We start from the raw sequence: 576,716 nt of genomic DNA, 5'->3' as shown, positions 1-576,716 counted from the left end.
GTGCCAGTACCATACTGTCTTGATGACTGTGGCTTTGTAGTAGAGTCTGAAGTCAGGCAGGCCTTGATTCCTCCAGTTCCATTCTTCTTTCTGAAGATTGCTTTGGCTATTCGAGGTTTTTTGTATTTCCATACATATTGTAAAATTATTTGTTCTAGTTTTGTGAAGAATAATGTTGGTAGCTTGATAGGGAGTGCATTGAATCTATAGATTGCTTTGGGTAATATACTCATTTTCACAATATTGATTCTTCCAATCAATGAACACGGTATATTTCTCCACGTATTTGTGTACTCTGATTTCTTTCATCAGTGTTTTATAGTTTTCTATATATAGGTCTTTTTTTTCTTTAGGTAGATATATTCCTAAGTATTTTATTCTTTTCGTTGCAATGGTGAATGGTATTGTTTCCTTAATTTCTCTTTCTATTTTCTCACTGTTAGTGTACAGGAATGCAAGGGATTTCTGTGTGTTAATTTTATAGCCTGCAACTTTACTTATTCGTTGATTAGCTCTAGTAATTTTCTGGTGGAGTCTTTAGGGTTTTCTATGTAGAGGATCATGTCATCTGCAAACAGGGAGAGTTCTACTTCTTCTTTTCCCTATCTGGATTCCTTTTATTTCTTTTTCTGCTCTAATTGCTGTGGCCAAAACTTCCAAAACTGTGTTGAATAGTAGTGGTGAGAGTGGGCACCCTTGCCTTGTTCCTGACTTTAGGGGAAATGCTTTCAATTTTTCACCATTGAGGATAATGTTTGCTGTAGGTTTGTCATATATAGCTTTTATTATGTTGAGGTATGTTCCTTCTATTCCTGCTTTCTGGAGAGTTTTTATGATAAATGGATGTTGAATTTTGTCAAAGGCTTTTTCTGCATCTATTGAGATAATCATATGGCTTTTATCGTTCAATTTGTTGATGTGGTGTATTACATTGATTGATACTTCTTTAGATTTATTCCTTTGTGATCTTTAAATACTTTTGTAAAATTTATTTAAAAATTTTATTTTTCTTTTATGACTAGTTTTTTAAAATATAATTTTTGTTGTGTATTGATGGTCTTTGGATACAGATCCAAAGACCATGCTGAATCTACATATTGATTCTAAAAGCTTATAGATCATTTTGGATTTTTCTATCCTGTTATCTGTCAAAGTTGACAGTATTATTTTTCTTTTCTAGTTATTTCTTTTCCTTGTTTTATTATATTGGCTAAAAGAGCCAATAAAATGTATATTTGAAGTAGTGATAATGAGTATCATTGTTTCATTCCTTAAGTCAGCTTTCAGTATCTCATCATTTGATATCACATTAGCTGTAGAGTTTTCACAAATGCTTTACATCAGATTGAGGAAGATTCCTTCTGTTCTAGTTCCTATGGTTGCATCCCAAAACTTATTGGCAGTGACCAATTTATTTATAAATGACTATTTATTATGCTTATAGATTCTGCCAGTCAAAAATTTAGACATAGAGCAGTAAGGAAGGCTTATCTCTGCTTCACAGTGTGCTGGGGCATCAGTTGGAAGACTTGAAGTTGAGGGGATGGAATCATTTGGAAACTTGTTCCCTCACATCTGATTTTTGCTGCTAGCTCTTGGCTGGGGGCCTCTTTACTTGGGTTTCTCCCTGCAGGCTCTCCATATGGGCTAATTTTAACTTTCTTATAGCATGGTGAAGAGTTTTCAGTAGCAAGTGTCCTGCAAGAGGTCAGAGTGGAAACTGTGCTGCCTTTTATAGTCTAGCCTCAAAAGTCACCCAGCAACATTTCTACTGTATTGTATTTAACAAGATAGTCATAGAGTCCTGCAAGTTCTGGAACAGCATGGAGGGATGCAATATGGCTGTGGCCATTTTTTTAAAAGTACAGTCTGCCAGACTTCTATACCTAATGTGCTAAGGGTTTTAATCATGATTGGGTGATGAACTGTATCAAATTCTTTTTCTGCTTCTATCAAGTCATTTATAGAATGTTTATTATTTTTTCTATAAAAAAAACCAGTGAATTACACTGATTGAATTTTGAGAATTAAACCAACCTTATATCTTAGAATAAACTCAATTTGTTGTGATGGATTATCTACTTTATATATAACTCATATTGTTTTGCTACTATTTTATTTAGAACTTTTACATCTATGTTCATGAGAAAGAATGGCCTAAACTTTTTACTTCATATAAGCCTTCAAAGCATCTGTTTTCAAACTTATGCTAACCTTATAAAACAAAATGGGAAGTCTCCCTTAATACTTTTATTTGCTGCTGACTTCATATGAAATTTGTTCTACCACATATTTAAATATCTGCAAGAATTCACTGGTAAAGCCATCTTGGCCTAGAATGACCTTTGTGGGAAGGTACTTAATTATGTATCATATTGTTGTTGTTGTTCAGTGGCTAAGTCACGTTAGACTCTTTGCAGCCTCTTGGACTATAGCCTGCCAGGCTCTCTGTCCATGGGGTTTTTCTAGGCAACAATACTGGAGTGAGTTGCCATTTCCTTCTCCAGGGGATCTTCCTGGACCAGGGAAAGAACCCATTTCTCCTGCATTGGCAGGCAGATTCTTTACCATTGAGTCACCTGGGAAGCCCAATTATCATTTTACTGTGCTGTTAATTGTTACCCTGGAGATCACTAGGGTGTATCTTAAATTAGTATGCTTACCATTCCCAAAAAAAGGCAAGGTCCTTAGATCATTTAAATTCCATTACTCCAGCCCTATCTTTTGTCCTTTTTTTTATATATATTTTATTGCTACACATATTTAAAATCTCTCAAGACAGTACTACTGTGTCAAAATAACAATATTTTTTCTTTCCAATGCTCTTGAGCTCCTTACATTATTCAGCTTCTATCTGGGACCATTTTTGTATTGCCTCAAGAGCTCTTCTTAATAGTTCTCTTAGTGAAGATCTGCTGGGAAAAAAACTGTTAAGCTATTTTGACTGAAAATGTCTTTATTTTACCTTTATCTTTGAAGACAACAATCACTGGGTAAATAATTCTCAGCTGACAGTTATGTTCTTTCTGTGCTTTATGTGTATCACTCAGTTCTCTTCTGGCCTTCATTGTTTCTGTTGAAAAGTCAATTTTCAGCTTTATTGATGCTTCCTTAGAGGTAATAATTTTACCCCTCAAACTATTTTGAAGATTGTCTTTTTGTCTTTGGTTTTAAATAGCTTTATTATGATATGAATAAATTTGTTTTACATTTATTCTGTTTGGGCTTATAAAGAAACATTTGTTCATTAATTTTTAAAAGAAAATCTCTTTTTCTTCAGATACTGCCTCTGTCCTTTCCTCTTTCTCCTCTCTTTCTGGGACATCAAATTCATCTGTTTTGCACCTTTCATTGTGTCTCATATGTCTCTCTGACTCTTGCATTTTCCATCCTTTTTTTCTCCCTGTGATTCAATATGGTTATTTTCTACTGACCTCTCTTCTAGTTTACTAATTCTCTCTTCTGCTGTGTCCAATGTACTGTTAAGTCCATCTATTGAATTACTGATTTCAGATATTATATTTTTCACTTCTAGAATTTCCGTTTGATTCTTATTCCATAGGTTCGTGTTCTCTGATGAAATTCTTTATATTTCATTGATTTTCTTAAGTATATTCTTCAGAAAATCATTTTTAAGTATGTATTTGATTACTCTAGTACCAGGCTTCAAGGTCTGTTTTTCTCTTTGTTTTTTATCTTGACTTTGGGTCTTTTGGCTCTGTTTCCTGTCATTCCTGGTAATATTTTATGAAATGCCAGAAGTTCTGGATGATAGTGTTCTTCTTCAGAGAAGTTTTATTTTCCTTGACAGGCAGATTCATATTGATCCAATCAGGAGTAGATGATTCAGGACTGAATCACCCAGACTCCATGAAAGTCTGGGTAGAATTGGAAGAAACCAGCAACTTACTGAAAAATAGAAATGGGGTGGCTGAAACAAAGTGGGTGGTTAGGATTGGCAAGAGAGGAGGAGAAGTCAAACACCCTAAGTTGAGAACCTCAGTGACAAAGAGGATGATGCTATTAAGAGAGCTGCAAGGAGGATCAAAATTGGGAAAGAACAGGGATGGATTTGATTGTTATGGGACTGGAGCATGCCTATGAAACAATGTTGGGGCTGAATAGACAGTGATTTTAACTTTGTGGAGAGAACCCCCTTGAAATACAAGTCAAAACTTAAAGTGAGAGAGATCTTATTAAAATACTTAGGCTAATAAAAGCTGTAATATCCAAAGGGCTTCCATTTTGGCTCAGCTGGTAAAGACCACCTGCTACTTCCTTACTTGATATTCTTGTTGTGTTCACTGGCTCTTCTCAGTCCCTGTCAAATCAAAGGCTCTGGATATTGAGAAGTCACTTTAGCACAAGATAATGGCCAATGATTACCAATTTGGATAACTCCACAGATGTGGATAGATTGAACATTTTAACCTTTCATTAACTTGTTGACAGGATACTTCCTCCTTCATTCAGAGTGTCAATGAGAATAGCTTCTTTAGGAAAGCTTCTCAGCACCGTCTTTATCTCCTCAGTCTTTGCTAGGGCTGGTTACTTCCAAGACACCTCTGTCTGTGCCATTAATAGTGAGGCAGTTATTGCAGTTTGTCTTGTGGCAAACCAGTGTGAACCAGTACTTTTCATCTGTAAGGATAAGAGGGAGAAATGTATGCTCATGAACTAAAATTACATTCGTACCTCCAGTGAGTTGGCATTCTTCTAGTCTGTATCACCATGGCTCCTCAGTTTCACCACGAAATATATTAACCCACCAACTGTTCAGCACTGGTCTAGATTAGCAGGTCTCAAACATTTTTTGTCCCAGGATGACTTGAGAGTCTTAAAAATTAATGTTTGTGTGGGTTAAATAGGTTGACTTTATCGTATTATTGTTAAACTTAGAAGTTGAAAAAATTTTATCTATTAATTCATTTGCAAATAATAATAAATCCATTACAAGTAAACATAACATAGTTTAAGGAAAAGTAACCATTTTTACCAAAACCAAAACAAATATATTGAGAAGAGTGGCATTGTTTTACATTATTTTGCAAATCTCTTTAAAGTCTGGTTTAGTAGAAGTCATGTAGTTTCTGGAAAGCTTGACTACATAGTCATGAGAGAATGAGAGTGAAAAAGGCAAATAACATCTAAATGTGATTATGAAAATAGTTTTACCCTATGGATCCCCTGAAAAACACACATGCGCCCCCAGGGATCTCTCAACCAGTATTGAAGAAGCGCTTGTCTAGCTGATTAGTTTTACTCCAGACCAAGTGAGAGGATTCCAAGTTCTTGTCTTCAGTCAGGCTCTTCTTTTTAAATGATCCTCTCAGTTTTTAAAATCAGAATTAAGAATGTGTTTGAACTCTGTCAAGCGGCAGAAATTAAAGGTAAACTAATTTAAGTGAAAAAGGAAGATTAATTGGCTCGTGTAACTGGAAAGTCTAAAATAATAAGACTAGGCTTCAGTTGAAGCTGAAACTCCAATACTTTGGCCACCTGCTGCAAAGAACTGACTGATTAAAAAAGACCCTGATGCCGGGAAGGAATGAAGGCGGGAGGTGAAGGGGGTGACAGAGGATGAGATGGTTGGATGGCATCACTGATTCAATGGCCATGAGTTTGAGTAAACTCCGGGAGTTGGTGATGGCCTGGCATGCTGCAGTCCATGGGGTCGCAAAGAGTTGGACACGACTGAGCGACTGAACTGAACTGAACTGAGGCTTCAGATTCTACCCTGTCAAGTAGCTCAAGAATTTCCTAGAATGTGTTTAGAGGTCTTGTTCACAGTCACCCCCTCAAGGCCAGGAACAGTGCTAAACACATAATAAGTACATAATAAACACATAATAATATATGCTTACTGATTAATTAAACAATAGATTAAATATTGTTAGAGAACTCTGTTTCCATTCCTCAACTCTACTTGCCTCTTCTTTCTTTCCCTTATCTCTAAGACTGCCTAGAAGCTCTGGTCACACATGGTTCTCAGTGCTCAGAATCTTAGAGAAGAAGTCATCCTTTCCTTCACACGGCATCTGTATTATTCCCAAGAAAGGAGGATTATTGATCCTTCTTGGGCCAAGAGCCCAAACTGAATCAATTATTGTATGTGAGGGGAATGGGTATTATCAGCTTAGAAAGGGAGGGGCTGGATTATTAACAGCTCCACCAGAATCAAATCAAGTGAAGATGTGGCAATTCCCAAAAAGAAAGAGCACTGAGCATACATCACACAAAGTTACAGATGTCTACTAAAGATACCATAATAACCTATCAACAAATGGCTTACCTAATCACATAACTCAAATTATCAGATGTACAATATGTGGTCTGGTCACTCAGTGATCCAGAAAACTGTATGCCAGCCAAGTTAACAACTAGGTGACTGATTTATGATTATTCAATTTAGTTTTAGTCCCTGAGCTTCAGAACAAACTATTTGACTTTTTTCTATCTCACGTCATTTAATCTAAAATGTGATGTGAGAGCATTGCTGTCAGGTGTCACCCCCTTTATAAACCATCAGTGATTGCTTGTTACCTTTCAGAAACAATCTCAAACTCTTTAGGCTATGTTCTTTCATCCAACACAGTGGTTCCATGGTTCTTGACCATTTCAAAATTGAGGAACCCTTTTAATGACTCCCATATTCTACAATATGTTTTAGTCATAAACATTAACTGATTAAAATATAATGACAAGTCTTATCAATTTAGTAATACTTTAAAATAAAATTTTACCATTAGAACATCAGCATATATTTGAATATTATTATACATATTTAATGTGAGTATTTGTTATATTCCCTTAAAGAGTGCTGGATTTCATTCTGGCTTGCAGTTAAGTAACTTGCAGATCAGTTTGATCTTTTCAGGGATTTCCTTTAAGTTTTGCTCTGTCAGATTCAGAGTAGTCTTTATTCTGAGGCTTGTTGTTCAGTTGCTAAGTCGTGTCCGACTCTTTGCAACCCCATAAACTGCAGCACGGTAGGCTTCCTTGTCCTTCACTGTCTTCCTGAGTTTGCTCAAACTCATGTCCATTGAGTCAGTGGTGCCATCCAACCATCTCATCCTTTATCACCCCATTCCCCTCCTGCCATCAGTCTTTCCCATTCTGAGGTTAATTTAACTCTGTTACTACTAAAGTGTGATTTTTCTGTGTACTTTACTGAATGGTATTACTAGATCTGTCCACTCTGACTAGTTGGAACACAGACTGTGTTCACAGTCCCGCCTCCAGGAATTGTTTAGCCTCTTGCTTCCTGGTTCTTTTCTTGTCCTGCAATGGTTTTCTTACATGCATGCATGAATTCAAACTCAACCAAAGGGATTTCTTCTGTTCGTGTGCTCTCACTTCCTCTCTCTCTCTTTCTCTGGAGCTTCCTCTCTGGTGTGTTCCTGAAAACCATAGCTTCTTTGGCGCCCCCAAACTCCCATCTCAGTCTCAAGTCAGCTCACTCTGTTTGGGTTTGCTTGCTCTAAAATGCAACCTAGAAGCGACTTCCAGACAATAACCTGGGGAAATTATAAGGCTCATCTCATTTCCTTTCCTTCTCTCCTGTACCACAGCTTGTGATATCTGCTGTTCAATACCTGAAACCCACCTCTTTGTATGGATTTCTGGTTTTCTATTTGTTTATGACAGGAGGCCAATGCCTGTAGCAGTTAATCCACATAGGCAGAAGTGGACGTCTTGTGAGGAGCTTTGAATAAACCAAAGCAATAGCAGATTTTTACATTTAAAACATTTTCTCAGCATTAAAAATCCCACAACCTGCCATTGTGGACCTCTGAACAACAGTCATTATTTTCCATGGTATTTCGAGTGAATCTTTGGAATACATCTGCTTGCTGCAGGAGTCAATCCAAAATAAGGGAGCGCATAAGTACTAATTTCCTTGGATATTTCACCCTTAGAAGAGAAGTGAGCACTCAAAGTATTCTGTAAGACTCCATCTAAAGTCTCAAAGAAGCATATACAATTATCACTCATTGCATGTTTTTGGTTTATTGTTGACAGCATGTTAGTTTTAGGTCATATTTATGGTGTAGATTTTTATGTTTATATTATATGAGTACTTTGATTATACAGTAAGCCCAAGTGTGCTATAATGTGTTCAATATATTTATTCCCATTTTATAGGAGTTGGAACATCATTTTATTATTTCAAATGATGTTACATTTTGCTCTTGAGCCTTGTTATTGGCTATATTTATAATTAATTGGATTCTACGTCTTTGGTTAGGAGCACAACCCTCTTTATGACATAATTCCTATGGGAAAAATAAGAATCATTTTATAATTATTTGCTTTATAACACTGTTTTCAGAGACATATTGTAGCAAAAGTAGCCTTTGCTTTAAACAGCTTTAGTTTAACTCTTGCATTACTCCTCAACATGGTATGTGTGTATGTCTTATCTCCTCAACTAGGTTAACAATGTGCTAAAAACAAAGATCAAGTATTGTACTCTTTATATCTATAATGCCTTATGTATCAGAGGAAAACTGCATGGCATAATGCTATTTTATTTTAAACTATATTTTTAATCAACAGAATACTTTCTTTAAATTATGTTTTATGTGAAAGTCTAACTTATAAAATGGGTTAGTAAGAATTATTCTAGTTGACGTGGGATAGGGAGCTCAGACCCCCACTTACTGGCTTCCTTCCATTTCTCTTGTGTGGTAGTCACTGGAACCCCTTCATTGTACAGTGAGGTTCCAGGGTAGACAGTTTAGGATTTGGAGTTAGTCCATCTGAGTTTCAAGTCCAGGACCCATTATTTATTTATTGAGAGATTTTAAACAAGTAACTTAACCTTCTCTTTGGCTATTTTATATAAAATAGGATTTTAATAATTATAACATCTCTGGATCAGTTAGGGATGATTTTGGCTAAAGGTGACATAGAAAATCTAATTTAGATTGCCCCCCCCAACCCAGAGATTTCTTTTTTGTAATTAAAAACATGTTCAGATGTATATAGTTTCTGTGTCTGGTTTTTTTTTCTCACAATTTAAGTGATGTTGTTGGAGGTCTTTTTATCTTTCTGCTCCATCATATTTAGCATTTTGGCTTTCATCCTTGTGCTTGTTGCATTATAGTCATGAGATAGCTATTCGTTTATGAGTTTCAGAAAAGAAGAGGCAGGCATTCACCTCAGGAAGTTGTTTTTTAGTTCAAAAAGGGAGATTTTCCCCAATACAGTTCTTTTTATAGCTCAGTAGCCAGAACATGCCCATTCTTTGCCAATCAGTTTCCTAAAGTAATTTGTTTGGACCTGTCAAAAAGTTTTCCCCAGGTAGGATAGAGGACCCATGTTTCCAGGTTTCATGGGATCTCCAGCCCAACCGACGAATGCAGAGGATAAATTACTACAGAATCCTTGACAGAAATATTGAAAAGGTCCATATAACATAGCAACATACCATGTCTGAAGCTAAGTATCTGGATGATTGAGCAAATCCTTTCCCACTTGATTTTAAAATAAGTTAATCAGGTCCAAATTAATCAAACTGGCAGAGGAGAAGAAGAGAGCTCACTGGTGTCTGCCACATGTGCCCCCATACCTACATGATGGAGTTTAGATGGCTACTATGAGCTTCAAATGAGGGTGTATGTGGAAATTATTTTCCAACTGTAAAAGCACCATCCAAATGAGATTCTCCATTATGTTAACTTCTTGGTGAATGTTTGAGAAGTGAACGAAGGGGGAAATTTCAGTAAAGAATAAGAATGTCTTAGCAAGTCCTGAATCAGTGATTATCAAAGTATATTCCCCTGATGCCTATATTAGAAGGCATCAGAAAGATTAAGTAAATATATAACTTCAGACCTACTCAAACTTTAGTCGGGTCCCAGAAACCTGTATTTTTAATCCATTTCCCAAGTAATCCTTGTGCCCCTTAAAATGGAGGCTCATGGGCCCACATGACTAGGTACAACAGTGAGACAGAACCAGGTTTTCTTGAGTAGATGTGCTCATGCCATGGGTTTTTTGAAGCCCAAGAGAGGGGAACACCAAACAAAGGAGCCGACTGCTGAATAACAACCATACCATCTCTTAAACCCCAAACACAGTGTAAGCACTCAATAATGTTGGCAACTTTTATTATTATTGACAATTTTCTTCAGCACCAGGAGACCTAGATCTTAATGAAAACCTCAGCCATGGTTCAGTTGCTTGGTCACTGTCTGTGAAATGAAGTCACTATTGCCCAAGCCTGCTAGTGGTAGACACCATTGAAGTCTCCTAATACAATCCACAGGGAACAATAGGAAGTTTCCAATGCCTTCCATAAGTCAATAAGAAATCTTGAGCCTCAGGATTGTTTTGAAGGTATTGCAAGACTTATGTAGTATCTTTTGAGTCCCTCAAAAGAAAGACAGCCTGAAACAAAGTCAAGCCATAATGATTAGCACTGTCTCCTTATCCCAGAGTGTTGAGAAGGACAGGTGATAAATTATTACAAAATCTTTGACAGAAATGCTTAAAAGGTTCACATAACATAACAACATAGCGTGTCTGAAGCTAAATATCTGGGTATGATTGAGCAGATCCTTTCCATTGATTTTAAAACAAATTAATCAAGTTATAGGTGATCGTTTTAGGCTGTATGTCCCAAGTTGCATAACTGGACCTGAAAAATATTTGTTTATATGTGTGTGTATATACACATGCACACACATATATATGCAGACATGTATACACATATATACATATATATTTAAATATGTATCTATATATAGATATATACATATATATACACACATATATAATATATATACACATAATACATATATTATAATATATATACATATATATAATATATGCACATTTATACACACATTGTAAAAATACTGTGGGGGTCACATGGTGACCATGGTTATTGGTTTAAAAAAGCAAGTTCCAAATGTTCATTTGTTATTCTTTGAGCCTTTTTCCTACAAGCTTAGCATACCTCTAGAGCTTGCACAAAGGATATTTGTAAGCATGGCATCTGAGAACTTCCTAAACTTTCTATTAATAACATGATAATGGTACCTTCAAGGTGCCAAAAAGTTAGGAAGGAACAGGAGGAGAAGTGGAAGTAAATAAGGAGGATCTTTTCTTTACCTTGAACGAGTCACCTAACTTCTCTCAACTTCCATTTCTGCACTCATAGGATGAGAATAATAATACTGACAACACAGGGCTCTTATGGGGATTGAATTGTATAATGAATATAAAGCACCTCGGATAGCCACCAGTACATAGTGAGCCCTTGATACACCACCATTAATTTTTTACTTTTAGTATCCTCTATAGGGTGATAGGTCTGAGGAAGTGATTTGAGCCTAAGCACCCTGATTCATAGTGTTCAAAGGCACCACCTGAGAAAAAGAGGGATAGTCCCAGCCTGGCCTGGCCTGTTGGAAGAGTTCTCCATGAAACCCACAGGCTGCAACCTGTTCTCCAACATGGAGGCCACAGATGCAACAAAAGTTGGTTCTGGAAGGAGCCTTGGAAAAGTACTCTTTGGCATCGTCCTTTAGAGGTCCAGGTTAGGCCAGGTGCAGAACCCCTCACCACTTCTGCCTCCAGCAGGAACTGGCCTCCAATATACTTCTTCATCCTGTTTCTGAAGGTCACCTGAGCATAAATGGGCAGGTATGGTGACTCCCCACCCAGAAACACCATTTAGCAGGGTGGGTGAGATTCTGGTTCCCACATCCGAATCAAGCTGGTGCTGTTTGTTGGCCTGAGCTGTTTCCTGGCTGAACTAGGTAGGTAAAGATGCTTTCCTTCACTTTTGAGACCCAGAAAGGCATTTCTCCCTTCCTGGTTTAAACTCAAAAGAGATTTGCAATGGTCCCTCTGGTGCATCTTTCTGCATTCGGTTTGCTGTAAGGAATAAATTATTCTTAAGGCATAAAATGGAAGGAAGCAAGGTCTCCAGACTGACCTATAATTAATGTCTTCCTTCTTTGAGTGTGATCATCTTTGTGCAGAAATGTTATTCTATGCCATCTCCATTGTGTGGCCACTTTTCAGTTATAATATTCTAAGAACGCAAAGAGAGGCTCCTTGTAAATTAAATATGCTTGTAGAGAAGGAAATCCCTGTGTGTGGAACAACTACAATGTGACGGGCATTGTTCTAGATATTTTGCATATGATATCTATTTTAATATTTAAAATAACTCAGAAAGTTAGTGGTAATATTCCCATTTTTTCTATGGTAAACTATACATAAAATTAAACATTTTAAGTGTGAAGTTCAGTGGCATTCACATTGCTGTACAACCATCACTACCATTCATCTCCAGAACTTTTTTCATCTTCCCAAACTGAAACACTGTACCCATTAAACACAAACTCCCCATCTCCTTCTCTTCCCAGCCCCTGGTAACTACCATTCTATTTTCTGTCCCTATACATTTGACTATTCTAGGTACCCCATGTGAATGGGGGACAGCCTTTGTTCTTTTGTGTCTGACTTATTTTACTTAGTATAATATCTTCAGTGTTCATGTATGTTGTAGTGTATGTCAGAATTTCCTTCCTTTTTAAGGTTGAAAATATTTCACTGTATGTACATACCACGTTTTGTTTACCCATTCATCTGTTGAAAGGCACTTGGGTTGTTTCCACTTCTAAATTATTGTCAAAATGTTTCTATGAACATTGGTGTACAAGTATCTGTTTGAGTCCCTGCTTTCAATTCTCTTAGGTTTTTATTTAGGAGTGGAATTGCTGGGTAATATGGTAATTCCATATTTAACTTTTTGAGGAACTGCCAAACTGTTTCCACAGTGGCTACATTATTTTATATTCCTACCAACAGGACATGAGGATTCCAATTTCTCTGTATTCTCACCAACACATGTTATTTTCTGTTATTGTTGTATGATCATAGCCATCATAGCCATAATGGACATGAAGTGGCATTACCATTGTATAGGTGAGGAAGCTGAAGGTCAAAAATCTGGGGTGTCTTATTCAACATCAGGCTGTTAGTAAGCAAAAGGGGCTCAGTTCAGTCTAGAGATCTTAGGCATCAAACTTTTTGCTGTATTCCTTACACAGATAGCGTGCTAAGAACTGAGGGCCCTAGGAAAATCATAGAGGATAGAGTCCCACTTAAAAGAAGAGCTTAGTTGAGTCTGTTATTTCCAATAGCCATCCAAGGATGGACAGACTGTTTCCTGATGTAATTGCCAGGTCCAGAGCACAACTCAGAATTTCAGTTTCCATAGTTATAAATAGAGGCTTTTTGAATTTTCATTTCTCTTACCTCTCTTGGTCAGTCAAGTGGTTTTTGACCTTGTTCCAAACAAGGTTCCTGCTGAGGACATCATGCATGTTTCGTTTCTTTCTGCAGCCAATTCAATCGTTCTGATCGTGGAGCTAACGCACAGTTCTTATTTGAAAATTCGGAGTGAGAGAGACAAAGACTATGAAATAGAAGCAGTGGGGAAAGAAAAAGATAGCATATTCTGAGGTAGGTGTAATTAGCGTGGCACAGCATTTCAGCCACTTGAGCAATTTCTGTGTCTGTGCCTGGCATACAAGATGACGGGAGTCTCCAATCGCAGACCAGACACAAGGTCCCCGCCTTGCAGCTTTCCTGGGGTAGGAGAGGCTTCCATATCTTTGTCATCTGACAGAAGGCATAGCCAAAGCTTGGACAGGGCAAATGCCTTTGTCTGAGATCCCACTGCTAACAATATGAGAGGCTAGAAAGGCCTCCAGTTTGCTGGCAGTTTCTCTGGGCTTCTGGACTGTGTTCCACTGGCCTCCTGCTTCAACATCTTGTGAAAGACGGTGACCAGGGGGACCCCTTTCTCTTAAAGTCTAGTCTGTCTCATCTGCTAATGCCTATCATTAGCAGCATGGAATATGGGGCAGAGCAGTGTAGAGTCAGAGTAGATGATGTCTAGGACCCGTTTCAAGAGCTTTGGATGAGAGGGAGCTGGGCTTAAGTTTATGACTTCAAGACTTTAGTACTGTGTAAATTAGGACTGATCAAGCTTCACTGATAGCTCAGCTGGTAAAGAATCTGCCTTCAATGAAGGAGACCCTGGTTCGATCCCTGGGTTGGGAAGATCCCCTGAAGAAGGGAAAGGCTACCCACTCCAATATTCTGGCCTAAAGAATTCCATGGATTGTATAGTCTGTGGGGTCACAAATAGTCAGACACGACTGAATGCCTTTAACTTTCACATCTCACTCTCTCAGCTTGATTTTCCTTATCTGTGAAGCAGAGATATTAACTTAATTTCAAAGGGTTTTTATTGTGAACTAAGGAAGTATATAACTAGATGCTAGGCACATCAGTAGTCATTTATACAGAGAATTAAGATAACGGTCTTCAGTGAAATTTCATCCCTTCTACTGGAAAGACACCTCAGATTTTGAGCCCTTCTTATGTCCTTAAATTTGGAAAATGGTGCAGCACATGATTTTATACATCCTGCATTTGAAAATAAATTCAGTTCTGTAGGCCACCCCGGGATAGGCTCTTTCACTGAGTTGATTTTGCTCCAATTTTCAATAATCTATAGAAATTCACTTACCCAAGCCCTCAGGACCCAAGCCTCAGACCATGCCAGTTCCATTCAGTAGCCAAAGTTATTAATCTGCCCACCAAAAGCTGGAGAATTCTCTTGGGAAAACATCACATATGTTAATCCAACCATTGCATCTAATCCAAGTCATTAACTACTTTAATTAAATCAAATTTAGTAAATTTGTATGAACACCTAGAATGTAGTATAAGCGCTAGGTCCCAGGAACACAAAGATAAATAGCCACAGCCCCTGCTTGGGGGATATCCCCAAGCCTCTTGTACCTAGGGCATATATACGACAGATGCTGTGGGTGAGCCTCTTCCTTGAGGGCCTTAACAGAGCTGTTAGTTCACATCTTCTTCAAGAGACACCTTAAGTCTTCCCAAAGCCATGCACTCCCTTCTCTCCACACTTCCTCCAACTCTTCTCCCTCCCTTGCCTCCCTCTTTCCCTTCACCATTTCTTCCTTTCCTCAATTCCACCCTTCTTTCTTCTTTCTCACCTTCCTTCTATTCACAAATGATTAGCTAATACCTGCTATGTAAAAGGTACTGTTCTAAAACAAGACAGATAAGTCCCTCCTCTCAAAAGCTTATATTTTTTTTAAAAAAGTTTTATTTTGAGATAATTCTAGACAACATAAAAGTTGTAAAAATAGTACAGTGTTCCTATATACTCTTCACCTAACTTCCCATTCCACAAACATCTTATATAAAGATAGTGTAAATATTGAAACCAGGAAATTAACATTAATACATTTCTATTAGCAATCCTACCAATATTATTGGGGTTTTTTCCCCCAATTGTTTCTACTCCTTTTTCTGATCCAGAAAACAATATAGATTCTTGTATAATGTTTAAACATCATTTCTTATTTTCTCCAGTCTCACAATCCTTCAGTCATGACCTTGATGCTTTTGAATAGAACTGGTCAGATATTCTGTGAAGTGCACTCAATTTGAGATTGTCTAATGTCTCATACTTAAACTGAGATTCTTCATTATTGGGACAATACCACAGAAGTGATATATCCTCAGTGCATCACACCAAGGAGGTTTATGATGTCAAATGTTTTGTCGCTGCTGCTGTTAACCCTGGATTACACTTGTCAGGTTAATGCTTGGTAAAGGTGGTGTTTGATATGTTTCTTCTCTGTAATAAAAATAGCCTTTTCTCCTTTATAGTTAATTAGTATCTTGTTGGGAGACAGTTTGAAACTGTGCAAATATCTTCCTTCTCATCATGCTTTCACTCACTGATTTTATTACACACTGGTATTTGAGTGCTTCCTTACTCAAGAAGCTCATCTTTTATTCGGAAGAGTTAGACAGTAAAGAAGTAATAAAATAAATTCTAGATACTGAAAGGGTTGTAAAGAAAATATAAGGAGGTGGGGTAACAGAAAGAGAGGTCTATTTTAGATGGCACATCAGGGACATTCTCTCTAAGGAAGTGACATTTGAGCTGAGACCTGAATGACTACCCAGCTGAATGAGATCGGAAAGGAAGGCACTCCAAGCAGACCACAGGGCAAGAGCAAGAGCCTGGAAACCAGAGTGAGCAAGGCCTACTTAATAAAAGGAAACTAGCCAGGCATGGCTAGATGGAGTAAGGGGGAAAGTGGTGGGAGCTGAGCTAAGGATGCTAAGGGAGAACCAGATCAGGTGAACCTTGAGGGTAGGGTAGCAAGTTTTAAAGTTTTCTAAGTACAGTGCATCCTCCTTCGTTAAATATGTTCTCTGTCTGTGCTGTCCCATGGTCTATTCATTAGCCACATCTGCTACTTAAATGTAAGTTTTGATCAGTTGAAATAAAATAAAATTGAAAATTTAGTCCTTGGTCACCATAGCCACATTTTAAGTGGTCAAGAGCCACTATTGTGGCCAGTGACTACCCTATTGGATGATGCAGGTATGTAAAATTTCCCTCATGGCAGAAAGTTCTATTGAGCAGCACTCTTACATATGCCTTCAGGAAGTTGTTTTACCATATTTGCTTCTATGGGCGATGCAGAGTGGAGTGTGTTGTGGGACTGAACGAGTGAGTGAGTGAGTGAAGTCGCTTAGTTGTGTCTGACTCTGCGACCCCATGGACTGCAGCCTACCAGGCTCCTCCATCCATGGGATTTTCTAAGCAATAGTACTAGAGTGGGTTGCCATTTTCTTCTCTGGTTATGGGACTGCTCTCCAGTAACTTTAAGTCTCATAGACAAATAAGCAATAAGTACAGTACCAGGTATCATGTATTAAGACCAGGGGCATAGCACAGAAAAAAGTGCTGTAGAGTTTGGATGAAGCACTTACAACTGGATGACCGGCACTTAGATGTCTAGAGATCTAGAAGGATGATAAGATTCTGATGAGTTGAGGTGAGGAAGTTTGGTGTGAGCTAAAGTTTTGGAGACATAAAGTGACAGGTGAGGATGGTGAGTAGTCCAGATTCGCTGGCATTTGGGTGTGTGTGTAGAAAACTGTGAGAGAAAGATTAGCTGGTAGGTGGGCCATATAGTGTGAAAGGCCTGGAAGCCAGGCTAAGGAGTTTTATCCCATAGGCAGTGGGGAGCCATTCATGGGTTTTTGTTGTTTTTTTTTTTTTCACCAAAGGAGTAACCTTACCAAAACTGTGCTTCAGAAAGATTGGTCAGTCTGTGGTATCTGAGGTGGACTGTGGTGGGGGAGAGAGAGACTGCAGGGAGAATGTTGGAAATCCATTTGCAGGAGAACAAGCATGAGATTGTTCCTATTCCAGCATATATTTTTTCTAAAACCAAAAATCATTCTCAAGCAGATAAAGTCAGACTACTTGAAGTACAACATTCTGAAATAAACTTTGAGAGTTGAAAATACACTATTTTATTTTGCCATAAGGAGTATTTAAAATACTCCTTGTAACAAGCAGATATATTACATAACCATAGTAGAAATATTGAAACCATGAAATTAATATTAACTTATAAAGCCCACAGGATCTGACTTGGGTATTTGATAAACAGGTGCTCTTTGTGTATGTTTATTCACCCCAATCAGAGGTTAAATATGCTTAAATATTACACTTCATAAAAATCACCTGAGCAGCTTGTTACAGCACAGTGCCAGGCCACATCTCAGGTTCTGATGTTTTAGGTATGGAATGGGGTCTGGAGACCTGGATCTTCACAAAAGTAGCAGTAATCTGAGGGAAGTCACACAAGAAATACTGCTCAGTCCTATTTCCTTAGACGTTTTCTGTCTTCCAGTTAACAGATTCCCCTTCTCATTATTTATAGGGTATAGCCCTATAGATATTAAAAAAGAAATGTTCCCCTTTCATTATACCTTTTTCTCCCACCTCAATGAAGTAGTAGATTTAAGAGAACTGTAACATATTTTTCCCCTTACAATTTCTTTTTATTTTACCCACTTTAAATAGGCTTAAAGAAGTATCCCTTCAATTTTCTCTTTTTCTCCCAAGTGTTGATTTCCCAGAACTTGATCATCCACCCTTCTCCCATGCTTCCCTTATAGTGACATTACTTTTGCATTGCCCTTTCTGCCCTTCACCACTAAAAACTCTGTGAGGACTAGGACCTTGTTCGAGTCACTTCCACGAACCTTGCAGGGCTCAGCTGGGATCACCACAGTTAACACTTGTAGGACCCTCAGATCTCTGGCCCAGCTGGTACCACAACGCTTCTAATAACCCTGCCAAACTAGAGTCTCTACCAAAGCTATTTCACAGATGAGATTACCCAACCTCAGTGAGTTTAAGTGACATCCTTATGGGCACACAGCAATTAACTGAGTGATTTTGAACATAGGTCTCTGAACTGTACTGGTTTTGCCCTTCACCACATGGCCCCAGAGAAAATAGTTGTTTGGTGATGATGTTTTTTCCCTGGGGTCCTAAGAGCCCTGTTGTCAAGTGGAGAGCAGGAGGGTGACAGCATCTTTCCCTTTGCCCTCAGGGTTTTGCTTGCTGTCATTCACTTCCAGTTCTAGTACTTTCTTTTCCTATTTCTCCAGTGCCGTGCACCCAGGCGCGATCTGCCCTAACAGTCAGTTCTTCCATTAGCCCACCTTCAAGAGGAGCGTTCCCAATTCACAGGTCCCTGGGGAGTCCAGAGGGTGATAATTACAGACCTTTCCTCCAAATCCACACTAGTAAGGCACTTTCACAGTTAACACAGTCCCTTTCTTCCAAGTGTGTCACAAGCAGACAAACTGCTTGTAAAAGATGCTTTAAGATTTCCCTCGGCGATCCATTCCTCTGTGAAACAGATGGGGGTTTTGACACAGGAGCCTCATCTGCACAGTTTCTGTAGGGAAGTGACTGGGGAGACCAGTAACATTCAAGAGCCCTTAGGTCCTACAGCCAGATCCTCAGAAGCATCATCCTCTCCCAAGGGCTTCCTTGCTCCAGGTGCAGTGCCTCCAGGTTGAAAGACAAGTGAAGCAACTTGGGTCTGGACTGTGAGCAGAAAAGTACCTCACAGTTGAGACTGTCAGAGTCTACAGTAATGGAGACTGCAACACAATGGCTGGGCAGACCCTGATGTGCAAATCCTCTCATGAGAAATTAGCAAGCAGCTTGAAGAGAAAGTAGGAAACATAGCCCTGGGAGTCCAAGACCAAAACCACCATCTTGGGAGGCCTTCTTTGCTTCCACCCACCAACCTCCCACTAGGCAAATAGCTGTGCTTTCCCCTAGGCCCCCAGGAAATTGTTTAGACCTTCACTTAACCACAGCAAACTCAATTCAGTTGGTAAGGTACCCAGTGGTACCTTACAGTAGTGCCCTACTGTATTGTGAGGGCAGGTTCTATGTTCTCCACTTCATAGCCTTGGACCTTACTTTCTGGCCCATGATAGATGGTTCAACTAATGAATGAACAAATAAATAACATGGCTGTCACTGTTGGAAGATTGTCATGCCAAGAGGGGTTATTTTTGCACATTGTACAACTAGGATCGAGAGCTAGGATCAAGCAGGAGATGCCATGATTTTAAGAACATTAAGTAGAGGGGTTTGCTTCATTTTGTTTTTTAACCATCTGGACACTGGGAAGTTGAGATGAGTTAATCTCTGTGGAGGAGACAGTGAGATCCCCGTCATGGAAGGGATTCGAAGCAGAAACTGGAGGAGAATACACAGAGATGCTCAGAGGACGCAGGCATGGGTGTCTGGACAGGTGGCTGATCTAGACATCTTTCAAGTTTCTTCCAACCTTGAGACTCTGATTTCTGAATTTGTTTTTATTTACCTGGATGGCTGCTTTATTGGCTGAATATATATGGGAATATTTTTCATCTTCCAAAGTAATCTGAAGGCAGCCTCTCCGCTTACCTAAGGAGCTGTTGGTGGGCAACATGGATTGACTTATGGTGGGGCTGAATCACATGTTGCATGATTCACTGTGCTCTATAGATGCCCCCCAAAACATATATCATTGTGTCTGCTGTTCCAAGATGACACTGTTATTTCCCACCTGTGCAAATACAGCTGTAAAAAAATGATGCATGGCCAGCCATCCCTTCCCCAGGGTGTAGACAGAAAGCACACACCCTCTGGCTTAACACGCCCAAGAGGCACACACACACACCCTCTTCTGAATTTCAATACTCATTTTCAAGCCGGCTGAGAAGGGGAGAGAATTGCAAATGAACTCATATTACCAGCAAAACCAAGCCAGCCTTTCTCCTAAATTACTTTGTATATTAAGTCTGTGGACTGCAGAAACCCCTGCATCCTCCGTGGCTTCTTGAAAAATCAAAAAGGTTTCCAGCAGTTTCAGCAAACAAGCAGGCTCTGAGCCTTCTGTCTTTGTTAGAGATTTGATTCAAACTGTGTCCGCTAGCAGTGAAACACAAAGGGAAAGAAAGTCAGTATGGTATAACTTTGAAATTTTTAGCAAGCGCCACGGGAAAGAATAATAAACCATAAATTGCTGCATCTGGCTTTAAATTTATAAAGAAAACAATAATACCAGAAACTGAAAATGTTACTCTCCGTTGTCATTTTAAAAAAAAATGGTTTCTGGCTCTTCTTCATCCCTTTCCGTTCATCCTTTCACTTCACCGATTGTTGAAATTGCATCAAAGGCAACATCACTTTCTCCGCACCCCTCCTTGAGGCAATACACTTGTGTGGGAAAATCCACCCAAATTCAAGCAGCTGAGACATGGGGAGAAGTTGAGAGTGATAAGGCCCTGCACCCCAAAGACCAGAGGTGTGTGGGGGTTTCTGATTAGGAAGCAAAGGAAGGAACTTACCTGGAGGACCGGTGAGATGTACCGTTGACCCTGTCTGACCCTGAGATGTAAAGTACCATCTGTGTTCAAGGGGAAATCCTGCCCTTCTCCCCCAGCCACCCTCTTTTTCACCAGAGGTGCCACTGAATCGTGTCATTTCCTAATAGAAACAGACTATGGAGAGAAGGACAGGGCCTGTCTCCATTTTCTCTTCTTTTATGTGTGCTCAGCAAACCAGGACCAATTCCATTCTATTTCATTCATTCAGGGCAATCATCTTGGACTGCATTATAATAAACACATAGGATTTTTACCCCCTCCTGAAGCCATCGCTCGCCGTGCTGCTCAAAATAATTTCCTGAGCTGACAAAAGCACTGCGTGTCAGCAGACCAGTTCTGTGTGCACTCTCCGTCCTCGTCCTGCCGAGATGTAGTGGTGGCTTAATCTGGATGCCGCCTGCCCAGGTACTAGTGTACCTGCTAGAGTGGTTTCTGAAAGAAATCATAACGGGCTGCTCTAAAAAACCAACAGCAAATGACCAGTAAATATGGTTTGGTCCCAGACGGTCAGGGTTAAGGGAGGTCTGTGCCCTGCTTGCTCTGTTAGCCCAGGATGGGTGGGAGCAGGAGGCTGGATGATGCGTCAGTGCAGCTGGGCCATCACCATGGGGAATGAACCAAGTGGGTGGCAGAATCAGTGGGCCTAGAGCCAGTCTCTGGACACAGGGAGGCAGCTGCCTCATTGTGCCTCTCTGCAACCTGGCTCATCCAGTTATATGAAAAGTACTGATGCCTTGGCCTTACTGCTGAGATTCCATTTAATTGGTCAGAGTGGAGGGTGAGCACTGATAGGTTTCAGATCTCCTCAGGTAATGTTAGTGTACAGCCAGGGTTGAAAGCCTCTAATCTAGACGTTGGAGGAGCAGAAGTAGGTTGCTTAATGCCCTACTCTCATTACCATTATTGTTAATACAAAGGCTGGTTGCACATCCAGGGAGCATCTGGATTGTAATGACCTGGAGGGGATGACCTTGTCCCAGAACTTGTGTCTCTTCACTAGTTTCCACCCTGGGAAGTGTTTGGTTAAATAGCCTGATTTGTTAAGGTGGCCCCTAGAAAGCAGGTCAACTTGATTCTTTTTTTGTGCTTATGGTTGTGAGCCATGACCATGATGCAGTTGTTATGGAGTCCTGAAGTTGGATGAGCACACTTGGGTACTTGTTCTAGCTCTATTGCTTTGATTAAGTCCCTTCTGTTTTCTTGGCCTTGGTTTACCCATTTGTAGAACAAAGGTGTTGGATTATTTAGTTGATCACTAAAGACTCACCTGCTCTGTCTTTGGCTTTGGAAGCATAAGTTACCAAAACACTCCTGTTTGTCTGTTAACAGGAGACCCAGACCAGAAGCAATGATACATAATAATAATGCACTTTGATATTTAGAAGATAAGCATTATCAGAGACACAGAGTAGGGGAGGGGTAAATATATTTGGGAGAATGCTATATATTACATACTAAACACATGGGAAAGCAGAGGTCATGTGTAGAGGGGTCAGGGGAGAGATTCTGGTAGAAAGGTCAATTTGGTCTAGGTTGCAGAGTCTTGAGTGCCTTGCGATCAGCTACTTGGACTTTATTCAGAATGCAGTCAGGTACTAACCATGAATATGTGTCAGGAAACCGATGCCCCAGCTGTGTTTTAACAGCCAACTTTGGCATCCACATGGCCAGAGAGTCCTTGAGGAAGGATGCATACCTTACTTTGCTAATCATCAAATCCCTGACACCATCATTGTTAAATGATTAATGAATGAGAGACTGCTTGTCTACGGCCATACCACCCTGAACGCGCCCAATCTCGTCTGATCTCGGAAGCTAAGCAGGGTCGGGCCTGGTTAGTACTTGGATGGGAGAGACTGCTTAACTGACGTCATATCCTGATGAATACTGAGAAAGGGTCATAACCAGCTGGTAAGCCACATACTGAAAACTAGGTTCCTTAACATCCATATTTTTTAAACACCTGGAAGAGTGACTGTTGTTTAAAATATTCTTCCTGATTCTTTCAAGGATATAAACGAACAGCCTTTGGCCATCAGATTTTTCTAAGCAAACACACAGACCCTGTTTGCTCATTATTTGCATGAAATACAGTCATTTACATATATTTGCATAGTGCTTTCAGAAACCCTTAATTCCAAGTATGTCAAGTAAATAAAACAAATTAGTGTAATCTACTGCCATTGTATGGCAGCCCAGCTTGGGGATCCTGGTGGTGACGAGGCCAGCTTTTAGGAAGCTATGACCACCCCAGGGGCCAACAGACACAAAGAAGTCTGAGAACAGGACTCTAGGGCAGGGTCAAGTTTCAAGCATCTGGACAGTGCTCTGTAGCTCACAAACCCAATTTATACTCCTTATTTCCTTTAAGTCTCACAAAAACCTGTGTGCTTGGTAGGGCTGGGGTTGTTATGAACTTTTCATTAGCAAGGGGATTACAGAAGTGAAGTGACTTGCTCATATCACAGTTGTAAATGGTCATGCCTAGATTTATTCCACATCTAGGCCTCTTGGTCCTCAGAGGCTTGATGCTTTGAGGATTGATCCAGAGTTCCCTTGACAAGAGGCAAAATGCCCCCATTCACTGATAATCCAGTGTGTCCTCTCTAGCCTCCACACTGCCATTGGGAAACTGTACAAGAGAACCCCGGATGTCTCGGAGACAGTGTCGCCTAGCCTGTGATGTGTCTGGCCCTAAGTTATTGCCTTTTTATTGTTTGAGACAGTTATTTGAAAGTTATGGTAATGGGGTGAAAATATAAGCAGCTTACAGTTTACTGGAACATTAATCCTCTGGGGATGATGTCTTTTTCCCTCTGAGTATCTCTGTGGGACCTTTTCCATTGCATTATGTAGACTTTATTTTCAGACTTTTCTGCTATCACGTATCCACTCTTGTTTAATTACTAATTTCCGTATTTGCTAAGGTGTAGATAGTTATTTAGAAACATCTATCTCTGTAGATAGATAGATGTTTCTGGTATAGGACCCAGAGAGGAAGATATCTGGTCTGGGGAGTGGTGTTCAGTAGCAGCTCAGATACACACTGTGGGAAGTAGGAGTCAAATCAAGGACTTTGGGGAGAGACAGAGCTAAGTTCAAAACCTGGCCCCTCCATCTTTGATAACTCGACTGTGACATCTTTGAGCTTCAGTATCATCACCTGTAAAGGCAATGGGGCATCTGCACCTCCCAGAAGCTCAAACTGATGCTTTGAGGCTGATTCTATGAATTTGAGTGAGCCTGGCCTGGATGGGCTTGGGAAGACTGTAGGGGTCAACTTCCGGAGCTGGTCATTCTAGGAGGCAAGGAATGCTCTCATGCCAGCTGATTAATCCCTGAAGCACAGCAGATGCAGTGCCTATGGCCCACAATACTCTTAGGGCCTCATGAAAACATTCTAATTTCTTTTTTCTTTTGGCTGTGCTGGGTTTTTGTTGCTTTGTGAGGGCTTTCTAAGATCATGGCATCTGGTCCCATCACTTCATGGCAAATAGATGGGGAAACAGTGGGTGACTTTATTTTGGGGGGCTCCAAAATCACTGCAGATGGTGATTGCAGCCATGAAATTAAAAGACGCTTACTCCTTGGAAGGAAAGTTATGACCAACCTGGAAAGCATATTAAAAAGCAGAGACATTACTTTGTCAACAAAGGTCCATCTAGTCAAGGCTATGGTTTTTCCAGTGGTCATGTATGGATATGAGATTTGGACTGTAAAGAAAGCTGAGCACAGACGAATTGATGGTTTTGAACTGTGGTGTTGGAGAGACTCTTGAGAGGCCCTTGGACTGCAAGGAGATCCAAGCAGTCCATCCTAAAGGAAATCAGTCCTGGGTGTTCATTGGAAGGACTGATGTTGAAGCTGAAACTCCAATAATTTGGCCACCTCGTGCAAAGAGCTGACTCATTTGAAAAGACCCTGATGTTGGGAAAGATTGAAGGCAGGAGGAGAAGGGGATGACAGAGGATGAAATGGTTAGAAGGCATCACTGATTCAATGGACATGAGTTTGGGTAAACTCCGGGAGTTGGTGATGGACAGGGAGGCCTGGTGTGCTGTGGTTCATGGGGTCGCAAAGGGTTGGACACAACTAAGTGACTGAACTGAATTGAACTGAGGGCTTTCTCTAGTTTCAGTTAGCAGGAACTACTCTTTGTTGCAGTACATGGGCTTTTCATTGCAATGGCTTCTCTTGTTGGAGAGCACAGGCTCCAGGTTCATGCGTTTCACCAGTTGCAGCACACAGGCTCAGTAGTTGTGGCTCCTGGGCTCTAGAGTACAAGCTCAGCAGTTGTGGCACACAAGCTTAATTGCTCCCAGGCATGTGGAATCTTCCTGGACCAGGGATTGAACCTGTTCTCTGCACTGGTAGGTGGATTCCTATCCATTGTGCCACTAGAGAAGTCCTTACTTTCTTTTAAAATCAGAAGGAGGGAAAATGAGGCTTTAGTTTGAATAAAGTGTTTTAATATATAATATCAATATATTTGTACATCAATGCAGTAGTAAAATAGAATTTTTAATTCATTTTGTGGAGGAATGGTCCCATGACAGCAAAAGTACCCAGGTTTGGAAGTCATAATGCAGCCCTGGATGCTACAGCCTGACTCTCTTTGCCCCCTGGGCATCCAGTCTTCATCTATTCAGTCTTCATCTTTTCATTTACAAAAGAGCATCCAAACTTGGGGTCAAGATGCCCAGTAAGAACTGACCTTACTGAGAAGGTCATCTATATCAAAATGACCGCTGGTTTGTCCAGACTTGGCTACTTGCTTGCCCTGTGTCTTGCTGTGTCACTGTTTGTCCATGTTCCTCAGTTTCCCTCATGTTCCTGCCCACAGCCCCCCAGCTCCCCCAAGCCAAGCAAGAGAAGGACAGAGAGAGAAGAGAGTGCAGAACCAGGAATCCGTGACTCCTCATTCCAATGCACACCTCTGTCTTCTCCCCTCTTCATTCAGGGACTATTCGAACAGCCTAAATAAATATTTCATTAGCAGTTACATTGCTCCTTATTGTATTTTGATATAAACTTCTTAGAACATAGAAGAACCAATGCGACTTTCTCCTTTCTGTGACTCAGTTTCCCCATATGCAAATCGGTGCTAGTAAGAACAGCTTTGTAAGGAGCAGTGGAAAAGTGAATGAAATTACGATACATAGATGCAGAACCTTCAGAAGAAACATTCTACCTGAGCTAGGAGTTATTATTAGTCTGATTATCAGTGATCTCAAGCCTCTCAGAGTGCCCAGGCATAAGGACTTCCTGTGTTCATAGGACTTAACAACCTCCTCCATGTCCTTCCTGAATTGCCTTCCATTAATCTCATCACTAGTGAAAGGGTTCTGTTTTGTTTTGTTTTGTTTTGTTTTAATTACTCTCAGTCCACCCCCATGGCTTGTGAAAGGCTTGTGAACCAATGGTTGATTCAGCTTGGAGAGTTAGCAGTGCCCTTTCCCAACTGCTTCTGAAATCCTTGGCCAGCCTCCTGGCAGGGCTAAGGTCTAAGGGTGAGGAAACAGTTCAAGAAGGGGAGAGAGTGAAGAGAAAAGGAAAAGAAGGAAGTCACAGGAAAGGGCAAGGACACCCTGACAGCCAGCGTGTCCACTCTAGACCTGGGCCCTCGTTCTGCATCCCACCGTCATCTTTGGAGCAGGCCGCCACCCAGGAAGTTCTCCTTGCCCCCTGCATCCTTGTCACATTGCAACTATCAGGTGACAACCTAGGCCAGTGGTAGAGCTGTGACTTTGCCCCTTTCATGTCTGAGTTAGAATTAGAGGCCTTTGACCCAAGAAGGACATTGGAAATCATTTGTCCAAAGTTGTCTTTTTTACAGATGAGGAAACTGAAGCCCAGAAGCCTAAGAAATTTGTCCTAGTTCTCACAGCAAAGAAGCCAGGACTAACACCCAGGTGTTCTGATGCACCCCCAGTGTCCATTTCACTGTAGTATGTAGGGTTTTTAGGTATGTGTGCGTATGTGTCTGAATACACACATGCACATACACACACATTTCCACATGCATGGGAGTCTAGGTGTGCTTTCACTATTTTATTCATAATTACAGCAACTAGGCCTGGAAAATGAGTAATACAGCCCCATTTTTACCAAAGAAGAATCTGAATCTCAAACAGGCTGAAGTATTCAAGATCACCTAGGTTATAGAAATGCTGGTATAAAACCCAGTCTCCTGACCCCCAACCCCACACTTCCCAACACCCCTCACTGCCCCTGAGCCAACTGTCCAGAGCTCTTGGCTATGGCTATTATGAAGGAGCCAAAATTTCCATCCATATTTATAGGAAAACTTCTGGCTCAACTGCATTCATGCTTAGAAGTCTCAACATTTTTTTAATTTATCAAAGGAAAGAGAGTAACAATGGAGTTGATGGGCAATTTGTGTAATTAACACCCCAAAGCTCCCTGTACTGTAAGGTTTTTTGTTTCAGTGCATTTTTCTCGACAGATGCTCTTTTTACTGGTCAAGAGGCATTATCAGAAGGATTATAAAGGAAGGGTAAGATGCCTGCCAGAGGAGAATGGAGGGGAAGGCATGATTTGGGTTCATCATTAGTAATCTTAGGTATATTTTGATGTACCTATGAGCCTGCTTCCTGCAAAGATTTGAATGATGAAACCAGTGAGATGAAGACAAGGAGTTGGACATCTGCTTCTAAATTAGTGCTAATTTAGCTTGTTTGGAAATGATTTGTGCCTCTACAAGACAGCATAACTGAAAGTTGTTTTCTTTCCTATGACCATAACTTTTTACTCTTCTCACAATGGGCCAGATGGACACATCAGAGGGGACTTGCTAGCCTTCAGAGGAATGATGGATATTCCTGTTCATCCCAGTGTTTGAAGGACACTGCTCTTCCTTAATCTCAGTATAATCATAATACCCAAATCAAGGTCTTAAGAAATCATCCAGCTCCTTCCAAAGGACTTCATGGAAGCATGTAACTGGCTTGCCTTGATTCTGAAGCCAGGGTTGATGTTTAGGTGGTAGGTATACACCAAGATGGGGCTTCCCTGGTGGCTCAGATGGTAAGGAATCTGCCTGCAATGCAGGAGACCCAGCTTCGACCCCTGGGATGGGAGGATCCTCTGTAGGATGAATGACACCTCACTCCAGTATTCTTGCCTGAAGAAATGCCATGGACAGAGGAGCCTGGCAAACCATAGTCCATGGGGTCGCAAAGAGTTGGGCACCAGACACAACTGAGTGACTGAGTATACACGTCTCACATGTTGCAAATAACTATTGAATTATTTTGTTTGGCTTTAGTTGTCATGTAAAAGCTATAAGCATAAGGAGTTTATACCCACTTTTATGTTATACATTTAAAAATAATATTATGATACAATTTGTCAGCTCAGGTAGTCCTTAATGATTTTCATTTATTCTATTTTAAGTAACTGCATGTTGTTTCAGTACTAGAGCCCCTGGGGTCTATGTGAATTCCAGATGTAAGAGGATATGATAGCCTTCCAAACTTTGTATGTGTGAATAAATGTGTTAAAAGCAGCTTGCCTGGGAACATGGTCAGATTTCAGATTCCCTGCAGATTTGTGTACCTCTTATGACTATGTCTAAGAATAAATGTTGGGCTTTGACATGGCCTGGAGTCAAGGCCAGTTCCCTCAGGGTCCTCTCCCACCCCCACCCATGCCTCTCAGCAATAATAGCTGTTCTAGAGAGGGGCCGGATTCTAGCTTGAGTCCCCCAGGGAGGTCAGGTTTGGAGATCACCAAGCTACAGAAAGCTGGATGACCCCTAGAGCCCTAGAGAAGAACTGGCTCTCAGGGCAAGTCCACAGCTCACCTCCCCCAGAGTCAATAGGAGCCCCAGGAGACACTTAACCCTACTCCATTGAGCCTAATGGCCCTGAGGACAAGTTTGCCCTCAGCACTACAAGAGCGCTTCAATGTCAGTCCAAGGTGTTTGCTCCATGATTTTTCATCCAAAGATGGATTGTAGGACCTTAGACGGAATTCTCAGCTCTACTTTAGCATCCCTAAGTGCAGGCCCCTGGGGGGTGTGGACAAGGCCTGGGATAGTAGCCTTAAGTCACTTGCAGCAAATAACAAAATTTTTTGCTCTCATTTTATTTTTAACTTTTTCTTGAGTTTTGTTTTATTTCTAAAATGTTTAAAACTCATTCTTTAAAAAAAAAGTTTAACTTGTTTCCTCAAAAATCTTATATTAAAATCAATGATTCTGAAAGATATTTCAGGTTTATCCCAGAATGTTCTGCCCACCACCAACCTCATTCCCTTTTTGCCTACAGTCTTCAGTTGATGAAGCACTAAATTACAAATAGTTGAGGGATTTATTTCTTCTGGGACCAGGCACAGGGGAAAAGCATGGAGTATGGAACAAACAGATTTGTCTCAATCCCTGGTTCCAATACTTAATAGATATTTGAACTTACTTAACCCGTTTAACTTTGGCCACCTCATGTGAAGAGCTGACTCATTGGAAAAGACCCTGGTGCTGGGAGGGCTTGGGGGCAGGAGGAGAAGGGGACAACAGAGGATGAGATGGTTGGATGGCATCACCGACTCAATGGGCATGAGTTTGAGTAAACTCCGGGAGTTGGTGATGGACAGGGAGGCCTGGTGTGCTGTGATTCATGGGGTCGCAAAGAGTCAGACACGACTGAGCGACTGAACTGAACTGAACTGAACCCGTTTAACTACATGGGGCCTCAATTTCTTAATCTGGAAAATGGGTATAATAATACATTCCCATCTTCCTCATAGTCGTGAAGATTGAATAAAATAATGCTTGTGAAAACTTTTAAAATGTAAATTGTTACTTAAGTGTGAGTTATTTTTTATCATTTGTCAATGTCCTTCAAGCAAAGGCCATCAGTAACACACCTGTAACTAAACAAACTGGGTTTATTACTATCTGCAGTACAGAACAGACACCATGGGAAACATTGTGGGTCTCAATAAGAGAGTGTTGAAGGAACATACTATAGGATTTGGGCTTTGGTTGGATGATTTGCGAGAGGTTTAGGGAAGAAGGGAGTTGCTCTAAATTGGATGTTGTCCAAAAGTGGGGGCAATTATGTGCTCGTGTGTCTCAATAAATCTTCTCAGGGAGAAAAGACTAGAATGAGGATCAAGCTGTAATTGTAATTGGTAAAGAAGCACTAGCAACTCATCTTGGTTGAGAGAGACACGTTTGGTATTTTGTATGCAGCATAGTTATCTATTTTTTTTCTGTGCTTAGAAGTGGCCACGCTTTCTTATTTTTATCATGATCTCAGAGTAACCTTGCCTGAGCTCAGTATTCTGTGTTCATGTCTGATGGAATAACATGACCAAGCTGTGGAGTGCCAGGCCAGCTTCTGCATGTCAGGGGCTGCTCTTCTTTCTCACATCACACATGTTCAAACCAACAGTTTTTCTGTAGGACCATGGGCCTACATGGGGTTTCAAAAATAGATGCACTGAGAGTAGGTAAGAAAGAGAAGGAAGAAGGGAGGGAGAAGAATAAGGAGGAGGGAATGAGGCACTAAGAGGGGAAAGAAGTTGTGGGGCTGTAGTGTGTCTGCTCATCCACCCCAGGACTCTCCAGGAACAGAAGAACTCAAACTGAGTTAATTCCATTTCATAATTGGCCACCATTGGAGGCAGCATCCAAAGGTCAGCCTAGGATACACCAGTGCTACTTGATTCCCTTATGGAGCTCCAGTGTCATCAAGTCCTGTGGCTCTGGTTCTGACAACCTCTCCCACTCCCCATGAAATCTGTGTCACCTAGCTCTTGGAGTCTGTGCTTCCTAATGCTTTGAGGAAGACTCCAGAGTCATTTTCTCCTCTGGTCTACGATCAAAGTGCACAGATGTTTCATAAAACTTAAAATGACTAAGCCATTTACCTCAGGTGGCTAATCAAGCAGGTTTAAAGAATTTCAAGGTATCAAGGAACCACAAGTGCAGAGTGGAAATTGAATTGCGGTCACAGATACAGTTTGGCCATTAAAAGCTGAACTTGATGGGCTAATAGAGTTACCAGCTGATGAGTGAAAATCAGTATGATAGCAACAAATTGGCCTCTGTTGAAAGGGGTTTTTCTCAAAGACTTCATGATACCCGGTAGAAGATGAACTCTTGATACTTGCTATGTCTCAGTTAATAGCATCAGTTGAATCAGATTAATTTAAAGGGGCTAATGAAAATGATGTAGGAGAAAAGTTTGGAGGTGATAATTTGATGCAGAGATATCAGCTGAAAGATGATGACATTGAAACCTGTCCCCTTGGGAACAGGCCACGTGTGATGGAAGTTAGAAGGGAGCAAAGGGTTCCTGCCTCATTTCTGTCAGCCATGTCTCAGGAAAAGGTGGCAAAATTGGTTGACATTTATCAGTAAAATTTTTTACATTGCTATCTGATTTCTAAGGAGTTCAAGTCTTACTGATGGTTTTGTAACAAATGGGTTTTACATTTCTCTTGCATTACTAAAGAAGTTCTCTGGCTGTACTTGCTAGGCCCTCTTGGCCTCTAGCTATCTTTTCTTGTAAGCAGAGTTATACTCAAAGCCAAATCTTAGCATTATTAAGGCCATGTCTTATACAGAAAAATAGAAATATCCTAACCAGAGGTGGAAAATTAAATGGTGAACAAGGAAGAGGAAAGAGTCTTAATGACTAAATGGATCCTGCCTTCTAGGTAGGATCTACTTGTGCTACTTGTGCTACTGGGGCTAGTACATGCTGGCTACTATGATAAGAGTACCACAGACTAGGGAACCTAAACAACAGACATTTTTCTCAAAGTTCTGGAGATTGAGAACTCTGAGATCAAGGCACCAGGAGACTCGGCATCTGGTGAGAACCTACTTCCTGGTTTGAAGACAGCCACTTTCTTGCTGTATCTTCACATGGTGAAAAGAGTGAGCTCTAGTCTCTTCATCCCCTTGTGTTAGTTGCTCAGCTGTCTGACTCTTTGCAACCCCATGGAGAGTAGCCCATCAGGCTCCTCTGTCCATGGGATTTTCCAAGCAAGAATACTGGAGTGGGTTGCCATTCCCTTCTCCAGGGGATCTTCTTGACCCAGGGATTGAACCTGGGTCTCCTGCATTGCAGGAAGATCCTTTACTGTCTGAGTCACCAGGGAATCACTCTTATAACACCACCAATTCCATCATAAAGGCTCCACCCTCATGACGTAATCACCTCCCAAAGGCCCTGCCTCCAAATACTATCACATTGAGAATTCAGTCTTTAAAATATTAAGTTAAGATGGAGGGTAGATACAAACATTCAGTCTGCAGCACTACTTTGAGGATTAATGTTGGCAAAATCTGTCCAGGCAACTGCTCTTGACATGGTTTCTCAATAAAATTGTAAAAAGGGTGAAACCTGTATTGCCTTTGGAGTCAACTCTGTGGTTGTTGTTCAGTAGCTAAGTCATGTTCGACTCTTTGCAGCCCCATGGACGATAGCATGCCAGGCTCTTCTGTCTTCCACTATATCCTAGAGTTTGCTCAAATTCATGTCCATTGAATCAGTGATGCTATCTAATCATCTCAGTCTCTGCCACCCCCTTCTCGTTTTGCCTTCAATCTTTCTGAGCATCAGGGTCTTTTCCAATGAGTTATCTCTTTGCATCAGGCGGCCAAAGTATTGAAGCTTCAGCTTCAGCAATAGTCCTTCCAATGAATATTCATAGTTGATTTCCTTTAGGATTGACTGATTTGATCTCCTTGCAGTCCAAGGGACTCTTAAGACTCTTCTATAGCATCACAATTCAAAAGCATCAATTCTTCAGTGCTCAACCTTCTTTTTGGACCAATTCGCACATCCACACATGACTCCTGAAAAAACCATAACTTTAGCTTTATGGACCTTTTTTGGCAAAGTGATGTCTCTGGCTTTTTAATTCACTATCTAGGTTTGTCATGGCTTTCCTTTCAAGGAGCAAGCGTCTTTTTTTTTTTTTTTTTTTTAGCAAGCGTCTTTTTATTTCATAGCTGCAACTTTACCTGTATTCAAATCTTAGTTCCAGATTTTATTACCTCTGTGACCCTGGATTGAGTTCATAAAACTTGTACAAACTTCTGCATTCTTACCTTTATATATATATATAAATATATAAATATAAATATAATAATACATATATAATATATAATATAAATATATATATATGGGAGAGGGCAATACTTCACTGTGTAATGCCAGAACCAGATAAGATCATGGATATGAAAGCAGATATATAATAAATAATATATAATATAAATATATATATATGGGAGAGGGCAATACTTCACTGTGTAATGCCAGAACCAGATGAGGTCATGGATATGAAAGCACCTGACATTGCACTGGGAGGTTCAGAAACTTGGAGATGTTATATTGTTCTCAGTTGTGTTCTTGTTTCTAGCACCTGGCAGGGCCACCTCTGACAGATGCATAAAGGGATTACTCTTGAAGTAGACTAAGCAGGGTGGTTTTGGTGGTGCTGAACTCTCTTACAAGTCTTTATGTTGAGAAATGAACTTTGGCATTCCAGATGAGAGAGTTCAATGACTATTCAGGATTTCATCATTTGAGTGCCAGGCACATAGTAGGTTCAGTATATTTTTTTTTATGTAATGAATGAATGGCAAGTGGTAGAGACACTTATTGTTTCCTTTAACTATTTAGTTCATTTCCATTGTGTTTTGGGTCAAAGCCACAGCAATCTATTGGTAGAAATAAAAATGGCCCACTAAATTGGGAGTGTCCAAGGGCAGGGCATTGCTTAAAACAAGGCAGGTGCTTTCTTGAACTATATTGGATGCTTGAAATAGTTGTGCAACCTTGGGCAAATCAGATCAGTTTTCTAGCCTTAGTTTTCTTATCTACTAAATGACAGGTTCGGGCCAGAAGATTTCTATTATTCCTTTGAGTTCTAATGATCTGTGATCCAAAATTGACTGTTCCGTTGCAAATGGATTTCCTATTGACCTAATGGGAAAAATACAATTGCCTCATCTCTCAACCATGAGCCCAGCAATGTCCGTTAGAATTGAAAGGCAAGTCTTCACTGTAAATGGATATTATATGTGTTGGGGACTGATCAATGCCTTTTCTTTGTGGGTGAAGTGTTATTTCGATAAATGTCTATCTTATGAATTTTAATAGTGTGGATTGTCAGCACTCTTTAAACTCTAAAGACCAAACTATTGTTATTACTCTTTGACTGATTTAGAACCAGGTCAAAGAAACAAGTCCCAAACGTTGACAGCTGAAATATTTATGATGCAACTAGTGTTGCTTCCAAGTAATACACACTGTATTCAGGAAAAAACACGTTATGGCAATCCAGGCCTTAAATTGATGAACATGTTTCCCTTTTAGCCATGCAAATCATTCATCAGAGAGCAACCAGTATGAATTTGATATTCCTTGGAGACAAAGTTGGGATGAGAGTAAGCCTTACTGATCCTTCTTTGTCAATCAGAAAAGGAATAAGCATCCACCACATCCCATTGTAGCCCCAGTCCTATTTTCATTAGTCTATTATGCCTACCATCCTCTTTTTTAAAGGACAATATACCTACTTGGAGTGTATCATATAGAGAGCTATTTTATATGATTGATATAGGAGTTTTTGAAAATATTCAATTAAAAATTGTATGCACTCTCTTTGGAAATATAACCAAGGATAACACATTAAGGATTCTTGTACAGGCACAAGTGGTAATATGATATGGAAAACATTCTTTATAAAATTGCCTGCAAAACTGTGTATCTGTGTGCCTTCTACTTCTTCACACTTTTCCTTTACAAATGCCCATTGAATGGTTCCAAATGGTTGGAGTCAAAGAAGCTCTGAATTTTAAAATATCCTGTAAATGTTCCTTTAAACTTCGCCTAAGAGATCCAGAAAGTCTTAATAGAAATTGCTAGCAGGATGGGGTGTCAATATACCAGGCTGTTGTTTGTGTTGTTGAGTAGATGAGTCGTGTTGGAATCTTTTGTTGCCCCATGGACTGTAGCCCACCAGGCTCCTCTGTCCATGGGATTTCCCAAGCAAGAATACTAGAGTGGGTTGCCATTTCCTTCTCCAGGGGATCTTCTCGACCCAGGGATTGAACCTGCATCTCCTGCATTGGCAGGCAGATTCATTACCATTGAGCCACCAGAAAAGCCTTAATACCAAGTAGGAGAAGCCATTTGGATTTAATTGCCCTAGATAATGAAGAGCAAAGAGATACATTTTCTTTTAAACTTTAACAAAAGAGTAAAATCCAGCAGTCAGTGAGCAAGCACTTGCTAAGCACCTGCTTTGAGCAAGGCCTGGGGGAAAGCACCTGGAGAGAAAACAAGTTAGCTGAAATTTGGTATTATTAAGTATCAAGCCTTCTAACACTGGTCTCATGTCCTCTCATCAAAACCCTCTAAAATCTTGCCACTCAAAGTGGCATATCACTCAAAGTGTGGTCCATATCAGCATGGGACCTTGTTAGAAAAACAGAATCTTCAGCCCCACCCTACATCTACTGAATCAGAATCTACATTTAAACAAAATTCATCTGTGACTTACATGCACATTAAACTTTAAGAAGAACTGCTGTAGACCAGTGAGTCTGAGAAATCATCACTTTGTCAATCAAAGAGTATTTATAAGGGGCATCCTGAAGTATCTACAGTGCATCTGGTATTGCCGGAACAGACTTTATAGTTGTTTAACATTGCCTAGTCACTTGGGAGACAGATTTTCTCTACAAGTCTGACAACGAGGACATTTTTGTTGATCATATGAAATCATATATGATACAGCTGGATGGGCTCTTACTGAACACAGACTCCCTCCTGATAGAGACAAGGGAAACATCAATGACTCATGGCTAGTAGGTGGGAGAGCTGGGGTTGGAGCTGAGGTTTCTGAACCCACTGTCTAGTGCTTACTCACCTCCACTTCATTGAGAAATGACACAGAGGCCCAAGGGCATGTCTGGATGACTCACTTACAAATCAGTCGCTGTTCAATGGATCATATCAGTAAAAAAAAATGACTAAATATAATTTACCATTGGATGATCCATTGCTCAGAGCCAAATTCTCAAGGGGAAAAAGTGGAATCATAATAACACAGTCATTGGTGCCATAATTAATGCCATGGCATGAGTAGAAAGAAAATGGAGACTGGCCATGTTTAATCATCAAATAAATGACCTAGTTATCATTACAATCTAAAGTTATTTATCTCTTGACAAGCCCAGGAAATAAGTGTGTCAGAGAGAGGCCTACCTACCTGTAACCTAGGCTATAGGGATTGAGGGGGTCTACCTAGAGTTCTTTTTATGCTAGAAGGTCCACCCTCAAGTTCTGTCCTTCAAGGGCCACCTAAAATACCACCTCCTCCACTCAGTGAATGGGAACGAGAACACAATGAGGCAAAGTGGAGCAGTACACTCACTCTCATATCGACCTGGGAGCTCCTAAAGACAGAACACACATCTAACTTATATCTGCTTCCCCCAAACAGCCAGTCCCTAGTAGGCCCTCAATCCCTATTTGCTTGGTGGAAACTCCAGGGGTGCTCATTTATAAATTGCAGGTCACTTCAGCAGTCAGTCTTCAGCAAGAATGACTGCAGCAGCCTCAGAGAGCCCCAAATCTATCAGCAGTCATCACCAGAGGCATAGACCTACCCCTGGATACCCCCAAAGTCCCTATCTGTTCTCACTTGCAGTTGGTGTGGTACACACACCTGTCAGTCAGCTGAGTCAAGGGACAAGTAGAGAGCTGGCATGGGATCCTGAGCAAGAAGAAAGGTTGGGCCAGATTGGTTTGTCACTTCTCATGGGCCTAGAATAGATCATTGTGAATGAACAAATCACTTTGGTAGTTTTATCCATTATTTAGTTTCTGCTAAAATTCAGAGTCAGCTGCTTAAAGGAATCAAGAGATTTGATTTCCACCTCCTGGTTAATCCATTAGCCCAAATGTTCTGCTTTTCACATTGTTTTCTGTCTTGTATACATAGCCTTAAATACACAGTAATGATTCATGTTATCATCTCATATTTATCATTTGGTTTGATTTTCCAAACTCCTAGGTCCCTTTGTGCCTTACATGAGATATCATTTGACCACATCACCTCAATCCATTTTCCTTCACTTTCAGCTAACTTAGTGTCGTCCTTTCTGCCTTATTCTTTACAATAATTCCCTAGTCTCTGGCATCTCCACATTTGCCTTTTGTGGAAGTGGTTATGCTTCCAAGAACTCTTACTCTTACCCGCCCCCTAGTTATAGAAGAAAGCCATCCCTTTGCAGCAGAGCTCCTTCTCCTCACCTTGCATTGCAGCCCAACTGCACTTCATCTGGAATGCTGACCAGTGTACCAGCACTGCCCCTCCTGAGAGGTTCCAGAACCCAGGATCGGGAGCTGGGGCGGAGGAAGACCTGTGTTCTTGGCTGAACATGCCTGGGGTAGAATATCCGTCATGCTGAGCAGCGACAGGGATGGAGGGGTCAAATGTCACAGATTCTCACTGTCCTTACCAAGTTTTAGTCGATTTTCTTGAATAAAGGGTGTTTTTTTTGTTTTTTTTTAATGTGCTGAATGCCCTTAAGATAATTTTCAGAGGCTTTACATGATTAGGTTTTTAAAAACAATTTTCACAAGTTATGCTTCTTTCACTGAGGAACAGGTCTTCAGAACTTCTCATATCACCATTCCAAAAGTGGAAACCCCTGTGTAATTTTTATCTTTCTCTCATACCAGATGGTGAGCTCCTTTGGAATAGGGGCTGTATCCAAATAATAATGCTGCCTGCATCTACTCTGTGTCAGGAACTATGCTTGGTGCTCTGTGAATATTATTTCTAATCCCCTCAACAGTGAGTTGGTTATTATCATCCCTCCACAGGTGAGGAAACTGAAGCTAAAGACTGTAAATGACTTGCCTGAAATCTCGCCATTAGTAAGTGTCAGAGCCAAGAACCCAAACCCTGTCTCTCTCTCTCTAAAGTCTGTCTTCCTACTTTCCCATGCTGCCATTGTGCTCTAGTGTCTGCACAGTGCTTGGAATACAAGTGCTGGCTGAATGAATTAAAAAAACTACAAATGAATGGATAAATAAGTAAATGCTTAGGCCTGAAAAGCCCAAGAGTGTCTATCAGCACATAGCTGTCCTCACTCCCTTCACATTTTGCTTTCAGGCTGATGAGAGCATCTTCACAGCAACCTTTCTGACTTTGCTAATTAGTTCCTTTGCTTAATGGCAATCATAATATATAAAAACAGCTTTAATCCTAAATTTATTAAATCAATGGATATTATATAGTCATGTTCAGGAAGCATAGTACTAAGCTGCCTGGAATTTGCAAAAAGTCTTCCTTTGAGTTTATTTCTGTGACAGACCATAGTAGTATTATTTTTTGTGTTATTTGATTTTTGTATTATTAGTCAGCTTGAAACCTTTTAGATAGGTGATCTTTAATGCTGTATTATTCAGAAACTCAGATCAGGCATGTCATTCACAGTATGATTGTACCTGAGTCTATTTCTGACAAATGCAATGATCTATTGAATACCTTAAAAGTTGAATCAGTATCTTCATTCCTAAAGTAAGCTTTATTTTTCCTAAGTTCCATTTTTTATTTCTCTCCTCCTCTTTCTTTTTTTGAATTAAAGTTTCATTACCCAAGTAACATGAATTTATTCTTCTTGTGGAGTTTCTATAGATACATATTTGTGTGTATGTTTGTAAGACACATGAAAAAAAGACCTAAAGAGATATATCTGAGCTTAATATAGCAATGACCTCTAGGGATGAGAGTGGGAGGGTGAAGAAGGGAGTCTGCTGGTCAAAGAGGACACTAGGCTCATCTGCAATGTTTTAATATTTTACAGAGAGAATGTTTCCACTTTCTTTTTGTTCCCTTCATTCTCTGTCATTCTTAGTACAACATGTGAGAATGTGTAAATTCCAACGTGAGATAAATTCAGCCAAAAGCTCCTACTGAGCCTCCCCAATGTCCAGAGGAACCACTCACCCCTTCTTAATTGTTCTCTACTGAATTGGAGAAATGGGGTATCATTATTTTTGTCTGTGACTTTTTCATCTTCATTGTACATTTTCTATTAGCTTGGTCTGCTGCAGTTTATGGCAGTTTTATTGCTTAGAGTATTTGCCTGTAAACACCAGCTTGATCACGAAGAAGAAGCAGAGAGAATTGAAGAAGTACTTCTAAAAGCATATTCTGTTACCAATAGCAGGATGCTGACTTGCTTACAGATTCAACCTGAGAGAACTTGAGGAAGACAGATTGAGATACAGCATAATCCAGGCATTCACTTTGACCATCTTCCCAACTGATGCTAATTGATTCCACGTAGTTAGTCACAGAAGGATGCAGGTTGTTGCTTAGGTCAATGCAAGGTGGCAGAGCAAGGACTTCAGGGTGTCACTCCTGATACAAATCCTAGTTTCATCTCTAGCTGAAGGGTTCATAGGTCAAGTCACAGTTCTTAATCAGTTTTAGTTTCTTTCTCCCTTCCCCCTCCTCCTCCTACTCCTCCCTCACTTGCTCTGCTTTCTCCTCCATTTCCTCCTTCTCCTCCTCCTTCTAGAATTAAGTGAAATAACATGTGAAAGAACATAGTTTCATGAATGCTGGAGAACAGAAAGATAGTCTTTGATTGACTGCCAGATTTCTTTCCCTATGCTAAGACGAAAACAAAACAGAAACAAAACTACAAAAAAAAAAAACCAACAACAACAAAACATAGCACCAACAAACAACTCTTCTTTTCACACTAACGTGCTTTCCATTTCTCTTTCTAAAAATGTGCAGAGCAGTCCCTCACCCATGCCCATCTCCCCTGGCATTGTTGGTGACATTTATAGATAAGATCCCTTAGACTAAATAGAAATTTGATGAAGGAAGAAAAATAATAAAGCACCAAATACTGTTCTGATTGAGGCTTGGGGTCACAGACCCAGGCACCACTTCTGAAGCAGTTTCTGAAAAAGCTTTTAAGGTGAAAGACTTCCAATATCTATAGGAGGAATGAGACTCTGGACCCTTGAGGAGCCATAACCACAGGCCATGCTGAATGCTTCCATCCTTAGATGGGGACTCTCACGGAGAAACAGCAACTGGCAGGAGATGTCACTGGCATTTCTTATTTCCATTTGATAAGCTTGGTGTAAAGGATATCCAACAAATCTCAGAAAGAAGAAAAAACTAACTAAAAATGTCTTGATCAATCTGTTACATTCATCAAACATTTCTTTGGTTAGGGCAGCTGGAAGACAGAGAGGTGAGCATCACATTTGACGGGCACCTTGAGAGACACTCAGCTCTGCTCAGATTGAGATATTGCTCCAGGCTATAAGAGGCCTGGGACCAGAGAAGCCTCCTATAGGAAAAAGGGTGAGGTTTTTCTAAGTGAGTAGATCCCACCAATTTGGGGCCTGCAGTCATTCCTAAGTCTGTCCCTGAGTAAAGGGAAACTGTGTCCTTTTAGTGATCTGATCTCACCCAGTTTTGCTGGGTACCATTAGCTTCGTCTGAAGAAGACTTGACTATCATTAAAGTAAGCCTGTTGCCTCTGATCCTGCTCTAGAGGGACTGAGTCACGCCTTCCTTACCTCCAGGTTCTTAAGAGACCACCCAGTTTCAGTCGCAGACTCTCATTCCTTGGCCTCTCCTTGTAGACAAAGCCTAAGGAGCCTCAATGTAATTGTCTAGGAAAGTTCCAGAATGGAGAGTTCACGTAACAGTTGATCCTAATTATTCTTAGATGTTAAGAAAAAAAAAAAGTTGACTATAAAATGAGTTGCTTTTCTAGACTTTCTAAACAGAGGCTCTTCCTGAAGACTTGACAGTGGGGTATTCCATAGAGTTTATGATTTACAGAATGGGGCTTTGCAGGGAAGTTCAAATATAAGGGCTCTTTTTTACCCTGTGACTGTGATCTGGGCAGAGGTTGCTCAAGATACCTGACCAAGGTCCAGCACTTAGGATTCTCCTGCTTGACTCAGATATTCTGGCTTTCTGAGACATAGGCAGCAGCCAAGCTGAGCAGAAACTGTAAACTTGGAATCAGGACCCACATCTCTAACCTGTTGCTCGTCTCTGGTAGGGTCAGAGAGCCCAGTCTCCCACAAATAGACTCTAAGAGGAGAAAGGGGCCTTAGAAATAATGTCCAACACCTTTGCTTTTAAAGAAAACAAGCCCAGAGACATCAGTTGGCCTTCCCAATGCCTCCTTTCCCAGATTGCACCTTAGGGTATCTTAATATTCTCAGCTACCAGCCGCCTCCACACATATGACAGGTGCTCAACAAACGTTGCATGAACGAATATACATTGTGGTGGGAACTCAGTGGCAGAGCTAAAATGAGCACGCAAGACTGACTTTTCTACCCCATCACTCATCAAGTCAACACTTAGCACAAGTTAATCAGCACATTCGAGCACAGTCATTTGGAGCCAAAGGCAGACTCACAAAACATGGCCCCCTGCTTGCACTCAATCTGGACAGCTTTTCCTCTCATTGCTCGGTTGACCTCTGGATTGAGGGCTGCAGCCTGCAGGACCAGCAGAGGATACCCATTGACTTGGGGAGTGGCGTGAAGCCAGTGTCCCCTCTGGATACCAGGAGGAAAGGAACCAACAGCACTGTCCTGCCAGAGCCATCCTGGGCTGAACATGGACTAACAGTGTGGAGGCAAGAGGGGTCCTGAGCCATCAGCAACCCCCTTGGCTATGGTTTGCCCTGGCAAGTTCCATGATGGAGGAGGGCACGCAGCCTCCAGATTGCTTCTGCTGCCATTCTGGGCTTGTAATTGCAAAGCTAAAGGGGCAAATGTGTCAGTATAAAGTTAAGGTCTGGCCAGCATTCCATTTCTGCAGACTTTTTTAAAATAACAGGCTGCAGGGCTAGCATTTCTCCTCTCTGTGGTTATTATCTGTTTCTTTTTGCAAAGCAAGACATTCCTGTGAAGGGCGCTGAGACCGTAAGGCGGGTCATAAAGGGTGACAAAGCAGAAAGAGAGCCGCCTGCAGTCTCCTCTGATGGCGACTCACTCTGCCTGGTTATTCATCCGCACAGGGAAGTCGCGGGCCTCACTCTTAAATGGCTTCATTCATGATGATTGACTTCAGAGATTTGCCTGTGCCTTTTGCAGAATGTTAAGCAGGAAAGGATTTTTCCCTCCTTTGAGCCAGCTATGTTAGGAAGCTCTGGTTTCACAGGCTTGGAGTGGGTGGCTTGAAGGAAAAAAAATCAGTCCTTGGTAGGAATGTGTTCCTAAAATGAGAATAACCACTGAATAAATACGGTAATGAACCTGGGAGCAGCTCCATCAGGGGGAAATTCTTGCCTCTGGGCACTCAACTATTTTTCTGATCAATTCTAAGCAACATCTAAACCCTTAAAATACCAGTAAAAATGTGTTTTATTAATATATCTTCACTTATGTCTACTGACTATCTTTGGTCCCTGTATTACAGAAGTTGGGGAAGGTCTGAACTTAAACATTGTTCTTAAATAATGTGATGCCTTGGATACTTTTCCAGTGCAGCCCCATCCTTCTAGGCAAACTATCACCACCTTAGTTCAAGCCTTCTCTCCCCAGTGCTACCCTTGCATTAGTTTTCCAAAATGGATCTGTCTCCACTCTTCCCCATTCCTTTATCCCAAAATATCTTCACTGATGCTAATCCCAAGACTTTTTTCCTATGGACCACTTTTCTTGATGATGCTGAACCTTCAGAAGCTCCCCCACTGCCTCTCAAACAAAACCCAAACTCCTTTGCAGTCTAGGTAAAGTGTTTTGCTTTTTATCTTACTAATACTTTATACTTTCCACTCCAGCCAAGCAAGTTCACTCCTCATTTTTAACCAACTTTCACACTTTTTAACTCTTCAACCTTTACTTATTATGATTGTGGCTTGTGAATATAAGGTAAGAGAAGAAAACCAGGAAGCATGTACCCCCAATTGTGAAGCTTTTAAGTCTCTTCTGTTGATTTTCACAAATAGAATTACAGCTGTATTTGTGGCAAATAAATACATAAAATAAGCATGTCCTTAAGCGTACAGATTAAATGCCCAGTTACTAGGGTAAGGCACTCTCAATATTAAACGTGGTATTGGGCTAGATTCCAATAAATGGGACCCTTGTACTTAGCAGCTGCAAGAATAGAACACAGCAGTTCCATTGCTTATGCATGTAAAGCACAAGTGATAGGCCAGCACTGGAGAAGAATTTCTTACTGGTATCCTATCTGGGCTTTATTTTGAGTTGGAAATTGTCTAGTTGGTGATCACAGGATGTAGGCTAGTGGCTGTTTAATCATAAAATAAAAAGCCTTTCCTTGGAATGAAAATACTCTGTCACCAGCTGTGTGGTCTTGGGCAAATCAGGTCTTTCCCTATAAGTCTCTTTATCTGGTGAACTAAGGGATTAGAACAGAGTGTCTCTCTTTTCAACTCTTGTTCTTGTGGATGAAATTCTATGAGTCTGTGAATATTTGTTCTTCATAGCATCTATAGGACTTGTAAGTATAAGTTTGCCTCTTGAACAGATTCAGGAATTTTGAGGAAAAGAAGGAGAAATATTTCAAAAGTTGATTCACAAAGCAAAGGAAGAATGCTAACATTGATTGACCTGATTGAATATTTTAAATGCACCAAACATCTATAAGACAAGAGTAATTCTTGCCTTATGAACAAATAGTTGTTGATGCATACTACTATGCAAGGCCTTCCCTGATGACTCCAATGTAAAGAATCTGCCTGCACTGTGGGAGACCCGGGTTTGATCCCTGAGTCAGGAAGATCCCCTGGAGAAGGGAGTGGCAACCCACTCCAGGATTCTTGCCTAGAGAATCCCATGGATGACGGAGCCTGCAAGTTATAGTCCATGGGGTCGCAAAGAGTCAGATATGACTGAGCAACTAACACTTTCACTATGCAAATTTATTATGCAAACTACAAGACAGGTGTTCAGTCAGATATTGGAGGTGCAACATGAAGTTTATAGTCTAATGCCATTTTACATATGGATAAACTGATTTTTAGATAAGTAAAGTAATTGGCACAGGTCAGGTAGGTGTTGGTGAGTGAAATCGGAATTTGAACCCTCATTCCTCTGACTGCAGCAGTCAGAGGAATTCCTGGGAATTGAGACAGAAGGACCAAAAGGAGCAGTGTCTGGAGCCTGAGCCTGGATCTGAAATCTCGACATTCTTCCTCTTGGCTCCACTAAAGTGAGTTCTTTGTGCTTCCTGACACTATCCCCAGCATTTGATAGCCTCTGAAAATCTCTTTTTTCCCTTAATAATTTTTATTGAACCATCTTCTGTTAACACACACAAATCTCTTAGAAAACTGCTTCTGGAAAACTCAAAACCAAACCTCTGAAACCTGGACCTTGGGTGCCATAATTCAAGAAGCTAAAAGAGGACTTAGTCTTATGTCACATCACAGATCAAATACTTGAAGAAATAGCTAAAAAGATGGCTCTCCTGTGAATTGGAGTTCCATTCCCTAATCCCATTCCCCAACGCACCCAGCTTCTTATTGGATTGGCCTATGGGCATTCAGGCACCTGGCAGAGATTGTGAAGAACGGGTTCTGTACTCCTCCCACCCTGCCTCTCCTGACCTGCAGCCTTTGGGTCTCAACACAGTGATTCTGACTGGGGATTCTGCTCATTCCAAACCCAACGGACTGAAGCAGTAACACACCGTCCTGCAGTCACTCCTTGCCTACTGTCTCTTGTAGAGATGGAGAGAGTGGTGATCTGAAGGATCCAAGGGATCAGGATGAAGCCTGGGGGAGGTCAATTACATGAGTTTAGACTCCATCTTAGGCTAAAAGGATAAAAAGAGCTTTTGAGAAAAGCTCAAAAACCAGGTTAGGTGACCAAATAGAGCTTCAGCACAAGGAACTAGACTAGGGATAAAGGATGTGCTTTGGGGGCAGAGTGGAAAGATAACGGCTGGAAAGTCAGCTCAGCGTACTAACCATGTGCTTTGGGTCACTGGGCATCAGTGTCTATGTCAATTGAATGGAGATAATAACACTTCCTTTGGAAGATAGTCGCTAACAAAAGTCAAGTTTGCAGTACAAGGTTCCTGCTATTATTTTGCTATATTTGTATTATATTATCCCTCATGAATCAGGCAAGATTTCAGACCCAGCATGTCAGCACCACAGCATTCTGGATAGTCACTTGTTAGTGAGGGAAGAGGAAGTTTAACTGTGAATAGAAACATGTGATTTTGTTTTATGTGTTATGTACATGTGTGTGAGGTATGTATGTGTGCATGTGTGAGTGTGCACATATTCTGTGTGGACATGCAGGTGTGGGCATGTCCCTGGGCCTGGAGACACACCTCTATGTGGCATTCTTTGACGTGACTAAGGGATTTGATAACCTCCCTTCTCATGCAGCCTGCCTTGGATGTGGCAGTTTGAGAATCCCAATTATAGACTCTTGTCTCAAAACAGCCTGGAAAACAGAAAGACAAGCAGCACAAACACTGTCTCATTAGTTCAGTAAAACCTTACTAATTTACCCTAATTGTGGGGAAGGATCATTTGCATGCGGGAAATGTCCAAAAGGGGGTTGCTTTAATAAATAGACAGGACTTATTTGTAATTAGTGGTGCCACTCGCACACAGACAATCAATGTGCTTGGTCCTTAAAAACACTTTGTTCTTGTAAGTGGATTGCACATTCCCACTGCCATCTTGAAGCTGCTAATGCAAGGGGTGACCTGGGAGCAAGGGTCTTTTATTTTCCTTCTTATTTCCAAGTAAACAACAATCTAGCAGATGGCTGAGGGGATTGTACTAGGGCCACTTGCAGGAAGAAGCTAAAGACAAAGGAGAAAAGGAAAGATATACCCATCTGAATGCAGAGTTCCAAAGAATAGCAAGGGGAGATAAGAAAGCCTTCTTCAGTGATCAATGCAAAGAAATAGAGCAAAACAATAGAATGGAAAAGACTAGAGATCTCTTCAAGAAAATTAGAGATACCAAGGGAACATTTGATCTCTGGTTCCACTGCAATCCATGGGGTCACAAAGAGTCGGACACGACTGAGCAACTGAACTGGAGGGAACGTTTCATGCAAAGATGGGCACAATAAAGGACAGAAATGGTATGGACCTAACAGAAGCAGAAGATATTAAGAAGTGGCAAGAATACACAGAAGACCTATACAAAAAAAGATCTTAATGACCCAAATAACGACAATGGTGTGATCACTCACCTTGAGCCAGACATCCTGGAATGTGAAGTCAAATGGGCCTTAGGAAGCATCACTATGAACAAAGCTAATGGGGGTGATGGAATTCCAGTTAAGCTGTTTCAAATCCTAAAAGACTATGCTGTGAAAGTGCTGCACTCAATATGCCAGGAAATTTGGAAAACTTAGCAGTGGCCACAGGACTGGAAAAGGTCAATTTTCATTCCAATCCCAAAAAAAGGCAATGCCAAAGAATGTTCAAACTACCGCACAATTGTACTCATTTCACATGCTAGCAAACTAATGCTCAAAATTCTCCAAACCAGGCTTCAATAGTACCTGAACCGTGAACTTCCAGGTGTTCAAGCTGGATTTAGAAAAGGCAGAGGAACTAGAGATCAAACTGCAAACATCCATTGGATCATAGAAAAAGCAAGAGAGTTCCAGAAAAACATCTGCTTTTTTTGACTCACCAAAGCCTTTGACTGTGTGGATAACAACAAACTGTGGAAAATTCTGAAAGAGATGGGAATACCAGACCACCTTAGCTGCATCCTGAGAAATCTGTATGCAGGTCAAGAAGCAATAGTTAGAACCAGACATGGAGCAACAAACTGGTTCCAAATTGGGAAAGGAGTATGTCAAGGCTGTAATTGTCAACCAGCTTAGTTAGCTTATATGCAGAGTACATCATGTGAAATGCCAGGCTGGATAAAGCAATAGCGAGAATCAAGATTGCCAGGAGAAATATCAATAACCTCAGATATGCAGATGACACCACCCTTACGGTAGCAAGTGAAGAGGAACTAAAGAATCTCTCATGAAAGTGAAAGGTGAAAGTGAAAAAGCTGGCTTAAAACTCAGCATTCAAAAAATGAAGATCATGGCATCTGGTCTCATCTCTTCATGGCAAATAGTTGGGGAAACAATGAAAATAGTGACAAACTTTATTTTCTTGGGCTTTAAAATCACTGCAGATGGTGACTGTAGCCATGAAAAGGAACAAGGAAAAGACATTTGTTCCTTGGAAGCAAAACTATGACAAATCTAAACAACATTTTAAAAAGCAGAGACATTACTTTGCCAACAAAGGTTTGTCTAGTCTTTATGCTAAAAAAAAAAAAAAAAAAAAAGCTTTGGTTTTTCCAGTAGTCATGTATGGATATGAGACTTGGACCATAAAGAAAGCTGAGTACAAAAGAATTGATGCTTTTAGACTGTGGTGTTGGAGAAAACTCTTGAGAGTCCCTTGGACTGCAAGGAGATCAAACCAGTTAATCCTAAAGGAAATCAGTTCTGAAAATTCATTGGAAGGACTGATGCTGAAGCTGAAGCTCTAATATTTTAGCCACCTGATGTGAAGAACTGACTCATTGGAAAAGACCCTGATGCTGGGCAAAACTGAAGGCAGGAAGAGAAGGGGACGACAGAGGTTGGATGGTATCATCGACTCAATGGACATGAGTTTGAGCAAGCTCTGGGAGTTGGTGATAGTCAGGGAAGCCTGGTGTGCTGCAGTCCACGGTGTTGCAAAGAGTCGGACACAACTGAACAACTCAACTGAACTGAACTGACTTGCAGAGAGAGAGACAACAAAGGCAGAGCTTGAGAGTTTTGGCAAGAGTTAGGACTCAAAAGACCTGAATTCTAATCTCAGCTTGGTCCCCAGATGGTCAAGTGACTTTATCTCTCTGGGTCTCAGTTTCCATCTCTCAAATGAATGAGTTTACCTCTCAGTGCTATTAAATCATGGCATTTCAGGGCTGGAAGATATCATAGAGATCATCTGATTCAACCCCTAGGTTTCCTTGTGACAACAGTAAGGAGTTCTTCCCACACTGATTTTCTGAAGGTTTCTGAACTACAATTATGAAGACTAAATATACATTTAATGATATATGTGCCTGAAATAAAGGCTCAGGAAAAAGAATGGGACTGAAAGAACTTGACTGGAGTCAGTGTTCAAGCTGAGAATAGATGAGCAGCCAACAGGGCACACAGAGAATGAGCAACCAGAGAATCCAGAAGTAGGCAATGGGGTTGAGAAGTGGGCATGAGACTCTAGAGCTCAGCAAGCAAAGAGGTCACCAGCAGAGCAGGCAGGTGGGGATTCCCCTAGGGTTGAAGGACCCAGAGAAAAACCTTAGCAAAGAAAAGCGAAACTCAGCAAAAATATTGGGCCGCAGGCCCAGAGTACCAAAGAGGAGAATGAGGCTTGATGGAGAGTCATTGGCCCTGCCAATAGTGGTAATTACAAGGCTGGAGGTCCAAAGGTATCTTCTCTGATTAAAGGAGATCAAGGACGCCCTGGGCTTGTTTCCTACCCTCTGGAAACCTGTAGAATAATGAATGGAAGGACTGGCTGATTGAAAGGAATGCCATGTGGTGGAGGACAGCCAGGAAGAAATGGTTCAAAGCAGCAGGAAATGCAGTGCCGGTGGCCCACACAAGCCATCAGATCAGAGCTGGAGCTGAAGATCTGAAAGTCATCCCCGCTGAAAGCAGCACTGACCCCGTGAGAATGGGCAAGCTCTCTGCAGAAAGCAGAGAGAGAAAGGAAAAGTCAAAGACAATCTGAGAGAACACCCTTATTCTGGCCAGATAAGCAAATTGAAAGGTGACCTATATCCTCTTACCTTACTTGAGGCTAATAGTGAAGTATGTATTGAGAACAGGCGGGAGAAAGGACAAGTGGCATTTTAGAAGACACAAGAATAAATGGACTTTCCTCCTTGAGTTGCATATTATCAGGTCCACCTGTCTGTGCCTCTTCTTCACTTACATCACTGTTCACTCATGAGATGGCATCTCCATTGTCTCTAGAATGCAAACGATGACTGAATGAGTCCCTGGCTTTCTTTTCCTTTAGAGAATATGGCTTGAGATGTAGAAGCAGGAATAAATCAGCCTCTTGATATGGATGTTTGTATATTTCCTTCTCCCAGGGCAATTCCATTCCAGAGAAGATATCAGCAAGTCCTGCTTTTTTCTTGATTCAGTTTTCTAAACGAGTATTCTCATGCTCAAAATTGGTGACCTTGAAGCAGTCAGCTGGGCCAGCAATCTCAGAAAGGTCTGCCTGTCTCCCAAATGCTTGTCTTCTCAGACTGAAATTCCTGGAACTAAAAATTATCTCATCTACTCATCCCAGAACTAGTCTGGGAGCAATGAAATGACCTTACTCAGGGTCATTAGTATATATAAAGATTAGATTTGTTGTTGTTTAGTTGCTAAGTCATGTTCAACTCTTTTGCAACCCCATGGACTGTAGCCCCCCAGGCTTCTCTGTCCATGGGCTTTCCCAGGCAAGAATACTGGAGTGGGCTGCCATTTCCTTCTCCAGGGGATCTTCCTGACCCAGGGATCGAATCTGGGTCTTCTGCAATGAAGGCAGATTCTTTACCATCTGAGTCATCAGGGAAAGACATTAATGGTTGAGTCTGGGTAAAACATATGATCTGCTAAGAGGATAAAGAACTGCCTCAGACCAGGAAGTTATGAATTCCAGGCAATTAAAAGTGTTGGCTGGAGACTTAAGGGGCAGTTCTTCCTGCCCAGGATTGAACACAGAGCATAGGTGGAAATGGAGTCCACACACAGGATCAGATGTGCTGCTGATGGGGACAGCGGACACACAGACAAGATCAAAGTGTGTCTTGAATGGGGGGGCAGGAAGTTCTGCCTCCCCATCAATATTCAGGCCGATTCTTTCCTGAAAATTCTATTTTAATTTCATAATATAGAAGGTCTGTAAATTGGGCAGTCCTCTCAGCTCCATGCAGACTCTGCAAATGAATAGAGAAACCATCAGTGATGGGTGGACTTGGCTTCAGCCATCAGTGATGGGTGGACTTGGCTTCAGAGTTGTTAGTCATCTGTCAGACTGAGGTCCCTGAGCCTAGCAGAGATCTCATGCTTACTGAAGGCAGTCTTAAGAACTGGCTGGGAACAGTTCAGCTCAAAGCCTTAGATTCTTCATTCCACCTCAAATCCTAAGGAATCTCAGTGCAAAGGGGTTCTGAACAAAGGAATGGAGAGTGAAGAGGTGTGGGAGAGGGGCTGCAGGACGTCGGGGTTCCCAGAGAAACCGAGGAAGACAGGCCAATTTGGTGGAATGATGTGTTTATTCCCTTGACCTTTTCTGTAGAAGGTGCCCTGGCTTTCTCTGAATTGCATCCCTGGGGAGAGTAGGGGATAACTTGTCCCAAGGTCATGCTCATCAGTGATAGGGATGGAGAAATGTCACCCTGTGCCTTGTTGGCTCTGCAATTATTCAAATGCTTTGCTTATAATACAATCACAGCTCTCAGCTCTGATTATTGGCATCATCAACATCATCTATTAATGGATTCTGAGCTCCTCTGGGTACAGGGCATTGAACAAGATGCTAAACGGTGCCAAATTCAGAAATGAAAGCCACAAAAGAGCAGAAAGTGGACCAAACCAGGCATCATTCTGAGTAGCAAGATTTTAAAAAGCCTGAATCTATTCATGTGTGCTAATCTTAAAGGGCCAGAGCCTTATAAATTTCAGAAAGGTATTAATTATTCCACACTCCTTTTTATCATTCTTGTCTCCATTATTTTCAGCTGTCTACTTTTAACTAGAAGTATCTAAACTTCTATTAGTATTCTTTTATCCCTTTTGTTAAATAAACTTCCCTTTGTCATCTCTCAGTCTCTCCCCATGTGGCTGTCTGGAGGAGGAGAAATAGCTAAAATCTAACAGTTAGAACAAAATAAATAGGTAAAGGAGGACTTGCCTCCAAATTGGCCAGAGCTTGCTGTGTTTGCACAGTGGCGCCTTGCTGCCTGGCATTTCTACCTGACCATACCTTAGGAACCGGGCACAGAGTGAGGAGGCACACCATGCTGAAAGCACCCGTCACCCCGGCATGAAAAATGCTCAACCCACTGCAGAGCTCCAAACATCTGTTCTGCCTTCTTTCATGCATGTGCTTTTAAGCTGATGGCGGGAGACAGCCTGCCAGAAACGTCTGAGTTTCTACCAAAGTCATATTGTAGGTTAGAAGGCAGACGGCATTGTTGTATTGAAAACCTGTTCATCAGAACCTCCAAAATGAACAGATATGAAAGGTTCAAATGAACCCTTCAGGGTTTCTCCATCTAACCAGGGCTGAAGCTCTGCCTCTCATTAATCTTTAATGAATAACAAAGAAAATGCATCGCTGGCTAATTATTGTGTAGGGTGGCAGATGCCGAGCGAGGAAAGATCCCCAGAGACCCATCATTAAAGGGACGCTGTCAAAAAGAAAGTCTTATTTTGAAACGGATTCCCCTGACCTGTAACATTATCTATTTCTTGTTCAACTTGAATTACGCTTTTCTCTCAATGCTTGGACTTCCCTGGTGGCTCAGATGGTAAAGCGTCTGCCTGCAATGCGGGAGACCCAGGTTCAATCCCTGGGTCGGGAAGATCCCCTGGAGAAGGAAATGGCAACCCACTCCAGTACTCTTGCCTGGAAAATTCCATGGACAGAGGAGCCTGGTAGGCTACAGTCCATGGGGTCACAAAGAGTCGGACACGACTGAGTGACTTCACTTTCACTTTCTCAACGCTTTACCATTGTCTCAGTCTCAGGGATTTGCACTTTGAGCGGGAGCAGTCAGGTGGTGGAAACTGAAGGACCTCTGTGCTGCCTTTCCTTGTGTCATGATGCCCACTTGGAGTGCCTTTCCCCTGCCTCTATTTCCTTCAAACCTCTTAATCTTGTCCCATGCTGAGCTAGGCTCTCCCTGACTTTGAATTTTCTTAAGCAGTCTCGATGTGTGAATTCTGGAATATAATCCCCTTTAGGGCAGAAGCTATGTCTCAACTCTCTCCAGTACCTACACATGCCCGGTGTATAATATGCTCAATAACTGAATTCAGTGAAATTGATTGTACGTGCCTTGGGCTTATCTATCTCTTGTTCCACGCTACTTCTTTAGCCTTCAACTGAAAACTTCCTTGAGGGTAGGATTCCTCTGTTATTCCCCCTTTGCCCTTCTGCTAAAACACTTGCTACAGGTTTATGTATGTAACAGGATCTCCACATGTTGGGTGACCATGTTAGTTGTTTTTCAAAGTCAGATTTTTTTTTATCTACTCAGTAAAAACTGGGCTTCCCTGGTGGTTCAGATGGTAAAGAATCTGCCTGCAATGAGGGAGACCTGGGTTCCATCCTTGGTTTGGGAAGATCCCCTGCAGAAGGGCATGGCAACCCACTCCAGTATTCTTGTCTGGAGAATCCCCAAGGACAGAGGAGCCTGGTGGGCTACAGTCCATGAGGGTCACAAAGAGTCAGACAAGACTGAGTGACTAAGTACAGTATAGTATAAACTATAAAGTGTCCCATTGGAGTAAATAGTTACATGCTCTCTATCTAAGATGAAACTAGGCTAATCTGACTAGATTTCCTTTCATCAATAATTTTATTTTTAGGTTTAAATGCAAGGGTCTCAATACTATATTTTTAGGATTCTATTTACATGGAGTCAATCAGAAAATTTTTTGAATTTGAAAATATTAATGTCAGTTAAATTCTAAATAAATTGCTGAAGTGGTTTGGAACATTTAAAAAAGAAGGTGGTGATTCTAAGAGTCAATACAGCCTCATGTAAAGCAAGTCCTAGAAAACACCTTCTTCAGAAGGGGTATGAGATTAGGAGGATAAGGGGATGTGACAGAGTATCTTGATTTAAGCACCCCACTTGACAGGGTTTTCCTTAATATTCTGGTTGATGAGTCTATAACAAACTGAACACTTATATCCAAAGAGGCATAGTGAGTGAGCCCTGTCCATCTGAAAGGTGTCTCTAAGAGAACTGAGAAAGGGCTTTGCCTTGACCTCCAACTCTTCCATGGTTTTAATGCGTGACTGAAATGGTGACAGAGAAGGAATCAGCATTTGTTCAGACCTGTGACATTCTAGAAGCTACATGATCTTTACCTCATTTCATGGATGGGGTGGGGGTGGGGGTAGGGGTGGGGGCTGGCCTACTGATGACACCAAGCTTGGTTGGAGGACTAGTACTACAGATTCTAAATTTTGGAAACCAAATCAGTTGCTGCAGGAAATATGATGGTCCTGCACTCAGATTCAAAACAGTCTGCTGCTTTGAGTCATCTGGCTTGGAAACAGTTTTCAGGAAGGGGATTAGAGAGGGGTGGGAGTGGAGAGAGATTCCGATTGATTAAAGTTGACATACAGCTACGGTCTCCTGCAGCTGCCTGAGAAGACAACACCCTAAGGGGCCGCAGTGAGTGTAGAACCAAAGCCTAGGGAGGGTTGACCAGCATTGTCTGCGTCAGCCAAACCAGTGCATCCTAGTATCCAGGGATCGACCACATTGAGGCGAGTAGCAAATATCAAAACAATAGAAATCAATTATAACATATATTTTCAAAGCTCTCTCCTATTCATTCCACCATGTAGTCCTTCCGGCTATTCTGTGAGGAAGTCAGTGAAATAAAGGAACCTTGAGCAGAAAGGTGGGGTGAATTGGCCGACCACCCAGCCAGTGCAAAAGCTAGATCTCAAGCCAGGATCCCTGGACTCAAGCTAGTTAGTGCTCTTCCTCGGAGCCATGCTGCTTGTCCAGGTCAGCTCCCGGCCCCAGCCCTCATTCAGCAGCTGCTCCCGGCTGGCGCAGAGCAGCTGCATAACAGACAAGGGCCCTGGCTCTCGGCAGAGCTGGAGCTGCAGTGCACTGCCGAATGGCTCTGCCGGGCTGTCACTCAACGCCCCTCCGCCAAGCCTGCCCTCCTTCCCACACTGCTCCCTTGTGAAGTGAGGGGTATAAAACACAACCGAATGCAAACCCATGGTTCTCTGCCAGCCTAGCCCTCAGAGCTGCCCCTATTCCCAGAAACAACACCTGATTATCATTCATTACTTCTACTTCTTAGTATTAAAGCCCTTTTAATATGGCATTGGAGACCATCGGGGAGTTTTAAATTTCATGTCAAATCAGGATTTATGGGCCAGTTCTGAAATGTTACCTCTGGGCTCGATAATTGCAACTCCCTTTTAATCGCTCTCTTAGACACCTCTGTTAAAAGACTTCAGTTATATCCACACAGTGGTCCCCAGGATTGGGCCAGTCTGAATACCCAGCCTGTGTCACCTCCTTTTGGAATCCTGCATGTGGGGTACAGTTTGAAGATACCGTGTCTAAAAAGCAGTCCCACCAGCAACCTGGGAGGGTTCTTAGGAATCTCCCGTCACAGGTAGCCATGAATTTAGTGACTGTGCCCCCAGATATCCCTCCCCCACCATTCTCCAATGTGTGTGTGTGTGTGTGTGTGTGTGTTAGTCACTCTGTCGTGTCCAACTCTTTGCGACCCTATGGACTGTAGCCCACCAGTCTCCTCTGTCCATGAAATTCTCCAGGCAAGAATACTTGAGTTGCCATTCCCTTCTCCGGGGGATCTTCCCAATCCAGGGATAGAACCTGGGTCTTCCGTATTGCAGGTGGATTCTTTACCATCTGAGCCACCAAGGAAGTGAGAATAGGAGGCAAGAAATGAATGCATTAGGATGTACATGTTCTATGATGCTTGTTGTAAAGGCTGTACAATTCTAGAAACAGGCAAATGATATTGGGAATTTTTCCACGGGAAATCGCTTAAGGGAATATGATTGGAAGGAAGGTCAGAGAGGAGAGCAATCCTTCATCTGAGCCCTAGAGAGCCCGATGATGTTTGGGGAAAAGTACAAGTAGATGCTATCTGAGAGGGTGTGCAGGGTTGGAAAGGAACCCCCACCACCAAGGACAGAATGAGGGTACAGGAGGAGTAACCGCCTGTGAAGGGCAGCCGTGTCACAAAGAGGAGAGAAGAGCTGCAGGGACAGCAGGCTCTTACCCTCTTCCCAAACACCCAGCTGGCCCAGGGCGTGGTGAAGGGGCTAGGACAGCATGCCTGGGGTGGGGCCCGCTAAGGGAGCCACCTCTGAGCTGTCACGAGTGCTCTGTATCTGGTAACAGCAGTATTTGTACGGGAGAAATGCCCAGCTTGGTGTCCAGAGCTCGATGCCACCAGCTGCTGAAAGGAGGTTTAATTGTGGGCCAGAAACATCTGCTCCTGTTTGACAGTGGGCTGGGTGGGAAACAGAGTTCAGACTAGGGAAAGGGGAGTTCATCAGAGGCTTGGGAAGCAAAAAGAAAGCCCAGGACTCAGGGCCTCAAACACTGATGCTCCAGGTCCTGACCTGCATAGAGGCAGCCAAGAGGGAATGAGACTCCCAGACCTTGGTGAAGAGGTACCCCAGGCCCTCCGTCAGCAGCTCTTCACAGGCTGCACAGGGATTGCCTACACTGGCAGGCACAACCTGTGAGAAGGCAGTTAGTGGTCTGGACCAAAGTACCAAGAGCCTTCATCACTTGAGTGTGACCCAACAAGGCAATGGGGTAAGGTGCATCTCCAAACAGAGTGCAGTCACCTCATGGGCAAAATGATTCATTGAGGGTACTACTAACATAGCAACTTACATATGTTACTCATTTAAAAATAAGATATTAAATTTTACTAATATTTGGTATTAGATTGAGAGGAGTATCTGTAAATGCTCAAAAGACTTTTATAAAAGAGAAAAGAGGTAATAAGATCTTTTTAAACTAGATGATGTACTTGACACTAAAGGATACAGTGACATGTGATTGAATTCAATATGGGACTTTAGCCCCTGGTCCACCCCAGGCAGCTTCCCACAAACCACAAGCATACATAGAGCCAAGTCATAGGTGAAGACCAAAGGGTCCCAGTTACCTTCACTCAGTTCAGTAAGAGGCTACAAGGATTAGGTGTCAGATACTGGCCCTAGGATTCTAGCGTTTGTGATCTTTTTCTGTATAAAAGGCTGGGTTCCATTTCCTTCTGCTTTTCATGCCTCAATTTTCTCACCTGCAAAATGGGAAGAGTTGTGTATTATTCCCGTCCTAAAGGAACTGATGTTCATTTTCTCCTGAATGAAAATGCCAGGGACAGAGGAGGCTCCCAACTCAGATTTTTCCCACCTCCCCCCACCTCCCCACACCGATGCCTCTCATGCCCCTGCCAAGGGACAGCTCTAGAAACAGGAGACCTTAATCAGTGAGGCTCCACACGTACTAATGCCAAGCAGACATCATGACAGCCAGTCCCCACATGCTGAGGCCCTTTCTGTTTCTGGAGCCTACAGGGGATGGAGAAGAGAGCACCAGCCTGCGAATCATGAGACCAAGCTCTGGTATTTCCTCCAAGCAAGCCCTGTAACCCTTTATTCCAGTCTACCTGGCTGTGGGACAGAGGATAAGAGCACCTATGTGCAGGTTAGGCAAGGCAGAGTAGGGGTGGGGTGCTGTAAGAATCAGATGAGAGGCTGTGTGGAAACATGGAGCCCCTCAGGTGGGAGCCAGTGTGCTGAGGCAGCAGTCCCATCGCTGTCCCAAGAGGCACTCACCCTGTGAACCTGAGGATTCTGGACTGTGGGGTCCATCTTCACCCTGAGACCATCTCACCCTTAAATCTCCTGATACACACAGTGATTTCTGTGCTCTGCGCACAAGGGACCCTCAAGAAACTATCTCAACCATCTCAGCTCTGAAGTTGTGGGATCTCTCAGTGTCTGAGGCCAGCCTCCCCTATTTCCTACAGTAGCCCTGACTGCACCCTGCTTCTGTGGGAAGCCAAGGCATAGAGAGACAGCCATGCACTTGAAGTTTGACAGACCTGAGTTTGAATCTCAACTGGTTAAACATTGCTTACTAAATCAAGAAGATAATTCACCTGCTGGAATCTCATTTTCCTCATCTGTACAATGAGCTACCAACTCTTACCTCTCACAACCCCTAAGGGATTAAATTAGATGTCTGTGAAGGGTTCCTTCAGGTCCAGGGAGTGATATGCATTATAACAATTATAATAATCTAATAGCAATGTAACAATTATTACCATCATTGCCAGATGACACCACTGGCAGGTGTCCAAAGCCAGAGAGGCTAGCAGACCACAGGTCCCTTCCACATCCTTCAGGATCCCACAAGAGCAGTACCTGCCATCCAGCCCCTGTTCTGTGAGCATGAAGATCCAGAGATGAGTGGCCACCACCTGCTCAGTGCAGAGGCCAGCAGCCCTTTGAACCAAAGGCTCAAGGCTGTTTCAAATGATGTCTCTGAACCTCCTGCAAGGTGTTGGCAGAGCTTTGGAATCATCCACGGCATTCACACGAGCCAGGAGATCCTGTACTGAACTTTGTCTTCCCAGCCTTTGTCACTGTCTGCTCCTCCATCCTTTGAGGATGCCTTAAACTGGGAGGAGAAAAGGGCTCAGCTCTCCTTCTGAGCTCCACGAGAAGCATGCTAAACACTTGAATAGGCTCCAGCTTCAATGATCTGTCAGTACAAGGCTTAGCAAATAGATTGGTCTTACAGCCTCATCCCTAGAAGCCAGTTTTTATTGACTCTTTGGAGGTCTCTGCTTGCTTTGGTTTTAACAAAACTGCACTGCAGGCTTACTGGCGACTGTGGTGACGTTTATAATACACTGGGTATCCAGGCAGCCTTTTCTAAGATACTTTATGTACATCTCTTGAGAGGCAGGTAAGGAAGATGGGCTATTCCTGTCTTAGAGGTGACTGTTCCCCAAGCCCTTACTGATTAAACAGATCATTGAAGGGGAAAAGGGGAACCCGCCCTTTCCAGAAAATTGCAGCTTCTAGTATATAGGGCCAGGGCCAGTGGCAAAAGATTCTGAGTGTTCAGGGCTTTCTTATTATAAATATTCAAAGTCTAAGATGAACTGAGAGAGGGGAGGAAAGCCTGGCCCCACGCCTGGGGATTCCTGCCCACCCCATCCTGAGCCCAGATTTTTCTGGCTCTGCTTCCCATGTACTCTACTTCTAGTGCAGGCTCAGCACCCCTTCAGAGTTCCAGGTCATTCTTTTGAGCTGACCCTTTAATGTCATGTGAAAATTGGTGGTGGAAATTTCAGCCCAGAAATTGGCTCCCAGGTGAACATACCATTGGCACAGTCTCAGCGTCTCAAGCAGTTCTGTCTGCTACGTTCTGGAAAGCTCCCACATGGCTGACACAGTAGAATCCTGAAGTTCAAATTCCATTAGTTTCCTCAAGCATGGCTTAAAAGTATGAGCATTACCCAGGCGGATCTAATAGGCCCATGATTCCTGGGTTATTAGCAAGCACTTCGTAGTATCATTGTGAAGTGGAGCCTCCCCGAAGGTGAAGGTGATATTGTTCATCTGGGAGGCAGAGGTAAAAGTGTAGGAAAATGTCTGGTGTTCTTTCTGGCCCCAAGGAAAACTGGACTCCTTTGAGAGAAAGTAGTTGTTTTTCTCAGTCTGTGGGCTCCTGTCCATGGTGGGGGTTGTCACATGGAAAGATGATGCCATCTATCATCCACAGGTGGTAAAAATATTTTAAAGTTTGTTTCACCACTTAGTGGGGATGATATTTTTTTCTTTTCCATTATGACTTTTCATAGGATACCACATATAGTTCCCCGTTCTATACAGTAGGACTTTGTTGTTTATGCGTTCCATATGTAATAGGTTGCATCTTCTAACCCCAGCCTCTCACTCCACCCCTCCGCCTTCCCCTTGGCAATCACAAGTCTGTTCTCTATGTCTGTGAGTCTGTTTCAGTTTCATAGATAGGTTCATTTGTGCCATATTTTAGATTTCATATTTAAGTGATGTTGTATGGTATTTGCCTTTCTCTTTCTGGCTTGCTTCACTTAGTATGATAATCTCTAGTTGCATCCATCTTGCTACAGATGGCATTGTTTCATTCTTTTTTTATGGCTGAGTAGTATTCATATAAATATATGTGTGTGTGTGTGTGTATACATATATATGTGTGTGTGTGTGTGTGTGTAGGTGTATATATATATATGTATATATATACACACACAACCTTTTCTTTATCCATTCCTCTGTTGATGGACATTTAGATTTGCTTTCATGTCTTAGCTATGGTCAATAGTGCTGCTGTGAATGTAGAGATCCGTGTATCTTTTTGGATTAGAGTTTTGTCTGGATAAATACACAGGAGTGGGATTCCTGGATCATATGGTAATTCTATTTTTAGTTATCTGAGGAACCACCATATCGTTTTCCATAGTGGTTACACCAACTTACATTCTAGTGGAGATCATTTTGAACTATCCACCTATATTAGTTTGCTAGGACTGCCACAAGAAAGTACAAACTATAATAAACTAGAAGGCTTAAGCAACAAACCTTTATTGTCTCACAGTTCTGGGAGTCTACTCAGGGAGTTATTACCAGGGTTGGCACCTTCTGAGGGCTGTGAAGGAGAATCTGCCCCTTTCCTAATTCCTGGTGATTTGCTGGCCATCTTTAGAATTCCTTGACTTCTAGATGCATCATCTCAAACCTCTATCTTCTTCTTCATGTGGCAGTCTGCCATGTCTGTCTTAGTGTCCAAATTTCCCTTAATTATAACAACATTGTCATGTCGGGTTAGGGCCCACCTTCATGATCTCATTTTAAGTTGATTGCCTTTTTAACGACTCTACAACCAAGTGAGGTCACATTCTGAGGCGCTGAAGGCTAGGACTTCAACACAGTTTTTTGGAGGTATGCAATTCAACACAAAACACCCCCTTTCTGACCATTCCTTCTAGGACCAGAATAGATCATCCAAAAATAACAGATGTCACTTCCTCCAAGAAACTTTTCTTAAAATGCCCCAGGCAGAGTCAGGCACTTCCTTACCCTTGCTCCCCTATACTAGTCACCTGGTGCAACCTGGGAGTTGGATTCCTTAGTCAATGAAAAACAGCCCAGTAGAGAAAACATATAGAAGGAATTCTGGGTACAGGGAACGCCCTGAGTATATGCACAGGGACAGGAAAGAGCCCTGCCATTTGCAGGGAACCAGAGGTGGGTCTTGAGGCTGATGGAGAGCATGGTCATGTTTGAGTTTAAAGAAACTGTTTCAGACACAAGGTATAGAATAGACCCCTCCTCTGTCTGCAGAGTAGAGGTGAATAGTTCAGGCCGCAGTCCTTCTCTGCCCTGTGAGAGGATTAGACATGGGGATTTCCAAGATTCATGCCATATTTATATCTTCCAACCCCACAATAGCATCATCATCTACTATACTTGCCACGATACAGTACGGGGACTGCAGCAGGGCCACTTAGCCTCTCTGCCACGCGGCCCAGGGCACAATCGATCAATGCCTCTGGCAATTGCCTCCACGCCCCTGGATGGCCACTCTGAAGAGGGCAGCACAGGAGCAGAGTGTGAAATGGGGCATTATCTTTAATAGGGACAAATCTGTGGGCTGTCCTGACCTCACCTGGCCAGGCCCCTCCATGCTTTTCCAGCTGACCACTGTCCCAGCTTCAGAATTTGCTTACAGGGCCACAGTTTTATGGCCAGGTCTACCCTACCGTATAAGGTTTCAGCACAGAGGCCTGGCTTGGCCAGAGATTTATGACTGAAATGGAGCCTCTGGGCTTGGGCGTCAGCATTTTGCTTGGCACAGAGGCTTGAGTTCGTATTGAACCAATCAATACGGTAACACATTAAATGGCATTTACGCTGGCTCTCTAGGGAGCAGGATGGGAGACTGGCTCTCATTTGAGCCCAGGCGAGGAGGATAGCTTCCAGGTCTGGGAAACCCTGGGCCTCGAAGTGGGACACTGGATGAAAGCCCGCCCCCAATCCCACTCAGTACTCAGGACTCAAGCTGGAGCAGACTGGGCTGGAGGAGGAATCCTCCAGAAAATGGCCACATTTCAGGTTTACGTGTTGTCTTTATATTTCTTCGTCTGGCTCTGGGGAGGATGTATTAAAAAAAAAAAAACAAAAGAACTGCATTGAGTTGGCTTGAGACAAAGGACTGTGTTTTACAAAGAACAGATGGTGCTAAAAAGTTATTGGACAGAGAGGAAGTTAGGAAAACAGATTCGAGATTCCCACTGGCTGCTGGTGGGCGATGTACCCAAATGTCCTTACAGAAAAAGTTCCTAAGACAGAATGATCACCTAGGCCTCTACTCAGAGAAAATCCACCACCCAGCCTGCCAGAGAGACTGTCTGGTAAATCTGTAGAATGGGGAACCCTGTTGGGATCCCCTCTTGTACTTCCTTCTGTGATTTTAAGTTATTTCTGAAAATCTGACACCAACCAAACTCTCTTTTCACTTGCCCTGCTCAGCATCCAGCCAGGTCCCTCCACACAGTCCCCTGATAAGGGAAGTTCATCAGATGCTGAAGGAGGTAGTGACTTACATAAGACCCAATCCAATATTCATAGAAACGGAAAGGGGAGTATCAGGATCCTTAAGCTCACTCCTTCTGATTTGAAGTTTTCTCTCATTTGATTTTTTGCTTAAATAATCAGTGTTCCCTCCTTCAAAATAAGAAAAGCTCTAGTGAATCCTCTATGTATTTTTAAACACGTGCTTGCGTGCTAAGTCGCTTCAGTTGTGTCCGACTCTGTGCGACCTCCATGGACTGTCAGGCTCCTCTGTCCGTGGCTCCTCTGTCGTGGGATTCTCCTGGCAAGAATACTGGAGTAGGTTGTTATACCCTTCTCCAAGGGATCTTCCCAACCCAGGAATCGAACTTGCATCCCTTAAGTCTCCTACCTTGGCAGGTGAGTTCTTTACCACTAGCGCCACCTGGGAAGCCCATTTTTCAGTACATACTAGAGCTAAAGGAAATGTTCTTAGACAATAAGCTTGAGACCAATAGTTGCTTGAGAATCAATTTACATCCTTATACATTTTAGCCAGCAGTTTATAAGCACGTGCTAATCCACCAGGTTCTTGCTGTAGGGCCCAGGCTTTTGCTTCCAGTGTTGGCCTGTTGCTTGGGCGTTCTACAGTGTCTTTCTGTATAAATCGCATTCCTGACACCACATCCACGATTTTCAGTTTCAGTTTTTCTAAAATGGAGATAATTTTCAAGTCCTTGTAAACCACTCTACAGGTTTTCAGGATTTTTTAAGGTCTTTTTCTTAATCTTTTCTGTTGCCCTATTCACATCTAGTTAAACAAGAATTATTTTTAATGACTTACCTCTAATAGTCTTCAAAAAATAATTCCAATTTTTCTTGCTCATGTTGCATCAACTTAGTGAGTACAACTGGCATAAACAGAGTTGGAAATAAGCTAAACTAACTCAAGTGATAGCAGTGGAAGGTCTAGGAGCACGAGAGGGTAACCTTGAACATTCAGTGACCTTGAACACTCAGAGCACAGGATGTGCCTTTGAAAAGAAAATGTAGAGATTATGCTAATCCAGCAAGCAGATTGGTCACAGGGAGGTCATTTAAGAACATTTCTTCTACTAACATTTTTTCTTACAAATGTGGCTATCCTCAGTCTAATAGTCTCCACCTCACATCCAGTGATCTAGGGGCGATGTCTGCAGAGGTCCGTTCTCAGTCTCCTCTTTGTGCGTGGCCTGGTGTAGAATGAAGAAAAGCTCTCCTCCAGGGAACTGGCTGGATGTTTGCCTGCCACAGTCCCATGTATTCCCACATGGTTGTGACAATGTGGAGCTTGAGGGAAAAAGGAATAAGATAGCCTGGGACAGCACTGGAAGAAGCCAAATACTTCTTGGATACAGCCTTTTCTGAGCACTGCTGTTCTTCAAATACTAGCCACTTCTGACCCACTAAAAAATTCTTTTAATAAACAAGTTATTTACGTTTAACATAAATTTACACCCATGTGCGATATAGTAGGAAGTGCAACAATTTTGAAGATAAATCATCTTGGGTTCATATCACCTTTTACCATTTACTACATGGGCAAGTTTATAAGCTCTCTGAGCCTCAATTTTCTCTCTTATAAAATGGAGATGATCATATCTGTCTCATGCATTTATTGTGAAAATTAAATGAAATAAAGTAAAATAGCTGCCTTAAATCCTTTCTGGAATGAAACAGAATATAAATGAACACACACACACATACAAATAAATGAGATGTATATCAAGGGCCTGGCACAATGTTCCTTGGAGTGTTTGCATTTGTGCATCAGCTCTGCATGGGAGACTGGAAAGAATCCCCAAAGTTTTGGTGTTCTGGAGTGGGAGGCTCCCCCCTAATCCCTGAAATCCCATCATACTCAGTCAATTTCCTGTTTCACCCTCTTGTAAAGTCCTTCCTTGTAAGGTCATCTGCCATAGCGGGTGTAAGAGAGAGAAGAAACACTGACCTAATAGTAACAGTATTAGCTAATGCTTCCTGAGTGTCAGCTAAGTACTATGCATGTCTGAATCCACATGGTCTTCACCACACCTCTTATAGGGTCTTTTACTCTCCCTATTTCTTAATGATGGAACTTGGGCACAGAGAGATTAGGTAGGTAGCCGGCCAGAAGTCACAGTCAGTAAGAGGTAGAGTTGAGATTATTAAGTGGGAAGTCTGCCTCCAAGGTTTGTGCTCTTAATCAATGTGCTTCTCCTGAAGGAAGGAAAGAAAAAAGGAAGGGAGGGAGTAAAAGAGAAAGGAATGAAGGAAGGAAAGGAGGGAGGGAGAGAGGGAAGGAGATAAAATTAGAAGCTGAAGAGAGGCCAGGAAGAAAAGCCAAAAACCATTCAACTTTTTTCTTTGCTCAAGAGCATGACAGAAGAATTAGGGGAAAGGCAGCTTGGGAACATTTTCCTAGCCCCCACCTAGGGAAAGCTGGGCTGCCTTCCAGATCCCTGTCACCCACACAGCATCTCTGATAGAAACCAAAACTGCTTTCCGACCAGCAGTGCTAAGGTCTCTACCAAGTCCGCTGTGGCCCCAGTGAGCCCATTCCTGTCTCAGCACCTCACTGCTCCCACAGTTCCCTCCAGAAGAGCCAGAAGCCACCCTCAGCCTCAGGGCATCTCTTTCCACCACAGGCTAGTGGGAACCACATCCTGAATCAACTGGAAACCTAGTTTCCATCCAGATCCAATCCTCTCCAGGGCACACACATCTAACTTCTGGGACATCTTGAAGGGCAAGGAATAACAAAGCCAGGGCTACTTGGGTAATAGACCCCCAACACATACAAACTGTAATTATTATTACAGAAAATTAACTAGCAACAAAGGACTTTACAGTAAAATTTACATTGATCTGGCATTTTCTCCCCTGCTATCTCCCATAAAAATGCTTTAAATGCAGGCTGATTTAATGGAAACAATAAAAAATAGTGCTGAATGGTTTATATTTGCTGTAGAATTACTACAAAGTCTATTTTTAAAAAACCTTGGAAGTTATGTGTGCTTCTTTCCTTTAGGATAAGATTAGGGAGAGAAGTGCAATTGACTTTTTTTTTTTTTTTTAATCGATCTCGATGAGCTGCCACAGGCTCAATCCCTTATTTCTAATGAACCTTCACACCTTCACACCCACATCCTGACACTTGTCAAAAGAGAGTCTTAGCAAGGGGATATGTGAAGGAATGTCAGCTGTGTGGCCTGAGCTTTGACAGTCTTGTGCTCAGTAATAATAGTAATCATGTGACTAAGCTCCATGTGAAAAGGACGTTGCTGGTTGTCTAATTTGTGTGGTTTCCATCATCCTCAATTAATCCATGAATTTAGCTATTCTGGCAAGGGGGTAGTCACCACCTGAACGGGTTGGCACTTGTAGCCACTACAGAATGTGGGATGACCGTATCTTTTAGCTTCGAATCCCCAGCTGTATTCATCAGGGCCAGAAATTGAAACAAAGGCCCAGGAAGACATGATTTCTAACCTCAAGAAGCTTAAAAGGACAATTTAGGAAGGTGTTCATAAAGAACTATGGAGTCACATGACACTAGGTTTAAAACTCAACTAGAAGCAGAGCACAGAGTAGGCCCTCAATAAATGTTAACTGTTGTTGCTGATCACATTATTAGTGCAGTTATTAATATCACTAGAATTGTTGCCCTTGTTAATATTCATTAACAAGGTTCAAGGCTGACCTGGGTTCTAGAGGGTGTTCATGCATGAGGTGGGACCTCTCCTAGTTAAGCACTCAGGTCCCCTCCATGTCTCAGTTACTGTAACTCTGATGCCTTCTTTGGGTTCTAGGTCCTTGAACAAAAGCTAGTTTGATGGTTTTCCATGGTCCTGCCTCTTTAAAGATGGGGCCTATGTGTGGGCAAAGGGGGAGCCAAGAACTAAACAGTGAAAAAATCCCAAACTTCCTTCAAGCCCCCAAATCTCCCAATCTTTAGGTTCCTCCAAAGGGAAGGTATCGTTACCACTTGAATGGATGAGAGCTAACAGTAATGAATTGACTTGAACTTTCAGATTAACTCAACTTCACTACTATAGGGAAAGAGCAAATTAGCCAAGATGGCATGGTCAGGCTTTCTTGCCCCACGGCCTCTCACTCTTGCCCCACGTTTTGTAAATAATGATTGTGTAACAGGTGAGATCACTTATAGCACTGTGCATGTGTGTCACAAGATACTCGCTTGGTCACAGGCTACTTTGTGCAGTACACCTGTATAAGCTTCACCATGAAAGCCCTGGCTGCTGCTGCATCAGGGCTACACTGGAGCAATATCATGGGTATGTTATATGAGGTTATGCTATGGCTCTGTTATGGTTATGTTATGGCTGCTGTGTCAACCAGGAGAGAAGCTGTGTTATGGCTTCCATGCCAGTCAGGAGAAAATAAATGTTTCTGCAGTTCCTGTGGCTCCTTGAGTTTCCTTCCAGCCTCTTAGCTCATGTCTTGCCTACCCTGGGTTCAGCAAACAGTGCAAACTGCAATATAAATTTTGGCCAAGAATGTCAGAATCTTCTCATTTAACAGAAATCTGTTGGTATATTTGTTCTCTTATTCAACAAATACTTGTTAAGTGTCTAAAATGTATCAGGCCCAGAAGACACAATGATGAATGATCCATCACCCTGTATAAGGAGGCTGAGGTTGGGGAGAGTTGGGGAGTGTGGCAAGACACAGAGGACCTCCTTCCTATAGAAATTAGTGAAAGACATTGACTCCCACCAGATAGAGCCACCTGTTTTCTGTATACAGTCTGTATGGGCTCTGCTCATGTGCTCATGCCAGCCTCTCTTTCTACATCACCCTCTTCCCAATTCCTGCCCCTTCTTCACAACCCATCCTCAAGTTATACCTCTCCTGATCACTGGATTTAAGACATCACTTTGCTCTCTATGATTCAACAGCACATAGTGCCCATGCTGCTCATGCAGCTCCTCTATACTGCTGTTCACTGTAAAGTTCAGCTCATACTTTTACTCTTCCTTACCAGTCTGTAAGCTCCTCAAGTACAAAGCTACATTTTCAACTCTAAGGATCCTCAGAGCATTTAATATGTTATCTAGTGTTCAATAATGCACCAAAAAATACCCGAGAAGTGGAATTCAATTCAACAAATCCTAACCAACATCTAGACATAAGGCATCTTTTCACATGCTACAGAAAGATGCGAAGCTAAATAGAGGACTTTACTCCAAAGAGAGATGGGGCCTTTAGAGAGCTCTGGGCAGAATATTGATCTGCTATCATAGTCCAATCCTAACGTATTTTGTTGTAGGGTTGTTTCAGCATAGTTTCTTTTTTTTCCAACATAATTTCTTTTAACTAAAAATTTTTCCTCATTTCAACAGAAGGTGGCTGCTATTCATAAATTGCTAATGCCTTTCTTACCTTCTTTTACCTACTTTACTCTCCCACTTGAATCTTATAAATGAATTGAGATGCAGATAGTTTCATGGACCAGTGCCATTCTATGAAAAAGAGCTCTGGTCTTCTGTAAGAATAGTTCTCATTTATGGAGCCCCTGATAAGGACGTTTCTTGTGTACATCTTTCTCAGAAATCCTCACAGCAATCTAGAAAGCTAAGCATTATGACTTCCACCTTAAAAATAAGGAAATAGGAGGTGAGAGAAATTATAACATTTGCCTGTGGTTGCTTAGTAGATCATGGAGCTGAGAAGTGAATGTAGGCCTCCTGATGTTGAAGCAGCTAAAACCATCTCAGAAAGGTATTCCATTGACCAGCATGTAGGTTTGATGGCTCACTTTTGTGAGCCAGCCCTACATCAACATCATGCCTATTGGAATATCACGCAGCAGGAAGTAATACACATTTCTCCATCTTGTCAGGTGCCACTCATGGCCCTCAAGTGCTGTCCAAAAGTGCCCCTTCATTCTGGACTTAAAATAACTTTCTGCCTTCATCCTTTTGAGACATGCTGCCAACCTTTCAATCTCATCAGCAGCTTGTCTCACATCAGAAGTCCCAGTCTCCTTTAAACTTGGAGAGACTGACCTGGTATGGGGCAGTAGGAACCCTAGAGTTTCTGTTTCCATGTCATATCTTCTTATGACTTTTTTGTTTTTTCGTGTGCATTTTCTGACAAGGTATTTCACTGTCTGACTGGCCTGTCTATCCTCAAAACCCAGACTGGTGATTCCCTGTAGCAATGCTAAGTCAACACATCCTTCTTTATCTTTATGATTCTAGAAATATGAAATGTGACTGAATATACAGACTGATTCATGAATCACATTGTCTCCTGTTCTTGCAGTTATGGAGCAATAATATATTTGATTTTAATCTTTGGTCTTCAGGTAACCAAATGGGTGACCTTGAACCGGTCTCTTCATTTCTCTGAGGGGGTGGAACTGAGTCTCTCTGGAGAAATAAGTCTGGGTAATTTGACAAATCATTCTTCCACCTTCTGTAGAATATTATTGGCCCACTGAAGCTTTCAGGGTTTTGGTAAAGTGTTTTGTCATTAGGACTTGGGTGATCTGCTAGAGAAGTATTGGTATCAGACCAGTATGAGAACTTGGAGAATTCTTTAACATTTTGCTAATGAAGAAACTAAAACCCAAGTGGGTTCTGGGACTTACCATACCCCATGCAAGTCTAGGACCATAATCTGAGACTCAGTTCCCAACCTGATGGCCTTTGAATATACAACTTCCAGCCTCCAGGTCAGAAATGGACCTTGATATTCACAAACCAACCCTCCTGCCTTCTTCAGTGGACTCTGATTTATTATGATGCAGCCACTCAGCAAAAAAATGTGTAGTCAGTTGTTTTCTCAGCAAATTTACACAAAGTTGGAGATACTTTCTGTGATTGAGAATACAAACATTTAAAATTTCAGGCATTTGGAGTAAAGTGCCTTGTTCAAAGTCATCAGGCAAATGGTGGACAGAGCCAGAACTGGAAGTGAAGAGCTCCAGAGAGACAACTGGAAGATAATGGATGGTGACAGGCCATTCAGACCATTCTTCTGGCTTCCTGAAGTCCAGATGGACTCCCCACAGTGTCATGTTGATTGATCGAAGCACCAGTGCTGAGATGACTGCAAATCCCCAGCACGTGGATATAGCTGCACGTTTGTCTCTAGGAGGCTCTAGGTTAGAACATCACCTTCCCCTTGAAAGCACAAGTAGAGTGGCCACCAGCTAAAGAGGAAAATAGGACCCTAAGGAGCAAGTTTCATGACCATTGGGATGTCAGCCAAGAAAATGGAGGCAGAGAAAAAAGAGAGTGTGTGGTATTTTTCCCCCAATAGGGTTTTTGCTGTCTCTTAAACAAATCTGACCCTAGGTATAAGCTTGCCCTTTTTCAGTCCCAACTTCCCTGGTTATAAAATCATGTTTGGCAACTGCTCTGAAAGTTATTAAAGTTGCAGCAGTAAACTATGGGAAGCTGGAGAATTTCAGACAAAAGTTATTGCATCAGTAACTCAGAAACTAATTCCTAAAACTCTTGACACATTTATCCAGAGGGCTAGTGCCAATACAGAAATGGAAATCATCATCAAGGGCCACTGTGTACCTGGAATTAAAATCCATCATTCCTCAGAGCAGAGAGCTATGATTGTGGAAGAATATGAATAGTCATGCCTTTTCACCACCATCTTCCCTCAAAAAGAGTCCTTTATTTTTCAGAAGAACAAGAAAAATTCTGCTCTCTTTGTCTGTTTTTTCCTTAAGAACCCCTCATTTACATTTTCTTTTCAATTTTTTTTTTCTTTGACAGTTCCACATTTAAACGGAAAGCCCTCCTTTTCCTTATTCAGTTGCACTGGTTTTATTTTGGATAGAAATCCTGTTGGGTACAGTAACAGAGAACAAACTTCACAACAGCAATAGTCCCTTTTACAGCATCTATTGTGGGGAAACTTAATACAATTTTATTAAATGGTGGAGGCACTGGCTCCAGTGCTCAGAATTAACTACAGAAGAGCATAGAAAGGGAACAGCACTGCCTTCTTCATCCAGCAAACCTCATTGCATGCCCAGCAACATGGCAAGAACCAGAGACACAAAATCCCCATCCAGGAACACCCCCCTGAAAGACCATAGATTGCTTTAGGTGATGCCTTCCTCACCAAAAGTTAATGAATGGAAAAGATTTGATGGGATCCCATGTTAACAAACAAATGGAGAAATGAGCCCTCTAATTCAGTGTTATAGGACTGACAATATTCTCAGAGTTTTAAATGCATATATGCTTTGACCCAGGGTCTAAGAATTTGTCCTAAGATAAATTCACAGGGCTAGCCTTAGCATGATCATAAAGAGGAAAAACTAGGAGCAATGCACAAATTGTTAAAATGCAGTCTTTGACCTCATCATGTAATTTATATTGATTGTCTTGTGACAAACCATTGAGGGAGCACGTGTGTGTATGACCTTATTTGTGTAAAGCTGTAGCTACAGCGCTGCTTAGAGGTGTTTACCATGGTAGTCTCTAGATGAGTTTCCAGGTGACTTTTACTTTCCTTTACCAACTTTTCTGAATTTTTAATATTTTTATACTTGAAATTTGGGAGGGTGCTTTAAAATTTTTTTAAACAAAAAGCTAGTCTTTCCCTAAGTTCCTTAGCACTCGTATTACCATACCTAAGCCCAACCTAGTGCTCAGACAGTATGAAACATTGTGATGAGTTAAGGTGAATCCACATGTCAAAATTCATCAAATTGTATACTTTGGGATGTGCAATTTATTGTACATTATACCTCAATAAAATTTTTTTTCTTTAAAAGGAAAGAAAATATAAAATAGTCCAGGTAATTTCCATTCTCCACACAAAGTTATCAAAATAATTATATATTTTAAAAAACCTGAATCAATGTTGGAAAGTAAATTTGATGTTCCAATCAGTGACAGGAGGCTATTCCAAGAGGTTAATAGCCTGAGTGAGGTGTAAAAATGTTCATTTAGCTTATTCTCTATTCTCTGGCTCTGTCGGTGTCCTTGATTATAGACAGATGCAGAGCTCACATTTGACCTGCTTCTGTCTTCTCCTGTTTGCACCTTTTTGCAGAGTCCACGTCAATCTTAGGTAGCTTTTACCCCAAAATACATGCTTCAATGCACTTTAATTTTCCTGCAGTCAATAAATAGCACTTGCTAGCTTTCCTTAAGCAACTATATAGCAAACCCAAGGATTCTGAGATTTGAGGATCAGATAAAATTCCAAAAACCAAACATTCTTTCCAGAGATAATTATGAATACACTGATAAATGCTTTGAAGACTATTCCTTCACTCTGCTGGCAGATTTTCTCAGGTGTACATATTTTTTCCTGTATGAAATAGTCCAAAGGTCTGGAGTTGCCTAAAAAGTAAGACAAAAGAAACACCAGTGGCCACAGTAGGTTTAAGAATTGGGTCTCTGAGTTAGTTGGACAAGAAGGAAATAAATGTGTGTGTGTGTGTGTGTGTGTGTGTGTGTGTTACTATCAGACTGACCATCCTCAGAACCACTTAGGGTTCCACCTCTTCATACGGAATGGAGAACATGGGCCCTGAGGTCAGGGTAGGCGTGGGGCCTCTCTGCAGGTTAGATCTGCTTCTCATCACTGTTTTTCTGTGTTTTTCCCCTCTGCTTTCCAATGCAACCAGTTGGACTGTGCTGCAGGGAAGAATTGGGCGCCCAGAGAACCCGTTCCGAGTGGCCCTGGAATATATCTCAAATGGAAACCGAAGCTTATCTGCAGTGGACTTCTTTGCCCTAAAGAACTGCAGTGAAGGTATCTGAATCTGGCTTTCCCCCTCCACTCCTTGGTAGCTTGTTATCTTAAGTAGGTCAGTAATCTGCCACCATAATTAGCTGGAAATGTGCACACTGATACAGAAGTGTCTCCAGTGCTTTGGGTCTGATTCTGAATATTGCCAAGTGGTTCACAGCCCTGCTGATCAGTTTTCAAAGATTGAGTTATAATATTATATCTACTTAACTTGAAGCTATATCAAATAGAATATAGTCTTTGTTGGATAACACATTAGCTTAACTTCCCTGGAGTCCAAATGCTTTCAGCTATGGTTTTGTTTTGTTTTGTGGAAATTTTCAAAGTTTACAAATGAATAGAATAGTGAAATGGGCTCCCATGTACCCTCAACCCAGTTTCAAAAATTATCAACATTCTGCCATTTTTTTTTTCCACATGTATCTCCATCCCACTAACTTGATAATGATTAGTACTTTACTTTTTCCCCCCCGAGGTAAAATTTACAATTAAGTATTTTTAATTATTTGATTTAAGCTGTTATTAAGGGACAATGTGGGAAATGGTTATATGTGAAAATTCTTGCTTATTTTGTAAAAATCATTAAGGCATGTGTCATTGAATTCCTTTTGCATAACTCCACATTGTGAATTTATTTCAAGGTTTATTACCAAGAGAAGACATCTCTCTCCTGAAGGGTAATTTGTCAGTTTTTTTTTTTCTTTTTGTCTTTGTTGCCAGGAAACTCTGAGCTAAATGCAATACTCAATCATGGTAAATTATATCTGTGTAGTTATTTGATAAACTTATTTTCCCTTCCCTCTACAGAGTTTTTGATCTTCTATTCCTATTTTCAAGATCATATTTTATATATATTTTTCATTAGACATTGCTCCAAGTGTGATTGGTATGCAGGAGAAGACTGATCATTGATACAGATATGAGGTTGATCTTTCCTTGATTCTTCAGAAGACCTAGGGTCGTCATTATAAATATCCTTTATTATTTTTCCACATGTAAAGGGTATATAAGATGGACTTGAACTATGCAGACTTTAGGAAACAAATTGCTTTCATAGCCACTATTCTCCTGCCCTGCCTGCTGCTTCCTAGAGGTTCACTCACCTGTGCTATGGAACCTGTGGTCTGGAGGCCCAGGAATGAAGTATGGACAGAAAGGGAGTCTGTGGCACTCCCAGGCCTCACCTCTCCATTTAGAATGTCCATCAGCAACCATGAAGCCTCATAACACATAGCCACCAGTCACATGTTGAGGCCCAGTTTTGAATATGAAGCTGTATACAAAAAGGACTCCTTTAGGTAGGGACTCTGCTGACCACCCAGTTCGTTACCTTGCTGTTGCTCTTCATTCATTGCTGGCCTTGCAAGAACTTTCACAAAGTGGTTTTCTTTCTTTTTTTTTTTAATCAAAACTGGTTTATGTGTCAGAAAAAGAAAAATCTATCACAACATGATAGATTTAACTTCAGTTCAAATTGAAAAGGTGTCTAGCCTGTGATGTGAGACGCTGTACAAGAAACATGTGGTTTGGGAGAAAGCCAGGAGCTCGTACAAATGTTTCCACACTCAACGAACTTAGGGATTTGTGAACGTCTCTGGACATCATCAGTCCTCACAGATGTCAAGGGTCCACGTACTGTCCAAAAGAGATCATGTATTGAAATGGAGCCAGTTATCAGGAATGTGTCAGGATGAAGGTATGAGTTCCCAGAATTGGCCTAATCTCATTTCAGCAGCATCAGAAGAGAGTAAGAGGCTATAAAACTCCAAGTATTAGGTCCAGCACAAATACTCCTGCAAAAATTCTTTGCACCTTTGAAAGTTCTCAACCAGTTGTGCACATTTTTCCTTCCTTACTCCTGCAACTTCCTTTCACCTACAGTATTCTCCCTCTGTAGTTTATCTTGCATTTGTAGCAATCCATTGCACAGTTTACAGGATGTGTTTCTTTTCTGCTTCTCTACCCTTACAAAACCAAGAGAGTTGACCTCTCTAACTTTTTCTAATGGTCCAGAAAGTGTTTCTTCTGGCAGGACACTCTCTTAAGGAGGGAGAAAAGAAATCTGTCTCTGATTCCTTAGGGAAAGTAGAACTTTCAAGATACCCAGGAAGGTTCTCATGGCCCAGCTACCTTTCTTCAGAGGCTCCAAGTCCAAGAACAGATGGTTTTCATGGGGAAGCAGGTGTCCTCTGTGCTCCTTCTCAGGTTTGGAATCCTGTGACCACCAAGAGTTATGAAAGGACCACTGTGGACATGTGAGGCAGAGAACAGAGTGATCCCAGTGTTTCCTGAGAACTTCTAACTCTTCCTGCTATAATGGAACAAATTCAAGTGCACATCAGGTGGTATGGACAAGTTGAAAACATAAGAAGTATCCTAAAGCTACCCTCATATATTTAAAAATAAGGAGTTGTTTTGGAGGCATACCCAAGGCCTATTTGATGTAGACAAACATCTGTGTTTTCTGAGATCATTACGTTAGTTAGGTCATGAAGGGGAGGAGCTAAGAGAAGTAGTACATTTGAGGCTGATCAGGCTGATGACATGCTAGCCAGGGATGTTAATAGGTTTGTGGGATATCTAGTCTACTTTCTGCCTGGGTTCAATCCCTGGGTTGGGAAGATCTCCTGGAGAAGGGAATGGCTACCCACTCCAGTATTCTTGTCTGAAGAATCCCATGGACAGAGGAGCCTGGTGGCCTATAGTCCATGGAATCATAAAGAGTCGGACATGACTTTCACTTTCAGCTTTTCAGCTTGTAGGGTATCTGGTCTGCTTTCAATAGACTTCTACAACCCTTCCTTGTCCCACAAGAAAGGAAGTGCCATTTTAACTAAACTGGAGATGGGGTATGGGGTCGTTGGGACAATTCTGCTCACAAAAGAGAAGATATCTATCCGTGGGTGCCATCAAGGCAGAGGTCGTGACTCCCTCTGAATCCTGACACCTGTTGTCATAGAATGTAACAGTTATTAGCTTATCAGTTAGTGAACAATGAAAGCTCTCATCTATGGAGCATTAGGCATGTGCACAGGTAGAGGGCTCATCCCTTTACACGTGTCAGTTATCTCCTGCGAGCTTTACAATAACACTAAAAAATAGGCACTATTATCCTCATTTTACATATGGGGAAACTGAACCTCACAGATGTTTCTAAAGTTGCCATCATTGTACAGTTAGGGAAAGGTAGAGCCACACTCAATCCTAAATCAGTCTGACCACCAAGCCAGTATTTCTATCCATGACATTCTACTGCCTTAATGGAATGTGTAGAGGCTGGAGTTTTATTTACCTTAGAATTATCTTTGACTCTTCTTCTTATCCCTACATCCAGATGATCAAGCCTTGAGCTCTAGGCTTGTGGCTGCCTCACATTCTATCTTGCTGTCTAGTTGACACTGTTACTGCTTCTCGAATTTACCCTTCTGACTTTGTTTCCTCAGGCACATGCTTTATTCAGGCCTTCATATATGTATTCTGGGACTTTAGCAATAGCCAGCTAGTCTCCCTGATACCATTATCCATCCTTCACACATTACCAGAAAAGTCTCCTCCAAAGTCCCTTTGCTTGTGGCATTTTCATGAGGTTCCAATAACTTCTTATTGTCTACCACGTCAGAAATATGAAGGTTGGGCTGGGCCACTTCACTCATTTCTTGGGGCCAGAAAAGTGATGGCTGCAGATCACCCAGCTGGTTGATGGTAGAGCTGGGATTAACATCAGGACCACCCTGACTCTGACCTTGGTACTTTCACCACTTCTCAGTCCTGCCTGGGAAGCCACAGTGCCTCTGCCTGATATCCACAGTCATTTACAATCTGGCCCTTCTGTACCTGCCCAACATTATGCCCTCTGTTTCCCCACACCTCCCCTCTAGCAGACTGGTGTTCTGTACAATATGCCGATAATGCCTACTTGATCCCAGGCCTTATGTTTTGAACACTGATTCATCATTTGAGATCCAGCTTGGGGCCCAAACCCTCCAGAACATCACTCACAGTTAAAGAAATTATTCTTGGAAGACTTTGCTCTCTGCATCTAAATTTAGTAGCTATTTTATAATTATTTCTCAGTTAGTCATTTTGGGGCCCTAACGAGGTTCAGAACCTTGTCTTATATTGCTTTTATTTCTCCAGGGTACAGTTAACACCATGCTAAACATATAGGAAACACGATGTAAATATTTGTTGACTGATCAGCTAATCAATCAATTGATAAATGCTGCTCCTGCTTTTATAGCTTTGAGCTATTACCCTATTACTCCCAAAAGAAACTAGCAGTGAGTGGAAATTACTTGGAAGAGGTTTTTTCCCCTCATCTTGAAAGAGCGGTGTATGTATTCAGTACTGAGGGCAGGGATATCAACCCCTACATGCCCAGGCTCCCAGGGAACCCTTAACCCTTTCATAATGACCTTTCTTCAGCAGACAACTAAAGCATAGGATTATGCAGTACACTCACTGGGACCCCTCAGGTTCAGAGGAACCTACTGAAAAATATGTCAGAATAGCAGCACTAGCATCTTGAAAAGGACTTGAAAATGGTCAGTGTGCTCATAAAATTACATATTGTGAACACCTACCTAGCACCTCCTATGTGCCTGGTCCTGTTCTGTGCACATTCATAACACTGTGAGGTGTGCATTATTATTATCATCACTAGGCACAGAGACCAAAGTCATGTACCCAGAGTCTCACAGCTGGTATTGGAATGGAGGCCATCTGGCTCCAGCATCCATGCTGTTAGCTGCCACACACCAGTGCTACCTGTGGAAGGACCCCAGAAAGCATCTAATCTGCCTCCCTCACCGTGTGGAAACTGAATGCACAAACACTCAAAAATTTACCTTGAACTTTAACATACTAAATTACTGATTAGCCCAGTGTGCTTTCTACCTCCATCTCATGGTCATCAAGTTCTCAGTTTTTCTAAGAAACCAGTTCAGAATTTCCCTTTGCCTGCCCAGACGGGTCAAAGGCAGTTTAAGAGGACCACCACACCCTTATCAATAGTGGGTCCCCCATCTGTGAAAATCAAAGATGTAAGCCAAAACATTTTATTGCAGGTGACCATAGTTCTTTCATGAACCTACAAGAATCAGAACTGAAATTTCCCAGATCAGAGCCACATTCAGCTCACTAACAGACCTCTTACCAAGAAGTACTTGTGGTCCCTTACTCTATCAAGACATTGTCATACACATTACCTCTTCTAATCCATTCAGAGAGGGTGTCAGAATCCTCACTCACACTAACCATGGTGCTAAGGGTGATTTCACTGACTTCTGTACTTCAGGAAGGGGGAGGAATCCAACGCAGTCAGACCATTGCAGACACCTTAAAACACGTGTCCCGAAAGAGTGGGAGATGACAGCTATCTTAACATCTTCGTCCCTAAAATGAGGACATGTAAACTAGATCCACAGTCTTCAAACATTTTTTAGAGGCTTAACTCTTAATTCAAGCAAAGTGAATGTGAAGTCGCTCAGTCGTGTCCAACTCTTTGCGACCCCATGGACAGTAGCCTACCACGATCCTCCGTCCATGGGATTTTCCAGGCAAGAGTGGGTTGCTGTTTCCTTCTCCAGGGGATCTTCCCAACCCAGGGATCAAACCCAGGTCCCCCACATTGTAGGCAGACACTTTACTGTCTGAGCCACCAGGGAAGTCCAATTCAAACAAAGTCTTATATAAAAATCCAGTATATAAAATCACACAAGTACAGCTGCCCTAGAGGAAGTGAAGGTGAGTCTTTGACAAACCTTCCAGTTGGGTTTTCATGAAGTACAGCTTGAGAGTTGCTGGACAGTCTGGTTTTTAACTCTCCTATTAACCCCAGCTTTTTGATCCTATTATACTGTACTTATTTAAAATGTAATAGCAAAATGGAATTACATTAACCAAATCTTCTTTAAATGATTAAGACTAAGCCCAAGGCTATTGTACTTTGAATATGGGCCATTTCTCCAGACAGATTTTTGTCACTGTGGGTCCTGGCTTTGAGATGCTAAGTATGGAGCTGGTATGATTGTTTCCAATGAAACACGCATGGCATCACCTGGCCCTCTCTCCCTTCTCTTTCTTCTTACTTTATCAAAGACAGTGATGGGCACTGGAGGATATCCTCCTTAGACAAAGAGGGGACAAGACGAAATGCAAGAAGCTACACAAACAGATTCCAACATTTGGCCAGCCGTGTGGAACCAATTAGCCTTTAGAGTAAGATCTAAAATCCAGCTGGGTAAAATGAAGGATAACCTCATGGGCTCCTGGCAGCCTGGCCCAAACTGGGCATTTTCTGTTACAAAAGCAAGCAGCACCCCAGCACCCTCCCTAGTCTGTGCTTGTATTAGTAAAAGGAAATACTGTGGAATGCTATCTTTGGACTGCCAGCAGAAAGCTCTCTGTGTAGCAGACTCATTCATCCAACCGTCTGTGCATTCACCCATTTGTACGACAGGTATTTACTGAGCAGTACTAAACTAAATGCATAGTGACCCTGATATAAACTTGTTTCTGTCTTAAGATTGAGTTTTGATGTGATGGCTTTAAGATCTCTATTCTACTTGGGACAAACACTGCTCCCCAAAAGGCATCCCTGACTTACATTTAGTTTACCCAAGGTATTGAATAGGTGCTCCATATGTAAAGATGTCTTCCTCCAAACTAGTTACAATGCACCTTTCTCAGAAAGAACACAGAATGAATGCTGAACCAGCAGTCAGGGAATTTAAGTCATGTTTCCACCTCTTCCTTGATGGCTCAGACAGTAAAGAATCTGCCTGCAATGCAGGAGAATTGGGTTCCATCCCGTGGTTGGGAAGGTCCCTTGGAGAAGGGAATGGCAACCCACTCCACTATTCTTGCCTGGAGAATTCCATGAACCAAGGAGCCTGGCAGGCTGCAGTCAATGGGGTTGCAAAGAGTCAGACACTTTCATTTTTTTCTCTTCCACCTCTTTAGGCTTCCCAGGTGCCTCTAGTGGTAAAGCATCCACCTCTCACTTGCCGTAGACTACTTCCAGAGCTTCCAGGTGGCACTAGTGGTAAAGAATCCACCTGCCAAGCTTAAGAAACATTTTTGACTCCTGGGCTTCTCTGGTGGCTCAGACAGTAAAGAATCTGCCTACAATGCAGGGGACCCAGGTTCGATCCCTGGGTTGAGAAGATCCCTTGGAGAAGGGAATGGCAACCCACTCCAGTATTGTTGCCTGGAGAATTCCATGGACAGAGGAGCCTGGCAGGCTACAGTCCATGGGGTCGCAAAGAGTAGGACACAGCTGAGCAACTAACACTTTTACTTTCAATTCCTGAGTCAGGAAGATCCCCTGAAGGAAGAAATGGCAACCCACTCCAGTATTCTTGTTTGGAGCATTCCACAGACAGAGGAGCCTGGCTACAGTCCATACGGTCGCAAAGAGTTAGGCATGACGGAGCTACTAAACAACAACAAGCAATGCAACACCATGGGTTAAAAGAGTCATCAGGTCTCCCCCAGAATTGGCACACTGTTTTTTAATTTAAAATAGGAATAACAACATGTCAACGCTGTCCCCAAATTGACCTTAATCATGATGGTCAAAGGAGAGGATGGCTGTGGAGGTGTGTTTGTGGATGTTGCCCTGAGCTCCCTGACTTCTCTGGCCTCAAGTCTGAAAATGAAGCTACTCCCTCTCTGCCGCTCAGTTTCTCATGGTGAAACTACCATTCACAGAAATAAATTGACTCTTCTGGTGCCTCTTGCAAACATTTCATGTTAATGACAACAACGTGCCAAGTGGGTGATGGGAGCTGCAGCATCGCCAACCTGATGCTAGCATCCAGGTGGCCACCACCTGGGTTGGTCTCTTCAAGGGACTGAATCAATCATGCGGTGGTGGATCTATTGCTTAGAAGTGAAAACCAGAGCGGAAGCCAAGCCACAGCCTGATGTCCTCACTTAGTTCTCACTGCGACTTCCAGGTGGAAGGTGAACCTCGTTTACCAAACATTCCCCTTCTTAACTCCCGATCTCTAAAACTTGCCTGCAATTTACCTGTGGACTGTGCTCTTTAAAAGATAGGCATTAGAATGACTAAAATTTCATTTAGCCGCTGAGATCTACTTACATTTCCCTGAGCGCCTTACCACATTTAAGCTATTTTTTTTAGTTATGCCCCCTCCATTCCTAGTATCTGCTTCTCCCAGTCCTCCACGTCTTTCAGATTTCTGCTCAAATACTGTCTTCTCCCAGAAATCTCAGCCCAGAATTGTGTTTCTATATATTTCTGTTTTAAAACAGCCTACTTCTTTCTAGGGTTATTTATGTGTCTTGCTCAATAGATGCTAGGTTCTATTTTTAAAAAGACTGTGTTTTTTTAAAAAAATCTCTATATCCCAATTAGCAACTAACAGTGTTTCTCCCATGGTAAGTAGTGAATAAAGGTTTTTTTGTTACAATGTAGGAGAGAGATTACAGGCTTTGGAATCAGAATGAGTGTGGAATTCCAGTTCCATCATTTACCAACCTTTTGATCTCAGAAGAGGTTTTTTTTTTTTTCCCATCTGTGAGTTTTGTTTTCCTCATAAGTAAGTGGGACTAATAATGCATAATTATGGGTTTTGGGAAATTAAAACTGATTTTGTGTGTAGACCCCCTAGCACAGTGCTTGGCACAATAAATACCATCTCCCTCTCTCTCCCATGTCCCCTGTCTGAGCTGAATGTCCCCATTCAGGAACCAAGGCTAAATAATTCTGTAGGACTAGCCCATGGTGAGTTATATGCTGGCAGGGTCCTACCCGCCTTTCATTTATGTTGTTGCTATTTGTTTTCATTTAATATATTATCTTTATAATCATATATTTTATTTAATTGTCAGTTTATAGCATTTAATTTTCAGTAGTAAGTGTTTATCAGCTAGCTCACAAGATTTCTGAAAATGTAACAATCAGCTCTTGCCAGTGAGTATGAGCTGGCTGTAACCCATCATGCACTCTTCCTTTCCCAGATTGTTTTTCCTAAATCCCAGGCATTATATTATCTTATCCACAGACATTTCAGCATATACCTCTAAAAGATAAAGACTCTTTAAAAAACTATAATACCCTTATCACATATAATATTAATAATAATCCCTTAATATTCCCTAATAACTTTCTAATTGGCATGTAAATTGAATCTACATTTCACTTTCACTTTGGGCCTTGTCTGAACAGTTGGGCCAAGGGAGAGTTTACCCCATTTCCAACAGAGATCCTGACAACCCAGATCTACATTTTGATTTCCAAGGCAGCTACTTCTATATGCTTTTATCTCTAATAAAGTCAGTTTTTTTCTTTTGTGACTCAGTGCACAGAATCCATGGTATCCCCAAAGGAAAAGGACTGTTTAATCCCATGGGGATGGCTAAAGTCCAGGGAAGACCCTAAAAGTACGTTGACCTGTCTATCACACTGCCTCATCAAGCCAACTAAGCGTGGAGTCTAAAACAGCCAGGCCCCAGATGGTGGAACCAGGAAAGAACTTTGTCCACCCCTCCTTTCCCTTCTGATGCATAGCTGCTGTTGGCAGAGACTTTTATACTCTGGAATGGCTTACTCATAATCACTAATAAAGCCAATTAGAAATGCCCCCACAAAGTGCTTAGGAACAAGAATGATTGCTTGGGTGACTGTTTTAAATATTCAACCATTGAAAAATCACCTGGAAATGGGGGCAGACACAAAAGGTTTTAAAATATAAATAAATAAGGAACCAGTGTGCTGAGGTCATTGTACTCCCAAAAGAAAATTACTTTCAAATTACAACTACATAAAAGAAATAATTGAAAAGATTAATCACACTAAAATAATTGGTCTATTTTACAAGTAATTTGGAGCAATATTCAGTCATTGACATCAATGTCTAGTAGTAAAATAGCAATGAATTCCATTCTCTGACTAATGTATTTATTTTATTAATGGTACTAAATGGTGTTGTTACTGCTTATAAATATTTCATCATTTTTAATTCATTAAAATGTTCAAGGAACTTCCAAAAGTATTTATTAGTTTAAATCATTCTTAGTATTCAATATGCGATTGCCACTCTGCTTGGGTAATTAAAAAAATTATTGTTTTGGGTAATGGGAGTCTCTTTGAATGTGGAGGATTAAACCCCAGTTATTAATGAGACTACTGCTCCAGATGGTGATGAATGAGGGGCTTGGTGAAACTGTGTTCCCTCTTTGGATCTCTAAGGTCCCTCTGTAGCCATTCTGTAAAACCTGGCCCTGGAGCTGTGAGGCAAACAGGGTGGACCCAGATAACTTAATTCCAGAGATAATAAGAGAAGTGTCAGTTTGGACATTGGTTTCAATCTACCACCTCTCCCACCCCCGTTTCATCTTCCTGAAAGAGCTGACAGCAAAATTCGTATATTCCAACCTTGCCTCCTGTTTCTTTCATTCTTTGATAGAGGCCATAACAGGTGAAATGAACAAAAAGATGCAACAGAAAGAACGGATACCACATAATGAATAGTGGAAGGAGGATAGGACTTGGATAAGGAAAACATGGATTTGGGTCCTGAGTTGTTTGGGTGCCACGTGTCCATTATACCCTGCAGTCCTAGATCATTCATGTGTGAAACGAAGATGATGGGTGGTACCTGCCCCAGGGTCCCTGTGGGGTTTGAATATGTTCGTCTGTATGCCTACGTAAAACAGTGCCTGGAACCTAGTGGGAAACCAAACATGGTTAGTTATACTCTTCTCTAAGTCCAAAGAGTGTGTCATGGTAGTGTTGTGCCAACAGCCTCGGCAACTCTTAATTAACTATGCTATTACACAAACAGTTGGTATGAGTCATCAAGGAAAATCAGCCATAGTGAATTGCACAACTCAGAGGCTCACTGGAGTCTAAGGACATCCGCTAGAGGAGGGACAGGATAACTGCCCAATAGGTCTGAGATCAGCCTCACTGCACTGCCTCCAGAACGTCATACACACAGGAAATGGCTAAAGTCATTTGGCTATAGGCAAATTGGGAGGGGCCAGGATCCAATAAGTGGCTTGGGGTGAAGTGGGGCCAATGCTTCTCGCACTTGGATGCTTGTGTAGTGATGTTCTGGGAGTGTCCAAACCCACAGATCAACATGGTATGTCTTTCCAGATTGGAGTCGGGGGACATTTTCTATTGAAATTAGCAGGCTATATGTTGGGCTCCAGTGCAAACTGTGCACAATCAATAAAATACCTTCTGTTTATAGCGATCCCCCAGATTCTGGAAGGTGACTTCATCCTTCTCTGTCATTGGGAGAACATCAGAGGACATGTTGGTGAAGCACCATTTCAGGGGGACAGAGGGACATGGGTCAGAGGAAGTACAGCCAGGCCTGGGGTCAAGCAGGCTCCAAAGGGAAGGTATCCTCTCAGTGCAAGCCATGGAGGACGGGCAGGATGGCAGGCAGAACTCCGGTGACACCAGAAACCAGCAGCGGGGCCCTAAGCTACCAAATGAGGCAGAGAAAGGCTGAGTTCCTAAAATTTAGGTACCTGGTCAGGGACAGACTAACCAAATATTAAACTGCAAAGTCCCCTGTGCATTGACCTAAAGCTTCTTAAATTTCCTCAAGGACAGAATTAATCTCAGAGTTGGTTTGGTTTGGTTTGGTTTGAAAGAGGATACAGGAAGGGGATTCTAAACCTTTATCTGAAGACCTGGGAAACATTTTACTTCCTCTCTCCTGGGACCCCTGCACAGGGCTCCTCACTGCAGGGACTCAGCAACTTCCAGGGTGGTGTGCGCTGAAGAAGCCGTTTGCTTTGCTTGCTGAGGGGCATAGACTCAGAGCACTGGAACCTAAGTGGCTGGGACATGAGGCTTTTTCTCTCTTCCCTCATGGTTATTTTGCCATTTTTGCCATTCTATGTCTTGAAGTCATGCTGTGAGCATGGTTTTTGTGGAACTTTAGTTTGCCTTTCTTGTTGTGATTTGTTTGGGGAAGAAACACTGAGAGACTAGTTGCTCTGCAGCTGCCTGGAAAGCCCTGCAGTGTAGAGTTTGCAAACCATAGGACAGACGGTCTCTGGGATCCCTCGTTCTCTCAGCTCCATCATTCTGGGATTCTCTCAGCAGCGTGTGGGTGAATGCAAAGTCTTTTGGCTTTTGCTTCTTCATTTAGCTCTTAGCCAGAATTTTGTATCTAGAAAATGCTTAACGAACACTGACTAATTACCCCTCATTAATCATTCATGCAGCTGGTACAGCAGGGTCTTACCATTTCCTTTAAGAACACGGGTGTAATACCCTATCTGGATCCCAGCTCCCACTCAGGGGGGTGATGGGGTCATCATGGCGGCACTGGGATCCTCCTGAGCTCACTGGGGGAGTGGACCGGAAGGTGGGCATGGGCTCTATGATGCTACAACCACGCTGGGATGTCCTTCTGTTCTAATGAACAGGAAGGACGAGCCATATCACCAGCCAATGGCAGCTGAGAGGCAATAAGCTTTAATTAGAGGCTTCTTCCAGGAAATTCACATGACCATAATAAGTCTGTTGTCTTAAAAGGCCCAGAGAGGTTAAATGCCTCGCCTTTCTTTTGCTTTTATAAGCTGATCCTTTCGATCGTTTGTGAAATGTAAATATAGTGAGAACATTGACTCTGATGAGCTCCCCATTGCTCCAGGGACAGGTAGCCTGAGTCTGGGGTCAGGAGGGAGCCTGTCTGTAGGTTTATGGCTCAGAAGCACAGAACAGGGCAGGAGAATGAGCTGTCACAGCTGGGTGCAGCAGTAGAAGGGAGAAGGTCACTTGGGTCTCTGGGAGGGCTGGGAATGAAGCAAGCTCCCTGCGCCATAGTCCCCAGAGGTCAAGGTGAGCCTGTGAGAAAGCCCAAAGTCTCTGTCCTATGAACTTGGGCCCATGAGTTTATAAAGCTAGGGTGAGAAATGCCCAGAATTACATTATATGGATAAGAATGGAAAGTATTCCTTGTAATGGAAATTACAAGGAGAGAATGTTTTTCTGCTTATCTTACCATCTCAGGAATGATATTTTTCTTTCCTGTTAGTATGCAAACGCAGATTTTTGCTCACTGGCTGTCATGTGCTCTCATGTCATACATAGGGCACGTATGTACACTAATGTTAGAGGCCTGCTGTCGAGCCAATCTCTGCTGTCCTCCTGAAGTGGTGCTTTTCCCATTCCTTTCTCTCATCCCTTACGTGTGGCTTGTGCAATGCCAAAGCTTCCTTCCACTCCATTCAGAGTCCTACCTTTTGTTTACTCTGTGATAAGAAATAGGTAAAGGCAGACAGATCATTTCCCTTCTCAGTTGTTTGTTTGGGCATCCTGTGGACGGCCTGTCCCTACATGTCCCCACCCTCGGCCTCTCTTCCTTCTGTCTCCCCCAGGCTCTGAGTGTCTTCCTCTTTTTGTTTGTCTGTTAACCCAGTCTCTTCTCAACTTTCTTCCTTTCCTTGTGAGAAGAAGAAAATTGGGCCATGGAATCGCTGTGGCCACTTCAGTTTTCAGTGAGCCTGCTCCGCTTTCACTCCAGGCACAGACCTCTGGCTCTGCACCCACGGATAGAAGCTGAGACAGGCAGGTTGGATACGCTGGGATGGACCTGGGGTGTGCGTATGTAGAGTCTTCCTGTCTTTTCCTCCTTATTCTAAGCAGAGATTTTCTTCTCTCCTCCTTTTTCCCTTCCCCCATGTTTCCTCCTTTCCCTTCATGAACCTGTCACCTCTCATTCAGGGCCTCACCCACCTGCAATGCATATGCTCTCTCTCTCTCTCTCTCTCACACACACACAAAGAGAGAGAGAGAAAGGCACAGACATGCTCAGAAATAGGGAGAGGTTTTGAGGGACATTTGGATGTGGGATTTCTAAAGAGTGCCTTAGGGACAAGATCACTATCTTTAGTTGAGTGAGGTCTTATCTAAGATGGACGTCTTTCCTGGTGTTGATCACATGGCAAAGGCAAGGATCTAGGTAGATAAAAGGATCTGGTATTTTTCTCCAAGGGTCAAGAAATGAAATGGGAGTGAGCTCTTGGGTTCTGGAGCTGAGGTTGCACTCACTGCATGGGAAGACAGTAGAAGCCAGGAAGGAAAAGTCGCTGGGCTTAGGAGAACTCTCTTCTGGGGTCAGCAAAACACATAGTCTAAGCTCACGGGGCATACCTGAAGTTTTTGTCCCTTGTCTTTCCCAGTCTTCAGTAGAGTCACATTGAACATTCCAGCTTACCTTGGTTGTAGTCCAAGAGTTTTGTATGGGCACCATCTACGGTCTTAAAGGGTTTAAATGTCACTCCTGAGACGGGATTGAAGATGGTAGTAGTGATCTATAGGAATCTCCAGGGAAATGGCTAATCTTCAAAAAAGAGGGAGGAAAGGAGGGAAGAAAAGAGGAAGGGTGGGAGCCAAGTCTTGAGATCTAGCCAATCCCCCCACTGTGAAGTTCTCTTTCTGGACCAAAGTTGAAGATTCTGATCTTCATTGATTAAGGAAGGTGGGATCTCCCTACCTGGGATATGTGCAGATGCATCAGTTGGGCTTCCCATCTTCCCACCATCTCGTAACTGAACTCCACAATAGAAACCCAGCCTTCCAGAACCAAGGTTGGAGACCTTATTAAAGAACCCAAACTCTTTAGGCTTTTCTAGATTTATTATCTGGTACATCTTCATCAGAGGCTCTGATGACATATGAGGTTCCCCAAGCTCTAATTGTTGGTTGTTGCTTTTCAGAGACAAAAAATAGAAAAGGAGTCACACAGTCACAGTCTCTATTATGGGCTCTTTTGTCAGCTGTAGAACTTCTCCTCCCACACCCCACCCCAGCCTTTGGTTCCAATGCAGACAACTCCATTCATGTGGTGTGAGCTCTGTCCACAGAGCTCAGCAAGGCTTTGTAGGACTCATGTGGATCATCCACAATCTTTCTGACTTTCGCTTCTGTTATTTTCCCCTCCTGCTAAGTTGCAAGCCTGCCACCTCATCTCTGTATCCCTGGCACTTGGTTCAAAGCCTGCAGTGCAATAGGGGCTCTGAGTTTTTGCAGAGTGTTAAATGAGTGAATGAACAAATGAGTCAAGAGGGAGCAGTGTGGAAAGTGTCTGTGAATGCAAAGCAGAGTGGAAAACTGAGATCAGCAGCTGGAAAGTGTAAACAAGGCAAATGTATCAATGTTACAGATGATTTCAGATGTCCCCTTAGTCATTTAGGTGGACCTTCTACTTTGTAAGTGTAGGCAGACAAACACACCCATAGCATAAGCTTAAATTCCAGATTGTCCCCTGCCAGTATAATAATAATAATCATTAATATTATTATTTTTATTGTTATCATTATTGCAAGAGTGGGCCCTCCAGTATACACCATCTAGAAACCCCTTCTGGAGTCCTGAACGCCACCAGTACTAGACAGGCTGTTGATCCATGATGTACTCACCTCCACGTTATCTACTCGAAGTAGGACTTTGAGGTGGCTCTGAGGATGTTACAGAGGAATCAGAGCAGAGGTGCTTGTAGTGGCTGTATTCTATCAACTCGCTTGCCTTCTACGGCTTCAGTGAACTCTACAGTTCTTCACTTTTGCAAATCACAAGTTTGATATCATTTAGCTCTGGAAAGGACCTAAATTAATCCCCCCTCCCAACTACCCCCAGTTTTACAGGGTAGCATACTGGAACCCAAAGAAGTTAGGGCTCTAAAATTACCAAGTCACCAAGTCATGGCTTTTTACATCCTATCACATTTTTTTTTTTCTTCGGTCTCTTCCTACTACTTCTCAGCATTGGAAAGATTAGAAATTGGCTTTAACATCTATATATTTCTGTTCCCCACTGCCCACAGAGCCTCATGCCAGATCCTCACCATCCAGCACAAGAGCCTGGCACAGACCAGATGTTCAGTAAGAGGTTTTAATTGAAATAAATGGAATGCACCGTATCCTGATAAAGTATTAATGGGTGATAAGCATACTGGAAACTTCTGTTTCATTGTATCTTCAGAGAGAAGACCAGCTCACGCTCAGCCCAGGAAAAGGGCACACCTAAGAGGAAAGCTATGGCAGGGAAGAAAATCCAAACCAGATGTGAGAAGCAGCCCATTGGAAAGGATTTTAAATATCACATAGAGGATGTAAATTTTACAGTCTATATGCAAAACTTACAAATTAAACTTCACTTGGCTCCCATTTCTGTGGATGGCAAATAGCTTAATCTAGAGTCAACTCTAAGAGTCAGCTCTGAACTAGAATTTTCTTTGTCCCTTTTGGCTAGTTCAGACTCCTCCCCTCTGCCCTTCCCATTCCTCTGGGGAGCAAGTAACAATGGGAAGGCCCTGTGCCAGCTGGTGATGAAAGAACCATATACTCTGGCCTTCGCTAAGAGACTCATTCACTCTCTGTTGGTCTTTGGTCATTGAGCCAGGCTCCTGAGTGTGACTGAGGGAGGGAGTCCTGGCTTGCAGGTCCGTGTGGATCACTCCAGCCCTATCCACAAGCCTCTCCAGCTCTGTCCACACCCACTTAGCCACCTCTGGGCTCCTCGAAGGAGACACTGAGGCTCCTGACACCCTTCTGTGCTGCTCTGGGTTCAGGGGCCCTTTCTGCCCTCAGCCTCCCAGCTGCCCCATCCCTCTCTCCTGACCCTACTGAAGCAGCCCAGGGCTAACCCAGGGCACACAGGTCTTCCCGTTTGCAAATCCTCTCAAGCTTCCTGGTCTCTGTCTCTTTCCCAGCCCTCACCGGGCCAAGTCTTTCCCCGGGTAGGAAATGCATAGCCCCTGCTGCGCTAGCAGAGCCACATCGTTTGTTCTCCTTTTCTAATTGTCTATGGGGTCTATTCCACACCATTGTATGTTCCATCTCACTCTGTGATTTTTATGTATGGGGTTTAAGGCCTGTGTTTTGGGAGTCTTATCCATTCTTGGTTCCAGATACTCAAGACTCAATTTTTTGACTCCAAGGTCTAGTTTGCTCTTGAAAAAGTCCACATACACTTATTTTCAAGTGTATGTGGCCTCCCCCATCCAAGGCAATGCCTGGAGAAAGCAATAACAACTCTCTAAATGGAAGTGAGGGAATGTGTCTGCAAAGCTCAGGAGAAAGAAACCTCAGAGGATGTCCCAAAATATCATCATAATTTGAATCATAATTATCCTAATCATGATAATGCATGCATGCTAAGTTGCTGTCATGTCCAACTCCTTGCAATGCTATGGACTATCCTGCCAGGTTCCTCTGCCCATGAGATTCTCCAGGCAAGAATACTGGAGTGGGTTGCCATGCTCTTTTCAGGGGATCTTCTCGACCCAGCAAAGGAACCCATGTCTCTTATGTCTCCTCCACTGGCTGGCAGGTTCTTTACCACTAGTGCCACCTGGAAAGCCCAATAATGATAATATCGTATTATCACAGATCCTGATTCCAGTTGTCCAGCTGTGCCTCCAGCTAAATAATCCCCAGAGAGAGCTTTCAATTTCCCCTTTTCAATGATCTTCCTGGAAAGAGTTCCCACAACTATTCTGATGGGAGACAAAGACCTCTAAATATTTCAAAGTTCTAAGATGGTGCAGCCAACGTCCATTCCTTCTGGATGTGGACTGTCACCCTGAGTCAGGGTCAGAGCCCCACAGTACTGTGTGTGCATCTCTGTGTTCCACCCCAGAATCTCCCCTCACAAAAGATCTCAACCTAAAACAAACCCAGTCTGGGTTCTGTGATGGTCAGATTCATTCTTTGAAAGCACCTCTTCATCTGTTTCCTCCTCAAGATTCCTATAACCTGTAGAGTCAAGTTCAGAGACCTTGAATTCTCTCTTCTCTGCCCCAAGCTTCTCCATCTGACTGACCTCTGACTTAATCCCACTCCAACCCACCAGATCAACAACCTGTCCTCTGAACAAGCCAGGGATGGTCATTCTGTGGGTCCCAGCCCAATGTATTCATCAAGAACCATCAGAACTCTCATATCATCTCATCTCATCATCCCCCAGCAGCTGAGAACTTCCTGCAGGATCGTCATTTAAACTGCTCTAACTGCACTTACTAGCCTTAGGCATCCACTGCTCACGGCTTCTCATAGAAAGTGATTTCACTTTTATAACTAGTCTGTTTGAGGTAATAGAGTGTATACAAACTCTTGATTCTTCCCTGAGAATGTGTCCCTGCCCATCTAGATGGCACACTCTCTGAGGACCATGCCCCATTGTGAAGAAGATTTTGGAACCACACAGAGCACTCACTGAACTCAGCCCCTCTAAGCATTGCTTACTTCTCATCATAAAATGAGAATCATTTTAATGCCAACTCTGCAGGGATGGGCTCAGACTCAATGAGACAACCTGTATAAGAAAATGGCACAGGAAATTTTCAAAAAATTCTCTTCCTTCTTTGTTTTTAAAGTTCTATATATTTCTCCCTCCTTCTTGCCCCTACTCACCAAAATGGATCCTACCAGCTCACACAATGGCCTGATACATGAAGCATAATAAATCCTCAATAAAAATGTGTTTGATAGATGAACAATAACTAGATAAATGAATTAATGAGAACAAGCGACATGTTAGTTAGTTAGTTAGTTAAGTCACTCAGTCGTGTCCAACTCTTTGCGACGCTGAGGACTGTAACCCACCAGGCTCTTCCATCTGTGGGGTTCTCCAGGCAAGAATACTAGAGTGGGTTGCCATTTCCTTCTCCAGGGAATCTTCCCAACCCAGGGATCGAACCCAGGTCTCCCGCATTGCAGGCAGACGCTGTAACCTCTGAGCCATCAGGGAAGCCCAGCGACATGATAGGGTCACTCTATTACCCACACTTGCTCCCTGTTCTACCTTTGATCTCTACCAGGGCAGCTTCACCCAGCCTCTGGGAGGCCTTCTAACCACCACTTTGAGCTCCAGCTTTCCTTCATTTTGCTAAGGAAGAGCTTGGCAAGGATCCCTCAGCAGGCTTCAGTTTCCTTGACAGTGAAAACCTGGGCACTTCTGAGGAATGATCATTGGCTATTTTTTAAAGGACAGTGTGTCCTTCAGAAAGAACTGGCAGAATTTCTTAGTGTAGGTGTGCTAGGGGCTTCCAGCTTTCCAAAGCAGTGACATGAGGCCCACAGCAAGCCAACCTCGTTGTCTGGAACCTTCCCCAGGTCAACACCTGTCCTTTGTCTCAGAGAAATCACCATAGCTCTTCACACCACTTCGTTCCCCTTTCCCGGAGCCATGAGACAATGTGATCATTACCCAAGCTGAGCACTTCTGTTCTAGGTCTGAGGATGCCAAATGTTGGCTGTGGAGGTGGGCTAGCTCTTAGATACAGGAGTCTGGATAGAAGCCTCCCTTTAATTAATCTCTCATCATGAAAGTCTTCAATTCAATGTAGAACATTAACTCAGTCATATTTAGATTTTTCCCATTTTGAATATATGTTTATGGCCCATAATAATGAAGGACTGTGAGACTGGATGACATTTTTAAGGTCTTAGATTTATTTTAGCGAGATCATTAGAGAGTTTTGTAATCTCACTCCCAAGATGGGAGGAAGAAAGAAGTCTTGTAGGGGTGAGGGTGTCAGTTCAAAGCAGCAGTACCCCAGTTTCCAGCTAAGGTATTATATTCTCCCAAGGCTTTTTACAGGTTGCAATCTGGTCTCTTCTATACATTTCTTAATAAGCTTTCTGAAGAGATGACTGAGTCTGAATTGTTGACTCAAACGGTACAGCTTTCCAAATATCCTGCTTTCACAGTAGGGATGATGAATTGAAGTTATTTATTTCTCTTTTTAAAATGTGTCCATCATTGAGTGTAAAGATTAAAAGACACAATTCCTTCCGCAAAATACCCTGAGTAACCTGTGCATAGGCCACATGAACTACAGTCTAGACAAGCAACAAACCTGTATCTCAGATTCAGGGTAACAGTGGTTCAGGGAGCTCATAGACCTAGCAGACATGTCCCAGTAGAAGTGAAGCTTTTCTGAGGAGGACAGGTGACTTCCACCTACACTTGACTTCTGAGTCAAGAGACCAGCCTCTTTGGGGCTGAGTGGTATGAGCTCAGAAATGCACCACTCCATGGAAAAGGTCATGCCTCCCAGTTCCATGGATATGTTGTTTTCCAAAAAGTAGCCCAGCAGCAATGGATAAAGTCCCCAGGAATGAGGAAGCCAAAGTGGGGTCTGTGTTCCCAGGAAACAGACATTCCCAGAGCCATTGATTCATTATGTTAGTACACAGCCCAAGTTATGCCTGAGAAGAGATCCCTGAAACCTCACACTCATAGGGAAAGGCTCTAGACAGCCAGGATGAAAGGGAAACAGGCTCACCCACTTCTACGCAGGATCCCTAGAGAGGAGAAGAGACAGGTGCAAAAGAAAGGGAAGTGAGAGGTGGGGGAAAGATGGGGAAAAGGCATGGATGTTAATGAAAGCATTCAGAGAAACACCTTAACCTTTTTCCACATAAAATGTCAGCAATGCGACAGAAATACTGGCTAGAAAGTTAGTTGTTGTGGTAACCCATGTGAATGGGAACCATTGGAAGAGAAATTATATATGCCTAATACTTCCAGTCAATGTGGTTTTGTTACTGTTTTAGGGGGTTTGGGGTGTAGGGGGTGGTTTCTGTTGACATCTGCTGTTTGCTGGCTCCATGCTAGGTCCTGGGCAATATAAATATAAAAGCAATTAAGCCAAGTTTCTAAGCTTTAAAGAGCTCAGTCCAGTGAGTAAGACAGACATGAAAGGAAGTGATTACAATACAGTGCAGTGAATGCAGATAAAATTGTTTCACAGCGTCATGGAAATATGGAAACTAGAGTGACTAACTCAGGACTTATGTGAAGATAATTCAACAAAGCTATAGAGGGGAAGCTGCATATAGAAGAGCCCAGAAATTCTTCCCATCTTGAGACCCATCCATCTCCATGAAGCCTCCCTGGCCCTCCCTCTGCCAGTAGAATCGATCCATTCCTTTTGCCATGTACAAACCCCTCCTATGATAGTCTTTCCACACCTAGTCACATAGTAAACACTCTGCTTCCTCCTAATATACTGTGAGCTCCATGCATGCAAGGACCATGTTGTATTCATGTTTGTACCTTGAGCACCTAGACTATTGATGTAGAATATTGTGTGTCAGGTTGTGGGTTCCTAATAAGTGTTTGTCAGAAGCAAAGAAGGAAGGAAAGGAAACAAGAAGGGAAGGAGGGAGTGAATTTCTTAAACTTTCAGCACTTACCTCCGTGTGTTTGTGTTAGTCACTTAGTCATGTCCGACTCTTTGCAACCCCATGGACTATGCCTGACTGTCCGTGAGATTCTCCAGACAAGCATACTGGAGTGGGTTGCCATTTCCTTCTCCAGGGGATCTTCCTGACCCAGGGATTGAACCCGGGTCTGCCAAACGCAGTCAGATTCTTCACTGTCTGCGCCACCAAGGAAGCCCATAGCCTCTGCCTTTTTCCTGTATTTGGCCTCCTTCCAGTACCTCCTTCTCCATGCCTGTCCCTCTTTCTCCCACACTAGTCTAATTCTCACCCTCCATCCATTCCTGCACCCCCTTCCATCCATACTCTCCCTTTCTCTGTTTCTCCTCCATATCCCACCACTTCCCACCTCCTGTCTTACCCCTCAAGACTTTGTGTCCTTTCTCCATCTTTCTATCCCTAATTTCCCATTACTTTAGTGGGGTCAGGGGTCTGATATGGACCATGAATTGAGGGAAAGGGAAGAGCCTAGTGTAACTTGTTTCCAGTCTTCTTAGGCCTTAGGTCAGTGAGGAACAAAGAAGAACTGAGACCAAGTGCCTCCACAGCCTTCACTCTCTGGGTTGCTGACAGTGGATAGACTACAGTATCCAAGGATCATGTGGCCAATCCATTTTGAGTGTTCCCAGGCCAAAGCAAGAGTTAGAGCCCCTGCTCTGCTAAAGAAGAGCCCACCCGGTGAGCCCAAACTGTAGATCTCACAGGCATCACCTCCTCACTTCACAGCAAGCCAGCCACCAGAGAGACTAAGTGACTGACCCAAGGCCACACAGCAAGTCACGACTTGCTGAAAACCAGAAACTGGTCTCTGGACAATGAGTGCAGTGTTCTTCCCACGACGATGCGTTGCCCACGCTGCCGGCAGTACATCCCCGCATGCCAGGATTGAGGCTGCTCACACACACACACACACACACACACACACACACACAGGGAGTCGTTCTTCCTGCAGAGAAACGCGCCCAGTTATGGGAAGGAAGGTGACAGCTGTTTAATAGCAGCTCTGTGGGATGGTTCTGGACTTAGAATGTGGAATATTATCTCCCGCTAATGTGTTAGAGGAGACTCGGGAAAACAGAATGTAATTACCCAAACGGCTGTTTTTCCCGGATACCAAAACCAATTCTCCCACCCTCGTGAATAATGCTGAGGGGTCTTTAACAATTAGTTTATGCCCCGTCTGAAAGCTGTCACCACTGCTAACAGCATGGGGACCTGTTTTGCCAATCAAGGGTATGGAGTGGAGGAGGCTCATCAGTTTCCTGAGGGCCCCTGAGAGAGTCCCTCCAACAAGGAGGATGTGGGCGACTTTGCACTCCACTTCTGACAGCGTGACCTCTGGGAGCCCCCCTCAGATGTGGCTGTTCTTCTCCATTTCTCCTTGCTTCTCACTGAGCCCCTGGCAGCTTCTCTGGTTCCAGCCACCAGTGATAGGCTGTGTGGAGAGCGGGGATTCAGAGAAAACACTTTATTCTGGGAAGAACCAAGAACGAGTAGGCTTCCTACCACCCCTCTTTAAACAAACCTCATGCACAAGGATCTCAACCATAAAGCTCATAAATTAAGCATAATTAATTCATCTCATCAACCTAGAAATAACATCTCCTCTTCTAAATGCCTGTGGGCTTTTATTTTTACCACCATTATGGTACTTACGGCTTACCACAGTTCCTTATTATTTGTGCTCCTGTCATATCTGCCCTAAGATTGCTACTCTTTGAGGATAAGAATCCATGAATCACCTCTGTGTTTCTGCAGCACCTGACACCTATCACAGAGCTATACGCAGGGCGGATGCCCAATGAATAGAACCCAACAGAGTCACTAACAAAACAGGTTTAATACATGGCTTTAGAGAAGGGTACCCACTGTGTGCAGGGTGAGCCTGGTGTAAAAGCTCTGGGTACTGTGTGCCCAGAGGCTAGACCTGTGAAAGGGGAGGGTTGACTGGCTGGCTCAGGACAGTTTGCAGACTCCCAGCAGCTCATTATCCAGAAAGAAGGGAAATGGAGCCCACTCAGGCTAAAATGGAGACTCGGACCCAAAAGTCCCTCATGGCTGTGTGGCCTCTGCCTGGGAAGGTTTGTGGATGGCAGGAGGCCAGGGACCCTTGAGCTAAGCTGGAAAAGTCACAACTCATGGCTTATAAATCAGCCTTTCAGACTGTGGACACCCACTTCCCTAGACGTGAAACGGGAGTTGAAATGCACATCTTCTTCCCCACAGCAAGGAAGAAACATTTGGACAAATTCTGCAAATATATAGGCACCACCAAAAGGCCAAGCTGCAGAAACTCTGTATTAGGTAGAATTGTCTCTGAGACGGAGAGAGGAGGGCAGAAGGTGGTGAGACCACTCAACCAGACTGCCTGTTCATGAGATTTGCAGTCTGGGGATGAGCTGGGTGGCACTGGCCACCTTCTGGGAGGTGAGCTGGCTGGTACAACCCACTAATGATACAGAGAGCCTATATGAATTGAGTGTCTGGAAGTCCAACTAGAGAGTGTATTGATCCCAGAGTCACCCTCAGGTGGAACAGCAATAAATTACCAGTCAGCTTTTATTATGTGAGAGACTTTCACATTCTGAGAGTTTGACTTTCTCCCTTTTTGTTAACCTAATGAAACACCATGACTTGGCCCAACTGCAAGAAAGCACCAATGAAGAAGGAATAGGATTTCTTGGCTAACTGACTAAGCTCCTCGATGAGAAGGCTGGGATACCAGTCCTGCCAGGAACCTTGATGCCTGGGTGGGGAAGGGGTACAATCTGAAAGCTACATCACACAGCCTCGGTGGGGCTTGAAGGGGATGGAGGGTAAGATGCAGGTGCAGAGGAGCACTGGGCAAGCCTAAATGATGTCCTCGTCAAGGCATGGGATCTGTCTGTAGTATAAACCCTGATTTGATGATCCAGGGAAGACACCAGTCCCAGTTGGTATGAGTGTCGATACTATAGGGCAAATTGGAAGGCTTCCTTTAAATCCAGATCATCCTTCTAGATAAACTTAAAATATTTCTAATTGTTCATCCCTTAGGTGAAAAAGTTCTGTACTGGGACTATTTATTTATTAATCCCCCACATATGTATTAATCATCCAGGAATGTGTGTAGTAGGGAATTGTGGATCCTCACAGAGCTTGTATCATTGTCAAGAAGAAGGATAGATGACAACTAGTTATAACCAAATGAAGTGCCACCGTGGGGGAAGCTGTGGACACAGAGCAAGGAGCAGGGGACTCCAAACAGGAGAGGGGGCGTCGGCACCTGCCTCTCTCTGAGACCACACACCCACACCATTTATTTTATGGAGATGCAGATAAGATGTACAGAGAGGCCGGCACCCGCAGGCAGAGTAAATCCACATTCAAGTGGAACTGCTGAACAATCGACTTTCTCGACGCTTGAGCAAACTTGAGATTGAAATGGTTCCTCCGGAGCCCTTAGAAGAATTTACTGTCAGCCAGACTGCTTCCTGAGGGCTCAGTGCTGGGAGACTTTGGTTCTTATTTGGAGACAAACAAGACGAAGAGCCCTGCATGGTCGGCTAAACCCCTAACAGTCCTCATGAGGCTCACATATTTATCTGAGTAAGAGATCTTCATCTTTCCTTTTCACCTTAGACTAGAACATTTATTAAAAATCAGGAATTGAATTAGTCTATCAGTCATCATTCAGAGAATTAAACTTCCAAATAAATAAAGTGCGTTCTGAATACATCATTGCTTATTTCAAAGAACAGAGGCTATCACTGGATTTTTTCCTACACTTGCAGAAGTTGTTCATGACACATACACACACAACTTCAGTGATACCCTGACAACCTCAGTATCATACTGGTTAAGAACTTTGGTTCTGGAGTCTGATATTCTGGGCTCAAGTCTCCATCCTGCTATTTACTGGCATTGTGAACTTGATCAGTTCCTTTTATTCTCTTAGTCTCAACTTATCCATCTGCAAAATACTGATAATAATGGTACTTACCTCATAGAGATCCTCAGTGGAGTAAATAAGATATCTCATATTCTGAGTTTAGCACAGTGATTAGTACATAGGGAGGTTTGATAACTAGTAATTATTGTATTTTAAAGACCCAGGGTATGACCAAGCCAATGACATATCATTAAACATCTGAGAAATCAAGGGGATGCACCCTTGACCACCACATGCAAATAGAGAGCTCTTTCTGCCCACCCATCAAGGAAACCCTGCTAAGTCAGCTTGCAGATTCTGCAAAGGGTAGCTGTCAACATAAAGGAACATGTCAGGTTGAATCCCAGCCAGAGCCTGGCACGTCACACGAGGTACCTTGAATGTTCCAAGGGACAGAGAAAGCAGGGAGGTTGCCACCGTACTCACTCATGACCAGGAGGACAGAATGAGATCTGAATCTGGCCGTGGTATGACCCTAAACTGCGAAGGCATCTGTCAGGAGAGTGTGTCAAGACTGCTGAGACTTCAGAAATAACTGATCTTCCTGGAAGCTAGAAGCAGTGCTGTGACATACTGTGTGGAGGGAAAGAGAGACCTCTACTCCCTGGAAGTGCCACCGGAGAAGAACTGCATGAACTGGGCTTTGCCAGGGGTAAAACTCAGACTGAGAGATATGGAGGGCGACCCAGGGGAGGGGACAGTGAGAATGACGGTGAGGAGGGGACAAAGCACGAATATCCACACTGTCACCATTAATCAGTGACTACCCACATTCAGTCCTGGCCAGGTTCCAAACCCTGCGCTGAGCACTTTAGATGGGTTATCTCATACTCCTCACCATAAACCCACATGGTAGCTCACTGTCCCGATCTTAATACAGAGAGCAGGAGATGCTGAGGCTTTAATTAGAACTAATACAAACAATAAGAACAAAGGGACAGCCCCCGGCATGACTAAATCTTTTCATTCAGTTCCGTGGGAAAATAGCCTGGGACTTGCTTAGGAAAATGACTAGAGGAGGGGTGTCTGAAAGTCCTGACAGTGGGACGGGGAGTTTTTGAGGACAGGTAGACTTGGAGCAGTTGGGGGGCTGGGAGTTACAAATGGTGGGAAAGGCTTCAGGCATTAGTAAGTTTCAGTTCCTATCCAGGAACTTGGAAGTTTCTTTACCCTCAGCTGAACTCAGGTCCCTCCTTCCCTGTCCAAGACAGCCCAGAATAAACAGCACCCAGCAGCTGCACGGGAGCCCATGCTGTGTGCAGAGCCCAGATGGTGTGCTTGATTTTCTTTATTTATTTAGATGTCATTCTCAGTGTGATTGAGTGACTCCACCACCCCAGTGGGTCTGTTCAGTCTCCCATCCCAAAATCAGACAGGAGGAGTGGAGCAAGTGTGGGGTTTCTGAAGTATACTTATCATTTATTGATTGAGCCAACTCTGAGCAAGCAGCTTTTTCTAAATATAGAACCAGGGGCAGTGAAGTACAGGAGGGTAGAAGGGAGTACTCAGGCCCCTCAATGAATACATTAGTGAAAATGTTAATTTTCTAGCATTTTTTTTAACCTGGGAGTTTTTTCCCCAAATTAAATCTAATGTGGAGAAACAATAAGCATAGAGGTTAAGAGTGAGGATTAAGAGTCTATCTGCCTGAATTCAAATCTTGATGCCACCTTTGCTAGCTGTCTGCAATGAGTTACCTGGCCTCTCTGGGCCTCATTTGTTTCATCTACAAAAAGGCAGTTAATAATGCTACCTACTCTTAGGATCATAGGAGATAAAGTGGGTCAATGCTTGTAGAGCCTCAGCACAGAGCCTGGCAACTGTGAGTGCTCAGTAAAGGTCAGAGGCTATCAGTCCAGTCCGTGGAACAGACAAAAGGAGGCTGCCCGGGTTGCATGGGGACTGAGAGGTCTCTGGTTCTGCCCCTTGAGCCTCTACCCACACTCACCACTCAGACTCCCGTGGTCCCCCTGGGGGCCCTGGGCAGTGGTGAGCCAGCATGTGTTTAACAACTGCCTCTCTGGAGGGATGGGAGAAAGGGCCCTCATGTTAGTATTTGCCAGTTTCTGCAGTATAAACCATCTCGATCATGGCTGATTTTAAAAATACCATCCTGAAGTCACTGTATGTGGACTTGAGAAGAGATGCGGGCACCTAATTGGCTCCAGCGTACCACTGGCCCTAGGACTCTGAGGAGCCTAGTGAGGAACCCAGAGAATCTTGTTCCCTCCTAGCCCTGGCTTTGTATATTCTGCCTCAGGGTAACCCAGACTTTGGAGCTAAGCTTCCCCTAATGTTGGGTAAACATCACGGAATGGGTAGAGTATGAAGCAAGAAGGAAAAAAGTTTGGAGAATTCGAGGTCTTAATTTTATGCCTAATCCAAGAGGCAATATGTCTGATAGTTCAGTGACTCTTAATTAGATGAGATGAATCAGCAGAACTGCTTCCTGTGGCTTAAAGGCTTTCCCTTCGAGTGCAGCCATTCAATTACTGCCAGGGCCCATTGGGCAATGAGCCTCAGTGGAGGGGTGAGAGCATGGCATAATGGTGAGCATTGCAGAGACCGCCAAGGATGCAGTGTGTGTGTGTGTAGGGGGAGTGTGTGTGTGTGTGTGTAGAGGGGACCACAGGCCAGGATAGATGCAGTGCATGTGTGTGTGTGTATGTGTGTAGAGGGGAGCAAGGCCAGGATAGATGCAGTGTGTGTGTGTGTGTGTGTGTGTGTGTGTGTGTGTAGTGGAGCACAGGCCAGGATGGGCTGGGAATCCTGGACTTACAAACTGAGGACTTAGCTTAGTAGAAGGTAACCTTCTGAGAATGTGAGACTCAGGATACCCACCTTGCCTTCTTCACAGGAGTGTTGTAGGATCCAGTGAAATGATATCTGTGAAAACTCTATATAGATGGAAAGGATTAAGTCTTACTCATGACAATAGGGACAAAACACTCACAGATTGGATAAAGGCCTCCAAAACCAGACAGCTGCTAGAGCGGGTATTGGACCCACACTCATGTCACCACCAAGAAAAGTGGGAGCTTTATAAGGGTATTCACAGTCTGGAACCAGAACCCGACAGGCACCAAGATAGTGACTCTTCATCTCACTCCTCACAGGAGATGTGCAAGCCCCTTTGCCCCTGTGAGGCAGGGATAATTAAAGCCTCTGAGTTTAAGTTCTTCTATGTCTAAAGTTGGGATGAGGAGGAGAAAGGGTAAAGAGAAGGTGAAGAGCTGGCCCAATGTCCCCTGCACCTCTGATGGGATGCTGCTGTCTCCTTGCTCTGCTAAAAAGCTGCTTCTTAACCTCTGCTGGAACATGGCTCAGAAGGCTGCCTTAGCCGCCAACCCACCCCGAGACCTTCAGCTGAGCCCTCATAGGCAACCACCACTGCCTCAGTCTCAAGTTCTGAAGAAAGGCATCTGAGTGGCCCATATGCCACTCAGGTGGCATCAAAGGTGAGCTTTTCAAACAAGGCCACTGAAATCACAGGTGGACGGCTAGCCTGTGGAGGGGCTACCCTTCAATTCTAGTCAGGAAGGGGTCCTACAGCACAGAGAGAACCCAGCCAGATCAAGCAGACAGACTCCTTTAGAGCTGGCACAGTAAGCAGCCTCTCTGCAACACCCTGCCTCCCTTGGACACGTTTCCAGTCTTTGTGTGGCCCCTGTACACTCAGAAATAAAATTCTGAAAGATCTTGTGGCTAGCACATGAGACCACCTGAAGGTCACACAAAAGGTGCAAGCGTCAGTGGGAGGATGGTGGGACGTGTGAGCTGAAAGTGAAAGAAGCGCTTCCATCTCAGAGTCAAGTGCTAGTCGCTCAGTCGTGTCCAACTCTGTGCCACCCGTGGACTGTGGCCCGCCAGGCTCCTCTGTCCATGGAACTTCTGGGCAAGAGTACTGGAGTGGGTTGCCATTCCCTTCTCCAGGGAATCTTCCTGACCCAGGAATGAAACCCAGGTCTCCTGCGTTGCAGACGGATTCTTTACTATCTGAGCCACTAGGGAAGCCCCCCAGAATCAAGGCTCTGCTGTAAACAGGCACCAAACGGCTGTCATTTGTTCAAAGTTTCAGCTTTCGTCCGTTCCTCTCCCTCCCTTTGAGTCTCCCTCTCCTAATCAGGCAAAAAGCAGTGGAGATGTTTTCCTTGTGGAGTATTTATGAAGAATTCCACAGCATCTGTCTACATTAGGTTGACCCATATGAAATTGTGATGTCTGTGGGTCGAAAATGGTTCATTGTCGGCAATTGCAACCTAATAGGAAGCTTTCAATAAATACTTTCCCATGAGCCCCTCACTTCACCATGACCTCCTCCACCAGAAAATATTGAAAGCACAGCAGTCTGCCTTCGGGTCATTTACAGCTCAACAAAAATGTGTGATGGACAAAACCCTTCTCCCCAGCGTGCAGACAGGCAGCTTTAGTGCAAACAGCGCCTTGCAACTGCCCTGCCCTCTGCCCTCTCGAGATGGGGACTCGCCAAGCATGGTGCCAGACCCAGACTTGGCAGCGCAATGGAAGCTCTGTTGGAAAATTCCAGAGATGAGTTCAATCATGGTTTTCTCTCTCTCTCTCTCTCTCTTTCCTGGAAATTAGACCAATCGCATATGTAAATACCCAAAAAAAGGTTAAAAAATTGACGATTGATAAGGAAGAACAAGGCACCCAGCTCATAACCTTCTCTTGGAGCAGCCCTTGGCCAGCCCAGCAGCTCTTCGCAGCCACCATGGCCCAGCTGGGCCTGGTGGAGGGGGTGGGGAGCACTGAGGAGAAGGAGTTTGCTGAGGCAGAATCTGGAAGATGCTGGCCCAGGGGACAAGTCAGCTCCTAGTACCAGGGGACTCAGAACTAGCCTCTTCCCTCTCTGGACCTCAGACTCCTCACGTGCAAGATGAGCGATCAGTCACGTGTACTCTCACTCCAGTTCAGCATCGTGATCTCTGAGACAGGGGCGCCCATAGCCAGATGCCCTACAACAAGAGGTGGAGCTGGTGAGCCCTGTGCCAACAATGATAGTGAATGAGTGGTCCCTGCCCATTCACCCCCACTCTCTTGACCCCTTCACACCCTTCTCCCTTCCTAGAGACCCCTTCCTCCAGGCACTGTTGTGTTCTGCCCGCTTCCTACCCCCTTTTCCTCACTGCCCCCGAGATACCATCTCTGACATCTCTTCCCCTTCCTCTTGCCCACCAGTCTCAGTGCCTTGGAGTCACTATTCTACAGATGGAGCTGAAGGACCTGACTTGCTAATTGCTGATTAAATAGTCAGCATCAAGATCTCACATAACCCTTCCACTTCTCAGTTTTCCTACCTGATATGCTGTTTTCTGTACCTTCCCTTGAGCATATTCAAGACCACCACTGGACAGGCATGTGACTTTAGGGGGTGACGTAGGAGAGCAAGACTGGGGTGGCCTCCTGTAGCACTTCCTTCAGGACCTTGTGGTCCACCTCAGCTGGAGCCTGGCTCCCGGGATCCCCCAAGTACCACTGCCCCCTGCATGGCCTTTGAAAACATCTCTGCCTTTCCTCCTTACCTACATCCCATGACTGATAACAGTAATAAATCTGTGCAGGTTTAGATACAGGTCTTTTTTCATAGGTCTTCACCCCACAAGAATATATAATATCCCAAAAGAATATGATTCATCTATTTGTAATAATTCTATATATTAACTCCAAGAAAAACCAAGATATAACTCAGTACCTCTAGTATAGGACTGCTCAGAGCCTTTCATTTGCTTAATGTGTTTTAGTTGCTCAGTTGTGTCTGACTCTTTGCAACCCCATGGACTGCAGCCTGCCAGTCTCCTCTGTCCATGGGACTCTCCAGGCAAGAATACTGGAAGGGTTGCCATTCCTTCTCCAGGGGATCTTCCCAACCCAGGGACTGAACCCAGGTCTCCTGCATTGCAGGCAGATTCTTAACCATCTGAGCCACAGTGCAATGTAAATCTCCAATTCAAACATAGAATATGTAACCTCCCTGTATTTATTGCCACAAAATTACCTCTTCATGAAACGCAAGAAGTAGCTCCCAGAACCAATATTTTCTGCAGAAAACGTTAGGGAGATACTGATATAGCAGAAGTTGTTTAGACTCAGGTGTGGACAAATCTGGCTCTGTGACTTTGGACAAGTCACTTAACTTCTCTGGGCTTGGGTTTCTTCATCTACTCAACAAAGATAATAATACCTACTCATACATGTCAGTTAGGATGACACGATATACAGTGTAGGCAGAGTGACTGGCACTGTGGCTGGCACTGAGCAGATGCCTGATGCGTGGTTTCTGCTGGTTTCTTGGTACCTCTCTGGGCTGAGTTTGCTCTGGAGCAGGTACTCAGGAGGTGCTCACTCAGAAGCACAAGACAACAGTGAAGTCTGGAAGGCTCTGCAAAGCCACCAGAAACCAGGCAACCACCCCTCTGGGATGAGCTGACTCAGATGCACACCTCTCAGTGCAGGGATCTTCCCACAGTCCACCTCCCTGCCCAGCCCCTCACCAGAACCAGAGGTCACCAATGGACTACTGACTTCTTTCAGGCCACAACAAATGCCCACTGGCCCTTGTCCACTCTCACCCAGCACTCTGAATAAAACAATGAAGTCACTTGTATTTGCACAGATACTTCAAGTTCACAAAGAACTTTCCTTTATGACTTCTGTCTCATCACTTCAACCAGGTGCTCACACAGACTTCACCTACAATGCCCTGGAGTTGTGTTACAGGACAATTCTGATCCCAGCAACCCTGTAGGATACTTAGGACAGGAATTTATTTCTTTTACAGATATGAAAAGCAAGCTTGGAAAGAGTAAGCCAGTTGCCCAAGCCTTTGCCCTGAGATCAACAGTCTGTCAGCCTTGCCCAGTGTACATGTTCTTACTGATGCTCAGTCATCCTCCAGGGCCCAGGGGCCTGCCTACCTCCACCCCTGATGTGGGGTCCTCCTGTCTCAGTGGGCCTGACTGCCTAGCCAACTTCTTCTGACCAGCTGTCTCCAGTAGCCATGGTGACATGGATCCTGCAGGCACTGGTTCTCCTCATCTGGCTAAAGCCTCACCCCCACCCCCACAGGCTTCACCACATCTTCAGGCCTTGAATGTGTAATACATGCCTCCATCCTTCCCCCTGTGATCACCTGATCCCTCTCCATGAGCTGACACCTGGCCAGCCTCTGCGCATCCTTGATGCTACCTGCAAGGTGTTCCTCAGGAGCCATAAGTAATGAAAGGGGAGATCACCAGCCAGGGAACAGATTGCCACCAATTATTGCATTGGAGGGTTATAAACAGCCCCAGTGTGCTAGAACCCTGCTTTGTGGATATGGAACTGTTTTGTGTATAAATGAAACTCTCTCTTCAGTCACTGCCCCTTACCCTGGTAAACGCCATGTCAATTGCCTCCACATAATGCACTCTGATTTCCCCACTGTGATTCATAATGGACTGTTAAGCCATTGGCCCCATGAATCTTATCCTACGAGGCAGCGATCATAAGCAAGCAGTTTGAAATTACTTTCCCCGGATGAGGCCACAAACAGAGGCCAGAACTCAGGCTGAGGTCTGTTGTCAAAACATGAGTCAGAGCAGGGTCAAGAGTGAAGGGGAAGACTGTGTTGTGGGCCATGGAAACCACTGATTTCCAGTAATTAGGGCCCATCAGGCCCCACAGAAGAAGGCAAGACTCCACTGTCTTTTCTAAGCCTATGGAGATGACGGCCCTGCAATGCATTTCATCAGGGAGGGAGTGATGGTAATACAACCTCTGTTCATCAGGTTTACCCTAGGTCAGACAGTGCTGAGAACTTTATGGACACTGGTTCACTTGCCCTTCTCCACGACCCGATGCAAAAATTTCTCTTACTATCCCCATTATACACATGAGAGACTGAATCTGGGTGAGATTAGACAGCCAATACATGGTGGAGTCAAGAATCAAACTCAGGCTGCCCAAATTCAGAGGCCAGTTCAGGACACACTGCCTCATTCCTTCCATGGGATCTGAACAAGAACCAAACCTCATAGTGAGTTTATAATGACTTTACAGAATTATTACAAAGATTAAATTTCATAATATGGGTCAAAGTGCTTCAGAAACCATGATATTGACATATGAACCAATAGTGCTTGCTGTTAGATGAAGAACCAGGGTGTGAAGATCTCTGGTCCTGTTACCAACTGGCTTTGTGAATTGGTACCTCTGAGCTTCAGCTTTTCAACCATAGAATGATACCACCGATACATAGCCACCTTCTCACCTTGTTTCCTACCAACCTGATTGTCCAAGTTGTTGTAAAGCCCCAGGGAGCCAAGGCCCATGAGAATCCACAGTGCACCATATGAGTGAAAAGCATTAGTTATGACAGTGATTGGGCTGAGATGCCCTCTCTGGAAGGCTGCCAGCTCTTTACAAACACATTTCATTCATTCTCCTAAGCAGACCCATATGGGCCACCCTGGGGGACCATCTGGCTGGGTGGATATGCCAAGTCAGCCTGGGAGAAATGAGGAGACTGGCTTAGTGGGATGGGGCGGGATCCTGTAACTCATGCTTTCCACCCAAGCCCAACCTGGCACAGATGATGTTCTCTCTGAGAGAAGAGAGTAGACTTCCTCACTCCCAAATTTCCCCAGTCCTTAGGGACCAGTTTGTCAGCCAATATCAAGTTAATGGGAAGGCCCCCAAGGTGACACAGCGAAGAAGCCCTGTAGCTGTTCCTTGTACCCAAACCCTTACCGCAGAGGTTCTCACGATGTGGTTAGAGGACCTGAACCATCATAATTTGTATAATTAGAAATACAAGTTATTGGGCTCTCCCCTAGACCTACTGAATGAAAGATTTGGGGGATTTTAAGAATGATTTTGATGCTAAAATTTGAAAACCACTTTATTGGAGTAATTCGCAGTTTCAGGTGCAAAGCTCATCTGTGATCATTGAAGGCACTCTGTAGACATGGAGGGTTAGCTCCGTGGCAGCCCAATTCCTAAGCAGTCATTATTCCCAGGGCTGGAGCCTGAAAGGTGATTGGAGTTAAAGTCTCCCCTCACAGCCCCATTACTGCCCCTTCCTTCCCCCTTGGTGCCCAAGTAGCCCTTGCATCTTAGGAGTGGATGGTACCATAATCCAGTTTTTTTATAATTAATTATTTTATAATATTTTAGATGTAAGAGAAGACAGGTTTCTCAAATTATTTTGCTTAGGGGCCCAGAATCTGGACCTAAATCACCTGTCTTCCCTCTAAGAAATGCACCAAGACCTTGGCTGCAGGCAGACCCCAGCAGCTCAGAGCGTCAGGCCTGTCACTCCCTCCCCACCCCACCCTTTGCCATCCAAACCAAATGATTATCTTTACTGGTCCTGTTTGGTATTTCTTCCAAGTGCTAATGGAACTGCTCCCACCTCTCATTGCTAAGCATGGAAATCTGCTCTGACAGGTAGCTCCAGGTTAATTAATAACCAGGATGAGATCAGAAGCAAGTAGGTACACTTTCTGTTGAGCCTGGCATCCCCCAGCAAAAGTGTCTTATCTGACTTGGGAACCTCAGGGCCGAAGACGATGCTGTGTCTCATTTATATCTGCAGTCCCACATGGCATGTGGAGGGGGCTCTGTAACTGTTTTGATTGGAGGAAATCTGCCCTGGGTTCACCAGAGTGTTATCAGCAGAGCCTGGGCTAAAAGAACACAGCGTTCAGTGCTAAACTGGCAGGCAGTGACCCTGGGTGGGCTGGGGTTTGCTGAAGTCAGTGCCTGTAAGGATGTGGATCTGACTCATGATGCAGGTCAGGGAATGCTTGAGACTGGCCTGCGGCAGAAATTACTACCAAAGATCTTGGCATTGGCTGTGGCAGAGAATCCATTGCCATCCCCTCTCTGTATCATCAGAAACTTGTCCACCCATGAGGAGGCAGGAGGCAAGGGGAGGAGCCCAGGTTTTAGAGCCCAAAAAGTGACTCTAAAGCTAAACTATTGAGTGGTCCTTGGCAAGTTATTAGATCCTTGAAAATTGTTTCTCATCTGGACTAGGGAGAGAGCAAAACATACATTGCAGGGTTTCTGTGAGAATCAAGTAAGCTATCGTATAAAACACCTTATGATATAGGGTCACTTTCTCTTCTCCCCAGACCCTCTGGGGACTCAATACTTTGAGGTAAGGATATAGGATTGTGGAGTCCTAAAGTATGAGTAAAATAGATTCCAAATTACTTGCATAATGACTTTTGCAAAGTTAAAAAAAATGGAATGATCTGGCTACGCCAATCATTGAAATTGGTGTTGGCCACTTCTCGTAAGCTTGTCATGAGTCTTTCCACATGTGGAAACACTAAGCCAAACAAAAGCTCCCCCATTGCAGGCCACCCCCATCCAGCGTCTGGGCTCTGAGCTCAGTGAGTGGCATCATCAAGAATGAAGAAGGAGAAAGACTCTGTACTACCTGATTCCATTTATCTAAAATGCAACAGAATCTAGAGTGACAAAATGCCGAACAGTACCAGGGCCCAGGGTTAGAGGGAAAGGATGAACTGAGAAGAAGCATGAGGAATTTCTCAGGGGTGATGGAGAGAGTCTGTATTTTAATTATGGCAATGGCATCACAGGTGTATATCACTGTCATCATACTTTACCAATTTGTACACTTCAAAATGAATGTCGCTTATTATCCATAAAATATTCCTCAATAAAGTTGACAGAAGAAAAAGAAGGGGAGATGTCTTAGATCCTGCAAATTATTATGAGGATGATTCAGCAAATGTAGGCTACGTGCTTATTCTATTTTTAAAAAAGAAGAGTCAATATTTGAATAGATATTTATATACCACTGTTCATAGTAGCATCATTCATAGTAGCCAAAAGTGTAGAAGCAACCCATGTCCATCAGTAGATAAACAAATTGTGGTATGTGCATAAAGTGAATTATTTGAATAATGAGGATGAATACCTTAAAGAAGAATGAAATTCTGACACATGGATGGTCCCTGAGGACATTATGCTATGTGAAATAAGTAGGGTCCATCCGTAGTACACTTATATGTTTCCACGTAAATGAGATTCCACTTAAATGAAGTACTTAAACTAGTCAAATTCATAGAGACAGAAAGTAGAGGAGTAGTTTTCAGAGGCTTAAGGAGGGGGCAATGGGGAGTTAGTTTTTAATGGATACAGAATTTCAGTTTTGCAAGACAAAAAGAGTTCTGGAGATGGATAGATGGTGGTGATGGTAAGACAACAATGTGAATGTATATAATGCCACTGAACTGTACACTTAAAATGGTGATTTTATGTGTATTTTACAGCTATTTAAAAGTTTTTTAAATATAAAGAGGGTGGGCCCACCAGCTGGCTGGCTTACTATGTCATACTGCCTGGTCAGTGTGTCCTGTACCAACATAGAAGCCCGCCTGAAAAACCAGGCTCCAGCAGAGGGAGGGTATCAGAGCTTCAGAGGGATGGCCAGGGCCCCTCTGTTACAATAGAGTAAGCGATTGCACTCTTAGAAGATTCTAGAAGGTTCTAGGATGTTCTAGAAGGTATATTGGATTGGCAATCAAGAGATCATGATTCGAGTCCTTCTCTACTCCTTATAACCTATCTGACCTTGAACAATCTTCCTCATCTCTAAAATATAGGTGGACAGTAACATCTCATAGGGTTATAGACAAGATCAAATGAAATAATTTATGTTATTGAGTTTCAAAAAATGAAGAATGCTGTGCAAATGAAGGTCTTTATTATTCTGAGTCACTGCTCTTCAAGAGAGCCAAGGGAAGTCAGGGGAGCAGGTGTAGACAAGTCTGACCATCAGGGCAGAAATTTGAAGTGAAATTATCCCACTGATTGCAAGGAAAGCATGTTGCAGAGTGAATGACCAGCTCTTAGGGACTACCTCGCCAGGTCAGCTGCCTCTGATTCATTCATCTCCTCCCAGTTCAGAGACTGACAGATGGACACAGGAATTGCTTCCTAGTTCAGTGAGTGAAATGGATGTGGTGAATAGTTTACAGTTTACCCCTGAGCCAGTAAATCCAAACTCCTCTGCACTGTGTTGTGCCTGGAACACATTCAGTCTGGCAGAAGACAGGACATAAAATGTATCGGAGTTTAGTTGATTTGTTAATTTAGCTGTCAAAGGAAATCAGATGTCGAGATTCACTGCAGTGCAAAGTAGCAATTTGTGCCTCTGACAGAAGTGTGGGTCTAAATTGTGATTTAGTAGCCTTGCCAGAGCACCATGGACGTCTCAGGCATGCAGTAGCCCTGAGACATGCCAACAGCTTGGTGATCCAGCTGTGGATTAAGTCCATCTCCCCATCCCTACCTACTGCAGGGCTCACTGTACCAGCAGGTTTTTAGGTGAGGGTCAGAGGTGTGGATGAGGTGTGGATTCCTGAAAATAAAGCATACACTCCATTCAAATGGTACCTTGCTAAGTATCATGTTTTCCTTTCTAAAAATGCATGGAATCCCTGCCCTGCCTGCCTCCTGGAGTGATTGTGAGAAACTAATAAGATAATGGCGATGAAAGTGTTTGAAGGGTTTCATGAATAAAAATGCAGGATGAACAGTCTCCTTAGAATGTAAGCCTTGGTCCAGGAAGAGGGGAGGATTGATTCTCTCATGCTTCTTTTAAGGTAAATGTACTTCCTTTTTTCTGATTACAGAAGATATATGCATATTATAGATCACATAAATTCAGAAAGGTAGGAAAAAGAAAACTCAAAGCATTCAAAATCCTCCAGCTCAGAGGCATCTTTGGCTAGCATTTGATGTATTCCTTCTAGTTTTTCTCTTTGTGTGTATAAGTGGGTTTTGCCACGCTGTTCCAACATTCTTAGATACAGATGGAGTTTGTCTTTTTGTTTAGTTAATTTATCATGAAAATGTTCTCATGTTAGTAAAAGTGTTTAGAAACATCTCTTTGTGTGATACAGGTGTTCCAACTTTTATTACCACTCCCTATCATTGAATTTCTTGCTTCTCTGTTTTTCCTTTTATGATATTATAATCCACTGTGAATGTCTTTGGGTATAAATATCTGTATAACTCTCAATTTCCTCAAGGATGTTTCCTAGAAGGGGAACTATGGGGTTCTAGAGTCTGAACAATATTGTTGAGATTCATATAACCAATTTCCAAGCATTTCTAGAAAAGCTCTATCAGTTCATATTCTCACCACTGGTACATGAAAGTTCCTAACCCACTACATCCTGGCTAGTTACAAATATTATTTTAAAATCTCTGCTAATTCGATGCAGCCCAACTTTCTAGTCTAACCCTCAGTTGACTTAGGTGCTTCAAAGATAGCACTATAAAAATAGCTAAATGAACATTTTGTTGTATTGGCTTTACAGATGCAGGTGAAGATGTTAACTGTAGCACTTAAGAGGACTGGGAAACAACTTCTCTTAGACCTCAATGTCAGAAAAAGCATTCTCCTAAGAACTTCCCTGGTAGCTCAGACAGTAAAGCGTCTGCCTACAATGCGGGAGACCTGGGTTTGATCCCTGGGTCGGGAAGATCCCCTGGAGAAGGAAATGGCAGCCCACTCCAGTATTCTTGCCTGGAAAATCCTATGGACTGAGGAACCTGGTAGGCTACAGTCCATGGGGTCGCAAAGAGTCAGACACAACTGAGCGACTTCACTCACTCACTCAAGAACTTTTATAATTGATCCTGTTTCCCTTTTTGCTTTGGCCACTGGGAAACACAGAAACATACTTCAGCCAAATTTAGTTATCATGTAGAAATCTTATGGCACATTTGTACTAAAATATTACCCTTAGATCACCCTGATTTATTCATTTATGTGCTTTTATTGCAAGTAATTGCAAGTCACTTTAAATCCTTTTTTGAACAACATAGAAGCAGTAGAGCTTTTCTTCTGTTATCTTCAAGGACTTGAGCTTCTTTATTCTCACTGAAGAGAGTAACTTTGCTTTCAGTAAAGTGCACTTTATAAGAAGTTCTGGTTAGTGGTCTTTACCTTCATTTCCTTTCTGAAACTCAAACTCAAAGTGATTCACACATAGGTCTCCAGCACCACAATCTTGGTAGAATTTAAACGTGCTGAACAAGTCCCACCCCACCACACCTACTATTCCCATCCCCTCCCCGCTTCTACCTTCAGTTGGCGGGAGGCCTCAGAAGTTTGACATGACTGTTGCAGGAAGAAGTCTGCTTAGCCTAAATATGTCGGTATAGGCATGATCTTGAAGAGTCTTCTCTTTGCTTGAATCTACTTTCAACATAAGACATCTCATGCCAGCAGAAGCGGTCCTTTCGACAACCTGGATGAGTCCCAGTCCTCAGCACTGATGGTGCTGGTCCTCAGCCCGGAGCCTGCAGTAGGCAAAGAGGCTGCTCTGTTGCACACTGGCAGTGCTGCAGGGAGGTCCAGAAATGGCTCTGATGCTGCTCCACACTCCAGGATCAGACCACAGAGTTGTGCAGATCTGTCACTGAGCCAGCATCCTCCTCCCATCTGGCACCTGCCCTCTCCCCTTGGTGGTGCCAAGCATTTCAACCAAGAGCCATGAGGGGAAGCCAGCACAGAGCAGTCCCCTCTGAAGCCAGGGCCTCAAATCGTCCATCAAGAGGCAGGTGTGTGCCAAGCAAGGAAGAGGGGCTTTTGTCTACCCAAAAGTGCTCGGCTGACAAGGCAGACCAGTGACCGCCAGTCCAAGCTCAGAACAGAGCTCCTTGCCCATTCTCCTCATTGGGAAGATGGAGTCCCAGGTGGGAGGACTGGAGAGGGAGATGTTTCGGGCCAGCCTCTCTCTGACTGCTCTGCTAAATGCTGCTTAATCAATTACCCTGCAAAGAAAAAGAAAAGAAAAAAATAGACATTCTTTTCTCATTGTAAAGAACCGGAAGAAGCTGAGGCTCAGAAAGGTTGGCCCACTCAAGGTCACTCAGAGAGTAAGTGGCTGAGCTGGGCTTGAATGTGGTCTGCTACCTCCAGAGCCTTTGCTCCCTCCACTCCCTGTGCTTGGAGGCAGGAGAGGGTGGCAGCAGCTGAGAAGGTTGGGACCCACAAGGAGAAATCCTTATGTCTTCTCCACCGCATCTCTTACCAGTGGGAGCAGGGCCAAAGCCATTGTGTGACTGCCCACCTCTCCCCAGATACCATGACTCAGTCACGCTAGGGCTGGTGGGCTGCACAAACTGCCGGCACACAGTGCAGGTGGTGAGGAAGAGGAAATAGACCCTTGGAGCATAGGAGGAGAGGGGAAAAGGCACCCCTACATCTTCCAGCCAGTCTTAGCTTCACTAAGAATCCACAACACATTAAACCACTGTGGTGACTGTGAGGTAGGGAGGGCCTGTGCAGCCATCTGGCCCACCTGTCGTGACAGGGAGCTGGGGGAGGGCAGCTGGGAAAAGCTTGTGACGGGGAAGTTAGCAGGGACCAGCGTCAGCTGGGTCACCAAGGCTCTCTCCCCAGAGGAGAGAGAGCCAAGGTGTGTGTCCACCCACAGGACCCCTGTGCTGGCCCCTTTAGAGCCCTGCCTTGCCAGAATGCTCGCTCACCTCCTGCACATCCTCCGCTAAGCATCTAACGTACTCCTGCACTCCCCAAGCTCCCTGAGGAAACCCTGCCCTGGGCGCGATCCATCCCACAGCAACCACCCTGGGAGGCTTTGGAGGCCCTACAAGAAGAAGGCATGCGGGCAATCTAGCTCACTGACCCTAGACGCTGTCCCAGCCAACACAGCCTGCTCTTCTCATCTGCCTTTGCAGATAAAGGTCCACTTTGCCAACAAAGGTTTGTCTAGTCAAAGCTTTGGTTTTTCCAGTATCATGTATGAATGTGAAAGTTGGACTACAAAGAAAGCTGAGTGCCGAAGAATTGATGCTTTTGAACTATGGTGTTGGAGAAGACTCTTGAGAGTCCCTTGGACAATGAGGAGATCCAACCAGTCCATCCTAAAGGAAATCAGTCCTGAATATTCGTTGGAAAGACTGATGTTGAAGCTGAAGCTCCAATACTTTGGCCACCTGATGCGAAGAATTGACTCAGTGGAAAAGACCCTGATACTAGGAATGATTGAGAGCAAGAGGAGAAGTAGGCAACAGAGAATTAGTTGGATGGCACCATTGACTCAATGGACCTGAGTTTGAGCAAACTCTGGGAGATAGTGATGGACAGGGAGGCCTGGCGTGCTGCAGTCCATGGGGTCGCAAAGAGTTGGAGATGACTGAGTGACTAGACTAAACTCAACTGAAGTGCCCAGATGCTTAAGCCTCAGTGGCGTCATGTACCTCTTCCTCCATCTTTCCACAATCCTATCCTGACAACTCTACCTCTGAAAGAGTTCTCACCAGCCCCTTCCTCTCCACCCCACAGCCCTGTCTTTCCCTAGGTCTCCCAGACTCCTGTGATGGCTCTGTGGTTAGCACCATCTCTGCACCCCCCTGACCCCACCCCATGCCCTTCTCCATACCCTCTAGGACATAGTCTTAGTCCTGTCTCCTGCTCTAATCTGATCCTGTCCCTTCTGAAAGTGTTTTAGATATTCCTTGTCACCTCTGGTCTTGCACTCCCTCTTGTTTATTCCTGAGACTTCTAAGATGGCCTTTTCCACCCTAGTGGGTCTACCATATTGATTAAGGGCCTGGGCTTCAGAGTCAAGCAGACTTGTTAAAATTCTGGCTCTGCGAATCCTCTGTGACCTTGAGATGTACCATACAAATGTTTGGATTGCAGTTTGCTTTCAGTAAAATGTAGATAACAAACACTTCATATAGTTGCTATATGGTCTGAACAAGATAATGCATATAAAGTCTGAACTCTGATTTTTCATAAATTGCTTATGGCTTGTTTTTCCAGCTTGTCCCAATCCCACAGCTCATACTTGGGGTCACCCAGAACAACCTGCTGTTCCCTGAGCATGCTGTCCTCTTCCTGGGGTTCCCTTGTCCTTTCTCCTTATTTGATGAATCCCCACCCATTCTCTGAGAATAATCCAAGTGTCACCTCTTTCTAAAGCCTCCCATTACCCCATAATCAGACTCCTCTCCTCTCTGTGTCTGTCATTCATACGTTCAATTATTCCTGGTAGCAAATACTCCAGAGTGTGGCTGCTTAACACAACAACTATTATACCTCACAGTTTTGTGGGACAAGAATTCATGCAGGGCTCAGCTAGGAAATATTTTTGGTACTGCATAGCATTGATAGGGGCTTCCCCGGTGGCACAGAGGTTAAGAATCTGCTTACAATACAGGAGCCACAGGAAATGTGGGCTCGATCCTTGGATAAGAAAGATCCCCTGGAGGAGGGCACGGCAACCCACTCCAGTATTCCTGCCCGGAGAATCCCATTGACAGAGGAGACTGGCAGGCTACAGTCCGTAATATCACAAAGAGTCAGATGCGACTTAGCATGGCACAGGACGGCATTGATAGAGGTCCACAATGATATTCAGCTGGCAGATGGACGGATGTGCAGGATCCAGGACAGCTTTGCTGCATGTCTGCTGTGTTGGCCAAGAGGTCAGGGAGGCTGGGCTCTGCTGGGACTGTCCCCAGAGTGCCTACATGTGACTTCTCCAGCCTGGTAGTCTAGGAGGAGTCCATCTTATGTGGAAGCTCCAAGGCCAGATGTATCCATGAGCAAGTAATCTAGCCTCAAAAATCACATGGTGGCTTCTACCATATGCAGTTAGTCCAAGCAGTCACAAACCTGCCCGGGTTCAAGAAGAGAAAACCGACATCCCCACCTCCCAAGAACCCTCTCAAGAGGATTCTTAAAGAATTTACAGACTAGTTTTAAAACTGTCACAGTACACATATTTTATCTATTTGATCTCTTATCAGATGATGACAATCATGATGGTAACTATTTGTCCACATATTTGCCCCAACATGGGGCTCCCCTGGTGCTTACTGGCTTCAGACAGTAAAGAATCTGCCTGCAATGTGGGAGACCTGGGTTCAATCCCTGGGTCAGGAAGATCCCCTGGAAAAGGAAATGGCAACCCATTCCAGTATTCTTGCCTGGAAAATTCCATGGAAAGAGGAACCTGGCAGCTACAGTCCATGGGGTCACAAAGAATCAGACATGACTGAGCAACTAACACTTTCACTTTCACTTGTCCCAACATACAGGATGGCCTTAAGAGGGTAGACTGTGTTTTCTGCATCATCTACTATTTATTGAATACCTACTATGTACCAGGCACTGCTGTTTACCTATAGTATTTCTAAACCTTGAAATAGCCCTGCAAGACGAATGCCAAAGCTCAAGGCAATAAAGCACTTTGTAGAAGACCACGTGGTGAAGTCAGAATTCAAACTTGGTCCATTTGTGTCCAAAACCACAAATTTGGTCCATCTGTCTCCAAAATTACAAATTTGGTCCATCTGTCTCCAGACCACATGCTTGGCAAATTACAGAGACCGGTGGAGATTGAGGACAGTCACTCAATTTAAATGGACTTTCCATCAGGTCCATCTGAAATGGGTTGTCCTTGTACTCCAAGGCGTTCCCTAGCAGAACTGTTCTCTCTGGACCCTCCCTGAGCTGAGAGAGGACACTTGTGTCTGTGCCCCTGAGACTTGGCAGGTCTGCCTGAGACCTGTGGGCATGAATAGTCCTATAGGTGTCCTCACAGATCTCTTCCTTCAAATCTCATTTCTTTTCTCACCTATTTTCTTAAAACAAAATTGTAAACTCTGTTAGGTAGCAGCTTCACTCTCAAACTTATAGTACCTGGCAGAAAACCCCTGGGTGTTCAGGAAATACTCATAAAAGTGGAAATGGAGCCCTGTGTGCCTGGGAACCATCTGGGCCTGCAGCAGCCCTCCACAGGACATGCCCCACATTTAATAGCAAGAGTGCAGGTTGAGAGGACTCCAGCTGACCTGGGAGTCTCCCCACAGGCTTTCCAAGTTGTCATTCACATATGTCACTATTAGCAGGGCCCCCACTCCCCTCAACTCGCACCCTCCTCCTACATATCGAACTCTTCTCTGCTATTCCCTGTGGTTGGCTAAGACCCTGATCCACAGTAGTGGGGAGGGAGCCCCCTGCAGCTCATCTGGTCCAGCCCCATCACTTCACAGATTAGTAGACTCTGAGACCACGAGGGCACAGACCTTGTCCAGCATCACTCGGCCAGTACATGGCAGCAACAGGCAGACCTGAGACCTCCTCCCTGCCAGACCAGTGTGTTCTTGCTGTATCCACTGCCTCACACACCAGCATATTCCACTGGAAGCCAAACGGAAGGGGATTTAAAAGGAGAGGAAAGAAGAAAAACCTAACTCCTCAGAGAGCCACTGCAACAGGTTTTTCTCATGAGGCCATACTGATATCTTCTTGCCCTGCCATCCTGCCATCTCCATTAGGGCTTATTTTCAAGGCTGGCATTATCAATAGGCTGATAATCATACCTGGGAAGGCCAGCATAATCATCTTCTGTTTTTTTTTTAAATTGTGGTAAAATAACATATAACATGAAACCCTTTTTAAGTGTACAGTTCAAGTAGTATTAAAAATATTCAAGTTGTGCAACCACTTATCAGAGCTTTTTCATCCTTTTTCATATTGCAAAATTGAAACTCTGTACCCATGAAGCAATAATTCCCCATTCTCTCCCTCTCACCATCCCCTGGAAACCAGTATGCTGCTATTTGTGGAATTTGAATTTCTATGAATCTGGCTACTCTAGGTACCTCATGTAAGTGAAATCATACAGTGTTTGTCTTTTTGTGACTGACTTGTTTCACTTATGTAATGTCCTTAGGGTTCATCCATGTTGTAGCATGTGTCAGAATTGCCTTCCTTTTTCAGGTTGAATAATATTCTATTGCTTGTATATACCACGTTTGATTTATCCATTCATCTGTTGATAAACATTTGGGCTGCTTTCATCTTTTGGCTATTGTGGATAACACTGCCATAAACATGTATATGTAAGTACATCTTCCAAACCTTGCTTTCAGTTATTTTGGATGTATACCCAGATGTGAATATCTGAATCACATGGTAATTATATGTTTAATCTTTTGAGGAACCACATACTGTTTTCCATATCAACTACACATTTTACATTCCTACTAACAGTGCACAGCTTTCCAATTTCTTCTCTACATCCTATCAACACTTGCTATCTTCCATTTTTTATAGTAACCATTCTAAATCACTTATCTTCTTATATATTTCAGTTACGTCCATTCAAAGAATCAAGTGAATGATAATACACACACACACAAAATGGCTGGTGCATAGTAGGTACCCATTGAATATATTATTTTTTTTAACCTTCTTCCCTGTCATCCACCTTTCCTATTTCACTAGATTTCTCTCAAATTTGTGGTTCTGAGAAGGTCAGGCCCCAATGTAAGAATCTTAGAAAAGAATTAAAAACCAAAATATGTAGAGACTCTTGACTCCTAGCCAAAGCAAGTGACATTGATCTTTTCACAGAAGACTCTCCCCTCCTTTTCAGATTTCTTTGCCTATCAAACCGAGTAACCCAGAAGCTCTTCACATTTCCTCCCGGAAAGCTTTACTTCATCTTGACTCCGACTAGAAGGAGCACATCCACCGAACATTCATAGCTTGGGGCCTGGTCCCAACCTCCCTCTTAGTTTTGAGCCTGGAATAGAAAATACTTTCTGACAAGCTCTCAGCCTCTCACTATTTACTGTGAGTCGGCCAACACTTCTTTCCTCCCTCTGTGTTTGGCGAGGTCCCAGCAGCCCATGCCTGTTGCAGCTTCATCAACACCCCCGCTTCCCCAGTTAGTGCTTCATTGTACATGTGAGTATGCAGCTATCATCCTGAATTGGTTTGGCAGCACTGAGCAAGGTCTTTAGACAGAGAAGGCCTCAATCACTGCAGCCTCTTACATGATTTGGTTTTTATATGGACAAATCCCAGCTATGTACACATGTAGCCATGGGAGTTGGGACTACATGAAGTTCTCCTCAGTGAAATGCTTTTCTCAGAACTACCAGTTTTAAATCGTGAATAAAACATAAATCCTGCTTCTGAAACCATTGTCCAAAATTACTTATTAAAGAGCATATGTGTACATGTGTCCCCCCATCCTGAACACCTCTTCCACCTTCCTCCCCACCCCAATTGATTCATGTCGATGTATGGCAAAAACCAGCACAATATTGTAAAGTAATTAGCCACCAATTAAAATAAATAATTTTTTTTTTTAAAAAGAGCATATGTACCTATTCTTTTAACAGACATATTGAGAGTCCACTCTATGCCGAGCACTGTTCAGGGAACTGGGAATTCAGCAGTGAAAACACAGACTAAGCTCTCCATCCCTGTAATGCTAGTGGAGGAGAAAGACTATCAACAAAACTAATAGGGAAAGTGTATATTGCCCAGTCGTAGGAGAAACAATACAGCAAGGAAGAGAGACAGGAAATGTCTAGGGTGGCATCAGGGAAGAAAGTTTAGATAAGATCACCAGGTTAGCTTCTCACTGAGAAGGTAACATTTCATAAAGACAAAAGAGGAGAGGAGTGAGCCTCTTGAGACTTTGGTGAGAGCCTATATGAATGTCAGGTAATAATAAATATAAAACTTGAATCATTTGCTAGCACAGTGGTTTACCAAGTACTTTTCCATAACTATCTCCTTTGATCCCAACAGTCTCTGAGAGAAATGGGATTTTTGCCCAGTCCAGGGGATAAACTATGAATTCTGATGTTCAAGTCCAATCTTGTTCCCCTTTGTCTGGACCCTGCCTCAGCCCCTACCTTTTGCATCACACCCCTAAAAACATTTTACCAACATTTGAGAGGCTAGAATCCAGTCCAGAGCCCCAACCAGTCTCACTCTCCATTCTTCCACATTCCCAAGACCAGGGTCTCTCTCTCTGTCTCTACAGACTGCTGCTCATTTTCTCTGTCTGGCACTCCACTGATTTGCAGTTCACCAGCCTCCCCCATGTTTATTCCTGGGCTTCTAACAAGGCCTTTTCCACCTGGTGGGTCTAGCATATTGATTAAGAGTGTGGGCTTCATTCAGAGTCAGGTAGACTTAACATCTGTCTCTGTGACTGTGGGTCCCAGTTTCCTTCTCAGTGAAATGGAGCTAATAACTTTCATTGAGTTGCTGTGAGGTCTAAATAAATCACTGCATATAAAGCCTGTAATATAGTCCCTAGAAAATGCTAAGTGCCCAGTAAACAGTAAGGGTGGTTGTTATTCTCGCTGTGATTGATTTTCTGCATCAGCACTCAAGACTACCTTGTCTTTTCAAGCAGTCATCCTTTACACCATGGCCTCCATAGATGGAATGCAGGCAAGATGACCTCCCATCTGTCTTCAGGAAGCCAAATCTATGCGACTTCCTTCCGTGGAGGTGCCTCACAGGGCCACTCCCCATAATCGGCGCTCCTGGCTCTGCTCCTCCAGTCTCAATGATCCCGGCTCGCCTTCGCTCTCCATTCCATGCAGCCTTCTCCACATAATCTGCATAGTCCCTCCAGGGGGCTCAGTTGTAGCTGTGATTTGTTAATGATTAGTATTAATTCTCCAAGGTGCAACCAGGATTGTTCATTGTTTACTGAACAAGCAAGAGGAGAAAATGACATAGTTTATAGGGAGCTATGGTGCAGATTGGTTAAATGTCATCACTCTTCAGGGAGATTAATGGTAAATGTGCACAGAGGTCATTTATAACATTAAAAATAAAATTACTGCTGTGTCTTTTCAGTAAAGCAATGAAGATAAATGTTGCATAGAGAAACCTTGGGAAGAGGACTAGGCAACAAAATCAAGGGATATTGAGGCCACAAAGAGATAAGAACATTTTTAATTTCTTTGGAGAGTTCAACTGCAAAAATGAGACATACTGCATCCCACTGATGGCCCACAGGCATCCTTGTGGTTCTTCATAAGTTTATATGAAGACTGGCTTTGAGGAAATGGGATTTTTGAAACAAACTCTCAGTGGTTCTGTCATGTCAACTGGCAGCCATGGTTTCACCCGAGCACCATTCTCTCCCTCAGCCTCACCTCCAGGCCACCAGCTTGTTCTGTCAGTGTCACCTCAGACACAACATCCATCACTCACTTCTCTCCAGCTCCACCATCACCAGGCTCAGGCAAGGTGCCTTCATCACTTGCTTAGGCAGCTACAATGATCTATGAACTCGTTTTCCCACTTTTATTGCCCTCTATAATCCATTCTCCCTAAATTGATCTTCCCGACCTGGGGATTGAACCTGAGTCTCCTGCATTGCAGGCAGATTCTTTACCAACTGAACCACTAGTTCAGTTCAGTTCAGTTTGGTCGCTCAGTCATGTCCGACTCTTTGAGACCCCATGGACTGCAGCATGCCAGGCCTCTCTGTCCATCAACAACACCCGGAGTTTACTCAAACTCATGTCCATTGAGTTGGTGATACCATCCAACCATCTCATTCTCTGTCATCCCCTTCTCCTCTTGCCTTCAATCTTTCCCAGCATCAGGGTCTTTTCCAGTGAGTCAGCTCTTCGCATCAGGTGGCCAAAGTACTGGAGTTTCAGCTTCAGCATCAGTCCTTCCAATGAACAGTCAGGAATGATCTCCTTTAGGATGGACTGGTTGGATCTCCTTGTAGTCCAACCGACAATGAAGAGTCTTCTCCAACACCACAGTTCAAAAGCATCAATTCTTTGGCGCTCAGCTTTCTTCATAGTCCAACTCTCACATCCATACATGACTACTGGAAAAACCATAGCCTTAACTAGATGGAACTTTGTTGGCAAAGTAATGGCTCTGCTTTTTAATATGCTGTTTAGGATGCTCATAACTTTTCTCCCAAGGAGTAAGTGTCTTTTTATTTCATGGCTGCAGTCACCATCTGCAGTGATTTTGGAGCCCAAAAAAATAAAGTCTGCCACTGTTTCCATTGTTTCTCCATCTATTTGCCATGAAGTGATGGGACCAGATGCCGTGATCTTAGTTTTCTGAATGTTGAGCTTTAAGTCAACTTTTTCACCCTCCTCTTTCACTTTCATCAAGAGGCTCTTTAGTTCTTCTTCACTTTCTGCCGTAAGGGTGGTGTCATCTGCTTATCTGAGGTTGTTGATATTTCTCCCAGCAGTCTTGATTCCAGCTTGTGCTTCCTCCAGCTCAGCGTTTCTCATGATGTACTCTGCATATAAGTTAAATAAGCACAGTGACAATATACAGCCTTGACGTACTCCTTTTCCTATTTGAAACCAGTCTGTTGTTCCATGTCGAGTTCTAACTGTTGCTTCCTGACCTGCGTACTGATTTCTCAAGAGACAGGTCAGGTGGTCTGGTATTCCCATCTCTTTCAGAATTTTCCAGTTTGTGATCCACATAGTCAAAGGCTTTGGCATAGTCAATAAAACAGAAAAAGATGTTCTTCTGAAACTTTCTTGCTTTTTCGATGATCCAGCAGATGTTGGCAATTTTACCTCTGGTTCCTCTGCCTTTTCTAAAACCAGCTTGAACATCTGGAAGTTCACAGTTCACGTATTGTTGAAGCCTGGCTTGGAGAATTTTGAGCATTACCTTACTAGCATGTGAGATGAAAGCAATTGTGCGGTAGTTTGAGCATTCTTTGGCATTGCCTTTCTTAGGGATTGGAATGAAAACGGACCTTTTCCAGTCCTGTGGCCACTGTTGAGTTTTCCAAATTTGCTGACATATAGAGTGCAGCACTTTCACAGCATCATATCTTAGGATTTGAAACAGCTCAACTGGAATTCCATCACCTCCACTAGCTTTGTTCATAGTGATGCTTCTTAAGGCCCACTTGACTTCACATTCCAGGATGTCTGGCTCAAGGTGAGTGATCACACCATCGTGATTATCTGGGTCGTGAAGATATTTTTTGTATAGTTCTTCTGTGTATTCTTGCCACCTCTGCTTAATATCTTCTGCTTCTGTTAGGTCCATACCATTTCTGTCCTTTATTGAGCACATCTTTGCATGAAATGTTCCCTTGGTATCTCTAATTTTCTTGAAAAGATCTCTAGTCTTTCCCATTCTATTGTTTTCCTCTGTTTCTTTGCACTGATCACTGAGGAAGGCTTTCTTATCTCTCCTGGCTATTCTTTGGAACTCTGCATTCAAATGGGGGTATATCTTTCCTTTTCTCCTTTGCTTTTCGCTTCTCTTCTTTTCACAGCTATTTGTAAGGCCTCCTCAGACAGCCACTTTGCTTTTTTGCATTTCTTTTTCTTGGGGATGGTCTTGCTCCCTGTCTCCTATACAATGTCACGAACCTCCATCCATAGTTCATCAGGCACTCTGTCTATCAGATCTATTCCCTTAAATCTATTTCTCACTTCTGCTGTATAATTGTTAGGGGTTTGATTTAGGTCATACCTGAATGGTCTAGTGGTTTTCCCTACTTTCTTCAATTTAAGTCTGAATTTGGCAGTAAGAAGTTCATGATCTGAGCCACAGTCAGCTCCTGGTCTTGTTTTTGCTGACTGTATAGAGTTTCTCCATCTTTGGCTGCAAAGAATATAATCAATCTGATTTTGATGTTGACCATCTGGTGGTGTCCATTTGTAGAGTCTTCTCTTGTGTCATTGGAAGAGGGTGTTTGCTATGACCAGTGTGTTCCCTTGGCAGAATGCTATTAGCCTTTGCCCTACTTCATTCTGTACTCCAAGACAAATTTGCCTGTTACTCCAGGTGTTTCTTGACTTCTTACTTTTGCATTCCAGTCCCCTATAATGAAATGGACATCTTTTTTGGGTGTTAATTTTAGAAGGTCTTGTAGGTCTTCATAGAACTGTTCAACTTCAGTTTCTTCAGCATTACTGGTCGGGGCATAAACTTGGATTACGGTGATATTGAATGTTTGCCTTGGAAATGAACAGAGATCATTCTGTCATTTTTGAGACTGCATCCAAATACTGCTGACTATGATGGCTACTCATTTCTTCTAAGGGATTCTTGCTTACAGTAATAGATATAATGGTCATCTGAGTTAAATTCACCCATTCCAGTCCATTTTAGTTCACTGATTCCTAGAGTGTCGACGTTCACTCTTGCCATCTCCTGTTTGATCACTTCCAATTTGCCTTGATTCATGGACCTAACATTCCAGGTTCCTATGCAATATTGCTCTTTACAGCATTGGACCTTGCTTCCATCACCAGTCACATCCACTGCTGGGTGTTGTTTTTGCTTTGGCTCCGTCTCTTCATTCTTTCTGGAGTTATTTCTCCACTGATCTCCAGTAGCATATTGGGCACCTCCCGACCTGGGGAGTTCATCTTTCAGTGTCCTATCTTTTTGCCTTTTCATACTGTTCATGGGGTTCTCAAGGCAGGAATACTGAAGTGGTTTGCCATTCCCTTCTCCAGTGGACCACGTTTCGTCAGAACTCTCCACCATAACCCATCCATCTTGGGTGGCCCTACACGGCATGGTTCATAGTTTCATTGAGTCAGACAAGGCTGTGGTCCACTAGGGAAACCCCTAAATTGCTCAGAACAACCTTTTTAGAAATCAAATTATTTTCAGTCTTTGTCTAAACTCCTTAAGCAAAATTCACACCCCTTCCCACAGCCTGTGAGATCTTGCCTGACTGGGCCTCTGCTTCCCTTCCCATCCACTCTTCATGACCCTCCTGGCCCTTGTGATCCTTTTGAGCCACACTGGCCTTTGGTCTGCTTCTAGATCCTTAGTATCATTTCCCACTCCCGGCAATGCAGTTCCTGCTCCTCTACAGCTTTCCACATGGCTGACTGACTCCTCTTCTCCTTCAGTAGCAGCTCGAATATCTCCTCCCCAGAGAAGGTTCCCATGGCCTACCCATCAAACCAGGTCACCCATGTCACCTTCTGTTCACTACCCTAACCCCAGGCTCTTAGTAGAATCTCTGAACATTGTTCACTAATCCAAAACTTGCATGGGATTTTGGCTGAGGGGGGAGGATGTGTGTATGGAATTGCTACAGTACCTAAAGGAATCAGTAGTTTCCAGAATGCCAGGAAATTCTACCTCATCCCATTTTTCTACTTAAAATAGGTAATCTATTTTGTACTTCTTCAGCATACATTTACTAGCACTTACTATGTGCCAGGCACTCTCCAGGAGATAAAATAAGATGGACCCCCTGCCTCAAAGAATTTAGAATTTAGTGGGAGAAGTTAGCAATGCAAACATAATCTCCAGTGGGGGTGATGAGTTCACCATTAAAGGTGTATAGTGATTACCAGAGAACCCCAGAGGGAGGCATACATCTTTCTTCAAGGGAGAAGAACAAGCAATCGGGGAAAGTGACATCTGAGTTAGGAGGAATTGCTCAGATGGAGAAGATGAATCTAGCCCACCAGATTGGATTATATAAAGGCTGTAGCCATGGCTGCATGTTCAAGAAACCGCAAGTCATGGTCTTCAGCTAAAGATGCAAAACACACAGTGATGCTGGGAAAGTGGGCTGGCTGGGTGTGCAAAGCCTCAGTTTGAACTGAAGGCCAAGGAAACCAGCAAAGGTTTAGGATTAGGACCTAAAGGGAGCTGGGCTCAGAAAGCTAACTCTGGTGGTGAGGGTGACACTAGAGACAAATAATCTTAGAAATTCTTCCTTGCAATTACTCTTCATAGCTATTATTTATGTCACAAATTACTATTGGGTTTGTTTGCACCTTGTTTTGCTGAAAGGGTTTCATCTTCTCTATGGGACATGAGGGCTTCCCTGGTAGCTTAGATGGTAAACAGTCTGCCTGCATTGCAGGAGACCCGGGTTCAATCCCTCAGTCAGGAAGATCCCCTGGAGAAGGAAATGGCAATGCACTCCAGTATGCTTGCCTGGAAAATCCCATGGATGGAAGAGCCTGGCAGGCTACAGTCCATGGGGTCGCAAAGAGTCGGACACGACTGAGTAACTAACACATCAGGCATAAGGGCTCTCCAGAGGTACTGTCTGCCTCCAAAATTTGGCCTGGTCAACCCCTTCACTGACAACTTTCCACCCAACGTCCATGGCCAATTCTCCCAAACTCTTTGGGATACTCTTTAGTTCCTAAGAAACCCATGTAGTGTTTTATGTACCCAATGTCATTTGATCCTCACAAAAATCCTGTATATTAGACAGCCTCCCTGATTTATAGAAGAGACAAGCCTGTGAGGATATGTCCAAGTTCACACCACCAGCTGGTAGAAGAGGAGAGTGGAACCTAGTATTAGTCTGTCTGCACCTTAGGGGTCTTATCAACACAAACCGAACATAGTGGTGCCTTGGGTCTGCTGGAATCATAACAGAAATGCGAGCCCTGGATCAAGGAAGGAATTGTCACCATGAGAGTGGGGTAGTGCTGGAAGGCTTGGGATTCTTCCAAGGAGAGAAGGAACTGAAGATCGGTTAACTTCCTTAGCACTAGAGGTCTCAGATTTTGGTGTACCTAGTTGTCGCTCAGGGAGGGAGCTTGTGGAACATGCTGGTTCCAGAGCCCCACTCTGAGATCTTCTGACTCTGTAGGTCTGCAGCGGGGCCTGGAAGTAGCATGATTACCAAACTTAGTGTGACTTTTATGCAGAGAGTCTGCAAACACACCCAGCCCATAGTAAATGTGAGTGACTGGCTGTGGACAGTCTACAAACAAGGAAACTGAGGCCCAGAAGAGTGACTGGCTCATGCTTCCATGAATCTTACTAGTGGCAAGACAAGTCCTCAAACCAGCTCTCCGGACTCCTAGCACAGCACTTCCTCATCCTGCCCTCTTGGCCTCTGAAGCCAGGCCCTCTCCACACCAATTTACATTTTGAGTAGGAACCCAAGACGCCAGTTCTTTAATGAGGTTGTCCGCACTACAATTTATGAGGCCAAAGCCCTCAACAGGACTGGTCTCTGCCAGGTTTAATTTACACAGTTCCCAGGCCTTCCAACACCTCCATTAACATCAGCACGGTGGCGGCGGCTGTTAGCCTGTGCACATTGTTTGACTACATCCTCATCATGTCACCATTCATTTTCATGTCTCTGGGCTTATTTACCCTTGAACACCTGATTGTCCTCATCCTGGGAAACAGTAAGTTTCCACTGGGAGCCTGGCTCAACTTCCAGCCCCACTCCTGACCTCCTCACACTCTAGAAGCCGGTCTCTTCCCACTATAGTCTCTGCTTCTCTTTCATTTAAGAGCAAGATCTGCAACCTCCCCCCGCAACTTCCACTGATGCAGCACTCAAATTTTCCCCCTTTAACGAGTGTCATCAGTTAGGTAAGAGCAAGCAGGTGGGAGACAGCCCAAAAGCTGATACAACTGTGCCTTTTTTAATGTCACATAAATCACCATAATTAAAAATTAATTAAGTGCCCTAAAATCTGACATTCATTTAAAAAAGAAATTTGAGTTAGGAGAGTTGTGTAGATTTTGTAGCATGAAGTCTCTGAAACACGATTGAAGAAGGGGCGTAGGTGTGGGTTTCTGTTTTGAATGAGCAATTAGGGAGAAGGAATCATTCCCAGTGAGCACACCCAATGAATCACTCAGTGTCAATCAGCGGCTCACGTAACCTGACCGGGGCCGCACGCATCTCAGGTGCAAGTCTGAACTGGTTTCTCCCTCACCCAGAGAGGAGATAAGCAGGCAGGCAAGTGTGGCATGCTATTTCAGGAGAGATATTCCAAGATGGAAATGACAGATGACCGAGACGGCAGGAGACAACAGGGGAAGCTCGCTGGGTGAGTGACTTGGCAGCAGGCTCCAAGAAAGCCATTAAGTGGTCAGCATTAATAAAGACAGCACGAACTATATCCGAGCAACCCTTTAAACAGATAGTTACCAACAACCACTGCTCAGAATCCCAGAATTAGGATGTTGAAGATGGAAGGGGTCCTGGAGGTTAGGTCTGAGACGACTCCCTCACTGTACCAGGGGGCACTGGAGAACCATGGAGGTAAAAGACCCACCTACGACACATAGGAGCTCAGGGCCAAATCCTCCAGCCCTCCAAGGAAGTCGCCCTCAACCCTACGCTCATGAGAACCACTCCAGACGCTTTTATTTATTTACCTACTTATTTTATTCTTGGCTGTGCAGGGTCTCGGTTGCTTCTCTAGTTGCGGCAGCAGGGCTACTCTTGGTTGCGGTGCACAGCCTCCCCTTTGGGCGGTTTCTCTTGTTGCGGAGCACAGGCTCTAGAACGCAGGCTCACTAGTTTTGGTGCTTGGGCTTAGTTGCTCCATGGCTTGTGGGATCTTCCTGGACCAAGGATCGAACCTGTGTCCCCTGCATTGGCAGGCAGATTCTCAAACACTGGGCCACCAGAGAAGTCCCCCAGGAGCTTTTCATACCCTGGTACCAAGAGTCTGTCCTCCAGAAACACTGGTTTCATTGGTCCCTGTGGGGCCCGAATATCAACAGTATTTCTAACTTCCCAAGTGACTCCCTGGGCAGTCAGGGTGCTGCTTCAGAAGGTGATCTAACACAAGTGATGGGAGAAGAACCCCATCTGAGGTCACCTGACCAAGTTCTGGGTCTTCCCTGTGGTTTACTACCTGTGAGACCTCAGGCAAAGCACCTAGCAAATAACTGGTTGGATTTTGTACTGCACTCCTATTTAGAAAGCGTTTCTTTCTCCGTTATTTAATCTCTTGAATCCTCATTCTTCTGATTAATCAAATGGGAATAATAATAACTGTTCTGCCAGTTTTTTATGAGGTTCAAACAGAGAAGGATTGGGAAAGCACGTTCTAAGCTATTACAGTGCTATACAAGGTAAGGAACGGTGGTGGCTTACTACTCCCATGTGCTAAGCCGCTGCAGTCCTGTCCGACTTTTTGAGAGACCCCATGGACTGTAGCCTGCCAGGCTCCTCTGTCCATGGGATTCTCCAGGCAAGAATACTGGAGTGGGTTGCCATGCCCTCCTCCAAGGGCATCTTCCTGACCCAGGGATCAAACCCACACCTCTTATGTCTCCTGCACTGGCAGGTGGTTTCACCTCTAGCGCCACCGGGGAAGCCCAGTGACTTATATTGTTATTCAGGAAAAAACTGCCTCCTCAAAGGTAATAAATAAATTTCCATAGAGAAGACCCTTACTAAGGAAAAAAACCCCAGCATCAGTCTCCCCGAAGTGACGTGATCTTAGCTCTCCCTAATCTTTCTGTGATTAGGGCATTTGGTGTTTCAGTGGTTTCCGTGTATCACCAGAACCTGTGGCTGGAAGACCTCAGGACGTGGGTGCTGGATCTTCTTTCCCAGGCTCTGCCCTTTCCCTGCTGCATTGGAGCAGGCTGCAACCATCCAGAGCCTCAGTTTACCCTACTCCACAAGCCAGGATTGTCATTTCACAACCACAGAAAGGATGCTGTTTCAGAAACTCGGGCCCTTGATTAAAACCGTTCACCAAGGGTACTTTCCTGCTTGAAATTTATGGGCCCCATAAAAAAAGAACTTGAGAAGACAGAGCGGTTGTTTTTTGTTGCACCTCATTAGTTTTGAGTTTGGGCTGGCAGTAGAGATCAGAGTACCAGGCGTCCATCTAATTGAATCTCTCACAAGCATAAAGTTCCCTGTGGTATGGAGGAGGCTATGCCAGGGAGCCTGTAAGTATCCAGCTGGGAAAAGAAGATGAGGAAGAGTTGGTAGAAGCAGGGCTGGAGGAGACGGCTTCTCTGGACTGTGGCTGTGCAGCAGAGAGGTCCTGGGGATAAACGCCAGGGCACCCAGAGGATGAAAGCAGCACCCCCTCCCATGACTGGACCCCTCCTCCATCTGGGTTTGTGAGTTAAGGACAGGGTACTGACTCCCTGCCCTTTTGTATCCATTATCACCACTCCTGAGCACGTCCTCCATACCACCCATCACCTTGTAGGGGGACCCCACAGACAGGGTGCAAAAGATAGAGACCAAGATGTGAAAATGTGGGTTTCCACCAATCTCTCAGCAAGCCATGTGACCACTCTGAACCTTTGTATTCTCAACTGTCAATATAAAGCCGGCATGATGATTGCATCCATAGTTAATACATACTACAGTTCAAGTCCCAAATATTGGGGTGAGGAGAGCTCTATACAAAGCACTGTTGTAGATTCATGGAGGTAAGACTTGATCCCTCCCTTCAAGTCACTTACAGTTTGGTGAAGAAGACAGGCATCCAAACAGCTAGTTGTGTGCTAAGTCACTTCAGTCATGTCCAACTCTGTGCAACCCTATGGACTGAAGCCTGCCGGGCTCCTCTGTCCATAGGGTTCTCCAGGCAAGAATACTGGAGTGGGTTGTCGTGCTTTCCTCCAGGGGATCTTCCTGACTCAGGGATCTTTTATGTCTCCTGCATTAGCAGGCGGGTTCTTTATCACTAATGAGAGGGCAACCTTGCAATGAGAGAGCAACTCAAAGACTACAAAAGGCAACCCACACCTTACTTACTGACCCCACACGGAACAAACACTCTCACTAGCAAAGGCACAAAAGAAGAAGAAAACACCAAGGAAAATATGTAGGTTTGGACTACATACAAATTTTAAAACTCCTGGATATCAAGATGCGTTATAAACAGAATGAAAATACATATAAAATACTGGGGGGGGGGGGGGAATGCCAAGCATGTGATAAATAGTTTCACATCCTTGTTAATAATCTCATACAATTCAGTAGGAAAACATGGAGAACCTAAAAGGTAAATTGGCAAAAGGAAGTGGGCAATTCCCTAAAAATCAGGGTAAGATAAAACTAGTAACTTGTGGAAAAAAATATTCACCCTCACTAGCAAAGAAATACAAATAAAACAGCAGGGAAATACTTTTAGTTAAAAATCACGATAATGTTCAGAGCTGGCCAGGATGTAGTAAGAGGGGCATGCATGTATGAACACAGCTGGTGAGAGTATAAATTGGATTAACTTCTAGAAAGCAATTTGGCAATATGTATCAAGGGCCTTTAAAATGTTTATACCCTTTGATTCAGTAATTCCACTTCTGGGAATCTATCCTATGAAAATAATCTGAAAGGCGGGTAAAAATTTATGCTCAAAGATATTCTTCAAAGTGTTATTATAAACAGTCTAACAATCTGATCACTGAATAATGTTGAAATAAATTATGGTACATATCACGTAGTATTGTAGCCGTTAAAAAGTATTCTTATGGGGAATTTTTAAACCCTAGAAAAAGCTTGCAATATAACCTCAATTGATTTAAGCAATGTATACACATGACACAACTCTACACACTTTTAAAGCACAGGCCAAAAACAAAAGAGAAATCTACCGAGATGTTAAAAATTATGGCCTCTGGGTAGTGGGATTCTGAGCATTGTTTCGTTGATTTTTACCCTGGTTTTGAACTTTAGACAATAGACATATATTTTTCAAATGAAGGAAAGTAAAAGGAACTGTAAAAATAAAAGCTATTTGGGGAATGACAAGTAATTGGTGTATGAAACATGCACGTGTTCATGAAAACACATAATGAGAAACAAGGCCTAATCATAAGGTGTGAATAAAACAGGACACGGCTTACATTTGTTTCATAGGCTGGGGAAGACTTTACAAGCATTTTATTTTGCTCATGTTTTCTTTGGTAGGACTGAGAATGAGGGCAACAAGGTCCTAAGCGTATTTCATGAGCATGTATAAGGCATAAGAAAAAAATACTTTGGAAACTAGAAATCAGCAAGCAAAAGTGAAGGAAAATTTTTCTTGTTATACTAAATACCTTCAACCTCTTCCTCCCATGACTCCAAAATCTTGCTGCCCTCATCGGGCCTACTTCTCAATTTGACTATCTCGTCACCATCTCATAAGAACCCTGTGATTACATTGGGCCCACCTGGATAATCAGGATAACCTGCCATCTAAAGATCACAGCGAGCTACATAAAGTAACATATTTCCAGGTTTGGGGGATTGGGATATGGATGTTGATGGGGAGGCATTTTGTAATGTTCACAGTTTTTGTAAACTGGGCACTGGCTAGGGCTGGGAACACACAGAGGCTCAGGCAACTTGGTGGAGAAGATGTTCTGGGAATGGGTATTCTAGCACCAGGTTGCATCCAACCAAGGCCAGGTGGATCTGGAGCCCAGGTATCATGGGGAGAGACCAAGAGAAGTGAGACAGGAAAGGAAATTTGGACCCAGATCACAGAGAACGTTTAAGAACAGGTTAAAGAGTTTAGATCTGATTCCCAAAGGAAGCAGGGCCTGTGTGTGTTTCCCATGCCCAAGAGCTACTGAGAATGTCCAGCTAGGCTGGACAGTGACAGGTGGCCATCTGCCATCTGCTGACAAAGTGAGCCCTTCCGGGACTAGCCTGTGGAAGAGGGCCCAGGGCCACCTCCAGCAAGCCCCTGCCATGAGAGGGAGAGGGCAGCTTTGTGACCCTGTAGGCTGTCCACCTGGAACACTAAAGCCACAGGTTGGAGGACCCCACAGTGTTGGGGTAGCATGGCTCAAAGCTCAGGCCACTCTACCACTGACATCACAGCCAGGGGTCTGTGGGGTCAGGGCTCTGACTTCCTCTCCGCCTCCTGGTGTTAACTCTGGTTTGGCCCAGACTGAAGCCAGGGTTCTCTCAGGCTGTGAGCTATGAACGGTACGGAGGGATGCCTCTCTACAGCCTTCCTGCGGGACTGCTGAGCTGACCAGGGTTGTGTCTCTGTGTGCCCTCCAGGAACGTCCCCGGGCTCCAAGATGGCCTTGCAGAGTTCCTTCACTTGCTGGAATGGGACAGTCCTTCAGCTCGGGCAGGCCTGTGACTTCCACCAGGACTGTGCCCAGGGAGAAGACGAGGGCCAGCTGTGCCGTGAGTAGATGGGGCTGCCCCACCCGCCCCACCCAGTGCTCACATCCCCCAGTTCCCCCACAACCCGAGGCAGGCAAGCTTGAGCAACCTACCTTACGTCCAGTGACACTTTTGTCCTCCCAGTGGCAACTTTCAAAACTACACAAGTCTTCAAAAGATGGAGCTAAGACGCATGGTCTGGAAATACCGTGCAATTAAGAACCAAGCGAGATCTTATGTTATGCTCTCAGCATCCTCACATATAGAGAAAATGTGCAGACTACAGCCCAACTAGAACATGACATGTGAAACCTTCGAGGCCCAGATCTCCTTCATTTTTTAAGCTTTTCTTTCATCACCCACATGCCTCCCTTATCCTCACAGCCTTCCATGTACCCCAGTTCCAGCCATATCAAACCTCCTCTGAGCTCCCTCACACCGTCCTGAATTTGTTTGTGTCCTTTCCCTTCCTGGAATGCCCTTTCCCATCTTAAGTCACATCTGCTCTTTCAAGGCTCACTTCAAAAGTCAGTCCCTCTGAGAAGCATCTTCTGACCATTGCCAACCAGTACAGTTGGTTCTTCTTCCTCCATGCAACCCCACCCCCGCCCCGCATCCATACACCATAATATTCATTACTTTTTAACATCTTTTGAGAGATATAATTTACGTACCATACAATTCACTCATTTAAAGTGTACAATTTAAGTGTAGTCACAACTATGCAGCCATTACTGCAATCTAATTTTAGAACATTTTTATCACTCCAAAAAGAAACCCCCGGCAATCTCTCAATTCCCTCATATCCCTCCCCCTTAAGCTTCCTCCGCCTCTTCCCCCCTCAGCTCCCGCTAGCCCTAAGTAACCACTAATCTACTTACTGTTTCTATAGATGTGCATTTCATACAAATGGAATCGGATAATATGTGGTCTTTTGTGATTAGCTTCTTTCACTTAGCATAATGTTTTTGAGGCCCATCCGTGTTCTAGCACATGTCAATACTTGATTCCTTTTTATCTCCAAAAACTATTTTATTGTACTGCTATACCATATTTTGTTTATCCATTCATCAGTGGATGAGCATTTGGGTTGTTTCCACTTTGGGGCTGTTGTGAATATTCATATACAAGTTTTTGTGTAGACAGATGTTTTCATTTCTCTTTGAAATGAGATTTCCTACCTAGGAATAGATTTGCTGGGTCGTATAATAACTCTATATTTAACATTTTGAGGAACTTCCAAGCTGTTTTCCAAAATGGCTATACCATCTTACATTCCCACCAATAATGTATAAGGGTTTCCAGTTTCCCCATATCCTCATCAACACTTACTGTTGTCTGCCTTTTTTATGTTAGCCATCCTAGTGGGGGTGCATCCATTACATTTCTTGGAGGTGGTTTCCATGCCTCTCTCCCCTGATATGGACAGAGTGGGTCTGGTACTCTTCCCCATACCAAGATCTCTGATGATTCCTGGTGCAGCATACGTGCTCACTGACTCTTTGTTGATTAAAATGAATACATGAGTTGGGGAGCCTGGGCTCCCCAGAGGACACAGCTTGCTGAGGTCTCACTGGGAGTTAGGGGCAGAGTTGACTCCCAGCCCAGTGCTCACTCCACTTGAAGACAGTGTTCTCAGCAGCCGCCTGGGGAGGAGTGAACACTCTAGACATTTCTTCCAGGAAAACCGCAGGCACATACAGAACACATGTAAAGTGAACTAAAAAGTGTCCTGGAGCACAGACGAATAACACAGCCTCTGTCTTCATAGAGCTGAAAATCCAACACACAGGCAGGGAGTGAAACAAGGGGATCGTGGTTGGGAAAGGACACAGCAGCCAGGGGTGGGGCCCTGGGCAGCCAAGGCAGTGCCCTTCAGATACAGTGGCTCCAGGACACTGTGGCCCGCCTGCCAGACAGCTCTAAGAAGTTCACAGTGTCCCCGAGGTCATTTGGAGGACAGATTTTTCCCTTAACAGAAAGAAGGTTTTATATATTCCCTTTCAAGTGAAACAGTAAAGAAATCAATTTTTCAATTTTAAAATCTTCCTTTTTATACAAAACTTTCTAGTGACGTTTTCCAATAATCATGGAATAGTGGTTGTTTAGATAAAACTCGGTAATGAGCAGCAGGTAAGCCCTTAGCTTGTTCCACAACTGTTCTGCTCCTGGCTTTTTCTCCAAGCTCTCACTACACACACAGGGACCAACAAGAAGCCAGGCCCACCCGTGCTGCCCCGGACCCAGTCTGCATGTGTGTCTCTCTCTAGTTATTTGTCTCTATAGTATTTCCAGCAGTGCCTCTGAGCTGTGTGACTTTGCCTTGGCCTTTTCAAAGTTTTTTATACCCACTTCCCAGCTGGGACACAGGTCAGGCAGTCCATGCCCTGATTTACAATTGGGAAAATGAAAGCACAGAGAAGGTAATTGATTTGTTCAGGGTCACGCAGCATGTCGGGAACAGAGCTATGATTAGAGCTTTGAGCCTGCGGGATCCAGCTCATTACTGTGGATTTAGGGCACTTTCCCACCATTTTGGGGCTTGCCATTAATGGGTTTTCAGGGCCAACTCCAAGCTTGAGGGCAGCCTGTTTCCAGTAAGGAGGGTGGGCACCTGGAGCCCAGAAGCCTTTTCAGCCACACTTGAAAAGTTGCTCTGACCAGCTGTCAGAATGACCGCTCCATCCTGGAGAACACCCCACTGAGCTCTTTGCTACAGTAGTCGGTTGATAGAAGGAAAGTCCAATCAGAAGGAGGGTTATTCTGATCTTTTTGCCACTCTGATCTTGGTTGTACTCTTGGTAAATATCCTTTTCCTTTTATGAGCACCCCTGTTCTCTCAGCATTTAAGCCATTTTCCCCATCACACTGGCTAATGTTGATTCTGGAAACCAACTCCATGAAGATAATAACAATAGTCACAGTAACAACTAACATTGAGAATTTTCTATATGCTCGGAGCTGCTCTGAACACTCTTCATGCATTAACTTATTTCACCCTCACAGCAATCCTATTGCAATAATGCTATTGTGCCCATGTTACAGATGAGGAACCTGGAGTCCATCAGACTGCTAGCCAGTGGCTGAGCAGTGATTCGGATCCAGGCTGACTTCAAAGCCCATGCTCTTAGTCACTGCAAGCCAGACTCACTAGTTTCATGAGTTCCCAGCAATTTCCAATACAACTCTCACCACATATCCACGCAGGAAGAAGAGGCCAGGAAAAGGCAGGGAAGATCCAGAGCTCTTCTGGGGGGCACTCAGATCATTCGTCTCTACCCTCTAGGCCTCAGTTTCCTCATCAGTAATATGAGTTGGAACATGATGCTTGCTGAGGTGCTGTTGTCCATGATGCGTTAAAGATAATGCTCTTGACTTCATCTGGTCCATCCCAGGTGGTCTGGAACCTGTTGGAACATATTCTCTGAGCAGTAGTCACTTTAAGATTTTGGGGATGTCCCCATGAAGGTCACTAAACTTAAGCCAGGGTGTTCAACCATGGTTGAAATTTAGAGGTAAAAAGTAGGTGGTATCCTGTCAACTCCCAGCCTCAACTTCCCACAGTTTCCCCAGAAAGAATTAGACACTCACACTAAGCTTCACTCAGATTATCAGGCTCAACCTTGAGGGGCATTTCTGACTGAGACAAGTTGGGGACCCGAAATGGAGGTGGCACTGCTCTTGTCCTTCTCCAGGAACGTGTCCGTTCACATCCCATCCTCCAAGCCCATACACCATACACCTCTTTCTACTTAAACATAGCCAGTTCAGGTCTACATCCCCGAATGCTGTGACCCATTGAAGGGGGTCTTCAAGGTTCCCTCTGTGTCCTGAGTATTGGCCTTGAAGGCATGCAGTGTCCCAGAAAACGGTCAGGTGGGTGGGTCATGGATTCACTCAATGTTGCAGGCAGCTCACTCCCCCTCCACATACTCAATAATCTCATCTGTTTATTGGGATACTCTTCCTGTCAGGCAAAAACAGTTTGGGTTTTTTTTTTTTTAGGTTTATTTCTTTATTGTAAAATAAAACATGTTGGTTGTAAAATATTTGGAAAATCAAAAAGTACACAGGAGAAAATAACTATTGCCCATAATCCTCCCTCTCGACATTCAGAGATAACCATAATATTTTGATGTATTTCTTCTAGCATTTTTCCCATGACTATATTTTTGAGGAAATGTATAACACATATTTATCAAAAATGTTAACAGAGTTGTCACACAGGAAGGAAAAGAAGTAGTATCGTTTGGCCTGGAGTTTATACTTGGCAGCTCCTGCAGCTGCTGCTGAGGTCACATCTCTGTGACCTGAACAATTTGTCTCTCTTAGAGTGGAATCAGGTGTCATAATTGCCGAATGTTGTGGGATTGACTGACCCACACATAGCCGATTTGGCCATCCAGCCAACGAAGTACCTGGCTGCAGCCCAAGAAGAGGGTGGGTTACAGCAGTGCCTTTCAGACATTAAGGTGCCTGGGAGTCATGTGAAGAGCATAAAAAATGCAAATTCTGATTCAGTAGGTGCGGGTAGGGAGGGGAGACCTGAGATTCTGCACAACTAACAGTTTCACTGGTGATGCAGGTGTGACTGGCTCCTGGACCACATTCTAAGTGGCAGAGAGTTAGGGGACTGAAGAAAGTGAAAGTGTTAGCACTCAGTCGTGTCCTCACCCTTTGCAACCTCATGGACTATAGCCTGCCAGGCTCCTCTGTCCATGGGATTCTCTGGGCAAGAATACTGGAGTGGGTTGTCATTTCCTCCTTCCTGACCCTGAGATCAACCAACTCCCATTTCATTCAACAAATAAGTATTGAGACCCTGCAACATGCCAGGCACTGAGTCGGTGCTTGAGATGGATGAGGTAACACCTTAGATCCAACACGGGGTGCCAACACTGCTCAGCAATGGTCTTAGCAGCAATTTCCCCACCCCAGTCTGATCCGCCAAGGGCTTGATGCTGGCACCCACCCCACCATCTTCCTCAGGACTGGCTCCTTGCTGAGCACATGTTCTGATGTTCTTACAGAGGTAGAAATCCTCTCAGCACCACTGCCCACCCTTCAAGATTTTAGTTGTCACATAAGTTGCCCATTGACCTATTTTGGCCTATCTCGTCTTCCTTTATTCAATCATCCAAAAAGAAAGGATCTTATGACCTCAGCTCACCCTGGATCCTATGCCAAGTTAGGACAAGAATGGGTTTCCAGAAGGTGGAGAATGCCAATGACTTTCCTCATTCCTGTCCCAGTGGAAGGCCCAGGCATTTCCAGAGAGGAGCTGAGGGACCCGTCTCTGGCCCCTAGGGCAGTGTTGGCAGTTTCAGATGTTGAGTTTCCCTGCCTAGATATGAATGATGATTCATAATGCCACCACTGCTATGTTTACAGAATGTCTCCATACTCTTTCCCTTACTTTGTCCTCAAAACAGCCCTGTGAAATATACACTACCTTACCCCACTTTACAGATGAGGGAGCTGGGGAAGGAAGTGACTTGTCTGGGGCCACTTGCAGAAAGCAGAGAGGTTCGGACCAGAGCTCAGGTGTCCGGTGCTGATGAGGCACCAACACCGGTAAGTCAGGCTAAGTTCTCTGCCTCCACTTCCTGGAAGAATGAGGAGGGGGCGATACGCTGTGCAGGACCCAGCTCAGCCCCGCGTCTTCCTTCTACCTGGAGCCCGTCATTGCCTGTTGGAATCTTCCATCGTGGTCTTGGTTTAAGCGTATGTGTGAAGGACGTTTTCTGGAAGGTCGCTTCCAGCTACCAGTTAGTTTTTGCTAAAGAAGTGAATGTGAAATTCCTTGAGGGGGGCATAAAAAATAAAATAGAAAGATCCCCTTAGCTTTTGGATTTTTAATCAGAGGAACATGTGGGACTGGGGATGGGGATGATTTCTTCAGGGGGGTATAAATGGGAAGAGATGCTCAGAGTCAGTGACAGCCTGTTTTAATTTATAATTCTGCCTCTGTGTGAAATGCACAGAGAATCAGGGGGAAATGAGTAATAATTCACTAAGGTGCTGTCACAGCCAGGAAGTGTTAGGGCCCTGGTTGTCAGCCTGCTGCTGCCAAGAAGGCTGAGACAGAGAAAGGAGACTGAGGGTGCTGGGCCCTGCTCGAGAGCTCCCCCGTGGAGACAGGCCTGGCCAGGGCTGTTGGGCACCGTCAGGGTAGTCTGGAAAGCCCACTAGCTCCTCAGGGCTGAGAACCTTCCAGCTATTCTATGAGTGAGCTGAAGCAAGGGAGCTCTCTCTACCCCTCTGCTCCCGTCCTTCTCTGTGGTCCGTGGGGAAATATATGGTCTCTAGAACTGACGGTGGCCTCTTTAATGGGACCTGAGGTCAGGCTGATAAGGAGAAAAGTGCTAACAGGACCGTTTATGCTGAGCCAACAGATGATATAAAGAGGCCCCAAGGGCTGGGGTTGCTTAGTCAGGATAGGCTAGGTTATGCTGCAGTAATAAACCATCCCCAGATTCCAGTGGCTTAACATAACATTTACGATTCTTCCTGTCCACTGAAGGTTGGGGGGAGGGGCCTCTACCCCACAGGATCGCTCCTGCTGGCAGAAGCACCATCTTCCTGCAGCAGCGCTCCCGGGAATGAGAATCCTCCTTGGTCACTTCAGCAGGAGAAGAGAGAGACTGAAATCTACACCAGGGCTTTTCACAGCCTCACTCCAGAGGAGACACACATCACTTCCATTCACATGTCACTGGCCAGAACCAGCCATGGGGTTTCACTTAACTGCAAGGGGATTGGGAAATAAAGGGAAACAAATAGTTTTGAGCAGTATGTGTCTCTGCAGACAAAGGTGATTTGAGGGACCCAAACCAACCACCTTCCAGCCAGCACTACCACTGCCACCACCACATTCTTATCATTGTGCCGATCACTGGAGGTGTAGTTCAGTGAGATATAGATATACACTGGCTTTTCTAGGGTCCTGTTCATGGTGGATCTGTGTGAAGAGCACAGAATTTAAAAGCAGAAGAGGGACTTCCCTTGTGGTCCAGGGGTTAAGAATTCTCCTGCCAATGCCAGGGACATAGGTTTGATCCCTGGTACAGGAAGATTCCACATGCTGTGGGGCAAGTGAGCCCGTGTGCCACAACTGCTGAAGCCCGTGTGCCCTTGAGCCTGTGCTCTGCAACAGGAGAAGCCACCACAATGAGAAGCCCATCCCCTGCAACGAAGAGTAGCCCCTGCTGTCCTCAATCAGAGAAAATCTGTGCACAGCAGCAAGGACCCAACACAGGCAAAAATAAATAAATAAGGCAGAAGAGCTGGGTTCAAATCCCAGCAGGGTTGCTTGTTGACTCTGTGACTTTGGTTAAGTTGCTTAACATCGCTGAGCCTCTGCTTCCTGATGTATAAAGCTGGGTTAATGATACCCCATACTGTGAAGTTATTATTATTTTCAGAAGATCAGAAAACAGTAAGCCAGCACATGTACAAGTTAGGGATTAGGCTTCTCTTCACTATGAGCAGCATTAGACATTGTGGGTCTGGTTGGGGAGCTGTTATTAAAGAGAATGGTCATGCCTGGCTAATTTTACTTGATGTTTTGGGTTTAGCAGTCCTGGCAATGATCATGCCCCTGTGCTCTTCCTGCAGGTAAACTCCCTGCTGGTTTTTACTGTGACTTCGAGGATGGCTTCTGCGGCTGGACCCAAAGCTCACCATCACCCCACATGCCCCAGTGGCAAGTCCGGACCTTAAAGGATGCCCGGTTCCAGGACCATCAAGGTACCACCCTCTCTTCCCTTCCCTGGTGCCTACCTGGCCACAGCGGAATTGGGGCACCACCCAGAGCCACTGGACCTCCCCCCGTCTGTCCTGGGGTGTGCCCACACAATTTCTTCAGACCCCCTTAGGCATTCGAGTGATTAAATCAAGCCAAAGCTGACGTTACCCTTTGATCCTTAAAATGAGAACTTTGATAAAAGATTAGCTGAAAAATAAGAACAGTAACAATAATAGTAATTTGACAAGTTTGTTGAAACCTGCTGTGTATTAGGCACAGAATTGACTGAGAAATAAGGAAAACAGTTATTTTTCCTTATTGCACAATCTTTGCCTGAAAAGAGAGGAATTTTGTACAAGGGACTCCAGCTGGAGCAAGTAAACACAGGGGAGCGGAGGGGAGGGGAGAGAGACCCCCTCCTTCCTGCAGAGAGGTGGGAGACTTTATGATGTGGGAGACTGGGACTCAGGGAGGTCCTCCTGTCACTTGCCCCAGTATCGTGCCTAGGAAACTTGCTGTATCTAGATCATTTCCTGGGGCCCAACTTCCTCAGCCAAACCCTACCACTACATCCAGCTGAAACTGGCAACTCCCACCCTTCTTTTGTAGTCCATCTTCTCACAGGCCCTGCTTGACTGCCAGAGGGGCATGGGGTCTCCACGCACCCAAAAGATGCCACCCACACTGGGCTGACTCCACACTGGCCTGGAAATGGGATCAGAGGTGGTCCGTGGGGCCAGTGCAGCTCCCAGAGCTGGGCCCCTGGAGAGGCCACACCATCCAGTCATGGGCTTCTCCTTGCCCTGTGCACCATGGATAGGCCTAGCAGCCCCAGAGGCCCCACCTTTCTGCAGGATGGAGGGGGGTCTCTTCCCCCTCCCCTGTGTTTACCTGCTCCAGCTGGAGTACCTTGTACCAAAATTCCTCTCTTTCCAAGCAAAGCTTGTGCATCCTACAGCTTCCTTTAAGAATTAATAGTAATGATAAGTATGAGAGAGGACAAGGTCCAAATCTACCACTGAGGATCTCAGCGCCCCTGCAGTTCTGTCCTTGGTCCCCAGGTCTGGCTGCCTCGTGAGCTGGCTTTGGGCCCGGCTGGGAGGGAGGCTCAGTTACTGGACCATGGGGGAGTCTGCAGGGCCCTCCCCAGATGTGGAGGCCAAGAGCTCTCACTTCTCCTCCAGCCTTCTCGCCACACTGCCTCATGCTCAGTGCCTGGTCTGCAGGAGCAGGGAAGACAAACAGCTCGAAGCCCAACGTGAGACGTGATCTTCGTCTCTGCTCTGATAGTCCCCGACAGCACCCATAGCAAATGTGTCCAGCCCTGTTGGATGCCTCTTGTGACAGGGCTCTCACTGCCTACAAAAGCAGCCCTTTGCGTTGCTTAATGGCTCAGAGTCGCACATCCATTTCCCTTACCTGGAGATGAGCCCCACCCCTCTATAAATTCTTCTCAGTGATCATGATTTCCGTCTCCTGGAGCCCAGCAGAACTGAACTGTGCCCTCACCCACAGAGGCAGCCCTTCAGATATTTGAAGACAGCCATTATGACCTTTCTACCACAGAAGGTCTTTTCCCTCCCTGGTTACATAACCCTGGCCATTTGATTTTTCCTCAAGGGTGGGAGGGTGTTTTCTAAGATTTCTGGCCTGGTCTAGTTACTTTCCTCTGGACCCCTCTGAATTTGTTACTTGGTAGTAACTCTATAAAGATTTGCTAAGAGATAGAGAAACACAGAAATGAATGACTGGAGTCCAATCTGGGGCTCTGTGAGGCCCCTGAGAGTGAGGCCCCTGGGCTCACTCTGGCCCCCACCTCCACAACACCAAACATCTGCAGGCACTCCTGGACATTTGCAGATGCTCCTTCCCACCACCACATGGGACTGAGGCTCATGTTCTGCCAGGTTGTCCAGCAGGTCAGTGCTTAGAAAAGAATAAATGAGTCTTCCTGGTCAGGGCATGGGTCACAGGCTGACCTGGGCTCTGGAGAGGGGAGTAGACAGTGAAGGTTCTGAGACCATTGGAGGACAAAGCACTGGCATGACTGGAAACAGGGGGCAGGGGTGGACCTGGGGAAGTCCAGCATGCTTCATGCTGCTCCCGGGCTATGAGCTAAAGCTGGTGGCCATGGGAGATCAGGGAATGCAGTAATCCAGATGTATGGTGCTGGAATGTCACAGGCCATTTAAAACGAAGACCTCTGCACAAGCCTAGTCTCATAGTCAGCGAGAAGCAGGCTATCTTACCCACTGGCAGCAGAAGCAACAGTGTCTTCAGTCCTGAGGCTAGAGAAGAATAGTGCGGGGCCCGTTAACCTTGCACCCCAAGGCCCTTCAGTGCACAGGGATGGTGCAGTTTTGACTCTTCTCCTCTCTGCCCAGGCCACGCCCTATTGCTCAGCATCACTGACGCCCCCACCTCTGAAAATGCCACAGTGACCAGCGCTACATTTCCCGCGCCCATGAAGAACTCTCCGTGTGAGGCAAGTCTTGGTGTTCCTCTACTTCTCTGCCTGCTCCTCCCACTTCCGGGCACTTCCAGGTGAACGCGCTCAGATGAGCAAAATAGACTGATGGTCAGGCTTCTTGTTCTCCTGCGGGAGGATCAGAGGACCATTTGCACCATCTTCAAGGCAGACAGTAGCTACCAACATGGTAAAGTCCCATCTGCAGAGAATTGCACCTTAAACACCACTCTCAGCTGCACTGAACTATTTGCAATAGAACTTTGATGTCAGCAAACCTCCAAAATATTTCCAAGACTTAAGAGGCAACGGTAACAGCAACTTTCTACAGAATTCTTTTAAAAGATGTCAGTCTCTTACAATACGTTTCAAAGTCTCAAAGCATCAACACTTTGACTTACATAAATATCACTAAGGCATCAATGGCAGTCAGTGAAGTGCCTCCAGAGCCACTGGCCCAGACAGTTAGTGTAGCTGTTACCCCTTCAGTGTGGGAACTGAGAGCCCAGTGCTGGGATTCTTAGCCCAAGGTCATATTCTCTAGGGACCAGGAGATGAGCTTAGACCCCCAGGAGGGCCCAGTGATTAAGCTTATGGACTCTGGGATCAACTACCTGAGTCCAATCCAGGTTCTATCACTGACTGGTGGTCTGATTTGTTTTATCCATTAATAACCTCTCAGTGCCTCAGTTTTCCCACCTGGAGAGTGCCTACCCCAGGGAGGTGAAGCTTAAATAGGTTAATATTTGTAAAGGGCTTGTCATGCAGTCTTGTACAAAGTAAGTAGCACAAAGATTAACCAACAGTGTCTGAAACCCTGTATAAATATGCAGAGAAGAATGGGGGAGGAGGAAGAGAACTTTAGCTGACAACCAGGCTGCGCTTCTCCACACTGGCCCAGCATTGTGACAATATCGTGCGCACAGTAGGAAGGCAGGACTGAATTTAAATTTGGCCAACCCTATCTTTCTGGAAACTCACAGGAGAAAGTCCTTTCTGGCTTCTTTTTGGAATAGCTCTGTGCTCTCAGAGCAATTTGTTGCCTTTCAAGTTGTGGATATTGTGAAACTGACCACATTCGCATCCCCTCAGCAGGCTGATAGCAGTGCCCGGCAGGCGGGGCTTTGAACAGCAGAGGTGCAGGAAAGAGGCGATTTAGTCCCTGAATCCCGACTCTTGTGACTCTGTGGACTGTAACCCACCACAGTTACCCATGTAATACCACAGTCTGTCCATGGTATTTCCTCAGCAAGAATATTGCAGTGGGTTGCCATTTCCTGTACAGGCAAATCCAAGCCCTCCAGTCTTTTTGTGAAATAAAAACTCAGGGACATAAAACAAAGGAGAATGGAAAAGATGTATCAATGATGGTTTTTTAATCAGAAGAATGGTAGAGTTCAGTCTGTCTTTACCCAGTAAGTTTACAGCAGACTCGCTCCTGATTCGCTTTTATGTTGTTACTTGACATCTACCCCATCACCCTCACCTTCTCCTAGTGTATGTTTTATGTATCTCTGTGAGCCACCTTAAATCCTTTCTGGAAGAAGTCAGGGCACAAATAAGTAGATTCATTATGTTAAATTGCATTTGAGAAACCATGCTCTCCGCCGCAAATGGTGGAATTACTCAGTCATCGTTGATATTTCTCGGGTGTCTCAGAGCATCACCTAGAAAGGGAGGTTTCTTAACAGGAAGTCTAAATGAGGAGAGGTGATTGGCCTGTCTGACAGGCAAGGGGAATCCTTATAATCACTTCACCTTCAAATTTATTTTTCATTAGATTTAATGTGAGCCTGATTTCAAAAAAAAGAAATGTCAAGGTAAAAATGATATTTTTCTAATACTTCATCATTTCTCTAATAACCTTTGGGTTGATCAATAGCTTAAACAGATGTTTTGTTTTACTGGCCTATTTTGTTATTCCTCCAGTCACATTTGCTCTGGGCGGGTTCTGTTATTTCCTGCCCTTTTCCAGAGCTTGGCTCAGCACGAGGATTGAAGGGAAGGCAGGGAGACCACTCCATTTTCAGCTCACAGTTATTTCGCATTCAGGGTTTCAAATCATTCATCTCAGGCTGCTGGGTCTTTGAATTCCCAATGTTGGGGAAATGTTTTCATCAGAAAAATAAATGGCCAAAATAGAAATATGCATTTCCAGGTTTGTAAGCCCTGCCATCTGTTTCCCTCGAATCCTAAATACAGAAGGCAGGAAGTTGATTTCCTTCTCCCAGGTTGGCTGAACGTCGGTGACAGAGAAACAGATGTTGCGTTGCTGTGTGGGACTGTGTGAGGTTAACCTCCCTCCAACCCTAAAGGGGCCTCCGCTGGCTATGGGACCCTGGTGCAGGAAGGTGGATACTAGATAGAGCCATGGGTGGAAGTCTCTGGTGAGAGTCAGGCCAATGGGGACAGGCTGGAAGCACTGAGCTCCCAGCTGACACCCACCCCTGAGCATCTTCTCTAAACCCTAAGAGTCCTGGTCCATGGCCTCCAGAAAGTTGAAGTAATTGCCGAATAACTCAAAATACTCTTGAGAAACAACAATCATCAGTGGATCCCAAAGGGAAACTGATGTCGCCTTCAATGCATTTCCTTGAAAATCTGGCTACAAGCTACTGGTAGGTCTGTGTTTCTCCAGTTGCAGTCACTTGGAAAATATGACAGATGCAGATTATTGGGCCCCAACCCAGACTTCCTGAATGACATCACTGACAAGGGCCCAGGAATCTGCATTTTCAAGCCCCACCATTGGTGATTTGGATGCACACTGAAACTTAAGAGTGACTAGCCATAGGTGTCCTTGCCTGTTGTGACTGAAATTCATTCTGAGCCCAAGCTGAGAGCTATCCTCCATTACCTGGGGCGCCAAAGATTGTGATGTAACTCGCCTTTTTAGAAAGATGAGTGCAAGGGGGTGGTTAGAATTGACTGATGGTGTGGGGGACAGAGGTGGTGGAGACAGAAGGGGGAGCCGCTCTGAGAACCACATGGAGCTAGGTCAGGTGCCTGCTGATGATGGAGACATAGCCAGGGTGTGCCTTTGTGCCAACCAGCTTCCTGGGCATTTCAGAAGCATGCCAGCTCTGGCCTCCGCCCTCCAGATCCCTGCAGCCACTGTCGCCAGGGCCTCTCTCCACTGCCCGGCCTTGATGCAGATGCCGCCGCCTCCATGGCTCTGCACTGTGGCATGTGGGGCATGAATATTTAAAGACCTCTGCCCAGCCCTGCCCCACTCTCCTACCCACAAACTATTCTCTGCAAGAAACTGAGGAGCCACTTACAACACATTCAGATTTTATTTTATTTTAATTTTGCTGAGCTCCAGTTCAAATAATTAAAATTGCCACTGGGGAGGGGAGCCTTGCAGTGGCTTTCATGCGCTCGCTAGCTGTCAGAACTGCTCGCGTCCCCCGGGTGGGGAGACACACTGGGATGTGTCTAGCATTGCAGCTGCTGGTAATAAAAAGGACGGGAGAGTGGCAGGGGCCGTCTCCGCCCTTCCCCCTGCCTTTCACACATCCTAGCAGACTGAATGTCTCAACAAGCCCCGTGTGGTTTGAAATTCTATTTTATTTGAATAGTCTGAGCTGTGACTAGAATATTTTAAACCATGTTCTCAGGACAGAACAAGGCCTAGAGGGGAGGGGGGGGGAAGTGGGCTTCCCTCAATCTCTTTCCCCCTCCACAATGTAGAGGCAGTTTTCCCTCTATGAGCTGCAGAAATGAAAGGGACCCAGGAAGTGGGAGGTGACCCACTTAGTTTGTGCTGATACCCTAGGGCAGGCCAGTTGGCGGCTACTGGTTTTCTGACCTTGCTGAAGCTGCAGCCACCTCTGTCCTCTCCATATACGCTTGTGCAAACACTCAGACACACACACCCTGGGGCTGGAACACACCTGGCCTTTCTGTCTCTGGCATCTGCCCTGTAGTGATAAAAGCTTTGATTAGCGACTGGGAGCTGCTGAGACCAGGGCAGAAAGTGACCAGCGGGACTCCTCTATGTTGACATGGGCTATCTAGCCCACAGGGAAGGAGACCTCCACTTCATCATTAAAACCAACGAACATGGCCAGAGGAAGGTGGGAGAGGAGTTTGGCGTCTGGAATTGCCCTCTGCTGTCCATTAAATTCTGTGCAAAGCTGCATGGGGAAGGAGCCTCTTGTGGCAGGGGGCCAGGAGGTTTTTCAGCAAATTGCTCTCTGGTTGATTTTGTAAGGCTTTCCAGACTGCTGGCACTCATTCCTGGACACATTTTCCTGGGGATTTGGCTGGTGAGACGTTCTCCAGCATCTCAGGGTAAACCTGCATCTCAGTGAGTGTCGTGGCTCTGTTGATGGGGCTTAGTCAGGCTGGCCTCACTCCCTCCCCTTGGGTAGACAAATAGGACTTCCAGATAGGAAGAGGAAAGGAACTTTGAGATTCCTGGGTTTTAACAGTTTATTAATTCAATGGCAAACTCCCCCTGGGAATGGTCAAGAAAAGAAAAAGAAGAGTAATCATAGTTACTACAGGATGACTTGGGGCAAGGGAAAATACAAAAACTGAGGGGCTCTTCCTTTGTCAACCCCACCAAACCCTCACAAGCAGAAGCTAAAGATCCTGAGAATATTCTATGTAGCTTACTTCCTGGAGTAGATCCTATGTGTCAGGGGTTGCCCCGCCCGTGATCTGGGTCAGGGTGCATGCAGGGCGGTGCATGCATGCAGCCCATCTCCACAAGACAGGAAAGTAATGTCCCCAGTGTGCACAGCCAGTACATACAAAATCAGGATCAAACTCAGGTCTTAGGACTTGAGCCCCAAGCTCTTTCTGTCACATTACTCTGCCCCTGCCAGGGGCAGATGGTACCCTCTCAGCTTCCGGGGAGCTGACGTGGGCCTCGGAAGCATCCCTGAGGGCTGACATGGCTCCCACCTCCCCCAGAGACCTCATCCTCCTCACCATGGGGTCCTCATCTCCAGAGACAGGAAAGTATGGAAAGTCATACCAACCATTCTGTAACAGACTAGTTAACCCACTTCATCTCTCCTCAAGCTGGGCCTGGTCACTGGGTCTAATTCCTAAGCAACCAAGGGGACACTGCTGCTCACCCGCGGAACCCAGGTGTTATTTGTGCCTTGTGTGTGCGTTGTTCTCAGCCTCACGTGCTCTCACTTATTTTAGCAAATCAGAAAGGAAAGGCTATTTCAAGAGGCCTCTCGAGCTTGATCCTGAATAAAGCTGTTGTGTCCTGAATCCATCCCATCTTCTGCATTGAACATGTGCCCCCCTGGAGGGAAGGAACGTGCACCTTGCCCTCTTCCTGCTCACCGTCCTCCCCTGGGTCTCTGCAGAGTGTTGACTGGTGGAGGAACAAGCAGTTTCCTCCTGAGTCCACCTAGGACAGCCTTTCTCCCTGTGTGACCAAGTGATGCTGCACAGACACCTTTGGTGACCATAGAGACCCTCTTTGTAAACAGTGAGGGCCCAGTGCCAAGCTCAGGGGAAGACTGGGGCAATATCCTCCCTAACTCCCCTCCACTAGCCTGAGATGGACTGGATATCCAACTCCCATCTCATCTAACACTGTGACATCCACTGTGGTGACAGAATGCTCACCAACTCAGCAGCAAATCCCTCTCATCTTTGGATAGTTCCAGGCTTCAGTGTTTGCCTAAATCAAGAGCATATGCAGCTAGACTCACCAGGGCTTGTTTTCACACCCTCTGTTCTCTGCACCCCTCCTCTTCTTGCTTTGGGGAGCCTTGAAGAAGCAGAGACAGAACTCCATGGTAGCTATGCAACGCCCAGCTGGCTGGTCCATCCCTGCCCAGGACATCATGGTGAGCCCGGCAGGAAGCACAGTTTCCCTCTGACTCCCGTGGGTTGATGCTGACATCTGAAGCAAGTCAGAGCAGCATGGTGGCCCCAGGCAGCTGCCTCCCTCCTGCCCCACGGCCCAACAAGCACGACATCTCCTGTGTCTAGAGGAACCCAGCTGGTCATTTGGGGCCAGGGCAAAAGGAGCATCACAAAGGCAGTGTGGTGTGCTGGTTCTTGAGGAGCAGCTCCTTGAGGTTCCGTAGTCCTTGGTAGAATCCTGCCACTTTCTAGCAGGGTGACCTTGGGCAAGTCACCTCACTTTTCTCAGCCTCAGTGTCCTCTGCAGGGCTGTTGGGAGAAACAAGTAGACAAGTTAGAAAAGTGCCCAGCCTGGTTCTGGCCACATAGTAGATGTTTAATAAGTGTAGTTTCTGCTCCTCCACTGCTGTGTGTATACATGTTTGCTAAGTTGTGTCTGACTCTTTGCGACCTCACGGACTGTAGCCCACCAGGCTCCTCTGTCCATGGAATTCTCTAGGCGAGAATACTGGAGAGTTGCTATTTCCTCCTCCAGGGGATCTCCCTGACCCAGGGATCGAACCCATGTCTCCTGCAGCTCCTGCATTGCAGGTAACTCCTGCTGTTACTATTAGTATTTGACTTTTGTGATGACTCCAAGATCAAAGGCTGGACCTGCCCTATCCAACAACCCTCAATCTGGAGAGTTAAGCGAGGGTCCTCACCCTCAGGACAAGAAGTGTGGCAGCTGCCAGGACAGGGCCAGAAAGGTAGCGTGGCACTTGGCTGGGCTGGATGGACACAGATGGATGGCGGGAGGTCCTCACTCAGGCGGTGAGCCAGCAAGTATTCCTCTCAAACCCACCATGTGACCAGCCAGCCATGCAGGAGACAGACCACAGGAATCTGGGATCTTTTTAGAGTGTTTATTCAGCAGAAAATTAAGAACTCTTACTTCCAATATGACAGGTCCTGGTCTCCAAGTTACTTATGAATCCCTTGGCTATGTTACAAAACACAAGCCAAAATTCTTAACTAGAGCCCTCAAACACCCTAAATCTTTGTCCTCCTAGGAGAAAGAAACCTTCCCTTAGTCTGGGGCTAAGGGAGGGACCCTTAATAACCATAAAGTAACTAAAGGAATGCAGCACCCCCTCCCCCATCAAAGAGGGGGATACATTCTAAGACCAGTAGCAAATGCCTGGAACCACGGACAGTACCAAACCCTGTATATCCTATATTTTTTCCTATACTAGCAGGTGGGTAGTGTGTACAGCACGGAAACAGTGGCCAAAAAGATGCTTCAGGTCTCAGGCGAGACAGAGGGGGTCAGCATGAGGTTTCATTGTTTCGTTCTGCTACTCAGAATGGTACAGAATTTAAAACTTAAGAATTGTTTTTTTCTGGAATTTTCCATGTAATAGTTTTGGACTGAAGTTACCTTAGGGAAACTGAAACCACAGAAAGTGAAATGGCTGATAAGAAGACTACTGTATTTTTTTAAAATAGTGATCCCCTCCCATATGGCTGGCACTGTGCTAAGCATGTCACTTGCCTTATCTCATTACCAAAAGAGACTTGTAAGGAATTGTTGCCCCATTTACTGAGGCAGAACCTGGGACTTCAAAAGCTTAAGTGACTTGCTAGTCAGAGGCAGGTCTGTCCAACTCCTAGGCCAATCCTGCAAACACTCTTAACATCATTGGACTTGACTCAGCTCACCTGAGTGTGAGTTCCAACACTGCCATGTAATAAGCCATAGGACCTCACGTCAGTCACTGTCCCTAACTGGGAATAAAAATGCTTGTGTTACTTACTTACTGCAAGAATTAAATTAAAATGCAGAAACTCTTTGTATTCTCTTCAATCTTTTATGAATGGCAGCAATTATTATGATCCCTCTTCTTACTCTGCATAGGTCTGAAGAAGTCACTGCTGACATAAATTCAGACAGGCCATATTCTTATTTCTCCTCTGAGTCAATTAGCAATGCAGGCAGCTTGGGAGCATTATTTTGCACAATGCCGATCGTTAGCAACGGGGGGATGTGCCCAACGAACCTGCTTCATCCTAATTAATTAATTAATTGTGCAGCCTCTCAATCGTGAGCATGGCCATGGTCCAGAATAAGCGCAAACAAAGAGACTCCTCATTGAGTCTCAAGGACCCAACAAATATAGCCCTACTGAGATCTGGGGCCAAAATCATTCTTACCTCAGTACCTAGAGCTGGGAAGCCGCTGGAACCTAGCATTCTGTCACCACTTCCTGCGATGTGGTTGATGCTGCCAGAACACATGCTAACGGGCTAAAGTAATCAACAGTCATTGTAATTACAGTCGGACATAATTAATTTAATACCTTTGAGTCATTCAAAATTAATACCTCAGCCATTACATGATGAAACTGAGGCATAGAAGAATTACTGTCAAGGCTCACGGGTGTGAATAAAAAACCTCCTGGGCACTTGGCAGAGATTTAGGTTTAGGTCCCATTCCAAGTCTATCTATTAATCAAGTGCCCTCGTGGCTCCCACTAGTGGCGATCACAGTAACACACTCATGTTGCCAGGATGCACAGGGGCCAACCTGTTGAAAGCACACTCTCCCCAGGGAATAAATATACTCCCTGAGTGGCTATGGGTCCTGCGGACACCTGGAGATGCCTGAAGTCCATTCTCTTTCTGATGGCTGTTTATGAAGGTTGTAGGAATTTCATTTCACAGAGTCGATCCTGTTCCCCAGTATAAGGATTTCTAAATTTTCAGTCCAGTGTTTTATTTTCCAGGTCCCCTTTAGGATTTCTAAAGCTATTTCTCTGCATTACCTCTATCACCCACAGAGAAACTGAGGCACAGAGGAGATTGGCTGCCCAAGATCACCTCATTACAGTGTAACTCAAAAGAAAACATTGTTTTCTTCACACAAGACTGGAACGATAATCCTCTAGGGGACCTGGAAAATAAAACACTGGACTGAAAATTTTAATACAGCATCCTTCATCCTGTCCTATTCTGTTTGTGTGAGCTGCTTATTTCCAAACTTATTCCCTGCCTGCTTTTTCCAATACAGGAGGAAGGAATTAACATTGATAAATGTATTTGGTAAGTTGAGTACTGGGCTCACATAATCTTACTAAAGTCTCTCAGCAACTCTATAAGGAGAGTAAGATTAGCCCCATTTCACGGATAAAGACTGAGGCCTTGAGATTTGTTGTTGTTGTTGGTCAGTCCCTAAGCTGTGTCCAACTCTTTGTCACCCCATAGACTGCAGCACACCAGGCTTCCATGTCCATTACTACCTCCCAGAGTGTGTTCAAATTCATGTCCATTGAGTCAGTAATGCTATCTAACCATCTCATCCTCTGCCACCCTTATCCCCTTTTGCCTTCAATCTTTCCCAGCACTTTCCCAGACTCTTTTTAAATGAGTCAGTTATTTGCATCAGGTGAGCTAAGTATTGGAGCTTCAGCTTCGGCATCAGTCCTTCCAATAAATATTCAGGGTTGATTTCCCTTAAGATTGACAGGTTGGATCTCCTTGCTGTCCAAGGGACTCTGGGGAGTCTTTTCCAGCACCACAGCTCAAAAGCATCAATTCTTTGGCATCCAGCCTTCTTTATGGTCCAACTCTCACATCCATACATGACTATTGGAAAAACCATAGTTTTGACTGTATAGACCTTTGTCGGCAAAGTGATGTCTCTGCTTTTTAATACACTGTCTAGGTTGGTCATAGTTTTCCTTCCAAGGAGCAAACATCTTTTAATTTCATGGCTGCAGTCACCATCTGCAATTATTTTGGAGCCCAAGAAAATAAAATCTGTCACTGCTTCCACTTTTTCACCTTCTATTTGCCATGAAATGATTGGACCAGATTCCATGATCTTACTTTTTTGAATGTTGAGTTTCAAGCCAGCTTTTTCACTCTCCTCTTTCACCTTCATCAAGGGGCTCTTTAGTTCCTCTTCACTTTCTGCCATTAGAGTGGTATCATCTACATATCTGGGGGTGTTGATATTTCTCCCGGCAATCTTGGTTCCAGCTTGTGATTCAATATTATGTCATAAGTAAAGACAGAAATGTTCTTTCTGATTCCAGAGCCACAGCATGACCCAACCTCATTCCCCAGAATCTCCCACTTCCCCTTAGTCTTCCTTGCAAAGCCCACAGTTCAAGCAAGAGAACTAGATCCTCCTCAAAGTGGTAAAAAGATGGCACTCTCTTTTCCCACTTTCCAGTGATATCAGAATCCTCCCTTGATGCCTTTTTTAATATAGCATTTATTGTTTCTTCTCTACATTCATTGTAGAATATTAGGAAAATATAAAGAAGAAAATTGAAATTGCCGACAATCTTACCCTCCAAAGATAACCCTTGTCACCATATTTGTACATTTCTGTCCAGAAAGATAAATGTAGATTTGAGCAGAGGGATAGATAAAGGATTTATGTAAATTTGATATCATACCACATAAGCATTTTGTATCTTCTTTGTTTGCTTAATATTATTCTTTCCTAGATCAATATTATTCTTCAAAAAATATGCTTTTACATTGAGTTTGTTCTAGTTATCAAAAGTAATAGTTGTTCATTATAAAAAAATTAGAAAAGAAAAGCCCAAAGAAGGAATAATATAGCCATAACTTTGTAATTTCACCAGCCAGGGATCCCACAGTTATTATTTTTGTATATAATCTTCATTGCTTGCTGTGTTTTTACTAAAGGGGCATGTGGATGACCCTGGCTGGGTGTTCTCTGGCTTCATTGTGATGCCTGAGAAAGAAGGAAAGACATGGGGTGCTGTTTTCAGAAACAATCTCAATCTTTTAAGTCTCTTACAAGGCCAGGAATCCAGCATTTCCTAAGCCTCTGTAATTGCAAGTATTTCCCAGCATATTTTATTTGCTTGTTATCAGAAATCCACATCTGGCCTGCCTCGTGCTGAGTTGGGTTGATTTTCCATTAGGCTATTTATAGCTAGAGAGTTGGTATTTATTTTTTTCAGGTGAATTAGAAGATGGTGTACAAAATATGGGGTTTTGCAGTGTTAATAATCTCAGTTAAAATTAATAAGACCACATTAAAACTCTTAAAATTACAGGTTCACACCCAGAATTTACAGCCCTGGCATCTTAGATTAGAAAGAAGCTTTAACCTCCATTCAAAGCTTGGATGTCCTTAACAACATCCCCAATCCTGGCCATCCAGTCACTACTGGATGACCTCCAGTGTGGTGAATACTGGGGGAGTACCCATCCCACCCGCTACAAACAAGCTCATCTCTGAGCATCACAGTCTGTTAAAAAGTGTTTTTCTCTTCTGTTGAAGTGAAATACACACCAGAGCATCCGTCCTTGGTTTTGTGTCTACTGCTGGAATATATACTGCCCTTTAGAAATTAAAAGAAACATAGTACCTCCCCCTCATACCATTGCTTATGTTTGAGAGTGCTGCATGTTAATGGACATTATTGATACCATTAGGTTTCTTTTGTCTAACTTCAGCCTACATTCCATGCTGATTTTTTTTATGGGTTCAAGATAATCCTGTGAAGTTGCCCATGAGGTATTCATAGCAAACACGGGGCATATTCTAGACATAAAATTGCAGTAATTACCTGTGGAGGAGGAAAGGACCATGAGAGAAAAAAATAGCATTAAGCCTAGCCACAAGGCTGGTCCTGCTTTACATACAGAACTTTAATTAATAAAATGACAAACACTGGTGGTGCATAATTGGAAAGTCTATCAGAGCCCACCAAGAGAGGGGGGGAAGGCCTGGAAAGGCTGGCTGGAGCCAGAAGATATAATTGCTGGTGGCGTGCTCCTGGCATTGTCTCTTTTCACTTGTCTCATTTGCTGTCAGCATATAAAAGAATTTATTAGTCAAAAACTGTCACTTATAGCCTATATCTATTAGAATTGGTCTTAAAAGGATAAAAACTTTATTGTTACAGGTTCCAACAAGTTTTACATCCCATAAATATTATGTAGGATTTGTACAGCATTTCTCACATTTGTGTGAATACATTTGAGATACCTGCAGACACACACACATATCTGTAACTATTAATTTTCTGGCAGAGGCAGGAAAAAAGGTTGTAAATGGCTTAAAATCCACTATCTCAATTATTCTCCCCAATATGAGGCTATTTCTGTGATAATACCTTGTTAAAATATAAATTCTGATTCAGCAGGTCTAGAGTAAGGCCTGAGACCCTGCATTTCTAACAACCTCCCAGGACACACCAATACTGATGGTTCATAGACCACACTTTGAGCAACAAGTATCTTGAAAACCTTCACAATAACACACCCAAAAGATTTAAGTATCACTATAATATGTTACACTTGTATAGTGCTATAGACATGGTGGAAAGAGCATAGAATGTAGTATGGAATCCAGGTCTGCGGTATATGGGCTTAGGGACCATGCATGATGGGCATGGTCTTAGATTCCACATCCCAAAAATGGGTATGATAATTTCTGTAGGAAGGGATGTTATGAGTGTAAAATGAGATAGAATATATACAAGTCCCTAGTACAGCTCTCTAATATTTAATAAAAAGTCAGTTAATGAAGTGCTTTATCCTATAGGCAACCTAGAGAGAAGTTGGTCTTACTTACTAAGATCAAATTCCAAGACTGCTTTTTGCCTGCTATGGGTACCTGAACTTGACTGTCAAAATCAAACCAGTCTACCTGATTTGAGTATCTGTATAAAGTGATATCAAAAGAGTTTTTGAACCTAGGACTGTATAAGGAAAATGGAAAAGTTTGAAAAGGACTTGAGCCTTCAGTCTGTTCTGGGAATCGCATATAGTTCTGTATAGTTGCATGCTCAGTTACTAAGTCACGTCCTTAGATACAAGTAATTAATAAGAGATATTCTGTAAGAATTGACATCAGTCCTCCAGTCCTTCTAAGAAATTGGAGAGGACCTTAATGCTATAGGTCCAAGATGAAAGCTGTGGTCGTGTTTGCATCCTCAGATCATCCCTGTTCACTCTAAGCCCACAAATCTTTCACTGTCAAGGTCATTCTGAGTCTTTGTCCAGGGGTAATGTAGCAGCCATATGAGGACCCTCTGCTGAGGAATACATCCTCCCCCACTGCAGGAAAAATACTCTTTACCTTGGTGATGGTGGGCACATCATAAGTCATTTTTTAGCTATTTACGGATTGCTTCTTACTCAAAGTCCAGGATGAAAATGGACCCCCCACCGAGAAGGCCAGGCTTCTTCCTGCACAAAGTAGCTCCCTCTCCCCAGTAATCTCAGCCTAGGCTGCACTTTAGAATCGCCTGGAGAGATCTGAAGAGTGGCCAATGCCCAGGAGCTATCCAAGGCTAATTAAGTCAGAGCCTCTGGGGGTGGAGTACAAGGTGCGGGGGAGCAAGAAACCTCCAGGTGATTCTAATCTGCCATAAAGGTTGAAAAACCCTCTGTTTAACCATTTCATTCACCATAGTGTGAGCTCTACTTTCATGTTCTTTATTTCATTCAATCTTTATAACCACCTTTTAAGGCCAACAGGGAAGATATGGTTATTATCATAAATTTGTCTCTAAGAAAACAGAGATTCAGAAAAGGTAAGTGGTTGGCTTAAAGTCATACAGTTAATTTTTGTTGGCCTTGGAGCAAAAACTCCAAGTAATCCCATTGTCAACAGGCAAGGAAACAAAGATAGTCTGACAAGCCACCGGAGAATGAATGTTGATACAAAGATTCTTCTGGTACTTTCTAGAAAGGAAATGGGATGAGTCATAGGAGCACAAGGACAAGGCCCTAGAGGCTGCTCTCTAGTACTAGGCTTCTCTGCAGATGTTAATGCAGTAGGGTTGGGGTCAGGCCAAAGATTCTGTATTTCTAACAAGTTCCCAGGTAACATGGATGATACCAGTCTTAAGATCACTCCCTGAGTAGCAAAGCACTGGCTGACTCTTAGAGGCAGAATCTGGAATCACTGGGAAAAGTACAGGTGAAGATGGTTAAGTGAAAGACTATAGGTTCTGCACTGCCTGTATCTTGAGAAAGAACAGCATCTGCCTGGATACATCATCTTACCAAACAGTCAGTGGATGAAAACATATATGGCCAAAAACAAGCTTTGCTAGCTGCTCACTGGCTACCAGTAGGCAATCTTACTCCAAACCTTTTGCATCCGTTTCTAGAACTAGACTTTGCTGAAACTCAGACAGTGCATCCCTTGGCTTGAGTTTGGCTATGGATATATGCTTTCCAAACAGATGGTAATACTGTAAAATGAAAGTTTAATTCTTCTCTTTATCCATAGCACTGAACAGTTGGATCAAGTGGCCATCTTAACCCAAGTCCTGACTATCTTATGTCAGGTGTCTTGACTGTCTTATGTCTACACTGTCAAGTGGCTCTGATTATTTTCCCTCTTGCCATACTCAGTACAGTTGCCATTATTCATTTAAATTCAGATTTCCTCACTAGATAATAAACTCCTTGAAGGCAGGGAAGGTATGCATAATCAGTTCAGAGTAGATACACAATACTTATTTGCTGAATGAGTGAATGGTCATCTCTTTCAAGAGGGATCCTGGGTCACCGCCTCAGGAGCTGAGGATGCCATCTTAGCACCATCTCTTGGCAGCCAGCCCAGTTCTCTCTTGCCCAGGCTTGCTGTCATAAAATAGAGTGAATAGTGCAGAAAGATGGAGAAAGCTCAGCAGTCACTGGCCAGTGGCACCCAATGTCTATGAGACAGGACTATATCTCACCAACATGCTCATGCCACTAGCAGAATCTACTTCAAATGTAGTTTCCTAAGAGCAGCCGAGAGGTATGCAGTTTTGACTATAGTCGTTGGCTGTGAAGTGGGTAGACCCTCCCTGCTTTCCTGGAATCCGACCCCTGGAATGCAGGAAAATGCTAAGGAGCATCACAGGATGCAGAGCTGGTTTGCCTCCCTGAGAGGAGGACCTGGTAAAGAGGAGGGTTTTCCTGTGTATGTGTACATTTTTGTTCCTTTGGACATTGATCCGTGCCTGTCATGTGCATACACTTGACAACTACTGTGAATTCAAGGTCAATAAAGCAGTCCCTGCCTTGAAGGAACTAGCGGCCCAAGAGGGCTGAGGGTAGGGAGGGAAGACGAGGTGGCAGAGCTGTACCCCGTGATGGCCCCACCAGCCTCAGTTATAAGATTTCAGACCAGTGGGAGGTCATTTCTGAGACAGATAAGAAATGGCTCCATGAACAAAAAGGTTTATTTTTTATAAGTGGCAGTAAGGAAAGAGTAGGTAGAAGAATGGAAGGATCAAAAGCACAGAAGCAGAAAAATGAATGGCAAGTGTGAATCTAGTGGGAGGGGGGATGGGGATCTAGGAACCCACTTCATTGAGCCCCCACGTGTGGACTTCTGGGTAAAAGCTTCAGCAGATCCCACTACTTACCTGGTCACTCTATGGTACTGCAGACCTAAAGTCACTTCCAAACCCCAAACGCAGGCTTATGTAGAAATCAAAACTTCCCTCTCACTTTGATGTCAGGGCTTTGTCCTTTCCCCTCCACCCACCATGCTTGGCCTTATTGCAGATGAAAAGCCTGAAATCAGGGAGAGGGTGGTCATTGATCTCTCTCTTCATCACCCAACTCTCCTCCTCTTCTTGCTAACTGACCCTTCAAGATCTTAAGTGTGGGGAAGGAGAAGAGATAAGGGGAACAGGGAAGCTCTTACCTGGCCCAGACCATTGTGGTGATCTTCACTGGTATTCTCCAGACATGACAAGTATTTAAGGATTTACTATTTCTTACAGGGGAGATTTTTGTGGTTTCTTTGGAGATCTGATTTTTCCCCAGTCCCTCCACTATGGCTGGGCAACTGTTGCTTTGGCTAGGGCATATGTGTCTCTCCCGTCCAGGTGGTCACTTAGTCCTTCCCGTGCCCTTGAGCATCTCAGTATACCTGCAGCTGCTTTCTGCTGAGTTATATTTTCCCCTCCAAACAGCCCTCTCAGGTAAGATCTGAAATGACTGACACGGTTCCTTTGTACACAGTTCACTCTAGTGTAGCCTATATGCAGCCCTCATGCTTTTTTTTTTTTTTCCTTTTGTGTCAGCAAACTCTGGGAATGCAAGCCACCCAAAATTGTCACTGCCTCTGTTCTGCCATCAGAGAAGCTAACCACCCTCTTGTTCATACTTCAGGTTTTTCCAGATGAGAGATAGACCCTAATCCACTGTGCTCCCAAACTGCAGGGGGTGAATGTCGAGTACTTGATGTGGGATCACTGAAACCACTCTCTCATCAGTTGGGGTGAAGAGAGAACCTTCCTCAAAGTGAGGTGGAACTCACGATACACCAAAAGCACTTTCCCAAAACTCTCCCCTAGTAGTCAGCCACCAGCTTTTCTGCATCCGATGCATGGACGAGGGATAAAAAATTGCGTACCCTGTTTTCGTCCACCCCTCTTGAGAGCCCTGTACATCACTGTGCTGTCAGACTTCCCACTGAAATGCAGTATCTATTGCCTCCGTGCTTCGACCAGAATTCCTTTTTAACCTTTTGTTCCACTATTTATTACCTCATTCAATTGCCTCTATAACCTTGTAAGTTTGAAATAATTCCCATCTTAGAGAATGGAGAACTGAGCTTCACCTTTACCGAAGTGGCAGGAACAAGTTTTGCATCCAGATCTCTCAGACTCCAGAGCTCTTAGACCATCCTAGGATGATACACGTGGCTCAGCAAAAGTACTCAATAAACATCAATTGAATGACTGGAAAGTTGATTTGCCTAGATTATAGAGGAATGTGAATGGCTTGCTATTAATTGATAGAGAGCGAGAAACCATTGAAGAGTCACAGATGGCAGTGATAAACAGGAAAATGTGACAGAGATACAAAAGAATTTAGAAGGGAGAAAGAATGGATAGAGAGGCACGTTTGGAGGCTATGGAATCTAGAGTGCAACGAGTAAGTTGTAAAGGACATGATGAATGTTACTTTAGACTAATGAGGGTAAAAGACAGGTTGAAAGGGTTTATGAGAATGGGCAACAAGGAAATTGAAGCAGTGGTTGCATGCCAGTTTTCCAAGATGTTAACATCTGAATTGACGTATAGAAATAGATTGTAAGCCAGAGCAGCCAGCAGCAGGATCAAATAAAGGATGTTTTTCCAGAAGAGAAACCTGATCTTGTTTGTAAATAAAGGAGCCAGAAAGTAGAGAGACTTCGAAGGTGCTGAAGAAAGGAAGGACAGAGGTTGCAGGGTGAAAAGAGAAAGGGTTAACATAGAAGAAAGCAGAGGGTACATCTTCCTCTAAAACAGGAAAGGAAGAGAGAAGGTGGATAATAGATACTTATGCTGTGGGGAAAAAAAGAGGTTGAAGGAGAATGTATTTGATATAGTAAATCTTCATCAGTAAAGTAGGAATCATAAGAATGAATTGGGTGTTGGGGACCAGAGAGTGACAAAATCAATGTTTGAGGAAGAGTTTGAAACACCCAGTGTACTACATGTGTTAAGAAATCAGCTGTGGAAATCACCAGCGGATGAATAAGTATCACCAGTCATCCAGGACACTGAGGCTCCAACAGTCCAAATCAGCGCTATTCTGTGGCCAGGAAGCAAAAGGAGCAAAATTATGTGGCAAGCGTCATCCCAAGCTGGGCACTGCAGGACGATGAGCTGAGGACAGAGGGAGCTTCATTAGCAAGAGGAGGGTTAAAATTTCCAACCATGGCGTCCAGATTGCTCAAGAAAGCTGAGTGGAGCCAGTGAAAAAATTTAACAGATTTAGGAAATTATGCTAGAGATGTGCAGTGGAGACAAGTATTTGCTACAGAGGATGCAGGAGGATGGGAAAGGTAGAAGTGAAGAGGTTATGGTTATACAGACCAGGCTCACCAGGCTCAGCTCTCAGAAGTGGAATAGCACATGGGCACCGCAATGTCAGGGGTGGCTTGTTAGTGAAGGGTTGGTATGCAACAGAGTGAGGGGTCTTCTGCTTCAAGTGCTTCATGGTATGTAACCTCTTTAAACAAATTGTGAGGCAACTGTGAACTTAAAGACTGAGAGAAAAGGAGTAGTGATTTACAAAGAAGCATGTCTTTAGACAATGAGAATCAGAGAAAAGGAGGCACCATAGCTGATGAAAACTCCAGGTTGCCATAGGACATATACTTTCTTCCTTTCTATAATAGCCATTTTTATTACAAGGATCTGAACAGGAATATTTAGGGCAGTGATATGCTGTAGTTGTCCTAAGTTTTAAATGTTGCTATAGACTGTTTCTATCAAACATACAACCTCTATTATTTTAAGCACAAAGACCAGAGACCTTGTTTATAGTATATACTGCCTCTGGGCATGACTGTACTGAAACTTTCTGAGATAAATTAGTTATTCCCTTTCGTATGTCTTAGGGTACAATGCCATAGAAACCTTTAATAAAGACACAATGAAAACACATAATTGTATCTTGCTTTAGGCAAAGTGTACACCCTAGTTCTGAAAGATATCATATTAAAAAATCTTGATAGGTAGATTCTTGTCTCACCTTTGCCCACCAATGGCCACAAGTTTCGAGTCATAGGGTCTCCAGTTAGCTAACAAATGACATGGTACCATTCAAATAAGATTATTAGTCTTTAAAAGGAATAAAAATCAATGATACCTAAATCATTAAAAGAAATTGAATCACCAAATCACTTGCTTAAGGTCACAAAGTGAATTGGGACCACAGATAAGACTCTTTGAATTCTCTTTAGAAAGTTCATTTAATACCCCACTGATCTTAGAAGGCAGAAGCCTGTGAAATTTAGGATGATACCGTCAACCTGAACAAAGTTCCAAAATTGCCCATCAGTTTCCCCTCCCAGCTCCTTGAACCTTGGTGAAAATGACAGACAGTGAACAAAGTCAGGCTATGCTTGGCCAGCTCTCCTCATAGGAAGACCTGGGCTGAGTCTCCAGCAAAATCCTCGAGAATTCCAGAAATGCGACCTACAGTTTCCTTTCAACAGTAACACCTTGTCCTTCTGACTCTTCTTTTCCTTGCAGCTCCGAATGTCCTGGCTCATCCGTGGAGTCCTGCAGGGAAATGTCTCCTTGATGCTGGTGGAGAACAAAACCGGGAAGGAACAAAGCCGAATGATCTGGCATGTTGCCACCCTGGAAGGCTTGAGCCTGTGGCAGTGGACGGTGCTGCCTCTCCTCGAGGTGGCTGACAGGTGGGCCTTTACCCATCCCATCTGTCCCTCTTTCTCTGTCAGCCAGAATGCAAGAGGGGGCCTGTCCGCCCTCCTGCCACTCCTTCCATCCAGAGCTCACATACCATGCGCACACACAAATGTTCACACACACACTTTCTGGAGACCTACAGGAAGCCCTGATACTCGGAGGGATTTCCATGCTAATGAGCAGTCATCTCTCACACCTCTGGCCTAGCCTGATTGGCTTCCTCTGGTATCTGTAGCAGAAAGTAAAACCAAACAACTCATATGATAATAATCAGGCTTTATATGTATATGGCATTTTCTCTTAATTAATGGATATTGCCTTACTTTCCCATTTGACATTTTAGTTATTCCTTATTAGCGACAAGAAAACCTGTGACATAGGTAGGACATACCTCATGTATCCCCATTCCTGCCCTTTGACAGGGTTCTCCTTCACTGAGAACCAAAGAGATGAAGCACCAGCAGGTCAGCACTGGAGTGGGGACAGGTGCTTCAGCCAACCCCAGTCCAGCGCTCCTAGAAGTCTGGTCCCCAAGGCAGGTGAATAAGAATTATTCAGTAAACAAGGGAGTGCTTCTACCAGAGGCCCAGATTCCTAGTTAGATTCTAAGACTAATGGCCTTTGTAACCTTGAACTCCTCTGGGCCTCAGTCTCCTCATCTTAAACTGAGAGGGTTGGACTACAAGATGTAACGCCTTGTGGCTCTGAAATGGAGCAGTAACTGCTCGGCCGCCGCTTGTCTGCCCGGGATGGCACCAGTCTGCCACCTGCAGTCAGTCTGGAGCAAGCAGCACCTGACCACCCCAGCGCCTCACGTGGTGCTCTGCTGCGTCACACCGAGCCCTCAAAGGTTGGTGCCGATCTGTTCCAGACCAAAAAGTGAGGGAGTGGGGAGGGAGTCATGTCTATAAATGGACCCGTAAATGGATCTGGAAGGGATCTTTAAGCCATCTTTAACAGGCTAAATGTCAAACCGTCCGATCCAGTGCAGCCTCTGCGTTCGACTCCCCAATTCGCTGTCCTAGTGGATCCTTCGAAAAATGAGGGCAAAGGGCTTAAAGTAAAGGGAGGGTGATGCCAGTTGGCACGCAGTTTGTAAATATAAAGCTGAGTCTCAGATTCTTCACCCAGACTTCAGTCTGCTGATTTCTAAGAGCTCATAACTCAAGCAGCGCTGTCACAGGAAGACGCCATCGGCCTCTGAGCACCAGCTCCCCACTCCTTCAGATGTATATGGGTTAAAGATCAAAGCTCTCGGACATCCCAGGGCTCCGCACTGCCCCCAGGACAAATGGATTTAATTAAAGTGGAGAAAGGGGCAGTGTGGGCGCCCTCACCCTAGACTAGTCTTTTGTCCTTTGGGATTGTGGGGACTGTGTGCGGGGGATGGGGAACAGGCAGGTTATGCCAGAGTCCTCCCTCCTGGGAGATGCTAAATTAATTCAGATGAATCAAAGTTTTTTTTTTCCCCTCAATCCAGCTAGTCCTCTCTCTTTCACAGCCACTCCAGGGGATTTAAGGCCAGTAAGATGTTGACTCTGTTCACTTCCATCGGCTCAAGTTTTGTTTGAAGGAGACTTTGTTCTCAGCCTCCCTCCTTCCTGTTAAAAGCTGTTTACCAGCCTGACATTTCCAATATTAATACTGAGACCAAACTGTCCAGTGGGGATTGAGACAAAGGCCAGCCTGGTTGGATGATGCCTCATGACCTAATAAATGTGCAATTATGCGAGTGGCCCTGCGCACCAGGAGCCTGCACAACACTGACATGCTCTGATGTGGGATGCTGGCCTCCCCCTCCCTGGAACTAGAGGTGATAGAGGAAGGCATCCAGACCCTGAGGCAATGGAACTGCAGGAGAAGGAAGCAGAGCAGTTTTCACATGCTAAAATCCACCTCGACTGTATGTGTGGCTGCCCCCAAAAAACTGAAGAACTGTGGATGGCAGAGCACAGACTTTAGAGTCAGAGAGTCCCAAGTTTAAAAACTGGCTCAGCCACTTACTAGCTGTGTGACCTCAGCCAACTGAACCTCTATAATACCGGTGCAACTTTACAGGATTACTATAAGACTAAAAATGACTGTCAAAAGCATCTATGTATAGTACATATCAGTAAGTTTTATTTCCCACACCCTCCATCATCATCCCTTAGTTATATGGCCTCAAATAATTTATTGAATAAATGGAACAAACCACAAACTCCAATCTTCTAAGTCAAGCCGTATTCAATTATACAAAGATAATAAAGTCTACCTCTTAGGCTTGGAGAAGTAAAGTACTTGGTGAACTGCCTGGTGCACAGTAAATGCTTAGTAATAACTACTAATAATAACAATGATTTAGTAGTAATAATAATATCTCCCCATCTAATGCCTCAGAAGAGGCTAAGATGGCCAATTTAGCAATAGTAACCAGTAATGAAACCCTAGGGTGGGGGTTAAGGTTCTTATGAATTTGTGATCATCGATGCTCTGTAGCCTTCTTATAAGAGAAAGCACATTATCCTTCTTACTTTCAGACAGTGTGCTGTAGCTGCCTGGATCTCCAGAAAATGAAAATGGGAGGATGGTGAAGGTAGAGAAAGGACATAAATGAGGAAAAGAGAAAAAGAAAATGGATTTAAAAAAAAAAAGGTTAACTCCCTTCCTCCTGACCCTGAGGTAGGCGTGAGCACCTTACCATCTGCCCACATCCCATGAAGTATCGTTAGGCAAGTCCTTGCTTCAGTTATTCAGCACCTGCCTCCTGGATAGCTCCCCCAGCCATGGCCCTTTAGAGGGCGAGAACTTCATTCCCTGTGCTATCCCAAACCACCATCTGTTTTGAGGTTGCCCAACCTCGCACATTACCAGGTTTTAAAAGCAACTTTATTAGTGCTTAAAGATTAGCCCTAAAGAGCTCCCAGGCTCTGGACATTGCTCATAGCCCCTGGGTATTACATGAAATTAGTGCCTGCCTAGACATGGGAGTGACATCCAGTCTTGTCTCCTTGCCTGCATGTCTTATCCCCACCCAATCGAGTCTGCACAAGGAAGCTGGAATAAACTTTTTGAAATGTAAATCTAATCATTTCCCATTTTTAACACGCTTCCATGGCTTCTGTGGTTTTTAGAGTGCCTTTCAATTTCCTTTAAGAAACTCTTCATTTAGCCCCACATGTGATCTATCCAACCATAATCTCACCAGCCTCTTTTATACTATTCTGTTATTCTACCTGCTAACCTCATTAAGCTTCTTTCAACTCAATTGCACCATGGTAAGTTCCTACTTCCAGACTTTTGCACCTGCCATTCCCTCCACATGAAATGTTCTTCCACCTTCCATCTTCCTGACTGCTACTTTTCCTTAGCTTTTCAAAGAAGCCTCCCCAAACCCCTAGACTATATAATATACCTACAATATAGTCTCATGGCTCTTGAAACACTCCTATAATATCTTGTCACTCAGTGATATCTGTTTTTTATTATCTGAATATACATATCAATGAGGCAGGAATCAGGTCCAACTTATACTGCACTGTTCCCTGATCATCTAGTACCATACCTAACACATAGTATGCCCAATAGATGCATGTTAACAGAATGAAGTATTGAGAGAAATTGCTGTATTCTCAAATTCTGGCTGAATTAAGTGAGAATTTCACTTGTTGGAATCCATCTAACATTCCTCCTCTGTTCAACCTGGCGTCTAACAGAGCAGATAAAATCACATTATAAGAAATACTACTACACAGAATTCTGTATATCAAAGCAATGCCTGTGTCCCATCAGATGAACCCTAACAGCATTTGTTACTCTCATGACAAGGTGTTTTCTTTAGAGACTTGCCTGGTACCTGTGCTTCCTTTGTCTCTGGGCACTGTCCTGTCAGGATCACTTTGTAAAAAAGACTTTGATCTTAATTGTGTGCCCTGGTTCTTGTAAGTAGGGAGAGCCAGAACTGGGCACTTGAGAGCTATATTCAGATTGCTCCCACCACATAGTAGCCCTTCTGTGAAGACTCAGAGAATATGCCATAGGTATATAAAGGCTGCTGACAGGGAGGCATTGATCCATGGAAGGATATTTCTCCTGTCCATTTACAAACAGGCCAAGTGATAGAAATAATGCCATAGTCTGTCATCGTTATGAAATGGTATTAACTTTACAACATACTATAAATAGTAACAAGAGAAATCTCCAAGAGCAGTAAGTGCCCAAGATGTTTTGAGCAGTGGTAACATCCCTGGAATACAGATGTGTGCTCTCAAGGTAATTTTGAAGGACAGCACTAATTCAAATACTGGCTTGATGAGGGCTTAAAAGTTATCTTGTTACTTTACCTCTACCTCATATAACTGCTTTCCCTAATCTCTCCCCACCTCATCAGCTTCCCTCCTCGCCCTGCCATTCAACTGCCACTCTTACCACTAGATTTAATTCTGCCTTTTCTCAAAATAGAAAAAAAGGACAAGTTCTCTCCCCTTATTCTAATTTTCAGTCTCTTGCAGGGACATACCCTAGTTCTCCTCTTTATAATGACATATCCTAGTAAGTTAAGCACAGTGCTCCTGCACCATGCTAAGCTTTGACATGCTTACGGCACAGAAGCAGGTGCGAAGTTCAACTCATTATGAGATGGATTTGGAAACACCATGGATCAAACTGTGCCCCACAAATCACTGCATCGTACAGCCAAATAGAACGTACATAACTTATCACACATATGTAGGCTTCATTCCCTGGCATTATCATTATAAAGGCTTTTAGCTGCTCACTAAATACACAGTCTAACAAGAAGAAAATGTTCCCTCTGGAGATATTTAGATGTCTGTTCCCTCTGCATCCTTTGTCCTAATGACAAGTGGTGTGCTTCACAAACACATCTTTTAAACGGGATCAGTTGGGCTGAGAGTTATGGCTTCATGTACTTAGCCCAGAAACTCCACAGAGGCAAGGTTTTTCTCCTAATACGTCCTTGTTTCTCATCTACAGAATCCCCATTTTACATACACAATACTCTCTCTTTGTGTAGTGTCTCCTGTGATGAGACCAGTTTGAGAGGGACATTTTCATTACTTATTCTCACCTGAATAGAGAAATACACAGTGAGTGGAAATCCAGATATTTCCAACAAACCTTAGTTTGCAGGCCTAGGCACATTCCTGAAAAAGTTGTATTTGATTCATATTTTTGTAAGTTGAATCACAACTTCCTCATAGAGCTATGGAAATTGTAGACAATGATTAGAAGTAACGTTTGTTGAGTACTCACTGCCTGGCAGTCACTGTAACAAGTGCTTAACATGCATTATCTCATTTCAACCTTAAAACAGTCTCTTGGGATAGATTCTATAATTAATCCTCTTTTTAATAAGAGGAATCTGAGGTCTAAAGAGGTGAAATAATTTTCCCTTGATCCCGAGGCTAATCTGCCTCCTATGTACATATGTGAAGAAATGTGCTTGACATGCAGTTGAAAACTTGGTAAATGGTAGCCATTGTAATTAACAAAATATTTTGGTTTGGGTTTTTTTTTTTTAGGCTACACCTCTTACTCATTTTGAGTTAGTTTCCTTGACCTCATCCACTCCTTGAAATCCATCATCTTAATTCCCTACCACCAGCTCCTGCTAAAGACCTCTCCCTGCCCAGCACCACCCTCCCTGCCTTCCTTCTTTCACATGTCCAGCTGGCCAGCATCACCAGCAGAGAAGACTCTCTCCCCTTCCTTCCAGGCCATTGTGCCAGTCAGTTCAGTTCAGTTCAGTTGCTCAGTCATGTCTGACTCTTTGCAACTCCATGAACCACAGCACGCCAGGCCTCCCTGTCCATCACCAACTCCCGAAGTTTACCCAAACTCATGTCCATGAGTCAGTGATGCCATCCAACCATCTCATCCTCTGTTGTCCCCTTCTCCTCCTGCCCTCAATCTTTCCCAGCATCAGAGTCTTTTCAAATGAGTCAGCTCTTTGCATCAGGTGGCCAAAGTACTGGAGTTTCAGCTTCAACATCAGTCCTTCCAATGAACACCCAGGACTGATCTCCTTTAGGATGGACTGGTTGGATCTCCTTGCAGTCCAAGGGACTCTCAAGAATCTTTTCCAATACCACAGTTCAAAAGCATCAATTCTTTGGTGCTCAGCTTTCTTTATAGTCCAACTCTCACATCCATACATGACTACTGGAAAAATTGTGCCGGTCACCATGTGCCTTTTTAAATCACCACTCTGGTATGCCTTTGATGCTTCCTGGTGGCTCAGATAGTAATGAATCTGCCTGCAATGCAGGAGATGTGAATTTGATCCCTGGGTTGGGAAGATCCCAGAGAAAGGAATGGTAACCCACTCCAGTATTCTTGCCTAGAGAATTCCATCCAGACCCCTGGCAGACTATAGTCTATGGGGTCACAAAGAGCTGGACACAACTGAGTGACTGAGCATGCACACACAAGCCCATCAAGCTCAAGGCTTTTCACAAGTGACTTGCCCTTGCTATCCTTAACTTCCCAGAGGGAGGAGGAACTAGCATCTTAGAGCGCTAGACCCCACTCCTTAAAGCCCATTCTGCCTCCCCCAGCTTGTCCCTCGTCCTGCAGTGTTACAGATGGGCAGGGAGAAGCCTGCAGCCAGCCTAGGGCTAACTTTATCCTGCACCCCACCCCCAGGGGCGGTTAGTCGTTGACCCAACCATGTTGGGTGCCTTGAACACACTTGGGTAACTAGGCTTGTGTTACATGATATGATAGTTGGAGTAACACTACCCAGAGTAACATTAAACCTCCAATCCTTGGGCTGTACAAAAAGAAACATATTTCTTACTCATGTGAAAGCAAAAATGAATGTGCCAGTTGGCAAGTAGCCTGCCATCTGGTCATTCAAAGATCCAGCCTCTTTCTCTCTGTGGATCCATCCTTTTCTCCAGTTTTGACTCCTTTGCCTTCAGACAGCCAATGAGGAAAGAGCACTGAAGGATCCTTGCATAGGAAGATTTTTATGAGTCATCACATCAGCTCACTTTCCATTGGCTACAACCCAGTAACCTAGCCATCACTAACTGCATGTAACAGATGCTGGGGTATATAGAAAAAAGGGAAATAGGTTTGATGAAAAAATATGTGTGTGTGTTGTGTGATGGGTTAAACCAAGGAATAGAGCCTCCATCTTTGGCATCTATCAGACTGTCATTCAAGAAGACTGATTCCTTATGTAGCCACTCTGAGCATTGATCAGTCTTCTCCAAGAACCTTCATAATTCAAGGCTGAAATCAATTCCAGGATCTAAGGTGCATGCATGCATGCATGCTAAGTCATTTCAGTCATGCCCAACTCATTGCAATCCTGTGGACTGTAGCCTGCCAAGCTTCTCTGTCCATGGGATCCTCCAGGCAAGAATACTGGAGTGGGTTGCCATGCCTTTCTCCTCTGTTCTAAGGTATGAATGTTGTATTCCCCAAATTTTATGATGTAGCAAAACCTCACTTTCTCACTTTTAGGGAGAATTTCTCTCAGCAAAATATTCCTTCTAAAAATTAATTAATTAATTAACTAATTAAGCAAATAAATAGGAAAAGTATCTTGAAAAGACTTTAGCAGGACATTTTAGGACAGTGGTTTCCAAAATTGGCTGAACATTATACTTACCTAGGAAACTGGCTTTAATGCAGTCTTGGATCCAATGCACAGAGATTCTGATTCAGCAATCACAAACTGGACCCAAGAATATTTTTTTTTAAGTTTCCTAAGAAATTAAGAGAGGGTCAACCACATGTGGAAAGTCACTGGCATAAAATGTCAGATCCAGCTGTCTTATGGACAAGAGAGGGAATCAAGTGACTGGAGAAGTATCACTGGCTGTCACCTTGTCAGCAATTATGTACTAAACCTCCATCGAGCACAGAGGATGGAAAGGGGTGTATGATTCAGCCTCTTGCTGGGTCACAGGAGCTGCATGTGGGGGACATGGAGCATACCCACTGAGAGGCCAGCAGCAACACTCAGAGCATTGTGCTGGGTCTGACAGAGCGTGGCCGGTCTTCAGGCGGCTCAGTGACCTCCACGTGTCAGGGGAGCCATTATGGAGAAAATGGGCTTATTATATATATGCTGGACCTTGAGGACAATTTAGGTCTTAGGGAAATGGGAAAGGGACAAGGGTATTCCAGAGATGACCATCAGGATAAGCAGAGGCTTAGAGTCAGGAATGTTTTATGCAGGTTCAAGAATACTCAAGAGGATTCTATGTTGGAGAATCCTGAGCAATCTCCTTGGAGAGGGTGGATAGGAGGTCAAGTGTTTTGGACACCAGGCTGTGGGATACAGAGAGCCACTGGACACAGAGATAAAATGGAGGATGGGAAACCAGAGTGTGGGGACTGTTGGAGGCTCTTTCGAGGGACCAGATGTGAACTGCTCTGATCAGAGTGAAGCTTAGAGGAGGAGCTGGAGAAGGAGAGACCCCTTCTGCCACTGCCTACCAAATGGCACCTTCAACCAGGACAGGCTTGGGTCAGGCAGAAGAGTGGGAGAGTGTGGCTGAGATCCTAGCAATGCAGTGTGCAGCCAGGCATTGATACATACAAATCAAACGTTCTTTGCAACAGTGGGAGGATCTGGCCTTGTTTCTTTCTCAGAAAACATCCCAGATCATTGAAGCAAGGAGTAGATTAGCAATTCCAAGCTCTAAATCCTATTTCTAACACTGATTTACTGTGACATTTGAAAAAAGTTGTTGCTTTTGATTGCTAAATTTCCACAACCAAGAGTGCAGAGCAGTGAGATAGATCCGGCCTATGAGCCTGGTTTAAGAAGTAATCACTCAAAACAGCAGTAAGTGAACCGCTTTAGAATAACAGGATGTTCCGATCTGCTCAAGATTTTCTTGGTAACATCCACAGCTTGGTTTACAAGTCAACAGAGGCATATGTTTTTCATAACTTAGTGCCTCTGAAAACACAGCCATGTATTCTCAGTCCCTTCTCTCCCCAGGAACAAAGTCTGGAATTGAGGAGATACCTGAGCTGCTGATATTTGAAGCAAAGCAGCTAAACTTCTACCCTCACCCTACTCCTGAATGATTCTCCTATCCCCAGCTCTATCATTCTTTTCTAGGCACTCAGTTCTTCAAAGTCTTTCTTGATTCCTCTCACTGCCCAGATTTGATGTTTTCTCAGATTGTGAAGGCTGTAGTTCTGTTGGGGGCAGAACCAGTAAGGACTTTAGAAATCCCATGGTCAGTGAATAATATGAATTAAAAACCTGTCCGTATTCCTTGAGATCAAGATCCATGTCTTTTGCACCACTATACTCCCAGCTCTAGACACAGTGCCTGACTCATAGGAGGTGCTCAAATAATCTTTGTTTGAAGGCAGAGGGGGAGACATATAATTTGTAATACTTCTCGAGGAGGTACAGATTTTTAATAGAAAATAATATAAACAAGGAACAATGAACTAGACTCTCCCATACTAAAGAAAGGCGTCCACTGTGAAAATACTATTCTCCAAGCTAGGCTTCAACAGTACATGAACCAAGAACTTCCAGATGTTCAAGCTGGATTTAGAAAAGGCAGAGGAACCAGAGATAAATTGCCAACATTCGTTGGCATAGAAAAAGCAAGAGAATTTCAGAAAAAAACATCTACTTCTGCTTCATTGACTATGCCAAAGCCTTTGACTGTGTGGATCACAGCAAGCTGTGGAAAATTCTGAAAGCGATAGGAATACCAGACTACCTTACCTGCCTCCTGAGAAATCTTTATGCAGGTCAAGAAGCAGCAGTTAGAACCAGACATGGAACAATGGACTGGTTCCAAATTGGGCAAACAGTATGTCAAGGCTGTATATTGTCACCTTGCTTATTTAACTTACATGCAGACTACATCATGTGAAATGCCGGATTGGATGAAGCACAGGCTGGAATCAAGATTGCAGGGAGAAATATCAATAACCTCAGATATGCAGATGACACTGCCCTTATAGAAGAAAGTGAAAAGGAACTAAAGAGCCTCCTGATGAAAGTTAAGAGGAGAGTGAGAAAAAAAATGACCGAAAATTCAACATTCAAAAAACTAAGATCATGGCATCCAGTCCCATCACTTCATAGCAAATAGATGGGGAAACATTGGAAACAGTGACAGACTTTATTTTGGGGGACTCCAAAATCACTGCAGATGGTGACTAGCCATGAAATTAAAAGATGTTTGCTCCTTGAAAGAAAAGCTATGATCAACCTAGACAGCATATTAAAATGCAGAGACATTGCTTTACCGACAAAGATCTGTACAGTCAAAGCTCTGGTTTTTCCAGTAGTCATGTACAGATAGGAGAGTTGAACCATAAAGAAAGCTGAGCACCAAAGAATTAATGCTTTTGAACTTGGTGTTAAAGAAGACTCTTGAAAGTCCCTTGGACTGCAAGGAGATCCAACCAGTCCATCCTAGAGGAAATCAGTCCTGAATGTTCATTGGAAGGACTCATGCTGAAGCTGAAGCTCCAATCCTTTGGCCACCTGATGTGAAGAACTGACTCATTGGAAAAGACCCTGATGCTGGGAGGGATTGGGGGCAGGAGGAGAAGGGGATGACAGAGGATGAGATGGTTGGATGGCATCACTGACTCAATGGACATGAGTTTGAGTAAGCTCCGGGAGTTGGTGATGGACAGGGAGTCCTGGCATGCTGCAGTTCATGAGGTTGCAAAGAGTCGGACATGACTGAGCAGCTGAACTGATGAAAATACTCACATTATATACATTTAAAAAAAAACGAGATAGCACCTGAGAAGTTTCAGTGACTTCCCTGGGGTCCCAACAAGTATACAACCCATTCTTCATGTCACTCTACCTTTTGAAACTCAACCTCCCCAAGCAGAGAAGGCCACTTATTCACTCTCATGAAGATATTTGTGTCAGGTGAAGGGAGCCAGCGACCACCCTTCCCCTGGATCTCCTCTCTATGCGGGGGGGGGGGGTGCGGGCTGCCACCATCTCTGGCACCATCATCTAAGGCCTCAAGCCACAGGCCACACAGAAGCAGGAGTGGAAGATGAGGTCTGTGTTGGAAATGCCTATGTGTCCTGAGAAAGGTGAAGCAGGTATCCCAGTATTTCTGAAATGAGAAGGTATGGGTGGTTTCCAGCTCTGGACGGCCCTCCAAGCCCCCAGTGGCTCCAAGGGGCTGGTTGTACTTCACCAGTAGTATGAAGGACCTATGTGCGTACTCAGTTGTTCAGTCATGTCTGACTCTTTGCCACCCCATGGACTGTAGTCTGCCAGGCTTCTCTGTATATGGGATTTTCTAGGCAAGAATACTGGAGTGGGTTGCCATTTCCTACTTCAGGGATCTTCCCAACCCAGGGATTGAACCTACATCTCCTTCATTGGGAGGCAGATTCTTGACCATTTCACCACCTGGGAAGCCCAGTATGGAGGACATGAGAGGATACATGAGATTAATGAATTTCAATGGTTCTGCAAGGGATGGCAAAAAAAAAGTGATCTGGGAAGCAAGAGGCCCGAATTCCCACCTTCCCTCAGCTACTGTATCCCTGTGTGACCTGGCAAGTCAGACGATGCTCCTGGAGGTCCCTGCCCGTCCTTCATAAGCTCTCTTCTTATGCTGGCATCCCAGAGATAATCTAGCCTCAGTAACTCAGAAGGGGACATCCAGCCCAAGAAGCTGGCTCTCTCTCAAGTGTACATGCTCTCTCTCTATCTCTCCCTCCCTCTCTCCCTGGGAAAATGCATTAATTCTCCTTCCTTGGGACACATGACACCCTCAAGCTCTGGGGCAGGTATTTTTGTGCATTTTGTGTATTTTGGCCCTCCCTCAATGGGCCAGGGCTCCAGGAAGCAAGATCTCCCTTTCAGCTTTCCTCCTGAAAGCCTGGGGCCCAGAGGGAACTCAATATATAGGATCCAAAATGAGAGAGTGAAAGAGCAAACTGGGAACCTGCTAGCGCAGGGTTTCTCCCCGCTCTGTGGTCTGGCAGAATATCCTTGTTCCTTTCTGATGGGTGACATGCCAGAGCAAATGTGGGAACCAGACTCGTAAGTGTCGGCCTCCAAAATGAACAGAGACAGCCAGCACCTGGAAGGCTGGGACAGAGAACGTTGAAGAGCAAGCGATTCTCCACGCTTGTGCGGCTGGACTGAAAATTCATTTCCTCTCCTATTCCACCCCAAAGGGCTCCCTCACAGAAGCTAGATTCACTGTGAAAGAGCTCTGTGGCCCTTATTAGCCCTGGAATTACTCTGTATTGACTCTCCCCCGCCCCAACACTGTTCTTAGTTTCATTTTGCCCGGAGAGGAGAGCAAGTCAGGAGGTGGTAAATTAACTCTGTGAGTGGGACCTCGAGGGGAAGAGGGGTCTCCCAGTGATGACTCTGTCCTTGAATGTCCAGCCCTCCCCTACTCTCCTGTGCCAGAGCCAAAGATTCCTAGCATCAGGACAAAAGAACCCAGCCCTAGCCACACTGATCCCAGCCAGGGCTGATTCCAGGGCCCCAAGGCTGGCCATCAGCCCCTCCTCTTCCAGCGGTAACTGAAGTCAATTACACAGATAATAGGATGGGTGCAGAGGGCTTTGTCATCACATACATTATTCTAATAGAAATGCATACAGTGGCCCGAGCTTTGTGACAGTCCATTTTAGAAGACTTTTGCCGAGCAAATCAAGTGCACAGTGAGAAACCGGAGAAAGCATTTTTCCTCAGCAGCATCTCCCCTTCCTATCCTAAGCAGACAGAGCCCAGATGAGCCCCAGCTGCGGAGAGGGAGGTGGAGCGCTCTGCCTTCCAAGCACAGTAAGTGCTCTACCGAGGAATCCAAGACGCTGTGCCATCCATTAAACGCCTGTTACCCAGCCCGGCCATTCTTTCTAGTCTCCCTGCAAAGCCTCCCTATTCCCTCAGTCCGCATTCAGACACACACCTTTTTGTCAGCTACTTAGAATCATTAAGGGAACTTAATTAGGTTTCTCAGTCCCTCAGGCTGGCAGGGTGGCAAATAAGGCATTATATCCACTGTCCATTAACAGTCTGATGCCTGAGTGGGATTGTGCGTTTTCTGAGCTGTGCGTGAGTTGCCTGCGCATCACCCAGGCAGAGATCGGCCCCATGCGTCTGAGAGGCAACCAGTACCAAGGCCACCCCTCTAAACCTGGCCCTCTGCCCCAGCGGCCACCTCCCAGAAACCCCCAATCCCCAGGTCAGTTTTCAACAGGCCTCTCTGTAAAGCTGAGTAAGATGGAGTCAGGGGATGTGTTCTTTATGCACAGCCAGGCTCCAACTAAGATCTCTAGCCAAGCGTGTTTTAGCAACAAGCTCCAAACGCCACTGGCTGGAAAAAAATGGAAAAAGGCAGCATCACCCAGGCCATCAAAAGTGTCTTCTTTGGAGAAAGAGAAAGAGCTGAGCAGGTTTGAACCACGGAGGGGCAAGGAATGAGGTCCCCACTGCGGAGGACTGGACAGAGGGTCTCAACTGCCATGTTCTGAAACGGCACAGCTCGGTAAAGAAGCTGGACGAGCACCAGGGAGCTGGCTCTTCCTTCTCCCTGCCCAGGGTGCCTGTGGAGAGGTAGAGCAAGGCTCGGCCAGCCATGAGCTTCTGCTTCCTTTCCCCACAAAGAGCAAAGGCTTTGGGGCAGCAGAGTGACCTGTGCATGTGTTAGAACCACCCGGCCCCTGCCATCTGGGCAGTAATGTGGCGTGGACCTTGTTCACCTCAGACCCAGAGCAGGCTGCCTAGTATGTGCAAAACCCAAGACCCAAGATCTTGGCTGGCTCTGTAAAGTGATTTAGGGTCTGTACTTTGGGGGAGCTCAATAGTGAAGAGTAGTTAGACCAGAAAGACTCTGAGAGCCTTGAGGACTCCCACCATCTCCAGAAAGGAGAGCAAGCAGAGCCAGGAGTAAACTCTTCTTCACTTGTTGTTGTTCAATTACTAAGTTGTGTCCAATTCTTTGTGACCCCCTGGACTGCAGCAATCCAGGCTTCCCTGTCCTTCACTATTTCCCGGAGTTTGCTCAAACTAGTGTCCATTGAGTCAGTGATGCCATCCAACCATCTCATCCTCTGTTGTCCCCTTCTCCTCCTGCCTTCAATTTTTCCCGGCATCAGGGTCAGTCAGCTCTTCGCACCAGGTGGCCAAAGTATTGGAGCTTCAGCAGCAGTCCTTCCAATGAACAATCAGAGTTGATTTCCTTTAGGATTGACTGGTTTGATCTCCTTGCTGTCTGAGTGACTCTCAAGAGTCTTCTTCAGCAAAAACACACAATTCGATGCCATCCAAAGTAGAGAAGCCTGAATCTGGGTGGCCCTGATGGCCACCTGGTCTCTTGGCCAGTGCCCCCACCAGCAGGAAGCTCCCAGGGTCTTCCGTCCTGTCCTGCCCCATCACCAGCATCCTCAGACCCCTTTTCCAGACTGTCTTGCTTCACCCCTGCCCTCCTCTGCTTCCTAGCGTGGCCCACCTTTGTCCCACCTGTCCCTTCCCTGCAGTTTCTAGAGTCTGGAGCGTTGGGGAAGAACTGGCAGCATGGCCTCCTGGGTGGACAGAGGCAGCATCACATGTTTACATCTGATTCGGCATCTGATTGAGTCTTCTCTGATTGTTATGAGTGTTCCTGACTCAAAATATGTGCAATTCCCAGTGTCAATCAAACTCTTTTAAACAGCAGCTGCCACTGCCGTTGCCTTGCGGAACACTTTAGAAACTCTTCTATTTAGAAACCATTCGAGCACCAGCTTGCATCCTGCCATCCATGCTAAGAGGCCCAGGGGCTGGTTGAGAACTTTGCAGCTCTCAATTGCTCAGTCATAAGAAAGAAGGCAGGAGGGGGCAGGGAGAGCAGAGGGGCAGGAGAAGACGTGCATTTAGGGCAAGGGCTCAATTAGGGGTAACAGGGATTATGGCCGTCACCCCCACGCTCCACAGGTACCGAATGTCACTTACTTGCTGGGGCACCCCAGGCCCTCCTGGCAGGTACTCCCATGATGCCGCTCGGCAGTGAAACCAGTGCCTGACCTGGCCCCTTGGCCTCTGGGGGTCAGACTAGGAGATGACGGCCAGAGTGGAAAATTGGAAAGGTGGACGGAGGACCCCTTCCCCACTGCTGTGCAGGAGCATCGGGCAGCTTGGCCTCCCTGCTCTTCCACCTGGGAGCAGGAGTCTTTCCGGTCATCCTCTCCAAGTAGACCTAAGTACCTGTTTTCCTGCTGCCTCGGAGCTGTGTCTCCTTCATCTCTGAAACTGCAAGACCGCGCTATTAGAGCACTTGCTTGTCCCTTGAGAATCCTGGGTCTGGCTGTGTCTGAGGTTTACACAGGCTCCAGTCCAGAGTCCATCTATACACCATGTCCTCTGGGGAGATCCAGGGAAACCATAGCTCTGACCTCGCCAAGACTCTTGGAGAAACCCGATGCAGGTGTGTGAGACCTACGGGCCTCTCACTGTCTTGTCCTCCTTCCACACCCCTCACACTGGAGCTCGCGGGTCCCTCTCCCACTCTGACCCACCCCCCAGTCCAGCTCCTCTCCTGGAGATGCCCTCCCCTCACTGCTCTCCATCCCCATGTCCATGTCTTTGAGTCCTTTCCTTCCTTCAGAACCAACCTGAAGACTACCTCCTCTGTGATGTGCTTGCATCCCCCCAACCTGGTGGAATGCCTCCTTCCTCTGAGCTCTCAGAGCATCTTACCTGCACCTCTTGTGTGGCATTCACCTCCTTCTAACTGATTCTCCACCCTTGGTCTCTCCACTGGTCAAGAGGCAATTTGAAGGCAGCATTCCTATCTGATTTCTTTTAGAATCCCTTAGAGATCTAAAGTAGGATCCAGTGGATAGACATGAGAGGTGTATGTGAATGAAAATCCTTTCAGTAGATGCTTTTCAAGGTCATAATGAAAGATGCCTCTCAGGGGCAAGTGCCAGGTACCAACAGCTGACCAGACAGGTCAGGTGGGTTCATGTGTTGCCCACACCTCATGCACAGTCATCCAGCCCAGGTGTCCCAGAACAGGCTTTGGGGATCCTCCACTGGGCATGCATCTTTCCACACTCAGCCAACCACCAACCCTCTTCACATATCTGTCCTAATGGGGCTTGTGACCCCATCATGGGCAGTGTGGCCTGAGGGCACTGTAGGGTTGGCCATGAGTATAACAGACTCAGTCGTTTCTTCTCTTTAGAACTGACCAGATTGAGACCCTCTAGGTGTAACTTTCAAATGAGGACTGTTTGTGAGTGAGCAGATTTCACCTGACAGGTGAAGGCATAGATGGAGTTACTGTGCACAAATGCATATTTAGATAAAAGTTTGCCTTTGATTTCAAGTCTTTCTCCCACCAGAGACAGTAATTCTTCTCTGACCCCAGCGTCTAACCCTTCTGCGTGTGGAGCAGAGGTCATCTGCTCATGGGGACAATGGGGGCTTCTACCCCTGTGGCCGTTCACTCACTGACTGACTACTCTGCTTTAACTCTCTATAGATTTGCCTGTTTTAAATGTTTCATATAAATGGAAAAATGTATGTGAATAGGGTCATGAGGTCTTTAATTACTGTCTGGCTTCTTTAACTTAGTATAAAGTTTTTGAGATCCGTCTATTTTGTAGCCTTTAACTATGTGGATGTGCTCAGTCACTCCAGTCGAGTCCAACTCTTTGAGATTCCATGTACTGTAACCCACCAGGCTCTTCTGCCCATGGATTTCTCCAGGCAAGAATACCGGAGTGAGTTGCCATGCCCTCTTCCAGGGGATCTTCCTGACTCAGGGATTGAACCCTTGTCTTCTGCATCTCCTGCATTGCAGGCAGATTCTCTACAACGGAGCCACCGAGGAAGCCCCATCTAGAACTACACCCATTCCTTTTTATCAGGGATAGTATTCCACGGTATGTGGTTCATCCAGTCACCAACTGATGGACACTAGTTGTCTCTCTTGATATTTTAACATCCACACCAGAGGCTGTGCATGTTTCTGCAGGTCCTCTAGGGCTGACTTTCTGAAAGGTGGGAGAGTTTTTAAGTTCTGAGGAAATTCAGTTTACAGCAGGTCAGGCCTGGTTGACTGAAGTCTTCCAGAGGCATGACTTCCCAGGAAATAAATGAATGAAAGATATTTTCCATTTACCAGACTCTAAAGCCTCCCCTGGCCACAGTCCCAGGATCTGACCCTCCAAGGCTGTGAAAGAGATGGAAAGAAGCAGTATCTCATGGGTTTACTGTTAACACTTCTAGTCCACTCTTACAAACTTCTAGTCCACTACTGCTTACAAACACCCCCAAAGATCATAGTCAAATCACTTAATATTTAGCAATCAGTCAGGCACTGCACAGACCAACCCCAATCATCTCTGATACTGAACAAGCCCCAGGTTTCTCGAGACCCCACTCTGTGTGAGGAGTTAACCCTTCAGTTGCTGGATAATGAGGAATCCAGGGGAGGCAGGAGCAGATCAGGCTACCTGAGGTAATCAACAAATGCAGGACACATGGGGAACAGATGCCCTTCTCAGTGGGCACAGAAGCATCTCAGTAGCTTAATAATGGCTTCAGCTCTGCCTGTGAGTACCAAAAGATATGGAGCCCAGCCCTTCTGTCCACCCTGTCCACACAGAAAACACAAACAGTCTCCGCAGACTCTCGGGGAGTTCTGGTCTCAGGCCCCAAAGCCCACATTTCATTAACCTGCAGAGCAGTCCCTCAGAGAAGGAAGTGCTCTGTGCTGGAAAAGTAGGGAGATGCTGACAGCTCCCCCTCACCACCTCCCTGGGATTAGGTGAGCTGGGTCTTCACAATTAGATTGGGCAGGATGTTGAATCCTAAGATGCGACACACCCCCGTCATCCCTCACACATTTTCTTGACATACATACAGGTTCTGGCTACAGATTGTTGCGTGGTGGGGACAAGGATCCAGAGCCACGGTGGCCTTTGACAATATCTCCGTCAGCCTGGACTGCTACCTCACCAGTGAGTGCTCCCTGTCCCTTGCACTTGTCCCCCAGCCCAGACTATCCCAGCCTCACTGTCCCTCCTCAACCCAAGCCCTGGTCTCTCCCACCTTCCCTGGGGCATACTCCTCCCTGTCCCTTAAACCAAACCTCCCTTAACTCAGCCCGTGGGCTCTTCTCTACTCTATAGTCAGCGGGGAGGACAAGATGCCACAGAACACAGCACCCAAGTCAAGAAATCTGTTTGAGAGAAACCTGAACAATGAGCTGAAACCCTGGGTGAACCCATCGAAAGAAACCCCCATCTTTGACCCTACAGGTAAGAGTTCAACTCACATATCTGAGTGAAGTAATTTTTTGTGGCAAAAAGTAGAAAAAATATATATGCTGTGATTGGGGTGGGGAGCTGTGTTTAAAGAATAAAATGGTCAACCTTTAGGAAGAACATCACCTACACCCTGGTTAGTGAGCTTCAAGAAGAAGCTGTCTCTCTGGGAAAATAGAGCTTCTGGGATTTGTGCAAAGGAGCAACTGTCCTCCATGCCAGGGAAATACCCAGGCTCCAACACAAAAGGGAGAAGCAAGCTGGTATCCTTTTCTCAACTCAGTCCTTCGAAACCACTCCACACTTACTGAATAAAGCAAACCTTCCATTGATTTCTCCTCATAAAGAGGGCTGGACCCAAGGTCAAGGATATCTGTTGCACAAAGGCAGACTAGCTCGTCAATGGTGAAACCCCCAAAGCTTCAGGTTCAATGAATTTCCCCAAAGCTCAGCTCCCCTTTGAAGCTGTTCAATTCAGCCTCCCATGGGCTGGAAGACCTCTTGTGGGCCCTTGCTGCTTCAAACACAGGGGTCTTCAGCATCTGACCCTAAACCATGGATGTGACTTCTCAGCTGTTCTGTACCAGGAGGAAGTCTCTTGGAATGAGTCTCCAAACCCAGTACGAGGTTGGTCGGTGATTATTAGATCTGTGAGCCCAGCCCCAGAGAAGTTGATGCAGGCCACCCAGCCCAACACTAGCAGGTCGAGGGGATCACCCAGGGTAGGGCTGTTACATGGAGGTGTGAGGCTCCATCCAGCATGAGTAACTCGAAGAGACAGGGGTACAGCCACAGTCCACCCATCCTCTTTTTCCTGTAAAAGGTAATACTATATTAAGATAGCAAGAGATAAATGATAGTCTCTAATTTCTACTTTTAATGTGAAATCTTTGTTGAGTGCAAAGTACAGAAAAAGAAAGTAAAGGTTATTTCTTTTCACTAAATTCATTGACCCTCAACTTATTAAACAAATATTAGCTTTGCTATGTCTTTGAAGAAAGAAACCCTTTCATTTCCTCCCCCTAAAATGCTGTCCCAGGATTAACTCTCATCCCTTTCAGGTCCCACCAGATCTAATCCAGCCACCAAACCAGAGGAAAGAGTTTATTGCTTTTCCCATCACCTTCCCCCTTTCCTCCCTTCACCTGAGCTAGAACCTCAAAAAATCTTGTCTTTTTTTCATGCAACAGGGAACCTGGTCTCCTAAACCATAATCTCTACTTCCCCCTCTGCCCTCTGGTTTGCAAAAAACATCTAACATGATGGGGGCAGCTTTCTATTAATCGTTCAACACCCTCCCCACCCCCCATCCCAGTGACTCACCTCCATAGCCTTTGGTTAACCACTGCCTCCCTGCGATAAATATAGGACATATCCAGCGAACACAACTGCAAGCCCCACTTCTCATCACCACCAGCCCTGATTACATAGCAGGGGCTCCAGAAACACTTATCGATTGACTGTGGGCGATTGATGCTTGAGCACAGTCCTCCAAAGTCTGCAGCGGCTTCCTCGCAGTCATCCACCCTGCCTGACTCCCAGGTTTATTACCATGTAACTCCCACTGGCCCTAAAAGGCTGATCAATAAGGGTCTGCCCAGTGGCCACTCAGACTAATGAAATCTCACAGTGGCTCGAAAGTGGCAGTGCCCCACCACCACCTCCAAATAAAATTAGGAGAAAGTGGATGCCTGAGAGGGTGGAGATGCCCAGGGCTGGGACACAGCCTTCCTCAGCTGCCTGACCCCAGCCTCAGGGCAGGAGTGTCAACAAGTGTCTGTGGGTCAGTGTTCTATCTCTAGACCCCTTCCAGAGTGACCCCAACTCAAAAGGAAGAGGATGCTGAGGCAAACACGTTCCCAAGCAGCCTTAGTACCCTCCTCAGGCAGGTTTTAGAGAACCGAACAGAGCCTATACTTCCCCAGGAGCCCACATCAGGGAGTAGTTCAGGTGAGTGAGGAGCTGAGGTGGGCTCCTGACACCTCTTCCCAGCTGTGTTCCTGTAGCAGGAGGCATCTCCCCATCTGATGGGCCTGCCAGGGTGAGGGTGTCTGTCTTCATCTGGAGGATTAATGAGGGGAGAGGGAGCAGGGCCTCCTTTTCCCACCTTCTGCACGACAAGGTCCACTGAGCCCTTTGGAGTGGAACTTAGCCAGGACCCAGCTTCATGGTCAGGGAGAACAGGCCACCCCCTGGGTTCATGCACAGGCCCACCCTCTTGGCTTTCATCTAACACCCTCACCACAGTTCTCCTCTGTGGGGAGTCCAGACCCAGGTCAGGAGCTCAGAGAGCTCACAGTCTAGAAGAGAAGAGCACAAGGGGACAAATGCTGGGAAGATTTGTGGAGCTCAAGGTGCCCACAGCAAGAGAAGTGGTGACGGGAGAGGGACCTGGAGGGGGAAGTACAGGCGGCTCCTTGAGAGGCCAAGGTCAGGACCACAGCCACTCAGTGATAATCACCCAGCAAACGTTTGCCTGGCACCTCCCATGGCCCTGGGGCTGTGCAGCTCCAACAGCGAAGAGGGGAACCAGTTCTGGAACTTCCGGTCCCTGGAGAGAGGGCAGCCAGTGAACCCACAAGTCACGGTCTGCAACGTGAAGCTTGTCAATTGAAAAAAATGCACAATGTTTTATTTGGAGCAACATGAGGACTGTAGCCTGGGAGACAGCATTTCAGATAGCTCTGAGGAGCTACGCTGAAGAGGCAGAGGGAAAGGTCAGTGTATATGTGATTTTGGTGAAAGGGGATACATGCAATTGGGCACACATTTTTGTAGAAGGTCACTGCTAGGCTTGTGAAGGTTACTGGTAGTCACAAGGAGTAGATGTCACCATGAAAGATTTTAGTGCTTTTTTTAGATGTGATGAAATGCAAGAATTGGGCTCATAAAATCTTCTCCTGAAAATACCTAACTATCTGATGGCTTGTCCTGCCACTTTTTCCAGAGCACAGAGTGTCTCATTCTTGATCTCCACCCTGAACTCCTTTCAGGGACTGTTAAAGGTCAGCAGTTGCAGCAACTAGTGATGTGATCCTTGTAGAGGTACATGGCAAGTGCCAATTTATAGATGACAAGCTTAACCTAACTCAGAGTTTCTACCCAGGGAGGGACTCTGGAGAGAAAGTAGGGGCTGAGGCTGGAGAGAAAGGAAAGGAAAGAATGATCAGTGAGTGTGCTTGCCCCTGGGCTGGGGGAGCTCTCGTACACTGACTCCTCTAGCCCTCACTCTGGCCCAGGGCCCGCTGCTGCTGTTAGCACTGCAGGGATAAGGGAGGTGATGGGGAGGAACATAAACGTTCCACACAGCTGGTGGGAAAATGAGCCAGGATGTGGCCCTGAAGTCTGCATCCTTCAGCCAACTGAACTACTTCAGGTATCCAATTCCCTCTCAGAGATCAATGCTCTACATGGAAAAGAGCTGGGAGAGCGTCCCAGACAAGAGGCCCTCTTTGATCAGTAAACAAAGCAGCTCCCAGCCATCCCTGTAAAGGACAGAGGAGGCTGGATAATAAGATTTTCTCCCCAAAGTTCAGCGCTGTCAGTTTCTGCTCGACTGGAACAGAGGTGGCTGGTGGCATTTCAACTCTCCTTCTGGCAGGCATTAGAGCAGCTCCTGGAAACGCAAAGGCCAGTCGGGTCTTCCAAAAACCATCACTCACAAAGCTCCCGAATTTCTAAACACTCCTCACATCCCCCAAGCCAGCCCTTCCCTCTGACGAGGGCCTGACCCTTTGGGTCTGGGGGTTTCCTCTCCCCCAGCCCATGGGGCAGAGCTGAGCCACTGGAGCATCCGGGCAGGAAAGAGCCTGTCCAGGTGCTTCACAGAACCTTCTCGGAAGCTTCTGAGTCACTTCAGCTAATCAGATGAAGAAACTTGGAGATAAAATGGGGCAAGTATTAAGGCTGGGAAATTACATTTATCAGATCTGCACATACAATTACACTATCCAAATGGTTGGGATAATGCAATCATGGGTGCAGAGCTCTTCTCTCCCTCTCCCTCTCTCTGCCTGCTCCCCACCCAGCAGTAATGAACATTAGGGGTGAGGAGGTGCAGGCAGGCTCTGTCACCTTCTCTCTCTCTCTAAAAGCCCAGGTAAGGACAGGCAGGATCCCCACCCGGCCCCCACCCCAGGTCTGAGGACCCTGCCTCAGCTTTCTAATCTCTCTCATCTTCTCCTGTGAGCTTACATGTTGTGTCAGAGGCAGGATGGAATCATCTCAGTTTAAATGAGAACCAGCCCAACCCACAAGTATTCATAACTTGCAGAATCCTGGCTTCAAGCCAAAGTCTTGCCTCTGAGTTGGCTGGTGACAGTTGGTTTACTGTTTTCTGAGTACACATCTCTTGCCAAAGGTGGTGGGGGGAGGGATGGCAATTTAAAAAGAGTGGAAAAGACCACTGGCCCAGGAGTCAGAACCCCCAGCTGGCCTCCACTTGCTGGCCTCCACTGTGCTCTTGGGGCAGGGCTCACCTCTCCTTGGCCTTCCGTCCCCTCATCTGATGGCTGATGCCTGTCAGCAAAGCCCCAAGTAACAGCTGGTGTTTGCGGGGCCAACACAAACACAAAGGCTAAAAAGCTGCTGCATTTCAAAGTCAAGGTTAAAGTAGACTGTCTCCAGGCCCCTTGTCATCCCCAGCTCTGTGGTTCTATGGGCTGAAGGGACAGAGTATATAAGTGAACCAGAGCTCACTAACCCATGGCACTGCTAACGTGCCCAGAAGTGAGGGTGACAGACTGTCCACACACACGCTCCTATGACTCAAGAACAGATGCCAATTCCAATGAGAAAGTTTTATGTGTTTCACATAAATTGATTGGGTCTATTTCTGCTAAACGCATTATCCATTCGCCACAGAACAACTATTAGAGTTAATAGAATTTGTAGCTAGAGCCATTATGCTCCAAGCAAGCCCTTCTGGGGATGACAGCATTATTGGAAGGCAGGCTTCACAGGGCCCGCCTCCCTCACTCAGAACTGTCTTCTTACTCACCTGGGGGTCTTTGTTTCCATCAGAGCCTTCCACACCCCAGCCCTGCAGGCCCAGTAAAGAACAAGTATCTAATCCGGTTCCAGAAAATCCCGTTGTCTTGTCACCTGTGGACCCTGCCGACAACCTCGTGCCAACCTGCAGGCAGAGACGGAGCTGGGACCCCTGTGTTAACTGCAGCTCTTTACCGTGTGCCAGTTTTGAAGGCAGGAGGCCCCCAGAGACCTGGGAGGGAGGCAACAAGTAAGGGTAGAAGCCCACTCACTCCAGGGGGACCCCGGATTAGATTCCTGGCCTCATTGCATCATTAATGGAAAATAACCAGTGACCATCTAGGAGTGCACGAATGTAGAAGTGAGCGGGTCAGCTGTCGGGGACCTAGATCCAGCCCAGGGTTTCTCCAGGTGTGTTCTCATGTTATCTGTTTCATTCACCTGGCAGGGTGAGAGGGGACCTACGAGTGCTCCTGGTTAAAATGCAGATTCCTGGGCCCGGCAGATCTGTAAAATCACCATGTCTGAGGATGAGAGGGCAAACTCTGCCTTTTTAACAAACTCAGAAGGAAATCCTGGTTTAAAGCAGAGTTTAGGAGCCCCAGACCACAGCCTGACATCCTCGATACAGATGGGCGTGGACCTGGAGACGGAGAGGAGGTGGGCTCAGAGCCACACAGCCCGCTCTGAGGGTTTAGTTCTCAGACAGCAAAGGCCTTGTCTCCTGTGTCTCCTCTTCACACAGAAATAATAACCACGATCTCTGAGCACCACCGGGTGCAGGAAGTACGTAGGACTCTTTCATATACATTATCTCATTTGCTTGTATGATAATATTATCCCCCACTGACAGTTGAGGAGCATGATGTCCACAAAGAAGGAGTAACTTGCCCTAAGTTATACCAGCTGTGTGAAAGGCTAAAGAATGTTTCTTTAAAACACATGAAAAATAAAGTTTCCTAAGCCAGATAACATTCAGAAGGGCAAAGTTTCCTTAAAGAAACCTTAAAAAGAATCCCACTGTTGAGTGGGTTTTCTGGAGGAATCTCTCTTCTCTGAAACACCCTGAACTGAAAATGTCAGTTTTTGTTTAAACAGAACCTAGAGGTATCTTCACTAACATTCAAAACAGTGCAGCAGGCGTACAAGGCACTCCCGCACGTGTAAGATAGCTGATCATTGCAGCTAATTGGCATCTTTCCGTGCACCCCGGCCTTCATGGGTGCACATGAAAGGCACTTCTATCGGCACTCATTCAGTTGGGGGGAACACCTCTTTAAGAGTTGGGCAGATTCTGTAGACATAATCCTTGGAACCCTTCGGTCACTGGCCGTCTCCCTGCTCAGCTGGCCTGCTGTTAAACCATGTGCTGTGAGTTCTCTCGTTCACTAATTTTAGATTATCACCTATTTATAGCCAGCGTGCTGTGATGACGCAGGAAGCACAAGCCCTAACAAGACCCATGGGTCCCAGTCACTGCAGCAGCTTCGGCGCCCTTCCTGTTAGGCTGTCATGCTTCATTTGGGCACAGGCTCCCTTCCCCGGGAGCCAGCATGGCCATGCTCCGGGGAGGCAGGTGGCGTGGAACTGACTCGGGACTCATGATCCCTGCTACTCAAGTCCCTCTCAGAGCAGTCAGCATCCCCAGGAGGTGGCTGACACCAAGGCCCAGGAGCTGCTTGGTGGCTGAGGGAGAGGCAGCACTTCCGCAGGGACCTGGTGATGGTGGAGGGAGGCACTAAAGCCTGGATGAGAGGCTGAGCTCCCTCCCTGGGCAGCAGAGTCTCATGGGTTTGCAAGTGCCCCCTTTCCTCTGCACACCTGTGTTTCCAGCTACTAAGAACACTTGGGATCACTTATATGATCCTTACAGCCTCTCCCCTCACCCAGTCCCCCAGGATAGATATCACCATTCGGGTCCCAACTCTACCACTTACTCAAAACCATTTCCTTCTCCTTCCTGTGCCTTTGTTTCCTCACATTAAAAAATGGAGCTTATGTTCTTCAGGTTTCCATCGCACAGGTCTGATGAAAGGTTCACATGAGTGAATCGGTGTCAAGGGCTTAGAGAGGCGCTTGGCCCAAAGTGCACTGCATGAGCCGTGCATTCTAAATGAGCCATGCCCATTCGAAAACTCAGGAGACATAATCAGAAGGGTTATGCCGCCTGCCCTAGCAGTCAACTGCAGAGCCAGGGTTCCCACTAAGTCAGCTCGCCCCAAAGTTGTCAGCTTCCATGCCCATTAGGAACAATCCCAAACACCACCCAGCTGCTGACCATGGTCAGGGAGATGCTCCTGCTACGTCCAGATTGGCTTTATCCATCTTCTTTCCACTCGGAGATGCAACTGAGTGTTCAATAGAGAAGACATCATTGCTTTCTAATGTGTTCACAGAGCCCTGAATCTCAGTCCCAGGAAAAAAAACAAAAGTCACACGAAGCCGAGTTTAATTTAACAAGTCTGTATTGGTGCCTGCTCTGTATCAAGCCCTGTGCTAGATGCCTCGGGGCCTGCAGCTGGGAACAATCCAAAGTGCCCCTCATGGAAAATACAGCACCCAGAGCTGGGCCCACATAAACCTGACAGGAAGCCAGTGCTACCCCAACACAGGGATCCCTTTCCAGCATCCCTTTCTGAGCACAGCTAATAATCAGACTTGTCCCCCAAGCCCCGGCTCTGACTTCACCCTGCCCTGTGGTGCAAAGGTCTCTATCCAAGATTGGAGCATTGCCAATTATGCTGAACTGAGCATCATTTTTAAAGAGAAATCCAGTGTCCGTTGAGAAAGCAACAAATCAGTAGTGGACTTCATAACTTCCCGATAACCTTCCGACCCTGGGCCCCACTGGAAAAATAGTGCAGCAGCATCCAGCTCTGACAGACTCAACAACGCCTCGGGAACCTCCAGGCCAATGTGATGTGCTGGTTGGCATTATAGCAAAGCTGCAGACAAAATGCCTTCACACCATGCCACGGCCCTTTTAGCAACAGAGAGGACCCATTGCCTTTCCCTCTCTTCTTGGCTGGCCTGAGAAAACATGTTGTTTTTTCCCATTTGTTTCAGTGAAAGGTTACATAAATGGTAGACAATAAATGATTCGGGAACTCCGATCCCAGCACGTCTTAGTATCGTTTAGCTCCAAGACCAGCAGGATGCAAAGGCCCCTCCATCAGTGCAGGTGCATTAAGCACTTGTTATTTGGGAAGTCCACTTTTAATTATCATCCTTCCCTCAGACTTGCTGGTTCTGCCTGCAAAACAACCCCACGTCCCCTCAGAGCCTATTCAGCTCTTTGCTTTTCGCAGCAAAGCTTCAGTGATCCTAGACAGAAAGACTTTTTTTTAAATTTGCTTGGGCACAGAACTGGACAGAGAAACTATGATAAGAATGATGGCTGAAATGCTAATGCTAGGTCCCAAAAGTCAGCTCCTTTTTGCCTGCCCCTACGTTGCCAAGAAGTGGGACCACCTTAGCCATCACTGATTCAGAGAAGAGAGAGGGGGCACAGAGAAGAACTCAGCCCAGCCAGTGTCCTCCAAGCTGGGTGCTCACAGAAAAGGTGAGGCCAAAGAAAGCACTGGCTTCTAAGGAGGAATTTGAGTTATGCAGATAGTTATCTATTGCTCTGTAACAAATTACCATAGACATAGTGGCTTAAAACAACACATATTTATTATATCAGTTTCTGGGGGTCAAGAAACAAGGTACAGTCTAGCTGGGTCCTCTGCTTCATAGTTTCTCATAAAGTTCCATAAGGTGTTCACCAGGGCTGGGTCTCATCTGAAACCTCAACTAGAGAAAGAATTACTCCCAAGTTGATGTGGTTGTTAGTAGTTCCTGGAGAAGCTGTTGATGAGAGAGAGAAAGAGAGACAGAGAGAGAGACAGGGAGTCTGCCAGCAAGATGGAGGTTACGATCTTATGTCACATGGTCATGGAAATAATATCCCATCACCTTTGCCATATTCTTTTGGTTAGAAGCAACTCAGAAGTCTTGCCTGTACTCAAAGGGAGGGGATTATGCAAGGCTGTGGCCACCAGGAGGTAGAGACCATTTGGGCCCCCTAACAACCTACCTGCAGTGGCTTTTGTATGCGGGAGAGCAACCAGTCACCAGGAAGCTCTGAGAGTTCATTGTGGAGTCTGATGGGCCAAAATCTTAGCAGCAATCTTAAGCCTCTCTGTTCAATATTCCATAGACACTCAAATATCACAAAGTACCTACTGAGTGTCAGTCCATAGCCAGATGGAAAATGAATCAGAAAGAATCTTAGAGACCGTGGTTCCAGCTAGGGGACTTCAGGAGAGTCAAATATTATCAGCCCCAGTGTTTTCTTTATCCCTAAAGTAGGGATAATAATTACCTGCCACGGTTCTTTCTCAGAGCTGGCTATTGTGGTGAGCAAATGAGATCATTTGCTTTGAAAGGTATAAAAGAATATACTAATATAAAGTGTGTGATATTATTATTAACATTATCAAACTACATTACAGAAAAGATTGGGCCAATTCATTTCTCCTTCATAGACTGCCTTCTATACATTTTCAGTTCATTTATAATCCTCCTCCTCCACCTGTGAGCTGTGCAGTCTTTTCTTTATACATATGTGTTCTAGGCATATTTTTCCTTATTTTTTTTTTTGCAAAACTTTCAAGCACATTCTAATTTTTGACCTCTTAAAACCAACCATGTTAAGGGAAAAGGGGGACAGCTTTTGCATGTTGGATCCTTTTGTTCAATCAGTTCCTCCAACCCATTAGATCATCAATTTGTAGATGAAATCCTCACACTCAACTTGGGGGAAACATGTAACTTGAATGAGGACATAGAAGAATGCCTCCAGAAGACCCACTCCTTAATACAAATTGAAAGAGGGTCTCTAGTCTTTCAAAGCCTGTCAGAATCTCAGAAATAATGGGGACTCCAGAACTTTCTCCAGGACAGCTTTCTAAACCAATCCAGGCGTTTGGGTCTGAAAGGCCTGATTTGGTTTTTATAGTGAATAGTGACTTTGTAATAATGTAATAACATATTTTATTCATTTAATTTTTATTTATTATTAAGTGACTGACAGAATAATCCAATTCTGGGATTAAGGTTCATAAATAAGGAAAATAAGGCACAGCTTGGGCTTGTCCAGCAACACAACTGAAAGTCAGAAGAGCTCCCTGAAAAAGAGAAGCACTTCTTTTCCTTCACCCAGATTTCTGACTTGGATCCTAATAACTAGTCCACTCAGTCTATCAGCCAATCAGCTCCATCAACCATGGGGCCAGGGGTGTGTTCATACTGCTAAAGAGCAGGATTTGAGCATTTCCTTAGAGACCCACTTAAGCCCACTTAAGCCTCAGAACCAAACCCGTTGTGTGTAACGCCCATATGAGTGAGTCCACAGCACCCATCTCAATATCCAATACTTTATTAACACAGCTCTGGCCTGACTCCAACTCGGGAAATAACCAAATTAGCCCCGAGACCTCCCTTAACTTAATTTTTACAGTTCTGCTTTCAGGATGGTGTTTTTCCTGTGACATTTCTTCTCTCATGTGTTACTCACTTTCCCTCAGGGAACAGAGGGTGGCTGAGAACACAAGGAGCCATCACAGGAGCCATTAAAAACTGCCTCAGATGGCTGGGTGTCAGAGCTGTTCAGGGTAATTCAGTCCTGAAGCAGCTTTTATCTCAACAGCCCAGACTAGCTGCCCTGTTGATGGGGGGCTGGCCCGTTGCAAGGTTCTTCTTCAGGAAGGGATGTCTGCTCCCAGCAGAGAGGGATGTGGGCCTCTGGTCTTTGCTCCCCGGGAGACCTCAGCTTCTGCAGGCATCCTGCCCACCCAGAGGGACTGTGTGATGCCCCTAGGAGACAAGGATGTAAAAGTGAAAAGAGATCATTGTGTGAGCACGTCTAGCACAAAAGACAGAGCTGCTGTTATTACTACCGTTGTTACCCGCTCCTAACTTATCATCATCAGAACAGAATAGGAGAGAAAGGACCAGGAAGCAATGCATGAAGAAACAAGGGGTGTGTGTGTGCGTGTGTAGGTGCAAATAGTTCAGTGTGAGAAACAAGCTAGAACAACATGGAGAATTGATCAAATGAAAAAATGTTGTAAAAAGAATAAATGTGATGGTCCCCTCCTCATTTTTTCTCTATAATCACAAGCCAGTTGTTAAACTTTTCTGCCTGGTTGACCATCTTATGAGATAAAAGTAACAATTCTTCCCCATTCCCTATCTACTGATCTAACATGTTTTTAAGACAATAAACAAACTGGAGAGTGGAAGTGACCCATCAACGTACTGTAATTCAGTACACTGGAATAGGGGGCCAAAGATTCCCAGCTCTGTTGGTGAAAAACCACAACAACATCCTTTTATCTGAGGTTAGAAGATTCTTCTAGTACCTTCCACCATCCACCAAATATAAGTATCAAATGTGAATACATTCCAAAACTCTGAAATAAAGATTTTGTGCATCTAACTGCCCCTCAGTCTAATGCACAGAGATTCTCCATGCATTCTCACAGCCTCACCCAACACTAGATACCACATAAGACTAATAGAACATCCTGAAGCCCTAAGAAAGTAAACCTGACAATAAAGAGAAGAGAAAGTGAGTTAATAGAAAATATTTATGTCTGCAGTCATTTAGTAAAGGGTCAAATAGCCCCAGTCAACTTAAGTCCAAATGGCACTATCACAAAGAAGTTAAATTATACTTAGTGGGCTCTATCCAATAAAAAAAAAAAGGCAGAATATGATGCAACAGTAAGTTGTAGACCACAGTTACTGGGGATGTCCCCGAGATGAAATCTGAAAAAACACTTGCAGTTCCAAGAGTAGAAATAAAGGTGAGGAGCCTGACCACAGAGATATCAAGTGATTCCTAAATTTAAAAACAATTTAAGGATCCTGGAACGATGCACAGCACCATTGGTGGTAACAGCATGGTTTTTTTTTAATCTCTCTGAGTCTCTATGCAAAAATTGAGCAAACACATATCAAAACTGAAAACCCATGGATATTTACAACAAAAATTTTTGAGTAAGGTAGTCCCTTCCAACTCCCAAATACAAGGGAGTGAGGACAAAGCACCATAAAGTGTATGAGTAACTGTAGAATATTCTAATTCCATTATCACCTTTGTTCTTGAGAAGCAAGATTCGCAGTGTGGAAAAATAAATACAGATGTAATATAGAAGAGATTAAATTAAAAACCCTCTAGTTCTGAATTTGATTTGGAACTGTCAATGTAAACTCATGGATACTTTGTCATATAAATGTGTATACACACACACACACACACACGTGTATACAGCCTGTGTATTTCCTAGCTCTGTCCACTAAAAAAGCCTAGAAACAATCACAAACCCACTAGCAATAAGTGTCTATAGCACCCAGATTGTATACTTAAAATGCCTTTTTTCATGAAAAGAAACCAAAGTTTTTGAAAAAATGGCTGAGCCCAGGTCTGGGTAAGGAACATTTCATCACACCAGATGTCAAGGGGCCAAAGGACACAGCTTAACTACTAAACAACAACAACAACAACAAAAAGAACTCAGGAAGCTACCACTCACCAAAAATGTGACAATTTGAGCTATTAAGAAATAATAATTATTAATTAAAACTCAGAATATGTTTAAATTCATGTACTCAAAGTGATATACAAACAACTAGTCAACTTCAGAGCATGATAGATGACCAATTCATTCCCTTGAATACTCCAAATAAGGAGAAAGAACTGAGCATTTATCTGCCTTTCCTATATGAACTGTATCACTGGGTAACCAAATAGTAGGTGAGAAGAAGCACCTCTTTAAAAATATATTCTAACTAATAAGGCAAAAGGATATAATCTGAATATCATTATTTTGCAGCTCTCAGTGAATAAACATATCCAGGCATTATGCTTCAACAACTGCGAACGTCAAAAAAAGACAGAAATAATCAGACATTGATCTGGTATCTGGAAGGGGTTGCTGCTCCATTGTTTAAAGAGTTAAAATGTTTAACCTCACAATAGGAACAGTGTGTGTATTGTTTTCATTTTGCCCTGTTAAGGGGAACAACTGGTTGATTTTCATTATTTACTCACAAAAAGGGTTACTTCCTCCAATTTATAATAAAGAATAGTGTCAGATATATTTATGGATGGTGAATGACTATATTTGCTTGGATTTGGGGTCATTATTTAGTTTAATGGGATCTACAGTGGCCATCAAAATGGTTCAGTATGCCACAGCTCCCATGAAGTTCAGCTCAGTCAACAAATATGGATAAAATTCAATTCCATGGATCAGAATCAAAATAGTATAAAAGATCCACAAGAGCCATTGAGCTCACTTCCATGGCACAACCATATAGGCCTTCGACGTGAGGCAGATCCTTATTATTGTGATTAACAGTGATAGTTGAGAACTTATTTTCCTTTGTATCACGCTTTATTTCTTTGCATTTAATTGAGCAGATGAGATGGCTTAGGAACAGTAATAAAACCAGCACAATCACCATCTAGCCTATTTTTTTAACATTGTGCTGTATATTACTAATTGATTTGTTTCTTCTTGGAGGATGCTACAATATAGTTAAAATGAAACCCAGTGCTTAATGGATTTTTCTTTACTCAGCTGCCTATAACCAATCAGTATTTTGATGTTTGTGGGTTCTTTACACAATTTAGATGTGAGTGAGTATTAAACTAGGTTTCCAGTGTGTGGTATAAGTGAGAGCAAGATAAAGCAACTCTTTTTTCTCTTTCTCTCTCTCTCTCATAAATGAGTTTTAATACAATAGTTTGGTGTTTTGTTTTGGTTTTTAAGTAAGAGAAGAGGAAAGAGCCAGGCTTCTTTCCTCCCCGGCTTCTTCCCTCCCGTGCTCCCAATCCAGGCTGCTCCTTGCGGGCCATCTAATCCTCCTACAGCTCCATGGAGCCTCAGGGATTAATGTAGACTCTCAGCTGGGGAAACACGAGGACCCTTGGACTCTCAGATTGGCAGCTCACATCAAGCCCACCTCACTGCCAGTCTCACTATGACCTTGATCTTCTCTTTAAAAACCAAGATTTTACCTCGTTGCTTTTTACCCAGTCCCTCTCATATGTCTGCTGGTTGACCTTGTAAACATTCCAGTTACTGGACTTCTCTTTTGACACCCCTTGGCTCCCCATGACCTCTCAGGGGACCAGAGTCCTGACACTAATCACCTGCTTTCCCTGGTTTGTGCCTATGACTCCAAAACCCACACTCTGCTAGGCTAAGCCACTGTGTTACCTTCTAGAACTGAGGGTCTACCTACCACATACCCTGAGCCGACTCACCTCTCCCCTCATGGTGGCCTGCCTGCTCTCTGGGCCTGAGCAACGTTGTTTGGATTTAACTGAGCCCTGGGCTCATGGATTTATAAGGAAAATAAAACCAGACTCACAGAAAGTTTCCATGAGGATTTTATGGTAGTTGTAGCACCTTTTTAAGTCTTGAACTTAAACTCAGAAGATCTATGTTTCACTCCTAGCTTAACTATTTATCCACTCTGCACACAGCAGTCTAACTCTCCTGGGAAAGTTTTCACAAAATGCAAATATTGTCCTTCCTCTATATGAATCTGAATCTTCAGGGCCCTGAAACTGGTATGTTTAAAGGTCCTTAGGTGGTTTGGGAACCACTAAATTCAGAGATCTCCAGGGTCGTCCCATCTTGCTGTGGTATTCTGTGGTGTCTGTGAGATTCCAGGCAGATGAGCAAAGAGAACCAACAGGATGAAGCTTCAGCAAGGCAAGCCCATACACAGCAGAAGCAGGACAGCTCTTGTTCAGTGAGCAATAAACTCAGAAACCCCATACCCCTAAGAAGTGCTGCTTGTGGGACCCAGAAATTAATTCCAAACAACCTTGGGCAGATTTATGAGAATCAGAGCCATCGAAGGGAGCAAAGAGGACCTCCATGCCTTGAAGGCTGTGGGTGCAACAGACCTCGGCTGGATGAATCATGGGTCTGACCTGGGATGGCGAATCCTCATTCTGTGGAATCCACTTCAGAAAAAGTTCCCGCTCTGGACTTTTCCATCTGCAGTTGCTGAAAATGAAAACATAATTTTGTGTATAGAAACCACCTGAGACTAATAATATATGTCCAATGAGTTGGGAAAATACTGGTCCTTTTACTGAGAAACAGCCTTAGAGTCCCTTCTTTATGGACTGAAGAATGTAAATCTTGAGACTGGGCGTCTGCTTTCCTACAGTCAAAAATTGAACAGGAAGTTACACACTTTATAAACTATATTCTTTATGCATCTCTAATGCATAATGTTCTTCTAAGCACTTTGCTTAGGTCATCATTTAATACTCATAGCACGTCTAAGTACTGGGTATTGTATCTCCACTTGTTCAGCTTAAGAAACTGAGGCTCAGAGAGGCCACCGAGTTTACCCCAGTTTTCACACCTCATCAGGGGTAAAATCCAATGAGAAAAATTGGCCCACCTGGATTAAAAGCCCATGCCCCTCTTCCTACCTCATCAGATGCCCAACTTGGCCAGGAAGTAGAAACCCAGCCTCTCTGAGAACATCTCAGAACCTTCAGAACAATGTTAAGTGAGGCTGGAGTTAGAAGAGGTCCTGCTGAAGACAAACGCTCAGCTAGGGTGCCAAGTCCATGCCTTCTTTTAGCTGTCTTCCTCAGCACACTCTCCACAGGGAGAAAACATATTTATATTTATGTCTGAATTCTTTGATTTCCAGGACCAAACTAACTAAATGAACCACCATGCTCTGCCCCAGATTGACAAGGCTGCCCCCAAACCCAGGCTGCTTGCTATAGGCACAGACTGACCTGCAGAATAGACTTAGAGGAGCTAGAGACCATGGGGTGGAATGGACTTTTAAACTTCTTTTCTGAGCTTTCCTTTTTCTTCCTGCTCCTACCCTCATCCCCAGTTCACTGAGTTTAAATTCCTTGGTGCTGTTGGCAGGGAGATCCATATTCACAGAAACTCTGGCCACTTTTCCCATTGTCAGGAACAGCACCAGCCTTGGTTGTAGGCAGGAGTCAGCAACGTAGCTTATTACATTTTTAGAGTTTTAGATATTATAATAACCTTTCATACCCCTCATTTCCCTTTAATTCTCATTCCAATCTAGCCCCTTTCACAGACAAAAAAGAAGATAATCAAGGTCGCATAATCACCAAGTGATGAGGCTGCTCCCAAACCCAAATGTTCTTGCTGATTTCGGGGTCCATGACCTTACCACATCCCCCCACACCACCACCTTCGCCCCCTGCACAGCCCACACATGTAATTTGAGCACTGGAAAGGGTGAAAGGTCAACTGGCCATGACAGCTCTGCTGAAAAGCTTCCAGTAAAGAGTCAGTCCTTTGAATTAACAGATTACCCCCTTACAATGCAAACAGATGAGAAAATTAACACTCAAGCATTCACACCAAAGATGAATGGATTCATCACCTTCTTGCCCTTGAAACGACCTTCAGAAACCAAATAGAAATCAACATCTTTCTTTGAAGAAAATGAAGCCAAGAAAAGTCCTGAGGGCTCAGTATTGAGTAGCTGTGTGTGCATTGGAACCCCAACTAGAGCTTTGCTCTCCTGACCCTGGGCTGGGGCAGCATCACAAAAGCCTACCACAACCAGCCTGGTTTTTAGATTATCAAAACTGCCCTCATGTAATCTCAATCTGATTGCTGATAATTAGCAACCCAAGTTAACCTTTCATTTTTGCATCAAGTTAGTTGAAAGTGATCAAAAGAATTTTATGTTTTAGCGAACAAAGCTATATACAGCCAAATTAATTTTTTCATAATTTTCTGTAGGTAAGATTCAACTTCATCTCTTTAAAGGGAAATAATTTCTCCAATCTTATAATGAGATTTTAGTATTTTAAGTAAAAGTAACTTTATCAAGAGCACATTTGGGGGAAAAGTTTTTATAGATTTTAAACACATTAGAATTCCCACCAGGATGAAATCTGACAATTCTCCAAGGTCCAGCCTGACTCAAAAATGAAATGTATGGAAGGAGGTGGTCCAGCGGCTGTGGAGGGGTGGAGGTGTGCTGAGTGTTCCTGAGACACCCCCAGAAGGCCACCGAAGAGCATTGGGTGCTCTGAGTGAGGACAAACCACCAGGCGGTGGTGAGGGGCTTGGAAAAGGAGGACATGCCTCAGAGGCACAAGTAATCCATTTCCTATTTTTTACAGTAAATAGCACAGAGCTGTTTCCAATGTGTTTCCAGGCCCAACCAATGAGGGGAAGGATGGCATGGAGCTGACTCTGTGCCCAGTTTATTCTTTTGAACTTCTTCAGGCTGAGAGGATCCTGTATGCAGAAGTCAGGTTAGACCCAGTCACAATAGCACAGATTGAGCACCTCTTGTTTGCCTAGTACTGTCCTGGACCTGGTGAGAACCAGGAGGGGATCTAACCTCCGCTTGTGCCTGCCTCACCTGAGAGGAGTCTCCTCTCCCTCCTCAGAACTCTCACAGTGCAGAGTTAGCTGGACCCTTCTGTGGCTCTTTTTCCCTTACTGGCCTGTGTTGTTGCATCCCTTTGGGTCTCCTTTTAGTCACCTGTAAGTCTGTGAAGGCCAGGGTCCAGTCTGCTCCATGTGTGTGTCTCTGCCTCTGGTCCAGGGCCTGGCACACAGCAGATCCTCACAGAAGCTTCCAGTTCGAATGACTGATTAGTGTTCCTTGCCCCGACCTTGGTGCCATCCTGGAACAGCGGCTTGGCGCCATGGAGCCGACAGATCAGAGGCAGCGAGGGAAACCCCTGGAGAAGGGAGGGCCAGGCCAAGTGAGTGATTGCCTTTCCTCTTGTGTGCAGTTCACTGGCTGTTCACCACATGCGGGGCCAGTGGGCCCCACGGCCCCACGCAGGCCCAGTGCAACAACGCCTACCGGAACTCCAACCTGAGCGTGGTGGTGGGGAGCGAGGGGCCCCTGAAGGGCATCCAGACCTGGAAAGTGCCAGCCACCGACACCTACAGGTGGGTATGGAGCAGGGGAGGGTCAAGGGCAGACCCGCCCTCCTGAAGAGAACTGGGGTCCTACCTGTGGGTGCATGCCTGACCCGCTGGAGTGCCCAGGCAGGCCAAGGCCAGAGACTCTGGCCCACATCGGAGGTGAGGGCTGGAGACGGGGAGGTTGGGGATAATGGAATATGGCAGGAAAGGTAGCCATGTCCTTGGTCTGCCAGGTGCCCACACCACAGACCATTTGTGGAGACGATATGCATGCATGAGCTAGGTTCAGAGCGTTCTCTAGTTTTATTAATAATAATTATAATTTGAATGGGCTGTTCTTTGACTATTACTTCATGCTGTTCAAATGCGGCAATAAATGTCAAAATGTTTGGGAAACAAAAGTATGATACACATGAAAGATGTTTCTTATCCTTGAGCCTCCTTTCCTGGGCCTTCATTGTTTGCTAGTAAAGCAACTATTCTTGAATTCTCATCCCAGGCCCTATCCCCACCTTAGAACATTCCACTAGAGCAAGGCCAGGCTGAGGGAGGCCCAACTCCAGCGGGAAGACAGCTAAGCCAAGCTGATGGCGAGGCTTCTAGCCCTGAACAGGCATCGCAATGACAGGAAGGCCAGATATTTGCATGAACGATGGCATAATTACGCTTCCTATTTACGCAGCCCAGCCATGTGCTGTACAAGGCCCAGATTGCTGGCCCTACTCGGAAAGTAAAAAAGTGAAAGTGTTAGTCACTCAATTGTATCTGATTCTTTGACTCCTCTGTCCACGGGATTTCCCCGGGGAAAAATACTGGAGTGGCAACACAGGGTGGTGATATTGTGGCAATTCACGTAGATCTGATCACGTAGATCAGAGTTGCCATTTCCTTCTCCAGGGGATCTTCCTGACCCAGGGATTGAACTCATGTAGATCTCCTGCATTAGCAGGCAGATTCTTTACCATCTGAGCCACTAGGAAAGCCTTTCAAAGAGTATGATTATATAGGTCTGGAGTGGGGCTCAAGAATAAGCATTTCCTTTTTTTCATGCTAAACATTTTTACTTTAATGAAGCAAATATGACAACACATTGGCATTTACTGGATGCAGGTTGAGGAGGGAGACATAAGTGATATTCACTGTACTCATGGAATCCATCCACACATTCGTTCATCGAGAATATGAATTTCTCACAAGTTCTCAGGTGATGCTGATGCCATCCCCAAAAACCGCTGGGTTCATCACACCCCAGACTGTCATCTTCTCACAGCTCAATGACGGAGGCAAGGTCAATGCCACAATCCTCCTTTTACAAAGGAGGGAACTGAAGCTCAGAGTCAGGAGCCTCCCCACAGCCATGGGGTCCAGAAATTGCCTCCAGGCCCAGACTTCTGAGGCCCAGCCGGTGGAGGCTCCTTGCACAGCACGTGGCTGGGCTGCATAAACAGGAAGCATAATTATGCCATCGTTCATGCAAATGCCCGCTCCTCTCCCCTTCCCAGAGGGAAGTGGGAAATGAGCTGCTTCCCTTCCTGCAGTCCCCAACACCCGCCTCCTGCGCCCCGTACAGCCTCAGCCCCCGGGGAAGAAAGGAGCTTCTCAGGTTGCCCTGCTTTCTGTGCAGTCCCAGCCCCTGGGACCTCGTGTAAATGCGTTCTGGGGAAAGCCTAAGTGCTTTTTAAATGACATTCCGGGCAGGAATGCAATAACAAGGTTTGGCTGCAATGAGATTAGCAGCTCCAGGTTCCACAAATCCCCAGTAAATGGCCGAAGACATCCGGCTACCCCTGCCCCTACCGCACTGAGCAGGCCGGGCCTCCCTTCCTGCCTGGCTGATTTTCCAGAGGTCACCCACTGTCCTAGAGAGAAGAGGATGCATGTTTGTTGAGGACCCACTAGGTATTTCTCCTCCTTGTAACAATGAAGTAGATGTCATTATTATTGTTTTTATCTGTATCCCCTTGTTTCCATATGAAGAAACTGGAGTCAGGAAGTTAAGCAACAGATCTAAGGCCACATGTATGTGTGTGCATGCATATGTGCTAAGTCACTTCAGTCGTGTCCGACTCTTTGTAAGAGTGGAACTGTATCCCACCAGCTCTCTGTCCATGAGATTCTCCTGGCAAGAATACTGGAGTGGATTGTCATTTCCTCCTCCAGGGGATCTTCCTGACCCAGAGATCTAACCCTCATCTCTTACATCTCCTGCATTGGCAAATGGGTTCTTTACCACTGGCGCCACCTGGGAAGCCCCCCTAAGGTCCCCCTAAGCCCCCCTAAAGGCCCCCTCAGTGACAAAGATGGAATTTGAACCAAGGACCCTCAGGCTCAAAGCATTTGTGTTCCCTCCATTAAAGCTCACATCTGGACTTTGAGATGCAAGAAACAGGAAATGGGGCAAGGGGATCCTTAGGACCCAAGCAGCACCCACCTCCCGGAAACCTCCAGAAATGAGAGCCTGGGAGGGGAGGCCCCACTGCCTGAAGGGAGACTGGCCAGCCCAGCACTTGGTGTAAATCCCCACATGTGAAAAGCAACATGAGGAAGGCGGCAGAGGAGTGGCAAGGCAGACAGAGACCTCAACAGTTACCTCCAGCAAGACCCACTGTCCCATCCTTGCCCAGGGCGACTCCCAAGTTAGACTGGCTCAAAGTCCCCTGAGACTTACAGAGGTCCTCTTAGGCTGTGTTTCCCCTGAGATAGGGTGAATCAGACCCACTTCCAAACTTGGGCAGGTCATTTAATCCCTTGAGACTCTGTTTCTCCATCTGTTAAAGGTGAGGGTTGGGAGTTGCTGACACCTGTCCAGCTGGTTGCAAAGATCATGTACAGGTACCTCGCACGTGTCCTGCATGTGATAGGTGCTTCCCAGCCCAACATCTGCAAGAAATCTGCTGGAGTAACCATGGTGTCAGGCAGTGGCCGGACAGCATTTCCAGAACAGCAATAGTTCCCAACTTCTGTGCTTCCGAGGACTTTTTTATGGCCTTTTGAAAGATTGTGCCTGCCAAACTACACTTATTAAATAATAATTAATTCATTTCCCCATTTTTTATTAATCACAGCCATATCTAAGTCTAGCCAGGTTTCTGATCTACGTGAATTGCCACAATATCACCACCCTGTGTTGCAATAAGCCCAGCCCAAATGGGAGAACTATTTCCATTTCTCTCTTTGGAATGTTGAGACTAGCTAGCTTGAAGCCCCCAGCACTGCCTACTGCACACTCCCCAGAAACACACACAGGAGCTATTTTTCTGTTGAAGCAAGACACCAAAATGCCCACGTTTCTAAAGGGGACTTTTTGAACTGGCCTGAGAAGCATCATGTCAAAATGAAAGAATCAAAGCCCCAAAATGTTTGGTTTGGGTTTTGTTGTTGCTGTAGACTCCTTGTTTTTTAACCCAACAAAGGCTGTTACAGATATTCTTGACCCTTATCTAATCCTTGACCTTAGATGAGGCTCGAAACTTGAACAATAATGTCTGTTGGTCACATAATGTCACATCAAAGAAGCAGACCATTTGATGATGTGCTATAAATCATTATAGCACATCAAAGTGCTATGCGTGCATGCATGCTTAGTCGCTTCAGTAGTGTCTGACTCTTTGCAACCCATGGACTGTAGTCCATCAGGCTCCTCTGTCCATGGAATTTTCCAGGCAAGAATACTGGAGTGGTTTGCCATTTTCTCCTCCAGGGGATCTTCCCAACCTGGTGACTGAACTTGTGTCTCCTGTGTCTCCTGCATTGGCAGGTGGATTCCTTACCCGCTGAGCCACCTGGGAGGCCCCAAAGTGCTATAGACTGCATCAAAATGTCCCCCAGTCAGAATATCCAGGTTGAGGGGTCAGGTGCCTTTTTTCTGGAAGATATTTTCTCCATGGTAACTAGTACTAGTCCTTATTTAGTAAGTACAGTTCATCTAGTGAGACAAACTGGACACACAGAAGACAGATGTGATCGAAGGTTCTTGAGAACAGGAAGGCTGGGAGCATTCCTTAGGGAGTCCATCTATTCCTGGAAGAGTGTGGCACTCACCTAGTGCTGTCTGACTGCAGCCTGAGACCTGGCACTATTATTGCTCCAGTCAAGGACTCTACCTATTGATCGGAGCGGTTAAGGAAAAGAAACTACTACTTACCAAGCACCTACTGTCTACCAAGGTGGGGTATCATTGTCTGAGGCTTCCTCAGGGATGCATACAGGCGAAAACACCCCCACTCTTTTTTTTTAACTAATTTTTATTGGAGTATAGTTATTTACAATGTTGTGTTAGTTTCTACTGTATAGCACAGTGAATCAGTTATACATTTATCTGCTCTTTTTTAGATTCTTTTCCCATATAGGTCATTACAGAGTATTGAGTAGAGCTCCCTGTGCTGTATAGTAGGTTCTTATGTATGCGTGTTAGTTGCTCAGTCGCGTCCAACCATTTACAACCCTGTGGACTGCAGCCCACCAGGATCCTCTATCCGTGGAATTCTCCAGACAAGAATACTGGAGTGGGTAGCCATTTCCTCCTCCAGGGGATCTTCCCGACCCAGGGATGGAACCCGAGTCTCCTGCACTGCAGGCAGATTCTTACCATCTAAGCCACCAGGGAAGCCCAGGTTCTTACTAGTTACCTATTTTATATCACACTGAAAGCGTGCGCACACACACAGATACACACACTGCTGTCCTGTCCTGAGCTTCCCCTTCCCCTAGATTTTCTACTTTCTCTGTCAAAACAGAAGAGGTGTCCACACCTGCTCTCCTCCTGCTCTGCAAATCTCAGAGAACCATACTAAGCGCCTCTTAGGACACTGTGCCTGACACCTAAGTATATAAAGGGTACAAGATCCAGTCTTTGCCCCCAAAGGAGCCCCAGCCAATGGCAGACATAGGAACAAAGCATTTTGGTGTGAGGTACAAATGCCACACCGGAGGTTTACACACCGCCCTGCCGTCAGAGGCCAGGCGAAGGGCCTGAGTTCATGGGTGGCTTCCACAAGGAGACAGAAGCCTGAGTTTCAGTCTTGAAGGTGACAGAGTTGTCTATGAAGAAGAGGGGAGGGCCTTCCTGGTGGGAAGAACCCCTGGGGGAGCCGGGGCTGCAGAAGCTGAGGCAAGACCTAGCTCTGAGGCTACAGCCTCACCTCCCAGATGCATTTTGCTCCTTCTGGTGATGCCGTGATGAGGAGAAAAACAAGCAGGGAGGCAGGGAGAGCAGAGGGAAGTCTGCTGAGGTCTTCTAGGCTAGAGTCAAGTGGGGTTAGACCAGGGCAGGGGAAGCATGGTGAGAGGGGTTGATACATTTGGGAGGTAGAGTCAGCATGACTGGAGGACTGAGTGGATGGGGGCTAGGGGAGCAGACGATACCAGGAGGACAGTGAGTCAGGGGCTGAGGAAGCCAGGACAGTGAGCAACAGCTCCTGTCCCAAGGAGCCTGACTGGGAAGGAGAGGCAAGGATAACAGGGAGGGGGCACCTGATTTGGGAGGTTTCCCAGTTTGGTTATGAGTGCCCGTGGGGGTGGGTGACTGAGGTGGGTCAGAGTACGAACATGGACTGTGGGTTGTGCTGGGGCAAGAGTCTCAGCCTCACTGTGAAATGGAGGCACACACCCAGCTCTGAGGCTTGGGGGTATTTAGTAGGATTCCATGTGTGACACACCCGCGCTGGGGCAGCCACACGCCAAAGGTGTCGGCCAGCCAGCCTCTCGCTCTTCCTGACTTTTTCCCATCTTCATCCTTCTCTCCCTCCCCCCAGCCCCCCTGCCTGTCTTCCTTCCTTACTACCTCTCTAGGGTTCCACATCCTTCCCAGCCCTCCTCCTCCCCCAGCTTCCCACACACACACACTCACGCACGTATATGCACACACACACAGATAGTCCATAAAATCATTTGTCTCATTTGTCAAGCACAGCCCACAGCTCCTGACAGCAGCTCTCACATGGTTCGCTTGTTTCTCAGACATAGCGTGCAGGAGGTCCCAGATCGCAGCTGCAGCCAGCCAAGCCCGCCCACAGACCTGGCCGCAGCTGTTCCTGATGGCCTCTGTCCCTGACACTCATTTCCTCACCTGGCTCCAGAGACCAGCGAGTGCAGCTGGATCACATCGTCAATCAGATCCGCCCGCAGCCACGGAGCACCTACCGCCCGCTCGGCTCTGAGCCAGGGAAAGGGTGGGGGTGGTGTCCACTTCTCTATCTGGAGCCACAGCCCTCAAAGAGAGGACTGAGCCTCTGGTCTTTACAAAGACTGCAGAGCAGAGAAGTTCAACAACAGTTTCACAATGCTAGGACAATTCTAGACAAGCGTAGAGGAGAGTCACAGGCATGACTCCTTGCCAGGGTAATTGGGCAGGTAGCCATCGCCCTAGAGAGCATAGAGCAGGGCAAGTCAGAGTGTGGGCCTGGGGGTGCATGGAGCGAAGAGCCGTGAGCTGCAGGCAGAATGGAGCTTGGGTTCTACCTCTGATACACTGTGTGACCTTGGAAGTGTGCCTTCCCTCTGCTTTAGGGCCTCATCTGTCAAAGGAGGGGTTAGAGGGAGCGGTCACTGAGGTCTCTTCTAGCTCTCGTACTCCTGGGTCAGGAAGGCAGTAAGGGACGAGTGGACAGTGGGTCTTGCTCATTGGTACAAAACCGGAATGGAACAGGGACAGCCTCTGCTGCTGACCTGGGTGTCACCTGATGACTCGCAGGACCCATCTGGGTCATCCAACTATACAACTGAACAAAGACCTCATGCTGCCAACGCCCTGTGCACATCCAGCGTCTCCGAACACACCCAGCATCTCTGCGCCCTCACAGCACCCCAGAGGCTGGATGGATACACAGGGTGGACCTTACCATTCTGATTTCCCAGAGGAGCAAGCCGAGCCTCAGAAGACAGAGGGACTTGCCCAAAGTCCAGCTAGGTGTTAAAGGCAGAGTCCAGATCGGGTGTAGGAGAGAAATGAAGTGTCCCTGCTTCTCCAAGTGGGGTCCCCTCGCTCCCTCCCCTCCACCGTCCCTGGCAACCCCATGCTGCACACCAGCTGCGCTCTCCTTTCAGGCTCCGGCAGGCAGCCACTTTGATTTGCTGCTAATTCTTTATTTAAAAAAGATTCACAACTCAATTACATCAGGTAACAATAGCTCACAGTCAATAATACAAAACGCAAACCCAATAAACATTCATTCTGACCAGGGGACATGGATTTAGATGAAGAAAAACAAAAAAATTACAGCATCAGCTCGTTGAGAACAGTATCCTATAATTTCCAGTAAATTGGAATCACGGCGAGTCGTTTTCCCCACTTGAGTGGCAGGTATATTAATTTGTTGGCATTTGTCAACCATCAAAATAAGTTGTTTACAAGGGATGGGAAGAAAGCTTCAGAGAGTCAGGCTGAGGTTATTATTCTGGCAGGAGATTGTGTAACGTGATTCATATGATTCGGGGGTCTTCAGAAGTGCCAGGGCTGGCCTGTACTCCCTGTGGAGGTAGGTCCTGGGTGAAACTGAACATCCTTGACCCTGGCCCTCAGCCACACCCTACTCCACCTACTGCCCTGCTCTCTAGAATCCGGGGCCTCATCCAGTCACCCCCTTCTGCCTCTCGGAAGTCACTCCAAGAGAGGAGTGGACAGGCTCACCATGGGTACATTAGAACAGTTACCATTTGTTACTCACTAGTTACCCTCCAGGGGCTGAACTAGGCCCCTTAGCATGCGTGCATGCTAAGTTGCTTCAGTGGTGTCCAACTCTTTGCACCCCTGTGGACTGCCCCAGAGGAGCTTGCCAGGCTCCTCTGTCCATGGGATTCTCCAGGCAAGAATACTGGAGTGGGTTGCCATGCCCTCTTCCAGGGCATCTTCCTGACCCTAGGGATTGAACCGACGTCTGCTATGGCTCCTGTATTGCAGGCAGATTCTTTACCGCTGAGCCACCAGGGAAGCCCCAGGCCCCTTTAAGGGGCATTATCTCATGGAATTCTCACAACAACCTGTCAAGGTAAGTATTATCATCCCCCTCTTATAGAGGAGGAAATTGGAGGTCAGAGAGGGTACATAACCTGCTCAGGGTCACAAAGCTGGTGAGTAACAGAGCCAGAACCAGAAGAGGGAAGCAAGGTGCCTTGGACACAAAAGTCCAGGAGGCTCTGGCTCTCAGGGTGGCCCAAGTGCAAGGCTGGCGCCTGAATGGGGGACGTCTCACCCAGCTCCTGGCCCTGAGGGACACAGCTGGATCTAGACCCAGAGTTCCAAAGAACAGCACGGAGAGACAAGAAGTCCTTCTTCAATGAACAGTGCATAAAACTAGAAGAAAACAACAGAAGGGGAAAGACTAGAATTTCTTTAGGAAAATTAGAAATACCAAGAGAACATTTTGTCCAAAGATGGGCACAATAAAGGACAGAAATGGTAGAGACCTAGTAGATGCCAAAGAGATCAAGAAGAGATGGAAAGAATAACTGTACAAAATAACATGGAATAACTATCCAAAAAAGATCTTAATGATCCAGATTACCATGATGGTGTGGTCAGTCACCCAGAGCCAGACATTCTGGAGAGTGAAGTCAAGTGGACTTTAGGAAGCACTGCTATTAATAAAGCTAGTGGATGCAATGGAATTCCAGTAGAGCTATTCAAAACCCTAAAGGATGATGCCATCAAGGTGTTGCATTCAATATGTCAGCAAATCTAGAAGACCCAGGAGTGGCCACAGGACTGGAAAAGGTCAATCCTCATCCCAGTTCCCTAGTAGGGCAGTACTAAAGAAAGTTCTAACCATCAGACAGTTGCCCTCATCTCCCATGCTAATAAGGTCATGCTTAAAATCTTGCATGCTAGGCTTCAGTAATATGCAAACCAAGAACTTTCAGATCTCCAAGCTGTGTTTTGAAAAGGAAGAGGAACCAGAGATCAAATTGCCAACATTCACTGGATCATAGAGAAAGCTAGGGAATTCCAAAAAAAAATCTACCCCTGTTTCATCAACTATGCTAAAAGCTTTTGACTGTGTGAATCATAACAAACTGTGGAAAGTTCTTAAAGAAATGGGAATACCAGACCATCTTACCTGTCTCCTGAGAATCCTATATGCAGGTCAAGAAGCAATAGTTAGAGCCCTGTATGAAACAACTGATTGGCTCAAGATTGAGAAAGAAGTATGACAGGGCTGTCTGCTGTCACCCTGTTTGTTTCACCTATATACCAAGTACATCGTGAGAGATACCGGGCTGGATGAGTTACAGGCTGGAATCAAGATAGGTGGGAGAAACATCAACAACCTCAGATATGCAGATGATACCACTCTAATGGCAGAAAGCAAAGAGGAACTAAAGAGCCTCTTGATGAGGCTGAAGGAGGAGAGTGAAAGAGTTGACTTAAGACTACATATTAAAAAAAGTAAGATCATGGCATCTGGTCCCATTACTTCATGGCAAATAGAAGGGGTTCAGAAGGAAGAAGTAATGACAGATTTCCTTTTCTTGGGCTCTAAAATCACTGTGGATGGTGACTGAAGCCATAAAATCAGGAGACAGTTGTTTCTTGGCAGGAAAGCTATGACAAACCTAGACAGCATGTTGAAAAACAGAGATATTACTCTGCCCACAAAGGTCCTTATAGTTGAGGCTATGGTCTTCCCAGTGGTCACATATGGTTGTGAGAGTTGGGCCATCAAGAAGGCTGCTGCTGCTGCTGCTGCTACTAAGTCACTTCAGTCGTGTCCAACTCTATGCAACCCTATGGACAGCAGCCCACCAGGCTCCTCTGTCCACAGGATTATCTAGGCAAGAATACTGGAGTGGGTTGCCATTTCCTTCTCCCTCAAGAAGGCTGAGCATTGAAGAATTGATGCTTTTTAACTGTGGTATTGGAGAAGACTCTTGAGAGTCCCTTGGACTGCAAGGAGATCAAACCAGTCAATCCTAAAGGAAATCAGTCCTGAATATTCACTGAAGCTCCAATACTTTGGCCACCTGATGTGAAGAGCTGACTCATTAGAAAAGACCCTGATGCTGGGAAAAATTGAAGGCAGGAGGAGAAGGGGCCGACAGAGGACTAGATGGTTGGATGGTATCACCAACCATTGTGACTCAATGGACATGAGTTTGAGCAAAGCTCCAGGAGATGGTGAAGGCTGGCGTGCAGCAGTCCATGGAGTCACAAAGAGTTGGACATGACTGGGCGACTGAACAACAGCAACAACCGTCTGCACCAGCCTGTGCTTTCTTCACTGTGGTACAGCCACCTGGAAGAGATGGGCCTTGTAGTAGCTAGAAGCTTCCAAGGAGTGAAGCTCAGTGGTGGGATTTCGGGCCTCAACAGGCTGACCAGAGAGACACTATCGTCCCTACAAGTGGTCCAGGCAGGTAGCTGCCAGTTCCCTGTGTCTAGATGTTAGTCCAGGTGGAAATGTGGGGCTGAGGCTATCACACAGGAAAGCAAAGTCCAGCTGCTGACACCTGGGTGCCAAGCTCCCCGGTGTCCCCGTCCCAGAGTCCCCCCACCTTGCACTTGGCAGCAGTTTGCCATCTTTCCAAATCCACTACTTACCCTCATGAGGGCAGGGGTCCTTGTCCTCATTTTTTGCTTGGCTAGGGGAAGCTGAGGTGACGAGAGGTTAACCAAGTTGTCCCAAGTCACACAGCCAACAGAGTGCCCGGATATGACTCAGAACTCACGGCTTTTTCCATCTACCTCTCTGCCAAGAACTAGGTCAAGACCCAAATGGGGCTGGAGTTCAGACTTGATTCGGGGCAGGAGAAATAGGAAAGAAGGCTTGGGGGTGGAGGGAAGTGTCAGGAACAAACAACGTCCAAAATATAATGCTTTGGCTAAATTTAAACATGTGAGAGAGTTCAGAATGATTCATAATGCATGCAGATTGATGCAAATGACTATGCAAATGAGGCAGAAAGGAGGAGAAGGGTACAGCTCACCTCTCAACCATAGCAGGAGTGGGCAGGGCAAGGACTCCCTCTCGGGCAACAGTTTTCCAAGCAAACCTCACCTTCAAAACGACTTTCTGAGGCAACCTGCCAAGGCCCCAGGCCCTGGGGCCCTGGGGTGGCGAGCTGGACAGATGTGGCCCATACACATCCACGTCACTATCTCCACACTTGACTGGGTCTCTGGAACGCCCACCACCCCTACCCCCCAACCCCAGTCTGCCTTCTCTGAGCTAAATGATTCCGCTATTTTCCTTTCACCAATGAGCCTTCCTTTTCCCTCAGCCTTTTCATCGTCCTCTGTTTCTAATGGGTTGGGAGCGAGGGTTTGGCAGACAATCTGAGTGAGTCAGGATGGGCCAGGAGCTTCTCAGACCATATAACCCGCAGCAGCGTGCTGGAGGGCAGATGGCCTCCATGAGAAGTATGGAGCTTTGGACTAGGGTTTGCCTGGGCAATGAATCCCTCTATTCCTTGGTTTCCTCGTCTGTCAAATGAGATCGCTAACAGCTCCTGTCTATGGCTATTGGCAGTTGGATTCGGGAATTGGGGGGGGATGCCATATGCATTCACGCCTAGCACAAGGTCAGGAATCGGCCCTACTTCCCTCTGCAGACCTCACAGCCCCCTCTTCCCTACCTCAGCCCCCTGACTTTTCTCCCTCTTCATTTCTGCTCACACAAGCCTGACTGCTACCCTTAACCTCTTTCTGCTTGTCTGAGAGTCCTACCCATCCCTCATCTCCATCACAAAGCAGACCTCAAACACACACCCCCCAAAACCAGCCAGGGCCACCAGCACCGCTGCCCCCATGCCTGTCACAGTCATCTGCCCCCTTCCTGGGCCCTGAGCACTTGACAGCCCTGATGTGTGCAGAGATCTGCCACTTTCTCAGGTTTTTCACCCCATTATCTCCTTCTTATGTTGACCCTCCCCATGCCCCTGTACGTTTGGAGAGGAATAAATGGTTCTTCTTTGACAAGGGAAGAATCTGGGACTCTGAGAGGACACAGAGCAAGGAAATGGTCCACTCTGGGCATGGAAGCCCAGAGCCCTTTGGTGCTTCCACTTTGCCTCCCCAGTCTCAGCACTCCCACAGGGAAATTTCTCCGGTCATAACTCTATCTGCCCAGTTTCTTTGTAAGCCCCTCGAGGGCCTGGAGCCCGTCTCCCATCTCCTTTTAGGCACATGCCTTACACCAATGTGCAACGAGCTCGCAGGGGAGCTGGCCCTGGAGACAGAGCGATGGGCTAATCGCTCCTTCACTCTCTACGGAGACCTTGGTTCCTCAGCTGCCATGTTAGCCATCAGCTGGCCCTCCAGCCTTGTCTCTGCAGAATGGGCCTGAGTTCTGCTTTAGAACAACCCCCAGGAGCCCCCTCTCATGCTGGGAACACAGGACATTTCCTAGAATCAAAATCACCTTGCAGCTCTCCCTCGAAGCTTTTCATAAAGGACCCTGGATCTGAATATGCAGGGACTCGAAAGCCCTCAAACCCCTCTCCCTGGCAGCCAGTCTCTGCGGAGGCGCGTGTAGTGGGCACAGAAACTGCCTCCACAGCACCCTGCTTTTCTCAGATGGTTCACCAGCTGTACTCTTTGTCCCCCATCCTTGTTTGACTTCATCTCAACAGCCTCAGAGGCAGCAGGAATACCCCTGCACCCCCACACTCTGGTTTTATTTTCATCACAATTGGTTGTTTGTTGTCTGCACACACTTGGCTCCAGAAGGAGTTACTGGTGAGATGGAAATAAACAGTCTGTGCTCGTAAACACCACTCTCCTCAGTCATTCCATGTGGGACTCCTTTTATCTAGAGTCCGTGGGGAGACTTTAAAACTTCGTACCAAGTCAATTACTGCTACTCCCATCAGTAAGAATAATAATAAATACTCAATGAGAGCTTCTTACATGCCAGCCACAATTCTGAGACGTGGCCTCATTGCTTTAACCTTCACCACACACACAGGCTAGAAGGTAGGCTTTTCTCATCCCCACTTTACAGATGAGGAGCAGGAAAGTTCAGGAACACTTTATAGATGAAGAATAGGAAAGTTGCTTGTCTAAGGTGGACCACGTGAGTCCTTTGATCTTGGACAGGGAGAGAAATCCATAATAGGAAACCCCAGGTATTTGGGACACTATCACCGCAACACCCCACCTTAATGCAGACTCTCCCTGTCTTCTCTTCTCTGTCTCCCCTCTGGCTCCTCCCTCTCCTTCTCTTGTACCCCTTACTAGTTCTTTATCCTCCTAGCTCTGTGAATGAGGCAATTTCCTATCCCTCTCTGAACTTGACGGCCCTCTCCTGACAGTAGACAGAGGACCCTCCTTGCTGACCTCGTGGGCTGATGCAGGGGACAGCCCTCCAGCAAAAGGGCGGTGTGCTCGGCCTGCTGGGAGCTGTGGGGTGGGCAGGAAGGGAGTCGGTCCCCACACCCCATGGCAGGAGCCCATGCGCTCTGTCCTGTTGCAGCATCTCCGGCTATGGGGCGGCTGGTGGGAAAGGTGGGAAGAACACCATGATGCGGTCCCACGGCGTGTCTGTGCTGGGCATCTTCAACCTGGAGAAGGACGACACGCTCTACATCCTGGTCGGGCAGCAAGGGGAAGATGCCTGCCCCAGCGTAAGTACCCAGAGCGGGAGTTTCTCCTCCACCTTCCCCAGGACCCAGGCAGGTCCCTCGGGGACACCAACACCAGCCATATCCCATCAGGGAGCTCTCGTTCAAAAACGGCAGGACTCATCCCTTGTTCTGCCTGCAAACGCTCCTCCCTTTCCAGGGCCATTTGGGTGCCTGAGAAAGTGGGTGATGTGGCTTTGGGTGCTGCACATCCCTATGGGGATGGAGGCTGAGGCGTGGGTTTCATGAGCAGTCCTTAAAACTGAAGTCCTGAGTTCTGCTGAAATGGGCAAACGGTTGTTTCTCTCAGCACAAGTGTGAGTCGAAGCCCACTTTCTAAGCTTTCTTGCAAGGGCATAGTTTTTTTTCAGCCATATCATTATAAACAGGAAAATGCCAGACCAAACATGCCTTATTCAGCTTGAAATCACAGACTCATAGCCAATATATGTACATAAAACTACAGAAAAAGTTCTGAAGGACACAGATAATAGTGGTTGCTTCTGGAGTGGAGACTGGAGTTGAGGATACTTTGTCCATAATGTCTGATATTGTTAGAAAAAAAATGCATTCACATATTATTTGTGTGATTAAAAATTTTTTCAAGTTTTTTTAAGCATGGAATCAGAGCTGGAATACCATGTAATCCACCTCGCCCCACCCCCATTTCACAGATGAGAAAGTGGAGACCACAGAGGTGAAAAGACTGGTCCAGAGTCACTCATAATGCTCACAGAGACTCTGCCTCCTGTTTCTGATGCCCCGAACGTGCCGGGGCTTCCATTTTCACCCCCTTTCTCCCGTTTCCTCTTATAGTACACCACCTGACAAGCTAGACTGTCATCCTCTCCAGTCTGAGACAGCCCTTCCTACTGGTTCCTGATCCCACTGAGGTGTCCAGCTGTCAAACAGAGTGCTCTAAGGGCAGCACTTAAGAAAGCCAGTAGTGATCTAAGGTGACCAGCAGGGGAAGACAGTGGGGACTAGCAAAGCTGCAGCCAGGCCTCTCCCCTGTGCTGGGGGTGGCAAGACCCAGCAGTGCCGGCTGTTCCGCACGGGAACTCAGCACTCCACAGGGCGAGTCTCCACGCTGGGCAGGCCACACCCTCATCTGATGGTGAACTTCTGCACCGGGCGAGGCCGGGGCAGGGATCCAGCTTCTGGGACCCAGGACACAGGGCTCCTTCTCCAAAAACTTATTCAAGAGCAGATTTGGAAGACAGAAGTGGTAACAAAGGTGATGCGTTCAATTCCACAGAATAACCTCAGGGCTCCTAAGAATCAGGTCTCAGGCTGGGAGCCAGGGGTAAAGTACGGCATCCCACCCCTAACCCCACCTTAGAGGGTGAAAACGAAGCAGCAGGAGTAAGCTTCACAGGTGCAACCTCGTGCCTGAGAAATGCCTGGACCCTTTTATTTAGCAGCTATAATCAAGACTTTCCAACCTGATATAATATATTAAGTCATTAAATTACAAGCTGCTGTAATTTTCACAGGAATTTATTGAGTGCTAATGTAATTCTTTCATCTAAGCACAAAGATTGCATTGACTTCTGCAAGGGACTTTTACTTGATTGGATCGTAATCAGTTATGTCTTTTCACAAGACTTCGTCCTTCTTTTTTAATTCAGTTGTAATCTCTTGTTCCTCTGGATTGCTGCATTTTATCATTTTATTAATCAATCTGAAATTGTTAGTTGCTCAGTCACGTCTGACTCTGCGACCCCATGGTCTGTCATTGGAATTCTCCAGGCAAGAATACTGGAGAAGTTTGCCATTCCCTTCTCCAGGCGACCTTCCTGATCCAGGGATCAAACCCAGGTCTCCTGCATTACAGGCAGATTCTTCACTGTCTGAGCCACCTGGGAAGCCCCATTAATCAATCTACTTGCTTTTAGACTTTGAGGATGTGCAGGGCAGCCCCCTCTGCTGATCAGGTTGGGCATAGCATGGGCGTGGGGAAAGGAATTGGTCTTCCCAGTAGCTCCAAACCGCCGCTCCCCCCATGGGCCCATTTGAGTAAGGGAGAAAACCTTTTACAAGCACCACCTTAATCTCTGGTCCTCCCGAGGCTGAAAAATGGTGTGTAGAGAGGATCTTCTAGAGAATGAAGTGGACCCTAAGAATTAAACTGCAGGTTTTGGCAACTCTCCTGGTGCTGCATGGAGTTGCTCTTCCTGTGTGCCTGGCCAACCAGAGCCTGGAATGGGCTCCAGCTGCTGGAACCCCGCCTCCCATCCCACACACACATCCCTCAGTCCCGGTCCTGTGCACTGTAGGTTGTTTATCAGCATCCCTGGCCTCTACACCCTGTTTAGCAGCATCCCCGACCAGTATCATTCATCAGAAATGACAATTAAAAATGCCCCCAGACATTTCCAAACATCTCCAGGACAGCAAAACCATCCATCAGTCTAAAAGTCAGTTCCCACCACTCCCATCATTCCCAAGGCAAATATTTTGAGAGGTCAGCCAACACTCACCCAGCTCTCAAGTCTTTCAAATGTATTCAGGACCTCGCGGAAGTCAGAAAAAGAAAGCAAATCATGGAAAAGTGATCTCTTCCAAATGCTGCTGTGGGCCCAGCAAGCTGCAGACTGAGACTCAAATCAAGGGGACACCTGAGCCAGGGCAGCGAGGCATGGCCATGAGTCTGGGCTCTAGGAAACCAAAAGGTTGTCCTTCGGCCCAGCTGCTTCCTCCAGCGACCTCCAGCCATCCGCAGGTTCTGCTCAGGAGAAGAGGGCCTCCCCAAAGGGTGGGGGCCCCCACTGCTGCCAGACGGAGGACAGGAGGAAAAGGAGTAGGGCGGAGGGACGGACCTTCTTAGCACACTGGGCAGCTTCCCAATTTACGGAGGAGGCAGATCCAGGTAGATGGGGCAGCAAATCTCCAGTCAGGAAGCTAGACTTGGACCCTGAACTCTGCTCTGCTCTGCCCAGCTGGCAGCACACATTTCCATCCCCTGTCCCTGGCTCTGCCCACAGGGAATGCCCCCAGCATCTCAGGGCCTCCCCAGGTGGCAGTTAGCAGGGTTTCCTTCCAGCAGACTCCATGCCACTCTGCCCCCACCCCAGCCCTGACCAGCACTACACGCACACAGGAGAAATGTCAGCTGTCTACAATAGCAATTCACAGCCTTCCAACCACACTAAACCCACTCTAGAAAATATCAAATTATTTCCATCATTAAATCCAAAATGCCATAAAACAAATTGCATCTCAGCTATTTATCTGGAAATTTCTCTAGTACTCATTCCCGGCACCCCTGTGTGCTTTAGCATAAGGAGTGGCTCGAGATGAATTGCCACGTCCACTGGCTGGTTACACAGCCACATTTGATGAAAATTTGATGTTTTATTGGCCTTTTTTCTATTAAGTGAAAGAAAATTCATTTTCCTCTGAGGTCAGACCGATGTGTGGTGAGTTCATCTCAGCTGCTGTGACCAACAAGCATAGTGGCTCTTCTTGAAACCCTGCCCTCTTTGTCCAGGGATTCCAGGATTCTGGGTCACAGGAATTTCCAGCGTGTCCCCAGAGACTCCCAGATGCCTAGGCCTGCATCAAGTGGAATAAAATCCAAGTTTGGCTATCCACCTTTTTTTTTTTTCTCTTTACATGATACTTCAAACTGCAACTTCTCAAAAAACCTCAGTAGCTCCTCACTGCTTAGAGAACGAAGTCCAGCTCCTTCTCTGTATTTGAGGCCTCTGGCCATGATCTGACTGTTTGGTTTAGTCTCTTCTACCCACTCCCATTTGGACTCCCTCCAGCCCTGTCTTACCTCATGGGACCTTTGTCATCCCCTCTTCAGAATCCAAAGGGTCCTAACAAGTTGTCCTGGACCACCTCTCTGTCCTAAGATGGATTTTTCTGGGCTGAAGAAACTCCTTACACTTTTCCCCCAAATACCCCTACATAGCACTTTCCTTCTGACTTTCTGCTGATCTCCTCCCCTGCAATGTCATAACTTTCCCTCATTCTCAGTGTTTAAAAAGCTCCACATCCTGCAAGGCCCAACTGAATGCCCTCTCCCAGGCAGTCCTCTATGCTCAGCACTCCAGCAACAAAGCCTCGCTCTCCCTCCTCAACTTCCCATGCATTTTCTGTCTAAGAGGTCCCTGTGGTCCTTCTCCAATATTTCCCAGAGTGACAGTTATCCATGTGTATTTTTTGTCTCCTCAACTTGACCATAATCTATCTGAGAGATGGTCAGACCCAATCTTTTAGCATAGAAAGTCTGTCTGCTGGGAGGCGGAGGACCCTGGGCACAAACCTGAGGTGTTTTTGTTTCTCCAGACAAACCGATTAATCCAGAAAGTCTGCATTGGAGAAAACAACGTGATAGAAGAAGAAATCCGCGTGAACAAAAGCGTGCACGAGTGGGCAGGAGGGGGCGGAGGAGGGGGAGGAGCCACCTACGTGTTTAAGGTGAGGTCTGTGTGCCATTCCCCAGGGCAGTGCCTTCTCTGCGTCCTGGCTTTGAATCCTCAGGACAGACCTAGGAACCAAGCACCTTGGGTGCTCTTAGCTCCATTTAAGGTTGAGGAAGCGGAGACTCAGAGGGATCTAAGGTTCCCTGTCTGTCCAGGAAAGGGCAGGCCCTTCTCATGCTGATGTCCCAGCCCAGTTTCACCTGGCAGGCCTTCACCATCCTGCTTCAGAGCCCCAGGGGGTCCCACTGTGCCCTCCTGTGTCCTCAGGTGGACTTTTCTGATATCATCGAAGATAGACAAAGATTTCCTGTTGGGTCCTCCTGCAGGGCCAGCGGTGCTGAGGGCTTAATCTTGAAGTTGTGAGGTCAAAGCAGAGAGCCCTGCGTGCAGAGGAAGGAGAGAAGAGAGACTTGCCCTGAGCACCAGCTCCCAGATCCCTGAGGCTCGAGAGGCGCTTTAGGAAAGGGGCAGTATAAACAGCCTCAAAGACTGATCCTCACCTCCCAGTGTCCATAGGCATTTATATCTCCTGGTGCTTTTGCTTCATTTACGAACCTGGACTGATACAGGAGCTGGAGGTTGAAGGGGACAGAAGAGCTCATGGGCTCTTGTAACATGAGATGGGAGCCCTCGGACCACCGAGATGTCACCCACTGCCCAGCAGACGCTCGGACACATTTAAGCATTTAAATGGCTCAGGGGTCTCCAGGGTGGGAGCCCTGCTTGGCTTCTCAACCTCTGAATGTCTCTCCCCTGGCAGATGAAGGATGGCGTGCCGGTGCCTCTGATCATTGCAGCCGGTGGTGGTGGCAGGGCCTATGGGGCCAAGACAGACACGTTCCACCCAGAGAGACTGGAGAATAACTCCTCAGTCCTAGGGCTGAATGGCAATTCTGGAGCTGCAGGTAAATCTCTGCAAGCCCATCCTCTCCCAGAATGATCCCCCAGGACTGTGTGAGCTTCACCTTGGCTGGGCACCATCACACACCTGTGGGCATCTTAGTCATGGGCCCTTGAAATGCTGGGAGCTGTGGATATTGGTACTGGGATCAAAAGAGGAAAGACAGGTCACACCTTGGGGATCCAGAGGCCGCCTGGCTGGTATGGGGTTTGGACTTGCAGAAGGTCATTGAGAAAATGAGGCAGGAGGCAGCGTTCTGACTGCCAACCCAACCCTCCCTGGGATTTATCAAATGCAACTAGATATGAGCAGATGGAAGAAATCTGAGCGGGGTCAGCCTCCCAGGTCCCTGTGGTTTGTTTGTACTTCCAGGCCCTGGGCTGCCAGCTCACACACTCCTCACATGGAAGGAAAATCTCTGTCCATGACAAGGGCTATCTGCCTCCTTAGAGAGAGCCAGAGATGGGGACAGACTCTGAAGGAGATGTAAATTCCCTGATTCCTCTGAAGTCAACCATTCATCTTTGTGTTTTCTTTTCTCCACACTCAGACCAAGGGAGGATTTTTGAAGGCATTTAGAGATTTGAGCTTAATCAAAATAAATACTCAAACTTTCTCTTCAACTGAGAGATGGCTAGAGAAAGAGGAAGGAGAAACATTGTGTCCACAGCGAGAAATGACCCCAGTGATATTTACAGCACCCCTTATGTCAGTCAGCATTTAATAAATTATGAAACATTTCCACATCTATTATGCATGTTCTTTTGTTTTCCAGACATATTATTTTCATTTTACAGATGTGTCAAGAAGCTCATTGAAAGTTGTAGGGGTTTTTTCCCCTCAAGATGACCAAAGTTTCACACTTAATCCATTTTTTAAAACGTTGTTGTTGATGTGTTTTTACTTTTATGCCCATTGTTTTCTTTTCCACACATTTGTTTGAAGGCTGGGATGTGCAGGATGCAAGGGTAGGGTGCTGGAGGCAGGAGAAGGGGGGCAGACTCTGCTTCAGGCCCATCTCATCTTAATTTATTTACTAAGTTCATGGCCCCACGTAGCCGCCAGAGCCCACTTCCAGCTAATGGGGCTGAGGGGGTCTTCCCTCCACCACGTGACATAGACAGCAGCCTTGACAGGCCCACACCCACTTTGCAGCTGGCAGAGGGAGGCCAGATTCTTGAAGTCCTGCAACTTCCAGAACTGGCAGATGGTCCCCCTGACTTGCCCAGGGCTCTGGTTATCCCTGTTCTAGACCCAAGCTTATTTGTGACCTTGACCTCATTTCCTGAAACCTGTCTCCCTCTTGCTTGTCCCCTGAGTCTGACTCTCTGATTCTTGTCCCCAGAGTCAGCCCTGTCTGCAGCTTCCCCCCACCTACACGTCCCTCTGCTGCCCCCCCTGGGTCCAGAAGAACCTTGGCCAGGAGTTCTCCTGAAGAACTGAGCCGTGTCCAAGCAGATTAACCCTTACGGTCCCAGCAGACCGAGGCACTGCTATTTCTCTAGGTTCCTGCCCCCCACTTTCTGCTGGAGCAGAAAGGGTTTTGGAGTCTCTGGGAGTAAATTGCCCCATGAAATGTCATACAAAACAATAGGGGGAGACAAAATGGGGATCCTGGAGTTTCAAGGGCCTCAGGAGAGATGTATTGCGGTCTGCCTGTGGCCTTAAGTTGCAATCAAGCTAGCTCTGTACAGACCCTTTGCAAGAGTTCAGAGCAGGCCCAGGCGTAGGGAATCACAGCTCCAGCTGCTGCCCTTGTAGCCAGAGCATCACCGCCTCTGCCCCCAGCCCTCTTTGCTCTTGACCTTGGAGCAGCAACTTAGACGCCAGCTGGCAAGACTCTGCCTGGGCTTCAGGGTGTGAGGCCTTCTCATGTGTGTGGGTGTCTCACAGATTCCCAGTGATCCCTCACTTGGTGGTTTATAAAACATCTCACACACTCCCTTTCTCCTTTGATCCTAACATCCACCCCATGAGGCGAGTCTCGTTATCTCCAAGTTACAGGTGAGGAAACCAAGGCTCAGACCAGGGAAGCTCTTGCCTAGTAAACAATTATAGCCCTTTGGGTTATCTGGTGCCTAATCTAGGATTGCTGCTAGGAATTACACTGCTGTGACCTTGGTGGGGTTTTGACAGTTGGTCCTTGCTCTTGTTGGGATGAGAAGTAGTTAACTGACATGAAGGCCAGGAGCTTCAGGAATTGGCAGGCCCAGGGGGAAGGCAGAGGAACAGATTTAGTCATCATGCCGCCTGTTCCCCCCACCGCCCCCATCCCTCAATGAGCACAGTTTGGGGTTTTGAGCCAGAGGCCTGGCAGGAAGCAGGGGTACACGGCCCGCTCCTATCTGGACATGCACAGCTGTGGCCAGAGCAGGTCTCTCTCCGGCAAAGGGCAGCCGCCCAAACCAGCCGGAATCCTCACTTAGGCGTTTCTCTGTCTGCCTATAGGTGGTGGAGGTGGCTGGAGTGATAACACTTCCTTGCTCTGGTCTGGAAAATCTTTGCTGGAAGGTGCCACCGGAGGACATTCCTGCCCCCAGGCCATGAAGAAGTGGGGGTGGGAGACAAGAGGGGGTTTCGGAGGGGGTGGAGGGGGGTGCTCCTCCGGTGGAGGAGGCGGAGGATATATAGGTAAAGATGATTCGTGTTCAAGGTGTCACTCCCTCCCCTCTTAGTCCTAGGCACCTCCCTTCCCTATCCTCTCCCCAGCCCTCGCCTGCCCGCCCCTGGCCCGCCCCACGTGTGGACTGTGATGTGACCGTGCACGCCTTCCTCCCGGCCCGCCAAATGAGCCAGAGGTAGGGTGCTGGCTCCCGAGCCAGCATCCTGCCTCAAGGTTTCGGCAGGACAGCATCAAGATCCCAGTGACTCTTGATCTCCCCCAAAGCTGATGATAAAGGGGCCTTGGCTTCCCAGATTCCTCTCTGAGCCACCCCCAAGGACGCATGAGAACCCTGGAGGCCAGACTCCTCCCTTTGGATGGCCTGGCCAGAGTCCTTGCCAAGCCAGCTCCCCGAGGGCCTGGTTTGCAGCTTCGGGCCTTGGGGACCCCCTACTCTCCCTTCCCTACCCCAGCCCACCAGCTTCCAGAAGGGGCACGATTCCCCATGCTGATGGGGGCTACTCCTGAGAGCAGCCGTGGGCTATCCCAGCCCAGCCCTTCAGCACGCAGCTGGCCCCTGGCCCCGGCTCTCCGCTGGGCTTCGGAGCAGAGCAGAAGAGCCTTCTGAAGCTGAGAGGCTGGGAGCTGATGGCTCCAGCGCCCTCCAGATTAGGACACGATGCATGCCCGCGCTGTGATGTGCTGTCTGTGTTTTGCTTTAAGGCTGTGTGTAAGATGCTTGTGTTAACCGGATGCTCTTCTTTTCCAAGCCCTGGGTGGGTGGGAGGAGCCCAAGGCGGGGAGCCCAAAGATAACCCAAGCCCCGCTGAAAGGAGGGACAGGAGCCTAAAGGCACAGGGGCCCACCCCCCTGCCCCAACCCTCACCGGATGGGACAGGAGCACCACCCACCCCAGGCAGTCCTGGAAGAGGGGCAAAGGGGCCAACCCAACCTGGGGAGACTAGAACTTTTCTGACTCTTGATCACATGGACTGCTTCCTGGGAGACCCCAGCAGAGCAGCAGAGGAGACCGTGGCCCTGAAGGAGACAGTGGCCCACGCACCCAGCAGCTACTGAACCGAGCCCCATCTGCAGCCTGTGTGCCATGAGCTCCCTTCCCTCCCACCGCCCCCCCTCGAGGCCCCTCCCCGACCCTGCCTTGCTGATGCACACATGCATCCAGGCTTAGGCACCCACCTCTCTGCGTTAAACTCTTCTCTGGTTTGCCACAGGTGGCAACGCAGCCTCAAACAATGACCCCGAGATGGACGGGGAGGACGGGGTTTCTTTCATCAATCCACTGGGCATCCTGTACACCCCAGCTTTAAAAGGTACCCCCTCTGCCAAGTAGCAGAGCCCGCTTCCCTGGGTCAGTGCTCCCTCCCTCCCAGCTGAAACCCCAGGGCTACGCAGTGAGTCCAGGACACACAGGTGTGATCGTGGGTCCCTTGCAGGCAAATCTTCCTAGTGGTCGCCTCGCCAAGTTTTCTGGAAATCAGGATGAGTGATCTGATACGTTCACAAAAGAAGACTGACTCCAGGCAGGTCAGCCCTAGGAAAATCCAACAGCAATGGGCCCTGTGCCTGTGGCAGCCAACCTAAGGGTCCATCATGTGGACCCTCCCGCCTGCCTACAGGTCCTCTGAGTTTTGCTCACCAGATGCATCAGGGACTTGCCTGCACAGGCGGTACTTCCAGTGGCAGTGAGACGTAGGACCAGGGACCCGCAGCTGGAGATGAAGTGCAGAGCCTGGGGGTGGGGTGCAGGGTGGCCTCTGCCCGAGGCTGACCCTCCCTCCTTGTCACCAGTGATGGAGGGCCACGGGGAAGTGAACATTAAGCATTACCTAAACTGCAGCCACTGCGAGGTAGACGAGTGCCACATGGACCCCGAGAGCCACAAAATCATCTGCTTCTGTGACCATGGGACCGTGCTGGCCGAGGACGGTGTCTCCTGCATTGGTAAGGGGCTGGGTGGTGGGTGGGCACAGAGCTGGAGCCACAGCTAGTTTCCATGGTTCTGGGACACCTCAGATGCAGCTTTGTAAACTTCCTGACACTGCTGTTTGCCCCCAGCACGGGTGCTCAGACCACAGGCAAAGGGACCTGGGTGCAAAAGGTGGGTCATGGCTTGGGAAGGAGTCATAAGTCACCTGGTCCCACCACTAGCCCAGGATGCGACCCCCACATCCCCACCAAGGGGCCAGCTCATCTCCACCGGACACCCCAGCACCAAGGACCTCAGTACTCCTAAGACACAGGGTCTCCCGTTGGGGACTTACGGAGCCAGACCCATTCTCCTCCCGACTTCCACCCCTAGGCTCCCTGCTTATAGTGGCCCTTTGAATGCGGCATCTGAAGAGCATGTTGTGTTCCTCCTCCTCAAGTCTCCTCCAGATTAAATAGCCTGTTTATGTCCATCCAGTCTACGGGACACAAGTCTAAGTCTCTTCCCCATCCTGTTGTTACAGTTGTCCACGTCCCCTTTGAAATGCCGTGTCCAGGACCAGGCTCGGTGCCTGGTGTGGTCAGTACCATCATGCACCCAGCTCTCCCTCCCACATGCTGGGCCCGGTGCTCTCGTGGATAGACCATCCACTCAGCCTCCAGAGTCTAACTGACAGGCACACTCTACCTTTGGGTCATACTGAGTTTCTAGTCACCTAAGGCACCTGATGGCTTCCCTGGTGGCTCAGAGGGTAAAGCATCTGCCTGCAATGTGGGAGACCCGGGTTCGATCCCTGGATCAGGAAGATCTCCTGGAGAAGGAAATGGCAACCCAATCCAATATTCTTGCCTGGAGAATCCCATGGACGGAGGAGCCTAGTAGGCTACAGTCCACGGGCTCGCAAAGAGTCGGCACAACTGAGCGACTTCACTCACTCAATAAGGCACCTGAGGGGCTTCCCAGGTGGTGCTAGTGGTAAAGAACCCGCCTGCCAGTGCAGGAGACATAAGAGATGTGGGTTTGATCCCTGGGTCAGGAAGATCCCCTGGAGGAGGGCATGGCAACCCACTCCAGGATTCTTGTCTGGAGAATTCCATGGACAGAGGAGCCTGGTGGGCTTTAGTCCATAGGGTTGCACAGAGTCAGACACGACTGAAACGACTTCGCACGTGCACACACAAGGCACCTGAATCGCTTCTACAGCCCCTACTGGCTCACTTTCCATCCTCATCATGTCATGCGCAGTTGCTGTTTCAGATCAGTGTCAAGATTGTGATATTTATCCCTGTTACATAATGCCTCTCCACAAAAGCTGTTAAAAGTTGTAAAACCAGGATGAAACTGCTTCATGCCCTCATCCTCCGAGAAGGCTGGCGGTCCATGGGTCCGGGGCTGGGAAGGGTCTTTCTGACGTGGGGGCAGCTCAGAGGAGAATCATTGTGGTCATCCATGCCCCGTGGGGACTGTCTTCCAGTATCGCCCACCCCGGAGCCCCATCTGCCACTCTCACTGATTCTCTCCGTCGTGACCTCTGCCCTGGTGGCCGCCCTCGTCCTGGCTTTCTCTGGCATCATGATCGGTGAGTGTCCCAGAGCCCCAGCACTTCCAGAGCGGGGCAGGGAAGGAAGATCTGGCAGAATAGAATGGCATCTCAGGCTGTGCCATCTCAGGCTGAAGGGTCATTCTGGGAGGTGGTAATGAGGGCAGCCCAAGCCAAGCCAAAGCAGAAGCCCCTCTCATTCTGTCTCCAGCACATTCCTGGCTCCTAGGAGCCCCAATTCTGAACCTCAGCCCCGTGTGGAGCCTGCTGGCTTCTCAAGGAGGGCTCTTCTTCAGAGAACACCATGGCTAAAGCTTACTACTGCCCCCACTGCCCAGCCCCCTCCAGACCTCACTTTAGTTCTCATCAGACATGGACTTCAGTGGACTCTTCTAGTCTGGTTCACACCTCCAGTGTACCCTTCCCCCTCCACAGAGAATGCAGAGCTGGTTTCTCAGTGTTTCCCATTAGGCCTGTGAGCCAAGGGGCACTGCTCTGCACATCACAGAGGGCCCAGCCAGGCTCTTTCTGCTGGAAATGCCCGGGGCAGGTGGGCAGAGACTTGAGGGGAGGCAGAAGGAAAGGAAAGGCTCGGCTCCAGGCAGCACTCTGAATCCAGCCCCGTGGGGCCGGGGGAGTCTGGGGGTGGACAGGAATTCTCTGTTCTCAGTGCACCTTTGTGATTCCCATGACGCCATCCTGCAAAGAGCAGGACGACAAGAGCTACCTTGTTGCACACCCACCACACGCTGAGCGAGTAACACATTTTAGTTCACTAAACCCTCAAAGAACCCTGTGATCACAGTTGGCATGTTTCATAGAGGAGGCACTGAAGTTGACTCACTTGCCCTGGCCCGTAAGTGGTGGGGCCGAACTTTAAAAGCAGAATTCACCCTGTGAGTGCCCTCCCATGGAGTTTGCCTTATATACAGAATGTTCTCACATATAGTAATAACAGTGATAGTGGTCACTTGTATTGGGGAGCTCTTTAGAACTTTCCAAAACTATTTCTTTTGACCGCATTACTCGGCATGTGGGGTCTAAGTTCCCTGACCAGAGACTGAACTCAGGCCCAGCAGTGAGACCACTGAGTCCCAACTACTGGAGAGCCAGGGAATTCCCTCTGAAACTATTCTGTTTTGGTGAATTCATTTCATTATCACAGTCCCAGGGGATGGGGAGTGGAGGTTTAGGGGACAGGGCAGGCGTTACTGTCCCTGCTTACAGAGAAAGAGACTGAGATCCAAAGAGGTCACATGTCAGTTGTCAGTGTCACAGCTTGTAACAAAGGCAGAATTAGAACTCGGGTCCTCAGGCACCAGCTTAAAGCCAGTTTAGAGACCTTCCACTCTGCAGTTGTCTCCAGCTGTGTGGCTTGGTGGTTCTTCATCTGTAGGAAACACAGGTGACCAAGAGCCCCGGCTCTACTCTCAAGTCTTTTGCCATGTTTGCCTCATGCAGCCCCTGGGCAGAGCAGAGCTACTAAGGCAAGCCCCCTCCTGGAGGGGACTCTTCTGATGGCCCACTTTGACTCCAGAACTTCCCAACAGCCTTGCTGGAACCTTTTTAGACAGAATGGCCATCTAGAGTCTTTGTTCAACCTTCCCTTACCCTGTCCTTCACATGGAGTCAGAACAGTCTAGTGGCTTCCCAGCATTCCTGGATTCCCCCTGGATCATCTCTCATAGGCATCTCCCCGAATGAAATCCTTGCACTTCTAATCCTGTCCTGGGTCTGCTTCTCAGAGCACCCAAACTAATGTGCCTCTGCCCCTGCATGATACAATAAATCTTTTCCATTCATATGATTTTAAACTTTACATTTACTTTAATCTTTCAATGAAAGGTACACTTTCACATCTATAATCATTTTGTTAGTATGACTAAGAGTGATGGAAAAAGATTTAGACCCCAGCGGAGGAGCTAGAGATTCAGGAAGGCTTCCTGGAGGAGGTGGCCTGGCCCAAGCCACCTTGTATGGACCGCCATCTGTCTGCAGTGTACCGCAGGAAGCACCAGGAGCTGCAAGCCATGCAGATGGAGCTGCAGAGCCCAGAGTACAAGCTGAGCAAACTCCGCACCTCCACCATCATGACCGACTACAATCCCAACTACTGTTTTGCTGGCAAGACCTCCTCCATCAGTGACCTGAAGGAGGTGCCACGGAAAAACATCACCCTCATCCGGTGAGCACTGTCCGCTGGGGCAGTGGGAGGTGAGGGAGGCAGAGAAGGGAGGGTTCTAGGCAGCCGGATGTCATCCCTGGACCACAGATTCCTCTGACAACAAGAGGCCAGAAGAGCCACCCCTCAGGGCATCCTCAGCCCTCCCGGCAGGGGAGAAGGTTTAATGTCCAGGGCCATTTGGTGGGTTAATTATTTAAATAATTAATAATTATTTAACTTATGGGGTTGGAACAATGAGAGGAAGACTAGATGGGAAAAATGGGGTGCTCCTCAAAACCACCCAAATACCCCTCCCCAAGCATTTCTACCCTCCCCCTCCCAGCTCCCAGAGAACCCTTTGCACTTGTCAGTCATTCACTGAGCGCTCTCCAGGAGGTGTCTGCCAGCCATCTGTCCTTCCCACCAGATCCATGTCTTAGTCACCTCTAGGACCCGGGCAAATATTAGAGACTCAGTAAGTGTTCATAGAAGGAATGTCAGCCAATGTCATGAAGCCTGGCTTGGAACCTTTCTTGCCCATAGAGCTGGGGACTGTGGAGCAAAGCCACACTGAGGGTATCACTCCTGGGGGTGTGCGTGACCCCTGCCTCCTGTGAGTGGCCACTGAGTGTGCCCCCGCCTCATCACACCTTCTCCTCTGCACAGGGGTCTGGGCCACGGCGCGTTTGGGGAGGTGTATGAAGGTCAGGTGTCTGGAATGCCCAACGACCCCAGCCCCCTGCAAGTGGCTGTAAAGGTAAGAGGGGGCTCCCTCGTGGGCCTGACCTTGGCCATGGTCTCTGTAACTGCAGCCCTCTGCCAACAGCCTCTGACCTCTGTGGCTCACAGCTCCTCCTCCTTCCCACCCTCCCTTCTGTGCCCAGACGCTGCCGGAGGTGTGCTCCGAACAGGACGAACTGGATTTCCTCATGGAAGCCCTGATCATCAGGTAACGACCCACAGGGACACCCACACCACCACCCCAAGCCTGTGAGGGACACGAGACATTTCTAACAGGCACGTCTCCAAGGGAAACGGGGTTGTCCTGCAGGGCACCCCTCCTCTCTAACAGGAGACCTCCCCACTGAAGTTCTTAGCACATCTTACCAGAGTGGACCAGCCCCCATTTGGTTTTCTCAGGAAAAGAATCTTGTAGCCCCAGTCAATGTCACTTGGCCTTCAACCAGCACCCCTGTTGGTTGAACATTGGTTCTTTTCCCCCTTTTCTTAAAAAACATAGCATGCTGACTGTTGACAGTGGAAGATACAATCTTCCTCCAGGTAACTCTTCCACCATGTCCTTCACCCATCCCGACTCCCAGCTCTCAAGTAAAGGAAATGGGCCCCCACATGATGGACGGTGCCCACACCCAGGTCCACCCAGCTGGCCCGACCCTTCAGCTGGTGGGTCTGGGGCCCACCACTGGGAGTCACAGTGTCCAAGGCTCTGATAGCAGAGGTTCGACCTTGAGAGCTGGCCAGGCTCGTGGCCTCCTGGTGCACCGGGGAACCTCAAACATCCTGACAGGCTAGGGCGGCCTTGATGGAAGTGGCCAAGAAAATGAGGCCAGAGCAGTGTGTGTGATGCACTGGGTCCATAGGAGGAAGCATGGCAGGCTCAGCTCCTGCTTAAATGACGTATTTCCTGGTTGCCCGTGTAATAGTGATCATTGAATAAAACCTGGAAAGTAGAAGAGTAGATGGAAGGAGACCCGAGTCACTCAGTCTCCCTACTCTGCAGTAACTAAGCAGCACTGTATTTGGGTACACGGTCACCCAGTCCATCAGCTCTGCCCAAGTGTGCCCACGTGGAGCTCCCTGGCCCCACTGCCTCATGTGTCCTCATAGGATCATGTTAACAAGAAAGCCCGAATCTCAGCACCCCCGCGAAGGGTCCATGGTGGGATCCAGCGGCCCTCTTCCTTATTCTCTTCCGCACACTGTCAACAGGCAGACCTCAGGCAGGCCCTTGGGGAAGCAGGCCCCCCAGCTTCCACTTGAGGCCTTCCTCTGAGAATCCAACCCCCAAAATGTGAATCCTGGCCAGCAGTCCTCCCTCGTCTCCCTTCCCACCTCCACCCCAGCCTTCTCACTCCGTACCTGTGTGCAGCCCTCTCCCCAGCTCCCCAGCCCCCCACTCCAAGCAAGTATACTCCACGCATGTTGAACCCCGACCAGGCCTGCCCTCTGGTTCTTCCAACTGCTCAGCAACCAGATTCTTCTCTGCTTAGGCCCAGCCTAGGACCCCTGCTCCCCGCATTTACAGAAAGCTTTTACATAATGTGGCTCTGAAAACATAACTCTGTACCCAGCTTTGCCCACTTAAGATTTTCGCAGACTCAGCTCAGTTAAATTCGGTTACTCCCCTCCGCTCTGCAGCAAATTCAACCACCAGAACATCGTGCGCTGTATTGGCGTGAGTCTGCAAGCCCTGCCCCGATTTATCCTGCTGGAGCTCATGGCAGGAGGAGACCTCAAGTCCTTCCTCCGGGAGACACGCCCCCGCCCGGTGAGTGAGAAACGCCTTTCCCAGTGTGGGTGCCAAGGGACAGAGCAGGGGGTGGAAGGAGCCAGGGTGGGCAGCCAGGGTCAGTCCCTGGGCTCTGATCTTGGGGACAGGTGGGAGAGAGGGGACAGAAGGTATCCAGCGGCTGAGCCTGGTCCGAGGGAGCTTGCCCAAGCCTTGAGCAATGTCTCCTCTAGCCAGTATCTATTTTTATGACCTGCTGATTGTGGAAAACCAAACTAGGGACAAGCACACAGAGGGACTTTCACGCCAGCTGTGTCACTCACTCAACCATCTGACTTGGGGCAGGTCAGTCTGCTCCACCCCTTGTGAACACCAGTGTCCTCATCTCTCAGATGGGGACTTCCTGACCTTGTAGTTTTACAATCGAAATGAAGGGCTGAGGTATTTAGGAAGGTGCTGCATACATGTTATGGTGAAAGCACTAGAGTTTGGGGGAATGAAGAAACCTATGTGGGCCCATGCACACTTCCCCCCAGTTGATTATTAGACAACCTGGCTTAGGGCAGCCAACCCCCTCTAACCTGAGCATCTGTGATGTGAACTCTGATGGTCAGGCTAGAACATCTCGGACAGAGCTGATTTATAAAACACAGCACACTGGGTGAGCCCAGAGGCCGGCTGTCCACTCCTGTCACTGCCAGGGTCTTCGAGAGGTCCTGGGCCCAGGGGACTGGAGCAGAGCAGACCCCCTGAGTTAGGACCTGCCATCTTGAAGTTGCCACTAAACTGTGAGGCCCACAGGGAAGACTTGTACCCTCCCCAGTGAGTTAAGACCTGCCATCTTGAAGTTGCCACTGAACTGTGAGGACCACAGGGGAGACTTGTACCCTCCCTACCCCCAGGAAAGCAGAGAAAGGCCGACAGCCACGTGGCCACAGCAAGACCAGGACTGAACACCCTCCTCACATGGACCCAAAGTGGTGGCGGAAACCTCGGAAGTTCACACCTGCTCCAATTCCCGCCTTCACTCAGGCTCTTAGGAGCCTCCACACCATTCCTGCAAGCCTCTGGCTGACCATCTAAGAGGAATCTGATCTAACTTCTTGAGAGGATGAGTGTGTGCACCTCAGCACCCCTGGCAGGAGGAAGGGGCCTGGGAAAAGGGAGAACGACTAACCCCACCTCATGATAACCTTCGTCTGCAGTACCATCCTCCTCCTCCCCAGAGTTTTCACATTCCTCAAAACCATCCTATGAAGTAGATGGTACAGATCTCACCTCATTTTGGAGACTGGAAAACAGGGCCTCAGAGAGGTTATGTGACTTGCCGAGGTCACACAGGAAGTGGAAGAGCTGGGACTAGAACTCAGGCCTTGTGGCTCCTGATTCCTTACTCACTCCAGCCTGCTGTGCTATTGATCCCTGTGGTCCCCGTGGGGAAGCCCTGAGTGCCAAGGTGAGGGCAGGTGGTTGAGAGCAAAGGTCACCAGCTACACAGGCATCTCTGCCAGGGTCTGGGCACCAGCCTCAGCTTCCCCAGCCCTACCCAGCAGAGCAGAGCCTTCAGCCTTGTGCCCTGAGCATCTCAGCAGTGCTTCCGGCAGATGTCCAACAGGGAACATGTGACATCACTCTCTGGGAGGAGGTCCAGCTCTGGGTTTCCCATTGGACACTCCTGAGGCTTGAGGACAGGAGAGTATTGTGACTTCCTCGTAAAGGGAACCTGAGAACCCATCACTTGGCAAGACCGAGAACCTTGAGGGAGGGGTACTTCCCTCTCTCATAGGCAAAGGTATCTCTCTTGATGATGATTTGGATGTTGTCTCAAAAAAACAAAGCACCAGAGAGGAAGACAGATCACTGACTTCTCCCACCCCCTCCCAGCCCAAGCGCCGCCTCAAGGAGGCTCACAGCGGGAGCCTGCTGCCAGCTTCCAACCTCTGGCTGCAGGCACCACCCGAGGGATGCCCACAGCCAGTGGAAGGTCAACTCTCCTTGGGAGAGAGATGCTTCCAAGGGTCAGGATCCCCCCACCAAATCTTCCCTTTAACCCTTGACCCTGATCTTCTTTGTGTGATTCTCCTGGCCAACCATGCTCCCAGGCCTTGGTGGCAGTCCAGGTATCCTTCTTACTCCTTTACACGCCCACTCACCTCAGATGAGCTGGTTCTTCTTGAGGTACTTACTGCCCATGATAGGTGATTTGAAATGTCAGATGACAGCCCTCCAGAGTAACCCCATGCAAATGTGTTTGTAGCAGCAACTTCCAGCCAGGGTGGGAGCAGTGGGGTGGGAGGTTGCTGAGTGTCCCGCATGAATTCTCAGAACCACAAACTCCAACTTAGTGAGTGAGGACCAACCAGGTTGACTGTGAGAAAGGACCATGATTTGTGGTGGACGGAGGTAACTAATATCAGTAAATCCTGATGAAGGAGGGAGGGCCTGGCTGATGGACATTGGGGCTGGGGACATACACACACTGAGGAGAGGGTGGGCAGAGCTGTGCCTCCAGGCTAGAACTCACTGAATTCAAAGGCCTGGGGTCCACCTGGTTCATTTGTTTGAAGCCCCTGCATCTATCCAGGCTTACCTGATAACCTGCTGTGTGCAGGCTCCCAGCTGGGTGCTCAGAATCAGAAGCACACTCTGTGCTCACTTCCTGCCATCTCTAGGGTTCAGCAGCTCCATAGACATCAGGATGGAAGGACTTCAGAGATGGTCTAAGAGGCTGTGGCTTCAGATAATGCATGGATATGAAGTAATGATAGATACAGACTCATAGGACAGAATGGGTGCCAGGGCCAACTATGCCTGTCATGGAAATGAAATTCATGGGTACAGAGGGAAACATCGTTTGGTCCCAGGACCCCACTACCTCAAGAAAGAAGGACCCTTTTAATGTCAATATAATTTTGCAGACCCCCCCCTCTTTATTTAACAAAATTTTATTGAGGATTTAATATATGCCAGATATAGGCTAGTAGCTATCTTTTAGTATCAGTTGATTCAATCAGTAATGACAAAGGCCATCAAGGAGTCAGTAAACTCTATTAAAGGGGGCAGTCATTGCCCACTATAGCATCTACACCTGTTTGGGGAATGGTAATCTGGTAGGTAGTGGCTCTGGAGAAGATGCTCCATATGCATGGAGGCTCCTTGGATACCAGAGAGCACAGCACAGAGATGAGAACCTCTGATTGCAACTAATACTTAGGTTTTCATCTTCGGTTTCGATTTTGCTGGAGCTGACTGTGGCTCAGATCATGAACTCCTTATTGCCAAATTCAGAGTTAAACTGAAGAGAGTAGGGATAACCACTAGACCATTCAGGTATGACCTAAATCAAATCCCTTATGAATATACAGTGGAAGTGAGAAATAGATTTAAGGGACTAGATCTGATAGAGAGCCTGATGAACTATGGACAGAGGTTCGTGACACTGTACAGGAGACAGGGATCAAGACCATCCCCATGGAAAAGAAATGCAAAAAGGCAAGATGGTTGTCTGAGGAGGACTTACAATAGCTGTGAAAAGAGGAGAGGCAAAAAGCAAAGGAGAAAAGGAAAGACACACCCATTTGAATGCAGAGTTCCAAAGAATAGCCAGGAGAGATAAGAAAGCCTTCCTCAGTGATCGAAAGATAGAAAGAAATAGAGGAAAACAACAGAATGGAAAAGACTAGAGATCTCTTCAAGAAAATTAGAGATACCAAGGGAACATTTCATGCAAAAATTGGCTCAATAAAGGACAGAAATGGTATGGACCTAACAGAAGCAGAAGATATTAAGAAGAGGTGGCAAGAATACACAGAAGAACTGTACAAAACAGATCTTCACGAGCCAGATAATCACAATGGTGTGATCACTCACCTAGAGCTAGACATCCTGGAATGTGAAGTCAAGTGGGCCTTACGAAGCATCACTACGAACAAAGCTAGTGGATGTGATGGAATTCCAGTTGAGCTATTTCAAATCCTGAAAGATCATGCTGTGAAAGTGCTGCACTCAATATGCCAGCAAATTTGGAAAACTCAGCAGTGGCCACAGGACTGGAAAAGGTCCGTTTTCATTCCAATCCCTAAGAAAGGCAATCTCAAAGAATGCTCAAACTACCGCACAATTGCACTCATCTCACACGCTAGTAAAGTAAGGCTCAAAATTCTCCAAGCCAGGCTTCAGCAATACGTGACCCAAGAACTTCCAGATGTTCAAGCTGGTTTTAGAAAAGGCAGAGGAACCAAATTGCCAATATCTGCTGGATCATCAAAAAAGCAAGAGAGTTCCAGAAAAACATCTATTTCTGCTTTATTGACTACACCAAAGCCTTCGACTGTGTGGATCACAATAAACTGTGGAAAATTCTGAAGGAGATGGGAATATCAGACCACCTGACCTGCCTCTTGAGAAACCTGTATGCAGGTCAGGAAGCAACAGTTAGAACTGGACATGGAACAACAGACTGGTTCCAAATAGGAAAAGGAGTACGTCAAGGCTGTATATTGTCACCCTGCTTATTTAACTTATATGCAGAGTACATCATGAGGAATGCTGGGCTGGATGAAGCACAAGCTGGAATTAAGATTGCTGGGAGAAATATCAATAACCTCAGATATGCAGATGACACCACCCTTATGGCAGAAAGTGAAGAGGAACTAAAAAGCCTCTTGATGAAAGTGAAAGAGGAGAGTGAAAAAGTTGGCTTAAAGTTCAACATTCAGAAAACTAAGGTCATAGCATCTGGTCCCATCACTTCATGGCAAATAGATGGGGAGACAGTGGAAACAGTGTCAGACTTTATTTTTGGGGGCTCCCAAAATCACTGCAGATGGTGACTGCAGCCATGAAATTAAAAGACACTTACTCCTTGGAAGGAAATTTATGACCAACCTAGACAGCATATTAAAAAGCAGAGACATTACTTTGCCAACAAAGGTCCGTCTAGTCAAGGCTATGGTTTTTCCAGTGGTCATGTATGGATGTGAGAGTCGTACTGTGAAGAAAGCTGAGCACTGAAAAATTGATGCTTTTGAACTGTGGTGTTGCAGAAGACTCTTGAGAGTCCCTTGGACTGCAAGGAGATCCAACCAGTCCATCCTGAAGGAGATAAGTCCTGGGTGTTCTTTGGAAGGACTCATGCTGAAGCTGAAACTCCAATACTTTGGCCACAGATGTGAAGAGTTGACTCATTGGAAAAGACCCTGATGCTTGGAGGGATTGGAGGCAGGAGGAGAAGGGGATGACAGAGGATGAGACGGCTGGATGGCATCACCGACTCGATGGGCATGAGTTTGAGTAAATTCCGGGAGTTTGTGATGGACAGGGAGGCCTAGCATGCTGCGATTCATGGGGTCGCAAAGAGTCGGACACGACTGGGCGACTGAACTGAACTGAACTGAATGTTGCCTCCACAATTCGTTGAGTGCATTTTGTTGACCATGTCAGGAGCCAGGAATCTGAGGCCCTGCATCATTCTCATCACTTATCAAAATGCATTTTTGCCACTTTTAATATCTTGTGTCCCCTGTCTTCATTCTTTGCTTCTTCCTTTCATCTTTCGCTCTTACTCTCATAGCCATCAATTAAAAAATGTAGACTTATTCTGTTTTTCACTTGGTGAAACAGTTTCTCCCCCATGTCCTGTGATCCTTCATCTCTAAATGCAGGAGCTACTTAAGGAAGTATTATTATTATCATCAATATTATTCTGTCTTTTATCAGTATATACATTATCCTTTGGAAATAGCACCTCAGAAACTGTGAGCAAAGAAATCATTTCACTTCAGTGGGCCTGTTTTTGCCCCTGTAAAAGTAAGATATTGGTCAAAACAGTGTCCTGATGGGAATGTCAGAACCCTGAGTGGTACACACTCACAGGCATGCTCGAAAGAATTCCATGGTCAAGCCATTTTGAGAGCCACACAGACTCCCCTCTAATTGATTCTCAATACACATTAGTGTGTAGCAAAGATTCTGATAATTCCTCTGATGAAGAAGCTTATTGGACCCAGGAATTCCCAGGCCTATTTGACTGAATTCCATCCCACAGCCTGCTTTGGGAGGTACTGGACAAAATCCTCTCTGAGTATTGGACAGGATAAAAACTGCCTGAAGTTGCCAAAGGAAGTGCCACATTCAGTAGCAAACCAAGGAAAAAGAGCCCTGGTTCCAACTCCTTCTTTGCCCAGGCTGGATACAGTTGGCACTGAGCATACTGGCTTGCTCTGCACTGCTCGTTTTGTCACAGGATCCACAGACCCCCACCACACACACACACACACACACACACACACACAGACATGCAGACACACCCCTTGGGTTGCAGACAATCTGCTTCTGTGAAGACTGATTATCGGCGCGGTTAATTTGCTCTGAGCAGCCACAGAGAGGGAGCCCGGATAAACGCGGCCCCTGGGTTAATGCCTGGGAAGATTTAGCCCCTGCAGTGCAGCAGACTTATGGAGCGTTTGAGACATCAATGGTCCTTGCGTCCTGAGTGATGGGGGCTAAGACACAAAGAGACTCCAGGAGCGATAGGAATGGTCCTCTTTGGCAGGAACAGAAAGAATTTTCCTGGAAATAGAAAAGATAGTCCTAATACTATAGCAAGATGGATGAATATTTCTCTCAAAAATATATTACTTTTCTTGTCCCCAGGAAATGGGGACTCTCTCTTTCTCCCAGTGCCCAGTACTTCCGACCCTAACAAGGTCCTGGGAGAAGCCAAACACATGAGCCCCTTCTCAAGTCCCCAGCAGCGCCCTCCACGGAGTAACCCCCTCCATGAATGCAGAGCCCTCTGTGAAGCACTCACTCTGTGCCTCTTGCTGTGAGTCCTCAGAACAACCAGGGAGGCTGAGAGTGTCACGTCACTTTCACACATGAGGACACAGTGGCTTGGACACAGGGAGTGCCGTCAGCTCCAGGTCACGCAGCCAGTCAGGGACCCAGTAGGATGACGCCCAGCTCAGCTCAGCCGAGCACTGAAATGTGCTCTGCACTGTATCTGTGCTCACTTGGGTATCGTGCACTGAGTTCACAGGAACTCCAGCCCTTCTCAGACATGCTCTCCTAAGAAACTCAATTTTAACTCCCAGAATCCCGCCTCCCCCAACCCAAACCCTTAAAGCCCAGCTCAGGGCAGTTTCAGCTCCCCTCTACTAGCTCTGTGACCTGGAGTGAGTCACTGAGCCTCTCTGAGCCCTCAGCCCTCTCATCGTCAATATGGAGGTAACTTTGCTTGCCTACTGACCACACAGGACGTTGCATCAAAGGTTCTGGGACTTGCCCTTTTGCAGGTAAGGGACTGCCTGATGGTCCATGGGCAGCAAATGTTCCCCTCCCTGAGTCGTCCCCCCTGGAACTGAAGCAGGCCCCAGACAAACTCCTCGCCACCTCCCCCAGACCCACATTATTGCTCCAAAGAGTCCCAGGGAGGCCCTGATCTGTGGCGGCATCTGGAAAACCCTAATTTGGCTTTAATCAACCAACAAACCCCCTTGTTCACTGAACCTCGGCAGTGAGCTAAGCGTTGTGCTGGAGACCATGGAAGTGGATGCCAAAGGCCCTGCCTCAGGAGCCTCGAAGTTTCCTCGGGGATGTGGTAGAACAAGCCCAGAGCAGCACAGCGCACGAGACACTGCCTGAGGACATGCTGCTGTGGACTTGAGGGGTTAGGAATTTAGAAGACACCAAGGAGGGCGAAGCCCTCAGAGAAGACTTCAGGCCGCCCCACCAGACCGGGGGAAGGAGAGCCAGGCTGCATCCTGGGAGGGGTCGGGGAGGGGTGGGCAGCAACTTTTGCACAAAAGGAACTTCATGCAGGAAAGCCAGCTGCCCAGTATTTTCTGGAAGGTTCGCTTTTTCAGTCCACTTCAGATCTAGGTCTTCTTGAAGAAAGTTAATTTTTAAAAATATTTTTAAGCATTTAAATAGAGCATTTTAAAGCAACAGTACCCCGCCTTGATTTCCTCACAGGCTTGTTGGTACATTTAGGGATTCAAATGTTTATGAAGATAGTGGTGGAAGAGTGGGCAGAAAAAAACGCGAAGGGGCAGAACGTCTGTGGTGCAGGTTCCGGCCCCACTCACCGGGCAGCCGTGACTCTGTAAACGCTGCGCCCGCACAGAGGCGGAGTCACTGTTCTGGGCTGAGGCCCAGGCGTGTGCATTTGTATAACCCTACCGGTGATCGCGAATGTGCAGCCAGGGCCGAGACCCCAGGGCAACCAGCCTGCGTTTGACCTCCTGGTGAGCCCGGGAGCCTAGTGTTTCAGACCTTCTCTCCCCTGAGAGCTCCTCACCAGCCGGTCGCTTCTGTTTCCTACAGAACCAGCCCTCCTCCCTGGCCATGCTGGATCTCCTGCATGTGGCTCGGGACATCGCCTGCGGCTGTCAGTATCTAGAGGAGAATCACTTCATCCACCGGTGAGTCTAAGTGACCTTGCTCTGCCCTCACCTTCCAGACGCTCCCCTGCGTGTCCCCAGGGCTTTGTTTGGCCCCTGTGTAAAGTGGGGTCATGTGCTGTGCTGTGCTTAATTACTCAGTTGTATCTGACTCTTTGCAACCCAATGGACTGTAGCCCGCCAGGCTCCTCTGTCCATGGGGATTCTCCAGGCAACAATACTGGTGTGGGTTGTCATGCCCTCCTTCAGGGTATCTTCAACCGAGGGATCAAACCCAGGTCTCCCACATTACAAGTGGATTCTTTACCAACTGAGCCACCAGGGAAGCAAAGTGGGATCATAAAAACATCTATATCAGCGCCGGAGACCCAGATGAGCTCTGCCTGACCTCCTGCAGGGACCCCTGCCTGTGTCAAGTCCTACCTAGGTCATGTTAATGTTTCCATGTCTAGAAGACTGAGCTTCCTAGGTGGCTCAATGGTAAAGAATCTGCCTGTCTAAGCATCCAGGGTTCAATCCCTGGGTCGGGAAGATCCCCTGGAGAAGAAAATGACAACCCACTCCAGTATTTTTGCCTGGAGAATCCCCACGGACAGAGGAGCCTGGAGGGCTACAGTCCATGGATCACAAATAGTCAGGCACAACTGAGTGACCAAGCATGCCACATCATCTAAAAAACTGGGCTCCTTAAGGGAAGTTTGAGGATTTTGTATTTTCGGATCTCTGGCTATGGATAAATCAAAGGCAACAACCCTATTTTATTCATCTTCATATCCCCAGCATATAGTGGCACACAATAAATGTTTATTGGATAAATTATTTTTTTCTAAAACACTCAGAAATGAAGAATGAGAATTATTTTCTTTAACTCTGTACTTCATTTCTTCTACTCAGTATGACGCTTGTGTTTAAATGGTGTTTGCACTTGTACATCAAGTCCATGTGTAACACTATAGACATGAGAGATGACATATATTTCTTTCCACGTGGCTATCCATGGCTTTCTCAACAGACAGCTTGATTCTGAAACTTGAAAAGTCAAATAGATTGTTAGACTCTTTGCAAAGTTCTTCCTAATGATTTGTTTTTCATTTAGTAAATAATAACCTAGTGAACTAATAAACATTCATGAACCCATCAAAGAGTATAAGACATGTTGCTAATCATTAGAATATGTAAATATAATGTAGAGAATGAGAGACACTGTATGAGTTTAGAAATAGAAGAGCATGGAGGTAGATAACAAGCTATGTTTTCTTCCCTAATAAAGGGGATGTTAAAGATCAAGAAATACACTGGCCTAGTTTACTGAAATCATTCTGAAAACAAGGCCAGAAGCCCACACTGGCTCATCCTTTGTCGCTTCCATCCTTTTGGCCCTCAGATCTTCCTCTTGAGTCTCAACCTTTCCAGCTTGCAGATCATTGTGCTTGATAGAAATAACAGAAGCAAGAGAGAAGCCGAGCCCCAGTTCTTTCTGTTCTCATCCAAAGCCACACTTTCTGCTTCACAGCGCAGGTCAGCCCTGCCACTGTTGTTCTTGCCCTTTTTATTGTGTCCAGAACTTTCCATAAATCTCAGCTCTGGGTTTTATTGTTGTTCAGACATGACAGGGTTGTGCTCTTTTTAGAATAAGTCCTTGGCTAGAGCCATCTTTCCATCTTTTTTTTTTCTTCTTTGAAGTATAGTAGTTACAATGTTGTGTTACTGCTATACGACAAAATATGCATTCTTTTTCATATTCTTTTCCACTATGGTTTCTCAGACTGGTGTACCTGGAATGAATAAATGTCTCTCCATCTCATGTCTACCTCCTCTAAGTCTGAGCCCATCTGAGAGCAATGTGACCCATCACCTTAGTGACTTCAGATCTCTCCCTTCACTTCTCCCCGAGGTCGTCTCTCCCTTTTCATCTCCACCCCCACGTTAATCACCAAGTGTCCAGATTCTCTGACTGAGGGATTGTGTCTACTTTTCCTCTGACGTCTTGAAATCTGCTTTCCTAAGGGATGATACATTTTGACTATATCCAGTGCCCTGTTATTACTGAAAATAAGATAACAGAATCAAAAATTCACTCAAGATTCCTATTCCTTCCATATCTGTAAATAGTTGCTGAAGGTCACAATAAGATCCCAGAGTAATATTTTGTTGCTTCTTTTATCTTTTTCAAGAAATGAAATTGTCAAAAATTGAATCAACAGTATGTTCGATGATCTGCTTTATAAGCAAAAGGTGACGATTAGCAGAAATTGTCCATCTCAATCAAAGCTGTCTTCTGGAATAATTGGTTTTAGGAAAGCATCTTTTTATATCTTCTTCTAACTGGCTCCAGGCTGATGGCACCCTCCCCCAATAGTTTTACTTAATTCGCTCTCCTTCACCATCTGCCTTAAGATTCACAGACTCCCATGCACACATACCTCCTGAATTCAGAGCAGACTCCCTCGCAGATCCACACACTCCCATTTTTCTATTAGATCTGTTTCCTTTGGACATGGTTTATTGCCGTTTTGAGAAATATGTGTCATTCTACCAATTCTTGGTGTGTTCTATGATATTACATTTACTTTCTTGCCGTTAAATTCAAGATCAATTTTTTAAGCAACCATTCCATGCACATCAACAGAAAGACCTTTCCAGAGCCATAAATATTGTTCTTGGTCGACTTCACTATATTTCTCTTGAGAAGCAATGGCTATATATCCTACTATATTTTCTTCTTTTTGATGTCATATATGTTATGCTTTTATGGTTTTCTTAGGGCATTTTATGCACCATTGCTCCTCAAAATTCAACTTAAACCTTCTGGCTTAGGGCAGTGGCATTAATAACACCCATCTCCCACCCTGACCAATTGTTCTGCTATCCTAAGCCATGATCCCCCACCCAGATCTTTTTTGTAAAAATACTATCCAGCTGTTTATTTTCCATGTTCCTTCTTTCTCAGCCAATGATCATGAAACCAGTTGAAAGTATAAAAACACCACCCATTCCCCCCAAGAAGTACTATTTTTTTCTGTCCAAGACTTTAATATTATTAGAAACCCATTCCATGAGTTTGAACAAACTCCGGTACATAGTGAAAGGACAGGGAAGCCTGGTGTGCTACAGTCCAGGGGGCCACAGAGAGTCAGACACAACTTGGTGACTTAACAACAACAACATTCCAGACTTCATCTGGCTGCATCCTTAATCCCCACATGCAACTCAAGAATGGGTTAGCGGTCAGTGAGTAGAAGCTGGTGAGTCTTGGAAAGCTTCTGATCCAGGCTTACGCACATGCTATGGAAGAATAGGCCCTGACGACTGGAATGTAATGACTAAGACAAGATAACTTTATAACAGGAAAGAGTGATTCTTTGGCTTCATAGCTATGATGCATACAGTTTAACAAAGGCTGTAGATAAAATCATGGATGTAAAAACCATGATGGCATATTAAAATATAAAGCTAGAAATATTTGGGGGAAGACGACCTACTTGAATCTCATGGGAACTATGCTGTTTCAGAACATTCCTTCAAACAACCAGCAGAAACCAACTAGCACTCTGTACAGAACAATAACCAAAGGCCAAATACATTTCTATGTCCCTCTATTATCTTCTTTTAAATTTTCTGATAAAATAAGGATAATACTAGCACCTTGTATCTTACAGAGCTACAGTGAGAATTAGATATGAAGCAGTTAGAAGAGTGCTTAAGTACATAGTAAAAGGACAATCAATTTTCTAGTTCCTATTATAGTTATTTTCATTATTATTATCCCATTAAACATTTTCAATCATCTCCCCTAATCCTTTTCCATTTCCCTGTTGGTTCTGAGACCTAGAATTGCTTAGCTATTCCTTTCATACTGAAGTCTAATGTAGTAAAGGAAATACAGAGAAGAAAAGGGAACTATTTGAACTTTAGATTGGAGGTGAAAATGCTTGTGATTCTTATACCTTTATCTTTTTAGGAATAAAATTACAAAATGCACTTTCTCTTGTTTTTTCATCCCAGGGACATTGCTGCCAGGAACTGCCTCTTGACCTGCCCAGGCCCTGGAAGAGTGGCCAAGATTGGAGACTTCGGAATGGCCCGTGATATCTACAGGTGAGTGAAGACTGCCATCACCCATCCAAGCTCACCTTCTCAACTGCATCCCCTAGAGCACTCTGGTGCCTTATCAACCTGCTGCCTAAAATGGCATTAAGTTCCTTTTCAGCATGGGGCAGCCTTAATTATTGTTCATGCCTGAAGGGCTAATTCTAGGATCTCTCTGCCTGCAATAATTGACACTAACCTGTTAATTAGATTGTCTTTCTGGTTCTAACTCTTTAGTCCTAGCATGTTCTGAGACAGAATAACCTGGATACTTCACATGGAAAAAGTTTCTAGGTAAACTTTAGCTTAATTAACCCCTTTCCTTAATACTCAGGAATTCCAAACAGACTTAGCTTCCATTCCCCTAGGCAAGAGCACCTTAGAACTGACAGGAGACTGGGCCCAGCGCATTGCTCTGCATTTCCCACGCCAGGAGACATGGAAGTATAGTTCAAAGCCCGTGGGTACTTAGCTCAGCTTCATTTCTTTTTCCCTGTCACATTCTCGAGGCTACATCAAAAAACAAACAAAAAAACAAAAAAAACAGGGAACTTCCCTGGTGGTCCACTGGTTAAGACTTGCACTCCCAATGCATGGGGCCCGGTTTTCGTCCCTGGTCAGGGAACTAGGTCCCACATGCCACAACGAAATTCAAAAATCCTGTGTGCCACAACTAAGACCCAGTGCAGCCAATTAAGTAATTAATAAAAAGAAATCAATAAAATAAAATTTTAACTGAAAAAAAAAACCTCTATTGTATACTATCCCACACTTCTCTTCCCAACCGCTAGTTTCATCTTTGTCTAATTATTAACAACAGTGACTCACTCCATGAGCTGAGCGAGCCACTCTCTGGCACAGTCACTAATTACACCTTCCCTAACCCAGCTGTAGAGTGAGGAGAGGTGGTCGGGTAGACTTTTCAGTCTTCAGACAATAAGGGAGACCCCTGTCGGTCTCCCACGGAACTGGTAGCAATCTCCTAGGGCGAGAATGCTGATGGCATCCTGTTACCGCTGGGCAGCAGCACACGGAAACTCAGGAGTTAGCAATGTTTTCACCTACTGTTATCTTCCACTGATATCCACTGCATATCTGGTAAAGCTCCGCTTCACCCTCTTCCACCACCCGGAGCCTCAGTGTTCCTTCACCTCCTGTCTCGGAGCACCCAGGAGTGCCTGTGCTCTAAGACTCAAATGTTGCAGCAAGACTAAACAAGTCACATGGTCTGGCCCTTCCCCTCCGTCCTCAGCACTGGTAGGTCCCAACTGTAGACTTCAGCACCCTAACTTCCCTACAGCCCCCTGCTTCCCACAGGCCCCGTGCAACAGCATGTGTCATGAATGTCTCCTGTGAGAGGTTCTTTGCCATTCGGCTTCATCAGCACCCCCAAGACACTCTTCCTGTACTTTTCCACCCACCACCCCCACCCCAGGTAGAACAAACCCATTCTTCTTTGGTCACTGAGTTTCCTCTTGAATACATACTTTTGTCATCATATGTGTGTTCTTACTGCAGTTAATTATGTCTGTTTCTTCCACTAAATCATATCCTTGGAAGAGAGAGACTATGACTTATTTCTGTCCTCAGCACAGGGCAGAATACCTCACACGTTGTTGTTCAGTCACTCAGATGTGTCTGACTCTTAGCAACCCCATGGACTGCAGCACACCAGGCTTCCCTGTCCCGGAGTTTGCTCAGACTTATATCTGTTGAGTCAATGATGCCATCCAACTATCTCATTCTCTGTCGACCCCTCCTCCTCCTACCCTCAAACTTTCCCAGCATCAGGGTCTTTTCCAATGAGTCGGCTAACCACTCAATTCATATTTCAGTCAGTTATTTTTTGAAGTAATTAATCTAGGCAGCTGGGAGGAAGCCACCTCCCATAATATACCAGGCACAAGAACGCAGGGCTGGGGTGGAGCTGGCTTCAGAGGTAGGAATTAATTTATTAGTTTTTTTATCAGTGAGTTCATTAATGATGTCACTGACAAAAACTAGTTACCTCATCCCTCGGATGCCAGCTACACCCCAGGCCTGTGTTTTCCCTGGGGGCTGTGCTAAAGGAAGCAGCTTCGCACCAGCCACCCAGAGGACTTGGAGTCACGTGCCTGTGTTGATTTGAATTAGATGCTGTGTGAGTGCCGACAAGGACCCAGACTAGTAGGACACCAGCCCCGCTCTTAGCCCTCCCATTGTGTATCTCGCATTACCGTGGATCATCAGGAACTGTACTCATAAGGTTGGAGTAATGTTATTCATTGTGAGTTACAGTAAACAAAATCCATCAGGGAAATCTAACCATCTGCTAGCGGGTATTTTAGTCATTGCATAGATCTTTTCTTTCACGCCTCCAGCGGGTTGTTTCGTCTCCTATTAAGTGACACTAAGGTTGTTAACTAGATGATCTGTGTTCCTGCTCTCCCTCCAAATCACAAGAGCCCCTCATTAATTTCAGTTCATAGACCTTGTTTTTTGCCACTCTCTCAAGGCACCTGGCTCAGAGCCATCTCCAGAACCAAGTCTGCTTTTCTCTTCTCCCTGCAGGGCAAGCTACTACCGAAAAGGAGGCTGTGCAATGCTGCCAGTCAAGTGGATGCCCCCAGAGGCCTTCATGGAAGGAATATTTACTTCTAAAACAGACACGTGGTGAGTCTTTCTGCTACTCTCATCCAGGTCTCACCTTGAGCCTTCAAGTAGAGCTCATGAGTCAAATGAGCCCACACTCTCTTGTGGAAGGGTAAGAGAGATGACAGCATACCTCTGTAGCAGGGCCCACATCAACAGAGCATCAGACTCACCAGGAAGTCTTGGTAAGACACAACTGAATGCTGGACCCCACCCTGAGAGCTTAGGATCCAAGAAGTCTGAGGTCGTTGAGAAGCTCTATTTCTCACAAGTTCCCAGGCTGTGCTGATACTGCAGGCTGGTGGACCACACACAGAGCCACACGTAATTTTTTTAACATAATAACAAAGTTGGATTTATTCCAGGAATGCAACATTGAGTTAAGATTAGAAAAATGATCAATGAAATTCTCCAATTGACAGAATAACAGAGAAAAAGAAATTATCAGCACAAAAATATCAGTGATGGTGATCTACAGCTAAAAATCAGTTTAGAAAACACTATCTGCACATTAGATCTCCAGAAATCATTCATCCTGCACAACTGAGACCTTGTGCTCCTTGACTAGCCTCTCCTTCTTCCCTGGCAATCATCATTCCATCCTCTGTTTCTGCGATTCCACTTATAAGTGAGGTCATGTGACATTTGTCTTTCTATGGCTGATTTATTTCACTCAGCATACTGTCCTCCAGGTTTATCCCTGTTGTTGCAAATGGCAAATTTCCTTCTTGTTTAAGGCTGAATAATATTCCTCTGTGTGTGTGTGTGTGTGTGTGTGTGTGTGTAAAATACATGTCACATGTTCTTTATCCATTCATCCATCAATCAGTATTTAGGTTGTTTCCATATCTTGGCTATTGTTAATAATGTTGCAGTGATCTTGGGAGTGCAGATGCCTCTTCAAAATACTGATTTTATTTCCTCTGGATGTATACCCAGAAGTGGGATTGCTAGATCTTAAGGTAGTTCTATCTTTAATTTTTTGAGCACTCTCCATACTGTTTTACATAATTCCTACAAGAGCAACACATAATTTTAAATGGCAGTCAACCTGTGTTCCCTCCCAAAATACACACACACAGAGGAATCTTTTTTGCATAAAAATCCACAAGGACAAAGACAACAATGACATAATTCTGGAAACTGGAAACTTTACAGACAGATGGTCCCTTACTTGTGTGTGCGCTCAGTGGCTCAGTCATGTCCGACTCTGTGTGACCCCACGGACTATAGACTGCCAGGCTCCTCTGTCCATGGAACTTTCCAGGCCAGAATACTGGAGTGGTAACCCTTCCTTTCTCCAGGAGATCTTCCCAACCCAGGGGTCGAATCCAGGTCTTCTGCATTGCAGATGGATTCTTAACCATCTGAACCACCAGGGAAGCCCGGTCCCTTACTTAGGAGACTAGAAAGTTGACACCTACATCCATCTTGAAGTAGCCTGCTTTACTCTGCCTGGTCAGGTGCCCCAGAAAGGCCCAGGAATGGAAGGTGCCAGCACCTCTAAGTAGAGGTGCAGCAGAGAGGAAAATGAGTTACAGATCTGTTTAAAAAGTAACTAGATCATTCCCTCACCTCTGCCCCTCCTCTACCATCACACAAGGCTAGGGGTTCCCTCTCCGAAGAACTGAATTCTTTCTGACCTTGGGGATATCAGACATCAGCAAGGGTGGATTCTCTACTATAAGCAGATATAGTAGAGTTTAAGAAGTCTGCCTACTTAAAGGTGCATGCCTCCCTCCCCTCAGTGCCAAGCACATGGCAGCTAGGCAGAAGGAGATCAGAAGATTCTCATTGAAAGAACTAACCCATGAAGAGAAAAACTTCAGACATCGCAAGTGCTAGTGGGCTGAAAAATGGCCCTCCAGTGCTATCAGGCTCTCATCGCAGAAACCCTCATCAGGAGAAGGAGTCTGCATCACCAGTGTCCTCACAGGAGGCAGAGGGGGATTTGCCTCACACCCAGAGGAGAGAGGCAGAGGCTGAAGAGATGTGGCCACAAGTCAAGAAGTTCCAGCAGCCTCCAGAAGCCGGAAGAGGCAAGGAACAGTGTGGTCCGGCATACACTTCACTTTCGGATCTCAATACTGACTTCAGACATCCCGCCTTCGTGCCTGTGAGAGAATAAACTTCTGTTGTCTTACGTCATCGAGTCTGTGGTGCTGTCAGCACCAGGAAACGAATGCCCCTCGTGAAACAAGCAAGTCAGCTGCCCACCAGTTAACAAGCCTCATCTACAGAGAGCTTCCCATCTTGTTGGGTTCCAATCTTAATATATGAACAGAGAGCCAAGAGTATACAAACACTTGAGAAAAGATTCTGATCTGAAGGAAGTGAACATACACAAAGGAACTTGGAGGAAGAAAGATGCAGAAAGTTTAGGAAAACTCTGAAAAACAATATCCTCGGAAAGTTAAATTATTGTAACCATAATCTTAAGGACAAAAGATTATTTAAAACAATGTTTTTGGCACTTCCCTGGCGGTCCAGTGGTTAAGAATCTGCCTTCAATGCAGAGGTTGATCCCTGGTTGGGGAACTAAACTCCCACAGGCCAAGAGGCAACTGATCCTGCATGCTGCCAAGACTGAGCCTGCACATCACAAGGAAAGACCCTGCATGCTGCAACTAAGACCCGATGCAGCCAAAAATTATTAATTAATTATTTCAAATGTTTTTAGGGAAAAAGCTCCTGGATAGAAAAATGTGATAAGAGAGCCTTCAAGGAGACGGAGCCTAGTTCCCTGGAGCCCATGTGGGCAGCACACAGCGGCATTTTTTCAAAAAGAACAGAGAGGGAAAAGCAGGGGGAAGAAAGAAACTTGGCAGACACTACCTCTGCCAGGCTGTCAAGGTCAACATCAACAGCAGTAGATCATGTTGATAGCACGTACCTTGACATATGATGAAATGGTAGTTAACCTCTGAGGTCTTTCTCCCAAAACCCATTAACTCCAGTCTAATATTAAGAAAAACAGACAAATCCTAATATGACATTCTACAGAATTCCTGACCAGAACTGTTTGAAACCATCAAGGTCATCAAAAACAAGGAAAGTCTGAGAAGTTGCCAAAGTCAAGAATAGCCTAAGGAAGCATGACAGCTAAATATAAAGTGACATTCTAATGGAGTCCTAGAACAGAAAAAGGAAATTCAGCAAAAGCTAAGGAAATCTGAATAAACTATGGGCTTTAGTTAATAATAATTCCTTAATATTGGCTCATTAATTGTAACAAATGTATCACATTAATGTAAGATGCTAAAAATGGAACTGAGTGTGAGACATGTGGGAAATTTCTGTATTATCTTCATAATTTCTTTACAACCTAAAACTGTTCTTAAGAAAATAAAGGTTTTTTTTAAAAAAGATGATAAAAGATGTGTGAAAGTAGTAGAAAAGTTGGAAGACAGAGTTGAATAAATCTTCTAGAAAATAAAATGACTATAAATAGATGGGATAGATAGGAAAGGAAAGACAATTAAAAGGATTAGACCATTAGACCCAATTAGCTGACAAATAGGAGTCCCAGAAAGAATGAAGAGCAGAAATGAAGGGAATAAAAACATCAAAGAAATAGTTCAAGAAGATTTCCCAGAAGGACATACGTTTTCAGAATGAAAGCATCCAGCAAGTGCCAAGCGCTGTGAATAAAAAGAGCAACCCCATGAACACATCATTGTGAAATTTCAGACCAATGGTGATCAAGGTGGTAAAAGTTTCCAAGGATACAAATAAAATCATAGTAAAAATTTATCAGAGATGAAAGGGAATCCAAACAACTGAATTTCTCAACAGCAACGTGGGAAACCAAGAAGATGGACAAGAGTTCTCCAGTTTCTGAAAGCCTCGCATTGAGATAAGGTCAGAAGACAGAGGAGCCATGATAACCAGGCTCCCTCCTCTGACCCATTTTTTGATAATGTGCATAAGAGATATTGTTGTTTGAAGCCACTGATATCTGACTTACCCAAACCCAGTGGGTCTCAAAGTGTGGTCCTCCGATCAACAGCATCAGCATCAGCTGGGACCTTGTCATAAACTCAAATTCTCAGTCCCACCCCAGGCTTCATGAAGCAGAAACTTTAGGGGTGGGGTCCAGCAATCTGTGTCTTAAGGAATCCTCAGGTCATTCCAGGTGCACCCAAGTTAGAGCACCACCCACCTACCCTCTCCAGGTACACATAGTAATTTGGGTAACTATGTAATTTTTTTTAATCAGAATATAATTGCTTTACAATGTTGTGTTAGTTACTGCCATACAACTGAAGTGAATCAGGTGTATGTATACATATATCCCCTCACTCCTGGACCTTCCTCTCATCCCTGTCCATCACACCCCTCGAGGTTATCACAGAGCACCAAGCACTTGCATATCCTACGACCCAGCAATCTAAGTGCCTGAATTAGAGAGACTTGGGTAGGGTGTTCATCTGCATCATTGTTTACAATAAAGAATAAGCAAAGATAGCCTAACTGTCACTCAAGGGGAGGATGGAAAAATAAAACTGTAGTTTATTTATATCATGGGACTTCCCAGGTGGTGCAGTGGTAAAGAATCTGCCTGCCAATGCAGGAGACACAGGAGATGTGAGTTTTAAAAGGCTGGTAAACATAACACAATTGTGACTTTAAAAATTTTTTTATCAGATTATTTTTATTGATTCAAATTTCTAAGATAATTTCATCTGCAATCACTTAAGCTATTTCTATAATTTTAGGAAGAGCAAGTTTTATACCAAAAGAAACAATGTGGGATTTTTTAAAAAATATTTGTCTTATTTGATTTTTGAATGCTTCAGTGCAAAGCTTTGGGCCTTGTGGCTCCTATTTAAGACAGGCTTACCTTATAGGTGATTAAAAAAACATTGGCATACAAAATATAGATTTACCTGATCTGTAGGACTACTAGATAAAATACAAAATGGCCAGTTAAAATGAAATTTCACATGAACAGTGAATAATTTTTTGGTATAAGTATGTCTCATGCAGTATTTGGGATATGAATGTGTGCTAAGTCGCTTCAGTCCCATCCAGCTCTGTGCAACGCCGTGAACTGAAGTTCCACAGGCTTCTCTGTCCATGGGATTCTCCAGGCAAGGATACTGGAGTGGGTTGCCATGCCCTCTTCCAGGGGATCATCTCAACCCAGGGATGGAACCGTCATCTCTCATGTCTCCTGCACTGGCCAGTGGGTTCTTTACCACTAGCGCCACCTGGGAAGTCCAACTGGGACTAAATGTAATACTAAAAATACTAAATTTTAAAAAATATTAAATTTTAATACTAAAAATGTATTTCTTGTTTATCTGGAATTCAAATATTAATGAGTATCCTGTATGGTTGGTTATCTGCTAAATCTCACAACATTACTTACCTGAAATTATCAGTGTTCTGTAACCAACATGACTTCTCGCTCCCTTGAACTCTAAGAAAATAAACATCTATTTGCAGTCCATACAGTGATTCTCTCAAAGAATACTGCAATTTGTCTCCCTAGCTATCTATCCATATAGGCAGAAAACATATTGCTGGGATTTTTTAAGCCCTGCTACTTCGTTTCATCCACGATTTTGCTTAGTTTGTTTTGCCTTGGGGGGAGGTAGAAAGACCACCAAACAGAGAGGAATAATATATGCACCAGGCAGTTTGTAGTTAGTAGAATCAAGAAATCTAATAACACATTCCAGTCTGTCTTGAATTAACTGTATAATAATCTCTGCTTCAGCCTTCTCATCTGAAAAATATAGAAACTATCTTTGCCCAATTCTCCTCAAAAGAATCTTTGAAAGTTCACTTAAATGATGTCAATGAAAGTACTTTGTGTAAATCACTTCCGACATGTCCGACTCTTTGGGACCCTATGGACTATAGCCTGCCAGGCTCCTCATCCATGGGATTCTCCAGGCAAGAATACTGGAGTGGGTTGCCATGCCCTCTTCCAGGGGATCTTCCCAACCCAGGGCTCAAACCCACATATCTTAAGTCTTCTGCATTGGCAGGCAGGTTCTTTACCACTGGTGCCACCTGGGAAGCCGAGAGAAGCTTTTGTTGTTCGGTCGCTCAGTCATGTCTGACTCTTTGCAACCCCATGAACTGCAGCACGCCAGGCTTCCCTGTCTTTCACCATCTCCCAGAGCTTACTCAAACTCATGTCCATTGAGTCAGTGATGCCATCCAACCATCTCATCCTCTGTTATCCCCTTCGCCTCTTGCCTTCAATCTTTCCCAGCATCAGTCTTTCTAATGAGTCAGGTTTTCGCATCAGGTGGCCAAAGTATTGGAGCTTCAGCTTCAGCATCAGTCGTTCCAGTGAATATTTAGGGTTGATTTCCTTTAGGATTGACTGGTTTGATCTCCTTGCAGTCCAAGTGACTCTCAAGAGCTATAGTTCCAGAGGAGCTATAGTTCCGTAAATATAGTTCCGTAAATTTTTGAGGTAGTGTTAACATCAAAAAACTGCAACCAGATACTAAAACAAAGATAGCTTTTTTTTGGCTAAAAAAACTAATTATGAAATTAAATGTTTTAAAGTTTTAGTCAAAATATCAAAGGAGATGATTTTGAAACACAATAGAAATCATTTTAAAGTTCATTTAAAACAAATCAAATACATTTTTTTGTATTTTTGATTTTGAGAAATCAGATACATTTCTTTTAAAAGAGAGAAGTAAGGAAAAATGCCCTACCAGATATTAAAACATAAATACACAAAAAGTAACAGAGACTTCCCTAGTGGCACAATGGTTAAGAATCTGCCTGCCAATGAGAGAACACAGGTTCGATCCCTGGCCCAAGAAGTTTATACATGCCATGGGCAACTAAGCCTGTGTGCCACAACTACTGAAGCCCTCACTCTAGGGCCCGACTCTACAACAAGAGAAGCCAGTGCAATGAGAAGCTCGTGAACCACAACTAGAGAAAAGCTTTCATGCAGCAAAGAAAACTTAGCACAACCAAAAAATAAAGTAAAAGAAAATGGTATCAGTGCAAGAAGCAGACAAATAGATGAAGTGAACAGATATCCTGAAACAGACCTGTCTTACTCACAAGTCAATAGTTGACGAGAAAATTATTTTAGGACTATGTATGCTAAAGAGTGGTTTTAGAAGAGCGAATAAAATGAAATCCTTACCTCACACTTTACACCAAACTCAACTCCAACTGGATGTGAGAAGAAAGAATAAAGAAATATTAATACAACTGGAAGAAAATAGCAAACATTCATCTAATCATTGGTAAAGAGAGGATTGTACAATCTCTGAAACAGATGGAAGAAATCACAGAATTTTTAAAAAATAGATTCAACTACCTAAAAATAAAAATCTTTGGTATGCTAACAAGGAAAATTAGAAAGCAACTAATAGAAGTGTTTGAACTTTGAATAAAAGATTAACATCTTTGATAAAGTATGTTTATAAATCAAAATACAATATGTGGTTTAAAGTGGACAATAAGTGGTTAAACACGAAACATTCACAGGAGAAAAACAGAGTGAATTAACACATACATTCAACCATGTTAATTATCCAATCAATAAGCATAATTTAAAACAATTACCATTTTTTACCTTAAAAATTAGCAAAAGTTCTCATTTTTAGTAAGAACACTTAGTGTTGGTGAGAGTGTCTGATGCGCAGTGCTGGTTGATGACCAGCAATGCATTGGAAAGTCACGTTGGCACTATGCAGAGATAATTTTTCTGTGTTCATATTATTTTGATCTAGTCATTCTATTAGAATTATCCTAGATTTTACTAGATTATCCTTATCCTAGATTTTACTAGATTATCCTAATCCTAAATTCAAGAAATTTATTCTAAGGAAATTGTCCTTTTAAAAATGTATAAAGATGTTCATCACAATATTTTTTAAATACTTCAAAAATTGAAAACAATATGGAAATGATACAGCAAATTATGGTACAACTACTCAGTGGAATTTTTTATAGCTATGTCAAATTCTATTTATAAGAGGGTTTGTATTAGCATGCAAAATGTTTATGCTATAATGGAATTTACAAAAAAAAAAACACATCAATTATGTAAAAAAATTCTAAGCCCAGAATATTGAATGAAGAAACATAGCATGCTGGTTATCCTTTTACGGATCTTCACGTGTGGTACTTTCTCATTCTTTTCTATTTCTCTATATTAAAAATTTTTATTGTGGAAAAATGAAATTAAGCAATTAAAATTTTTCACGTGTGCATGTCTGTGTGTGTCTATGTATGTGAGACTGTGTGTATGTTTATGTCGCTATGTGTACATATACATGTCTCTATATGTGTGTCGGGGTGTCTACATGTGTGTATGTGTCTGTGAGCATCTGTGTGTGTATGAGCATCTGTGAATGTATTTGTGTGTATGTCCGAGTCTGTGTGTGTGTGTGTGTGTGTGTGTGTGCGCCCACACCCACACCTCCCGTCCTGTGTGCAGGTCCTTCGGAGTGCTGCTATGGGAAATCTTCTCTCTTGGATACATGCCATACCCTAGCAAAAGCAACCAGGAAGTCCTGGAGTTCGTCACCAGTGGAGGACGGATGGACCCACCTAAGAACTGCCCGGGGCCTGTGTATGACTGAGGATTTTCTACAATTTACTAAGCACAATTTTCCTTTTCAAAAAATATCTGCAGCCACATATGCTTTTTAATTTTTAAGATGAAGGAACAGATGGCTGACCTCATTTAATATGCCCTAAGATAGGAGTGTGTCTGTAGTTTCAATGAGATGGTTTATTCTTCCTGCTCCTTGACAGCAATAATGCCACACCCCAAAAGGTATACATTGTCTGGATGGAGGCTGTGGACTCACCAGGCTCATTCGCCTCAAGCATCTCCTAGGACTCTGTGTAGTGGACTCCGCCCCTGCCACCTTACTCCATAGGTCTTGAGTCTCCTTGAAGTATCTCTATTCCCTGGGTTTTCTGCTGTCCTATGTGTCTCACCATGGACTCTATGCAGTCCATGGGGTCGCAGGGTCAGACACGACTGAGCGACTGAACTGAACTGATCTGTCTCGCCTCCTTCCCACAAACAAGACAGATGGGAAATACAGTTAGAATATTCTGCCTCAGAGGTAACGTTAATTCAGGGATGGAACAAACGAGCCCTGTATGATACCTTCACACCCTGCCCATTCAGCAGAGGGCAGCACGTGCACACACGGGGGACAAGATGAGTCCCCATGCTAGAAGACAATGCTATTCCAGCCCCATTAGAAAAGCGCTGGTGGGGGGGGGGGGAATGTATTTTTCATCCCATTTTTATTGATTTTAATTTATATGCTTGTTCTTCTTTTAGATACAGGATAATGACCCAATGCTGGCAACATCAGCCTGAAGACAGGCCCAACTTTGCCATAATTTTGGAGAGGATTGAATACTGCACTCAGGTATACACATCCCCCCCACCTCCTTCAGCCAATATTTATATGGGAAAGTCTTGAAGATGGCAAATACCAAAATGTGAAATAACAGTTACACCAGCCAGGAGAAATGAGTTATACTCTTGAAGATGAATGTTAATTATCTATAAGTACACTGAGTGGTATCTCAGTCTGCCTGTTTTGTAAACAAATACTACTCGCTGTCACTTAAGAGGAGTTGAGCTGGGAGAAGGTCTGTCCAAGCCACGCAGCTTCCCGCAGTCCTGCTGGTCCCTGTCCAGATCCCACTCCTACTTCCACCAGTAAGGACTGCATTTTTCCTGTTTTGATGTTAGTAGAAATGGGGTACATTTTCAGCAGATAACTGTGCCTTCTACCTCCTCAAGAGTGGAGACCATCAAGTGAGAGCCCTGGCCCGCAGTTTCCTCCATCGTGTCTGCACCATCCTCGGTGGAGGGGTGTCCTCCTCTACCTCAAGGTCTCAGGGACCTTCACGCCGACACTTCTCACCTCCAGGCTGCGTGCATTCTCTTTCCCTCTTTTTTGCCTCTCATTCTGCCAGGATATCAGATTCTGGAGAACCTTTTAGAAGTCAGACAACAAACCACTACCTCTCTAAATTCCCTCTCCTCTTAGTTGTGACAATAGACATACACATTTTCACACTGGAGTCATCTCCTGTCCTCATGATTCCATTCTTTTGGGTCCTTTGAGCTCAGAAGGCATTTATCTATATAGACTTCAAGTTATTCAGGGTTTTTTTTTTGTTTGTTTTGTTTTGTTTTAGAAAACTTGATGTTCAGTGGCTTTTAGGTTATTATGTTGTAATATTAATGGGATGCATCCACTTAAGTACATATACTTTGGAGTAATTTTCTTCTCCAAAGTACATAAGATCCCTCTTACAGAGCTGGGAGCTCTGTACAAGCATATTTTGAATGACTCATTCTAGAAATTAATAATTAATAGGGAAGGAACAAAAGACTAAAGCAGAGAGAATTAGAAGGTAGTTATTTTTTATGCTTAAACTCTTTACTGATGAATACTGGACCCATGTGCCTTTCTATTAAACTGAAGTAATGGTTTTCCCAATTTACACAAAATAGTACAGGATTAAGTATCCCCAACTTTAAGCTTTCCTCCACAAATCTTCCTTAAATCTCTAGCAACTGTCTTCTGCTTTTCTATATCAGTCTGTCACTGTAAAAATGATCTAGCACAGAGTTGATTTTGGAAGTGGTTTTCCTCGTATCACGTCAGTATTTCCTGGGTTTCATCAGATCCAAACTTGTTGAAAAACCACTGCATTGTGATATCCGCATGTGTAATGAAGTGATGCTATAACCCAGAAACGTTATGGTCAAGTGCAGCCTCCATCCAAAGGTGATGGAAATGTGAGAACCAGAAATTAACCTTGTCAGCCAGCATGGGGTGTCCCTCCTCCCTTCTCCTCCCCTCCTCTCACTCTCAACAGACAATTTTGAAGTCAAACATATAGTTTGTTTTGTTTTGTTTTGTTTTTTTATTTCATTGGGAACTAGGCTTCCCTGGTAGTTCACAGGGTAAAGTGTCTGCCTGCCATGTGGGAGAGAGACCTGGGTTCGATCCCCTGGTTGGGAAGCTTACCTGGAGAAGGAAATGGCAACCCACTCCAGTACTCTTGCCTGGAAAATTCCACGGATGGAGGAGCCTGGTAAGCTACAGTCCATGGGATTGCAAAGAGTCACACACGACTGAGCAACTTCACTGGGAACACACTGTAACCATTTTTTAAACTGATTTATAATTTTTTAAATCCATTTATCTGTAAGTTTTACCTAAAGCTAGTCTCTGCAAAGTCTTTCTTTCCCGAGCCCACTCCCCTTCCCCAGGCAGTGGGGCCGCTTCCCGGCACTCTGTCCCAGCACACTCTTCTGTCATAGCGCCTCTCCTCCAAGCTGTACAAAGAGGAAGATGATTTTGCATGTGTTTCTTATTCTCCTGTGCTTACCAATTAATATATTCCCAGTAAACCCTGAATGGTTTCCTCATCTGTGAAATAAGTTTGGATGACATCATCGCTAAGGTTTATCTTCCCATCCACACGTTTGGCTTGTGGTTCAAAGTCTCCATCCGTCCATCTCTCCCGCCTGTAGGACCCAGATGTGATCAACACCGCTTTGCCCGTAGAATACGGGCCCCTCGTGGAAGAGGAGGAGAAGGTGCCCATGAGGCCCCAGGACCCCGAGGGAATCCCTCCTCTCCTGGTCTCGGCGGCCCAGGCCAAGCGTGAGGAGGGCCGCGAGCCGGCCGCCCCCGCCGCTCTGCCCTCGGCTCTGCCGGGCAAGGCCGGCAAGAAGCCCGCGGCCGCGGAGGCCTGTGTCCGAGGCGGCGCCCGGCCGCCGGCGGTGGACGGGGGACACGTCAACATGGCCTTCTCGCAGTCCAACCCGCCTTCGGAGCTGCCCCAAGTGCAAGGCTCTAGGAACAAGCCCACCAGCCTCTGGAACCCCACCTACGGCTCCTGGTTTACAGAGAAACCCACCAAAAAGAACACTCCACCGGCCAAGAAGGAGCAGCGCGAGCGGGGGCCCCCGGGCGGCGAGGGCGCCCGTGCTGTCCCGGCCCCCGCGCCCGCCGCCCGCCGCCCGGGCGCCTCGCTGCTCCTCGAGCCGTCGGCGCTGACCGCCAGCCTGCGGGACGTGCCTCTGTTCAGGCTGCGCCACTTCCCGTGCGGCACCGTCAACTACGGCTACCAGCAGCAGGGCTTCCCCCCGGAGGCCGCCGGCCCGGGCCGCTACGAGGACCCCGCGCCCAAGAGCCAGCCTGCGCCCTGAGCCCCAGCCCGGCCCGGGGAGGGACAGGTAACGGCTCCTCCGCAAACCACTGACCAAATGTCACTCTTCATTCTGTGCCAACTTGTTTTGAAGTGCCACATCAAAAGCTGTGTTTTCAAATTGCTTCTAAAGGTTTGGAGCACGGGTTCATCCCAGTCTTGCAAAAGGAGAACATCTCATAAAGTCGAGCGATCAACGCGAGGCCGGGCGGGACGGGGCTGCGTAGGGTTCTGACGGATGGCTGGTGTCCACCTGCTCCCGCTTCTTTCCCTGTCCCGTGTGCTCGGCGCCACGCTCGCAGAGCTAGCCGCTCCTGTGTTTGCTAGTCGGAGTCATAGGTGTTCCCTCACCTGGTCAATGTGGGCCTGGACCACTTGAGAGCCGAGGGAACAGAAATAAAGTTCTCTGTAGTGTCAGCGCGGGGACATTCTTTACTTGGAAAAGAAAAATCATAGCCAGCTCACTGGAAGGTCACTGTGGATGATGCTGGCTTTCACTTGTGCTGGGTCATCAACCACCATATCATAAAAATGTGGTGACTATAGTAGTAGAGAGAAAATGTGTATACACTCACCTGAATGAAACACAAGTGCTCAAAGTGCTTTGAGGATGGTAAGATCCAGAGAGTCCAACATCCTGGTAATATACCTCATGCCTTAAGAAAACCTTCCTACTAATGGTGAACAGCTGAGTGTGAGGTTTCCTACTGCATCGAAAATCTGAGATTTAAAATTTTAATTACTTATTTTAAAAGCTGGCACTAAAATAAACTCCGACAATATAATTTAAAAAAAAATTTTTAATGTAAGCAACAGTGATACATCAACGCATAAAAACATATCCATTCATGGGCATTAGTGTCACACTTCCTAACAATTTCAATCATGAAGGTTACCAAGTTGAAGTTTCTATTCCTGGAGATGATTCAGGGGAGCAGCAGGCCCTCCAGTGGTCCTAAGGAGAGGTACTGATTCAGTATCCTTCCTTCCAGGATTCACCCCAGTTCTGGCTCCTTAATAGTGTGTGATTCTAGCACACATGGGAACAGAAATTGACTGAAACACAAGGCATAATTTGTATACCTGTCAAATACAGAGTAAAACAATTTTTTTCTCTGGGTGACAAGTGAAGGAATTAAAGAACACGTGGAGTGCTGAGGTTGGTAGTGACATGTTACAAAGAGAGTTCTGAACTTGGTTTTCACACATGAAATTTATCTCCATTGCAGACAAGTTGGGAATCTGTTAAATCTTACACACAGACGTATGCAATGATGCTTTATCAGAAAGTTTTCATCTCTTTCTGCTCGCCTCCATTCTCTTTCCCAGTTTCATTTCTGGTGGTAGCTGTGCCAGAACCTCACTTTGGGATGACAGCATTTTTTATCACTTGTTAAGCACTAAACATTCCCAAGCAAAAGTACTGTGTCTATCCACCTTCCCCTGCCTTCACAGCTCCACTTGCATCAACAGTCTCATCTGGACGTGAGGCCATTCTGTTCTAAGCCAATACCAGACCAGTGAGTGTTGATTCCCCTATGGCAGAGCCTTGCCTAGTCAGTAGTTCTTCACATCTTGAGAAGCTTAGATACCTTGGACATCACTTTTCTTATCTTCTTGACTGCCAAAAGTATCTTCATTGGACACACATGAAGATGAAACATCAATGAACTCATCTCTTAATACTTGTATCAACAAAGTTTTAGCTCATGCCCGGCACAAAGTTAATAGTCTAATTATATAACCATTAACTCATAAACCACCTGAAGGTGTCCAAGAATCACACTTTGAAAAATACCCTCCTAAAAGGATGACAGAGCAACTGTCATAACAAGAACAACTTTATATTTGTGACACCAGTAACCAATTAAACAGGGAGCATGCTACGTGGTTAAACAGCCAACTCTTTCATTAACAAGGGAAAAATCTTATCCCTTTCTCTTCTTAAAAACTACACATCACTACATTTTCAGGTTGTGCCTTACTACCACGGAGATTGATTTGTTGATTCTCTCTAATCGTCTTTATTGGTATCAGTTTTCATGTAAATGGTAGTCAAATCTTAAAAGCCTGTATACATGGATAATAAACAACTCCACACTGAGATATGATGACCTCAAGACGTTTCATTTAACTTGCTAATCGCCCAGGTATCAGCACTCCAGCCATATGGCTCCAGCAATTCATACTGATGCTGTGGTCTCACATATTTATTTATTATGATGGAAAATTCCACCTAGAACGTGGACAGGCACAATTAAAGTCTGTAGAAGTTACATTAGTAAGCTAGTGTAATTATTCATGTTCTATATCTATAAAGAAGCTCATCATAAGTTCACAATCATTCCATTGGGAAACTGGCAATTTGTGAGGAATGACTAGTTTATCAATAGGTGGTACTTCAATATTTTAGCAGATCAATATAGCAGGAACAAACTTTTATTTTTTTAGAAAGAGCAAGATCTACTTGGTAGTTGAAAGATCAGATTCTTCAGCTGCAGTTAGGATGTGCGTCCTGGCTGTCCATGGGTTCTCAGATCTGTCTGTACCTCGGTGTCTCCATACACAAAATGAGGATAATAACGTCCCTTTCTCCCTGCCCCTCAGGGAGATTACAAACTGTGAAAGCGCAAGCACTCCCTCTCACACCTCTCGAATTCCTTAATGAACTGGGTTGGCTGTGGGGAGAACTTCAGAAGTTGGCATGTGCCTCCATGCGCCGCCCCCACCCCCCACTGGTCCCATCTGGTCCCCCCAGCTCCCCTCCTGTGCCACATGGGCTTCATCTGTCAGTTGTTTAATGACAGGAGCAAGAACTCTACCAAAACCAAGTCCTTTCAGCTCAAAGGAAGAGTGTGAAGACTCTCTGCTACACTTAGTGTTAAAAAATGAGCAACAGAGGAAGACATTTAATCAATTTGATGAATTCTTTTTAAAAAGTGTCTGGCCTCTCCATATAGTTTTTTATAAACTCTACAGCTGTAAGATATTACATAACCACAGATTAACCTTATTCTGTAACACTTGGGGCTTTTACCTCCAGATTCACCGGGCACACCACCAAAAATCCCCAGTGGCTCAGTGGTAAAAGGTCTGCTTACAATGCCGGAGCTGAAGAAGACACGAGTTCAATTCCTTGGTGGGGAATATCTCCTGGAGGAGGAAATGGCAACCCACTCCTGTATTCTTGCCTGGAGAATCTCATGGAAAGAGGACCCCAGCAGGGCTACAGTCTGCCAAAAAGAGGCAGACATGACTGAGCACACATGTACCACTAAAAATTCTAAGTGATCAGGCTATTTTAACAAATTTTTCTCTAGTAATAGTAGAATTAAAATTCACATGAGCTTTGTAGACCTAAAACATGATGCTTATGAATTTAGACTACTCTGAATAACAGACTTCCCATGGCAAGATTCATAAAATGTATGAAGTTCATTGTCAGTCTGTCTTTAGCTAATGTCTTTAGCTAAAGAACACACAACTTGACTTTGCTAATTTCACTGCAGCAGACGGTTCCCTGTGCTGCTGTGTGAACATATAAAACAAAAACCAGAAATTCCTATAATTTTCCACAAGATGCCCTAAAATAAAAGATAATTATTGAGAACAAATAGTAAGGCTTCTATTAAGATTCTGTTTTGGTTTGGTATCATGAGTCGGTGTATTTAATTTTTAATGTACCACTCAAACACAAAGCTATTTTTATCTCTAAGTTAATAACTTTTAAAACATTTGAAAAGCTCAGTGTAAGGAAATAATATGACATAGCATTGGGGGAGGGAGGAACAAGGCTTCAGTGTTCAGTAAATGTAAATGAGCATGTCACCTTTCCACGTAAAGATGGCACCACCAGGCTCACCTCAGGAGAACCCCAGATACCACGTCTATCTGCAGCACTGTGCCCTATCTATTCCTCAGATCCCTCTGTTTGACCTGTGCTCCAGCAGTTACCCCACTCCATTCATCTACTAAGGCCTACTGCCTCCCTGAAAGCAATTACTCAAAATTAGTTATCCGGCCATCACTAAAAGCCTCATTGGGCAGGCGAGTTTTTCAGCCAGTGTTAGTTGAAAGGCAGTCTTAGTATATGAACCCACTAAGCCTTAGTATATTAGTGCTCCCTGGAGCGCTTACATTGTGAGAGGTATTTGCCAGTACAGATGATTATCAGACTGATAAAAACCTCACACGGTTGTAATATTTTGCATGGTTTAGCACTCATCAATTATTTGAGAAGTAGCATGCAGACCGAGTGCAGGAGTTGAGTATAAGTATTAGACAGCAATTACCTACCTACATGACTCCAGCAAGTTAAATTCTCACTTTCTCATTTAAAAACATGAGCAGTTTGGTCTCAAAGGCCCCCTTCCAGCTCTGAAGTCTGATTCTGTTAAGACTTCACCTCTGTGTAAGGTAAATTCCAACATCTGGCCCACAGTTGGTAGGTGTGTGTGTACAAGTGTGTGTGTGTGTGTGAGAGAGAGAGAGAGAGAGAGAGACTCTTAACTCATTCAAAGCCAAAGCCAATTAATTCAGTGCACAATCCCAGTGATCAAAATTATATTTAATCTTCATTCAAAAGGAGACCAGAAAGAAGTTTAGCATCAGTTCTCTGTTTATTGTTCTATTCAAAGATCTCTTTAACAAATCATAAAATCATTAACATAGCAAAATGAGGTTAATCTGGGATGGTTTCCTGAAAGAAGCAAAGCTAACAAAGGACTATGAAAATGACTATTTAATGACCTTCACACTCACCATGACACCACTTATTTCTCTTTTGTTACTTTTGCTACAGTGGCAGCCTTATTAGCAAAGTAAAATCATGTGACTTATCACCCGAAGGTTCTCTTTCACCATGCTTAGTATTTAATGACAGATCTCATGTACTTTCTGTCCGTGACCATTCCCAGAGTAACAAAGCCCAAGATGAGCCGCATGTTGGAGACCAGGCGTGTCCATGGAGTCAGGCCTCCCTCAACAAACATCGTGGAACCATTTATGATGAGGAATTCATAGTAACTGGAGTCCTCTCTCCCAACCACCATCAGACTGGTTAGAATCCCTCTCCTCAGCTTTGTGGAGACACCCACTGCCACTGAAGGGCAATTTTTAGAAACCTGTGCTGGATTATATAGCTTTATAGTGGATCTAGAAATAGGGAATCCCCAAAAGATAGCCAATTCAAGTGTCCCACCAAAAGAGAAGACTGTGACGACTGCAGGCAATTTTCTACATTTTAGTGTTTCTAACAGTTGAGAAAAAGATTTTTAAATATTTTTCTTTATTCCACAATAATATTTATGTGGTATTTCACAGTTCTCAGAGAAGTAAGATTAAAGACAAATTATTTTTCTCCATGAATGTAACCAGTAAGCAGCAGGTGACATTTTATAAAAGAAAACAAACTAAAGCAGGACATGGACTGGATTTCACTCTGTCTCACACCAGGGAGTGTGAAGTGAGACCTCAAGAAACCTCATGCTATTTCTTAATTCCCTAAGCTCAAGTCCCTTCAAGAAAGAGAAAAGATCACTTGAGAAAATCACATTTTTAACAGGTACATATAATCTATTAAAATTCATTCAAAAATCCACGTTAGGATATTCTCCCAAAGATACTGCATAGCAACACCTATCCTTCATAACGAGAACTGTCAGGAACAGCCAATATCATCAACACTGTTGACTGAGGCTTAAGCTGAATCTCAGAAGTCATGTTAGGCAAAGAATAAAAAGGATGACTTGAACCTGTGCACATAATTTTAACATGATTCATTTCCATGTCAGTCTTATTTGATTTGTTACATGAAAAATCATTGATTTGGTCTTCATGAAGGTAAGCGTTCTTCAAGTAATGCCTCTCTCAGGCTGGAGCTGAAAGAACTTAACTTCTATGAGATCAACACAGGTCAAAGAGAACACAGCATGTAGATATTTAAACTTCCTAAACTTTAGGAATGCTTCAAATTCAGTTCAGTGCAAGTAGCTTCCTGAGACTCCCTATTTAATTTAATTTAATTTATCCAATTCAAACAACTCTGACAAAATATCCAGTCCTGAGACTGGTTTCTCTGAGAACAGAGGCATACAAGGTGTACATGTGAAGACCTGAATATCTACAGGAGCAATGAGCTTGACACCTGGAGGTTCATGAAGGGTTTTAGAGCTGAAATTAAATCATATTCATGATCGCTGGTCAAATGATGGCAGTGATCACTGGAGACAGGTTATGTTTTAGCTAAACAGCCTCAATTTAAACACCTAGAGTGTCTTCACTAACACAGCTCAGAACTTATAGCCAGCCCCTCCTCAGCACCAAGACCACACTTTCCAATTTGAACTAAAAAATGACAAGACCTATTGCTGCTTTATCATGAAAATTCTGTTATATTTTAAAGAATGAGAAGAAAAAAGGATCCTACCCCACCCCACCCCCAATCCGGGCCTTTCTCCTCAAGGGAAAAGGCTATGAGCAGAAAAGAGTTTCATTTCTATCACACATAATGAAAATATATTATTGTCAGTAATGTGCCCATCCACTCTAACTCCTCCACATAAATTTCTTTCTCCCTCCTGTAAAAAGGAGCACTGGCAAACATTTTGCTAGAAAAAAATTATTTTTGCCTATGCAAAGGCATCATATTCTGCTTGTAATAAAATCTTAACACGACTTACGTAACTTGTTCAGCCCCCACACAATCTCCACTAAAAATGTCTGTTGTGTATTCAAGCAGCTTATGTGACATTGTTTGTAAATAAGGGCCTATGTACCAAGGGATATTACTAAACAGTTACTAAAATCATATGTGATAATGTGAGTTTTGTATTAACTACTGTGTTTGTATAATAAATAAGTGTAGTAAAGCAAAGGGCATGAAGATAAATAAAAAATAAATTCTCCTACTTGCTTGTCATGCAATGAAACGTATTATATGTCTCTGAGTCAATCATTTAGATAACAAATATCCAGTGAACAGTTAATTACTAGATCTATGTCCTAATTAAGATGATTCTTAACACATTAGGTCTCCAGCCATTGGTCAATGTGGTTTAAATAACATCACATAGTCTAAATAGGTAGGTCCAAAATACAACTCTGAAATAAAAATGCTGGACACACGTGGCTGAGATCCCGTCCACCCTGTGTTAGAGCACACACGTTACTGCGTCCTCTGAATGAGCGCCATAGCACAGCGGAAACTCAAAGCCGGTCCCAGGGAAAACAGATAGGCAATCGGCGATCACACTGTCCTTCCTGTTCCCTTTTCTACCCTTGACACCCAGCATGTCACTATTTGGGGTCATCATGGACTACCATGATTCAAACCTTTCTTGTCCCTTGTCCTCCCTTACCCAGCAAAATGTACCTGTCCGTGGCCTGGCTTCTCCAGCCCACCTGGCTGAAGCTGGCGAGACAGCACCTCTACTGTAAACCAGCGATGGTCTCCACCGCCTCTGCTCAGTCAACAGCCCTTCCTGAGCATGTACTAGGTACCAGGTATTATTCCAAATGCTAGGGATGAAGCGATGAACAAAACAGTTAGAACCCACCCCTCAATGAGCACAAAGTTGAGTATAACCAAGGGTGGTAAATGCCAAGGAGAATAATAACACATGAGAGGGCTAAGAAGCTCAGGAGAGGACGGTGCGAGGGATTCACCGTGGTTAGTGTCAGCTCAGACTCTGCAAATGTCTGTATCTGAACACGTTTAAAGCACGTAAACATACTACCACCAAATTACCTTAAAATATAGAAACAAAAGCCTTTCAGTAGGAGGTAGACACTTATTAACATATAATTTTAAATCTATAAACTCAAAGTTTTCTATCCTACTCTAAATAAATGAAATCCCACTGGTATAAAAGGTAATTAAGCTATTTTAGAAAACCACAGAAATATATTATTTTCTTAAATGACTCTCTGTCCATCAAAACAAAGTAATAAGAAAGTAGCTAAAAACATAACTTTATTTGCTGAGTAGAAGCATGGCACTTTTTAAGACTCTCAATAGGTATAGGACAAATTCAAGTCATTACTGTAAGAGGAAAAAGGTTAAACACAAAGCATATGTACTGTGAGTACCGAGAAAAGGAGAGGTGCAGGCAGGGTCAGTGACAACATGCCACTCCAAACCAAACAGCGTCCCTTTTTATTAACACGCAAGATGTGGACTTTGAATGACAGAAGCAAAACACAAATGAAAACACCTAATTTTTATGTATAGTATATGTAAACATACACATAACATGGATTTAATAATCCTAATCTAAACATGAGAACAATTGGTTCTCTAACCTCAAAATAAATTCAGTGTTGACATTACTGTTACTAACTTATAGGGTTTTGCATTTAACAGGAAGAATTATGGACACCCAAGTTCAGTGTAGTCATGGATTTCATGGTAAGATACAAATAGAGTTTTTAAGAAATAAACTATATAATAAAATAAGTTTACTTTTGAATCATAGTACAGTCACTTTCTTCAATCAAAAATATTCCTTGATTATAAAGCAGCCTTACTTTGCAAATGTATTTCAGGAAAATAGCTCTAGCAATATTTGAAATTTCATACTTTTTTTAAAAAGGCAGCAAAGCAACAGACTTTAGATTTTAAACAGTATATTGCAAAATAGTTCAACGTATTCTTTCTAAAGCACAAAGCAAGCTCCATTTTGAAGGATGCTTTTTATCTTATAAAGCAAACTGTTCTGATATTTCTGTGGTAGTTTAGAGTCTGAATATCTATGATAAAAGATAAATCTTTGTACATATAGGACAAACTTCAATACATATCCACAACACAAAAGTTTTGCATTATTACATCACTCTATTATGAAGCTTTGTTAACATGTACTCAAAAGAAAAATAAAAACATGATATAGTTCTGCAGCTTTATAACAGGCTGAATTCTGCAACAATCGAAAACATGAAACCAGCAGCAACAGCAAAGGCAACACCAATCTTATGAATAATAAAACAAAACACCAAAAACCAAACCATTTAAATGAATAGCTACTACATTCTTCTTAACATATCTTAATTTGCTCTCTTGTCTTAAATATACTTTTTTTTTAATATTTTTCATCCCCAGAGGAAATGATGGCAAATTCTCCACAAAGAGGAAAGTGCATCATGTTTTACTTTCAAAGTGCTTCGCATGTGTGTGTTTTATAGATATGTCTAATAAGGAAGTTAAATATGTGCAAATAGTTCCAATTGTGACTTGAATTCATGAACCTCATTATGGGATTTTTAAGCTCCTCCAGATGAGGCAGTCACCAACACAACAGAAAGATCTGAGATGACGCGCTGGGCAGCAGAAAGATCCCAGGCCACAGATAAGGAGACCTACATCCTAGCTGGAGGGTCTGGTAACCAGCTAGCTCATGACCCAGGTGAGGAAGAGCAGCTTCAGAACCCCGCAGCAGGAGAGGTTAAGCTCCAGAGCCCCCGGGGCCCATCCACCCCCACAGCTCTGAAGTATCTGTAGGTGGGACATTCCCAGGAGGGCAAATAACTAAACCCAAAGACAAGAAACACGCAGGTTATCCAGCTACTACTCTCGCCTTGTCCTCAGTGGTACAGAAAGAAAGAAAAACTCCAGACAAGGTCATGTGAACGTCTTAACATTAACCAAAGCTAGTGAAAACCTTCACAATGATGGTATATGGAAAATCCACTATTCTGTGCAAAAGTAAGACACAGTAAGCAACATCAGTAAGTCACCTCATGGCACATTTTTCCCAAGTTTAAGAATTTTCTTGGGTCTAAAGCTTTAAAAGCTTTAAAAAAAAAAAAAGTCTTATTTTTACATTGTTTTAAGAGACCTACAGTTCATATTCCTACAGTTCATATTTCGAGCTTTTTAAAGGGGTCTCTGAATTGTTATAATGGTCTATATGAAGATAGTTGTATTTTCAAATTTTAAATAATGGCTAAGTGAAGTAAACCATTCATCATGGACTTTTTATATTGTGCGTGTGTGTGTATAAGCTCATTTATTATAATACTGTAGAAGCCTAACTCAACAATTCTCATCCACCAGCTTGGACCCGTTTATTCCCCGGTAGGTCACTCTGCTGGGCCTCACAAGGACCCCGTGGTTGGGCTTGCAGGTGAAGTAGCGTTTGTCTCCCACTGCCCCGTCATTCTTTCCTTTGGGGCTTCGAAGCTCCAGGCCCAGCCAGATCCCTGAGGCGAAGTCAGTGGGGCCCACGTACCTCACGGTGGCCATCTCGTTGGAGCTGGTGAGGAGGACCTGGGAGCCCTCGTGCAGCTTCACGCTACCCTCCAGGCCGCCGGCCGTCATGCTGCTGCTCCAGCTGCGGTGCAGGGTGGGCTTCGACCTGTGCACGGGGGACCGAGGGAAACGCTTCAGCATGAAGCCGCAGGACGCCGTGCGCCATGCTCACTTCCATGGCCAGGTTCACAAGTCATTCACGAAACAGCACGCTCGGCATTCACAACTTGATCTTTCCTATTCTATGTAGCAACATTAGGATATACTTTTGCTTAAAGTTTTTCTCTTTGGGCTATTTTAATGCTACCCTCATCTGGATTTAAGATTTCACTAGCAATTTATGTATGTGCACACACATTTTATACCTATTTAATGAAGCAAAAAGAATGAAACCTGGTATTTGGCCGTGGTAAATTAAAATTACCTTTTGTTCACCTTTCAAATATTTCTTTACATGAAAACCATTTTTAAAAACTTAATCCACAACTTTGGAAACCACACACACACACACACACACACACCCCTTCTATGAAGGAACTCCAGTTACATTTTAGGGTTCGCTACTCCCCCTTGTCACTAACATCAGGAAGGATCTTAGTTGCCTAGAACAGGATTCCTCTCCTTTCCTCTACAACAAAACATTACTTACAAGGTACTGCCTCCAAGCACCCACCACCCACACGACGTGATGACACAACTACTGAGCGCCCACACACGCAGCCCAGGCAAGGCCTTGTGCCAGCACCGCCCAGAGCTTCTTCCACTGTCCCTGCAAGTAGCTAATCCTGAAACCTGCCCCAAATAGAAATATGACCAGGATCTTGTTGCTCTATAACCTGAGACCTCCCAAAACAGTCATCCAGAAAGCACCACCATGAAGCCATCCACCCACCATCCTCACCATCTCTCCACCAAGAGAAACCCTCATCCTGGCCACACAGCAGAGATTACAAAGAACCTGTTACCAAAACTGCACAAGCCTGATTGTGAGCAGAATCTGGGTCCTGCTTGTTTTCCATTTTATTTCACTCACTGTATTTTTAAATACATTATCACATATCGTGTCTCATTTCTACATACTTCTACCTATTAACGCTGGAGAAAGGAAGAGCACTCTAATTTTCTGGGTAGGAAAACTGAGGTAAAAAGCCTGTCCTATGCCACATCTGATAAATCCAAGTTTTAAAATGCAATGGGAAAAAAAGATTATTTACCACATTGAATGTCCAAATATAATGATAAAGTTAACAAAGGAATACATAATACATGTGTGTGTGTGTATATATATATATATGTATACACATCCTCCCCAAAGTGATATTTTTGGCAACCTGATGAAATTACTCTGAATTTCACGTGACAGTATCTACCACTTCCTAAGCACTTACTGTGTGCCAAACACATACATTATCTCATCCAACCTCACCCAAACCAGTGAGGAATTAAAAGAGTTAAACTATTTGCATAAGGTCAGAGAGGTGGCAAAGAGGAGTGCTGGTATTCAGATCCAAGCTATCCAAGGACAAAGGCCAGGCTCTTGCTCACAATCGCAATGAGTATTAATAATTGACAAAATGTTGAAAGATAATAATATGGCAAAATTTACATTTTAAATTGATTATATTTCCTCAATAAGAGTATGCTTTTTTAAAAAAAACAGGTACTAGTGTCAATCTGTAGAAGGATGAGTAAAGCTTCCTTTATTTTTATTTTCAAGGAAAACCAACAAAAGTGTTGATATTTTCTTCTCATGTCAATACATCATCTTGTACATATCCATACCTGCTGTATCATCCCCACGGTTCAGATTCCTCTCTCCTCCCCTGGTTTCTCTGTATCATGCTCTTCCACTCACCAACATCTTGATACTGATTTTGATACCTTTCCCCCTTCAAAATCCTTTATATCCTGGTTGTCTCTTCTTAGTAATTTCTTCCATTCTGCCTAAGAACTCTTGAATATCTTCAACAAACTGGAGCATAAAGTTATTGCCCTTAAACTCTTTCAGCTAGTCAAGTGAGGAGACCAATTTCAAAATCTCACAATTGGTAAAGGTTTTGAGGAAGGGGGAGAAACAAAACCAAACCCACCCAACTCTGCTAAATAGTACCTGATAGTGTCTCAGCCCCCATCAGAGTTCTCACGTGAAATCTCAGATCTTTGTGAGGCTTCCCAGCAACTTCAGACCAGCTGATTACATAAACTAGCTGACTGATGCTCATCTGTTTGTTAAGTTCTAATGCATGGGCTGTAATTCCAGGTGGCTTTGAGGACCCCATGACTAGTGCATGTCCCTAACTCAGCTAGATGTTTTCCCCCCAGGGCATGGTTCATAGATTAACTGGAAGAATTTAAAATTGAAAAAAATAAAAAACTTCTTAACCCAATCAGTCTAGAAGAGCCTCATATTCCTCAAAAAAATTTCTTGAAGTTTCTGAAAGTTTCAGATAACTATTAGGGGGAATAAAGTGGGTCTAGGGGAAATAAATACAAATGAGAAAGAGAAGGAGATTCTATCTACAAAGAAACAACAATAAAGGCCTTTTGAGCAGTATATTCTACAAGAGGAAGCAGGAATATTTTTTAAAATAATAGTAAGATTACCTTATGCAAATAGGTCTGACATTTCTTTTATGGACTCCCCAAAATAGTAAGTCAATTCGCTAATTAAGTAAACAGAGTACAAAATCAATCTACCCTATTCAAAGATAACACAAAATGTAAATTCCTCCAACTTTTATTAATAGTACTAAGTCTCTTTGAAGATATATTCAGGATACTACCTTTAGTCATTGGTCACATTTTTAATCGAGCTTGCAAAGGAGGGACAAAGAATTCTTCTCACTGACACACTCATCACACCTCTTCTCCTAGGTGTTAAAATTCTACCATGCAATGTAAAAGATACAAAATTCTACTTTTCTTCCTTCACAGAATCCTGTCATATTCATCTTGAAAGATGTTTTTTTAAATCTTCTTAATACTCACTTGGCAAAAGCATTTCTTCTGTTAATCTCTTTTTGGGAAGAAGCAGAAGTTATACTGAAACTTCTCCTAAAACCTAAATATGAAAGTCAAGGTCAGAAGAGGAAAAATAAATCACAAATTCGCAGTTCTTGTTAAAAGTTATCTTTTATCATTTCTTCTACAGACTTCTATTTTACTAAATGGTTCTCTGAAAACAGACAGAAAAGAAAATAAGTGCATGTAGAGTATAACACAAGTATAGATTTCTTGACAACTGCTGTTTTACCTTTCTCATCAAACCATGCACTACATGAATAAGTCAAGATCATGATGTTACTTTTGGAAGTTTTTGTTGTAAACTTTCCTGAATACCAAACAAAATCAGACTATACACTGAGAGAGTTGAATCTTTTTACTCTCAAATATTATAATCTTGATAAATCACATTAAAAAAATAGGATAAAAATGGTTTAAAAACACTATTACTAAATATATTGTGAACAATAAATTTCAGAGCTTCTGGTTTTTGGCATCCCCAAATAACAGAGTTCTTTAAAAAAAGAAGAAGGCGACTTCACAGAAGGTAAATTTTTTAAAACATGTGTTTAAAAAGAACGGGATTTCCAGTTCTGGCAGTTACAGCACACCAGATGTGCTGAATGAATCTCTTGAATGAAACAAGTATAATTTAAAACAACAATAATCTTTAAAAAAAAAAATACTGTTGAGCTCATACAAGTGGCACAATTCCAAAAAGGCCAAAAACCAAAAAGAGAAACCATGAGGAGTTTCCCGCAAACAACCCACCACCCTGTACCCCAGGACTAGACTGCCCTTTGGAGAACCTGGGGCCTGCCAAGATGGGGTTCTGACAAAAGTGAGGGTCTTGAGCAGCTCACCCTCAGTGTAAAGTTAAACGAGAAACAAAATGAAGCACCACTCAGATGAACATAAAGGGAAGCAGCCTGTGTCAACCCTACCGTGCAGAAGGCAAGTTCATTTTATCTGTGTAATATAAAGGCAACAACACTGCAGAGAATGTAAACTGAAGTTGGCAGTGCCTTGTAGGCAACTGGCAGTGGTAAATACAGGAGTACCTCAGAGCTACTGCAGGCTCGGTTCCAGACCACCACAATAAAGCAAACAACAAAGTGAGTCACAGACTTTTTGGTTTCCCAGCATATATAAAGGTTTACACTACACTGTAGTCTATTAAGTGTGTGATAGCATGACGTCTTAAAAAAAAAAATGCATGTACCTTAATTTAAAAATACCTTATTGCTAAAACTGCTATCCATCATCTGAGCTTTCAGTGAGTCACAATCTTTTTGCTGGTGGAAGGCCTCGATGTTGATGCCTGTTGACTGATCAAGGTGAAGGTTGCTAAAAATTGGGGTGGCAACAGCAATTTCTTAAAATAAGGCAACAATGAAGCTTGCCACATCGATTGACTCTTTCACAAATGATTTCTCTGTGCAGCATACCTGTTTGATAGCATTTTACCACAGCAGAACTTCTTTCAAAATTGGAGTCAATCCACTCAAACCCTGCTGCTGCTGCATCAACTGAGTTTATGTACTGTTTGAAATCCTTCATCGTCATTTCAACAATCTTCACAGTATCTTCACCAGGAGTAGATTCCCCCTCACAAGCCACTTTCTCTGTTCATCCATAAGAAGCAATACCTCGTCTGTTCAAATTTTATTATGAGGCTGCAGCAATTCAGTCACACCTTCAGGCTCCACTTCTGGCTCTCCTGCTATTTCTACCACATCTCCAGTTACTCCCTCCACCGAAGTTATCACCCCTCAAAGTCATTCATAAGGGCTGCAATCAACTGCCAAATTTCCATTAATGTTGATATGTGAACCTCCTCCCATGAATCATGAATATTTTTAATGACACCTAAAGTGGTGAATCCTTTCCAGAAGGTTTTCAATGAACTTTGCCCAGATCTAAGAGAAGAATCACTATCTCTGGTAGCCATAGCTTTATGAAAAGAATTTATTAAATACTAAGAGTTGGAAGTCTCAAAATGACTCCTTGACTCACAGGCTACAGAATGGATGTTGTGTTAGCAGGCATGAAAACAACATTAATTTTATTGTACATGTCCATCAAAGCTCTTGGGTGACCAAGTGCATTGTCAATGAGCAGTAATATTTTGAAAGGAATCTTTTCTTCTGAGCAGTAGGCCTTAACAGTGAGCTTAAAATATTCAGTAAGCCATGTTATAAATAGATGTGCTGTCCTCCAGGCTTTATTGTGCCATTTATAGAGCATAGGCAGAGTAGATTTAACATAATTCTTAAGGGCCCTAGGATTTTCAGAATGGTAAATGAGCACTGACTTCAACAAAGTTACCCACTGCATTAGCTACTAACAGGAAAGCCAGCCTAGACTTCCCTGATGGTCCAGTGGCTAAGACTTTGAGCCGCCAATGCAGGGGGCGCTGGTTTGATGCCTGGTCAGGGAACTAGATCCCACATGCCACAACTAAGAGTTCTCATACCACAACTAAAGAGCCCACATGCCACAATTAAGACCTGATGCAGCCAAATCAATCTTTTTTTTTTTTAAAGGCTACCCCTTCTTTGAAGCCTCACATTGACTTCTCCTCTCTAGCTGTGAAAGTCCTAGATGACATCTTCTCCAATACAAGACTGTATCATCTACATTGAGGGATTCCCAGGTAGCTCAGTGGTAAAGAATCCACCTGCCAATGCAGGAGACATGGGTTCGATCCCTGGGTTGGAAAGGTCCCCTGGAGGAGGAAATGGCAATCCACTCCAGTATTCTTCCCTGGAAAAATCCCACGGACAGAGGAGCCTGGTGGCCTCAGCCCATGGGGTTGCAAAGAGTTGGACACGACTGAGCACACACACGTACCCATGTCTACATTGAAAACCCACTGTTTAGTGGAGCCACTTTCATTAATGAGCTAGCCAGATCTTCTGGATAACTTGCTTCAGCTTCTACATCAGCACTTGCTGCTTCACTTTATGCTTTGATCTTATGGAGATGGCTTCTTTCCTTAGACCTCATAAACAAACCTCTTCTGACTTCAAACCTTTTCTTCTGCAGCTTCCTCACCTCTCACAGCCTTCACAGAATTGAAGAGTTAGGGCCTTGCTCTGGATTAGGTTTTGGCTTCAGGGAATGTTGTGGCTGCTTTGATCTTCTCTCCAGGCCATTAAACCTCTCTCTGCATCAGCAATAAGGTTGTTTTTCTTACCATCTGTGTGCTTACCGAAGTAGCACTTTTAGTTTCCTTCAAGAAGTTTTCCTCTGCAGTCACAACATGGCTAACCGTTGGTACAAAAGGCCAGCTTTTGACCTATCTCTGCTTTTGATGTGCCTTCTCCACTAACTGTAATCATTTGCAACTTTTGAATTAAAGTGGGAGACATGAGACTTTTCCTTTCCCTTGAATCCTCAGAGGCCATCGTAGGGTTCTTTGTTGTCCTACTTTCAATACCGTTGGTTTTCAGGGGATGGGGAGGCCCAAGGAAGGGGAACGAGATGGAGTAACAGCCAGTTGTGGAGCAAGTCAGAACATACACATTTATCGATCCAGTTCAGTTCGGTTGCTCAGTCGTATCTGACTCTTGGGACCCCATTGACTGCAGCACACCAGACTTCTCTGTCCATCACCAACTCCTGGAGTTTACTCAAACTCATGTCCAATGAGTTGGTGATGCCATCCAACCACCTCATCCTCTGTCGTCCCCTTTTCCTCTCGCCTTCAGTCTTTCCCAGCATCAGAGTCTTTTCAAATGAGTCAGTTCTTCGCATCAGGTGGCCAAAGTATTGGAGTTTCAGCTTCAGCATCCGTCCTTCCAATGAATATTCAGGACTGATTTCCTTTATGATGGACTGATTGGATCTTCTTGCTGTCCAAGGGACTCTCAAGAGTTTTCTCCAACACCACAGTTCAAAAGCATCAGTTCTTTGGCGCTCAGCTTTCTTTATGGTACAACTCTCACATCCATTCATGACTACTGGGAAAACCATAGCTTTGACTAGGTGGACCTTTGTTGATTTATTGATCATCTTTGCCATTTTATATGAATGAGGTTCACCATGCCTCAAAAAAATTACAACAGTAACATCAAAAATTACTGATTGCAGATCCACCACAACAAATATCATAATAACGAAAAAGTCTGGGGCTTCCCTGGTGGCTTGGTGGTAAAGAATCAGCCTGCCAATGCAGGAAACATGGGTTTAGTCCCTGGTCTGGGAAGCTGCCACATGTTACGGAGCAACTAGGCCCATGTACCACAACTATTGAGCCTGTGCTCTAGAGCCTGGGAGCCTATGTGCTGCAACCACTGAAGCCCACGCACCCGAGAGCCTGAGCTCCACAACAGCAGAAGCCACCACAGTGGGAAGCCCCCATCTGCCACAACTAGAGATATGCCTGTGTAGCAGCAAAGACCAGCACAGCCAAAACTAAAACTTAAAAAAATTAATGCTAAAAAAAGAGTTTAAAATTTCAAATTTAACCCCTGTCTCTGGGTTAAAATGCAACCCAGAGACATAAAGTAAGCAAAATGCTATTGGAAAAATGATGCTGAGAGACTTGCTCAAGGCAGGTTACCACAAACCTTCTATTTGTAAAAAATATATATATACATATATATAATATCTGAGAAGCACAAAAAAGCAAAGCACAATAAAACAAGATATGCCTGTATAATCTTCTTGAGAGGCATCAACCCAGGCTTCAGAGAATTCCCATATATTAAATTCTAAGTAGGTAAAATAAGTATTTCACAATAAATTACAAAACTCACAAGGAAAGAAAGTACCACAAGTTAGGCTCAACAGAAACAGATGGCAGAATCAGACTCACAAAGATTTCAGATATTGAAGTATTAAACATAAAAGGTAACAATATTTAAAATGCTTAATAACATAAAAGAAAAAATCTTGAAAATATAGGAAAAGAATAAGTAATAACCACATAGACTTACAAAAAGAAAACAAATGAAAAATGTATAACTAAAAACCTTTGTGGCTGAATTAGGCAGTAGTATAAATATAGCAGAAGAAAGAAACACAAAGGTAACTCTGAAAATATCCAGAATGCAGTCAAGAGAAAGAAAGTTCTGAGAACTATAAGCTAGGCATGGGAAAGTGAAAAACTGGACTATCCTACTCATCAGAGTTTCAGAAGGAGATAATAAAGAGCACGAAGAGAGAAATATTTTCAGAATATGAAGAAGAATTTTACACAGTAAATCAAAGATACTAATTCCCAGATCCAGGAGGACCCAAGATGACAAACAGAATAAATGAAGGGAAATCTCCACCTAGGCACAATCAGAGTAAAACTGTACAAGACAAAGCAAACAGAAAGGATCTTAAAAAGCAGTCAGAAAGTGAAGATAAACCACCTACCATCACTTCATGGCAAATAGATGGGGAAACAACAGAAACATAGACTTTATTTTCTTGGGCTCCAAAATCACTGCAGATGGTGACTGCAGTCATGAAATTAAAAGATGCTGCTCCTTGGAAGAAAAGCTATGATCAACCTTGACAGCATATTAAAAAGAAGAGACATTACTTTGCCAACAAAGGTCAGTATAGTCAAAGCTATGGTTTTTCCAGTAGTCATGTATGGATGTGAGAGTTGGACTATAAAGAAAACTGAGCACCGAAGAATTGGTTCTTTTGAACTGTGGTGTTGGAGAAGACTCTTGAGAGTCCCTTGGATTGCAAGGAGATCCAACCAGTCAATACTAAAGGAAATCAGTCCTGAATATTCACTGGAAGGATTGATGCTGAAGCTGAAGCTCCAATACTTTGGCCACCTGATGCGAAGACCTGACTCATTTGAAAAGACCCTGATGCTGGGAAAGATTGAAGACAGGAGGAAGAGAGGACAACAGAGGATGACATGGTTGGATGTCATCACCGACTCAGGTGATCAGCTCCAGGAGGTGGTGATGCACAGGCTAGCCTGGCGTGCTGCAATCCATGGGGTCACAAAGAGTCGGACACAACTGAACGACTGAACTGAACTGAAACCACCTACAATGGTACAGATTAGACAGACTCATAGCTGACTCCTCAAAACACTGACAGAAGACAGAAAACAGAAGAATGATAATGTCAATGTGCAGAGGAAAACAGCTTTCAAACTAAAAATTCCATCAATTTTTACTTTTACCTGGTAAAACTATCATTAGGAAAGACAGTTAAAAACAGAGCATTTGCTACCAATAAGGCTTTTCTTAAAGAAATTTTTAAGAATACAAATGAGTTAAAAACAAAATGATTTCAAGAGGAAATTCAGAGGATTTATGACTAAAGATATTAGTAAATATGTATAAGCAAATTAAATAAACATCAATTATATAAAAACTAGTATAATAATGTGAAATTTGTGAGGAAAATAAAATAGAAACAGAATAACTCAATTTCTAAGGGTTTTCTATTATTTGGAAAAGAATAAACATAATAATTGACTTTAGGCTTTGTTAAGTATGTATGTCAAAGTATCTACAGTAATTACTAGTAAGCATATTTATAGAGCATAACTTTTATACAAGTAGAAAACAAAATGAGAAAAATAAGAGGGTAGGAATATAAACAGAATGAAGTCAAGAGAGAAAAACATTTAAGTACAAAAAAGTTGAAGTATTAGAAAAATTAAATAACATAAATAAACCCAAATATATTAGTTATACAATGAATGCAAATAGGTAAAACTCTCAGATTAAGAGACAACGATTGTCTTTTTTTTAAGTAAAATCCAGTTATATTCTATTCAGAAGATATTCCAAAAACATGAGGACATAGAAAGATTAAGGCAATGGCTAGAAAATAAGTTTTTAGGCAAATACTTAACCACAAGAAGGCTGATACAAGGTAAAAAGAATTACTATAAAGCAATACCTCTGACATTAACACCAAAATGGAAGAACCGTGTGGGTATAAATCTAATAAAATGCATATAAAATCTATATTAGGAAAACCATAAAACTGATGAAAGAAATCAAAGATCTAAATAAATGAACAAGTATTCCATGTTCATGGGTAGGAAAATTCGATACTGTTAAGCCATCAGTTCTTCACAATTTCATCTATACATTCAGTGCAATCCCAATGAAAATACCAGCAAATTATTTTGTAGCCATCAACAAACCAGTTGCAATGTTTACACAGAAAGGCAAAAAGCCCAGAATAACCAACTCTAAATTGAGGAAGATGATCAAAGTCTATTACTACAATTGGAAGAATTTCTGTAAAGCTACAGTAATCAAGACAATGTGGTATTAACAAAGAAAAAGACAAATAGATCAACAGAATAGAATAAAGGGCCCAGAAATAGACTCACACAAACACAGTCAACTGCTCTTTGACAAAAGAGCAAAGGCAATTCAACAGAGAAAAGATAGTCTTTTCAACAAATATGCTGGACCAACCAACATTTGCATCCAAAAAAAAAAGAATCTAGACATAGACTTACACCTTTCACAAAAATTAACTCAATGAATCATAGATATAAATGTAAGACACAAAACTATGAAACTAGAAGATAACATAGGAGAAAATTAGGGTAACCTTGGGTTTGGTGAAGACATTTTCAATACAAAACCAAAAGCACAAGTCATGAAAGAAAAAATTGATCACTTGGACTTCATTAGAATTAAGAACTTCTGCTCTATGACAGACACTATTAAGACAATGAAAAGCCAAGTCACAAAATAAGCAAAAACATAACTTTGCTATTTTGACTACTTAAAAATTAAAAGCTTCTGCTCATCGAAAGACATCAAAAAAGGGAGGGAAAGGGGACAAAAGACAAGTCAAGAAAAGGGGAAAGATATTTGCAACAAACAAAACGGACAAAATATTAGTGCTCAAAATATATAAAGAAACCTACAAATTAAAAAGATAAAAACAAACCAACCCCACCCCAAAAAAAATAATGAGCAGAAGACCTGAACAGGTATGTCATAAAAAAGGCAATGTATGTGGTCCATAAACATGGAAGTGGGCTCAACTTCATCTGTAATCTGAAAACCACAAATTGAAACCACAAGGAGAGGCCATTTACATCCTTCAGATGGGCAAAGACTTCTAAATCAAACGGGACTACTGTTGCTGAGGTGAGGAGTGGCAAAGATGCTCATCCATTCCCATATGGACAGTCTGACACACTAGGAAGGCTGAAGATATGGATATCCCATGCCTGGAAATCCTAGAGGAACTTTTGTAAATGTGTACAATGGCGTAGCTTCTGAATAGTAAAAAATGCGATATAACTCAAATATAGAATGGATAATGTATTTTAGGGCTTCTCAGATGGTGCTAGTAGTAAAGAACCTGCCTACCAATGCAGGAGACATAAGAGACGTGGGTTCGATCCCTGGGTTGGGACAATCCCCTGGAGGAAGGCATGGCAACCCACTCCAGTATTCTTGCCCCATGGACAGAGGAGTCTGGCAGGCTATAGTCCATAGGGTCACAATGAGTCAGACACGACTGAAGCGACTTAGCAAACAAGCACAATATATTTTAAAGGAACGTTACATAACATGACTTCCCAGATGGCTCAGATGGTAAAGAATCTGCCTGCAATGTGGGAGACCTGGGTTCGATCCCTGGGTCAGAAAAAATCCCCTGGAGAAGGGAATGGCAACATGCTCCAGGATTCTTGCCTGGAGAATCCCATTAACAGAGGAGGCTGGCAGGCTATAGTCCATGGGGTCGCAAAGAGTCAGACACGACTTAGCAATTAAACTACCATCACCACTACACAACACAGTAAACAACAATCAAAACTAAACATACATTATTTACTGACATCTATATATGATGCATAGACATTTAAAACAATCAAGGGAACATTAACATACAATGCAAGATACATAACCTGGAGACAGGGCATATGAAAAAGGGAGGCAGATGAGACTGGGCAATACTCAGGACATACAGGTAATCATCTTTGGCCATAGGATGGGTAATAGATATTGCTTTATGATTACATAACTATACAAATGTATTTCATACATTCTTCTGTATACACATACACTTTACAATTTAAAAAAGTTCAATAAAGGAAAAGAAAAGAAATAATTATTAGGAACACAAAATCGTAATCTTACCAGGATAAGAATGATTCTGTTTATTTGAAGAAATTTCTGAAAGAGTATCCAGGGAATCTGTTACTCTGTGAATAAAAGAAGGAATGCAAACCTAATTAGAAGCAGCTGGTCTTCATATTTGACTGAGGGTTTCACAACAATAGCTATATCTTTTTTTTTTTTTTTAACTTTTTGATTTGTATTGGGGTATAGTCAACTGACAATGCTGTGATAGTCTCAGGTGAACGGCGAAGGGACTCAGTCATACATATACATGTATTCAATGGATATTTCTTATTTTACTCACTGGACAAGCATTTGCTGAGTATTTATTAATAAACCAGAAATGAATTTCAATTTAGCACCAGAGACAGGCACTAATCAAACAGAAGTCCTTGTTATATAAGGATAGCAAGTTATATAAGGATAGCAAGTACAGAGAAAGTCAACTTCAAGTGAATTCATTTCAAATAGGGGCCCAACTTTGTTTTCTTGGAGCTTCATTTTCAAAGATGGAACTAAAGAAGGTGAAAATTTATTTTACGTTAAATATGACAAATGTTAGGTTGTAATTATAAAAACATTACATTTTTATATTAAAAAAGACATCAGCTGAGTCTGTGTATATATGTGATTTTTCTTATAAAACCAACATCTTTTATGTTTTATTTGACTCTAAGCACAATCATAAAGGACACATTCTTTATAGGTCTATTTTTTTGATATTCAAATCATTTGTTATTTTTAAAAAGCCAATCCTATAACAGTCTCATTTTCTTTCAACTGTTTACTGACCTAAACCAGAAAAGTCTTCATTCTACCCATCACTTGTTCCAGCACACTTTGTTACCATAAAGAAATCCTGCAACTCTTGCATTAATTTTAAGTTCATCTTGCAATCCATGTGCATCATCTTTACATGATACATAACATAGAGCAATCAATGAGAGACTAATGAATGCAAAGAATATGACTTGATGAAGCAGAGAGATACTCGAATTTAGTTGTGATGGAGAGTTGAGAACTTAATTCTAAAAGTGATCAGTTCATTAGTAAGAAGTATCTAATGGTATGAACTAAGAATAAGAAAATTAATACTATGCTGATAAAAACCACTTGAGCAAAAAAAAAAAGAGAGAGAGAGATTAGATCTAGTCACTGAGTCTCAGAATTTCTCTAAAGAAATACTGGCTTCTATATATGTTGATAGAAGAAAAGGAATTAGCTAGACAATAGTTGAGTGATCGAAGAAAGCCATCCAAGCAAAGGAAGTAATATGTGCAAAGATTCTGGGACAGGGGCACATTTTTTTAATAGAAATTTTTTTTTTTTTCTTAAGAAAAAAAAAAAAGGCCAACAACAGTCTGGGGAGGAGAGAGATGCAAGGTGAGGTTGTGATTGGTCACTATGTGATTAACAACTGTTCTCAGGAGTCCCTTCATGAAGATCAGTGTGACTGTTAGAGAGCTCCCAAGCTGGTTTAAATTAGAAACTCCTCAAAATCAGGCATCATGTCTGTTTTATTTGCTTATAGAATGCCGAGCACAGCACAAAGTGCTAAAAGACACTTAATAGTATTTGATGATGATGAATGAGACAATCAGAAGATGACAGGAAGACAGCTGGTTGGAGACAGCAGTTCATTTAGAGAGAGCCGTGCTTCGTCTAAAGATGAGGGGACTGCTTTTAAATGAATCACCTTAAAGAAGACCAAATAGATGCCCCCAAAAAAGAAAGCAAAAAATGTGTGTTCCATAAACAAAGCAAGAAAAAGAAGATAAAACTTGGAGAGAGAAAGTGGCTTCACAATGTAACAGAGAAGAAAGCTGTTACAGCATAAAAGACACTGAAGGAAAGTTCATCAATATTTACTGTGTGCACAAAAAATTGTATAATTGTACAATATGTGGTAGAGAACTTGGGTGCTGAACATTCCTGATGGTCAGCACCATCAATTTTGGCTTTACCTCCTCCTCCTTCTGCTCATGCTCCATCCCAGTGTTGCTAGTGTTGTTGTTAGTACCTGGATCTAGGTTGCAACTGATGTGGTTGTAGAAAAAGGAAGAAAAAGGTTGGATAGGAGAAAAGGAAACTGCCATGATTTGAGATTATATGATGGCCAACTTGGGTCACCTATGAGAACCTGTGGGCAAAATATTAGAAAATTTAGAAAAGTCATTGGAAATGATCAATGTACAAAATCATTAGTAACAAAATTTAGAAAATTTAATGAAAGATACTATTTATAATAACAATAGCAACTAAAAACTATGAACTCTAAGAAACAGACATAATAAAAGAGTATAAGACCATTAGGTGAAAAAAATCAAAACAATTTATTGAAACTATAAAATAAAACCAAAATAGTTGGAGACAAAATACTATGGATGGGAAGACTTGACATCATAAAACATGTCAATTTTCATCCAAATTAAATTAAAGTCTATTCAATTCAAATAAAAATTCCCAAGAAATTTTTCTCACAGAAATTGACAAAAATAGGTTCAAATAGTCACACAAAAGAGAATGCCAAAAATATTCAAAAAATTTAAAACAATCATCATAATTGTAATGATGATGAAGAGAGATTTGCCCTACCAGATTTAAAAAATTTGTACAAAACTATAGTAGCTTAAACAGTGTAATGTAGGCATAGAATAGAGAAATCTAAACAATGAAATAGAATAGAGATTGTAGAAACAGATTTATGTATATGATAAATTTGGCTTATGATGACAAAGGTAGCATTACAAAGTAGCAGGAATAGGGCAGACTATTTAATAAATTGGTCTTGGACAATAAATTATGGAAAAAGATAAAATAGGATTCCTACCTTACCACATACACATACACTTCTAGCTAGATTAAAATATAAACATAGAATGTAAAACTTAAAGATTTTAAGGAGAAAATACAGAACAGTATCTTCATAACTTTTGTTGTTCTGTCACTGTCAAGTCTGACTCTTTGTGACCCCATGGACTGCAGCACGCCAGGCTTCCCTGTCCTCCATTAGCTCCCGGAGTGTGCTCAGACTCATGTCCCTTGAGTTGGTGATGCTATCTAACTATCACATCCTCTGTCAACTCCCTTTCCCTTTTGCCTTCGATCTTTCCCAGCATCAGGATCTTTTCCAATGAGTCACCTCTTCACACCAGGTGGCCAAGTATTGGAGCTACAGCTTCAACATCAGTTCTTGCAATGAATATTCAGGGTTGATTTCCTGTAGGATTGACTGATTTGATCTTGCTGTCCGAGGGACTCTCAAGAGTCTTCTCCAGCACCGGGATTCGAAAGCATCAATTCTTCGGTGCCCAGCCTTCTTTATGGTTCACCTCTCACATCCATACATGACTACTGGAAAAACCATAGCTTTGACTAGATGGACCTTTGTCAGCAAAGTAATGTCTCTGCTTTTCAATATGCTGTCTAGGTTGGTCATAGCTTCTCTTCCAAGGAGCAAGTGTCTTTTAATTTCATAGTTGCAGTCACCATCTGCAGTGATTCTGGAGCCTAAGAAATTAAAATCTGGTACTGTTTCCACTTTTTCCCTTCCATTTCCCATGGAGTGATGGAGCTAGATGCCATGATCTTAGATTTTTTTAATGTTGAAGTTTTTAAAAAATGTATTCTTATTTATTTATCTAGCTGCATCAGTTTTTAGTTGCAGAAAGTGGGATCTTTGATCGTCGTTTTGGCATGTGAACTCTTAGTTGCAGCATGTGGGATCTAGTTCCCTGACTAGGGATCGAACCCAGACCCCTTGCATTGGGAGTGCAGAGTCTTAGCCACTGGAGCACCAGGGAAGTCCCTAATGTTGTTTTAAGCCAGCTTTTTCACTCTCTTCTTTCATCCTCGTTAAGAGGCTCTTTAGTTCCTCTTCACTTTCTGCCTTAGAGTGGTATCATCTACATATCTGAAGTTGTTGATATTTCTCCCAGCAATCTTGATTCCACCTTGTGCTTCATCCTGCCTAACATTTCACATGATGTAATCTGTATATAAGTTAAATAATCTGGGTGACAATATACAGCCCTGTTGTACTCCTTTCCCAATTTTGAACCAGTCCGTTTTTCCATGTCCGGTTCTAACTGTTGCTTCTTGACCCACATAAAGGTTTCTCAGTAGACAGGTAAAGTGGCCTGGTATTCCTATCTCTTTAAGAATTTCCCACAGTTTGTTGTGATTCACACTGTCAAAGGCTTTAGTATAGTCAATGAAGTAGATGTTTTTCTGGAATTCCCTTGCTTTCTCTATGATCCAATGAATGTTGGCAATTTGATTTCTGATTCCTCTGCTTTTTTAAATCCAGCTTTTACATCTGGGAGTCCTTGGTTCACATACTGTTGAAGCCTCGCTTGAAGGATTTTGAGCATAATCTTGCTAGCGTGTGAAATGAGTGCAATAATATGGTATTTTGAACATTCTTTGGTATTGCTCTTCTTTGGTATTGGAATGAAAACTAACCTTTTCCAGTCCTGTGGCCACTGCTGAGTTTTCCAAATTTTCTGACATATTGTGTGCAGCACTTTAACACCATCATCTTTTAGGATTTGAAATAGCTCAGCTGGAATTCCATCACCTCCACTAGTTTTGTTCATAGTAATGCTTCCTAAAGCCCTCTTGATTTCACACTCTAGGGTGTCTAGCTCTAGAGTAGGATCAAAACGACATAGGTAAAAAAGTTAGAGGAAAGAGGAAATTTTGATAAATTTGACTACATGAAAATGAGAAGATATTTGCAACCTATATAGCTAATAAAAAGCCAGTGTGCAGAATATACAAAAAGCCTTGAAAACTAATGATAAGGATCCAGGCAATTAATATTGGTAATTTATAAAAAATTGAGTAGGTAAGGATGACCCAAGGAAGAACTTGCTTTTTTATGTAATGAAAGAAATACAGAATGAAACGAGAAATCATAGCCTTCCTTGGTGGCTCAGTGGTAAAAAATCTGCCTGCCAACGCGGGAGACATGGGTTCAGTCCCTGTCTGAGAAGAATACACAAACTGAGGAGCAACTAAACCCATGGACCACAGCTATTGAGCCTCTGCTCTTCTGGAGCTAGGGAGCTGCAAATAATGAGCCCATGTGCCCTCGTGTCTGTGCTCCACAACTGGAGAGTAGCCCTTGCTCCCCTAAATTAGAGAGAAGTCTGCACAGAAACAAAGACCCAGAAGACTCAGCCCAACCAAAAATAAACACATAAAATTATTAAAAAACATCATTCCACTCCACCAGATTGACAAAAGTACAGAGACTTAAAACACCAAGTGGTGGTCAGGATGTGGGGAAATAGAAGCTCTTTAAAAATGCTGATGGCAATGTAAATTCATACATCAGTTTCTAGGAAAATTTAGCAATATTTACTACAGTTAAATGGGTGCAAGCTTTGACTTAAGCAGTTTCATCTCCAGTTATGTATCTTAGACAAACTTTTGAGTTTATGTGTAAGCAAGTTCACTGCAGGACACATTGCAATAGTGAAAATAGAGAATCAATCTAATTGTCTATAGATAGGAGGATAGATAAATGTTTGAGTAACACGACTAGGTAAAAATGAATGAACTCCTTGGGTCAAAATGATGAATTCTCAAAAACTATTGGAAGTGAAAAAAGAAGCTATAAGATGATATTACAGTTGAATGCTAATTTTCTCAAACTGTTGGCTATGACCCATCTGTAAATTGTGAAATGAATTTAATGAATCACCGCCAGCATGACGAAATAAAATTAGAAAATGTCCGCATATGCTGATGGTAAGGAAACAAGTAATTTTATGAAAGTTTTATTTCATTTTTTCATTTATTTCATGCACACACTCAGGTATATATGTATATGTACATACACACGTGTTTGCATGTGCATATTTATGGGGTCAAAATGTAGAGTGCATTTTTTTTACACTGAGTGTGGTAGAGAAGTCTAAAGCCTCTGTTTTATATAAAAAGAATACTATATGCTTACACTACCCGTAGAATGCATGGGAGTGATAAATACAGTATTCAGAGAGTGGTTTCCTTCAGAGTGGGTAGAAGAAAGAAGACACGGAGTTACAGTATGAAGACTTTATTCCATTTATGTTGATATATTACAAAACCACATTAATATCTGTTAAGTCTAGGATAAACATGGGTGTCCATTACAGTATTATCTGTACTTTTCCATATGTTTGAAATGTTTCACAATGAAAAAAAAAAAAGCCTTAAAACTTAACCAACAATAAAAGCTACAGGGATTAGGTGGGGAGGCAAGAGGGACCCAGATGGTTGCAGGAGGCTTGGAGCAAAGGAACAAGTTGTGTTCGCATCTCTGTGGCCAAAAGTCCCAGAAGGTTCTGGGCCTCTGGGCCAGTAGCCCGGGCAGCCAACTCCCTAAATGTGGCCTCACTGCTGTCCCTTCATCCTGGTCTGGTGTCGTCACCAATTTTATTCTTCTCCATTAGATCAGCATCTCTTCAGCTCCCTGCACTGGGCAAAGCAGCCTGGCTGCAGAAAGTTACTGCTAGTTATTTACTTAAAATTCTTTCCCTAGGATCCCATTGGGCCTCTGGCCTTGGAATTCTTCCACCCCCAACTTTATTGAGATATAATTGGCATACAACAGTTTGTAAATTTCCATTTTTTCCCCCCATTTATTTGCCATGAAGTGATGGGAGCAGATGCCATGATCTTAGTTTTTTGAATGTTGAGTTTTAAGTCAGCTTTTCCACGCTTCTCTTTCACCTTCATCAAAAGGCTCTTTAGTTCCTCTTCCCTTTCTGCCATTAGGTTAGTATCATCTGCATATCTGAGGTTGTTGATATTTCTCCCAGAAATCTTGATTCCAGCTTGTAATTCATCACTGACAGACTGTTTTCTTGGGCTCCAAAATCACTGCAGATGGTGACTGCAGCCATGAAATTAAAAGATGCTTGCTCCTTAGAAGAAAAGTTATGACAAACCTAGACAGCATATTAAAAAGCAGGGATATCACTTTGCTGACAAAGATCTGTATAGTTAAAGTTATGGTTTTTCCAGTAGTCATGTACGAATGTGAGAGTTGGAGCATAGTGAAGGCAGAGCACCAAAGAATTGATGCTTTCGAATTGTGCTGTAGGAGAAAACTCTTGAGAGTACCTTGGGCGCCAAGGAGATCAAACCAATCAATCCTAAAAGAAATCAACTCTGAATGTTCATTGGAAGGACTGATGCTGAAGCTGAAGCTCCAAAACTTTGGCCACCTGATGTGAAGAATTGACTCTTTGGAAAAGACCCTGATGCTGGGAATGCTTGAAGGTGGGAAGAGAAGGGGACAACTGAGGATGAAATGGTTGGATTACATCACCAACTCAACAGACATGAGTTTGAGTAAACTCCAGGAGATGGTAACGGACAGGGAAGCCTGGCATGCTTCAGTACATGGAGTCACGTAGAGTCAGACATGCCTTAGTGACTGAACAACGATTGTGTAAATTTAAGGTGTAAAATGTGACATGTGATTACCATCATAAGGCTAGTTTACATCTCCATTACTTAACATAATTACCATTTCTTTTTTTGTGATTAGAACATTAAGATCTACCCTCTCAGAAACTTTCAAGTATACAATGCAGTATTGTTAACTATGTGCCTTCCCAGGTGGCTTAGCGGTAAAGAATCTCCCAAATCTGAAGATGCAGGAGACGGGAGTTCAATCCCTGGGTCCGGAGGATCCTCTGGAGTAGGAAATGATGAGCCAGTCCAGTATTCTTGCCTAGAAAATCCCATGGACAAAGGAGCCTGGGAGGCTACAGTCTACAGGGTTGCAGAGTCAGACATGCTGAGCTCATATGCACACACACACACACATACACATTGTTAACTATAATCACCATGCTATACCTTAGTTCCCCTGGGCTATCCTGATGGCTCAAATGATAAAGAATCTGCTTGCAAGGGAGGAGATTTGAGTTTGATCCCTGGGTTGGATAGATCCTGGAAAAGGAAATGGCAGCCCACTCCAGATGTTCAATCTGATTTTAGAAAAGGCAGGGGAACCAGAGATCAAATTGCCAACATCCGCTGGATCATCAAAAAAGCAAGAGAGTTCCAGAAAAACATTTATTTCTGCCTTATTGACTATGCCAAAGCCTTTGACTGTGTGGATCACAATAAACTGGAAAATTCTGAAAGAGATGGGAATACCAGATCACCTTACCTGCCTCCTGAGAAATCTGTATGCAGGTCAGGAAGCAACAGTTAGAACTGGACATGGAACAACAGACTGGTTCCAAATAGGAAAAGGAGTACATCAAGGCTATATATTGCCACCCTGCTAATTTAACTTATATGCAGAGTACATCATGAGGAACGCTGGGCTGGAAGAAGCACAAGCTGGAATCAAGATTGCTGGGAGAAATATCAATAACCTCAGATATGCAGATGACACCACCCTTATGGCAGAAAGTGAAGAAGAACTAAAGAGCCACTTGATGAAAGTGAAAGAGGAGAGTGAAAAAGTTGGCTTAAAGCTCAACATTCAGGAAACTAAGATCATGGCATCCAGTCCTGTCACGTCATGGCAAATAATGGGGAAATAGTGGAAACAGTGGCTGACTTTATTTTTCTGGGCTCCAAAATCACTGCGGATGGTGATTGCAGCCATGAAATTAAAAGATGCTTACTCCTTGGAAGGAAAGTTATGACCAACCCAGACAGCATATTAAAAAGCAGAGACATTACTTTGCCAACAAAGGTCCATCTAGTCAAGGCTATGATTTTTCCAGTAGTCATGTATGGATGTGAGAGTTGGACTATAAAGAAAGCTGAGTGCCAAAGAATGTATGCTTTTGAACTGTGGTGTTGGAGAAGACTCTTGAGAGTCCCTTGGACTGCAAGGAGATCCAACCAGTCCAACCTAAAGGAGATCAGTCCTGGGTGTTCATTGGAAGGACTGATGTTGAAGCTGAATCCAATACTTTGGCCACCTCATGCGAAGAGTTGACTCATTTGAGAAGACCCTGCTGCTGGGAAAGATTGAAGTCAGGAGGAGAAGGGGACAACAGAGGATGAGATGGTTGGATGGCATCACTGACTCAATGGACATGAGTTTGTGTAAACTCTGGGAGTTGGTGATGGACAGGGAGGCTTGGCGTGCTGTGGTTCATGGGGTCGCAAAGAGTCGGACATGACTGAGCGACTGAACGGAACTGAACTGATCCCACTCCAATATTCTTGTCTGGAGAATCCATAGACAGAGGAGCCTGGCGGGCTACAGTCCACAGGGTCATAAAGAGTCAGACCCGACTGAGTGACTAACAGATAACTTAGTTCCCCAGAATTTACTCATCTTGTAACTGGAGGTTTATGTCCTTTTACTTATATCTCCCCCACCCTTCTGCCCCTGGCACTACCGTTCTACTCTCTGTTCCTATGAGTTCAGTTTTTGTTTTTGTTTTGCTTTTTTAAGATTTCTCACATAAAGTGATATCAAACAGAATTTGTCTGTCTCTGTCTGACTCATTCTACTTAGTGTAATGCCCTCAAGGTCTATCTGTGTTGTTGCATGTGGTGGATTTCCTTCTTTCTTATTCTTTATTAAGTAATTTTCTGTGTATATACGTAACACATCTTCTTTATCTATTTGTAGATGGACACTCAAGTTGTTCCCATATCTTGCTATTGTGAATAAAGTTACAATGATCACGGGAAGGCCAATATCTCTTTGAGATTTTGATTTCATTTCCTTTGGCTATTTACTCAGAAGTGGGATTGCTGGATCATATTGTAGTTCTATTTTTAATTTTTTCATATTCCTTCATTTCCATAGTGGCTATACCAATTTACATTCCCACCTTTATTCCACATCCTGATCAACACATAGTCTCTTGTCTTTTTGATAATAGCCATCCTAACAGGTATGAGGTGGTATCTCATTGTGGTTTTGACTTGCATTTCCCTGGTGGTTAGCCGTGTTGAGCATCTATTCATTTATGTACCTGTTGAATACTTGCATGTCTTCTTTGGAAAAGTGTCTATTCAGTTCCTTTGCCCATTTTAAAATCAGTTTGTTGGTTATGAGTTGTATGAGTTCCTTGTATATTTTGGATATTAGCTCCTTATCAGATAGATGATTTGCAAGTATTTTCTTCCATTCTGTGGGTTGTTTTTTCATTTTGTTGACTGTTTCTTTTGCTGTGCAGAAGCTTTTTCATTTGCTATAGTTCCACTTATTTATTTTTACTTTTGTTGTTTGTGCTTTTGTTGTCACATCCAAAAAACTATTTCTAAGACTATTGTAAAGGAGTTTCCCCTAATGTTTCTACTAGGGGTTTTATGGCTTCAGGTCTTGTATTTAAGCCTTTAATTCATTTTGAGTTAATTTCTGTGAATGGTGTAAGATAGGGGCCCAATTTCATTTTTCTGCATGTGATTATTCAGTTTTCTCCGCACTATTCATTGAGGAAACAATCCTTTCTCTGTTGAGTTTTGTTGATTCCCTTGCCAAATGTTAGCTGACCTTGTAAGCAAGGGTTTAATTCTAGGCTTTCAATTCTGTTCCATTTGTTTATGTATCTATTTTCAAGGCCAGTTTCACACTATATTGATTATAGTAGCTTTGTAATACAGTTTGAAATCAGGACCTGTGATGCCTTCAGGTTTGCTTTTTCTCAAGATTGCTTTTGCTGTTCAGGGTCTTTTGTGGCTTCTTATGAGTTTCAGGATTTTTCCCTGTGAAAAATGCCATTGGAATTTTGATAAGAATTGTACTGAGTTATAGATAACTTTGGGTACTATGGATATTTAAATACTATTAATTATTCTGATCCATGAACATAGAGTATATTTCCAGTATTTGTGTCATCTTCAATGTCTTTCATCAAAGCCTTATAGTTTTCATTCTACAGATCTTTCACCTCCTTGGTTAAATTTATTCCTTCTTTAGTGAAATTTATTTTATTGTTGTTGATGCTATTGTTAATGAGATTGTTTTCTTTATCTCTTTTTCAAATATTTATTTCATTTTAGTATAGAAATGCAATTGACTTCATATACTGATTTTATATCCTACAACTTTACTGAATTTGTTGATTAGTTCTAACAGTTTTTTGGTGGCATCTTTATTGTTTTCTATATATAATATCATGCCATCTGCACAAGCAATTTTACTTCTTCCTTTCTGATTTAGATGACTTTTTTCTTGATTAATTGCCCTGCCTAGGATTTTCAGTGCTTTGTTGAATACAAGTGGTTAAAGGGGTCACCCTTGTATTGTTTCTGATCTTAGAGGAAAGCATTCAACTTTTTACTGTTGAGTGTGATGTAGGTTGTGAGCTTATTATTTAAGGCCTTTGTTATGTTGAGGTATGTTCCTTTTATACTCAATGTATTGAGAGTTTTTATTGTGAAAGTATTTTGGGGGAACTGTTTTTTCTACATGTGTTGAAATGATCATAAGCTTTTTATTCTTTATTCTTTTAATGTGATGTGTCACACATTGATTTGAATGTGTCAAACCATCCTTGTATCCCAGAAATAAATCCCACTTAATTATGGTGTTTAATCCTTTTAATGTGCTGTTGGATTCAGATTCCTAATATTTTAAGAATTTTTGCATCTATGTTCATCAGGGCTACTGACCTGTAGTTAGTTTTCTTTTCTTGTAGTGTCCTTGTCTGACTTTAGTTTCAGGGGTAATGCTGACTTTGTAAAATGAGTTTGGAAGCGTTCCCTCCTTTTCAGTTTTTGGGAAGAGTTTGAGAAGAATTGGCATAAGTGTTTCTTTCAGTGTTTAGTAGAATTCACAAGGAAACCATCTGGTCCTTGACTTTTCTTTGTTGGAAGGTTTTTAATGACTAATTAAATCTTAGTCATTGTTGGTTTGTTCAGATTTCCTATTTCTTCATGATTCAGTCTTGGTAGACTGTATGTTTCTAGGAATGTATCCATTTCTTCTAGGTTATCCAGTTTGTTGGCATATATTTATATATGGTAGTTTCTTATGATCCTTTGTATTTCTGTGGTATCAGTTGTAATTTGTCCTCTTTCATTTCTGATATTATTTATTTGAATTCTCCTCTCTTTTTTTTCTTAGGTTAGCTAAAGTTTTGTTTATCTTCTCAAAAAAACCAGCTCTTGTTTATTGTGATCATTTCTATTATTTTTCTGGTCTCTAGTTTCATTTATTTCTGCTCTGATCTTTGTTATTTCCTTCCTTCTTATAACTTTGGGCTTAGTGTGTTCTTTTCCTAGTTCCTTGAAGTGTAGTTTAGATTGTTTACTTGCTATCTTCCTTTTTTCTTAATGTAGGTGTTAATTGCTACAAAATCCCTCCTAGCCATCCTAAAGTTACTTTTGCTACATTTTATAAGTTTTGTTGTGTTGTGATTCCACTTATTTCAAGATTTTAAAAAGTTTTTTTTTTTTTTCTTTTGATTCCTTCTTTGATCCATTGGTTATAGCCGAGTGTGTTATCTCCATATTTTCTGTATTTTCCAGTTTTTCTCCTGTTATTGATTTTTAGTTTAAATAGTGTTGTGGTCAGGTTTTTTTGGTCTGCATACCATACATTGAATGATTTTAGTCTTCTTAAATTTGCTAAGACTCATTTTGCGACCTGTCATATGATCAATCTTGGTGGATGTTTCTTGTTAGGCAGGTTTTCTTCCCCCCCGCCCATTCAGCACTTTGAATATATCATCCTCTTCTCTCCTAGACTGTAAGATTTCTGCTGAGACATCTGCTCATAGCCATACAGGGATTCCCTTGTAAGTTACAAGTTTCTTTTACTGCCTTTAATTCTCTCTTTGCTTTCATACTAAAAATTTTATTATAATAGGTCTTGGAGAATATATCTTTGTGTTGAGTTTGGGAACCTAGTCACTTCATAAATTTGGATGTCCAAATCTGACCCCAGATTTGGGAAGTTCTCAGTCATTATCTCTTTAAATAAGCTTTATATCTCCTTCTCTCTCTCTTTTTCTCCTGACACTCCCATGATTTGCAGACTGTTTCTTTTGATGGTGACCCATCGATCATGTGGGCTTCCCTGGTGGCTCAGACGGTAAAGAGTCTGCCCACAATGCAGGAGACCTGGGTTTGATCCCTGGGTTGGGAAGATCCCCTGGAGGAGGAAATGGCAACCCACTCCAATATTCTTGCCTGGAAAATCCCATAGTTAGAGGAGTCTGATGGGCTACAATCCATGGGCTCACACAGAGTCGGACACAATTGAGCAACTAACACTTTCAGTTTTATACTTTTATTGATTATGTAGACTTTCTTTACTCTTCTTCAACATTTTAATGTTGTTCTCCTCTGGATAATTTCAAAGTTCTTGTCTTCTAATTTGTAGAATTTTTTTTTCTGCTCAATTCATTTTCCTATTGATGCTCTCTGTGGCATTTTAAAATTGCAATCATTGTGTTCTTCAGTTCCATACTGTCCGTTTTTTAAAGTGATTTCCATGTCTTTGTTAAACTTTTCATTTTTGAGTGCATATTGTTTGCTCGATTTTGTTGAATTTTGTCTTTCCCTGTTTTCTTCTAGGTCATTGATCTTTCTTAAAATATATATTTTGAAATCTTTATTGGGTAAATTGCAAATATCCATGCCTTTGGGGTTGGTTACTGGAATATTATTATGATCATCTGGTGGCTTCATGCCTCCTTGATTGCTCATGTTCTTTAGAGCCTTGTGTTGTTGTCTTCACATTTGAATAGCAGTTGACTCCTCCGGTCTTTACTGACTAATTTCTCCAATGTGTCCAAATGTGTGTGTGCCTTTGTTTTTTTTTTTTTCTTTCTCCAACACTGTGTCAGAACTTTTGTGCTAGACACCTGGACTTCCACAAAAGCTCTCTCATCTGTGAGTAATTGTCTAAGACAATGTTTTCCAGGAGCTCCTGGACCACAGTTGAGAGGGGCTAGAGCTGCTTCACTGTAGGACCCATAGTTAGGACTGAAATCTGTATGTCTACTACCTGACGCAAGGGTGGTTGAGACTCCTCTCAAGTTCCTTGGCATATGGTGGTGGGTCCCACATCTCCCACAAAGATACTTTTATCTGGACGGAAGCCAAATTGTTGTTGTGGGGTGGGATACAGGCAAGGGACTTCTTATTTGGCTATCTTACTGATGTTACTCTCTTAGGATTCTACTAGAAAAGTTTTCCCATTATTTTTATTTATTTATTTTAAAGCCTTTATTGAGTTTGGTACAATAATGCTTCTGTTTTATGTTTTTGATTTTTTGGCCATGAGGCAGTGGCATCTTAACTCCCTGACAAGGGATGAAACCCACACTCCGTGCATTGGAAGTCGAAGTCCTAACATAGAAGTTCTCTCATTATTTTTAAATTGTGAAATTACTTAAGGTTTAGAATAATTTACCAGCACTCATGTATGCATCTTTTAGTTTAATAAGTAAAAAAGTGCATTTGAAACTTCCTGTGTCTTCCTCTGCACCCCAGTACCCACTTCTCTTTCTAATTCTGATGTTGATATTTATCATGCCCCTGTACAAGTTTATAACATACACTTTGAGCTTTAAATAACAGATTGGATTACTTTGCATGTTTATAAACTTTATAGAGATGGGATAATGCCACATGTATCCTTCAACTCCTTTTTTCACTCAGTATTATGTGTTCTGAGATTTATCCACATAGATACTACTAGTTCTAGTTCATTTTTTATGAATATGACACTATTTATTTATCCATCCAGGTTGTTTTCATTTTTTACTATTCCAAATAACATTGCAGAGAACCAGGTTTTCATTTTTTACTATTCCAAATAATATTGCAGAGAACATTCTGGTTCATGTCTCCTGGAGCACACTTAGCATCCTCCCCACATTTCATGGGTAACAGAACACGAAATGCAAACCTTCCTGTGTCTTATGGTCCTGGCAGAGACTTCAAAGTCTGAACCCAGTTTTTCCTGATGGACTATTTGTCTTGTTTTTACTGATTTGTAGAAGTTTTAAAAATGTTTTCTAGAGACCAGTTCTTTGCTGATTACAATCATTGTAAATACATCTCCAAAGTTTTTATCTTTGTTACTGTTTATTCTGCTTAAAATAATTCTAAAAATTCTAAAAGTCAAATTTGTGAATCTTTTCCTATATTGTTTGTGCTTTATGGGTCTTATTTAGGAATTGCTTCATTAAGCCCTGTAGTGGAAGGATTTCTCCTTTAATTCTAGCAGTTTATTTTTAGTGACATAATGGGTTTCAGTTTATACCCTCTGGTAGTGTCCTCTGTGCCCTGTGTCTCTTCTCATCCATGTCAACCATGACTTATGCCTACAGAGACTCAAGCAGCTCCCAGGTCCACCAGACCCATTTCATCCCAGGGGTGCTGCCATCTTGACCTATCTCATTTTTTTTTAAGTGACAGTCCCAACCTTTTTTCTTAATTAATGAATTCAATTTTGGTTGCGCTGGATTTTCATCGCTGCGTAGGCTTTTCTCTAGGTGCAGCAAGTGTGGGCTACTCTTCATTGCAGTGCTTGGGCTTCTGATTGTGGTGGCTTCTCTTGTTGCAGAGCACAGACTCTAGAGCACAGGTTCAATAGCTGTGGTCCACAGCCTTAGTTGCACCTTAGTTGCATGTGGGATTTTCCCAAACCCAGGGATGGAATCCATGTCTTCTGCATTGGCAGGTGAATTCTTTACCACTGAGCCACCAGGGAAGCCTGACCTGTCTCATCTTGTCTCCAAAAGAATTACCTAATCTAGTCAGTGAGCTTGGCTAGAATTTTTTCAGCAAAGGCTTTTTGAAATTTTTCTCTAGAATTAAGTTAGGTAGAGATTGATAATTGGACAGTAGAAATGGTTTATATGGGTTTTAGAGCAAGATGACAACAGCCATGAAATTAAAAGACACTTACTGCTTGGAAGAAAAGCTATGACAAACCTAGATATCACTTTGCTGACAAAGATCTGTATAGTCAAAGCTATGGTTTTTACAGTAGTCAGGTACAGATGTGAGAGTTAGACCATAAAGAAAGCTGAGTGCCAAAGAATTGATGCTGGAGAAGACTCTGGAAAGTCCCTTGGAAAGCAAGGAGGTCAATCCTATAGGAAATCAACCTTGAGAATTCATTGGAAGAACTGATGCTGAAGCTGAAGCTCCAATACTTTAGCCACCTGATTTGAAGAGCTGACTCATTGGAAAAAAACCCTGATGCTGGAAAAGATTGAGGGCAGTAGGAGAAGGGGGTGACAGGATGAGATGGTTGGATGGCATCACTCACTCAATGGACATGAGTTTGAGCAAACTCTGGGAGATAGTGAAAGACAGGGAAGCCTGGCGTGTTGCAGTCCATGGGGTCACAAAGAGTCAGACGACTTAGTGACTGAACAACAGAGACTGGTTTTAAAATCCCAATCAAGTCACTCATTCTGAGTCTTAATTTTTATTTTTTATCTATAATTTGGTGATTAGTGGTATTTAAAGTGAAGAATGTTCTAAGTTTTGAGTGTACAATTCTGGACACAGAGCAGTTGTAATAAACAATCATGGTTAAATTTGTTAAGTACTTAATATGTGCTAGTCACAGAGCTAATTGTTTTATGTGAATTATTTTACTTGGTCCTTAGGACAGTCCTCTGAAGTTAAATACCATGACTGTAATAATGTAGGGGTGAAGGTAAAGGTTTTTTTTTTTTTTCAATTATTTTTATTAGTTGGGGGCTAATTACTTTACAATATTGTAGTGGTTTTTGCCATACACTGACATGAATCAGCCATGGATTTACATGTGTTCCCCATCCTGAACCCCCCTCCCACCTGAAGGTAAAGGTTTTGATTGGATTCAGATCCCAGCCCAGCTACTTACTGTGTGAACTTCAGCTCTTGCATTTTGTTTTTTTCATCTGCAAAGTAGAAATATGATAATAGTATATTTATTAGATTTTTAGGGCTGTTGAAAAATAGATCAATAATCTAATTATGTTAGATTTAGGGCTCCTTTTTAATAAAGGGCCATAAATGAAGTGGCTTATAGAGACTTTTATCTCTGGGCTCTGTAGGCTAGAAGTCAGGGCTAGGCTCCCTCTGACAGTACAAGGGAAGGGTCTGTCCCAGGCCCTTCTCCTCACTTGTGGCAGTGTAATGTCAATCTTCACATAGTATTCTTTCTGTATGCACATGTTCATGTCCAATTTCCCTTTTTGAAATAAGGACAGCAGCTTCATTGGATTAGGGGTCCGTTCCACTTTAGTATGATCTCATTTTAACTAATTATGTATAATGACCTCCCTCCCCAGATAAGGTCACATAATGAGGTACGGGGGCATGGTAGGACTTGAACATATAAGTTTTGGGAGGATACAAATCAACTCATAACAATATACATGAAAGTTTCTCATGAAGATAAAAAGAGTTGATATATGACGAGAGTATAGAATATTGGTACAGAGGAAATGATCAGAAAGTATTAGTTCTTGTTACTATTACCATGAGTCGGATGGAGAAACTGACACTCAGAGAAGTGAAATGACTTTCCTAAAGTTATCTAGCCAACAAGAGGCAGAACCATGGCTTCAACCCTGATGTGACTGATCCCCAAACTTCTCTACCACGTGTCTTCATCACCCAAAGAGGACAGAACAGAGAACTTTACTGTTCAAGTCTCTATTTAAAAGAAAAGGCTCATCTGAGTATAATTATGTACAAAGAGTTTATGCTTAGTCACTCCATTTCCTTCTCCAAGGGATCTTCCTGACCCAGGGATCAAAATTACGTCTCCTGCATTGGCAGGCAGATTCTCTACCACTGAGCCACATGGGAAGCCCTAAGAATAAAACTGTTCTGAAAATTGTTCAATACTTCAGTTGCATAGTTGCATTGCATATACATTTTCTTATTTTCAGTAACATATTTAAGATAAAATGATTGTCAGTGTTCAAAATGAAATAAATTAAAAGAAAAATAATCTATACATCATTGTACTTTTGTTTTTCCTAGTACTTATTTATTGCATTCTATCACTTGTGCTCCCCTTTCCTTTCTGCTATTTTTTTTCCACTTAGTATTGCCCAGAGCCAGGACAATACCTCCTTACCAAGGCTGCTTTCCTAGTAAAGTATTCTATTGGCTGTTTTCTTTTCCTCCCAATTAATACTTACACCCCATTCGTATAACAGGATGCTTGCCCAGGCATCCTGGGTAGAAAAACCAGTGAGGTAAGCCTTGCTGGGGCACATGTGTCATTGCCCCAGTGGGTTCACAAAGACTCCCCCAACAGCCTGGAACTGGGGGCAGTAGAGTTTGCCCTTAGGGATGAGTGAGAGACGGTCAACGACAGGATAGGCCCGGCCTGGCCACCTTTGGAGGCTGAAACCTTTACCACCTTGTGTCGTGAGACCAAGTCTTCAAATTCGCCCCCATTTCCAGGGTGGCTAGCCCCATCTCTCCATCAGGGCCCCACAACAGGGTCCTCACCCGCCAGACACTGTGGAATTAGGATTTTGTTTTCCTTTTTCCCAGTGTCGTTCATCGTGCAGTTAATTCTCCCTGCTTGTGCTGAGGCGAGGCTTCTCTGGGATGTTGGAAGGAAATTTCCTCACATTTTCCATTTCTTTCTTTCCGAGACAGTTTGCTGGCAGAGTAATGGCCACTTCTCTTGGCAGCCAGATGAGAAGCTGAGATTAAGGCAGAGGCGAGAACAACACTTATGTGGCCAGTGCTATTCCTTGGCATTAAAAAAAAAAAGTCAGTCCAAATTGGGGTCATTTTTTTTTTTTTTTTTGAAAAGTAAAGGAAAATGCAAAATTTTAAAAAGAGAGTGATTGTGGCTGGGTGACAGACGCCATGTTTCTCTTTCCTCCCAGGTATCAGCTTTTACCCTTTTGTGTCACAAGCCCTGGCCTGGGTCTCTGGTGGCTGGGCTTCTGGGCTCCAAGGCCCAGTCTTCCACCCCTTATTCTCAAAGGCCACTTCTCTCAGGCCCCACGTCCCAGTGCCTGGCCACCCCTCCCTCAGATGTTGGCTACCCCGCCACAGGCCCTTAGTCACTCACTGGGTTCCTCTCTTCTTGTTCCAGATGGCCCTGGTGCCAGAAGGACAATATTCACGTTAAAGGGCTTCCAAAGGGCTTTTTGCAACTACAGTACAATGATCAAAATCATAAAATTACCATGAACACAATATTATTATATATTCTATAGATCTCACATTCAATCCATCACTTTCCGTTAGTTCTTGCTTAAGGAATTGCTATCACTTTTAAAGAAAGTGATGAAATAAAAGCAATACATGTACGTGGTTACAATACAAAAAAGAGCAACTTTACAGAAAGGCTGACAAAAGTTCCCATCTCTCGTGCCATCACCACTCATACCCTTGTCTTGCTTCCTAGAGGAAACTACACTTAATCATTGCTTTCTTTCTTTTATCTATTTAGTTTTTTATTTTGTTTATCATGGTTTAATGAGTTATGTAGTTCTACAAGGATTGCTATTAAAACAGCAGTACATTTTCTGTCTGGGATGATGACATTCATCTAAAATTAGATTGTGGCAATGGTTACACAACTCTGTAAATGTATTAAACCCACTGGGTTGCATACTTTACATGGAAGAATAGTGTGGTCAACTGTGTCTGACTCTTTGGGACTCCACGGATTATACAGTCCATGGAATTCTCCAGGCCAGAATACTGGACTGAGTAGCCTTTGCCTTCTCCGGGGGACCTTCCCAACCTGGGGATCAAATCTAGGTCTCTGGCATTGCAGGTGGATTCTTTACCAGCTGAACTACCAGGGAAGCCCTTATACGGAATAATATAATGTAAATTATATCTCAATAAAGCTGTTCTAAAAAGGGGAGGATAATAAACATTTCCAAGAAAAACTTGCTGAAACCACTCTCTCATCACTTCCCAATGGCAACCCATTCCACCAGGGTGAGATTTTCCTCCGTATTTCTAACTGGTTTGCTTGCACTGCTATTTTTGATTATTCATTTTCTGTTGTTGCTGTTCAGTCACTCAGTCGTGTCCTGCTCCTTGCAACTCTGAACTGCAGCCCACCAGGCTTCCTTGTCCTTCACTATCTCCCAGTTTTCCCAAACTCAAGTCCATTGAGTCGATGATGCCATCCAACCATCTCATCCTCTGTCACCCCCTTCTCTTCCTGCCCTCAGTTTTTCTCAGCATCAGGGTCTTTTCCAAAGAAAATAATTAAAAACAACTAAAATGAATTTTCATGGTTTATCTATTTGTTGATTCAAAAGTTAAAAAATTCATAATAAAATTTATGGCTATGTAATGTTTTAATTGCATATCCAATTTAATTGCATTTTTATTACATTTCACTTTTTGTTCAGTTTTTATTTTTTCCTGGAATTTTTAACTGCCTTTCTTTTTCTCTTGCATTGTCTACCTGAATTATAAGCTTAAGTTTCTAACTAAGAGTAAATTACATTAGTTATAGCTATTAATGTATTGATCTTAAAAACAGAGGAAAAATTACAGATGATAAGCTGAGGAGTGTAAGTGGACGAGAGAGGTACATGAGAAAGAAGAGAAATAAATATATACAGATTTTTTTCCTTGATTTTTATTCTCTGGTGGTTTCTGCTGATTAGCTTTAGTCTGGATTGACTGCTCTTTCATTGTGCTGAACAGTTTTTATTCTGCAACCTTAAATTCTTGGGTTGAATTTGTTGTTTCCAGAATCCTGTGTCTTCCTCTTTCTTATTTTACTCTCTTATTTTGCTGGAATATATCCTCAAGTATATCTATGAAAAAGAAGTAAATTTTTCTTTTCTTAGAAAGAAAATCATCTTTGTCTAATTTTATGTTAGATTGATAGGGTATACAATTCTCTGTTTCAACTAGGGTTTTATCAGAAATTTGAAGGCTCTGTCTGTTCTAGTGTTTTCTGGAATTCAGTATTTCTGATGCAATGTCTGAGGTCAGTTTGGTTCTGGTTCCCCTGTAGACAATTTTATTTTTCCTTTCTGGAAGCTTCTGGGATATTTTTCTTTATCCTTGGTGGTCTTGAACATATGTTTCTCTCATTTTCTCTTTCTGTCTTTCTCTTTTTTTGTGCAATGCAGTTGGTTGACCTTTCAATCTAAAGACTTGTATCTTTCACCTCTGGGATTTGGAGGTATTATTTGAAAAATAAAGATTCTGTTCTCTCTCTCTCTCTCTCTCTTTTCTTTTTTTCCCCTGGGACTTCTACAAGTCAGATGAATTAATCCTATATTTCTCTTATCTTCTTTCTTTCTTTTAAAAGTTATTTTATATTCTTTTTGTTTTTATTTATTTATTTATCTTATTTTTTGGCCATGCAGCATGTAGGATTTTAGTTCTCCGACCAGGGGTCAAACCCATGCCCTCAGCATTGGAAGTGTGAAGTGTTAACCATGGGACCACCAGGGAAGTCTCTCTTATCTTCATTCTTTTATTTTATATTTTCTTTTCTTTTTTTATTCTCTTTGTTAGGAGATTCTCTTGCTTCCCTGCTAGCTCAGGTGGTAAAGAATCTGCCTGCAATGCAGGAGGCCCAGGTTCAATCCCTGGGTGGGGAAGATCCCCTGGAGAAGGGAATGGCAATCCACTCCAGTATTCTTAACTGGAAAATTCCATGGAAAGAGGAGCCTGGAGGGCATGGACAGAGGAGCCTGGTGGGCTACAGTCTATTGGGTTGCAAACAGTTGGACATGACTGAGCAACTAATATACACACACACATACACACACAGGAGATTCTTTTAGGTTTATTTCCCAATCATTCTGATAATTAAAAATTTATTTTTGGATTGTTCCTTTTAATTGTAGTACTGAATCTCACTGGGCTTCCCAAGAGGTGCTAGTGGTAAAGAATCTGCCTGCCAGTGCAAGAGATGTAAGGATGTGGGTTTGATCCCTGGGTGGGGAAGATCCCCTGGAGAAGGGAATGGCAACCTACTCCAGTATTCTTGCCTAGAGAATTCCATGGATAGAGGAGCATGGCAGGCTACAGCCCACAGGGTTGCAAAGAGTCCCACACTACTGAAATGACTTAGCACTGTTAGTCACTCAGTCATGTCCAGCTCTTTGCCACCCCATGGGCTGTAGCCCACCAGGCTCCTCTGTCCATGGAATTCTCCAGACAAGAAAACTGGAGTGGGTTGCCATTTCCTTCTCCAGGGGATCTTCCCCACCCAGGGATCGAACCTGGATCTCCTGCATGGCAGGCGGATTCTTTACCACCTACACTATCAGGGAAGCCTGCACTGTATCTCACTATTATTTCATGTGGCATTGCCTCAAATCTCTCTGAGGATATTAATTAGCAATCTGCTCTGCCTGTGAATCGCCCATTTCTAATTGTTTGTGTTGGTCTTTCTCTTCACGTTGTGGGATTCCCTCAAAAGTCTAGTAAATTTTTAGTTGTTTGGTTATACTTAAGGATGAGGCAGTAGAAATAGGTGATTGGGAGGTCAGTGTGAGAGGGCAGAGCTTGTCAACTTGTGGCTTTTCTTTAAGGAGAGTGGACAGGAAGTTGGACTTTACCAAGGAGACTGCAAATGCCCTACACTGACTATCCTAGTTTTTCAGTTTGTCTACTTTTTAAAAAAATTAATTAAGTTGTGCCGGATCCTGGTTGCTGTGGGCAGGCTTTCTCTAGTTGGAATGAGCGGGGGCTACTCTCTAGTTGTGATGCGCAGGCTTCTCACTGCAGTGACTTCTATCATGGAGCACAGGCTCCAGGCGTGCAGGCTTCAGCAGTTGCTGCACGTGGCTTCAATAGGTGCAGCTGTTAGGCTGCTGAGTGTGGACTCAGTAGTTGTGGTGCATGGACTTTAGTTGCTCCCGGCATGTAGAATCTTCCCGGACCAAGGATTGAACCTGTGTCTCCTATATTGGCAGGTGGTTGGATTCTCATCCACTGGACCACCATGAAAGTCCTGTCTACTCTTAAAAGAGAAGAACTCTCTTATTTGTTTGGAGTAGGGAGGCAATGATTAGACAGTATCAGATGACTAGAAGTTTTGCATGAGGTGGAGGCAGGGAGTAAGGTGGGGGACAACTTTTTATTATTCCATCAATCTCCCTGTTTTCGGCCCCTCATTTACTCCCACTTTCTGGTACTTGGCATTTCTGAGTTGGAAGCCTCCCTGGAGTTGTTCAGGGGAGAGTTCTCCTTCTTTAGCTGAGGCTCCTTCTATGAGTCCTGTAGACTGTTGCATCCTTCACCCTGTTTCATCTCTTGCCAACTTCTTAAGTATTATTTAATGTCTTTGAGAAATTCATCAAAATCCATGACCCATTGATGGATACTCTCACTCTATTGTGATGGATTTTAAAATATTTTTACTATTATTTAATGAGGTCTTATAAGGGAATGACAGCAGTGTGGTCTGAATTAGACTCTGTTTTGATAGTTATAGTAGAAAGATCTTGGGTTTGTTGACAGATCTGGGTTCCAGTTATATGAAAGTAAAAGTGAAAGTCACTCAGTTGTGTCTGACTCTTTGTGACCCCATAGACCCTACAGTCCATGGAATTCTCCAGGCCAGAATACTGGAGTGGGTAGTCATTCCCTTCCCAGGGGAATCTTCCCAACCCGGGGATTGAACCCAGGTCTCCCACATTGTAGGCGGATTCTTTACCAGCTGAGCTACCAGGGAAGCCCAAGAATACTGGAGTGGGTAGCCTATTCCTTCTCCAGCAGATCTTCCTGACCCAGGAATCAAGCCGGGTCTCCTGCATTGCAGGCGGATTCTTTACCAACTGAGCTACTAGGGAAGCCCAGTTATATAGTTATATGCCACTTTATCCCTTCGAGCTGTGGCTTTGCTATTATGTGGAAGACAGGAGAAACACTGAGAAGAGTAGGCTAAACAATTTGTCTGTCTGAGGCCCAGGTCCCTCACTTTTAAGTCTTTCATGCAATTCATGAGCATCTACCCTATACATGGTTTTGTGTTAGATGCTGGAAAAGCAAAGATGAAGTAGTTATAGTCCCTTCCTGTCAGGTATTTGGGGTGAGGGTTGTTGTTTTGTTCAGTTGCTCAGGCATGTCTGACCCTTTGCAAACCCATGGACTGTAGCCTACCAGGCTCTTCTGTCCATGGGATTTTCTAGGCAAGAATACTAGAGTGGGTAGTCATTCCTTTCTCCAGGGGATCTTCCTGGCCCAGGGATTGAACCACGTCTCTTGCATCTCCTGCGTTGGCAGGCAGATTCTTTACCACTGTACCACCTGGGAAGCCCCAGGAGAGGCTACTATGAAACTTATTTCAAAGGCAGTATCCACAGAACTTGGTCACTGACAAAACATGAGAGTTAGGAGAAGATGGAGTCAAGATTGGGTGGCTGAGCCCCGATGGTTTGTTTGTCAAATCTGGGAGTACACAGTGAGTGTGCTTGGGTGGGTGGAGAGTCAGAGAGTGAGTCGGTGTTGAAAATGGTGCAGTTGAGGTGACTGTACAATATCCAGGTAGTCAAGTCCAGCAGTGGTTGGAAAGATGAGTCCGCAATGCGGGGTACAGATCTGAATTGGAGGTACAGAGGTGGGAGTCACTGACTCACGAGGAAAATGAAATTGTGGGGGTGGACATGAAGAGAGTATATGGTAGAAAGAGAGCCAAGGTCTGAGTTCTGGGAAGCATCAGAATTTATGAGGACCTTGCCTAAAAGTTGGCTGATGACATCCTTGAGAAGAGGTGGAGGGGTGGGGGCGGTGGGAGAAGTTAGGACTATTCTAGCACTGCCCCTGGGCCCTATGGTATGTGGGGCTGAGGGCTGTAAGGGGAGAGCAGGTCTCTGAAAGGCAGGAGGTGAAGGCTGGGGGTGAAGGAAAAAAGAGTTATCCCAGAGATGAGGACTGCAGGAGGAAGAGGGGGAAGGGGTGGCAGAAAGGAGAGCATTCAGGTTTGTGGTGGCAAGAGGACGCTTGACTGAGAGCTGAGTGACCAAGGGCACCATAGAAGGTGAATGAGGGAGGGGAAGGAGCCATTCCAGAGTGGCTTCTCATGTGGCGCATATATGCAATGGATACTACTCAGCCATCAAAAGGAGTGAAATGATGCCATTTGTAGCAACATGGATGGACCTAGAGATGATCATATTGAGTGAAGTAAGTCAGAAAGAGAGAGACAGCTGTCATATGATATCACTCCTATGTGGAATCCAAAAAAGTATAAAAGTCGCTCAGCTGTGTCTGACTCTCAGTGACTACATGGACTGTAGTCCACAGGCTCCTCTGTCCATGGGATTCTCCAGACAAGAATACTGGTGGAGGTAAGCCATTCCCTCCTCCAGGGGATCTCCCCCTCCCCAGGGATTGAACCCAGGTCTCCTGCATTGCAGGCAGATTCTTTACCATCTGAACCACCAGGGAAGCCCATGTGGAATCCAAAATATGATACAAATGAATTTATTTACAAATCAGAAACAAACTCACAGACCTTGTAAACAAATTTATGGTTACCAAATGGGAGAGGGGGGACGAGGGGTAAACTAGGAGTTTGGGATTAGCAGATGCAAACCACTGTATATGAAATAGATCCTACCGTATAGTACAGGGAACTATCTTCAATATCCTATAATAAACCACAATGGAAAAGAAAATGAAAAAGAGCGTCTAGGTATCTGAATCGCTTTGCTGTAAACCAGAAACTATCACAACATTTTAAATCAAGTATACTTCAAGAAAAAAGAAAAAACGAAGTGGCTTCTTTTCTCTCAGCTGTTTTCAGTCCCTAGTCTGCTCGGGTGCCTGCAGGTGGTCGTCAACCCTTATGGATCTGCAAGGTTGGACCTGGGTTCCTGAAGTGTTGATGGGCAGGAACCACTGTATACATTTACATCTACGTATTTGGCTTCCCTGAACCTGAGGACAGATGTGGAAAGAGCAATCTTGGCCAGCCAAAGTAAGCAGAGAGGCTTGCAAATCCAATCCTTTCTGTTTTCACTGGAACGTCAGAACCCAGCTTCATTCCTCCAGGCTGCTCTGGTCCAAAAGAAATGGACCATCTCTATTTGAGTAGAGCGTAACGACTGCATGCCACATATCTGATGGGCTGGTCTAGAGCACCACGCACCCTGGTCCCTGGCCACTCCGGAGCCCTCTTCCATACCCTGTGCCAGTGTCTTGATTGGTTTCTGAGTGTCTCCTGAACTTCTCTCAACAGCTCATCCAGTATTATTTGATCTTCTTTGCAACTAGATAAAAGGGAGGCTGGGGATCACACAAATACGAAATGGGAGAAGTAGAAAGTATTGTATTAAACTTTTCTTTCATTAAGAAATAACTTCAAACAGATAGAAACATTCCCAAAATAATATATTTGATACTTTCTGTACCCACTGATGGTTCTGTAAGACTCTACTGAAGAACCAGGCTTGTCCCATATCTTTTATTTTAAAAATAGTTATTTTTCTTTCTTTGGTTGCGCCAAGTCTTTGTTGAGGTATATGGGATCCTTAGTTGAGGCATGCAGACTCTTAGTTGTGGCGTATGGGATCTAGTTCCCTGACCAGGTCAAACCTGGGCCCTTTGTGTTGGGAGCTCCGAGTTTTAACTGCTGGGCCACCAGGGAAGCCTCTGGATTTTTTTTTAAAGAAAATTTTCATATATCCAGCTGAAGCTTTCTGTCTTCCTTCCTGATGTTTCCCTCTCCCTGTCTCTCTAGAGAAAACCACTATTTGAAGTTGGTATTTATTATTATCATGTAAATGTGTATGTTTTCTCACATATATTGTATTAAAAACAATCTCAGTATTATTTTGCATGCTTTCAAGTGTTGCATACATGATACGAATCTCTGCGTTTCTTTTTTATTGTTTGGATTCCATCTGAGTGCATTTAAGATATCCATTGGAGATCACAGACCATGTTCACTTCAGCTTGCCTCGAGCAAGCCAGTTTTGTCAGCTCTGACATGAAGTGCTCATAGGCTATGAAAGTTTAGTGGCTCACAATTCTATTCCAGTCCTAGTAACTCAGAGCTCCAACTCCTTAGCTCCTAATGTGGGTATTGAGGTCAATTTCCTTACTTCCTTGGATAATGTTACAGGCTTTATTATTGGAAATTTGTCTTGGTCAAGGCTTCCTTGCCAAACCATTCTGTATAATGAATGAAACATGTACAATATTTTCCATAAAGAGGAGGTGGGGGTGGAGGATGGGGAGAAATGTAGACCAACCAAGAAGTCAGAGGACATAAGAATATCAGAATCTTCTCAACAATGTTTGCAATAGTCTCAAGGTCCTTTATTACTCCTGATTCTTCTTGATGAGTCTCTCTTCTTTGGCAAAAAGAGCTATCCTACTATTGAATTCAATAGGAAGTGGAGTGTTTGGGCTTTATTAAAGGTATTTCTCATGTTTTGCCAATTTTCCATGACTCAAAGACAATGAAATAAATAATCACAGCTATCTTCATCAATGACAAGCTCTTCAGCTTCTGTAACTGAATATACAATGTATAATGTAAGGTACATGTTATCTGCAGACTTCCCAGTAACAATGGATGTGTTCAGTATCTATATTGTACAGTAATAATAGCTATAAACCACTAGCCACATGTGGCGATTGAGTACTTGAAATGTGGCTAATGTGACTAAATAAATGAATTTAAAAATTTTATTTATTTAAAAAATAATTTAAATTAGAATGCCCCACAGACCTAGTGACTACCACATGAGACAGTACCATTCTAGAGCATTTAGACCAATATGTGTTGAGAGAGCTTCAACAAGTCTCACATTAAATTACAATGGATTTATTTGCTCTCTAATTTCCCAAATCTGTAGTTAACATAAGAAACTGGTTAGCTTGGAACTATCGTACAGAGTATTTTTTCTCCAAGAACTTCTGCTAATCTGTTATTTGCAGTCAGCATATTCCTGTGGGTTTTGTTGGCATTGTTGAGTGCCGGGTACTAGGGGCCCATCTGCTTGCACTGTCTTGTCCCCGGCCTCATGACTCACTCGGTCCTCATCATGCCCCAGCTCTGCTAATTCTGACTCCTTTCAGCTCAGGTTGTCCTTAGCATCCCTCAGCTCCAGCACAGCCTCCCTCTGAGAGATGAGCGAGAGTGGGGATCTGGACCTACCAGACGCTGATTATAGTCCTGGTTCTGGACTATAAAAATGTTCCAAATGGGACAGTGGTATAAAGAGTCTTGGAGTATATTCTTCACCCAGATTCCCATTTTTTCACACGGTTAGTATTTTACCACCTTTGCTTTATTCTTCCTTCCCCTCCTTTATAGCTATATCATCATCTATATCAGTATCTGTGCTTGTATCTGTTCTTTTTCCTTCTTTTCTTCTTTTTCCTCTTCTTCTTTGTCTCCTTCTTTCTGTTGTTTAGTCGCTCAGTGGTGCCTGACTCTTTGCGACCCCATGGACTGTAGTCTAGCAGGCTCCGTTGTCTGTGGGATTCTCCAGGCAACAATACTGGAGTGGGTTGCCATTTCCTTCTCCACTCCTTCTTTCTAGCTCTTTCTATATATTTCCGCTACAAACAGGAATATTCTGTTATATAACTATAGTATTATTATCAAATCATAAATTAGCATGAATACAATATTATTATCTATTCTATAGACCTCATTCAAATTTTTCCAGTTGTTCCATTAACGGCCTTTATAACATTGACAACAAATACCTCCTGATCTACTATTCAACCCAGGATCATAGGCGTGTTTTTTGGTCTCACTAGTCTCCTTTAATCTAGAAAAGTTCTATAATCTTTATCTTTCCATGGTCTTGATATTTCTAAAGAGTGTAGGTCAGTTATTTTGTAAAATTTCCTTCAATTTGTATTTGTCTGATGTTTCCTTGTGATGAGATTTAGCTCATACATTTTTGGCAAGAATGTTACAGAAGTGATGGTATGTCCTTGTCAGTTATTCATATACAGAAGAACAGGATATCATTTTTCATTTGTGATTGCTTGCTTAAGATCTGCCAATTTTCTCCATTATAAAGTTTTTATAATTAATAAGTATCTCTGGTGAAATATTTTGAGACTATCTAAATATCCTGTTTTTGTCATAATTCTGCCCATTAATTTCAGTATCTATTTTTCATTCTTACTTGAAATACTGTTGTGGTTGCCAAGTGGTGATTAGCTAATCATATCATTCTTTCTGTAGTTGACATTTATTTGTTGACATTCTATTATAAGGAAGTTAAAAGAAAAATTTTTGTCTATATCTCTATCTATCATCTACCTCTCTATCATATGGTGATCTATTTCAATATAAACTCATGGATTCTTATTCCTTGACACGAATTTTACTCTATCACTGTCACAGTTTATTATGAGGCCAAAATTTCCCAGATGTGAACAGTGGGAATCCATTCATTCTGGTTCCTTTTTTAAATATCTTGCAATCTTTTTTTGGAACAACTTATTACTCTCTGATACAACAAAATGTTCCAGTCTCACCTTATATTTTTTGTGTGTGTACCAACTCTGGAAGCACTCATTTCTTTAATGAGAACCAGCTTTCATTTTGATGATCACATGTTGTAGAGTGTAGAGGTAAAAGCCAAAGGAAGGAGCTGTAACAGTAAAAGACAGCCTAGTGTATGAATGAATTAGAAAAATATACTGCTTTATGGATAGAAATAGCAAGGAAGCTTGCTCGTCTGTGTTGGGTTAAGGGAGAAAATTTCTCTTGAGATTTCCTAACCATAAATCGGCACTCGTTCAAGTTTGTAACTCAAATTTATACTACCTGCTTGACTCTAAATACTTTTAGGTCAAATTTTATTTTAAAATAGGTCTGGATTGGTAATGATTCCAGAAATTTGGAAGAAGCAAAAATAAATCCTCTTTGGAGAAATGCAATCACAACAAAACCCTCAAAGTTTTCCATGAATAAAGTTCAGAGGAATGTGGGCTAAGAGACAGAATCAAAAAGCATTTAAGGAGACAAGGCAGCACTCTGAGCAAAAGCCAGCAGGAACAACAAACCACAGAATAAGGCCAGCAAAATTTTTAGATATAGGAATTATCTAATACGAAATAGAACTTAAGCATGTTTAATATATTTAGAGAAAGAAAAATGGTAATTAAAAATACAAGGTTAAAGTTATTATGAAAAATAAACAGACATAGTTGAAAAATAACCAAATAGAATTTTTATGCAAGACAAATCTAAAAGCTGAAATAAGAAAACTCAGATGATTGTTTAAATTTAAAGAGAGAATTAGATATGGGTGATAAAAACATGAACAGGAAAATAGATCTGAAGAAACTATTCAGAATGCAAAACAGAGAGATGAAGTAGTAGAAAATATGAAAGATAGGTTAAGAGGCATGAAGGACAGGGTGAGGAGGTCTAACTTATGTCTAATTGGACTTCTAGGAGGAAGGAGAACAAGAATGAAAGAGAGGCAATTTTTGAAGTGATATTGAATAATGATTGAAAAATTTTCAGAATTGATGAAACGTGTGCATACTGCAGTTTTAAGGTCAACGTATTTATAGCAATATAAGCAAAAATTTCCTTAGACAGATAGTAGTGGAACTGAAGAATACCAAAGACTTTGGCTAGGTCTTAAACATTGCCAGACTGTAAAGACAGATTAAAGAACCTTTCTGTTAGTAGTTCTTATTACGGTGCTCACAAACAAAACAAAATAGTACCCATAAAACATTGGAATAATATTAATATCTTCAATATTCTGAGAGAAAATAGCTGTCATCCTAGAACTGTATATACAGTGAAACTATCAGGAGGGAAAGAGGAAAAAATAAAAGTATTGTTTGGTCAAATGAAAAAATCAGAGACTTTTTGATTAACAGATTTTACATTAAGGAAATTCTAAAGATGCACTTAGGGTACACAAAAATTTGATGGTCTACTGCAAGAAGGAATGAAATAGATCTTTAAATATGTGGCTATCTATAAATAAATGATTGCGTTTAATAAAAATTAATGTCTAAAGATGTATAAAAATTATAAAACAAGTAGAACTGAAATATTGAACAAAAATAAAAACAGGTTTGGAGTATATGATTAGATTAAAACAGTCTAAGTTCTTATATTTTTTAAAACAGGAGTATATGTAGACTAAGTTTTAGATATGTCAAATCTATGGGGTGATGTCAGCAAGATGGACAAATAAGACATCCCTCTCTTGTATTATCCCCTTAGCCACCTGTCTATGGAGAAAGTGTCTTTGTGGGAGTTTGGGACCCAGCACCATATGCCAAGGGATCCAGGGAAGACTTGTTCATCAGATAACAGGCATACAGACTTTGGTGAGGGCCCTCCTCAGCTTGTGATTTCTCCCAGAAAGTGAGTGAGAAAGAAAGTGAGTGACCACCCAGCTTCCCAAGCTGTGTGGGATGCTGCCACAGGGGTCCATTTCTCCTTTGTCCCATCCAGAGTACTTAGTAGTGAGTTGAATGATTGTAGGTGGGGGCAGTAGAGGAGAAGCTGGGAGAGAGGCAGGTGGGTCTGGAGGGCACTGAAAGGACATGGATCCTACTAACTGCATCTTGACCTGTGGGACTCCATAAGGAAACCCATCAATGAGGCCCTGGAGATGCATTATGAATACCCCAAATGGCCTGTTGCACCCCCAGGGCTCTGGATGCCTCACCCACACATTTCCCCATCCTGTGGCCAGTTCCTTGGGCATGCTCATGATGGTGGTGTGAGCAAGCCTTGGCAGATGGCTAGTTGAGGACACACAGAAACCTGAACCATACTGCCAGGCCAGGGAGAGACTACAAAGCTGAGCTTTAGTTCTACTCTGAGAGTGAAAAAGAGGTTGTCAGCACTCAATCTAGTGTACTGCAAGTTTGAGAGTAGGCATACAAAGTTAAGAATCCTGCCACAAGAGGGAAAAATACGGGTAGAGCAGGAATATCCAGGTAAAACTGGTCTGAGAAAACCTCAGAATCCCTAGCAGGGCTGGTGGAAGTTAATTTTCTCCTGAAGTCAATTTATGAAGACCAAAGGAGGTGATGGCAAGTTCAAGTGCAAAGACAGCAGTGCAAGCCTTCAGGGAACATGAGATATCAAGGAAATATGATGTCACCGAAAGACCAGAATAATTCTTCCAGTGACTAATCCCAAGATACGGAGATCTGTGATTTACCCAAGATAGATTAAACAAAAAAAAAGTTTTAATGAAACTCAATGAGCTACAAACAAACAAACAACCCAAATACACAGAAAGATAATTTAACAGAGTCAGGAAAACAATGCACACAAAAAATGAGAAGTTTAACAAAGACACAGAAATCATTGAAAAGAACCAAACAGACACTCCAGAGTCAAAGAATACAATGAATGAAATAAAAAATGCAGTAGAGAGCATCTACAACAGACTGAAGCAAGCAGAAAAAAAAATCTTTGAATTAAAAGACAATAACTAGGAAATTATCCAGGGGAGAACAAATTTAGAAGATTAAAAAAGAGTGAAGAAAACCTACATGATTTTTGGGTCACAATCAAAGGAAACAATCTGCAAATTACGGGAATCTCAGAAGGAAAAGAGAGGGAGAAGGGCATGGAAAGCTTATTTAAAGAAATAATGGCTAAAAACTTCCCAAATCTGGGGAGAGATTTAGACATAAATTTCATGAAATGAATAAGTCCCCCAACAAACTCAACATAAGGATATATTCTCCAAGACCCATTATAATAAAACTGTCAAAATCAAAGACAAAGAAAGACTTAAAAGCAGCAAGAGAAAAGAAGTTTGTAACTTAACAAGGGAAACCCCACAAGCTGTCAGTGGATTTCTCATCAAAAGCCTTACATGACCAGATTGAACCCACAGAAATGCATCTCAAGGGGCTTTGAGGAGCTCTAGTTCTTATGTCTCAGAGTGGAAAGAATTCAGTGAGTAGCAAAGTGATAGATAAAAAGTGATTTATTAAAACAGGATGCTTGTGAAGTCTACAAGTGAGTGGGCAAGAGGGCACTTGTTATCTGGAGAACGTAGTTACTATGTTTTATAATCAGAGGGAAAGTAAGGAGGGGAAAAAACCACCTTCTTCTTCATTCTTGTGTAGGTGTCAAGCTTTTATCATAAATTTCTCCTCCACGATGGGTGGGGGAGTTTTTTTCTCCCTACATGGACAAGTCAGGACTGTCATGGGGGCAATGGAAATGAGCAAAAGGAGGTAACATATATTAAAACATAGTAAATCACCTCAGGTTTCAGTATAATTTCACCTTTTCCTTATGTTTTTGTTTTTGGTGTGCAACAGAGTGGCATGTCCTAGGAATCACTGATTCACTGAGTTCACTGGGCAGCATGTGGGTCTCATTTCACCAATGTTTTATTGTTTTGGGGCATGCTTCTGTTGCATGGTTTTGTTGCTAACTAAGCCTTCTTGGTTTTGTGGTTAAGCAAACCTGCTTTCTTGAGTGATCATAAACTTACTGGGGTCTCTCATACTTTTTTCTTATGATCCCTCAGTGGAATTAACTATTTAATTACGTTACTTTGTCCCTTTACTCTGTTCCTGTCAAAAGCCTCCTTCTACCAGTATCCCATCCCAGTTTTACCATTTGTGTAAGTTTTAATAATTATATCACCACAGCATGCCAAGGGCTCTCCATTCTCCATTTACCATCAGTGATGGGGTACTCATTGCCCAAGGGATTGCTGTAAGTCACCCAGCTACAGAATTCAATGTTAGAGTCTGCTTCCTAAGACCGTTTCTGGTGACAACTGTCTTAGATTCCTTGAAACAGAGTTGATGAGCTATGGGGTGGGGGTGGGGGGCGGTACTCTCAGATTAAAAGTAAATAAGGGAGGATTGAATAGAGGAAGAAGCTGATTTTCATTGTAGCTGTAACTGAAGCCTCACCTGACTCTAAAGGGATCTCTGGAGCTGACATGGTTCTTCTGAGTTTTCTCAGTTTGAGACAAGAGGGTTCTCTGCATCTATGTATCAGCCTGTCATTGGCATGGGCTCACCCAGGAGGGAGCGTAACCTTGGCCAAGGCCAAGAACAAGTCCTAGTGAGGGAATTAGCTGTGAGCTGCCAGTAGCTAATATTCCCAGCAGCTGGGGGTTGGTATGTCATTTGTTAGCCTTGAGGAAGGGTTCTTGGCAGAGAACCATACTATCCACTACAAAATTTCATAATATTGAGTGAGAAAAATAAGATAAAAATTGCATTTATTCTATGACTTCGGTACTTTACAGTGGGAATATGTAAAAAATGACTGGAAAGAAACTAAACTGTTTAAGAGATTTTGTTTTGGTGTTGGGATAATAGGTGACTCTTATCCTCCCACTCCATGAAACACCATCTATGAAACCATCCATGTGTATTTATAAACATACATGAAAAACCTTAGAGAGTCTTATGGAAAACATAAAGCCATCCCACTAATTCCTGTCTATGAGCTGTTCAAATCAGTCGTAATGAACATCACTGTCAGTTGAGTGGATAAACATGCTGTAGTACATCCAAACAATGGATTATTATTCAGCAATAAAAAGAAATGAGTTATCAAGCCATGTAAAGACATGGACTCTTAAATGCATATTATGAGATGAAAGAAGCCAATCTGAAAAGGCTACACACGCTGTATGATTCCAGTTACATGGTATTCTGGAAAAGGCAAAACTATGGAGACAGTAAAAATATCAGTGTTTCCAGTGTTCAAGGGGAGAGAGGAGGAGGGATGAAGTGAAGCTCAGGGAATTTTTAGGGTGGTGGAATTAGTCTTTATGATGCTGTATGATACATGATGGATACATATGCATTTGTCAAAATCTACAGAACTGTATGGCACAAAGAATGAACTCCAATATAATCTGTGGACCTTACTATTGATTTATCAGTTTGTCACAAATGTACTACCCTAATGCAAGATGTTAATAACAGGGAAGATTGTTCCAGGAAGAGGGGATATATGGAAACTCTCTTCACTGCTCATTCAAAGATAAAGAAAGACAAAGAAGAAAGTGAATGTTCGTTTTTGTAATCTACCAAAGGCAACAACATAAGCAGCCTTGAGATGGAAGATGACAGGCTCAGCAACCCGGGGTGAGATCTACTTATCGTGGACTGAACGAAGCCCGCTCAGGCAGTTGTGAAATCTCAGAGCCCAGATCTACAGATGAACAGCTGCTTTGTTGATGAATGCACTAATGGGTACCATGACAGCCTGACTCTGGATTCTGGATTCTTGCTGTTTCCTCAATGAACCATGACACGACTGTTGAGTCTTGCTCTGTGCACTTACAGAGTGGCAGGGAATCTGGTCCTGTGATAGGACATTTGATAAACAAGGCAAACTGGAGCTGATTCTTCTGGTGACTGCCAGCACTGGAGCCTTTTTTCCCTTTTGGCACATACCCTAAATTCCTGGCATCTACTCTTATTTTTCCTCCCAGGCAAAAAGGACTTGACCTCAGCTGACATAGAATGTGGAGGAATGTGTATGGAGTCAGTGGATGGAGTTAGTGAATTTGCAGGGGAATTTATTCAATACCACCCAGTGAGGGTCCACAGTTTGAATATCTGCTCAAAGGCAGTGGGGGAGGAAGAACCTCTTTATCACTGCTGGTTCTTGGAAGTTAACGTTGTCTCAGATACAGCTTCCGTTTCTTCTGTTGATTTGCTTTAGCTTGGGACTTGTTGGGATTCTTCATTTGTACGTTTATTCACTCAACTACAATTGATTAACTACTGTTGGTTGGGCACCATATGCATAAATTACTACTGGAGGACTACACTAATATACAGTCTACTTTAGTGTCAGAGTGTAGGGTGTGAGAGGACCCTTTTATTTTTCTCTGTTTCTTCTTGCTGTGACCATGAAAGTGAAAGTGAAGTCGTTCAGTCATGTCGAACTCTTTGCGACCCCATGGACACCAGGCTCCTCCATCCGTGGGATTTTCTAGGCAAGAGTACTGGAGTGGTTGCCATTTCCTTCTTCAGGGAATCCTCCCGACCCAGGGATTGAACCCAGGTCTCCTGCATTGTAGACAGACGCTTTACCGTCTGAGCCACCAGGGAAGTCCATAGAGAAGACAATTCTTTCCTGCCTTCCATTCTTCTTTTTGCCCTTTTCTTGATTTTCCCTGAGGGTTGATTGGCAAGATAACAAGAACCTTCCATTCACGGACAGGCCTGCCAAAGAACAGTCACCATTAATTAGAAGCAAGAACACTTCTCTTACATTCTCTCTCCCTTTTTGAAAGTCCATCTGGAATCTCTTTCTATGTAGTGGAGATCTGAAATCTTTTTAGTATTCCATTTTCCCACTTAGAAATGTAGTACATCTCTCTTTTTGTGAAGGATAATTCATAAAGTTTTATAGTTTTCTTCTTATAGGTTCTGCACATTTTTTGGTTAGTTTTTTTCTAGTTACTATATATATACACATATATGTGTATAATTTATACATAATTTTAAATTTTCATAATTTATATATATTTCTATTATGAATGGACAGGACTCTAACAGGTATGCTCATTGACTGTATTGGTCATGTCCCTGTCTAGCTCACTGACCTCCTTTGTCAGCTGTAGTAATTTTTAAGTTGATTCTTATATTGATCCACTGTTGTTATTTTAGTTGCTCAGTCATGTCCAACTATTTGTGACCCTGTGGACTGTAGCTGGCCAGGCTCCTCTTAAGTTGATCCATTATATGATCTGCAAATAATGACAGTTTTTTCCTTCCTGATTTTTATAACTGTTTTTAAAACTTTTTGTTATTGCACTGGCTAGGACAGTAATGGTTATGGTTAGAATCCTTTCTTGTTTTTTATTTTAAAGGAAATACCCCTAATACTTCAACATTAAATATAATGTCTGTGTAGTTTTTGTGGATATGTTTTATCAGGTTAAGGAAGCTTTTCTACTTTCCTATTACTAAGGTGCAAAGGAAATGAGATTTTTTAAAAAATCAACTACCAGTTACTATTAATTAGAAGCAAGAAAACTATATCCAGGACATAGTCCTGAATGGGATCTATTTGTTTTTACTAATGGTTCAAGACTAAATAAAGGTAATACTCTTTTAAGAATCCCCTAAAAAAAAAAAAAAAAGAACCCCCTAAAAGCAAATATTGAAAAACCTATAAAGATGCTGATCTAAATAAAAAAGTTTAACATTTTAGAGAACTGATAGTCTCAGCCAGTAATATGTGTAGTGGTCCGGGCTTTTTGAAAAGGAGTCTTTGTTTTGGCAGCTTTAATGGGGCAAATGGAAATGCCTGACGAAGGTAAGACATGAACTTGAATTCTCCTGGAGCTCACTGCAGGTCTAATCCTCATAAGCAGGGATTATGTCATCAGAGCAGATACAAATGTGAGTGAGTCTGAAAGTCTGTTCAGCTTCATGGAAGCATACAATGCAAAGCCATGGAAACAAAACACGTGTTGCATAGACACTGACAGTATTTCTGTGTTAGCACCAAGAGGTGCTCGTTATATCCAATATTGTATGGAGTGGAGAAGGCAGCCAGGGGTGGTGTTAGAAAGGAGTTTGGGTATAAAATAGTTGCATGCCTATTTGAAGCAGGAAAGAAAAATTCTCTTCCCAAAGGGATGACTGGGAACCACATTACTATTCTTGAGGCTGGGTTTACTCACCCAAAGCTTAAAGTCCATCATCATGGCCACCATTTGGAATGAGAGGAACTGAACAGGGTCTGTCTGGACTTTCCCTCAGATCCATCCCATCAGTTATCAGTACTGTTTTCAGTGAAGGCATGCCCAAATGTATAGTTGTTGCCACCAGAAGTTGAATAATCCTTTGGTCATTTGCTATATCCTAGTAATCATACTGGGCTTCCACAGTGGCTCAGTGGTAAAGAATCTGCCTGCAATGCAGGAGCCACAGGAGATGCGGGTTTGATCCCTGGGCTGGGAAGATCCCCTGGAGGAGGGTGTGGCAACCTGCTCCAGTATTCTTGCCTGAAGAATCCCGAGGACAGAGGAGCCCGGTGTCCACAGTCTACAGGGTCGCAGAGCTGGACACAACTGGAGCACTGAGCTCACACGCACGGTGACCTTACTCTCATGTCTGATGTCTTTACCAGCAGGACCACAGAGCTGAATCAGCACCCGCACCCCCGGGCCCTAGATTTTTGACACTGGAATTAATTCCAGGTGTGCATTATCAGAAAATTTGTAGTCTGGTTTGACAGCTCTTCCTTTTTCCCACTCTTGCCTGGAATCACTCCTTTCCTATTCCTGTCTGAGGGTCTCCCATTGTCTTCTTTCCCACCCTTTGGAGCCTGCCTCGTGAACCCCAGGGCCAACCCTGCCGAGAAGAGGCTGCTTCTCAGTCACCTGAAATCCACCCCAGCTGGGGGGAAGCCTGATCCTTCAGGTTCAGATAAGTGTGAAAGCTTCTGCGTCACTTTTATCTATGAGGTACTCTGCATTCACGGGGACTATTTACCTATTGCCACAAAAGCTTGGATGGAAATGCATGTTACCATCAATTTCAAACTGGTCTTTTACAATGTGTACGTGTGTGTGTGTGTGTGCTCAGTCATGTCCAACTCTTTGCAACCCCAGGGACTGTAGCCCACCCTAGACTCTGTCCATGGAATTTTCCAGGCAAAAATACCGGAGTGGGTTGCTATTTCCTAGCTATTTCCTGACCCAGGGGTCGAACACCTGGATCTGTTGTATCTCCTGCATTGGCAGGCAGATTCCTTACCACTGTGCCATCTGGGAAGTCCCTTTTACAGTAGGAGATCTGTAAATAGTTTTAAAATAGTTTTAAGCAAAAAGAGATGTACTCTATATTATGTAAAGTTTCAGGTGGGACTCACAGGGAGGAGAATGTCAAAGGGCTTGTATTTATTTATTTGCTTTTTCATAACTAATATTTATTATTTTAAGTTTAATATTTATTTAATATTTTAAATTGAAGTGTAATTGACCTACCACATTGTTATTTCCAGGTGCACAGAATAGTGATTTGATATTTTATTTTAATTAATTAATTTTTAGTATATTTAAATTATTTATTTGGCTGCACTGTTCCTAGCTGTGCGTGTGGGAGCTTTGATCTTTGTTGTGGCATGTGAGCTCTTAGTTGCAGCGTGTGGGACCTAGTTCCCTGACCAGGGATCAAATCTAGGCACCCTACATTGGGAGCAGGGAATCTTAGCCCTTGGACCACCAGGGAAATCCCCGATAATTTTTATATGTTATGAAGTGATCACAATTTGAGTGGTGATATCATCATACAAAGTTATTACAATATTATTGACTATATTTCCCATGTTGTATATTTCATTCTCAAGGCTTAGTTTTTTTGTAACTGGAAGCTTGCACCTCTTAATCTGCCTCACATCCTTCCACACCTCCCACCTATGGCAACCACCTCTTTGTTTTCTGTATCTATGAGTCTGTTTCTGTTTTGTCATGTTAGTTCATTTGTTTTGTTTTTCAGATTCCACATATCTGTGAAATCCTGTGGTGTTTATCTTTCTCTATCTGACTGATTTTACTAAGCATGATACCTCTCGGTCCATTCATGTTGTTTCAAGTGGCAAAATTTCATTTTTTTATTGCTGAGTAATATTCTACTGTATACACATACCACATTTGTCTGTTCATCTATCGATGGGCATTTAGGTTGCTTCATATTAGCTATTGTAAATATTGCTGCAAGGAACATAGGGTTGCATATACGTTTGCTAATTAGTAGAAGTAATGGATTGTATGGTAGCTCTGTTTTTAAATTTTGAGAAATCTCCATAGTGTTTTTCATAGTGGCTACACCAATTGACATTCCTACCAACAGTGCACAAAGGTTCCCTTTATTCCACATCCTCTCTAACATTTATTTGTTGTCTCTTTTTTCTGTCTGTGCCATGAAGCTTGTGGGATCTTAGTTCCCCAACTAGGGATTGAACCTGGGCCCCCAGCAGCGAAAGCACTGTGTCTTAACCATTGGACCACTAGGTTTTCCCTGTTGTCTTTTTGATGATAATCATTCTGACAGAAGTGAAGTGATATTGTGGTCTTGATTTGCTTTTCCCTGATAACTAATGATGCTGAGCATCTTTTCATGTTTCTTGGCCATCTGTATGTTTTGGGAAAGTATCTATTCAGGCCTTATGCCCTATTTTAATCTAGTTGTTTGTTATTTTGATGTTGAATTGTATGAACTCTTTGAATATTTTTGATATTAATGTCTTAACAAAGATATTATTTGCAAATATCCTATCCCAATCAGTTGGTTGTCTTTTTGTTTTGATGATAGTTTCCTTTGCTGTGCAAAAGCTTTTTATTTGTTTATTTTTGCTTGTTTCCCTTTCCTGATCACTATGGCTAGAACTTTCAGTTCTGGGTTGAATAAAAGTGGTGAGAGTGGGCATCATTGTCTTATTCTTGGTCTTAGGTGAAATGCTTTCAGCTCTTCAACATTAAATATGATGTTGGCTGTGGGTTTGTCATATATGGCATTTGGTATGTCCCCTCTATACTAACTTTGTTGAGAGTTTTTCTCATAAATGAATGTTGATTTTTGTCAGAATTTTTTTTCTGTACCTATTGAAGGGGATAGGACTGCAGGGTTTCTGCTGAAATGTCAGCTGATAACTTTATGGAAGTTCCCCTGTACATACCTTGTTGCCTTTCCCTTGCTGCTTGATTTCTTCCCCATCACATATACATTTTCATAAAAGAACTGCATTCCAAGCATATATACCTTCTGCTTTCCCCCAACATTAGACCATAAACACTTTTTCTTGATTAAATATTATACCAGTCCATGACACATAGATTATCACTTAGCCACTATTGAGCATTTAGGTTATTTCTAATTTTCCTTTTATAAATGATGCTGTGATAAGTTTGAAATAGCTAACATGAATTTACTACAAAGAATTACCAATTTTTTCTTACCTCTTTTGGGAAGATATAAATGAGAGCTAAGGAAATACTAACCATGAGGGCAGCTTAAGGCCAAACTGGGCTTTGTGAAGTTTCTTAAATAAAACTCTCAGATGCCTAGAAAAAAAAAAAGATTTTCTCTTTAATTTTTGCCATTTTAATTACAATGAGTCTTGGTGTGGGTCTCGGATTTATCTTTTTGGGGATGTTCTGTGCTTGCTGGCATGTTCTCTTTCCCAGATAGCTGTAAGTTTTCAGCTATCATTTATTCAATTAAGTTATTTGCCCTTTTTTCTCTCTCTTTTCCTTCTGTGACTTCTGTAATGTGACTGTTACTGTGCTTAGTATGGTCTCAGAGATCTCTTATACTATACTTCTGTTTTAGAATTCTTTTTTCTGTTCAGCTTTGGTGGTTTCTACTACTCTGTCTTCCAGTTTGCTGACATATTCCCCTGTCTCATCTATTCTACTGTTGATTCCTTCTAGTATATTTTTATTTCAGTTATTATGTTCTTCAGTTCTGTTATTTCTTTATATTTTCTAGCTCTTTAACTTCTCATTGTGTTCATACATTTTTCTCCTGAGTTCATTAAACATCTTTATCATCATTACCTTGAACCCTTTATCTGTTAGCTTGTTTGTTTACAGTTCACCAAGTTCTTCTGGCATTTTATCTTGTTCCTTAATTTGGGACATAGTCCTCTGTTCCTTCAATTTGCCTGATTTTCAATGTATTCGGTATATTGTTATGCTTTCTGATCGTGGAGAAGTCACTTTGTACAGGAGATGTTTTATGGGACCTAGCAGCATACTCTTCTCTGGTCACCAGAGCTATATGCTCTAGAGTGACCCTGTGTGGGATGCTGGGCTCTTCGGTTATGATGGGACCACTTACTGTGGGCAGCTGGTAGGTAGAGCTGGTCCTGGGCCTGGTTTGTTGCCAGGTCCTACTTCACGCAGGGGCTGCCAACCTGCTGGCTTGTGGGGCTAGGTCTTGATATGGCTGGCTGCATGGACAGGGATGTCTGGGGCTAGTGCTTGGCCCGCTTCTGGGCAGAGCTTAGTTCTTATGCTGCTGGCCTTTCAACCCAGAGGGCCCCAGGACTGGTGCTGATCTACTGGCAAGTATGGAAGCCCTTGGTGCTAACAAGCTAGAGAAGGACTCCAAAGTTGTGCTTGCCAGCCCCAATGTCACCGTGGTAAAATGAGCCCTCAGAAATAACTGCTGCCAACATCTGTGTCCTCAAGGGGAGTCCTTGCTGGTTCTTGCTGCTCTGGGAGCCTCTCCAAGATCAGTAAGTGGGTCTGACCCAGGCTCCTTTAAATTACTGTCTCTGTACTGGGTCTCAGAGTATGTGAGATTTTGCATGTCCCTTAAGAGCCCTGGTAGCCAAGTAAGTAAAGAATCTGCCTGCAGTGCAGGAGGCCTGGGTTTGATCCCTGGGTTGGGAAGATCTCCTGGAGAGGAAATACCACTTTGGTATTCTTGCCTGGAAAATTCCAGGGACAGAGGAGCCTGGTGGGTGACAGTCCATTGGGTCACAAGAGTTGGACACAACTTAGCAACTAAACCACCTTAAGAGCAGGGTCTCTAGCTCTCCCTTAAGCAAGTCCCATTGGCTTTCAAAGTCAGACATTCTGGGAGCTCGTCTTCCTGGTGCAGGACCCCTGGGGACTGGAACCCAAAGTGGGACCTGGAACCCTTGTTTCTCTGGGGAGAACCTTTGCAATTATAATTATCCTCCTGTTTATGGATCACCTACCCATGGGTGTGGGTCTTGACTATACTGCATCTTTGCTCCCACCACCAGTGTCACTATGGGGACTTCCCTGTAGTCCAGTGGTTAAGCATCCACCTCACAATGCAGGGGACAGGGGTTTGATCCCTGGTCAGAGAATTAAGGTCCCACAGGCTGCAGGCAACTAAGCCAGGGCACCCCAACTACTGAGCCCATGTGCTGCAAAAAAGACCCAATGTCACTATGGTTCCTTCTTTATATCTTTGGTTGTGGAAAATCTTTTCTGCTAGTTTTCAGGTCATTCTCATTGATAGTTGCTCTGTAAATAGTTGTAATTTTGGTGTGCCCAATGGGAGAAGGTAAGCTCAAGGTCTTCCTACTCCATTACCTCGGCAACACCTCCAAAGTGCTTATGTTTTAAAACAATGTGAATATAGGAGGCTGTAAATCTTCCATGACTAATCTTGGGGGTGCACATTTTTGGTGTCAATGATGAGTGGTTGACAGGTCTCTTATGACTTCTCCTTCAGAAGAAAATGAAGCGTTTTCTGCACTCTTAGCACCAATGTTTCTTGTACTTTTAAAATGCTTTGCAAGAATGCAAGCCACTTCACTAAAAAGAAGTATGTCTTTTATGAGTTGCATCCATTTTAATGTTTACAAGGATCTCTCAACTAAAGATGCTGGCTAAACAGTACTGAATGTGCACAACTAATGGAACATCTTTTAACAGAGCTTTGCTCTGCACTCTCCAGTGACTCAGGCATTTTGTTAACCGCTGCTGTTGCTTTATAAGGACATTGTGAAATGACATTTGAAACTAAACAAAGGAGATGTTGCACAGTTTTAACTCCAAAATTTAAAACTGTCCCAAGTAGAGAAGGAAGAGTTTATATAACTAAATGACCATTTTAATGTTGAGCAAAAAGGAAGGAGTCAAAGCTTATGCCCAGAGGAATTAAAAGGCTTCTAATCTATTTAGGTATGATAACTTCAGGATAGAGGTGCCATGGTTCAAGCCAATATGATACAATTGTAACCAGAATAACTTCATTTGTTTTGCATATGCCAACTCTATGGTCTATGTTTGATAATTATAAGTAACATGGACCTTGTTTACAATGTATTTAGATGGACAAAGTGTTACACTGATTGTTCTACACCTAAGTGAGACTCCAGGGAAACACATTTATCTGAAGATAGAAAACTGGATTTAGTGACAAACAATTTTACACCTGCTGCTCAACTTTGCAGTTAACACTTGATCAATAATCTTATTCCTGTTAGTTTCTTTGTTTATTCAACATAATACATTGGAGCACGACTCAGCATTCAGCACTCAATCATTGAAATGATTTTATAAGAAAGTTGGTTGGTAATGCAAGCAATATATGAGATTTAAAAATTCCTCATTCCATACAGTAAATATTTTTTCTACTTCTAGTACTTTCCTGGTTTCATCTGTTACACTTAAATTAAATACAGCTGGAATTTATTTTGGTATAAGGAGTGAGGTAGGGCTCCAACTTCTTTTTCCTTCCAAATTGCTAGTCAGTTATCTCAAAATGATTTAATGAAGAATGTAATTTAAAAAAGTCCATGTGCTCAAAATGCTATTAAAGTTGAATACTAATGAAATCTTGGAAAGAAATTGTGGAATGATTTTGTTTTCAGATGGTTTTATTCCAGTTAAGATGAACTCAAGGCTTAATGAGGACTTATAAAGAAACAGATTCAGGAACTAGTAAGAAACACCATTTTACCTACAAAAAATATAAATTGAATGTTGGACAGCTAAAGAAGACAGGGTAATCAAGATAGTAGAAGGCACAAAATAATTTGAGAAATATAATTTAATCTGCAGAATGATAGCCATTTTTATGATCACAATGTTAGGCACTTGAGCAATCTGTACTTCATTTTCATAGCAAAGAGACAACCAGTGAAAGAGTTGATTTTAGGAATTTATTATTTTTTTTTAAAAAAAGCAACTTCCAAGGTTTGTCATTGTACACATTTAGCTCAGTCTTCTATAGCAGGTACAGCAATAACTGATCCTTATAACAATGACTCAGAGGCACTGAAGATTCATAATGTCTTCTGAATTATCACAGATAGAAGAAAGAATTAGAAGAAGAGTTTAATGTTAAGTGTATTTAAAACATCATATTCTAATTCTTTTAAATTGGTTATCCAAGTACAATAATATAGTAGAGTTCGGATAACTAGAAAACGCAACTGACTAGAACATCCCATGCCCATCTGATGTGCATTAACAGACTTTTTACTGCATATATCTTTATTATAGTTTGCAAACTAACTCAACCCACTTTTACACAGCATTAATTTCTTTTTGAGTTGGTGCTGGGCTGAAATTGTGGTACAATATGTCATCTGTGTTTTTTTTTTTTTTTTCTAGTTCTTGGATGAATTTCCCTCATCTGACCTAGTGTTTGAACTTTAGCATGTATGAGACTCCAAGATAGTCTCTGCCCATTTAAGATTATATTTACAGTGAAGTTACCTGCAGCCAGATATCCAAGACTATTAATTAATATGTCCACCAGCTCTGTTCTCGACTCTGGTAAAAGAGACGTTGTGTCTCACTGGAGTGTGTGCCAAGCTACAGGCCAGACACTGTGAGCTGCTCGTTAACAGAGCTAACCACTCAAGGTTCTTCTTAATGCTGTGCAAATAAGGGTCTCGTCATTTCAGTAACTATTTGTACATTTATAAAAGCAATACAGTCATGGGAAAAACCAACAAGCACAGCTTGGTAGAATAACCTGCCATGAAATTTCATTGGCCTTATAATAATTTACTACAACTGTTCCTTTTATTCACACTGGATAGGAAATGCTTCCATCTAACACATGGAATATGAATATATACAACAAAAAGTTGGTTTTTATTAAAAAAAACAACTTCGGGAGGACAATAATATGAGAGTTGAAAAAAATAATTTTGTGCAGTTTCCTGATCACAATCATATGTCTGCTACCTTTTACAGGGAATGACCCAAGTACGGATAGACTTATAAACCAGTTAAAGAATTTTCCTGCCTGTAATAGCCTACTATTCAAATATTACCTTGTTCATACAGTATAGAAGTTTCTCCTTCTCCACTGTCCTTCTAAATGACTAGGGTTTACATGAAGAATCCGTTTTAAGGACAAACCCTGCTAATCCTCTTCAAAGCCATCATGTATTTGCAGTTTCCCATTTCACCAAAAAGTTTATAAAAACATCTTGGAAACTGCACAGGGGCTTCTGATTGATGTATGGTTGAGATCTTGAATGTTGCATTCTCACCTTATGCCTGCCGTCTTGATGCACAATGTTAATTAACATCTTGGCTTTAACTTTTTGATGGCCGCAGTGAGCCAGGCGGCAGTGGTGTGGGGTGGACTGTTTTGTACCGCCAGCAGTCAAAACAGTGGCCAGGGGCTCAACGCCTCTAGGCTGTGAGCCTGGGAAACCCTTTTGCCTATGGAATGGGTCTCTGGAGTCCAGCAATGTCACTGCAGGTCGCTGCGACATTCTGACACCTGCTTCATGGAGGACTGTACTAAAGAAGAAGCCTAATGTTTTCAACATAGATAATTTGGGCCAGGATTGGGGGGCGGGGGAGGGAGCCCTGGAAAACATCTCTGATTTTATCTCTATAAGGAAGCTGTGGGCATCTCTGGAAGCGGCAGGCTGGAAGAAGGGAGGGCCCAAGGTATGCCTGGGGAAGTGTCAGTTTGGTGTTGGCAATGCGTTTAGGGCCTATAGCCCCTCACTAAGGCACTCTGCCTAGATCTATTTTCCCCTGACTGTACCTTTTATGTCCAAAGGTTTCCTCATCCCCCCACACAATCCTTGTTTGCTTTTGCTTTCTAAAGTTGAGATAGTGATTAAGGATCATTTATCTCTCAATTTTAACTGATGAGTGGTGGCTCTTCAGACTTATGGTGTGAAGATTGTGAAGGAATCCTGGGCTCATTGGAAGATGTGCTGTGATTGATTAGCAATGTCTGCCATGGCTACAAGCGTTGGTGTGTATGCGGTGTATGCTGGGTCTTATGTCTCTGTTCTAAGTGAGGTGAAAGAATGAGACTGGCTTGGGGGGTTCTTGCAAGACCTTTGGAGACCACAGCCCAAAGCACCAAGTTTGCATTTACTTTAGATTCTGCTTTATTCTCGAAAAGATTTAAGAGTTTTAGGACTTTTAAGACCTGTGGAAAGTTGGAGGGGGAGGTAATTTTGAACAGGCTGGTGCAGCAGGCCCTGAACAATGGCTTCTGTTTTCATCCTTGGGTGATGAAGTCTAATGTTTAGAAAGTGATTATATAACTTCCTGGTGACAACAGATTCAGCAAGACTTGGAGGAGTGGAGTGGTTCCCAGGCATTGTGGGAATTTCAGGCAGCTGATAGTATTTGTCAGTGTGCTGAAAAGCCAAGGAGAAATACATTTGCACCAGCTTTTTTGGGTGGATATATTCCTTAGTATGTCGGGACTATTGTCTCTCAGCTCTACCTAGAAGTCTCTGGTGCACAACTTCATGAAGAAAGAAAAACAAAATCAGTGAAATTGTGTGGTAGGTGCTAGTGATGCCATTTTGGGAAGATCAACTCATATTTGTCTCTGGAAAATAGTATCAATCACTTCTTCATATCTCAAGTGATCTACATTGAAGCCAAATCTTGATTTTTCTTTTAACATAAATCATTAGCAAGTTGCTCTTCTACACTGCTATTGTCTGTTGATTTAGGGGCCATGTTGGGCCAAAGCCAGCCACCTCTAGCTGCTGATGGCCTATGAGCTTTAGAAACTGTCTGATGCTCCCACTAGTACACGCCTGTCAGTGCACACACCTGATTTCACTTACACAGCAACATGGCAACATACCTTTTCCACCTGTGAACAACCACCCTCTTCCTCACTTGGAAACTGGGAGAATTTGGAAGGAAAATAAAGTATATCTTTTTATTCCTCTGCAAATCCCAGAACGTGCTTTTGGATACCTGTCTGATGTTGAGTTTCTTGTCACAATGGGGACCCTAATCTTTACCCAAAGTTGTAGGTGAAGGGTTTTGACCTTCCTGGCTGGCATGGAGGATTCCTTGGTTTGTAGATCTAGGGTCAAGAGATGGAGGTGGAGTGGAAGAGGGAAGGCAGCACTGAGCAACCCAGCAATATGACTTCTTATCTGACGCTGCATTTCACCCTCAGAGAAATGATTTTCATATTGGTCTCCAGGAGACCCAATCCCACTTAGAGCATCTCAGCAGTTTCACTGTCTTTGGAACCTTCTAGAGATGATGGCTGGCTGATGGCTATAATTGTGACTGTAGTTGCCTCATCACTGGTTTTCAGGCAATTCAAAATTTCAATTTCTTTCCGCTGATCACAATTGTTGGTGTATTGGTGTTACAAATTTTTATAGTGTGTGAGTGTCAGTGGGCGTTATCACCACTCTTTTCCAAAGTGGAAGCCTCCTCTAACTGAAAAGACTTGTTCTAACACCACAGAGGAGCCTCCTCCCCAAAGTTTCTGAGAGAACCCAGAGCATGAACTGTGGGTTCTAGACAGAAGGTCTAGGAGGAGGTCGGGAGGGGGGTGGCGCCCTGTTGGGAGGGGGAGCCTGTGGAGGAGGGGGGAGAATAGAAGGTGGGGATGGAATTGGAGGGGTGGGGGCACTGGGAGGTGGGGGAGGGCAATGGGGAGCAGGGGGTGGTGGGGTGTAGATGGGGGCAGGAGGTGGCGAGGTGGTGTGGTAGGCATTGTTGAGGGGGTACTTGGCAGGTGGATTGTTCTTGACTCTGGTGAAGTTGATACAGCGTCCCTGAAAGAGAATCAGAGAAAAAGAACATTAGGACCAACCTAGACAGCAGATTAAAAAGCAGAGACATTACTTTGCCAACAAAGGTCTGTCTAGTCAAGGCTATGGTAGTCATATACGGATGTGAGAGTTGGAGTATAAAGAAAGCTGAGTGCCGAAGAATTGATGCTTTCGAACTGTGGTGTTGGAGAAGACTCTTTGAGAGTCCCTGGGACTGCAAGGAAATCCAACCAGTCCATCCTAAAGGAGATCAGTCCTGGGTGTTCATTGGAAGGACTGATGTTGAAGCTGCAAACTCCAATACTTTGGCCACCTGGTGCGAAGAGCTGACTCATTTGAAAAGACCCTGATGCTGGGAAAGATTGAGGGCAGGAGGAGAAGGGGACGACAGAGGATGAGATGGTTGGATGGCATCACCGACTCGATGGACATGGATTTGTGTGGACTCCGGGAGTTGGTGATGGACAGGGAGGCCTGGCATGCTGCAGTTCATGGGGTTGCAAAGAGTCGGACACGACTGAGCGACTGAACTGAACTGAACTGAGCTGAGCTGATGTTTGCTGGGGCCTTACAACAGGGCGGGTGGGAAGTGCAGAGGGCGGGCAGAAAGAAACCTGCGGAAAGCAGATGCTTTCTGTCAGTGTTTATGTCAGTGCTCTTAGCAGACCATTGAAATAGAACCTGATAACAAATAAGCTCCCCATTTCCTTCTTCTGGGCTTACTATTGAGAGAGTTAATTCTTGGGTAGATTAATAAAGAGTCCAGGGCCCTCAAGGAGGAGAAAGGGGTCTGGGGCTCTTAAGGAGGTGAAAAGGACAAACTTTTTTTCTACATTGCTTTGTCTTAGTCACATAAAATGTTATTTTCTTTAAGCCAAGAGCTAAAGATTACACAAGAACACTCATCTTGCTCAAGGGTCTGTTTTTCCTTAAGCCCTGTACTAAGGATTATATAACAACAATGTATCTTGCTGAAAGACATGTTTCTCCTTTTTAACAAGAACCTTCTGATTAATCTTGTTACCTTAAGATGTCTGTTATGGGAGTGGGTCTGGTAAAAGTATATAATGCCTTGATAAGACTAGCCAGTGGGGCACTCTCCACCCCCTTCTGATGTCTGTCAGAAGCATTCTCTGTTCTTTGTCACTGTAATAAAACTTCTGCCACAGAAAAGCTCTGAGTGTTCAAGCCTGGTCCCTAGTCCTGAAGCTAAATCTTCTTTGGAGATCATGAATCTGACATTGTTCACCATAAGCTATCATCTTGGGGGCTTTTAAGGGAATTAAGTTGCCAAGGGAAAGGTGCAGCATTCTCGTTCCATAACTTCTCCGAGCTGGTAAGGGACACAGACCCTAAATTGTTGAGGCCAACACTATGTCACAAAATTATTTGTTCAACTTCATTTTCCCCCCAGATTCTACCAAGGGTGCGGAAGAGTAGGGGACTGGATGCACAGGGTCAGGGCAAGTACAGAAGTCATTGAATTTAATCTCCTCAACAGCCTTGCCAGGCAGGTATTATTATCTATTGTTCTGTTTCACAGCTGAGGGAACTGAGGCTCAGGAAGGTTAAACCACAACTAGGAAGAGGTGGGTTTGCTGTTACCAGTAGATGCAGCCGCCTGCTCCAGGCCCCTGCCTCCCTTGTGCTCTGACATGGACAGTTTATCCTGCTTTTGCTTTGGCTGGGGAAGCCTTCTTCTTCCAGGTGCTATGGCACCTGCTCAGGTGCCCTTAGATTCTTAGGAAATACAACCTGGGGACCTTTTATTGCAACAAAGGCATCTACTCTGAATTCGGCCTTTTCTCCACCCTTCCCAGGGACCTGGCTGGATAATGCAGAGTAGACACCTGGAATACCTACAACTGCCTCCTCAAAGTAGCCCCCTCCCCCTGGGGCACTTCCCCTCTGCTCTTTGGAAGCAGACACCCACCAGCTCTATTCCTTAAAAAAAAATTTTTTTTAATGGGAGGATAATTACAATATTGTGGTGGTTTTTGCCGTACATCAACATGAATCAGCCATGTGTACACATGTGTCCCCCCATCCTGCACCCCTCTCCCACCTCCCTCCCCACCCCATCCCTCCAGGTTGTCCCAGAGCACTGACTTTCCGTGCCCTGCTTCATGCATTGAACTTGCACTGGTCATCTATTTAACATACAGTAATATGCATGTTTCAATGCTATCTTTTCATATCATCCCACCCTCTCCTTCTCACACAGAATCCTAAAGTCTGCTCTTTACATCTGTGTCTCTTTTACAGTCTTACATATAGGATCGTCATGTTCCCATCTTTCTAAATTCCATATAAATGCATTTATACAGTATTTGTATTTCTCTTTCTGGCTCACTTCACTCTGCATAATAGGCTCCAGTTTCATACACCTCATTAGACTTGACTCAAATGTGTTCCTTTTTATAGTTGAGTAATATTTCAATGTGTATGTGTACCACAACTTCCTTATCCAATGGACCAGTTAGACCTAATTGATAGCTACAGGACATTTCACCCAAAAACAATGGATTTCAGTTCTCTTCTTAATAGGTGTTTGGGAGCCTTCCACTCAACACTGGGCTCTGCAAGGGATGGGAGCACAGGCCCTCTCCCCCTCATGAAGTTCTCCTTCTGGTAAGTGGAGCACCCCCCTCCAATCACCTTTCCCATTCGGCCCTCCCCTGCCTGTCTGGGCAGGGTACTGGCCACCTCTGTGGGCCCTGGCCTTTTCCCAAACTTCCCATGCCCATTGGGCATCTTCTTCTCCCTACTGTGTGTCCTGGATGCTGACAGAATCCTTCCCCAGGAGGCTGAGGCGGGGTACCCCCTCTGAGGCTGTCCTTTTCTCCTTGTCCTGCTCATTTTAACCTGATTATAACCCAAGACAGGAATGACTCTGGGGCTTCCACTGAGGAGGAAGTGTGGATTTTTCCTGGCTTCCTTCTTTAGGATGGACGCCATCCTGTGCTGTCCAGCCTGGATGTGATGTGTCCTGAGAGGCCAGGGTTTCCTTTTCCAGGCCTTTCGAGGAAGAGCCTGGGAGAGTGGGGAATGAAGAGGGTGTGACTGTAGACCTTAAGGACCAATTACCCAAAGGACAAGAGGGAAATACAAATGTGTGATCTGAGACTCGGCTTAGGGAGAGTCATGGTGGGGCGCGATGCAGGTCTGTGGGAGCGGATGGGGGCGGGGCCAGAGCACCGCCTGCCTCACACATGCGCCCCTCCCCGCATCTTTCAGTCCGGAGTCAGTCCTTTGTCCTCCACGCATCTTTCCCTGAAAAGTACAAGTGCTCAGGGCTGGCGCACTGGGAAGACCCAGAGGGGTCGGATGGGGAGGGAGGCGGGAGGGGGGATCGGGATGGGGAACACATGTAAATCCATGGCTGATTCATGTCAATGTATGGCAAAAACCACTATAATATTGTAAAGTAATTAGCCTCCAACTAATAAAAATAAATGGGAAAAAAAAAAAAAAAGAAAAGTCTGGCTTCTACTCATTCCTTGCTTTCCTCCTTGAATTCTCTAGTTACCGTCTACACCACACTCTGAAGTCTGCATCCTATAATTGCTTTATTTGTAAATGCCTTCGCTTCCTGACTAGATGAGAAACTTCTGGAAGGCACTGGCCTCGTTTTGTCATCTGCTGCTCCACTGTTGGTTTAGGAGTTACAAGGCTGTATTTAGGTGCCAGCACCCCAATGAGCTTACATTTTATGAAATTAAACCAGGGCCTGACCTCATTAGGTTCTGATTGGGGTTCACCAACTGCAGAAATCGGCTACCATCTTCTCATTGCAACTCCAAGATCATGGTCGGACTTTCACGAGTTAATTTTGTGACCCAGCACTGTAAATTCCTGTTTTCTCAAGCAGCCCTCTTTTTCAGCTTTATAAACCTAAGCCTCAGTTATATAGTTTATTTATGATCCTGGATACAGCTCTTTCTTTCAAGATGTGAAAGTCCTAATTTTATTGCCATCTGTGATAAGTTCCTTTAATGGGTAACTCAGCACTGGGATTTACTGTACTACATGTTCTGTCCTATGTTCCTAGATACGTCTGACCAGACCAGGATACTAGAGAAACCCATTTCCTTTAAAGCTGAAGGAAAGTTCCCTTCCTGGGGAAGGAGATGCTGATGCCTGTGGTCGAGGCCCCACGTACCTTCAGGTCTCCTTTAGGGCTGGCTGTCCCACTATTCTCTCCCTCCCTCCAGGGATCAGTTGATGGTCAGGATGGGCAAGAGACGAGGTGAAAGAACCCAGAGTCTGTTTAATTATTTCATGTAATTGTAACTAGTACTTTTACCAGAGACAAAATTAGGAGCTCCCAGGCTTCTTCTATCAATACTTCCATTCATAACCCAGATTTGGATTCCTCAATGTCTTCAAAAGGATTTGAAAGGATCCACTGAACAAAACTCTCTCACATCTGTCAGCTAAAGATGGAGAAAAAGCAGGCAGGGGTTGGGGGTGGGCGGGGGGCGATGAGAGTGAGGAGAGGAGAGATCTTCCTGGTCAGCCCTTCTCCAGCCACCATCACAGCCTTTGGCCATAGCAGCTGAGGGCAAGGGTGGGGTGGGGTGGGGGAGAGGCAGAGAGCACCCCTTCCTACAGTCAGTAACACCCCAGGAGTGCCCTGGGTCACCTGCTGCAGGGCACAGGTACAGACCTGGCGCACTGGAGCCGAGAGCAGCTCGGCTGCTCGGAGCCAGAGGGGAGGGGGCAAGCTCACAGCCTCTGTCATGCCCTCCTGAGTGACACCCCCCTGTAAGACATGAGGTGGGGATAATACACCACCTGCCACTCGCTCTCAGGATGAGGATTAACTTAATCAGCATTGGTGATGGGCTTGGAACAGTGCCTGGCACTGTGTTTGGTAAGTGAAGTTGAGTCTAGGTGGGGAAACAGACACAGTAATGTCTATTGTGCTCAGACATGATAATGACCTTGTCTAGGGTAGACGGGCCACTTGGACGTAGTAGCAGGATTTCTGACTCCTAGTTTAGTGCCTTCTAGGAGAACTGTGGGGTAGAACCTCTACATTCCTCACCTGGCTTCTAGAATAAAACTGATACACAGGGGTGAAAAAAATGTAGCAATGGACAGGTGACCAGAGCAGCTCCCAGAGCTCGCTCATTTCCCCACCCTCTTCTATCCTCCCATTGCTGCGCCACTCCTATAACTTATTCTTACAGGACACAGTTGACTGGCAATGCTGTCACACATACTTATCGTCCCAAAAAGAAGATGCAGACACCGCATAAACAGATCCCTGGAGTCAGTTACAGTTAAGATGCAGTTAGGACTTCAGGCAGGGGTGTGGCTACAAATTAAATTCTTAAAACCTGGAGCCAGAGGAGCCAACACAAACACTGTAACTCTTAGACTATATAATTGGCCTAAAGATCAGTTTACACGACATCAGTTTTTGCTTGTGAGAGGGTAATAGAAAGGCCAGATGTTTTCAGTGTCACATATGCCAGCAAATCTGCACCAGTGTTTGGTTAAAAGGCTGCTAGGACAGTAGAAGCACTTAGTTCCTGCACTGGTCTCTGTAACCAGTTTAATTCTATGCACTATTGCTTTTGGGTGGTTTGATTCAGAGCCAATATTTGGTTTTGACCTCAGTTTACCTCACTGCTCATTTACAAAGTAAAAATGCCAATTATTTTTACATGTTAGCAATAAAATGTCCTGATTAAATTTTAAGAAGAAAATGCAACAGTATTTCCTGTAAGTGGAGGCACAGCAGGATGCTAGGTGGCATTCCCTCCGAACTGAAAAATTCTACTTTGATTTGGTTGCATTTAATGGTGTTGGGAGGATTCTTAGAAATGTCCAGGCACGTCATCCACTTTATTTATTATCAAATTCCATCAGCTAAGTATTATCATCAGTGTACAGAAAGGAAGTCGACTGAGGAGGTAGAACTATTTAAATAACGTGCTCAAGACCATACAGCTGGTAAATTGTAGGAATGGGATTAAAACCTAGCTCTGCTTGCCCTAGGCTCTCACTCACCCACCCCCTTTTACTGTATTATCCTGAATATAGAATAAAAGTGCTAATAATGCTGTTGAAGCACTTGTAGATAGTATCATATAATGTAGTACTTGGCCACAGTCCATCAGCTGTCAAGAGATTTTTCCAGAACCTAAGTCTGGTCAATTCACTTCCCAGGTCACCATCATTCAATGGCTCCCACTAATGCTGAAGCTGAAACTCCAATACTTTGGCCACGCGATGGGAAGAACTGCCTCCTTTGAAAAGACCCTGATGCTGGGAAAGATTGAAGGTGGGAGAAGAAGGGGAGGACAGAGGATGAGATGGTTGGATGGCATCACCAACTCGATGGACATGAGTTTGAGTAAACTCCGGGAGGTGGTGATGGACGGGGAGGCCTGGCATGCTGTAGTCCATGGGGTTGCAAAGATTGGACATGACTGAGTGACTGAACTGAACTGAACGGAGTGATCTTTAAAGTAAACTCCAAACACCTCCCTCCAATAGCATACACAGCCTTCTGTGATCTGGTCTTTGCTTACACCTTTCAATTAAATTCTTGCTCTTTTATTGCAGGATGTTTAGCTGAGCACATCCTAAGCTCTCCACAAATATTTATTTAATGAAGTCTGTACTCTGCCACTTGGTTTTCTTCTCAACATAAACTTTGTTCCCCAATGTGCGGGTGAATATTTTTGAGGCTCCATCTGCTTCCTCTCCTTTTGAGATCTTCACAGCAGCATGAGGTTCCAGTTTAGGCTGGCACTCAGCGGATACTGCTCACATCTCCAAGTGTCTCTGAGGTGGAGCAAGCCTTCCTAGGAAGCTCGGATTTTCCCTGCAAGTTTAGGTTCTCAGAGGACCAAAGGTCCATCATCTCACAGTTCTGTTTACATCTCCTCAGTCATCCTGTGATGGTTTCCTTTGACCATAGGAGTGGTAAGAATTCTATGTATTCCCTTTGATTTCCACACTTGAAATGTTGACATGTTACTTTTAAACATACCTTTTTAGGTTACTTTTTATTGATTTATCAAGGGAAGTTGGTCTTCAGTAAAACTTTCTATCTAAAGTGGAGGGGACACACTCTGAAATGGTCATGGCATAGGCAGGATGAAAGATCTTATTGACCAGGTTCTGGCTTCTTCCCAGCTTTGAACTGCAGACAGATGGTCCAGGAAGAACAGGCAGGAAGCTGGGGGTGTGGGACTGTGGTCTGTCTGTCCTGCGGGTCTGGCCTGGGAGGCAGAGCTCTACCCCCAGTTCTGCCTCTAGCATGTGAAACCTTGAGGCCCTTTCTTTCTTGGGTCTCAGCCTCATCATCTCTGGAACAAAACTGTTGTGCTTGCTAGATGATGTCCACAGACCCTTCAGCTCTAATGTTTTAAAATTCTATCAAAATTCAAACTGCCTTGGAACTCTTTAACTTGGATACTTTAATCCGAAGTCTTTGGGAGCACCCAGTTTGCACATTTTTTTATAGACTATTTCGTTTGGCTAACTCTTTGTGTTGCATATTTTCCATTTGGTCATCAGGTTTATAGAACATTAATAGACTGAAAATTCAGAATTGGATTCTCTATGCTCTGCTCTTTTTTGTTACCATGGTAAGGAGTCAAGCTTGCCTGCGGGTTCTGAATTTGGGTTTGCGGGAGATGTGTGAGAAGAGCTGAGGTCTGATTGTGTGCAGAAGACTTGCCAGTGGTGAGCTCATGGGTTCTGAGTGCTGTAAAACATCTGTTTGGGTATCAGGCACCCTCAGTGGAGAGGGAGCTGGCCTTCAGAGATGGTTAAAAATACGCCATGGCTTCCACTGATTAAACCAAATAGTTTCCTACGAACAGAGGTCACTTAAGGAAATTGGATTTCACAGGAAGAATATGAAAATAATCAGACGGAAAATGGAGAACACGTCTGCCAAGTTTCATCTGACAAATACCTTTACTCTCTGGTTTAGTTCCTCCATTGATTGTCCTGTTTGGGGGTATTTCTCAAGTTACAAATGGATCAGGTTTCCAAAGTTTGTTTTATGTCAGTTGTTTAGAATTAGGAGCATAGTTCCTAACTTACATCATTCTTGTAAATGGGGGTTGGTTCTCAGGCTAGACCACAAAAAGCTCACTGGCGTGTTGAAGCAACTGATGTAATTCTGCTGAAGTAGATGCTCTGGTGATAAATGAGACACATGAACAATGAACGCATGGAGGATTGGATTTGAAGACTGCATCATGCCTTTTCTTCTGCCTGAATCTCTTCATTTGTTAAGTCATTTGTGCATTTCTTTCCCACAAATGGTTTTTGAGTGCTAACCGTGTCCTGAATACCTTATAAGGTGCTGCAGACAGTTCTGAGCAACCAAACACAGTCCTGGCCCTCAAGAAGAATATAGCCCAGAAGTAGAGGTGGGCAACAATCAAACAATCCCACAAATAAATGGATCTCAGCACCCATGGGCTTCCCTTGTGGCTTAGATGGTAAAGAATCTGCCTGCAATGTGCGAGACCCGAGTTTGATCCCTGGGTTGGGAATATCCCCGGGAGGAGGGCATGGCAAGCCACTCCAGTATTCTTGCCTGGAGAATCCCCATGGGCAGAGGAGCCTGGTGGGCTACAGTCCAACTATAGTTGGACATGACTGAGTGATTAAGCGCACACACAGAACACAATATTTGTGTTCTGTGGCCCTGTCCTTGGTCATAGTTGACTGGACAGGGGAGTGGACACCTAATTTGAGGTAGACAGATCAGATTTCTCTTCTGGGAGTTTGGAATTATGACTAAATTTGCAGGCAGTCATTCAGTTAGGGTTGATCTCAGTTAGGAAATATAAGTGGAAACTGGGAGATGGCCATCTACTGCCACAGTCAGGGAGAAGCAGAGTTCTGATTCTCTTACAAATGATGAATACTTTATTTATTTTATTTTTGGCTGCATTAGGTCTTAGCGGCAGTACACGGGATCTTCGTTACCGCAGGCAACGAAGGATCTTCTGTTGTGATGTGTGGATTCTCCAGTTGAGGCAGGTGGGCTCAGTAGCCCCGTGGCACATGGGATCTTAGTTTCTCAGTCAGAGATTAAACCCACGTCCCCTGCGTTGCAAGGCAGATTCTTAACCACTGGACCACTAAAGAAGTCCCTGATTCTCTCTCTTAAAGATCTCTCCTATCCATCCATTCATTCCTCCATGCTCTCGCTGTTGGCTTCTCTGCTATAAATTGAGCCACTCAGTGAACCTGTCTTCCTGCTTTCTGCCTTTCTCTTTTCCAGTGACATTTTGGTTTCCATGTAAAATTTATATGTAGTGGCCAGGAGGAGAAGAGGGCAACAGAGGATGAGATGGTTGGATGGCATCACTGACTCAATGGACATGAGCTTGAGCAAGCTCTGGGCATGGTGAAGGACAGGGATGCCGGGTGGGCTGCAGTCCACTGGGTCACAAAGAGTCAGATATGACTTAGTGACTGAACAACAAATGCACATAGATATACACATGTATGCACAAACATGGATGCATAGAACTATATATAACATGTATGTGGGCTTCCCTAGTGGCTCAGGGGTAAAGAATTCGCCTGCAATGCAGGAGATACAGGAGATACAGGTTCAATCCCTGGGTTGGGAAGATTCCTTGGAGGAGGAAATGGCAACCCACTTCAGTATTCTTGCATGGAAAATCCCACGGACAGAGGAGCCTGGCAGGCTACAGTCCATGGGATCACAAAGAGTTGGATACAACTGAGCGACTGAGCATGCATGCAATAAGATATATGTATGCCTGTATATGGGCTTCCCTGGTGGTTCAGACGGTAAAGAATCTGCCTGCATGTGGGAGACCTGTGTTCAATCCCTGGGTTGGGAAGATCCCCTGGAGAAAGGCATGGCAACCCACTTCAGTATTCTTGCCTGGAGAATCCCCATGGACAGAGAAGCCTGTCGGGCTACAGTCCATGGGGTTTCAAAGGGTTGGACACAACTGAGTGACTAAGCACAGCACATGCCTGTATATATAAACATTCATATATTTCTATCTGTAAATATAAATATATATATAATCATATACACATTACATAGACACACAGTCAAGGTTGTCTTCCTGCTTAAATTCTTCAGTGTCTCCCCACCTTCTACAGGAAAATATCCAAGTTCCTCAGCACGAATTGGTCCTGCTCCCTTGGTATTTCTTTCTGCCAATTTCATGTGCTTTTCTTTTTTTGAGCTTTGGTCCATCACTGGAAATGAAGATACCACACTCTGGCTTTTCATTTAACAGCATCCATTTATAGGCCCAAGTTGAGGACAGGGACAAAGTTGCAGAGACACCTGTCTTGCCTTCTTCCTCTTCCCCAAAGTCAGAGCCGAGGGTGAAGAGAAGGTGTGTTGTGAGTGGTGATGCCAGAATTCTTTTCTGCTCCCTTTTCTCCACTGCATCCTTACCCTGTCTATAAATCTCATATAATAGCCTGCCTTTTATGTGCTGTTCGTGGAAAAGGATCCAAGGTCAATTCCTTTAGTTATTTGATGCATTTTGCTGACACACATACTGGCCTGCTCTCCATAATAACTTCTTTGGATGCCAAAACTGAGGGTAAGATGAAAGCATGAAGGAAATATTTGGTAACAAGAGCAAACTAGAAAAATGAAAGGGTAGAAATATATAAAAATGGCACATCTCTAGTGGGACACGTGTAAACACGGGGTTTGTTAAGAACGACGACTGAGATAAGACATTTAAGAGCAAAATTCCCCCTTTTTTTCTGATTACCAAGTTCTACAATTTATTTGTGGACAGTTTGGAAAATGTACAAAGGAAGGAGGGAAAAGAGGAGGGAAGAAATTTCAATGATCACAGTCAGAGTTGTGCTCATTCTTTCAGATCACACACATACATACACACACAGAGAGTAGGCACATGTTTACAAAAAATGGTATCATCATCTATCAAAGTTTTTTAAATAAAATGCCATTTTCAATGGTTGCATAATCTGTCACATGGAAATACCAAATGCAATTATTAAATTCTTTATTGGGCATTATGAGTCTATTTAATTTCTAACTATCCTTATATTTCTAAAATAAACTTCTGAAAATTGTTAATTTTTGATTTGGGATTTTTGTACCAATTTTCACATGTGAGATTGGCCACTTTTGTTCTTTTTATCATCAAGGTAATAATTTTCACTAAAGGAATTGGGAAGATTTTCATCTTTTTTGTATGTTCTATATTTGCGAAATAGCCTAAGAATTATTAGTTCACTAAAGAATGGGAAAATTCTCTCGATCTTTCTGGACATGTTATTTTTCTTAAGTGCAGCTTTTTGATGGTTTTAAAAGTTTTTGCCACAGATATTGACCTATTCCGGTTTTATAGTTTTTCTTGAGTCTATTTCTATAATTCATCTTTTCTTAGAAAATCATTCCTTTTATCAAGATTTTTTAATCCATTGCATAGATCTATGCTTTGTACATGGGAAATTCTTACAATTAAGCAAATCTCTTTCTTTGTGATAATACCCCTTTTTTTATTATCCATATTATACATATTTATATATCCTGACTTTTCTGAATTTCAAAGATTTGTCAATGATACTAGTATTTGCAAAGAAAAATTTTTAAGACTTCTCAGTTCTACTCATTTTGCTTGGTTTTCATTAATTTGTTCTTAGACTCACAGATTCCTTGTTACTGTTTTTTGTAGATTTGTTTGATATTTTCTAATTTTTAACTGAATGCTTAGCTCATTATTTTCATTTTTTCTAACAATGAAAAAAATTAAGGCTATGATTTTTTCCAATTCCCATAGGTTTTTATTGTGGTGTTCTACTTGTCATTATTTTCTAGAATCCCAGTAATTGTCATTTTCATTTCCCCTTAGACTCAACAGTAATTTATGAGAGTGTTTTAAAACTTCTAAGGGCTTTAAAAAAAGAGTTAAATTCTTATTCCTAACTTCCAGGCATGGTTTGTTTATTTGTATTTTTGGTGGTGACATGGTGGGAAAAACGTGGCCTGTAAAATTATATTTTTTCTCCTCTTCCCAGTTTTCTTTGTTGCCTAAGTCATAGTAATTTTTCACAAATTTAAAAAATACTGTGAATTTTCTAGTTGATGGGTACACTGTTAAAGAAATATCCAAAAATCTATCTTTATTAGATTAAAGCCTCTCTATCTGTTGTTTATTTTTTCATCAGCTTGATCTGTTGAAGTCTAAAAGTGGTATGGGTTTATTAATTCCTCTATACTTCAATTTTAAATAATTGTATTTGCTCAAAGTTTGCTTTGCTGCTTTAGTCATTGGGCCACCCAAGAGCAGCAGGGGAGGGCCTCTCTCAGAGCAGTCTAGGCAGAGAGTTCTGTTCCAAAGAATTCTCTCTTCCTGTTTGGGTAGCTTGTCTGCAGGAATGGCTGCCATCAACTCCTTCCTTCCTCTGGGTACAGGCTTCTCCCCCTGGTGAGGAAGAGTCCATTTTTCCACTCCCTTGAATCTGGTTTGTGATAATTTATTTATTTAGAGTTATTTATTTATTTATTTTTGGTTGCGCTGGGTCTTTGTTGCTGCTCACGGGCTTTCTCTAGTTGCAGTGAGCGGAGGCTACTCTTCGTTGCCGTGTATAGTCTTCTCATTGCAGCAGGTTCACTTGTTGAAAAGCACGGGCTCTAGACGCAAGGGCTTCAGTAGTTGCTCAGTAGTTGTGGTGCATGGGCTTAGATGCTCCTTGCGGCATGTGGAATCTTCCCGGACCAGGGATCATACCTGTGTCCCCTGCATTGGCAGGCAGGTTCCTATCCACTGTATCACTAGGGAAGTCCTGTGATAGTTTTGAATAATGAAACATAATGGAGATGATGTACTGCTTTGAGACTGATATCAAGTGGCCTGGAAGTTTCTGCTTCCTATTTTTGGTGCCCTGAGACTCGGTGTAAGAGGTCCAGACTACTGTAGTGAAAGGCCACGTGGAGAGCACTGGGCACAGACAGGTGAGTGAAGAAGCCTTCCTGGACATCTAGCCCAGTCCATCCTGATGACTCTAGCTCTAGCCACCATCTGACTGCAACTTTATGAGGGATCAGACCCCAGGTGAGAATTATACAGGTGGGTCAGGTCAGCCCACAGAACTGTGAGAGAAATAGCAAGTTATTGTTTTAAACCACTATGTTTTATTTACTTATTTTATTATACAAGTTTGAGGAGGATAGCATTATAGTTCAATATCTGTGTACACTACAGAGCAATCACCACCACAGGTCTAGTTACCATCCATCACTACACAATTGACCCCCTTCACCCATTTTGTCCACCTCCACCTCTTTCCCCTTTGATAACAACTAATGTGCCCTCTGTATCTATGAGTTTGTTTTTTTTGTTGTTGTAGGTTGTTTTTTAGATTCCACATGTGAGTGATAGGCTATGGTAGCTGTCTTTGTTTGATTTATTAGCTAAGCATAATATCCTCAAAGTCCATCCATATTGTTGCAAATAACAGGATTTCATTCTTTTTATGGCTGAATAGTACTCCACTGTGTTTATGTGTATGAAAAGTAAAAATGAAAGTGTTAGCCTCTCAGCTGTGTCCTACTCTTTGCAACCCCATGGACTGTAGCACGCCAGGCTCATCTGTCCATGGAATTCTCCAGGCAGGAATACTGGAATGGGTTGCCATTCCCTTCTCCAGGGGAACTTCCCAACCCAGGGATCGAACCTGCGTCTCCTGCATTGCAGGCAGGTTCTTTACCATCTGAGTGTACCTGGGAAGCCTGTTTATATGTGTGTGTGTGTGTGTATATGTATACATACATACATATGTATACACATATGCACATATACATACATACATAGCACATTTTCTTTATCCATTCATCCACTGACAGACACTTAGGCTTTTTCCATATCTTGGCTATTGGAAAAAAATGCTTCAGTGAACACACAAGAGTCTATGTCTTTCCAAGTTAGTGTCCAGAAGTGGAATAGCTGGGTCATATGGTAATTCTGGGCTTCTCAAGTAGCACTAGTGGTAAAGAACACACCTGCCAATGTAGGAGAAATAGAGATGTGGGTTTGATCCCTGGGTTGGGAAGATCCCCTGGAAGAGGGCATGGCAACTCACTCCAGTGTTCTTGCCTGGAGAATCCCATGGACAGAGAAACCTGGCAGGCTACAGTCCATAGGGTCGCACAGGGTCGGACGCAACTGAAGTGACTTAGCACACACACAGAGAGACACACACACTATTTATTCTTAATTTTTTGGGGAATCTTACTACTGTTTTCCATAGTGGCTGCACCAATTTACATTCCCACCAGCAGTGCACAGGGTTCCCTTTTCTCCACATCCTCTCCAACATTTTTACTCCTTGTCTTTTCCATAATAACCATTCTAACAGGTGTGAGGCAGTATCTCACTGTGGTTTTGATTTGCATGTCCCTGATAACTAGTGGCATGCCTGTTGGCCATATGTGTATATTTTTTTTTTTTTTGGTAGTTAAAAAAAACCTTTTTTTAATTGGAGGATAATTGCTTTACAATGTTGCGTTGGTTTCTGCCATACAACAACGCAAATCAGTCAAAAGGATACAAATGTCCCCTCCCTCCTGAAGCTCCCTTCCACCCCCTACGTCATCCCACCCCTCTCTGTTGTCACAGAGCTCTGGGTTGAGCTCGCTTTGACATACAGCAACTTCTCACTAGCTATCTATTTTACATATGGTAAATTCTATTATGGTCAACGCTACTCTCTCAATGCGTCCCCCTCTCTCCTTCCCCTGCAGTGTCCATAAGTCTGTTCTCTATGTCTGTGTCTCTATTCTTCCCCTGCAAATAGGTTCATCAGTACCATTTTTCTAGATTCCATAGGTTCATCAGTACCATTTTTCTAGATTCCATGTGCGCTAAGTTGCTTCAGTCATGTCTGACCGATGTGATCCTATGGACTGTAGCCTGCCAGGCTCCTCTGTCCATGGAATTCTCCAGGCAAGAAGGGGAGGGAGATGGGAGAGAGGTTCAAAGGGAGGGGGATATATGTATATCTATGGCTGATTCATGTTGAGGTTTGACAGAAAACAACAAAATGCTATAAAGCAATTATCCTTCAATTAAAAAATAAACTAAAAAAAAAAAAAAAAAGAATACTGGAATGGGTTGCCATGCCCTCCTCCAGGGGATCTTCCTGACTCAGGGATCAAACCCATGTCTCAATACATCCTGCACTGGCAGGAGGGTTCTTTACCATCAGTGCCAAGTACATGATATTTATTTTTCTCTTTCTGACTTACTTCAGTCTGTTCACCCACCTCACTAGAAGTGACTCAAATCTGCTCCTTTGTATGGGCTGAGTAATATTTCATTGTATATATGTGCCACAACTTCTTTATCCAGTCATCTGTTGATGGGCACCTAGGTTGCTTCCATGTCCTAGCTATTGTAAATTGTGCTGCAATAAATATTGGGGGTACATGTGTCTTTTTGAATTATGGTTTTCTCAGGGGACATGCCCAGTAGTGGGATTGCTGGGTCATATGGCACTTTATCCTTAGTTCTTAAAGAAGTCTCCATTCTGCTCTCCATAGTGGCTGTATCAATTTACATTCCCACCAACTGTGCAAGTTCCCTTTTCTCCACATCCTCTCCAGCATTTATTGTTTGTAGATTTTTTGATGATGGCCATTCTAACTGGTGTGAAGTGATACCTCATTGTAGTTTTGATTTGCATTTCTCTAGTAATGAGTGATGTTGAGCATTTTTTTCCATGTGTTTATTGGCCATCTGTATGTCTTCTTTGGAGAAATGTCTGTTTAGGTATTCTGCCCGTTTTTTGATTGGGTTGTTTGTTTTTCTGATATTGAGCTGCATGAGCTGCTAGTATATTTTGGAGAGTAATCCCTTATCAGTTGCTTCATTTACAGTTATGTTCTTCCATTTGGAGCTGTAGGAATTAACTTTCCTGTATGTCTTCTTTAAACTCAGAGGCTGTGATACCTTCAGCTTTGTTTTTCTTTTTCAAGGTTATTTTGACTATTTGGGATCTTTTGTGATGCCATGCAAGTTTTAGAACTATTTGTTTTAGTTCTGTGAAATATGCCGTCATGCAAGCATGCACGCTAAGTCACTTCAGTCGTGTCTGACTCTTTGTGACCCCATGGATTATAGCCCATCAGCTTCCTCTGTCCATGGGATTCTCCAGGCAAGAATACTGGAGTGGTTTGCCATGTCCTCCTCCAGGGGATCTTCCCAACCCAGGGATCGAATCCATGTCTCCTGCATTGCAGGCAGATTCTTTACTGCTGAGACATGGGGGAAGCTTTTGTAGCCATTATATTTTATTTATTTATTTATTTTCATTTATTTTTATTAGTTGGAGGCTAATTACTTTACAATATTGTAGTGGTTTTTGCCATACATTGACATAAATCAGCCATGGGTTTACATGTGTTCCCCATCCTGATCCCCCCTTCTGCCTCCCTCCCCATCCCACCCCTCTAGGTCTTCCCAGTGCACCAGCCCTGAGCACTTGTCTCATGCATCCAACCTGGGCTGGTGATGTGTTTCACCCTTGACAGTATACTTGTTTCAATGCTATTCTCTCAGAACATCCCACCCTCGCATTCTCCCACAGAGTCCAAAAATCTGTTCTGTACATCTGTGTCTCTTTTTCTGTTTTGCATATAGGGTTACAATCTTTTAAAATTCCATATATATGTGTTAGTATACTGTATTGGTCTTTATCTTTCCGGCTTACTTCACTCTGTATAATGGGCTCCAGTTTCATCCATCTCATTAGAACTGATTCAAATGAATTCTTTTTAATGGCTGAGTAATATTCCATTGTGTATATGTACCATAGTAACCACTATATTTTAGAGTGACTTGTCACAGAATGGTACTGAAACAAGTGGTAACTCATGTCTTTGCCTAGTATTGGAGCTGAGTAAAGAAATGTTGTGGGTTTCTCATTTTTTGTGGACTCAACTTGGTATCCTTCAAAGGTGTTGGTAAGGACCATGATCTTTGCTCTACTCGTTGACTGATAGGCTAGGACTTCAGATGGCTAGAATCCATGGGCCCTCAGGAGAAAGATAAGCCCACTGAATGAGAAAAAGATATAACCCCAAAGGAAACCATCACAATTTTCCCTTTTTGTTCTCTTGATATTACCCTACATTATTCATTATGAAATGTAGGCTGTTATGGTGATGAGAAAAGGCTGAACTGGAAAGAAATAGGCAAGATGTTGCAATATTGAAAGGCTTTTCCTTGTTTATATACTTGTGCAAGCTTACTTATGTGAGCTGGGCCTGAGATATCCCATCACTTACTCCTATGCTGCCAGTGGGTAGCTCAAAGTTGAAAGGTCTTCCCTGCTTCTGCAGTCAAGTGAAGTACCTATGCTCCAATTGCATTCCAGCATGGAAAGTCTTTAAGCATATTTTTATAAGTACCCAGACAGAGGAAATACAGTAAGATACAGTAATCCTGCCACTCAAATGTGGATGAATAAATTCTGTCCTAAGGTTACATGAAAGTCTGCTAAGTGCACATGTCTAAACTATGCCTAAAGTTGCAATGAATTACTTGTCATGCAAATAAATATATTAATAAGTCCACGTAGAGAAGGATTCACTCTTATGGCCTCTGAGGAAGACCAATATGCCATTGCAGTCAACAAAGACAAAAACATACACAGTGACATAAGGAACTGCTTTACAAATGAAGTTTCCCATTTGATGCTTAAATCCCCTACTTATGTCTCATCGTTATATAAAACCTTGATGTATTATGTCTGCACCTGTCTAGTTCTGACACATCTTAAAAACAACAGCAACAAAAAAAGGAATAGGACCAGAGAAAGGAGACCCAGGAAAAGTGATCAGTGGCCAAAAGGACTCTAAAAATTCAGAGTATTCAGGGTAGCAAGACAAAGATGCATGCAGAGATTCCAAGGGTCATGCACTTTAGAGGTGGAATTAATTGAAAACATTTGCTGATTCAAGAGGAAGCAAATGGTGCTGAGTGGCCGGACCTGATGTAGCATGCCCTAAATATTGTTTCTAAGTTTTGCTTTTCTAAAAACCAGCCCTTGGTATTGACCATTTTCTCTTCGTTGGTGGTATCAAGTTCAATGTTGGGTCCGGCTAAGCAGTGCAGCAATTATTTTTCCAAAAAGCCTGGTTTTAATTGACATTTTGGATGGGTCTCAGTAATAATGTTGCTTTCAAGCACTTTTCAAAAATTTAAGAAAACACTGTGGCATGGTCATGCTGAGTGAGTGAAAGTCTGACCCAAGATGAACTAATTTTGTTCAGAGCCTTCCTTCTCTCCCTTTCTGTCTCTTCCAGTTAACAACCTTGAGGATATTTTCCCTGTCCTTGTCCCTAATCCCAGTTAAATGACTCTGACTACTTAGAACTATCGTTAATATAGTCTATTTATTATTTTATTTATGTTGAGATATTTGCCTTAAAAAATAGGGGCCAGAAGATAAACTGAGATTGCCTGGCCAAAAGCATTATTTAGCTTGGATGTGAAATGTAAAATTACGAAATTACTTATTCATCTGGGGCATAGCTCCAGCCTCATCCTGCTCCACACATACAAGCTCCTGGATGAAGGTCTGTTTTCTTTTTTCTTCTTTTGTACAATGTGAGGAATTCCATCTTTAGGGTGAGTTCTTTTCCAATGCCTGTAGTTATCAAAGTGCTTTTCCCAAGTGGAGAGAATATTAATTAAAATATAAAGAACATTTTGCTTTTGTGGCTACTATACTCTTGCCAATGAATGGCTGGCACCCTAAATGGGTATGTGTCCTTTAGATTCACAGCATCTCACCATGTACTGTTTTTCTATCCTGTGACCTGTCATAATGTCTAAGCTCCATATTTGAGGGACCAGTTGCTTATCATGAGATGAAAGGTTTCATACTAATTGCATCCACCATTCACTGAGCCAGCCTTAGTTGTTTTATATACATCATCTCATTTTGTGCTCTTAATAGTACTGTGTGTGTTAGTTGCTCAGTTGTATCCGACTCTTTGAGATCCCATGGACTGTAGCCCACCAAGTTCCTTTGTCCATGGAATTCTCCAGGCAAAAATACTAGAGTGGGTTGCCATTTCCTTCTCCAGGGGATGTTCCTGACCCAGGGATAGAATGCGGGTCTCCTGCATTGCAGGTAGATTCTTTACCATCTGAGCCAACAGGGAAGCCCTAATAGTACTATTAGTTAATATTAACACTGTGATTTCAAAATGTAGAAAAGGGCTCAGAAAGGCTAAGTAATTTGTCCAGGGCCTTTCTGCAAGTAAATGATGGAGCAGAGATATAACTCCAGCTCTGCTGAATGCTAAACTCTTTCTTTTGAGCAACATGTGCTTTTTAGATTGGAATGAATATAGAGCAGAAGGAATCAAGAAGCATGTCTACTTAAAGAGCTGGCCACCAGTAATATCATATATTTGAGAATTGGCTTTGGGTCCTGATATGTCCCTGTTCCCACCATTCCCTTTGAGCTTTCCACATCTCTATTTTTAACTTCCTCAGAATTTTAGTGCCCTCCAGCTGCCCTTCCTAGGGAAGGGTTCCATATATCCCCACTTTCTTCTAATCAAAACTTGCTTACCCTTTCAGTTCTCTGTGCTTTCTATGTGAAAATCTCTAATATGATCCATGAGCTGGGACCACTATGAAGGTTTATTCCTTATTAGGCACCTTCTTTTCATGTCTGCAAACATATACTATAAAAAGCAATGGTTAACTGTCTCCCACATCCATTTTCACTTTCTTCCTTCAGGGGTAGAACCTAGGAGTTTCACTGGGCACAGGACCACACAGTAATGATTACACTTCCCAGCCTTGCTTGCATAAATTGGTTCAGGAGGTGGGGTAAGTGATGCTGAAAGCTGACCTAGTGTGATGCAGGAATTCACAGGCAGGTGTGGCTTCCTTTGTGTCGAGGTGTGGCCACATGACCTAAACTCTGACCAGTTGGCTGTGAGCAGAAATGGTGTGTACAAATTCTAGGAAGTGCCTTAAAAGGAAGGGACATACCCTCCCCTGTTCCTTTCTTGGACTATGCAGATGAAAGCCACTACACTTGGGTTAGTGGAGACACAGACAGAAGGAACCTAGACCCCTGACAGCATAGAGCCACCATACTGGAGCCACCATATTGAAGCCGCCATATTGACTTTGGATGGCTTATCCCCAGAAGGTTACATGTGAGAAAAAAAAGTTCTATCTTCTTTGCTGTTTGTTTAGTTGCTAAGTCATGACTGACTCTTTTGTGACCCCATGGACTGTAGCCTGCTAGGCTCCTCTGTCTGTGAGGTTTCCCAGGCAAAAATACTAGAGTGGGTTGTAATTTCCTTCTCTAGGGGAACTTCCTGGCCCAAGGATTGAACCTGTGTCTCCTGCCTTGGCAGGCAGATTCTTTACCATTGAACCACCTGGGAAGCCCCTATCTTGTTGCCCCTAGCTTATATTGTTTTGGGATTTGCTAGATCAGCTGAACCGCTAACCTTAATATTGTAACTCCTAAAGGGAAAGTCCTGAGATAGTGTTTAACTTTAAAGGGGTGGCACCAATAATGGGCATTTGGGGGGCTAAGGTAAGCCACTGTGGTGACGTGCTGGAGCAGGTAGGCTTTGGGATGCCTCTTAAATGTTGACCATGCAGTTGGCTGCCCACTTCAAATTTACACAGGCTGATCCTTGCCCAGCTGGCTCCAAGCTGCCACTGACATTTTCCTGGACTCATCTGCTTTTCAGGTAAGGGCTACTGTGATCCTGCCAGAGTGCTTCTTAAACTGAAACCAAAGGAAGACAGTAGTCAAGGCCCTGAAAGGTCATGGTTGATGTTTGCCATTGCCAGCCGAAGAAATGGAAAATTTATAGCATTCAAAATCTGGGATTCATTTAGGAGTAAAAAACATTAAGTTATTCAGCCTCAAAATTAGTTTCAGGCCTCCACTGGGCCCCCATATTCTTCCTACCTATGACACAATGTAGAGTTGGATCTGAAAGGGGACCCAGTATTGAAATGCCTCATCACTGTGGTACAGGAAAAACCTCACTAATTCAGGCTCATTAATTAAATATTTGTGATGTTTAATTCTTCCCAGGCTGGTCTGAGCTTACATTCTGTCAGATCTGGGAAGAAATGGTATGTTAGACTGATATTTAGTGAGAGTAGAGCACAAATCATTAAGAGGAAAAAAATTATACCTTAAATCCCTTGGAAAGAAGCAGGATATAAAATATAGGAAAGCTTCTGTGGATTTCAGCACCTTAATTGCAAATAAAGGATGTTGCCAATGACCAGTGCATTTTATTTGTTCAGTGGAAGTGGACTCAGTAGAGAGTTCACTCTCAGTAGAGGGTCCACTCTTCACTTGGAGAGACTTTGGTGGCGCTGCCTGCTTCATTTCTATCTATTTAAATGGTCCCTCCCAGTTGTACAAGCCCCTCCCATGGCAGCAAAATGTCACCCAGATGCCTGCATGGATCTCTGATTCTGGAATTCTTCTTGGCCTCCACCCAGGTTACATTGATGCAACTGGTTTTCTGCATTTCTTCCTTCTTGAACACTCTTCTGGCCCCAGGCTCTCTCATTCCTATGGGTTGATGAGACCTTTGAAACTAGCTTGACCTTTATTTCCCTTGGCTGCATGATCTGCTCCAGGTCCTGCCTAAGTGACCAGGCTTTCAGCAGGCCTCACTCAACAGGGGGCAGAGAATGATCTGGAGCAGATGATTACATTTATGGATAGGAATGCGGCTGCCCTGAGAAATTTACAAGTCAGGCTTTTGTTAATTTGCTTTGTGTTCCCTCTTCCCCTGTGTGCATGCATGCTAAGTTGCTTCAGTTGTGTCCGACTCTGTGTGACCCCAAGACTCTCAAGAGTCTTCTCAGCACCACAGTTCTACAATCCCACTCCTGGACATGTATCTGAAGAAAACTCTAATTCAATACACACACCCCAATGTTCATAGCAGTACTATTACAATAGTCAAGCCATGGAAGCAACCTAAATGTCCATTGACAGATGAAAGAATAAAGAAGATGTGGCATGTATATATACCTAAATCTAATACTACTCAGCCATAAAAAGAAGGAAATAATGCCATTTGTTGTAACATGGATGGACCTAGAGATTATCATATTAGGTGAAGTAAGCCAGACAAAGAGAAATATGTAATATCGCTTATATGTGGAATCTAAATAAAGAGAGATACAAGTGAACTTATTTACAAAACAGAAATAGACCTATAGACATAGAGAACAAATTTATGGTTACCAAAGGGAAAAGGGAGAGGAGAGATAAATTAGGAGTCTGGGATTAACATACGTGTGTATGCTAAGTCGCTTTGGTCATGTCTGGCTCTTTGCAACTCTATGGACCACAGCCCGCCAGGCTCCTCTGTCCATGGGATTCTCCAGGCAAGAAAACTGGAGTGGTTTGCCATGCCCTTCTCCAGGGCATCTTCCTGACCCAGGGATCAAACCCCGGTTGCCCCCATTGCAGGCAGATTCTTGATCTCCCAGTTTGAATCAGCCTTACTGGGGCTGAAGGAGAAAGTCCTGAGTTACTCTGTTCATGTAGAGGGCTATCCTTCCAGTGAGAGCACTTCTTCATAGTTCCATTTTAAGGATGAACTGAGAAGGAAGTCAGAAAATTCAGAACCCTCATCTCTCCAGGTTGGTAAATTAGTAGAAGGGGAAACCTACCAAATCAAAATGAGAAACCAGTTAAGAAGGGAAGGGAGACTATAGAGGATTTAGAAAGGGAGATGTCAGCTGAAGAGTGACAGCATTTGAGTGAGATTGACAGAAGAGGTTGCTTGCGATGTTATCTACAAAGAGGAGTTGGCTGAGTAAGGCATGGCCTTCCCTCTGGGTCTGTCAATGTCCAAGCTGTTGGTTACTCAATCACCCTTGTCTGTACTATTTTATTCCCTATCCATGTATTCCTGAAGTGATCTCAAGCTGTGGTTCACTGTCCCACCAGGGCCTTCTGAGTAAAGGTGACCTGATGCCATCTCAGAACTGTTCTGGACTTGAAGAGAGCCATTTCCTTGTTTCTCTTGGAACCACAGGGACCCCCAAAGTGTGGAACATGGTTAGTGAAGGGGCTTTTTCTGAATGCAAATCACAAATGTATGCATTCTTTATATAAATGAAAAGATGCCACTTCTCCTTATACCTGAAGGAACATTAAAGAGTACAAAAAGGAGCAGTTCTAGAAAGTGATTATGAAACTGTAATTTATGCAAAATAAAACCTTAGAGAAGGTTCTAGGCCATGCAAAAGGGGTTTATTGACCACAAATGTCAGAGTACTATCACTTCACATCCCTTTTTATGAATGAGAAGAACCTTTACAAAGTTTATCTTCTTGATATGCCAGGGCTGGGACAACGGTGCTGCTCTGCTCCAGTCTAAGGAAACCTATGCAAGGATGCCTCCTCCCACCTCCGCTACCTTGGAAACCAGACAAGGTGCCTCCAACACCATTTCACTCCTCACCCCTTTCCTCAGCATCCAGTGATTTTGGGGTCATTCCTTATCCACTTTCTGGCCTGCTGTTGTTCAGACCAATACAGAAAGCCTACTAAATAGTCTCTGGGGGAAAAGACAGTTTTCTTGGGTCATTTTAAAAAGTTTCTACAGTTTATTACTATTGTTATAGAGAATAACTAATATGTTTATAATTTTGCAATGGGCACATGTGGGGACAATGACAGTTCTGACACTCTGTTATTAACACTAGGAAAACATCACTGTCTACTCAAGAATATTGAATAAATATTGTACACTGTCGTTTTCAGCTCTCAGTGTGTTTCACTTTTAAAGGTTCAAATCTTGGGTCAGCCTGCCAGAAAACATTACCTCATCATACTCTGTCACTGAGAAAAGAAAAAAAATTCTGAACTAAATGAAGATTGAATTTCATACCAAAGTGCTGAGTCCAAAGACCTTGGGGGATCACTAGACAAAAAAAAGACAAGAAGACCCGAAAATGATTTTGAATGATGTGACCTTGCGAATGAGTGTCTTGGGAGACTTGGGCCACAGATGTGAAGATGGTGCTGGATGCAGCGTAAGCAGAAGTGGTCAAGGCAAAGAACCATCATGCTCTCGTGTGACCAACCACTCATGCCTCCTTGCTTTGATGCAATGAACTGGAGCATGTTTTACCCTTTACCCAGAAAGTCTAGCTCAGATATCACAGACCCAGTTCTACAATCATCCCTTCAAGCATGCATTTGCAGCTTTCTCTCTCTTCTTAAATTCCCACTTCTTTCATTAAATAAAATCCACTGAGGACATTAAAAACTTTACAGAACTAAGATAAAAGAAAACCTCAGGCCCATGATCCCAGCTTGAACAATGTTAATATTTGGGAGCTATATGATTTTTTTCCACATTTCACCATTTTCACATTTCAGTGGATCTGCCTTTTTCTGGGTGATGCAACAGGAACCAGAGATTTTTTTTTTTCCCCCTAGAGGGGAAAATGCCATCCAGGCAAAATTAATCAACTGCCAATAGTCTCTCTTTGATGAACTGTGCCATGATTTGAACTAAGACCCCACTGAATGCCTTTTAATTTATTCTTAGGTCCCCCTTTCACTCTCACTCGCATTACAAGTTGAATTATGATACAGGGACAAGATGAGGCTTTATCTGGATCATTTTAAAAGAAACAATCTTTCATCTGGGTGTAAGGGCAAATAAAACTCCCAAACTCTGATATCTGGTGAGATTTTACTATATTTTAGGTGCATAAAGTTGTATAGATACTTTTGAAATGTGTCTTTAAGTCAGTTTCATTGGAACTTGATTGTCTGGGGGTATAGTGGCCACTGAGTTCTGGTTCTCTGTAATCACATGTGTGCTCAGTCACTAAGTCGTGTCCAACTCTTTGCGACCCTATGCACTGTAGCCCACCAGGCTCCCCTTCCATGGGATTCTCCAGGCAAGAATGCTGGAGTGGGTTGCTATTTCCTTCTCCAGGGGGTCTTCCCAACCCAGGGATCGAACTTGTGTCTCCTGTATTGGCAGGCGGATTCTTTACTGCTGAACCACTTGAGACGCCTCTCTAATTGGAGGGTCTCTTGATAACTCCTGGTCAGCAGGCCACTGTTATAAATGTATAGTGTCACTTAAAAGCCCCACACTGTTGGAAAAGAGGCAACAGAAAAAAATGCCTTCCCATATGTTTCTACTTAGTGTATATACAAATATTGTTTAAGTCTTTTTTGTGACATTCCATCCATCTTCTCTGTTCTGCACATGATGTTTTATTTAATACACATTCATTTTATTACGATGGATCATATAAGCTGTATTCCCAAGACATATCACATAAAGTCACTCTTTGTATTTGAGGCAATGATGATCTCTTTGAGTTTCAAAACAAATTTGATACAGGAGAGAGGAATCATTGGAGCATAGGGACTTCTAGGGGTCAAACACTCCACCCTGCAGTTTCACAGTTAGTGAAGATCAGCCCCCAACAATCTCTGTTCAAGGAGAAGATGCTGGACTCTGTCTTTACAATCCACCAGAGGACAGTCAACTACTTGTTACATAAATCCATCCTAAGAAGCACATTCAATTAAAGCTAAGACATGGAATACATGTTTTGAAAAGTTGTTTTAAAGAAATAGAGAACAGTACACACACCTGATTTCAGGGTGATTCTTATTTATAATTCCTAATTAGTACACGGAAGCCTTTTAGGTTATAGATACAAGCTGTGATCTTCCTTGTGTCTCAGACTTGGAGGTTTCAAAGCAGTGTCTTGTTACTCCTCAATATATGAGAAAACTCTCAGCTAATTGCTTCTTTACCCAAATTTAAGCATTTCTCATCAGGCTCTCCTGGTGGCTCAGATGGTAAAGAATCTGCCTGCAGTGTGGGAGACCCAGGTTTGATTCCTGGGTTGGGAAGATCCCCTGGAGGAGGGCATGACAACCCACTCCAGTATTCTTGCCTACAGGATTCCATGGACAGAGGAACCTGGTGGGCTACAGTTTATGGGGCCACAAGGAGAAGGACACGACTGAGCAACTAACACTTTCATCATTCCAGGCACACTGGGATCATTTGGTGGATAAGGAATCATAGTTTCAGGGGGTGATGCTATAACTGTAACTGTTTAATTTTGCCTCAGAAACTCTAATGCCAGCATGGCCTTATCTTGTGGATCACTTCAGTAGCTCCATGTGAAGAGCAGGGAGCAGGAATCATCACTCCCTTATAGGCCGGAAAAGCTGAGCCACAGAGGGGAAAGAGAGGGCCCAACTCCAAGGTTTCTTGGACTCCCTATGTGGGGCTGTCTTGGCTTCCTATGTGGATATTTCTGTTAAATATTTTTGCTGTTTCAATAGGTGAAACCACCATCAACATGAATGTTAACCAAAACAGACTTCAAGTTAGTTGGCCTCCCATTTCTTTAAATCATGGTTCTAACTCTGAGAATTTCATAAACACAAAAAAGGACTGTCCTTAGGGCAGACAGTTTCTTTCCAATAAAAATTTCCTTACAGTGGCCTGCTTTGGTTTTCAATAGCTAAAAAGCTTGTACAAAAAATACACAGGGAGGATAGAGATGATTCAGGAAGAACTCAACAGGAGAGGGGAACTTCCTGGTGGTGGAGGGGCTGTGGCCAAGTCCAGAGCTGCTGGTCTGGGCGACTCCTGCCACCAGTGGAAAACAGGGTACATGGACATTTTCTGCCACGTGTCCTGATGACTCCTGGCTATGTGCTGCTTGATGCATGGGAGAATGGAGCCAGGGTAAGAAAGGGAACTGGACGAGCTGCAACAACAGGCTAAATTAAATAACTTAGGTATTTAGGATTAAAGACCAGGTCGAGCACTTAAGAAAACTGATTCTGGCATGGGGGAACCCCTGGCTCAGTCACAGCTGGGGTAAAGAGGATCTGGCGGTTGCAGACTATCTGATCAATTTGAGTCTGCTGTGTGACGGCCCAGGGAAAGTGAATGGATTTGTAAGTCACATTGGGAGGTCAGCGGCCCCTCACTCAGGTGACCAGCCTGCTGCTCTCTGCTCTGTGGTGATGAGATCCCACCTGCCAGGAAATTGGGGGCACCTCAGTCAGGAGGCTGTGGGCAAACTGGGACACCTCCCAGGAGAGCTGCTCAGTCATAAGTATCAGTTGGGATCCTTGTCAAACACACTGATTCCAAACCCTGGATCTACAGAATCATGATTACCAAGGTCATCTATCATTTCTGGGCTTCCCTTGTGGCTCAGCTGGTAAAGAATCCTCCTGCAATGTGGGAGACCTGGGTTCGATCCCTGGGTTGGGAAGATCCCCTGGAGAAGGGAAAGGCTACTGACTCCAGTATTCTGGCCTGGAGAATTCCATGGACTGTATAGTCCATGGGGTCGCAAAGAGTCTGATACGACTGAGCGACTTTCACTTTCACTTCACTTCTATCATTTCTACATATACTGAAAGCTTTCTGATACATGAAGATGATTAATTTGCTAAGAATATAGCACAGTGCCTGGCTCATAGTAAAGGATCTAATTATTAGCAATACAAAAAATGGTGAATAAATAAAGAACAAGATCTACTCTTAGCCAGTTGATTAAAGATTTAACTGATACCATTTTCATCAGTGATGTGTGTGTGTGTGTGTGTGTGTGTGTGTGTGTTTGTGTTCCTCAAGCTGGTAGACATTGATGTTAACTAGGTTCAAAGTCCCTAAAGCAAAGCAATGAACCGTTCTCCTTTTGGAGACTTTCTGGTAAGTAGGTTGGGGAGATACATATACACAGAAGAGTTTTCTAATCACAGCTTATGAACTGCTCTGACTAAGCCTCCAATATAAGAGTAGGACTACCAAAACCCTGGTAAGGAAACTGGGGACTTCTTTACGAGAGGCTGGCTCTGAGAATAGATGTTCATCTGTGATGGATGAGGAAGTTTGATCTTTGGTGATCTTTAGTCGCACTGTTTTAATTTTTCAAGCATTGATTAAGTGCATGAAATAAAAAAAGCATAATAATCTCTACATTGTAACCATTAGCAGAACTAAGAATGAGTTCCCTGATGTCAACATAGGGCAGCAATTGAGGCTCCTGGTTTGTTTTAATCAGAACCGAGATTTTAGACCTGGAGGCCCCCCACCCCAATTAAGTGGTGATCTAGGTGGGGCAGGGATATTTAATAGGCCTTTGGTCTTCTGTTAGCCTTTTATTAATGCTGAAAGGTATATAGGTCAGATGTTCTCAGCTGTGTTTCCATCTATGCTGGGTTCCTGGCTGCTGTGCTTTTGTTCCGGTTATGATCTCTAACTCTTGCTGAAAGTTGGTCAAAGTCAAGGCCGGAAGTGCTGCCCCTTCTAGCAAAGCCTCAGGCTGGACTAGGCGCTTTGTGAAGAAGCAGCCTGGCAGGCACCACCTCCCTTTCCTCACCAGCAGCTTTCTGCTCTTAACCTGACCCTTGTCACTTTCATATCGTCCAGTGAGGAGGGCTTTTTCTACAGGGTCTCAATCTGTGACTGTGGCATATTGAATTGATTACTTTTAGACTGACAAAACACAATGGAATCTCTCTATTGACTTATCCTTAATATGAAAATATACAGGGATACCCAACTCCCTAATTTTTTTCAGTTTGAAAATAAAACTTCAAGTTCCCAGCTGTCATTTATTACTATTGCCCTTAGCTCAAGTATTTAAAAAATAAATGTGCTTTAGAAATTGACCCAGGACTTCTCAAATCCACTGCAGCTGAATTCTGCCAGTTTAATTTTAATCAACAAAGGTATAGGGTGACTGTCCAGCAATTTTCCCACAAAGGCTGGGAGCGTGGATTGTGATAACGTTTGCCCTCTGGATGGACATTTCTTTGGAGCATTCTCTCTCTTGGTTCCTCTGGATTTTCCTGAGTCCTCAAGGAGACAGAATCTCTTGTACTGAGCTCTGTGGGGATTAGGAGCTACACTGAAGAACTTGCCCATGAAAACCATAGATCTTCTGAAAAGTGACCCCAGGAACCAGCTGGGAGCCAGTCCTCTGGAATCTCAGCCTGACCCAAGGACAGCAAATTCACAAACCATGTGGCTGAAAGAGGACATTTTTTTTTTCATGATTTTTTTTCTCTACAAGAATCCAATCTTTATAGGAAGACTGTCTTTCCTGTGTACCTCCTGATGCCTGGGAAAATGAATTGTGTACTTAGGAGCATACTCCTCATACACAGATCCCTCTCTCTGGGCCTATCCCTGGCCTTGTCCCACCCTTGACCTCCAGGAATTGATCAACAAGGTCATTTCCTCATAGTGACAGTCGTTATGTGTGCCAGCCACCATTCTATACACTTCAAGGACCATGCTGCATTTAGTCCTTACAACCTCCTGCAAGCTCATTTGGCAGGTTCAGTGAAAGTGAAGCCTTAGTCACTCAGTCGTGTCCAACTCTTTGTCAGCCCATGGACTGTAGCCTGCCAGCCTCCTCTGTCCATCGGGATCCTCCAGGCAAGAAAACTAGAGTGGGTTGCTATAGTTAGCCAAACCCAGGCAGCGTGTGGGAGAGTTAGGTTGCAAATCCAGCCGTGCTTCTTTGTAAAGTCTTGTTCTTCTGCTCTCGGCTAAGCGATTCTGAGCCCTGGATTGGTGTTGCTGATACAGAAATAATTCCACTAACTTGAACTCTGCTTGCTTCCCGCTGTGCTCCTGTAACAAGCAGGAGGATGAGGGAGCCATTTCTGTGACCTGGACTTGGGCCAGTATCTGGGACAGGAGCCCCTGAGGCCCTAAACTCTTTTGGTGGGAACTGCTGACTGGTGAGATGGACGTCAGTCCTCGGCAGGAAGCTCGAACAGGTCATTACACAGATGGTTTGTGAGTTCCAAGGACAGGAAGCAGTGGTCGTCCCCTTGAGCCAAGGTTTGCAGAGAGTGAATTGGGGCCAAACCTCATTTTTTTTTTTTTTTTTGCAAGTCTCACCAGAATTATAGATGGGGGCTGACAGATGTAGTTTATCTGCATTTCAGCAAATCATTTCACAGCGTGTCTCACAGCACATTTGAAGAAAAGATGGACAGATGTGGGCTGGATGTTTAGTTGCAATTTAGATGGTTCAGAGAAGGTTGAACAAACAGCATCCGGAGAGTGTTGATGAATGCAGCAATGACAATGACCATTTGTCCTGAGTGCCATACACAGGGTCAAGGGTGTAGCCAGCACTTAGCAAATATTTGTTGGTTGCATTAAACTCAGGGGGGAAGTCTTTAGTGGCCCCATGAAAGGGCTCTTTCTTTGATTTAGCAAACATTTACAGAATAGATGAGTTTGGGGAGTGGAGGGAGCAAGGTCTGACCCTCAGTGGAGGGAGGGAAAAGTCAGGTCTTATTTGCTTTGACCTCTGGAGCCCAGCCTCACAGACATGCTGATGACAGAGGACAGCATGGGTCTTTCACTGTGTTTGGACCCACTGCTTCACAGCACTTAGGAATTCTGAGGGGGAGGTTTGGAGACTATTGTGGGAAAATCGTTATGTGTGTGTATGTGAGTGTGTGTGTGGCTTTCTGGCTCACTGCCCATCTAGAACCAGATCATCTCCTCTTATCTGTTTTTCATATTGGCTTCTGGTAAGACTCAAAGAATTCTCCTTTTGGCTCAAAAATGTTTGAAAACCACAGACTCTGATGGTATCTAAAATTCCTTCTAGCTCTAAAAATTAAGTGGTTCTTTAAAAGTGTGCGGGAGGAGGGGGTGCTAAAGGCAAAACACATTGTTAAAAAACAGTGGCTTTGTTTCCGTTTCCCTTTCACCTCCTCCTAGGCTCAGTCTCCTTGGCAAGTCTCTCAGAGGGTCCCCACCTGGAGGACCGCCATTTTTTTTCTTGTGAGTGCTCCCTCCTGGCTCCTTTTAAGTCCAACTAACCTTCCTGTATCAAGCTGCCTTCATAAGTATAAATGACTGACAGCTTCCATTTACTTAGTGCAGATATATGGACTGCTAAAGACTCACTCTGAGAGAGATCTCTGATGGGTACAGTTTCAGGCAGTGTGGCCAAGTGAAGAATTTGAGGAAGGGTGCGAGAGATGTTTGAGGTTAGTGGAGGGTCCATGAATTCGAGTGAAAGTGTGGCCACTTGCCCAGGTTCATTAGTTCATTCAAAGCTACTTTTAGGGACTTCCCTGGGGGGCCAGAGGTTAAGAGTCTGCCTTCCAGTGCAGGGGACAATCCCACACCACAATTAGAGAAGAGCCAGTGCAAAAGAGCCAGAACAAAATGAAACAAAAACTACTTTTAAAACATCTACAGTGGGCTAGCATTCTACTAGATACTAGAGGTAAATGTTGAGTAAAAATTAGCTCAGTTTCTATGCTCGTAAAATTTACAGTCTAGAGAGAGACCATGACTTTATTTAAAAATTAATTAATTAATTCAACAATTATTCCCTGAGTGCTCACTATATGGTGGGATATAGCAGTGAATAAACCAGATGAATTTCATGCCCTTTGGGACTTATATTTAAATAAGTACATGATTAAACTCTAAGATGAATGTGTGCGGAATGTTAAAATGGAAGTTCTGACTGTGTTCCACAATGCAAGAGTTTCTAAGGAGGTGTCTCCCCATCAATGCAAGTTTCCATGGCAACATCTGTAAACTGGCCCCATGATGCATGGACCCCTCAGTTGGGGTCTATAAATGGGCCGGGGTAGGGAGAGGGGTTTGGAGAGGTGCTGTGTTTGTGTTGTGAGTCCCCAGTGGGCCTCCTGCCAGGGAGAGAGGTATGGGGAGAAGAGGGGGGCTTCCCTTCTAGACTGGTGAGGTGAGTGAGGAACAGAGAGCTTGGAAACAAGTTCCCTGAAGATGGTAAGCACAGAGTTCTGCAAGCAGCCATAGCAGTGGAATAGAGATGGCTGCCATGGGGTTGGCCTGGCCACATGTTGTCTGAATGTCTCCTGTGGAGCAGATGTAGACACGCAGAAGGATCCAGTGTGGAGCCATCTTGGATCCTGACTAAAGCCATCTAATAGGACAGAGGGAGTAGGAAGTTGGAGATGAACCATCCAGAGGTTGTGGGAGCAAGTAAACCAAGTAAACACAGGGCTACAGAGACATCACCCACGTCATAGGAATTGCCTGAGAGGATCCAAAAGGAGTTCCAAACACATCAGGGGAAAACAGAGCCAGCATTTAGCCTGGGCTGCGCTCAGCTTAATGTCCAAGATCAAGGAAGATCTATTCTTTCTCTTATCTCTGCTCACCGGTCCTCGTCCAAAAGGTGTAAGAAATTGGCTGATAAGCTGGGGTGGGACTGAGGAGGAGAAGAGTGAAGTAGAGAAGAGAGGAGAGACACCCAAACTTGCGCTTCATGGGAGGCCAGCCCAGGGTGGGGAAGGGAAGACTGAATACCGGATGAGATGTGAGATTTTGATTGATCTCTTAGATTGGACTTTCTGGTGGCTGAATTTAGGTTCCTCTTTTGATTGCAGATCTGCCTATAACCTAAGAGTGGGCCTAGGAATTGTGGGGCCTGCTAAGTTCGCATCTGGTGGCAGGAGGAAAATCTCTCAGTGAATGAAGTATACAAGGGGTGGAGGGAAAGACAAACCGAAGTTTTATCTTGATCATGCACAAGTCATCTTGTGCCATGTTCCAGGTACCAGAGCTCAGAAGGAGATACTTACTCAGCTTTGTGGGGCTGGTAACAAGGAACTGACCCAGCTACAGGGCAGGGAATGGCTTGGTCTTCCTGACCCTGCGGATGCGTGCATCATTTTCTCTTCTTGCTCACAAGTCCCAGAAATGCTCTCCTAGACTGGGCTCTTACACACGCTTGGTTCTTTACACACTTCCAGCTCTTTTTCTCCAACAGGGCTGGCTGTTAAATAATGTGGATGGCTCTGGTCTCAGCCCTGCCCTGGCTCAGCTCTGCCAACTGTGAGTCCCCCGGGGCTGGGGGAAGGGCCAATTTCTCTCCCACGGCCCACATCAGCCCTTTCCGCTCAGGGTCCACTGTCTCCGTCATGTCCCATGGCTTCTGGCACATGGGGCCCCGTCATCTGCTTGCAACTTGTAAAAGTCAGAGGAAACACTGACTGGAACCCAGGCCTCCTGGCATTCAGGTTCTTTCCACGAATCACTTTCAGGAGACAGATTGAGGTATTGCCCTGACACTCTGAAATGGAATTTATGCACATGCATGAAAGAAACACATCTGGGCATTTAACAGAGTGTTAGAGACAGGTCTGGCAAACCCGCCAAGCCATGTGCTTACATAGGATGAGCTTTTCCAGGGTGGGACTCTGGCAGAGCCCCGGCCTTTGCAGAAAGGACCTAAGGTGATGGAAATGGACTGATGTCTTACCAAGGCTGGGCTCTTTTGGAAGATATCTGTTTAATCTGATTCATAACGTACACCATTTTGCTTGACATTTTTTTTTAAGAGTATAGGGGAAAAAAAGAGGAAGGTCAGGTCCCATAAAAAAAAATAGCTTTGTTAAATGGGGTGGCCATGTTTGTGTGAGTCAGAAGCATAAAGCAGACGTGGGAAGGTTTCTTGTGTGTCTGTCTCAGGCAGTTGGCCATTTGGCTGAGAAAGAGATCACAGACTCCCTTGCCAGGGAGGCAGAGCTTAAAGTAGTTCAGAAAGTGAGTACCCAAGGCTACAGATCCAAGGTTTAAGCTCAGTTTCAAGGCTCAAGATGCTCTGGGTTTCAGGCCTCTCCCATGTAAAAGGAAGGCACTGGCTTTAGCAAAATGCTCATATGATGATCGCTTTAGGGTTAATTCATACTTTGTTATTTATTTTGCTTGATATTTATCATTAATTGTATATGGTGTTATGTTATCTGGGCTTCCCAGGTGGCTCAGTGGTGAAGAATCCACCTGTCAGTGCAGGAGATGCAGGAGACACAGGTTGATTCCTGGGTCAGGAAGATTCCCTGAAGCAGGAAATAGCAACCCACTCCAGCATTCTTGCTTGGAAAAGTCCCATGGACAGAGGAGCCTGGTGGGCTACAGTCCATAGGGTTGCAAAGAGTTGGACACAACCGAGCACAATTATGTTGTTGACACAAACCAACAAAGAAAGGGGTACAGATGATGTTTTGTTAATAGTGTAAACACATACCTAATTATGTTAATTATTAAGGCACAAGTCAGGTTAAGGGGTCACAGCTGGGCCACTCTCAGGTATGGCACCTCCAGTTTGAGCTGGTGCCCTACAGTTGGGCACTGGCCTCCTGCAAAGTGGGCCTGGGAACTGGTTCCCTCCCTGGGGGCTGCTGTCATGGAAAGAAAACCCAATGGATCTTCTTTTCTGCAAAGTAGTTGAGGTGCGATTCCTAGCTGTGCCTCTCCCGACACTGAATGAAATACCACGTCTAAGATCCTGGAGGACTCCCTTTCCCTCTGTCACCTCAGAGCTCTTCTCTCCTCTTCCTCCACCTCCATCATCCTTCTCCCTGGCTTCTTCTCTTGTCCTCTCTTCCTTCACTGCCTTCCTGTTTCTCCTCTTGTTGAGCGCCTACCACTTGCGAGGTGTCAGAGGAAGTTGGGGTGGGGGGATCTCTATGAAATGCTAGAGGAATGGGACATGAAGCAGGGTGATGATGGATCAGAGGCAGAAGGCATCTCGGAGACCTGGCAGGGACTGGCAAAGAGGAGACAGGATTTGCATTGAGTTACAATGAGAGGACAGGAAAGGCCAGGATCATTTGGGTTAGGGCTCGGTGTGAGTGGAGGTCTAGACGCAGGAATACATAGGGCCTGTCCACTGAAACAGTGTCTCAAAGGGCAGACTGTTTTGTGTAGGACTCATGGAGAGGCAGGCAGAGTCTGACCCACTGTGCAGGGTGATGGGGGTCAGGGGGGTGGGGGGAAATGCTGGTCAACCCAGCACTTTCCAAATTTGCCTTCCACAGGGCACAAGTGATGCTCTATCAAAACAGACCAGTCATTTTCAAGTTTGGGAAATATGGCATGATACATTCCATGGGAATTCTTTGGAGATTCCCACTGCAATTGGCTCATGAAAGCATCTTTGAAGTCTTGCAGATTAAAAAGCAAAACAAAACAAAACCTTTAACACTGTCACGTGCAGCATTCCCCAAACTTATTTGATGCCTATGAGCAGCTGGGGAATAAGTGTCCATAAAACACATCTTGTGTGCAGGCAGTGGGAGCCAGTGGAGGTTTCAGAGGGGGCATAGTTCATTGCTGTCAAGAAGTCAGAACTCCCTCACATCAGAGAGAAGTGGGTGTGGGGCATATGCAGACGTGCCAAACACCTGCCGCTGTGGTTGATCGCCTTCTGTTTTCCTGGGCAGAGGCTGGCTGGCTAGTAGGTAAAGGAGGGTGAGTTCTCATTCCTTAGCACTGAGAGCATTAATGAAGGCTCAATGTCCACGCCAAGAAAATGTTTTCTCTGGCTGGAGAAGGGGCTACATATACATACGGACGCACATATAAACTTGCTGACTGGCAACCCTGTTGGTCTTACTCTTTTTCTGTTGTTTTGTTTAGCCAAAGCCTGAGCATCCTCGAAGGAAAAGCTGAAGTCATACCTCCTATCTGCAGTCTCTTTCAACCAAACTTGACCTCTGGCTTACCCCCTCCACTCATGATCTCTCCAATTTACTGTCAGCAGCAAACAATCACTTTATGACACACCACCTGATTTCTTCCCCATCCGCTCTGTCCCCTAATCAGGAGTGCCGACCCCAGGCTGGGCCCCCGTGTGCGTGGTGCATTGGCTGATGATTGGCATATATGACAGCGCATTCTGCTTTTTCAGCCTCCAAATGGCAGCAGGGCAAATGAATGTGCAAACGCCTCATCTTCCTGCCAGCCCCCATGTGAGAAAAAACAGAATCACGTCTCTATTATTTTCATGGAAGAGATTCTGGAATACAGTAAGGTCTCACTGTTCATCTCTGATTCCAGAGCTTACCAAGCATAGTCAAGAGGCTGACAGCGAGGCACGACAAGAATTCACAAAGCGAAACCAAAGGGTGACATACAATGGCGCTCTGCTGGAGTTTCCTTCTGCTTTCTGGGCATGGTGGAAAGGCCCCTACTAGGTGAATGGGATGTGAATTTCCAGGACAGAGTGTGTTGGGAAGGACACTGCAGGAGGTGGAGGCGGCTAGAGGGACAGCCAGATGGAAAGAGGGACGAGCACTCATCAGCTAGTCTCATCAGCTGTGTTTCCACAATACTTTCTTCCTTTCTCTTTATTTGGCTGCACTGGGTCTTCATTGCACACAGGCTTTCTCTAGTTGTGGTGCACAGGCTTAGCTGTCCCATGGCATGTGGGATCTTAGTTCCCCAACCAGGGATGGAACCTGCATCCTCTGCATTGGAAGGTGGATTCTTAACCACTGGGCCGCCAGGGAAGTCCTTCTACAATACATTCAGATTGCATTCACTCCTCGCCACTTGTGCTCTATTCTTGCCAGGCCATCACCACTGCCCCTCATCCAGCTCTATTTGCAACGAGCTCCTTACTGGTTTCCCAGTTTCTGCTCTGCACCCTACAATCCCTTCTCTCCATTGTGTCAAGGGCAGTGTGGGTTGAATGTGAATCACACCATGTCCCTCCTCTGCTAACCCTCTCCTCCATGCAGCCTTCCTGTTAACACACAGAGTAAAATCCAGTCCCTGGTTTACACGCCCTGCCCTCCTGTCTCTTACTGCACTTGGTGCTGGCCTCTGACTTCCTCCAACAAGCCACGCTCTCTCCAGCCATACAGGCATCGGACTGTTGCTCCTCTCCTGATCTTGACCTGGCCAGTTCCTGCTTGTCATTGACACCTTACCTTCAGTGCCACCCCTCCAGTGCCCATCTCTCCAAAGATAGGGCTTTTCTAACCATGCAGGCTAGGCGTCTATTTTCTTTCTATTCCACCACCCTGCTTTAATTCTTGGCATAGCACTTAACACTTGGGTACTGAGAACCCTACAGTGCAGATTGCAGGGAGGGACCCTGGCCTCCTGGTTCACTGGGGCTTAGTCTGACAAATAAACGTGATGAGTGAATAAACACCAGCTTTTCCATGTATCAGCCATGGACTCAAGAGGCTCTTGAGTCCTCTGTAAAGTGAATTTCCTCCTCTGTAAAATAGGGATGAGAACACTTACATCAAAGGGTGATCAGAGGAAATGCATTCAAAATAATTACACATTATGAAGCTCCTGGTAAATACAAGTTATTATTTCCCAAGTCAAGTCAGTTTTCTTTTTGGTAAAATGGGGATAATATTTGCTTTCTAGGAATTTTTCAAAGATAAAGCAGATAATCCAATAAATGTACAAATATCTAGAACAAAGTTTTAAATGCAGCAAACCTTTTCTTTCCTGTGATGATAGTACAAGGAAGCCTTAAAACAAAACCCTCCATGCTGGTTTGGAGCATGCAAGACTTTTGGCTCCAAACAAGAAGTTTGGAATAGGAACTGGCCCAGAAAGGTAAAGTCACAGCTGACCTAACAGAAAATCAGAAAGGGCAGACCGTGACACAAAACTCTGAAATTATCCTTATGTGTGCTAAATAGAGATGACTGGAAGATGCGGGGCCTGTATGAAATCATGTTGTCCCTCTTTTCACAAGTGTCTTGCAGGCTAGTTCTCTAGACCAGCACAGCCAATAGAAGTGTTACACAAACCACATAAGTAATCTTCAGCTTTTTAGGAGCCCCATTTGTAAAAAGTAAAGAAACAAGTGAGAGTATTTTTAATAATAGATCCAGAATGTTATCATTTCAACAGGTGACCAATATAAAAATGACTGGTTCCAAACTGGGAAAGGAGTATGGTAAGGCTGTATATTGTTACCCTGTTTATTTAACTTATATGCAGAGTACATCATGCAAAATGCTGGGCTGGATGAAGCACAAGCTGGAATCAAGATTGCTGGGAGAAATATCAATAACCTCAGACATGCAGATGATACACCCTTATGGCAGAAAGCAAAGAGGAACTAAAGAGCCTCTTGATGAAAGTAAAAGAGGAGAGTGAAAAAGCTGGCTTAAAATTCAACATTCAAAAAGCTTACTTAGATCATGGCATCCGGTCTCATCACTTCATGGCAAATAGATTGGGAAACAATGGAAACAGTGACAGACTTTATTTTCTTGGGTTCCAAAATCACCGCAGATGGTGACTGCAGCCATGAAATTAAAAGACGCTTGCTCCTTGGAAGAAAAGCTATGATCAACCTAGACAGCATATTAAAAAGCAGAGACATTACTTTGCTGACAAAGGTCCATCTAGTCAAAGCTATGGTTTTTCTAGTAGTTGTGTATGGATGTGAGAGTTGGACCATAAAGAAAGCTGAGCACCGAAGAATTGATGCTTTTGAACTGTGGTGTTGGAGAAGACTCTTGAGAGTCCCTTGGACTGCAAGGAGATCAAACCAGTCCATCCTAAAGGAGATCAGTCCTGACTATTCATTGGAAGAACTGATTCTGAAGCTAAAGCTCCAATACTCTAGTCACTTGATATGAAGAACTGACTCCTTGGAAAAGACCCTGATGCTGGGAAAGATCGAAGGCAGGAGAAGGGGATGACAGAGGATGAGATGGTTGGATGACATCACCGACTTGATGGACATGAGTGTGAGCAAGCTCTGGGAGTTGGTGGTGGATAGGGAAGCCTGGCGTACTGCAGTCCATGGGGTTGCAAAGAGTTGGACACGACTGAGTGACTGAACTGAATTGAAGGAGATCTTTTACATTCTGTTTTTCATGCTACATCTTTGAAAATCCAGAGTGTATTTCACATGTACAGTACATGGCATTTCTGACTAGTCACACTTCAAGCGCTCAATAGCCACACATGGCTAGGGGCTGCCTTATGGGACTGTGCAGCCCTACACTTTACATTTTTTAGAAAAATTTGCTTTAATTTTTAAATTTTGCTGTGCCAGATGTTAGTTGTGGCATGTGGGATCTAGTACCTTGACCAGGGATTGAACCCAGTCCCCTGGCATTGGGAGTGTGGAGTCTTAGCCACTGGACCACCAGGCAAATCCCTAGATTCTACTTTTGAGGTGTTCAAGATCTTTTGCTGCTTGTGAAATGGGAGGTCACAAATAATTTTGTAAAGCACTCCATTTATTTGTAAAAGACTCCACTTATAATTCCACTAAGTTGTCCACTGTTTTTCCACAGCTGGAAGAAAAGTTCTAGTTGATTGTTTCGCTGGCCAGTGAGGAGCTTAAAAGAAAATTTAAGAGTTTAAATTCCTGTCATGGAAATACTTTTATCTTCTGATCTCCATAGACTCTTTAAGGTATGTAAAACTGTTTGAAACTGTGCCCATCTGTCTGTCTGTCTATCTATCCTCTGGAAGTGATAGGAAGCTTTATACTCATTTAAAATCAAATCACACCCCTTTCCTCTCACCCTGTGTTTCAGAGAAAGATTTATGAGAATCTGTGTTTCTTCAGGGTGGGACAGTTTGGTCCATGGCTTGCAAAGCTAGAGAATTTCAAAAATCAAATTGTTGTCTTTAAAAAATATCAAACTTGGAAATGGATTAGAACTAAACACATCAATGGAATGAGTTTAAGAGAGAAAGAAAATGATTACAAGGTAAAGTTATCCAAAAATTGTTCTCCCTTGACTCATAAATCTGTTATATTATAAGTCTCAGGCTTTCTGGACATAGATGGGTGAATTATAAAGGACAGGCATCAAAGCTTGGCTGTGTCCACCGAGGATCAGAACAGTCATTTCACCATTGGCATTTACAGTAATCTGAAGGCATAGCAACATTGCTGGATGAAACTGGAATTTTCCCACGGGTAGGTTAAATCTTTTGGAAGCTTCCATCCATGTTGCTTATTAGTGACCTTGTGTGGGATGTAGTCACGTGGGTTGTTGGTGTGTGTGATGTGAACTGCTTGTAACCCTAGCTTTTTGCTAGGAGGTTCTGTTGTGAATCATTAGCAAACACATTTTCAACTTTAGGCGACCAGTGGAGGATCTAGTGCAGAACAAGCCAGGGCAGCTGATGTGGTACAGTGGGGACCATGGGCTACGGGAGTTCTGTACTTATTCCTGGTTTGGAGGGATGCTTACTGTCTATAAGCACAGAAGGTAGCCTTAGTTCTACAGCTGCCTTGGCCATCTCTGGAGGACCATACATCCCCTGGGCCTACAGACATGGTGGAGCATCGAGGCTGTGGCTTCATAAATTTTGGTAAGTTTGTTTCCACCACCAATTGGAAAATATTCCCTCTTCTTTCCATTTCTCTCTACCTCCATGCCTAAGAAGTCCAGCCCTGCTTGGTCAGAACTACTTCCCCCGTTAGAAAGAAAGAAGGGAGGATTCCACAATGGACTTTCCAGTGGACCCACTTTGATTAATGATCCCAGTAAGGGGCATGGATGTCTGTTATGATGTCCGATTTTCCAGACTCTGTGACATTCAAGAGTTTCCCATTACAAATCACCTTGAGTGAGCAGTAGAGAATGTGGAAAAGCTTACACAAGATTTACTCCTATTTAGAGCTTATATTCGAGTCAGAGTCACAGAGGCCTTGGAAAGTAGGTGCACTGGGGATTGAGGCCAGTGACTGGGTGTCAGCTGCTTAGGGCCACCCAGTCAATGGGGTGACCCAATCCAGATGTTGGTGGGATACAGGAATGCACGCAGGTGCTGAAGGCTAGAGGAGTGAGCGCCCCTGGAGCTAACTCTGCCGTTACTATGGATTCTGAACATAGCTCTGCTCTCGATGGTCTCAGCCAAAAGGAAAAATGGAAAAACACTAAAAACGTTAAACAAATATCACAAGAATGAATTTATAAAGTATGATGAGTAAAGTCAGAGAGTCGTTTTCCTCTCACATTTTCTATTTTCAAAAAATTTAAAGGAAAAGTCAAAGTTATTAATAAATGGCAATGACAGAAAGTATGATCAGGAATTATAACGAAAGTTTAATGTTTTAATAATGCTTAATCAGGTGGTGTAGTGGTAAAGAAACTGCCTGCCAATGCAGGAGATGCAAAAGATGTGGGTTAGATCCCTGGGTTGAGAAGACCCCCTGGAGTAGGAAATGGCACCCTTCTCCAGTATTCTTCCCTGGAGAATTCCATGGGCAGAGGAGCCTGGTGGGCTACCGTCCATGGGGTCACAAAGAGTTGGACACGACTGAGCACACACGCAAACTGTTGGTGTAGTAAGGTGTGTGATATGTGTGCACACATAGGTGCATGTGTGAATATAACTGAATAAACTGAATGCTCAGTCAGCCTCATTTTACCTGAAGATGACCCTACAAGAACATGTGAACTCTCCCTCTTTGTTAAAGGTGAGGATTTTTTTTGAGACATCTTTGGCCACTACTATGGAAGGAATCTCATAAAAGTTTACAAATAGCTGTGAACTGGGGTCACAGAAGAAGTCTTCACAGAACAAGAAAACAAGTCGAACCATGTTCTCAGTGCTATGAGGGAAAGGAAAGGAAATGTCCCTTTCCTCAAATCTGTTACTGTTTCCTCAGGGAATGAAATATCAGTACAGCCTTTAAATTAAAATGGTGTGAAATTTTGGGGCAGCAGCTGTGAGCACAGGAGGAAGGAAGGACCAGACAATGAGCAGAAATCAGGGGAGAACCTCGGAGAGCTGGGCACCCGAAAGACGTGACCAGCTGTAAGGGCGGAGAAGGCAGAGCTGGGAGGCGGAGTGTGACTGTTCTCCCCTCCCCTCCCAGGGTCAGCCTGGGCCTTCTCTTTCAGTTCATTTGGGCCTTCATACATGCTGTTTCTTCCACCCAAATGCCTTTCCCTCACTTCGCCAGGAGAGCTCATCCTTTAAATCTCAGTCCAATGGTCTCTTTTCAAAGTCTTCCCTGGTCCCCCAGCCTGGATTAAATCTCTGTGTTCTATGCTTCCATGACACTTCAGATGCTCCCCACAGTTCCATACCACTCATCACACCAGGTTCTAATTTAGTGCTTTTCTGACTACTCTGATGTGCATCCCACAAGGGCAGGGATTGGCCACATTCATGTAAATCCCCAGTGCCTAGCATGGTACCTGCTGTAGGGTCGGAGCTCGAGACCAGTGCATGGGTGTACTCTTAGACACAGTGTTGGTGATAGAGAGGCAGGCAGAGGTGGAATCAGTAAGAGAAAATATGAGGTAACTTGGGAACACAGCACGCTGAAAGGAGGGCAGGTCACTAAGGGAGGCAAGCAGTGGGTATGCCATCTTGGGCAGAGTATAAAAATGGAACAGTGTTGGGAGGTGGGCGAAGGTAAGTGGACAGGAAAGGAGGAGTTTGGGTCACAGGGACCAGCTCTACCTCCCAAAATTCGGTCTGGTTTACCTTTTCTTCAAGGGATCAAACCCAATCATGAGCTCCACACTCTTCTCCTGGCCTGGGGAGAGGACTCAGGAGAGCCAGGCTGTGTAAAGGGCTGGAGGGGTCTGGTCCTGCCACTTCCACTAATTCCCTTTGTAACTGTGAATGAAGCAGGGGTCTTAGTATGAGAGTATTAATCTTACTAACATGAAAATAGGAGATAAGTAAAGCAGTGATGGGGAGCATCCGAGGAAATGTACTTGGGAGTGTTTGGAGGTGTCCCCATCAGCTTGCTAAACATCAGTTTCCTTATCTTGAAAATGAAGGGACTGAGATCATGAGGAACCTCCAACCCATTCCTGAGACTCAGGGTCAGGTTGAGGTGAGGTGGTGATGGGGATACTGGGAGAAGGTGTGTGTGCGTGTGTGTGTCTACAGCAGTCTGTGAATTCTGGAAGGATATCTCCTAGGTCAGATCCTGCCACCTATGATTCAACCTAATACTTTTGGACCAGAATAGAACTCCCCACCAACCTGGGTTAAATAAATCTTAATTGAGGCCTATGGCAGAGATGTAGACCATTCACTAGAGATGATCTTTTCAAATGCCCTCAGCTGGAAGAGAAGGCCCATAGCTGCCAAGTGGCTAGACATAAACATCACACTTGAGCAAAGTAGAAAACTTCCTACAGTGTTATACACTTGGATGAAATTTTGACCCTAGAACCAAGCCCAATTTCCTTCAGTCCTGACTCTGTTTGGCAGGGAAAAAAAAAAATGAGATCAGAGAATTTCAAGAGGGGGTGTCTCTATTACCCAGCCCCACCTTCTTCAGCCCCCAAATTCTCTTCTGTTTGCTATTTGCAACCTGATACCAGGACTTAACCTGTTGCTGCAGCTGTTTGGGAGATGAGGCAATTCAAAGGTGAAAGTCATCAGCTAAGCAATAAAATGATGATGCTGATGAGTATGGAAATATGTATGGATGTGGAAAAAAAAGGGATTAGGTTATGGGAGATTGGAAGGGAAGGGAGAGACCTCAGCCACATCAGATACCTTCATAATTATTTATTTAAAGAGACCTCCCACTGGGAGTGGGAAGTTAGTGCAAAAAAAAAACAACAAACAAAACTCAAGATGGTATATTTTGCACCATCAACTTTGGGTTTAACTTCTCTGAAAAAGTTAACTTTGCAGGTTTCGGGTACAGTTTGGTTTTTGCTGTGGACAGAGGATGTCTTGAACTTTTTCTTTTGTAAAATCAGGCGGGTAAGCCAAGAATTCTAAGTACTCATGTTCCTCTCCAATGAGACAGTGAAGGAAAGATTTCCAAGGGTGAGAACTGAATAAATACTACTGAGAATTCAAACATCCAGGGAAGGGGCTCAGCCAAAATAAATCACACCCTCTAGGAACATTTCCTATAATTTGCTTTTTTTTTTTCTTAAATGATCTAGTCTTACAAAAGTTTATGAAAGGTCAGAAGTCAGTGGCCAGCAAATTGGACTTTCTCTCCAGATCTATTGGGGACTTTACATCTTGGTGTCAGACACTGATAGAAATTTTGAAGATCCCTGTTTACTCAAAGTAAAAACCAATATATTCTATGCAAACTTCTTTTCCCCTACTTTAAAATAGAAAGTCTACTTTTTCAGCGGTTCTGTGAATTGAATTAAAGAGCAGAGGGACTAAGAAAAAAGCCTTATATAAAGCCTATTGTCTATTGTGCAAGAAGGAATTGACCTTTATATAAAGACATAAATACAGTAATTTGATTCTTTTAGTCACTGCTGAATTAAATATGAGAGAGGAATTCTGAGAAGTTTTTCATGTGTGCAGAGATCTAACTTCTTTGAAATCAATTGTAGTTTTCAGGGTAAAGAAGGGAAGAAAATGAACTCCCATCTGTTTGAATTATTTACACTTGTCATTTTGTTTCATCCTGACAAACCAATATCATTAATTATTAGCCTATTAACTATTTACCAACACATTGGATCCTTTGCGTTCTTGAGCTTTGGTAGAATGATTTTAACTGGGCTGTTCTGCAAGACAAAGATGCCTATGGCCAAGTTTTCTACCTACATTAAAAACAATGAAAAACTCTATCAGTATCTCGTCAAACCAGAGCTTTGCAAAACTTTTGAGAAACTGTGCCTGAAATCAAATGTCTTGAAAGACAATGTAATTTGGCACTCTAATATTTATCCCAGATGAAGACTAGCTCAAAATGATTATAGTGTAAATTTTTCAGTCCCTGTCATCACGGTGGTAACATCTCATCCTTGTTCCCCCTCCAGCCTCAGGAGGTACACTCATCCTCTGTATCCCATCCTGAGATGTCTCCTCTCACTCTGCAGGTTGGCCATGGGCACTAAAGGGCTGCAGGCTGGTCCTGGAAACCTGCTACCCCGACCTTTCTACTTCCTGTCTGCATAAGTTCCAACTTTCCTTCAAAGCCCATTTCAAGTCCTACCAGTCCAGGAGAAGGTTTCCCATCCTCTCAGATGATTGCCCCTCCTCTGTGGCTCTCATTCCCTTCAGCAATCTTGTCTGTCCCGGGAGCTACCACCATCTGTTCTGTCTCCTCAACCTTAGCCATCTGTTCTTTGATGTCTCACACTTGCCTTTTCCCCAGAGCCCTTCCCAGCACCTCAGTAATATTTGCTGAAAAGCATCACACTTAGAAAGTTGGGTAAACATTTCCTGCTCTCAGGTTTGCTCCATTCATTTTATTTTCACCAATCAGGTTGTCAGAACAGAGGCGTTTGCAATGAAGCAAATTCAGAGGAAAACTGAAGTGAGGAGTTTCAAATGCAAAATGTTACTCCACACACAGGAAATGACTGATTAGAGCCTCAGGGTCAGGTAAACTTTCTACAGAATGTTAACCAAACAATTTTGTGTATTGTGGATGCTGGGACTTGCCCAAGTCATCCATTTTCACCATGTTTTTGAGATGTGTCTTAGAATGTGCTGGTATTTATGTACTTGGATCTGCTGTTCCACCAGCAAGCTGTTCAAATGGGGATGTTCATGTCTTTACATAGACAACCATGTGTTTTTAAATTGCCAATATTTAGGAAGGACTGTCTGAGCAGCACACATAGAACAGTGGTTTTAATGATTTTAATTGCCTAGCAATTTGAAAAATTGTTTCCGCCTTATGTTTATAGGGATAAAATTAAAGAATCAGACATTAAGTTATATACATGCATGATCACAGGTGAATAAAGAAAAAAGATAATATAGGGTAAAAACTCTATTAACTATGTAAATGCTTTCTTGGTGAGTACAAGGAATGGTGAGAAGGATGTTACTTGGAATGATAAAGTTGGGGGAACCCACTGGACTGAGCAAAAGTATCTAAAGCAATCCTTGGGAGGAAATGAGTTGCTTTCTATTTTCATATGATGGGGGCCATCGCTGGCCCACATGGTGCTTTTGCGTGAGTCAGGAAGAGACACTCCGCTCTGAGTTGGGATGCAGGCCTGTTCCAGGGAGCTTGACCAGTGATGTTCTGGGTGGTCCTCTGTCGCAGGGCACAGCCTGCACATGCAGGTGCATGCATTCCCAGTAAACAATTCTTTGGAAAATGGACACGGTCTTAAAGAGCACAGTGGACTGAAAAGTGACCCTGCTAGTACACAGTAGAGTGAGAGAGTAACTCCAGAATGGTTGGTTTAACCTAATCCTGACCAAGGATATTTGTTGATGGCTTTGTCTATGAATCGTAGGGCTCTGCCACAATATTGATAGATGACAAGTATCTCACTTAAGTAGTTAATTATAACCTAGTATAAAACTAGTAATTGGTAATTGACAGATATTATGGGATTAATTTATCAGAGAAGTGGGAGGCCCCCACTAACAAAAGAAGTGGGAGGCCTCCGCTAACAAAACAAACTACCCCAATGCAGTCAGCACTGCCCTTTAGGTGCCATGGGTAGAGAAGATCATTATTTCCATTCTGCCACTGAGAAATAAAACATACAGTAATATATTCTAGGGACCCAACCATGGGCTCTCTTGCAGGTGGAGTTTTGAAGTGAAATTGCTTGTAACATGGCATCCCAAATTACCATGTTTCTTGCATGAAGACTCTGGAGAAGGAAATGGCAACCCACTCCAGTACTCTTGCTTGGAAAAGCCCATGGATGGAGTGTGGTAGGCTATAGTCCATGGGGTCGCAAAGAGTTGGACATGACTGAGTGACTTCACTTTCACTTTGCCTGAAGAAGAGATACCCACCCTGGAACTGCAGCAAATGCGGATGCACGGGAGAGGTAGAATTCCGAAGGTGCGGCTGGTTTCCTCCTCATCCTCTCCTCAGACAGTCTATGTCTACCTGCCCTGCTTGTCTGGCCTATCACAGGGAAGACAGAGGCCACTGAATGGGGGAGAGCCCATCTTGGACTCTGCCACTGAGGTCACTAAGGAAGAGAGGCATTTCCTGGCCTCTAGGTCTTCTACTTCCTCAGGGCTCTTGCCCTCCAACAGTGAGCTCTTCAGTCTCAGCCCCTCCTGGACTTCCATCATGAGCCCTTCATCTTTCTCAAGTCCTTCATCCTGATCAAACAAAGAGCCTCTTTCAAGTCCAGCTCTCCTCCAGCCACTGCTTTGGCTCTCCCTTCCCATTTTCCACTAAGCCTCACTCCTGTCCCCATCGTTGCACTGAATCCATGTCACTAAGACCTCCAGGACCTTCTTACTGCTGGTAATTAGAGGACCTGCCAGCTTTCATCTAAATTTCCCATACTTGATGTTGTTGACCCCAGCCTCCCCTGTGATGAACCATCTTCCCTTGGCTTCCATGACCCAAACTCTCCTGTCACACCTGCTCTTTCTTTGGCTGGTCCTTCTTCGTTTCCCTCTTGTTCTCCTTTTTTCTTTCCCCACCCCAGCTCAAAGGATGTGTTCAGCACTCAAGCCATTTCCCTTCTCTCTCTCCACCCTCTCCCTGGCTCTGCATCTATTCACATTGGTCTCAGCCGTCATGGTGTTGACGCTTGTCTTTGCCTCCTGCCCAGAACTCTCACTAGAGAAAAACTGCCTCCTGACAGGTCGGGTGATGTCAGGGGGCATCAGGGCACACCTTCCACTCTCAGGTCCTGTAGGTGCACACCCTGCACGCATATGACTCTGAGAGTGAGCATTTCTGAATGTTTGTGCCCTAGACACTCCATGGTACTTACACTCAATTCCCTCCCAAAGCTCGACTTGCACCCTTATCCTGCTGAATGATGTCACAGTTGGCTGAGACCAAAACCTGGAGGTCCTCCCTGACAACCCGCTCTCTCAACCAGCCAATTGCCAAATCCAGTCATTCTGTTTCTTCAACATCTCCTAAATCCAGCCTTTTTCTTCCTCCTACCACTGCCTCCGGTCAGGCGGCCACCACGTCTACACTGCAGCTAGCGTGACTTTTCTGAAACACAATGTGACCACAACTATGCCTAAAACACTTGGAAGTGATTCTCCACTGTCCCCAGAGTGGGCTCCATGACCAGCACCCCCTCCACCCCTTTCCTCCACTCCTCACACTGTCCTCCACCAAACCCCGCTCCTCAAGTCTCCTGAAGAAGCCACAGGCCACCCCCAGATTCTTGCTAAAGATTCCGTCCCACAGAAGAGCCTCCTTCCACAACTCCGCTCTGATCATAGCCTCAGTGCCACCTCTAGAAGCCAGTTTTGATCCAAGGCTGGTGAAATACCCTTCCTGGGTGTATCCCCTCCCCCGCCCCCAACCTCTCACATCCATTTCAGAGCCATCACACTGGTGTTTGGGGCCTTGACTGTTGGTTCCTGCTTCTCAAGGGACAGGACACAGCTTATTAATTGGTGAACAGCCAGCACAAACTCAGTGCTCATCTCACAGGAAGTGTTTGACAAGTATCTATTTTTTTTAATATTAGCAGCTTATTAGGAACTCTCTCACTTATATTAGTAACAAGACACTGGTATTAGTATTTTAATCTAAACTTGGCTAATCTGTATAATTACAAGAAAATAGACATTAAATTCTTAATAAAAAAGGACTATATAGAAACTCTTATGTTTGGGAATATATAGAAACTTTTAGGTTTCTATATTATTCAACAAGTATCTACTGAATGCATGAAGGATTTGAGGAATCTCAGTGTGGACTTCAAGTCTGATAGTCCTGAATTAAGCCCCAGATCTGCCCCTTCCCAGCTGTGTGTCCTAGGGAAAGTTAATAGCCTCCCCCTGAGTCTCAGTTTCTGCTCTATACAATAGAGATAATAGTGCTTCCCCTTCTTGTGAATGGATCTGTGCTTCTATGTGTGCATGTGTGCTAAGCCGCTTCGGTCGTGTCTGACTCTTTGTGACACTATGGACTATAGCCCGCCAGTTTCCTCTGTCCATGGGATTCTCCAGGCAAGAACAATGGAGTGGGTTGCCATGCCCTCCTCCAGGTTATCTTCCCAACCCAGGGAAGGAACCCAAGTCTCTTATATCTCCTGTCCTGGCAGGTGGGTTCTTTACCACTAGTTCCACCTGGGAAGCCGCTGTGCTTCTATGACCATCTATAATTAATACAGTGCTTTACTCTTCCCTTTCAAATCATGCACTGAACTCCAGGAAGTCAGAATTAAGTCCTATTCTAACTGGCATCCCCAGTGCCCAGCCCAGGGATGGGTTCCTAGGTGGGAGCACAGAGATGAAATTTGATGAAAGAATGTTTGAGGGAAGGTAGCCAAGATGAAGACGGAAGAAGGAGGAGGAGGTCACGCAAGGTACATGAAGAGGGAGAAAAGAGAAAGCAAGAAACAGAGTGGAGACACTCCGAGTCTGCTTATGTTACAGGAGGCCAGTCTGCTTTCGAAGGACTGGGCTGAGGACACTCTGTCCCTGGAGATAACCTGCCCAGATCCTTCTTGCCTCTGCAACAGTAGGAAGGCATGCGGCCCACGTGACTGGCCCAGCTCCCTTGCTGGAAACAGCTGTGCAGACGGCAGCCCTGGGGAGCTCAGGGAGATTTCACAACCTCCGCGGCTGCCCTTCAGAGGAGTATCATATGTTGTTTACGTACATCTCCATCTACATGTGTGTTTCCTGGGTCTCTCCTGATTGCAGTGAGGCTCAGTCTTGCAAAACAAGTTCAGAGTGTGCCTCATATTTTGTTTTTGCAGATAGCGATGGAGCGATGGAATGTACCAGCCTCCCCATGCCAGATCGGAGAGAAACTGAGGAGCTGAAAACAAAGACGATATCCAACCCCAGTGGCTCCTCCCAGAGCATGTGCAGGGGTTGGGACATTAAAGCTGGGGTAAAAAATGCCTGGGGAGGGTTTAGACAGGTTGATATTTTAATTCCATCTGGGAAAGACCCAGGAGGCAGAGTTATATTTTCTCTTTTCCTTTCTCTTTACCCAAGCAGTAACAATATTGGAGCAGGAAGAATCTATGCTTATTGTCTGGTGATTGTAATCATCCATTTTCCTTATGCCTATGAAACACAGGATAGAGTTTTTGAAGGGATGTTGAGAGTTGCCTTCAAATTGTTCCATGACGGAAACAGAAGATGCTGCCCAGGACAAGAAATAGAGAATTGGATCAAATCACTGATTGTCAACCCTAGTTGCTTCTTAAAATGACCTGGGGAGCTTTTAAAACTCCTGTATCCAGACTTCATCCCAGAAAAATTAAATAGAACCTGGCACCAGGGCCTTAAAACTCCCCAGATGATTACAACATGCAACCAGATTGAAAATCACTGGATTCCATGAACTCTGATCTCTGAAACTCCCTTACATTTCTGTGTTTGAAACTAGCAATCTAGGAACAAAACCATCTGCAGCTGGCAAGATTTTTCTGCAACTGGTTGGTATTTAATTTAATATTTAGACTTCTGCTAGAGCAGTTATTCCCCAATTAGGTTAATAGGTGTTCTGCAGAGAAACATAGGAAAGTAGTCACTGGTGGTCAAATAAGCACAGAGATGCTGACTTCAAGTCCCCAGCAGTCAGGGTTAGAGGGATCTTGATGGACATTTAATTCCATTTATCTCATTGGTTCCAAAGTGTGGTCCCCAGATCGGTAGCATCAGTATCACCTGGAAGTTTGTTAGAAATGCTAGTTCCCAGGCCCCACCCCAGACCTGCTGAGTCAGAAACTCTGACAGTGGGATCCAGCAACCTGTGTTTTAACAAAACTTCTAGGTGATTCTGTGCTCAAGTTTGAGAACTAGTGATCTGCTGCAGGAACTGTTTACTATATCTTGGCCCAGTGGTTTGACTGGTTTTACCCCTGTTTGGTAACATGGAGCAACCCCAGTGATGCCTGTGGAAGCCTGTTTGTTGTTAAAACTCGTCTTTCAGTTTTTTAAGATGAAATATGTGTTACTGTAACTTCTGCCTGTGGCTTAACTTCATGTCTTCTCTGAAGTCATATTCTGTACTTTAGAGACTTTAATGTTCCAGGGCTTCTGGTTTGATATAACATATAGCTAATAACCAGAGAAGGCACTCCATTACTCTTGCCTGGAAAATCCCATGGAAGGAGCCTGGTAGGCTGCAGTCCATGGGGTCTCACAGAGTCAGACACGACTGAAGCGACTTAGCAGCAGCAGCATGACTGATAACTCCTGAGGGCACTTCTCCAAAATTTACATAAAATACCCAGGAAGATACAGAAAAGGTACCAACTCACAACACCACCAAAAACTAAAAGTGACAGAGACGAAGTAATAGAAAATTTTTGTGAAAATTTACATCCTCTTGGACTAGACAAGATTGTTCTAATTTTGACACCAAAGGCAGAAATTAGAAACATTCATAGATTTAACTATAAATGTTAAAATTACCTATAAAATTATAGGTAATGTCACACACACACACACAAAATTAGACTTTAAGTTTCATGAAGTAAGCATCATATACTTAATATATACCACTGGATCTTCAAAACATTTGACTAGTAAATGAATGAATATGAGTTAAGCAAATGGCCATATAAAAATCAAAGCTAAAATATCCAATAGAAAAATAGGATAGAGGCATATATAGGCAATAGACAAAAGGGAAAATAGATATTTGAAAGACGTTTTACTTCAGTAACAGAAAATGCAAATTAAATTAGCACCTGTCCAATAGGTAAGATTAATAATGTTAATGGGAGATGGGATTTTCATAGATGCAGGCTCTAGTGTTAATTCACACAGTGTTTCAGGCAATAATGAATAATGAGCCCAACCTGGCAATTTATGTCAAAACTTTAAAATTTTGCATGCTGTTTGATTGATTGATGAGACAACTGCATGCTTAATCCTAAGGAAACATTCATGAATGTGCACAATGATCTGGCAACAAGTATCCTGGTTACAGATAGCTTCATTTGTAAAAATAAACACTCTAAAAAGAAGGCAGGCTGAAATATAATGTCACAGTTTGCATTTAAAATCACATCATACAATGATATGAAGGGGTATGAAAAGATTATTCCTTGAATACAGGTAAGTGATTAAAAATATTAATGAAAGTGAAAGTGTTAGTTGCTCAATTGTGTCCAACTCTTTTGGAGTTGTCCTGGACCTGACCCCATGGACTGTAGCCTGACAGGCTCCTCTGTTCATGGAATTCTCTAGGCAAGAATACTGGAGTGGGTTGATATTCCCTTCTCCAGGGGGTCTTCCCGACCCAGGGATAAAACCTGGGTCTCCCACTGCAGGCAGATTCTTTACCATCTGAGCCACCAGGGAGGCCCAGAGAGAAAATATTAATAGTTTATAAAAAGAATGCTTAGCATGCTGACCAAGTTAAAAGCTCTCAGCTCCCTTTAAGTCTTCTGCCTCAGACTGAACATTCCCAATTCCTTCTGCCATTTGTCCTTGAATGGTGAAAATTTTCTGAAGTCAGAGAGGCTCCCATATAGGAAGCCTTGGGGACTATCCTGGCAAATGGTCATGGGACACAGGTTCTAATTTCCAGACTTTCCTGCTAAGTCTCTGTGAATGTCCTCTACTTTGGTAAACCCCTCTTTAAAGCCTGGGTCTGGACAGCAACGTTGTGTGTTTAGAGGGGTACCATGGGGACAATGAATAATCTTACCAAGGTAACAGTTCAGTAGGTAGAGATGATGGGAAAGATATCCCAGGCAGAGAAATTAAGACTGTACAAAGGCACAGAGACACAGACGAATGTTCAGGGAATGGTGAGCAATTCTAGGTGGCTGGAGCCTCTATGGAGTGATACGGGAGCCAGGGGGAAAAAGTAGTTGAAATGACAAGGAAAGCCTTTCTAAATCAAGCTAAGGATTTGGGGCTTCTTCCCAGCCTTTGAAAGACTGAAGCTTTGGGATGGCATGCTGAGATCCATGTTTTCGAAAGAGCAAAGCGATGGCTATACACTGGAAGACAGGGGATGGTTTAAGCAGAGGATATCATACGGTTGGGGCTTCCCAGGTGGTGCTGGTGGTAAAGAACCTACCTGCCAATGCAGGAGATATAAGAGAAACAGGTTTGATCCCTGGGTTGGGAAGGTGCCCTGGAGGAGGGCATGGCAACCCACTCCAGTACTCTTGCCTGCAGAACCCCATGGACAGAGGAGCCTGGGGGGCTACAGTCCACAGAGTTGCAAAGAGTTCGACACGACTGAAGCGACTTGGCATGCAAGCACCATATGCTCAGTGAACTTATTAACTTTTAGGATCCGATGTGTTGCTGGTTTGCTACTTAAGTAGCTTCTTTGGTACTTTCCCTTTTATGTTGGCTCAGGCTCTCTTGGTGGGCTCCAAAACAAAACAGGACTGTGGGCCCATCCCAGGCAGAAAGAGCAAGATGGGTGGTGGCAGTCAGAAAGCATTCATGTCTCCTGCTGTCATCCCATTCATGTTTTCCCTGACCCAGGGCTTGGAGAGCTCCCAGGAAGTGGGCACCAATCCCAGGGAAGGATGTGACTCTGGGCTCAGGCCTCTCCCAGCCCTCTGCTCTGTGGTGGGGGCTGGAGTCACTCTGCTTTTCCAGCAGCCTCCGAGGCTCTCCTGGTGAGCCCGTGTCTGCCTCTGTAAAGCTGGAGTGGGTTCATTTGGGGAAGGATGGAGCAGACAGGAACTGAGAAGGAAGAAGTGCCAGGTTTCTGTGAGATCAACATGTGTTTGAAACAATTCAGAATGTAACTGAGAATGTAATTAGGTGATGTTTGTTTTTGTTTTTGTTTTAAAGGAAAAACTCAGAACCTGTGACTCTTGTTCATGAGCACATGCCTGGATGTAGTCATTTTGAGTTTATGGAAAATGTGGTCAGCCCCATAAATCAGTGCTGAGGAATTCTTACAGAGTCATCCACCGTGCAAAGAAGGCAGGTCTGTAGTGAGTCTGTCAAAGCTATGAATACAGAACCGAATAAGCACATAATAATAAGCTACAGTATAGTCTTCTCTTCTCCTAGAATTGTTTCCTGAGTTGCCATAAAGTAGCTTTGAATTTCCCTTCCTACATAATCTATGATCTTTCTTGTATATCTCCGTGTGTACAACTAGATGTCTGTGGCCATCACCATGATTACAAAGACACGGTTCTCTCCATCTACTCTCTCACGTGTCTTAAAAATTTTAGCAGGATTCCTGTAAAGAAAGTCCATTTCAAAGTAGGCTGGACAACTGTACTTTGCAACACCTCTGAGAACATGGTCACAATTGTATCCTAATTCTCTGACCTCCCGTCCTTCCCATCTATTATTTTGTGTGACTGGAGAATGAAATTTCGGGGTGAGATTGTATTTCTCAAAAGCACGCAGAAGGTCTTCAAATGTGAAACACAAACTTTCATTCAGAATTTGTAAATAAGAGATTCAATCTAGGTGTGATTCATTAGAAGGAATTCCATCCATTTTCATCTCATTTTTGTTAGATTTATCCAATCAGCCATTTGCCCTCAAACAGTTTTAGTTCTTATATCTTATTTACCATAATATTTCTCTTATCCTTCCTCTTTGCTACACTCGATTCTCTGGTTGACCCAGTTTATAAATCTGTTTCTGGCAAACTGGTCAGTGAAGAATGGAATGTTAACAAATTTGAGTGGAGATGTTTTTCAAGTGCTCTGAAAAAAAAATGGGCTTGATCATGGACAAGCATGTTCTATCACAAAAATAGTACTGCTGAGTCCGAGGAGTTTACCTATCCTATTGCTTTTTTCTTAATCCGTTAGATGCGTCTCATGCAGGCTAAAAAATTTCTTGATTTTCCACAGAAACCATATGTATAACTTATAAGGCCAGATACCACGCTGAGTACAAAGCTGATGGCCAAGGCTCATTTCTGTTAGCTGTTTGTACTTTAAAATCTGCTCTAGCAATGTGTTCTTGTTGACTTCCAGACAAAAAACAAATTCTAGAGATCATGAAGGTCAAGTTGGCCCAGCATTTATATGCCCTGGGTGGGTTTTTTTTTTTTTTTTTTAACATCATACTTGCCTGCTGTCCCTGCCGAAATGTGGAGCAGGAACAGCTAGCTGGCAGCAGTCTGCTCAGGCTGTGAAACTTTGGACCAAATCCTCTCAACCACAAGCCACCTGTTGTCACCAGGTGCAAAGGGAGGGTGACCCACCTAACTGACCCTGCTCTTGAGTTCTATTAGTTGTGCCATGTTGCAGAGCGGGCAGTGTAAAGATGCAGGTATATCTGACATGATCAACAGCCATATAGTCTGAATTTCTGCATCAACCTTTCACCGACAGAAAAGCACAAGGTAACTAATCATAACAATGTTTGAGCATTACTATTTAATGTGTTCAAACGTGAAGCCAAATGCTTTACAAACATTACTGGCTCCAGCCAGCCACCCTGCAGTAATTATTATCAACCACTTTACAATATGAAGAATGGCATTCAGAGAGGTCATGTGACTTGCTTAGAGTTTTTCCAGGCAGGAAGGAAGCAAAATTCAGACCCAATTCTACCTGATTCAAAAGAAGCCCCAAATTAGACACCTTGATTTTGCTTTTGGGTTAGTGTGTCTGATTCCCAGAGCAGCGTATGAAAGATGCAGGTTGTGGGTGGTTGAGGGGGAATTTGGTCCCAGGCTTTGCTTTGTAGATTTTATAAAAGAGAGATTAGCTCTTCCCAGAAGAGCTAGCAATGGCGTGATTACGGCAGAACTGAAGTTGTTTTCAGCATTGTTATTATTTAGCTTGTCCTGTCCTCTGTTTCCTCATTTACCAAATGAGGACTAAGGCCTCCGCGGCCTCCTTCCTGTCTATCTCCTTCCAGTTGGAGACACTCTGAGCTTGGCCCTGACAGTTTCGGGGAAAATCCTCATTGTGGAAGACCCTCCTGTGATCCTGGATCAGACAAACCCAGGACCTGCTGGATGATGGGGGAGTTTTCCTATGGTCCCTATTCCCTGGCTCCACCTTGTGGCCCTGGCATCCTGCTTGTGACCACTGGCCAGTGTGGCAGAGGAGCAGCAGCCCTCTCTCTGGAAGCTGTCTGAGCATCCCTGCTTTATTCAGTCACTGTACCTGGAAACCCAGCAGCTCAATTCCTAGAAAGCTAATCTAACCTGTTTCGGTCAAAATCCTTTTCAGAAAAGCAAGTCGAAACTCAAGGTCTTGTAGAACCCAAATTTTGAAAACTAGTATCTGATTTGTCACAACATAATATGATAGCTGGATTCACATACCTGGAGTTATTCCAGCTCAACAGTCAGAGGGAGAGAGAGAAAAAGAACGCATGTATGCGACATTGTTAACGAATCCTACCGTGTCTCCTGGCTGTGGACGCATCACGGACACACGATCGTAGCCTTTCCTTAGTAGGACCCACAAGGCATCAAGTTTTCCCTGAAATGAAACAAATGCACCAAGATTACATCTGAAACCAGACTGAAGGCCCACACAGACATGAACTTTCCACGCTTCTTCAGTCATATGAACCTCACTTCACCAGCAATGCAGTTGTCACAGGACGTGACTCTCTAGTTCAAAATGTGGGTTTCAGCAATGGAGGAGAAGAGATGCATCCCAGAGAACCGTGATGCTCATGCAAGGGACACCTGCGACTATAGCGCAGCCTCAGGTCTGCAGACACAGAGGAGTCATTCAGCCAGTTGTCCTCATTGCATTTCTGGGCATCTCCTCATACTGCAGGTCAAGCTTTTCAACTTGCACTAAAGTTTTTTCTTGATACTTAGTGTCCCAAGTTTACAAATGAAACAATGAGGACAAATTCAGAAAAATGACTGAATAGAAGCGTGGGTGGGGCTAGACCAATGAAAGGGTCCTGGGGCGCAGATCCATGGCTGTCCCCACAAGAGGCTTCAGAATCCTGGGCTTGAGGGGCAAATGACCAAGGATCACGGATCACCACAAATCACAGCCCCCTTTGGAGTTGTAGGTGATTGGCTGAATCTGAGAAGATTGAATCTGTGAGGGCTAAAGTTTTCATAGTACATGACAAAGGGAGTCTAATGATCTAATTCCTTAGACATGCTGAGTGGAGCTGGCTTCTGCCACTGCAAACACTAAAAACACAGGGAAAAAAAGACATTTATTTAGCTTTGCTCTTATTATTAACCCTGGCTGGTGACTCCACCAACAGGCAGAAGTCACCTTTATTTTGTCTGATTTCCCTTCACCACCAGGAAATCTGCTCACCTCCACCTCCAAACATGACATTTTAGCCTCTGGAATTGGTGACTACGTTCCCTTTCATGGCAAAAAAAAAAAAGGACTTTGCAGATTTGATTACTGTTGAGTCCTGTTCTAAAGCCACAGGTGCGAGCCCTGTACCAAGGCCACAGAAGCGGAGCCCAGAACCAGGTCAACAAGTTAATTGAGCCTCTTGGTAACTGTTGCCAAAAGCCCCTGATCATCACTAACAGGCCTCCTGACTCCAAATTAGGCAAAGATGCCCACTCTAGTAAACACTCTATCGCGCCCCAACCAATCACCTAACACCAACCTTCCAGCAGGAATTTTCTTTGTCTGGAGGCTGTAAAAATTGGCTATTAACCCACAAAAACTGTCAACTCTTCTTGGTCTGTCAGGTCAGCCCACTGTGTTTGCAATGCCTCCTTGATCTCTGCTCTTTGTTCTTAATAAACTCACTCCCTTCTGAAGTGCTGTGTGTCTGGAAATTCTTTTTCAACCTGCACTCGAATTGCCCCAACAATTATGTTAAGGATCTTAGACTGGGGGACATGATCCTGGATCATCTGGATGGACCCAAGCTAACCACATGGATTTGTTTATTATTTATGTATTTCGCAGGGGTCCTTAACAGAGGGAGGCAGGAGGGTCCGAGTCAGAGAAAGAGATGGAGAAACAGAAGCAGAGTCAGAGTGATCCCGTGTGAGAAGGACTCAACCCGTGGTAGCTGGCTTTGGGGAGGAAAGGGGGCCACAAGCCAATGAGCGGGCAGCTTCTGGAGTCTGGAAAAGATGAGGAGATGGATTCTCTCCTAGAGCCTCCAGAAGGAGTGCAGCCCTGGCCTTGCTGTCATCTTAGCCCAGTGAGACCCATTTTGGGCTTTTGACCCCCAGAAATCTTAAGACAATAAATTTGTGCAGTCTTAAGCCACTCAGTTAGAGGTAATTTGTTGGAGCAACAGTAGGAAACGAATACAGCCCTTATCACTCCCTGACAAAGACTCTGTTTATTTGCTTGGTATTTGTCTCTGGAATGCCAGCTCCATGAAAGCAGAGGTGCTGCTGCTTTTTTTAACTGCTGTATACCCAGCCCTTAGCACAGCTTCCGGTGCTCAGTAAATATGTGTTAGATGAATGAATGCATCCAGTACTGCCATATGCTGGGCTAGGTGCTTTTCTGTGTGTCTGCTCATTTCATTCTCCCAGCAGTCCCAAAGAGTTATGGGGAAGGAATCAGAGAGGTCAGCTAACTCGGCCAGAGGCACATAACTTGTAAACTGGAGAGGTGTGACTGGATGCCCCCACCATGTCTGTCTAATTCTAAATATTAAAAAAAAAATTTTAATGGCATTTATTAATTTTTAAATTGAAGTATAGTTGATTTACAATGTTATGTTAATTTCTACTATAGAGCAATTGATTCAGTTATATACATATCTACATTCTTGTGGCCCAGCTGGTAAAGAATCCACCTGCAATGCAGAAGACCTGGGTTCAATCCCTGGGTTGTGAAGGTCCCCCAGAGAAGGGAAAGGCTACCCATTCCATTATTCTGGCCTGGAGAATTCCATGGACCATTCCATGTGGTCGCAAAGAGTCGACTTTCACTTTTACTTCACCTTCTTTTAAAATACTCTTTTCCATTATGGTCTATCACAGGATTTTGAATATAGTTCCCTGTGCAAAGCTCATATACTTTCTACTATACCAATTGCAGCTTCTTCCTTGTGCAGATCTGGTCGGAGCACTTTCACTTAGGTCCTCTAGAACAGGGTTTCTAAACTGGGGGTTGCAACTCTTCGACCCCTCATGAAATAATTTTGTGTATTAGGATCTGAATTAATAGGAAAGAAAATATTTGAGTTAATGGCACATGGTGAGGATAAGTATGATTTGTGAAAAATGTGTATCAGATAAACATGCATGGGTGTGAGTATTAGTGTATGAAGTGAATACACACATGTGCACACATAAGGATTTACTGGGCCAACCTATATTCCTGTTGGGGTCTCATGAGCATGTTTGAAAACACTGACCTGTAAGTGGTCTTTGAAGGATAATGCTGAAAGGCTAAGCATCTAGAAACTTCAAGTTCCTTGCCACAAAGCTTTCATAGTGGCAGCATCGATTTAAGAATGCCACCTTAAAGAATTGGTGTTCTGAAGTTATTTTCTGGTGGGTTTTATTCAGATATGAAAAATGTGCTCTGCAACCTTTATCAATGGTTGCTTGAGTTCTTGTGGGTTCAACTCTGTCTTGCTAAGCATAATGCTTCTCATCTCTCTTGGCCAAGTATTTACAAAAACCTCTAAAAATATTCTGGAATGACTTCAGAATGCTGGGAAGGACTGCTGCTGTGTTCAGCATGGTTTTTTGCATTAAACCGTTATCAATCATTGGTTAAATGTTTTCCTTTAAAGTTCTTTGGGATAAGCATTTATATGTCAGGATATAAACAGGTGGACTTCCTGGACGAATGCCTTTTTTCTTTTCCCTTTTTTCGGGGGGACTCCTGGTAACTGACTTGGTAAATCATCCCCCTCTCAGTACTCTGTGCACTGATCACTCAACTCCTCGACAAATGAGGTGCAATGAGATGGGGCTAAAAGAAAAAGTGGCTGTTGAGGAAGTGTTATAATTAACTCAGCAGAAATCCAAAGTTCCAGGCAGGGAAAAGGGGCAAAAACTACCTAGATGTGCAACACCAGAAGAATGGGTCATGTTTCTTTATGGCAACAGATCATAGAGTGATATTTAAGCACAAAATGACTGGCTTTAGACTGTATTTCAGGGCTGCCCCTCACCAGTTCTGCTGTGGCCTTAGACAAACTGTTTCATGTCCTTAAGTCTTACCTTTCTCATCTTTAAAAAGAAGAGAGATAATAATATTGTCTGCTCTATGGATTTCTTAAAAGGCTTACAATTAGATATTGAAGTAAGATGTGTACATGCTAAGTTGCTTCGGTCATGTCTGACTCTTGGTGGCCCCATGGACTGCAGCCCGCCAGGCTCCTCTGTCCACGGGATTCTCTGGGCAAGAATACTCCAGTATTCTCAGTGGGTCCCCGAGCCCTCCTCCAGGGGATCTTCCTGACCCAAGGATTGAACCCGTATCTCTTATGTCTCCTGCACTGGCAGGCAGGAAGCCCTTGAAGTAAGATACTTGTCTCACAGAAAGCATTCAATGTTATCAATGTATTAATCCTTAGGTAAAGTCATTAAAATGATAATTTGAAATGCTCTGTAGAAATATGGAAATGAGTGTAAGATGACGAGTAAGAATCCAATAATTTGTACTTCACAAGCCTGGAGCACCCGTCCTCCACTCTGTCCTTCAACCCCATTTCCGCCTTTCCCCCTGGCTTCTATGACGGTGTCTGGGAACCCCCAAAACTCCACCACAGCTGCTTCGCTAAGGCTTGGCTAAACCTTGGCTCTGCCTGCTCCTTCTCAACTCTCTCAAATCCTTTTCAGCCTCTTCTCCCCTCTGCCTACACTTGATGCAAGGGTGTCCTCGGTGTCCCCCCTCTACTAGACTCACCCCCAGGCGGAATGCTCACCCCGCCTACTTTCACCTGGTCTCATGGGTCAAATTTCCACCTGTCTGCCCATGGCTCATATAAGCTTCCAATCCAATTACCAAATCTTAGTTGTAAAGTAAACATATCACAGGTATAAAAAAACCCCAAGCATCACATATTGAATAATTTTTCCCCAACCTGCTCCTCCTTTTACACCCTGCCTTGAGTATGCCATGGAGCACCATCAACATCCAGACAGGCAATGACTAGACAGGTCATTCTCATCTCCTCTCTCTCTGCCACCCCTTCACGTCCAACGTCGACCCTGTCTGGTGGACGTTCTGTCTCGTCTCCCCTCTTGCCTCTTCCTGTCCAGCCCTGCCCCATTGTCTCCTCGGCTACTGTCTTGGCCTTGATCATCTGTCACTCATCCTGAGAATAGTTTCCTGATCGGTCTTTTACCTTCAGGCTCCCAGTCCTTTCTACTACTTGATTAATAACAGATTTCATGGCTAGCTGGAATGGATGCTTTGTTGGTAATAAAATAAATCAAGAAGCATCTTTATTAGCAGTGTGAATTTAGGCAAGTTACCCCTCTGTGCCTTGATTTTTCCATTTGTAAAACAGAAGGAGTAGTAGCAGTTTCTAATTTTGAGGATGTTGGTAAGAAATGAAGGAGTGAGTGCAAGTAAGGCCCTCGGGACTATGCCTGACTTGTGGTACATGCGTCACTCAGCTGTGCCCTTCATCCAGGTGAACTGCTATCATGAGCTGTTCTGGCCAAAGTAAGACCAGCTAGTTCTGATTGGAGCCTCAGTGCTCTGAATTCTGAAAGTTCCACAAAGGAATCCAAAGTCCCCATTCTGTGTGGCACAGAAAACAGTTGGGGTAATCTATACATCCTATACCTTGCTGTACTTCTGTCAATACATCAGGTAGCATTTTATGCAAGAGCTGAAGTAAGCTTTAGAATAAGTGTTTTTAGAATCAGGAGGATAAAAAATAACTCTTAAAAGTCAAAGAGAAGTACAGAACAAGGTTTCTTTGCTTGATTTTCTGAGAGGAGGCAGAAGTTTTGTCATTTCAAGACAGTAGCTACTGGGCTTATTAATAACATCCCTTTGGGGCCAGAAGAGCCTCAGGAAAGTCTTCCAAGTGGTTGGTGGGCTTTACTCACAGCCTGGCAGGAGCCTCTGAGTTGACTCCATTATTTCTCTCAGATCTGAGTGTCCTGCATGCATGGCCCTCTCTACAGGTACATTTTAAGACACAGGTCCTCACTCCCCAGAAGGAATGCTTCTGTGAAGCTTAAAGATTCTCCACCATTCTGGGAACCCTCCACCAAAGTGTATTAGCTGACATTTATATATATTTTTCTTTCATATGAAATTGACACACTTTGACTATCACATGAGAAGTGTACCAATTCCAGGTTCCCCAACTTGACCCCAGCCTGATAATCAGTATCTTCCAATCCACAAAGGCTGGCAAACCAGGAATTCTCCATCAATGCTCACTTGTTTCTTCCTAAACAAGAAGACCAAGCCAGGAGGTTTGTGAGGTCCATTGCTCAACGCATCTTGGTGCATGGACTTTGTGGCTGCCTTTCTTTCCTTTTTTGGGGGTGGGAGGAGGGGTAGGCAGGCAGCAGCTGTATCTTCTCTTCTGGTTTGTCTGCCTCAGCTACTTGAAAGTTAGTCAGAAGCTGGAAATTTTGAGGGTAGTTCAACTTAGAGGGCTGTGAGAGACTAATACTTATTTTTTATCCCTTAAAATATATGGTAAATATTGTGACTCATGCGTCTCCTTAAATGAAACAAATGAATGCATAAGTTAGAAACTTCCCCTACACATGCCCACACATAGACACACTCACACATGGTCATTTTTTTCCCCTCTCTTCTTTCGGTCTTTGTTTAAAACATGTTTGGAACCATTCTAAAATGTAGCCGGGAAGGGACAAAAAATGCCTGTTCAACGTCAACAGCACATCTGACAACATTTAAGGCTTCAGTGTGTCTCACTGGACGGCATAGAGCTTCGTTCAGGGCAGTTCAGCGCTGAACGCTGCTTGATTACAAGGTCAAGGTGCTTAAGGCCAGGGATGACAGGTTTGCCTGAAAGAAAATGAACAGAAGACCACCGGCTTCCCTGCGCTGTGAGCCGCGCAGGCCGGTCTGGCTCTTCTGCAGAACACAGCGGTCTGCAGGGCCAGCCAGGGTCTGGCTTTTGTCCTTCGGCTGTCATTTCTGTCATTGCCAGTCAAAGGGAGGAGCTACTGGAAAAGGAGGAAAACCATTTCTCTGAAGGCTGCAAGCCTTCCAGCAAACTTGAAAATAGACCTGGTTTTAATCTTTCTGGTGGCCATACATCTGGGCATTACTTAACTCGCCTGAAGCGGTCAGTCCCAATTTAATGAGAAGCACGGGATTGCTGTAAATCCAGGGGGTGAAAACCGAGCAAAGAAAAATTCAGGCCAAATATCGGAAAATGTCCTGATCATGAGCCTGGAATGAGGAAAGGGTGAAGTGTGGTCAGTGTGGTCAGGGCCTTAAATGAGCCTGGGCGACGGCAGGGAGCAGCCCGTGTGGACTCCTTCTCCTAGGGAGCTCCCCTGGGGTGTGCTGAGGCAACGGGCTCCCCTGCTTCTCTGGTCCTCAAATCTACTTCCTGGAATGCTTGAGAAACCGAGTCAAATGCAACCAGTTTAAAGGTGTGTGATTCTGATCACCTTCACTGGGGAACCAGGACTCTTTCTAGAACTTTCTGAAAGTTTTGCCCTGGGTGGAGATGTTCTCCCTGTTGATAGTGGGGCAGTGAGTGGGCGGGCCATCCTCCATGAGCTGCCTGCCCCCATCCACTCTCTGCAATTCTCTGCCTTCCTGGTTCCATGCCTTGGAAGCACAACCTCAACAGATGGCATCATTTAGCTTCCCTTTGGTCTGGCCAACAGGTAGCACCAGAAGATGACAGCAGACAGATGAATGGATAAAGAATATGTGGGGCATGCACACGCATGTGTGTGTGTGTCTATGTGGGTATATATAGAGTGGAATATTACTCAGCCATCAAAAAGAATGAAATAATGCCATTTGCAGCAACATGGATGGACCTAGAGATTATTACACTAAGCGAAGTAAGTCATACAAAGACAAACATTATGATGTTACTTATATGTGGAATCTGAAAAAAGATGATATAAGTGAATTTACTTACAAAACAGAAACAGACCCATAAACATAGAAAATGAATTATGGTTACCAAAGCGGGGAAGGGGGTGGAGGGATAAATCAAGAGTTTAGGATTAACATATACACAATACTAAATATACTAGATATAGAATAGATAACCAACAAGAACCCTACCATATAGCACAGGGAACTATACTCAGTATTTTGTAATAACCCATAATGGAAAAGAATCTGAAAAAGAAAAAAATATATATATAATGGAATCACTTTGCTATATAGCTGAAACTGAAACAACATTGTAAATCAGCTATATTTCAATTTAAAAAGGGAGAGAAGAGGGCAAGATAACGGGGAGGTTGGTACTTGTTCCTTCTACTCCCTCCCAGACCCCCACTTCCATCAGTGGCTGCTTTCTTATAGGGCCGGGGTCTGCAAACATTTTCTGTATAGGCCCAGAGGGTAAATATTTCAGGCTTTGTAGGTCAAGAGGCTATTATGTAGGTGCTAATAAAATCATTAAAAAATACAAAAACCATTCTTAGCTTGTGGACCATATTAAAACAGGGAGCAGGGCAGATTTAGCTTACTGACTCCCTCTCTACGGCCACAGCTCCCACTGGGTGACCTCTGCTCCGGGGCTGCAGCTCTCACGGATCCAGTAACACCGGCTCCTCTCCTTGCCCTTCAGGCCCAGGGATGCCACAGCCCTCCCTGTGGAGTGCCTGCATGCCTCCCCATCGCCGGGGATTCTCTTAACCCTGCCCAGATCTGTGTGAGTTCGACCCTCTTGAGTGTGCCTTCTGTTTCCTGCCAGGACCAAGACAAATCCAGCCAGAGGGTTCAGGAAAGGGAAACAGAGTTTATGAACAGCTTGAGGCTGAATGCTTTGTCCAAGGCCTAGTGGGTGTGTATAGACATTGTGGCTAGAATGGGGCTCATTGTGAACCACGCATGAGGTTACAGTCCAAAGGCTGAAGTTCTGGTGGACAGGCTGCTCTTCTGAATAGTGTACATTACGACTTTTCAATTCTGTTCTGTGCTTCTACTCTCAAACTTTCTTGTTTTTTCCCTTCCCTTGACAATCTGGCCCAGTTACACATAGGATGACCTCTTTTTCTCTCCTTGCCTCAAAGAGATGGCAAGAAGAATGTCACCTTCTTTGGTCTGAGAGCACCAAAGTGATCTGGGTAAGTCACAGGAGAAAGTCTATCTGGCATGATGCTCTGGGTGTGGTTTCATAATTACATTCCACGCATCAGCTCTATTAACAAGAGGTGGAGGAATCCCTACTCCATGCCAGGTACAATGCTGTTTGTGGGTGATTCAAAGATGAGTTAAGCATAATTGGTGCCTCCAGCAGGGGGAAGACTCACAAACAGGAGCAGTCACACGAACGAACGAAGGAGCTGTGCTAAGCCTTTGTGTGAGCCGCTCCAGCAGCAGGAGGAGCATTCACGCTTTCTCATGTCCTAACAAAGGGGTCCTAAAGAGGTGCCTAACGAGCCCAGCAGCATCACAGGTGTTTTCCAGCTGGCTTTTTTGGTGATCCCTTAACATGCAGTTTTCCAACCATCCAACATTAATCCAGCAGCTGTGTTTGGGAGAACAATGGACCCATGTGAAATTTAGGATGTCTCCAAGGCATGATTGTGGTCACTTTGCCACCGCACCACGGTTCCTGCTCTCAGGGAGCCTCCTCTGGAAGGCTGGCTGGTACCTTCGGTGGTCCCTTTTTAACTGGGCCCCAGCCCTGACGCTGCTGATTTGGCAGGTCAGGCTTGGGGCCTGAGGGTGTTCATTTCTAATAAGCTCCTGGGGGATGCTGATGCTGCCCATCCAGGGACCACACGTTGAGAACCAGCTTGCACACACACAGACAGTGACCAAGGCTGAAGAGCAGGGGCTGGGGGAGGCAACAGTGCGGTCTCCCTTAGGGAGTTTGGATGGGAAATTCGAAAAGGGAGAAAATTAGGGGAAAAAAGGAGTTTCCCTTCATGAGAAAAAGTGGGCAGGTCATAAAGGCCAGGGAGACTTTGAAAGCCTTTTGTGAGACTGAATCATGAGGTTTGAGACATTAGGCCTGGGAATTTGTGTTTTTAAAGCTCCTACAGGTGACTGACTCTCAGCCAAGTTTGAGACCCTCTATAGACTCAATATCCAGCAGTACCTGGCACACAGTAGGTACACAACAAATATTCAACTGACACTAATTCCAAGTGCGTGTTGGGAGTATTCTGATATTTCTAAATCTAGTTGTCTATGTGCTCATTTGTTTCATAAAACTCAGTCCTAGACCACTAGTTACCAGATGAATAACATGTTCTCAAGCAAATACAAATTCTTCAAATAGAATTAAAGCTCTCTCAATATCCAAGATTACAGAGATGAAACCCTGGCTCTTACCAAATATGTTGTATTAGTCACAAGGTACAGATTTCTGAAAACAACATAATAGAAAATCCCCTTTCGCCTTCATCTGAGATTCTCCTTGGCTCCTTCCTGTCTGCGCATGCATGCACGCCACTGCATGTTCCACATTAGAATATAATTAGAAGCAAACAGCTGTTAGTCAAGCAAACTACATTTGGGCCACATTTTTTCCAGAGTTCAACCCATTGCTCTAGGAGAGGGGGTGGCTTATCTTAAGAATCTCACCACTTGAAACACAACAAACCAAAATGACAATTCACTGAGATTAGTTTGAGAATGAGGTAATTCAATTGAGCAGAGACAACTACCAAGGAAGTTTCCTCCACTGTTTAAAATGGTTACTTCTTTTGATTTCATGGGAGAAGAGCTGCTCTGAAAATAGCAAATATCTCAGTTATCACTGGAAGGGGAGTAAAGCTGTATGTGTGTGGGTGGGGGGGCACTGCTCATGAGATCTGGTTCTTTTTTTTAACTTTTTATTTTACATTGAAGTATAGCTGATTAAGAATTTTGTGATAGTTTCAGGTGGACTCAAAGGTGAGCAAGGGGACTCAGCCATACATACACATGTATTCATTCTTCTGCAAAGAGAGTTGGTTCTTATATTGATTGAGTCTTTCACCTGAGGCCTTGGCATAGTTCTGTCTGCAGCACAGAGCTAGAGGGTGCAGATCTGAGTTGGAGCCTTGGATTCCAGACAGACTCAGGCAGAGCAAAGACTCTACCACTCTAGTTTTTCTGGTAGACTATGTCGGTCTTTTTGGCTACAATTTTCTAGTGCTCTTTGATGGTTGGCATAGTGCAGATGCTTATGGGGAAGACCAAGGAGCAAGGGTGTTGAATGAATCACATGAATTCAAAGACATCTGCACCCATGAGGAAGAGAAAAGAGGCCTTTAGGAAGCACTAACTGCCTCCAATGACTTAAATTTCCCAATAAGTTAAAAAGGCTTTCAGTTAAGCTGTGGAACTGTGAGGGGGAAGAGAGATGCTGGAGAAATAAGACACTTTGTTCGCAGCCAGGGAAAATGAGTACTAGACTCATGGCCAACACAGCCCACTACACCAGCACATGGCTTGAATAAAGGGAAATGGGCTTCTGTTGTGGCAAGAAGGATAGATATTAGGCATCAAGGAGAATCCAGCCATTGTTATTAGACTATGGAAAGCCTACCAATGAAATCATTGAAAGTTATAATCATTCTCTGGGGTTACTACCCAAGTCACTTTCTTCAAGTCCACTCTCATTCCACCACTTTGCCATGGGGATTTTAAGAAGCCCAGCTCCTATTGCTGGGCACATACTGGGAAAAGTTGAAAACTTTCAAGCACCCCAGTGTTTATAGTAGCACTATTTACAGTAGCCAAGACATGGAAACAACCTAAATGTTCGTTAACTGATAAATGAAAAAGAAATGTATATAAATATATATATATATACACATAATGGAATATTACCCAGCTGTAAAAAAAAAAAAAGAGAAGAATGAAATAATGCCATTTGCAGCAACATGTATGGACCTAAAGATTATCACAGTAAGTGAAGTAAGTTAAAGAAAGACAAATACTACATACTATCACTTATACGCTGAATCTACAAAAATTATACAAATGAGCTTATTTAAATAACAGAAACAGACTCACAGACACAGAAAACAAGCTTATGGTTTCCAAAAGGGAAAGGGGGGGAGGATAAATTAGGAGTTTGAGATTAACGGATAGAAACTACTATACATAAAATAGGTAAACAATAAGGACCTATTGTATAGCACAGGGAACTATACTTAATATTTTGCAATAACCAATAATGGAAAAGAATCTGAGAAAGAGTATATATACATGAAACTGAATCACTATGCCGTATACCTGAAACTAACAAGACACTGTAAATCAACAGTACTCCAATTAAAACAAAAAAGCCCAGCTCTCACCTTGATATTGTGGAAACTGAGAAAGTATACATTTAAACTTTCAAGTCCATGATTTGAGAAATTTGTTTCTTTGTGACAAGCTGGATTTTGGTTTGCTATCATCTCAAGAGATTCTGGTTCTTTCTATGTAAGTGTTTTACAGGGAGTGAGGATGGGTTTTTGAGTAGAAAGAGGCACACCTTGATCGGAGAATACCACTTCCGGGGAGAGGAGGGCCGGCGCATGTTGTTGTTGAGATTTCGGGGTTCAGGGAATTCGTACTCCTGCTCCGGCATCTTGACTCTTGCATTCTTTGCCTTCTCCAACTTAGCACCTTCTTCTGTGGAGCCCTTTTCTCCCCAACGAACCTAAAATAAATAACATACAAAAAACCCCACAAAATAACAAAATAAAATATGATGCCCCCCGAAAACAGGGATCACAAACAACTGTATGATGTGCTACCCGGTCCATTTCTTTTGGGTCATGAGGACCAGAGAAGAGGGGTGGAGTAGAGAGAGGGAAAGGGGGAAGGGCTGGAGGAGCAGCAAAAGCAAGCAAGGGACATGGATATTTGGGGGAGGAACCATCCAGGATGTGGGAACAACATACGCAAAGGCATTGTGGGCCCAGTAAGAACTCTGGATTTTATTCCAGTGATAGAAGAAACTACTGGGGTGGGGGTAGGGGGGACTTGAGCTAATGAGTGAATTGCTCTGACTCACAGTGGACAAGACACCAGGGTGAATAGGTAAAAGGCTATACTTGTTATCTCTCCATTGATGCCTCATGATTCACATCCCCATTAGACCTTAAGTGTGAGTTTTCACCATTTTGCTTTGGTTTTCTGTCACTGAGTAGTCAGCATGTAGACATGAGTAAGTGAAGCTGTCCTTACCTCCATCCTTTTAATGCCTCCAACGCCTCGGCCACCATAATAAGAAGCATCTACCGTAGGCCACTTTTTCTTAGGCAGACCATCATCATCTTCTTCCTGCAGAGAGATTGTGACACATGAAGGAAGCAAAGCAGCATTGTGTCCACTATGGCAAAGTGGATGGGAGCAGACTGCCTGGGTTAAACCCCAGTGTCACCATTTACTGGGCCTTGAGCAAATCACTTAACCTGTCCAAGTTTATTTTCCTTATCTGCAAAGTGGGAGTAAGAGCAGTACGACCTGGTTAGATTATGTTGCGTTCTTGGAACATGTTCTCTTCTGCATCTCTACTCCTTTATAGCGTATCTCATCTAATCCTATCTACATGTTAATGCCTTGTGAATTTACATCTTTGTCCCTGACTTCTCTGACCTCTGTTGGCACCGACATCTTCTCGGGGACTAATCAATTTCTCAACAATACATGTCTAAAAGAAGTCCTGATTTCCCCACCTCAGATTGGTTCCTGCCGTAGTCTTTCCCCTTGCTTGGGAGTCATGCTTGAATTCTCTCTTCCTCTGTTTCCCCTTCCCTATCTCATCTCAATTTTCCAGCAAGTTCTACTGACCTTAATTCTAAAAGACTCTCAATTCATGGCTTCTCCAACTCAAGCTCCATCACCACCTCCACCACCCTGGTACCAAGGCTCCATAAGCTTTCTCCTGGGTATGGAGACAGTCTCCTAACTGACCTCTCTTACCTATAATCCATTCTCCACAAAGTAGCAGAATAAATTCCAAACCTCAACTCTGATTTGAGAGCTCTGGCCTTTACTCACCTCTCCAGCCTTCTTCCTTCCACACTCCCCTCTCCCCGATACTCTGAGTGCATTCCCTGGACATCCTTCTCAAGTAGCCCCAGTCTCTTCATCCCATCAATCTATTTTATTTTATTCTATTTTATTTCTTACAGGGCTTCCCAGGTGGCTCAGTGGTAAAGAACCTGTCTGCCAATGTAGGAGATGCGGGTTTGATCCCTATGTCGGGAAGATCCCCTGGTGGAGGGCATGGCACCCCATTCCAGTATCCTTGCCTGGAAAATTCCATGGACAGAGGAGCCTGGTGGGCCACAGTCAATGGGGTCACAAAGAGTTGGACACAACTAAACAACAGAGCACACACATGGCTTGCTATTTATTTATTGTCTGTCTTTCCACACTGCAATGGAAGTTTCAAGAAAGCTTATGTTTATTTGTCATAGTTACCATTGCAGTCTCAGCTTTTAGAACAGCACCTAGTACATGGTAGATGCCCAAGAATTATCTGTTGAATTTATAAATAAATTAAACAAGATGATTCAAATAAAGCAGTTAACTAGGTGTCTGCAACTTAGCTTACTGACAGGAAGTTAGCATTTACAATGCTTTTTAAGATGAAGGGAGAAAACAAGAGGAACTTGTAAGCTTATGGGTGGAAAAGGGAGGGATAAGGGAGGGATAATTAGCAAAACCCTTCTTTATCTTGGCGCTAATTCCTGTTGTGGGGAGAAAAAGTCACCATCAGACAGCCCTAGATGGGCTAGAGGGTGGTGGCATAATTTCCCTTCGGGGTAAGGAAAGTCTGCAAAACAGATTAATGTGCTCAGAACAAGATCACCTCCCACAGCCTTGGGTTGGAGGCATTTGGGGAGGCAGGGTGGAATCCCATGCGGGGCCACTTCTGTGTGGAAAGGGGCAGGCATGGGACCGGGTACATGCAAGGGTCCGCAGAAGAGAGGTCAGAGCCAGAGGTGACAAAGCAAAGCAGGAACACAACACGTTAAGACCTTCAAGGTGACCTTCTGTGCTTCTGATGGGCAGGTTTCTGTTTAAAAATTAATGTATCTAAAGGACAGTGATCACATTCAGGCAGCTGACCAGAACGGGCCAGTCTGCGTGTGTGTGTGTCTGCGTGTGTGTGTGTGTGTGTGTGTGTGTGTGTGTGAAATGAACCTGTCCTCCTTGGACGTGGGGCTGTGCGCCCTGAAGGCACAGTGGGTCCTGTTGACGACCCTTGTATTCTAAATCTTGCACAGAGCCTGGCACATGGTAGGTGCTCAATAATTGTCAGTATCGAATTCGTGATAACACAGCTGGATTTATGTAGCCTTTAACATGTATGTGCTGGTCACCCTTCCGAGTGCTTGACATATATCAACCCAGTCATCTCTCAACCAGCCAGTGATGTAGGTGGTGCTATCACACCCACTACAGAGGAGGAATAGAGAGGTTAAGTGACTTAGTCACCAGCTTCGATGTGGCAGAGATGGATTTGAGCCCAGGCAGCCACACTCTTGTTTGACTGTTTCTCTGTGTTGACAAAATTCTAGGTTTTGGCCTTTTGTGTTTTGCTTTTCCAATCATTTGATGCTTTCAAGTAAATGCAGTTTTCTACTTCTCACCACTTGTACCTGCTAAGACTTCTGACTACATGTGCCAAAATAATAAATAAAAACAAACAAAAAGGACACCAGCAAGAAAATACTATAGCTCACAGTATCTCACCTTACAATTTCAGAAAGTTTATGATGTCAACCAGGAACCTTATATGTTTAAACTTCACCACTAGATGTGTCTGTGTCATACATGAAACATGGCTTCCAAAACCCTGGGCATGCCCGGTCAAGGACTTAACGAACATAGCAGCACGGAGAATGTATGAAATTCCAAGAATAAAGCTGCTCTATTCATTAGGGCACTGAAAGGGTCTCATGAGTCTCCTAATTATTTAAATGACAGGAGCACAGATGACCATATAATTGGGATTTTTCACTGCACAGAAGAGGATAGCCAGACCCAGAGAAATGAAGAGACCAGTGGAGTGGAGTTCTGATCTGGCTTGCCTTGTCGGGTATTCCCCCTATAGTTACACGCATAGCTGCCCTTCCCCCTAATCTCTTCCCGCCCCTGGGCTCTATGCCTCCGCGGTTGCCAGGTACCCAAATTGTGCTGGCCTTCTGCGCATGTGTAGGTCCTGCATCCCATACAGGAAATGCCTAGAGGGCAATCCACTCCACGCGCTCTTGATACAACCAAGCCTGCCCTTAACCCCCTGACCTGAGCTTGTGGGCCAAACTCAAACAACAGCAAAAGACAACACAGAGGCCCAAGGATTGACCAACGGGAGAGTCAGAATTTCCCTTCAGTTACTATGGCTCTGTTTACACATTCTAGAGACGGAAGGGTTTTGCAATCTTCAGAAGAGAAGGGAATTTTTGATGTGGTGTTTTTTCTTTTTTCTTTCTTTCATTTGGCCAAAAATTGATGAAATAAAATCATAGATAGTCCTCAGCAATTTCACTGACAGAATTGGCAGCACCTGAGGTGAGTCTCTACCTCTAACTAAATAGCAGGGCTTTGGGGGAAGTCCCTCTCACACTGCCCTTTAAGGATGTAGCAGGGAAGGGAAAAATCACCAGTACAGAGATCCCCTATGATAAATGGAGTACAGACTGAATGAGCAGAACTGCTTTGTGTCAGCAAAGCCATAGGAATCAGGGGTTTGTGGGCAGTCAGCAGAAGATGAGCAGAAGAATGGAACTGAACTCCAGGAAACTGCCAGGTGCCACCAGAGAAGGAGGCCAGGAGAACCTTGCAGGAATGGAATGGCAGGGATGGTATACATGTACAGGGATGGCTGAGTCCCTTCACTGTTCCCCTGAAACTATCACAACATTGTACGTTGGCTATACCCCAATACAAAATGTTTTTGGTGTTAAAAAAATTAAAAACAAAAAAGAAGGGGCTGTTTAATACTCTGTTTAATTGGCTGCACTGTATTGTAACCCACTGGTACTTTTAAACCTTCAGTAAAACTTCCTACACAGATGGCTTTGTGCCAGTTGTGTCTTTGGGGAATAGAGGGATCTGATTTGTTAGATGGTATCCAGCAAAGGAAGAAGAGGAGATAACGCAGAAGAAGCAAGTAGTAGGAGGCAGTGGTGCCTGGAGCAACCGCAGAGATTAGGAAGGGATGCTGGTTTTCCATTAGCGGAAGTTTTGTTTAAATTTTGAAGGATGTGGTGACCCCAGACATCCAGTTGGCTGATGCTTGGGTGACACGAGTGGCAGCACATGACTCAGATAGGGAGGCCTGTTCTGACCTGTTCATCCAGGCAGACCTGGACAAGAAGGAGCTGAAAAATAGAAGTCTGATGCACACATTTGGGAGGCCATGACTGGTTTAGTCCTCTGCTGTCTGCACGCACTGTACTTTTTCCATCTTTCCAATCGTGCTAGGCTTTTATATAGCTCCATGCTTCACCATTCACAGTTCCATATGCTTGAAACAAACTTCTCCTGCTTCTTTTACCCATCTTTTAAGATATTGCTCAAATGTAACCTATTCCATGAAGAACTCCCTGATTTCCCAGGGAATTCAGTGCTCCCTTCTGTGTTTGCCATGGTTCCTTGTATTGACTTTCACTCACTCAACAAATATTGACCTCTTAGTCAGTTATTAAGCAAACCAGCAAGGAAAGGGGTGAGATTACTGATTCTGGGGATCCCTCACTCCTCATGCAAACCATGATGTGAATAGCGCCCCCTAGAGTTGTGCCATGGTGGCCCTCTGAGACTCAGTCTATGAGTTCTTTAACATTCCTGCTTCTTTGATATCCATTTGGCAGAAGAACCAAATGGCCATTTTGGCCTAAATAGGCTCTCAATCTCCAATTCACTATGGGTAGCACTAGGACCCATCTATAGAAGGGAAAACATAACTGAAACAGAATGGAGCCCAAGGAAATAGTTTTAAACCAGCCTTTGAATTCATTAAAAAGTTCTTTGAACTATTGCACATCTTAAAACCTTATGATAAACCCTACGTGCCCCCAAACAAGGGCCCTATATTTGTCCATTCCTTCCTTCACTCACTCAGATGACTGTAGCTGTGCCTCCACTGCAACATGTTCTATTTTGAGAAAAATAGAATGCAACTGTCAATGAGATTGTTTACATTTATAGAAGAGTAAGTTTTGTGAGGATGATGATATGAAATAAAGGACAGAAGCCATAGAATCTCCCAGGTCTGAGAGGCTCTGGAGGCCCGACCTTAAGTAGCTCTGACTACTGTGTCTTCGGACGTCTCTGGGGATAAGCCAGAGAAGTCAGCTTCAATGTCTGTCTTGGAGATGAATTCCTCAGAAGAACTGGTGAGTCAACAAAATTCATCAACTCCTCTGTGTAAGTACAAAAAAAAAAAATCCCAGTCGACTTAACTGATATGTTTTGGTACCATCCTATTTGTTTACATACACGTAATGATTAACACAATGACTGTCCTGTGTTTTTCAGTAAAGAATTGTGTGTGCACTTTTTAAAGCAATTGTGTGTTTTTTTTTTAAACTACTGAATATAGAAGACTGAATTTGGGTCTGTTCTAGGACTTCTGATTAGAGCAGACATGTGTGTATGTAAGGGTGTATTTGTGCATGTGTGTATCAGATGTGTCATATGTCCACTGAAAAAAAAGATGCCTGGCAGAAACTTGGCTCTTCACCCCTCCACAGTAGGATGCTAGTCTGGCTGTTTGTGTAGACACAGCTGTGAGAGGGACCAGGTCTGCTGCTGTTAGGGAGTTCAAAACAACAAGACTTGTTGTTTAATTTTTCTGTAGCCCAGTTTTCCCATCCAAGAAATTCTTGCCACATAGAAATCATTAGCATCAATGAGCAGGATGATAAACCTGGAAATAAATTCATCATTTAAAGCCAGGTGCTTATTATTAATTGGGTGCTCACACAGTGTCAGTTCACTCAACACATGTCCCTCTCCCTCTCAAACAGTCAGAAAATGCATGGAGGGTGATGACCTTTAGAACTAAATTAGCAGGTGAAGTACTCCATTATTGATTCTTCCATAAACTGCCAATTATTTGGAATAACTAGAGACAGTGAGGAGTCCTTAGTCTATTGACAATTAGGGAAGACCCTTAACCCAGGAAATACTCTTCTTAGTTGCTAAAATTTACTTTTCTTGTTTTTGTGGAGAGCTTGAAATTTCAGGTAATTTTTCTTTGTCTTGTCTTTATACACAGAGATATCACTGTCAGTTGCTCGGAATCTATAGCGCCAGAAAGAATGAAGTGGCTAGGCCAAAGCAAAAACAATGCTCAGCTGTGGGTGTGTCTGGTGGTGAGAGTAAAGTCTGATGCTGTAAAGAACAATATCGTATAGGAACCTGGAATGTTAGGTACATGAATCAAGGTAAACTGGACATGGCCAAGCAGAAGATGGCAAGAGTGAACATCAACATTTTAGGAATCAGTGAACTAAAATGGATGGGAGTGGGTGAATTTAATTCAGATGACCACAATATCTACTGCTGTGGGCAAGAATCCCTTAGAAGAAATGGAGTAGCCCTCATAATTAACAAAAGAGTACAAAACATAGTACTTGGGTGCAGTCTCAAAAATGACAGAATGATCTTGGTTCTTTTCCAAGGCAAACCATTCAACATCACAGTAATCCAAGTCTACGCCCCAACCACTGATGTCGAAGAAGCTGAAGTTGGCTGGTTCTATGAAGACCTTAAGACCTTCTAGAACTAACATTAAAAAAAGATGTCCTTTTCATCATAGGCGATTGGAATGCAAAAACAGGAAATCAAGAGATATGAAGTAACAGGCAAGTCTGGCCTTGGAGTACAAAATGAATCAGGGCAAAGGCTAACAGAGTTCTGTCATGAGAATACACTGGTCATAGCAAACACCCTTTTCCAACAACACAAGTGTTGACTCTACACATGGACATCATCAAATGGTCTATACCAAAATCAGATTGATTATATTCTTCGTAGCTGAAGAAGCAGCAGCTCTATACAGCTAAGACCTGGAGTTGATTGTGGCTCAGGTCATGAGCTCCTTATTGAAAAATTCAGGCTTAAATTGAAGAAAGTAAGGAAAACCACTAGGCTATTCAGGTATGACCTAAATGAAATCCTTTATGATTATACAGTAGAAGTGATTAATAGATTAAAGGGACTAGATCTGGTAGAGTGTCTGAAGAACTATGGACAGAGGTTTGTTGAATAAGCTATGACAAACCTAGACAGCATATTAAGAAGCAAAGACATCACTTTGCCAATAAAGGTCCATATAGTCAAAGCTATGATCTTTCCAGGAGTCATGTACAGATGTGAGAGTTGGACCATAAGGAAGGCTGAGTGCCAAAGAATTGATGCTTTTGAGTTGTGGTGCTGGAGAAGACTCTTGAGAGTCCTCTGGACAGCAAGGAGATCAAACCAGTCAATTCTAAAAGAAATAAACCTTGAATATTCATTGGGAGGACAGATGCTGAAGCCAAAGCTCCAATACTTTAGCCACCTGATATGAAGAGCTGACTCATTGGAAAAGACCCTGATGCTGGGAAAGATTGAAGGAAAAGGAGAAGGGGGCGACAGAGGATGATATGTTGAGATAGCATCACCGACTCAATGGACGTGAGTTTGAGCCAACTCCAGGAGATAGTGAAGGATAGGGAAGCCTAGCGCGTTGCAGTCCATGGGGTCACAGAGAGTCGGCCATGACTTAGTGACTGAACAACAACAAGAATAAAGAGGATAACTGAGAGTTCATTATAAAGTTGTGTTCATTTTCTCAGTATATTTATCACCTTTAGGATATGATGCTTATAGAGCTGATGGAAGTTTGGATAATTGATACTTGTTCATATATATGGCAGATAGCGTTTAACCTCATTTGGCTATTAATGTCAGATATTGTAAATCCTTTGGGGATAAATAAAAGATCAATTAGATATAGATCCTGACCTTCAAGTATAGCTAATAATCTTAAACTTTGATGCAGAAGGAAAATGTCAATAAAATACCCTGGGAATACAGAGAAAGGAGAAATTAGCTGTGGTGAAAGGAAATTACAGCACAGGAGCTGTCCTTGAAGGGCTGGTGGGATTTGAACACAGGGAGCTAGAGTGGAGAAGGTTGTCTAGGTTTGGACTGTGATTCAGGGCTTTGTGTAAAATACTTTCATGGGCTGGGTTACATCACTGTTTCTGTGGGATTTCTTTTTTATGATTATTTTCTTTTTTTCTGCCAAAACACATTAGGAAGGAGATGAGGGCTGCTGAGCTCACAGGGCCAAGGAGCAATCAGGGCCAGCATGCATGTCCGGAGAATCAGCGCCCCCTTTAGCCTGCCCTGGCCAGCATGGACGCTCCTATAGGTCTAACACAGCCTGCTAGGTCTCAAGGGTCCCCAGGTTGTCACTGTGTTTCAGGTCTGCCTTCTAGAGGTGAAAGTATGACTCCCATAACAATATTGGATGAAACTGGAAAAATTCAACTACTTGTCTTCTCTTGCTTTTAGCTATTCTTTCTTGGTGATTTACTGACTTGGGCTTTATTTTTTTCCTCCAGAATTGTAGGACTTCACTGTACAAATACTTATTGCATTTATTTTGTGCATGGAGTCCTATGCTAGATGCTGGGGCCTGGGGGTCAACCATACCCCACAGTCTTGGACCTAAGACCCTTGGTGGATTTTGGCCATGGTGGCTGCCACGTCACCTTCCAAAGGCAAATGCAGAGCCAGCAGCAGAAGAAAGGGTAATAACTCCGCTAATTGAACATGATGAGTAAAGGGAACATTCTTCACCTCAGGGCAAACAGAGCAACCTCATCGAGAGTTTCTTGCCCTATTTTTCTCAGGGAGTATAAGACACAGCTGCACACAATAGAACCACAGCCAAATTGGAACTGGGGGAGCTAGCCACGGTGCTTTCTCTTGAAGGATTAAGAAGAGGCTTTTGTGGATGTCAGGAGAGTTTTTTTTCCCCTCCCTTAGCTGTGCACAGCAATGTAATTTCCTCCACTGATTTCTGGGCAGAAAGTTAGCATTCCAACAAGATGCGCTTTAATTGATTGCAGTTATTAAATCCCTTAGCTTACAAGCTTATAGTTCAGGATATAAGAGCCACATGGAATTTTAATCATTATCTCTTTTTCTGTATGAAGGAAACTTGACAAAGGCATTGGGAAGAGGAATGGTGAGGGGGTGGTGCTCACTTTGCATGCAACCTACCTTAGGGATTAAGGAAAATGAACTGGAAACCTCACTGATATCTCTTTGGAAGCCACTAAGTTTGCAGACCTGTACTCTGGCTTCTAAATTTATGAATGCCACATTGAGGGAAGCCAGCTATCCCAGGACTAATCAGAGGACCAGGAAAAGCTCTGGGCAGGCACTGCTCCCCAGGGATGCTCCTTCTTACCATTAGCCTTTAACGCCTCTAGGCCACACATGACCAGATCTGCCTATTGGACAATTTATGACGGAATCTAAGACATTTTTCTCCTTTCCGATGATGAGGATCTAATATCCTATGCAAGGCCAGAATACTAGCATACTGGACGGGGTGCAAGTATATTTTCTTTATTGCCTGGCAAGTCTTTAGGTAACATTGTTTTAAATTAAAGGAAAATGTAATACTTAAGCATCAGTTTGTTCCTAGAATCACTGATTGTTTGGAGAATGTGGCAAATTCACTCAGAGCCACACACAAAAAGCATTGTCTCTTCAGGGAGAAGAGATCCAGCATCTGTCTGTTTTGGAGGAAAAAGCAGTACCTTGGGGCTCCAAATAATTGTACTGAGAAAACCATTTATGTTCGCATTTCAATTTTTTCTTGCAGGGAGAAAACCTTCCAAAAACCATTGCGCCTCCGGCTGTCAGTTCAGATCAGTTCCTGTTTATCCTTGGTTAAGAAAGAGCCAAAGACCTCCCTCTTTGCTGCTTTATATGCAGTGGGAATCTGGGCCTGATGTAGTTCTGCTCTGTGGGGGCCTGAGTCTGGGGCCAGCGCAGTCAGCTCTCCGTCCCACCCCGCCACCCAGCCCACCTGGTCACTCACCTCACTTTCCTCAGCAGGGGGTGGAGGGACCTCCTTGATAATCTGAAAAGGAAAAAAAAAAAAATGAACAAATGAGTAGAAATCTCCATCCACCTGCTTTCCAAGAGGCCTGCTTTCAAAAGGTTCCTGGGTGGTGTGGCCATAATTACCACTGTAATGGGTTCAAGCAAGGCAGATGTCTTTCTGGGCAGAATAACTCAGTAATTACAGCATGACCCAAGCTGAGGGCTCCACACTCAACTGTGCCTCTTTTAGTTTTGTACAGAGAAAAAAATATTCCATACGTAACAGTTTCATCTCTTACCCCAGGTAACTGTCCTGCAAATGTATTCACTCATTTATTCATCTAGTCATTCCCGCATCATCTCATTCACCAATCCACCCAGACCGCTGCATGTCTAACACAAATGGTACACAACAGAAGTTAAGATAGTGCTGCAGAGGTCAGTTAGGTATGGACCACACTCAGACTGTTGGCAACCCCATTAACTGTTGCTGGCCCCAGGTGGTACTCTTGGAGGGATGGTGTGACAGTCAGGCAGACTGATTCCCAACAGAAGGCAGCAAAGAAGGGGTAACCAGGGATTCCTTTCAGGGCCTTGAAACTGAAGAGGTACAAAGATTTACAGATCAATATTCCAAGACTGGACTCCGCAAACACCACATCATCTGGGTTAAAGAGAGATGTGTGGTCACTTTGGGAAGGCAAGCAATTGGGAGCCACTTCTAACCAATGAGAGGACGGGTAACACGTGGGAGAAGGACAAGCGAGGAGGACAGAGGGGTGGCAGTAAGCCACCTGTCCTCATTTTTATCTCCAACTTGTACACCCCATTCATAAAAGGAAAGCTCTTGCCACCTTTTAATTAATTCTATTTAAAATTTTTTACAAGGCAGTTTGGCCATTATTCACTCTGACTCTACCATGTGAAAAAGCTGGCTTAAAATTCAACATTCAAAAAACTAAGATCACGGCATCCTGTTCTATCACTTCATGGCAAATAGATGGGAAAAGGTGGAAACAATGGCAGATTTTATTTTCCTGGGCTCCAATATCACTGTAGCAGTGACTGCAGCCATGAAATTAAAAGATGCTTGCTCCTTGGAAGAAAAGCTATGACAAACCTAGACAGTGTGTTAAAAAGCAGAGACATTACTTGCTCACAAAGTCCATATAGTCAAAGTTATGGTTTTTCCAGTATTCATGTATGGATGTGAGAGTTGGACCATAAAGAAGGCTGAACACTGAATCTTTCAAACTGTGCTTTTCAAACTGTGGCACTGGAGAAGACTCTTGAGAGTCCCTTGGACAGCAAGGAGATCAAACCAGTCAACCCTAAAGGAAATCAACCCTGATTATTCATTGGGAAGACTGAAGCTGAAGCTCTAATACTTTGGCCACCTGATGGGAAGAGGCAACTCATTGGAAAAGACCCTGATGATGGGAAAGACTGAAGTTAAAAGAGGAAGCAGGTGGCAGAGGATGAGATGTTTAGATAGCATCACAGACTCAATGGACATGAATTTGAGCAAACTCCAGGAGATAGTGAAGGACAGGGAAGTCTGGCATCTTGTAGTCCATAGGGTTGCAAAGAGTGGGACACAGCTTAGTGACTGAACAACCACCACGTCCCTCGAAGGCTCCCTCCTCTCATACTCCAAACGTTATTATCAGAATGTTGGGATCCCAACATGCAGTCCTTTTCCTCTGAGAATTCTGGTAGATACAAAAGTCATTATGTATCTTTTGATGTGTTAGCATCAGCGCTGGCCTGAATCACTTTGTGGATGGGTGCTCAGGTGCTGTCCATGGGACCAGTTTCTTAATCTGGTTGGAGAGCTCTACTGGCTGCAGAGCAGGCTGCCTACTAGGCAGCTCTTCCTCCCCGTCCCTCCTACTAAGCACATCCCACCTTTCATTTGATGATTATTCTGGGACCTCATTTGGGCTCTGATCCCCACTGCTGCCACCCATGCTACCACTATCTGTAATGTTATCTCTGCATGCTGAGACAGGCCACTCACTTGAGGCTCTACTAACACCAGCCAGGGGACTGAGCCTTCACTCACCTAAAAGGATAGTATTCAATTAATCAAGAGGCAGAGGTGATCATTTCAAACTATTGTTGCATTTGCCTCCATTTCCTGGCCATTGTGAGAAACCTGCTGAAGGTGTTCGTAAAGTATGAAGCCATGATTTTTCTCACCCACTTAACACTGGCTCCAAATTCCTTAAAAAAAAAATTTCTGAGGAGGGTCATTACCTCCCAATGCTGACTTCCCATTGTCCCAGAGGCAGTGGTGATTTTCAAATAGGAAATGGAAGGAGGAGTGAGGAGCTAGGGACAGCAATCTGGCATGCATCTCTTCTCTCAGGGCAGTCTTAGGGAAGAAAGTGGGAGGAGAGCAGGAGACTTGGGAACACAGACAGATGTTGACAAGAGTGCTGTGAGCTATGTGCTTGCTGAGTACCCTAGGTGAACAGAGGTTCGGTGCAGAGCAGCTGGGCTTTTGTCTTCAAAATGCAATCGGCCTTGTCCCTTGCTGCATAGAATAGTTGTCACTTGTGAACCCCAGACCTGCCTCTTTCTGACTGTGAAGATCAGACAAGTCCCTGAACCTCCTTGACCTCCACTGTCCACTTCTGTGAAATGGGAGCAATAACACTAACCTTGCAGGAACTGAGTCACGGTGAGCAATAATGTTTGTTCTGAAACCAGGTGGGTGCTCAATAGATGGTGCATACTATTATTAGTCCCCTTTCCCTTTCTTATAGTCGCTGTCTCTTGCTTTTATCACATCTTTAATGAAGGTTTCACTTAACACTGCCCGCCACCCCCTACCCCCCGTCCCAGATATACTGAATGACTATGTATGGTGATTTCCAGATGGTGCAGCCTACAAGCCAGAGCTTCATAAAATGAGTGAGATAGGCTGGTGTTCAGACAGTGGCCAGGGCGCCTGACAGTGGCCAGGGTCTTCACAGGGGTCAGCAGCAGTGTGTTTTACCACATATGTTTAAACACATGACATCAGCCAGGAAGTGCAGATATCAGCCAAGTGGCCCACCACTCAGACCAACCCATCTGTGAGCTGATGTTCACAGTGTCTTATTGGATATTTATTGAATTTTACAGCCAACAATGTCCCAAGGGGAACCCAAAAGACAAAGCAAAGTGCAAGATTTATTAAGTGTTAATCAAAAGCAGACTAATCTATAATCTAGATTCCACTCTGACATACTTGTAAACTGGCCACCTGAGCCTCTGAAAAAATGCCACCATGTTCAGGTAGACAGGATTTAAGCACTTCCATCTGGCCCTCTGGGTTGGGTGTCTGGCTGTATTCAGTGGGAATGAAGGAGACTTCCTATTGCCTCCAGCACCGCCTTCTGTCCCCTAAACACTACCCGCCCCCCACCCCCAATCCTGAAATGATGGCAAGAGAGCATCTCAAAGTGTGATCCAGGCAGGCTGAGTTGAAGTCATATGATTACTCCAAGCCTTGAAGCTGGATGGGCTGCCTGTGAGTGAGCCAAACCTTCATACCAAGACCAGCGCCTGGGCCACCCAATGGAGTGCTCTGAGATCACAGCCACATCATCCCTCCCCACCTCATCCGACCGAGGGCCCGAGCCCAGTGGCCTGGAGGAGCAATTGGGCAACAGCCTGCATTGCTCTCAAGCCTACAGCCCACTGCCACCTTGCTGCACACAGACTGGCCCAGGCTCACAGGATAAAATGCAGACTGCCCTAGCCCCAACAAGATCTGCAAGACATGGCCCCCCACTTCCCTACCTCACTCCTCTCCACCTCCCTCCCCTTCACTTCTGCCCTTCAGCCTCCTGTCACCTTCCTGGTCCTTCCACGCACCTGGCTGCTTCTCACTGGGAGCGCCTTCTGCCTAAATGCTCGCTGTGTTCCCTACTTTGTCTGCACGTCTGCAGGTCTCCGTTATAGGGTTTTCTGTCATACTTTTAAATGTAATTGAAAGTTAATTGCATAATTTTTGGGCTTCTAACTAGTATGACTGGAGGATCTTTATTTCTTACAAGAATGCACACAAGAAGTTGCTGAGCACTACCAAACTTAGGCTTGATTTGGGCCACTTCCCTTCTTAGAAGGTATCTGGAGCTTCCTCTTGGTTTTGGGTGGGCTTGTCAGCTCCTTCCTCATTAGGAGGGACAAAGAGAAGATGGATAAGGGTGAAGAGATCCTTAATGAAATGTTTAAGAGGAAAATCGCTCAACAGACATATTTGTAAGCATATTTGGAGCTGAAGGAGGTTCAGGGACTTGTCTGATCTTCATGGCAGGACTGGGGAGAACGCTGGTCTGTGATGGTCTGGAACAGAACTGTCTCTTAAGTATGCATGTATATATTTTAGATTTTTTTGGTTATGGTAAAATTCATATAACATTAACCATTTAAAAATGTGAGCCAATTATATTGGGTGTAACAAGTGCTATCAGGTGAATGTGAAGATGCTGTCCAGTTGTCAGTAGTGACCTGGTAGAAATACACAAGACTCTCTCTCACACACACACCTCATCTGCTTTCTCACTTCTGTTTTCCCCTGTGCAGTGCAATTACATATCACACTTGTGAGCATGTGTACTTTTCTTCGCTAAAGCATTTACTATAGCAGCCTTAACACAAATGTGTGTCCTGGTTAAAGAAGTCAGGGATTCAGGGAAGGAGGAAAATCTTAAGCTTCTGTAGAACTCGTGACATGAGAGACAGAAGATACCCTGAGAGCAAAGGAAACAGAGGGACACCCAAGAGCTTCATCAGAGACCACACTGAAGAACACAAAGAAAGGAGAATGGAACTCATGGGGCCCATCATTTGCTTTACAGGGGATTAGAAGCATGTGCCATGGATGAAGAAAAGGCTATAATGCTGAGAGCAGCAGAAAAACAAATTTGTGGCATTTGTTCTTATTTGGAATCACACAAATAGCTTTTATTTTGTTGTTAAGAAAAGAGGACCCTGGCAAGACATCAAAAGCTGGGCTTCTATTTTAAGCCAGTGCAGAAGGAATAACAAGACAATGAGTCACAGCCATCCACCTCTGTTGTTGTGATACTTCGTCCTAAGAATGTCCTTCCTTCCGTCCTGTTAACTCAGAGGCATGGGGCTACATCATACTCAAACCCATCATGAAACTTCACGTGTTTATATTAAAAAAATTGAGGCATAGAGCTATTTATATTGTAGCATTATTTTAGTTGGGCTTCCCTGTTGGCTCAGACAGTAAAGAATTTGCCTGCAATGCAGGAGACCCAGGTTCAATCCCTGGGTTGAGAAGATCCCCTGGAGAAGGGAATGGCAACCCACTCCAGTATTCTTGCCTTGAGAATCTCATGGACAGAGGAGCCTGGTGGCTACAGTCCATAGGGTTGTAAAGAGTTGGATGTGACTGAGTGCATGACTAACATACACACATTACTCTAATTAAGAATTTAAAGCATTTAAAATGCTAGAAAATTTTAGTGTATTATTAATGCTAAAAAATGTGTTACTTTAGAAGGTTTTGAGTGTTCTGTTCTGAACCTATTTCCCTCACTAGGCTGTTACTTTCATGGGGCTAAAATTCCATAAGGAATTGACATTTTAATTTATTTATTTTGCTTTTATTTTTAAATTTATTTTTTAATTGGAGGAAAATCACTTTACTATATTGTGATGGTTTCTGCCATATAATGTCGCAAATCAGCCATTATGTATCACCTCCTTCCCTCCCCCCAACCCTCTAGGTCATCACAGAGTGCCAGAGTGGTCTCTCTGTGTTACATGGCAACTTCTCACCTGTTATCTATTTTACACATGATAGTGTATGTGTGTCCATGCTACTTTCTCCATTTCTTCCACTCTCTCATCCCCACTGTGTCCATAAGTCTGTTCGCTATATCTGTATACCCATTTCTTCTCTGCAAATAGATTCACTGTTACTATTTTCTTAGATCCCATATATATGTGTTAATATATGATATTTGTTTTTCTCTTCCTGACTTACTTCGTTCTGTATAACAGGCTCTAGAACTCACTAGAACTGACTCAAATCCATTCTTTTTTTTGGTTGAGTAATAATCCATGGTATATATGTACCACAGCTTCCTTATCCATTCATCTGTCAATGAACATCTAGGTTGCTTCCATGTCCTAGCTATTGTAAATAGTGCTGCAGTGAACACTGGGGTACATGTGTCTTTTTCAATTATGGTTTTCTCAGGGTCTGTGCCCTGTAGTGGGATTGCTGGGTCATATGGTAGTTTTTTATTCCTAGTTTTCTAAGGAATCTCCATATTGTTCTCCATAGTGGTTGTATCAGTTTATATTCCCACCAACAGTGCAAGAGAGTTCCCTTTTCTCTATATCCTCACTAGCATTTATTGTTTGTAGATTTTTTGGTGATGACCATTCTGACTGGTGTGAGGTGATACCACATTGTAGTTTTGTTTTGCATTTCTCTAATAACTAGCAATGTTGAGCATCTTTTCATGTGTTTATTGGCCATCTTTGGTCTTCTTTGGAGAAATGTTTGTTTAGGTCTTCTGCCCATTGTTTGATTGGGCTGTTTTTCTGATATTGAGCTGTATGAGCTGCTTATTTATTTTGGAGATTAATCCTTTGTCAGTTGTTTGATTTGTAACTGTTTTCGCCCATTCTGAGGGTTGTCTTTTAACCTTGTTTATTTCTTCATTTGCTGTACAAAAGCTTTTAAGTTTAAGTAGGTCTCATTTATTTATTTATTTTTGTTTTTATTTCCATTACTCTAGGAGTAGGGTCAAAGAGGATCTTGCTGTGATTTATGTCAAAGAGTGTACTGCCTATGTTTTCCTCTAAGAGGTTTATAGTTTCTGGCATTACATTTAAGTCTTTAATTCATTTTGAATTTATTTTTGTGTATGGTGTTAGGAAGTATTCTTGTTTCATTCTTTTATATGTGGCTGTCCAGTTTTCCCAGCACCACTGACTGAAGAGGCAGTCTTTTCTCCATTATATATTTTTGCCTCCTTTATCAGAGATAAGGTGCCCAAAGGTGCAGGGGTTTATCTCTGACATTTTTTCCATTGGTTTATATTTTTGTTTTTATGCCAGCACCATACTCTCTTCATGACTGTAGCTTTGTAATATAGTCTGAAATCAGGAAGGTTGATTTCTCCAGCTCCATTTTTCTTTCTCAAGATTGTTTTGGCTGTTCAGGGTCTTTTGTTTTTCCAAATAAATTGTGAATTTTTTTGTTTTAGTTCTATGAAAAATGCCATTGGTACTTTGATAGGTACTTTGATAGGGATTGAATCTGTAGATTGCTTTGGGAAGTATAGTCATTTTCACAATATTGATTCTTCCATCCAAGAACATGATATATCTCTCCATCTGTTTGTATTGCTTTTGATTTCTTTCATCAGTGTCTTACAGTTTTCTGCATATGGGTCTTTTGTCTCTTTAGGTAGATTTATCCCTAGGTATTTTATTCTTTTTGTTGAAATGATGAATGGGATTGTTTCCTTAATTTCTCTTTCTGAGTTTTCATTGTTAGTGTATAGGAATGCAAGGGATTTCTGTGCATAAATTTTATATCCTGTGACTTTACTATATTCATTGATTAGCCCTAGAAATTTTCTGGTGGCATGTTTAGGGTTTTCTGTGTATAGTGTCATGTCTTCTGCAAACAGTGAGTTTTGCTTCTTCTTTTCCAATCTGGATTCCTTTTATTTCTTTTCCTTCTTTGATTTCTGTGACTAGGACTTTCAAAACTATGTTGAATAATAGTAGTGAGAATGGGCACCCTTACCTTGTTCCTGATCTTAGAGGAAATGCTTCAGTTTTTTACCACTGAAAATAATGTTTGCTGTAGGTTTATTATGTTGAGATATATTCCCTCTATGAAGTTTTTTTTTTAATCATAAATGGCTGTTGAATTTTTGAAGTGACATTTTTAGAAACATCCTTCAAGTTATGGGAGAAATAATGGTATTTAGAGAACTTTTGATGTATCTGCTACTTAACCATTGTTACTTTTGTAAAGAGCACAGGAAAGACAAATGACAGGGCCTGACTTTCTCAACTGGTTTTTGGTCTTTTGTGCTTTCTATGCATAGTAAAACACCAAGGAATCTGAGTAATAATATTCCTTGAGTTTTGGGTAATTTTCAATTGTGAACTCATGCATAGTTTGCATTTACCTATGGGAGTCTTATGAAGACTAAGCTAAGGGATCAGCCTGCCAGAGAGGATTCAAGTTTCATTTTGCAGATTCCTAAGTACTTCTAAACTGTGAATCCCTTTCTCTTAGTTTGTAATTTATAGACCCCAAAGTAATATATATTTGAACTCTAAAACTGAGAGGTTGTTGTTTTAAATTTTTAGGGACACACACACACATCAAACTCATAGCCCATCCCCTTACTCAAGGTCTCAGCTATAAGCAGAAGATTCAGTCCTACTCTCAAACTTTTATGGACTTATGTAAAGCTATGAAACCAAATGTCTAGGTTATTGAGATTAGAAAATCACCACAGCTTTAGGGTCAGCTAAGTACCTAATTTCCAGAACCTTCTTTATTTTGTCCCTGGAAATGTCTGTTTTCTTGTGATCCTGGTTATGCACTTAAAACAAAATTTTATTATACATTTTTTTCCAGGAATTTTTTGTTTTTATTTTGCTATGAGGTCTAGTGTATCACCAGCTGGGAGTAATTGATTTTTTGCAAATGATTACCTCCTGCATGCTGAGGAGGCATGTTTCTTCAATCATGTGTGACTCTGTTCAATCCTATGGACTGTAGCCTGCCAGGCTCCTCTGTCCATGGGATTCTCCAGGCTAGAATATTGGAGTGGGTTGCCATTTCCTTCTCCAGGGGATCTTCCCAACCCAGGGATCGAATCTGTTTCTCTTACATCTCCTGAATTGGCAGGCAGGTTCTTTATCACTAGTGCCAGCTCAGAGGGGTTAATGCAAATAAATGTATTTAGATGCTTAAAGTCAATTGGAGCTTTTGATTTAAAACATCACATATTATGGGACTTCTGGACTGATACCTTAATTCCAACTCTTTTGCTACCTCCCTGGCCTTACAGCTCAGTTGGTATAGAATTTGCCTACAATGCATGAGGCCCGGGTTCAATTCCTGGGTCAGGAAGATCTGCTAGAGAAGGGAGAGGCTACCCACTCCAGTATTCTTGGGCTTCCTTTGTGGCTCAGCTGGTAAAATATCCACCTGCAATGTGGGAGACCTGGGTTTGATCCCTGTGTTGGGAAGATACTCCTGGAGAAGGAAAAGGCTTTCCCACTGCAGTATTCTGGCCTGGGGTATGCCATGGACTGTATAGTCCATGGGTCGCAAAGAGTCAGACACAACTGAGCAACTTTCACTGACCTCTTAGGTTCTGTGTGAGGAGAAGCCATCAGAAGAGAGCTGTGTATAGAAGAAATGCCAATGAGATCTGAAAAGCCATATAACAAAAGGCTTTAAATTCATGGATGGAAGGAGATGCTTGCTGCTATGCTTTTAAACTCATGGATGGAAGGAGATGCTTGTTGCCATGCTTTTACAATCTAGACTTCAATTCTGATCCCTTAACCTTATAATAAATATCTTTCTAATTAAAATCAAGAAACCAAGGGAAACTAGGCAATGCAATGTGGAGAATGTCCAGCAAGTATGAGATACTAGCTGATGACAGATAAATGAATCTTACTATACAAACAGTATAAATGTAATAGAAACCTCACAGCTGATTAAAGCTGGCCAAGTACTGCCTGAATTCAATAAATTTACACTGTAAAAGTTTAGTAAAGGCTACTGCCAAGGGTGTTGATCTAGAATGTAGTACAAGACATTCTCAAAGAAATGAGTTCAACTTTTTTTGTCTTTTGCATTTGGAACTCAAATTCCAAATAATTCTTGGCCTTTCATCATATCTCCCTTAAGATTGGAATTATTTCAAAGGCAAAACTCATCCATAACTCAAGAGAGAATGGTGGCAAGAATTTTAACATCAGTTGATAAGACCCAAATGACTTACATGGTAATTAAAAAAAAATGGCTATGCATAGTCTCCAGTAGACAATGTGCCAGGCACTGCAAAACTGAGACAGTTTTAAAAAATCCATGAATTCAGATTCCCTGAAGCTTGGAGGAGCATCTTGTCTGCCTTGGTTATGGGCAAGGTGATTCCAGCCAGGGGGAGTGGCTGTGGATCTCATCAGGACACACACTGAGCAAGGATGGGGCATGATGTTCACAATGTGTTTGAACTTGTTGGTGTTGACATACCCTTCGAGAAGGGCAGGAATGGGGCCATTCTTAGGAACCCAGGAATATGACTTTCAGCCAATTTGGCATTCTCTGGGATTATGTTTCCCAAACAGTCTTTGGCAGAATGTTAGTGTCCTTCCAGACATCAGTATGTCTATAGGTATTTGGGAAGAACTAGTGTACTTCTAGGTGCTGGTATGTTAACGGGTGGGGATAGGACTACGCCAAGGGAGAGGGGCTCCAGGGTCAAAAGAAGCTTAAGTGGATGTTGTTTAGAAATGTTGCCCCTGACTACTTGCATCGTATTTTGATGTGTAACCAGATTTGAGGATCACAGGCCAGGACATATTGAAGGGGAGGAGTAGGTTCACTTACATGAGGTGAGAATAAAAGGAAGCAACCTTAGAGCCAATATGGTTCCAATTTTCTAATTTTTCACATGAGGAAATGAATTTAAAAGATTTGCCTTTAACTGATGGATGATGATCTCATACTGGAACCCTGTAGTCTTTAATGACGACTAGTCTCTTCCTAGCTCACTTGGGGGCACGAGGATGCTGGTGGGTGGGTTCCCAAGCAAGTGTCAAGGCCAGCCCCGCAGGGATGAGGGAAGCTATGAGGGCAAGGTGGAGATGACAACAGACTGGGCGTTTGGGGCTTGCAGTGCAGGGCAGGCCACGGCAGAACTCTGTGTAATCTTGCAAGTTTCAGAGCAAGGCGTGTCCAGATGGGAATGGGTGGAGGCTGGAAAGGGGTCCAGAAAGCACGATGAATCTAGGCCTAAAATGCCTGGCTAAGGAGCTGCTTGTACTTGTTAGGTTTCTATTAAATAAACTTCAGTAAATCCCTTTGGTGATGTGAGGTTTGGTTGTCTGGCCCTAAAAATTAAATATTATGCTTAAAGGTGTGGAGGGCATTATTTGAAGACTTTATTTTTATTTCAATTTAAGGCATATCAAGTTCCTGATTAGTTTTCATCCCTTGGAATTTGTCACTGGTGATGACAAAGGGGCTTATTTGTTGAGCTACCCTGGAAATTCAATAAGGGTATGAATGATCCTTTACATAATTCTTTAAAAACTGTTTATAAAATACCTACAAGGCCACTAAAAACAAAGCAAAGCAAAAGGGAACTGAATTTTGTTTATATTAAGAGACATTCTCAATACAAGCACATAATCCTTTTCCAACAAACTGAATAAGAATATTTGCTATTATTTGAATAGAAATGTAGCAATTTGATTTCACCTAAATAGTATGGTTTAATTAGCTGGGTTGCAGAAGAATTGCGACTCTCTAGCAGGATCTCTTTGGAGTAGGAAATGGCAACCCACTCCAGTATTCTTGTCTGGAGAGTTCCATGGACAGAGGAGCCTGGTGGGCTAGAGTTCATGGGGTCGCAAAGGGTTGGACACAACTGAGTGGCTGAGCACAGCACAGCAGGATCTCTTGCTTTGTTTCTAGTTGTGGAAAAAAATGCACAACCTACTCTTAACCATTTTAAAGTGTACAGTTCAGTAGTGTCAAGTATATTCATGTTGTTAGGCAACCAAGCTCCAGAACTTTCTCATCTGGCAAAATAGGGCAGGATCTTTTGGCTCAGGGCTCCTGACCCCATTTACCTTCCAATAAAATGGGCACATTTCTAGGATTATATTTAAGAAGCAGATATAAATGTGCTTTGTTATGCAATGTTTGATACATATAAAACCATGTGTTAACAGACATGTAATTTATGAAACCTAATAATAATGATACAAACACTCATGAGACTACCATGCCCTACAGTTCCACTGTTTGTGAGTTCCTTGCATATTCCAAGATGATTTAGCTTTTTAGCTTAGTTTGGAAAACATATGAATTACATGCCAGGTGCTGTACTCCTTTGTAGGATGATTTTATGTGACTAGTGTCTCCCTCCCTTGGAGGGGTTCACTGTATAGTGACAGGAACATATATATGAATGAATCGTTGTGTTAGAATGAAACAATTCTCTAGTCCAGTGGTCCCCAATCTTTTTGGCATCAGGGACAGGTTTCATGAAAGACAATTTTTCCAAGGATGGCGGGGCTGGAGGGATGGTTTTGTGATGATCCAAGCTCATCATATTTAGGGTTCATGCTCCTATGGGAATCCAATGTGGCCACTGATCTGACAGGAGGCAGAGCTCAGGTGGTAATGTGAGCAACAGGGAGAGGCTGGAAATATAGATGAAGCTTCCCTCACTGGCCTGCCTGCAGCTCACCTCTCGCTGTGCAGCCCTGGTTCTAATAGACCACTGACCAGTGCTGGTCTGAGGGCTGGGGACCCCTGCTTTAACAGATGTGTGAAAAAAGTGCTATGAAAACCAAGGAAAGTTGAAGCTAATTCTCCCAGGTGGGAAAAAGGAAAACTAGTTAGATGGAGTAATCATGAGCAGGACTACAAAGAGGAATTGTAGACAGAATAGATAAAGACTATGACAATATCTCAGCAAGTGGAGACAACAGAAAGAGATCAATAATAACTACATGGTATGTTCAAGGAGCTCCAAAGAACAGAGCGAGCCTGGAGACAGCTCTCTTTCCATTTGACTACTCAAAGAACTTTGAGATTTATAAGTAACAGTCTTGAACTGGGCATGGTTAATGTCTGCGGAACTACACTCCCGGCTTCCAACAGCTTATGTCTATAAGGGAAGATTGACAAGTAAACAATCAGTAACAACAGCATGGTTGGTGCCATGAAGAAGCTCTCACGGGGTGCTTAGGGAGTCCATGCACACACAGGGAGGAGGGTAGGAGGTGAGGCTGGAGAAGGGGTTTGTGGCCAGACTGGGAAGGGTCTACACATGCCAAGTCAAGGAATTTGAAGTCTATTTTAGAGAATTTGAACAGTCATGAGGATTTGGGGCAGGGAAGGGAGTGGGATCATGAACTGTTTCCTTGATTTTTTTTTTTTTAAAGAAAAAAACCTAGTGACAGTAGACTAAAAGAGCAGTTAGAAAGTTATTGCAATAGTTCAGGTGGGAGATGCAGAACCTTAGACTAGGGCAATGACATCCATCCATTCACTCATTCATTCATTCCAAACTATTTGTTAAGCAACTCCTGAGTGCTAGGTATTATACTTGGGCTGGGGTAGAGGACGTGGACAGAAGTGCCAGATGAGACTGGGTATGGGAGAAGAGGATGCTCTATACACAATTCTGAGGTGACAGAAGACAAGAAGAGAGGGAGAAGACACTGGCAATCACTCTGCTGTCTCTAGTTTGGGCAGCTCAGAGGATGATGACATATCCAGTGATGAAGACCAGTTCTGGGGTCAACAAGTTTAACTGGGACATGTTGTGGGGGCAGGTAGAGATACCCATGTTTGAGAAATCCACTGGGTCCTGATACTATAGACCTGATCTTTTGAAGCCAAGGCCAGAGATGGCTGGCCACGTTGAAAAGCCATCAGCATATCCGTTGTAGCCAAAGTCATGAGCATTGGTGATATTGCCAGAGACAATGTGTAGAGAAGGCTGAAGACAATTTCAAAGAACAAGAGGTGAGCAGCAGCAGCAGGAGACAGAAGAGTCAGCAGCAGCCAGCAGGGGAGGGAGTTGAAAGGAGAGAGTTCCCACTGCTGAAAGAACTAGAGTAGGAGGAGAAATGAGCACTCCTGGCTGGGAGGTCAGGCTTGCAAGGGATGGACTAGAGAAACAATGGTGATGGAGCCCAGGGTGCAGCAGGCTGAAGAGTGAATAGAAGAACAGTCTGCTCTGCAGAGAAGGTTTCAGATGAAAGAGGGGGAGAAGGAATAGGGCAGCTTGAAGGAGGAATAAGCTATGACACATTCGAAAAGGTTGAAGGAGGCCAGCAGGCAGTGGGGAGGAAGACGGTGGAAAGGATGAACATACCATAGGCAGAGGTGAGTGGGGGAGAACAGGATGAAAGACAGGAGTGGAAGGAGAGGGAGAGGGGCCAGTCTGCATCCGGGGAAGGGAAGGATGTTGGAGAAGGATACACACAAGTCTGTTTGAAGTGGAAGGTTTCTCACAGGATGGTTTCCATCTTCTCACTGAGACAGAAGAGCAGGTTGTCTGTTGAGAGTGAAAGGGCCAGAAGTAGCATAGACATCTCCAGGAGAAGAACAGTCTGGGAGAGACACTGTGAGGGTGAAATCTGGGGCTCCATACAGATGAGGTCAGAGTTTGCTAAGCAATTCAAAGGACCAGTAAATGTGCCCTGGCTTCATCAGTGTGCTCGGGAAATTATTTTCTGAAGGGATCAGCATCTTGGGAGCAGGAGAGAAGACTTACAATTGCTCTGTTCAGGTGCAGGAAGCGGGCAGGGCAGGTGGAGAAGGAGTTATGGAATCGAGGGTGTTCCTGAGAGTGGCAATATGGGGTCAATAGGTTAAGAGACCATGCAAGCTTTTATTCTATCCCCAGATTTTTGATTTGGAGGAGTCAAGTCCCCACTACTAATCAGGGATCTATCAGTGTCTGGTGACCTGCTGAAATTTAGGCCAGAAGTGATGGCCTTTCCCTGTGTACATGAAGCTACCACCCTAGCTGGACTGCAGGCTCTCGTTAGGGTGCTGCCTCTTGGCTGGGATGACGGTAGACACCCAGGGTTAACTACACTTTCTTGATCTATATTAGATGATATTTACTGCTAATACCACTGATTCATTGTTGACTTTTTCACTCTTACAATATATTTCAACCCTTTTTTCATGATCATCGTCTTATTTAGATTTCTTGGTCTTCCTTTTTTTAAAGTTCAATCGAGAAAGTTCAATAATATTGGACCAACTAATAAGTAGATGGAATGGCCATTGCATGACTTAAAGGATTCTGGCAATGCCCCTTGTGGAACTGAGGCAGGGCTCTATTTATTTGTCTATTTTGGGGTAAAATATTGGCTCCTGAATTCCCTTTCTGCAACTGCAAATAAGCCCAGGCTACATAGTCCAGTGACTCTCCCCTTCAATGGGAATGTTTTCGGTGCCAGTGAATAAAGGTAGGAATCTTAGAAATCAAAGGTTTACCTGGGGATATTGAGGTCCATGCTGGGAAACACTAAAAGGTTTTGATCCAGGATCTGGAAAAATTCTCTCTCCATTGGTCACCACTGATAGACTATTCTCTGCTATTTGGGCAAGAAGTTAACCCAGGTTCCATCTAGGCAAAGATAAGAGCCAGATGGGAGTAAGGTCCTTTCAGAAATGCAAAATGCAATGAGTAGCACCAGTCCCTCTCACCCTTCAGATTTCTTCTTTCAGATGGGGCCAGCAGGAAGTGAGAGGATGCTGAGTTCTGCAGAGGGCCAGCTTGTAGTAACCAACACACTTGCTCTGGTCATCCTGGTCATTACTTTAAAAATGTTCATTATGATGAGTAAAGAGTGATCTAATTGCCTGCCCTTCTCCCCCTGCCAGCCTCCAGGACTTTGTGGACCACCCCCATTCCCAGTTCAGCCACTAAACAGTTAATGTTTGGCTCAGTTGGGATGGCGGTGGGGGGGCTTGAAGGTTGTTAAATACTTTAAATATCATTCCTGGAGAGAATTGTGCAGAAGACAGAGGAAGGACACAGCAGAGAATCGTCATGGCCTCCTCACGTTACAGACCCTTTCTGCCCTCTGGTTATTTTCCATCATTGAGATGTGGCTTTGGTACCAGGTCATGAGGCATTCCTCACACTCGAGGCAGCGTAGAGAGGACAGAGGAAGGTTTCAGGACCATCAGTCACAAGGACACCCTCTGTCAGTCCCAGACTGTGGAGGGGGGCTGCTGTCAAACAAGGGAGAGAAACTTCCTGCATTCTGCCTCCTAAGGAGGCAGGAGATGATGTCTGCCCTCCTTCCTGTATACTCCCTTCAGAAAACACATGACTTTATCTCATCCCCCTCAGAACATCACCATTCATGAAGGAAGCCAGTGATCAAGAAGCAATTTTGGGGGTACACCAAGGGTCAGAGCCCCAGCCAGTTTTCAGAAATAGCTGTGAGGGCAGTTTGTATAGACCTCATAAACAGGGAAATCAATCTCTAAGATCTTCCCCTTGCAAAGAAATCCTTCAGGACTTACAAAATCAGACTGCATTAAGACTTTTGGCTGTCTTCCAAAGCAACATAGGCTTAACCAGATAGAATCGTTGAAAAATATTTTGAATATTGCAAAACAATCTGGCCTTATGTAATCCTGCTCCCAATAACTAAAGGCGTTAATTAAGAGGCATTTTCCTGGAAAATAAAACCACAATAAGATATCATCTCATGCCTGTTAGGATGGTTATCATAAAAAAGACAATAACAAATGTTAGTGGAACTCCTTATACACCATTCATGGGAACATAAACTGGTAGAGCCACAGTGGAAAACAGTATGGAGGTTCCTCAAAAAATTAGAAATAGAACTACCATATGACCCAGAAATTTCACTTTTAGGAAACAAAATTACTATCCCAAAGAAGTACCAGCAGCCTCATGTTCATTACAACCTTATTTATAATAGCCAAGACATGGAAACAACCTATGAAGGATGAATGGATAAAGAAGATGTGATATGCATATACAGTGAAATACTATTTGGCCATAAAAAAGAAAGAAATCCTTCCATTTGTGACAACATGGATGGACTTTGAGGACATCAGGCTAAGTGAAGTAAGTCGAGCAGAGCAAGACAAATACTGTATGATCTGACACATGGAATTTAGAAGAACCAAATCCATAAAAGAAGATCAGATTTGTGGTTGCCAGAGACAGAGGTTGGGGTACAGGGTTGAGGGTAGAGGAACTGAGTGAAGGTAGTCAAAATGTACAAATTTCCAGTTAGTTCTAAGATAAATAAGCTCTGGAGCTGTAATGTAAGACATGATGTCTACAGTTGAGACTACTGTACTGTCCATTTAACAGTTGCTAAGAAAGTAGTTCTTGGGCTTCCCTGGTGGCTCAGAGGTAAAGAATTCATATGCCAGTGCAGGAGACGTGGGGTTGATCCCTGGGTTGGGAAGATCCCCTGGATGAAGGAAATGGCAACCCACTCCAGTATTCTTGTCTGGGAAATCCTATGGACAGAGGAGCCTGGCCGGCTATAGTCCCTGGGGTCACAAAAGAGTCGGACATGACTTAGTGACTAAACACCACCACCACTACCAAGAAGGTAGTTCTTAAAAGTTCTTATCACAAAGGAAAAAGTGTGTAACTATGTGGGGTAAAGGGATGCTTGCTATGGGAAACTTTGTGCAATACAAGTATCAAATCATTAAGTTGTAGACTGTAAACTTATAAAATGTTATATGTCAATTATATCTCAACAAAACTGGAAAAAAGAGACATTTCTCACCAATATAAATTGAATGCCATATGGTACAGTTATGTATTCTTATTATAGTAACTATTTTAAAATAATAATATTAATTATTGTTATTAAAAATAATACAAGGAACTGTTTCAAGCAGTATATATATGCATATACATATATATCTATACAGATATAGATATACATATTTATGATCCTTTAATTTTCACTATCTACCTATGAGGTCAGAGCTCTCATTGTCCTCCGTATGCAAATGAGGAAACTGGGGGACAGAGTGGTTAAGTAACTTGCTCAAGATCGCACAGCCAGTAAGTCATAGAGTACTGCTTGGCTGTTCTATTGCTTCTAGCTGCCTCCACTCAGAAGTAACAGTTTTTAACAATTAAAGGGACTCAGTGAACAAAGGGGATGCCTGCTATAACAGAAGCCCTGGCGCTCACTTTGGGCTGCCGTCAATACCACCGCCAGCCACCCCTTCTTTAAGAGCCCACTACAAGGTCTCCCTCCAGAATTCCAGACTTGGAAATGTGTATATTTCTGAATCACCATACAGAGCACTCTGGCTGGCTCATTTTTTTTTTTTAAAACCTTCCAAATAAAATGGTTGTGCAGCCTTAAGTATTTAAACATTTAACTTTTGAGGCTGCCGTGGCTGAGACAGCTTAAAATCTTGGTGAAATCACTCCAGCCTGGATTACACTAATTGACTCAAGATTTGCACCTGTCTGGAGTCCCTCCCCACCACACATTCTTGTCTGCTAAAAGTCATCTTTTCCCGTCTACACCAGAGGCTTCTGTTGGTGCAAAGGCTTTACTTTCCAGAAATCCTTGCCACATGGATCCATATCCTGGCTGAATTTCTTGTTTCATTCATTTCCCATCTCCTTAAGATGCCATTTGAAGACATTTCCTCCTTCAGTTCAAGTCTAGTGCTCTATGAGTCTTTGGTTTCTGTTCTTCACACAGAATTTAAAAAAAAAAACACAAAACTTTTATTTTTTTTTTGCTGTACTATGCAGGATGTGGAACCTTAGTTCCTTGGCCAGGGATTGAACCTGTGCCCCCTGCACTAGAAGTGCAGTGTTAACCACTGGAACACCAGGGTATTTCCACACATAGATTTTAGGAGCTCTGTGCTGTGTGCTTAATGCTGGCATTCCAGAGATAAAGTGAAGACAAACTGGCCTGGAGAGTCTCACCATCTGTTTTCCCCTCCTGGGCTGGCCACAGAGGGACTGAAATCCAGGGAATGAAAGATCCCACATCAGCAGAGCAGCACTGATTCAAACCTACCTGGCTTTACAGTGCTTGCTCTGACTCTGCAAGAAGGCAGGGTACGTGCTAGAACTAGACCTATGAGACCTAATGTTCTCCTTCATTTGGATATTATGTTGTTTGGGCTTTTCCTTTTGTTTGGGTCTCTGTGCCAGGGAATAGAAACTGATTGTTGCTGTTGTTTAGTCAGTAAATCCTGTCCAGCTCTTTTGTGACCCCATGGACTGTAGCCCACCAGGCTCCTCTGTCCATAGAATTTCCCAGGCAAGAATACTAGAGTGGATTACCATGCCCTCCTCCAGGGGATCTTCCTGACCCAGGCATCGAACCCATGTCTCTTATGTCTTCTGCATTGGCAGGTGTGTTCTATACCACTATCACCACCTGGGAAGCCCAGGTGCATGCTATAAAAGGTAGGTGCCACTCTGTATTGTTAAAAATAGAGGCCTAAGTCACTTTCTTGGATGAGCTGACTAGTTGCTAAGACCAAGTTGGCTTTGGAAGAGTACCAGTTGATGCAATTCAACAAATATGTGTGTGTATGTGTGTGCACACATGCACATGTACCAAAGACACACACATTCATGTGTACTGGTTACCTATCAACTAAGCCTCATCATTTATAGTATTCTGCTAATCCTTCCTAGGCACTGGACCCAGAGCAAGTTCTCCAGCTGTCCTACGCAAATGGCATGTCCACTGGTAAACTCACTCCCTAACCCATTTGAACTCCTAATGACTCAGGGTCATTGATTGTGTTAGATTGATTGTGTTAGATGTGGCCAATTTTGTACTAACTGTACCAAAAAGTGCTAGACTTATTCTTAATTATTTACAATTTTCTTGTTACCCTTTCCTTGCTCGTGGGACTGTTACCTTTGTGTCACTCTTCGCCTTGCGTGGCCAGAGGCCCAAGGTCAGAGGAGGAGGTTGCGTCACTTACCACAGTGCAGCAGAGGGGCCAGAACCACCAGAGGAGAGCCAGGGCCAGGAGGAGGAACAGGATCAGCAGGGCGATTGCCAGGATGGAGCCATCGGACTGTGGGGCCAAGAGAGAGGGTGGTTAGCAGTGGGACTGGCTTTGTGTGCAACCAGTACGGAGCTTGGGTGGGGCAAGGCAACCCCTGTGGTCCCCCACCCCACACTCCCATCCTCAGTATGCAGATTTAAGGCCCAGAGATGTGCACAGTTCGCCAAGCAAATGGCTGAGACTCTGCCCAGCATTTTGGGCAACACACTCTATATAGTCAATTCTCATGAGAAACAGATTCCTCTTTTCAGGGAGGCCCTATTCTTCTCTTTGAACAACATCCTGAAGGACTAATTCTGCCACAGACAAAGCAGATGGCTGCTCATGCATCTGGGCTCCGAGAAGGCCTGCCACTCCCTACCTGCCTGCGGACCAGCACCCTCTGTCCGCTGACAGTTTCCTGCTCCCTGGATCTGCTGTGCCTGCCACCACCTGGTATGGACTCAGGACAGTTGTCAGGACTCAGTCTGCTCCCCTGAACCTGTTTCTCATGTGTTCATGTAATAGATTCACGAGCAAAGACTAGAGCCCACAGATAGGATGTGATAAAGGGCAAAAAGATTCCAGGGTATGGAGGGTAAAGCAGCTGCTGCTGGCCCTGGGAGGGGAGGGGTGTGGTGGCTGAGTCAATGCTGCTGTCAGATCCAGTGAGACAGGCAGCCAAGACAAATTATGCCCACTTCCAAACATGCCTAGGCCAGCCCCCAAAATGACAGTTGCCATGGCCTGAGATGGTTAACTTTTAGCAGCAGAGATCTCATTGACTGGGTGTCAGTATTCCGAGGCTGGCGGTTCAAAGAGGCAGATTTAAGTGCCCTCCATCTCCCTTCCTTCCCAGCTCCTGGGAATGCAAGGGGGCACAATGTTTGGAGCTAGGGCTTAGAGGCAAGTTGTCACAGGTATTAATTGTCATGGGTACCCCTTCTTGCCAGTACAGCCAGCACTTCTACTTTTAGCACCTCCCTGGGAAAATCAGGTATGTTTGCACAGATAATGATGATGGTGATGATGATAAAGGAAAGCAACCTAAAGGTTTAACAAAGAACGACTAACAATACATTATAGAACCACCATACAGTCAGTTACTCTGTAGACATTATGTCTGCAAATATCTAAATGACCCAAGAAAACACCCCTGATATAAAGAGTGGACTTATGTATATGTGTCAAGAGTGAGAGAGAGACTGAGGGATATTTACTAAAATATTAATGGTGGTTTTGCAGGTAGTGGGTTAATGGTAATTAAAAAAAAAATCTCTTTGTTTTTTTCTCTTTTTAGCATTGAATAATAAGAAAATAAACTCCTAAAGTTGTATTTTAAAAATCTGCACTTGGGGTTCCGCCCTTTGGTGTGAGCACTCACATGACCCTGGGGCTCTCACCCTGGGTTGGAGGACCTGTGGGGTACACAGACAGGCTCAACTGGATGGAAGGTGTCACCCTCCCAAAACGACACTCATGAATTTTAGGGCACATGACTTCATGGGAAGCTGTTCCCAGTGTGACCAGGTTCTCAAAGCTGCTCCCTCCCTGCCATTTCCAGAGCTGGGAGGCTGTGTGGCCTGTCTGAGGTTACACAGTGAGTTAATGGCAGAGCTGGGGTGTGACTCACTCTTACTCTGAGTGCGCATCAGGGACTACTGGAAGCTGTTCAAAGGCATCTCTTACTCTGTGGAATGTCTTTGACCTAAAAGCCAGGGAACTAAACATTTGACTCCCACCAAGCCGAGGCTTAGGAATGCCCTATTGCCCCCGAGGGAGCTGCACCTCACAAGTGCAGGTGCAGGGCTGGGCAGTGGGTGGGGAGGGGCCACGGTGGCCAGAGGATGCTCCTGGACCACAACATTCATGCATGAGCTACAGCAGAAAATGATGCTCTCCTGGAAGACACAAGGAAACGATGTGTGTTTTCCAGACTTACTGTTAGTCAAAGGCAACCCTCTTGATCTTTCCATCCCTACATTCCATCCATAAAATGGAGATACTAAACCTCACCTGCCTCATTGCATTGACGTCAGGACAAAATGAATTGTAAGATGAAAGCAGACATGACTGGATGAGAGATTTGGAAGCCATCAAGCCAGACGCTGCGTTGTAACTCACCCTCTCTTTGTTTCCACATGGCCAGCAAATATGGTGGCCATTTCACATCATAAATCTGTTTGCACTCAGAATAATATGTAATTTTGTTACTGCAAGGCTTATAAACCTTTGGTATTTCAGTATTAAGTTATAATTTAGTAAAGACTACAGACTACATGTATTCACATTATACGCAGTCTCTCCTCTTCTGATTTAATCCTCACTCTAGAGAAAGGAACTGAAGCAGAAAGGCTGATGTACTTGGAGGATTTTTAAAAATTTCCTTCTGGAAAAAGGAGAAGGTTTCCTATGAAGTGGGGAGGGTGAAGGACCGGGCCCAGATGGGAAGACAGAAGGCTTCAGTACTGGAAGAAGATTTCCTGGATTCAGACAAAGCTCTGTGTGGCCTGCCTCTGGCCAGGTTTGGTCTGACCCTACCCAGCTCCAGGCCTCCCTGCTGCTGTGGAGGAAGACAGCGTGGGACTCAGGGAAAGGCAAGTGCCCTGGGGATGCTGGGGGAGACAAAACGCAGCAGGGCAGGAGGTCCTGAAGGGACTGACCCCTGCTCTGGATGCAGCCTCCAATAAACCCCCCAAATGCACTGCCTGGTTTTCAAGATCTTCCAGCAACCATTATACACAGACATCCAGTGCAAAAAGAGTCACCATCAAACAAAGGGCGTGCATTTTTGGTAAACTTAGACCCGAGACTCATGTCTTATAAGGAGATAACATTTGCATGAACATGAACCTCAGTGGTTCACTCATGGATTCATTCAGCCAGCGTTTACGGGGGTCTGTCTTGTGCCCACTGAGCGGATATCTGGGGTAAGGACTAATTAGAGAGAACCAGGGTTTTCACAGTCTGCTGAGGAACATGTATCAACTGTTACCCATACTCAGGGGGCTGTGGGCCATTCAACAGCTGTATATACAGCACCTTTTACTTATTAATTTGTTGGATCGGTTTCATTTTATTTAAAAATGTTATACAACTTTGAAGGTTTACTTTCCATTTACAGTTATTACAAAATATTGGCTATGCTCTCTATTGATAGTACATTCTTGAACTTATGTTACACGCTATAGTTTGCACCTCCCACTCCCTCCCTCCTCTAATGCCCTTCTCCCCACCAGTAACCACCCCATGTGCCACCTCTTATGTGCCAGGCAGTGAACTATGTAGACAGTCTCAATTCTTAAAGCTTACATTATGGGGCAATAGTAATAATGTAATGACGATAATACAGCTAATACCACATACTTATTAAGTGCCAGGGACTGTCTATTCTATGTACTAATATGCTTTCAATATGTCAGTTCACTTAATTATCATTAAAAACCTTATGAATTCAATAATATTATGTTTTCCATTCTACAGATAAAAATACTGAGGCAAACATAGGAAAAGAACCATGCCCAAGTTCACAGGGAAAAACCAGAATTTAAGGCTGGGCCATTTGGTGAGACAAAGAAACAACCTAAATGTCCATCAGCAGATGAACAGATAAAGAAAATGTGATTACATACATATGATAGAATGCTACTCAGCCATAAGGAATGAAATAGTGCCATTTGCAGTAACATGGATGGACCTAGAGACGATCATACTAAGTGAAATAAGTCAGACAAAGACAAATACCATCATATATCATTTATATGTCAAATCTAACATGTGACACAAAGGAACTTATCTATGAAACAGAAACAGACTCAGACTTAGAGAAGAGACTTGTGGTTGCCATGGGGGACGGGGTTGGGGGAGGGATGGGGTGGAAGATTGGGATTAGCAGATGCAAACTATTATATAGAGAATGAATAGACAACAAGGTCCTATTGTATGGCACAGGGAACTTTATTCAATAGCCTGTGATAAACGGTAATGGAAAAGAATATGAAAAAGAATGCATATGTTTATGTATCTATATATAATATATCTCTGTGTGTATATATATATATATGTAAACATGAATCACTTTTCTGTATAGCAGAAATTAACACATTGTAAATGAAAGAGATGGGCATACCAGACCACCTGACCTGCCTGCTGAGAAACCTATATGCAGGTCAGGAAGCAACAGTTAGAACTGGACATGGAACAACAGGCTGGTTTCAAATAGGAAAAGGAGTACGTCAAGGCTGTATATTGTCACCCTGCTTATTTAACTTATATGCAGAGTACATCATGAGAAACGCTGGGCTGGAAGAAGCACAAGCTGGAATCAAGATATCCGGGAGAAATATCAATAACCTCAGATATGCAGATGACACCACCCTTATGGCAGAAAGTGAAGAGGAACTAAAAAGCCTCTTGATGAAAGTGAAAGAGGAGAGTGAAAAAGTTGGCTTAAAGCTCAACATTCAGAAAACTAAGATCATGGCATCTGGTCCCATCACTTCATGGCAAATAGATGGGGAAACAGTGGAAATAGTGTCAGACTTTAATTTTTTGGGCTCCAAAATCACTGCAGATGGTGATTGCAGCCATGAAGTTAAAAGACACTTACTCCTTGGAAGGAAAGTTATGACCAATCTAGATAGCATATTAAAAAGCAGAGACATTACTTTGCCAACAAAGGTCCATCTGGTCAAGGCCATGGTTTTTCCAGTGGTCATGTATGGATGTGAGAGTTGGACTGTGAAGAAAGCTGAGTGCTGAAATATTGATGCTTTTGATCTATGGTGTTGGAGAAGACTCTTGAGAGTCCCTTAGACTGCAAGGAGATCCAACCAGTCCATCCTAAAGGAGATCAGTCCTGGGTGTTCATTGGAAGGACTGACGCTGAAGCTGAAACTCCCAATACTTTGGCCACCTCATGTGAAGAGTTGACTCATTGGAAAAGACCCTGATGCTGGGAGGGATTGGGGGCAGGAGAAGAAGGGGAAGACAGAGGATGAGATGGCTGGATGGCATCACCGACTCGATGGACATGAATTTGAGTGGACTCCGGGAGTTGGTGATGGACAGGGAGGCCTGGCGTGTTGCGGTTCATGGGGTCGTAGAGAGTTGGACATGACTGAGCGACTGAACTGAACTGAACTGAACTGAAATCAACTATATGTCAATAAAATAAATTTCAAAAAAGCTGAGCCATTTTCTTCCACAGCCTACAGGTTGAACCAGCAGGCTACTGCTCTCAGCAAATGCTAAGAACCAAGTGCCTGGAACCAGCCATTCACAGGGGGTGACACTAGACTCTTACCCTGCAGGGTGAAGGAGAGCTTGGCATTCCTGCCGAGAAAGCAAACGCAAAGTGCCTATTGTGGGGGTAGAAGGGAGGTGGGATCTCCCCTGTCAGAGGCCAAGCCAAGAGCGTGACTTTTATCTTGAGACTGAGTGGTTTCAACCTGAGTGTAATGTAATCAGATTTGTTTCTTGCAAAGCAAATGCTTTCAATGCATAGAGTATGGACCTGAGGAGGGAAAGACTGGAGGTCAAGGGCCCAGGTGGAGGGGTACTGCAGTTCGGTCCCATCTTTTAGGATAACACTTCATAGGGTCACTCATTCTGAAACTCTTGCATTTTCATAGATGTTTGTACTAATTTTACTCATGACAGCCGACAGTTAATGTGTGCTATTGGCATTCGTGGCACCAGGCCAAGTGCTACACGTGCATGAGTTCATGTAACTAAATGAACAGCTCAGCGAAGGTATATCACTGACCCAAGACTCTTACAGACATTTACATGCCCTCAATTTTAATGTTGCAAAACTGGGAATTGAACCTTCACAGTCTGATTTTAGAACTTTGCCCACTTCCACTTCACCATTATACTGTAATATGAGATTTATAAAAAATTCACTTAAGAAATATTGGTACTTTAAAGACTAAACATTAAATAGCCATGTGAGAGACTGACAATGTGTTTGTAATTGCTACATCTGCTCTGACGGAAGTTCACCCACACGGCTCCAGGGGGACTGGAGTCTCAAGTGGTGAAAATGTGCTTCAGAGTAAAGTCCAAAAGGGATGGGGGTCACAGCAGAGCCTGCTTGCCTTTTATGAGCTTGGATTGAAGTTTTAATCAATTACCTCATGACAACTCATATTAGGAGACTCTGTGTTACTTTGTTGAATATATATCAGAATATAGTAGAGAAATACATACACACCTGCACTGTGTAGTAAATGGTATTTGTTTCATTCTAGAAGTTGGTTCAGTTACTCTAAATTAATCCTTTTGTATCTTCATCGTATTCCAAGATGAAGAGCTCCCTTGGGTGTTAAGATTCTGCCATGAGCCAGGAGACACGTGGAATGTTCCAGAATCCAGAGGATAGCCTGGTGGCCCATAAGCTGCCTCTTTTGATCTGTTCTGGTGCCACCTTCTTTGGCTCCTTGAACTCAGGCCTTCCACCAGCCTTCCTGTGTCCCAGGTCACGGCGTTACCCACTGCTTGCTCCCCAAAGCTTCTTCCTAGCTTGGAGCCTAAGAGGGTCATGGGCTAACCATCGCTCTCAGTCTGACTCAGGACAAGAGTGTGGACTTGGCCTCTGCTCACCACTTCACCAGGGCACAGGGTGACCAGGACTGGAAATACCCCGGGCCCACGTGGCCTCCACTATGGGGCTGAGCGGGGCCATTTGGGGCAGTGCCTAAATGTGTCTGCCCCGGCCGCACCAGCCAGCCTCCAGGCCTGGAAGCAGATGTAGCCTCTCTTCTCTCTGACGCTGGGGAGGGACCTGCCTGGACCTGATTTTATGATGCAACGTGAGAGCAGACCCTGATCTGCCCTGCAAACTCTGTTTTGACACCTGTCCTTGCTGGGAAGCCTCTGCATGTAATTCTCTAGAAACTTCGAAAGAGTTTTCTGAGGGAAAAGAAAGCAGCAGACAAATAGCCAAAGATTGATTCCTGTCATTGGTATTTTCTGGATAGCCTAAATATCCAACAGCTTATATTCTTATTTTATTTAAAAAATAAAAACAAAGTTTAATAAATCAACATAGCCCTTTATTTGTTTTTTTTTTAGTTCTACCACTTTATTGCTACCAACCCATCTCCCTCCACCCTTGTGCACACATGCTCAGTCATGTAATCCCACGGACTTCAGCCCGCCAGACTCCTCTGTCCATGGACATTTCCGGGCAAGAATACTGGAGTGGGTTGCCATTTCCTTCTCCAAACATAGCCCTTTAATTTGGAATATTTTCAACAGGAGGTTGGGGGTTCTGGGGTCTGTGACTAGAGCTGAATGGAAGCAGCCTAAGGTACTTCCAGCTGGGGGAGGGGACACACCTAGACAGCGTATTAAAAACCAAAGACATCACTTTGCCAACAAAGGCCCATATAGTCAAAGCTATGGTTTTTATAGTAGACAAGTACAGATGTGAGAGTTGGAACATAAAGAAGGCTGAGCACCAAAGAATTGATGCTTTTGAACTGTGGTGTTGGAGAAGACTTGGGAGTCCCTTGGACTGCAAGGAGATATATTCATTGGAAGGACTGATTCTGAAGCTGAAGCTCCAAAACTCTGGCCACCTGATGTGAAGAACTGACTCATTGGAAAAGACCCTGATGCTCGGAAAGATTGAAGGCAAAAGGAGAAGGGGGCGGTAGAGGATGAGATGGTTGGATGGCATCACCAACTCAATGGACATGAATCTGAGCAAACTGCAGGTGATAGTGAAGGACAGAGGAGCTTACAGTCGATGGGGTTGCAGAGTTAGACACGACTACTTAGCGTCTGAACAACAACAACACATCGTTTTCTTCAATGAGGAGTAGTTTCGTGCCTTTTTTCCTGTGAATGCTGAGGTGTAACATGTTCACCTGCTCCTTTCTGCAGTCATTCTTTGTTAGGATAACCTTCTCTGAAGTAGACCTGGCTTGAAAGGCAAATCCCTGCTTCATGGCTTTGTCAGTTCCTCTGTTCCCAGCTCACCAAATGAGGGTGTGTCTTTTAAGACAAGGAGGCATTATTTTCAAGGGTATAGATTTGGAAACTCGAATAATGACAGCATCTTTCACATGGTAGGTTTCTAGTAATTTTGGATTTCTGACTCACAAGTAGTGGGGCATGAGAGATCTTGTATAATAGGAGGGAGGCAAGCTTCTAAGGAATAGAGCACTAAGCATCACTGCTCCTTTCCGTCTTGATACTTTGTTTTTTTGTTTGTCTGTTTGCTCTGAATATCTCTCTAAAAAAAAAAGGAGAAAAAAACCAAAAAACCAAACAAAAAAACCTGTACCTACAAAGGGATGGCCTCTAGTGGGACCCTGCCTGTTCTCCCTGACTCCAGAGACTTTTATATGAGTTTTATCTGCTTGCTGGCCTGGGGGAAGGGAGGAGGGTAAAACTGAGAGGAATGATGGGAAACTGGGGGAAGCTCAAGTTTACGAAACTCAAATCTTCAAGGTGGGTTTGAACTGGGATTCTGCCTGATGTCCAGGCATGGGGTTATTAACATGTAGCCAGTGGAGTGTCTTCAGTTCTGGATCAGTTAAGGAGGGTGTGTTCTTCCCCACTTCTGCATATCTTTCCCTGTTGAGGGCACTTTGTGTACAACTCCAGGCATTTCTTCCTCTTTGAGGGCTTAGTCACTCAGTCGTGTCTGACTCTTTGTGACCCCGTGGACTGTGGCTCGCCAGGCTCCTCTGTCCATGAGATTTCCCAGGCAAGAATATTGGAGTGGGTTGCCATTTCCTTCTCCATTCAGTAAATAGGACCAGAGCACAGAGGACATGGGCCTCTGCTCTCCACTTCCTCTCCTGGGAGCATGCTACCCACTGGGACAGCTACTCTTCAGCTCCACGCAGGCTGGTTTTGCGTGAGGCCTGATGCTTGTACAATTTGGGGAGGCCTCTTTAAGAAAAAGAATGTAAAAATACGAACTCATAATTATAAGTGCCCCTCCTGGGGCCTTAAAAGGGCTAGGAGGAACCCATTCAAAAGAGGATCCTGGAAACTTAAACTTCATCAGCTCCCCCAAAGCTCTGCATCTTCCCTGGACAAGCCCCAGGCAAGAGGAGGCTGGCAAGTGTATTTAATCCTGGACTTCAGTTTCCAGTCCACTGCTGTCCCCTCAGCCTCAGTCTCCAGTCCACAACAACAAAGGCTTTCATATATGGTGTTGAGGGTCTTATTTCTGTTTGTTCACATGCTTTATTGCCCCTAGGACTGTGACCCCTCCAGTATCTTTTAACTTACTCTAATATGGGCCCTAGGGCTTCTTTGGTGGCTCAGACGGTAAAGAAACTCCCTGCCAATGCAGGAGACCCAGCTTTGATTCTTGGGTCAGGATGATCCCCTGGAGAAGGGAATAGCTACCCACTCTAGTATTCTTACCTGGAGAATCCCAGGGACAGGGGAGCCTGGTGGGCTAGAGTCCATGGGGTCCTAAAGAGTCAGACCGGACTGAGTGACTAACACTTTCACTTTTTAGAAGGGCCCTGGTAAATTGTAACAATTACATGTTGACAAGAGTGTACAGGAATTATTAATAAAGCAGTATGATGAGCCCTCCCTGATGGGTGGTGGGTTTGCTGCAGTTTTAGGATCTAGGCTAGGTTTTACAGATCCTGAGCATTATCACTGAGTTACCGAAGATACTCAGACTATTTCACCTGGTTAGATGAGACTGTCTTTCAAACATTTAACCTGAAGAATGAATTAGCAGGTTTATTCTGCCACATTGTAGGGCTATCAGCCAAACTCTGCCAAAAATATGACAGGAAAACAGCTGATGATCCATTAGATCTTTTTAAAAGCTGGACAGGCTGCTTCCCCGGATTCAGCTGGGAAATGATGATGCCACAGGGCACTCCAGGATACGACTAGGCGGGTTTGCTACGGTGTGTGGCTACCCGGTGGTCCCTCTTCCTCTCCTGCCTCCATCTCTGGCTCCGTCCCTCTGTCCCTGGTATTGAGCAAGCACTGTCGGAAAGCACCCAAGGGAAAGAAGCCCTTCGGCCAGGGGCAGTTATGGTCCGTGACCTGGAGATCTCATGGCAACTCGCTTGTAAACAACAAAGAGGCTATCCAGCTGAGAGGGAGATGTGCAGAGACAAAGGGACCAGGGATATGGTGACTTGTCCTGCACCAGGGACATGGTGGGCAAGTCAGACGGGAGTGTCAGCTTCTCCAAGGGAGACCAAAGGGCTCTGTACCCGCTGCTGTACCCCCACCCTCCGCTCCAGGCAGCTTCCCTCCCTCCCTCCCTCCCTCCCTAGGCAGAGGCTGCCACTTGGGAGGTGTCACATTCCAGGGCTCTGAAGTGGAATTTCGAACCATCCTCAGCAGCTGGTATGAGCTCTGTTTCCTGCCCAGACAAAACTGGCAGAGTACGGGCAAGTTTTATTTTGAAAGATGAAATTTAAGTCATTTTATTACTGCTGAGAAGTTCTGGATGGGCAAGCCCTGAGACCAAAATTCTCTCTCTTTCTCTCCCTCTCTCCCAGAGCTTATATATTCTGACTGTTATTTCTGGAAGTAACTTTAGCTGTTATCTAACTTCACTGCCCATCCCGCTCTGCATTTTGTTGGAATTCTGTTGCCTTGGCATCTGTGGTGACTCTCCTTAGCTTCCCACCTCACATCTCTGATTATTGCTTGCCCACCTCCTCATGAGCTTTTCCTTGTATTCAGTCCCTTAAATATCAGCAGGGGCATGGATCTGGGTTGGTTTTTTTTTTTTTTAAAGCAAGTTATATACTTTTTAAAAATTAATTTTTATTGGAGTATAGTTGCTTTACAATTTTGTGTTGGTTTCTGCCATAGAGCAAAGTAATCCATGATACATATACATATATCCCCTCTTTTTTTGAATTTCCTTCCCATTTAGATCATCACAGAGCAGTGAGTAGAGTCCCCTAAGCTATACCTGAAGTGTCTACTCTTCTCTCATTTTAAAAAGCATGGTAAAATATACATACACACAGCATTTGCCACTTTAACCATTTGTAAGTGTACAATTCAGTGGCATTTAGTTCGCTTGCCATGTTGTACAACCCATGGATGCATTCTTGGTCCCTTGTGGTTTTTCTTTCTAAAACTGGCCACGGGCTGTCTCCCTTCTAGATACTGATGACTTAACTCTTTATCTCTAGCCTAGATCTCTCTTCACGCTTCAGGGTCATAGTCAGGGTCATTCCACTGTCTGGTAGGTTCTACTGGCACTGCACTGCAAACTCAACAATTCAAACTGAGCTCACTGTTTCCTTTCTCAAACCAGCTCATTCTCTTCTCCTCATTCAGTGATAAGTACTAAGTACTTCCCAGGTGGTGCGTGATACAGAACCTGCCTGCCAATGCAGGAGACATAGAGACCTGGGTTTGATCCCTGGGTTGGGAAGATCCCCTGGAGAGGGGAATGGCTACCTACGCCAATATTCTTGTCTGGAGAATCCCATAGACAAAGGAGCCTGTCAAGCTATAGTTCATGGAATTGCAAAGAGTCGGCCACAACAAGCGACTTAGCATGCACGCACCACCTATTAATCCAAGTTGGAAATCTGGAAGTCCATCTCAGTTTTCTCTTTTTTCCTCTCTCCCCTCCCCAAGTTCACACCGTCTTACAAGTACACCTATTCCTTTGACCGGCTAAATACTTCTTGAATCTGGCCTTATATACTCCTTCTTCAACACTTGATTAGATTTAGAATCTTTTTTTTTTTTTTTTGCCAATCATAGTTATCTCTTCACTGGTTTCTCTACCACCAGCCTTACTACCCAAATTCCATCCTCCACCATTGCATCTAGAGTCATTGACCTAACATGTTATAATAGCTCTGCCACCTATAAACCTTTAACAGCTCTTCATGGTCAAGAGTTCTTAATATTGGAGAATTTGATGAAAGTGATACAGCCCTTTCCTCAGAAAAGGACACATTCACATTTATAAACAAGCTCACTAATTTTGCTCATATTTTCAGAGGGGTCCATCAAACCCCCAGAATCCATTTATGGGTCCCTCAGTACAAAAGTCCTTAGCTCAAGGCCCTTCACAACTAGGCCTCTGTTTTCTCCAACCTCCTCTCACACCACCTCCCTCCTTATACTTTGGGCTTTGACGAAACACAACCACATGTAGTATCCTGTACACCAGCTCACTGTTTCTCTCATGGTCTTCTCCCTGAAACACCCTTTCTTCCTTTCATTCCTTGGGCAACTGTTTTTCATCTTTCAAGTCTTAGCTAAGTGAGTGAGTGAAGTTGCTCAGTCATGTCCGACTCTTTGCAACCCCATGGACTGTAGCCTACGACGCTCCTTCATCCATGGGATTTTCCAAGCAAGAGTACTGGAGTGGGTTGCCATTTCCTTCTCCAGAGGATCTTCCTGACCCAGGGATCAAAGCCGGGTCTCCTGCATTGTAGGCAGATGCTTTACCGTTTGAGCCACTTCCCAACTAGTCTTAGGTAAGGCACCACCCAATTCATTCATACCATACATATTTATTGAATACCTACTCTATGCCAGGCCCTCTACAAGCACTGGCATAAAGATGGATGTGGTCTTTGTAATCACTGACCTTGTAATTGAGAGAGGAACACAGATAAGTAAGTGCTACCACTCAACTCCAAGTGTGGGCTCTCATCTTATATCTCTATCTCAGTATCTCCTTTTTATTATAGTATTATATCATATGTGCTTGTCTCTCACTGAACTATAAGACCCTGCAGGACATAAGTCTGACTTTACTTATTTTTGTGACTGAGATGTAACACAATGTTTAAAACTAAAAGGACTTGTCACTCAAGTATTTATTAGATTGAGGGAAATAAGGATTTGGTAGACTAAGACCTTCCACAGCTAGTGGGTAGCTGAAATAGCACAGTTGCCAATGTTGCCCCAGGTTGCTCACCTCCCCCTCCATGGTCCTGGCGCTAGAAACAGCTCACCAATCTTACTGCAAAGAGCTTGGGCTTTGGACTTAGTAAAATTTAAAGTCCTAATTCTTTCACTTATTAATACATAGACTTTAGGTAACTAACCCAGCCTCTCTTAAACTTCCTTTTCTCAACGTGTATGAACTTGCAGTAATTCCTGCTTCCCTGAATTGATTTGATATGACATAGGATGAGGTATGTAAAGATCCTGGCACACAGCCATCCTTCAATAAAATGTGACTTTCCTTTCCATTCTCCCCCTTGCTTCTATGCCCAAGCTGTGTTCCTGGTGATGTGCCCAGACTTGGCTCAGGTGAATAAATTTGATTCCTGTGAACAGTCTCTTGCAACTGTGACTGGCTGTGGTGTTGGTGGGTGGTCCCGGGTTACATAGTGGGAAACCACAGGCCTTCAGGTTGCCATTGCAATGTCAAGCAAAGGGAAACCCAAGTGAGAGTTCCAATGATAAGTTTAATAGCTTCCATTAAAATCAATCAAACATTAATAGGGGTAAAACACTATCAAATATTATGATCTATTCTTGCTACCTGAGAGGTAATCCAGGCTAGAGGTAATCTGAGCTAAAATGGTGATAAAATTGATAGGCACCGAAGATACTAGATTCCTTAACCCATAAATTGGGCAGTATAGGAAAAATACTAGGTGAGAATTACCTCGGCTCTTGTGGGACTCTTTGTAAAAAGCATGACTATAAAGTAATGAGGCTGTTCGTGTATTGAACACAGTAGAACTCCCAGACAGGAATCTAATTCCCTCTAAACTAGTGACTCTGGATGCTGGAGACTCTCCAGTGATTCAGCCCATGCTCAAAGCAATTCTGAAATACCTCCTTTGAAAGTGTTTCTGAAGCTAATTAATAGGCCACAAAAAGAAAATCTGTTATCTTGTAAGTTACGTGTTGCTTTTTATCAGTGAGTTTCCCAATTTGATCATCCAACATTCACCAGATCTGGTTCCCACAACTTTTGGAGTTGTTTTGATATCAAATCACGATGGTGTGATCACTCACCTAGAGCCAGACATCCTGGAATGTGAAGTCAAGTGGGCCTTAGAAAGCATCACTACCAACAAAGCTAGTGGATGTGATGGAATTCCAGTTGAGCTATTTCAAATCCTAGAAGATGATGCTGTGAAAGTGCTGCACTCAATATGCCAGCAAATTTGGAAAACTCAGCAGTGGCCACAGGACTGGAAAAGGTCAGTTTTCATTACAATTCCAAAGAAAGGCAATGCCAAAGAATGCTCAAATTACTGCACAATTGCACTCATCTCACACGCTAGTAAAGTAATGCTCAAAATTCTCCAAAGCCAGGCTTCAGCAATACATGAACTGTGAACTTCCAGATGTTCAAGCTGGTTTTAGAAAAGGCAGAGGAACCAGAGATCAAATTGCCAACATCCGCTGGATCATTGAAAAAGCAAGAGAGTTCCAGAAAAACATCTATTTCTGCTTTATTGACTATGCCAAAGCCTTTGACTGTGTGGATCACAATAAACTGTGGAAAATTCTGAAAAAGATGGGAATACGAGACCACCTGACCTGTCTCTTGAGAAATCTGTATGCAGGTCAGGAAGCAACAGTTAGAACTGGACATGGAACAACAGACTGGTTCCAAATAGGAAAAGGAGTACATCAAGGCTGTATATTGTCACCCTGCTTATTTAACTTCTATGCAGAGTACATCATGAGAAACGCTGGGCTGGAAGAAGCACAAGCTGGAATCAAGATATTGCCAGGAGAAATATCAATAACCTCAGCTATGCAGATGACACCTTTATGGCAGAAAGTGAAGAGGAACTAAAAAGCCTCTTGAGGAAAGTGAAAGAGGAGAGTGAAAAAGTTGGCTTAAAGCTCAACATTCAGAAAACTAAGATCATGGCATCTGGTCCCATCACTTCATGGCAAATAGATGGGGAAACAGTGGAAACAGTATCAGACTTTAACTTTTTGGGCTCCAAAATCACTGCAGATGGTGATCGCAGCCATGAAATTAAAAGACGCTTACTCCTTGGAAGGAAAGTTATGACCAATCTAGATAGCAAATTAAAAAGCAGAGACATTATTTTGCCAACAAAGGTCCGTCTGGTCAAGGCTATGGTTTTTCCAGTGGTCATGTATGGATGTGAGAGTTGGGCTGTGAAGAAAGCTGAGCGCTGAAATATTGATGTTTTTGACCTATGGTGTTGGAGAAGACTCTTGAGAGTCCCTTAGACTGCAAGGAAATCCAACCAGTCCATCCTAAAGGAGATCAGTCCTGAGTGTTCATTGGAAGGACTGATGCTGAAGCTGAAACTCCAATACGTTGGCCACCTCATGCAAAGAGTTGACTCATTGGAAAAGACCCTGATGCTGGGAGGGATTGGGGGCAGGAGGAGAAGGGGGCGACAGAGGATGAGATGGTTGGATGGCATCATCGACTCGATGGACATGGGTTTGAGTAAACTCCAGGAGTTGGTGATGGACAGGGAGGCCTGGCGTGCTGCGATTCATGGGGTCTCAAAGAGTCGGACATGACTGAACAACTGAACTGAACTGAACTGATGATGATGTCTTCCTATTTCCTCGACTGGCGATATTCAAATACTGTGCCTTCAGAGTCATGCTAGTTTCATAGCAGGAGTGCAGAAGGTAGCTGAAATTTTGAGTCTTGTTAAGGATACGGCTTTCCAAGTAAATATTTTGAAGAAGCATTAATAATATGGATGTGTCAATTCTAGTTTGCTATATATCTTATTACTTTTTGCCTTATGCAAATAACACCAAAAGGCCTTAGAGAAGCCACCATTATAATGCAACAAGAAGGGGAAGATTAATGCCACACTCCTACAAACTCAAGCTTTGAAGTCCTTATCATGGAAGGACAATCTGTGTCAAGATTTTCCAGCATCATCTTGATCTTCACTAGCAATGGTGAGGGTGATAATAAGTAGATGCTGGATTCATTCAGCACTTTCCTTTCCATAAAATTCATAGAGCTTGCTAGTCAGAACCAGTTTTTAGACAACAATGCAGACAACATTTAGCTCATAAGTACTCAGAATGCCTTAATTCCTGTCAGTAGGCTATTGAAATAGGATTACAGAAAAAGTAATGTTCAACTACTGAAAGTGGAAGAGAAAGACTAATTTCTCATTTCCACTTTTTGTTCCATTAGCTACAGAGACTTGTCTGTTTGCCTTTAATGTAATTATTTATTTAATGTTAATGCATATGCTCAATTGGTCTTAGTGATCATACTTCATATGTTAGTCAGCATCATTATTATCTATTGTCAATAAGTATATCTTCACTATACAGTTAGCTATTGCTTTAGACTATGGACTTGGAAAGGTAGAAGCCATGTTTATGATTTGGGGCCATTGTCGAGAGACAGATGCTTACTACTGGTGATCACGATGATCTAGTCCTTAAGACAATGTCTCTAAACTGCATAATAGGGCTTCCTGGGTGGCTCAGTGGTAAAGAATCTGCCTGGAATGCAGGAGATGTGGGTTCGATTCCTGGGTTGAGAAGATCCCCTGGAGAAGGAAATTGCAACCCACTCCATTATTCTTGCCTGGAAAATCCCAGGGACAGAGGATCCTGAGGGGTTACAGTCCATGGGGGTCACAAAGAGTTGGACATGACTGAGTGACAAAATAACAACAAAACTGCAAATAGTATCAGGAGACCAACAGATCATTTTCTATTGAATAGTTACCATATGTTCAGCAGTAGGACACATAGAAAGATGAACAAAGTCAGCCTATAATCTTGGAAGATGCTATCACCATCCATTGAGAAAGTCAGGACTGACTCACAGAGCTTGCTCAAAGAGCAGCACACAGTATGTGCAGTTAATCTCTAAACGATGCTATAACCCACAGTGCTTGAGCTCAGAGCAGGGGGAGTTCAGCAGGCTCGCTGAGATCAGTGAGGCAACCTGCGGCAGGTCCAGGCAGCACTCGGCAGGCCCTGTAACCATGGTGAAATCTGGGTAGGTGGAGAGGAGGAGAGAGCAGTCCAGAAGAAAAGTGAAATTTTATCAAAGGCATTGAGTAAGATGGACATTATTTAGAGTGAGGAAATATGAGATACAAATATGGAATCATCATCAAACATTTCTTTTTTTAATCTGTGAGGGATCAAAAATTTGCATTCACAAATTTTAAGGCCAGCAGCTAAAGGCCAACTGAGGTTGCCATGTCAGACTCTACTGTGAAGAGTATTTGTTAGATATCTACTTTCATGGGTTTGCACATTTTACACACAGTCTCAAAAGCCTTGAGCTACCTTTTCTAAGTTGATGGATTTGGGCAATGCAGATAAAACAAAAGTGCCTTAGCTGCACCTTTTTCATTTTCTTGGCCTGCAATTGAAACAGTTTTCCTGATGTTAGACAGTATATAGAGGGAACTCAGAAATATTTTAGTTGTCACTTATTCAAGTGCTTTTTAATTTTTTAAGTAAATGAAACAAAATATTAAGCCCACTGCTTTGGACACTGGCTAAACTAACATCTGTTCTAGGAACCATCGTTACAGCAAAGGAATGCTAGCTATATATTGCTTGTGGCACAGACTCTTCTTCTGGGGAGCTAAAAATTAAATTACTGACCTTTGAATTTCCTTGGTGCCCTAATGAAAAGGTGAGAAGTTGGTTGATTTGAAAAAGGAAGGGTGCTCATGTACCCTGGTGGGACTTTGTCATTCTGTGGGGAGCAGAGGAAAGAGTCTGTTTGCTCTTTGGGGGTGCAGACAATGTAAATCACAACATCCTGGTCAGAAGATATATGTAAAGACCCTATGGCAATTTGCGATTTGGTGCATTGTGACTGTAAACTCCCAGCCAGGACAATGTAGCCTGGGCCTGGCTGCTGTCTCCTCCAGTTCTGGGATAGCCTAGTCCACTGGTTTTTTGCCAATTTTGGACTATTTAAAGAGTTGGCATTATTTTAGTGTTGGCAGACAGAAAATGCTCAAAGGTTTTCTCTGTGATTTGGTCATATTTCCTCAACTATGAATCTGTCGTCCCTCTCTTCCTGCCCTACTCCCTCCACCCCTCTTTTCTCTCTCTCTCCACAAACACACACTTTTTGGATCCTCTTTAAATTGTGCACTTCTTCCTACAATTGTGCCTCTCCCAACTGCATTTGCTAATTCAGAATGCTCAACCTAAAAGACTCAATCTTTTGGAATAGCCCCAATGACCCAAGAGCACGCGTAAATGCACACAATGGACATTCACTAAAGCTTGTGTACTTAAGGAATATACTTTCTCTCAGGTTCCTATTCAGAGACTGGGGATTCTTATTTTATATTCAAAGAAGCTTGGTTGTTTGATATCTGAGCACCCGGAAGCTTTGTCAAATCAGAAAAGGGGGCAGGGAGGGGATCTAAAATAGAAGACCAGGAAGTGAGAGGCTAGAAAAAGCAGAACCATAAACTTCAAAAAAAAAAGTGATCAGAAGACCTCCCGAGGGGCAAACAGCCACAGAAATCAAGGGTTTCATAGTAACATGGAAAATTTTAGTTCCCGACAAGAATGGCGAAGAGTAAGGGATTTCCCTGACAGTCCAGTGGTTAAGACTTTGCCTTCCAATGCAGGGGGTATGGGTTCAATCCCTGGTTGGGGAGCTAAGATTCTGCACACCTCTTGGCCAATCGCAGCCGAAAAACCAAAACATAAAACAGAAGCAATATTGTAGCAAATTCAATAAAGACTTTAAAAATGGTCCACACTAAAAAAAAAAAGAACTTGAGAAAGAGTGGCGGAGAATAAAATGTAAGCACTATACAACACTTTATAACATTCACTTTGTGTACAAAGGCTTCCATGGGAAGAAAGACCTCGAAGGGAGTGAGGGATGAGCTTAACTGGCATATGTTTTCTTCGTTCCCTCAGTAAATGATCTCAGTCCAGCACAGCCTGAACCTGTGACAGAGGGGAGTTTGTGTGTCCCCCACCCAGAACTGGGGGCTTCCCTGGTGGCTCAGATGGTAAAGAATCTGCCTGCAATGCAGGAGAACTGGGTTAGACCCCTGGGTCAGGACAATCCCCTGGAGAAGGGAATGGCTACCTACTCCAGTATTCCTGCCTGGAGAATTCCATGGGCAGAGGAGCCTGGCGAGCTATAGTCCATGGGATTGCAGAGTCAGACATGACTGAGCGACTAACACTTTTCCCTCAGAACTGACCGATGAGAACACAGTTCTTTGAATACATATTTATTCTTTTACTTCCCTTCCTCACAACTCTGGGAGAAGGCAATGGCACCCCACTCCAGTACTCTTGCCTGGGAAATCCCATGGATGGAGGAGCCTGGCGGGCTACAGTCCATGGGGTCGCGAGGAGTCAGACATGACCGAGCGACTTCACTTTCCCTTTCCACTTTCATGCATTGGCGAAGGAAATGGCAACCCACTCCAGTGTTCTTGCCTGGAGAATCCTAGGGACGGGGGAGCCTGGTGGGCTGCCATCTATGGGGTCGCACAGAGTCGGACAGGACTGAAGTGACTTAGCAGCAGCAGCCACAACTCTGTTTTCTGTCTTGTTTTCTATTCTCTTACTTTATTGCTTTTGTTCTATTTTTGGAGGGGCTTACTCCATTGTTCCTCTGTAATGGTTTGAGTTCAAAGCTTGGCTAATCAACTTATGCCTTTCTTCTTTTCTCACATAGATATTTAAGGATACACATTTCCATCTAAGAGTCACTTTAGCTGTATTCCACAAGTTTTGGTATGAGGAATCTTTATAATCGACTACTTTATTTTCTAATTTCCATTATGATTTTAATTTGACTTATAAAAGATTTAAATGACTTATTTGAAACTGCAAGCACATGAGATTTTCCTATACACAGTAAGCCCTGCAGCAGCACTATCAAGACGTCATGATTTGGCTGTAAGGTGGTTGGCGATCAGCTCCTTCCCTCTGCCTGGCCCCCACTCTCCAGAGGAGAAAGGATAGAGTTCTCATTTCCACTGTTGGTAGGGGTGAGTGGGGGAGAAGAAGTGAAAAATAAGTTTTGTTCAGCATATGTTTCATCATCTTTACTTTGGATATAGCACAGACTGCTGGGAAACATTTTAATGAATTTAAGATGCATCCATTGTAGGATGACTCATTATTTTATGAGCCATTAGGGAAAAACACTATGAGATTATGATACATTAATCTCTGAAATTTTCCAATTTCAGAGATATCTTTCTTAAAATTTATGGAATAATGGTATTTTTCATTAATCTTTTAACTGTATAGCCCTCATTTTATGCCCCCTCCAAATTTTGGACCCTACTTGGAACATTTTGCTGTAGCATTATTGTGTGTCCACTAGATCATGTTTAATTGCATGATTTATATCATTTTTCTGGTATTTATTCTTTTTGCAAAGAAATAGAGGAAAACAATAGAATTGGAAAAACTAGAGATCTCTTCAAGAAAATTAGAGATACCAAGGGAATATTTCATGCAAAGATGGGCACAATAAAGGACAGAAATGGTAGGGACCTAACAGAAGCAGAAGATATTAAGAAGAGGTGGCAAGAATACACAGAAGAACTGTACAAAATATATCCTCATGATCGAGATAAGCACAATGGTGTGATCACTCACCTAGAGCCAGACATCCTGGAATGCAAAGTCGAGTGGGCCTTAGGAAGCATCACTATGAAAAAGCTAGTGGAGGTGATGGAATTCCAATTGAGCTATTTCAAATCCTAAAACATGATGCTGTGAAAATGCTTCACTCAATATGCCAGCAAATTTGGAAAACTCAGCAGTGGCCAGAGGACTGGAAAAGGTCAGTGTTCATTCCAATCCCAAAGAAGGGCAATGCCAAAGAATGTTCAAACTACTGCACAGTGGCACTCATCTCCCACGCTAGCAAAGTAATGCTCAAAATTCTCCAAGCCAGGCTTCAACAGTACGTGAACCATGAACTTCCAGATGCTCAAGCTGGATTTAGAAAAGGCAGAGGAACCAGAGATCAAATTGTCAACATCCGTTGGATCATAGGTAAAGCAAGAGAATTCCAGAAAAACATCTACGTTAAAGCCTTTGACTTCGTAGATCATAACAAACTATGGAAAATTCTTCAAGAGATGGGAATACCAGACTACCTTACCTGCCTCCTGAGAAATCTGTACACAGGTCAAGAAGCATCAGTTAGAACCGGACATGGAACAACAGACTGATTCCAAGTTGGGAAAGGAGTACGTCAAGGCTGTATATTGTCACCCTGCTTATTTAACTTATATGCAGAGTACATCATGAGAAACACTAGGTGAGATGAAGCACAAGCTGGAATCAAGATTGCCGAGAGAAATATCAATAACCTCAGATACGCAGATGATACCATCCTTATGGCAGAAAGTGAAGAGGAACTGAAGAGCCTCTTGATGAAAGTGAAAGAGGAGAGTGAAAAAGCTGGCCTAAAATTTAACATTCAAAAAATGAAGATCATGGCATCGGGTCCCATCCCTTCATGGTAAATAGATGGGGAAACAATGGAAGCAGTGTCAGACTTTATTTTCTTGGGCTCCAAAATCACTGCAGATGGTGATTGCAGCCATGAAATTAAAAGATGCTTGCTCCTTGGAAGAAAAGCTATGACCAACCTAGACAGCATAATAAAAAGCAGAGCCATTACTTTACTGACAAAGGTCCATCTAGTAAAAGCTATGATTTTTCCAGTAGTCACGTATGGATGTGAGAGCTGGGCCATAGAGAAAGCTGAGCACCCAAGAGTTGATGCTTCTCAACTGTGGTGTTAGAGAAGATGACTAGAAGGAGATCTAATCAGTCAATCCTAAAGGAAATCAGTCCTGAATATTCACTGGAAGGATTGATGCTGAAGCTGAAACTCCAACACTTTGGCTACGTGATGTGAAAAACTGACTCATTGGAAAAGACCCTGATGCTGGGAAAGCTTGAAGGCAGGAGGAGAAGGGGAGAACAGAGGATGAGATGGTTGGATGGGATCACCAACATGATGGACATGAGTTTGAGCAAGCTCTGGGAGTTGGTAATGGACAGGGAGGCCTGGCATGCTGCAGACCATGGGGTCACAAAGAGTTGGATATGACTGAGCGACTGAACTGAACTGAACTGATTCCTTTGGCTGTTTGATCTATTAATTACTAAGAGAATTGTTTTAAAATGTCCTCTTGTGATGGTGGATTTATCAATTTCTCTTTGTAATCTTGTCAGCTTTTGCCTCATATATGTTGAGGATATATCATGAAGTACAGGCTAGAATTATACTTCCTAGGTTAACAGTTCCTTTTAACATTATGTAATGGTCCTCTTTTTATCAATAAAGATTTTTAGCTAAAAAGTTTAACTTTAATATAGCTATGTTAACTTTATTTTGGTATTCCCTTGACATAATTTTTCTCATACTTTTATTTTTAACCTTTGTGCCCTTTTATTTTGTTGAATGCATGCTTTATTATAAATAAAATATAGCAGAATATATTTTAAACACAATATATCAGTCTGTGTTTTTTAACTGCTGGCTTTGGTCCTTTATATATTTATCTTGGTTATGGATTAGTATTTGGACTTTTTATTTCTAAAAATAAATATCACCATCTTGTTATGTGCTTATCTGAATTTCCTCAAGTATAGATTCAAAAAAATCCTTTTTTTTTCTCATTTACTCTCAAAACAAGGAAATTTCAAACTTAGAGCAAACATTCTTTAAAATGCCTTGAGATAAAAATACTGAAAGTCAATTCCTCAAACATCCAAGAAAAACAAATCAGCACAATCCTTCAAAACATATTTGAAAAGATTCTTATATATACAAGGGTTATCAAAATAGAGATGCCGCCAAACTATTTTTATTTCAGTTCATAAACAACGTCTGACATCTGAGTTTGGCATTCTGATATTACTGTGGTCTTTCAGCCTTTCTAATGACAGTACAAGAAACAATAGCTGATCTTGTTAAAATAAAAAAAGACCTTGAATTATATATGTCTCTACTAAGGCTAATTAATAAATAGATGAGACTGATTTCTGACTAGTGTATTAATCATTTGTAAATGAGATGATGCGTTTGAAGTTATTTGAAAACAAATTTTTCTTGTGAGGAGCTTTAAGCTCACTTTGGTTTGAAATATAATCTCACTTGTATCAGGTGGAGGTTGGCTAGTTTGAACCACATTAAGAGAAACTATCTCCAGTGTCACCAACAAAAGGCTCTTATTTATTTTCAAAATATAAAAGCCAAACTCATTTGTTGCACCATATAGGACTGATAATATTTGCCTTACTCTTTCACTAGATCACTTTTAGTTCTAGAATTTCAGACTTTCAGCACTGGAAGAAGTCTGAAAGTTTTTCTAGTCCCAATTGCCTATCTGATGCATGAATGGCCTTTACATAATTCTGCCAATTTATCAAGTTGCCTGGACTTGAATATAACCACAATGGGGAGTTGACTCCCACCTGTACGGAGCACCCAATCAGAAAGACTTTTTACAAAACTGAACCACAACTATCCGTCAACCTATTCTACTCCACTTTTTATAACCTCATAGACTGTAGCCTGCCAGGCTCCTCTGTCCATGGGATTTTCCAGGCAAGAATACTGCATGGGTTACCATTCCCTTCTCCAAGGGATCCTCTTGACTCAAGAATCGAACCCGGGTCTCCCGCAATGTAGGCAGATTCTTTATCATCTGAACCACCAGGGAAGCCCCATTCTACTCCTTAGATATACACAATAAAAGCAGATATACCTCAGGAGAGCCCAGCCCTTGAAATATTGAAAATGTCTATCAAGTCTTTCTTCATATCTTTGGTCTCAATTCTATAGATTATTCTATATGACTTATCATACTTGGTAATCTTTTTTCACATATTCAGTTTTTTGAGATTCTCCTTTGCAGTGTCCTTACTATTTAATATGATACTTGAAAGGTGTTCCTTCAGCAAGTTGAAAGGTTCTATTGCTTCCTTAGGCTCAGATACCATTCTTCTGTCGAATGGTATCTGTCAGAGACTGTCGCCATGCTGATTCTTAGAGAACCTATAACATCAGCCTAAGGAAGCTAACACTGGGTATCTATTGTGTATTAGGACCACTGCCAGTTGTTTAAGGACTGGGATTTTAGTCACACTGATCTGATCCCAAAGTTCATGATGGTTCCCACTTTTCTTCCCCAACTAAGTCTTTCCTTTGTACTTTGCTAAGCCACATCTTTCACAGGACATATCACCTATAATTACAGCAATAAGAAAGCAAAAGCCATCCTTTTTCAGGTGCTGATTATGAGACGCTAATGAATCACTAGTAGCCCTAGGGCTGTGGATTGGTCATTCTTGGAACAAAGTTTCTTTCGCCTCAGATAATGGAACAGTAAACTGGAGCCTGTTCCTTTCCAAATGACCAAATTATAAATCAGGGACATCCAGATAAATAATATTTTGCTAATAGACTTGGAATAAACAAATGCTGGATTAATCTTCCAAAAAGATTGCCTTGTTCTTCCTTTGAATGGCTTCCCATTACCCAGACTCCATCTTCTGTCATTCAAACCCTCTGCAAAGTCAGTCTCCTATTTCCCCTCCAGCCCTGACACCCCTTATTCTTCCAGGATAGGAAGTCTTCACCCTCTGTGAAGACATGGGGGCTAAATGGATAAGGAGAAGGGTGGACATGGGAGTGAACTATACAGGCAGTGGAATGATGTCAGGGTGAAGAACCTATAGGAAAAATTGGGGTGTGGGGCTTGGTCCTGCCCTTCTCCACTGATTGATTGGAAGGGACTTGTCTTCTTCATGAGTCTTTTCCTATAATTGAGAAATACAATTGGGGAGAAATAAAAATTGGGGAGGGTCTTGTTCGGAAAAAGACACTCTGAGTTGAGTACATCGTGAGCTGTCTATATGTTACTCTTGAATTTCTAGAATTTGTCCAGCTCCCTTTTGCAGGAAGACATGAATGCCTTCTTAAGTAACTGAGAAGTTAGGGTTAGGGTTAGAACTTGGTAACCCACTAGGACCATTAAGTGGACTCTCCCCAAAGTGTGCAGTGCTTGTGTCAATTTACTTATCCACAGGCCTGGGTGGAGACTCATGAGTCTTTGGAATAGACAAAGAATTTCTGGATACCCTGTGGTATTTGCCTTTTGCACCCCCAAATATAATATTTACCTTTTACACCACCAAATATAGTATTTACCTGTTGGAGTATGTATTCTGCCTTGATAACTAGTTTGTATGCTTCTGGAGGGCAAAGACAGGCTACGCGCTTCTCTGAGAGCCTAACACTTGGACCACAGTACTATTTCATATGTGCCGGTCCCAGTCTTTGGCTTTGTTCACCATCAGCAACTGCTTCTCTAAACTACTTTCCTTAATGAAGAGGCCCACATACTTATAGCTGCTGGTCTGAATTAGCTACTTCAAAGATAGCTACCTATTTTGATTAATGGACTGTTTTGTTTACCTTGGAAAAGAAATAGGAGAAAAAAGACTTCTCTGATTTCTACTTTTTCTGAAGAGTGAGCATTAGTTTTTTATTATGTTGGAAGGCCAGATTGCCACTCAGCACGAGGTTCTGGATTCATTCCCTACCAGGCTGGTGAAATTCAAGAAATTTTGGCAAGGGCAGTCATGCCAACTGTCTGTTTACCTAGATAGTTATACAACTACAAAGCTGGGCTGGATTTTTATTTTCCTAAGTTATTTCAAAGCAATTAGTCACAGAATTGAACCGACTTACAAAATGAACCCAGGAAGTTGCTTAGAATAGAACTCTGCAGACAAGGTTGGAAGATGGCCCCTGACCTTCATCTGAAGCCTCTCTTTGCTGCAGGCACTGGAGCATTCTTCTATGGGTTCCAGCACACTGTCTTCTGAGCTAGCCCTAACCAAGGCTGCCTGTGCAACCTCAGCCTACACTGGCAGCATCCAGATTATATTTAAGTTACCATCGCCTTGGTTTCTGGTGAAAGTGAAAGTTGCTCAGTTGTGTCTGACCCTTTGTGACCCCATGGACTATACAGTCCATGGAATTCTCCAGGCCAGAATACTGGAGTGGGTAGCCTATCCCTTCTCCAGGGGATCCTCCCAACTCAGGGATCGAACCCAGGTCTCCCGCATAGGAGTTAGATTCTTTACCAGCGGAGCCACAAGGGCCCTTGGTTTCTGGTATTCCAAGGCAAACTCAGGCCATGCCAGTTTTCCTACGACACTGCTTTCCTCTAGATTCTCTTTTTTGAAGATGAAAAATGTTTATTTCCTAAATGAGGAGATATTGGAATTCAATATCAAAACAGCATTCTGTATTATACTTAAAGTAAATACTAGAGAAAAACTCCAACTAAGGAAGGCTTCTCCAACCGGTCCCAGTTGTTTCATCTCTATCTTCTCTCCTAACATCCCATCCCAACTAACCACAGCCACATGGGCCTCAAACATATTTTCACCCAGGTCATACCCTGAGCAAATTTATCATCTTTCCTGTGAATCAATCCTTCTTTGACTCCCCAGACACTCCACTTCATGGCATCACTGGGCATTGTTCATTTCTCAATCAAAGCACTTATGTCAAATTGCAAATCTTTGCAGTACTTGTCTGTTTCCCATGCATTATCTCTGTGTTCCTTGGACTTAGCAAATGTAGTTACTTAGATTCTGTATCAGTCACGATGGTTTTGTCTGCTTTGTGCTGTAGATCCTCATATGCCAGAGCCTGCCCTGAATCTTGATCTTGATAGCACACACACAAAATTTTTTCTCACTCTTTTTCTGGGAAAAATGCCATTAGTTTGGGAACAGAACAGTTTCAATTCATGAAAATCTGAAGAATAAAATCATTTAAAAACCCTTGGGCAACAAATTTGTACTATGTTCATCCATATAGAAGTCAAATGTACTCCAAACCCCAGTGAGTAGTGGCTATCTCAGGGCACGCTGGACGATCCAGGCTGTCAGAAGATTCTGAGCTTGCAGCTCTCATCTGTATGAAATGGTACCTCCTCTGATAAAACGCTTCCAGACATGCTGGGTGTGATAGCGTATTTTAAATTTTAATAGTAGACATTTTCTATGTAGTAATGACGCATCAAATTTAGTTAATACTTGTTTTGACTCATTCTTCTACACAGTCTATATAGTTCCCTTATGTAACACCATGATCCATTTACTGAGAAAACTTTTCTTTTCAAAAATAGTGAACATTAACAGATACACACCACTATGTATAAAATAGATAAACAACAAGATTTACTGTATAGCACAGGGTACTGTATTCCGTATCTTGCAGCAACCATTTATAATGGAAAAGAATTTGAAAATATATATATATATATATATATATGAAATTGAATCACTTTGCTGCACAATATTATAAATCAACTATACAAAAAATATTGAGGAAACTGCAGCTTAACCCAGTTTGACTTATCACCAGATCTAATTTACTGGTGCTGCTCTCCCTCATTATTATGCAGGCAACATCTTCAGTCTTTCCCAGGCTGTTCCTAAAGGAACAGGCTTATCATGGACTCAGAGGGAAGCATACTTCTTAATCAGGGAAAATAGCCTGTTTATAAATAATGAACAGCAAATCTTTTAATGAGATAGTCCATTAGACTTTTACTCGGTAAGGAAAGAGAATGTCAACAAACTAACACAGAGCTGTCACTTTTTAAACTTTACAATAAGACAGACACTGAGACAGGCTCAGATTAACTTGCCCAAGATCATCATAGGAAATGAAATTAGGAACCTGAAATTAGGATTTTTGACTCAATATTATTATTAATTCTTCCTTTCTGCTGTAATCATAGAGCATTCGTTCTGGTTTTGATGTCTTAGGGTTAAGTCTGTTGCATTTTTATTTTAATTCAAAGATTTTCTGTCAATAGGGACTTGACATGGGTCCTCTCAGATTTACTCAGCCTTGTCACTGTGGGGCTTCCCTGGTGGCTCAGTGGGTAAAGGACCAGCCTGCAATGCAGGAGACACAGGAGATGTAGGTTTGATTCCTGGAGCAGGAAGATCCCCTGGAGGAGGAGGGCATGGCAACCTATCCCAGTATTCTTGCCTGGAAAATTCCATGGACAGAGGAGCCTGGTGGGCTATAGTCCATGGGGTTGCAAAGAGTCAGACATGACTGAGTGACTGAGCATGCTCACATGCACACCACTGTAGCCAGGCTATTGTTCGGATAAATTAGGAGCAAAGACAGGCTGTCCGCTGAGTTAGTGTTGATTTTAGACTTTTATGTCTAACTTTAGGTCTCCCCTTCAAAGACTGTGATTCTCCAACCTGGAAACCAACACTAATCAAATCCTAGTAGTTAATAGGGAAAAGCATCAGCTGGGCCTTACTGTTGATCACCAGGTGATCAGGGGTGTGGCATGCACATCCTTGGAAAGTAGTTGGCAACCTGAGGGATGGACCTCAATTAGAAGGCACCAGATATTGATACAAATAAGAAGAAAAAAAAAAGTTATGTTTTCTGGGAGGGACCATGAACAAACTATGCTCATGGTTGTATCTAGTTCTGCTCAGATTGGTTTCACTTCAGCAGAAGGCCACTTCCCACTTCTCACCTGTTATTATCATTTTTCAAACCATCACTTGGGTTTTGTCTCCTTCATGAAGCCCTCATGACTCTTTGTGGAGTCACATCTTCTCTACTCTGAAATCCTACAGCATTTATACACCTGGCTCCCATGACCTTGTTCTTTATTACATACTCTTTTATGAATTTGTTGGACTCACTTCTCAAAATGGATTTTACGTTCCTTAAGGACAGCGACTTGTAAAACATAAATGGAGCACCGGAGACACAAGAAGAATGTGAGAAATACTTGTTGGACGATTCTCTGATTTTTGTACACTTCAGGTGGAAAATTACACAATTTTAAGGTTATTTACATAAAAGAAGACAATCTTTCATAAAAAATTCTGGTAAGGTCCTAAATTTGCTTGAGTTGTTATCAAAATGACAAATTGCTTTTTGCTATTTCCCTTAGAGCAGTACATTTTGGTGATTTTTCTCAACCTATTTCTAGAGTTGGAGAAAAAAAGGAGGTCAGTGAAGACTCTTAGAGATGGGATGTATTCAAATATGCTGGGAAGAGAGAGCTTTGGATGTTTGACCATTTTCTATAGTCATGGAGCTCAACAAAGTTTACCATTTGTATAGGAATCTTTTAGTTCTTGGATGGAAAAATGTCTTTCCTGTAAAACTTCATGGAATTTCTGCTCTTGGCAGAGGCAACAGTTATTCATTGCAGATCTTGAAAACTTGTGACACAGTTGTCCAAATGGGCACCAAATAAAGCGAGAAAAGAACAGGTTCAACTACATATTTTAAAATTATTTTTGGTTCCAGGGGATGGACTGGGCAGGCTGCAACTGGCACTGACAAGACTAACCCTTTACTCAGACCCAGGGGATCATTTTTGATCTAAAAACCTTGTCCTCCAAACCAGCTGCCCAAGAAACAAAGGCAAGTCCAAGACCTTACTTCATATTATGGAGGACCACCCACTCCACTTGCATCTCTATTTGTCCAGTGATGGCTTTAGTCTTTTTAATTTGAGCTTCTACAGGACCTGTTGGGGACTGGGGTTGAATATTTCACTATAAATCTTCTTCTCTGGATGATTTTGGCCAACTTGTCTGTCCCCTTACAATCATTTGGGTTTGATCAAGCTACAAACATACTCTCATAGGGCTACATGTTGTGTTGAAAGAGTTATTTGTTACATTGGGACTCTGAAGTGAGGAGCAACTCCTTGGGAAGAATCTCCAATTAGGTCCATCATTTTGACTAAGCTTCCACTATAATAACAACTAACATTTATCGAGCACTTACTACAGGCCAGGACTGCTTGCCAAGCACTTTACATATCATTTCATTTAATACTCACAATACTGCTAAGAGATGTAAATTATTATTATTCTAATTTTACAGATTAGGAAGTTGAGGTACCTAGGGGCTAAATAACTCAGTCAAGGCCACAGGACTGGTGGATAAAAAAAACATCTGATTCCTCCTCTGCCTCATATCCTCTCTGGCTTTAGCCTTCTTCCTGTCAACCGAGGGCTACTCCTTGGCCGAAGCCCTCTGGACCATTCTTTTTTTTAACAATTATTTACTTAAGCATAGTTAAATTACAATGTTGTGTTAGTTTCTGGTGTATAGCACAGTGATTCAGTTATATTTATATATGAATATATACACTCTTTTTCATATTCTTTCCATTATGGTTTATTACAGGATATGGAATTTAGTTCCCTGTGCTATACAGTAGGACCTTGTTATATATCTATTAAATATATAGTATTTATTAAACATATGGTATTTTGTATCTGCTAATCCCAAACTCCTAATTTATCTCTTGCCCACTCCTTTCCCCCTTTGGGAACCATAAATTTGTTTTCTATGTCTGTGAGTCTATTTTGTAAGAAGTTTATTTGTATCATATTTTAGATTCCACATATAAGTGATAGCATATGGTATTTTGTTTTTCTCCACTTACTTCACTTAGTATGACAATCTTCACCTAGTACAACAAGAGGTGCATCCTTGTTGCTGCCAATGGCATTATTTCACTCTTTTTCATGGCTGATTAATATTCCATTGTATATATGTATTACATCTTATTTATTTATTCATCTGTCAATGGACATTTAGGCTGCTTCCATGTCCTGGCTATTGCAAAACAGTATTGCTATTAACATTGCAATGCATATTTCCTTTGAATTAGATATATGCCCAGGAGTGGGATTGATGGATCCTATGGCAACTCTATTTTTAGTTTTTTTATGGAACCTCCATACTGTTCTCCATAGTGGCTGCACCTTGGGGCCATTCTTGATTCCTCTCTTCTCAAGCCTTATGTCTAATGATTTGGGAAATATGCTAGCTTTGCCTTCAGAACATATCTGACTATGATCTCTTCTCTCATCACCATTGTTCCCACCTGAGTCAAGCTGCCATCACCACTTGTGCCTGAAATATTGCCACAACCCTCCTGAACAGTCAAGGTCCTTCTATCCTTTGTCTTCCTATTGGCCATTCCAGCAGCCAGAGTGAACTTTCAAATGCAAGCCAGGCTGCGTTGCACCTCTGCAAAAGCCGAAGTTCTTTCCAGACCCTCCACTCTCCATCCCATAACCTCACTGCCTACTGCTTGCCTCACTCCTCTTGTGACTAATCACCAGCCCTCTTTCTTCCTTGAACATACCAGCTGACCCTGGTGATGGGCTCTGAGCAGTGGGGCTCACCGTTTGGAAAGTTCTCCCTCACAGCTAACTTCAAAGTCTCTATTCAAATGCCACTTCTTTTGTACTCACTCACTCAAGCAGTACCAAATTCCCTTCTTGGTTCTATTTTTTACTTTATTTTATTTTTCGTGGTATGGGTTGTGCGATCTTAGTTCCTCCACCAGGGATTGAACCCAGGCCCATAGCAGTGAAAGCATGGAGTCCTAACCTCTGGATCATCATGCAATTCCCTTGGCTTTTTTTTGTTTTTAACAGCTTATATCACTTCTTAACATAGTGTGTGATTCATTTGTTATGTCTATTGTTCACTGCCTGCTTTCTCTCCCCACATCCCCATGAGATAAGAGATTTTTGTCCTTTGTGTCCTTTGATGTATCTTGAGCACCCAGGGCAGTGCCGACCTGGCACATTGTGCATGATCAGTGAATATTTGTTGAATAAATGAGTGAATGGACCTGGATCTAAAATCTTAGGGTCCTTATAACTTTGTCATAGACATGCAGCCTTCTCAAGTGAAAGGCGAATAATGCAGATGTTATGAGGTGATGCTGATCAAGGGTCAAACAGAAAACTTGATGACTTGCACTCAGATGAAGGAGATGGGAAATGCAATGTAGGCTGGAGTGAGTCAGGATGATATTAGAGTTGTCTGGGAGTTCTTTTCCTTTTGGGTTATGTCAGTGAGGACACCCTCTCTTCTTGGCTTAGCGGCCCAGGGCTTGAGTTTGTCATCCTGCCCCTGCCTCCCCACAGGCTTGTCCCGAGATACTTCCCCTTCCCACCTCCCTGCCCTCGCAGACTCAGGACACGGCTGTTTCTCTGGTCCAGTCAGACATAATGAGAAATACAGGCCCAAACTGTTGGGTCATTCCAAAGCAGGGAGGAATCTGGAATGGCGTTGTTAGATTTGGGGTATTTTAATCATTTCCTGCAGGTTGGCAGTTTCCAACAGGGTCAGTTTCTGAAAGAATCAGGCAGGGCATGCTTGGAGACATGTCACTGCTCCCGCATCCAGCTTTCAGATTTAGTCTCCAGATTTAAGGTTCCACTGAGGCGTGCCTGAGACACAGACATTGCTCAGGGGTGATACGTCTCTATGATGACGCTAGGCTCTTACTGTGGTCAAGTGAAACTTTTCCATTGTCTGTACCCACTGCATTGGTTTACCCAGCTTTCAGGAAAGCTGACTGGCTCCTAACATATGATGCAACATATGTGTGTGGGGGGAAAGGAGGAGGAGGGACACCTGGTGAAGCTGGGTGCACTGTCCCTTGTGAGGCCTGGCTTCCTGCTCCTCCAGGAAACAATTCATGTTTATCTTGTCCCCAGGGCCTGTCTGCTCTCCCTCCCTCATCCACCTGGATAGTGTTTAGGACACAAACCCCAATCACTGAGGGGTTCTAATGATATGCCCTCCAAAGGCCAGCTGGGAAGTGACTAAGGTACCTGTCTAAGCTGGCCAGCAGGTCAAAAAATGCTAGTCTCTAGAGTGATCTTCCCAGGTGGCGCTAGTGGTAAAGAATTCTCCAAATTTGCCTGCCAAAGCAGGAGACCTAAGAGGCACAGGTTCAGTCCCTGGCTTGGGAAGATCCCCTGGAGGAGGGCATGGCAACCCACTCCAGTATTCTTTCCTGGAGAATCCCCAAGGATAGAGAAACCTGGTGGGCCACAGTCCAAAGGGTCGCAAAGAGTCAGGCACAACTGAAGCGACTTAGCATGCAGAGCAATCTCATGGGAAAAGTGCGTTTGGTAGAACAGAAACTGAATATTCAATAAAGATCCTTTCGGAAATGTTCATATTAGGAGCTGAGGTCTGTATATGAGCTAACAAAGCCCTGACTGCCCTCTGATGGGCTGAGCTCCAAGACACTGACAGTGGGAGCAACCTCATAAACCCAGGGGTTCCCAGCCATAGTTGCACAAGAGAACTCCCAAGGGGGCCCTGAACCCACCAAAGCTGGGGCCCGCTGCACAGACTTTGTCCCAATTGGCCAGGGAATCATATCTTTTAAAAGCTTTCCAGGTGATCTCATGCATAGCCAGAGATGAATACTCCTTCCATGAAGGACCCAGAGATGGGGCATCGGAGGAGCTGGCAGAGGATATAGTCTGCCCTCTGCCCCTATGGGCCAAGGTCCCTTCCTCTTCTCTCCCATTTCATGAATTTTCCATTTTCTCCTGGGTTATTTTCACAATCATATTAACAAGTGGCAACTTCTCCAATTCTAAATAAAAGCCTGTCTTTTTACTCCACCTCTTCCTTCAGCTACTGCACTACCCACCTACCCCCTGCTTCCTTTTAGAGGAAAAACTCCCTAAGATGGGTTTTCTGTATATACTACGCCATTTATTTCTGTGCATTTTCTCCTAAACCCAGTCCATCCAGGCATCCCCACTCCGCACTGCACAGGCCCTGGCCCCATCGTACCATCTGGTCATGCCAGTGTGGCCAGGTCTCACTTTTAGTAACAGAAGCGGGGAACCCGGGAGGCACAGGCATTCCTGATACACTCTCGACATGTGTTCAGCCCCTGAGGTGGCCAAAGGCTGGCCTTGCAGTGCCAAAGTCAAAGCTCAGTTAACAGAACGCAGAACTGGAAAAAACTCGCCAGGATGACAATGAAGTTCTCGGTCAAGGGAAAGGCAGGGACTTACGCAGTGTGTGGTGGTGATGATGACAGAACTGGAGATGAAGGAGAGGCCGTCGTTCATGCTGACCTGAAGTGCGGCTTTCCTGCAATGACACGGGGACCAGGGATACTCAGCACGGCGTGCCGACACACAGGGCCCCTGGGGGCTCCGTTCTAAACCACCCTCTGAGCTGGCTCCTTTGTAAAACTCGGAGGATGCTCTCCAAGGGCTGACCCATCTCTAACACCCTAGAGAGATGTCAGGATACACCCGGCTGGTGCAGCAAGGCAGTGTATCCAGCCTTTCTTACATCATGGCAAATAGCATTGAATGGACAGAGGCTGCTCCCGTTTAATTTACTTGCCACATTGTAGTAGGTAGGAAGAGGTAGTCTTAACAAATGGTCCAAATCAGCAGGGGATGAACTGGTTAAGCTAGAAACTCTACAGTTGTTGTCTGGACTCTCAGTGATGAGATTCTGATGGTGATGGTTTTGTTACCACCCAGCCAACACAGAAAGGTACAGCAGTACATGACTAACCTGCCTTCTATTTCCTCCCATCTAGAAGATGCTCGTTGAGACATAAGCTTGCCTTAAGCAGCATGGACACAGGGCTAGTTTGTGGAATCAGTGGCATCATGGGCTGATGTCAAGCAACTAGATTTGGAGGCTTTGTAATTTGAACAAATGATTGAAAGCAGAATTCAGATGAACAAGTTTAGCATTTTTGCTTAAAGCCACCATTCTGTCTTCATTCTGTTAGAGATGTGTTTACAGAGAGGTTAGTTTGTGTTCCCTCACCAACACTGCTTGTCTGTTTCCCTGCATATTCCTTTTCTTGCTCAGGATGCTAATTCTCCTCCTTCTCTTGACTATTTTGATCTCATCTCACTAGCACTTATCATAACTGCATCACTGTGAGATTTTCTCCATAAATTAGTTCAGAGAGGCTTGGGCAGTGTGGATGAATACGTGATGCTCTGGAGAGACACCGAGGAACATTGAACATGGCCTCAGAGGGTCTGACTGTGGGGTCCTGAATCAGCTGTGGATCACTTATCCTTGCTGAGCTTCTTTTCCAAATTTCCTTATCTCTAAGAAAGGAGATAATCATCTAGAAGGGCAATTATGACGACAGGATGAGGTTATGAGTATAACAGTGCTTTGGGTAGCCTGAGAACTTTCTAGAATTGTAGTTGTAATGCAGCCAGACAGACCTTGCTTTGAACTCATACTCTTCCACTCACTATGTGACCTCGACAAGCTACTTAAATTCTCTCTGCTATAGACTGCACATCTGTAAAATTGTGATGGTTCATTGGGCTTCCCTGATGGCTCAGAGGGTAAGGAATCTACTTGCAATGCAGGAGACCTGGGTTTGACCCCTGTTTTGGGAAGATCCCATGGAGAAGGGAATGGCAACCCACTCCAGTACTCTTGCCTGGAGAATCCCATGGACAGAGGAGCCTGGCAGGCTATAGTGGATCTTAGTAGAATAAAGGTCCCCTCTGTAAAACACTGATGCTAGTGCCTGGTTCTCTACACTCATAGCACCATCATCATTATCTGGAGGAGTCTAGAGAAAGGTTCCATGACAGTGAAGAGAGACTCTTCTCCTTTTGTCCCCCCCCTCCCCAACCTCCTCTCACCTCCCTGGCTGTGGGGTTTAGTTGCTGGTGGAAACTTACATGCCAACTTCCTTTAAGATAGGTGCTGGACACAGCAAATAAGTATCTTCCACAGTGAAGGGCTTCTCATCTGTAAAAAGGAAGTCACTGGATTAAGAGGAGTGAGGCAAGTTGATAATTTCATATTTGGTGCCTCCTGCAGACCATCAACCAAGTCCTAGGAGACACTAGAAAAGCCATGATGTTTTGAAATATAAACTTGTCTTGAGTTGTAAAATCCATTAGAGTGAATGCAAGCTCTTCTGCCTGAATACTTTCTAACCTGTATATCCAGTTGAGCCTCAGTGAGCACATAGAGAGTGAGCTCTTACCACAGACCAGGCGTAACTGAGGGGAAATGGGAAGGTATCAGACTGATCCTTGGGAGCTTCAAGTCTAGGCCTAGTTTGAGACAGGAGTCATATTCATGGGAAAAGTTTGTTGATTCAACATTGTTTATTGAAACAATAGCCAAGAAAGGGAATCCACCTAAGTGTTTATCTACAGATGAATGGATAAAGAAATTAGGGCATATGTGTATAGAATGGAGTGTTATTCAGCCATAAAAGTGGAAACCTTGCCACTTGTGACAACATGGATAGACTTTGAGGGCATTACACTAAGTAAAATGTCAGACAATAAGAGACAAATACTGTATACTCTCACTCATATGTGGAATATAAAAAGAAAAAAAAAAACCCCACCACAACTCACAGACTCAGAGAATAGATTGGTTGTTACCAGGGGCAGGGGTAGGTGGGGTGGGTGAAATGAGTATGGTGGTCAAAAGGTACAAATTTCCAGGTATAAGATAAATAAGTAATGAGGATGCAATGTACGGCATGATTTGAAAGTTTACAAGATTTGTAAATCTGAAAAGTTCTTATCCTAAGGAAAAAATTATAACTATGTGTGGTGATGGATGTTAACTAGATTTATTGTGGTGATCATTTCAGAATATATAAAAATATTGAACCATTATGTTGTACAGCTGAGACTAATAAATATCAATTATATCTCAATTAAAAAAAAAATTTGCTGACAGATACAAGAAGTAGCTAAGCCAAAATATCATTTGGCTTCAGAAGACAGAGAGCAGCTCCCTCTAGGTGGGTGACATGATGAGGTCACAGGGAACATAACAGCAGCTGAGTTTCGGGGGAGAGATGGGAAGATGCATTTCTGGTGGGAAAAATGGCAAACAGCAAAGGCAGAGCAAACAAAAGGGATGCTCCGGGTAGGACATAAGGAGGACTTGAAAAGATCAGTATAGGAAAATGTTTGGTCCAAGTTCTTTGAGTTAGACTGAGGGATTTGGACCTAAGCCTATTTGGCTATGAAAAGAACTTTGGAGGTTTTTGGAGAAAAACTTGAAGTGATGATTTTGGAAGTTTTAGCAAATGTAGTTATGAAAGATGGATTCAAGTGGGGGGTGGAATCTGGAGCTGAGGGATTTCTTTTTCTTATCCTAATGGATGTCCAGGGAAAAACTTAAGCAGCTTTAATCTGGAACTCCTTAAAAACTTCATCGTTTCTCAGATTCTGGGGCCAGAAGCAGGGCTGAGAAGTTACTATACTCAGCATATGGTAGTCGTTCTTTCATGACTCAACATTTATTGGGTGCATTCTTTGTTCAAAAGATTGTAGTAGGAACTGTAGGTGATATGAAGATGAATAAATATGCCCCTTTAATCAAGTTGTGAATACAAATGCCTAGAAGACAGAAAGGAATCCATGTGTAATGGAAGGATGCTATGCTGCTGTTGCATTTGATAGGAAATTGATGTCTCTAATGACATTTAAATGCAATTGACACTAAACACTTGCCTGAGTGGAGATTAGGAAGCTTTGTGCCCTCCATAATAGGACTTAAGGACCAGACCCACATGAGATAGGAGCTGGAGGACACATCTGAGTTCTAAGCACTGTGTCTCCATGGAAGGAGGAAAAAGAGATGGCCAATTACAGTTTCCCCTGATGTCTAGGGAGACCATCAAGTGGTGAAAAGGTAGGGAGATTATTCCAAGTCATTCGTTCCACAAATATTTATTCAAGACCTACTATGAACTAGAAACACAGGCTTTTAGAAGAGAAACCTGGTCTCTGCTTTCATGGATTTTATAGAAGTTGCAGGGGAGATAGTTATTAAACACATTCAATTTTTTGAAGCAGTAAAAATATTACATTTATTTAATCTTAGTCTTCAGTACAAGATTTTTTAATTGAAGGAGAGTGGATTTACAATACTATATTATTTTCCAGTGTATAATATGGTGATTCAATATTTTTATAGATTATACTTCATTTAAAGTTGTTACAAAATAATGGCTAAATTTTCTTGTGCTGTAAAACATATCCTTGTTGCTTATTTAAACACATTTATTTATTAAAAATATATTCTCTTGAATGTCTACCATGTGCCAAGCATTACTCTAGGTCTGGAATGGAACACAGTAGACAAAGCCTCTCACTTCTTTTTTAATGGCCAGTGTTTTAGTTATCTATTGGAATTAGGGATGTGGGTAAGATTTATGCCCTGGGGACATCAGATATTGAACTTGCTAATAATAAGTGGCATTTATTTCCTGTTATTCCTTGGGTCTGTAGCCTAAGGAGAAGGGATAATTAGCTGAACAAAACGCAGGCACTCTTATGCCTTCCAGACAGAGGTCACCTACTAAATCAAAACTTCAGTTAGAGTTCTAATGAGTAACCCTGCTTGAGGGAGGGCTTCACACAGGAAATAAAATGAACACTGGATTTCGCTAGTGAACAGGAGTTCTGGAGGAGGAGAAATCATGAGGAAAGTACAACAAAGCACAAAAAATGCTGTTATTACACATACTTAATTAAACTGTGTTCAGTACAAAGAAGGAGAATCAGGGGGGCAGACTTTTGTCTGGAAGGTCAGGAAACATTTCCTTGAGGAAAGGCTCTGTGAGCTGAGACCTGAGGCCAGGTGGAGAGGAAATGGGGTGGGAAAGAGGTGGACCTGCACAGATTCTGGGGCAAGAAGGAGTCCAGGCCTTCAGGAGCTAGGAGAAAGCTGACAAGGCTGTTGGATTTCAGTGAGACAGCGGATAAAATATGAGGCTAGAAAAGGCAGCGGGGCCAGATGATCAAGCCCTTGTAGATCATGGTGGGTTCAGGGGACTTTTCTTAAGTGTAACAGGAAGATACTGGAGTTTCCCCTCATTTAGAATGAATGCTGGCAGATTGGGCTTCCAGGGTGGCTCAGTGGTAAAGAATCTGCCTGCCAATGCAGGAGACGCAGGAGATGCAAGTTCAATCCCTGGGTCGGGAAGATACCCTGAAGCAGGAAAAAGATTTCCACTCCAATATTCTTGCCTGGAAAATGCCATGGACAGAGAAGCCTGGTGGGCTATAGTCCATGGGGTCACAAATAGTCAGACGGGACTGAGCACACAGCCCGCAGGCACTGGCAGATTATGGAATATTGTCAGAATAGTGAGTGTGTTGAGAACAATTAAAAGCTATGAGGACAGAGGCAGATCACACAGGGCTTGAAATGGGCATTATCTTCAAGATGCTTTTCTGTCCACGATGGTGACGATGACAGTGAGACCTGGGGCGTGCTGTGTGCTCTAAGTGCATCACACACATCACATAACCCAGGGAAGGCTATTATTCCCTTCACTTTATTTTTTAAATTATTTTTGGCTGCAGGAGATTCTGGTTGCTGTGCGCAGGCTTTCTCTATTCGCCACGAGTGGGTTATACTCCCTAGTTGCAGTGCTCCAGCTTCTTACCGTGGTGTCTCCTGTTGCAGAGTCCGGGCTCTAGAGCCCGCAGGCTTCACTAGCTTTGGCCCATGGGCTTAGCTGCCCATGCCAGGTGGGATCTTAGTTCCTGGACCAAGGATTGAACCTGTGTCCCCTGCACCGGCAGGAGGATTCTTAACCACGGGGACACCCAGGAAGTCCCTATTCCCTTCCTGTAAAGGTGAGGAACAGACAAAGATGGAGACACTTGCCAAGTGTTACACAAGAGGGCTTGTAACATCAGCCCGTGGGCAGTCTGGCCTCCACCTCTGGATAAAAGCCAGGCTTGATATCCCCTCACTATGACCTTGGGAACCAAGGCAAGGCAGGACTCACTGGGCTCATTTTCCAGATGCAAAATGGAGGCTCAGAGAGGCTGTAGTAAACCATGATCTCACAGCAAGTCAGAGGCAAAGCCAGGACTAGAACTGGATTCCCGGGTCCACACCAAGGGCCTCTCCGTTCCAGGAAAAGCTCGTATTAGAGGAAAAACAAAGCCTGCGAGAGTCGTGGCCAGTGACAACCTATACTTACTTGCTCTGGCTGCTGCACATGCTCTAGTAATACTTGGGAGTGCGGGTTCCTGCCCACGGAGCCACCAGCCCGCCGCAGCGCGGCCACAGGAGGCCTTGTGACTCCCGGCTGCATTCTGCGGGGGGAGCGGAAGGGGGCGCAGTACATCCACACGCCCGGGCCCAGGCCCAGGCCCCCGCCCAGGCTCCCACCCCCGCGCTCTCCCAGCAGCTCCTCTCCTCCCTCCCAGCCGGAAAGGCGGGAGAGTTGGAGGTTGTCTCCGTTAGCCTTGGTTGGTTAGCCTTGTTCCAGCGGACTCGTTTCTCACTTTCCCCCTCCTTTCATTTTCTTTTCCTGCAGGGGAGACCAGCTATTTCAGGAGCAGAGCAGAGGAGACCCTCGCCGCTGAGAAGCCCGAGGAGACGTGGCTGAAGGCCGTGGCACCGCCTCCCACCAGTTCATCGGAGTCCCAGGCTGTGGGCCTGCTCTGGGGAGCTGGCATTTTCGGCTCGGAGAGAGATTGTTTGGTTTGGAGCCTGGTTTCACTTTACCACAAAAATGAGTGATTTTTTTCCTTTTTTTCTTTCTCTCTAAACAAAGGAGGGCCATTTGGTTTCCATAACTCTGATGATCATCTGACTCCTTCCTGGAACGTCCACTTGGGAAGCAGGGCCCAAAGCCTTCCTCCTCAGGCTGAGCCACGTTTGGCTCAGGGGCCATGCCAACCTCAGGGCCAACTCTGCCAGAACCAGTGGTGTGGTGTTGTTTACGGGGCAACATCCACTTTGGAGGACGGTGGAGGGCCCTGGTCCTGTGTCCACTGGCGGCCATTCACTGCTTGTTAGTACCAGGTGGGCGGGGGAGATGGAGCCAGGAGCTGGGAGGAAATTAGTGACGGGAGGGGGTTGAAACCAGGCCTTAAGGGAATTTTTAGATGATTTATAAATATAAATGTCCTTGCTTTTTACCTAAGATAGTTCCAAATTCAGTGCATACCCATGACATAGGTGAATTCAAAGCATCTGTCTTACAACAGTCTGATAATCAAACTGAAATTTGACTTAAATCAGGATCTGGGGATCAATGAGTGTCCTTACACCAAACCATCAGACACCCAGGCTTGGGATCTGAGCAGCTCTGGAGATGAGTACAGGGGTCACAGTGCCCGGCAGACTCCAGAGTCAAACAGATGCAGGTTCAAATCCCAGGTCCTGTGACTAGTGTGTGACTGAGGACAAGTTCCTTATCTGTGAACAGTAATGATGACATCATTGCACTAGGTTGTGTGGGGAGTACAAGAGTGCATGGAAGTACATTACTTAGCACTCAAGAAACATTTAGTAAATGTTCAGTTCAGTTCAGTCGCTCAGTTGTGTCCGACTCTTTGCGACCCCATGAACCGCGGCACGCCAGGCCTCCCTGTCCATCACCAACTCCTGGAGTCCACCAAAACCCATGTCCATTGAGTCGGTGATGCCATCCAACCATCTCACCCTCTGTTGTCCCCTTCTCCTCCTGCCCTCAATCTTTCCCAGCATCAGGGTTTTTTCAAATGAGTCAGCTCTTCGCGTCAGGTGGCCAAAGTATTGGAGTTTCAGTTTCAACATCAGTCCTTCCAGTGAACACCCAGGACTAATCTCCTTTAGGATGGACTGGTTGGATCTCCTTGTGGTCCAAGGGACTCCCAAGAGTCTTCTTCAACACCACAGTTCAAAAGCATCAATTCTTCAGCCCTCAGCTTTCTTTATAGTCCAACTCTCACATGACTACTGTCATGACAGTACATGACTACTGGAAAAACCATAGCCTTGACTAGACCTTTGTTGGCAAGGTAATGTCTCTGCTCTTTAATATGCTATCCAGGTTGGTCATAACTTTCCTTCCAAGGAGAAAGCGTCTTTTAATTTCATGGCTGCAGTCACCATCTGCAGTGATTTTAGAGCCCCCAAAATAAAGTCAGCCACTGTTTCCACTGTTTCCCCATCTATTTGCCATGCAGTGATGGGACGGATGCCATGATCTTAGTTTCCTGAATGTTGAGCTTTAAGTCAGCTTTTTCACTCTCCTCTTTCACTTTCATCAAGAGGCTCTTTAGTTCTTTTTCACTATCTGCCATAAGGGTGGTGTCATCTGCATATCTGTGGTTATTGATATTTCTCCCGGCAATCTTGATTCCAGCTTGTGCTTCTTCCAGCCCAGGGTTTCTCATGATGTACTCTGCATAGAAGTTAAATAAGCAGGGTGACAATATACAGCCTTGACGTACTCTTTTTCCTATTTGGAACCAGTATGTTGTTCCATGTCTAGTTCTAACTGTTGCTTCCTGACCTGCATACAGGTTTCTCAGCAGGCAGGTCAGGTGGTCTGGTATTCTCACCTCCTTCAGAATTTTCCACAGTTTATTGTGATCCACACAGTCAAAGGCTTTGGCATAGTCAAGAAAGCAGAAATAGATGTTTTTCTGGAACTCTCTTTACTTTTTGATGATCCAGCAGATGTTGGCAATTTGATCTCTGGTTCCTCTGCCTTTTCTAAACCAGCCTGAACATCTGGTTCAAGCTGGTTTAGAGTTCATGGTTCACGTATTGCTGAAGCCTGGCTTGGAGAATTTTGAGCATTACTTTACTAGCGTGTGAGATGAGTGCAATTGTGTGGCAGTTTGAATATTCTTTGGCATTGCCTTTCTTTGGGACTGGAATGAAAACTGACCTTTTCCAGTCCTGTGGCCACTGCTGAGTTTTCCAAATTTGCTGGCATATTGAATGCAGCACTTTCACAGCATCATCTTTCAGGATTTAAAATAGCTCAACTGGAATTCCATCACATCTACTACCTTTGTTCGTAGTGATGCTTCCTAAGGCCCACTTGACTTCACATTCCAGGATGTCTGGCTCTAGGTGAGTGATCACACCATTGTGATTATCTGGGTCATGAAGATCTTTTTTGTACAGTTCTTCTGTGTATTCTTGCCACCTCTTCTTAATATCTTCTGCTTCTGTTAGGTCCCTACCATTTCTGTCCTTTATTGAGCCCATCTTTGCATGAAACATTCCCTTGGTATCTTTAATTTTCTTGAAGAGATCTCTAGTCTTTCCCATTCTATTGTTTTCCTTTATTTCTTTACATTGATCACTGAGGAAGGCTTTCTTATCTCTCCTTCTCCTTGCTGTTCTTTGGAACTTCTGCATTCAAATGTGTATATCTTTCCTTTTCTCCTTTGCTTTTCGCTTCCCTTCTTTTCACAGCTATTTGTAAGGCCTCCTCAGACAGCCATTTTGCTTTTTTGCATTTCTTTTTCTTGGGATGGCCTTGATTCCTGTCTCCTGTACAATGTCACGAACCTCCATCCACAGTAAATGTTACTTCGCATTATTACATGGGTATCCAAGCCTTTAAAATGAACTGGAAACTAAATGTGTGGTTTAAAATCAGAGGAATTGAAAATTTAAAATTTCAAAATGCCTAATTGCTTGATTACATTGTTCTATCAAACATCTTTTTAGGCATTAGTGATAAGAATAGAGTAGGATAATTAAATAGTTTAGAAATCCCACTAGGGGATTAAAGATAGAAAGGGAATTTTAAGGGAGTTTGGGAGACTGCTGAGAGCATATGAACACTCAAGAAAAGAATCCAGTCACCTAGCAACAATCTACTCTGTCTTGAAGGAAGACCAGGCACATTCAAGTGCCAGGCACAGTCAAGCCACAAATCCTGAGAGTTTTAACATAAGACAATTGATATGAATCTTGTTACCCGAAGTCAGGGAGTTAATGGTCCTTGGAAGACTGGCATTTCTGCATGTAGCCAAGACAAGAATTTAGGTGAAAGGGTAAGTGAAGGGGATGTTATATCAAAACGTAAGACTAATCAACATGTGTTAGTATATGTCATCACCCTTTTGCTAATAAGTGTTTAGTCGTTCAATTGTGTCTGACTCTGTGGCCCCATGGATTGTAGCCTGCCAGGCTACTCTGTCCATGGGGATTCTCTAGGCAAGAATACTGTAGTGGGTTGCCATGCCCTCCTCCAGGGGATCTTGCCAACCCAGGGATCGAATCCAGATCTCCCACATTGCAGGCAGAGTCTTTATTAACTGAGCCACAAGGGAAGCCCTTTGCTAATATACATATGATTTAAATAGCACCATGACAGTACCAGTTAAACCATATAGGGACAAAGGAGAAACTAAATGATGTAAGCCTGATGTCTACTCCAAATGAGGAAGAAGGTGTCTTCTCCCCTCCCTACTTTTTGATTATAAAAATATAGCCCTCTTTGTTCTCAGGGCTGCACTCCCTTGCCTGCCTGCTTATTTCTAACAAGCATCTTATGCTAATAAACTCACTCTTAGCCTATTGTTCTACCTCATGCTGAATTCTTTCTATGGCAAAAGAACCTGAGCTTCATTAAGTCTGGATGCCAGGTAAACAGTTTCAATTAAAACACAATGGATTCTAGTCCATTCCCAAGTCAGGAACTGTGGGTTCAAGTCCCAGTCTGAGTTTTGGCTGGGTCTTAGTTCTTGCCTGGAGAATCCCAGGGACGGGGGAGCCTGGTGGGCTGCCATCTGTGGGGTCGCACAGAGTCAGACACGACTGAAGCGACTTAGCAGCAGCAGCAGCAGCAGTCCCATCTGAGAAGGAATGTGATTTTATTAGAAATTCCCGGGAAAATGAAAAGTTTTAGTGAATGTGTTTTGTGTGTACATATGTGCACACACACAGGCATATATATTTACCTGTGCATTCACACACATATTTATACCTATACATACATGTATATGTATATCTATTCTATACTGATTTTGTGTAACACTATATACCTATGGTCAAGGCTATGGTTTTTCCAGTGGTCATGTATGGATGTGAGAGTTGGACTATGAAGAAAGCTGAGCGCCGAAAAATTGATGCTTTTGAACTGTGGTGTTGGAGAAGACTCTTGAGAGTCCCTTGGACTGCAAGGAGATCCAACCAGTCCATCCTAAAGGAGATTAGTCCTGGGTGTTTATTGGAAGGACTGATGCTGAAGCTGAAACTCCAGTACTTTGGTCACCTCATGTGACGAGTTGACTCATTGGAAAAGACCCTGATGCTGGGAGGGATTGGGGGCAGGAGGAGAAGGGGGCGACAGAGGATGAGATGGCTGGATGGCATCACTGACTCGATGGGCATGAGTTTGGGTAAACTCCGGGAGTTGGTGATGGATAGGGAGGCCTGGTGTGCTGCGATTCATGGGGCCGCAAAGAGTCAAACATGACTGAGCGACTGAACTGAACTGAACTGAACTGATATACCTATGGACAGCATATTAAAAAGCAGAGACATTACTTTGTCGACAAAGGTCCATCTAGTCAAAGCTATGGTTTTTCCAGTAGTCATGTATGGATGGGAGAGTTGCACCATAAAGAAAGCTGAGTGCCAAAGAATTGATGCTTCTGAACTGTGGTACTAAAGACTTGAGAGTCCCTTGGACTGCAAGGAGATCAAACCAGTCCATCCTAAAGGAAATCAGTCCTGAATATTCATTGGAAGGACTGATGTTGAAGCTGAAACTCCAATACTTTGGCCACCTGACTCATTTGAAAAGACCCTGCCTGCTGGGAAAGATTGAAGGCAGGAGGCGAAGGGAACGACAGAGGATGAGATGGTTGGATGGCATCACTGACTCGATGGACATGAATCTGAGCAAGCTCCTGGAGTTGGTGATGGACAGGGAGGTTTGGCATGCTGCAGTTCATGGGGTCACAAAGAGTTGGACATGACAGAGTGACTGAACTGAACTGATATACCTATGGTCTCATTTGACATTATTATTATTATTAATTTACAATTTGGGAAACTGAGTCTCAAAGAAGTTGGTTAATTGAGTTAGTGTTGTAACATGAATAAAAGACCTGGAAATCAAACCCAGGTTTTCTTGAAATGACTTGCCCATAGTCAACTCAGCTAGTTTTTTTACAGATATAATTTAAACTAGTCAGTCATTTTATATTGTCATACTCTCACAGCTAGTTTTATGATGTGGCCTGAAGTGTACCCAGAGCTGAGTCTGACAGCTGTGGAGGCAAAAGTCAAGATTCTCCATGGGTGAGGTTGAATAATGTTAGGAGGCTTGTCTTCCATGAGAGGCAACCAGGGTTGAGAAGCTCTGTGATAAGGTTCCAGTGTCTTCTGGGAGACCCTGACTTACTATAATTAACCCATATCTCAAAACCATACATTCAAATGTGTACATGGTTTTGATCTCAGATCAATGTAATTCTTTTCAGACTGGTTAAGAAGTTTCCAGAATTCTTAGCTGCAGTTGGTGACTGTCTAATGGATTTGGGATAAAACCAAGATTAAAATTTATTAGCTAATTCAAACACCAATCACAGTGAATCCTTTTATAGGGCTGATTAAATAACTGAAATACTTTCCAAGTCTTGGCAATCCTTTCTTGATATAAATATTTATTTCTGGCCAAAAGGACAAGAAAAATAACTCTTAGTCTTATCTAGGGGAGCTTGCTGAAACCCTCCAAAAGCTGATGTAAGCTCCAAAGTAGAGTTTACATTCCTACTGTGACAAAATAGTGGAGGTTAGGGACTGAATGAGCTCACCCTGCTCTTTCTCCCCATCTTCCCTGGGTCTAGGGAACATTTTTGTGGCATCTCTGTGCCAAGTATAACTGTTCAGCACCAAATTATCAGCTGGTTGGGTAATGTGTCCCTGAATGAAGGGAGAAAAGACAGGCTAGACTAAATGTTTCTACCTTTTCACTGACTTGAAAAGTAACCAGCTTTTAAAAAATTAGACTTTTAAAATACTGAGCAAAAACTGGAAATAAGATGATACTCTGCAGGACTCCAAGTTGATGAAATTCAAGGCATCTGGCTTGAGCTTTCTGAGGTCCCAGCCAGAAAAGAGGTGGTTGATTGCTCTAATGGGACTCATGCAATGAAAATTCACAAATGTGAGGGTCTTACTGCAAAGCTGAATGGGATCCATTGCTTAGAGCAGAAAGAAGCTATTTATTAGGCACGTGAACTTCATGTCAGACCCTGAACTGGAAGATTTTTCATAGACGGGTTTGGTAACAAACCTACGCATTCTTCTTATAGAAGTCATTGAACTCTACTGAAGGGGACCCTGCAGAGATTTTGAAAGTGGAGAGGGAAGCTTCTACTTGGAAAGGCTAAACAATGGTTTTCTGTGGTCAGAGCAATGAGAAGAGTCAACACAGAATGGGAAGAGCCAGTAGTGAAGCATAGGAGGGTGGGGCCAATTTGGGAATGATCCTCAGAACATACACATCTGCTGTAATGTTCTCTCATGTTTTTAATATGGAAGAACCAGTCTGGCCACTATTTTTTTTCCCTCAGACATGACCCATATCTATCCACCCATCTCTTGGTCTGGAGTTGTTGCAAGATTTCTCTGGAAGCCCTCACTGCTTAGTTACTATGAGATCAGGTGATGAGCTTGGCCAACGGGTTCCAGGTAAGTTTCCTGGGTCTATCTATGACTATTTCCCTAGTACCTGTGTGTTAAGGTGTCCAGAATATACCTTTTGGTTTTCTTCTCTGTTCTCTGGGCAGGTTAGAGTAGGAACCACGAGCACATGAATAGCCTGGTCCCTGGCAGGAGCCCCATCACAGCTTGCTACCTACAGACTGTATAACCCTATCCATAACCCAGAGTTCTCACCTGTAAGATGCAATAATACTGATTTCATACTCACTCATTTAATGAGATGATATGATTAAATACTGAACACTTAATAAGCACTTGACATATGTCAACTGTGACTACTAAAGTGGGGGTACTTCTGGGCTCATAGCCTGATGTACCTGTACAACACAAGATGTGAGGGTATATACAAACTGACTAGGTCCTGCAGAACTTATTTCCTAGGTTGTGTCAGGCTATATCGTGTAGGTATGACAAGAAGGCATTCAGCAGTCCTTGAATGGGGGTGGTTTTGACCCTCAGGGGATGAAAGGCAATGTTTGAGGCAATTTTGATTGTCAGACCAGAAGGGGCATGTTATTGGCATCTAGTAAGTAGAGACCATGTACAATGCTAAGTAGCCTACAATACAAAGGCATTCCTCTCCCTCTTATTAAAGAATTATCTGGCCCAAAATGTCAGTAGTACCAAGGTTAGAAATCTTGGTATAATATCTACCATGGTTTTGGTGGCTCAGATGGTAAAGAATCCACCTGCAATGCAAGAAACCTGTGTTTGATCTCTGGGTTGGGAAGATCCCCTGAAGAAGCAAATGACTACTTCCTCCAGTATTCTTGCCTAGAGAATTCCATGGACAACAGAGCTTAGTGGGCTATAGTCCATGGGGTTGCAAAGAGTCTGACACAACTGAGTGACTAACACTTTCACACATGGTTTTGGCCCATTTAGAGGGTTCTGGAGATATTACTAGGTAGTTCACAGTTCCCCCTGGGGTACTGACAGAATGTCCAGAAAAGTTCAGAGGTGTTAAAGGATTATGCATAGAGGAGGGTGAGGGAGTAACAGCTTGAGGGCCATTGGAAGGCATCTGGTTAGAGTAATGAAGAGAGTGTTTTTTGGTAAATTCTTCCATGCAGGCTTTGATGGATTCAGGTTTGCCTGGTGGTAGGTGACACCTGAGCCATTCTGCTGGGTGGGGCTTTACAACTGAAATGGGGGTGCTCCAGAAGTGGGGATTAGATTGCTGCTGAAGCTCTGAGCTGATATGGGTGGGAAGGCTGCAATCAGAACACCTTACCTACAAACACCAGGGTAGGACAGAGAGCTAAGTGCAGTCTTGGAAAAAAATGAAGTGGGTTATCTTGAACACTGTTTACAGGAGGATCAAGATTACATCATGGCGCCAGAAGGAGAGGCAGTAAAGGGTGAGGGACCATGAATGCATTCCCAGAGAAGCCCAGGGATAGTAGCCAGCAGCTGCTGCTCACGGGTTGTCTTTTGGGGGCTTGATCTCTGTGCCTCAGAACTCTCCAGCTTTTAGGGTCCTTAGCACAGCTAGTCTGACTTCTCAGGATTATTTTCAGCTCATATTTACTGTTACTTTTAGTGACTGTAAAAGTAATACATGGTAAGCATGAGAAGTCTGAGAAATACAGAGAGGAAAATAAAACGCATGAAAATCCTCGGCAATCCTAACTTTCAGTGATAAACACTGTTAATGCTTTGGGGCATGCTATTTCAGAATTTTTTCTATGCATATTATTTTTTACATAACTGGAATCATACTGTACATAATGTTATAGTCTTCTGCATCATCTCTATCCAAAGCTAATAGGGAAAGATTTAGGTATTGCAAGAAAACCAAATGAAGATAATGGGGCTCAGGGCTCTGGCAAAATGTTTCCTCCTCTCAATAAATCTAGACCAAAAATTCTTGACTGTTGACATTTACAAAACTAACAAATTATCTTATAAGCAAAGCATCAACCTTTAAAAAATTTGTAAGCTTGAGGTCAGAAAACTGGTGCCCTTGAGACAGCTGTAATTTTCTAAGAAATATATTTTTTAAAGTTTTGTTTTCACTTGGCGGAAGACAATTTAGGATTCATGCACAAGGTATGTGTCTACTGACACAAAGTCTTTCAGCTGTGCACAATTAGGTTTGGAAGGGTTTACCTTTGGAATTGGGATTGAGGGACAAGTCTATTAAAATACGGTGAAGACTCTGCCTGCAATGCAGGAGACCCGGATCCTGATCCCTGGGTCAGGAAGATCCACTGGAGAAAGGAGTGACAACCCATTCCAGTATTCTTGCCTGGAGAATCCCATGGACAGAGGAGCCTGGTGACCCTGTTCATGGGGTCGCAAAGAATTGGACACGACAGAGCGACTATCTATCAATATCTATCACAGGATCATGACCATGAACTATGGCAAATGCTGACTGCTCTTAAAGAACACAAATTAATAGAGAAATGCAGAGAAGAGGTGGGAAGCAGACCTCAGGCACACACTTGAGTCACAGTGGACATCACTAAGCTGCTGTGGTGTGCATATTAGGGGCCAGAGCTGAACTGCTTGAAGGAAAGATACATCAGTAGCGCTCTCTTCCTTTCCCTCAGAAGCACCCAACTCTTCCTCTAAATGAATGTGGAGCAAATATTTAACATATTTCAAATGTTAATTTGAAGGGGGCATAGCTTATTAGCCTCCTTGGAGTTCGCATGAGTCTGGTCCATCTCTGTTAACTACTCTTTCTTCCATCATCCTACTGAAATGACAGAGGAGTAGTGCTCCATGAGGAAAGGCACTGCAAAAGTCCAGTTATCTGGAACGGAATAGAGGGGCTGCCAACTTCCCCTATTGAGACAACAGGACTGGCTTAACAGCAGTTTCAGGGACATTCACAAGCAAATTTCTCTTAATCATACTTCAGAGAAGCTCACTGGGTGCCAGAGTCCGCAGGCAGCTTCCAATTTTCATTTGGAAGCAATTGCACCCTTGGTAGAACAGGGGCAATGTCAAGTTTGACCATCTATTAGGCACTGCTGTAGTTAATTTTGTGTCAAATTGCCCCTGGAAGAAACTTTTTTTGCCTCTAAATGAAAGTCTTCACCAGTTAGTTACATCTGGTGGCAACTTCTCTTTTATCCCCAACTCATCCCAGATTCCTGAGGTTTTTGTCTGACCAAGCAAAACTGCAGTAAATTTCCACTTATCTATATTTTTGTCTGGATCTGAAAGATAGAAACACGGACTAACACAGTCTTGGCAGGAGCCATTTCAGAAACAACTGGGCGAAGCCCAAGCTCCCTCTGAGAGCAGGGGCAAAGGGAAACATGAGCAGATACACGGAAAGCCCGTAGAGTGTAAGAAAGAGAGGCCACTTGGGGAACCAGAAGAGGTGGCTTCCCCGTGTTCACACTCAGCTGCATACACTGACCTAAAGCCTGGGCTGTCCGTCCCCTGGTCCAGGGCTTTTTTTCCCCTTGAACCAGAGCTCAAGTCTTGACTAACAAACCCATGACCTCAGGCAAGTAGCTGAATCTCTCAGAGCTGAGGTTTCCTGTCTCTACAGTGAGGGGAAGCTGTGGGAATCGGTGTCTTCAAATCAGGCACATGTCAGAGTGATGTGGGCATTCAGGATCAGGGACCCGGGGACCCAAGGGGATCGGTGTTTAAGAAGCAACATAGAGAAGCGGGCAAGAGCCTCTGGAGTAGACCGCCTGGGGTCCACACTGCTGCAACCTCTGGCCACCTGGGTGACCTTGTGCAGTTTCTCTCTGTGCTTCAGTTCCCTTGTCAGCCAAGGGGGATACAAGTAACTCCTCCCTCACTGGGCTGCTGGGAGGATGAAAGGAGCTAGTTTAGAAAGGAAACCAGGCAGGTGCTCACAATCAGTAATTGTCATTACTTGGATGATGCTTCTGGGGGATTCTGATATGAGGCCTGATTAAGAAGCAGGAGTGGAGGATGGATCATCAAACCGAGTGAAGTAAGTCAAACACAGACATATATCATATGATATCACTTATAGGTGGAATTTGAAAAACAGGTACAAATGAACTTACTTACAAGACAGAGGTAGAAGCACAGATGTAGAAAACACACGGTTACCAGGGGATAAGGGGTAGGGAGGGATAAACCGGGAGATTGGGACTGACATATACATACTTCTATATATAAAATAGATAATTAACAAGAACCTACTATATAGTACAGGGAACTCTATCCAATACTCTGTAATGGCCTGTTGTTGTTTAGTTGCTAAGTCGCATCCGACTCATTGAGACCCCATGGACTGTAGCCCACCAGGCTCCTCTGTCCATGGGATTGCCCAGGCAAGAATACTGGAGTGGGTTGCCATTTCTTTCTCCAGGGGATCTTCCTGACCTAGGGATTGAACCCACGTCTCCCGCATAGGCAGGCAGATTCTTTACCACTGAGCCACTGGGGAAGCCCAAGGGCCTGTATGGGCAAAGAATCTAAAAAAAGAGTGGATATTTGTATATGTATAACTGATTCAATTTGCTGTATACCTGAAGCTAACACAACATTGTAAATCAACTACAGTCTACACTCCAATAAAAAAAAAAAGAATTATGAGACAAGATGCCCCTTTGTATCATTTAATTCCGAGTTGCACAAAGTGATATTCTATTATCTTCATACGACATCAAGCCCTAAGTAAGGATGCATCCAAATTGCGCTTAGTACCTTTGACCAATAGATGCAACATTCCAACCAGTGAGAAAGGAAACAACAGGCTTTTGTTTGGGAAATTTTTCTCCTTCTCTCTCCCCAGCTGTCACCATAGGTGCATTTCGATGATCTCCTTAAGGGGCCCAAAGCAGTCCTGAGGACCAGATGTTTTCTAAGATAAAGTATAGTTTCTGGATAGCTGGACAGATTTCTAACAACAAACACACTGGAACGTTTATATTTGAGTGAGTGTAGTCTCTCATCCCCTTGGGAAGAAGCCCCTCTCTGAAACTCTCTTAGAGCTGCTTTCAGGACTGATGTTCAGTTTGAAAAAAATATCTTCAAAGGGGGCAATGTTTTATTCTTTGAGAGTGAACCAAAAGTGAACCAGAGCCATGCCTTGTGAATAAGATCGAAGTTCAAGCTGAGAAATAAAATCCTGCATCAGAAAAGAAATGTGCCTATAAAACCAAGAGGCTGAATTTTCACATGGCCCTTCAATTGAATTTTAGTAAGTTTGCTAAAAATCAGTTTCTTTTGTTTCTGGTCATACCTCATAAGTCTCCATGCAACACTAGGAGAGTCTAACAAGTTTCTCATTATTGTATTAGTAAAACCATCCATTTTTTATTTACTGTTCTTTAAAACAGATCATTTCTCAGCTCCTACCTCAGTGTATCCTTTTTAGCATTTTAATCTCTCTACAAATGGATTTCCAATTGAAAGTGGATCTTTTCGTGGCACGATACACCGAATACTGAAGTAGGAAAAAGTGTAGCCAGAATAAATAAAGTTTGTGTGAAGATTTCCAAGATACTTTCTTGGCCAGGAGTAGTAGTTCAGCCTGGTAACTGGAGAACCAACTAAATGCTACACTTAAGATGCATGCTTGGCCTAAATAATTAACAAGAATTTTAAAACAAAAATTTAAATAACTGTCTTTTTTTTTTCTTCTCATGACAGAAGGGACATATGATCATAGAAAACTTAGATGGACAGAAAGAAGTAAAAACTCATAGTGGACTCATTCAGAGGTAACTACTGTTAACATCTGGATGTGTGTCTTTCATATTTCTCCCTCTGCATATAAATGTATGTGTCTAAATCAGGAGCAGCTTTTAGGCACTGTTTCATAACTTATTCTCGACATGTGAAGCAGTACTGTTAACATTTTTCCCACATAAGTAATTACTCTTCTTTCTCACAATATTAATTATTTAAACATGAATATAATTTATATAACACACTATCAATTGCAAAACATTTATGTTACCACCTAGATGTTTCAATTTGTTTACTTGCTTTCCTCTCTGCTTCCTTCCTTGGTTCCATCTCAAATTCATTCCTTCCTCCCTCCTCTGTCTCTTTTTTTCCTTTTTGCTATCATAAAGCAATATTATGATGAACATCTTGCAGCTTTGTTAACATTCTCTAGCATCCTTTGATAAAGTTGAAGTTGAAATTCTGGGTCAAAAATGTATAAAAGCAGTTGATCTAAGAGTGGCCTTCCTGGAGAGTTCCCTGATGGCCCAGTGGTTAGGGTTCCGGGTTTTCAGTGATGGGCCTGGGTTCAATCGCTGGTTGGGGAACTGAGATCCTGCAAGCTGTGTGACTCAGCCAAAAAAAAAAAAAACAGGAATGGCCTTCCAGAAGATTCAGTGATCTTTAATGGTCTCTCACCAATGATGAATGAAAATATTTCTTTCCCTGTATCTTTGCCAATACTGGCATTGTATTTCTGTTAATCTTTACCAGTTTGATAGATTATTTTAATTTGCATTTCCTTGACTACAGTGAGCATTTACCATATGCTTATTTGCCATTATTTTTCTTGTAAATTTCTTTTTCCTATCTTTTATCCATTGATGTGCTCGTCTTTTCTACTGATTTTAAGACCTATCTATATATTAAAGTTATTGACCCTTTATTTGTTATACATCTTAAAAATAATTTAGCAGGTTTTCTGTTTCCCTTCAGATTTTTTTTAAGGGGGGAAGTTTAAAGAATTTTAAAATGTGTATTTGAACCATTCAAATTTTCCTTTGTGGTATCTCCTTGCAGAGTTATGCTTAAAAGTATTTTCCCCAGTGGAAAATTATATAAATATTTATTTTTGTTTCCTTCTAAAACTTCTATAGTTTCATGTTCACATTTAAATTTTTCATCTGGAATTTGTTTAGATGTAAAGTGTGAGATAAAAATTGAACTGAATTGTTTTTCCAAGGGGTGAGCCAGTTGTCTCAATACCAAAAAGAATAATCTACTCTTTTCCCACCGATTAGAAAGGTCACTTTATTTTATACTAAATTCATAGAAGTGTTTGGCTCTCTTTATGGACTTCGTTTTTCCTGTCCCAATGTTCAGTTTGCCTTTTGTGGCACCAGTCATACATTGTTTCAATTACTGCAGATTTTTTAATACATCTTAAAATGGGCTAAGGCAAGTTTCCACATTTTTCTTGGCTATACCTAAATGTTTATTCTTCCATATACACTTTAGAATTACTTTGTTAACTTCAAAAGTCCCATTGGACTTTTCATTAGGACTGCAGTAAAAGTAAATATTAATTTGAAGACAACAGATGTCTCTACAATCCTCAGTTGCTGCTTCACTGAATAATAGTGATAATGATAATAATAAATTAATACTATCAGCCAATGTTGATCAGCTGCTTACTGCATGCTTGGCCCTGTTCTAGGCCCTAATTATTACACTGAAATGTTATAGGAATCCACCACGGAGGTGCTATTATTGCCATACTCATTTTACAGCTGGAGAAATTGAGGCTTAGAGAAGTTAAGTAAACGGCCACAGTCACAAAGCTTTAAGACAGAGTCAGGGTGCTTTTCCTGGGTGGTTTGGTTCCAGTGTGTGTTCTATGCCATGAGTCTATACTGGCTCTCTATTTACTTACATTGTCTTCATTTCCCTCACAGAGTTGTATAACTTTCTTCGTATATGTCTTTACAAGTTTGGTTAAATTTAGTTCTTTCTCGAGTTTATATGCTGCTGCTCTATTTTTCCTGTGACTTTTTTTCTTTTTAAAAAAATAATTTTATTTATTTATTTATGGCTGCACTGGGTCTTCTTTGCTGCACGTGGACTTTTTCTAGTTGCGGAGAGCTGGCGCTAACGCTGGAGTTGAAGTATTCGGGCTTCTTATTGCGGTAGCTTCTCTTGTCATGGAACACAGACTCTAGGGCGCTTGGGCTTCAGTAGTTGCAGCTCTCAGGCTTGAGAGTGTGGGTTCAGTATTTGTGGTGCATGGGCTCAGTTGCTCGGGGCATGTGGAATCTTCCCATACCAAGGACTGAACCCATGTCCCCTGCATTGGCAGGCAAATTCTTGGACCACCAGGGAAGTCCCTAAAAGTATGTATTTTTAAACTTTGGAATCGATAGTGAATTTTAATGTCTTCTTGGCATCAAAAAATTTGCTATGTGAGAGGAAAACTCCCCCCTTAGTTTTTAAAATGGTATTACTTATCCTGGTCCTTTTAAAATACATTGCTGGATTTTTGTTTACCAATAGTTTATCTGTATGTTTGTCATCAAAGAAATCAATTTCAAATATACTCTACTACTAGTGTCTTGTCCAGTTTTTAAAAAGTCAAGATTATATAATTTTCATAAGTTAATTAAAATGCTTTTGCTCTACTTTTCTCTAGAAGAATGTGTATCAGATATGAATCATTTGTCCTTAAAATCTGGTAAAACACAGATGAAAAAATCTGGGTCAAGTGCTTTGGTTGAGGGGTAATATTTCCTCACATCTCTCTTCCAGTTCATGCATTTCATCTTTATCTGTGTCTAATCACATTGCTTAGTCTATCCACTAAGTTGTGTATATATGTGGACAGAGGAGCCTGGTGGGCTACAGTCCATAGGGTCATAAAGAGTTGGAAGCAATTGAAGCAACTTAGCATACAACAGACACACACACACATATCACATGTTCCTCATCCATTCATCTATGGATGGATGTAAGTTGCTTCCACATCTTGGCTACTGTAAATAATGCTGTAGTGAACAGTAATATGCATATATTTTTTCAAATCAGTGTTTTTGTTTTCTTCAGGTAAATACTCAGAAGTGAAATTGCTAGATCATATAGCAGTTCTACTTTTAAGTTTTTGTGGAAACTCCATACTGTCCTCCAACTGGCGGCACCAGTTTACATTCCCACCAACACTGCACGAGTGTTCCCTTTTCTCCACATCTTTGCCAACACTTTATCATCTTTGGATGATAGCCATTCTGACAGGTATGAGTTAGTATCTCTTTGTGGTTTTGATTTGCATTTCCCTGATGGTTAATGATGTTCAGCATCTTTCTATGTGCCTATTGACTGTCTGCATATCTTCTTTGGAAAAATGTCTACCCAGTTCTTTACCCATTTTTTAATTGCGCTGTTTACTTTTTTAGATGTTGAGTTGTATGAGTTCTTTGTATATTTTGAATATTAACCCTTTATCAGATACATAGTTTGAAAATGTCTTCTCTCATTCAGCAGGTGGCCTTTCCTTCTATTGATAGGTTCCTTTTCTGTGTAAAAGCTTTTAGTTTTAGTGTAGTCCCATTTGTTTATTTTTGTTTTTTTTTTCCCTTGCCTGAGGAGACAGATCCAAAAAAATATTGTTAAGACAGATGTCAAAGTGCATATTGCCTATGTTTTCTTCTAGTTTTGTGGTTTCAGGCCTTACAGTTAAGTCTTTAATCCACTTTTGAATTTATTTTTGTATGTGGTGTGAGAAAATAGTCCAGACTGATTCTATTACACAGAGCAGTACAGTTTTCCTGACACCACTTATTAAAGAGGCTGTCTTTTCCCATTGTATATTCTTGCCTGCTTTGTTGTAGATTAATTGACCATATAAGCATGGGTTTATTTTGGGGCTCTTTATTCTGTTCCATTGATCTATGTGTTTGTTTTCATGCCAGTACATAGTGGTTTGACAACTGTAGCTTTGTAGTATGGCTTGAAATCCCGGAGTGTGACAGCTCTAGCTTTGTTCTTCTTTCCCAAGATTGTTGTGGCTATTTGGGGTCTTTTGTGTACTCATACAAATTTTAGAGTTATTTGTTCTAGCTCTGTGATAAATGCCATTGGTATTTTTATGGGATTGCACTGAATCTATAGATTTCTTTGGGTAGTGTAGTCATTTTAACAATATTGATTCTTCCAATCCATGAGCACAAAGTATCCTTCCATTTGTTTTGTTGTCTTCAATTTCTTTGATCAATCTCTTATAGCTTTCAGGGCTTTTTCTTCTTTGATCAGATTTATCTCAAATTATTTTATTCTTTTTGAGACAGCTGTAAAAAATGTGATTGTTTTATTAATTTCTCTAATAGTTCATAATTAGTATTTAGAAATGCAACATATTTCTGTATATTACTTTCGTTCCCTACAACCTTACTAAACTTATTTCAGTTCAAATAGTTTTTGTTAGTGTCTTTAGAATTTTCTGTGTATAGAACCATACCATGTGCAAATAGTGACAGTTTTACTTCTTCCTTTCCAATTTTATTTGGATTCCTTTTATTTCTTTTCCTTTTCTGATTGTTGTGCCTAGGACTTCCACTTCCATGTTAAAAAAAAAATAGTGGCGAGAAGGGATCCTTGTTTTGCTCCTGATCTTCCAGGAGCTTCCAGCTTTTCACCATTGATTATGATATTGCCTGTCGTTTGTCATACATGGCCTTTATTATGTTGAAGTATGTTCCTTCTATGCTCACTTTGTGAAGAGTTTTTATCATAAAAGGATGTTGAATTTTGTCAGAAGCTTTTGCTGCATCTGTGGAGATGATCATATGTTTTTTATTCTTCAGTTAGTTAACATGGTGTATTATGTTGATTGATTTGTGGATACTGAATCATCCATGCATTCCTGGGGTAAATCCTACTTGATCATGGTGTATGATCCCTTTCAACCTGCTGTTGAATTCAGTTTGCTAACATTTTGTTGAGGACTTCTGCATTTACATTCATCAGTGATAATAACATAATTATTTTTGGTGGTATCATTGTCTGGCTTTGATATTAGGGTGATGTTACCCTTGTAGGATGAGTTCAGAAGTATTCCTTCCTCTTCATTTTTCAAAAATAGTTTGAGAAGGATAAATTTCTTCTTTGAAGTTTAGTAGAATTTCTCTGTGAAACTGTGTGGTCCTAGAGTTTTTTGGTTGGAAGTTTTTTAAAGTAATGATTCAGTTTCACTATTGGTAATTATTAGTCTGTTCATTTTTTATATTTCTTCCTGATTCAGTTTTGGGAGATTGCACTTTTCTAGGCATTTATCCATTTCTTCTAGGTTGTCTATTTTATTATCACATAATTGTTTGTAGTAATATTTTATGATCCTTTGTATTTCTCTGTTGTCAGTTGTCATTTCTCTTTTTTTATTTATTTGAATCCTTTCTCTTTTATTCTTGATGAATTTGGTTAAAGGTTTGTCAACTTTGTCTGTCTTTAAAAAAAAAAACACCTCTTTGTTTCATTAACCTTTTCTATTGCTTCCTAACTCTCTATTTTGCTTATTTCCACTTTGATCTTTATTTCTTCCCTTCTAATGACTTTGGGTTTTGTTTGTTCTTATTTTTCTAGTTCCTTTAGGTGTAAAGTTAGATTTTTTGAGATGTTTTCTTGTTTTAATACACTTTAAATATGTTTATTTTACCTTCTCTTTTAAAATGCTCCCTAGTCTTCTTGCTTGTTCTCCCTTTTCTTTCAGCTATTGTCATATGATTTATCATTTGGTGCTGTGAGCCCATTTTCAGAGGGAGTTATGGCTTCAGGAGTGGTGGAGGTTGGACTGGATGTATACTGCCTCAGCCAGGGCCACAGCAATCAGGATGGCCACAGACACATTTTGGTGCTTCTGTATCATGTGGTTGGTAGAACATCTTACCTTACTCCCCTGCCTGCTTTCCTGAATCACTGAGCAGCTTGCCTTGTACCCATTTAATGTGTGTTACAGCCTCTGGAGCCTGATTTCTACAGGCGGCTCTGTTTTTGCCTGCTTTCCAAATAGGAACAGGAGTACATCAAGGCTGTATATTGTTATCCTGCTTATTTAACTTATATGCCAGAGTACATCATGAGAAACACTGGGCTGGAGGAAGCACAAACTGGAATCAAGATTGCCGGGAGAAATATCAATAACCTCAGATACACAGATGATACCACCGTTATGGCAGAAAGTGAAGAAGAACTAAAGAGCCTATTGATGAAAGTGAAAGAGGAGACTGAAAAAGCTGAGCTTAAAGCTCAACATTAAGAAAACTAAGATCATGGCATCCGGTCCCATCACTTCATGGCAAATAGATGGGGAAACAGTGGAAACAGTGGCTGACTTTATTTTTGGGGGCTCCAAAATCACTGCAGATGGTGATTGCAGCCATGAAAATAAAAGACGTTTATTCCTTGGAAGGAAAGTCATGACCAACCTGGACAGCATATTAAAAAGCAGAGACATTACTTTGTCAACAAAGATCCATCTAGTCAAGGCTATGGTTTTTCCAGTAGTCATGTATGGATGTGAGAGTTGGACTATAAAGAAAGCTGAGTGCTGAAGAATTGATGCTTTTGAACTGTGTTTGGAGAAGACTCTTGAAATTCCCTTGGACTGCAAGGAGATCCAACCAGTCCATCCTAAAGGAGGTCAGTCCTGGGTATTCATTGGAAGGACTGATGTTGAAGCTGAAACTCCAATACTTTGGCCCCCTGATGTGAAGCGCTGACTCATTGGAAAAGACCTGGTGCTGGGAAAGATTGAAGGCAGGAGGAGAAGGGGACCACAGAGGATGAGGTGGTTGGATGGCATCACCAACTCAGTGGACATGGGTTTGGGTGGACTCCGGCAGTTGGTGATGGACAGGGAGGCCTGGCATGCTGCGGTTCATGGGGTCACAAAGAGTTGGACATGACTGAGCGACTGAGCTGAACTGAACTGAACTTGCTGGTATCCTATATCTATATCAGTACTGAGATCACAGCCTGAAGATCCCTCAGGCCTAGAGCCCTCACAGCATTGCCTTCTGCTTAGATTTTGCATTCCCTTTTTGTTTCCTGTACCTGGGGGTTTCCTCCTCATTCCTTTGAGCAAGACCACATGTCACAGTTTTTACATCATATTTCATGCATAATTTTGGAACCATTGACCAGAAACAGGTTGCCAAATTTTAGATTCCTAAGTGGTTGATTTATTTTATTTTTAAGCAAAGGCAAGGAAAGCAGGATGGACATAGGTATTAACCTATGCTTTTTATTTTCTGGTTATATTTATCATCTAAGAATATATGGGAACAATTTCAACATTTTGGCATTAATATGTTGGTGGTTTATTTGTGTCTTAGTGCAATACATGTTAAAGGGCATTCATAGCCACTTTAAAAAAAAGTATATATATTTGCTGTATAGCTTTAATTTTTTATTACTCATCTAAAGGCTTGTACAGTTATGTTAATATATCTCACTATAAATGTAATTTTTTAAATTTGTTATTTTTTACTTAACTGTTTTTCTTAACATAATCTGCTACAAATAATACATTATTTCTTGAAGACTTCAAGGCTTATACAATAAAAACCATAGCTTCATTATTGGGCTCTCAATTAGTCATTTTTTGATTAATAAGGGAATTCTATTCTCTTTTTTGTTATAAAATGTAATGCAGTATTTAAGAAAAAATCTTGAAAGAGGAAATATATACTATAAAAATGAAAACATAATATTTTAAAACATGGACATGGAAGTGGGAAAGGAGATTGGGAAAAGTAAGAGAATCTGAATTTGTCTTATTTTATGGGACAACTCAATGACATAGTTACATTCATAAAGTTGACAGAAAGATGAAAAATTGAATACGTTGCATTTTAAAATTTATTTATCTTTTCTATCCTCCATAGTTTCTTACTTTACTGAATATAAATGAACAAATAAAGACAATTAAAAAAAAAATTCCAGTATTTCCCCCTTAGCTAAGATATTTTAAATAACTGTTTGTTTGAGTTCAGGAGTGTTGCTTGCGGTATATAATATGGTTGAGTCACTGCCTTTCTCTTCTCCAAGCTGTCAGTGCCTGTGTTGAAAGCATAATTAGGTTTGTGGTTTAAACTAAACCCAACAGACTTTATTTCTTTTTAAATATGTATTAGATGAACAGACTGTGCAGGTGTTTGCAAGTTTATATTAGGAAAGGAAAAGAAGCTAGTTTCCCAAGAAATAAAATTTTATGGAGAAGCTGGAAAATACATGTTTAAAATGTCATTCTATAAATCCATCATAAAAAATTTGCATTTTTTTGTTATCTTAGTATAGAATCTCTGGGTAACCTTTCAAGCAACAGCAATGCTATACTCATGGCCATGCATGTTCAGAGAGGAGTTGGTTCTAAAGGCTTGCTTGTCTGGGAAGCCTTCTTTGGAAGGTGTTGATGTCTTTTGAGTTTAATCCTCAGGAGTTTCTAATCTTAGATTTAAGATTAAGAGGAGAGAGGGAAGGTGGACTTGAACATCACAAATTAAAGGAGGAAAATAAAAAGGAAAGATTCTGTAGGGGATGCATGTCCAACTGTCACACTATGACAGGATACTTGAAAATGTTTTCAAATAGCAAGTACATTCTGGATATGTGAGGGCATTTCTAAGTATCAGGAAAAAATAACTGAATATTTCAAATCTCTGGAGTTTCTCCATATACAGGAATTCCAGATGTTTGTAAAGAAGCCATTGCATATCTTTGTTTAAATATTCAAGCGGGTTTTGAGATGCTAAAGAGGGAAAAAGGCATACCCTTCAGTTCTTCCTTTTTAAAAACAGGATAGTACCTACTCCACAATGCTAACAGGAGGATAAAACCAGTGTGAAAGGTCAATAAATGAGTATCCTCTCCATCTTCTTTATCTTGCTACCTCCCAGAGCTGTTGTGGCAAAAAGATGTGAGGTATTTAAAAGGTCCTAGCACTGTAGAAAATACAGTCTATAATTGCTGTTTACTGCTACAGATACTGAACCAGTAATTATCTGTGGGATGAATGCCAGATGTAAATAATAACAGGGACTCCTGGCCATCTGTCTTAACATAATCCATCTGCCCCATCTTTCCTGGACAGTAATCTGAGTCACACATGTCTTTAACTTCCCTGCTACAAATGTCTTGTGAATGTGCCAATGTTGTGAGAATTCATATTTCCCGTGAAATGCACTTAGTTTTACATCCATCTTCCTGCATCTCAGGTCAGGTATCTACCCTGATGAGATTTTTTTGGCTTTTAGTTTACTCAGAATTAATAAATTTAGAACACCTATTTTTTTCCTCTTTTGCTTGAGAGTCCTGATATCTCACTAAGCCATGTGGAGCTCTGTACACCCTAACCAGTCAGGGCCTGAGAGTCTGGAACTTGGTACATGTATGCTGTGGACTCGGAAACAAGTGCCTGCTGCCTCTCCTTATGGGAGCAAGGGGACCGCAGGGGCCAGTTATGCCCTTTGCTGGTGGCCTTTCTAGCAGGGAGGACCCTTCTCTGTAGTTTCCTGGGTGTGGCTTTCCGGGAAGGTGGCTGGGAACTCCCCCTTCCCAGAAGCCAGTGGCAGAAACCCCCAAACTCGGCAAGAACTTACTGAGCGTGACTGACTCGTTGATCTTAAAGCTGCAGAGGACCCTGTCCACGTTGCGGGCGTGTCGGAAGCCATTCCCTCTCACGACTACTTGAAATGATTCTGAAATAAAGAATAATGACGAGACATCTTAATTGACTGCACAATGTTAACTTTAAATTTCCCATCTGCCCTGATTTAGGGTACTTGTTAACTATTCATCAAGCTTAAAATATTCAAAATCAGTTCAAGCTGGGAAACAGAAGCATCCGTGTGGGAGCCTTTCACCACTCAATCACTACCTTCTCACTAGTTGTCCACCAGGAAGGCACCGAACTTCTTACTTTAAATTCCCACCTTGGATTTGCCTTTACTGTTCCTCCTCGCTGGAATGCCTCTCCCTCACCTGTGTCCTGCAAACCTTACCCATCTCTCAAGTCGTGGCAGTTTTAAAACCTGTGATGTCTGCCACCAGAAGGCCTCCTGTGTCTCTTTTATACATTGGATGCACAGGGAAGGATTTCTTTAGAACTCAAGGTGCCTAGGGTTTTTGAAGACCACTGTCTTCTGGCATTCACAGCCTGTCCTGAATAGTGTAGCATGTGACTAGGTATCATTTGACGTTGTCCTTTTGTCTTTTCTTCGACAGCTAGAAAAGCATTCCTCTATGTTTAGAATTTGTTTGACAACAGTTTCAGCTCTCCTGTCTCTGCAGGGCACACAGTAGGAACACCTAATGTTAGGTAGGAGTAGCTGTACTCACCAGAGAAGACATGTCTTGTTTATGGGTGGCCGGTTGTCAAGTATTTCCCGTTTGAACTGACATAAGTCCTAGTGCAACTAGTGCTCTCTTCTCTCCAAATAGAAGAGATAATATAGCTCACTGGCCTCTAGCCCTGCATGTTAATTTCATGTTGGCATAATTCACACTGAATTAACACAATACCTTCATAAAGTAAAAATAATGATCCTCTTACTAAGGAGAAAAAAAACCCAGCTAATTAACTTATTAAATGTTTAGGAATATTTGCTTAAGTTTGATGGGAACTAATCGCCAATACTTCATTTTCTTTTATTTTTGTCATCCTTTTGTATATAAAAATTGGGGCGTGGGATAATGCTGTGTGGCACTAAAAAAAAAAGAAAAAGACTAAAAGTTAGAAGTCAAAGTGCAATATTTGTGAAAGTGGATCTGGCAGTGTAAAGTGCTATTCAAATGGAGATTTTCACTGGAGGAAGAATGGAATTAAAGGACTAGTATAGGGGACTCTTCCAAACTTTAATAAATGGCATGAATATATGTCACCTTCATTCCCAGGAAACTCATTTAGAGGTCATGTTTGCCAAGAGAATAATAACTGATATCAACTGCTCCCTCTTTGTGTGCCAGACTCTGTACTAAGTGTTGTCAATGTCTCATGTCATTTAAACCTCACTACAGGGAGGTATGAATGAGAAAACCAAGCTTAGCGAGGTTAACTAGCTGGTCCCCGATCACACAGCTGGTGGTCAGGATCAGAACTGGAATCCAGGTCTGTTGGGTGTCAGGTGCCATGTGCTTAGAACTCAGCCAGCATGCTCTTTACCATGAGGCTAAAATGAGTCCTCAATGTCTCGTGACATATGACTCATTTAGAGAGTAACACTGTGATTTTTTTTAAAGCTTATTTTATTTTTGTTTTTGGCAGGTTTGCCCGTTTTGCAGGAAAGTGGAGCTGGCCTGGCTGGGAGGCAGGGAACCCGAAGGAAAGGAAAGGAACCTAGAGGCTCTAAGGGTGTCACAAGGAGAAACAAGTTAGCAGAGGGCTGTTGAGAGCTATGAACGAACTTCACTGTAAGGAAACTGAAAGTTTGACGTTGTAAATGACTTGCCCAAGATCAAATAATATGTAATTGGCAAGCAGCAAAACTGGGTACTAAATGTATGAGTATTCACTGCCTTAGTTTTGAACTCTATTAAGGTCATGGGCACATGGCTTTTTTAGATCCAGTTACCAGGCTACCTGATGCCAGCTATGACCGTTTTGAAACAATGCATGAAGAAGAATGCCAGATTCTCACTTTGCTCCTTATTCCATACCCCAGACTGGGAGGCCCATCTATATGATCCCCTCTGACTCCCTGCGGTGGCGGGCACTGGCCTGCTGCGTTCTTCCCTCATCCAGCTGAGGATTCAAGCCATCTTTCTAGTTCCCCCAAACTCTGTCTTTGTAATTTTTCATTTCGCTTCAGTGGACAGAGAAAGCCAAGATTTTGGTGGTAACAAACAGGGGCTTATAGTCTGGGGTGTGTGATGCGAACAACGTAGTGAGAGTCTTGTATCCTTCTCCTTCTTGTATTGCTTCAAAATAGTTGTAGCTGGCATTACGAAGACAGGTCCCTGGTAGCTCAGACAGTAAAGAGTCTGCCTGCAGTGTGGGAGACCTGGGTTTGATTCCTGGGCTGGGAAGATCCCCTGGAGAAGGGAATGGCTACCCACTCTAGTATTCTTGCCTGGAAAATCCCACGGACTGAGGAGCCTGGTAGGCTACAGTCCATGGGTTCACAAAGAGTCAGACATGACTGAGCGACTAATATTACTATCTCTGGTTTATTTTCCTGTGGCCTTCTTTCTGAAATGCAAAAAGCTACAAGGGGTGGTCTGCAAAGGGAGAACTCGGGAAAGGTAAGCACCAGGTACGGGAAGTAGTTAGCATAGAGTTAAGGGGCAGTACATGCAGGATGTAACTCATGCAGAGCTAGGGACCACACATGCAGGATATAATTTACAGAGTGTCAGGTTAGTTTGTGAAAAGCAAATCTAGTCACAGACTACAGACTAGGAAGAGTTAAAAGTAAAACTAGGAGTGATCAACTCTTTCAGATGTGTTTATATTTCTTCCCTGACCTGTTCACTGTTTTCTTTATTTTCTTTGTTCTCAGGAAAGGGAAAGGAAAAAAAAAAAACCTAATTCCTCTATTTTCCTTTTCACTGCAACAGTATGAGTATTAAGAATTTAGATATGCATGTTGATGCATACATAGGATTGCTAAATTTAGAAGGATGAACTAAATAGTTTTCTTTATTTTTTCTTTTTTAAAAAATGTTATTATTATTATTATTTTTAACACCAAAAACATTTTGTATTGGGTTATAGCCGATTAACAATGTTGTGGTAGTTTCAGATGAACAGTGAAGGGACTCAGCCTTTTCTTTTGATGTCTGCCTGGCATGTGATTGATGACACTGTTGGTTCAACAAGCATTAAGTGCCAAGCATTGTGGAAGAATCTTATTGTACAATATCTTTTCATTCAGCTTAGCCTTTAGAAACTCATTTCTGTTTTTAGTCTGAATGCTGGACATCCAGAAATCTGCCATTGGATGTTTTTGCTGATTCAAAATGTTTCCTGCCTCACTGCTGGGCTTACTTTTCTTATTTCCTCAAAGATCGGTGGAAGGAGAGAAGATGCTGGAAATGCAGGCCATGTGCCAAGTTCTCTTCTCTTAAGGTCATATCCTAGCCTTAGCAGTGCTGCTGAGGGGTCCTCTGTAAGACAGGATTTCTGTCTAGTTGGGCCTGGCCCACCCCCAGGGTATTAGGAAGAAACACATCATGAATGGCTACAGTCCATGAACGGCCACAGTGGAAACCAAACAATTTAACCCCCAGGCCTGGGGAGCAGATGGAGGAAATGATGCTCTGGGAGGCACACCAGAGCAGAGTGCCTGGTACAGTTTCTGTGATAGGACGCACATTTGGTCTCCAGAAGAGCCCGAATATTGACCCAGCAGCCCAACTGGAATGTCAGCCCTTCACACGTAAAGGTTATGTAACAAAACCTTTGTCAAGTGGATCTACCAGCAAGCGATACCAGGCCACAACAGAACCAGGACATACTGATTGAATTACACTATTCACAAAGCCCTGAACCTGCCTCTCTCAATAAATACATCTAAGGATTTTTTCAGTTCAGTCGCTCAGTTGTGTCTGACTCTTTGTGACCCCATGGACTGCAGCACGCTAGGCCTCCCTGTCCATCACCAACTCCCAGAGTTTGCAACATGTGTGTTGGGTTACAGCTCCTACAAGAAGTGCTTAGAGATTGGAAAGCCTCAGGGAGGACTTTCTACCAGGAAATGATCTTTTACTCCATCTCTTTACATATTCTTTAAGTTAGCTTTAAGATATATATTTATTATGACTTTTTGTCACTTTATTCTCAATTATGACTTATATTTAAACTTCCTGATGAGAGAGGCCATCATTTCTTTTTCTTTAGAATTTTGGGCTGTGCTTAACCCAGGGCTGAGTCAGTGTCAATACTAAGCTCCTTTAACGAATGAATAAACAACATCTTGGGAGAGAAAGGGAATAAGGGAAGGAGAATGTGGTCATTTATTCAGGTACCAGTCAGATAAAATCCTGTTTATTTTCTGAGGCTTACTAAGGTCATTGAATGAGAAGATACCCAACATCATTAGTTATTAGGGAAATAAATCAAAATCCCTCCACACTCACCAGAATGGCTATAATAAAAGAGATGGACAATAACAAGTGTTGGTGAAGAAATTAGACCCTGTGTACATTGCTGGTGGGAATGTAAATTGGTGCAGTTGCTTTGTAAAACAGTCTGGCAGTTCCTCAAAAAGTTAAGCCTAGAATTACCATATGACCCAGAAATTCTATCCCTAGGTATACACTCAAGAGAATTGAAAACGTACATCTACACAAAAGCTTGTACATGTATGTTCACAGTAGCATTATTCAAAATAGCCAAAAAGTGGAAACAATGCAATTATCCATAAAATGATGAATATGGTATTCATACAATGGAATATTATTCATCCATATAAAGTAAATTCTGACACATGCTGTGATGTGGATGAAACTTGAAAACATCATGCCAAGTAAAAGAAGCCAGACACGAAAGGCTACATATTGCATGATTCCATTCCCTTTCATTTCCATATGAATAGCACAGATTAGCAGATCCAGAAAGACAGAATATTGTCTGGCAGTTGCCAGGGCTGGAGAGAGGAAGAAATGGGGAGTGACAGCTTAAAGAGTATAGTGTTTCTTTTTAAGATTATGAATATATTCTGGAATTAGATAGTGGTTTTAGCTGTATAACTTCGTGAGTATATCAAACATTACTGAATTGTACTCTTTGAAAGGGTGAATTTTAGGATATGTGAATTATAGCTCAGTTTAAAAAAAGAAAACTGTTAAGATCAGAGAATAGATTGATAAACTTATTGTATTCTCTCCTTTTCTTTTTTTTTTTTTTAAATATGGAACACATAGTTTTGTGATGACCTCAATAAAGATCCTTTAGCAATCATTGGATCTGAAAATGAGATATCTTTACATTCACCATTTGCTCTGGTCACCTAAGACTTTGTTGTTATCACTAACAAAATTATTGTTAGTGATATTTCTATCTTGTGAGTTAGTTTTAATTTTTTCTCCTATTAAATGCTTATTGTGACATGTAACATCTAAAATATAATATAGAGCTGGGTGTGTATTAAGTGCTTTCTGATGCCTAAATTACTCTAGAAGATTTAAAAAAACTTTTATAGCTATTTACTTTTTAGTGAGGTATAATTGATATACAAGGTATGTAAGGTGTATAACTGAAACATTTTGATACAATTACACAATCAAGGGGCAATACCACAATCAAAGTGGTAAACACACCCACCTCCCTCAGAAGTTTCCATGTTTCTCTTCATAATCTCTTCTTCCAGTCCCTCCCCATACCATGCAACCACTGATCTGTTCTCTGTTGTTGTAGATTAGTTTGCATTCTCTAAAATTTTATGAAATTGAATCATATGGTAAGTATTTCTTTTTGGTCTGACTTCTTTATACTCAGCATAATTATTTTAAGACTCATCCATAATTACTTTGAGGTTTATGCATAGCCTATTCCTTTTTATTGCTGAGTATTATTCGTTGTATGAAAAACCACAGTTGTTTATCCATTCATGCGTTGATGAACATTTGAGTTGTTCACAGTTTTTGGCTCTTAAAAATAGACCAGTTATAAATATCTGTGTACAAGTCTCTGTCAGAACATAAATTTCTTTTTTTCTTGGGTAAATACCTAGGAGTACAATGGCTAGGTCACGTGGTAGGTGTATATTTAACGTTTTGAGAGACTGTTAGAACTGTTTTCCTAAGTGAGAGTACCATTTTACATTTCCACCATCTAAGTGGAAGTATTCCTTCTAAGTGAGTATTCCTCCTTCAAACAGAAATATCTTTGAATGAAAAAGAAGACCAAGCAGAGAATTAAACAACTGATTCATAAGAGGTGCCTATGGGCCAGGCATGAGCTTTTTGAAAGAAAATGAAGAGTGAAAGGAACAAAACCACTTTTTGATGTTGCTTAAAAGTGTCTGGTTTAAGCTGCCTAAAAGTGCTTTCCTTTGCACTCACTCAGTCATTATTTATTACAAACAATGGGAAACAACAGAGTACAAATAATACAATTGCTTCTCAAATGATAATGTGGGGAGCTGATGATAACCTCCTTCCATTTCTGGAGGACAAAAGCTTCACATGTAGAGTAGTTGGCAAGCTGTATGCTTAATTCCAATTAGTTTCTTCCTGGAATATTGCTTACATACTAAAGTAGGCAGGGCCAATCCAACATTGGGCCAATTCTCCTAATTACACACAGGCTAATCTGCAAAACTGTTTAATTAGGAAATATAAAAAAAGAGTCTATATTGGAAGGGAAAGGGAATCATTTAAAAGCAGGCAGTGTCAAAGCTGGGGCTTCCAAGGTGGCACTAGTGGTTAAGAACTTTCCTGCCAATGCAGGAGATGTAAGAGATGTGGCTTCAGTCCCCAAGTCAAGAAGATCCCTGGAGGAGGGCATGGCAAACAACTCCAGTATTCTTGCCTGGAGAATCCCATGGAGAGAGGAGCCTGGTTGGCTACAGTCTATAGGGTTGCACAGAGTCAGACGTGATTGAAGCAACTTACCAGGCACATATGCAAAGTCAAAGGGGCTGTAAAGGTTTTCCACAGAGCAGGTGACTTCCTACATGTTTTGGAACAGGAACTGTAAATAATAGGGACTTAAGCACCACACCAAATGGCAACCATATGCTTGGCCTGGGTATAGGGGTGACAATGGGGAGAGGGGGGATAGTATGGTGAATTGCAAAGAGTATATGCTACTTTTAAAGGGAAGTTATTCAGTCTCTAATAATCATTATCATGTGATAAATACAGGCCCAGTGTTGCTAGATCTGATTTTTCAATACGAGATGAAAAATTTTTAGGTGAAATCAGACTTTTAAGTGTTAGTAATAATTTTTTTTTTAATTGCAGTGTGAATCAAAAAGAACATATGTGCAGACCAGAGAGGGCTTGTTGGCCACCAGTTTATAACCTCTGGCAGTGGAGGCTTTGGGGGACGGCTCTCTCTCCAAATAGTTTCACTCATGACATAGAATGAAATTCTTTTTGATCAGGGCAGATCCCTACATCTACTTCCCATTAAGACTTTTTGTTAAAATGCACAATAGTTCCAAGTGTACTGGTCTCTTTAGCAATTAAACAATAATCAGTCATTAATATCTTAGCTGACATTGAATTAAGTCTTTTAGAAACTTAAAGTTATAAAGGAGACCCAAAGGAGGAGTTCTCAGGACAGCATATGTTTACAGATGGTCATTCAGCTGTTGCTCACATAATTCTAGGGGTGGAAAGTTCAGACCATCTACTCCACTGTTGGAAAGCTTTCATTGTAAGAGTTGCATGTGTTAAGCCAAAATCTGCCTCCTTGAATTCCTCCCCGACTGCTCCGTGGTGGTCTCCTGAAGCTATATATAATAAGACCAATAATTCCTTTTTGCATGGGAGTTCTCCAAATATCCTTGTGTTTCAATTCTTTGTCTAAATCTCTGTGGTCATTTCAGTCCTTCCTCATCCCACAAGCATCTCATTAGCATCTCTTTGAGCAGATCTCTGCTATAGTGCTTTATACATGGTTTTGTATTTTATCTGAACATATGACTATCTCCTAGAGAAGACTGAGAATTTCATGGGGGTTGGGACCAGGCATGCATTTTGGTACTCAAATCTTTTCACATTGTTTGGTATATAGTAGACACTAAGAATTGATGGAAAAGAGAAAAATAAAGGAGGGGGAGGGAGAAAGAAGGAAAGAAAAAAGGGAAGAAGGAAGGAAGAAGGGAAGGAAGGAAAGAATCAGTGACTGGAATCTTAGAAGCTTGACTATCCTGCCTGTTCCTGTAAATGGACCTTGAGAGCTTGTTTGGAGGTTGTAGCAAGGGAACACAGCTACTTGTATATCCTTGACTGAAGAATGGACTACAGTCCATGAAGCACTATAGCATTCATGAACTATGCATGAAACACTACTGCGAAAGGTTATCCTCTTCTACTAAGCATACAGCTTCAGGAGGCACACACATGGGAGGGAGGGAGGGGACACCTGCCTAGCCAGCCAGATCAACCCAATCAATCCTATCTATCAATGGAGTGACAGATATCACAGCCAGGCTGCCCTCACATCCTGAATGAATTATTAAATGGTTTCTAGCTCCATCTCCTCTTCTGTTAAGAACATTTGTCAATGCCATCCTTAAAATATGGGACTTGGAGCCATGGTCTGAACTTGGAATAGTACAGCATGGAATTAGCTCTCTTACCCTGGACACTGGATGGCTACTGATACACCCTAAGATGGCATCAGCTTCTTTTTTGTCAAAGGCATTCTTGTTGGCTCTCAAGATAGCTATGCGTCTTCTGGCTTTTTTCTTTTTCTTTGTATGAACTGTTACTAAGTCTCAAAACTTGCTTGTATATGAAACTGTTTACAAGTTAAACATTTTATATTTGTCCCATTAAATTTCACCTTGTTATTTGCAGCCCAACATGGAAAGGTCTGTGTTGGATCTCAGTTTTGTCGTCCAGTGCAATATCTCACTGCCTCACTCAGAGCTCAGTTTGCTGTCAGAATTATGCCTGTTGCTGAGCTGTTGGTAAAAGCCAGCAGAGATCACTGTCTTGGGGGAATGCAGTCATCAGCATAGAGTGTCTTGAGTGGACAGGCCTGGGTGGGGCTTCATAGGAGGAGGTGCTCTGGTGGCCAAGGAAGGGAAGTAATTCAGAGAGGGAGGGGAGGGGGTTGAGAGGAAAGGTTTTGGATGAAAGCAAATTCTGTCTTCTTCACAGATCTGTCTAGGGTTTAGCCTCAATGTTTCCTTGTTTACTTTCTCCTTCAGTATATAGTGAGTTAGTGAATCATTTTGCAGATACTCTGAACTCTATATATTTCTCCAATTTTCTTTCAGTAGAGAAACACTGTTGTTGTTTAGTTACTAAGTCACATCTGACTCTTCTGCCACCCTATGAACTGTAGCCGACCAGGGTCCTCTGTCCATGGGATGTCCCAGGCAAGAATACTGGAGTGGGTTGCCATTTCCTTCTCCAGGGGATCTTCCCGACCAGTGGATCAAATCCACGTCTCCTGCATCGGCAGGTGGATTCTTTACCACCAAGCCACCAGAGAAGCCCAGAAAAACATACAGGCATGTTTTTCTCATCTAGGTATGATTTTATCAACATTCTCACATTGACCTTCAATCCTTATTAAGATGATACTTATGATAATAATATCACCTTGTTTTGTTATAACAGTTCATGGTTTTTAAAGCACTTTCACATAAATCTCCGGATCCTCACAGTAACCTAATGAAAATTTCAGAGGGGGTATGCCTGGGTCTACTTGACAGGAGTTCATAACCACGGGGAAGTGGTCCCCAATATTTCAAGAAAGCGATGCTTACTCCAAGAATGATCAGAGATAGACCTTTAAGAGAATCCTTGGAAGAACTTTTGGAGTAGGGATATCTTGTGAAAGTTTTATTTTCTTCTTAATATAGTTATTCTCTAATCAACATGTTTTAACCCTAATGATTCTAAGTCAAGAGAGGTGGGAGCTTGCCTTTTCAAAACCTATGACCAAGTCCCATTGTTCTGTCTTGTGTTAATTTTTTTCTAAGGAATAAAGGAAATGGGGGGGGGTGGATGAGGAGTTGGGGGTTAGCAGATACAAACTCGTATATATAGGATGGATAAATAACAAGGTCCTACTGTATAGCACAGGGAACTACCATCCTGTGATAAACCATAATGGATAAGAGTGTAAAAAAGAATGTGTGTATATACATATATACACACATACATACATATATAACTGAATCATTTTTCTGTACAGCATAAATTAACACAATATTGTAAATCAACTATACTTCAATTTAAAAAAAATAAAATAAATAGAATTGGATAGTTTGCTCTGATATGGGAAAGCTATTGTTTGTCTATAAAATACGCAATATTGCATTTCAGTCAGAGATTTAAAAAATATCCACAGGAAGATTCTTTGGACTAGATTTACCAGAGATTTGTCTATTTTATTAGCTCTTCATGGTCAAAGACACAGTTCCTGGGATAATTTATCAGTTAACTTGTTTTAATTTGTTTAAATTCATTAATACATTTTAATCTTTTTTCTTGTATTTTCCTTAGCTTAAAAAATATCTTTTACTTAATCATTTTTCTTTTCTATTTAATAAGAAACATACTAAAAACTGAATTTGTTAGGATCAGATCTTGTGGATCCTGATATTTCTGTGACATATTCATTATATTTATATATGTGGGCTTTTTATTGTCTTGAACACCTTGATGGTAAGTAAAGCAGATTTTGGTTTATTAATCTTTGATTCAAGAATTATTTAATAAGATATTTTTCCATTGTCCAACCTGTTGAGATTGTGGGTTTGAGGGGTCTTGTTCTGTCTTTGGCTATTTCTAATTTTGCTTCATTTTAAATTGGCAGTTCAAAGGTCTGATAACTTCTTGAGATTAGGTGAAAGTAGTTGTTAATCAGGGTCAAATGAGCAAAAATTGGTGCATAGTTTATTGAAGGAATATATGAATCAAGACATTCGGTCAACATTTATTGACCACCTATTAAGTACCATGTACTCTGTGAGGCAGTGGGAAGTGGAAAGAAATAAGATTTCTTCTCTGTCCCCAAGAACCTTACAGGAAGGGAACTGATTATGCTAGTGAATTAACAGAAGTTGTATTCATTGTCTTTAAATGTTCTGATTCAATGCACAGTTGCAAAACATCCAGTAGGATTGCTAAACTGCAAGTCTGGGTTGTTTTTTCATGAATGAGATAATTGCACAATTAAGGAACTCCCCTGTTTTCTAATTGTTTTAAAATAAAGGAATTATAAAAATTGTGGAGGCAGATTTACCTTGGAGCTAATGAACCCTGGTCAAGGCTCCTGGCACTGGGTTTGATGTAGTCATATGCTTTTGTAAATTTGCAAAGGTAAGATATTTCAATTCTTTTTCTTAAGAAGGTTTTCCTGGACCTGTCTTTGTGCCAGCTACATATGTTCCTGCCATCTGTGTTGCCAGGTAGCAGTGTATTTAAAGGTCAACAGATACTCTTTGTTGATTGCTTTTCTTCAGGAAATTTACACACATTTCTGAATAGTCAGTCCCCAAGCACCACTAACAACTTTATATTTTTACATATGTCGTTAGTGTTTTGTTGTTGGTTCATACTGTTCAGTACATCTAACTCCTTGAAAGTGTTTCAGCTATTCTAAAATATAGCCAAGAAACTGAAATGAAATCCTCAAGGAATTACCTCACTTATATCAATAAAATATGCCATAAAGAATAAAACTGTACAGTTTTTGCAAAAGCTGGAAAGTTCTTCCTCACTACTTACAGGGTTGCATGATATATTTTCTATGATAAATTAATAATTGGCACTTGGTATTTTAGGAGACTAGAAAGATGATGTCAGCAGTGAGGTCTCAACAGTGGAAGACTCCAGGTCCTAGAGCACTAGGAAATAACGGAGAGTTTACCCTTCTCGAATCTTGAGCACCTACCACAGTGCCTGGCATTCAGTAGGTGCTTAACAGTACTTTTTAAATAAATAAAAGGAGAATGATGGGGAAACTGCCAGGAATTATACAAAGAGAGCCAGCACGGTTGAAGTTTTAGACAGTCCGTTATAATACAAAACAACAACAAGACCCCAATTTTGATCAGTCAGACAAAATACTGTGACCCATAGAAGGTTGATTCTTTGTTAAGTAGAGGTTTGCTGCATTAATGACAAAATTATAATGGCTCTTGACAGGGACAACTGGAGTTGCCTACTGACATTCTGTAAGGGCTGGCAGATAGGGCAATTAATTAAGATCAAAATATTAGTTATGGAAAAAGGTTCAGCACCAGTTTAATAATTAAATATGTCAACATTTCAGAGGTGGCCTATGATCACTGTGATGTGATGTAGGGCTGCCATGAAGATGAAGGGTTAAAAAAAAAAAAAGATGAAGGGTTAGATCCCACTTGTATCCAGAGAGGGGTATTGGTAGCGGTGTGTGGGAATCCAGTCTTTCTGTAATATTCCTATAATTAGTTTCCATGAAAGGAGAGAATTTGGATAGGTTTTTTCAAACTATCAAACAACTGACATGTTGTTTGTTTATTACCTTTTTGCCCCAGAAGCAAATTTAGCAATTTTGACTCCTCTTTTCCCCCTCCCCTTTCGTACCCTTCTTTGCTACTGATGAAGTACATGTGACCTGAACTGAAATCTCATCATTCATGTGACAGCAATTAACACTTAGTTTCAATTTACCTCCTGCGCATATGGTGGATGGTTCAGCTGCTAGAATTTCGATGCAGGATTTCTTCAAAATCTAGGAGGAGAGGAAATCAAAAAGTCAAAGTCAAAGCATAGCTTATTTTGTTAGAAAAGTGGGTTTGATTTTAGCTACCAAGATCAGAAGGCTCAAGGACACTATGTTGTAGTGGGTAGGTAAGTAGAGTGTTACATTTTCATTAGTATCATTAATATCAAGCATTTTATGAGCAGTACTGTGCTAGATGTTCTGGGTGTCACAATAGCTATGTGCATGCGTGCTAAGTCGCTTCAGTCCCATCTGACTCTGTGACCCTGTGGACTGCAGCCTGCCAGGCTCCTCTGTCCATGGGATTCTCCAGGTAAGAATACTGGATTGGGCTGCCTTGCCCTCCTCCAGGGGATCTTCCTGACCCAGGGATTGAAGCCGCATCTCTTAGGTCTCCTGCATTGGCAGGTGTGTTCTTTACCACTAACAGCACCCTGGGAGCCCCACAAAAGCCATAGGAATTATTTATTCATTTGTTCTGGCAGATATGTATTGAATCTATGAAAGGCCACTCCTAGTTATAGATAGGTTTAACATCCAGTAGATGAAATGGGAGCTACACTTGAAAAGATAAATAACAAGGGACCATTCTATGTGATAGGTGCCAGGGAAAAGGGCAGATGGTACAAGCTACCGAGTTCATGGGGGAGATCACTGAGGGCTGTAATTGAGAAGGGCTTCCTGGAAGAAGTGGGTGCTGAGGGTGGGACTCAGTCAAGTGGGGAGGAGTAAGTTAGGGGAAGGTTAAGGTCCTGGCAGGGAGTGGCATTTGCAAAGGTGAGAAACTAGAAATGCATAGACTTCTTTAGCTGGAACAAAAGAAGCTTAAAAAGTAGAAAAATGAGTGATAAATAGATAAGCCCAGAGAGATAGGATGGAAATGGCCAATTCTCTAGAAGAGAGGCATGCTCAGATTACTCAGAGTCACCTTCTCCTTAAAAAGTGGAAACATGTTGCAGGCAAAGGATGTCTTTGAAGGCTGCTTGTTGTGCCTCACACTTTAAGAGGACCTTACTTAAATGGAAATGTAGTTTTCCCCCCAAGTGAGTCTTGCAGGGTTCAGTGGAGTCTGGAGAACCCCAAGACTGCACAGGAAGTTAATAATAAAGGCTTCTGGCGAAATCAGGGTATCTGACTTTTTAAGCTTTTCTCTGCCATTTATAAATCCCACTGCTTACTGCATAAGGATTCTAAAATTTTGGCCAAGCATTTAAAACAAGTATAGGATACTGAGTGATATACTGCAGTATCTTTATTTGGGCGGGCCTTACTTAATTTGGAAATTGAAATGGGTCAGAGGGCTGAGGAAGATCATTGCTCTATTTATGAAAGGGGCATTTGTTAAAAGAATTAATAGTGAAATAAAATGTAAAGTCTGTTAAAGAAAAAAAGCATTTTTAGCATTGGGAAACACCCATTAACTTGAATGGATGTATTTAGCAAATATGCTTCTTTGTTCCAGCTTAAGTGATACATATGCCACAAGGATACAGTCAAACAAAATATATAATAAATTACAAAAAGGGAGAAAATAGATTAAAGGGAAAATCAGGGGAAGATGAAGTAAGGAGTGAGAATAGCATAGACAAAATACATTGGGAAGAGCTTATTTCCTTGCTAGGAGTGGCTCCTAAATTTAATTCTAAGCTTTCTAGTAGCAAATGAGGACAGACAATATTTATGAGATTCTCAGTCTGAAGAATGAAAACAAACCAGTTTCTCAGAAGAGATAATATTTACCCATTCCAGAGAGAAATCTGGGCATCCTCATAGAGAAGCATTGTGAAAGGAAATGAACAACATGCTTCAGAAAATTGTTCTCTGATATACAGACGACAAAACATTCAGATGTATTCACTGAAAGAGGCTCCCTTGCAACCATGTATTTGAGGTAATTTTCTATACCTGAGAGTCACAAGAAGCAGCACAGTCCTCCCTCAGTATCTGCAGGAGGACTGGTCCAGGATCTCCATGGATACCGAAGTCAGAGGATGCACAAGCCCCTTACATAAAATGGTGGAGTATCTGCGCACATTCTTCCATATACTTTAAGTCAGGGGTCCCCAACCTCCAGGCTATGGAAATGGTATGCATCCGTGGCCTGTTAGGAATTGGGCTGCACAGCAAGAGGCGAGGGCAGGCAAGCCAGTGAAGCTTCATCTGCCACTCCCCATCACTCGCATTACCACTGAACCATTCCCCTGCCCCTACCCCTGGTTCATGGAAAAATTGTCTCTCACGAAATCAGTCCCTGGTGCCAAAAAGGTTGGGGGCTGCTGCTTTAAATCATCTCTAGATTGCTTATATTTTATAATACAATGAAAATGCTATGTAAATAGTTCCCAGCATGCTGCAAACTCAAGTTTTATCCTTTGGAACTTTCTGGATTTTTTTTTCAAATATTTCTGATCCCCAGCTGGTTGAATCTGCAGATGTGAAACCCAGGCTACAGAGGGCCAACTGTATTTCTTTTTCTTGACAATTCTAAGATTCAGACTTCCAGCTATTTTTCCTGAACATTCTTTCTGCCTCTTTCACAATTTAAAGGCATTTTAGTATCTGTTTTCAGCTTCTATGTGATTCCAGAGTCAAAGCAATTTGTTCCTTTTTTGTCAGCGCTTGCCTTATTTCCTCTCGCTTTGGCTTACCCAGTTACCACGCACCTCAAGCACAGGTGCAGCCTCAGTTCCCCCTGTTTCACAGGAATGGGATAACATGCATCCAATTCTCCACCTCCATCTCTGTTAGTCAGTGGTCGTCACATACCTGGCTCTGAGGACCTGGTATCACCCCTGAGCCCTTCATTGACATTTTGACTTGGAATGAGGGACCCCCAAGAAAATATCCTGGGCATCCGTGTTTCCCTTCTGGCTTTTCCTTCCTCCTCTTTCCAATGGTCAATACAGTCCTTTAGATGCAGCAACATCCTAGGATTGGGGCTTGCCAGGATCTGCATCCTGATCCTCCCCAGAGAGCACCCGCACTACCTGAACTGTGATGATTGTCCTCTCCCCTCTCCCCCCTAGTTTGCTGCCACTGGGCTCTTCTTGCCTGAAGGGCCATCCTAGCTACTGGTGGCCATGACTCAGAGAGGCAACCACCCCCTTCATCATGTCTTCAGGCATAAATCTCCAAACAGGCCACATTGGAAGAGACAGAATTGACCCACTGGAGAAATTTATTAAACAGTGACATTAGAACAACACAAAGCTGTTTCTTACATATTAAATAAAATTCCTCCATCTCCCTTTATAAGTCATTTTATCATCTGCAACTAAAGATTTCAACAGTCCAAGAATGAAAATTGAGCTATTGGATCTATCCTGTCTCCATTCCTCAAACTCCATCATAACACAAAAATGAAATTTTCACCCATGTTACGTTCCTGACTTAGAAGCAACATTTTTGAACCAACTTTAATACTTAACCAGGGGTCAGTAAAGGAAACACCCGTGAAACTTTAACCACAAAGACACACTTGCAGGTTTTGTCATAATAAACACATGCCGTATGATTCTCTCAAAGTGTCTGCAATTAGCTGATAAATCTAAGGAGTGTATTAAGGGCCAAAAAATGTCAGCCAAGTGCAGTGATTCAATCCAGTAAAAACACAGCTTTCCCAATCTTAACATAAAACATCTGGAAGGGATATGGTGCAGCCAATAGAGTAAAATTTATCAGTGAGGGGGATGGGCAGGATTTGTCTGGGACTGTCGCTTCTATTAGTTTGAAATATCTGGTTTCAAAAGGTAGGAAGTCAGAATGGCATGGGGTGGATTTGGGGTCCTTTGGTTATTAGTAGCCCAGACTGTAGAGTAATCAGTCTGTCTGAACTTCAACAGACAGCAGAGCAGCCTAGGGACTGGAGACTGGATAGGTGTGGGGAGGCAGAGGACTCCTCCCCGATCAGGGCACTGGTACCTCTGGAGGAGGTACAGACACGCACTGGGAACCAGATGATGGGAACTGACTAGACAGAGTGGAAAGAACTCACACAGGGTCGGGGTGATGTCAGAGGTGACAGAATAATTGACCTCTAATGGAGACTGGGCTAAGACTACCACATGCCTCAAGCCTAACCAATGCGAGGAGTTGGTTTCTGGTCTTGACCCTGGTCCTCTACTTGTCTGACTATGGTCCCTGGCAAATCCTTAAACTTGTCTGAACCCCAATTTTGGGAAACAGTTTAACATACTAATAACTTAGAATCTGGAATCAAATTGCTTGGTTCAACTCAGTCATAAGCACTGTGACCTTGGGCAAGTTCCATAACCTTTCTTGAGTCTGTTTCCTCATCTGTAATGGTGGGATAAGAACAGCACCTACTGCATGAGGTTGTTGAGTTGGGAAGATTAAATGAGATACTATAGGCAGAGTCCATAGCACAGGACCTGTAAATCCTCAACTATGGTGATTTATTCTTAGGAACCTGGGCTCTAGAGACAGAAAAAAATAGATCTGGACTTTAAATAGATTTCTGTTCAGATCCAAGCCCCACTACTTACTGGCCAAGAGGATTTGGATAAGTTATTGAACTTCTGCATCTCAGTTTCTTTTTATGTAAAATGAGAATAAGAAAAACACTGACCTCAAAGAGCTGTCTGATGGTAAAATGAGTAACAGACAAGAACTCAGAGAAGTTTCATTTGTAAAATCAGTAGAACTTAGGTGGTAAATGTTGGCGAAGAGAGTGAGATTAAGGAATACTGACAAGGTTTTTGTTCTATAGACAGAACTAGACAGATGTGATTAGTCAATAGATAGTTATTTAATGACCTTGGGCCATCAGCCAACAAGTGCCTTTCATGAAAATAAGGTACCAAGAAATAGGCTCAGAACAGCCTTAGTAGTAAAGCACTTAGCAGGACGTCTAACACATACTCAGTTCTCAAACAATGGTAGCTGTTACTCTTACTTCAGTTACAACTGCTATGACTGCTACTACTCTTGGGCAAAGACAGTCACTCATAACTGCTTCTGTCTCATCACTCACCACTGGCCTCTTGCTAAATCCTATTTGCTGAAAATGCCTGAAAGATGGCTAATAATGTTATCCTGCTACCTTTTGGGCAGATTTCAAAAAGAAGATATATGGGTAAGCATGTTGGAAATCTGTAAAGAGCTCTAGAAATGCACATGTTGTTACTGGTAGTGATACTCTTGAACACCTCCTTAGATTGTTAGGGGAGTAAAAGAGGCAACAGATGTAAAATAACTCTGCCAAGTAATAAAAGCTATTTAATATATTTAAAGTGAAACCCATAGTGGATTAGTTCAGGACTTTATTTATTTATTTACTTATTCTGAAGCCTTTTCTCATCAAGTTCAGAGTTTATGCAGAGCTTTCTCAAGAATCCTTAAAGATTGTGAATATTTGCATAGAGTTGTTATGAATCCCTCCCTTACCGTAAGCATACCTAATTTTTTCCCCCTCATTGCTCTGCCTCCTTCCCTAATAAACTATCATTCTTTATTTACTTGGCCATTTCCTGTTGGAAGGGTTTTGTGTGTGTTCATATAAGACCAGTTTCCTTTATCCATTTGTGGTATAAGGGCCTTTACCTCCTACATATCTAGATAGCATGTTTCTTAGTGTCTTACTTATCATGAAAGGCATATTCTGCTTCGAAGATGCCTGGAGCTTGAAGCAGGCTGGCCCGTGGGTGGTTAACTGTCTATCACCCAATTGCATCTGTCTAGTTCTCTAAGCCAAAACTTAGCAATTTCCCTTAAATTCACTCTCCTTGTCACCCTCCAGATTCAGTATGGATTTTGTGACCTAAGTCTTGGTGATTTTACCAATGAAATATTTCTGTATTCATTCACATTTTAGTATAAATTACCACCTTCCAGAGGACTTACTGTGGTTTATAATGATATATTTATCTTTTTGATTGGTTGGTCATTGTCTATCTTCTCTCTTAGACTATAACCTCTACGAAGGCAAGGAGAATTGTTTTTATCCAGCACATAGTAGGCACTAAATAAATATTTGTTGCACAAACAAATGGTACACTTTCTGCATGGCTTCATTAATTGGCATTTTAGCATATTATATAGCAGCCTTTCTTTTTTCCCATAAATATAATCTTTTATTACATTAATCTCTTCTGGTTTTTTAAATTAAATTTTAAATCTTTTATAGTCTTTTGAATACAAGGCTAGTTTCAGCATCTTGTAACATCTCCCTCTTCTTATTAAGTACCACCGTCTATGGAGACTGCCCTTCCAGCAGGCCTGCTTCTCACCTTCATCCTTTTAAATGACTTATATTTTAAGACAGTATAATGTTGTAGGTGTATTATGTCCCCATGTGTAAGGTCTAGATGGGCCTGCTTTATAAAAGGCCTTGGTCCCTTTACTTGGCAAAAATGTAAATGTTTGGGAGGTGGGATTCAGACTCCCAGGTACAATAATATAGCTGATGGCAGTATTCATGTTGGATAAGCCTGGAGGATATTGCTTTTAGAGAATGTCAGGGAGCTTGGGACACATATTTGGCTCATCCTTGTCTTCAGAACTGTCAATCTTGCCCCCACGAATTTTGAAACTATTTGATCTCTAATAAAATTTTGAAAAAAAAAAAAAGGTAGTCACCTTTCCTAAGTAAATTCCATTCCACACTTAAAAATCAATAGATATATTTATTGTTAACTATGGACATTATCCTAGATTCCTATCAGTTCTACAGAATCTGAATTTAAAATAAAAATTTACTAACACACAGAGATCTTTCTGGATTCATACATGATTTTATGTATAGTCACTGTTGTGTTTAGTTGCTAAGTTGTGTCTGACTCTTGGTGACCCTGTGGACCCTAGCCCTCCAGGATCCTATGTATAGTCATGCATAATACAAGTAAATATTCCAAAGTGCAAGAAAGACATTTTTAAGAGATTACTGACTTTTAGACAATAAAGCTTATTAAATATCCTCAAAACATGCAAGAGTTTTTGTCTGGAGAGGGGCATCCAGCTTATCTAAATATATACTACTCTTCTCTTAGTTTCACACTCAAGGAGAGTCTGGTGTGAAGAAGCACGGGACAAACAAGGTTTTGAAACTGAGGAAATTCATCTTTTTTCTATGAAACCACTTTCCTCTCTTGTTTTCAGAAGGAAAGCTCAGATAACTGTGAACTCCAAGACAAGGTTTATTTAGTAAGATGAGCTTGTTGATCTCATGAATACCAGCAAAGTCAGTGGCCCTCCTGGGGAGCTGAACCCTACAGTGTTTCATTGGATTTTGTCTAAATTCTGCTATTGCTTTTACAATAAGTCTTAACAGATTCTTAGATATAGGAGAAGGAGCTGGAGAGTGTGGGGTTGACCTGAGGATTAACTGAACATACCTCCCTGCAATTTCTTCAGCCTATTTAAGTAATGGGAATTTTTATTACATTTGGATTCTTTACTGAGTTAAATAGAAATAATAGCTTAGCTGAAATGCCTGACCTGAATGTCTGTAAAGTCTAATTAATGACTGCTGAGGCAAATGATTTTTTAAAAAGCTTTTCCACCCACCACAAAAACTATAATTAATTCTATTTATGCTTCCAGGCCTGCTAATGTGAATGCAGCACAACATGCCATCTTTTATAGATACAGTCTTGGAAAATGGTAGGGAAAGACTAAGAGGATTTTACAACGAGTAGAGTCACGAAACTGCCCACGTGTGGTGTCTCGTAGGTCACGAACGCTCTGCAGTCCTCGGAGCCTCTTTGCAATGAATTCCTATGCTCAGCCCCGCACTTGATGCCACAGAGGGAATATGACAAAGGGGGCAGGCTCTGCGACTACACAATTCAGCAACTGACCAGGAGGAAAGGCAAGTGCCAAGCAAATGATGCCAACAATTAGCGTCAGTGGAGCTCAAGGCAGGGAGAGTTCAAGGTGCAGGAGAGATCAGGGCAGGCTCCACAGAAAAGAGAGGACGGGAGCAGAGCCTTGAAGTTGAGACAGAACTCCAGACAGGATTTAGATGGGGCAAAGGTGGAGAAGGCCGTTTCTTCCTTCACAAACACGGCTGACTTAAGAGAAGGGCTGCTGCTGAAATGAATCTCCCCTTCTGCTAGCCCTGGAAGAAGAGCTGGTTCAGTTAAGTCAGGTATTTTGCAGGACTACAGGAATGTGATGCAGATACTGTTTTTTTGTTTTGTTTTTTTTTTTTTAAATGCAGACCATTTTTAAAGTCTTTATTGAATTTGTTTCAGTATTGCTTCTGTTTTTTATGTTTTGGTTTTTTGGCCACAAGGCATGTGGGATCTTAGCTCCCTGACCAAGGATTGAACCTATGCCCCCTGCATTGGAAGGTGATGTCTTAAACACTGGAACCCCAGGGAAACCCCAGGGATTTAGCTTTTGATTGGAGAAAAACCCTTAGCAGTCCCTTGTGGGATCTTGGAAAAGTAGATGGGTGGGAAGCCAGGAAGATGGGCTTTACCTTTTGTCAAAGCTCCAGTTGGACTGGACAAGGGGCTTTTGCATTCCCATAAGGGGAAGGGAGAAATTAGCACCTGATGTGGTTACCATAAATAAAATAAATATATATACACCATGGAATAGATTCAGTACTCAGTTTCACTAGTTCTTACAGCTTCCTTGATAACAAGGATGTTAGTGCTATAACTTGCAAGAAATCCTTTCAAATATAGTCATGTTTGCTCAATACTTGTTTATAGTTGATCAAACATTCAGAATGCTCTAGGCACTGACTCACCCCTCGAATTAGTAGGAAGCCCTATCCAGGCTTAAATATTTATCCTAGAGAAATGCTCCTGGATGGATATAGTTTGGTACCAGTGACTGGGTTCTTCTCAGAGACCAAGTGTGCTTGATTCTAGGCACCGCCCTTGATTGCACGAGAAGTGGGGGCAGTGGGAGGAGGAGCTGGCATCATGGTAACCAGGTCAAGCGTTAGGATTCAAAGCTGCAGACCCACTTCAGTGTTATCCGAACCCAGCTTTCATGCAGGTTCCCATTTCACTGCCTGCAGCACTTTTGAAAAGGCAAACAAAGACCCAGGAGCCTCGCTGGACCTTTGCTTCATATTTTTCACTTGAGGGCTGGCGCTGCATTCACCAGTTGTGGTCAATGGAAACTCCCGGAGAAAGCCACAATAAGAAAAGGCAAAGAAATAGTTTCTTCCTTTACAGTTTTACTGGCTTAAAGGGCCCTAATCTTCCAACCTTCTAAATTTTGTTCTATAATTTTATCAACTGAATTCTGCAAAAACAAGAAGGAATTCTGTCCTCTGAGGTAGAGTCCTGAGCAAGTGTGAAAGTAAAGATGTTTCTTTCAGTTGTGGCAAGCTGCCAGCCTTTCAAAATAATGAAATTTCATCCATCAAGCAGAAACTGAGATTTTCAGAGGTGCTCTCTACCTAATAGTAAATGGCAAAGAGTCTCCTGCCCACCAATGGTGCACTCACACCAGAGCACCTGTCTGGACTCTGGTCTTGTCTTTGCTCTAAACTCTGTAAACTGTGTCAAGTCATTTCACATTCTTGGTCCTCAGGGTCCTCTTCTCCGAAATGGAGCTGCTTCCCGGCCTACCCACATCATTCATTAAGTGCTGTGGTCATCTTGTTATGGACCTTAGAGACAGAACTGAGTCTATCCTGGATCACTGCCCACTGCTGTGCAATCTTGGACCAGTTAGCTAATCTCTCTGTGCCTAGGGTATCTGCTTCTATGGAAGGAGTAATAATATCTACATTAAATGGTGGGGGTGAGCATTTGATGAGATGACTATGTAAAATGATTTTCACTGTGCCTAACAGCTAAGAATTCACTAAATGATGACTTCTTATTTTTAACCTTTCTAAGGAAATTGAGGTGGGAGAAAGCTGAGCTCTAGAGTCATGTACTTGGGTTCCAAACTTGATCTCCCCATTAGAGCTGTGTGCTCTTGTGCAGGGTATCTGAGCCTCAGTTTCTTCATCTGTAAAATGGGAATATTTCCTACACAGGGCTGTTGTGATTTTTAAATGGGGTAATATTAAACGAGAAAAAGGCACAATGTTTGGTACCAAAATAAATTACAAGCTTTTCTCTCTGCCTATTCCCTGTATCCCACTGATGGGAGATTAAAATGGAAAACAAGTGAAAGCACTCTGAACTAACAGATTGTACAAACTCTGAGTACTTGCTCCTTAAAGTAGAGAGCATTGAAGAATAGTAGAAAGATCAAAACACAGGAGTCAGATTGAGGAAGCAGAGAATCCAGGGACTTGCTGCATCCATGCCTTTGATAATCAGTTCCCTATAACCCAGTGATTTTCCATTTCCTCAGACATCCACAGCCCAGTATTGTGGAAAAAGCAGACTCTATGGACCCAGATGTGGGTTCAATTTCCCTCCTCCACCATTATAAGTGGGCAGACCTTCATCTTCTGTCATTTACCATCCAAGCCCCACTCTTCTTCAATTGTGTTATACACCTTCTTAGGGTTCTGCTCTGCCAAGAATGTTGTATCCACGCTTTTCCAATGAACAACTCCATTTCACTCTGAGGCGATCTCTCCAACGGAGCCTGAGTTCTTTGCCAACCACTTTACTTGTAATCTCAGTTGGATGTTACTTTCTATATACCATGCATCATAATTTAAATTATACATGTTTATTTATTGAGTTTTTTTTTATAATCTTCCCACTAGATTATAAGCTCCACCAGGATAGGGTCTCTATCTGCTTACATATAACCAAATGGCCAGCGTCTACCATAAAAAGTTTTCAATGCATATTAGAGGAATGAATAAATATTAGCCCATGCATCTTGATTGGGGATTTAAAAACAAGGCCACTAGTAAGAGGTACAAACCACTGTATAAAATAAATAAGCTACAAGGATATATTGTACCACACAGGAAATTAGCTGGTATTTTATAATAACTTTAAACAGAGTATAATCTATAAAAACATTGAATCATTAGGCTGTACACCTGAAACTAATATTGCAAATCAACTCTGCCTCAATAAAAAAAGAAGGTCATGGTGGGTCTAGAACTTCATGAACTATTTGAGCTTTTGAAAGCTGCTCTGCACCTATTCTGGATAATTAAGCCCAGTCCTACTTTATTATGAGAAAATAACTAGCCACAAAACAACATCCATGGAAACAAACTGAAAAAGATTCTTCAGATGGGGAGAGGGGATACAAGAGTTTTCTTTTCAGTATCCAGAAGGAGAAATGAACCCACTTCTTAAAATTAGTCAGTAAACTTTCAGGCCATAATTGTTTTTGTCTGGCTTGAGAAAGATGAGCTGTGCTGTGTTTGTCCTCATTTTTCTGTCCAAGCAAATGAATTAACAACTGCAATAAACATGGGTTTCAAGTATTGGAAGGATGGAAACCACCAGCATAACTCCCAGATAAAAACTCACAAGAATGCTATCATTCAGCTAAAAGTTTGGAGTCTCAAATTATTTTTTCCCTTTTTGGAAGACAGTTTTACTCAAGTTTCTTAAACATCTTTGGAGTGATTTCTACTGGAGGGGTAGGAAGAGCTTTACAAACATCGGAGCTCATGCTGAGCTTAAATAAGTTGCTAAGGCTGAAACAGTCAGACAACACAATTTATACAGATAAAAATACTCAGATTAGTTGGGGAGGAACCAATTCCTGAATGATGTGGCATACCACTCATAAGAATCTTTGAGCAAGTAAGAGTTGTCCCTGTTTAGAACCCAGTCATCTGAAGAAAGGACTTCTACAGTAGCCTCACGACTGGGCTCCTGCCTCTGGGGCCCCCCAGTATCCTTTTTACATGTAGAGACACTGCTATCAGATTCTCTTCTTAAATATCACTTGTTAGATGTTCAAATGCTTCAGTGATTACGCTAAGTTGGAGTTAAAATTCCTCCAGGCTCTCATCAATCTGCTTCCAACCCAATGTCTTAGTTTATTTCTCATTACTCCTGACTCCTTTACCCAAACTCTCCCAGACAGATTACTGTCCTCAAAATATGTTTGCTCCTTTCCATTCTTTGGGATGACGTCATGTCATCTCTTCTCTGGAGCTATCCATCACCCGTCCTTGGTCTTTTAGGAATTCAGGTCTGCTCAGCTTCTCATGAAGCCTCCTCTTCAGAACAGTTCACCTCTGAGCTGCCACAGGATTCATGATCAGGCCTGAATCCTGTTTTTAACCATCTGGAGAAATCACTATTTGGGTGTTGTTTTACCTGGTTATTACATTTTTTGTTGTTTATACTGTCAAGTGTGCCATACTGACCTCAGAAGTTATTTACAGGACCCCAGGGGTCCCTCACCTGGGGATCCATAACTGGAACTGATAATCTTCTATCCTTTCAATTATTTCCACTTTCTGATTAAGGTAGTTTAAGTGGGTTTCTGTTTCTTGCAATCACATCTTAAAGAAGACGTCTGTCATATGTACACGTTTAGGATAGGAGCTCTCAACTCTGGCTGGAATTATTTTTTCACAGTTCTGGAAATGTAAGATCACACATATCAGTATTCTGAATGTACAACATCTGGGGCACTGACTAAAAAGTGCAGATTTAAAAGATGCAGGTTCACAGGCTCCATCTCATACTGATTCTGATAGAAGCTCTTGGGGACAGACCCTGGGAATGGGTAGTGCAGACAAGATTCTCCACATGATTATTAAGCATATTCAAGAAATTCAGAGGATCAGGAGGAAGCTGACACTAAGGTTTCCCATGTGGTGGTGAAGGGACATGGAAGAGGAAATAATTCATATGTCTTGAGTACTGATTATGTGCTTGAAAAAAATATTAGGCATTTTTATTGGTGTTATCTCTTATAATCCTCAAACAAGACTACAATGTATGTCTTATCATTAATCCCCTATACAAATATGGAATGAAAGAAAATACCTCATCCAAGGATCTACACATGATAAGTTGTTGGGCCAGCCTTTAAACTCTGGACTGATCAGCTTCAAAGTTCACATGTCTCACTCTCCTTTCCACTCTACTGGGGTTCTTAGCAAACCTTGGAGGGAGGGAGAGGGAGCATGAGGCACAACACGTTGGAGACTTCCTAGGTGAATCTGCAGGAGTTGGACAGATCCTGAACTCCTGAGGAGTAACCCCTGGATTAAGACCACATTGACATCTTAAAAGGACAGTGATCCTCTGAGCTCTGAATCTGCATCTTGGACCCCAAGTCTAAAGCCTGGTGAACTCCAACTGCAGATACCACTGGCTGTCTGCCTGGTTCCCAGACCTAAAGGTGGAGACTTTAGCAACTCTGGACTTTATTACAGGTGCAGCACACATACAGGCCTTTTGGCTGAAGCTTCAAAGATCAGCATTCTCCAGCATTCTACTGGACCAAGGGTCTAGCTAGGGGATGGACGGTAGAAAAGAAATCCAGGAAGCCAGGTCATGTTCACTGATAGGAAAGGGATGATTTTAAAAAAAAAAAAAAAAAAACAGGTTAGGATGGAAAAGAGGGCTGGTGACTGTGCAAACCCTGGGGAACATGGAAACCTTCATATTTTACAGTAAGGTTGAACTATTACTCAGCTATGAAAAAGAAACAATTCTACTTGCAGCAACATGGATGGACCTAGAGATTATCATGCTAAGTGAAGTAAGCCAGACAAAAGACAAATAGATGATATTACTTAAATGTGAAATCTAAAGAAATGATACAAATGAACTTATTTACAAAACAAAAATAGACCCACAGACATAGAAAACAAATTTATGGTTACCAAAAGGGAAAGTAGGGGAGCTATAAATTAGGAGCTTGGGATTAACATATATATACTACTATATATACAACAGATAACCAACAAGGACCTACTGTATAGCATAGGGGACAATATTTAATATCTTGTAATAACATATAAGAGAACAGAATCTGAGAATCTGAAAAAGAATATGTGCATGTGTGTGTGTGTAACTGAATCACTTTGCTGTATATATACCTGAAACTAACACAACATTATAAATCAACTATATATATTTAAAAAACAAACAAACAAATGAGCCATGGAAAATCAGAGAAACAAGAACCTATGTTGTGACTCCAGGTAAGTTTCATTCATTAAATAAATAAAAGTTCAGTATTAAAAAAAGAAACCTTTTAAAATCACCCAGGGAAGATCTTAAAACTCCTGTTCAGATAATCATCAACGGGCAGCCATGGTAGAAAACCACTGGTGGAAAGTACCTCTGAGGAGCAAATGATAGGGGTTGAGCCTGCAGTGGTCTGAAGGGAGGCTGCAGTCAGTCATGATTGGGAAAGTTGAGGTCACTCAGGAGCACAGCAATGGGCCACAGTGCTTCCAGTGTGAGAACTGCCTGAAGTCCGGCTCACTGCCAGAGCAGGACTCCCTTCCATTTTTAGTTTTCCACTGTAGGGTGAAGAATTGGCACAGAAGAATAGAAACCCGTGTGAAAGGCAGGAGGGAGAAGTGGGAACACAGCAGACACAAAGATATACAAAGGCGTGTGTCTCAAGAACAAGACCACCAGCCTCAGCGAGAGGCGATGGGGGCACGGGGCAGCAGATCAGGGGGCCGGAAGGGCCGGAGTATTCAGTCCCAGAGGAGGCTGCTCTACTCACTGAGTGGATGATGCCTTGCAGGGCCTGAAAGCCGTCATTTACCGGAAACACGTGATCCTTACTGTCCGCAATCCGGGCCAGCTGAGAACACAGCAAACACAAACACACACCGAGACGTGTAAGGTTCGGACACGGAGAACCGGGAAAAGCCTCTGGGTCCAGGGGGCTCCATCTCATTTAGAACCCGGAGGAACCGAAGGGCTTGCCTGGGCTCAGGGGCCTCACTGCAACGCCCTCAGTCATAATGAGCTTACCAGCCGCCCTTCTGGAGCGGGTCCGGAGAGCCGGCTCCAGCTTTTACGTTTGTTTTAATGCTTGTCTCCATGGGAGCAGGGGTAAGATTGCGAAGCGAGATGAACACTTGGCCTGGGTTGATGTATTTATGGATTTGGGGGCAGGCCATTGGCTCATTTTTCTCCCATTCAACCACATTTCTATTGGCAACTGTATTTGAATCAAACAGACTCAGGTTTCCTTTCAGTGCAACTTTAAAAATAAATTCAAGCTTTGGTGTTGGGTGAGGTCAATGAATGGGGACCCTTATCTTAGACCCAAGCTGCTCATTGAGGGAAGAACCCTTAAGACTGGTTTGGCTGCTCCTGCTTGATGGAGCAGAGGACTGAAGAAAGGAGAAACTGATATGTGAGCTTTTCTCCTCCCAAATTTCTGTCTAGTGCTGAGACTGCCACAGTTAGAGTCAGTTCCAGGATTTTTACTGATTGCAAAAGGATCACACAATCATTGGGAAATTTCAAAAAACCCAGGAGTGTTAAAAAAAAAAGTTCATATAATTCATGTGTTAAAAAAAGTTCATATAATTCATCTATCTACCCATTCGTCCATTCATCCTTCATCTATTATTGTTAATTTGATATATATAGTTATTTATACTTTTTCCATACAAATATCATATTTTATTTTAAAAAGTGGATTTGTACTATTCCCAAAACAGTTTTTGTTACCTTATTTTATTCATTTAGCAACATATCATGAGCATTGTCCATGTTATCAAAACAAAAATAAATTATGAAGAACATCCCTTTAGGTTGCTAACACATTTTCACAATTTGCTTATATATACCTGGACATATTTTTCTGCCCACTGGCCAATTATTTCCATTTATGGGAGGGGGTATTGAAAATGCATTGTGTTTTTAATGAGATAAAAGGGATGTTTGCCATTTAAATAAGAAAATCAGATTTGTCAAAATAAATTTTAAAAAACCAATCTGTTTCCAAGTTAATTTCAATCTGTTTTGACTTCTTGGCAATTTAATATCTACCAAAAGTCAACTAGGAAGGATGCTGCCTAGATGCTCTGTGTTGAAGACCCTCAAGTGTATTTGCAAATGAGTTCACATCCCTCACACATCCAATGACTCCCTTCCTGATTAGCATTCTTGGAAAAATCATCTATCTAAAGGGTATTTACGCTGCTGATGCACCCTCCCCACCAAATGCATATGTTTTCTATCATTCACAAGCTTAATATGCTCCCAAGCATGAAGAAATCTATGTTCATACCTGTGTTTCATTGAAATCCTTCACGCCCACACAGTAAACGATTGCACCCAGATCTCGGGATCTGTTCGCCTGGGCCAATGAAACAATGACATTAGAGTGAGAAGCAGTGGCAAATGTAGTCCTTTTGGATCAGCTAGACTAATTGCAATAACCAGGTATTTATTGAGCATCTACTGTGTGCCAGGTACCATAACGGAGAGGGCAGTCCCTGTACCTGAAGAGTCAATACTCCAGTGAACATCACATTCTAATTCAATATGGTAGATGCAAAGGGAGTGATTAGTCTAATGGGAAGTGTTGAGAAAGATCCACAGAAGTAGAGTCTTGATGAGAAACTGAATGACGAAGGGAGGAAAAGGAAACTGTAAGCTAAGTCATATTAAATATTCTGGGGAAATATTCTTTTCTGGGGAAATTATCTTTTCTGTTCCTCTGATGGATTTTTATTGACATAGGTTCTTCCTTTGTAATGGCATCATGCTCTGACAGCAAGGTTGTGATCTTTGGAACCTGATATACCTGTGTTTGATGCTTGACTTAGCTCTGTGAAGTGTTTGGGGGATTAAATGAGATAACATATGCAGAGCTCCTCACATGAGGCCTAGAACAATACAGATGTGCATCAATGTCAGCACCTTTGTGAATAAGGGTTTTTTTATTCCCAAAGACACAGAGTCAATGGTATGGGAATTGCAGTCCATATTTGAGTGGGTGAACCTATGACCTTCTCTACAATTAAGTGTTGAGAGGGCAACATAATGAATAATATACAGATTTTGGCTTGGTTTTAATATTTGATTTATTAAAGACTCTTCCAGGTTTTCTAGGTTGTTTGTTTCAGAATAGAAAACAAAATTTGTAATTCCTTGGTATATGTCAATACAGTAGGAAATTAATAAATACTTGATAGGAAACATATAATAGGTGCCCAATATATGCATATTGATTTCAATGGTGTCCTTTTATCCCCCTCTCTTACTACTCCAACCCACTTATGATTAATCCTGCATTTTAGAAGGGACAGAAACATACATCTTTTTACCTTCAAGTTAGAAATATTTCTTGCTGCTTTCAGGATAAAATTAACTTTTAGATATAGTCTAGCCCCAGCCTTATCTGCAGCAACTTCTATATGACATTTCTCCTCTAGCAGGGCTTTATATAGAATTATCAAAAATGGAAAGGTTCATTTTCTTTCTGTATCTTGAACTTTATCTTTCTGTTTCAGACACCCTCTTCCTATTGGCAGTGGCACTCCAAATATTTTTCTAAGTTTGCATGTGCCATACCTAAAATTCTTTTCTACTAATCCCTATTTTAAGCCTGTCACTTATCATTTATTTTATAGTCACTTATTTCCTTATTAGGGTTTTTACTTTGATTGCTACTTTGCATCTAGATAAACCATTTTGTGTTCCTATTATATAGTTAGTTTCAACTTTTTCTAAAGTTAGGAATTTCTATATAGGAATATATATTCATATAGGAATATATTGTTTCCCAGATGCTCAAGGAGCATCTGTCATAATTTACTCATGTGTCTGCCCATTGAGAATTTTGTACAAGTTAGGGATGGGGGACAGTAGTGTGTTTGCCTACTTAATATCCTCATGCCCTTTGCCAACAGAGGCTTCAAAAAGTTGAATGTATTACATGGTAAAGTCCTTGAGTGCAGCAACTGTGTCTTACTCACCAATGTTTCTCTAGTCCAGCAAAGTGCCCATACGGGTCAAACTCTAAGTAAATAGCGAGTGGATGAATGAATGAATGAATATATACTTCCGGCTTGTGGAGAAGGCTGAATTTAAATTAAATAGTATTCAAGAGCTTCAGGCAAGGGTAATGCTCTGATTTCTCATCAAGAGGCTGGCATCTCCCTTCCTCCCTGCCTGTGTTTCTTCTTATTGTGTTTCTTTTGAGCTTGTCCTGAATGAGCCTTTGTCACTAATGAGGCTTCAATACATTTCTATGGTGAACTGGTTTCTTTGGGTGACTTATACATATAGCTCGAATGTGACATTTGAAAGGAAAGAATTTCCTAAATATAAACATCACTTTCATGTCCTAGACAAACCTCTTTTTCTGAATCTCTTTACACAAATTGAAAGCTTCATTTCAAAAGAATTCCTTTAATTGCTTTGGGGACCACTTTTCAAGAGCATAAAGAAAAGGAAAAAAGGAATATTGAAGGAGAGCTTGCAATTTACTTTGTCATCAGTTAATATTCAGCTTTGACTCTTAGTAAGAATTTCAGTGATTAATACATTTTGACAAAATTGGCTCTTACATATTTCAAGTAATTCTTTCCCCTCCTGTTTTTAGTAGAAATGAAAGAAAAATAGTACCGATGGATTTGTTGAAAAATGATACATAGTATTTCAAAACTGCTTTCAATAAAGAAAGGCATGACAGATATATTTTATCCCCCAAAGTAATATGCAAATATTTTGTAAAAGGGAAAAATACCCACCATGTGTGAGACATGTGGATTCACTTTAAAAATAAACTGTTATTATTTTTCACATATGGGACTCTATTTTATCTGGGGATTTTACAAAGAAAATCTATCATTTTGCCCAAGTAGAGAGACTGCAGCCCATTTCAGAAGGAAGAAGCCCCGTTTCTATGTCAGACACAGGCCAGGCTGTCTCTTACCTCCCTCTCTGAATAGAAGAAGAGGTCCTCATGGAGTTCTCCATCAGTCAGAGCAATGATGACGCTGGCTGTCCTGTATCCTGGTCAAACAACACAGACCCACTCAGTTCATCCTGCCACACCGAGAAAATCCCCTCAGCCCTGGGAGTCCATCTCTTTGAAGCTGCACCATCTGAGATTCAGTATTGTGAGAATCAGCTTTTCTTTTGAGACTGCAAGTAGCTCCAGCGTGAAGAAGAATGTGGGACAGACTCTAAGGGGGAACATGTTTTATTTCTGGGTTGCTAAGTCTTGTCTTTAAAAAAGACCATACCTGGTAAATTGGTCACTGGACTGATAGCTGGGGGTAGCTACAGGGACTCACACATGACTATTTCCTAGGAACAGTTCACCTGACTCTTGCCAAGACCTGCGGGCAAACTTGACCACCCGGGCCATCCAGATGTCCTTCTCACATGCTGTCCTTGACTGCATGTGCACACCTTCAAGAGTTTGGCAAACAGTAACAGTCATCATGATTCACAAGTTGACTAGAAGTATTACAGCAGGTGTCAGAACTTACTAGAATTCTGTCAGTGATTTAGAAACTTCTAGTAACATTGTTTGTTAGTTGTTCAGTGGTGTCCAACTCTTTGCAACCCTATAGACTGTAGCCCACCAGGCTTCTCTGTCCATGGAATTCTCCAGGCAAGAATACTGGAGTGGGTGGCCGTTCCCTTCTCCAGGGGATCTTCCCTACCCAGGGATCCAACCCAGGTGTCTCACGCTGTAGGCAGACTCTTTACCATCTGAGCCACCATTGCTGATGATGTCTTTGTATTAACAGGTGTTGCTATAGATACTGGGTCTGTCTTATTTGTTGCAGTTTAGAGTAAAATAGGAAGTGCACACCTCTGCAGGTCTGGGAGAAAAGTCCCTACTGTAGTGCTGACTCTCTTTTTGGAGATTTGCCTCAGATAGAGAAATGTTACCCATGAAAGACAGGGTAGGAATAGTATATTGACTAAAATAATAACAAATATTATTTCTATGTGCTAAGCACACTAGCAAGTGCATTTCATGCCCTTTCCCCATTTAAATGAAGGAACGATTAAGCCAAACTGGTATCTTAATCTAAAATCATATCCAATCATGATGATGAAGAGGCTTGGAGCTCAGAGAAGGACAAGAAAATTAAATTTGACATAAAAATCCAAGACTTCACTAACTCATCCAAGTATTTATTAACTTGATGAATTCAACATGCAAAATTGGTCATGAGCATTTCAGACTGTGGCCCATAATGAGATCTTAATTACTTTTATATAACTTTTTTGGGAATCATCAGAGCAGTAGAATTTGACCTGGTACATGCCATCTTTCTATGTGTTCCTTCTCTGTGATGAAGTGTGTGTTCAAGGATCTGAAGCAATATCATATGTGTCTTTTGAAACAGGAAATTACTGAGGTAATTTTTCAGAAGGAAACACAGAAAAAAAGTTAATCATAATGGTAATTCAGAATATAGTCTTACCTTGACTGTTTTCATAATAAATCTGCTCACTGGCCTGAAAAACACATGAAAAAGTCATTAGACATATCTACTCTTTGCTACTATAAATGCCATAGTGGGTAGTGGTCTCTGATGTTGGATCCACAGTCCTGGGTCAGTCTTGATTCTTTATGTAATTCACCCAGGTTTCACTCAAATATCAATGGATGACATTCATCTAAAGTTATCTTGGATCAATATCTTACTTCTAATAGACTGGAACTTGTTTTTCTTTTAGACTGAAATGATGAAATTCTGTCTCAACCTCTGAAGAAATATATAGCAAAGGTTACCCTGGGAATAGAGAGGACTTGTGTGTGGCATGATTCATGAGCATCAGCTAAGCATTAGCTGAGATTCTTCATCCAGTGTCAGGGAAGGAGGAAGGAATTTCATTTACTCAGCTCTTTTGGATGGAGTTATTGGGTACACACTTATGGGAAATTTTTTTACTCCTGCCATCGAGTGTGGCTCAGTTCTGTTAAAACATGTGTCTCATCTCATCAGCCATCCCTGTGTTGATGTTTCTATATAACAATCTATATTTGGAGTTTAAAACTCTTTTAAAAAAAACAACAACAACTCTTTTTAAAGTTACCCTTTCAAATCCTTCATGCATGTAAGTGTCTCCTCCTGGCAGAACCTTCTGGAGTTCTTCTAGCCCTTGACGGATCTGTTCCCTGAAATCCAAAGACACCCTGTTAGTCTTGTTTTTCTTTTGCTGTTGATAGTCACATGCATTAGTCTTTATCTTCATGGATAGTCTATATTACCCCAATAGTCCCCTAAAAGCCTATTGGCAGGAAAGTCTTTGTAGTAAATCATCAACTTAGGGCCAGCCATAGTGTAGAATAAGTGAGGTTCCAGGGACTGAGGGAAAGGACACTTCTTCAGGAATCTGTGGGTGAAAATTTTCCATACCCTGGAACAAGACAAAGTTTTCACTCTACATTGGAAACAAGTCTTGAGATGCAACTGGTCTTGAAGCAAACATACCACCTTAGGCAACTTTATATCAAGATGCAAAGGGCTCATGCAGTCCAGAGAGAGAAGGGTACTAACAACCCAGGGCAAGGCCACCGCAAGGACCACAGGCAGGAGGGACAGGCGTCTGAAGCAAAATGCCACCAGCACCGTTGTGCCAGAGAAAACCAAGTAGTCAGCTTTGAAAATAAAGACCCTGGCAAACTGGGCTTTCCAGGACAACCAACAGTGTTTTCTGTGGGCTGGAGTCCGTGTTTTCTTACTTTGATTGCTCAAGGTGGTAGTGGTGCAGGAAGAGGAAGTGGGTTATGGTCTTGGGAAAAGGTCTGACAGCAGTGGAAAACATGAAGCTTAGGGGACCAATTAGAATCATTGTGGACCATTCCCTTAGGGATGTTAGATGTCCACATTCACATTCCCATCAATTGCTGAAAAGGGCAAGAAAGTGTAGTTTTTGACAAAAGAAAAATAAATGAACTTCATTCATGAACAGTAAGCCTATAAAGGGTTCAAAATTATCTTCTTCCCACTGGAGTTTCTTTAGGGGCAGAGGGTGGAGATGCACAATTTAAATTAGGTGGGGAAAGTTCTTTTCAGCAGGGAAGGAAACTAATGTTCACTGGGCATCCACTAGATACGGGCCCTACACAGATTTCTGATTTCATCCTCATAATAACCACTCAAGGTGGGTATTATTGCCCTCAGGTAAGAAAACGAGTTCAGAGAGGTTAGTTAAGTAAGAGAACAAAGGCTTGACATCAAATCTGCCTGATTAGAAGAAACAAAAGTTTTTGCCTGGATTTCTACTTTGCCAAGCAGCATAGAACAGTGAGAAGTTTTCAGTAAAACTTGAATTAATGAAGAGCAATGGCAACTTTTAATACCATCTGTGTACTAATACTGTGTCAAACTGTTTGAAAAATACATACAATTAATTCACTTATGCCTTAGGATAGCTCTCTGAGGTAGATACTAGAGTTATCTTCACTTCACAGATAAGGAAACAGTGATTATATTGCTGAGAGTATTAAATAGTCACTTGACTTCCCCAGTTCAAATTAGCTCCCTCAATCAGACTTCATATGGCACCTGACAATTTTGGATTTATAGCACTTATGACATTTTATAACTAATAACATTTGACATTTTGTAACTAATTTATAAACTAATAACTAATTCTATAACTAATAACATCTGTTCGTTTCAGTTCTAGACTTTAAGGAAGTTGTCCAAAGCCCCTTTACTACTAAGTGGCAGAGGTGGGATTTCAACCTAGAGGCCCTGCTCTCAGTCACTATGCTAAACTATTTCTCTCTTGATTAAATGAATGAACAAATGAATGGATAAGATTTATTACTTGTATATACTGGTAATTGCTTAAAGAGGAAGCCCAACATAGAATTAATAATTTGTTAAACTGATGTAATGGGTGCTCATAGGTGAGACTGGATCATCAGGTTGGAAGTTTTAAAAAACGAATTGAATAGGGTTTAAACTGAGGTTGTTGATGCTTCTAAGGTGGAATATTTAAGGTCAAGCAATATTAAAAATCAGAGACATTGCTTTGTCAACAAAGGTCCGTCTAGTCAAGGCTATGGTTTTTCCAGTGGTCATGTATGGATGTGAGAGTTGGACTATAAAGAAAGCTGAGTGCCGAAGAATTGATGGCTTTTGAACTGTGGTGTTGGAGAAGACTCTTGAGAGTCCTTTGGACTGCAAGGAGATCCAACCAGTCCATCCTAAAGGAGATCAGTCCTGGGTGTTCATTGAAAGGACTGATGTTAAAGCTGAAACTCCAATACTTTGGCCACCTGATGCGAAGAGCTGACTCATTTGAAAAGACCCTGATGCTGGGAAAGATTGAAGGCAGGAGGAGAAGGGGACGACAGGGGATGAGATGGTTGGATGGCATCACTGACTCAATGGACATGGGTTTGGGTGGACTCCAGGAGTTGGTGATGGACAGGGAGGCCTGGCGTGCTGAGGTTCATGGGGTCACAAAGAGTCGGACACGACTGAGCAACTGAACTGAACTGACTGAACTTAGACTTTGGAAGACATACAGATTATTGTCTGCTTCTCTTATCAGTGCCCAGATATCAGCTCACATGCCAAGCTGCCCAAATCAACTAACTGGAAGCCTTCTTTGACCCCCTCTACCTTGAGTCCCCTCTCTCCTAATCCCCTATGTAATCTAACATTAGATTCCATTGGTTGAATTCTAAAGATATCTTGAGACTGACACTTCTATTTCTTTTGCCAACCTCATGGTCTGGGCCACCATCATTTCTTCCTTACACTATTGGGAAAGTCACTAGCTATCAGACTGCCTTTTCAACCCTCTTCTGTTCAATCTCCACATGTTTTAAAACTATGTGTCAAAACATGCTATTCACTCCCTTGCTCAAAACCCTTCATCGCAATTGATTACACTTGGCATAAGAGCTCAAATCCTTACCACAACCTTCAGGTGCCTACATGGGATGGTTCTCTGTCTCCCTGACAGTCTCAACTTGCACCACTCGGCCCCTACTCCCTTCATTTGAGTGCCACTGGTCATCCCTAGCTCCTTTCTCCAACAGATCCTTCACACCTGCAGTCACTGCTGCCTAGGGGCTGGAGATATTCTCTGCCCAGCTCTCCACTGGGCTAATTCTCTCCCAGCCTTCAATCCCAAGGTAAATATCAATTGCTCAAAGTAGCTTCATTGGACAATTAGCTCCCTCAATCAGACTTTACAGGGCATCCCACAATTTTTGCTTTATAGCACTTAGGACATTTTGTAACTAGTAACATTTGATTATGTCATCATCTGTTCAGTTTAGTTCATTTGTTTCAGTTCTAGACTTTAAACTCCATGAGGGTTGCACCATGTCTGCTTTAGTCTCCACTAATCTTCCGTGTTTATGACAGTACCTGGAACATTACAGACATTCAAGATATATTTGCTGAAGAGGTAGAGGAGGGAATTGGCTTCATTGGCTACATGTGGACAGTGGCCAGGCAGAAGCTGACCTGGTAGTAATGGACTGTAGGGCAGGCCTGGGTCCATGTGATTATAAACTATTCTCTATGCTGTACCTCTTTACAGAACCCCCACATTTTAATAAATTCCATTAAAAGCCATAGTTTAATTTCAACTCTGTTGTTGGGTAATGAGAAAGAGCATATATCTGTGCATTAGAAGGAGGATTAAAGATGAGAGCAGAGTCCCCCATGAGGCCACCATGGTAGGGGGAGGGTGGCATTAGCATTCACCTGGCAGAGGGCAGCTTTGCCCTGCAGGTCAGCCTTTTCATGAGGATAACAGCAAAGGTCCATATAGTCAAAGCTATGGTGTTTCCAGTAGTCATGTATGGATGTGAGAGTTGGACCATAAAGAAGACTGAGAGCTGAAGAATGGATGCTTTTTAACTGTGGTGTTGGAGAAGACTCCTCAGAGGCCCGGTGGACTGCAAGGAGATTAAACCAGTCCATCCTAAAGGAAATCAATCCTGAATATTCACTGGAAGGACTGATGCTGAAGCTGAAGCTCCAATACTTTGGCCACATGATGAGAAGAGCTGACTCATTTGAAAAGACCCTGATGCTGGGAAAGATTGAAAGCAGGAGGAGAAGGGGACAACAGAGGAAGAGAGAGTTGGATGGCATCACCGACTCGATGGACATGAGTTTGAGTAAGCTCCGGGAGTTGGTGAAGGACAGGGAGGCCTGGTGTGCTGCAGTCCATGGGGTCGCAAAGAGTCAGACACGAATGAGCGACTGAACAAAAGCAACAAGAGCCAACAGGGTGGCAGGATGGTGAAGCTGGGGTAGGAGCGCGTGGTTGAGACCGAAAGCTGGGGTTTGTTCCCAAGTCACAGAGGTCATACCCTGAAACTCTTCGGTATAGCTGAGGTGCATTATGGAGGCGGAGGATAATTTCTAATTAGGTGGATGCAGATTGGGCATTGAAAGGAAATGTGAGTAAATGTGGTCTTGTCTTTGGTCATTGACTAGTGAGGTTTAGGACAGTTTGGTAACACTAAAATTGGTGTATTGTGTTAAAATTGGAACTTTAAAAAGCGGGGAAAAAAATGGAATACTGGGGGTGTGGAAAAGGTTCCCTGGCTGCTTTGTATTTTTTCTCTGCCAAAAAATGTCTGGGAACGGCGGTGTTTTCTCTAAGCCTATTTCCTTTCCTTACAAGTGTTTTCTTGAGCTTTCTATTTTTTTGGTACCAAAACAAGCACAGGCTGTTTGGGGAGGTGTCCTTATCCTTGATGTGTCTGGCAAGATATGATGAGCTCACTGGTCCCAAGCAGTGGTCACACTTCCCTTACACCACCCTTAGTTGGTAAAAGATCAGATGACTTATGGCCCCATCTCCCTACTCCATGCCCCTTCTCTAAGCTCCCACAACATCCAAGCAAACAAAACAGATGGTTTCATGGAAATTGTGGGTCTGTTTTAATTCTGGGACAACAGAACTATTAATAAAGACCTATTTTTTTAATGCTCTCTTAGAAATGAAAGAAAGCTGGGAGAAAGGTCTTTTAAAGGGGTTGATAAGAACCTCTCCTCTCTGAGAACTTGGGTATTACCAAATGAAATGTTATCTTCCTGGGAAATGAGAGAGTCTGGGAATCCTACGAAAACAGGCTGCTATTAAAAAGTCTCCTCTCTTCCTTGGTGGTTTCACATGTCTGCCAGTGTTCCTACTTAGAAGTCAAGGGTTTTCAGGCCACATGTCTTGTGTTCCTTTTGCAACTCCTGCAATACTTAATGATGGACATAGAGTGAGTGATTTGTTGCTGAATGAATGACTCCACTTTGGATAGATCCATACATCCATTCATTCATTTTCACAACTATTTACCAAGCACTCACTCTGCACCGAGTACTATGCTAGTTTGTAGGGGGAGGGAGTTGGGAGAATCAGATACAGTGTCTGTTTTGCTTTCTCTTACCCTGGGAATTTTTCTACATTTCTTGAAGATTACTTTCTGGGATTCCAGTTGTATTGTGACGTTTTAATATTTGCTGATGAAACCATTAAAGGATGAATGTATGTAAGTACATCAAGAAGCACTTCAACAACTTTTTACCCCAAGTATCCCAGTGATTCTTCCACTGCAAAATCCACCTTGGGGTTAGGCAATGTCTACCACATTTTCAGTCTATAAAAAATAAATTCCACCACCACCCCTCTGAAACCCAGCATCAGCTCTGAATTGGCCACTTTTTGCCTCCTAGTAAAAGAGCTTCTGTGGGACTGACTTTCCTCAAATGTCCTGCAGTTTTTGGCTTTGGAACCTCAAAGATACAGTAAACACACATCACAATTAACCACTAATGCTACACTCACAACATTTCCAGATGTCTCAGGGCTCCAGTGTTGGCTACCAAAGACATGGAGTGAACCGAATAGAATAGCAAAGATTAACTAAAGACATTTTGCTGCTACTTTGGAGTCATGAAGTCCCATAACCAACTCTAATCATTTGTTTATAATGTATAAAGATCACATCCTCTTTACGATTTTTATCTCAGAGTAGGTCAGTATGATTAATGACATCAGGATGCATGTTGAACCAAAGATCCATTGTTATATTTTTTAAAGTTAGGTATAATTTATATATAGTAACATGCATAGGTATTTATTAATATCCATTATAATTGTTGAATCTATTTCTATTACTTTTCTCTTAATATTCTTTCATTCTCTTCCAATATATGTAGGATCTCTAGTGATAGCCTCCCTTTCATTTCATTTCAGCAGTTGCTATATGGATTATGATATTTATCCTTATTTTATATTAAGTTAATATCACACCACTTCTCATATGATGGAAAAACCTCTTAGTATTATACTTCCATGTAATTTTCTGTCATCCTTTGAGTTATTGTTGTCATATATTCTACTTCTGTATGTAATACACGCCAAAATACAGTGTTAATTGTTTCTGTCTTAAATAATCATCTTTCTATAAAATTGAGAAAATAGTCGGCCTTCCCTGGTGGCTCAGTGGTGAAGAATCCACCTGCTCATGCAGGACACAAGTTCGATCCCTGGTCGGGGATGATCCCACATGCTGGGGAGAAATTAAGCCTATACACACGACAACTAGAGAGTAGCCCCTGCTCACCACAACTAGAGACAAGCTCGCTCAGCAACAAAGACCCAGCACAGTCAAAAACAAATAAATAAAATTATAAATGAAAAAGAAAATAGCTGTCATTTCTGGTTGTTGTTTTTATGTGTTGTTATGGCTAGTTTACACCTGGTATAATTCTTTCTCTGAAAAATTTCTTTCAACATGTATTTATTTATTTTGTAACACAGATATGCTGGTAATGATTCTCTCAGCTTTTTTTTTTTCTTTCTAGAAACGTCCTGATTTTGCCTTTAATTTTAAGGATATTTTCAATGGATACAGAATTCTGGATGGACTTTTTTTTCTTTTATCACTTTAAAGATATTGATCCTTTGTCTTTTGGATTGCACATGCTTTTTTTCCAGGGAAAAGTAAGAGATTTTCATTGATATTCCTTTGTAATATGTCTTTTCCCTCCCCCTTTGACAGCTTTTAAGATTCTCTCTTTATTCTGGTTTTCAAGAATTCAGCTGTGATGTGCTTAGGTGATTTTTTTTTTTAATTTATCCTGTTTGGGATTCTTTCAGCTTCTTGAATCTGTGTGTGAAATATCATGTTTAGTATTCTAATTATACGTATATTAGGTCACTTGATATCACCCCACTAATAATAAGATCTGGTTCATCACCCTCCATGTTTTCCCTTCTCTATTTCAGTTTAGATAATTTCTATTAATGTGTTTTTAATTCATTAATCCATTTTCTGCAGATATTGTATTTTTCAGTCTGCAGTTTTCACTTGGTATTTTGAGGTCCTTTCTTATTTTTCAGATACCCCATGTCTTCCTCCATTATATGCACCTTTTCCTGTAAATTCTTTATATGTTTATAGCAGTTGTTTTAAATTCCTGTCTATTAATTCCAATAATTGAATCATTTGTAGTTTGCTTCCATTCCTGTGTTTTTTTCCTGATCATCGGTTACATTTTCCTACTTCCCATGTCTCACAATTTTTAAATTTGTATTTCACACATGGTATATTTTTTAAATAGCAGTGGAAACTTAGGTGTAATATTGATTTTTTTTTTTTTTTTGACTCACTGCAGACTGTAAGCCTTTTATCTTTGTGAGCTGGGGTCGGGGTGGTGATGAATGTTTAGATTGTCTCTTGAGTTAGGTTGATCTTCGGTTGGGATACAGCTTTAATTAGACTGTATTCCCTGTTATTAACCCAGTTCCCAGCCCGGCCTTTGTGATCTTTTCTGTATTTGAGATGGGAGTTAGGCGCAGCTTCAGATAATTTTGCTTGACTTAGGACTCCGGAATCCAAGCAAGCACCACAAGTATCCATGGGATTAAGTGATTTCTCTCTCATTTTCAAGAACTCTTTCACTGCTACTTTCTTGGGAAACTGCAGAGGTTTGGATGAGAGGGAAGAATTATTAGGCTGAGAGATTTTTCTTCTTTGGGGCTCTTTAAGATAATCCATCTCTCTGGTGCACAGTGTTGTCTAAGGTTCAGCTGACTTTTCCTCATGCCTGAGAGGTCTGTCCATGGCTCACCTACATTTCTAATTTCCCAAACCCAGATCAGGTAGCCACCTTCAAGTACGGAAGCTTCTGCAGATGTCTGCTCAGTTCTACTGGGCTTGTTTCTCTCTCATCTCATCAGTGCTTCCTGTGTGTCTGCTAGCCCCAGTGGAACATATGAATTTTATTTTGTCTGGGCTTTTCTGGTTGACCATGGAAATGAAGGTTTTTCACATCCCTCTACATCCTAACTAGAAGCAGACATACTATAAAGGCTTTTTCTAAATATTTGCGACTACACATTTGTTTCAAGTCAGGAAGAAAAATACTGGGGATGATTACCAGCATATAAATATATTCTAGTACCTTTCATCTTAACAAAATAAATCCTCGGTGACCCCACACGTCCCTCTAGCTATTGACCAATTCATTTGCATGTCTCTTCAAAACAAAACTTCTTGAAAGAGTACTTCCCAGTTTTCCTTGGTAAAGATTTCAAATGTAAAGTGATCTTTATCCATCTGTTCATAGTGAATGAACAAGACTAAGACTGGTTGCAAGCTCTATGTGCATGGTGCATGCGTGTGTGCTGAGATGCTTCAGCTGTGTCTGACTCTCTGTGACCCTATGGACTGTAGCCCACCAGGCTCTTCTGTTCATGGGATTCTCCAGACAAGAACACTGGAGTGGGTTGCCATGCCCTCCTCCACGGGATCTTCCAGACCCAGGGATCGAACCCATGTCTCTTACATCTTCTTCATTGGCAGGCAGGTTCTTTACCACCAGGGCCACTTGGGAAACCCTGCGTACATGGTGGGGCATACCAGTTGGTGGATGATCAGCTTTTATCAACAGGATTCTTTGTTGGATGGATCATCCACTGATGCATCGGTGTATGAACATTTTCCCCCCTCTGAAATGATTATTTCTACAGAGAAGTAGTTTTCAAACTCTTTCCTTAGGTGTTAATTCTGGAATTGACAAAGGAGAGGGTTGGAAGTAGCAACATTTGTTGTGCACATGTCTCCATAATCTCCCTTGTGTGGTGTCTGTCCATGAAACCTTTCTAGTTTAATTTTTCCAGAGAATACACTTCTCTTTTCTAGTGGAGCTGGGAAAGGGGGAAATTGTCCAATTGTAGCAGAAGCAAGTGTTTCTGAAGGTTGAAAGATCCTTAGATAGACTTTTAAACATGTTCCAGTCTTCACCCTGTAACACTTCCTTGCCTTCTGCAGTAGCAGAAGACAGTTCCAGGTTTTGAGCTTTCCAAGGTTCTGCAAGGCTACAAGGCTATTTCTTCCTCAATATCTCTTTTGTGGGATTACGTATGACTTCTCTCCACACTGCTTACATTGCTTGCCATTCTCTGTATTCTTTCTGTCCTGTATTCTTATGGTTTAAATATTTCTTAATTTCCTCAAAGATGGGCTTTGTGGTTTTGTTTCACCTTCTCCTGATTGTAGGTGCTTTTTGCAAGAAAGAAAGTGAAGTCTCTCAGTTGTGTCTGACCCTTTGCAACCCATGGACTGTAGCCCACCAGGCTCCTCCATCCATGGGATTTTCCAGGCAAGAATACTAGAGTGGGTTGCCATGGGCTAAAAATATCTTTACCCCTCAATTTAAAATTGAAACCCCTCACCTTTTAGTTCATTTTGCAGTGACTTTTGACTCAACAATTCTGCTGAAACTGCCTATTTCAAGGTCCTCAATGATCTCCACATTCCCAATTCAATGGTCACTTGTCTGCTTTCCTCTTACTCACCAATAGCAGCACAGTTAACTCCTCTCTCTTAATTAGAAATGCTTTCTTCTCTTGACTTACATTGCAGCATCCTCTCTCCATCTCCCACATGAGTTGTCCTTTCTCATATTTCTGAGTAAGCTTTTCCTTCTCTTCTAGAACTGTAAAGATTGGAGTGCCCCAGAACCCAGAACCCCTTAATCTTACACCTACACTGAACCCCTGGAGAAGGGAATGGCAACCCACTCCAGTATTATGGCCTGGAGAATTCCAGAGGAGCTACAGTCCATGGGGTGGCAAAGACTCAGACACAACTGAATGACTTTCACTTTCTTCACACTGTCTTACAAGGCAGTCTCATTCTTCCCATGGCTTCAGTATCATTCACAAGAGCATGGACTTTGCAGGAAGACAGATTGAATTGAATTCTAGTTCTGCCACTTCTAACACATGTCAACCTTTGGTTTCTCAAATGCAAAGTGAAAGTGTGGAACTATAAGATCTACCAGCTTCCTTCCAGCTCAGAGTCCTACATCTGATTTTATGTTAGGACCAATGGTTGAAACAGAAAGAGAGCCTGGGAATCTCCTGGTAACTGGAGAGGCTACATTTGACAGGCAGGAGTAGTCTACAGTACAACACAGGGTCAAGAGCAGACCAGTAACTGAAGTTCATTAAAAGGAGCCCATCAAGGAATTTCCAAATTCCTGAGCTGCCCTAAGCTGGCAAAGGACGGGAACAATAGTTTAATCACAGGGCAACATGATGAATTTGTCCAAACAAACTCCTCTGTATACAACTCTATTTTGGTTTATCATTCATTTGCAGAGTGGTTTTCACCATGTAGTTTCCTATGGCACCACTTGGCTGCAAACAAATCACTGTAAGACCTTCCCCATCACTAACCCTTTCCCCTAGTTGAGTCATATTTGCAAGAGATGGGAGTGATGCAAAGTAGGCTCTATAGTCAGGGTTGCCCAAATACATATTTTTATCCTGTGAGAACCTTTAGTTCCACACTCCTCTTAGTTCAATAGGGACAGGGTCTCTCCTGGTGCTGGTGGCATCTAAGATGGTCAGTTTGATGTACCTGAGCTTAGTACTACTGACCACAAGGAGTGTTTGCAGGGGCAGAGGATAGAGTGACACTCTGCCAAATCCTGAGCAACAGAGAATGAGGAACCCAGAGTCACTTTCTCGGATGGAAGCTGAAAGCAGACAGTTCTACAGTAGACAATAGACAAGAGTGTGCTGTTATGGTCAGGCTGGAAAAAGCTACAGTTCTTTCCAAAAGATAGGACTTCCTTGTCACACTTTGGAGCAATGTTGGGCTGGAGGTGGGAGTAGGTAGGAGTATACTAGGTTCACACCAGATAATCCCATCCACAAGTCAAATGTCGGCACATCTGTTTGAGAAGAATAGGAGAATCACACAAGACAAAGGTAGAATGTTGGGAAATGAAAATTCATATAACCACTAATGGCAGTGTATGGTGCAGCCCTTTTGGAGCACAATTAAATCATGTCTACTGAAGTTACATATTTACATACCAAAGACCTAGCAATTCAATCCCTAGGTATATATCTCTATATTAGAGAAATCTTGCTTCCCACCTTCTGGGAGACAGATACAAGAATGTTCAATGCAACTTTGTTTATAATGGTGAAAAGTTAGAAACAAACTAATTGTATATTAATGACAGAATAGATTAGTACATGGTGGTACATTATTACAATATAACGCCATGCCACAGAAAGTATACATTAGTTAAAATGAACCAAATGTAGCTACACATATCTACACAGAAAAGGTTTCAAAAACATGATGTTAAGTGTAAAAAGCAAGCTCAAGAAGAACACAGTATGATAGTCTATTATACAACTGAATATGAAAAAAATATATTATTCATGGGTATGCAAAAATATACAATGGTCATTAAGATGATAAAGCCTACTTGCAGGATAGTAATATCTCTGATAAGAGATAGGGGGGTGTCAAAACATAGCATTTTATTTCATAAGCTTGGTGGTAGATAATGAGGGTTTACAATCCTTTCTTTGTATACTTTGTTATACTTAAAGTATTTAATAATTTTTAAAAATTGCTGAGGGTGAGTATCAAAGGCTGAACTACAGTTCACAAGGAGGCATTCTGAGCCTATCAAAGGCAGTGCTAAATCTAAGGTTCAAGTTCCCACCTGGGAGGCCAAGGGACTAGGAGGTTGATGGACAAGCCTGATGTTGACCAATAGTAGATTTTTTTTGGTTAGCCCACAGAAAATGTGTTGGTCTTAGCTATCTAGATTTGAATATGAAAACTCTACCATGTTTGATGCTGCTATTTCTGAAGTTTGCCTTGCTGGCTTCATCCAGATAAGAATGTCTGTGGGTGCTGCTCTGTCAGATGTTATCCTTCATCTATGTATGTGCCACATGCCACATAGTAGGTGAGCAGGGGAAGTTGTATTTCCTGAGGATCCATGCTGTGCTAGGGTCTCTGCTAGGCTCTTTCCATGGTTAGTTCACAAAGCATCACAACACCACCCAACGGTGTTTATTATCTTCATCATACATTTGAAAAGAAAATAGATTTAAGAGGTACAGAACATGTACGTGCTGGTAAAGCCCAGACTGGAGCCGAGGCTGGTCCTGGTACAAAGTCGGTGGTGTCTCTACTACAACTGTGGCATCCAAACTTGGTACAAGACAGTGAACTGTACACAAAGACACAGAAGATGTGTGTGCGTGTGTGTGTATGTGTGTGTGTATAATGTTTTTTCCTAGGGCATAGATTATATTCCAAGTTTGAGAAAGGACTCAACATGATTTTTATGTGAAGTTAAACATTGGTGTGTTATGGAATAGAATACAAATGCACATTCATTTTCAAGATGAAAGGATGTTGAGGAAATTTCTTATTTTGATGAGCCACTTCAAACTCAACCTAGGGACCCCAGGGCTATGCCTTTCCTTTCTCCTCCCTAACAGCGGTCCTCCAGAGGGAGACTGTGAGAAGCGCAGGACCAGTCTGCTCTCACACATCCATCTGTTCCTAGACCTACTGAACTGCATTAAGGTGGGTTCTTTTTTACCATCACTGAGATTCAATATACGAAGCCCTTAGACAAACTCCCTCTAGAGACGTTGCCTGTGTGCTCTCGTCTGGAGCAAGTCTTGCTAGAACCATTAGACAAAGGAAACAATCATTTCTACCTGACTCCATGCCAAAGCAGTCTTTTCTACCCATATCCCTCTGTGTAGGGAGAGACCAGCCAAAGGTTAAAAACTTCAGAGAAGACGTGAGGCATGGAGAGCTGGGGACTTGTTATGAATTATTCTTGGCTATGCTGTGATGATTTCAGTGGTATGTGTCCATGAGGATTTAGGGTGATTCCTTAATTCTTTGTTAAAACCCCCAACAATAACCACAAATGTAACAATACCATCTACTAGGTGGCTGGCGTTGCTAATCCTCCCAACAGTTCTACAAGGTAGGGATGATCGTGACAGTATTCATTCCACAATCAGAGAGACAGAGGCACAGAGAGGTAAGGACTTTCCCAGGGACTGAGACACCATGATATTATCTCTCAGTCAAAAGGAGAAGAGAGTAAGTGCTCTGCTCCATTTCTCGTAATTTTGCCATCAGATCTTCTTGTACCTGAATGAACAGTACTTCAAAGTGGAATGAATCCAGGTGCTTTCAAGCACAAAGTATCTGAAGACTCTTTTTCTCTCTTGTTACTTTTAAATTTAGAAAAAGCTTTCAGAATTATGCCCCTTGGTAATGACAGCCTGCAATCATTGTGCTTCAGGAATCAAGTGATGTGTTCAGAATATGTCATTTTCCCCCCGTGATACTGATGGCAAAACCACACTCTCGACCAAACCAAAGGCTGACTGGGAGGGAGAGAGAAGTGTGGTCTCTTGGTTTCTACTCAGCAGTTTGAGCCAAGCATTCTTGGCTTTCTCTCCAACTCCTTAAGCAATAAGCAAGATGCTTAACCTCTTAACCCCATCTGCAAATTGCTGATTCTACCTCTGTACCTCTTTGTGAGGAATATTTCCAAGCTATGTTGTTAAAAGCCCACAAAGATAAAATGTGTAGAGGGCACATGCTTTCAGGGAACTGATTTCTGGAAGAAGTCAAGGGTTTGGGGTGGTGTTATGTAGGCTTAAGTTTATTTTTAATTTAAAACTGTATATAGTAGTAAAACTGTGGGAAACTCTATAGTGCAGTGATTAGGCATGTGGGACATTGGGGCCATGGTTCCCGGGCTCAAATCCAGGTTTCTACATTTACGGTAGAGTGGCCTTGAGCCTTTTCTGACTCAGTATCCCCATCTACATAAAACAGAATAAATAATATAATTCCCATAGAACCTTACAAGATAGGTATTATTATTTTCTCTTATAATTGAAAAAGGTATTCTAGGTTATCAGTAGATAATAAGCCATTAATAGAAGGTTATATATATATATATGCATATTATATATTGTACATATATACTTCTGTATTTGCACATATTATATGTATAGTGGTTGCTACCATTTAATTATTCCACAGATATGAAAAAGGATAACAATATGCATACAGACACAGTGAATTAGGTAAGCTATGTAATGTAATAGAAAAAAAAAATCACTGGATCTAAACATTTTAATTCTGTGAATTAAAAAAAAAAATCCTACTCTACTGACTACTTCTATGAATTTAGGCAAATAATTCAACCTCTCTGAGAGTATTTTTCTTAGCAGTGAAGTGAGGCCATTGAGTTGGATAAGACATAATAATTCTTTGACTCACAGTTGTTTCATTATGCTTTGTTTTTTTCATTTTGCAAAGTTTACAAGAAAGGTGAAATTTCCAGTTAAAAACAGTGATCTGGTTCTACACATTTTAATCTTCCTTTTTCTTTCCAAGATGCTGTAAAAACAGCTGAACTAGTACGACAGGGAAAATGTTTGACATTGCTGGCAAATTGGTAAGTGTATCATATACATGCCAGACTCTCGGAATAATTCCTGCAAGATGTAGAGCTGCTAAGATCAAGGTGACAGAAGGACCTACCAGCCTGCAAGTCTGTGACCTGAGGAGGAAAGCCTGTGGTTGATGGTGAGATAGATTCTCAACATAGTGATCCAACATCTACACTTGACTATTTTCCTTTGGCACAGGCTTCCTCCTTACCTTGGACATACTAAGTCTCTACCTTTCTCAAAAGAAAAAAAAGTTGCACTACATATAAATTTTCCCATCTTCTTTTCCTGTGATCTTCACCTTTTCAACAAAGATTTACACAATCTCTGACAGAACTCATCTCAAATCCTAGTAAATGTAGTTGTTCCTTTTTTGAGTCACTCTACTAAGAAAAATTCTCATAAGATGGAAAGAAGAGGATCAATTTAAGAAAGTTAAGAAAATTTCCCCTTTGAAGCAAACTCATATGAGAAACAGGGGGATACATAAAGCAATTCTAATTCATATTCATGATAAAGATATATCATCTCTAACACAATAACAGTGTGTGCCCCCCCAACACAAGGAAAAATTCAGGATCAGAAAAATATTCGTAGGGTTGAAAGATATTATTTGTTAGTTTAAAAATGCAGTGGCACTGATGAAACAAATTAAAGAATGCCTAAATAAATGAAAGACAGCCTATGTTCATGGATCAGAAGACTTAACATTGTTAAGATGACAGTACTACTCAAAGTGATCTACAGATTCAATGCAATCTCTGTCAAAATTCCAATGACATTTTTTTATGCAGAAACAGAAAAACTTATCTTAAAATTCATGCGGAATCTCAAAGGAATCTAAATACCCAAAACGATTTTGGAAAAGAGAAAAAGTTGGGAGATTCATACTTCCTGGCTTCAAAACTTGCTACAAAGCAATAGTAATTGAAACAGTTTGGTACTGGCATAAGGACAAATGTATAGACCAATGGAATAGAATAGAGGCCCAGAAATAAAACTTTGCATATATGGTCAAGTGATTTTCAACAAGAGTGCTACCCACTGAATGGGGGAAAAAGACAGTGTTTTCAACAAAAGGTGCTGGGAAAACTGGATATCCATTTTCAACATAATGAAATTGTGCCCTTATTTCAAACCATAAGCAAAAATTAACTCAAAATGGATCAAGTTCCTAAATGTAAGAGCTAAAACTATAAGACTCTTAGAAAAAACAAAGGGGAAAGCTTTATGACATTGGATTTGGCAATGATTTCTTGAAATGTAAAACCAAATGCACAAAGCAGCCAAAGAAAAAAATAGATAAATTGGATTAATCAAAATTAAATAATTTTACATATTAAAAGACACTATCAACACAGTGAAAAGATAACTCACAGAATGGAGAAAATATTTGTTAAGTCATGTATTTAATTAGGGCTTAATATCCAGAATATGTAAAGAACTCTTAGCATTCAGTGACAACAATAAAAAACAACCCAATTAAAAAAATGGGCAAAGGACTTGAACAGACATTTCTCTAAAGAAGATATATGAATGTGCCAATAAACAAATGAAAAAATTCTCAGCATTCATCATCATTAAGGAAATACAAATAAAAACTACCATGAGATACCATTTCATACCCATCAGGATGGCTATTACAGAAGAAAAAACCCCTACCAGATTAAATGAATTAAAAATGAATGTAAGACCTGAAAACATAAAACTCCTAGAAGAAAACAAAGGTAGTACACTCTTTGCCATCGGTCTTGGCAATATCTTTCTGAGCATATATATTATATCCTCAAGCAAAGGAAACAAAATAAAAAATCAGCAAACCAGACTACATCAAAACTAAAAAGCTTCGTATCTGATATGAGATTAATATCAAAACACAAAGAACTCATACAGCTCAACAACAACAAAACAACCCAATTTAAAAATGAGCAGAGGACCTGAATTGACATTTTTCCAAAGGCATACAGGTAGTCAACAGGCACACAAAGAGACCCTCAACATCACTAATTATCAGGGAACTGCAAATTAAAACCGTAATGAAATATGACCTCATGCCTGTTGGAATGGCTATTAACAAAACGGCAAGAAATAAAGAGTGCTAGAAAGGATGTGGAGAAAAGGGAACTCTCCAACACTGTGATGGGAACATAAATTGGTGCAGCTACTAATGGAAAACAGTATGGGTTTTCCTCAAAAACTTAAGAATAGAAACTATCAGCTATTTGACTTCTGGGTATTTATCCAAAGAATATGAAAACACTAATAAGAAAAGACATATGCACCCCTATATTCATCACAGTATTATCAATATTTACAATAGCCAATATATAGAAACAACTTAAGTGACTGTCAGTGGATGAACATGACATGAATAAAGAACATGAATGGATAAGAATATGTGTGTATATGTGTTGTCTGTATGTATGGAGAGGAATACACAATGGAATACTACTCAGTCATGAAAAGATAAATGCATAAAAAGTCCTGCCATTTGCAACAGCATGGATGGACCTAGGGGATATTATGTTAAATGAAATAAATCAGATGGAGAAAGACAAATACTGTACGATTTCACTCATATGTGGAATATAAAAGTCAAGCAAACAAACAAAAATAAGTGAATACACCAAACCAACCAGAAACAAACATGTAGATACAAAGAACAGAGTAGTTGTCAGAGGGGAAGGTATTGTAAGTGAATGTGAAATGGCTAAAGAGGATCAACTATGGTGTTGAATGGAAACTAAATTTTTAGTGGTGTTCATGTTGTAGTGTACACTGAAGTAGAAATATATGTTGTACAGATAAAACTTACATAATATTATAAACCAAAGTTATCTCAATTTTTTAAAAAATCAGAAAAGGATAAGTATCAATTAGGATGTGAAGGAATTAGAATCTCTATGCATTGTTGGTAAGAATGTGAAACGGTGAAGCCACTGTGGAAAACATAAAACACTATGTTTCCTCAAAAAATTAAACACAGAATTATATATAATCCAGCAGTTCTACTTCTAGTGTATGTGCCCAAAGAACTGAACGCAGGGACTTGAACAGATATTTACATGCTAATATTCATAGCAGCATTATTCACAACAGCCAAAAGATGGAAACAACTCACATGTCCATTGACAAGTAAATGGATAAACAAAATGCATTATATATGTACAAAATAATATTATCCTGGCCTTAAAAATGAATGAAATTCTGATGCATGCTACAATACAGATGGACCTTGAAGACATGTTAAGTGAAATAAGCCAAACACAAAAGAACAAAATTTAAATGATTCTACTTATATGAAGTACCTAGAACAGACAAATCCAGGGAGATAGATGGTAGAACAGAGGTTACCAGGGACTGGGAGAGTCTCAGTTTAGGATGATGAAAAAGTTCTGGATTGAATAGTGGTGATGGTTGCACAACTTTCTGCCACCACATTGTATGCCTAAAAATGGATGCACAATTTATCACAATAAAAAAATACGATGGATATGAATACAATGGAAAAGAAATGATGTGACTGACAATGGGTTAATATGCAAAATATACAAATAGCTTATACAACTTGATATCAAAAAACATACAATCCAATACACCCAAGGGGCATAAAAGTTATCAATATTAGAAAAGAGGACAGATGTTATCATTAATTGCAAATGATGTAACCATCTTGCTAGAAAAATACTCCAAAAGTAACTAGAAAAATACTAGAATTAATAAAATGGTCCTTTAAAATGTTGAGATAAGAAATAAATCTACAGAGCAATGATTTCCCCCAGGCCACTATTTCTTAACTGTTTGGGGGGCATCAGCCTCTTTTGTTGCAAATTATAATCTCCTTGACTTGCAAATTTTTAAAAATAATTTTATGGAGTTCAATAAAAGCCCATGGATCCCAAGCTATAGATTAATTGCTTTATAGTGAACAATAGTGTTGAAAATACAACAGAAAAGACATTCATTCATGATGGAAGCAAAAATTTTAAATGTCTAAGAATAAATCTAATGAATACTGCCTGAGACTGATCTGAAGAAAATATCAAAACCTTATGGGGGGACATAAAAGTGATATATCCTTAAGTAAGAAAGTCGATATAGTAATAATGTAATGCCATTTTGTTTAGATTATTCTGTACTTTTCATACAATTCAAGTGAAAAATATTTTGGAATATTTAATAATTTAAATAATTACCTGAAGTGTATATGGTAGAGAAAAATAAACCCCGTCACTTAAAGACCAGGAGATTTTCACCCAGGATTAGAGGTAAGGAAGGACTTATCTTTCAGATGTTAAAACTAATTAAAATAATGCAGTACTAGCATAAGAACAGACAAATGCAGTACATCAGAATAGAAAACCAGCAAAGGACCCAAGCCTATGAGAAAGTTTAAACTTTTAAATCAGTAGTAAAAAGTTTTACCCAGCATACTGAAAAGCAGAGACATTACTTTGTCAACAAAGGTCCATCTAGTCAAGGCTATGGTTTTTCCAGTGGTCATGGATGGATGTGAGAGTTGGACTATAAAGAAAGCTGAGCGCAGAAGAATTAAAGCTTTTGAACTGTGGTGTTGGAGAAGACTCTTGAGAGTCCCTTGGACTGCAAGGAGATCCAACCAGTCCATCCTAAAGGAAATCAGTCCTGAATATTCATTGGAAGGACTGATGCTGAAGCTGAAACTCCAATACTTTGGCCACCTGATATGAAGGGCTGACTCATTTGAAAAGACCCTGATGCTGGGAAAGATTGAGGACAGGAGGAGAAGGGGATGACAGAGGATGAGATGGTTGGATGGCATCACTGACTCAATGGACATGGGTTTGGGTGAACTCCAGGAGTTGGTGATGGACAGGGAGGCCTGGTGTGCTGCAGTCCATCGGGTCACAAAGAGTTGGACATGACTGAGCGACTGAACTGAGCTGAAATGATGTTAGAAAAACCACCTAAACACCTGGAGAAATGATGGACCTCATACCTTATATCAGGTTAATTCTAGAAGTAATAATGTAAAAAGCTTATAAAAAAGTACTGTAACTAAAGGTAGTCATATAAAGGAAAATAGTAGCCCAATCATAATTATGAATACTAGTGTTAAATTTCTTAATAAGATATAGAACACAGAATTCAGCTCTACTTTAAAATAATAAAATATCACAACCAAGTGTAATCAGAAATGCATCTGACCCAGTAGTAAAATATCTTTTCAATGCATTTCACTGTATTAGTTAGGTCAAAGAAAAAATATGATCTCAATAGATACCAAAAATGCATTTAATTAAATTATCTATTTCTGGTTTCTTGTATAGGAAGAGTTGGACTTCCTTGACATGGTCTCATTTCCAAATGATGAAACATTTGGAGCATTTTTCTATTAAGATCAGGAAAAAGACTATCCAGGGAGTTTTTAAGGACTCACGTGCAGTAGTTAACACTAAAGTAATTTATTCTAATAACACTTAAATTAACATCAGTCCTTTATTATGTTAATGAAGAAACCTAAAAAACTTGCTACACATTGTCAACTATTTTGCAAACTGATGATGTCAAGAAACCTTGAAAGAGCAACATGATAGAATGCAAAGCACATGAGTTGGACTGAGTCCAGAATCCAGCACCAGAATGCCGGTTCTGCCATTTTTATTCTTTGACCTGAGCAAGTTGTCTAAACTCTCTGAATCTCGGTGTCCTTATCTGTAGTACTGAAGCAGCAGCAGGTAAGATGGAGTAAATTTGCTGTCTCTTCTGTTGATTGTAACAATGTCTGGACAAATGAAGAAAGCAAACACAGTAAAACTCCAAAAAGCAAAAAATTCAGGTGAATTGAAGAGTTAAAACCTAGAGAAATAACCCATACAGGAATGAATTCCAAATTTTTTTTCTTCATTTCCTTCATAGCTGTAATCTGAGGGTGGTCTCAGTCACATGGCAGTAGCCTGGGATGTCACCTGAAAGCTAAGCCCATATTTCTGGCCTCTGGGAAAAGAGGTCCCTGTGGTCCAAAGAATGTGGAGGAAATCCCATTTCTATTCTCTTTTATTACTCCTGGCTTTGTCCCAAGGGTGGCCTCAGTACAGAACTGCACACAGCAATGTGATGACCAAAACTCCAAGAGGAACCCCATTTTTCTTGCTGGAAGACTTGGAAAGGGGGGCCCTCACTGAGAAAATTAGTGCGTGGGGAATTCTGGAGAGGAGAGAGCTGGAGAAGGGGATCCTTCTAACTGTATATGAAGCTGTTTAAGTCCCGGGCTCATCTCTGAACTGCACATGTGCAGGAGAGACCCAAAGCAACTTAGCAAAAACTGAAAACTGAACCAAAATAAAAACCTCCACCCACAGAAGAGATAGACCTTGTGATCTGAACCTCACCATGGCGATTGCCAACTAAAGCAAACAAACAAATCCGCATTCTCTATAGGATTTGAATATGACTGTCTTAATCTAATATTAAAAACTTTTAGAATATAATCTAAAATTGTTTGACATACAAATCACCTGGAAAATGTGACCAAGTCTCAAGAGAGAAGACAAGAAGCCAATCCTGAACTACTGGAATTATCAGTTATAATATAATAGTTATTATATAATAGGAGCTAAAATAACTAGTTTTATAGTTACAGTATTATAGTTACATAACCATAACAACAATATAATCCATGAGGTAAAGGCAAACACACCTAAAATAAAAGGAAAGATAGAAATTCTCAGCAGAGGAAATTTTTTAAAAAGAACCAAATAGATACTTTATGATTGAAAAAATACAGTATCTGTAATTAGAAATTCAGTGGATGAGCTAAGCAGCAGCATGAAGATGACAGAGGAAAGAGTCAATGTGAAGACAGAATGACAGAAACAATCTAGTATAAAGAACAGAAAGAAAATTGCAAAAAACAATTAAACAGAACTTCAGGGACATGTGGAATAACACCCAAAAGGTTTAATTTAACATGTATGTCACTGAGATCCCAGAAGGAGAGGGGAAAGCAACCAGTGTAGAAAAAACTATTTGAAAAATAACAGCTACAGAGACACCCAATTTGATCAAAGTCATAAATTTCTAAATTCAAGGAGTTCAGCAAAGCCAAAATAGGATAAACTCAAAAAAGAAGCAAAAAACAAACAAACAAACAAAAAAAAACCCAGCCATGGCAGACATATCATAATCAAACTGCTGAGAACTAAAAGTAAAGAGAAAAAAAAAAATCTTTAGTCAGTGAAAAATGACACTTTACATAATTATTTTTCATTGTATTACTCCAACCTTCCCCTGGTTCCCCTGTGTGGATCTGATGCCAAGAATTGGTTTCAAATGTACCTTTGATATTATTTCTTTTAATATGCCCCAAATCTTTTGTTCTTGTTGAAATGAGAATCTCTGCTAATTCATGTCTTGTTTTTCAGCAAGTTTTTAAAAATTCTGTAAGTTTCCACATTATTATACAGGTCTAATAATGCATCTTTCCTTGTCTTGCAGGGATATTATGAAGATCAAATGAGACAATTTATCTTCATAATAAATATAAATATTTATTATATTTCAAGAAATATAAACTAAAACACTGAAAGTTATATATTTCAGAAACTATCAGTTTGGGAGCTCTAAAGCCGAATTCGTTACACCAATCTCATGAGGAAGTATTTTAAATACTTTCCGGCTTGCCCACATCTTTCCACAGGCTGACAAGGTTGGGGATGTGTCAGTGAACCATTGCCATACTTCACCAGCTGATCTGTAGTTTAGGCCACAGGGTCACCACATAAAACTCATTCAGCCTTTGTTTGATTTACAATGTTGTGTTAATTTCTCCTGGACACCAAAGTGGTTCACTTATATACATTCTTTTCATATTCTTTTCCATTATGGTTTATCACAGGATGTTGAACATGGTTCCCTGTGCTATACAGTTGGACCTTGTTGTTTATCCATTTTCTATATAATAGTTTGCATCTGTTAATCCCAAATCATTCAGCCTTTAGCAAGGTATTTCTGGCTGTTATTTGATGTATCTTCATCCTTTAAATATTAAATGCTGCTTCCAGAAAAGTAGAGATTCTAATCCCAGTCTTCTTGGCACAAGATACTAAGAGTAGTAAAGTTAAGGCACAAAAAACTAGATTCAAAGTAGGATTCAGATGACTAATTTGAACTAGCATAACCAAAATGGGTCTGAAAGCCTCAGTGTTCTAATAGTGTTTATAAATCTGTGACCTCCCTCGACCTCTCCAACTTCCTAGAGGCTGTGAGCAGTAGCACAGAAAATATCCACAAGGGATGTGTGAACATGCTCTCTTGCCAAACTCTCAGGCATGGAGTGAGTGGAATCAGCATAATGCAGCATTAGGCAGCCTTGGGTTGCAGGATGATGTGAAGAATGGCTAAGAGAGGAGTTTTCTCTAAAGAAAAGACATCTTTGTAAATTAAGACTGAGATATTATCATATATAAAGACTGAGAGAGATTAGGAGTCTTGCATGTGGTCCACAGGATAGAGACAGTGTCTCAGAGTTTCTTAAAATCCTTGGCCAATACTGAAGGGAAGCCACACAGGCTTCTTGGGCATCATGAGTCTCTGTTTACCAGCAGGTGGGGCAGAAAGGACGTGCAGCTTGCATCTACAGTGGGTTCTGCTCTTTTCTTAGGAGCAAGATAAGGCTCAGTTTCCCCTTCTGTCATAAGGAATAAGAAACCCCTATTTTGAAAATGGGGATTCAGTGCATCTCATATGGCATGAGTGCATGTAATAGACACTGCTGGAGGTGTAACAGGATTTGGAAACTTCCATGTGGTACGGACGACTCTTTTTGTTACAGATGGGAAGCAAAGACATGGAGGAAAACAAGAACTAGATCAGATGTGCTGTGTGAGTGCAAATTCCAGGAAACCTTACTCCATCCTGTTAGTCCTATTCTCATTTCTAGAAGAATGGTATAGAATAAAGTCCTTTACCCTCCCTGTACTTGCTATTCCTCCCTTTCTCCATCCTGTTTACATAAGTCAGTCAATAATCCTGAGAGTGGGATTACTGGGACCTCTCTCATGTGGACCATACCACTTTTTAAAACGTAGACAAAGAATCATTAACTCAGGAAAAGTGTCATCTCCCATATGCCACCCTAGCTGTGAATAAATGACATGTCTCTGTTACTGCTAGTTTTTACCTACAAGTGGTAAATCCCCAAACAATGTTTGTGTTATGCTGCTGCTAAGTCACTTCAGTCGTGCCCGACTCTGAGCGGCCCCATGGACTGCAGCCTACCAGGCTCCTCCGTCCATGGGATCCTCCAGGCAAGAGTATTGGAGTAGGTTGCCACTTCCTTCTAAATAATCCTTTTATGTCAACAACATTTTTCCACACCTGATTCAAATTGTCTTTTATCTTGTGGTACCATACGCCCTCCCTTTCTATTTCCTGCCTTTATAATTATGGATGATAATATTTCAAGTTCTTACTGCTCTCACAGTGCTCAATCCACAAAATAAATCTAATTTAAATAAAAGAAAATATAATCCTCTAAGAATTTGGTTTGCTAACATTTTGCTCCACGTCAGCAGACTGAGTCACCAAGGTAAGATTTACCTTAATGTGATTCAGTCATTTATAAAGTTTCACCAACAGCAGGAAATTCTATCAAAGTCATTGCAGAGTAAATTAGCAGATGGGTCAATGTGCAAAGTTCAACGCATAAGTGAAAAGAGAACTATTTGATTAAAATAACAGGTCAAGGCTGGCAGGAGGGCACAAATCACAGAACTAACTACTCAATAAAAGATGGGTTTTGTAATGACAGGGATGGGGAGCATCCTTACCTGTCTTCTGTGAGTTTCATGAGGGTTGTTCCTTGAGTAGAGAAGACAATAAAGGACATTCTTAGCTGTGGGCTGGAAGGAAAAGCAATTCTATTAGGGCAGAAAGAGACACAGTGGAATGTCATTCCCTTCTAGGCTTCCCCCTCCTTCTTCCCTTCTTATTATGGCTGCCAGAGCTGCCAACCTACAACCCAAAGGGCACTTCCACAGCTGGTGTTGCAAGTATTCGGCCACCAGCAAACTTGAAGCTTTGGATCAAAGAGAAGACTCTCTTTGTCTTCCTGGAAGCTGCTTCTGATTTGACACCATCACTCACTGAATGTGGATTACAAGTAAGAAAGCTAAAGCTCATCACTTTCCTCCACTATGTCTGAAGTGTGTCCCTAGAAGACTGGTTGGCATGCTGTCTATACAATTCAGGATCCCAACAGAAAACATTACTGAGTGTCTCCGCTATAGTCTGGTATACCCTATAATGAATGGAGTGTCTTAGGCAGTGGCAGCTTTATGCCATTAGTCATCAATATTATACAGTTTATTTTACTTGGAAAGTAGGATCACAATCAATTTGTCCTCTCTATTTGACTTTCTAAGGAGGTTACCTTGTAAGGACAGCATTGCTGATGGGCCGCAAGAATTAACTATTCTACTTGATAGTTAGAACTTCTCACGATTAATGAATACATCAGCATGGCTTTTACATGGCAGTGATTGGGAACTTTATCAATGTAAAACCCACACTCTGAAGGATAGAATAACCCTCAGGGGAGGACAAACATAACTTTTTGTCTGCAAGATGGACTGTCACACTACCATGGATCCACCACTGGAATCCCACCCTTTGGGGCTCTCTCTAGGTAGCCAGCTGGTTTACCTTCATAATAACAGCCAATTTCTTCATGATGCAATGATTTCTCATATCTGACCTGGCCACAGATCTTATAGTCCCCACTTCCTAAAATGTTTCCCCAAACCTGTTCCCCTTTTCCTGACAATAATTGTTTCCTAGTTTGTGACCCAGCTGAACATCATTCCTTGCTCCAATTCATTCCTCACACTGATTCCAGAATTATTTTCCTAAAATATAAATCAGATCTTGTCACTCATCTTGTCATCTCTATCAAACCTCCAATTGCTCCTATTGCCTCCAAAATAAAGTTTACATCCATTACCTTATGCCTAATGCATCTTTGGAAACCCTTAGCGTGGTCTGTAATACATAGTAGGAGCCCAAGCAACACCTGGTGAGTTGAAATTGGCCTCTTGAGAATGGGTTCCCTGTCCCATGGCATCAGGCTGCCTGTTACTACTTCACCAGTGCTGAGGACATTACATCACAAATGATAATAATAACAATCATAATTTTCATAATAATATAATAATCACCAGTCCAATCATGTGCTTACTATGTGTCAGGCACTATTGTAAGTGATTCCCATGTATTATCTCATTAAACTTGTAACAACTTTATGAGATCATTACTATTACCAATCCTATTTTCCACAAAAGGAAATTGAGACTCTGAGAGATAAAAAAATTTTCCCAAGGTCACACAGTGGGAGAGTGGTGAACCTAGGGCTTAAAACCAAGCATTCTGATTCTAGAACTTGGGTTTTTCGCCACCATGTTATACTGCCTACCTTATAGAGAATTAAGCTCTGGAAAGAATGAATTTGAAATGTGGGAAATGTAGGTCTCCAAATAGTAATTGGTATATGAGTCTGGGCTGAAGACATAATTTGGGAATTCTCAGCATACTGATGTGAGTAAAATTGTTCAGAGTGTCAGCAGGGAGATGGGAAGGGAGCCAAACCTAGAACCAACACTAACATTTAAAAACCTGGCTCTGGTCAGTGGATGAAAGGTGAGCCAGAAGTCAGTGAAGGAGAGGACTTCAAGGAGAGATAAATCTGAATCCAATGAAGTGCCTCTAACCAGAAGAGCAAGCACTGCATGGCTCTCAATGGATTTGTCCTATTGAGCATCACTTTGGGACTGTGGTGAGAGTAAGCAGGTATAAGGGTGGGGATGAAGGCAGATGGGAATGGGTTAAGGAATGAATGAGAAGTAAGGATGAAGCCAGACAGTCTTTAAGGGTATTTTAGTGAGAAATTGGGAAAGAATTAAGGTGGAATCTATAGGAAGACAGGACCAGGAAATTCACTTTTTTTTTAAATGACATTTTATCTATTGGCAATGGAAATGGAGCCAGAGGAAAGGTAGAGAAAAATACAAGAAAGAAACAAAGACCTGGGGGAATATTGGAGACAATGGACAAAATGGACTAATGTGAAAAGACTGGGATTAAATAAAGGGGATACTAGAATCTCAGAGACAATGGGAAGGCATGCATATATCTTTTAAGAGGAGGATTAGAATAAGAGGTAATCCCTTGCCTGCTGTTCTCTGGGCTTTTGGTGAAACAGCAGGTGAAGTTCTTTGCTGAGAGTGATGGGTGTGAGGTGTAGTATGAGGGTTTAAAGAATATGGTGAAAAGTGATGGTATTGAATGAGCATGTATTGTATGTCGGGCACTATTAGGGGCCCTGGGGCTGCAGCAGTTAACAAAAGCAGTCCTTTTTGGAGTCTGCATGGCAGTCGTGTCTTGGTGCCACATTTTGAAGGGGGTCCATAGCCAAAGAGGACCAGAGGAGACAATGAAAGGGAAGTGGAAACTCCCTGGTGGTCCAGTGGTTAAGAGTCCATGCCTCCACTGCAGGGGGCACCAGTTCAATCCCTGGTTGGGGAGCTAAGATCTCACATGCCTCATGGCACAGCCAAAAAACAAACAAACAAACCAGGGAAGTGCCTCTTAGTCTGGATTAAGCCATATCAACTACTCTGGTCCTTAGTTTCTTTGTAAAACAAAACAAACAGAACTGGATAAAATGGTCTCTTAGTTTCCTCAATCCCTACCTCTAATTTCTTTGCATGTAAAATAGTAAAGTGTCTGGAGGTGCTGAAGGAACTGGAGAAGAGAAGTGTGGAGTGCCCATTCTAAGTCAGGTGCTGGGTTTGTTGCTTTGAGCACATTTTCTCTTACAATTTTCACATGTAAACTGAGGTTCAACCAAGATGAGTCAGTTGCTTTGGTTGCCTAATGGAGCTTGGATGCAACTCCACGTCTGCCTGACTTCAAATCTTTTTTCAGGAGACTCCTCTGCTTTAGAGGGAACAGAAAACCATCAGGGCAAATAGAAACATAGCAGATACTCCCAAGTGTCTGGAGATAGATTTGTTTTATATCACTCCTGGATGAGAGTGTAGGAAGGGACATTATGGGTCAGGGACAAAAGGACTCTTATGGAAACTGGAACTGTCCAACTACTGGGTTGCATTTGCCTCAAAAGGCAGCAGTTTCTCACCAGAGCTTTACAAGCTGGCAGTGAGTGCATAGCTCTTAGGATAGATTGGAAAGTTACTCCTTTCAATTCTAAGCTTCTATGAGTCTCTTAAATATTTTGTTTCTCTCCTTTCCCTCTATTTTTCATCTCCATCTCCTCCCAGCTTCTGTTTTCTCCATTCATCTGGGCTTATAGGCTACTTGCTTTAGTTTCCAATTTTGGGCATCACAGAGAGGACACCCCTTAACCTGCTCCCTCCACAGATGGGTACATGTGGAGACCAGCAGGTGAATTTGCAGGGAATACATTTATCAGTTTTCTGGTCTCAGAGGACAACTTGTCTCCTGAGTTAAAAAAAAAAATCTTACTCACAGAAGATGTAAACGGCTACTCACATTGGCTGGAAGACAACAGAGGCCACCAAGCAGAAGTGGAGTTGCTTTCAAATTTACAATACCCAGAACAATTTTTACCAAAGACCTGGACAACTGGTTTAAATTCAAGCATATAGGTGAATGCTATCACAGTTGTGTTGTCGTTTGGCAGCTGTACCCAAAGAGGGTAAAATGACCTCCTTTCTTTTACTAGTGGGAGTCTACATTTACTGGACTGCTAAGGCCCCTGCAACGTTTACAGTGCCGATGTTCAAAATTTCATTGTCCTCCCTTGGACATATGGTTGAGAATGCTTAGAGTATTCTACCCCATAGGGCACATAGTCAGGCTGAACAAGCATGGTGGTTTGTCCAGGACTGAGGAGAGCTCCCAGGGTATGAAACTTCCAGTGCTAAAACCAAGGAGGTTCTGGGCAAACTGGGATGAATTGATCACTTTACACCCCATAAGGTGTAAGGTAACCTTACACCATACACATGGGTCCAGCCAGAATGAGCCAATTTCTCTAGCATAATGCACTGTGAAAGAAAATGTTAATGATCCTTCTAGAAGGATATTATTCGACAAGAGAGGAAGAAAGTTAAAATGTTGATCTTATAACCAAATTGGGTTCCTGCTGAAAACATAGTCAAGTTATTCTATTTAAAAACAAAACAAAAACAAACAAAATATTCTAACATGTGGCAAAGATGAAAACAAAGGTAAATCTCTCTTCCAAGGTCTGAGATTCTACCTTTGTCAAAAACCACCCCCAAACTAGTTAGTAATTAGTAGAATAGCAAACATAAGCTGGGTTTACTTATGGCCGAGAACTACATATTTCTCACCTGATGAATTTATGAGCCAACTGTTCCACAAAGTAATAGATTTCATTCCAGTGGTGCAGCACACTTCCTGACCTAGGGAAATAAAGCAGATGTGATTTAATCAGGTGTTCATTTGTCTTTACCTTGTGTCATATATTCTATTGTTTTACAGTCGACCTAGCCTTTAACAGGGCTCACCATCTGAAACTTCCGTAACTTTGGAAATTAAAGATGCTTAGACTTAATTTTAGAATTCTGAGAAACTTTGGTAAAGAACTCTCTTCACTCCACCTCCAACTCCTTACCACCCCTACTCCATATACTCATATGTCAAAAAATTCCTGAGCCCAGCCAGATTCACAGGTTAGTTTCACAGCTTTAAGGAATAGTTATTTTTGTGCAATTTATTGCTCTGATTAGAGAAGAAATAGCATTCCAATTCATTCAAATGAAATCGGCACAAACTACATGCCCAAATAGACAAAGAGAAACAAATTCCACTCCTCAAAAGAGTAAAAATTCATTGGTAAATACAGATTCAAAGTCTCTAAAAAATATATTAGCAAAACAAATCCAGCAGGAATTCAAAAGAATGCTAATTAATTAATTGGTGATTTATTTCAGTAAGATATTGATAGTTCAAAATTTAAGGATAGTTAATGTAACTAATACTTAAAAGAAGAAAAACGATACAGCTCCTCATCATTAAAAAGTGATCCTTTTACTGAAAAAAAGAGGGAAATTTTCTATAAGACATATGGAATCATAACACTTTAGATTTGGAAATGGGCTTATTTCCCACAGTTGACTTCTGTTTCACTGATACCGCTTACTACTACTTCAATTCAGCTTATAAGTATTTTTCAAAGTGCTCATACTCAATCTGTTGCACTGACTTCATAGTAACTTTTTCTATTTTAATGTACTCTTCTGTAGACTCAGTGCTCTTTTCCTTTTATTAAGGATCTGTTTCAGCTGAGCTCTGCATTTCTGCCTGTCATAATTGTTGAGGTTAGTTTGCTCTTTTGACTCTGACATTTTGGACTGAAAACATTTTCCACTGGTTTCAGATAGCTTTTATTTTTATGCACTCATCTACCTTAATTTTAACTTCTAGAAAGTTATTGTTATTTTGTTTCAGACTATTTTATAGATCTTTAAGATGAATCTGTGCAAAGTAAATTTTACGCTTTTTTTTCTGTGATTCAATATGTCTAGGAATTCTCATTTTGGTTAAGTGTATTCCACCTCTATGAGTAAAATCTACTTTTTTCTGCCCCACATCCAGTAATGATATGTCTGTCTGATCTGAACAGAAGTGATACAATACGTTATGGTCAAACACTGCAAGATTACATATCATAAGGATGCGGAAGCTCTCCAGGTTGACCTATAACTTCAATTCTAGGAAAAATTCTGAAAAAATGTTTTGTGAAACTCAAAAACTGACTTCACAAATGAAATGAAGATTAAAGTTATAAAAGTGATCAAGGCAATAATGAAAAAGAACAAAGTTGGAAAGCCTGCCCTATCAAATATAGCAACCCCATAAACATGATATGTAAGAGTAGAACCAACGGAGTAAAAGGGAGAACTACATCCACACCTCAATGTATGCAAGGTCTTGCTCTAATACATAGTGAAAGAGGTGATTCACACTGGGGAGGGAGAATAAACCCTTCCATGTCATTGCTGTGACAATGGATTTCTAATTGGAAACAATCAATCAGATCACTATCTCATACCAAATGTAACCCTAGATGTATTAAAACCTAATAGGAAAAACAAAACTTTCAATCCATCGGGTGAATTATAGAAGATTTTTATGTCATCAGGTTAGTGAAGAGTTCCCTCAACCAAATACAAAAAGTAGGAATTGTTCTTTACAAAAAGAATTATTATGACTATTAGAAGTGTCTAAAATTCTGGATGACAAAAAATACCATCAGCAAAGACAAGGAAGAGAGTGAGAGAAGATGTTTGCCACAAAAATAAATGGCAAAAGATTAGTGTCCAGTATATGTAAATAATTGGTACAAGTAAATGTTACCAAGGCAAACAATAGAAAAATAAACAAAGGATCAGAACAGGCAATCCCTTGAAGGATGGTAAATCAGCATTTGAAAAAATATTCAACTCCTCCTCTAATAAATCCAGAAATGTTTTGTTTGGGGGAAAAGCAAGTAGTTTTGGGCGGCAGCAGCATAAAGCCGACAGGGTCGAGGAGTGGGGAGTTGGGGAGATGCAGAAGGAGTGGAGAGGGTGGGGCTTGACTTGTCAAAAATAAACCTTTTCCAGTAAACCTTTCTATTCCAAAATTCCATCTGCTTGAGACATGCAATGTCCACACTGGCAAACTCCTACTCATCTGTAAGACCCAACTTGATCTCTGCCTGTTGCCTTCGACCAACACAGATGGGGCTCATTGTTCCTGCCCCGGGATCTCAGGGCACTGTGTCCATCTCTCAGTCATCATCCTCTGATACTGGGTTGCCATCACTTTTTTCTTCAAGCTTCCATTGTGAGAATGTGAAGGATATTTGCCTCCTCAGCATCTAACTATTAGTTGGATGGAAGGAAGGAAGAAGAGCGTGGAGAGACGTCTCTATTGCTCATGGATGCCTCCTGATCTTTTGCCAGCCGGTCCTGGCTTCTGGCCTTGTTTGGATGAGTGTCTCAGGACTGAGACTCAGATAGCTCCAGCCAATTCCTGTGACCCTATGTGATCCCGAGGAGCCTTCCCAGATGGGTCAACAATTCTAGAGTACAAATCCTCAATGAACCAGCCTATCTAATCAATGGTAGATCTCTGAGTTTAATGCAACCGGGAGACTCCCAATAGCTCACCAGAAGAGCATATCCCAGCCCTAAACTTTTAAAGCTTTGGAAAGTTTTTCATTAGAATCCCAGCCATCCTCTTGGACATGTTTCAGTAGTATATTTAAAATCTCAAAGACTGCGTCTGACTCCCTTTCTTCAGCCAAAGGGTAGATGCTCTGGTCCTGGGGGTCTTAGTGAGGGTCTGGCAGATCTGGCTCAGTGCTGTGTATGTGCTTCAGAGGAGCCACCATGTGACTATCAGCCACAGTCTACTTAGAATTCTACAACTCTTTTCCACTGGATTTAAGAGATCTCCTTGAACACTGGTCACCTGTGCCCACTTCTGAAACACAATACTGTGTTTTGCAATGCTGTGTTATAACCCAGACAAGTATCATCTGAAATTTTGGTTACTGAGGAGCAAGGTAAGATACCTAATGATTAGAGAGGAATCCCCAGTTCCTCCATCCCATGTCTGATTTTCTTATCAGTAGAGAAGTCCTATAGTGAGGGAATTAAACTGGGAAGGGAGGTAAAGAGTTGAAGTAGGGACTTGAACTAGAGTTGGGGATCTATTCTTGGCTGTTTAATAAAGAAGCAGGGGTCTCAAGTAAATTCTTTTTGTGTTAGCATTTTTTTGTTCTCAAGAATCGAGCACAAATCATTTGCATTCCTTTACTTATTACAAATGGCACTAGTGGTAAAGAACCTGCCTGCCAATACAGGAGACATAAGAGACGCGGGTTGGATCCCTGGGTTGGGAAGATTCCCTGGAAGAGGGCATGGCAACCCACTTCAGTATTCCTGCCTGGAGAATCCCATGGACAGAGAAGCCTGGCAGGCTACAGTCCATGGGGTCACAAAGAGTCAGACACAACTGAAGTGACAGCATATATATACACACTTATTACAAAGGATCACCCACTGTTAATTAATTCACATTTTCTTTTGTCTTAAAATATTTCATTTGCACTATCCTTCTATCTGATTGACATATAAAATTTAGAAAATATTGGTATTCATCTTTGATTTCTAGAAGCTAGATATAAGGAAAGATCCAAGAAATATTCTGGAGTGTTGAGAAAATTCTAAATCCATCTGGAACACTTTCTTGCCAATGGGCAGGTGCTGTATTTTCTCAAGAAGAAAATAAAATGAGAGTCGTAAGATAAAACAACAGGTAAGGGGATATTGACAGGCTTGCTTCTCCCATCCCAACTCTACTAATAATTGTCCTGTTACTGTCAAAGTTTGTTGTTTCATATGTACTCATGATCATTCTTTACACAGTTACCTAAGCCTTGACCAAAATATCTCCTTGCAGTCCAAGGGACTCTCAAGAGTCTTTTCCAACACCACAGTTCAAAAGCATCAATTCTTCAGTGCTCAGCTTTCTTTATAGTCCAACTCTAACATCCATACATGACCACTGGAAAAACCATAGCTTTGACTAGACTGACCGTTGTTGGCAAAGTAATGTCTCTGCTTTTTAATACGCTGTCTAGATAGGTCATAACTTTTCTTCCAAGGAGCAAGTGTCTTTTAATCTCATGGCTGTACTCACCACCTGCAGTGATTTTGGAGCCCCCGCCAAAATAAATAAATAAAGTTTGTCACTGTTTCCATTTCTTCCCCATCTATTTGCCATGAAGTGATGGGACCAGATGCCATGATTTTAGTTTTCTGAATGTTGAGTTTTAAGCCAACTTTTTCACTCTCCTTTCACTTTCATCAACAGGCTCTTTAAGGTTCCACTGAACTCTGTTGTGGATTATTTTGTTTTTAGAATTATTTTTAACACACAAATGCTGACAAAATATAGTCAAAGAGTTGAAATATCCATGTTTTACATCCAAGTCAGTGGATGTGAAATGTCCCAGATATTTGACTCAATTAAATTCTAACTCATGCAATTCTAGCCCCTGAAGATTTCTGTGGGGCAACTGGGTATCGAGATGCTGTAGAGAATTCAGGTCCCTTCTTAGGATCTCATGCTTTGGCTCCACAAATATATATCTCAATAAAATTTGGAATTCAAGTAGCCTCCCAGGGAATTCTGCTTGAACACAGTCCTACAGAATTCTGTGCTTGAAGATTCACTTACTAAATCTGGATCCACTCAAAATCAGTCACCTCCTCTTCACATCACTTTCTGTTTGGCTTTCAGAAGGGTTCCCCAGACCACAAGGAGGCAAAGCCACTGGTCCCTTGAAAAGGTAACTGCTGGGAGTAGCTCTAGGGCTCCTTACCTATTTTTGTTTTTCTAGGTCCTCTCCAAGGTTTGGAGCCTGATAAGAAGTCAATACATCCTGTGTATTCACTGTGTGTTCCCAGAGAGGGGTTTGCATGGAACTTGACCTGGCCCTCAGATTACTGCTCAGTTATTTTCAAGGATCTCATATGCAAAGAGTAAGAGCAAAAGAACAACCCTGGGTGTCATTCTGATTTGTTTCTGAAACACATTCTTTTGTGCTTATGTGAGTTTCCAAACCTCCCTATGGTTGAGCTCCTTTAAAAACACAAGCTCTTTCCATTAGTCACAGATACAGCCAGTCAGAGAGAATCAAGTGGACCAAATTGAGTTTAAATTGTCCTCTCCTTGGCATACAGGTCAGAGTAAAATGAAAGGGAAATAAAGAGAGCTCACAGTTGGAAACATCACCCAGGAGTCTTTTAGTCCTGGAAGAGCAGAGTCCCAGTAAGGATGGAAATTATAAAACTGTCAGGTCCTGCTTTTCTTCAGCCCCACCCAGTTGAAGTCATTCATGTCCTCAGTGACCCACCAGGTCCCCAGCTAATCGTGCAAGGCTAGGGCAGCCTCAGGCGCCACTGAGCGAAACAGGCAATTAATTCTGGCCCCACATTCATTTGTATCCCCCCTCCCACGCCCTACCTCGATCCACTTCTTCCTTCCCTTTCTCTCCTTCCTCCTAGCCTCCCTGCACCCTAACTGGCTGAAGCCCAGATCTTCAGCTCTTGTCCTCTTCTGATTGGCTGGAGTCATGAACCAGCCTCCCTCTTGCTCTAAAAGCTGACAGCAACTCTTACCCTCCTCCAATGTCTTCAGTGCAGACCCAAATCAAGCCACTGAGCACTGTACCCACCCTGCTCCTATCTGTCTGGAGACCCCAGCCCCACGGTACTGACTTGTAAGGAATTTCCCTGTTAGTCCACCTCATTGAAGGCTATGACAGCAATGACTTTTATGCTGTGGAATGCAACCTATTAGTGATTTGGGAAATCAGTTTGGTGGGATGTTGCCAACAGTTAATAAAAATGAAATAGAATAGAAATATCAGAATATATTGCATACCATGACAGAAAGTCATGCTATGTGAAACTTTCAGTCAACTATGTGTAGGTATATAATGCACATATACTGTGTCAAGATGTAAACTAAACTGTGTTTTTTTTTTGTGAATGCTCAGGAAGATACTAGACCAAAATATGTAATCCTTTCACCTCCACTAATTCACCTTTTCCAATACACACACACACTCACACAGAGCAAGAAAAGCCTAAGGATATTTCTGATATCAAATATTGGTTCAGGTGCAAATTCAACACAGAATTGTTGTTAACAGAACAGAAAACTAGTTAGTTGTCTGAAACCAAGATGTGATAAACGAGCCTGAAAGGCCACCAGTCAAAGCCAGCAGTGTGATCTGTGGATGAACACCAGGTGACCGTGACAAGACAAGATACGGTACTATGGATGCCAGAAAAGTCAGAGGCACCCTTCACGTGCAAGCCACAAGGACACAATGAGCCCCCTTTAAGCACACAGCCATAGGGCTGAGAGAACCGGGGGTGGCTCTAAGTCATGCCTGACTCTTTGTGACCCCAGAATCATGGTCTTTTCCAGTGAGTCGGCTCTTTACATCAAGTGACCAAAGTACTGGAGCTTCAGCATCAGTCCTTCCAGAGAATATCCAGGGTTGATTTCCTTTAGGATTGACTGATTTGGAAGATAGATAAAAGTAAACTACATTTTAGGGAGGCAGTATATGTGAATATAGTATGAGCAACTTTTTCTATGTGGCACAAAAAAATTTACCCTTTTCACTTTCTTTTTTGAGAATACATTCTTTAACTTTTATATTTTGCTGTATAACCTCATTGATAACATCACTGTGACATTAACTTTTCTGGGGCCATTACTTCTATTTCTTTTATATTATGTCTTTTTCATATCCTTTATTTACAAAAAGTTTTCCATTTTGATGTCAATACTTCCAAGTGATATTTTTTTCAATAAAGGTATGTGGGTGCTATGTATTTTGGATTTTTCTATGTCTGAGGAATTTTTATATGCCTTTGTATTACTTGAAGAAGGCAATGGCACCCCACTCTGGTACTCTTGCCTGGAAAATCCCATGGATGGAGGAGCCTGGTAGGCTGCAGTCCATGGGGTCGCTAAGAGGCACGACTGAGCGACTTCACTTTCACTTTGTATTACTTACCTCTGGTCTCATAATTTTAATCTCTGTATTCTTTCTGCTTGAGTTCTGGAAAAAGTTTCTTAAACTGTCTCCTGATGAGCTGAATTTATTTTTGTAATATTCTTTGTGGTGGTCATTTTTTCCATGAATTTGAATACTCAGAAACAGCATATTTTCTCTCCAAAAGTTTCTTATTTTCAGCTGTTCCTTTCTCATAACAGACTGCTCTTATTAGTTGATGTAATATCATCTCAAAATTTAATGAAAATACTAATGAGACATATTTGCTTAAATGGTTTGGATGGTCACTGGAAGTTCTTTTATATAATCACTATTAAGTTTTTTTAAAACCCTGATTCACTTTTTGAGTAATTTCTTAAAGAAAATTATCCTCACTCCCCCTTTTAGAAGAATCTGTATGTATTTGAAAACGTCTTTCTGTTTTCATGTAAGTGACATCTTGACAGAACATTTTAGATCATAACTTTATTCATTAAATTTTTCCAACATTTAATGTTGCAGAACCTTTGTAGGTAAACTGTATCTTTTCCCATTCATAAAATTCTGCTTTTGTTTTTGAAATTAAACTTTCTTACCAGGAAATGTTTAAGTACAAATCTCTTTTAATTAATTTTGATTATTACTTGATGAGCTGAAATCTACATTTTCAGGTTTTTGTTTTTTAATCAGGGAAGTTCTATCAACTTGTTGAGTGCTTCTTCTGGGTTATGCTCTAGCAATGCAAATTATCTGGTATACTGGATATTTATTTTTGTCATTCATTATTTATCATCTTCTCTCTCATCACCTTTGTGTAACTCATTTCCTATTCAACTTATGAGAGCTTCTCAAACATGCCTTCATCCTTCATTTTCTGCATTGTCAGTTCTGTTCTTCACTGCTTCTCAGGTGGCTTTATGACTTTATGTTTTTCCATATTATTTTATATTTCCTTAACTGTTTTAGGTCCCTTTTCTTCTCTTTTCATATTTTATCACCTGTCTAACAAAGTTCTTATTTTATTTAATGTCGCTGAAATCATAAAACATATGGTGCTAAAACTGATTTCTTTTGCTGTTGAAAATTCTTTCCATAGACATGTTCTTCCACCTCAGGAATTTTGTTACATCATTTATTTTCAGTTGCTAAAATCTTGTAGGCCCTGTTTTCATCTTTCAATGTGGGAAGGTGTAACTGGGTCTCATATTTGCCATATATATGGTAATGTCTTGAACTTGCAAACTTCTCTAAAAACTAAATCCGGGGAACAAATATCATATGATGTTCCTTATATATGGAGTCTAAAAAAAAAAAAAAAGGTACAAAAGAACTTATTTACAAAATAGAAGTAGAGTCATGGGTGTAAAAAACAAACTTATGGTTACCCTTATGGGTATCCCTTATGGGATAAGGGAGGGGAGGGATAAATTTGGAGACTGGGATTGACATACACACTCTTTTGTATAAAATAGATAATTAATTAGAACTTGCTGTATAGCACAGGGAACTCTACTCAATACTCTGTAATGGCCTACACGAGAAAATAATCTCCAAAAAAAAAAAAGAGTGGCAATATGTATATGTATAAATGGTTCAGTTTGCTATACATCTGAAACTAGCACAACATTGCAAATCAACTATACTCCAATGAAAAGTTTTTTTTTTTTTTTTAAGAAAAGAGCTTAGTTTGGGGGAAGGGAGTTGGTCTTAATAGCTAAAGTAAGCTTAAGTTATTGTTCCGTCAATGAGGGGAGAGTAGGCAATGGAATAATTCTTCACCATTTTTCACAAAGGAATCTCATCCTTGCAAGGTTTGTGTGTTTGTTTTGGACAGGGCCATACCAGTTCCAGCTTGCCACATGTTGGGCTTTTGGACCTGATGTCTGCTCCAAGTTCACACTGTGCTGTACCTGACCTCATCCCTGATCCCTACAGCATCCACATAATCAAAGACAGAACTGCCATTCCCCTGGAGGCCCAGGATATGTGGGGAGGGCTCAGCAATGCTGGAGGGAGTCACTGTCACGAAGATGCCTGGTGTTCGTGCGCTCTGGCTTCTGTGGCTTTGTTTCGTCTCGACCGTCCAGCACAGCTGCCTCTGGGTGACGCTGATGCACCGGGGTAGCAGGGCTCTATGGAGAGGCCTCTGTTCCTCTGATGTCGCACTCTTTCCTCCAGACTCAGTTCCAGATTTGGGATTGTTCTTGAGGTTCCTCCAGAATCCTCCTCTACATGGTTTTCTAACTTGGCAACAGGGTTGAAAGCAGACCCGGCCGGACCTCCTGCACTCAGTTCATTTGCTTTGTTTCTAGCGGAATTTCTTACAAGGGTGTTGGAGGTCACTGTGGCTGTCTTCAGAGTGTGGACCTGACGCAGGCCTCCCCAAATGCCTCCTGAAGACTTTCTCTTTCTGGGGATGAAAGTTTTAGATGATGGTTGGGGAGGCCATGAGAAGCTAACTGTCTGTGTTCAGCTTCTTTTTCAGAAGTCATCAACAAACTTACTTTACTTTCTCATCTCAAACTAAGCCCCTGAGTTCATTCAGCTTTAATTTCTGCATTTATGATGTCCTGAAGCAACATTTCCAAAAGTCACCAATGCCTTTAGCATAGGACCTTTCTCAGTTCTTTCTTGCTGGATATATTTGTAGTATGTATAAATAAAGAAGAGTATGTATTGATGCAGCAAAAATGATTTTTGAATGCCTGGTAGGTCCTCTAGAATCTAAAAGATTAGTAATTACAAAACGACATGCACTAAGTACTTACTAGGCAGCAGGCATTGTGCTGAGCATTTTCATTCATTGCCATTTAATAATGTGGTGGTTTAGTCCCTCAGTCATGTCTGACACTTTGACACCCGATGGACCGTAGCCCGCCAGGCTCCTCTGTTCATGGGATTTCCCAGACAAGAATACTGGAGTGGGTGGCTATTTCCTTCTCCAGGTGTTCCTCCTGACCCAGAGATGAAACCTGTGTCTCCTGCATTGCAGGTGGATTCGTTACGAACTGAGCCACCAGAGAAGCCATTTAATAATAGCTAGCACTTAATGTGGAGAAGGCAATGGCACCCCACTCCAGTACTCTTGCCTGGAAAATCCCATGGACGGAGGAGCCTGATAGGCTGCAGTCCATGGGGTCGTGAAGAGTTGGACACGACTGAGCAACTTCACTTTTACTTTTCACTTTCATGCATTGGAGAAGGAAATGGCAACCCACTCCAATGTTCTTGCCTGGAGAATCCCAGGGACGGCGGAGCCTGGTGGGCTGCCGTCTATGGGGTCGCACAGAGTCGGACACGACTGAAGCGACTTAGCAGCAGCAGCAGCAGCACTTAATGAGCACTTCCTGTGTGTGGGTAGCACTATGCTCTGAGCACAACCCTATGTGATAACACTATCAGGCCCCTTTTCACAGATGAGGAAACCTAGTTCACAAAGAGAATAAGTAACTCACTCAAGGACACCCTAGTAAGTGGTAGGGTTGGGATAAGGACCCTAGAGTCCATGCTTAGTCCAAATACTACTCTCCTACAGTCTTTCTGGTGTTTAAACCCCTACTCCTAACACCTGTGCAACACTGCCTCCCCATGGAGGAAAGATGCATACAATTACAATTCACAGTGTTAGGTTGCTAAGTTAGTGAGAAGTACTGCAGAAGTTCCACCAATTGTTATGGGAATTTGGGAATGGGGATGCCAGAGGAAGCTTAAAATTGGTGTACTTGAGCGGAATCAGAAGTGCCAAACTGGTTGCCCATTTTAATGGAATAAGGTGTATCAGAGGATTCACCTGTTTGGCCTTCAATCCTCTCCTGTTCCTCTGATAGTGTCTTTTATGACAGTCAATAATCAGGATAACCATATAATTCAAAATCCAAACTGAAACACTTTCAAGAGTAAACTAGCAAGCCACTAATAATTATACTGGGACAAGCACAGGCCAGGAATGTCCTGGCCCATCCATTTACTTACGGTTAGGTTATGGCTGTCCAATGGCATCTTGTATTTCCTTTGACCTTATATTGCTTATTATTGTGACTGAAGTGTAGTTCAGTTGGGATATTTCTTTTTTGTAAGTTTTTATACAATTTCCATAAACCTGGTATTTGTATTATCTTTTATGGTGGCTCAGATGGTAAAGAATCTGCCTGCAATGTGTGAGACCCAGGTTCAATCCCTGGGCCAGGAAGATCCCCTGGAGAAGGGCATGGCAACCCACTCTAGTATTCTTGCCTGGAGAATTTCATAGACAGAGGATCCTGGTGGGCTATAGTCCATGGAGTCACAAAGAATAGGACACAACTGAGTGACTAACACAACATTTTATGTAAGTAATGGTGGTTAAGATTCTGATCATAATCCTTATGCCAAAAGGTGTTGGGGAAATCCTGTTCTAGGTGGTTCCTACAGGAATGAGCTGTATACGGTTAAGCAGCAAGGTATGAGGAAAAGAAGATAAAGCCACTGAATGAGACCTCAGAAGACACACACCAAGGGTTATTCTTCTCCATGTCTTGATAATGGACCCCTCTGCTGCTTATTATGTGATATGAGTTGTTATGGGGTTGAGAGACTCTGAACAAAGAACAAACTTAGAATGAAGATGATATGTAAAGAGATGACTGTTCTCAACTTTTCTGTACCACGGTGAGCCCACAGCTAGTGACGGGAAGGGAAGAAGTACCAGTATCATCTCAAAGGTTAAGAGGGTATCACCTACACAAAGATGGAAATGGTGATGAGGTCACTAAAGCTAAAGGCAAGAAAGAGCATGGGGTTAGTTCAGGGAACTGCACACCAACAACTTTGTTGGAAATTGCAAGGGTGTTGGGTGTGGTAAGAGATGAAGCTAAGGGCAACACATAGTAAAGGGTAACACATAGTAATCAGAGCAACAAAGCTCTAGAATCCCTTGCTAAGGAGTTCACATTTTATACTGAAAGAACTTTGGGAGTGTTTAGAGGTTGAAGGGTTGGGGGAGATGATGTCAAGATTAAATCTGTTCTAAAAAGATCAACTTGGTACCAATGTCAAGATTATAGAGTAGTGTGTACATGCTCAGGTGTGTCGACTCTTAGGAACTCCATGGACTGTAATCAGCCAGGCTCCTCTGTCCACAGAATTTTCTAGGTAAGAATATTGGAGTGAATTGACATTTCCTACTCCAGGGGATCTTCCTGACCCAGGGATCCAATCCATGTCTCCTGCATCTCCTGTATTGGCAGGCAGATTCTTACCACTGAGCCACCTGGGAAGCCCCAGGGGAAGGGTTAAAAAAAAAAAAAGAGGCGGTAAAGAGACAAATTTAGAGAACATTTCCATGAACTGGGTGGGAAATGGCCTGAAATAAGGTAATGATAGGGCTTCACTGGTGGCCCAGGTGGTAAAGAATCCGCCTGCAATGTGGGAGACCTGAGTTCGATCCCTGGGTTGGGAAGATCCCCTGGAGGAGGGCATGGCAACTGACTCCAGTATTCTTGCCTGAAGAATCCCCATGGGTAGAGGAGCCTGGCATGCAGTTCATGGGGTTGCAAAGAGTTGGACACGACTGAGCGACTAAGCACAGTACAGCAAGGTGATGACAAGGCAGAGATGTGGGAGCAGACATTGTCAGGCTTTGGAGTATAAGAGGATTCATCCCAGCCCTTTGGCTTACGTGGCTAGATCTATGGGTGATGCTGCCCCCAAGACTAGGAATAGAGATGATGATTTTAGGGGGAAAACATCTAGCTCATCACCCCTCCACTGAAATTCTCTCTCTCCTGGCCTCAGTGGTAACAGTTCTTAGCTGTTTCTCTTCTAACTGTTCTGGCAACTTCTTCTCAACTCTGGTTAATGGAGTTTCTTCTTTGGCCCAGACATTCCTGTTGGCAATTCCTTGAGGTTGGACCCTGGCCATCTTCCTCATTAAACCTCTACTTGACATTTTTTAACCCTGATATTATCTTGATATTATCTCCATATTATTTATTATCCATATCCATATTTTCATCTACTACTCTTGGGCTGACAACTCTCAAGTCTTTTTTTTTTTTTTTTGCCAGTTACAGGGTATAAATCCAACTGTCTACTCAATACCTCCACCCAAATGTCCTACGTGTACAGACTCAACATGTCCACACCAAGTTCCTGTTTTCTTCTGAAACCTACTCCTTCCCCTCACAGCTCTTTCTTCTCACTCACAGCCAACTGCTCATCAAGTCCTGGTACTCCACCCTACAAAGTCACTCAATTTCATTTGTTCTTTTTTTCCCATTCCCCCAACATATAATCCCTTAACCTGCTGTTGATGTGAAAAATCCTGCTCTTTCCAGATTCTTTTTCTGTCACTCTTACTGCCATGCTCACATCACAAAGAGTATGTGTCATTTCACCTTCTTGTGGTGCTCCTTGGTCATCAATGTGTTTTTCTTTACTTTGTCACCTGGCAAAACCCTGCTCGAGGTTCAAGTCCTGGATCCAAAGTTACCTTCTCTAGAAAGTCTCCTAAACCTCTCTAATCTCAATCAAAATTCATTATTTCACCAACTCTGTTTCCCTAACCCTTTGTCTCTTCTGCTAAACTGTGAACTCCTTTAGAGTCACCATAGGCATTTTGTAATCTGATACATTTAGCAAAGTTTGATAAATACTGAGTTGAACTGATGTACTCCTTACCCTAGACAGGAAGTCCAACTTATAATCTAAGGAGATGTCTTCTGTTAGAGGAACACATCCATTTTCTCTAGGGGTAATTACCACCATTACTACCACCAGCATCAATGTCATCACCATGACCACCACCACCACCGCATCATCAATAATACCATAATCATTATCACCACTACCATCACCATCAATACCATCATCACCATCACCATCGCCACCACCACCATCACCATCACATCATCAATAAGACCATCATCACCACCATCACCACCACCACCATCACATCAATACCATCATCACCATCACCATCGCCACCGCCACCATCACCATCACATCATCAATAAGACCATCATCATCACCATCACCACCACCACATCATCAATACCATCATCACCATCACAACCACCATCAATACCATCATCAATAATACCGTAATTACCACCACCACCGCCACCACCACCATCACATCATCAATAATACCATAATCTTGATCACCAGTACCATCACCATCAATACCATCACTGTCACCATCACCACAACCACCATCACATCATCAATAACACTGTCATCACCATCACCACCACCATCAATACGATCATCATCACCATCACCAGCACCACCATCACATCATCAATAATACCATTATCTTGATCATACTACCATCACCATCAATACCATCATCACCATCACCATCGCCACCACCACCATCACCATCACATCATCAATAAAACCATCATCATCACCATCACCACCACCACTATCAATACTGTCATCATTAATACCATCATCACCATCACCAATACCCTCATCAATAATACTGTCATCACCATCACCACCACCACCACCACCATCACATCATCAATAGTACCATTATCTTGATCACACTACCATCACCATCAATACCATCACTGTCACCATCACCACCACCATCACATCATCAATAATACCATCATCACTATCACCACTACAGTCGCCATCAATACCATCATCACCATCACTGTCACCACCTCCACCATCACCACCATCACCACTACTGTTACATTTACCACCACCACCACCATTATCATCTAGGACACTCACATACCAAATGCTTCATTAAGGGTTTTATTCTAATATTATTTAATCTTCAGGATACTTCTGTGAGGCAGTAGTTTTAATACCTGTTTTATGAATGAGAAGACTGAGGTTCAGAAAGGCTAAATAATTTGCTCAAGTCATACAAGTTAGTAAAAGGTTGAGCTGGTATCTAAAGCCTGAAATGCCTGACTCCAAAGGCAGCTCTCTTAACCTCTGCGATTAGTCCAGTTCGTTCCCCTGAGGACCTGGGGTATGTTTCCTGCCTGGAGTCTTGACAGAAAGGGAACAAAGGATTGTCCTAGCAAACACCATGGCCTCCATGTGTATGCACACACGGCAGGACCTGCCAACACAGCAGGGCAAAGCATGGCTTATCTGTGACCTGGGCTCTTCCTCTCTATATTATGTTGAGCCTTTCCTACCACCATCAAGAACTCTGCTTGGCATTCAGTTATCAGGTGTCTGCTTCCTTAGCGACATCCTCGTGAGAGAGGAACAAGGCCATCACTATAGGACAACTTCTCTGGTCTTTCTGTTCACTCTCATGATTTATTGTGGGAGGGAAAGAACCACATCACAATCACTTGGGAAATTTTCCAAATGATACAGGCCTGCCCTGGACCCTTAAGGTGCTGATCTGGTCCCTGGTTGAGAACCACCGGTTTAGCACATTCATTTCCAAGGTCAGCAGTTTCCACTGGCCCTCTTATAACTAAAGCCACTCTAGTTCTTCCTCTAGATAAATGCTCTTCCTGCTCAGATGTAGTCCTACGAAGCTTAAAATCAGTATCACTGGCATGCCTTGCTCTACCTGCTTTCTTTCAGTCAGGGGTTCTCAACCAGGGTGATACCACCTCAAGGAAGGCATTTAGGGATATATTTAGAGGCATTTATTTATTGAGTATCACAATGACTAGAAGCTTATAGCATTTACAAAGGAATGATCAGAAATGCTAAGCATCCTACAGTCCCTCTCAGTGAAAAACTGTCCACTGAAAAGGGCAATGACACCTTCACTGAGAAACACATTTGGTTGGAACCCAGATACTCTTGATTCAGGGTCGGAATTAGCCTCTGCAACACACAGCATCCTCTCAGCCTGGCTGCCTCGGTGTTCCAGGGGCCGCTCTCCCCTTGTGTACATGCGTGCTAAGTCGCTTCAGTTGCAACCAACACTTTGTGACCCTACAGACTGTAGCCCATCAGATTACTCTGTCCATGGGATTCTCCAGGCAAGAATGCTGGAGTCAGTTCCCATATCTCTTCCAGGGGGTCTTCCTGACCCAGGGATCGGACCCTCGTCTCAGGCATCTCCTGTATTGGTAAATGGGTTCTTTACCACCAGCACCACCTGGGCATCCCACTCTCCCCTCACAGCTTTTCAAATTCCCTCATAGTCCACAAACTATGGACAAAGGGATTCTGAGATTCTGAATACATTCATGTTAATACTTAGCTATCAGGGAAACATGTCTCATCTTCATTTCTACTTTCTATTTAGTCTAATTTAATCCCCTGCCCACTGCACTGAATTTTTCATGTAAAGAATGGGATCAATGGACAAGGAAGGGAAAGAACGACAGGCCATCACTGCCACACAGGCAGATTTGAACTGTCATGTCTGACTCTAGTTCCGGATTGATGAACATATGTAAGACATGGCTCAGCACTGACCCTGGACCAGAAGTCTTATCTTTATATCCTCTCCCAGGGACTATTCCTTTCTTCTTATTCGAGCAAAAGTAGTGTATGATTAAATGTTTATAGTAAAGGCTTTTCATGCCCCCCATATCTGGCTTTCCTCTCCCTTTAGAAAAACAGGAGGATGGTGTTTTCCATATCCCATTTGGTGTTGGTGGTGATGGTAGTGGGCCTTCCAGGTGACTCAGTGGGTAAAGAATCCACCTGTAATGCAGGAGATGCTGGAGACATGGGTTCGATCCCTGGATTGGGAAGATCCCCTGGAGGAGGGTATGGCAACCCACTCTAGTGTTCTTGCCTGGAGAATCCCATGGACAGAGGAGCCTGGAGCACTATGGTCCACAGGGTCCCAAAGAGTAGGACACGACTGAAGCTACTTGGCACGCATATGTGCAAGCGTGGAGATGGTAGAGGTAGTATTGATGGTGCGATGGTGGTGGTGATGTTCAGTAGTCACATGACTAGGTCTGACCAGTGGGTTGTGAGTGGAAGGATGCGTGTCATTTCACATGTCTACAGAGTTGAATTTCCCTTTCCCATCAGGTTCAATCTGGACAAATCATTAATTTATTGGCAGTGCTCCAGCCAGAGACTCTCCAGCATTTCCTTCCTTTGTAGTAATGATGGTAAAAGCCGGTGTGAAGGAATTTCCACCAGTCTAGCTTCCAGGATAGCACCCTGAGCACAGGCCCTGTTGCCCCTCACCAGATGTGTAGCAGAGACAGAGATTACAAAGGTTTATACCTTTGCTGTTTTGTGTCACTATGATTTCGGGGATTGTTTGTTACCAAGGCATAAACTACCCTGACTGAGTCAATGTTCTCTTGCATGCTTAGATTCTTTTCATCTCTGTGCATAGGTCATGAGTCAGAGATGCCTGGATTTGAGGCTGAGTTTCACCACTTACAATGACCTTGGCTAGCCTTGCTAAACCTCAGTTTCCTCATGTGTCAAATAGTGATCATGACTGTGCTGGCCTTAAGTGGTTACAAAGGAGATAACAAGCAAAATGTTTATACAATGCATGGCAGGTAACATGGGCTCAGTAAACTTACTTATTTTTTCTCCTCTTTGATCTAAAATTGACTTTACCTGCATGCATGGTAAGTCACTTCAGTCACGTCCAGCTCTTTGCGAGCCTATGGGCAGTAGACCACCAGGCTCCTCTGTCCATGAGGATTCTCCAGGCAAAAATACTGCAGTGGGTTGCCATTCCATTCTCCGGGGGAATCTTCCCGACCAGGGATCAAACCTGTATCTCTTATGTGTCCTGCATTGGCAGGCATGTTCTTTACCTCTAGCACCACCTGGGAAGCCCGACCTAACCTGCCCCCTGCCGCAAATCCTCATTAGAGCCTTTAGCTTTGCCTGCCTGGAGTCCATCTAATGTCCTCCTCCCTAAAAAGCAAATAGCTTTGGACTGCTTGCTGTTTTCTTCCATTCCTTGCAGCTTCCAGAACAGGACACTGTTGACAACAGGTATCGTCACCTGTACTTTTATTGGAGCACACACTTGTGATCGGACTTAAGAACAAATCTATGCCAAAGAAACGAAAGAATCAGCTCTTCCAAATGGAAGAAATCTAATCACTATTTTCAGTACAAACATGGCATGTCTGGGAAATATGTCAGGAAATATCCAAATACCCACTTGGTCTCTTGTTGCCCAGTAATCACTGCAAGAGGCAAAATCCAGTCTCTGGACTTCATATAAAAAATAGGCACATGTTCTAAATTCAGTTCAGTTCAGTCGCTCAGTCGTATCCGACTCTTTGCGACCCCATGAACTGCAGCACGCCAGGCCTCCCTGTCCATCACCAACTCCCGGAGTTCACCCAAACCCATGTCCATTGAGTCAGTGATGCCATCCAACCACCTCATCCTCTGTTGTCCCCTTCTCTTCCTGCCTTCAATCTTTCCCAACATCAGGGTCTTTTCAAATGAGTCAGCTTTTCGCATCAGGTGGCCAAAATGTTGGAGTTTCAGCTTCAACATCAGTCCTTCCAGTGAACACCCAGGACTGATTTCCTTTAGGGTGGGCGAATCCTAATCGTGTTCATGCGACAGCCAAGTCTCACTAAGGGATGCCAGACTTTGCCGCTGGACTGCTGGGAGTCCTACAGGATTTGAAGATAATTGCAGGTTATCTTAGGATTGGTGCCTTCCTCCAGCACTCCTGGATTCTATTCTCAGCTTGACACTGAGTTTTACCAGGTCTCCACAGCTAAGGAAACTAGAGGTAATTACTTGGCTGGCCCAGACAGAAGCACAAAATAAAACAAAAGAGTTCTGCCCTATTTATTTTGAACCATAAGCCAAACCTTCCAATTTGCAAGCAGTTCTACCAGCTATTACTTGACCTGATAAAACCTCTCCAAAACTGCAATTCTTTCGATTAAGGAAGAATATTGAAAAACCATCAAATCCATCTTGATACCAAAAAGAAGACATTCCGAACCCTTGAAAATCTTTTTTCCCTGATGCTTCTCAGAATTATTACTGTATCATTTTCAAGGTACCTTCTAATGAACTCTGTTTTCCTTATTTAGAGTCAAGTTTGCATTTTCATTATTGGAAGTCTTCTTCCAAAGCATTTCTGAAAACAAGCTACATCTGTGAGTTTTAACATGTCTACAGAGTTGAATTTCCCCGTTCCACCAGGTTCAATCTGAACAAATTATTAATTTACCAGATCTTTAAGGACACTATAATCAGATGTCCTTAGAGTCCTACCCATCAGGTAATCCCCAGATCTCTGGAACATCTCCACGGGCTGCAGAGGGTGGGAGACCCTGAAACTTTCAATCAATTTAGAGCTGCTTTAACAGCATAGCAGTAGCTCCTCAATTAAGTAACCTTAGTTGCCTTATGCACCATCATTTCCTGAAACTCTGATGCAGGGATTTTTAATTCCTGGAATCTACACAGTCGTATTGCCATGTGCTTCTCATTATGACCCAACTGCACAGGGCAATGAGTGGAAAGAGCTGGGCTGAGAGTCAGGAGCAGACAGCGTCCCAGCTTTGTCATTATCTAATCCTAGGTCCTTCCACAGGTCACTTAATCCATTGGGTTGACCAAGGTTGAACAGTTTTCTCATCTGTAAATTAGAGACAGTAGTACTTGCCCTACTGGGGCACTTGTGAGACGGTGTAAGTTTTAGGAGACTTTAGTTTTGACTCTAAAGATTTCTGTTGTAAGTTAGTAGCTGGGAACCCAGAACATGGTGAGGTTCCCAGTCTAATATTATAAAAATCCATTTAATGACTGTGTCTCTGAAGTATAACACATAGGAAGGGTCCTACAGATCATCACATGTGACCACCCAATTTTGGATGCTGTGGTTGGACTTCCATAAATAGCGAGATGGGGTCCCCTTGAATGGGGAAAAGAGAAAGAGAAAATTGGTGCTGAACAGAAAGGAAGTCATGGAGGGAGGAGCTGGGGGGTCCTAATGGGGAAGGAGCCCACACACTGAGCCTGTAGAGGGTCTTTGCAAATGGAAGGATTTGTTGGGTGACAGGCTGTGGCTTTAGGAAACCTTGTAAGTCAACTATTCAAGGCTTACTGCTGTCCTCCAGCCCACCATCTCCTCCACTTCTCCTGCCCCAGCCCGCCCAACCCTTCTATTTTTGAAGTCCGTAGGGCACACATGAATATAGCCAGCACTTCCCCAAACTCGTGATGGAGAGTCCACTTTTTCCACTTAAGTGACTAACAGCTCTCTATAAAACAGACCAATATGTGATACATAAACACAGACCAATATGTGATACATAAACATCTAGTGTAATAACAGAAGAGTCCTGCAAGAGAGAAAAGGTCCGTGCATGTCCACGGGTTGGCCAACAGGGTGACTGATCTTAGAGGGCCCTCTGGGAGATTTAAGGTGGCGAGCTGCTCCTTGACTGTTTTCCTCTGGATAAAGTCCTCCCAAATCTGACTTTTCAAATCCCTGATTGAATTCCCAGCAGTCTACTTTTCCTGACTGTAACCAGAAAAGCATGCTTGAATGAACATAACATTCCATCATACAAAGCCTTGTGAAGCCCAGTCCATCAGCTCCGTGGCCAAAGCCGCTAATAAGGCCCTATTGTGTTACTGTGGTAGTCTAGGTTATCATTATGAAGTCTTTGCTTCTGGTTGAGAAAACATGACGTTCCATTAAATGTATAATCTGGGTTTCTTCCAAGCCAGAGATGCATCCTGCTTAAAGCTGAAATGAGCTGAGGTTTAATGTCACAGAAAAGAAGAGAACCATTCGCTGGGAAAAAGGGAGTTGAGGGGTGGGGAGAAGAATGGTGAATTTACTGCCTTCTGAGCCACTGGCTTCAGCCTCTGCAGTGTCTTGTCCGTCAGAGGATCTGAGAAGCCCAAGGGGAAAAAAATGCATCAGCACTCTTTCCCTTTGCAAGCTGTAGTGGTTGGGTGCTGGACAGCACTTTCTGGGGAGGTACTTTCTAGGACAAAAGACCATGTCTTTAGGGCCCAGCTGGGGGACTGTCTGCTCTCACTGGCTTTTGGCCCATCCCCCAGCTTTGGGTTCCACAATCCCATAAATCAGCTCGAATCGAGATGGCAAGCTGGAAATGCATACGCTTATCATACCAAGTTCTAGCAACTTTCTCATTCAGCACAAAAATGTCCCTCTCTTCAAGCAATAAGACAACTAAAAGAAGTCAGAGGAGTCCACCTCCATGTAAAGGTAGGTACCTGTAAAGGTCGCCCCACCATTTTTTTCCTGGAGCCTTTTTGGGTCCTCAACATATTGCCAAGGATCCTATGGTGCATTTAGAAAAGTACTCCAGGATTAAACATGAAAGAAGCAAATCCCCTATAATTGTGAGGAGCTTGCAATTCAGCACGCTGGTTAAGAGAGCCCCCTCACACTTGAAATGACTTTTTAAAAACTCAGAATAACTCATTTTTGTTGACTATAGAATATATGTTCATTGTAGAAAAATTTGAAGATGCAGAAAAGTGTAAAAAAAGAATTTAAAAATCCTACTTTCTACAGACAAATACTATTACATATTGGGTAAATAAAGACACACATGTGTTTAGCATTTTTTACAAAGGTAGAATCATAGTGTATAACATTTGGTAATTGTATTTTCCCTAAAGAGTATATTATGTGCATTGTGTTTCTCCTAAAAATATCTTACATGCATGTATAACATGTGTACTCAATATCATGCATATACCATGTCTAACTTATTAAATCTTCTGTTGTTGGACATTTAGATAATTTTCAGCTTCACTATCATAAACATCACAGCCATGAACATATAGGCACTCTTTTCTGGCTATCTTGGAGTTTTCCTTTGATACATGTTGCCATGCTATCTTCTTGTCTATGCTATTCAAAATAATAGCCACATATGACTATTTAAATTTAAATTAAACTTAAATAAAATGGAAAGTTCATTTCCTCAATCCCACTATACACATTTCAGGAGTCAATAGCCACATACGGCTAGTGGCTACCATATTGGAAAGCACAGTAAGAGAATATTTCCATCATCACAGAAAGTTTTATTGGATAGCACAAACCTAGAAAGACCAAACCAAATTTATATTTTCCTTTTAAGATATGACAATGGCCCTCCTTCCCACAAGTTGGCCAATGCTGAATGTTATAATTCTTTAAAAATCATTGCCAACGTAATAAAAATTACATCTTGTTTGATTTTTCCATTTCTTTGCTAGGGAAGTTGAACTTTTTTGTTTATTGCCTTTCATATTTTTTTGTGTGAATTATTTATATAGTAAGCCTGTTTTCTATTGAGATGCTCTTTTAAAAACTGATTATTATATTTTAAGGTTACTCTACAGAGGTGAATTTATGTTGCAAAAGCTTTTGTTACTTGTTATCTTTTATTTGTGACTTTTTTTCACTTATAGACATGTCAGATTTTAATATATTTAAATCTTTTTGTAATTTTCTTTATTGCTGCTACTCTGCTTTTAAAGCTCCAAATCTAAGATTACAGTAATACTCATATAAATTTTCTTCTAATTCTTTCAATACTTTATTTTTAAATTAAATGTTTAACATTAAAATTTTCAATCCTCTTGGAATTTATCTTGGTGGTGGTGGGGCGGGTAAAGTATAAATCGAAACCTTTTCTTTTCCTATGGACCATTTGTTCAAGAACCATTTTTTAAAAAGTCTTTTATTAATTTGCCTCACAGTATAGTTTAATATTTGGAGATATAAGTATTCATTATTCTTTTTCCCAAATGTTTTAGCTGTTAATAACTTGTTTTTTTTCTCTAAGATAAACCTAGAATCATTTTGCTAAATTCCTCTCACCAACAAAATTCTTTCAGAAATCTGATTTTAAAGTTTAATTCAATTTACAAGGTAATTTGGAAAGAGTTTGATATCTCTGCAGTGTGGAGTTGTTCCATTCTGGGTCATGGTGATTCTGTCCATTTTCAAGTTTTCCTGTATGTTCTTCTGAACTGGCTTTTAAAAAAAAGCACAGTGATGGGCATCTGTATTTTCAGACAGTCTGAATCTGTGAGCTGGTGCTCCCAGCCACTAGAAGTAACAAAAGAAATTCCATTTCTTAGCACTGGAGTATATTTTCAGTATCCACCTTCTCATAAATCTGCAGGAAAGAGATCTCCCTTTTCATCCAAAGAATCTGGAGTTCAAAACAGCCTTTACGGAAAAAAATCAAACTCCAGGGGCAACTGCAAAGCACATTTGGTGTCTAGCTGGCCAGCTTATTTTGCAGGACTCTTTTTCCAACTCGCAAATACTTTCCAGTCTGTGAAACTCATGTCCCCTCCACGGTAACAGCAAGCCTCCTGTCCCGGCAGTGGGGCGCTCACACAGCGCTGGTGAGCACTGATCTTCGCTAAGGGGCTTTTTATTGTTAAAGCTGCGTTTTAGTTGATAGCAGGCAACTTCCTTGAATGACTGTGGCTTGGCAAGTCTACAGGGGATTGGGCAGAGTTCAGTTCTCCCTTGAACAGTCCTGAAGCCTCATCCATTTTTGCAAGAAAACCAGGGCTCCTGCATTTCCTTGGTAGCCCACCAGTCAAATCGCCAAGAACTTGACTTCGCCTGCATCGGGGTTTCTCAAGCCCAGAGGGAGGAGACATATACCTGCAGGGGACTTTTGGCAATGTCTGGAGACATTTTTGCTTGTCACCACGGAGAGACTAGTGGGGACGGCGGGGGCTGGGGAGTGGGGTGGGGGAGGTACCAGCATCTAGAGGGTAGCGGCCAGGGATGCTCAACATTCTACAACTCACAAAACATCCTACAACTGGCAAGACGTCCCCACAACAAAGAACTCCCTAGCCTCAAACTCAGTGGAGTGGAGAAATCCGCCTTATATTTCCACCAACTGCTCGGTCTGCCTACATTCTATGCTGAGGAACCAGGGAAAAGGAATATGTAGGGCAGAGTTTTTAAACAAGAGACGATTGACTTTTAAAAGCCCACTCCGCTTACTTTAGACGTGCCTGATTCTGCCTCTCCTAAGCAAGCTTTTCTCACCAAGGATTCTAAAGCAAATGGAAAGGGTTCAAAGAGAGGTAGTAGGTCAACAGCATCTTTACACTCCCATCCTCAACCTCAGGCGCCTCGGTCGCCGGAAAGCAAGGCAGAGAAGAAGCTGTCTGGAGAACAAGCAGCGATGCCTGCCCGGCCAGCTCCTGCAGCCGGGAAGGATGGGGACGCGCGCTCGGTCCACAAAGGCGCAGCGCTGGGGCCACCGCCACCTCCCGCGGCCCCTCTGTGTCCCTGGAGATGCGCGCCGGTCCCAAAGCCACCCTGCCAAGGAGCCCAGCCCGGGGAGAAAGCATCATCAGCTTAGCCTAGGGTGGAACAACTCACGGCACTTACTTGTCCAGAATGAAGTACAGGTCAAATCCCCCGTAGCAGGCTGGACCCCCTTCCTCCCTGCGTCCCCCTTGCCCGGCGCAGATGAGCACAAAAGTGGCCAAAGAGAGACACTTGAAGCCAATGCCCAGGGCTTTCTGCTCCACGGTGGCCATGACCTGCAGCCCAAGGGAGAGGGTAGGGTCCTCTCCTGCCCACGCTCCTCGAACTCGCCAGGACCCTCAGGGGCGCGCCATCCGAGGGGCCCTCCTCTCGGGCCCTTTATTCCCCCTCGCTCTCCCGAAAAACTCCCCGGAAGCAATTGTCTGGAGGAGTTCAAGGTTTTCCTTCTGGTTTCCGCTACGATTCTGTTTCTAGGTTTCGGGTTTCAAGAATCCCAATACTGTAGTCCGCTTTTTTTTAAAGGGGCTGCTCCTGACTCGGGCCGGCGGGCCGCTCCGGAGGCAGCGCTGAGGTTTTGCAATTGAAGCAGTTCCGTCCTGACGGTTCTTTGTCCCAGATTTTAAATATTTTGGGGTGGGTTTTCAAATTGTTCTTGGTTGGGGGAGTGCTTACTCTTTTCTCCCTCCTCTCAACTCCCCCTCTTTCATATTTTGATGGGGGAAGAAAATTCAAAGGGTGCCACCTTGTGGCCAAGGACGGCGAAAGCACTCTTCCTCGTTCTAGGGAGCCTGGCTGTGCACGTTTTTTTATTCCATTTTCTCACGCATCTTTCCTTTCATTCTCCATTACTTCTTCCCTATTTTTAGTTCTTCCTCACTCGCTAGCCTTTTTATCCTTGTTCTTTCTTTTCCTGTTCTACGTCCGCTGATAAGGTCCCTGTAAGCAATTGATGAGAACTTACTCCAAGCACCACGGCTCTGACCCCAGGCTAGGACCTTTGCAAACAAGACGGTGGACAAACGAGCATAGAAGAACGGGCCTTTGTGATCTGAATCACCCAAGTGACCTAACTGTACACTTAGCGCAGATCATAAAAGAGACTGTTGGGATGCGGTCATGTGACTGAAAACAGCAAAAAACAGTCCCACACAGAAAGCTGTTCCTGGCATGAAACAGCAGAGCATTCTAGATGGTCTCCATCTCCGATTTTGGAGATTCCGTGGTAAGTTCTTTTCAGCCTATGAACTTTGACTTTTTTCATCCAATCTTTGATTTAAGACAGAGGAAGCAAACAGCTTACAAGAATGTGAACCTTCCAAACAGTTTGGGACTGCCAGAGAAGCTCTGTTGCAGCCTTTCTACAGCGAGGGATCCTCTTTAGAGTGGGCTCTGGACCCCCGTTCCCAGCGGGAACTCAAGTTTTATCTTCCTATGTCTTCCACTCTGGGAATCCTCAGTACACACTGGTACTCCCTATTTCAGGGTTATTGCTCCAGACACTCATCTTCCCCTCTGCTTGAGAGCCTCTAAATTTTGGAGATTCCTAATGCATTGCACTAGCCTGCCTCCAAAATGTTCCTTTATGTTCTTCATCTCCTGCTATTCACACCTCCTCTCCCACAGTGAATGAGACTGAACTGTGTGTAATAAATAATGTACAGCAGAAATGATGGTGTGTGACTTCTGAGAATATAAAAGATATTGTGCATTCATCTTTTTAAGTTAGAATTTTCTCCAGATGTATGCCTAGGAGTGAGATTGCTGGATTATATAATAACTCTATTCTTAATTTTTAAAGGAAGCTCCATACTGTTCTTCACACTGGTTTTACCAAATTACATGCTCACCAACAGTGTGGGAGGGTTCCATTTGCTTCACACTCTTTCTTTATACCAGACTTTATTATTTGTGGACTCTTTGATGATAGCTATTCTGACTGGTGTGAAGTGATACCTCACTGTAGTTTTGATGTGCATTTCTCTAATAATTAGTGATTGAGCATCTTTTCATGTGCCAGTGGACCAGCTGCATTTCTTCTTCAGAGAAATGTCTGTTTAGGTTTTCTGCCTATTTTCTGGTTGGATTTTTTTTTTTTAATTGAACTGTTTGACACCAATGTTCATAGCAGCACTAATTACAGTAGCCAAGACATGGAAGCCACCTAAGTGTCCATCCACAGATGAAAGGATAAAGGAGATATAGTATATATGGACAATGGATTGTCACTAAGCCATAAAAAAAAGGATGAAATAATGCCATTTGCAACAACATGGATGAACTTAGAGATTATCATACTCAGTGAAGTAAGTCAGAGAGAAAAAAAATATCATTTGTGGTATCTAAAATATATACTTTCCCAGGTGGTGCTAGTGTTAAAGAACCCACCTGCCTATGCAGGAGACCCGAGAGGCTTGGGTTCGATCCCTGGGTCAGGAAGATCCCCTGGAGAAGGACATGGCAACCCACTCCAGGATTCATGTCCCAGGAATCCCATGGACAGGGAGCCTGATGGGCTCATGGGGTCGCAAAGAGTGGGACACAATTGAGTAACTAACACATACTCCAAAATATATATGTAGAATCTAAAAATATACAAGTGAACTTATTTGCAAATCAGAAATGGACTCACATACCTAGAAAACAAACTTATGGTTACCAAAGAGGAAAGTGCAGGAGAAGGAGTAAATTAGGAGTTTGGGATGAACAGATACACACTACTATATATAGAATAGGTAAATGACAAGGTCTTACTGTATAGCACAGGGAACTCTATTCAAAACATCTTGTAATAAACTATACTGGAAAAGAATCTTAAAAAGGAATATATATGTATATGAATCACTTTGCTGTAAACCTGAAACAATTAAACATTGTAAATCAACTATTTTTTAACAATAATGATAAAAAAAGATATTGTGGTTTCCTCCTTGTTCTCCTGTACTACTTCCTCTGGGGAACCCAATGCCATGTCATGAGATTGCTCAAGCAGCCCTGTGTAAGAGTCCATGTAGTAAGAAACTTAGTGTTGACAGCCAACATCAATCAGCCAGCCACGTGAACAACCCATCTTGGAGGTGGATCCTCCAGCCCCAGTGAAGCCTTCAGAGGACTGCAGTCCTGGTTGACTTCTTGACTGTAACCTTATGAGAAGCTCAAAGCCAGAACCACTCAACCAGGCCAATTACAGATTCTTGACCCACAAAAATTATGAGGGAATGAGAGTGTATGTATGTTTCAAGCATCAAATTTTGAGGGTAATATTATGCCATAATAGATAACTAAGAAATACCTATTATCATGTTAAAAATTTGAGGCTATCTTTAGGGGGAAAAAATGTCTAACTGTATTTTCCAAGCTTAGTTGTCCAAGAAACTGTTCTTTTTTTGAAAAGTACTGTACCTATTAATACTTATACTTTGGGAATAACTACTCTCAGGAGAAAAATAATTTCAGGGAGATTAAAATACTCTAACTTATCCAAGTCTTTTTTTTTTTTTTCCATATATTTTCCCTCTCTCCAAAATTGAAAACCTCTCCTGGTCCCATTGCAGCTCTATGATGAGAAAGAAGGTGAGGAAAATCTACCGAAATTAAGTGGGTAGATGAATGCAGAAAAACCAGGGGAAACTGATTAGGAAAGGAACATGAGATAGAAAAACATACTGAAGAGAACATTTGTGGGTGACAGGATTAGCAAAGAAAAAGGGCTTGAACCTGAAAGGGATTTGGGGGACACGCGGGGTCAGGGAAGATTAGGAGTGTCTTCTCTCATCCTCATGCTCTTGGACTCTCTTTAAAGTTTGGGTGACAGAAGCATGTTTTGAGGGGTTTATAGTTTAGGAAGTTAGTCTGGCAGGGGATCAGAAGAGTCTTAACAGAACTCTTCAAAGTTAAGAGACACGATTGTTAAAGATAAGTGAGGGAATTCCCGCGGTAGGAAGTGGGGGGAGGTAAACTCAGTCTGAAACAAAGTTATGGGAAGCGGGGAGAAAGTGGAGTGGTCTCCCCTGGGACCAAGAGGGTTCTTCTGAGGACAGAGAGTTAGATGGATTCAGATACTTGAAGGCCAAAGTTGCCTCTGTTTTTCTTTCACTATCTTAGATAAAGTGAAAGTCATTCAGTCGTGTCCAACTCTTTGCGACCTCATGGACTATACAGTCCATGGAATTTTCCAGGCCAGAATACTGGAGTGGTAGCCTTTCTCTTCTCCAAGGGATCTTCCCAACCCAGAGATCAAACACAGGTCTCCCACATTGCAGGCGGATTCTTTACCAGCTGAGCCACAAGTGAAGCCCAAGAATACTGGAGTGGGTAGCCTATCCCTTCTCCAACAGATCTTTCCCACCCAGGAATAGAACCAGAGTCTCCTGCATTGCAGGTGGATTCTTTACCAACTGAGCTATCAGGGAATCATTAATACACCTTGACCATTTCTAGATTTTAAAGTCACTCTATCTTTTCCTCTGTCTCACAAGCCCAGA

General features: G+C 43.0%; 2 protein-coding genes, 4 long non-coding RNA genes and 1 other non-coding gene across 7 annotated transcripts in view; 4 read left to right on the top strand and 3 right to left on the bottom strand.

Moving 5' to 3' along the window:
* The window catches only part of ALK (ALK receptor tyrosine kinase), a 786,987-nt gene extending 531,571 nt beyond the window's left edge, over positions 1-255,416 (top strand). The window contains exons 5-29 of the mRNA XM_043468949.1: positions 70,934-71,061; positions 130,801-130,932; positions 138,529-138,660; positions 141,043-141,143; positions 159,980-160,149; positions 178,014-178,108; positions 178,280-178,408; positions 196,242-196,404; positions 209,787-209,937; positions 214,234-214,365; positions 215,131-215,275; positions 217,720-217,902; positions 219,106-219,204; positions 219,683-219,835; positions 221,296-221,400; positions 223,360-223,546; positions 224,192-224,282; positions 224,410-224,474; positions 225,905-226,034; positions 234,321-234,418; positions 238,403-238,495; positions 241,037-241,138; positions 249,552-249,686; positions 250,416-250,506; positions 252,636-255,416. Of these exons, the coding sequence (XP_043324884.1) occupies positions 70,934-71,061; positions 130,801-130,932; positions 138,529-138,660; positions 141,043-141,143; positions 159,980-160,149; positions 178,014-178,108; positions 178,280-178,408; positions 196,242-196,404; positions 209,787-209,937; positions 214,234-214,365; positions 215,131-215,275; positions 217,720-217,902; positions 219,106-219,204; positions 219,683-219,835; positions 221,296-221,400; positions 223,360-223,546; positions 224,192-224,282; positions 224,410-224,474; positions 225,905-226,034; positions 234,321-234,418; positions 238,403-238,495; positions 241,037-241,138; positions 249,552-249,686; positions 250,416-250,506; positions 252,636-253,316 (3,691 nt within the window). The 3' untranslated portion in view covers positions 253,317-255,416. The remainder of the gene's footprint in view (positions 1-70,933; positions 71,062-130,800; positions 130,933-138,528; positions 138,661-141,042; positions 141,144-159,979; positions 160,150-178,013; positions 178,109-178,279; positions 178,409-196,241; positions 196,405-209,786; positions 209,938-214,233; positions 214,366-215,130; positions 215,276-217,719; positions 217,903-219,105; positions 219,205-219,682; positions 219,836-221,295; positions 221,401-223,359; positions 223,547-224,191; positions 224,283-224,409; positions 224,475-225,904; positions 226,035-234,320; positions 234,419-238,402; positions 238,496-241,036; positions 241,139-249,551; positions 249,687-250,415; positions 250,507-252,635) is intronic.
* On the bottom strand, positions 188,816-206,965 carry LOC122441875. The gene is made up of 3 exons (XR_006269472.1): positions 206,915-206,965; positions 193,404-193,479; positions 188,816-189,262 (listed from the first exon to the last, which is right to left on the bottom strand). It is a non-coding gene; the product is annotated as an uncharacterized LOC122441875 (long non-coding RNA).
* Positions 255,417-261,270: 5,854 nt separating the features above from the next.
* Positions 261,271-275,799, bottom strand: LOC122441872. The gene is made up of 3 exons (XR_006269471.1): positions 275,654-275,799; positions 266,550-266,622; positions 261,271-263,667 (listed from the first exon to the last, which is right to left on the bottom strand). It is a non-coding gene; the product is annotated as an uncharacterized LOC122441872 (long non-coding RNA).
* Positions 275,800-297,066: 21,267 nt separating this feature from the next.
* Positions 297,067-297,138, top strand: TRNAC-GCA. The gene has a single exon. It is a non-coding gene; the product is annotated as a tRNA-Cys (tRNA).
* A 22,962-nt stretch (positions 297,139-320,100) lies between these two features.
* ANTXR1 (ANTXR cell adhesion molecule 1) lies at positions 320,101-572,863 on the bottom strand. Its single transcript, XM_043468945.1, has 18 exons — positions 572,356-572,863; positions 547,825-547,896; positions 543,259-543,330; positions 518,738-518,819; positions 518,122-518,155; positions 516,609-516,688; positions 513,954-514,022; positions 512,430-512,510; positions 497,813-497,873; positions 485,125-485,223; positions 458,074-458,143; positions 456,409-456,487; positions 422,491-422,586; positions 402,715-402,756; positions 392,832-392,927; positions 392,134-392,301; positions 379,995-380,075; positions 320,101-323,978 (listed from the first exon to the last, which is right to left on the bottom strand). The coding sequence occupies exons 1-18, from the start codon at positions 572,505-572,507 to the stop codon at positions 323,718-323,720; spliced, it is 1,695 nt and encodes a 564-aa protein (XP_043324880.1). The 5' UTR covers positions 572,508-572,863; the 3' UTR covers positions 320,101-323,717.
* Positions 326,410-347,773, top strand: LOC122441871. Its single transcript, XR_006269470.1, has 3 exons — positions 326,410-326,606; positions 330,156-330,270; positions 347,369-347,773. It is a non-coding gene; the product is annotated as an uncharacterized LOC122441871 (long non-coding RNA).
* Positions 363,030-373,561, top strand: LOC122441870. The gene is made up of 3 exons (XR_006269469.1): positions 363,030-363,258; positions 369,026-369,144; positions 373,431-373,561. It is a non-coding gene; the product is annotated as an uncharacterized LOC122441870 (long non-coding RNA).
* Positions 572,864-576,716: the final 3,853 nt, after the last annotated feature.

The sequence above is a fragment of the Cervus canadensis genome, chromosome 5 (genome assembly GCF_019320065.1).
Source record: "Cervus canadensis isolate Bull #8, Minnesota chromosome 5, ASM1932006v1, whole genome shotgun sequence".
NCBI lineage: Eukaryota > Metazoa > Chordata > Mammalia > Artiodactyla > Cervidae > Cervus > Cervus canadensis.
Note: the sequence above shows the minus strand (reverse complement) of the source record. Positions and strands in the feature narration are given on the sequence as shown.

Coding starts and splice junctions, on each gene's coding strand:
- ANTXR1 (XM_043468945.1), bottom strand. CDS start 572,507: ATGGCCACCGTGGAGCAGAAAGCCCTGGGCATTGGCTTCAAGTGTCTC. Junction 543,331..547,824: donor TTGGCTCATAAATTCATCAG/GTGAGAAATATG, acceptor TTTTCCTTCCAG/CCCACAGCTAAGAATGTCCT. Junction 516,689..518,121: donor TTATTATGAAAACAGTCAAG/GTAAGACTATAT, acceptor TTGTTTGACCAG/GATACAGGACAGCCAGCGTC.